The sequence below is a fragment of the Pseudophryne corroboree genome, chromosome 3 (assembly GCF_028390025.1).
Source record: "Pseudophryne corroboree isolate aPseCor3 chromosome 3, aPseCor3.hap2, whole genome shotgun sequence".
NCBI lineage: Eukaryota > Metazoa > Chordata > Amphibia > Anura > Myobatrachidae > Pseudophryne > Pseudophryne corroboree.
In genome coordinates, this window is record NC_086446.1 from 315,477,142 (window position 1) to 315,927,976 (window position 450,835).

The 450,835-nt window shown below is 47.0% G+C and overlaps 2 protein-coding genes and 1 pseudogene across 2 annotated transcripts; 2 read left to right on the forward strand and 1 right to left on the reverse strand.

The window, feature by feature from the left end:
• The first annotated feature begins 5,150 nt into the window (after positions 1-5,150).
• On the forward strand, positions 5,151-5,270 carry LOC134898379 (5S ribosomal RNA; annotated as a pseudogene).
• A 72,580-nt stretch (positions 5,271-77,850) lies between these two features.
• On the forward strand, positions 77,851-103,839 carry WNT3 (Wnt family member 3). The gene is made up of 5 exons (XM_063963512.1): positions 77,851-78,049; positions 85,485-85,726; positions 88,078-88,343; positions 88,967-89,451; positions 103,336-103,839. The coding sequence occupies exons 1-4, from the start codon at positions 77,913-77,915 to the stop codon at positions 89,444-89,446; spliced, it is 1,125 nt and encodes a 374-aa protein (XP_063819582.1). The 5' UTR covers positions 77,851-77,912; the 3' UTR covers positions 89,447-89,451; positions 103,336-103,839.
• Positions 103,840-111,600: 7,761 nt separating this feature from the next.
• On the reverse strand, positions 111,601-355,093 carry NSF (N-ethylmaleimide sensitive factor, vesicle fusing ATPase). Its single transcript, XM_063959459.1, has 21 exons — positions 355,046-355,093; positions 281,595-281,680; positions 253,916-254,015; positions 241,070-241,109; positions 212,343-212,509; positions 207,832-207,939; positions 195,110-195,185; positions 193,830-193,985; positions 187,985-188,184; positions 187,501-187,666; positions 187,340-187,414; positions 187,071-187,258; positions 136,185-136,280; positions 135,628-135,784; positions 135,391-135,524; positions 134,196-134,262; positions 134,031-134,110; positions 133,803-133,937; positions 133,568-133,681; positions 133,029-133,084; positions 111,601-112,867 (listed from the first exon to the last, which is right to left on the reverse strand). The coding sequence occupies exons 1-21, from the start codon at positions 355,076-355,078 to the stop codon at positions 112,840-112,842; spliced, it is 2,262 nt and encodes a 753-aa protein (XP_063815529.1). The 5' UTR covers positions 355,079-355,093; the 3' UTR covers positions 111,601-112,839.
• Positions 355,094-450,835: the final 95,742 nt, after the last annotated feature.

Consider the following 450,835-nt stretch of genomic DNA (forward strand, 5'->3'; position numbering starts at 1 on the left):
TGCGGTGCATGCGCAGATTAGGCTTTTTTTTCACTGATCGCTGCGCTGCGAACAACGGCAGCTAGCGCTCAACTCGGAATGACCCCCATTGTTTTGATAAACAACTAAGATAAGATCCTTACTGTTGGATTAGCCTGGCCCCCTCTCTCTTGTCTGCCATTGGTGCAATTACTTACTGTAAATGTAATCATAAAGGTCATATATAACACTGTTTGCCCTTGGATTTTGACACATTTTGCTGGTTAGGTGTGTGTGTGTGGTGGGGTGGGTGGTACAGCATTAGTGATTACTATTAAATGCAGCACTGGAGATTAGGGAATGTCATTTTAAAGCAAAAAAACAGGATGTGGAAATAGTAGGGAAATATAAATAATTGATTGGGCAGGGACAAATGCAGGATTTATATGGGGGTTTAGAGCAGAGAAGGGAAAGGTGGGACATAATAGAAACTGTCAAATATAATATACCAAGGGTTTTAACAAAGTACAAGTGAGAGAGATTCTTCAAAGGAAGTATTAGAACATGAGGACATACACTGAGACTGGAGGGAGGGAGGTTCAGAGGATATTTGAGAAAAAAAATTATTTCACAGAAAGGCATACATCCCAACTGTCCCAATTTTTTGGGCCAGTCCCATTTTTTAGGCACTGTCACGGGCCACAGTGTACCCCAGTGTGTGTGTGCGCGCGGGGGGGCAGTTGGGAGGCGTCTATTCACCGGAGACAGAGGGACTGGGGCATGCCAGCAGCTCACAGAGTGCTGAGCATGCCCCCTCATTGATGAAACGGGAGACACGGCTTGAGATCTCAGCATTACCACATAGCCACGCCCCCTTTAAGTGAGACCTCGCCCTCTTTTCGGGCGCGCACGTGTTCCGAGTTTGTGGTTTAAACATGCCCCAACATTATATATATATATATATATATGTTAGCTTTGGACATATATCTATATGAATTAACCCTGCTGCAGTGCGGATTATGTGGCATCGGTTTAATGACATCTGACAATGTACATCTTCTTAATTGATGTTGCTGCATATTTGTATTTGACCGCTACACCCTGTATATCCACAGATTTGCACGATGTTTTACCAGCATGATGGCACTGTTTTTTTTTCACTCCTTCAACCCCCACTGAATATGTTTTGTCCTACACACTTTGTGGCTCAACGCGCTGGTAATGTTCTGTTTAAATGGTTCCACATCTGGCTACACGCATAGGGCACACTCTGTCCTTCAGTATTCTAAAACATAGCACAGTTTCTTATCTGGTTGCACATATAGCGCACACTCTGTCCTTCAGTATTCCCTACCACAGTATAGTTCACCTTTGTGGTATGCACTGTGAACCCTGTAATCTTCAACGGCGTACTCCTGCTGAGTGTCCGAACCGGGGGCAGCATTGTTTACATCCCTCACTCCGCCCACATGTCAGGAGCGCATTGACCAATGAGAGCGCGGGCAGCGCTCTCACACACTGTCTACAGGGATTGGTTTACCCGCACTTTGGCACACTCGGCGTGGAGGTACATTAGCCCCTGAGGAACACCAGTGTGTGTCTGAAACGGCTGTCGGGCCGCTGTTTGTATTACCTTCTACTGATGGATTGAATAAATCATACACTGCAAAAGAACGTGAGTGTTGATCCAGCATCTTTTCATTCGACCAGTGGAAAGTGAGTGTGGATCTTGCACCGCGACCATTGATGCATTTAGACTACTGCTTGAGTGCTGTTTCGTCACCTGGATCTAATTATACTTCATGGAAACTTGAACCAGTCTATGGTTTTTGTACTAGGTGTGCCGAATAAGCCCCTAGTCTGACTTAGTTTTCCTGAAAAGACCTCTCTTTTCTTTAAGAAAAAACTATCTACCTTTAAGTGTACATATTTGGCATACACACAGAGGTTACCTATATCTGTTGTTCACTAATGTCGACTATTAGCAACAAAGAACTTTCATCTGTAATACAGTTTGATGATGCCGATGCTGAAAGGATCTTGTTTGAGGATACGGATTCCCTGGCATTAAATAAGAAAAGTCCACAGGAATTTTACAGTGATTTATTAAGGCTACGAAAAAGGCTACAACTGCATGGACTAACGCTTTCGCAATATTACAAAGAACAACTTATTCCTAGAGGCTTTAGGCTACACAATCAGCCAACTCTAGGGAGACATAACGATTTTTGGATTAAATGGTGTAACATCTTGAATAAGTGTTAGCAAGATTTGATGCTATTGGTCATTTAGCAGGCAGGTCTTGATTTACAGGAACTCAAAAAGATATTGCTGAATTGGAAACATCTGAGCTATATGCCTCAATCTAGACCCCGGGGTGTGAACTTCTGGGGTGACCTACTGACATTTAAGAAAAATAAATATAAGCAAGTAAAACTTGACTATAAGGAGAACAGAGTATACCCGTGGTTCTCGCGAAGTTCACAGATATAGAGAGCCAGTCTCAAACCTCTGCCAGTGATTCGGATGCTCCAACAACCTCGACTCAGGGGGTGTTGTATCTATCAAGGTCGGATAGGATAAGGAGACCTCCAAAAAAAACCTTATACCCACCCACCAAGGTGGGAGAAAGAGGAAGAAGAAGGAACCAGAGAAACACGTAAGCATGGTGGTGTTTAATCTTTCTGATCATACACTAACACAAGCAAGCAGAACTTTCCCTCCTTAAAAAAAAGGCCTCTCTTTTGCCCAAACATTGACACAGAAAAGCTTTCATTGTCAGGTTGACATGCACCGCAACTGAGAATTAAGGACTATTTTATGCAGCCCCCTACGGGTGGACAGCCCAGGGGGGAATGAACCACATCCAGGTGTTACAACCCCCCCCCCCCCCAAAAAAAAAGACTAAGTAACATTGACCCGCCCACAACGAACCCCTCCATCTTGACCTTCACAAGACTATTAAAAAGGGACACAGTGCCATTTGTGGAGCAACAGAAAATGTATTACCATAATACCTCCTTACAGGAAAGGAGGGCAATCAGAACACTACGGGAAGACACCAATTTGGTCATTAGAGTAGCGGACAAGGGAGGAGGAATTGTTTTATTAAATTATGACTACTACCGAGAAGAAATTAATGGACAACTTTCGGACACCAACTTATCAAAGATTGGACTATGATCCAACGGGTAATTATAAGAAAGAAATTGATGCTGCAATCGGATTGGGAATTAACAACCATTACATCAATAACAGCACCGCAGATTTACTGACTCAACCATTCCCAAAGACACCAATACTATATACCATGCCCAAGATACACAAATCGCTGACACACCCCCTGGAAGACCAATTATTTCAGCTAGAAGATCCCTGTGCCAACCCCTCTTGCAATTGGTGTATTGCTATTTACAACCCCTGGTGAGAAGGATTGACAGTTTTATTGGGGAAACTACAGACTTTCTGACAAAACTAAAACAGGTTCCTGACATCCCACGGGATTCCCTGTTGGTGACACTAGATGTCTCAAGCCTCTACACGAACATTCCACATTATCAAGGCATACAGGCGTGCAGAAGTCTGTTGACCAACAATGAAAATTACTTTGGACCACCGGTGGAATATCTTACATTACTCATCCGTCTGATTCCCACCAAGAATTATTTTCTCTTCAAGAATGGCTTTTATCTTCAAAGACAAGGCACGGCGATGGGGTCCAACATGGACCCATCCTATGCCAACATCTTCATGGTGGAGTTTGAATGCACGCACATCACTGGCAATCGACAGTTTGGCAAATTTTTACTTTGCTATGTAAGATACATAGACAATTTGTTCTTCATTTGGCTGGGTGGGGAACCGAAATTCTTGGAGTTTATGGACTATCTAAACAACATACCCGGATCTATCAGGTTCAGCCTCACATTCAGCAGGTGCCACATCAATTTTCTAGATGTATCTATTGATCTAATTGGGAATAATATAACCACGTCCATATACAGCAAGGAGTCTGATAGAAATACCTTACTTCTGGCAACAAGTTTCCACCCGGCCCGCTCAAGAGAGGTTTACCTTTCACACAGCTCCTCAGAGTCATGCGCATCACCTCAGATCCAGCTTTATTACCTGCGGCACTTGAATCCATCAGCCAACGGCTCCTTGAAAGCGGCTACCCCAGGGCTGAAGTTGAAGCTCTTAACAGAATTGGATAACTCAGAAGGGAGGACCTCCTGGTCAAGAAGACACCTATAGAAAACGGAGGATCTGACATTCAATTTCTGCAGTATGTATACTACCGCTTCAACCTTTATACGTAAGAAAATCATGGAGCATTGGCATCTGATCACCAGTGATCAAGTTCTGGCCAAGAGCATCGTGGATACACCATGCTTTGCTTACAAACGAAGACCCAACCTCAAGGATTTATTGGTAGTCACTGACTACTCTAAAAGACACTTGAAAACCAAGACCCTTTGGCTATCAAAGAAGACAGGTGTGTTTCAGTGCACAGGATGCTCCAACTGTCAGTTTTTGATGGCGGGAAACCACTTTTGGAACCCACGTGACCAGAAAAAAAATCTACCATTAAATACTGACTTGACTGCAATAGTAAATTTGTGATATACATTTTAGTTTGCCCGTGCAATTTGCTCTATGTCAGCAAAACCAGCAGAATGCTAAAAGAGAGATTTAGCCAACATCGCTCAATTATTAAGAAGAGTCTGAATGTCAACACGGAACTAAGGGAACTTAAAAATGTACCAGTGGCGAGACACTTCAGATCGGCTAAACATACTATTAATCAATTAAAATGTTACATTATTGACCATATCCCTCCACTCCAGAGGGGAGGTGACAGTAACAAGATCTTGATACGAAGAGAGCTCCAATGGATCCACAGACTTAAATGTCTGTCCCCCAATGGCCTGAAGATTTCCCTTTAGGATGCTGCCTGTAGCGCTGTGATTTGCAACCCTGATGGTTAAGATTTAAGATGGGCACCACCATGTGCCAAATAACTGTTTTTTGTATTTACACCGCTTGGTGCCAAGTTGCTTATATGGGCACCGCCGTGTGCTAATTGAAATAGGCTTTTGACTATGTTATATGAGCACCTCAATGTGCTGCTTACTCTATTTCAGGGTTGACATGGAAGATAACCTACGTACAGTCAGCATATCTTCTAAATTATATACAGTCATATCACACTAGGAATACCAAATACCCATCCAATCTTGGAAGCTAAGCAGTGTTGGGCCTGGCTAGTACTTGGATGGGAGACCTCCAGCGAACACTGGGTGCTGTACAGATGTGATACTTTTGCTTAACTTTGATTCCTTGGCATATCGGTCTGTCACTCTCTTTACATGGGCAAGCCCTGCTACAGTGACATTTTCTTGCTCAGTTACAATACCAATTGACTTGTGTTGGCTCTCACATGCCCATTGGATTATGATTATTTGCTATGAACACCGCCGTGTGTTCAACCTTCAACAGCGTACTCCCGCTGAGTGTCCGAGCCGGACGCAGCATTGTTTACATTCTTCAAACCGCCCACGTCAGGAGCGCATTGACCAATGAGAGTGCGGGCAGCGCTCTCACACACTGACTATGGGAATTGGCTTACCCGCACTTTGGCGCACGTTTTACCTTTAAATAAGACACTCGGCATGGAGGCACATTAGCCCCTGAGGAAAACCACCAGTATGTGGTTGAAACAGCTGTCGGGCCGCTGTTTGTATTACCTTCTACTGAAGGATTAAATAAATCATACCCTGCAAAAGAACGTGAGTGCTGATCCAGCATCTTTTCATTCAACCAGTGGAAAGTGAGTGTCAGTGCCTTAACTAGACATTTTAGCATTGTGTGCAAGAAACAGCATTGGTCCCCCACCCATATAGAAAACAGGGCCAGTGCACGCCGTAGACGCTCGTAAAAAATATAGGGGCGTGGCTTCATGGGGAAGGGACATGGCCACAAAATAATACCAATTCATATCACGCTGTACAGGAGTCTCCATTATTCAACTTAGGCTGCACAGTAGTGCCACTTACACACATCCCACCATGTAGAGCACCTTTTACACATTACGCCAGGTAGAGCCACATTTTGCACATTACTCCAGGTAGACCCCTATCACACATTATGGCAGGTAGAGTCCCCTTTTTACACATTACGGCAGGCAGAGTCCCATTTTTACACATTACGGCAGGCATAGTCCCCCTTTTTACACATTAGGCAGGTTGAGAGAGAGGGATAGAGAAAGAGAGAGGGAGAGAGACTTGCCTGCCGTCAAGAGAGCCGCCACTCTTCTGGTGAACCCACAGCACGGGTGGGAGTCACCGCTCCTAGAGACCGGCGCCGCGGGACAACAGCATGGGGGAGCAGCTACTTTCTAAAAGCGTTCTGCAGTACCAGAGCGCTGCTAAAATAAGATTTTACTCACCGGTAAATCTATTTCTCGTAGTCCGTAGTGGATGCTGGGACTCCGTAAGGACCATGGGGAATAGCGGCTTCGCAGGAGACTGGGCACAACTAAAGAAAGCTTTAGGACTACCTGGTGTGCACTGGCTCCTCCTACTATGACCCTCCTCCAGACCTCAGTTAGGATACTGTGTCCGGAAGAGCTGACACAATAAGGAAGGATTTTGAATCCCGGGTAGACTCATACCAGCCACACCAATCACACCGTATAACTCGTGATACTATACCCAGTTAACAGTATGAAATATAACTGAGCCTCTCAACAGATGGCTCAACAATAACCCTTTAGTTAGGCAATAACTATAAACAAGTATTGCAGACAATCCTCACTTGGGATGGGCGCCCAGCATCCACTACGGACTACGAGAAATAGATTTACCGGTGAGTAAAATCTTATTTTCTCTGACGTCCTAAGTGGATGCTGGGACTCCGTAAGGACCATGGGGATTATACCAAAGCTCCCAAACGGGCGGGAGAGTGCGGATGACTCTGCAGCACCGAATGGGCAAACTCTAGGTCCTCCTCAGCCAGGGTGTCAAACTTGTAGAATTTAGCCAATGTGTTTGACCCCGACCAAGTAGCTGCTCGGCAAAGTTGTAGAGCCGAGACCCCTCGGGCAGCCGCCCAAGAAGAGCCCACTTTCCTCGTGGAATGGGCTTTCACTGATTTAGGATGCGGCAGTCCAGCCGCAGAATGTGCAAGCTGAATCGTGCTACAGATCCAGCGAGCAATAGTCTGCTTAGAAGCAGGAGCACCCAGCTTGTTGGGTGCATACAGGATAAATAGCGAGTCAGTTTTCCTGACTCCAGCCGTCCTGGAAACATATACTTTTCAGGGCCCTGACTACGTCCAGTAACTTGGAATCCTCCAAGTCCCAAGTAGCCGCAGGCACCACAATAGGTTGGTTCACATGAAAAACTGATACCACCTTAGGAAAGAATTGGGAACAAGTCCTCAATTCCGCCTTATCCATATAAAAAATCAGATAAGGGCTTTTGCATGACAAAGCCACCCATTCTGATACACGCCTGGCCGACGCCAAGGCCAACAGCATGACCACTTTCCACGTGAGGTATTGTAGCTCCACGGATTTAAGTGGCTCAACCCAATGCGACTTCAGGAAATCCAACACCACGTTGAGATCCCACGGTGCCACTGGAGGCACAAACGGGGGCTGACTATGCAGCACTCCCTTAACAAAAGTCTGAACTTCAGGCAGTGAAGCCAGTTCTATTTTGGAAGAAAATCGATAGAGCCGAAATCTGGACCTTAATGGAACCCAAGTCTAGGCCCATAGTCACCCTGACTGTAGGAAGTGCAGAAATCGACCTAGCTGAAATTCCTCCTTTGGGGCCTTCCTGGCCTCACAGCACGCAACATATTTCCGCCATATGCGGTGATAATGGTTTGCGTTCACTTCTTTCCTAGCTTTAATTAGCGTAGGGATAACTTCCTCCGGAATGCCCTTTTCCTTCAGGATCCGGCGTTAAACCGCCATGCCGTCAAACGCAGCCGCGGTACGTCTTGGAACAGACAGGCCCCCTGCTGCAGCAGGTCCTGTCTGAGCGGCAGAGGCCATGGGTCCTCTGAGATCATTTCTTGGAGTTCTGGGTACCAAGCTCTTCTTGGCAAATCCGGAACAATGAGTATAGTTCTTACTCCTCTCCTTCTTATTATTCTCATTACCCTGGGTAAGAGAGGCAGAGAAGGGAACACATACACCGACTGGTACACCCACGGTGTTACCAGAGCGTCCACAGCTATCGCCTGAGGGTCCCTTGACCTGGCGCAATATCTTTGTAGCTTTTTGTTGAGGCGGGACGCCATCATGTCCACCTGTGGCCTTTCCCAACGGTGTACAATCATTTGGAAGACTTCTGGATGAAGTCCCCACTCTCCCGGGTGGAGGTCGTGTCTGCTGAGAAAGTCTGCTTCCCAGTTGTCCACTCCGGGAATGAACACTGCTGACAGTGCTAACACATGATTTTCCGCCCATCGGAGAATCCTTGTGGCTTCTGCCATCGCCATCCTGCTTCTTGTGCCGCCCTGTCGGTTTACATGAGCGACCGCCGTGATGTTGTCTGACTAGATCAGCACCGGCCGGTGTTGAAGCAGGGGTCTAGCCTGACTTAGGACATTGTAAATGGCCCTTAGCTCCAGAATATTTATGTGTAGGGAAGTCTCCTGACTTTTCCATAGTCCTTGGAAGTTTTTTCCCTGTGTGACTGCCCCCCAGCCTTGAAGGCTGGCATCCGTGGTCACCAGGACCCAGTCCTGTATGCCGAATCTGCGGCCCCCTAGAAGATGAGCACTCTGCAGCCACCACAGCAGCGACACCCTGGCCCTTGGAGACAGGGTTATCCGCCGATGCATCTGAAGATGCGACCCGGACTACTTGTCCAACAGATCCCACTGGAAGATCCTTGCATGGGACCTGGCGAATGGAATTTCTTCGTAAGAAGCTACCATCTTTTCCAGGGCTCGCGTGCATTGATGCACCGACACCTGTATTTGTATTAGGAGGTCTCTGTCTAGAGACGACAACTCCTAGGACTTCTCCTCCGGGAGAAACCCTTTTTTTCCTGTTCTGTGTCCAGAACCATACCCAGGAACAGTAGACGCGTCGTAGGAACCAGCTGCAACTTTGGAATATTCAGAATCCAGCCGTGCTGTTGTAGCACTTCCCGAGATAGTGCTACTCCGACGAACAACTGCTCCCTGGACCTCGCCTTTATAAGGAGATCGTCCAAGCACGGGATAATTATTTCGGCCATTACCTTGGTAAATACCCTCGGTGCCGGGGACAGACCAACGGCAACGTCTGGAATTGGTAATGACCTGTACCACAATTTTGAGGTACTCCTGGTGAAGAGGGTAAATAGGGACATGCAGGTAAGCATCCTTGATGTCCAGTGATACCATGAAATTCTCCAGGCTTGCAATAATCGCCCTGAGCGATTCCATTTTGAACTTGAACCTTCGTATATAAGTGTTCAAGGATTTCAATTTTAGAATGGGTCTCACCGAACCGTCTGGTTTCGGTACCACAAAATTTTGGAATAGTAACCCCGGCCTTGTTGAAGGAGGGGTACCTTGATTTCACCTGCTGGAAGTACAGCTTGTGAATTTCCGCCAGTACTACCTCCCTTTCTCCGAGGGCAGCAGGCAAGGCTGATGTGAGGTAACGGCGAGGGGGAGTCGCCTCGAACTCCAGCCTGTATCCCTGTGATACTACTTGCAGAACCTAGGGATCCACCTGTGGGCAAGCCCACTGGTCCCTGAAGTTCCCGAGACGCGCCCCCACCGCACCTGTCTCCACCTGTGGAGCCCCAGCGTCATGCGGTGGACTCAGAGGAAGCGGGGGTAGATTTTTGATCCTGGGAACTGGCTGTCTGGTGCAGCTTTTTCCTTCTTCCCTTGTCTCTGTGCAGAAAGGAAGCGCCTTTGACCCGCTTGCTTTTCTGAAGCCGAAAGGACTGTACCTGAAAATACGGTGCTTTCTTAGGCTGTGAGGAAACCTGAGGTAAAAAAAATTCTTCCCAGCTGTTGCTGTGGATACGAGGTCCCAGAGACCATCCCCAAACAATTCCTCACCCTTATAAGGCAGAATCTCCATGTGCCTTTTAAAGGCAGCATCACCTGTCCACTGCCGGGTCTCTAATACCCTCCTGGCAGAATGGACATTGCATTAATTCTGGATGCCAGCCGGCAAATATCCCTCTGTGCATCCTTCATATATAAGACGACGTCTTTAATATGCTCTATGTTAGCAAAATATTATCCCTGTCTAGGGTATTAATATTATCTGACAGGGTATCAGACCACGCTGCAGCAGCACTATTTATGCTGAGGCAAATACAGGTCTCAGTATAGTACCTGAGTGTGTATATACAGACTTCAGGATAGTCTCCTGCTTTTTATCAGCAGGCTCCTTCAAAGTGGCCGTATCCCAAGATGGCAGTGCCACCTTTTTTGACAAACGTGTGAGCGCCTTATCCACCCTAGGGGATATCTCCCAACGTGACCTATCCTCTGGCGGGAAAGGGTACGCCAGCAGTAACTTTTTAGAAATTACCATTTTCTTATCGGGGGAACCCAAACTCTTTACACACTTCATTCACTCATCTGATGGGGGAACAAAACACTGGCTGCTTTTTCTCCCCAAACATAAAACCCCTTTTATGTGGTACCTGGGTTCATGTCAGAAATGTGTAACACATTTTTCATTGCCGAGATCATGCAACGGATGTTCCTAGTGGATTGTGTATATGTCTCAACCTCGTCGACACTGGAGTCAGACTCCGTGCCGACATCTGTGTCTGCCATCTGAGGTAATGGGCGTTTTTTTGAGCCCCTGATGGCCTTTGAGACGCCTGGGCAAGCGCGGGCTGAGAAGCCGGCTGTCCCACAGCTGTTACGTCATCCAGCCTTTTATGTAAGGAGTTGACATTGTCGGTTAATACCTTCCACCTATCCATCCACTCTGGTGTCGGCCCCACAGGGGGCGACATCCCATTTATCGGTCTCTGCTCCGCCTCCACGTAACCTTCCTCATCCAACATGTCGACACAGCCGTACCGACACACCGCACACACACAGGGAATGCTCTGACTGAGGACAGGACCCCACAAAGTCCTTTGGGGAGACAGAGAGAGAGTATGCCAGCACACACCAGAGCGCTATATAATGCAGGGATTAACACTATAACTGAGTGATATTTCCCCCAATAGCTGCTTGTATACACATATTGCGCCTAAATTTAGTGCCCCCCCCCTCTCTTTTTAACCCTTTGAGCCTGAAAACTACAGGGGAGAGCCTGGGGAGCTGTCTTCCAGCTACACTGTGAAGAAAAAATGGCGCCAGTGTGCTGAGGGAGATAGCCCCGCCCCTTTTTCGGCTGACTTTTCTCCCGCTTTTTTCATGGATTCTGGCAGGGGTAATTTATCACATATATAGCCCTGGGATTATATATTGTGATGATTTGCCAGCCAAGGTGTATTATATTGCCCTCAGGGCGCCCCCCCCCAGCGCCCTGCACCCATCAGTGAACGGAGTGTGAGGTGTGCATGAGGAGCAATGGCGCACAGCTGCAGTGCTGTGCGCTACCTTGTTGAAGACAGAAGTCTTCTGCCGCCGATTTTCCGGAACACTTCTTGCTTCTGGCTCTGTAAGGGGGCCGGCGGCGCGGCTCCGGGACCGAACATCGAGGTCGGGTCCTGTGGTCGATCCCTCTGGAGCTAATGGTGTCCAGTAGCCTAAGAAGCCCAAGTTACCACCAGTTAGGTAGGTTCGCTTCTTCTCCCCTTAGTCCCTCGCTGCAGTGAGTCTGTTGCCAGCAGATCTCACTGTAAAATAAAAAACTTAAATATACTTTCTTTCTAGGAGCTCAGGAGAGCCCCTAGTGTGCATCCAGCTCAGCCGGGCACAAGATTCTAACTGAGGTCTGGAGGAGGGTCATAGTGGGAGGAGCCAGTGCACACCAGGTAGTCCTAAAGCTTTCTTTAGTTGTGCCCAGTCTCCTGCGGAGCCGCTATTCCCCATGGTCCTTACGGAGTCCCAGCATCCACTTAGGACGTCAGAGAAAATCCATTTTATGTAACCATGTACACACAGCCTGTTCCCCCCAGTCCCTATACATACACACACACAGCCTGTTCCCGCCAGTCCCTACACACACACACATAGCCTGTCCCCTCCAATCACCCCCCCCCCCCACCCTGATTCCTATACACATACACACACTCTGTCTGTCCCCTCCAGTCACCACACACACACTTTACCTCCACGGCGAATGATTGCGAGAAGGTGAGAGAGCAGTGAGCAGCACACAATCTGCCCAGTCCAATCCGTTAGCGTGGCCTAATCGTGGTCCCCCATGACCATGCCCCCTTTTAAAGAAATCGCCAAAACAATGGAGCAGGCACCTCCTCCAGCTCACCTAGCCGGGACTAGGGGGAGGAGATCCGGGATAGAAGACAAGGACCTGCAGTGCCCAGCAGGCAATTGTGAGGGGCGATGCTGCGGCTCCCCCTCCCCTTGCTGCCACAGCAGCACACACCAAAGGCAACTTGTAATGAGTCAGTCTGACTCATTACACTGCCATAGACTGGGGATGCGGGCAGTTGCGCCTTCAGGGCTACTGCGCTGTGTGCCAGGCACCGCTGGCACACAGTTTCGGCCCTGGTGAATGTTATATATATATACATATATATATACACATATATTCTCCCCAAAAGTGTGTAGATTAAGACTCCCCCATTTTCTTGTTCATCAATATATGAAGTGTTCCGAGTTAAAGTGAACCACGTCCATAGGGGGTCAATTTTGAGAAAACGGATCTCAAAATGAAGAACTGTAACTAAATAGCCATTTACATTTAATTGTTTTTACTGCTGGTGGATAAGAATGAAACTATGGACTTGGGGCCTAATTCAGATCTGATCGCTCCTCTGTGTTTTTTGCAGAGGGCTGCGATCAGATAGCTGCTGTCCATAGAGTGAAAACCCGCACTGCGCAAGTGTGCAAATGCATGTGTATACTGTGCGCATAACTTCGCCAGACAGCGGACATCTGCAAATCCGTTTGCAACTCACTCACTATCTAATGATTTTTCCAGTCTGTGCGTAGGCCAGTTCGATACAAAAAGGCTGATCAGGGCCAGAGCTGACGTTGCACACTCTCCCAGAAAATGCTTGGGAATGCCGCTTCCTGTAAATCACCTTGCATACGCCTAGCGATCAAACTTTTCACAAGATTCTTTCATAGTTTGGCCCCGGACGTGCGCAGTCATTCGATAATCAGCCGCTGTGCAATTTCACACAACAGTGATCAGGTCTGAATTAGGCTCTTGGGGCCGTATTCAGTATGCAATGCATCTGAGATGCGATTGCATACTCCCGAATCCCGGGCCAGTGCGCACGCATTCTGCATGTGATTGACAGAGGTTGCCAGTTGGTCGGGGATGGCAACGCAGCGTTGTGGGGCATGGCGTTGGAAATGAGGGCAGGTTCAGGGCAGCCAAGTGATGTCACATGCGGCTGCTGCGATAAGGAAAATGACGGCGGCCTGACTACCACAGCCAGATTGTGCAGGCAGGTGGGCTTCCCTTATTCAGCAATGCAATTGCAAGTGAGTTGTGATCATATCACTGTCCGCCATTAGCATGCTGGGCGGCCCCCAGCATGCAATAACAAGCAGTTGCAGTTTTGCTAATTTAGCAAAATTTGCAACTGATGCTGAATAGGGTCATACAAAAAGTCTAATGTTTTCGTTGTCATATGGCATACAACATTATAGTATCCAGGCGTGGTATCCATTTACCGCTGCTCTGGTGGGTGCAAAGTGTCCTCCCCGGCGCCTGCGGGAAACTGTGCAAGTGGTACAAGGCCCATAAAGCGGGACTGTCCCACAAAAACCAGAGAGGGTGGGAGGCATGTTATGGCAGTGTTTGTATGAAACGGGCAAAAAATTTACTTTGCTGATTGCACTTTAACTCTGAACATTCCACATTATTCACCTAGTCCACAGTGATCCTTTTCTTCCTTTCAGTTTTGGATTCAAATGGAAAGGTTATACATATATATATATATATATATATATATATATATATATATATATATAGATGAAAGGCAAGATGGCCCGGCACTCCCTTATACCTTGTGGAAGTAATGGCTGCGGTGCCCTCCCTGTGACCGTGGTCAGTATATGCACTGGTATCCGTTTGGATGGTTGACCATGTTAAGGTTGACAGTCATTAGGTCGACCACTATTGGTCGACATTGACATGGACATATGGTCGACACATGAAAAGGTTGACATGGCTTTTTAACTTTTTCGTACTTTACCATCCACGTGGATTATGATTGGGAACAGTAACCTGTACCGAGCGCAGTGGTAGCGGAGCAAGGGGACGCAGTACACTAATTGGGGTTCCTGGTCATGTTAGGGAAATGACACCAAAAACAGTTAAAAAAACATGTTGACCCTTTCATGTGTTGACTATTAGTCCATGTCTAAGTCGACCAATAGTGGTCGACCTAATGAATGTCGACCTTAACATGGTCGACCATTCATACCAGAACCATATCAATTACGTCCAAAGACACAATGTATGAATGCAGTGGCGTAAGTTCGTCCCAGTTGCCCGGAGGCAAGATAAATATTGGTGCCCCCCTATTTCCTATATCAAGATAATGTGTGTGTGTGTGTGTGTGTGTGTGTGTGTGTGTGTGTGTCTGTGTGTGTGTGTGTGTGTGTGTGTGTGTGTAGTGTTCTGAAAAAAATGTATATACTGTATTTATACATTTAATTGTCTTTTATTTTAAATGACACATTTCTTAGCAGTCATACCCAGGATTAGAACCCATGACCTGTTACACTAACAGCAGACACTTTACTGATGGAGTTATTTGCTCCTGTAGAGGAAGCATTAGAATTCTAACTATATGAAGTTACGTGTAATTGTCAGAGAAGTATCTTCATATAGTTAAAATTCTCATATTTCCTATACAGGAGCAAATAGCTTCATCAGTAAGGTGTCTGCTTCCAGTGTAATAGGTTGTGGTTTCTAATCCTGGGTGTGACACTTGTAAAATGTGTATAATAAAGTGGGTGTGATCTGTAAGGTGCAGGGACCAGTGAGGAAGTCGGCCACTGAAAAGACAGCGACCAATTAACTTAATTCAATGGTGTCACAGAATGGAAGGATAGGTGCCCCCCTTCAGAGCAGGAGCCCGGCGGCAGATGACTCCGTTGCCTCCCAGAGTTCTGCCTCTTTATGAATGTATCAGTGGGGTTCACTCAATCCACTGAGCCATCATTCTAAAATGCTGATCATGCATGTACAGGCAGGCAGGGGTCTTCACTTGTTTTGCTGGGCCAGCGATGCGATCGCAATTACATTGCAATTGCATCACTGGCGGCCATAAGCATGCTGGGCAGCCCCCAGCATGCGATCCTCAGCCTTGCAGTTTTGCTATATTAGCAAAACTGCAACTGATGCTGAATAAAGTTCATAGAGCAATGGTTCTCAAACTGTGCGCCGTGGCACCCTGTGGTGCCACAGGCAGGGCCGGCGACAGGGGGGGTTAAAGGGGGGCTCCTGTATCGGGCCCCAAGGATCTGAGGGGGCCCAAGGATACACCACTTAGTGCCTTAGGTCTCGGTGGCACCTGGATGCTATGGCATACTAGTGTCTATATTTCTGTAAGCACCAGCATGAATTGTCAGCCATGGGAATGCATATCCTATGCTAAAAAAAAACAAAAAAAAAACAAAACAAACAAATAAAAAACTGGGGTTTGCATCCTACATAAAAATGAGTATCTATGTATCAAACAGTATGAGATGTATGGAATGTCTCATTAAGTTTGCAGTTTAGGTGACTGCAGAGCATCCTTTTGTGTAGTTGATTTTTCCCATTAACAGATTAGCAGATCAGTAGTGTCAGTGTTTTGCTCTCTGGCATCCCTTTTTTTGTGGTGGTGTATAACAAGCTGTATGCTATCAAACTACGTAGGGGTTAATTATATACACCTCCCCCCTAATTCTTGGGGCTGTGTTGAGCCCCCAGCTGGTTGTCCTGCAGTTTGGGGTCTCCCTGGAGACGCTCCCTGCAGGGGGTTTTTCACTTGGACTTAAGGGAATGCTTTAATTTCACAATTGTCCTGAATATGTCCCAACCCTATCTGAGCAAGGGTTACTATAAACTGCAGAGTGTATGACACTTTAACTAGTCCAGAGCAACAGAGAGCTGTGTCTTGGCTTGAACAAGTATATTGTGTAAAGTTCTACTGAGCTGTGGGGGTGATTCAGACCTGATTGTTAGGCTGCTAAATTTGTTGTCCTGCGTTCAGATAGTCGCCGCCAAAGGGGAGTGTATATTCGCCGTGCAAGTGTGCTTTTGCATGTGTACACCGAGCTGCAAAAAAACCCTCGGTCAGCGGACAAATGCAAATCTGTTCGCACCTCATTCACCATTGAATGATTTTACCACTGCGTGCAGTGTGTGCGCAGCCCAGGACTTACTCCTACGGTGCAATGAGAACAGGCTGATCGGGTCCAAAGCGGACGTCACACACCCTCGCTGACAATGCTTGGGCACGCCTGCGTTTTCCCTGACACTCCCAATAAATGGTCAGTTACCACCCACAAATTACCTCTTCATGTCAATCACCTTGTGAACGGCTGTGCAATTGAAATTTTCGCACCATCCTGTCTCTGTCCGGTGATGCCTGTTGTTTGCCAACGCACGTGCGCATTGCGGTGCATATGCATGCGCAGAATATTGTTGATAGCCTGATCAGGTCTGAATCACACCCTGTGTGCAGGCATAGTACTGAAACTTGAAAAGTTTAAAAACCTAACGAGTCTGGTTGTAGTAACATCCAGACCAAGAGGTTCCAGAGCGCCAAGCTCTTATATGGCTGATAACTGGGAGACATGAATGGCAACAGATATAGAAAGAAGTGTCACACAAGATATAAGGGATAAATAACAGAAGGATGGAAAAGGAAGAAGGAAAGCAAATGAAGCAAATGTTGGCGGGTTGATACAAAATGTCGTATACAACTATAATGGCTCCATTATTCGGGTCTGTAGTTAAAACGAAATACCAACGCCGGAATCCCGTACAGCTGCATAATGCCGGCATCACAATCCCGATGGAGCTCGGGATATCGGGGTCAAAACACAGACGCCTGGAATCCCGACTGTACTGTTAGTGGGACGGGCTCGCATCCTGCCGGGGAGCACCAAGCGAGGAGAGTTAGGTTTAGGCAGTGGGGAAGGTTAGGGTTAGGCACCACCAGGGAGGGTTAGGGTTACACACCCACAAGGGAGGGTTGGGGTAGGCAGCAGGGGAGAGCTAGGGTACTTTCTGGGGGGCTGTCGAGATTTTTATGGATGGGATGCCACTATCTGTATTATGACCGCCAGCATCCCGTCCATTGGTATATAATACAGAATCCCATTGTCCTACTTTCTGAGGTCATGCGGCGCCTCCATAGGGCTACTCAGAAATTTGCTGCCTTCTCTATTGTCCTGCAATGCCCAATATTATTCTCCACATCCACTTCACTAGGATAAGGGAAGACCATCCACTCTTCCGGGACTCCAGCAAATTTTAGAGCTTCCTAGAGGTTCTCAGTGCCTGGCATCAGAGTAGTAGGAGATCTATTGACTATCATTGTTGGAGGTGGTTGCACTGACTGTCAGTAGTCTTGTGACTCCACCTCGTGAGATTTCCAGATGCTGTTTGTCCGGGATAGCTGGCACCCGAGCAGATCTTCTGATTTCCGGACTCTGTGGAGAAATCCCAGACAGCTGACTGAGACCTGTACACTGATGCAAATACACCTTTCAGTAGGCCAAAGCCAGATTGAGAACTAGAAGTTACCCATGGAAAATTTTCTAAAAATCGGGGCATGGATTTCATGGAATACTGCTGAAAATGTCCTACCAGAAATGGTGTCCACCTTAGAGGAGACAGATGCTAGAGGTCTTAAGGCCCCCATACACTACAGCGATATGTCTGAGGCTGAAGTCGGAGGTGATTTCCCTTGAACTCTCCCGGGAGCTTCCAGAGACTGGTTCCATATGATTCCATACGATTTGGTACATGTGAGGCTTTTTTTGCATGCGATATGTCATGCGGTGACATATCGCAGGCGATTTATCGCAATGCATTCACATGTACCATAAGATATATCTGATGGGCTGGATTAGGGTGCTAGGGGGGCTAGCCCAAATAGGCATATAAATAGCAGCAGCCATTTTAGCCATGTGCACACTGCTGCTCTGTGAACAGTGAGGCTGGTTTATACCTTCTGAGCGTTCCACATTGCTGCTGTGCTTTGCTTTGTTTGGTTTTTCTTAACAAAGTGCTCTTTATCCTATTCTGTGATGGATTCCTACAGGTATCAACTTCTGTTAGCCTATGGCTATATGAAGCTGAAATGTGACAGGGATCTGATACAGAAGAGGGTGAGGTCTGTTTGGAGCAAGGAGTGGCTGATGAAGAGGGGGACTCTCTCTCACATGTCACTCCTGACCGAGATTAGGGATAATAAAACCTGAAGATTATCGCAACTACCTTCAAATGGATGATGATACCTTCCAGGAGTTGCTGGCCCTTTTGACTCCCTACATTGAGAGGCAGGACACCAAGATGCGGAGGGACATCCCTGCTGAGGAGCGGCTGGCTGCTACTCTGAGGTTCCTGGCTACAGGGCGGTCGTTGGAGGACCTGAAGTTCGGGACCCTCATTCCCCCCAGTCTTTGGGTCGGATCATCCCTGACACCTGCAAGGCCATTGTCAAGGTGCTGCAGGACCAGTATTTAAAGGTAAATAAAATACACACCACACCTGTTTAGTTACTTTGAAACTATTTATAAAAAAAAGTGTTTTTGTTTTTTTCTTTTTAACAACTGTGCAAATTTATGCAATTATTCGCCAACATGGCACATAGAACTTTATGCAATTATTTGCAAACATGGCACATAGAAATGTAAAAAACATCATATCACAATTTGGACATATATATTATATGAAATAATTAAAAGGATTAAATAACAGTTTATTTTACTTTTAATTTTCAATAAATATGGTGCAGTACTTTAAGATGGAGGGCTATAAGGTGTTTTGGGCACAGATTTGATTGGGAGAATACTAGAGATGAGCGGGTTCGGTTCCTTGAGATCCGAACCTGCCTCCCCCCCCCCCCACCCCGAACTTCACCTATTTTACATAGTTCCGAGGCTGCCTCGGATCTTCCCGCCTTGCTCGGTTAACACGAACGCGCCCGAATGTCATCATCCCGCTGTCGTGTTCTCGCGAGATTCGTATTGCATATAAAGAGCTGCGCGTCACCGCCATTTTCACTCGTGCATTGGAGGTGATAGCGAGAGGACGTGGCTGCGTTCTCTCAGTTTCTGTGTTCAGTGTGCTGCAAATATCTGTGCTCAGTGTGCTGCAAATATCTACGTTCTCTGCCTGAAAATGCTCCATATCTGTTCTGCATTGTAGTTGTGCGCAGTATATAGTAGGAGGACAGTGCAGAATTTTGCTGACCACCAGTATATATACCAGTATATATATATATATATATATATATATATATATATAGCAGTACGGTACAGTAGTCCATTGCTCTCTCTCTGTGTCATCAAGTATACTATCCATATCTGTGCTGCATTGTAGTTGTGCGCAATATATAGTAGGAGGACAGTGCAGAATTTTGCTGACCACCAGTATGTTTATATATATATATATATATATATATATATGTATATATTGGAAGTGATGGATAAGATCTGAGCGACCAATGGTGGCAGAAAAAAGGACTGCTATTATTAATTAAAAGAAGGGGGTTTATTTATGAACAAAAGATGTTTTATATATAAAAAGACTTATAAAAACACATAACTGGCCCAAGCGGGGTTACAACATCCAAGGTGCTAAATACTAACACGATGGGACCCTAGGCACATAACAATGAAAAAGCATCAGAATTACACTGGCAAGAGAACAGTTTAAAATTTACATAGAGCACATAAACATTTTTTGAAAGCAAATTAAAAAGCATGGGGTTACTAAAAAATACAATTCAAAATGTTAGAAATTAAAAACACGGAATTGATGAGGGATAAAAAGAGATTTGGAATGCAATTATAATGGAGATGGATAGAGGTAGCTTAACTGAGGATTCAGTAGTATCAGGATTCATCAACGCGTTTCGTCTGGTCTGACTTCATCAAGGGGTATCATGCATGTGGGACAGATCATCTATATATACCATTATGGGTCAGGAAGTGATTAATTACCTCACTTCCTGTAATTAACCTAACCAGGGGTTCAGGATCTAATAATGTATATTCAATGTACTAGTTGTATAGGTGTATACTGGGACATGTAAAACGCCATGTTTGCTTTAAAAAACTAGTGCTGTAAAGTGGTAAAATACTAAGAAGAAGTCTCTGGATATGGACTTCCGGTCCTGGACGTCTCTGACGTCATTTCCGCCCCACTTCCTGTGTCCGGGAGCCTTTACTGAGCATGTGCCGGGCAGGTGTATTACAGGGTGCGGCGGCCATCTTTAAGAAGTCCGTTTTTGGAGACAGTCTTGTATGCTGAAAGCAGGTGCCGGTGGCCATCTTAGTGGTGATTTAGTCCATTCATAGGCGCTGATTCTTCAGGATTAATTGTCTCCAGACATGGAATCGTCATATAAGGGAAGGAAAAACGGATTCAGAAGTTTTCTTTTTTAGCAGCACAGATCTATTTGCTCTAAATTTATATATGTTACTTAAGGGACATGGCATCTGGACACATTCATATGGATGCATAAGCACCTAAACTATGCAATATTCTGCACATATAAAAACATTAATAATCTAGTATATACATACAGAAGTTTTATATGGATATAACCTTCAGGCGCAATGGTTCTAAAATGCATACCGGTGTCATATGGATATTAGGCTGGTAAATAATAACAATATTAGAAAGATTAAAAAGTGTTATAAAGGAGTCACTGACGTGACATAATTCCAGTGATTCATATTTTGTACAGTAGTGACGCCGTCATACGCAGAATTGCAGTTAGAGTAAATCCCTGCCAGACCTGTGTTTCTTACAGCACCCGGTATTCCTGGGCAGTCTCCTAGCCCTGTACTAACCGGGCCAACACTGCTTGGCTTCCAAGATCGGGCGTATTTGGGCATATCCAGTGTGGTATGGCTGTAATTAAGATCTGGGCTACACGGGAAGAAGTGTCCAGAGATTGGGAATGCGCTGTTAGGTGCCCCAAAGCTCATGGACGTAGTAGGAAGGAAGAGAGAGTGCCGGCGGTTTCAAATGAATGAAATAATGCGCTTACGTTCACAAAAATGGTGCAATCTCGTAGTTCTCATTGAGTCCATCAGGGTGTAGTGATTTCACTTCGTAAATCCAATACATTTCGCGCCTTGATAGGAGGTTGGAGAGGTCCCCCCCTCTTTCTCCGAGTGTAACTAATTCAATCCCTTTGAATGTAAGTTCTTCTGGATTTGAATCATGGTGTTGCAGGAAATGTCGTGAGACCGCGTGTGTTTGAACCTTGTTTCTAATGTTCCTGACGTGTTCTTGTATGCGGAGTTTCAAAGGCCTTTTAGTCTTTCCAACGTATTTCATTTTGCATGGACACTCCAGGAGATAAATGACTGAGCATGTATTGCAGTTGATAAAGTGCTTGAGCTTGTACTCCTTTACTTCCCCTGTGTTTTTGAACGTCTTTCTGTTGGGATGTACGTACCTGCAGATGTTACAATGGCCGCATTTATAACAACCCACACATTTGGGCAGAGATGTTTTCGATGTTGTCTGGTTTCTAAGCATACTGGGTGCAAGGAGGTCTTTTAGATTCTAGGATTTTCTGAATACCACCTGTGGTTCCTGCGGTAGGTAGTCCTTCAGAATGGGGTCCATCAGTAAGATATTCCAGTGTGATTTGAGTGCTTTCTTAATATGTCCCTCATGTCTATTGTATGTTGTGATGAATCTGGTGACGTCCTCTTTCTTCTCCTTAGGTTTGTATTCCAGTAGTTGTTTCCTTTCTAGTGTCTTAGTTTTGTTGTTGGCCTCCTCCAAAATGTACTTGGGGTACCCTTTTTCTTTGAACCTCTCCGTGTAGATGGAGAGTTGGGCATCGCGATCTTCCACGGTCTTACAATTACGTGTAATCCTGTTAAACTGCGAATAGGGGATATTGTTCTTCCACCGTTTCAGGTGGTTGCTTCTGTAGTGGACGTAGCTATTCATGTCTACCTTTTTTATGTAATTTTTTGTTGATTTCTTTCCCCCGATGGGTGAGTACCAAATCCAGGAAATCTATCTGCTCCGTGTCGTCCTTGGCTGTAAACTTCAGATTCATGGTATTCTCCGATATGTAGTTAAAAAAAGACTTAAAAGAAGATTCATCCCCGTCCCATATAATTAAAATATCATCTATTTCCATGTACCTTTTATGAAATATGATTTTTAATTTAAAAGGGTGGTCCATGTATATGTGTTCGTTCTCCCAGAAGCCCATAAAAAGATTGGCGAAACTTGGTGCAAAAATAGTAACCATCGCTGTCCCACATGTCTGGAGGTAAAATTGGTCTAAAAATTTAAAATAATTATGTTTCAATATAAAATCCATTAGTTCGCATATAAAACTCTGGTGCTCCTCCGTGATGAGTTGGTCCTTATCCAAGAAAAACTTGCATGCCTGGATCCCCTTTTCATGCTGGATGCACGTGTAGAGGGACTGTACATCTATCGTGACCCATCTATAAGTGTCTTTCCATTCTTGGAGTTCCATGAGTTTAAGAACCGAAGTGGTATCTTTAAGATAGGCGGGTAGATCCACAACATACTTTCTTAGGAAAATGTCCACATATTCAGACAGGTGGGATGTCAGGGAATCAATCCCTGCCACGATGGGCCTCCCTGGTGGATTTATCAGTGACTTGTGCACTTTTGGGAGGAAGTAAAAAATGGGGGTAACGGGGTTGGTATTCAAGAGGTACTGATATTCCTCCTTAGTTAGTGTTCCATTGCGGAGGCCTTTTAGGAGGATCCCTCTCAGTTCCTCCACAAAGCGTTCCTTTGGATCCGTCGGTAGTAGTGCGTATGAGGACCTATCTCCCAGCAGCCTTTCGGCCTCCGCTACATACGCCGTACGGTCCATGACTACAAGCCCCCCCCCTTTGTCAGCAGGTTTTATAATAATTCCCTTGTTGTCCTGCAATAGCTTAATTGCTTCTTGCCTTTCTCCGTTTGTGAGGTTCTTCTCCTTAATAGGTTTGATCTCGGCATCGCATAGGTCTTTTTTCACCAAGTCATAGAAAATCCCTATATTATTTCCCTTGGACTCCAGTGGGTAGAACTTAGACGTCGGTCTCAAGCCTGATTTTGATTGTTCGTAGTTCTGAATTACGGCATCTTCTTTCCTTAGGAAGTGACGTTTTAAGGTCAGTTTTCTGACAAATTTATTTAGATCCACAAACACGTCAAACTTATTCATCCCCTTTGTAGGTGCATACGACAAGCCTTTATTCAGGAGGGACATCTCGTGTTCGGTTAAATTGTGGCTTGATAGGTTGAAGATGCCTTTTGGTGCGGATGATTGTACTGCAGGTTTCGTCTTTTGTATTTGTTCTTTCCTCCTACCCCCACGGCATCCTCTTCTTCTACAAACCTTCTTTTTCGAGGTGAGGGGAGTATCTCTGCATTCTTGAGAGTGTTTCTTACCGTATCCTTGACCCGTGTACTTGGTCCTGGGGATAAAAAAACCTCCTCTCCTGTTGATTCCAATCTTTGCAAGGCCGAAAATCTGTTGTATAGATATATATATAGCAGTACGGTACAGTAGTCCATTGCTCTACCTTTGTGTCGTCAAGTATACTATCCATATCTGTGCTGCATTGTAGTTGTGCGCAGTATATAGTAGAAAGACAGTGCAGAATTTTGCTGACCACCAGTATATATATAGCAGTACGGTACAGTAGTCCATTGCTCTATCTCTGTGTCGTCAAGTATACTATCCGTATCTGTGCTGCATTGTAGTTGTGCGCAGTATATAGTAGGAGGACAGTGCAGAATTTTGCAGACCACCAGTATATATATATATAGCAGTACGGTACAGTAGTCCATTGCTCTATCTCTGTGTCGTCAAGTATACTATCCATATCTGTGCTGCATTGTAGTTGTGCGCAGTATATAGGACAGTGCAGAATTTTGCTGACCACCAGTGTGTATATATATATATATATATATATATATAGCAGTACGGTACAGTAGGCTATTGCTATTGATATACTACTGGCATATAATTCCACACATTAAAAAATGGAGAACAATGTGAAGGATAAAATAGGGAAAGATCAAGATCCGCTGCCACTAGTCATGGCCAAGACGATGAAATGCCATCATCGTCGTCTGCCAAGGCCGATGCCCAATGTCATAGTAGAGAGCATGTAAAATCCAAAAAACAAAAGTTCAGTAAAATGACCCAAAAATCAAAATTAAAAGCATCTGATGAGAAGCGCAAACTTGCCAATATGCCATTTATGACACGGAGTGGCAAGGAACGGCTGAGGCCCTGGCCTATGTTCATGGCTAGTGGTTCAGCTTCACATGAGGATGGAAGCACTCATCCTCTCGCTAGAAAAATGAAAAGACTTAAGCTGGCAAAAGCACAGCAAAGAACTGTGCGTTCTTCTAAATCACAAATCCCCAAGGAGAGTCCAATTGTGTCGGTTGCGATGCCTGACCTTCCCAACACTGGACGGGAAGAGGTGGCGCCTTCCACCATTTGCATGCCCCCTGCAAGTGCTGGAAGGAGCACCCGCAGTCCAGTTCCTGATAGTCAAATTGAAGATGTCACTGTTGAAGTACACCAGGATGAGGATATGGGTGTTACTGGCGCTGAGGAGGAAACTGACAAGGAGGATTCTGATGGTGAGGTGGTTTGTTTAAGTCAGGCACCCGGGGAGACACCTGTTGTCCGTGGGACGAATATGGCCATTGACATGCCTGGTCAAATTACAAAAAAAAATCACCTCTTCGGTGTGGAATTATTTTAACAGAAATGCGGACAACAGGTGTCAAGCCGTGTGTTGCCTTTGTCAAGCTGTAATAAGTAGGGGTAAGAACGTTAACCACCTAGGAACATTATCTCTTATACGTCACCTGGAGCGCATTCATCAGAAGTCATTGACAAGTTCAAAAACTTTGGGTGACAACGGAAGCAGTCCACTGACAACGAAATCCCTTCCTCTTGTAACCAAGCTCCTGCAAACTACACCACCAACTCCCTCAGTGTCAATTTCCACCTTAGATAGGAAAGCCAATAGTCCTGCAGGCCATATCACTGGCAAGTCTGACGAGTCCTCTCCTGCCAGGGATTCCTCCGATGCATCCTTGAGTGTAACGCCTACTGCTGCTGGCGCTGCTGTTGTTGCTGCTGGGAGTCGATCGTCATCCCAGAGGGGAAGTCGGAAGACCACTTGTACTACTTGCAGTAAGCAATTGACTGTCCAACAGTCCTTTGCGAGGAAGATGAAATATCACAGCAGTCATCCTGCTGCAAAGCAGATAACTCAGGTCTTGGCAGCTGCGGTGGTGTTAAACGTGTGTCCGGTATCCACCGTTAATTCACAGGGAATTAGAGAATTGATTGAGGTACTGTGTCCCCGGTACCAAATACCATCTAGGTTCCATTTCTCTAGGCAGGCGATACCGAGAATGTACACAGACGTCAGAAAAAGAGTCACCAGTGTCCTAAAAAATGTAGTTGTACCCAATGTCCACTTAACCACGGACATGTGGACAAGTGGAGCAGGGCAGACTCAGGACTATATGACTGTGACAGCCCACTGGGTAGATGTATTGCCTCCCGCAGCAAGAACAGCAGCGGCGGCACCAGTAGCAGCATCTCGCAAATGCCAACTCGTTCCTAGGCAGGCTACGCTTTGTATCACCGCTTTCCATAAGAGGCACACAGCTGACAACCTCTTACGGAAACTGAGGAACATCATCGCAGAATGGCTTACCCCAATTGAACTCTCCTGGGGATTTGTGACATCGGACAACGCCACCAATATTGTGCGTGCATTACATGTGGGCAAATTCCAGAACGTCCCATGTTTTGCACATACATTGAATTTGGTGGTGCAGAATTTTTTTAAAAACGACAGGGGCGTGCAAGAGATGCTGTCGGTGGCCCGAATTATTGCGGGCCACTTTCGGCATTCAGCCACCACGTGCCTAAGACTGGAGCACCAGAAAACACTCCTGAACCTGCCCCGCCATCATCTGAAGCAAGAGGTGGTAACGAGGTGGAATTCAACCCTCTATATGCTTCAGAGGATGGAGGAGCAGCAAAAGGCCATTCAAGCCTATACATCTGCCTACGATATAGGCAAAGGAGGGGGAATGCACCTGACTCAAGCGCAGTGGAAAATGATTTCAACGTTGTGCAAGGTTCTGCAACCCTTTAAACTTGCCACACGTGAAGTCAGTTCAGACACTGTCAGCCTGAGTCAGGTCATCAGGGTTTTGCAGAAGCAGCTGGAGAGATTGAAGGAGGAGCTAAAACAGAGCGATTCCGCTAGGCATGTGGGACTTGTTGATGGAGCCCCTAATTCGCTTAACCAGGATTCACGGGTGGTCAATCTGTTGAAATCAGAGCACTACATTTTGGCCACCGTGCTCGATCCTAGGTTTAAAGCCTACGTCGTATCTCTTTCCGGCAGACACAAGTGTGCAGAGGTGCAAAGACCTGCTGGTGAGACACTTGTCAAGTCAAGCGGAACGTGACCCGTCAACAGCTCCTCCTTCACATTCTCCCGCAACTGGGACTGCGAGGAAAAGGCTAAGAATTCCGAGCCCACCCACTGGCGGTGATGCAGGGCAGTCTGGAGCGAGTGCTAACATCTGGTCCGGATTGAACGATTACTGACATGTCGTCTACTGTCACTGCATATGATTCTGTCACCATTGAAAGAATGGTGGAGGATTATATGAGTGACCGCATCCAAGTAGGCACGTCAGACAGTCCGTACGTATACTGGCAGGAAAAAGAGGCAATTTGGAGGCCCTTGCACAAACTGGCTTTATTTTACCTAAGTTGCCCCCCCTCCAGTGTGTACTCCGAAAGAGTGTTTAGTGCAGCCGGTCACCCTGTCAGCAATCGGCGTACGAGGTTACTTCCAGAAAATGTGGAGAAGATGATGTTCATCAAAATGAATTATAATCAATTCCTCCGTGGAGACATTCACCAGCAATTGCCTCCAGAAAGTACACAGGGACCTGAGATGGTGGATTCCAGTGGGGACGAATTCATACTCTGTGAGGAGGATGTACACAGTGAAAGGGGTGAGGAATCGGACGATGAGGAGGAGGTGGACATCTTGCCTCTGTAGAGCCAGTTTGTGCAAGGAGAGATTGATTGCTTCTTTTTTGGTGGGGGCCCAAACCAACCAGTCATTTCAGTCACAGTCGTGTGGCAGACCCTGTGGCTGAAATGATGGGTTTGTTAAAGTGTGCATGTCCTGTTTATACAACTTAAGGGTGGGTGGGAGGGCCCAAGGACAATTCCATCTTGCACCTCTTTTTTTTTTTTTTATTTATCTTTGCATCTTGTGATGTTTGGGGACTATTTTTTTTAAGTGCCATCCTGTCTGACACTGCAGTGCCACTCCTAGATGGGCCAGGTGTTTGTGTCCTCCTCTGCCTCCAGCATAGCAGAGCATATGGCCATATGCTCTGCTGACAGAGCGCTTACATAATTTTCCGCCCAGCGAAGAATCCTGGTGGCCTCCGCCATTGCCTCTCTGCTCCTTGTCCCGCCTTGGCGGTTTACATGAGCCACGGCTGTGACATTGTCCGATTGAATCAGAACGGGTAGGTCGCAAAGAACATTCTCTGCTTGCCGTAGGCCGTTGTATATGGCCCTTAATTCCAGCACGTTGATATGTAGACAAACCTCCTGGCTTGACCATAGTCTCTGAAAATGTCTTCCTTGTGTGACTGCTCCCCATCCTCGGAGGCTCGCGTCTGTGGTCACCAGAACCCAGTCTTGAATGCCGAACCTGCGACCCTCTAGAAGGTGAGCACTCTGCAGCCACCACAGGAGAGACGCACAGGCTTATTTTCCGATGCATTAGTATATGGGACCCCGACCACTTGTCCAGAAGGTCCCACTGAAACGTCCTCGCATGGAACCTGCCGAAGGGAATGGCCTCGTAGGCCGCCACCATTTTTCCCAGCACACGAGTGCATTGATGAGCTGACACTCTTTTTGGTTTTAGCAGGTCTCTGACCATGTTTTGGAGGTTGGGAGAAAAACCCTCTTCTTTTCCGTGTCCAGAATCATGTCCAAAAATGATAGCCGAGTCGTTGGAATCAACTGCGACTTTGGTAGATTTAGAATCCAGCCGTGTTGCTGCAGCACTCTCAGGGAGAGCGACACGCTTTCAGCATTTGATCTCTCGATCTCGCTTTTATCAGGAGATTGTCCAAGTATGGGATAATTGTGACTCCTTGCCTGCGCAGGAGCACCATAATTTCCGCCATTACCTTGGTGAAAATCCTCGGGGCCATGGAAAGCCCAAACGGCAACGTCTGAAACTGGTAATGACAGTCCTGTACAGTGAATCTCAGGTACGCCTGATGAGGGGGATAAATGGGGACATGAAGGTATGCATCCTTTATGTCTAGTGATACCATAAAATCCCCCCCTTCCAGGCTGGAGATCACTGCCCGGAGAGATTCCATCTTGAATTTGAACTTTTTCAAATACAGGTTCAGGGATTTTAGATTCAGAATGGGTCTGACCGAGCCATCCGGCTTCGGGACCACAAATAGGGTTGAATAGTACTTTTTCCCCTGTTGCATCAGGGGAACCTCGATAATCACCTGTTGTTGACAGCTTTTGTATGGCAGCTGAAACTATTTCCCTCTCTGGGGGAGAAGCTGGCAAAGCCGATTTGATAAACCGGCGAGGATGCACTTCTTCGAACTCCAGCTTGTAGCCTTGGGATACAATTTAGATCGCCCAAGGATCCACATCCGACTGAACCCAGACGTGGCTGAAGAGTCTAAGACGTGCCCCCACCGGCGCGGACTCCCTCAGTGGAGCCCCAGCGTCATGTGGTGGATTTTGTAGAAGCCGGGGAGGACTTTTGCTCCTGGGAACTAGCCGTAGCAGGCGTTCTTTTCCCTCTACCCTTACCTCTGGCGAGGAAGGAAGAGCCTTGACCCCTTCTGGACTTATTTGACCGAAAGGACTGCATCTGATATTGAGGTGTTTCTTTTGCTGTGGGGGAACATAAGGCAAAAAAGAAGACTTACCCGCGGTAGCTGTGGCAACCAGGTCCGCGAGGCCCTCCCCAAATAAAACCTCACCCTTGTAAGGTAAAATTTCCATATGTCTCTTTGAATCGGCATCACCCGTCCATTGGCGGGTCCACAGGGACCGCCTAGCAGAAATTTCCATGGCATTGGCTCTTGAACCCAACAGCCCAATGTCTCTCGCAGCCTCTCTCATATATAACGCTGCGTCTTTAATGTGACCCAAGGTCAATAAAATGCTATCCTTATCTAGGGTGTCAATGTCAGATGACAAATTATCTGCCCATGCTGCAATTGCGCTACCCACCCATGCTGACGCTACTGCCGGTCTGAGCAAGGCACCCGTATGTGTATAAATCGATTTCAAGGTAGTTTCCTGTCTGCGATCAGCAGGATCCTTGAGGGCTGCCGTGTCTGGAGACGGTAGCGCCACCTTTTTGGACAAGCGCGTCAAAGCCTTGTCCACCGTGGGCGAGGATTCCCACCGTAACCTGTCCTGTGAGGGGAAAGGATACGCCATAATAATTCTCTTGGGAATCTGCAGTTTCTTGTCTGGAGTTTCCCAAGCTTTTTCAAATAAGGCGTTCAGCTCATGTGATGGGAGAAACGTTACCTCAGGTTTCTTTTCCTTAAACATGCATACCCTCGTGTCAGGCACAGAGGGGTCCTCTGTGATATGCAAAACATCTTTTATAGCCATAATCATATAATGAATACTCTTGGCCACCCGTGGGTGTAACCGTGCATCATAGTCGACACTGGAGTCAGAATCCGTGTTGGTATCAGTGTCTGCTACTTGGGAAAGGGGACGTTTTTGCGACCCCGTAGGGCCTTGTGCCATGGATTGACTCCCTGCTATTTCCCTGGACTCTGCTTTGTCCAATCTTTTACGTAATAGTCACATTTGCATTTAAAACATTCCACATATCCAACCAATCAGGTGTCGGCGGCGCCGACGGAGACACCCCAATCATCTGCTCCACCTCCTCCCTAGACGAGCCTTCCGCTTCAGACATGCCGACACACACATACCGACACCGGCACACACACTTTGATAAATAATTATGAGGACAGTCCCCCAATAAGGCCCTTTGGAGAGACAGAGAGAGAGTATGCCAGCACACACCCAGCGCCACTGGACACTGGAACAAAATCCCAGTCTGTACAGCGCTTTTATAGATCAATAATACACTCACTGCGCCAATTAAATGTGCCCCCCCCCCTCGTTTTTGCCCTCTGTACTTGCTCAGCAGGGGAGAGTCCGGGGAACAGCTTCTCTGCAGTGTGCTGTGGAGAAAATGGTGCTGGTTAGTGCTGGAGGATCAAGCTCCGCCCCCTCAGCGGTGGGCTTCGGTCCCGCTCAAATTCTTTATACTGGCGGAGGTTTTCTAATATATTGCCTCCGCAGTATATAATATGTCAGCCAGTGTCCCTTGAGGTAATTCTTGCTGCCCAGGGCGCCCCCCCTGCGCCCTGCACCCTTACAGTGCCGTCAGTGTGTGTGAATGTGGGAGCAATGGCGTGCAGCGTTACCGCTGCGCGGTACCTTAGTGAAGATCTGAAGTCTTCTGCCGCCTGTGAAGTCTTCTTTCTTCTTATACTCACCCGGCTTCTATCTTCCGGCTCTGTGAGGAGGACGGCGGCGCGGCTCCAGGACGAACAGCGAGGATGAGACCTGTGTTCCGACCCTCTGGAGCTAATGGTGTCCAGTAGCCTAAGAAGCAGAGCCTATCAGTTAAGTAGGTCTGCTTCTCTCCCCTCAGTCCCACGATGCAGGGAGCCTGTTGCCAGCAGTGCTCCCTGAAAATAAAAAACCTAACAAAAGTCTTTTCAGAGAAACTCAGAAGAGCTCCCCTGCAGTGCATCCAGTCTCCTCTGGGCACAGGATCTAACTGAGGTCTGGAGGAGGGGCATAGAATGAGGAGCCAGTGCACACCCATCTAAAGTCTTTAGAGTGCCCATGTCTCCTGCGGAGCCCGTCTATACCCCATGGTCCTTACGGAGTCCCCAGCATCCTCTAGAACGTAAGAAAAAATATAATTACAGATGCAGACAAAGATAGGTCACCGTCTTCAGGCTCTGGTGTGGCAGTCCGAGGGAGGGAGGGAGGTGAAACCTGTCCTGTTACCCTCCTGGTCCAGGACAAACTCCAGCATGGGGTAGTACCAGAGCAAGGTCTTGTAAACCTGGGAAGAACCTGCTCCAGACCTTTCGGACTGTTCCATTTTTTTGTGTTCTTTCAGGAACACAACGCAGGTTCTGTATCTTTTTCTTGGCCCATTCCTTATCAGCACTGGGACACAAAGGGCCTGCAGTACTCCACTAGCTCCTCCCAGGCCGCATTCCGTCGCACTTTATCGGACTACCCCTTAGCTTTGACCTTCCATAGACATTCATGGCCAAGGTACATGTCTAGTAGGCTGGTTATGAAGTCTATGTCTTGATCCAGAGACATATCTGTAATGAAAAAAAAGTGGTGCACAAACTGTTGTATTTTGTGTTTTACAAATGGTTTTACTTAATGTATATGGTTAAATGGTTTTTAAATTTGTATAATACTGTATATGTTTTTAAAATAAAGGTTTTTTTTGTAAATACTTTCCTCATTACACAAACATCAATGGTACAGCATGGGGGTATAGTGGCGGTGAAAACACATGGCCATTTGAGGGTTAAAATGACTTTGGGCACACAGAAACACAAGATGCAGCATTGGGGTACAGTGGCGGTGTAAATACATGGCTTTAGGGGGTAAAAATCACTTTGGTGCCACAGAAAATAGGATTTTAATTACCTAAAAACCAAGCGAAACAGCTTGAATACTCAGCAACGGCTGAACAACATTACTTAACCAAGTAACAACACAGTACTAAACCAAGAACAAAGCAGTACTGAAGTAACCACTGCAGGATAACGAAGCGCTGGGCGGGCGCCCAGCATCCTCTACGGACTTCGAGAAAAGGATTTACTGGTACTAGAGGATGCTGGGGTCCACATTAGTACCATGGAGATGTACCAAAGCTCCCAGAACGGGAGGGAGAGCACGGAGGTTCCTGCAGAACCAATTGACCAAACTTAAGGTCCTCAGAAGCCAAAGTATCGAACTTGTAGAACTTAGCAAATATGTTCGACCCTGAACAAGTAGTCGCTCGGCAAAGTTGTAAAGCCGAGACACCCCGGGCAGCCGCCCAGGAAGAACCCACCTTACGAGTAGAGTGGGCTTTAACGGATTTTGGACACTGCAATCCTGCCGTAGAATACGCATACTGGATAGTGAACCTAATCCAGCGAGAAATAGTCTGCTTAGAAGCAGGACACCCAAGTTTCTTGGGATCATACAGAACAGAGTCCTACTTTCTGTGACGAGCAGCCCTCTTCACATAGACCTTTAGAGCCCAAGGACTTTGATGGAATTGAGGAGTCAGTAGCAACTGGCACCACAATAGGTTGGTTGATATGAAAAGCCGACAACCTTTGGAAGGAACAGCTGACGCGTCCTGAGTTCATCTCTATCTTCATGGAAGATTGAGTAGGGGCTTTGACAAGACAAAGCCTCCAATTCCGACACACGTCTAGCAGAAGCTAAGGACAACAATGTGACAGACTTCCACGTGAGCAACTTGACCTCAACCTCCTATAAAGGCTCAAACCAATCCGATTGGAGGAACTGTAACACCACGTTAAGATTCCAGGGTGCCGTAGGCGGCACAAAGGGAGGCTGGATGTGCAGAACCCCTTTCAAGAAAGTCTGAACCTCAGGGAGGGAAGCCAGTTGTTTCTGGAAGAAAATGGAAAGGCCGAAATCTGGACCTTCAGTGATCCCAAACGCAGACCCATATCCACACCTGCTTGCAGGAAAAGGAGATATCGTCCAAGTTGAAACTCCACCATAGGAAACTTCTTGGATTCACACCAAGACACAGACTTTTTCCAAATATGATGGTAATTCCTTGGAATGAGTAGAAGTGGAGGGAACACATACACGGACTTGAACACCCACGGAGTTACCAGAGTGTCCACAGCCACTGCTTGTGGTCTCTCGACCTGGAACAGTACCCTCCGAAGCTTCTTGTTGAGACAGGAGGCCATCATGTCTATTTGAGGTACGCCCCAAAGACTTGTCACCTCTGTGAACACCTCCGGATGGAGGCCCCACTCTACTGGATGTTGTCCACTCCCGGAATGAAGATTGCCGACAGCGCCACCGCATGTTTTTCTGCCCAGAGGAGGATTCTTGTCACCTCTGACATCGCAACTCTGCTCTTTGTTTCGCCCTGACGTTTTATGTAGGCCACAGTCGTTACATTGTCCGACTGCACTTGAATGGCCTGATCTTGCAGTAGGTGCGCCGCTTGTAGAAGACCGTTGTACACGGCTCTTAGTTCCAGGATGTTTATTGGAAGAACGGATTCCAGACTTGACCACCTTCCTTGGAAGGTTTCCCCTTTGGGTGACTGCGCCCCAACCTCTGAGACTTGCATCCATGGTTAGAAGGATCCAGTTCTGAACCCCGAACCTGTGGCCCTCTAGAAGGTGAGGCAGTTGTAGCCACCAGAGGAGTGAAATCCTGGCTTTCGGCGACAGATGTATCCTCTGGTGCATGTGTAGGTGAGAACCCGACCACTTGTCTAGGAGATCCAGTTGGAAGGACCGTGCATGAAATCTTCCGTACTGAGCACTTCGTAGGAGGCAACCATCTTCCCCAGAAGGCGAATGCACTGATGAACTGACACCCGGGCTGGCTTCAGGACATCCCGGAACATTGTTTGAATCACCAGCACTTTCTCCTGCTGTAGAAACACCTTCTGTACTTCGTGTCGAGGATCATTCCCAGGAAATACAATCTCCTTGTCGGCTCCAAATGTGACTTTGGATGATTCAGGATCCATCCATGATCCCTGAGCAGTCGAGTCGTGAGAGCAATGCTCTGCAACAACTTCTCCCTGGAGGACGCTTTTATCAGCAGATTGTCCAAGTATGGAATTATATTCACTCTTTGTCTGCGGAGAACCATCATCTCTGCCATTACCTTGGTGAACACCCTCAGTGCCGTGGAGAGACCGAATGACCGTGCCTGGAACTGATAGTGACAGTCCATCAGCGCAAATCTGAGATAAGCCTGGTGTGGCGACCAAATCGGAATGTGGAGGTACGCGTCCTTGATATCCAGGGATACCAGAAACTCTCCATCCTCCTCTCAGAGATTCCATTTTGAACTTGAATTCCCTCAGATAAGGATTTAACGACTTCAGGTTCAAAATCGGTCTAACCGAACCATCCGGTTTCGGTACCACAAATAGGTTTGAATAGTAACCCTTGTTTTTCAGATGAGGTGGAACTGGAACAATGACATCTGACCTTTCCAATTTTTGAATGGCTTCCTGTAGGATAGCCCTTTCCATCAGTAAAGCCGGCAAGCCTGAAGTGAAGAATCTGTGAGGCGGGAGGTCTTGAATCTCCAGTCTGTACCCCTGGGACACAATATCCTGTACCCAGGGATCCAGGCCGGATGACACCCAGACGTGACTGAAATGTCTGAGTCTCGCTCCCACCTGCTCATTCACCAGGCTGTGAGGTACACAGTCATGCCGAGGATTTTGAGGAAACAGAGGCAGGTTTCTGTTCCTGGGAACCTGTGGGTGCAGGTTTTTTGGCTTTTGCCAGACCACCTCTGAAGAAAGTAATAGGCGGCTTGGACTTCTTAGCTTTTGCGGCCCGAAAGGACTGCATTGAGGACGTAGAAAAGGGTTTCTTCGGCGTCTGAGTGGCTGAGGGAAGAAAGGTTGACTTACGAGCGGTTGTCGTGGAGAGCCACGCATCCAATGCTATCTCAAAGAGAGCCTGACCTTTGAAGGGTAGGTTCTCCACACCTCTCCTGGATTCCGCGTCTGCCGACCATTGGAGCAGCCAGAGTCCTGTATGTTACGCAAAAACAATTCAATGTCACTTCTATCCATAGAATCTAAGTGCTCTAGTAATGTGCCTGACCACTTTACTATGGCTTTAGAAATCCATGCACAGGCAATAGTGGGCCTTAACGCCACGCCTGAAGCAGTGTATATGGATTTCAGCGTAGTTTCAATCTTGCAGTCTGCCGGTTCTTTCAAAGCGGTAGACCCAGGGACAGGTAAAACCACCTTTTTGGACAGTCTAGATACCGAAGCGTCTACTACAGTATAGGTGGGTTTTCCCACTTTTTCCTATCATCCTCAGGGAAAGTAAAAGCAACGAGAACCCTTTTTGGGATCTAGAATTTCTTTTCCGGGTTCTCCCAGGATTTTTCAAATAATGCGTTTAATTCTTTAGACGCAGGGAAAGTCAGGGAGGCCTTCTTATTGTCTGTAAAGTAAGCCTCCTCTACCTGCTCAGGTGGTTTGTCAGTAATGTGTAACACATCCCTAATGACCTCAATCATGAGCTGCACCCCTTTGACCAGGGAAGCTTCACCCCCCCGCATATCCGCATCACCGTCCGCCGTGTCAGAGTCGGTATCCGTGTCGACTTGCATAATCTGAGCAAGCGCACGTTACTTTGGGTATATACAAGGGGATTTTGAGGTAGTGGGAACAGAACCAGACAAAACCTCCACAGATTGTTTTAAAACCTGTGCTTCAGTCTCATAATGCGCAATCCTAGTAGAAATCTGGGATATTATTCCCTTAATAGAAGCCACCCACTGGGGTTCGGATTCGGAAGGCTGAGACATGATATTACATTCCCGAGTACATGGAATGGATTCCTCTGGTGAAGATACATACTCTGCAGCACAAGATACAGTGTTCCTGGACATATTAATGTGAGATTTGCATACACACGCACACACAGGAAAATGTCAGTTTCCTCCAAGTACATTCAGAGAGAGACAGAGTTAATGGAGCCAGCGCACACAGCGCCCCAGAAGACAGTTATAAAATAAATGTCTGGCGCTGTGTACCCTTAATAGACTACACAGATATAATGCACTCTCCCCCCCCCCCCCTTCTCTGTAACCCCCTGGTACCGCACAGGATGACTGGAGTTATGTGGAGGGTCAGCGTTCCCTGTCAGTGTTGCTGTGTGATTTCTGCAGGGAGAAAATGGCGCTGGAGAGCTGCTGGATCTGCTCTGAGGAGAAGCTCCACCCCGAAAAATGGCGCGTCTTCCCACACTTTACATTCTTTATACTGGCCTGCGGTATTATTTGTAGCAGCAGTGCAGAGACCCTGATAGATGTAGTGACCAGTGTACGGGTACTGCGTTGGCCCAGAGTGCCCCTCACAGCGCCGCACTGTAGTACCGCTGAGTCTCCGAAGCGCAGCTTCAGTACTGTGCTCCCACACTGTTGCCGCCATTCACACCGGCACCCCGCTTGTCGGGTCACCGGTGATTTACTCACCACCGCAAACTTCTGGCTCTGTTAGGGGGTGGCGGCATGCTGCGGGAGTGAGCGGTCACCTCGGGGGTTAACGATTATCACCCTCAGGAGCTTAATGTCCTGTCAGCGAAGGTAGTGGCCATTAACCTCAGAGGGTTGGACACTACTCCCCCCCCCCCTAAGTCCCACGAAGCAGGGAGGCCGTCGCCAGCAACCTCCCTGTGCCTAACTCTATAAAAATAAGAAAACTAGAAAAAACTCCTATGAAGAAACTGAGTCTGAAAGGAAGGGCATAGAGGGAGGAGCCAGCCCACACTATTAAACTCTTAAAGTGCCCATGGCTCCCAAGTGACCCGTCTATACCCCATGGTACTAATGCAGACCCAGGATCATCTAGGACGTAAGAGAAACACAAGGTGCAGCATTGGGGTACAGTGGCGGTGAAAACACATGGCCATTTGGGGGTTAAAATGACTTTGGGCACACAGAGACACAAGGTGCAGCATGGGGGTACAGTGGCGGTAAAAACAAATGGCTTTAGGGGGTTAAAATGACTTTGGGCACACAGAAATAAATAAAATGTGAACAATAATTTATAATACATTGGTGGTCAGTGTGATTACATTGGAGGACAGTGATTGGTGGTCAGTGTGAAAACACATAGCTGTAGGGGGTAAAAATCACTTTGGGCACACAGAAACACATGGTGCAGCACGTGGGTACAGTGGCGGTGAAAACACAACCATTTTTGGGTTAAAATGACTGAGCACACAGAAACACAAGGTGCAGCATTGGGGTACAGTGGCGGTGAAAACACATGGCTTTAGGGGGGTAAAAATCACTTTGGTGCCACAGAAACACAAGGTGCAGCATTGAGGTACAGTGGCGGTGAATATTCATGGCTTTAGGGGGTAAAAATCACTTTGGGCACACAGAAACACAACGTGCAGTATTGGGGTACAGTGGCGGTGAAAACACATGGCTTTAGGGGGTAAAAATAGGATTTTAATTACCTACCGGTAAATCCTTTCCTCGTAGTCCGTGGAGGATGCTGGGGTCCATTTAGTACCATGGGGTATAGACGGGTCCACAAGGAGCCATGGGCACTTTAAGAATTTGATAGTGTGGGCTGGCTCCTCCATCTATGCCCCTCCTACCAGACTCAGTGTGCCCGAAGAGACGGACATACTTCGAGAGGAGGATAGATAAGGATAGTGGTGAGATTCCGAACCAGCCCATACAACAAGAGGAAAGCCAAGCTAACCAAACTTGAAACAGGAACAGCAATGGCTGAACCAACATTACTTAAACAAGTAACAGTGCAGGAAGAACGAAGCACTGGGCAGGCGCCCAGTATCCTCTACGGACTACGAGAAAAGGATTTACCGGTAGGTAATTAAAATCTTATTTTCTCTTACGTTCTAGAGGATACTGGGGTCCATTTAGTACCATGGAGATGTACCAAAGCTCCCAAACCGGGTGGGAGAGCGCAGAGGTTCCTGCAGAACTGATTGACCAAACTGAAGGTACTCCGAGGCCAAAGTATCGAACCTTTAGAACGTAGCAAACGTGTTCGAACCTGACGTGTTCGTAGCTGCTCGGCAGAGCTTCAAAGCCGAGACACCCCGGGCAGCCGCCCAGGAAGAACCGACCGACCCAGTAGAGTGGGCCTGTACAGATTTTGGGCACAGCAAACTTGCCATGGAATAAGCATGCTGGATAGTAAGTCTGATCCAGCGTGCAATTGTCTGCTCTGAAGCAGGACACCCAATTTTATTGGGATCATAAAGATCCAACAGCGAGTCCATCTTTATGTGACGAGCTGTTCTGTTCACATACACCTTCAAAGCCCTCACAACATCCAAAGACTTTGAAGTAGCAGAGGTGTCGGTGACAACTGGAACCGCAATAGGTAGACTGATGTGAAAAGCGGACGCCACTTTAGGAAGAAATTGGTGACGAGTTCTGAGTTCAGCTCTGTCCTCATGGAAGATTAAATAGGGACTTTTGTGAGACAAAGCACTCGGCTCCGACACACGTCTTGCTGAAGCTAAGGCCAACAGTGTGACGGTCTTCCACGTAAGATATTTTACGTCCACCTCCTGTAAAGGCTCAAACCAGTCCGATTGGAGGAACTGCAGCACCACATTGAGATCCCAAGGTGCCGTAGGAGGCACAAAGGGAGGTTGGATATGCAGAACACCTTTCAAGAACGTCTGGACCTCCTGGAGAGAAGCCAATTGTTTATGAAAGAAAATGGACAAGGCCGACATCTGGACTTTTATGGAGCCCAGACACAGGCCCACATCCATGCCTGTCTGCAGAAAAAGCAGAAAACGTCCCAGATTAAATTGCACCGCAGAATACATTTCTGCTCTCACACCAAGAGACGTATTTCTTCCAAATACGATGGTAATGCTTAGACGTTACCCCTTTCCTTGTTTTTTTAGAATTCTTGGGATCAGAGGAAGTGGGGGAAACACGTACACCATCTGATAAACCCATGGAGTTGTCCGGGCGTCTATCGCCACCTCCAGAATGTTGAGCGGAAGGATGACTTCCTGACTTGACCATCTTCCCTGAAGTGACTGCTCCCCAACCTCTGAGGCTTGCTTCTGTGGTTAACAGAATCCAGTTCTGAATTCCGAATCTCTGTCCTGAGAAGACTGTAGCCACCACAGAAGGGAGATCCTGGCCTTTGGCTACAGACGGATCTTCTGGTGCATGTGAAGATGTGATCCGGACCATTTGCCCAACAGATCGTGCTGTAAGGGTCTTGCGTGAAACCTCCCATATTGAAGTGCCTCGTAAGAGGCCACCATTTTCCCCAGAAGGCGAATGCACAGATGCACCGACACCCGGGTTGGCTTCAGGACATCCCAAACTATCGACTGAATTACCAATGCCTTTTCCAATGGAAGGAACACCTTTCATGACTCCGTGTCCAGTATCATTCCCAGATATGGGAGCCTCCGTTGTTGGCTCTAGGTGAGATTTCAGAAGGTTCAGAATCCACCCATGATCCTGGAGAAGTTTGGTTGAGAGAGCAATGCTGTCCAGCAACCTTTCCCTGGACGGCGTCTTTATTCGGAGATCGTCCAGGTACGGAATTATGTTCACTCCCTGTTTGCGGAGTAGAAAGCCTGAGCTTTGTTCCTGAGCACCTGCTGTTGCTGGTATGCGTGGTTTACCTCTTGCGCTGCTGGAGGACGTAGAAGCACCTCTGAATTTGCCCTTGAACTTTGCCGTCCGAAAGGACTGAAACTTAGAAGCTAAATAAGTCTTCTTGGTTGAGGGGGCTGCAGAAGGAAGATACGTAGAATTACCAGCATTAGCTGTGGAGATCCATTTGTCTAATTCATCTCCAAACAATGCCTCTCATGTGAATGGTAGGCCTTTCACGCCTTTCCTGGAGACCGCGTCAGCAGTCCACTTATCGTAGCCACAAACCCCTGCGTGCCGACACTGCCATAGCGGTGGTGCATGCGTTAAGCACGCCTATTACCTTTATGGCTTCCACCATAAAGTTTGCAGAGTCCTGTATATGCTGCAGGAGTAAGAAAGCATCCCCCCAGATAAGGAATTTATCCCCTCAATTGGGTTACCTGACCATTTAGCAATGGCTTTAGTGATCCACGCACATGCAATAGTGGATCTTTGGGTCACCCCAGCAGCTGTGTACAATGATTTGAGTGTAGTCTCAATTTTACCCTCAGCCGTGTCTTTTAGGGAGGCTTCACCAGGGACAGGCAATACAATTTTACGTGACAGCCTAGAGACTGATGTGTCCACTGTCAGTGGATTTACCCATTTTTTATATCCTCCAGAAGAAAAGGAAAATATGAGAGCAACCTTTTAGGGATCTGAAACTTCTTGTCAGGATTGACCCATGGTTCTTCAAACAGGGTATTCAATTCCTTTGACACAGGAAAAGTGGCTGAGTACATCTTTTTTACATTAAAATAAGATTACTCACACTACTCCCTTACCGCCAATGCCAAGCTTAGCCGGGTCGCAGACTAAGTACCCTGATAGGGGACTTAGTACACTAATAACCGCTGCCCCCCTGCTATGACCCCCTGGTACCACTGAGGTAATCTGGAGTCACACTGGAGGAGCTGCGCGTCCCTGTCCTGTCAGCGTCTGTGTCCACTGAAGAGGGAAAATGGCGCTGGTGAGCTGCTGGATCCTCTCATAAGTGAAGCCCCATCCCTTCAATGGCACGCAGTCTTCCTGCTTTTTTTATACTGGCTGAGGAATCTGGTGCTTAAAATGGAGAGAACCATTTTAAGGCTGTAGTGCCAGTATGGGTACTGTGTACAGTGTACTGGGACGCAGTTGTGTACTGTGTACGGAGACGCATTCCGCCCCGTTTAGAAGCCGTGCGTCTCTGTACCCTCATGCAGCCGTAATGGCCTGCGCCCCGCTAGCCGGGACACCGGCTCAGTACTCACCACTCTTCAGTCTACTGGCTCTGTTAGGGGTGGCGGTGTGCTGCGGGAATGTACGCCCGCTGTGGTGGGGCTTGCGAATAGTTCCCTCAAGAGCCAAGTGTCCTGTCAGCGGGGAACGGGACCATTAACCTTTCCAGAGGTTGGGCCGTTCCCCCCTCCAAGTCCCACGAAGCAGGCAGGCTGGTGCCAACCAGCCCTGCCTGAAAATAACACATAAAATAAATGCAGAAAACTCTTCAGGAGCTTCCTTCTTCAGCGTGACCGACTCCTCCGGGCACATTTTCTAAACTGAGTCTTGTAGGAGGGGCATAGAGGGAGGAGCCAGCCCACACTATCAAATTCTTAAAGTGCCCATGGCTCCTAGTGGACCCGTCTATACACCATGGTACTAAACGGACCCCAGTATCCTCTAGGACGTAAGAGAAATCACTTTGTGCACACAGAAACACATGGTGCAGCGTGGGCAATGCCAGATTAAGGTCCGCATGGGCCTGGAGCTGACATTTTTGAAGGGCCTGTTGTGTTCTGCCGCACGGGGTGTGGAGGGTGTGATGGAGGTCTACTGATATGGGTTCGGGACCAATGCTGTATTTAAATATTTATGTATGTGTGTGTGTTCGAAAAATAGAAAAATCTCTCTCATGTGTATATATATATATATGCATATCTATAACAAGAAAGAGAGGGAGAGAGATAAAGGAGAAAGTCACTGGGGGATATTAAATTGATTTTTGTGCGCTTAAAAGTAATGTGCTCCTGATGGAACTATTCAATTGCCGTTATGGCAGCATGCCCAATAGTTTAGACGGGTTTAGTTGCTTTATGCAGCTAAACCCAGTGCATTTGGGTGTGATAAGTAATGGACGCCAGCGACACTCACTTCCATTTGCAATACAATTGAATAGCTCTGACGGGCAGCCATTACTTATGGACACACCAGAAACAATTGGATTCCCCACACTATGTCCAAGGACACAGTGTATCTCCTCTAGAATATATGTATGTGTGTGTGTGCACTTTGTGTATATATCTATCTATATATCTATCTATATATCTATATATATATATATATATATATATATACACACACACACACACACACATATATATATATTTATGAAATATATATATATTGTCAAAGTCAGAAAAATATCCCCATACACGCTGCCATATTTGCACCTCACGCTGGTCCGCGCTGCGCATGCGTGCGCTTTCCCGTGATAGCGCATACCCGCTGATGCGTGCACCCGCTCGCATCGGTATGCGTATTTACGGTAAGGAGTATGTAGTCGTAGCGTGCGACCCAATCGTTACATATTTTCACAATTAATGTAGTTTGTAGACCATGGTCCCTTTGATAGATTCTGAAAGTTTGGTTAATATAGAATGTCCCTGAACGGAGGAATCCCTCTTTGTATTGTGCGAAGGGTCTAACAGGAATCATACAGCAGTGTTTGGTACCCATCGGAAGAGTATTTAATTAACAATATTCCGGTGTTGGTTTGGAACGTACTAATCGCTCGTGCGGATAGTTATGGACATAAGAAGTTTATGTCCATTTCTATTATTTACTCATACTCAGGTATGCGGCGGGAAACCTAGTTTCCCACCCACCTGAGCTGTTTGAAATCGTCACAGCCCACCTGTATGAATCACCCTATGACCTTTTGTTATAATGCGAAGCCGAATTCCTGCGTCCAATGGACAATGAGGTTGTAGGGACCATTAGATTGCATTGTGTGAGTAGCATAAAAGACGGGCCTGTGGCATCCAGCTTGCACTTCTCATCAAACGGTTCTCATTGCTGATAATCGGGAAGCTGGATGTCCAGAGGCGCATGCGATCATACCCTTTGTGCGTAAGTTTTTCTCCGTAATCATATTGTCTTACTGTGAGCCAATCTCTCTCTCTCCGTCTCTCTCTCTCTCTCTCTCCCTTCTCTTTCTCTCGTATCTCCCATTGACTAGTATTGTATTGTATTAGATCAGCATAGTATTGTATTGCATTTCTTGTATAGTTATTCGGTTAGGAAGTCTCTGTTATATTGTAGTGTATCATTTGTACTGTGATTCGTTTTGCAAGTATAATAGTTATAATACAGATAATAGGCTTTGGACCCTAAACCAGTATCTGTGTATTTCCTATAGTTTTAAGTGTTCACTTGAGCGTCGGTGACGCTCAAGCAGCTTTGTAGTTAGTCAGGTTACACAAGGTTGCACTTACACCCTGTATTCACATTAAGGTATTCTGTGTATTTCATTGATAAAAGGTTTAGACATAAAGGTATAGCGTTGTGAGCGTCTGCGCCGCAGGTGATCTCCTCGTGGTCTCGAGCGTCCGCTACGCCGTAGCGAATCATTACTCTAGTCATCACCAATAAACGTGCTGTCCTGTGATCACTGGGCCGTGAGCGAACGTGACGCTTGAGCGTCTCGCCTTCGGCTGAGCGATCGTTACGCAACTAGCGTACCCTTACGGTACTTCTTAAGTAAACAGCGTACTGTGTTCTTAGACTTCATTATACGACAAAAGAATTTAACATTGTCAATTGGGGGACTCGTCCTGTCCTTCTCATATCTGCACTAGGTAGATCAGCAGACATTATCCCCCAGCAAAGGGTGGGAGGTTGTCTCGCAGTGCTGACGGGATAAGCGTCTGCTTCACTTAGATAAAGAGTGCTGAAGGAATCCGGGAACCGGAAGTAAGAACAAAACGCTTGTGTCCTTTAAAACTGTTTATTTCTCTTCTGTCTTGCGTATACACGCACGCATACATATATATATCTGCATTTCTTTTTCAATTTCGTATATCACTATTCCTGTTTGCCAATTTTTATAGTTGATAGAAAGTACTGAAAGAGATTTGCTGTTATTTCATAGTAGAGGTAATAGTTAAAAGTGTAGACAAACACACAGGTTTGCCTGGGAGATAAGGCAAAGCCAGTGGGGTACGCGGTAGATGATCAGGGATCGTTTACATTGATAAAAGAAATTGTGTTACGGTGGATCTTTTGTTTTGCGTACGCGTGTCTCTAACAAAGACTAGCGTACGCAATCCAAAGGCAGACGCACGCAGCGTACATTACGCAACGTAGCGTCCGGTTAAGCCCACGTAGCTCAAGTTGTGAAAAAGGCGATAAGTAACGCAAAGGCGATAGATAACGCGACGCGGTAAATAACGCAAATCTATTTTTGGAAAATTTGAAATTTAGTTTAACAGATCCTGCTCCTAATTGGTAACACAGCTGGGCTAAAGAAAATTTCTGCGCAGAAATAGATATAGAAACGAAAGTGTACATGTGTTGAGTGAGTGTGTTTTTATTACATAAGTTTATATAACTTAGAGGTTGAACCAAAAAGAAATCGGGTAGGACATACGTGTAAGTGACATATACGGTGGCTAAGGAGGCATCCTTGGTTAAATAAAATATGAGCATTAGAGTATAGCGGACCAGTATACAAGACCAGGAGGTCAGACCAGGAGGTCGTACAGAACAAGACCAGGAGGTCATAAGGAGACAAAGAAGGTCCGCTATAAAGGTACAAGAAGCACAACCCCGGGGGTTGGTGCTAAAACCCATATAGGCCATTGGAAGCTCTGGCTGAAGGAATTCGCAGCCGCAATTTTCGATTCCATTGATCTCTCAGTACATAACAGGTAGTGCTTATGTACTGAACGATTGTACCGCACGTAATTGTGTGCAGTAGTTAGTAATCTGACCTAATACCATTAGAGTAAAGTGGTCACAAACGCTATTTGTACATTCTGACGTGATTTGTGTAATTTTTTATTTTTAAAGGGAAGTTCGCTGGTCACTCAGGAACTATCTAACAACCCCACCTTTACTGGAAAGAGTAAGTGTCCTGCGGGTAACCCTCGTATGTTCCAGTAAACAGAAGGTTTCTGGTAGGGCCCTGTATCGAGTACGCCAGCACCATATCGGTGTGATCAGGTCGTATTGGTCGAGGTGGGCGAGTGAGTGGGGTACTCGGTAAACCGCCACCGCCGGCCTATTTTGAATAATTTGGTTTGCTGTAAGGGTTCGCTGAAGACCGTGATATAAAGATCAAAGGAGTAGTAAGCAACACCTGCAGATTATGGGGGCCAATTGTTCAGGTAGGGGGCGATCAACCTCGGTTCGGGTTGATTCAGAGAACCGACCAGTCGGGTCGGCAAGGTACATCATGTGTGAAAAATACGGAAGTCACACAGAGGTTTTATGTGATGAATGGGAGAGAATGACTGTACAAGACAGGGAGAAATTCCCAAGAATAGGTAGCTTCAGTCCAGAAGTGTTACAAAATTTAAGGAGGAGGATATGTCTCATAAAATCAACAAAGAGACGAATTCAGCATCATGATTATTTACAGTTGTGGCAACAGGAAGGTGAGATACAGAGAGGTTTGGCTCTGGCGGCGGGATCTGGGGCAGTCAGGAAACTGATAGCCACAGCCCCGCCACCACCATACATAGCAGGAGAGAAGTTGATTACGGAGAGAAACGCACTGGGTTGTAAAACACAAACACTTAGTAACCCTGTAAATGTTAATGATGTTAACCAAGTAACTCATGCAAGTATTAACCCGTGCAAGTTGTACCCTGTTTTGAACTTTCCTCAGGAGTGTGATCAAGAAGACGATCCAGCAACAATTTCAGCTCTCTCTCTAGCGGCCACCATAGCAGAGACCACAGTAGGCACAGCAACACCCACGAGATTAGCGAAAGCCCCTAGCGGAGGGATAGGTGAGGTCGTGTCAACGGGTAAGTACGGCACCATGCATTATACTGAAACAATTTCACCACAAGTTGTAGAATCTACACAGAATGAGGTTGTTAGAGTTAACCCTGTTAGAGTAATAGCAGTTCCCAATGGGAAAACAGATGTATCAGGAGCCACTCCCATAAGGAACATTGCCATGTACACTCCATTTTCCCGAATGGAATTAAGAACAATAGTGTCCGAATTTCCTGACCCCAGGAAAGACTTAGTTGCTAGCCAAAAATACATCAGGGATCTAGGTAACACTGTAGAACCCAACAACAAGGATTGGCAGATACTGCTAAGAGCTTGTTTACCTTCAAATGTCGACTCAGTTCAATTCTTAGCTGATTGTGGACTAGATAAAGATGTACCACTTTCAGATGTGTACAACAAAGATAACGTAAGAAGGATAAATTTACAGCTAAAGGAGTATTTCCCAGCCGTTGTTAAATGGAACAAAATATTCTCCATTAGACAAAAAGAGTCCGAAACGGCAACAGAATATTTTCATCGGGCACTATTAGAAATGGCAAAGTACACTGGAATAGAAGACATTAGGACCAACCCAAACCACCAAGAAGTAGCAGTATCTGTACTGATGGATGGTTTAAAGGAAACATTAAAGACTAGGGTTCAGACCACGCAACCATGTTGGCGAGGTCTGTCGGTGTCCACATTGAGAGAGGCTGCTATTGATCACGACAGAAACATCACTAGACACAGGGAGTCGCAAAGTGATAAGTTGATGTCAGTAAGTATACAGGCGCTGACCACAAGGCAGCCTGCGTATGTACCACCGAATCCTGTGGGTAAGTCAAGTGTAATAACATGTTTTTCTTGTAACAAACAGGGACACTATGCACGAGACTGTAGAACAAAGAGTGTACAAAGATCTTTTCAACCCCCTAGACAACGACACGACACGACATTGGGAGCAGGGTCCACAGAGGCGGAGTTTTGAGCCACATACAGGGGAAACAAAAAGATACCCCCCGAACAGAGATTGGCATGCCTCTGGTAGTTCCCAGCTAACTCCCCCACAAGTAGTTGCTGCCAATGGGATTCAGGGAGGTCAGCATACCCAATAGGGGTGTGGCCATACCTGTAATCTGCAGCCAGTGAAATTGATTGCCAGTCTTGGAAGTGAACCAGAGATTGCAATCAATGTAGCTGGTAAAACTTTAAACTTTCTTGTAGACACAGGGGCGGCCAAGTCAGTGATAAATTCGACAGTGGGCATGAGAACCACTGGTAGGACAGTTCCAGCCATGGGAATAACAGGAGTAGTCCAGCACTACCCTGTTAGCAAACCAGCCGAGATTACAATAGGGCCTTTGCATACCAAGCATTCGTTTTTGCTAGCTGCATCGGCACCAACAAATCTCCTGGGAAGAGACTTACTATGTAAAATGGGTTGCGTCATTTATTGTACTCCTGAAGGTGTATTCTTGGACATTCCTGAGAATCACGCTCAGGAAGTACGAGACATGTTAGACTCCCCATCAAAATTAATGTCACATCCCATTATGACAAATAGGAATCCATCCCAAATAGAAGAGATGACATCTCAGATACCAGAGTCACTTTGGACAAAAGATGGACAGGACACTGGATTAATGGCAAACGTAGCTCCAGTAGTTGTACAAGTAAAAGATGGTAGGATAGCTCCAAAAATCCCACAGTATCCTCTGAAGCCAGAGGTGGAGTTAGGAGTTTTCCCAGTAATAGAGCGCTTGCTACAACAGGGCATTCTAGTAAGAACGTCCAGCACAGCAAATAGTCCCATCTTCCCTGTTAAAAAGAGTGGGGGTAGGGGTTACAGGCTAGTGCAGGATCTAAGGGGGATTAACAAAATAGTTGAGAGTCAGTTCCCCGTAGTGCCAAATCCAGCTGTCATCCTAATGCAAATTCCTCCCACTGCCAAATTTTTCACTGTTATTGACCTCTGCTCCGCATTCTTTTCGGTACCTCTGCACCCTGACAGCCAATATTTGTTTGCATTCACATACAGAGGAGTCCAATACACGTGGACTCGGTTACCCCAAGGTTTCATAGATAGTCCAAGTATATTTTCTCAGGCTTTGCATGATTGTTTACAGTCTTTCCAACCGGAGAGTGGATCAGTATTGATACAGTATGTAGATGATTTACTACTGTGTTCAGATTCGCTGGAAGCTTCCCTGAAGGATACGAAACAGCTCCTGTTTCATCTTTCAGACACAGGACACAAGGTTTCCAAAGACAAGTTGCAATTATGCCAACCTAAGGTAAAATATTTGGGACACTGTCTAACACAAGGACTGAGACACCTGACCGCTGATAGAATCCAAGCCATTAGAGACATGACACTGCCACAAACCCAGCAACAGATCAGGACGTTTTTAGGAATGTGTGGGTATTGCCGTAATTGGATCCCAGGGTTTTCCATATTGGCGTTACCTTTGCAGGAAATGGTCTCCTCAAACAAACCTGATAGGATCTCGCATACAGACGAATCCGAAACAGCATTTGAGAGACTCAAACAGTGCCTAACGCAGGCGCCAGCACTAGGTATGCCAGACTATGGGAAACCCTTTGAACTATACGGAACAGAAAGTGCTGGTTGCGCAGCAGGTGTACTAACCCAAAAACACGGTGATGCCAGCAGGCCAGTTGCATACTACAGCGCTCAGCTAGACACGGTAGCGCGATCCCTTCCCACATGCTTGCGTAGCGGCGATAGCATTGCTAGTGACAAAAAGCGAAGATGTCGTGCTAGGCCACAACCTCACAATCCATACACCACATGCAGTATCTGCCTTATTGAATTCTGCCCAAACCAGACACGTCTCATCAGCAAGGTTTACAAGATGGGAATTGGCATTAATGGCCCCAGTAAACATCACCATAAGGAGATGCAGCGCATTAAATCCTGCAACATTTCTCCCAGGTGTGCCTGGTCAGACACAAAGGGTGGAAGGTGAGAGTGATGGGGAAGGAGGATTTAATACAAAGGAAGATGCACATGATTGTATGGAATATTTGACCCAAAATTTTACCGCAAGGCCTGACATCAGTGACAATCCACTGGAAGATGCAGAACTCACGTTCTACACTGACGGTAGTTGTCATAGACAGTCAGACTCGGGAGACTTGTGTACTGGATACGCAGTCGTAGATGACCAAGACACCATAGAAGCGGAACCGCTAGGTCCACCTCACTCAGCCCAGGTTGCTGAACTGGTCGCCCTAACCAGAGCATGTGAATTGGCTAAGGGTAAGTCAGCCAATATCTACACCGATTCTAGATACGCCTTCGGGGTAGTACATGATTTCGGAGCCCTATGGCGCCTCAGAAATTTCATGACGGCAGCTGGTACACCGATAGCGCATGCAGCTTATATAAAAAGGCTTCTAACAGCGATACAGGAACCCGACAGAGTGGCTGTTATCAAATGTAAAGCACATACATATAGTCAAGACCCAGTGTCACTTGGTAACAGCCGAGCAGACGAAGCAGCTAAGCTTGCAGCTGCTACCCCCATACAGACAGACACCACACAACTGATGGTATTTAATACCATCAACACACAGAAGTTGTGTGAGATGCAGAATTTGTGTTCCACACAGGAAAAGGCAGTCTGGAAGGCAAAGGGATATGGCCAGGAGTCCTCAGGGCTCTGGACGGATGGACATGGTAAACCAGTGGCCCCCAGAGCATATCTTCCATGTCTGGCTGAAGCAGCTCATGGGTTGACTCATCTAGGCAAGGAGGGAATGTGCAAATTGGTAAGAGCATACTGGTGCGCCCCAGGATTCTCCTCTCATGCGGGTAAAAGAGCAATGTCATGCCTTACCTGTCTGAGAAAGAATATTGGAAAAGCAATACCTACAGAACCATCCCATATCCCACCTGCCGGCGGCCCTTTCCAGGTAATACAAATTGACTTCATTCAATTACCCCCATGTCGAAATTTGAAATATGTACTTGTTTGTATAGATGTTTTCGCGAATTGGGTCGAAGCATTTCCAGCAGCTACAAATACCGCTATGTTTACAGCTAAAAAAATTGTACAGGAATTTGTATGTAGATATGGTATCCCTAGAATCATTGAAAGTGATAGGGGTACCCATTTTACCGGTGATGTCTTTCAAGGAATGTGTAAATTAATGGGTATTGATAGCAAGCTGCACACTCCGTACCGTCCACAGGCGAGTGCGAAGGTCGAAAGAGTGAACAGCACTATTAAAAATAAATTGAGTAAAGTAATGGCAGAGACAGGATTGACGTGGCCAGAAGCTTTACCCATTGTTTTGTATAGCATCAGAACCACTCCCAGGTCCCCTCTTAACCTGTCCCCTTTTGAAATTCTGTTTGGTCGACAACCGCATGTCATGATTAACCCTCAGGATGATTTGAAATGTAACAATGAAGTAACTGTAAAATACTTGATTAACATGAGTAAGCAGTTGAGGAATCAAAATGATAATCTGAAGTTGGTGATTCCTGATTTACCAGATAGTAATTGTCATGACATTGAACCTGGGGATTATGTAATGATACGAAATTTTCTACGCTCAGGTTGTCTTATTGATAGATGGGAAGGACCATACCAGGTCTTATTGACTAGCACCACAGCATTGAAGGTTGCTGAGAGAGAGACTTGGGTCCATTCATCCCACTGCAAAAAGGTTGCTGATCCAGAGAGGTCCCGTGATAAGGAACAGACGGTAGAGGTTGTATCACTGGAGTGTCTGCTCCAGGAGGACTGAGGCGGCACCTGAGCCTTGAAGACCGAAAGCAGTTGTTGACTCCCTTCTCCCTTTTATTGTTTTTCTCCACTTCCCATCCCCTCTCCCTTGAAATTTCTTTTTCCCCCTTCTCATTCTTCTCCATTTCCTCCTCAAAGATGGACTTGCCCCAAGAGACTGTGATCCGGATTTTCCTGTTAACCATGATGTTGACTAGAGCAGTCTGTTCCGGCGAGAGTACCATGGAGGTCGAGAGAGGTTCTGGAATGGGTTCCGATTATGATGATGGAGGCGTAGTTTTCCAAGATCAACCAAACCAACAAGCAAAGGCGAGTATCAGAAAACGATCCGATAGAAGAAATTGTGATGGATTATTAGCTGAAGAAAACTGTATCTGTAGGCTCTGTGACAATTTGATTGAGGATGGGTGCATAAAGAAATGCCAATCCAGTTTTAATATCCATATGGACCGGCATCCATTGAGTGACTATCACTCCTTAGTGGGTAACGTATTAAACCAAACAGATTGTTGGGTATGCTCTCAAGTACCTCAGGGTCATAGCAAATCAGGGCTAGTACCATTTCCTTTAACGTTAGGGGAGGTACTTGAGCTAAGTGGTGGGAGACCGGTGGACCGGAGGTTTAACATCTCCAGCCCTCCTAGTTTGAAGCTCCACCAATACCATGTGGATAGGTCCCTCTTATGTTTTAATATCTCCAATCCCCGTAAGCCGGGAAATTGGGAAGTGTCATGGAGCAACCTTACCATGACCTTTTCACACAGAGCAGATAGAATGCCTACAGATACAGAGCTTGTACGCCACATAGCCAGTAGAGGAAAATCTTTCCGGTATCGATATACCTTAGGAAATAGGATTACTAGAGTTGGAGAAGTATCACCAGGATACTGTGCACATATCGTACAAACTGATACATGCATTAAGCAGATGGAAGAATTAGGGTCAGGAGAGTTCACCTGGAAGGTGTGTAATATGGTAATGTCCTTCTCTGTCCCATATGTTCTCCCCGATGATGCATATTTCATATGCGGGAGAAAGGCGTACAAGTGGCTTGCCCCAAACTCTGAAGGATTGTGTTATATTGGAAAAGTATTGCCTGAAGTGATGACGGTAACACATGACAAAATGAAAGACATACACCGTGGTGCCCAAGCTCCTTATACTCACACTCATTACGAGCACCGAGTTAAAAGACAACTGTCAGAAAGGTTAGAGCATCCGGCCTCTGATCTTATCCATGAATCCACCGGGATTCAGGTCCTGGTAGCGTTAGATTTCACTCGCACCGCTCGAGGAGTGATGAACTATAGATACATTTCCGCACTCGCCAATTTGTTAGATAATATCACTGAAATGTATGATGACACGTTCAGATACACTGGAAGAGAACTTCAAGCTTATAAAACAGAACTAGTTCAGCATAGGATGGTTCTTAATTATCTTACAGCAGTAACAGGCGGATATTGTGTTACATTGGCAACACAGTACGGCATAAAGTGTTGTACGTATATCACAAATAGCACCGAGGATCCGGTAGAGGTCATAGACCAAAAGATGGACGATATTCTCCAATTAAAATGGGAATTTCGCCGAAAACACAATCTCACCCTTGCCGCTGTAGGAAATGAGCTGACTAGTTGGGTGTCATGGTTGAACCCGCGAAATTGGTTCTCCGGTTTAGGAGACTGGGCTCAAGGAGTCATAATGGATGTTGGAAAGTTTCTCCTATGTATCTTAGGTGTTGTTATATCTATTGGATTGATATTTAGATGCGGGCAGGCTTTAATGAGGTACAAACAAAGTACAAAAGTGATGAGCTTGAGGAGTGAGGAAACTGTAATTAACCTGGATTTGATTTATGACCCAATGATAGAAACCAGGATGTGATGAAAAATGCGATTATACGGTCCGTTTCTTTCACCTGTTTTTCTGCTTTTCCCCAAGATACAAAGACCCCCTTGGACGAGGAAGTTGACGAGACGCTATACAGACAACAGACAAGCACCAAAGATGAAGTTTTGACCACTCGAGAAATGGACATTTGATGAACTTTGCCATGGATCCCCAGTTTCCCTAGTATTTTTAAACTCACGCTAGCCCAACATTTTCTGTAAATCTGATGGCACTGACAAAGCTATTTGCTCATGCCCAAGGAGCAATACAGCGCAAAGAAGACGACTCTCAACAGATACCGAACAAAACTTCAACAACAGATGTACATTTCCCTGACATAGAATACCCCCGCATTTACCGTAATTATGTATTTTCTTCATTTCTACAACCCTCAGGTAATGACACACATAGTATAGGGAATACAGGCACAGATATCAGCAATCACATATTCCCCCATTCATGTATCATCAACTAAAATGTGCTCCCCATTTTGTTCAAAAGCCGAAAAGAGCTCGGTAAAGTTTGACAGCCCATCCACAGACCTGTACCACGGGATAAGAAGGAATTCAAATGTATACTTCGCAATACCTCGAAGCTTGATTTACCACACGTACGGCACGATGATACATGACCCTCCAAACATGGACTCATACACACATACTTCTGCTATCTCACTAGGTCATACCCTCTTCACACCTACTCCTCTCTTCTTCCTTACCCAACCATGGAAATGAATTAACCCCTGACTTATATTTTTCTCCTTTTTGAAATGTTTTGAAGGTGGCAGTTATTATTGACTGCCAAAGGGTGGACTGTCAAAGTCAGAAAAATATCCCCATACACGCTGCCATATTTGCACCTCACGCTGGTCCGCGCTGCGCATGCGTGCGCTTTCCCGTGATAGCGCATACCCGCTGATGCGTGCACCCGCTCGCATCGGTATGCGTATTTACGGTAAGGAGCATGTAGTCGTAGCGTGCGACCCAATCGTTACATATTTTCACAATTAATGTAGTTTGTAGACCATGGTCCCTTTGATAGATTCTGAAAGTTTGGTTAATATAGAATGTCCCTGAACGGAGGAATCCCTCTTTGTATTGTGCGAAGGGTCTAACAGGAATCATACAGCAGTGTTTGGTACCCATCGGAAGAGTATTTAATTAACAATATTCCGGTGTTGGTTTGGAACGTACTAATCGCTCGTGCGGATAGTTATGGACATAAGAAGTTTATGTCCATTTCTATTATTTACTCATACTCAGGTATGCGGCGGGAAACCTAGTTTCCCACCCACCTGAGCTGTTTGAAATCGTCACAGCCCACCTGTATGAATCACCCTATGACCTTTTGTTATAATGCGAAGCCGAATTCCTGCGTCCAATGGACAATGAGGTTGTAGGGACCATTAGATTGCATTGTGTGAGTAGCATAAAAGACGGGCCTGTGGCATCCAGCTTGCACTTCTCATCAAACGGTTCTCATTGCTGATAATCGGGAAGCTGGATGTCCAGAGGCGCATGCGATCATACCCTTTGTGCGTAAGTTTTTCTCCGTAATCATATTGTCTTACTGTGAGCCAATCTCTCTCTCTCCGTCTCTCTCTCTCTCTCTCTCTCCCTTCTCTTTCTCTCGTATCTCCCATTGACTAGTATTGTATTGTATTAGATCAGCATAGTATTGTATTGCATTTCTTGTATAGTTATTCGGTTAGGAAGTCTCTGTTATATTGTAGTGTATCATTTGTACTGTGATTCGTTTTGCAACTATAATAGTTATAATACAGATAATAGGCTTTGGACCCTAAACCAGTATCTGTGTATTTCCTATAGTTTTAAGTGTTCACTTGAGCGTCGGTGACGCTCAAGCAGCTTTGTAGTTAGTCACGTTACACAAGGTTGCACTTACACCCTGTATTCACATTAAGGTATTCTGTGTATTTCATTGATAAAAGGTTTAGACATAAAGGTATAGCGTTGTGAGCGTCTGCGCCGCAGGTGATCTCCTCGTGGTCTCGAGCGTCCGCTACGCCGTAGCGAATCATTACTCTAGTCATCACCAATAAACGTGCTGTCCTGTGATCACTGGGCCGTGAGTGAACGTGACGCTTGAGCGTCTCGCCTTCGGCTGAGCGATCGTTACGCAACTAGCGTACCCTTACGGTACTTCTTAAGTAAACAGCATACTGTGTTCTTAGACTTCATTATACGACAAAAGAATTTAACATTGTCAATATAAAAATCAAACATGCTCTATATTTTAATATATACAGATATATATTTATGAAATACTGTATATATATATATACACATATATACAGTATATTTAAATACAAATATTTCTATATTAAAATATGATATATATACACAGTATATATGTTAATAGATAAGTATTTGTATTGTAATATATATATATATATATATATATATATATATATATATATATATAGAGAGAGAGAGAGAGAGAGAGATATGAAACAAACAGCGGCACTCAGGGTCTTCAGATGTGAAAAACGGTATTAAAAATATCACATTACAAAAGCCAACGTTTCGGGGCACGTAGCCACTTTGTCAAGGTCTGATCCCAAAGGGACTACGCGCCCTGAAACGTTGGCTTTTGTAATGTGATATTTTTAATACAGTTTTTCATGTCTGAAGTCCCTGAGTGCCGCTGTTTACTTCACTCCTGTATCTCACTATGTACGGAGGGCGCCGGGGCCGAGTACCAACCAGTAAGTGGAGTGCCAAACTTATTTGTAATCTATATATACACACACACACACACACACACACACACACACACACAGGGGTGTGGTCTTATGACGTGGCCATTGCACTCCGATTCGCTCCTTCCTATAGTTTGCTCTGATTGTGTCCAGGCGCAATGAAACTGGAGAACACCTGAAAGCGGGTGGTGCAGGTCCCGGGCACCAGATAGTGATAGCTGCTAATCTAAGGATTTGTGTATAAAGTCAACACCTGCTTGACTTGTCTAAGATATATATCCTTTTTAATTAAATAAACTGTTGCACTATGAAGCGCCCACTCTGATTCCTTCTTACAGATATATATATAGGGGTGTTATACAGGAGACCGGGCGGTCAAAAGACCGACAGACTTCCCGACAGTGAGAATCCTGACAGGGTCCTGACAAGTATATTCACTTTCACCTCAAACCTCCCTAACCCTCCCTGGTGGTGCCTAAACCTATCCTCCCCCCCCCCTTCCCCCTCCTCTGCACACCCTAATCACATGGGAGGACAACTAATTAAAATAGTAGAAGAGGACGCATCCACAGTGTATACCAGTTTTATTTGACAAACACACAAGTGCAAAAGACAATACTGTATGTAGGATGTGCTTATACCAAGGTTATAACAGTGTGGGCTTAATATAACATTATATTGTTAAAATACTGCACTAGCAACACCAACCATCCTCGTCATCCCCTATGATGGGGATGGTCGGTGTTGCCGGTGGAATATTTTAACAATATCATGTTATATTAAGCCCACACTGTTAAAACTTTGGTACAAGCACATCCTGCATACAGTATTGGGGGTCATTCCGACCCGATCGCTCGCTGCAGTTTGTCGCAGCGCATCGATCGGGTCCGAACTGCGCATGCACCGGCACCTCAAGGCGCCGGCGCATGGCTGCTTTCGTTACCTAGCGATCGCCTCTGAGACAGAGGCGGTCACTAGGCAGGAGGGGGCTGAACGGCGGTGTTAAGCCGCCATTTAGGGTAAGCTATCCAGCCAACGCACCTCTTCTACTATTTTAAAAACATTATACAGATATATTTAGACAGGGAAATATATTTATATAGACTATATTATATATATATATATATATATATATATATATATATATATATGTGTGTGTGTGTGTGTATAATATATATATATATATGTACTGTGTATATATATATATATATATATATATATATAAAATCAGTGCCTCATGATTATTATATAGTTTGCACAGCAGCCAACAGGACTGACACCTCACCTCAGGAGGATCAGTGACCAGCCAGTCTGCCATGCTCATGCTACCTTCACGGAACGGTTTGCTCAGTCTCACTGGTGCAGCGTAGCGCTGCACTTGCCTCCTGGTGCGGTGGTGGCTGAGCATCCTGACCTCACGTGGCTTAGAGGAGGAGCCGCACGGCGTCATTGTGTATGCGGCGCCGGGAGGGCTAGAGAAGCCTTCCACTGCGCCGGCGGTTATATAAAGGTTTTTTTCTTCCCTAGTCCGCCGATGCCACAGGAGGTAGGGGGGTTCACAGCCTAATGCCTGGGGGCCGGGGGACTCTACAGCAGATGTAGTGGCCTATTTGAAAAAGCTGCAGGACCTGCAGCGAAACGCGTCAGATGCCATCCTGATCACCGACCATTTGCTACAGAATCAATGCCCGGCCCAGACTGGACGTTCAGACTCTACAAATTGGTGGATGTAACAAGCATATCAGGGACCCATTCCACAAGCAAAGCTCCGCACACTGGTGAGGATTGAGAATATGATACCAACTCCTAATGGAAGAACTTCCAAATAGGACTTTCTCCCTCCAGCGGCACAATTAAGCGGTAACTAATTTCATTTTGGGACTGTGCAACCAGCTGCTAAGCCCTCACTAGCCTGTCTAAACTGTTGTCCAGTTATCACTAAAAAGGAACGGACATTTTTGATCTAAAAATCTGCCGGTGATCATACTGACTTTTAATTGGTATTTTATCAGAGCTATAAATAAATGTTTTAACCTGTTTTCATCCAATCCATCTCACTTTTTTAGTACACGAATTTAGCGCTGCTATTCTTTCTTTATCCTATTTTATGGGGGGCCTGGAGCTGCAGCTCCATCCGCCGCATTGTTAATCCGGCTCTGAGCGTGGGGGTACAGTGGCGGTGAAAACACATGGCCATTTGGGGGTTAAAATGACTTCGGGCACACAAACACATGGTGCAGCATTGTGGTTCAGTGGCGGTGAAAACACATGGATTTAGGGGGTTAAAATGACTTTGGGCACACAAATAAAATGTGAACAATAATTTATAATACATTGGTGGTCAGTGTGATTACATTGGTGGTCAGTATGATTACACTGGTAGACAGTGATTGGTGGTCAATGTGGAAATACATACTTGGGCCAATAAAATATCCGATTTGATTGGATTTATCTGATGAGCTCTCCTGCTGCGTCGCTGCTGCTGCCGCTTATGGGAGTGTCCTGAGAATGCCAGTCAAACTTCCTACGATATATTGCAGGCGATATATCGCAGGCACAAAAAAACTCACCTTTTTCCATACGATTCCAGGCGATTACGATATATCACGAGTGCAGCACTAGCGACCTAGGGGATCCGACACGACACTCACGGGAATGCACATCGGATCGGAAGCACCTCAAAAATGCCCAATTCCATCTGACATATCGGCCCGAATTTGGATGAAATCGGGCATTATCGTTCTAGTGTATGGGGCCCTTTACTGGACCTCTAGCATCTGTCAGTGAAAAGGAGAGAGCACTGTTGGTCTTCTGACTGCCGGCATTCCAGGTACCGGCATTCTGTATCCAACCCCAGTATAGTAATATGCCCCACCGCACAAAATATTACTACACAAAGCCCCAGATACAATACTACACCCCTCAACCCTCCTTGCCCCCACAATGTATTAGTATACAACCTCCTTTGATACATTACTACACCCCAACCTACCACCCCTACCAAATACTATGAGTATATACCCCCCAGATATAGTATACCCCTCAACCCATCTCACTGCCCAGAAAATATAAGTATAAATGCCCAGATCCCCCACACACACCTGATACATTATACCCCTCAACCTACCAGGCAATATGAGCATACACTCTCCTCCTCATCCATATAATAAGAATAAGTAAACAGGGACTCACCTCTGTTTGCAGGAGGCTCTGTATTTCTTCATCCACCAGCTGCAGCCTGCAAGGAAGGAGTACAGGCCAGGTAAAGCATGAAAGAGGAGTCGGGACTCAGGAAGTGGGCAGGGAGATGAAATTTCACACATTGCTTGCTAACCTAGCATACATGGATGGAGGACAGGCTGGGCAGAGGCAGAAACTGTAAGTGGGGCAGTGCGGCACCTGACCAATGGAAGGAGGGGGGATTAAAAGAGGGGAGGAGACATGGAGGATAGATCACACCCCCAGTCGCCGGGCCTCTCAGATCCAATCAGTATTAGGAGGAGACGAGGGGAGGGGAGGTGGACTCTCACCCCCTCCTCCAGCAAGACCGCGTCTTCTTTCTTTGTTAGGGACGGGCCCGCGGCCAGCCGCCATGTACTTTAATGAGTAAGTGTGACCCATTAGTATTACTGATGCTGCCAGCTGTGGGCTCCTTAATTGCCGCGGGACTCTGTGCAATGCACTGGTAGAAGTTCCGCCTCTGACTGAGGCCAGTTTTTATTATATTTTTATATATATATATATATATATATATATATATATAGATAGATAGATTTATATACACACTGCTCAAAAAAATAAAGGGAACACTTAAACAACACAATGTAACTCCAAGTCAATCACACTTCTGTGAAATCAAACTGTCCACTTAGGAAGCAACACTGATTGACAATTTCACACGCTGTTGTGTAAATGGAATAGACAACAGGTGGAAATTATAGGCAATTAGCAAGACACCCCCCAATAAAGGAGTTGTTCTGCAGGTGGTGACCACAGACCACTTCTCAGCTCCTATGCATTCTGGCTGATGTTTTGGTCACTTTTGAAAGCTGGCGGTGCTTTCACTCTAGTGGTAGCATTAGACGGAGTCTACAACCCACACAAGTGGCTCAGGTAGTGCAGCTCATCCAGGATGGCACATCAATGCGAGCTGTGGCAAGAAGGTTGCTGTGTCTGTCAGCGTAGTGTCCAGAGCATGGAGGCACTACTAGGAGATAGGCCAGTACATCAGGAGACGCGGAGGAGGACGTAGGAGGGCAACAACCCAGCAGCAGGACCGCTACCTCCGCCTTTGTGCAAGGAGGAACAGGAGGAGCACTGCCAGAGCCCTGCAAAATGACCTCCAGCAAGCCACAAATGTGCATGTGTCTACTCAAACGATCAGAAACAGACGTATGGTATGAGGGCCAGACGTCCACAGGTAGGGGTTGTGCTTACAGCCCAACACCGTGCAGGACGTTTGGCATTTACCAGAGAACACCAAGATTGGCAAATTCGCCACTGGCGCCCTGTGCTCTTCACAAATGAAAGCAGGATCTCACTGAGCACGTGACAGAGTCTGGAGACGCCAAGGAGAACGGTCTGCTGCCTGCAACATCCTCCAGCATGACCGGTTTGGCAGTAGGTCAGTAATGGTGTGGGGTGGCATTTCTTTTGGGGGCCGCACAGCCCTCCATGTGCTCGCCAGAGGTAGCCTGAATGCCATTAGGCACCGAGATGAGATCCTCAGACCCCTTGTGAAACCATATGCTGGTGCGGTTGGCCCTGGGTTCCTCCTAATGCAAGACAATGCTAGACCTCATGTGGCTGGAGTGTGTCAGCAGTTCCTGCAAGACGATGGCATTGATGCTATGGACTGGCCCGCCCGTTACCCAGAACTGAATCCAATTGAGCACCCCTGGGACATCATGTCTCGCTCCATCCACCAACGCCACGTTGCACCACAGACTGTCCAGGAGTTGGCGGATGCTTTAGTACAGGTCTGGGAGGAGATCCCTCAGGAGACCATCCGCCACCTCATCAGGAGCATGCCCAGGCGTTGTAGGGAGGTCATACAGGCACGTGGAGGCCACACACACTACTGAGCCTCATTTTGACTTGTTTTAAGGACATTACATCAAAGTTGGATCAGCCTGTAATGTGTTTTTCCACTTTAATTTTGAGTGTGACTCCAAATCCAGACCTCCATGGGTTAGTAAATTTGAGTTTCATTGATAATTTTTGTGTGATTTTGTTGTCAGCACATTCAACTATGTAAAGAACAAAGTATTTAATAAGAATATTTCATTCATTCAGATCTAGGATGTGTTATTTTAGTGTTCCCTTTATTTTTTTGAGAAGTGTATATGTGTGTGCGTGTGGTACATGGGTTCTGGTGTGGATATTTAATTGGGGTTGGGTATGGGATGCCGGCGGTCAGAATACAGACAGCGGCTTCCCGACCACATTATTCCCGACATTTTGAATGAAATTAATTAACCCTTCCCCTAACCCTCCCTGACATACTAAATTTTAGGATGTGGTGTTGGTATTCTGTTCTGACAGGTGTCTAGATTCTGGCACCGGTATTCTGAATGCTGGCATCCCATTCACCAGGATGCCAACTACATCCCTTTAATTGCAAGTATATACATACATATATACGCAGAGACATAAATATCCCCCATCTGTAAATTCATTACCGACACCCCCCCCTCCATTTTTACTGTAATGTGCCACAGTGCCTGTGTTTTCCTTACTATGCATTTATAAGTGCAAACCACACATCGGGCTGCTGTAAGATCTGTACAGTCGGTGGTCCCGCGGAACCCCCATGGGTTACTTACCTTAAGTTGTTTTTCATGTTTTCCCTCGACATTGGCAGGATACCTCTTGCAGGCGGCAGCAGCATTACAGCGATGCTGCTTGGTGCAGACATTTAGTCCGGTGCTGCTTGCTACTGGAGAGCTGGGATCCAGAGGCCTAGAGGAGGTACATCACTGCTATGAGGAGCAGCCTTTGGGTGCCGCTTGTGATTCATAGTAATATTCACCTCCTACGTGCCATAACATGATTTGATGTTACATGTGTCGCCATGAAGGAAGCGCTGAGGCACTATGTGGTACAACCTGATAGTGGTGGCTGCACCTGATTAGACCCACAGCAGTGGCCAGCACAGTGTAAAAAATAGGCATCTCTGTACATACAGAGACATCTTTTAGTTTTTTGCTAGATGAATTCAGTGGCGTCCTCCAGTGACCGGCGCCTAAAGCTGCATAATGGCAAAGCCGGCCCTGGCCGCATTACAGCTTCAGTCGCAGTGGACATGTGAATGAAATGCATATAATTCTGCATTGCTTGTATTTACATATGTTTGATTCCAGAGCATGAGTAGTGAAAATGCACAAAACATATGCTCCGCAAACAAGCATATGTTCAACTCAGATTCAATTCATGTCTACGTAAGCTCAAGAGGAAGATCTGTAGTTTGCGGGAAGACAGACAGGGAAGGGCTGACGACATTTGGCCTGGGAGTAAACACAAAAGAAGCTCAAACCAACCTCCCGGATCTTGCACATTTCTCTTCTTGATTAAATTGACTGTGAATAGTATCATCTTGATAGCCCAGGAAAGTGCAGCAACTCAATGTGGCAATGATTCCACAAGTGAACGGAAGACCTCTGGAGAGACATTGACCCATGCCATCTGGAAAGCTTCCCACAGCTCCCTGATATTTAAAGGTGCAGAGTTTTGGGTGGGAATGGACCTCTCCACCATGTCCCATAAATGCTTGACTGGGTTCATACCATTCATCGGTACTCTCCAGAATGCTTCTATAACCAATTCTGGACAACTTGGGACTAACGACACGGTGTATTATCCTGTTGTAATATTCCATAATTGTGGGGATACATGAAGTGCATGAAGGGCTGCAAATGGTCACCAAGCACTGCAATGTAGTGTTTACCGGTCAATGATGTGTTCAGGCAGACCAGTGGACCCAACCCATGCCATGTGAACATACTCCCCACAATTATGAAACCACCACCAGCCGGCACAGTGTCAGATTGAAAACTGGGGTCCGTGGTCTCATGGGGTCCACGGCAAACCTGACTCCTAGCGAACCTGGAACCGTTACTCATCAGACATTGCCAGTCCTCCAGGGTCCAATTAGAGACACAACGAGCCCAAGTGAGGCGCTGTGTCCGGAGTCATAGTGTTAACAGAGGCACTCTGCTGCGTATCCATATCCCATGGATGGTAAAGAATGCTGCACTGACTTGCTGTAAATGTGTCTGGTCAGGGCCGGTGCTAGGGTGTTCGGCTCCCTCCTGCAAACAATAAATTTGCGCCCTCTCACACTTTACAAAGTGATAGCGCGCGCCTAAGATGCGTGTCAGCAAAAGGGGTGAGCGTCCCCTTTTTTACACATTACGGCAGACAGTGTCCCCTTTTTACACGTTACGGCAGACAGTGTCCCCTTTTTACACGTTACAGCAGACAGTCCCCCTTTTTACACATTACGGCAGACAGCGTCCCCTTTTTACACATTGCGGCAGACAGCGTCCCCTTTTTACACATTACGTCAGACAGAGTCCCCTTTTTACACATTAAGGCAGACAGCATCCCCTTTTTACACATTGCGTCAGTCTCCTTTTTACACATTACGGCAGACAGCGTCCCCTTTTTACACATTACGGCAGACAGTGTCCCCCTTTTTACACATTATGGCAGACAGCGTCCCCTTTTTATACATTAAGGCAGCCAGCGTCCCCTTTTTACACATTACGGCAGCCAGGTTCACCTTTTTACACATTACGGCAGCCAGCGTTCCCATTTTACACATTACGGCAGCCAGCGTTCCCTTTTTTACACATTATGGCAGACAGTCCCCCTTTTTTACACATTACAGCAGACAGCGTCCCCTTTTTACACATTATGGCAGACAGCGTCCCCTTTTTTACACATTACAGCAGACAGCGTCCCCTTTTTACACATTAAGATAGACAGACAGACATACAGATAGAAAGAATAGCTTATACTTACTGTCTCCGCTGGCAGTCAGTTTCCGCGGTGAGCAGCTTCTGGCAGATAATGATCCCGGGCAGGGGAGGAGGGAGGTGGAGGAGGGAGCCGCAGTAGCGCAGTATAATTGGTGGAGGCGCCGCTGCAGCAGTCCCTCTCCTTCCATATAGGCTGCCCGCCGCCGCTGTGATGAGGGAAGTACATCCCAGCATTCACAGCGGCGGAGGACAGCCTATGTGGAAGAAGGACAGCTGCAGCAGCACCTACACCAATTACACTGCGCTGCTGCAGCTCCCTCCTCCTCCGCCCCTCCCGTGGCCGCTGCATCCCTTCTGCTCCTCTCCTTTGTGGGCAGCGGTGGCCCGCAACACACAGCGGCATGTAATGAGTCAGTTTAACTCATTACATGCCGCGCTGGCTTTGGGCCCCTAGACAGTGACGGGCCCCAGTATAAGGCACCGCTTGCACTTGTGGAAGTTCCGCCACTGGACAGGGAGACAGAAGGAAGGGGAGAGAAAGATGGAGAGGGAGGGAGAGACTGAATAAGTGTGCCCAGGAGTCACATTTTTTTAATTTTCAGAACAGAAACAAACATACTTTAAGACTTGCAGCTGGCCTGGCTTTTGGCTTGCTCTCCACAGCGGCTGAGGCTCCGCAGTGGCCCTCGATGCAGCTGTTCACGCCATCAATGTGTCCCTCCTCCAAGCATGCAGTGTGTGTGAGTGGCCAGCTGAGAGAGGTGAAGTGGAGCTGACTTGTCTTGAAAGGTGATAAAATCGCTGTGGCCCACATTCCCCCGCCCCCCTTCAACTCCTCTCCTTGGGCTCCGGGATGCTCTCTTTTGCGGCCAGTGGATCAGCGACGGGCAGCATGTCATGAGTCAATCTGACTCATTGTAATGCCGCTGGTAATGGGCCCCTTTATAGTTCCACCACTGGCCTACACATGCACATACATACACAGATATAGATGTACATACATACACACACATACATACACAGATATAGATGTATATACATACACAGATATAGATGTACATACATACGCACACATACATATACACACACAAACTTTCTTTCTTTCTCTCACTCACTTTTCATTCACTTACCAAGCTGTCTGGCAGGCAGGATCTGTACTGTAGCAGCCTGGTCCCATGTAGCTCCGACCACTTAAGTCCCATGTAGTTCTGCCCCCTCACTCCGCCCCTTTTCAGACGAACACTTCCGATGTAACAGGGGAGGGAGAGGAGGAGGATACAAGTTGCCGGCGCCGCTGCCTGTCACTGTGACAGGCACAGTAGCCGGCAGCAGTAGAGGGACAGGCGGTGCAGCAATGGGGATGCAGGGCAGGCAGACCGCCTCTCCTACCCGACACCTACCTGCACTGCATACCTTTGCTGAGCGGGTAACGCCGGGCCTGTGTCTGGTACCTCCTGCATTGAATGTGGATGTGATTTGAACCAGTGTTGATGTTACCACGGACAAATCTGTCCAGAAACCTCACGTTCATTAAGCACCTGTGGTTAGCCACTGCGCTGTCCACAGTGGGTGGTGATGCCTTCCATGAAGAATTTGGTTATTGTTCAATAGATCTACAGTAAAAAGGTATACACGGTTATTAGGTCAAGTTATGTAAGGTTACCACAGGAAAAGGTCGCCAGGTACAAAAGGTTGACACGGAAAATGGTCAATACATATTTGCATTTTTTTGGATGTCATTCTCGCCCTCTTAGCACATGGCCCCCATATTAGTGTACCATGTCCCCTGCATGGCTTGCTTCATTCTTCAATCTATTGCAAATCATAGTCTACGTGGATGATAAAGTATAAAAAAGTCGAAAAAACCCCAAAGAACAAACAAACCCTTGATATAGACCATATGTGAGTCGACCATTTGAACCTGTCGATCATAAGCACTGTCAGACCTTTCATAGGTCGACCTAATGACCAAGACAACCTTTTGACCAGGTTGACAATTCGGTGTCGACTTATTGACTGCAGTGTGTGTATATTATTTATATATTTAAATATAGCAAAGATATCCCCATGTGAGGAAACAGGCGGCACTCGGAGACTAAGTAAAATCACTTCTTTATTTCAACTTATCAGGGGTCTCCATCCCATTCGTAAGGAGATGCCGAGTTATTGATCATGTGCCACCACATATTCGTGGAGGCAATCGTGATAAAAGATTGCTACAATGCGAGTCCAAACGGATATTTCTGTTGGACACAGTTTCACCCAAAGGTTTAAATTAAAGTTATATACATCATTTAACTAATGGAGTGCCGACTGCATGTAGTAAGTACTGTATCTAGGACTATGGGAGTTATTCAGAGTTGCTAGCAAACCAAAAAAAGCACACTAATGGGCAAAGCCGTGTTGCACTGCAGGTGGGGCAGATGTAACATGTGCAGAGAAATTTAGATTTGGGTGGGTTATATTGTTTCTGTGCATAGTGAATACTGGCTGCTTTATTTTTACACTGCAATTTAGATTTCAGTTTGAACACACCCCACCCAAATAAGTTTTTTTTTTCAGAGATGAACGCAGATGGCTGCATATGCAGTCAGTGCACATGCGCAGACCAGATAGACGCGGCCGCTGCGAGCGACCGCATGGCTGCGTCCACCTCTGAATTAGGCCCAAAATCTCTCTGCACGTTAGATCTGCCCCACCTGCAGTGCACATGGGGGGTAATTCTGAGATGATCGCAGCAGCATGTTTGTTAGCAATTGGGCAAAACCATGTGCACTGCAGGGGGGGCAGATATAACATTTGCAGAGATAGTTAGATTTGGATGGGTTATTTTGTTTCTGTGCAGGGTAAATACTGGCTGCTTCATTTTTACCCTGCAATGTAGATTTCAGTTTGAACACACCCCACCCAAATCTCACTCTCTCTGCACATGTTATATCTGCCCTCCTGCAGTGCACATGGTTTTGCCCAACTGCTAACAAATTTGCTGCTGCGATCAACTCAGAATTAGGCCCATGGTTTTTCCCAATTGCTAACTTTTTTGGTTTGTTAACAACTCTGAATCACCCCCAATGTCCTGGAATGGAGACCAACATTAACTCCCAAAGTCAGACTTTGAAATATAACACATTTTGTTAATGCTTATTATATCGTCATGTTTGACTTAAATATTTGGAATGTTGCCATGTTTGTTTGTATAACATTTTATGTGGCTATGTCAAGTGACCCCCCTGTTTTCCTCCCCCTCCTTTCCCCTTTCTTTTTTCTTCACCACCTCCCCTTCCATGGTTAATGGAATACATTTTTCACAAAAACTATTGATGGAAAAAAAAAGAAATGCAATACATTCTGAAGACGGGCGAGTGCCCACGCTCTTGTAAATTAAAAATAAAATGTGTGCCATCATTACGGGACATCCTGTATATATATATAAATAAATATATATATATGTGGGACTGTTATCTATTTAATTGCTGCAGTAACCCTTTAATCCCCGTATTGGGTTAATATGGATAAAATTAATAAAATAAAAGATCCAGTGGGATTTCAGACCAGTGGGTGAACTATTGAGTTTCACTGATTCTGAAGTGGAATCACACCTGGTTAAGGAGACGTTACAAACGACGGCCGGTGGTGACTCAGCAGAGGATACGTTTTATAATTTACTTAAACTAAAGAAAAAAGAAGTGGATTACCAGCTGCATGGAATCACCATTTCGGATTACTACCGAGACCGTAAGATCCCAAGGGGTTTTAGACTTAAAAATGTACCTACTATTGGAAGGATGAATCCTGAATTCTGCCGCCGTTGGGTGGCAGTACTCAACAAATGCTCCTTCGATCTGATGATCCTGGTAATAGAAGAATCTACCAGGATTCTAAAGGAGACGAGTGCCAGGATAGTTGAATTGGAGAAAAAATCTTTACATTTACTCACAGATGATGCGGATGCAGGTTGGATAGACAAGCTACAGCAAAAAGTTGATCATTATAGACGAGAACTCATCAAATACAAGAAATCTAAGCTAAGTACTGTAAATAGAGACTATGAAGAACAATCTGTATATCCGTGGGCTACGGGCAGATACCCTCAGAGACAGATTGTTTACAAATAGCAGAAACGCAAGACGTTTTTTGACCGACGCCGAAGCCTCCACAGGGGACAGTACGGCGAGTGAAGTGGAACTCCCATCCTCCAGTAACAGCAAGAAACCCCTTTAGGGGCAACGACGCGCGCCGGGGGTGCGCAAGGAAGAGACATCGCTTCAAAACGAGGCGTGGGGGCCAAGGCAAAAGGCAGAGGAAAACGTTAATGTCTGCAAATAATTTGATAATTCATTTATCATCACATGTACTGACCGCTGATGAGACCAAGGTACTAAATAAAGGATTGTCTTTTGTACCGACTGTCAAATTCAACAGATTTGAATGGAAAATTGATACGTGGAAACACCAGAGAAACCTCAAATTAAAATAGCATTTTGGCAGGATGCCAGAAAGAGACTCCATTGATTCTATGGGACATCCTTTTAGACCAAAATCCCTATTTGATCCACCTACACACAATCCATCTATAAGAAGTTATGCATGAATGTTGGAGTCTACAGTCGATATTGGGGCCAAACAGCTTCCTCCAACACCTTCCAACCTCACCAAAGGAAAATTTGCGGCCTTAAAGGAACTGAGTTTGAATAAATCTCTAATAATAAGGTCGGCAGACAAGGGGGGCGCCATAGTGCTTCAAGACTTGTCGAATTATAATGAGGAGATCTACCGACAATTGAATGATTACGAGGTGTATCGTAAACTTACCTCTGATCCAACTAGGACATTCAAAAGAGAGATTGATGAAATTCTATTGAGTGCTCAGCAAGAATCTGTCATTGATATGACGACCATGAAAGCACTATCTACTGAGTTTCCGGTGACCCCAATTCTCTATACACTGCCCAAAGTCCATAAAAATTTGGACAAACCGCTGGGACGTCCAATTATCTCAGCACGTGGCTCGCTATACAGCATGATAGCTAAATACTTGGATTTCTTCCTTCAACCAGTTATACAAGCTGAGGTTACAGTACTACAAGACACAACACAATTACTAATATTGCTGGAAAATTGTCAATTACTACCGGAAGCATGTGTATTAAGCAGAGTCGACGTTGTGAGTCTTTATACGAATATCTCTCACAGTGATGGGATCAATGCTGTCAAAACTCTGTTGGAGGGTAACCCCCATTACAAAGGACCAGAGTTGTCCTTCTTTTTACAACTACTTGAGCTAACGTTAACACGTAATTTTTTCTACTTTGATGGCCAATACTACTTGCAGCGAGTAGGTTGCGCCATGGGGAGCAATGTGGCCCCGGCGTTTGCCAACGCCTATATGTTGGCCATGGAGCGCAAGTTATTTCTGCAAAATGAACCATTTTCAAGGGGCCTTATTATCTTTATAAGGTACATAGACGATCTTCTGATAGTCTGGTCAGGCCAACACGAAACGTTTAAAGAGCATATGGAAGCCATCAACCTTATGGACCCAAACATCAAATTCACTTATGAAAGCAGTGTTGAATCATTACACTACCTTGACGTTAACATCATAAGGAAGGGGAATAAGCTGGTTACCTCACTGTATCATAAGCCCACGGATAAAAACACATTGCTTTATGCAACCAGCTGCCACCCTGTGGCGATGAAGAAAGGGTTACCGTTCTCCCAATTTCTAAGAAGAATTAGCAGTGATGTTGCTGATGCAGAAATGGAGATTGATGGAATGATACACAAGTTCCTTCAAAGAGGTTACCTATTAAATGACTTATTGAAGGCCAAGTCAAAAGCCCTTTCATTGACACGTGAACAGTGTTTGATAAAGAAGGACAGAAATGTCCGCAAAATTACTCCCTTTAGTACAACCTTTAATGTGGCCAGTACGTTAACAAGGGACAATGCAAGAAAACTCTGGCCTATTATACAAACCGACAAATCCATCCCTGCCCTAAAGGATAGCCAGTTACTTCACTGCCATCGCAGAGGGAAGAACCTGAAGGACTGGCTAGTCTATTATGATGCGACACCGCAAGGCAAAGAGCTTAGATCACACTTTATGAGTAAAGTACCAGGTTCATATAGATGTACAGGTTGCACAACCTGCCGTTATCTGGAAACGGGTCCGACCATCGTCCACCCTCATTCTGGAAGAAGATCAGGATTAGGCATGTCCTTACGTGTACGTCGAAATATGTCATATATGTCATCAAGTGTCCTTGTGGACTCGCGTACATTGGGAAAACGATGTGCTCATTCCGTGAGAGAGCAGCCCAACATAGGTCGGCCATTAGACATGCACTTGAAGGAAAAGTGATTGACCAACCAGTGGCCAGACATTTCAAGGAAGCGGGCCATTCGATGGCGACACTACGCTACAAATTGGTGGACCATGTCCCGCCCCTGAGTAGAGGTGGCGATAGAAACAAGAAATTAATCCGTCTTGAATCTAAATGGATTTTTGAGATGAACACAATGTCCCCTGGGGGGCTGAATGAAAATTTATCTCTGACATGTTTCCTTTAGTGCGTTAATTGATGTTTAGCTATGTAATGGCTGATATATTAAGATGCATTACCTATAACTTGCTAAACACTTGGATATGTGCATTGCTTTGGGCAGATCAATAGATTGTTTGGCTAGCCTCTGCCATATGGTTAGTAGGCCCCAGATATGGTATTTATTAAGATGCTTTGCTTTATTATATGTTTCAGGGCTGAGTGACATCATGTCTCTATTTCTAGTTCTAAGCATAGGCGACATGTAGGCTATGCATATAATATAGGAAGATAGAAGGGTTTACAGATATTGTCTAACAAAATGTTTTGCTTGACTAGAATACTGTACAGGGTTGTAGTTTTTGCATGCAATTGATAACCGTCACTACAATTGTGTTTTAGGTGTCTTTTAGAAGTGTATACGTTTGTTTCTGTGTTTATGTATTGCGGGTTGCTATGGATACCGCTGCGCCTACCAGCGCCGGATTGGTTGGGATGCGGACGCCTTTGTACGCCCCCGCAGTGACTGCTGGGGATTGGGACAGGTACGGATTGGTGCATGGTCACCATGGCTACCGGTCCCGCCCCTCCAGCCGGCCCATTCGCGTCGTGGGGTGTGACGTAATGACGACCAGTCCCGGAAATGCGGGGAGACGCCGGGAGGTGGAGGGTACACTGACTGCTATAAAGGTATGTGTTGTTTATTGGTTCTTTGTCCTGACGAAAGGCGCTAATAAAGAGTGCCTGAAACGTTGATATACTAAGCCATCTGCTGCTTTGGTGATTTCTGAAGTCCTGTGGAGTGCCGCCCGTTTGTCTTTGCTGCATCCAGTCCCTCACAGATCGTTGGGAGGGCACCCAGGTGCTATTGTTCTTTTTGTGGAGTTCCGGTCAAAAATACGTTTATATATATATATATATATATATATATATATATATATATATATATACCAGTGTGTGTGTGTGTGTGTGTGTGTGTGTGTGTGTGTTTTATATACAGTATATATACACACACACATAGATAGATGTATAGATAGATAGATATAGATAGAGGGTGGATCCAAGAGTAGGTGTCCTGACCATGCTTATGTTAAAATGGCTTTTTTTTTTACATAGACTACATTTACTTCAAAACACTTCTCCCATTACTGTTCTAACCTCTTGATTCCGTTCAGGAAAATGTCCGGTGATTGGTCCTCAAACCAGTCCTGTACAGCAGTCATGACATCGTCATCAGACATAAAAGTCTTCCCACGAATGTGTTCCTTGAGGTTTGGAAAGAGGAAGAAGTCACTAGGGTCCCGGGCCAGGTCCAATGACAAGTGGGGATGGTCAACCAATTCAAACCCTGCAACATTTTCTATAATAGGATTTTGGTACCTACCGGTAAATCCTTTTCTCTTAGTCCATAGAGGATGCTGGGAACTCCAAAAGGACCATGGGGTATAGACGATCCGCAGGAGCCTGGGCACACTATAAAGACTTAAACTGGGTGTGAACTGGCTCCTCCCTCTATGCCCCTCCTCCAGACCTCAGTTAGAAAACTGTGCCCAGGAGAGATGGACATTTCGAGGAAAGAATTTATTGTTATAAACGCGGTGAGTGTCCTACCAGCTCACACCTCAAACACACCGTAGAACGTGGCATTCAGTAGAATACCAGCCCACAGCATGAACAAAATACAGCCATATGCTGAGAGAATATGCAACACAAACCGTGTGTCCACATAAGCAAAAATAAGACCCCGCATGCCATGGCATGAAAAAAACGGTAGCAACCGCCTGACAGAAGACACACCACCACGGTGTAACCAAAAACACTAACTGCAGACACCGTACGCACTGGGACGGGCGCCCAGCATCCTCTACGGACTAAGAGAAAAGGATTTACCGGTAGGTACCAAAATCCTATTTTCTCATACGTCCTAGAGGATGCTGGGGACTCCAAAAGGACCATGGGGTTTATACCAAAGCTCCAAAACGGGCGGGAGAGTGCGGACGACTCTGCAGCACCGTATGAGCAAACAAAAAGGTCCCCAACAATCATGGTATCAAACTCGTAGAGCATAGCAAAAGCGTTTGATCCCGACCAATAATCCGCTCGGCAAAGTTGAACCGCCTAGACTCCTCAGGCATCCGCCCAAGAAGAGCCCATCTTTCCATTAGAATGGGCTTCCATTGACTTCGGTCACGGCAATCCAACCATCAAATAACATGACAAATCGTATCACAGATTCAGCGTGTAACAGACAGCATACTGCAGTCGCCCCAAGCATGTTGGGAGCATACCGGAGAAACAGAGCCTCTATTTCTCCAAACTGAGCCAAATTGGCAACCTAAACCCAAATCACCGGTAACACCGAAAGACTTTGAATCAGCTAATGCCGAAGGAACCACCGGCATCAAAAATAACATGACAAATCGTATCACAGAATGTTCTCTCGCATCGGGAAGAGAATAATATTCGGACTCCTTGAGAGGATCGAAAACCAACTCGTCACGGCCAATCTAGAGCTTAATCAACAGAGCGATCAGCACGAGAAGAATACCATTATCTTAGCATTCATGGATATACATAATGTAATACACAATAAAACACACATATCCTAACCATGCATATATAAATATATAGCTACATATATATATATATATATATATATATATATATATATATATATATATATATATACAGTCGTAGTTCCAGTTTCCTGGGGGGCACTCTCCTTCACAAATGAAATCCAATCGTATTTTCTTAGATCATAATCGGCTTTATTGGGTCGACGTTTCGGCTCAACAGGCAGAGCCTTTATCAAGACAAGTCTTGTCTTGATAAAGGCTCTGCCTGTTGAGCCGAAACGTCGACCCAATAAAGCCGATTATGATCTAAGAAAATACGATTGGATTTCATTTGTGAAGGAGAGTGCCCCCCAGGAAACTGGAACTACGACTATATGTGTGGATCCACCGTGATTGTGTGGTTTCTACTGGGTGCACCCCGCAGTTGACCACACACGGATGTGAGTGCAGGACTCCCTTGGATACATATATATACATATAGATATAACCTATACGCAATTGGATTGTCCAGACCCGTCAGGTCCCAGCAATGTGTTGTGAATGTGTATGACCATGTACTGACGTGCCCCCGATGTGGATCTACCAGGAACGTTATGGTCGACAGAAACTGAGTAAATGTCGACAGCAAGGAGTAGTAAGCGGGCAAAAATAATAATAATCTTAGAACCCCGAGGGGTCTGAGGGAAGTATACATATACAATTTTAATAACACTCCCCCCACATATACCTATATATATATATATATATATATATATATATATATATACCAATACAGGTACAAGGCAATAACAGCCTATTAATTTTTTTACCCCGGAAATACCGTTGATGCAGACAAGGCATCCACCAACAACTGTCTCCCCTAGCGCATTGACTTGTTTTCAAGCACACAAAACCAACCTGCTAATACTTAATGTTTTTGAATCAAGTACCGCCAAGCGTCGGTGAAGCCGACAGTTATACCCACAGCAGCTTGTGACAAAGCCCTAACACCTGTCGACATATGTCGACTAACCGATAGTGGGTAAAACACAGGGAAACAGTGAGTTTATGTATCACAACAAGGATTATGCGTCCATTATTAAACATAATGCTATATGACACCCATATAGCATTAAACACTCTGTGCCCCCCCTCCTTCTTACTATACAGTAAATCCTGGTGGGGACCTGAGGAAAATGGCTCTGACTCCTCTGTGAGGGCTAAGCTCCACCCCCTCCCGGCGCGCTTAAGCCCGCTCAATTAAATAAATATATAACCCCCTAAAAACTAGCTGGGGACCCTATATACAGGGGGTAACCTCCTGTATAACTTAAGTTTTGTCCCAACGCAGCCCACCCGGAAGTCCGGGTATGTTCCCCCGCCCGGGAACCTTTTATCAATGCCGCCCAGGGCGCTCCCCCCCGGCGCCCTGCACCATGGAGGCCGACGGGGAGCGGGAGCAGAGAGCGCAGCGCTACCGCTGCCTCTCCCTCCCGTTCGCGGCGCACTGGCGGGGCGGGCGCCGAAGCATGTCTTCCCCCGTCAGTGAGTACATTTTTTAAATGTTGCCCAGGGCACTCCCCCCCAGAGCCCTGCAGGCCCGGTGGAGTGCGGGAGCCGGGAGCGCAGCGCTACCGCTGCTGCTCCCTCCCGTTCACGGCGCACTGGCGGGGTGGGCACCGAAGTATGTCCCCCCGCCAGTGATATTACTGATTTTATTATATGCTGCCCAGGGAACTCCCCCCCCCAGCGCCCTGCAGGTGATGGAAAGCGCGGGAGCTGGAAGCGCAGCGCTACCGCTGTCTCTCCCCCCTGCGACACGCTGGCGGGGTGAACATACGCTGTGCCCAGGCACCGTAATATGTCCCCCGCCAGCATTATAGACAGTCAGCAACATGCCCCCAGGGCGCTCCCCCCCAGCGCCCTGCACCCTGCCAGAGACGTTGGTGTGTGGGAGCATGGAGCGCAGCACTACCGCTGTGCTTACCTCCGTTACTGAAGTCTTCTGCCTTCACTGAAGTCTTCTTTTCTTCCAATACTCACCCGGCTTCTTTCTTCTGGCTTTTGTGAGGGGATTGACGGCGTGGCTCCGGGAACAAGCAGCTAGGCGCACCAAGTGATCGAACCCTCTGGAGCTAATGGTGTCCAGTAGCTGAGAAGCAGAGCCTTTAAACTAAGAAGAAGTGGGTCCTGCTTCTCTCCCCTCACTCCCACGATGCAGGGAGCCTGTAGCCAACAGGTCTGCCTGAAAATAAAAAACCTAACACTAAAGTCTTTAGAGAAACTCAGGAGAGCTCCCCTAGTGTGTGACCCATCACTCCTGGGCACAAAGTCTAACTGAGGTCTGGAGGAGGGGCATAGAGGGAGGAGCCAGTTCACACCTAGTTTAAGTCTTTATAGTGTGCCCAGGCTCCTGCCGATCCGTCTATACACCATGGTCCTTTTGGAGTCCCCAGCATCCTCTAGGACGTATGAGAAATATTGTTTACTTTTAGCAATGTTTTTCCATTTATTATTCAATATCTGCAAAAATAAAATTGTGCTGTAATTTTCCACAGTGTTCTACTAAGTACATACAAAAAATCAACACAGGGTAACATCTACTAATATGCAGGACACAGACTTTTGGATCCACCCTTGTATATATAAGAAACTGGATATCAGGCACTCCGTTCGACCCAGCCGGGGAGAAGGCGGCACTCACGAGTCTTCTATACAGTGTAACAAAAGTGCTTTATTTTAAATCGTCGTTTCCTCAGAATACTTATATAATGGCCTCATATCAGTCATACTGTCCCTACATCAATTGTATATAGAGATGTGCGTGGACCCATATGTTTTGGTTCTAATTCATCATTGTGTTTAGGTTTTGGTAAAACCACTCAAGTGTTTTGATTCAGATTTCGGTTCGGTTTAAAAGAGATACATAATCGATGATCATTGACAAAAACAGCTAAAATCATGTGATTTTTGCAATCCAAAATCCGGATTCCGAATAACGGAAAGATTCGAACCGGTTAAGAAAGGGTCTCCTCGGGGGATCCGGAACAGATTTTAGTTTGGATCCATAAAATTCAAGTGGATTTGGATGTCATGGAAACAGTTTGGGTCTAGTGGACTGCCTTTGATTAAGACAGGACATACATTCGAGATGAGCAGCAATCCGGCCGGCCAAGCACGTACACCACAGGCAGTGCACCAAACTCAAACATGTTTCCATGACATGACGTTATCACTGTATACCTCGACAAGTTGGCGATGAACATACTTGAACTCTAGCATCTGTCTCCTATCCGGGCAGCAGCCATTTTAAGAGGGATTTTTAAACTGCTGCCGGCGGAAGCGTCTCCACAGCCCCCGGCGCTCTCAGGTCATTGCGGGGACTATTGTCATGCTTCCTCATGTCGGCACACGCCCTCCCAAAGAGAAAAAAAGTCGCTGATTCCGGCGGCCAGGACGTTACGGAACGCCGTTCCTGGTGACGTAATTTTTCAGAACACCTTCAGGAACGGCATTCGAGTGTTTGGACGAAAATAGCTCTCTCTCTCTCTATATATATATATATATATATATACACACACACACACACACACACATATATATGTGTGTGTTCAGTGCATTAAAAGATTAATTTAAGACAAATACAGTAAAAACATGTCCGTAGGGCACTGAAGCAGTCAATTGGAGGTTGACCCAAAAGCGCTTCCCTTTTGGAGCATTGCCCGGTGTGGTAACTTAACTAAGCCATGTGGTAATCAGCCCACAGAGTGTGATTTTATGGTACGGGAAAGGACAGTCCTTAGGGACATGTTTTTACTGTATTTGTCTTAAATAAATCTTTTAATGCATTATGGAGCACTGCCTCTTTGTTTTTGAACAGAAATTGTGACCCTTTGGGTGTTGAAGAGTGTCAGCTGCGGTCCACCTGCTACAGTTTGCACATAAGTCCGTCCAATGATTCAGTCATTATTGAGTGAATGGTGGAAGGACTTTTTTCCCACCGAATCGGTTGGTGACTCACCAGTAGTTTTAATTAAGACACGAGGCGCAGAGTGATTATTGGTTTTTAAGAATAAAAATAAATACAAATAAAAATATATATAGCAAATAATGTATGAAAAATTATTAATTCAAGAAGCTGTAATCAAACACAGCATCTACATGAACTATCTGACTAGTAATCAGAGATCATCCTTTGACTGCCACGCAATACAAACATCATCCTTGTGATCTTAAAGCAATACAAAGAGCACCCTAGTGATCATTAAACAATACAGAGTGCATACTCCCTCACACAAATACAGAGAACATTACAGTGACTGGATCACAGTACAGAGTGATCATCACATACTGTAACAGAGAGATTATGCACCCCCAGCTATAACAATGGGCCTGCCTACCTTGATGAGGCCGATAGGCAATACGCGCCATGGGTCAACTTCCAATTGACTGTTTCAATGCCCTAGGCAAGTTTCAGTCTTAAACCTACCAATACCCTCTTTGCAGCCTGTCAACACACTTGTCTTGATGAATAAATTAATAAGAATTCTGCATTTATGATATTAAGTTTACATTTTAAACCAAAAAAAACATTACATGTGTGGGAGAAATTATTTAATACTGTTCATTGCCCATTCATTGGCCCAAATGTGTCCCCCGAGACGGCTTCCTAAAGGTATTGCTGTGCCTGTCTTTACCCCTCCCACTGATACTACCAAATTCAAAAGTGTGGCTGCTATATTAAATGAGGTTATGGCCATTTATCCACAGCAATATTTCTAATTGGATTCTGACAGGACAGAAGATTCACACTTGAGTTTAAATGGGGAAAACAGAAGTTTTTTTTTTTATTTTGTACTGAATTCAATTGTATTTTATAATTGGTAAATACAACTTCACAGGTCATTGTGCGACCCAGAGGCTGATGCAGAACATCACAGGTCAGTGTGTGAGACACAAAAATGACTGCTCTGCTGGTAACACGGAGACTAGTCCGGAACCTAAAAGCACAGTGTGATTCTGAGACTAGTGCAGAGCATCACAGAATAGCATATAATACATTGCCACAGAGACTAGTGAAGACCGTAACAGAACTGTGCGCAACACCAAGACCAGATCAGAGCATAATAGAACTGTGTGCGACAGTGAGACTAGCAGGACATCAAAGGATTGTTAGTTGTAGAACTGCTTGTGACACTGCCGCTGAGACTTCTGCAGACCATCACAGGACTGTATGTGATAGTCAGACAAGTGCAGAACATCTTTCAACAGAACATTTGCAAAAACCATGGAAACATCAGATTTAGATATAGAAAAAAATGAAATGGAACAAGCCAGAGAAAGTTGATGAGTTGGAGGCTGGAAAAAGGATTCCTGATGGGGAGGGGATAGTTTGATTGACTGCTCCATGTAGGGAGGATTCTCTTACCTTGTCTCATGGCTCTGGGATTGGTTGTCGGATGACATCTAGCTTTTCTCTCCTTGTCATGATCAGCAAGCAGAGTATAAAATGCCCAACACCTTCAGTCCCCCAAACAGGCATTCAGCAAAAGGAAAAACCCAGCTTCTCATGGGATGCTCCTCACTTTCCCACCAAGGTCTCCTGACTCCCCCAACACCTACTACTCTCCCCCTATGGACAGGCTCAATATCTTGCGATTTCTTTGGTTCTTTTCAGCTGCCCCCGTTCTGGCAGGTTACCCCATTTGGTGGTAAGAGATCATTGTCTACTACAATTTGCTTTTTTTTTTTCTCTTTCTTTCTTTTTAGGGCGCACATCACATGTATACCTAAATGGTAAAATATTTTATACAGTGGCTGTGAATGTAATTAGATAAGATTAATTGGATGTGCGTTATCTTAGCTACAAGTTTAAAAAGATTTCAAGACTCCCTGTAACATGTCTGCTGTACTTTTCTGCATATACCACTTAGCATAAAAACATATGTTTTAGTTCAAAGGCCGTAGTCTATAACAGAATGCCAACTGCACACTATTCTTTACATTTGCATAAAACTATATGTAATTGGAAGGATTTGCAGGAAGTTGGCTGATACTATGCATGTCCGCATTGTGGAATTGAAGGCAATTTTAGATTTATACATGTGTAATTCTATATTTTTTTACTATCTAAAAGACTTGTCGTAAGTAGGCTCAGGATGTATATTGCAATTCACAGACATCTATAGCTTTGTTTGAAACTACTTATTTGTATTAACTAAAAATATTAATATAATGCATTTATTGTATTTTTTTGCCATGTATCGTAACCTATAGGTTGGTACCCACTATACTGGGTAACCATGCTATTTAGTTTTGACTGATGTGGTTATCGTTTTGCAAATCTATACTTGAATCATAAATTATAAATCTATACGTGAATTATCTTTTTCTGTTGGATAAAATAACTATTTTTGTATAATATTTGTAAACAGCAGTAAAGTTTCTCTTATTCTTAAAAAAAATAAAGAGAGAAGAAGAAAGCATTTGGGTGTTACTACATGCACATTTATCTGTGTGATTACTAGCCACCTGTAATCCATACGTGATTGCCAAAATATCAAAGTATGAAATCCCTGGTAACTGGCATTTAATGAAACGTAAACATGCACTACACAGTGTTAGACCTGTTTACACGCAGTTATGATTATAACAAATTATCACTGGGGAAATCTTGCTCAGTTTGTTATGCCCTAAATACATTTTCTTTCTAATTTATTAATTCCCGTTTAGTCAGGGGTTGTGTTTCATTTCCTTGTGTGGAGGGAGGACAGCTACAGGCTACAGCTGTCTAACCATGTGTAGTACTGTATAATAGTGAGGGTATGGTGAGGCGCAGCCAATTCCTTGAATTATAATTGTTATTATTACTTGTATAAAGGTGCCATGTTATGCAGCGCATTAGAAAGAATATGTATTTGCATCAGTCCCTTGCCAGTCTAAATTCTATAACACACACGGCCAATTAATTTATCAGCATGTTTTGAGGCTTGAAGGAAAACTGGTACATCTGGGGAAACACAGTCACAAGGAGAACATACAAACTCTGCACAGACAGAGCCCAGGTCAGAGTCTCGCATGACTCCAGCACTGTGAGGCAGCAATGATAAAACAAACAAAACTGCTTACAGCAAGGAATCAGCATCATGCCTATAGGTCTTGAACGTATAGTAATTATGTCAATTCATATAATAGAATTTTTCTGGGATATTTTATAGAGTACTTCTTAATGAAAGCAGGGTTGTTCTGTCACCTACATTGACAAAGAAGATATATATTTTTTATATTTTCCTGCTTACTTATCTGTCAGTATTCGTCCATGTGCCTAATTTTGTTGGAACAGGTATTGCAGAAAATATTATATATATATATATATATATATATATATATAAATAAAAGTAGTTGTGATAGAATGATGTTGAGAACAGAATCATACAACTATTTTCACTATTTTCCACCGGACAAGGGATGTGAACTCTGCAAACTTTAAATGAATTGGCCAGATATTGCTAATAAGTAGTTATTTGTAGCATAGATTGCGAGGAGGAATATCTGTACTAAGCCCACTCAGGACGTATACATTCAAATGAAAAGATAAACCAGATTTCAATGATTGAAACCAGTATAGTATTGCAGCACATGATGATGCAGGACAGTTTGTGATTTATAATTGCCTTGTGTTACTATCTACTTCAAGTGCTGTTTCAAGGAGTGTCTTTACATTATGGTTTGATGATCAAGATAGTTTGGTGGTAATGAATTTTAAACCCTGTTTGTTATTTATTGTAACAAATGTAAAATGGTCCCTGTGTAACTGAATGTAATAAGAAAATCACTTGTTTAGAGATATATTAGGCCTTGTACACATGGGAGTTTATGTTAAGCATTTAACACATGCTTTTATAGGCTACTATAAGTTTTTTTACGCAGATAGTCCAAAAGATATTGTTAGCAAAGATTCTGTACACATATACTTTCTGACAAGCGTTTGCTTTGCTCCAACAGTGACATCGCCTACAGCATTTGGAAAAAAGAATGCAGTCTAAAATACAATGGCGTCTTGTAGGAGTGCTCATATGAAGTACATCATAGTGCATTATAATGCAGTGTAACACTACGTATAAAGTTTTGTTTTGTGTATGAGACATTAGGCTGGAGATTATGTCAGACTATGACGAGCATTAAAACCCTGCAGGAAAGGACAACTACAATAATATGCGCAGTAAGCTGACAAACGTGAGGCATAGACAGTGGGACATGTCAACCAATATACAGGACATATACAGTTTTCCTTAAAACCACAAGTCCAATCTTGAAACACAGTCTACAAAACATATTGGAAATGTATAAGGTGCAACAACTGGGGCAATTCAAGGTCCTGCGAATCTAACCGGACATAAAAAGTACAGAGGAAGGGGTCACTAACAAAATAGGAACAGGGCAATAACAGTGGCACATCTGCAGTTACAGTGCTCTCCGTATCAGCATCAGGATACGGTTTATTGTGCTCTAGGTAGGAGTGATGTCATGCTTACACTTTTACATTACAATACAGAGGAAGATACACAAGGCATTAACTCACACAATCACATATATAAGTATGCTGCATACATTTTAATTGAACTTACAGACATAAGATGGAAAAGACAGTGTTGGGAATCCATATAAGAGAATGAAAAGAGGGACAATCAGATGCTGAGACTTTGGGGCCAGATGAGTAGCAGTTGGCAGGTCTGTACACCAATGATCACTGCAGACAAACTGTATCAGCAGTACTGTAAACACACAATATTATCTACGTGTATGGGATTGATTATCTGGAATATGTGGGACTGGGTCTTATGGCCTGCATGCAGGCCAATCTAGCACCAGCGATAGCGATGCGCCGGGCTGCGCATCGCTATCGCTGTTAGGGCTACACACGGAGCGATCTTGCTGAAAATCTAAGCAATCTAGTCAGATTGCTTAGATTATCGCTCAGTGTGTACCCCCCTTCCGAGTTTTCTAGATAAGGATTAATCTATAATTGTGCACACTATGCTTATAATATACATTTAAAATGACCCTGCTCATCAGGTAACAAAGACTGTCTTATATACAGTAGCTCGGCGCAGTGACTACAGATGGAACTTGATGATCATGTTGGAGCGTGTGACATTATCACTAATAATGGACTTTTTTTCTGATTTTTTTTTTTTTTTTTTTTTTAACTCCCTGGATAAAAGATCCCAATAGCTGCAGACTATTGCATTACTTATGACAAAGTTGAAAGATGATTATGGGGCGTATTCATTTAGTGCCGGTTCTTTTGTCCAGGCGAAAAACGTCACTTTCCGGTTGTTTATAGGTTGAATTTACATTCAACCTATTCAATGGACGTGCCATTTTTTCGACTGGATGAAAACCACGTTGATTGGCCAATTCGCCGCCGATCCACGTGTTTTGGCGAATTTGCAGGTGTTTCTTCGCACGTTTTTTGGTCCATTTTCACCCATGCCAATTCGTCCACAAAAAACCCCGAAAAGGCATGGGCGAAAAGTGACTCCAAAATGGGCAAAAACGCCTGCAATTGAATGCTCTAATGTCGAATTAGTGCCGTTTTTTGGCTAGCCAAAGAAAACGTCACTAAATGAATACGCCCCTATATATCAGTATATGGGGCATATTCATTTAGTGCCGTTTTCTTCGGCTATCCGAAAAAACGGCACTAATTCGACATCAGTGTAATCAATTGCAGGCGTTTTCACCCATTTTTTAGTCACTTTTCGCCCATGCCTTTTCAGGTTTTTTTTTTCCATGGATGAATCGGCATGGGCGAAAATGGACCCAAAAACGGGTGAAAAGACCCACGAATTTGCCAAAACACGTGGTTATCGCCTGTGCCGTTTTTTTCAACCAGTCAAAAAAACCTCACGGGCATTGAATAGGTCGAATGTAAATTCGACCTATAAACAGCGAAAAGTGCAGTTTTTTGCCTGAACAAAAGAACCGGCACTAAATGAATACGCCCCTATATGGTCGGTAGTGATATCATTACCCAATCTGTCCTACAGATAGTTATAACGTTTTCAGAACGTAACCTATGCCCTACCATTAAGTCACAGAAGCCCAGATTTATCGAGCCTTGGAGAGTGATAAATTGCACGGTGATAAAGTACCAACCAGCTCCTAACTGTCATATTACAGGATGCGTTTAAAAAATGTCAGTTGGGAGCTGACTGGTTAGTACTTTATTACCATGCAATTTATCACTCTCCAAGGCTTGATAAATCTGGGTCAGATTGCATTGGTTACTTCTACTATCCTTACTGAGGAGGTACAGTTTATCATATGGGATATTTTTGTATGGTGTGTATGAATTACATTTACAGGATCTTGCACACACTATATCCAGTGAACTATTCATCTATTTATGCTTTGTTACTGATCACCAGGAGATTGCACTCCTAGCATTGCAGTCATTGTCACTGTTTCATTGCTTTTAATAAGTGCTTTCCATGTAGATTATGTAGTCATGGAGTCTATGTTTAAGCTGTGCATTCTCCCCAATATACAAGGCATAACTGCTCAGTGGTCCAGGATGGACCTTAGCCACCCGAGAAGGATTACCCTGGTACCAAGCTGGATGAGGTGGGATGGGTTACCAATAGGTAATATCCGGGGTATCCTAATCCCTTTTATTGTTTGGGGATTAGGCTGTAGGATGAGCATTATTGTTTGGTGAGCTTTGTCTGGGTGGGATTCACTGAGGATATTGGGGTCTTAAACCCTTTGTAATAAGGTCTCCCCGAGGAACAGGACAGGAGGATCACTAATGCATGTCCAGTTTGGGCTACAGAGAGGGGTTGGGGAAACACAAAATATGGCTAAAGATGGTTCCTGCTGGAACATCATTACAAGAGTGTGAAGTATTGCTTGTAGAGGTGGAGGGGACAAACTGCGTTGGAGGCTGGACTGAGTCAAGCGTAAAGTTGTGTGGTGACAATAGCAAGGCACCATTTAGCAAGAGTGATTTTAAATCTTTTACTAACACTTGTCAGATGAGTGAGGGAGAGTGACATTCTCCATATTACTCCAGAATTATTAGATATTTACAGGAGCTATATGACGGTTACAGCAGGCAGGGCAACCAGAAATAATTTATATCAAACTTGATCTAAGGAGTCTCCCAGCCTGACATGCTGCTTAGGCTCCCTGCCATCAGTATGCCTGCACTCCTCTAATAGTCACTGCATGAGGACTGAGCTGCTGTGTAACAGCGCACACTGACCACGTGTACTTATTACACTTCGGATTATTTACTTATATAGTGCCAGCATATTCCATGTTCTGTCAGGGGGCTGTAACATCTCTCATCTGAGGTTCAGCTTTGGATTTCATTGTTCAGCTTTATAATATGTCTACCTATGTCTGTCCTTTTATGTATGATAGCTAAAATGTGATGTCTATCATATGTTCAATGCCAATGTATCTGTTACCAGATTAGTGCTTGTATCCATTAATTGAAAATAATTCATACCTTAAGTATCCTGTGTGACCATCCAGAGGCACTCGCATTGGGACGTTCTGTGCCAAACAGAAAATCATTCTGGTTGATTACTTCCTTGTCAGTCAGATACCTTTCTCTATGGACTGGAACCCTTTTAAAGTAGAGCAAGATGGAACCTTTCCTGGACTCTTGTGATTTCACTTATTTCCTCCAGAAATAACCTGTGCCAATAACCCCAGACTTTTAGTAGATTCTTCATTTATTTCAGTAAATCCACAGATGCTGCAAATTGTTATCATTGCATTTAGCAGAGAAGACAGGGGATCACGTGTACATTACACCTGGTGCTTTTACATGGTTTACTAACGGTTATTTCTATTGGATAACAGGTCGCAAATATTACTGAGATACTTATTGGAGGGGACTTTGTGAACAGTTCAGATTGCACAGTGCAATAGTAAATATTTAACAAGTATGGTGATGAATACTGTGCATTTCGAACGCAACGGTCCATCACATACAGCCACACATAGAAGGCATTACATAGCAGGACAGATGAGCTATCTACTACATACTCTATAAAGCTACACTTTTTATTTTTCTCTTCAAATATAGGGCCTTATTCAGGTTTGTTAGTAAACCAAAAAAGCACACTAATGGGCAAAACCATGTGGCACTGCAGGTGGGGCAGATGCAACACGTGCGGAGAGATTAGATTTGAGTGGGGTGTGTTCAAACTAAAATCTAAATTGCAGTGTAAAACTATAGCAGCCAGTATTTATTATGCACAGAAACAAAATAACCTATGCAAATATAAATCTCTATGCTCGTTACATCTGCCCCACCTGCAGTGCAACACAGTTTTGCCCATTAGGTTTTTTTTTGCCAACAAACCTGAATAACCCCCACATTGCTTACAGATTATACAACATTTTTACAGAGAATATTTAATCATTCACGTCAATTCCAATCACAAACCAATTAACCTACTAGTGTGAAACCCACACAAACACGGGAGGAACATATGAATGCCACGTCAATAGGGCCATGGTTGGTATTGAACCCAAGACCCCATCACTGTGATGCAGCAATGCTAACCACTGTGGCACTGTGCTGCCTGTATACAACTTTCTAACTACATTATTTCTTTCCACTAAACACTCCTCTTACCTGAACCTGTAAAAAGTAGTTGCGATGTAACAATACTCATGATTAAAAGTCACGTTATAGAATGAACATTTTATAAAACATTTTTTATATTTGTTCTGACTAAATTAGTTCTGTATATACAAAATATGAAATTATCTTGTCTGATGAGAATGGAAAACAATTATAGCACATTGAATGCACGGTGCAGTGTTGCACATATTTCAGAACATGTAAATGCACAATTTTTGAACCACACATTTTATGCGTACGCTTTGGACGCTAATTTATCTGTTGTGTTCAGGACTGACTAATCGCACCCATTATGTTTATTACGGTAGTCTACAAACTAGGCAAATGTTTGGTAGCAATTGACCCAAAGTTAAAATACGCACATCAGGAAAAAAGGCTGAGGCATTACTATGTGGCTAAACTTGAAGGGTGAGCTATTCAGTACTCCTGCAGAGAGAAAAATGTAAAAGGTGACTTGTCATTTGCTTTCCCACCTACAGGTCCTTGGCACTGGGGCAGCAGTACAGTTCAATTGGTTCACAGCCAATTCTCTGCGGATCCATACCTGGACTGGTACCTAAACAAATGCGATTCTGCAGGAATTACATTGAAATTATGCCGAGTGTGGCAGAAGGGGTGAAGCTGGGGATCCAAGAATGTCAACATCAGTTCAGGGGCCGGAGATGGAACTGTACCACTATACATGACAGCCTTGCCATATTTGGACCAGTGCTGGACAAAGGTACAACCCTGTGTGCTAGAGCCAATATATGGTAATGTTAGGCAAATTAACAGTTTGTATAACCAAAGTATAGTCATAATTCAAATACCATGAACTGCAGTATACTAATAATATCTAGACTAATAATACATTATTGGTGTGAAAGCATTTAAAACAATAGTATTATTAATGGTAGAACAGAATTTACAACCAAATACAGGAACAGCAGTATGGACTCCTAATGCCAGTGCAGAGTGATGGCAGTGAGGAGACCCTGGCAGGTACTGTATAAGGGCAACTCCCTGTTCTGCGACGCCTGGGTCAGAGTACCAGGGAAAATCCAACATGTTGAAAATCCTTGATTCGCCTATTCCAACCAGAAAAAGACCAGGAGCATTTTTAAAATACTGTATTATCCATCTTTAGTTTAAGATGGTGAAAGCTAACACCCAAAAAATGAAGTACCCAGAATGCACCATCAGTTTTAAGTATACATTTTATAATGCAAACCTATAGTAGATGTAGAATGCTGCTTTTCAATGTTTTGGTAAAGCTGATTAACGCTGAAGCAAGATCCAAAAAGTTTATTTGTAGTGCTTTATATATATTTATATCTATCTATCTATGTGTGTATATATATATATATATATATATATATATACATACACACACACACACACGCACACAGATTTGCTTTAAGTTCACTTTCTTACAATTCTTTCAATAAACAAAAGTAAAAAAAAAGAAAAACACACTTTTCTACTCACTTTAGGTAGATATTATTTGCCATGTGAGGAGCTATAAACCTATTCAAGGATTTTTATGAAAATTCCAAGTCTTAAAACAAAAAACCAAACCCAAAGGTTAATAAAATACCAATATTAATGTTTGAATGTAACCAACGCAATAACTGCCAAAATAGGCTCAGCACAGGGGTGAGAAAACACTTGGTGTCTAAGGGGTTAAGAGTAAAATGAGATCGGATGTAATAATGCTCGAGTTCGGTGGCCGTGCGGTAAGCCGGCCAAACTTGGACCTTTTTTAAAGGGGGAATCACTTACAAGGCATGGTTTTGCCTTGCAAGTGATTGCCGCTTTAGAAAAAAAAAAAAAAGTCAGAGCTCCGCCGGCATTCCGTCGGCCGCCGAACTCGGGCATCATTACATCCGGCCCAAGGTCTTTAAATAACGGCAGCTTTTTCATAACCAGTGGTACAAACAGCAAACCTGCGCTTGTTTCATTACTGCATGACTTGAACTTGCTTTAAAACATAATGGAGGGGGATGTCTTGGACTTTTTGCTGCCCCTCTTAACATCATACCTCATGAGCTGCCCTTGCTTTGTCTCTGTCGTCACTAAGACTGCAGGACTGGTCATTCCCATAATAAATGTCCTTATATTTTATCTGTAGTCTGATTAATGTCCATTTGTGCATTGCATAGTATTTTAACCATACTCTTATAAGGAGAATACAGATTCTAGAATTCCATGTTCGCGATCTATCTGATCTATCTCCAGAGAGAGAAAGGGATGCGGAGAATAGTGACAGGAAAACAGGCAAAAGAGATGAGCAGGTTCCCAGAGATGACAGACTCTGCAGGTTTTGCTCTCACACAGGCTGCCGGCTCAGTAACACTGAGTGAATGAGTGAAATGAGCTTAGTGCAGGATGAAAGGAATTTAAGCCTCCTCCCCACTGTGAGGCTGAGAGGGGCTCTGGGCCCAGCAGGACCCCAGGACTATTCACACGCCCTTTCACTGCTCTCCCCCCAGACAGAGAGGGGTCTCCACAAGCAGGGGACAGTGTACAGTCTGCACACAGTTGCTTGTTGCTACGAACCAGCAGGGAAATGGCAGTCTGGTCACACACGGGTCCCAGAGACGTCCATCATTATATCTCTAATACACTGTGACACCAGCACACAAAAGGGGATTGAGTGTCTCAGCAGGTAACTGGCCGAACTGGGAAAAGGAGGGAGAACTTTTTAATAAGGGGCTTAATCCCTTCTCTCCACCATTTACAGATCTGCACTGTGCTATCCTGCTCTTTTTTTGCTGCACGACTCTCTCTTATCCCAGAAGCTTGCAATCTAACAAATCACAGCTACCTGGAGTGCGTGTGTTCATTGTTTTTGTGCATCTAATGTTAGTTTTTGCCTTGCAAACATCTTACAGGGAGGTGGAATAATTTCACTAGAGAATGGTTTGTGACAGAGCAATATACACATCTCATTCTGTATGCTCTATAAAGTATCCGTTTACCACAATGTTGTGACTCTTTCATGCTGTGTTTCACAACATATTATTGTTTGGCTCTGTGAACGTGTATCACTATGGATAGGTTTGTGACACCACTATTCTTTGTTTCCTCCAGCCACACGGGAGTCAGCCTTTGTTCACGCCATTGCTTCAGCCGGAGTGGCCTTTGCCGTGACCCGCTCCTGTGCAGAAGGCAGCTCCACCATCTGTGGTTGTGACTCCCACCACAAAGGTTCATCAGGAGAGGGATGGAAGTGGGGAGGCTGCAGTGAAGATGCGGACTTTGGGGTCCTGGTGTCCAGAGAATTTGCAGACGCCAGAGAGAATCGTCCAGATGCCAGATCAGCCATGAATAGGCACAACAACGAAGCAGGAAGGGCGGTGAGCAAACAAAAGTGGGAATGGTCTAAGAAACCGAACTTTGTAAAATAGCTACACTGCTACACAATGCCAGAGAAACAACAACACAACAATAAAACATGAAAACACACAAAATTTAGCTAAACAAAACCAACAAAAAAGCAAAATAAATAAGAAAGATAAATAAAAGATATGATGAAGATAAACTACTCAAGTAAAAACTGAATGGCAGTCAGTGAAACACAGAAATCCAAAATGTGTAATTCGGACAGAAATTTGATATAAACTAGACAGAAAGCAAAAGACAACTGGATACACAGAAGATTGTATTACAGTTCCATATAGAAGGTGAAACTACTACACAAAGTGTTGTAGGTTTTGGGAAGTAGGGCTCTATAGCCAGTTTTATCTTATAAGCAGCTTATAAGTAACTACTGAAAGCCGCACAAACAGCACCAAAAATGTAGGTGCCGGAAACTTCTATTTTAGATATCATGCCTTCCAGACTCCTAGATTTGTGTCCTCTGTTACTGACAGGAAAGCTGAAATAGATGGTTAGGGTTGCTGTAAAATTAAGACATGACCTGATATGCCTTTCATGTAGTGACTGTCCACTCACACACTAATCTCTCTTTTCCTCCTAGACCATCCTAGATCACATGCACCTGAAATGTAAGTGCCATGGTCTGTCTGGAAGCTGTGAGGTAAAAACTTGCTGGTGGTCCCAACCTGACTTCCGAGCTATTGGTGACCATCTAAAGGATAAGTACGACAGTGCCTCTGAAATGTCCGTGGAGAAACATCGAGAGTCTAGAGGTTGGGTGGAGACCCTCAGGGCAAAATATTCACTTTTCAAACCTCCCACCGAAAGGGATCTAGTGTACTATGAGAATTCCCCGAACTTCTGTGAACCCAACCCAGAGACTGGCTCCTTTGGAACTCGGGGTCGTACTTGCAATGTGACTTCTCATGGAATAGATGGCTGTGATCTGCTCTGCTGCGGACGGGGCCACAACACCCGAACAGAAAAACGCAAGGAGAAATGTCACTGCATCTTCCACTGGTGCTGCTATGTGAGCTGCCAGGAATGTGTGCGGATTTATGATGTCCACACCTGCAAGTGACACAGGTACCACCAGTTAGATTGCTATAGATACATTTGTTAGGAGCAGTGTTGGGCCAATTTATATAATACAGGTTGAGTCTCCCTTATCCAAAATGCTTGGGACCAGAGGTATTTTGGATATGGGATTTTTCCGTATTTTGGAATAATTGCCTAACATAATGAGATATCATGGTGATGGGACCTAAATCTAAGCACAGAATGCATTTATGGTATATATACACCTTATACACACAGCCTGAAGGTCATTTTAGCCAATATTTTTTTATAACTTTGTGCATTAAACAAAGTGTGTCTACATTCACTTATGTTTCATATACACCTTATACACACAGCCTGAAGGTCATTCAATACAATATTTTTAATAACTTTGTGTATTAAACAAAGTTTGTGTACATGGAGCCATCAAAAAACAAAGGTTTCACTATCTCACTCTCACTCAAAAAAGTCCGTATTTCGGAATATTCCGTATTTCGGAATATTTGGATATGGGATACTCAACCTGTATCACCATTTGAACACAGATCTAAGCAAGTGAGAAAGAGCATTGTTTTTCAAAATGTATCTTTTTACTATCAGCACTTCCAACTTAGGCAAACGGTCTTTATAGCGTCTTACTTAATACTATTAGAATACATATTAGACAATAATATACCTATAAATGTCTATGTAATCTATAAGGGTCAAATCTCATTGATGTAGAAGGTTGTTCTGCATGGTAATCACTGCTCAGCTGCAGGAAGTTCCTGATAACAAACTGCATGTGTTGCCTTCACTGGTGATTTTTCCTTCAATTGTAGCATCTTATGTATGAAAGGCTACAAGCAGTAATACAGCAGCGCCTAACAACATATCGGGTACGGATCATAGGGTCGACAGTATCTATGTCGACCATTATTGGTCAACAGTAAGTCGACACCTGAAATAGGTCACATGAACAAGGTTTACATGACAAAAGGTCGACATGAGTTTTTTTTGGGAAAAATTGGTGTAATTAGTGCACCAAGTCCCCTCGCATGGCTCGCCATGCTTCGGGCAAGGTGCCTCGCTCCTCTACCGATGTACTCGGCACAGGTTACCATTCTCAATTGTAGTCTACATGGATCGTAAAGCATGAAAAAGTTAAAAAAATGAAATTGTGAAAAACTCATGTCGACCTAGTAACCATGTCGACCAATAGTGGTCAACCTAGAGACCGGATACCCAACATATTGTATCTATATGCTTCCCTAAAGCCAGATACTTCATTCACAAGTGCACTCTGCCTTTAAAATACCAGCATCTGGGTATTGTGATACCATTCGGAATTTCGACGCCGGGATTGTTACGTGTCGGAATTCCGGTGTCAGCATTTTGACAGGCGGGATCCCGGCCGTCGGGATCGTAACCAGAACCCATTACAACATACGGTAAGACTGTAAATTTCTCACAATATAATCACAACATAATCCGTGTCACAGAATGCTTTAAAAATTCTGATTCATAGTTGCAGGCAAGGCGTCAGAATTACGTGCTCGGAAGTTAAAGCGGCACTCCACCTGTATTAATAGTAATTAATATTAATCTGCTTATGAATGTAACCATGAGCACTATCAGCACCAGCCCTTTACCTGGTCCAAGAGATCCTTCTGAAATCAGATGGATCACCTGCATATTCTCACCTCTGAATATTCTGTAATTCTGTATGCATGCCCACGGCACATCCTCAGAGCACTTAGGGGGTGACCCAATTAGATGCGGAAGAAGCCAGAACGGGTCCCGGCGGCTAAGTGCTAAAGGCAGATTCTGCTTGCACCCTATGGAGATGGATGTGGTATAGAAGATCTATAGTATTTAGGTCGACGCCATATGGTCAACAGGTAGAGCAACAATAGTCGACTCAAGTACTTGATAAAGGCACATAGCCTATATAGCCCATATAGTTATACAGTGCTCACTGAATGCTTGTTGTATTCTAATGTGTTACATTAGGGATGCACTTGTTTTACATTAGTGTTGTCATTTGCATTTAAACACCACAAATCTACTTTAGTAGGTCACTGATAACTACATAAATAGGAAACACAAATTCATGATATTAAACCAAATTTCCTTTGCTTTAAATTACCACCATGCACTTTATAAGGGATGTAGTTATGTGACCGCCGGTCACAAAACCTCCCCCTACATACCGCTGCCTGAAAATATCGACTGTTAGCATGCCTACTAACAGGGACTATTCCCACTCGTGGGTGTCCACGACACCCATAGAGTGGGAATAGAACCTTATGCTCGCCCCCCCCGCCGGCATTCCACTGCCGGGATACCGGCGGAGGTATGCTGACCGGTGGTCATGCATACCCAACCCCTTTATAATGCTAGTACTATACAGGTTTATATAGAGTGTAAAGTGCACTGAGCTGTACGTTATAAAGATACTAAGAGGTAGATTTACTAAAGTTTGCAAAACAGTGGAGATGTTGCCCATAGCAACCAATCAGATTCTAGCGGTCATTTCTCGAATGCATTCCAGGAAATGATAGACAGAATCTGATTGGTTGCTATGGGCGACACTGCCACATGTCTTTTAGAAGATTTACTAAATGTACGCCTAAGAGTCAGAGTTCTGTGATCATATAGCAATCACACTCTGCATAAGATGAGAGGCATGAATAGCCTTTTATATTATGAGAATGTACATGTGGGGGGGGGGGGGGGGGTGAGTGGGGGGGGGCAGTAGTGATGGGAATTTGTAACAAATATAGTGCACTGTACTTTTGGCATTCATTTGATGCATATCAGATATGTTGTGCTTTCTAATAATTTAGAGGTGGCTTTTACATTTTATAACACTATGGTGAGAGTGGTTTACACTGTTGTCCCATATTAAGGTATATGCAATTGGAATTCGACCGTTTTTAAATTCAACACAATTCGACAGTCAGACACCCTCCCGCCGGGACCCGAATTCGACATATTCAATAAAAAAACGGATTCGACAGTCCCGCTGTCGAAAAACGGACCAATTGACGATAGTGTGCGTCCTGGATTCGACTTCATGGCCGTCACAAAACTGTGTAAAAAATTGTGAAAAAAAATGCGTGGGGTCCCCCCTCCTAATCATAACCAGCCTCGGGCTCTTTGAGCCGGTCCTGGTTGTAAAAATACGGGGAAAGAAATGACAGGGGATCCCCCGTATTTTCACAACCAGCACCGGGCTCTGCGTCCGGTCCTGGTGCCAAAAAATACGGGAGACAAAAAACGTAGGGGTCCCCCGTATTTTTAACACCAGCACCGGGCTCCACTAGTCAGAGAGATAATGCCACAGCCGGGGGACACTTTTATATCGGTCCCTGCGGCCGTGGCATTAAATCCCCAACTAGTCACCCCTGGCCGGGGTACCCTGGAGGAGTGGGGACCCCTTAAATCAAGGGGTCCCCCCCCTCCAGCCACCCAAGGGCCAGGGGTGAAGCCCGAGGCTGTCCCCCCCATCCAAGGGCTGCGGATGGGGGGCTGATAGCCAAGTGACAAAAATAAAGAATATTGTTTTTTGTAGCAGAACTACAGGTCCCAGCAAGCCTCGACCGCAAGCTGGTAATTGGAGAACCACAAGTACCAGCATGCGGGGGGGAGAAACGGGCCCGCTGGTACCTGTAGTTCTACTGCAAAAAAAATACCCAAATAAAAACTTTATTACATACATGCACGCCGACACACACATACTTACCTATGTTCACACGCCGACTCGGTCCACTTCTCCAACTAGAATCCACGGGGTATCTGAAAATAAAATTATACTCACCAAAATCCAGTATAGATCTGTCCTCTTCTTTTTTGTAATCCACGTACTTGGCAAAAAAATAAAACGCAAAAGGCAAACGCAAAAACTGGTTAGATAATAGGGAGCAGCGCGTTGTGGTTAATGGATCTTTTTCAACTTGGACTGAAGTGCTAAGTGGTGTGTCGCAAGGCTCAGTATTAGGACCGCTATTGTTCAATATTTTCATTAACGACCTAACCTAATGGTCTAGAGAGCATGGTGTCAATTTTTGCAGATGATACCAAATTGTGTAAAGTTATAAATGCGGAGAGGGATGCTGAGTCGCTTCAGAATGACTTAGTTAAATTAGAAGCTTGGGCAGCGAAATGGAGAATGCGCTTCAATACAGACTTACAAGTGTAAGGTTATGCACTGTGGTAACAAGAACAAAAATAACACCTACCTACTAAATGGGGTAAAATTAGGGGATTCTGTACTGGAAAAGGACTTAGGTGTCCTCATAGATAGCAAACTAAGCAGTAGTACCCAAAGTAGGACTACAGCAAAGAAGGCTAATAAGATATTAGCATGCATAAAACGGGGAATTTGATGCTAGGGACGAGAGTATTATACTCCCGTTATATAAATCACTTGTGAGGCCACACCTTGAATACTGTGTACAATTCTGGGCACCTTACTACAAAAAGGATATCCTGGATCTAGAAAAGGTTCAAAGGCGGGCGACCAAACTAATTAAGGGTATGGAGACTCTGGAATACGAGGAAAGGCTTGCAAGACTAGGCATGTTTACACTGGAAAAGAGGAGATTAAGAGGGGACATGATCAACATTTACAAATATATAAGGGGACAATATACAGATCTTGCGCAGGACCTGTTTTTGGTTAGATCAACACAGAACTCGTGGACACTCGCTCAGGTTAGAGGAGAGGAGATTCCACACAATACGGCGTAAAGGTTTTTTTACGGTAAGGACGATACGTGTTTGGAATTCCCTGCCTGAGGGAGTTGTAATGGCCAACTCAGTCAACACCTTTAAGAATGGGTTAGATAAATTCCTAATGGATAAGGATATCCAGGGTTACGGGGCATAGTCACGCACTATGGTTATTATAAAAAAGAGGGGTTAATCGGAACGGCAGTCAGCAACTTCAGTCAAAATTTTATACAAAATAATCGTGCATAGGAGACCACAAATAGGTTGAACCCGATGGACAATTGTCTTTTTTCAACCTTAGATACTATGTTACTATGACCACGCACTGAAAGGGGTCCCATGTTTACACATGGGACCCCTTTCTCAGACTGCTGAAACCCCCGTGACTCCTGTCACAGAGGGTCCCTTCAGCCAACCAGGGAGCGCCACGTCGTGGCACTCTCCTGATTGGCTGTGCGCGTCTGAGCTGTCAGACGGCGCATAGCACTATGCCGCTCCATTATCTTCAATCGTGGGAACTTTGCGGTCAGCGGTGAGGTTACTCGCGGTCAACCGCTGACCGCAAAGTTCCCACCATTGAAGATAATGGAGCGACATAGTGCTATGCGCCGTCTGACAGCTCAGACGCGCACAGCCAATCAGGAGTGTGCCACGATGTGGCGCTCCCTGATTGGCTGAAGGGACCCTCTGTGACAGGAGTCACGGGGGGTCCCGGCATTCGGGGAAAGGGGTCCCATGTGTAAACATGGGACACCTTTCAGTGCGTGGTCCAGCTTTTGCATTTTATTTTTTTGCCAAGTACGTGGATTACAAAAAAGAAGAGGACAGATCTATACTGGATTTTGGGGAGTATAATTTTATTTTCAGGTACCCCGTGGATTCTACTTGGAGAAGTGGACCGAGTCGGCGTGTGAACATAGGTATGCGTGTGTCGGCGTGCATGTATGTAATAAAGTTTTACTATCACGGTGTGCGTGTAGTTTTTATTTGGGTATTTTTTGTGCAGTAGAACTACAGGTACCAGCGGGCCCATTTCCCCCCGCTTGCTGGTACTTGTGGTTCTCCAAGTACCAGCTTGCGGGGAGGCTTGCTGGGACTTGTAGTTCTGCTACAAAAAACAATACTCTTTATTTTGTCACTTGGCTATCAGCCTCCCATCCGCAGCCCTTGGATGGGGGGGGGGGGGAGAGACAGCCTCGGGCTTCACCCCTGGCCCTTGGGTGGCTGGAGGGGGGTAGACCCCTTGACTTAAGGGGTCCCCACTCCTCCAGGGTACCCCGGCCAGGGGTGACTAGTTGGGGATTTAATGCCATGGCCGCAGGGACCGGTATAATAGTGACCCCCGGCTGTGGCATTATCTCTCCAGCTAGTGGAGCCCGGTGCTGGTGTTAGAAATTCGGGGGACCCCTACGTCTTTTGTCCCCCGTATTTTTTGCACCAGGACCGGACGCAGAGCCCGGTGCTGGTTGTGAAAATACGGAGGATCCCCTGTTATTTTTTCCCCTGTATTTTTACAACCAGGACCGGCTCAAAGAGCCAGAGGCTGGTTATGCTTAGGAGGGGGGACCCCACACATTTTTTTTCACGATTTTTAAACCATTGCCACCCCTTCCCACTGAAAAACATGCTCTGATCTCCCCATATTATTTTAGTCAGTAAAAAAAAAAAATATTCTTTTAAAAAATATATAAATAATATTTGTGGCTCATAATAGACAAACCAAGTACATAATCCCTTCTAATATAAATAGATATGCTATTAGCAATAAAAAAACCAAAAAAAAACAAACCATGTTTTTACATTTTTTTATTAGATTCCGCCAGCAAAATGAGGCGGACTGAAATTGACGAAAATAAGAATTTACTCACCGGTAATTCTATTTCTCGTAGTCCGTAGTGGATGCTGGGAACTCCGTAAGGACCATGGGGAATAGCGGCTCCGCAGGAGTCTGGGCACAACTAAAAGAAAGCTTTTAGACTACCTGGTGTGCACTGGCTCCGCCCACCATGACCCTCCTCCAAGCCTCAGTTAGGATACTGTGCCCGGAAGAGCTGACACAATAAGGAAGGATTTTGAATCCCGGGTAAGACTCATACCAGCCACACCATATAACTCGTGATACCATATCCAGTTAACAGTATGAAATTTAATTGAGCCTCTCAACAGATGGCTCATAACAATAACCCTTTTGTGAACAACAACTATGTACAAGTATTGCAGACAATCCGCACTTGGGACGGGCGCCCAGCATCCACTACGGACTACGAGACATAGAATTACCGGTGAGTAAATTCTTATTTTCTCTGACGTCCTAGTGGATGCTGGGAACTCCGTAAGGACCATGGGGATTATACCAAAGCTCCCAAAACGGGCGGGAGAGTGCGGATGACTCTGCAGCACCGAATGAGAGAACTCAAGGTCCTCCTCAGCCAGGGTATCAAATTTGTAGAATTTTGCAAACGTGTTTGCCCCTGACCAAGTAGCAGCTCGGCAAAGTTGTAAAGCAGAGACCCCTCGGGCAGCCGCCCAAGATGAGCCCACCTTCCTTGTAGAATGGGCTTTTACTGATTTAGGATGCGGCAGTCCAGCCGCAGAATGCGCCAGCTGAATTGTGCTACAAATCCAGCGAGCAATAGTCTGCTTAGAAGCAGGAGCACCCAGTTTGTTGGGTGCATACAGGATAAATAGCGAGTCAGTTATCCTGACTCCAGCCGTCCTGGAAACATAAATTTTCAAGGCCCTGACTACGTCCAGTAACTTGGAATCCTCCAAGTCGCTAGTAGCCGCAGGCACTACAATAGGTTGGTTCAAGTGAAAAGCAGATACCACCTTAGCGAGAAACTGGGGACGAGTCCTCAATTCTGCCCTATCCATATGGAAAAACAGATAAGGACTTTTAAATGACAATGCCGCCAATTCTGATACACGCCTGGCCGAAGCCGAGGCCAATAACATGACCACTTTCCACGTGAGATATTTTAGATCCACGGTCTTTAGTGGCTCAAACCAATGTGATTTTAGGAAATTCAACACCACGTTGAGATCCCAGGGTGCCACTGGAGGCACAAAGGGGGGCTGAATATGCAGCACTCCTTTTACAAATGTCTGAACTTCAGGTAGTGAAGCTAGTTCTTTTTGGAAGAAAATCGACAGAGCCGATATCTGTACCTTAATGGAGCCTAATTTTAGGCCCATAGTCACTCCTGCCTGTAGGAAGTGCAGAAATCGACCCAGCTGAAATTCCTCTGTTGGGGCCTTATTGGCCTCACACCAAGCAACATATTTCCGCCATATGCGGTGATAATGTTTTACCGTTACATCTTTCCTGGCTTTAATCAGCGTAGGAATGACATCCTCCGGAATGCCCTTTTCCTTTAGGATCCGGCGTTCAACCGCCATGCCGTCAAACGCAGCCGCGGTAAGTCTTGGAACAGACAGGGCCCCTGCTGCAGCAGGTCCTGTCTGAGCGGCAGAGGCCATGGGTCCTCTGAGATCATCTCTTGAAGTTCCGGGTACCAAGCTCTTCTTGGCCAATCCGGAACCACGAGTATTGTCCTTACTCCTCGTTTTCTTATTATTCTCAATACCTTTGGTATGAGAGGCAGAGGAGGGAACACATAAACTGACTGGTACACCCACGGTGTCACTAGAGCGTCCACCGCTATCGCCTGAGGGTCCCTTGACCTGGCGCAATATCTCTCCAGTTTTTTGTTTAGGCGGGACACCATCATGTCCACCTGTGGCCGTTCCCAACGATTTACAATCAGTGTGAAGACTTCTGGATGAAGTCCCCACTCTCCCGGGTGGAGGTCGTGCCTGCTGAGGAAGTCTGCTTCCCAGTTGTCCACTCCCGGAATGAACACTGCTGACAGTGCTAGCACGTGATTTTCCGCCCATCGGAGAATCCTTGTGGCTTCTGCCATTGCCGTCCTGCTTCTTCTGCCGCCCTGTCGGTTTACATGGGCGACCGCCGTGATGTTGTCTGACTGGATCAGTACCGGCTGGTGTAGAAGCAGGGGTTTTGCCTGACTTAGGGCATTGTAAATGGCCCTTAGTTCTAGAATATTTATGTGTAAGGAAGTCTCCTGACTCGACCATAGTCCTTGGAAGTTTCTTCCCTGTGTGACTGCCCCCCAGCCTCGAAGGCTGGCATCCGTGGTCACCAGGACCCAGTCCCGTATGCCGAATCTGCGGCCCTCTAGGAGATGAGCACTCTGCAGCCACCACAGCAGAGACACCCTGGTTCTTGGAGACAGGGTTATAAGCCGATGCATCTGAAGATGCGATCCGGACCATTGGTCCAACAGGTCCCACTGAAAGATTGTGGCATGGAACCTGCCAAAAGGAATTGTAAGAAGCCACCATCTTTCCCAGGACTCGCGTGCAGTGATGCACCGACACCTGTTTTGGTTTCAGGAGGTCTCTGACTAGAGATGACAGCTCCTTGGCTTTCTCCTCCGGGAGAAACACTTTTTTCTGGACTGTGTCCAAAATCATTCCCAGGAACAGTAGACGTGTCGTCAGAACCAGCTGTGACTTTGGAATATTCAGAATCCAACCGTGCTGGTGTAGCACCTCCTGAGATAGTGCTACTCCTACCAACAACTGCTCCCTGGATCTCGCCTTTATTAGGAGATCGTCCAAGTACGGGATAATTAAAACTCCCTTTTTTCGAAGGAGTATCATCATTTCCGCCATTACCTTGGTAAACACCCTCGGTGCCGTGGACAGTCCAAACGGCAGTGTCTGGAATTGGTAATGGCAATTTTGTACCGCAAATCTGAGGTACTCCTGGTGAGGATGATAAATGGGGACATGCAGGTAAGCATCCTTGATGTCCAGGGATACCATGTAATCCCCCTCGTCCAGGCTTGCAATAACCGCCCTGAGCGATTACATCTTGAACTTGAACTTTTTTATGTATGTGTTCAAGGATTTCAAATTTAAAATGGGTCTCACCGAACCGTCCGGTTTCGGTACCACAAACAGTGTGGAATAGTAACCCCGTCCTTGTTGAAGTAGGGGCACCTTGACTATCACCTGCTGGGAATACAGCTTGTGAACTGCCTCTAGCACAGCCTCCCTGCCTGAGGGAGTTGTTGGCAAGGCAGATTTGAGGAAACGGTGGGGGGGAGACGCCTCGAATTCCAGTCTGTACCCCTGAGATACTACTTGCAAGATCCAGGGATCCACCTGTGAGCGAGCCCACTGATCGCTGAAATTTTTGAGGCGGCCCCCCACCGTACCTGGCTCCGCCTGTGGAGCCCCACCGTCATGCGGCGGACTTGGAAGAAGCGGGGGAGGACTTTTGCTCCTGGGAACCTGCTGTTTGTTGCATCCTTTTTCCCCTACCTCTGCCTCTGGACAGAAAGGACCCGCCTTTTCCTCGCCTGTTTCTCTGGGTCCGAAAGGACTGTACTTGATAAAACGGCGCTTTTTTAGGCTGTGAGGGAACCTGGGGTAAAAATGCTGACTTCCCAGCTGTCGCTGTGGAAACTAGGTCCGAGAGACCATCCCCGAATAACTCCTCACCCTTATAAGGCAAAACTTCCATGTGCCTTTTGGAATCTGCATCCCCTGTCCACTGCCGAGTCCATAAGCCTCTCCTAGCAGAAATGGACAATGCACTTATTTTAGATGCCAGCCGGCAGATCTCCCTCTGTGCATCTCTCATGTATAAGACTGAGTCTTTTATATGCTCTATGGTTAGGAGAATAGTGTCCCTGTCTAGGGTGTCAATATTTTCTGACAGGGAATCTGACCATGCAGCGGCAGCACTGCACATCCATGCTGACGCAATAGCTGGTCTAAGTATAATGCCTGAGTGTGTATATACAGACTTCAGGATCGCCTCCTGCTTTCTATCCGCAGGCTCCTTTAGGGCGGCCGTATCCGGAGACGGAAGTGCCACCTTTTTAGACAAACGTGTGAGTGCTTTATCCACCCTAGGAGGTGTTTCCCAACGTGCCCTATCCTCTGGCGGGAAAGGGAACGCCATTAGTAATTTTTTAGGGATTACCAATCTTTTATCGGGGAAAGCCCACGCTTCCTCACACACTTCCTTTAATTCTTCAGATGGGGGAAAAACTACGGGTAGTTTTTTTCTCCCCAAACATAATACCCTTTTTAGTGGTACCTGGGTTTATATCCGAAATGTGTAATACCTCCTTCATTGCCTCAATCATGCAACGAATGGCCCTAGTGGACATTAGATTTGACTCATCGTCGTCGACACTGGTATCAGTATCCGTGTCGACATCTGCGTCTGCCATCTGAGGTAGCGGGCGTTTTAGAGCCCCTGATGGCCTTTGAGACACCTGGGCAGGCACGAGCTGAGGAGCCGTCTGTCCCGCATTTGGCATGTCGTCAAATTTTTTGTGTAAGGAGTCGACACTTGCACGTAATTCCTTCCATAAAACCATCCACTCAGGTGTCTGCCCCGCAGGGGGTGACATCACTTCTATAGGCATCTGCTCCGCCTCCACATAATTTTCCTCATCAAACATGTCGACACAGCCGTACCGACACACACCGGGAATGCTCTAACAGAGGACAAGACCCCACAGAAGCCCTTTGGGGAGACAGAGAGAGAGTATGCCAGCACACACCAGAGCGCTATATAATGCAGGGACTAACTGAATTATGTCCCATATAGCTGCTATAATATTTACTGCGCCTAAATTTAGTGCCCCCCCTCTTTTTTTTACCCTTTTCTGTAGTGTAGACTGCAGGGGAGAGCCAGGGAGCTTCCTTCCAGCGGAACTGTGAGGGAGAAATGGCGCCAGTGTGTTGAGGGAGATAGCTCCGCCCCTTTTTCGCAGACTTTTCTCCCGCTTTTTTAAGGATTCTGGCAGGGGTAATTATCACATATATAGCCTCTGGGGCTATATATTGTGATTGTTTTGCCAGCCAAGGTGTTTTTATTGCTGCTCAGGGCGCCCCCCCCAGCGCCCTGCACCCTCAGTGACCGGAGTGTGAAGTGTGTATGAGGAGCAATGGCGTACAGCTGCAGTGCTGTGCGCTACCTTGGTGAAGACAGAAGTCTTCATGCCGCCGATTTTCCGGACTTCTTCTTGCTTCTGGCTCTGTAAGGGGGACGGCGGCGCGGCTCCGGGACCGAACACCAAGGCCAGTTCCATGCGGTTGATCCCTCTGGAGCTAATGGTGTCCAGTAGCCTAAGAAGCCCAAGCTAGCTGCAAGCAGGTAGGTTCGCTTCTTCTCCCCTTAGTCCCTCGTTGCAGTGAGCTTGTTGCCAGCAGGTCTCACTGTAAAATAAAAAACCTAAATTATACTTTCTTTCTAAGAGCTCAGGAGAGCCCCTAGTGTGCATCCAGCTCGGCCGGGCACAAAAATCTAACTGAGGCTTGGAGGAGGGTCATGGTGGGAGGAGCCAGTGCACACCAGGTAGTCTAAAAGCTTTCTTTTAGTTGTGCCCAGACTCCTGCGGAGCCGCTATTCCCCATGGTCCTTACGGAGTTCCCAGCATCCACTAGGACGTCAGAGAAATGACTGTCGAAAAGCACTGTTGTCGAATCGACATTCTTCAATTGAATATACTTTTGTCGAAAAGCCGCATTTTTACGATTGCAAACATGTCGAATTTGAGTAAATGTCGAATTGCAAAAAGTCGAATCTGAAACGGCAGGTTTTTTGTCGAAAAGTACTGTATTGCATTGTCGAATCTTTTTTTTGTGTCGAAAATGCCCCGTTTTTCGACATTTGCGCCAATTCGACCGCAATTGCATATACCCCTAAAGGTCTTTTTTTCTTACATTTTTTAAAGTAAGAAAAGTCCAAAAAAGCAACTAGGCATAAATAAGCTCTTAAGAAATCAGTATGGTTCAAAGTGAATGTTATTTATTTACGGGGGTATCCAATTACAGTAGGTGCGATGAAACATCGTGAGCAGAAAATGGGATTCTATTTTTGCGATTTTTCCCGATAATGTTTTTTTACAGGGTATCCAATTAGATCTCCTGTAAAAAAATAGGTTTTCGTCCAAAAACACAGGGCATATATCCAATTATCCGGGGTACATTACCACGGGGAATGTTATCGCCCGGGGCTATCCTATTATCCGTAAAAACTGGCACGAGCATGGCATCAACTGCCATCAGCTCCAGCTCGGCACTGCAGGTCCTCTCCACTGTCACATGACCCCTGACTGACCGGGGCATCCAGGGAGGGGAAAGAGGCGAGTGCTGGGTCATAGGGCCGAGTGCTGGCTCCCAGAGCCCTACCTGCTGCTCCTACTGTGGCGGGCATGTGGCACTGAGTGGAAGGGGTCGCCGCGGCTTATCTCGGATTTTGTTTCACCTGCCTCAGGCAGGCAAAACAAAATCCCCATTAAGTTTCATGATTTTCAGGGCTGCGGCACAGAAAACATACAGGTTTCACTGAACCTGTGTGTTTTAGGACAAAAATTTTTTTTTTTTGATGGGAGATCTAATTGGATACCCCGTAAAAAAAAAGAAAAAAAAGTTAAACATAGGAAAAAATCATGCAAAACTCCCATTTGTCGTTCTAGACGTTTCATCGCACCCGATTGGATACCCCTCCCTTAAGGTGCATAAACACGGTGAGATTTTGTCTCTCTTTGATTTTGACTATGCGATATGGACTATGGGGTATATGCAATTGCGGTCGAATTCCGGCTGTGATATTGGCTATGTGGGATTTAGAGTAAGTTCCAATTTTGACTATACTTTAGTACTAGATAGTCAAAATGTACTTGCCTGCACAGTCTATCTAGACTTACGATACCATCCGTGCAGGGCCGTGCATCGGGATCACATCGGTATCGCAAGGTGGCTAACACCTTGTGATCTGCACTCATTTTCCTTGCGATTTTGACTATATAGTCAAAATCGCATGGATAAATCTCACCGTGTGTATGGACCTTTAAGGTATGGACTCTACATGTTACATGAATTCTACAATTAATAAATAAATAAAAACAGAAAATAAAACAGTGCTGTTCAGGGATACTGTACCCTGTGTTAGGATTTATCATATGCCTACCACCTATAAGGTAAAGTTATTTTGTGGTTTCAGAAGCACTTCATGTTCCTACTCAATTCATAAGCTGCATTCTCATTTTTAAGACTTGCCGATCAGTCAATAACTTGTGTAAATAAGTTGTATAATACTTTATCAGTCGTAACTTTTCATCCATATTTCTCTGCTATCCACAGACACAAGTTTTGAAAACCAACATGGACATAACAAAAAAAACATCTACCATGGCGACCAAGATTACAGATGAGCCGACTAGCCATCAACTTATTCAACATACTTCGACAATTTATCTGGAGCACGTTATTGTTATGTCTTAGGTTATCGGACCTGGACAGAGCCAACAGACAGCGGGCAATCAACTTTTGTGTGGTTGAAACCAGTTGGCATAAACTAGATGCCTAAAACATATATCCAAAACGCAGATTAAGTAAACCGTACAGTTCTATCCAATATCTCTAAAACAATGACGAGCAATAGCGGAGGGGACCATTAGGAAGAGGCCGTGCCTGGGAACCCAAGTTTCAACTTTATCCATTGCTCCTTGCCAACAGCACGTCCAACATCAGATAGTCCGTCCAAAGCTTTCCATCACATTCATACAAATGTTCGAATTTTATATTCACAATCATTTTTTTTTAAATATTATTTATTATGCAATGTGTATATATCCTATATGAGTTAACGAAGAATATATATATATAAATATATATAATATAATTATATTACAAATATATATTTGGAGAAAAACAAATTGTGTGTTTTATCATAATAGCTTTTTTATTTTAACTGTGTAAAATTGCCTCTATAAGAAAACAACAGCAACAGATTCTGTATACGCACCATCAATTACCACATCAAGATATCATGTGGGTTCCCAAAATCTGCTACCATACTTTCCCAATACTAAGAGAATGATATAGAGTGGGTGGGTCCTATACTTGGTTTCCTTACTGGCAGCCCGCCTTTTTACAAAATGAAGGATAATTACATGTTGGCACGGCACACCACCCACATGTTAAAATAATTTCTGCATTTTTGGGGTTGTCTGACTTCTGTTACGATCATTACACTTGACAAGTGCTTGGCTAAAGGTAGGTTCCACATTCTTATCTAGAGAAGTCACCTCCCATCCCCTTAAAATCTTTTACATATACTAAATTACTGTCAAACATAATGAACTGAAAGCAGTGAGGCTTTACTGTAGAAGTGTGGAGAAATGTTATAGGGCTGCCAACAGTCTAACAATCATTGAAGTTGAAAGTGGACTATCACCTACACTTCGGCAGGTTTGGATGGTTTAACCATTTTACAGCAAATCAGTTTGCACTGAACCATTGACATCACTAAGGCACTAAATTAACTTATTCTCATGGAATACTAGTTACATGAAAAGGCTATATTGTTATGAATATTTGTTCAACTAACAAAATGGCTGCCTTCACTGTTTGTATGTGACAGAACAACTTTAATTATAAGAATTGAAGTAGTGATAAGCTAAACTTAAAAAGGCCACAGAAATTTTGCTATTTACTTTGTATTGTCCTCTATTTTAAATCGAAGAATATATTAAAGTTATATCTAACCTATCTACCAGTAAGCTAACAATGTCAGTTTCAAAAGATAGTAGGCCCACTCCAGTACAATTCAGGGGGTACTCACGGAGCGATCGCTGCTTAAAATCTAAGCAATCTGACTAGATTGCTTAGATTTTAAGCAGTGATCTCTCCGTGTGTACCCCTCACAGCGATGCGCTGCCCCGCTGGGTGAAATGAGCACACCCCCCCGCACGCTTAGCACACATCGCACTGTGCTGAGCGGGGGGAGAGATGTGTGCTGAGCTGTTCGCTCAGCACACATCTCTCCCCAGATCTGCCAGTGAGTATTGGCCTTTCCACTCAGCAGATGGCAACAGCACTTTGGACGTCATAAAATAGGGGGGGATTAAAAAAGAAATACTTTTTGTGTTTGGGATTGTTCTTCGTGGTAATTCATATTCTATGATATATCAACATTTTTCTGCCGCTTCTATTAATGAGTAAAAGGTGGATGACGTTAAGATGTTTCCACAATAAACCCCTAAAAATACATGTTATTTAATTATTTTTAGGAATTTTTCAGATTAAATTATCACTCCATATTTAAAAACTAATTGTCCTGTCTGAAATAGAACAGACTAAAAACTTCCACTTTCTAAGAAAACACAATAAAATGGCATAAGCAATATAAAAAAAAGTTTTACATACTCAGACATTTATGGGAATTTCTTTTTCATAGTTTGTTGCAATCATTTTGCCATACTGTACAAAGTGGTATATTTACTAAAGTGCGGATTTAAGAGAGTAGATGATGTGTAGCCCGCAGCACCCATTCAAGTTCTAGATATAATTTTCTCGAATGGAACAGATAAACAATAGCCAGATTCTGATTGGTTGCTCTGTTGAACACTTTAAGTAAAGCATCTTTTAATCTTTAGTGCTAGGAAGAGACCTATTGTTTTTCTCTCCAACTATGAGCGTTCCAATTGCAGTAACGATGCTTACAAATCAATTGGGAGGGTCTATGAATTAATAAGATTTTAAACCTACCGGTAAATCTTTTTCTCCTAGTCCGTAGAGGATGCTGGGTACTCCGTAAGGACCATGGGGATAGACGGGCTCCGCAGGAGACATGGGCACTAAGAAAGAACTTTAGGTATGGGTGTGCACTGGCTCCTACCTCTATGCCCCTCCTCCAGACCTCAGTTAGAGAAACTGTGCCCAGAGGAGACGGACAGTATGAGGAAAGGATTTTAGTTAATCTAAGGGCAAGATTCATACCAGCCCACACCATCCACACCGTATAACTTGGGATATACGAACCAGTTAACCGTATGAAACAACACAGCATCAGTCCGAGACTGAGGAAAACTGTAACATAACCCTTATGTAAGCAAAAACTATATACAAGTCTTCCAGAAGTAGTCCGCACTTGGGACGGGCGCCCAGCATCCTCTACGGACTAGGAGAAAAAGATTTACCGGTAGGTTTAAAATCTTATTTTCTCTTACGTCCTAGAGGATGCTGGGGACTCCATAAGGACCATGGGGATTATACCAAAGCTCCCAAACGGGCGGGAGAGTGCGTATGACTCTGTAGCACCAATTGAGCACACATGAGGTCCTCCTCAGCCAGGGTATCAAACTTGTAGAATTTTGCAAAAGTGTTTGAACCCGACCAAGTAGCAGCTCGGCACAGCTGTAATGCCGAGACCCCTCGGGCAGCCGCCCAAGAAGAGCCCACTTTCCTGGTGGAATGGGCCTTTATTGATTTTGGTAACGGCAATCCAGCCGTAGAATGAGCCTGCTGAATCGTGTTACAGATCCAGCAAGCAATAGTCTGCTTGGAAGCAGGAGCGCCAACCTTGTCGGCTGCATACAGGCTAAACAGTGCTTCTGTTTTCCTGACCCTAGCCGTTCTGGCCACGTAAATTTTCAAAACCCTGACCACATCAAGGGACTCGGAATCTTCCAAGTCTCGAGTAGCCACAGGCACCACAATAGGTTGGTTCATATGAAAAGACGAAACCACCTTTGGCAAGAATTGAGGACGGGTCCGCAATTCCGCTCTATCCATATGGAAAACTTAATAGGGACTTTTATGAGACAAAGCCGCCAACTCCGACACTCGACTAGCCGAAGCCAAGGCTAACAACATGACCACTTTCCAATTGAGATATTTTAACTCCACCGCTTTAAGTGGTTCAAACCAGTGTGACTTAAGGAAACTCAACACCACGTTCAGGTCCCAAGGTGCCACTGGAGGTACAAAAGGAGTCTGAATATGCAGCACTCCCTTCACTAAAGTCTGTACTTCTGGGAGAGAAGCCAATTCCTTCTGAAAGAAAACGGATAGGGCCGAAATCTGAACCTTAATGGAGCCTAATTTTAGGCCCAAATTCACTCCAGTCTGTAGGAAGTGAAGGAATTGGCCCAGATGGAATTCTTCCGTAGGAGCATTCCTGGCCTCACACCAAGAAACATACTTCCGCCATATATGGTGATAATGTTTAGCTGTCACGTCCTTCCTAGCCTTTATCAGAGTAGGAATGACCTCATCCGGAATGCCCTTTTCCGCTAGGATCCGGCGTTCAACCGCCATGCCGTCAAACGCAGCCGCGGTAAGTCTTGGAACAGACAGGGCCCCTGTTGTAACAGGTCCTGTCTTAGAAGAAGAGGCCACGGATCTTCTGTGAGCATTTCCTGCAGATCCGGATACCAGGCCCTTCGTGGCCAATCTGGAACAATGAGAATTGTCTGTACTCCTCTTTTTCTTATTATTCTCAACACCTTGGGGATGAGAGGAAGAGGAGGAAACACATAGACCGACTGGAACACCCACGGTGTCACCAGGGCGTCCACTGCCACCACCTGAGGGTCTCCTGACCTGGCGCAATACCTCTGTAGTTTTTTGTTGAGGCGGGACGCCATCATGTCTATCTGGGGCAGTCCCCACTGACTTGCAATCTGTGCGAAGACTTCCTGATGAAGTCCCCACTCTACTGGATGTAGATCGTGTCTGCTGAGGAAGTCTGCTTCCCAGTTGTCCACTCCCGGAATGAACACTGCTGACAGAGCGCTTAAATGATTTTCCGCCCAGCGAAGAATCCTGGTGGCTTCCGCCATTGCCACTCTGCTCCTTGTGCCGCCTTGGCGGTTTACATGAGCCACTGCGGTGATGTTGTCTGACTGAATCAGAACCGGTAGGTCGCGACACAAAGTCTCCGCTTGACGAAGGGCGTTGTATATGGCCCTCAGCTCCAGGACGACCAAAGACCTTGGAAGTTTCTTCCCTGTGTGACTGCTCCCCAACCTCGGAGCCTCGCGTCCGTGGTTACCAGAATCCAGTCCTGAATGGCGAACCTGCAACCCTCTAGAAGGTGAGCACTCTGTAGCCACCACAGGAGAGACACCCTTGCCCTGGGGGACAGGGTGATCAACTAATGAATCTGTAGATGTGATCCGGACCACTTGTCCAGTAGGTCCCATTGGAAGGTCCTCGCATGGAACCTGCCGAAGGGAATGGCCTCGTAAGATGCCACCATCTTTCCCAGGACTCGAGTGCAGTGATGCACTGACACCTGTTTTGGCTTCAATAGGTCCCTCACCAGAGTCATGAGTTCCTGGGCCTTTTCTATCGGAAGATAAACCCTTTTCTGGTCCGTATCCAGAATCATGCCTAAGAAGGTCAAACGAGTCGTAGGAACTAACTTTGACTTCGGGATATTGAGAATCAAGCCGTGTTGTTGTAACACCTTCAGTGAAAGTGAAACGCTGTTCAACAACTGCTCTCGTGATCTCGCTTTTATGAGGAGATCGTCCAAGTACGGGATAATTGTGACACCCTGCTTGCGCAGGAGCACCATCATTTCCGCCATTACCTTGGTGAAAATCCTCGGGGCCGTGGAAAGCCCAAACGGCAACGTCTGAAATTGATACCATAAAATCCCCCCCTTCTAGGCTGGCTTTGACCGCTCTGAGCGATTCCATCTTGAACTTGAACCTTTTCAAGTATAGGTTCAAGGGTTTTAAATTTAAAATGGGTCTGACCGAACCGTCCGGTTTCGGGACTACAAATAGGGTTAAGTAATACCCCCTCCCTTGTTGAAGCAGGGGGACTTTGACCACCACCTGTTGAAGACACAATTTGTGAATTGCATTTAAAACTATCTCCCTTTCTGGGGGAGAAGCTGGTAGGGCCGATTTGAAAAAACGGCGAGGAGACACCTCTTCGAATTCCAGCTTGTAACCCTGGGAAACAATTTCTATTGCCCAGGGATCCACCTGTGAGTGAACCCAGATGTGGCTGAAAAGTCGAAGACGTGCTCCCACTGGGGCGGACTCCCTCAGCGGAGCCCCAGCGTCATGCGGTGGATTTTGTAGAGGCCGGGGAGGACTTCTGCTCCTGGGAACTAGCTGTGGTTGGCAGCTTTTTTCCTCTGCCCTTACCTCTGGCAAGAAAGGACGATCCTCGTACGCTCTTGTTTTTATTTGACCGAAAGGACTGCATTTGATAATGTGGCGCTTTCTTAGGCTGTGAGGGAATATAAGGCAAAAAATTTGATTTACCTGCCGTAGCTGTGGAGACCAGGTCCGAGAGACCTTCCCCAAACAATTCCTCACCCTTGTAAGGTAAAACCTCCATATGCCTCTTTGAGTCGGCATCACCTGTCCATTGCCGGGTCCATAGGACTCGTCTAGCAGAAATCGACATAGCGTTGACTCTAGAACCCAGTATGCCAATGTCTCTTTGAGCATCCCTCATATATAAGACAGCATCTTTAATATGACCCAGGGTCAATAAATGGTATCCTTATCCAGGGTGTCCAATTCCGCTGATAAGGTATCTGTCCACGCAGCTACAGCGCTACAAACCCAAGCCGACGCTATCGCCGGTCTGAGTAAGGTACCAGAGTGTGTGTAAATGGACTTTAAGGTAGCCTGCTGCTTGCGATCAGCAGGATCCCTGAGGGTAGCTGTATCTTGGGATGGCAGTGCTACCTTTTTGGATAAGCGTGTCAACGCTTTGTCCACCCTTGGGGAGGATTCCCACCGTATTCTGTCCTTAACCGGGAAAGGATACGCCATAAGAATCCTTTTGGGAATCTGCATTTTCTTGTCTGGAGATTCCCACGCCTTTTCAAATAACTCGTTCAGCTCATGAGAAGGGGTAAAGGTTACCTCAGGTTTCTTTTCCTTATACATGTGTACCCTCGTGTCAGGGACAGGGGGTTCCTCTGTGATATGCAAAACATCCTTTATTGCAATAATCATATATTGAATACTTTTAGCCAATTTTGGCTGTAACTTTGCATCATCGTAGTCGACACTGGAGTCAGAATCCGTGTCGGTATTAGTGTCTACTATTTGGGATAGTGGGCGCTTTTGAGACCCCGAGGGTCCCTGCGACATAGGAGCAGGCAGGGCCTGACTCTCTGCATAATTCCTGGACTCAGCTTTGTCCAACTTTTTGTGCAATAAATTCACATTAGCACTTAAAACATTCCACATATCCACAAAGTCAGGTGTCGGTGTTGCCGACGGAGACACCACATTCATTTACTCCACCTCCTCGCTAGGAAAGCCTTTTACCTCAGACATGCCGACACACGCGTACCGACACACCACCCACTCAGGGAAACCTCTTATCTGAGGACAGTTCCTCCACAAGGCCCTTTGGAGAGACAGAGAGAGTATGCCAGCACACACCCAGCGCTAATGACCCAGGAAAAAACACACTATATGTTTACCCAGGTAGCGCTGTAATTATCTATTTGCGTCAAATTATGTGCCCCCCCCCCCTTTTTTTTAAAACCCTCTTTCACCGTGGTAAGCAGGGGAGAGTCCGGGGAGCTTCCTCTCAGCAGTGTGCTGTGGAGAAAATGGCGCTGGTGAGTGCTGAGGAACAAGCTCCGCCCCCTCAGCGGCGGGCTTCGGTCCCACTGAAAAATTCAAAAACTGGCGGGGGATCTCTTCTATATACAGTGCCCAGCCTGTATATATGCTTATTGCCAGATTTGGAGGTCTTTATTGCTGCCCAGGGCAGTGACTGCAGTGCGTGTGTGCTGTGTGGGAGCAATGCCGCTCAGCATTACCGCTGTGCGTTACCTCAGTGAAGATCTGAAGTCTTCTGCCGCCTATGAAGTCTTCTTTCTTCACATACTCACCCGGCTTCTATCTTCCGGCTCTGCGAGGAGGACGGCGGTGCGGCTCTCAGACGAACTGCGGGGTGAGACCTGCGTTCCGTTCCCTCTGGAGCTAATGGTGTCCAGTAGCCTAAGAAACAGAGCCTGACATTAAAGTAGGTCTGTTTCTCTCTCCTCAGTCCCTCGCTGCAGGGAGTCTGTTGCCAGCAGGCTCCCTGAAAATAAAAAACCTAACAAAATACTTTCTTTTCAGGAAACTCAGGAGAGCTCCCTGTAATGCACCCAGTCTCCTCTGGGCACAGTAATAAACTGAGGTCTGTAGGAGAGGCATAGAGGGAGGAGCCAGTGCACACCCATACCCAAAGTTCTTTCTTAGTGCCCATGTCTCCTGCGGAGCCCGTCTATCCCCATGGTCCTTACGGAGTCCCCAGCATCCTCTAGGACGTAAGAGAAAAAGAAAAAAAAGGCATGTCCTAAGAAAATTGCTATCATATTTATTACTACATTTCATGAAAAAAAAAGTAGATTTCCTATAAAATATCAGTGTAGATGTGCTTCCTAGTAAAATGACAGGCTGACAGCTGCCTCCTGTGACACACTGGCACTTTGCGCACTAGTTTTATCAATGCTGCAGTTATATGCCCTATTTGACTGTATAAAGCAGATTGTATAAATTCAGGGTTTGATTTTTATGTTCCGTGTTATGCTGAAAAGATAAAAGATACAAGTGTGCGATTTATACTAATTATCACATAGAAACATCCGATAAATAATTTCTTTATTGCAATCATTGTTCAGATGCAATAACCCACAGATCATTTTGACAACATAAAATCCACAATAAAAATATACACATACTGTGGGACGGACAATAGAACATCTGGAAGCTGAAGAAAGGAATTTGAAGAGAAGAAAAGCAGCCACAGTATCACAGCACTTGTTACTTTAGGAGGAAGACACCGATGGGTTGGAAGGATACACTGAATTGTGTGAATGGCCTATGTCAGGACCTCTAACTGGGGAAAGGGATAAAGTAAACCAGCACAGCATTTCTACATCCACTGTGAGCATATATTCAGTCCACAGAGACTTGCGATGTGAGAACTATAACAACAACACAATGCTACAATATCAACTAAGTGACATCTACTTACGTAAAGTGGATCCACTACCTACACACGGTGCTACAGACATGTTGTGAGCAGAACAGCCTTATAGCCTATCCATTCACTATGAACTAGTGAAATCACTGAGGCATAAGGCACTTCATATGCCTCAGTGGTATTACCAAGAACTAGCGAACTGGAAAAACAACATTATTTAAGTTTAACTCACAAAATGGCTGCCTCCACTGTTTGAAGCTGATGGATCAATTTTAACCCAAATTGTTTACCTTGAGTGATAAAATAGAAGCAAATTAATACCATGTGACAATGTAATACCTTTAGCAAAAATGAATTTGGAAGGCTAAACTGCGTCATTAGAGTCTACAAGCTGCTCCAGTTTTCCCCAGCATCTGTGAGGCATTTAATGACCATCCATCGTGCTAGTACAGAAAAATGAAACAGTACAACATGGCTGCTGAAATATGGCTAGAGCACTGGATTGTTGCAGTGTATAACTTAACAATATTATATTACAACATGGCTAAACCAAAGCAGCTGGTCTCATGCATCCATACTACCAGAAGCTGAATGCTCAAAGTATAGTTCGCTCAAGGTGGAGGATATTACAAGATGGATGCACCAAAGCACCCTCTTGTGCATTCATATTTTCAAGAGCTAAGTGAATTGAATATAGATCAGAGACCACTGAATGGTTTTAATAAAGCAAACTTCAGCGTTACATGCACATCCCCCATGTGACACGGAAATACAGGAGCCAGTGGTATGCTTCAAGAATCCGACCTCCCTAGAAACAGCCAGTGCGGGGTGGAATGTTTCTCATTCTAACAGGACATCCTCCTCCAGTTCTCCTGCCCTGCAGGGATGGGTGACCAGTTAATCGTAGGTACGGTGGACTGGTTCTCTGTAACAGAAAGGAAACTGTGACTAGAAGCTGTTACAAAGTAAATCTAATAATAAGATTTTACTTACCGGTAAATCTATTTCTCGTAGTCCGTAGTGGATGCTGGGGACTCCGTAAGGACCATGGGGAATAGACGGGCTCCGCAGGAGACATGGGCACTTTAAGAAAGAATTTAGATTCTGGTGTGCTCTGGCTCCTCCCTCTATGTCCCTCCTCCAGACCTCAGTTAGAGAAACTGTGCCCGGAAGAGCTGACAGTACAAGGAAAGGATTTTGGGAATCCAGGGTAAGACTCATACCAGCCACACCAATCAAACCGTATAACCTGTGATAACTTTACCCAGTTAACAGTATGAACAATCACAGAGCATCAGATAAACTCTGATGCAACTATAATATAACCCTTATTTAAGCAATAACTATATACAAGCATTGCAGAAGAAGTCCGCACTTGGGACAGGCGCCCAGCATCCACTACGGACTACGAGAAATAGATTTACCGGTAAGTAAAATCTTAATTTCTCTAACGTCCTAGTGGATGCTGGGGACTCCGTAAGGACCATGGGGATTATACCAAAGCTCCCAAACGGGCGGGAGAGTGCAGATGACTCTGCAGCACCGAATGAGCAAACACAAGGTCCTCCTCAGCCAGGGTATCAAACTTGTAGAACTTTGCAAAGGTGTTTGAACCTGACCAAGTAGCCGCTCGGCAAAGCTGTAATGCAGAGACCCCTCGGGCAGCTGCAGAATGAGCCTGCTGAATCGTGTTACAGATCCAGCGAGCAATAGTTTGCTTTGAAGCAGGCGCCCCAAGCTTGTTGGAAGCATACAGGATAAACAAAGATTCTGTTTTCCTGCCCTTAGCCGTTCTGGCTACATAAACCTTCAAAGCCCCGACTACATCCAGTGACTCGGAATCCTCCAAGTCAGTAGTAGCCACAGGCACCACAATAGGTTGGTTTATATGAAAGGATGAAACCACTTTCGGCAGAAATTGCGGGCGGGTCCGCAATTCTGCTCTATCCGCATGGAAAACCAGATAAGGGCGTTTATGTGACAAAGCTGCCAATTCTGACACACGCCTAGCCGAAGCCAAGGCTAATAGCATGACCACCTTCCACGTGAGATATTTTACTTCCACCGTTTTGAGTGGTTCAAACCAGTGTGATTTCAGGAAACTCCCTTTACAAACGTCTGAACTTCAGGCAGAGAAGCCAGTTCTTTTTGAAAGAAAATGGATAAGGCCGAAATCTGAACCTTAATGGAACCCAATTTAAGGCCCAAAGTCACTCCCGACTGTAGGAAGTGAAGGAAAAGGCCCAGCTGGAATTCCTCCGTAGGGGCATTCCTGGCCTCACACCAAGCCACATATTTTCGCCATATACGGTGATAATGTTGAGCTGTCACGTCCTTCCTAGCCTTAATCAGCGTAGGAATGACCTCATCCGGAATGCCTTTTTCTGCCAGGATCCGGCGTTCAACCGCCATGCCGTCAAGTCTTGGAACAGACAGGGCCCCTGTTGCACAAGTCCTGTCCTAGAGGCAGAGGCCACGGGTCCTCTGTGAGCATTTCTTGCAGATCTGGATACCAAGTCCTTCTTGGCCAATCCGGAACAATGAGTATTGTTCTCACTCCTCTTTTCCTTATGATTCTCAGCACCTTGGGTATGAGAGGAAGAGGAGGAAATACATAGACCGACGGGAACACCCACGGTGTCACCAGTGCGTCCACAGCTATCGCCTGAGGGTCTCTTGACCTGGCGCAATATTTCTGCAGCTTTTTGTTGAGGCGGGATGCCATCATGTCCACCTGTGGCAGTTCCCACCTACTTGCAATCTGCGTGAAGACTTCTTGATGAAGTCCCCACTCTCCCGGGTGGAGGTCGTGCCTGCTGAGGAAGTCTGCTTCCCAGTTGTCCACTCCCGGAATGAACACTGCTGACAGTGCGCTTACGTGATTCTCCGCCCAGCGAAGAATTCTGGTGGCTTCTACCATCGCCACCCTGCTCCTTGTGCCGCCTTGGCGGTTTACATGAGCCACTGCGGGGACTCCGCTTGACGTAGGGCGTTGTATATGGCCCTTAGTTCGAGGATGTTGATGTGAAGGCAAGTCTCCTGACTTGACCACAGCCCTTGGAAATTTCTTCCCTGTGTGACTGCAACCCACCCTCGGAGGCTTGTATCCGTGGTCACCAGGACCCAGTCCTGAATGCCGAATCTGCGACCTTCGAGAAGGTAAGCACTCTGCAGCCACCACAGGAGAGACACCCTGGCCCTGGGGGATAGGGTGGTTAACCGATGCATCTGAAGATGTGATCCGGACCACTTGTCCATTAAGTCCTATTGGAAGGTCCTCGCATGGAACCTGCCGAAGGGAATGGCCTCGTATGATGCCACCATCCTTCCCAGGACTCGAGTGCAGTGATGCACTGACACCTGTTTTGGTTTTAATAGATTCCTGACCAGTGTCACGAGCTCCTGAGCTCTCTCTATCGGGAGATAAACCCTTTTCTGGTCTGTGTCTAGGATCATGCCTAGGAGAGGCAGATGAGCTGTAGGAACCAACTGCGACTTTGGAATATATAGAATCCAGCCGTGTTGCCGTTACACTTCCAGAGAAAGTGATACGCTGTTCAGCAACTGCTCTCTTGATCTCGCTTTTATGAGGAGATCGTCCAAGTACGTGATAATAGTGACACCTTGCTTCCGCAGGAGCACCATCATTTCCGCCATTACCTTGGTAAATATTCTCGGGGCCGTGGAGAGACCAAACGGCAACATCTGAAATTGGTAATGACAATCCCGTACCGCAATTCTGAGGTACGCCTGATGAGGTGGATAAATGGGGACATGAAGGTATGCATCCTTTATGTCCAGAGTCACCATAAAATCTCCCCCTTTCAGGCTTGCAATGACCGCTCTTAGCGATTCCATCTTGAACTTGAACCCTTTTCAGGTATATGTTCAGGGATTTTAAATTCAATATGGGTCTGACCGAACCGTCCGGTTTCGGGACTACAACATGGTCGAATAATAACCCCCTCCTTGTTGAAGGAGGGGAACCTTGACCACCACCTGTTGAAGATACAATTTGTGAATTGCAGTTAACACTGTTTCCCTCTCGTGGGGGAAGCCGGCAGCGCCGTCGGTGAGGGGGCATCTCCTCAAAGTCCAGCTTGTATCCCTGAGACACAATATCTATTGCCCAGGGATCTAACAGGGAGTGAAGCTTCTTTCCTCTGCCCCCGCCTCTGGCAAGAATGGACGCACCTCAGACTTTCTTGTTTCTTTGTTCGAAAGGCTGCATTTGATAATGTCGTGCTTTCCTAGGCTGTGCAGGAATATAAGGCAAAATATCAGAATTACCAGCTATAACTGTGGAGACCAGGTCCGAGAACCCTTCTCCACACAATCCTCAGCCTTCCATATGTCTCTTAAGTCGGCATCATCTGTCCATTGCATATTCTACAGGACACGTCAAGCAGAAATCGACATAGCTTTGACTCTAGGACCCAGTAGACTCATATCTCTTTGGGCATGTTTTATATATATATATCTCTTAAGACAGCATCTTTAATATATATATATATCTATATATACATATATATACATACTAGGGTCTCAATCTCTGCTGATAAGGTACCTGTCCATGCTGCCACAGCGCTATAAACCCATGCCGACACAATCGCCGGTCTGAGTAGTGTACCAGAATGTGCACGCTATCTGCAGGATCCCTGAGAATAGCTGTTAGGTCAGGGCTACCTTTTGGGCAAACGTGACACCCTAGGGGAAGATTCCCATCGTATCCTGGCCCTAGTGGGGAAAGGATACTCCCTGAGAATTCTTTGTGGGAAACTGCAGTCTCTTATCTGGAGATTCCCGCTCTTTTTCATCATGAGAGGAGGGAAATTTACCTCAGCTTTCTTCCCCTTAAACATGTGTACCCTTGTGTCAGGGACAGATGAGTCATCAGTGATATGCAAATCATCTTTTATTACAATAATCATATATTGAATACTTTTCTGCCATTTTGGGTGTAACTTTGCATTATCGTAGTCGACACTGAAGGTCTCTGCGACATAGGGACAGACATGGGTAGATTCCCTGTCTGTTCTCTAATCTCTTGTGCAATAAATTTACCTTAGCACTTAATTACACATATCCAAACAGGTGTCGGCGTTGTCGACGGAGACACCCTCTCACACATATTTGCTCTATCTCCTCCTTAGGGGAGCCTTTTACCTCAGACATGTCGACACACACGTACCGACACACCACACACTCAGGGAATGCTCATCTGAAGACAATTCCCCCATGAGGCCCTTTGGAGAGACAGAGAGAGAGTATGCCAGCACACACCCCAGCGCTATTAACCCAGGAATAACACAGTAACTTAATGTTAACCCAGTAGCTGCTGTTTATATTGATTTTTGCGCTTATTTATGTGCCCCCCCTCTCTTTTTACCCTCTTCTACCGTGTAACTGCAGGGGAGAGGATGGGGAGCTTCCTCTCAGCGGTGCTGTTAAGAAAAAACATGGCGCTGGTGAGTGCTGAGGAAGAAGCCCTGCCCCCTCGACGGCGGACTTCTGTCCCGCTTTCATGTACAATTTTTAGCAGGGGATCATACATATATACAGTGCCCAACTGTATATATGCAAACTTTTGCCAAAGAGGTCTCTAATTGCTGCCCAGGGCGCCCCCCCCCCTGCGCCCTGCCAGTAACCTGAGTATTTGGGTGTAGTGTGGGAGCAATGGCGCACAGCTGCAGTGCTGTGCGCTACCTCAGTGAAGACTGGAGTCTTCTGCCGCCGATTTCGAAGTCTTCTTGCTTCTTTCACCCGGCTTCTGTCTTCCGACTCTGCGATGGGGACGGCGGCGCAGCTCCGGGATCGGACGACGAGGGTGAGATCCTGTGTACGATCCCTCTGGAGCTAATGGTGTCCAGTAGCCTAAGAAGCAGGACCTATCTGCAGAGAGTAGGGCTGCTTCTCTCCCCTCAGTCCCACGATGCAGGGAGTCTGTTGCCAGCAGAGCTCCCTGAAAATAAAAAAACCTAACAAAATACTTTCTTATAGCAAGCTCAGGAGAGCTCACTAAACAGCACCCAGCTTGTCCGGGCACAGATTCAAAACTGAGGTCTGGAGGAGGGACATAGAGGGAGGAGCCAAAGCACACCAGAATCTAAATTCTTTCTTAAAGTGCCCATATCTCCTGCGGAGCCCGTCTATTCCCCATGGTCCTTACGGAGTCCCCAGCATCCACTAGGACGTTAGAGAAAGTAACAAGTATGGTTACCTGCAGCACCAACAATGACATTTTATACAGTATGTGACAATTCTAAATGACACGGTGGTATCACGCAACACCCTTCCTATAGACTAGTGCACCATTATGTTCCCTTACTTGTGACTGATGCCATTTACCGTCTAATATTTATTTTATTGGCATGTTTCCAGATTATTATTTTTTTAATATAGTTTTTATTTTTCTGTACAAGATAAGATATACATACAAGTATAAAGAAACATGACCAGCCAGCACCAAAAGGAGAGAAACAAAGGAAACACAGGTGCAGATGTATTAAGCCTGGAGAAGTGATAAAGCAGTGATAAGTGCAAGGTGATAACGCACCAGTCAATCAGCTCCTGTCATTTTTCAAATCCGTAATGATTGGCTCAATACATCTACCACAGTCTCAAACATGAACAAACAATCATAGGTACGTAAAAAGCATACAGTACATTTTTGAATATAAGTTTATTGAAGGGAATAAAAGAAAAAGCGAAAGAAAAGAGGCCACAGGTGAAGGGGAGACACCCCGGGCGGGAGTGCTGATATTGTAAGGAAAGGGAGGAGGCGGCTATACAACCCACATACAACTGAGCCTAAAACAAGCTTGCAACAAATTCCGCTACTCAAAAATAGAGGTCACCGGTAATAACAGACCTAAAAATGGAAAATAAGATTTTACTTACCGATAAATCTATTTCTCGGAGTCCGTAGTGGATGCTGGGGTTCCTGAAAAGACCATGGGGAATAGCGGCTCCGCAGGAGACAGGGCACAAAAAGTAAAGCTTTTTCCGATCAGGTGGTGTGCACTGGCTCCTCCCCCTATGACCCTCCTCCAGACTCCAGTTAGGTACTGTGCCCGGACGAGCGTACACAATAAGGGAGGATTTTGAATCCCGGGTAAGACTCATACCAGCCACACCAATCACACCGTATAACTTGTGATCTGAACCCAGTTAACAGTATGATAACAGCGGAGCCTCTGAAAGATGGCTTCCTTCAACAATAACCCGAATTAGTTAACAATAACTATGTACAATTTATGCAGATAATCCGCACTTGGGATGGGCGCCCAGCATCCACTACGGACTCCGAGAAATAGATTTATCGGTAAGTAAAATCTTATTTTCTCTATCGTCCTAGTGGATGCTGGGGTTCCTGAAAAGACCATGGGGATTATACCAAAGCTCCCAAACGGGCGGGAGAGTGCGGATGACTCTGCAGCACCGAATGAGAGAACTCCAGGTCCTCCTTAGCCAGAGTATCAAATTTGTAAAATTTTACAAACGTGTTCTCCCCTGACCACGTAGCTGCTCGGCAAAGTTGTAATGCCGAGACCCCTCGGGCAGCCGCCCAAGATGAGCCCACCTTCCTTGTGGAGTGGGCCTTTACAGATTTAGGCTGTGGCAGGCCTGCCACAGAATGTGCAAGTTGGATTGTGCTACAGATCCAACGAGCAATCGTCTGCTTAGACGCCGGAGCACCCATCTTGTTGGGTGCATACAATATAAACAACGAGTCAGATTTTCTGACTCCAGCTGTCCTTGCAATATATATTTTTAATGCTCTGACAACGTCCAGTAACTTGGAGTCCTCCAAGTCACTTGTAGCCGCAGGCACTACAATAGGCTGGTTCAGATGAAATGCTGACACCACCTTAGGGAGAAAATGCGGACGAGTCCGCAGTTCTGCCCTGTCCGAATGGAAAATCAGATATGGGCTTTTGTAAGATAAAGCTGCCAATTCTGACACTCTCCTGGCAGAAGCCAGGGCTAGAAGCATGGTCACTTTCCATGTGAGATATTTCAAATCCACCTTTTTTAGTGGTTCAAACCAATGAGATTTTAGGAAATCCAAAACCACATTGAGATCCCACGGTGCCACTGGAGGCACCACAGGAGGCTGTATATGCAGCACTCCCTTAACAAAGGTCTGAACTTCAGGGACTGAAGCCAATTCTTTTTGAAAGAAAATCGACAGGGCCGAAATTTGAACCTTAATAGATCCCAATTTGAGACCCATAGACAATCCTGATTGCAGGAAATGTAGGAATCGACCCAGTTGAAATTCCTCCGTCGGAGCACTCCGATCTTCGCACCACGCAACATATTTTCGCCAAATTCGGTGATAATGTTGCACGGTTACTTCCTTCCTTGCTTTAATCAAAGTAGGAATGACTTCTTCCGGCATGCCTTTTTCCTTTAGGATCCGGCGTTCAACCGCCATGCCGTCAAACGCAGCCGCGGTAAGTCTTGAAACAGACAGGGACCCTGCTGAAGCAAGTCCCTCCTTAGAGGTAGAGGCCACGGATCTTCCGTGATCATCTCTTGAAGTTCCGGGTACCAAGTCCTTCTTGGCCAATCCGGAACCACTAGTATCGTTCTTACGCCTCTTTGCCGTATAATTCTCAATAATTTTGGTATGAGAGGCAGAGGAGGAAACACATACACCGACTGGTACACCCAAGGCGTTACCAGCGCGTCCACAGCTATTGCCTGCGGATCTCTTGACCTGGCGCAATACCTGTCCAGTTTTTTGTTGAGGCGAGACGCCATCATGTCCACCATTGGTCTTTCCCAACGGGTTACCAGCATGTGGAAGACTTCTGGATGAAGTCCCCACTCTCCCGGGTGAAGATCGTGTCTGCTGAGGAAGTCTGCTTCCCAGTTGTCCACTCCCGGGATGAACACTGCTGACAGTGCTATCACATGATTCTCTGCCCAGCGAAGAATCCTTGCAGCTTCTGCCATTGCACTCCTGCTTCTTGTGCCGCCCTGTCTGTTCACATGGGCGACTGCCGTGATGTTGTCCGACTGGATCAACACCGGTTTTCCCTGAAGCAGAGGTTCTGCCTGGCTTAGAGCATTGTATATTGCTCTTAGTTCCAGAATGTTTATGTGAAGAGACGTTTCCAGGCTCGTCCATACTCCCTGGAAGTTTCTTCCTTGTGTGACTGCTCCCCAGCCTCTCAGGCTGGCGACCGTGGTCACCAGGATCCAATCCTGTATGCCGAATCTGCGGCCCTCCAATAGATGAGCACTCTGCAACCACCACAGAAGAGACACCCTTGTCCTTGGAGACAGGGTTATCCGCAGGTGCATCTGAAGATGCGACCCTGACCATTTGTTCAACAGATCCCTTTGGAAAATTCTTGCGTGGAATCTGCCGAATGGAATTGCTTCGTAAGAAGCCACCATTTTTCCCAGGACTCTTGTGCATTGATGTACAGACACCTTTCCTGGTTTTAGGAGGTTCCTGACAAGCTCGGATAACTCCTTGGCTTTTTCCTCCGGGAGAAAAACCTTTTTCTGAACCGTGTCCAGAATCATCCCTAGGAACAGCAGACGAGTTGTCGGCATTAACTGGGATTTTGGAATATTCAGAATCCACCCGTGCTGTTTTAGCACTTCCTGAGACAGTGCTAATCCCATCTCTAGCTGTTCTCTGGACCTCGCCCTTATTAGGAGATCGTCCAAGTATGGGATAATTAATACGCCTTTTCTTCGAAGAAGAATCATCATCTCGGCCATTACCTTTGTAAAGATCCGAGGTGCCGTGGACAATCCGAACGGCAGCGTCTGAAACTGATAGTGACAGTTTTGTACAACGAACCTGAGGTACCCCTGGTGTGAGGGGTAAATTGGAACGTGGAGATACGCATCCTTGATGTCCAAGGATACCATAAAGTCCCCCTCTTCCAGGTTCGCTATCACTGCTCTGAGTGACTCCATTTTGAACTTGAACTTCTTTATGTACAGGTTCAAGGACTTCAGATTTAGAATAGGCCTTACCGAGCCATCCGGCTTCGGTACCACAAAAAGAGTGGAATAATACCCCTTCCCTTGTTGCAGAAGAGGTACCTTGACTATCACCTGCTGAGAGTACAGCTTGTGAATGGCTTCCAACACCGTCTCCCTTTCGGAGGGGGACGTTGGTAAAGCAGACTTCAGGAAACGGCGAGGTGGATCTGTCTCTAATTCCAACCTGTATCCCTGAGATATTATCTGCAGGATCCAGGGATCTACTTGCGAGTGAGCCCACTGCGCGCTGTAATTTTTGAGACGACCCCCCACGGTCCCCGAGTCCGCTTGAGAAGCCCCAGCGTCATGCTGAGGCTTTTGTAGAAGCCGGGGAGGGCTTCTGATCCTGGGAAGGAGCTGCGTGTTGCTGTCTCTTCCCTCGACCTTTGCCTCGTGGCAGATATGAATAGCCCTTTGCTCTCTTATTTTTAAAGGAACGAAAGGGCTGCGGTTGAAAAGTCGGTGCCTTTTTCTGTTGGGGAGTGACTTGAGGTAGAAAGGTGGATTTCCCGGCTGTAGCCGTGGCCACCAAATCTGATAGACCGACTCCAAATAACTCCTCCCCTTTATACGGCAAAACTTCCATATGCCGTTTTGAATCCGCATCGCCTGTCCACTGTCGCGTCCATAAAGCTCTTCTGGCCGAAATGGACATAGCACTTACCCGTGATGCCAGTGTGCATATATCCCTCTGTGCATCACGCATATAAAGAAATGCATCCTTTATTTGTTCTAACGACAGTAAAATATTGTCCCTGTCCAGGGTATCAATATTTTCAATCAGGGATTCTGACCAAACTACCCCCGCACTGCCCATCCAGGCAGTCGCTACAGCTGGTCGTAGTATAACACCTGCATGTGTGTATATACTTTTTTGGATATTTTCCATCCTCCTATCTGATGGATCTTTAAGTGCGGCCGTCTCAGGAGAGGGTAACGCCACTTGTTTAGATAAGCGTGTTAGCGCCTTGTCCACCCTAGGAGGTGTTTCCCAGCGCTCCCTAACCTCTGGCGGGAAAGGGTATAATGCCAATAATTTCTTTGAAATTATCAGCTTTTTATCAGGGGCAACCCACGCTTCATTACACACGTCATTTAGTTCTTCTGATTCAGGAAAAACTATAGGTAGTTTTTTCATACCCCACATAATACCCTGTTTAGTGGTACCTGTAGTATCAGCTAAATGTAACGCCTCCTTCATTGCCAAAATCATATAACGTGTGGCCCTACTGGAAAATACGGTTGATTCGTCACCGTCACCACTGGAGTCATCGCCTGTGTCTGGGTCTGTGTCGACCGACTGAGGCAAAGGGCGTTTCACAGCCCCTGACGGTGTTTGAGTCGCCTGGACAGGCACTAATTGATTGTCCGGCCGTCTCATGTCGTCAAACGACTGCTTTAGCGTGTTGACACTATCCCGTAGTTCCATAAATAAAGGCATCCATTCTGGTGTCGACTCCCTAGGGGGTGACATCCTCATATTTGGCAATTGCTCCGCCTCCACACCAATATCGTCCTCATACATGTCGACACACACGTACCGACACACAGCAGACACACAGGGAATGCTCCTAACGAAGACAGGACCCACTAGCCCTTTGGGGAGACAGAGGGAGAGTTTGCCAGCACACACCAAAAGCGCTATATATATATCAGGGATAGCCTTATAATAAGTGCTCCCTTATAGCTGCTTTGTTATATCAAAATATCGCCATAAATGTGCCCCCCCCCTCTCTGTTTTACCCTGTTTCTGTAGTGCAGTGCAGGGGAGAGACTTGGGAGCCGTCCTGACCAGCGGAGCTGTGAGAGGAAATGGCGCCGTGTGCTGAGGAGATAGGCCCCGCCCCTTTTCCGGCGGGCTCGTCTCCCGCTATTTAGAAAAATTAGGCAGGGGTTAAATATCTCCATATAGCCTCTAGGGCTATATGTGAGGTATTTTTAGCCTTTATAGGTACTCATTTGCCTCCCAGGGCGCCCCCCTCCCAGCGCCCTGCACCCTCAGTGACTGCCGTGTGAAGTGTGCTGAGAGGAAAATGGCGCACAGCTGCAGTGCTGTGCGCTACCTTTAGAAGACTGCAGGAGTCTTCAGCCGCCGATTCTGGACCTCTTCTGATTTCAGCATCTGCAAGGGGGCCGGCGGCGTGGCTCCGGTGACCATCCAGGCTGTACCTGTGATCGTCCCTCTGGAGCTTGATGTCCAGTAGCCAAGAAACCAATCCATCCTGCACGCAGGTGAGTTGACTCCTTCTCCCCTCAGTCCCTCGCTGCAGTGATCCTGTTGCCAGCAGGAATCACTGTAAAATAAAAAACCTAGCTAAACTTTCTCTAAGCAGCTCTTTAGGAGAGCCACCTAGATTGCACCCTTCTCGGCCGGGCACAAAAATCTAACTGGAGTCTGGAGGAGGGTCATAGGGGGAGGAGCCAGTGCACACCACCTGATCGGAAAAAGCTTTACTTTTTGTGCCCTGTCTCCTGCGGAGCCGCTATTCCCCATGGTCTTTTCAGGAACCCCAGCATCCACTAGGACGATAGAGAAACAAAGAAAAACTGTGAGGCCAACCATCCCCCAAATCCCAGCAAAGGGACCTCAAACAACCAGAGTAGGGATGGATTATTACTTAAACCAAGGAACCCAGATCTGGTTAAACTTCTCATTAAGAGCAGCTGCACATATAGCAGAATGGAGTATACGGAGGACGAGTATATTGGTGGAGGTATTAAAATTAGAAACCGGAAGCCCCAACAATACCAGCCAGGGACTGGGACTTGAAATTTATCCCTCAGGTGGGTCCCAATATCATCCCAGCAAGAGGAAATTTTGGGGGCACAGCCACCAAATATGGATAAAGTCCCTTACCTGCCCGCAACCACACCAACATGATGAAGAGGAAAAGGGAAAATGTTGCACAATCTGGTGGGAACCAAACATTATCTAGTGTAGATTTTTTTTGTAGGAGTTTTCCTTAATCAGGAAAGCAATAGAAGATCGTGCTATATTTTGTTTAACGATGCTGCATATATCCTTGCCTGGTGGGGGTGCCCAGATCACCCTCCCAGATACATTCACGAGAGAGAACACGACCCATACTTGAGATGCGGAGCATATTACATAAAATGGAGAGGATACCTTGTCGCATGGGAGAGTAATTGCAAAGTCCCTCAAAAGGATTAAAGGGCCTAAATATCATTCCCCTTTGTTAGAGAACTGAGATAAGAGAGATATTCATAAAATTGGGCTGGGCTATATGATACTTATTAGCCAGGGAGTCTAAAGAACACCAAGAAGAGTCATCAGTCAGATCAAAGCCACATCTATGATGTAACAAAACCGCAAGATTTTTCAACGCATTGGAATCAGTAACAGAAAACATTTATAAAAGCTACTGAGACAGGCACAGTTATATTGGAAATAGAAACAGTTCTGGTTGACAGATCTGTCGGTCACCCCTTGTTTCTATCCTGTTTGAAACACAAAAGAGTTGATGGCAAGTTGGACGGACACTCATTTGCATAGCGTAAAATATGCAAATGTGTGCCGCACAAAAGCATTCATGACAATTTTCAGGCATCTAGGTTTGTGCCTGGCTCCTACTGGAGATGACGTCTGGGGGAGTGTCGTAATTGTGAGCAGATGCAAGCACCTGAGTGCGGGTACAGCTACACGCTGATGATGTGTTGCTAGCCACTTCTGAGTGAATGATTGCAGAGTGACCGCTGAAGCTGATAGGTACTCTCTCTAATGATCGTGCATATATTACATGATTCTGTGGGCATATTGTTGCCACTTTCATAAATATGCCCAATGTGAATGTGGTACATACGCTATAGGTGGAGATCTGGGCACATCTAACAACATATGCGCATAAGTACACCATTTTTATGGATTTTTTTTTTTAACGAAGCTACCTCCAGTAGCGGCTCCAGAGGTGAGGCTGCAGCACAGTCCAAAATTCAAATAGGGGAGCACTGCAGCCCCACCTCTGGAGCCGCCTCTGGTTACGTCCAATTCAGCATCACACTCAAAGTCTTGAAATACTTTTGAGTGACTCAATAGAAATGAGGTTTGGTGTAACATCTGCAAACGGCCTCTGTAATTTTTCAAACACATGACAGTTAGCGGATTGGCTGGGGAACTAATTATTATTTGTAACAAGTGATAACAAGAATATCACGCGTTGATAAATCTGCCCCTCAATCTGTAAAACTTGGCAGAAATGTAGGTGCTATACATATAGGAAAACAACATAACTGCAGTTTTTTGATAGCGCTAAATCCATATTTTAGGACTTGATCTTTTAAAAAGGATTACTGAATTCAAACCCTAAGTAGTATATTGAAATTAAATAGGGCAGGCCTAAATTGTTAAACGAGAGAAAAAAAGTAAGATTTTACTCACCGGTAAATCTATTTCTCGTAGTCCGTAGTGGATGCTGGGACTCCGTAAGGACCATGGGGATTAGCGGCTCCGCAGGAGACTGGGCACAACTAAAGAAAGCTTTAGGACTACCTGGTGTGCACTGGCTCCTCCCACTATGACCCTCCTCCAGACCTCAGTTAGGATACGGTGCCCGGAAGAGCTGACACAATAAGGAAGGATTTTGAATCCCGGGTAAGACTCATACCAGCCACACCAATCACACCGTATAACTCGTGATACTATACCCAGTTAACAGTATGAAATATAACTGAGCCTCTCAACAGATGGCTCAACAATAACCCTTTAGTTAGGCAATAACTATAAACAAGTATTGCAGACAATCCGCACTTGGGATGGGCGCCCAGCATCCACTACGGACTACGAGAAATAGATTTACCGGTGAGTAAAATCTTATTTTCTCTGACGTCCTAAGTGGATGCTGGGACTCCGTAAGGACCATGGGGATTATACCAAAGCTCCCAAACGGGCGGGAGAGTGCGGATGACTCTGCAGCACCGAATGAGCAAACTCTAGGTCCTCCTCAGCCAGGGTATCAAACTTGTAGACTGTTGCAAAAATGTTTGAACCCGACCAAGTAACAGCTCGGCAAAGCTGTAAAGCCGAGACCCATCGGGCAGCCGCCCAAGAAGAGCCCACTTTCCTCGTGGAATGGGCTTTCACAGATCTAGGGTGCGGCAGTCCAGCCGTAGAATGTGCAAGTTGAATCGTGCTACAGATCCAGCGAGCAATAGTCTGCTTAGAAGCAGGAGCACCCAGCTTGTTGGGTGCATACAGGATAAATAGCGAGTCAGTTTTCCTGACTCCAGCCGTCCTGGAAACATATACTTTTCAGGGCCCTGACTACGTCCAGTAACTTGGAATCCTCCAAGTCCCAAGTAGCCGCAGGCACCACAATAGGTTGGTTCACATGAAAAACTGATACCACCTTAGGAAGGAATTGGGAACGAGTCCTCAATTCCGCCTTATCCATATAAAATACAGATAAGGGCTTTTGTATAACAAAGCCGCCAATTCTGATACACGCCTGGCCGACGCCACGGCCCACAGCATGACCACTTTCCACGTGAGGTATTGTAGCTCCACGGATTTAAGTGGCTCAACCCAATGCGACTTCAGGAAATCCAACACCACGTTGAGATCCCACGGTGCCACTTGAGGCACAAACGGGGGCTGACTATGCAGCACTCCCTTAACAAAAGTCCGAACTTCAGGCAGTGAAGCCAGTTCTATTTTGGAAGAAAATCGATAGAGCCGAAATCTGGACCTTCATGGAACCCAATTTTAGGCCCATAGTCACCTCTGACTGTAGGAAGTGCAGAAATCGACCTAGCTGAAATTTCTCCTTTGGGGCCTTCCTGGCCTCACAGCACGCAACATATTTCCACCATATGCGGTGATAATGGTTTGCGTTCACTTCTTTCCTAGCTTTAAATAGCGTAGGGATAACTTCCTCCGGAATGCCCTTTTCCTTCAGGATCCGGCGTTCAACCGCCATGCCGTCAAACGCAGCCGCGGTACGTCTTGGAACAGACAGGCCCCCTGCTGCAGCAGGTCCTGTCTGAGCGGCAGAGGCCATGGGTCCTCTGAGATCATTTCTTGGAGTTCTGGTTACCAAGCTCTTCTTGGCCAACCCGGAACAATGAGTATAGTTCTTACTCCTCTCCTTCTTATTATTCTCATTACCCTGGGTAAGAGAGGCAGAGAAGGGAACACATTCACCGACTGGTACACCCACGGTGTTACCAGAGCGTCCACAGCTATCGCCTGAGGGTCTCTTGACCTGGCGCAATATCTTTGTAGCTTTTTGTTGAGGCGGGACGCCATCATGTCCACCTGTGGCCTTTCCCAACGGTGTACAATCATTTGGAAAACTTCTGGATGAAGTCCCCACTCTCCCGGGTGGAGGTCGTGTCTTCTGAGAAAGTCTGCTTCTCAGTTGTCCACTCCGGGAATGAACACTGCTGACAGTGCTAACACATGATTTTCCGCCCATCGGAGAATCCTTGTGGCTTCTGCCATCGCCATCCTGCTTCTTGTGCCGCCCTGTCGGTTTACATGAGCGACCGCCGTGATGTTGTCTGACTGGATCAGCACCGGCCGGTGTTGAAGCAGGGGTCTAGCCTGACTTAGGGCATTGTAAATGGCCCTTAGTTCCAGAATATTTATGTGTAGGGAAGTCTCCTGACTTTTCCATAGCCTTGGAAGTTTCTTCCCTGTGTGACTGCCCCCCAGCCTCGAAGGCTGGCATCCGTGGTCACCAGGACCCAGTCCTGTATGCCGAATCTGCGGCCCCCTAGAAGATGAGCACACTGCAGCCACCACAACAGCGACACCCTGGCCCTTGGAGACAGGGTTATCCGCCGATGCATCTGAAGATGCGACCCGGACCACTTGTCCAACAGATCCCACTGGAAAATCCTTGCATGGGACCTGGCGAATGGAATTTCTTCGTAAGAAGCTACCATCCTTCCCAGGGCTCGCGTGCATTGATGCACCGACACCTGTATACGTATTAGGAGGTCTCTGTCTAGAGACGACAACTCCTTGGACTTCTCCTCCGGGAGAAACCCTTTTTATCCTTTTCTGTGTCCAGAACCATACCCAGGAACAGTAGACGCGTAGTAGGAACCAGCTGCGACTTTGGAATATTCAGAATCCAGCCGTGCTGTTGTAGCACTTCCCGAGATAGTGCTACTCCGCCGAACAACTGCTCCCTGGACCTCGCCTTTATAAGGAGATCGTCCAAGTACGGGATAATTATTTCGGCCATTACCTTGGTAAATACCTCGGTGCCGGGGACAGACCAACGGCAACGTCTGGAATTGGTAATGACAATCCTGTACCACAATTTTGAGGTACTCCTGGTGAAGAGGGTAAATAGGGACATGCAGGTAAGCATCCTTGATGTCCAGTGATACCATGAAATTCTCCAGGCTTGCAATAATCGCCCTGAGCGATTCCATTTTGAACTTGAACCTTCGTATATAAGTGTTCAAGGCTTTCAATTTTAGAATGGGTCTCACCGAACCGTCTGGTTTCGGTACCACAACATTTTGGAATAGTAACCCCGGCCTTGTTGAAGGAGGGGTACCTTGATTTCACCTGCTGGAAGTACAGCTTGTGAATTGCCGCCAGTACTACCTTTCTCCGAGGGTAGCAGGCAAGGCTGATGTGAGGTAACGGCGAGGGGGAGTCGCCTCGAACTCCAGCCTGTATCCCTGTGATACTATTTGCAGAACCTAGGGAGCCCACTGGTCCCTGAAGTTCCCGAGACGAGCCCCTACCGCACCTGTCTCCACCTGTGGAGCCCCAACGTCATGCGGTGGACTCAGAGGAAGCGGGGGAAGATTTTTGATCCTGGGAACTGGCTGCTGGTGGAGCTTTTTCCTTCTTCCCTTGTCTCTGTGCAGAAAGGAAGCGCCTTTGACCCGCTTGCTTTTCTGAAGCCGAAAGGACTGTACCTGAAAATACAGTGCTTTCTTAGGCTGTGAGGAAACCTGAGGTAACATTTTTTCTTCCCAGCTGTTGCTGTGGATACGAGGTCCCAGAGACCATCCCCAAACAATTCCTCACCCTTATAAGGCAGAATCTCCATGTGCCTTTTATAGGCAGCCTCACCTGTCCACTGCCGGGTTTCTAATACCCTCCTGGCAGAATGGACATTGCATTAATTCTGGATGCCAGCCGGCAAATATCCCTCTGTGCATCCTTTATATCTAAGACGACGTCTTTAATATGCTCTATGTTAGCAAACTATTATCCCTGTCTTAGAGTATTAATATTATCTGACTGGGTATCAGACCACGCTGCAGCAGCACTATTTATGCTGAGGCAATTGCAGGTCTCAGTATATAACCTGAGTGTGTATATACAGACTTCAGGATAGCCTCCTGCTTTTTATCAGCAGGCTCCTTCAAGGTGGCCGTATCCTAAAACGGCAGTGCCACCTTTTTTGACAAACGTGTGAGCGCCTTATCCACCCTAAGGGATATCTCCCAACGTGACCTATCCTCTGGCGGGAAAGGGTACGCCATCAGTAACTTTTTAGAAATTACCAGTTTCTTATCGGGGGAACCCATGCTACTTTACACACTTCATTCATTCATCTGATGGGGGAACAAAACACTGGCTGCTTTTTCTCCCCAAAAATAAAACCCCTTTTATGTGTTACTTGGATTCATGTCAGAAATGCGTAACACATTTTTCATTGCCGAGATCATGTAACGGATGTTCCTAGTGGATTGTGTATATGTCTCAACCTCGTCGACACTGGAGTCAGACTCCGTGTCGACATCTGTGTCTGCCATCTGAGGTAACGGGCGCTTTTTTGAGCCCCTGATGGCCTTTGAGACGCCTGGGCAGGCGCGGGCTGAGAAGCCGGCTGTCCCACAGCTGTTTTACGTCATCCAGCCTTCTATGTAAGGAGTTGACATTGTCGGTTAATACCTTCCACCTATCCATCCACTCTGGTGTCGGCCCCACAGGGGGCGACATCCCATTTATCGGCCTCTGCTCCACCTCCACGTAACCTTCCTCATCCCACATGTCGACACAGCCGTACCGACACACAGCACACACACAGGGAATGCTCTGACTGAGGACAGGACCCCACAAAGTCCTTTGGGGAGACAGAGAGAGAGTATGCCAGCACACACCAGAGCGCTATATAATGCAGGGATTAACACTATAACTGAGTGATTTTTCCCCCAATAGCTGCTTGTATAAACAATATTGCGCTTAAATTTAGTGCCCCCCCTCTCTTTTTAACCCTTTGAGCCTGAAAACTACAAGGGAGAGCCTGGGGAGCTGTCTTCCAGCTGCACTGTGAAGAGAAAATGGCGCCAGTGTGCTGAGGGAGATAGCTCCACCCCTTTTTCGCGGACTTTTCTCCCGCTTTTTTATGGATTCTGGCAGGGGTATTTATCACATATATAGCCTCTGGGGCTATATATTGTGATGATTTTGCCAGGCAAGGTGTTTATATTGCTACTCAGTGCGCCCCCCCCCAGCGCCCTGCACCCATCAGTGACCGGAGTGTGAGGTGTGCATGAGGAGCAATGGCGCACAGCTGCAGTGCTGTGCGCTACCTTGGTGTAGACTGAAGTCTTCTGCCGCCGATTTTCCGGAACACTTCTTGCTTCTGGCTCTGTAAGGGGGCCGGCGGCGCGGCTCCGGGACCGAACATCAATGGCCGGTTCCATGCGGTCGATCCCTCTGGAGCTAATGGTGTCCAGTAGCCTAAGAAGCCCAAGCTACCACCAGTTAGGTAGGTTCGCTTCTTCTCCCCTTAGTCCCTCGCTGCAGTGAGTCTGTTGCCAGCAGATCTCACTGTAAAATAAAAAACCTAAAATATACTTTCTTTCTAGGAGCTCAGGAGAGCCCCTAGTGTGCATCCAGCTCAGCCGGGCACAAGAATCTAACTGAGGTCTGGAGGAGGGTCTTAGTGGGAGGAGCCAGTGCACACCAGGTAGTCCTAAAGCTTTCTTTAGTTGTGCCCAGTCTCATGCGGAGCCGCTAATCCCCATGGTCCTTACGGAGTCCCAGCATCCACTTAGGACGTCAGAGAAATAAGATTTACTTTCACTCAGTTAATTGATATGCAAATTAGGTGATTAATGAATACTAGTTTAAAAGCAGTATTATAAACAAAAGTCATACATCACTATTGACATGCTCGTAGGAAGTACTTTCATGCCTGTTTTTTCATAGGGCATCATTCATACATGTACAGGTCTTAAAGAGCCTTCGTTGCTGGGGAGGGGGGGGGGGGGGGGAGGAGGTGATACGGTCATTTTCGCAGCAGCTGCATGATGTCACACATACCTGCTCCAATGAAGAAAACGGCCTAGCAGCGTATGCAGGGGGTCATCATTCATTTTGGACGAGCGGCCCCCATCAGGCAACAGAAGCAGTTGCAGATTTTGTTTTTTAGCAGAATCTGGAACTGAACCTAAATAGGGTTCTGTATTTGCTCCATTATATTCCTTGTGCTTTATAATAGCACAGTGACATAAATCAAAAACACCCCCCCCCCCCCCCCCCCCCCCCCTATTTGCTGGAGAGAAGCTCTGTGGCACCAGGGATGTCTGCTCATCAGACTGTTTAGTATACTAACTAACCCAGCTAGCACGCAGCCCAATCCACCACAGCACTAAGGACCTCACGTTACAAAGAAGAAACTGGGAGAGAGGTGGCCACCTCAGCTTACTACAGCCAAAGACAGGTCACCTGTTGCTACAGGCTAATGGGCTTTGATAGCGGTATATATCGTATGATGGATTCTTTACAACTGTAATGGGTTACTGTACCATATCTCCCAAATTCTCAGCATAGACAAAGGCCTATGCTCCTGTACTGCCCAGCCTCATCATTGTATAGCATGCTGACCACCCAGCTATACTCTCAGGAGATTTCATACCCTTTTGTGCTGGATTTTATGGGATTTTATGGGATCAGAATTTTATGGGATCAGATCAGCACAGTGTAATGGCACAAAACTGGCACAGCCTTAGGAAAAGTGGAGAAATGAGAGTGGCACATAGCCCAATCATACAGTTTTTTTTAGCATGTGATTAAATAAACCTTGTATCTTGTTTAACCCCTCCCATTTATACTGCCCACACTACATACTTACGTAGCCTCTTCTTTCAGCAGGGCAAGGAACTTGCTAACACGATACTCTGGGTTCATCTTAAAACAAATAAATAAAGATTACATATAAAATACATACATAATATCATAGTAATTCCTAAACAACCTGTCATGTTGAGTGTGCAATATAAATCTATGGTTATGGGTTTTGTAAGTGGTTGAAAAAATATGATGGTTATGACACACAGATACACAATATTCGTATGGTGGAACACTATCTTTGTCATATTATTATTATTATAACCATTTCAGTTTTTATTAGCAAAACACAAGAGGTGAAAAAAGAAGTAAACACTGTACACTAGGTGGCGCTGTCCTATTGCTGTTTTCCAGTGATCATTTATTTTACTCCAGCAGAGCAAGTATATTGCTGTACTGTACCTTCTGTTTTCAGTAACATGTGACTACAGAAGTACAAAGTAACAACTAGGCAACTTAAAGTATCATTTTACTTAAACTTAAAATCTCATGTCGCCACCCGTCCATTGTACCATAACACCATTGCCTTTCCAGTGCACTCACCTGCAAGGACATCTCAATTAACATGAGTAGCTTCTTGATCCCTATGTAAACCTTTTTGCCCTTCACATGCTGAGCAATAATGGACCGTTCATTGTCCTTGAAACTGCCCAGAAGCTGCAGAACAAACAACAAACCGTCAGAACTACAGAATACACACTTTACTAACGCTGTGAAAACGCACTACTGCAGTAAGTGTTCTTCAGATAAGGGGCTCCCCCAGATGTTATGCCCTCACCTCCAGAGCTTCCATCAGCTGTTCACCTGTGCAGATGTTTGGTACATGGATGGTTGTACTGAAAGCATCCAGCATCTCCATCTCCTGAAGGACGTCCTTACGGCTGGTGGTGCCAATGATCAGTAGCTTACGACGCTGGAGGTAAACGATAGTATTTAATATGCCTGCAATTACTGTGGCACAATCTTCCAGCAGATGGACTATACTGTATTTCTAGATTACTCCTACCTGAGGTGGTGCCTTCTTCAAGAGCACAAGCAAAGCCTGAAGAACCAGATTAGAGAAACGAGGACCAATTGGCACATAATCTACAATGAAGAAGCAATAGGTTATAGTCCCAAACTGCTTATTGTTAAATGATTCATGAAAAATAAAGGGTAGAAACAGTCTCACCTAGCAGCCTCTCTATATCGTCCACCACAACACAACTCAGCTGAGACTTATAAGCATCATCAAAGATCTGGGGGGGGGGGGGAAACAGCAGAGAGAGTAAGACAAATATGGGGTTTATTTTAAATTGCAAAAGCAATAGAGAAGAAAGTTTGGGGGAAAAACCCCCCCAAAAAAACAAAGAAAAAATGACAAGTGAGAAGGACCAGATAAAAAGTCGGGGAAAATCATCCTGAGTGGTCTATCTGTGGTCCCTACTGCTGCTGGGTTCAAGGGCTTTCTTGGGAACAATGGAGCAGATGTACTAACCTGGAGAAGGCATAAGGAAGTGATAAAGCAGTGATAAGTGCAAGGTGATAAACGTACCAGCCAGTAAGCTCCTGTCATTTGGCATTTTGGAGCTGATTGGCTGGTGCATTTATCACCTTGCACTTATCACTGGTTTATCACTTCCTTAAGCCTTCTCCAGATTAATACATCTGCCCCAATGTCTTCAATAGAGTCAGTTTTTCTATTTTGGTAGCTGTAAGCCATGTCGTCATCACAGAGCGTTCTCTTCAGGAGGTGAAATGCTCTATTTCCGAAAGGGTCCGTGCAGTCATGTGCCTTCTTTATTCTAAAGTGGGCACTGTGTGGTTATACCTTCTTCAAGAGTTTTTGATAGAGAGAGTTCATGCTCTTGGTAAAAAAATACATGGCTTTTTAGCTACACAGTAAAGGGGACACTTTGTTGCTGTCAAGTTATGAAAATCTAAAAGTCCCTTCATGTTAACAGGGCTTGTAGAGAGCTTTAGCTTCATCATCAGACTCAAAGTACACATTGCTTAAACCTGGGGTAGGTAACTATAGATAATACAGGGACAACCAGGGAATATACAACAGACATTACAAAATGTTCTGAACCGCAGGCATATAAAGGCAGGCTGAAAATGGATAAATGGCCAAGGGGTTACATACAAGGGGGTAAAAGGAGGGTATAGAAGAGAGAAGCAGAAAAAATAAAATTATTTTGTGAATCCCATAAAGGCAGCCAGCTCATTGGTTGTGTCACAGAGAAAGTAAGTAAGTGATGGAGTGAGTGGGCAATGCTGATGGTGAGGACATTGAAGATTTAGCTCCCGGATTCAGGATCTCTTAGCTAGGCTACCCTGTTAATGAATAATACAACATTTAATGAATGTCACAAAGGTGCACATACTTTTTTCATGGCCTGGCACTTGGCAGTCTCAGAGAAACCAATCATCTTCTCAGGTGAGCAGATCTTAATGAATGGGAAATTAGATTCCTCAGAGATCTTGGCAGCAAGTGCTGTTTTTCCACTATGAGGTGGACCTGGAAAAAAGATGCATGTGAATTGGGGCAATATAGGAATACCACCGTCTCTTTCAGACAACAAATCCCCTACAACCAGTCATCTACAGCTTAGCACCCTTACCTTCTAGTAAAACGCTGACCAGTGGTGTGCGATCACTGTTCTTGGTTTGCTGGACCAGCAGTTCACCATCATCCAAGACACGACTTACTGGGTCACCCCACTTGATGATGCCATTCATGATATAGCTTGCATAATCCTCTTGGTTCGTTCCAAATGCCTAAAAAAAAATAAAAAAATGTTTTTACAGCCCAAGGTTAATGCTTGGAGATGTGAGAAGATTGTCCATACACATACTTTATAGTCACAGTCCAAATTGCTTAAAAGTGACTCTGCAAGTCTCTCTGTGTGTACATGGGGTAGGGAATATAATTGTAAGCTCCTATGAGGCACGGATTAATTTGAATGGTCAAATATTCAGTGCTGTGGAATATGTATGCGCTATATAAATAACGGTTAATAAATAAATAAAAATATGACAGGGAAAAAGGTATAACAGTAGGTATGACTGTAGTTCCTGAGTCTTTGAGGTGCGAGTGACAGGATATAGAGGGAAACTGGGAGGAATATCAGAGCTCAGTTTCTGGAGTTTTCAAGTGGTTAGTCGGAGAATCACTTACAGGCTTTACGTCATTTTCCAGAGAGGTCAAAAAGTCTCCTCTCGTCACTTGGAGACATTCAGCCTTTTCCATATCAACCTCTACTTTGTTGGTAGCCTGAAGAAAAACATGGACATTAGTAAGGAAAACAATCTCTTTTCCAGTGCATGAACTTCAAAACGGCAAAGTTGTTTGATTTATTGGGAGCATGAACAAGTATAGGATCTCTTACCGATTTCCAAAATCAAGAAAGGAAATGGTAAATAACTGCTAGTATATGATTACCAAGCGCTGCCACAGTGAGCAATACTAATATTTAGCTGAAGGGGAAAAAATAAGATTTTACTCACCGGTAAATCTATTTCTCGTAGTCCGTAGTGGATGCTGGGAACTCCGTAAGGACCATGGGGAATAGACGGGCTCCGCAGGAGACTGGGCACTCTAAAAGAAAGATTAGGTACTATCTGGTGTGCACTGGCTCCTCCCTCTATGCCCCTCCTCCAGACCTCAGTTAGGATACTGTGCCCGGAAGAGCTGACACAATAAGGAAGGATTTTGAATCCCGGGTAAGACTCATACCAGCCACACCAATCACACCGTATAACTCGTGATACTATACCCAGTTAACAGTATGAAAAATAACTGAGCCTCTCAACAGATGGCTCAACAATAACCCTTTAGTTAGGCAATAACTATATACAAGTATTGCAGACAATCCGCACTTGGGACGGGCGCCCAGCATCCACTACGGACTACAAGAAATAGATTTACCGGTGAGTAAAATCTTATTTTCTCTGACGTCCTAGTGGATGCTGGGAACTCCGTAAGGACCATGGGGATTATACCAAAGCTCCCAAACGGGCGGGAGAGTGCGGATGACTCTGCAGCACCGAATGAGAGAACTCAAGGTCCTCCTCAGCCAGGGTATCAAATTTGTAGAATTTAGCAAACGTGTTTGCCCCTGACCAAGTTGCAGCTCAGCAAAGTTGTAAAGCCGAGACCCCTCGGGCAGCCGCCCAAGATGAGCCCACTTTCCTCGTGGAATGGGCTGTTACTGATTTAGGATGCGGCAATCCAGCCGCAGAATGCTCCAGCTGAATTGTGCTACAAAGTCAGCGAGCAATAGTCTGCTTAGAAGCAGGAGCACCTATTTTGTTGGGTGCCTACAGGATAAAAAAAAAAAAAAGTCAGTTTTCCTGATTTCAGCCGTCCTGGAAATATAAATTTTTAAGGCCCTGACTACGTCCAGTAACTTGGAATCTTCCAAGTCCCTAGTAGCCGCAGGCACTACAATAGGTTGGTTCAAGTGAAAAGCTGATACCACCTTAGGGAGAAACTGGGGACGAGTCCTCAATTCTGCCCTATCCATATGGAAAATCAGATAAGGGCTTTTACATGACAAAGCCGCCAATTCTGACACACGCCTGGCCGAAGCCAAGACCAATAACATGACCACTTTCCACGTGAGATATTTCAAATCCACAGTTTTAAGTGGCTCAAACCAATGTGATTTTAAGAAACTCAACACCACGTTGAGATCCCAAGGTGCCACAGAAGGCACAAAAAAGGGGCTGAATATGTAGCACTCCCTTTACAAATGTCTGAACTCCAGGCAGTGAAGCCAGTTCTTTCTGGAAGAAAATCGACAGAGCCGAAATCTGGACCTTAATGGAACCCAATTTTAGGCCCATAGTCACTCCTGACTGTAGGAAGTGCAGAAAACGACCCAGCTGAAATTCCTCTGTTGGGGCCTTCCTGGCCTCACACCACGCAACATATTTTCGCCAAATACGGTGATAATGGTTTGCGGTTACTTCTTTTCTGGCTTTTATCAGCGTAGGAATGACTTCCTCCGGAATGCCCTTTTGCTTTAGGATCCGGAATTCAACCGCCATGCCGTCCAACGCAGCCGCGGTAAGTCTTGGAACAGACAGGGCCCCTGCTGTAGCATATCCTGTCTGAGCGGTAGAGGCCATGGGTCCTCTGATATTATTTCTTGAAGTTCTGGGTACCAAGCTCTTCTTGGCCCATCCGGAACCACGAGTATCGTTCTTACTCCTCGTTTTCTTATTATTCTCAGTACTTTTGGTATGAGAGGCAGAGGAGGGAATACATAAACCGACTGGTACACCCACGGTGTCACTAGACCGTCCACAGCTATTGCCTGAGGGTCCCTTGACCTGGCGCAATATCTAGTTTTTTGTTTAGGCGGGACGCCATCATGTCCACCTGTGGCCTTTCCCAACGGTTTACCAACAGTTGGAAGACTTCTGGATGAAGTCCCCACTCTCCCGGGTGTCGGTCGTGTCTGCTGAGGAAGTCTGCTTCCCAGTTGTCCACTCCCGGAATGAACACTGCTGACAGTGCTAAGACGTGATTTTCCGCCCATCGGAGAATCCTTGTGGCTTCTGCCATCGCCATCCTGCTTCTTGTGTCGCCCTGTCGGTTTACATGGGCGACTGCCGTGATGTTGTCTGATTGGATCAGTACCGGCTGGTTTTGAAGCAAAGGCCTTGCCAGACTTAGGGCATTGTAAATGGCCCTCAGTTCCAGAATATTTATGTGTAGGGACGACTCCTGACTTGACCAAAGTCCTTGGAAATTTCTTCCCTGTGTGACTGCCCCCCAGCCTCGAAGGCTGGCATCCGTGGTTACCAGGACCCAATCCTGTATGCCGAATCTGCGGCCCACTTGAAGATGAGCACTCTGCAGCCACCACAGTAGAGATACCCTGGTCCTTGTAGACAGGGTTATCAGCCGATGCATCTGAAGATGCGATTCCGACCACTTGTCCAAGAGGTCCCACTGAAAGGTTCTTGCATGGAACCTGCCGAATGGAATTTTGCTTCGTAAGTGGCTACCATTTTTCCCAGGACTCGTGTGCAGTGATGCACCGATACCTGTTTTGGTTTCAGGAGGTCTCTGACTAGAGATGACAGCTCCTTGGCTTTCTCCTGCGGGAGAAACACCTTTTTTCTGTTCTGTGTCCAGAACCATCCCCAGGAACAGCAAGCGTGTGGTAGGAACCAGCTGTGACTTTGGAATGTATAGAATCCATCCGTGCTGATGTAGCACTTCCCGAGATAGTGCTACTCCGACCAACAACTGCTCCATGGACCTCGCCTTTATAAGGAGATCGTCCAAGTACGGGATAATTAAAAACTCCCTTTTTTCGAAGGAGTATCATCATTTCTGCCATTACCTTGGTAAAGACCCTCGGTGCCGTGGACAGTCCAAACGGCAGTGTTTTGAATTGGTAATGGCAATACTGTACCACAAATCTGAGGTACTCCTGGTGAGGATGGTAAATGGGGACATGTAGGTAAGCATCCTTGATGTCCAGGGATACCATATAATCCCCCTCCTCCAGGCTTGCAATAACCGCCCTGAGCGATTCCATCTTGAACTTGAATTTTTTTATGTATGTGTTCAAGGACTTCAAATTTAAAATGGGTCTCACCGAACCGTCCGGTTTCGGTACCACAAACAGTGTGGAATAGTAACCCCGTCCTTGTTGAAGTAGGGGCACCTTGACTATCACCTGCTGGGAATACAGCTTGTGAATTGCCTCTAGCACAGCCTCCCTGCCTGAGGGAGTTGTCGGCAAGGCAGATTTGAGGAAACGGCGGGGGGGGAGACTCCTCGAATTCCAGCCTGTACCCCTGAGATACTACTTGAAGGATCCAGGGATCCACCTGTGAGCGAGCCCACCGATCGCTGAAATTTTTGAGGCGGCCCCCCACCGTACCTGGCTACGCCAGTGGAGCCCCCGCGTCATGTGGTGGACTCAGAGGAAGCGGGGGAAGAATTTTGATTCTGGGAACTGGCTGACTGGTGCAGCTTTTTCCCTCTTCCCTCGTCTCTGTGCAGAAAGGAAGCGCCTTTGACCCGCTTGCTTTTCTGAAGCCGAAAGGACTGTACCTGATAATACAGTGCTTTCTTAGGCTGTGAGGAAACCCGAGGTAAAAAATTTTCTTCCCAGCTGTTGCTGTGGATACGAGGTCCCAGAGACCATCCCCAAACAATTCCTCACCCTTATAAGGCTCTATGTGCCTTTTTAAAGGCAGCATCACCTGTCCAGTGTCGGGTCTCTAATACCCTCCTGACAGAATGGACATTGCATTAATTCTGGATGCCAGCCGGCAAAATATCCCTCTGTGTATCCCTCATATATAAGATGACGTCTTATGTTCGCAAAATAGTATCCCTGTTTGACAGGGTTACAGACCACGCTGCAGCAGCACCATCTGCAGGTCTCAGTCTAGTACCTGAGTGTGTAAATACAGACTTCAGGATAGCCTCCTGCTTTTTATCAGCAGGTACCTTCAAAGTGGCCGTATCCTAAGACAGCAGTGCCACCTTTTTTGACAAACGTGTGAGCGCCTTATCCACCCTAGGGGATATCTCCCAGCGTAACTTATCCTCTGGCGGGAAAAGGTACGCCATCAGTAACTTTTTAGAAATTACCAGTTTCTTATCGGGGGGAAACCACGCTTTTTCACACTTCATTCACTCATTGGATGGGGGAACAAAACACTGCCTGCTTTTTCTCCCCAAACATAAAACCATTTTTTAGTGGTACTTGGGTTAATGTCAGAAATGTGTAACATTTTTTATTGCCGGGATCATGTAACGGATGTTCCTAGTGGATTGTGTATATGTCTCAACCTCGTCGACACTGGAGTCAAACTCCGTGTCGACATCTGTGTCTGCCATCTGAGGGAGCGGGCGTTTTTGAGCCCCTGATGGCCTTTGAGACGCCTGGGCAGGCGCGGGCTGAGAAGCCGTCTGTCCCATAGCTGTTACGTCATCCAGCCTTTTATGTAAGGAGTTGACACTGTCGGTTAATACCTTCCACCTATCCATCCACTCTGGTGTCGGCCCACAGGGGGCGACATCCCATTTATCGGCATCTGCTCCGCCTCCACATAAACCTCCTCATCAAACATGTCGACACAGCCGTACCGACACACCGCACACACACAGGGAATGCTCTGACTGAGGACAGGACCCCACATAGCCCTTTGGGGAGACAGAGAGAGAGTATGCCAGCACACACCAGAGCGCTATATAATGTAGGGATAAACACTATCACTGAGTGAATTTTCCCCAATAGCTGCTTGTATAAACAATATTGCGCCTAAATTTAGTGCCCCCCCTCTCTTTTTAACCCTTTGAGCCTGAAAACTACAGGGGAGAGCCTGGGGAGCTGTCTTCCAGTTACACTGTGAAGAGAAAATGGCGCCAGTGTGCCGAGGGAGATAGCTCCACCCCTTTTTCTCCCGCTTTTTTATGGATTCTGGCAGGGGTAATTATCACATATATAGCCTCTGGGGCTATATATTGTGATTATTTTGCCAGCCAAGGTGTTTTTATTGCTGCTCAGGGCGCCCCCCCCCCCCCCCCCCAGCGCCCTGCACCCTCAGTGACCGGAGTGTGAAGTGTGTATGAGGAGCAATGGCGCACAGCTGCAGTGCTGTGCGCTACCTTGGTGAAGACTGAAGTCTTCTGCCGCCGATTTTCCGGACCATCTTCATGCTTCTGGCTCTGTAAGGGGGACGGCGGCGCGGCTCCGGGAACGAACACCAAGGACGGGTCCTGCGGTCGATCCCTCTGGAGCTAATGGTGTCCAGTAGCCTAAGAAGCCCAAGCTAGCTGCAAGCAGGTAGGTTCGCTTCTTCTCCCCTTAGTCCCTCGTTGCAGTGAGCCTGTTGCCAGCAGGTCTCACTGTAAAATAAAAAACCTAACATATACTTTCTTTCTAGGAGCTCAGGAGAGCCCCTAGTGTGCATCCAGCTCGGCCGGGCACAGATATCTAACTGAGGTCTGGAGGAGGGGCATAGAGGGAGGAGCCAGTGCACACCAGATAGTACCTAATCTTTCTTTTAGAGTGCCCAGTCTCCTGCGGAGCCCGTCTATTCCCCATGGTCCTTACGGAGTTCCCAGCATCCACTAGGACGTCAGAGAAATAAGATTTTACTTACCGGTAAATCTATTTCTCGTAGTCCGTAGTGGATGCTGGGGACTCCGTAAGGACCATGGGGATAGACGGGCTCCGCAGGAGACATGGGCACTTTAAGAAAGAATTTAGGTTCTGGTGTGCTCTGGCTCCTCCCTCTATGTCCCTCCTCCAGACCTCAGTTAGAGAAACTGTGCCCGGAAGAGCTGACAGTACAAGGAAAGGATTTTGGGAATCCAGGGCAAGATTCATACCAGCCACACCAATCAGACCGTATAAACTGTGATAAACTTACCCAGTTAACAGTATGAACAACAACAGAGCATCAGGTCAACCCTGATGCAACCATAACATAACCCTTATTGCAGCAATAACTATATACAAGTATTGCAGAAGAAGTCCGCACTTGGGATGGGCGCCCAGCATCCACTACGGACTACGAGAAATAGATTTACCGGTAAGTAAAATCTTATTTTCTCTAACGTCCTAGTGGATGCTGAGGACTCCGTAAGGACCATGGGGATTATACCAAAGCTCCCAAACGGGCGGGAGTGCGCGGATGACTCTGCAGCACCGAATGAGAGAACTCAAGGTCCTCCTCAGCCAGGGTATCAAATTTGTAGAATTTAGCAAACGTGTTTGCCCCTGACCAAGTTGCAGCTCGGCAAAGTTGTAAAGCCGAGACCCCTCGGGCAGCCGCCCAAGATGAGCCCACTTTCCTCGTGGAATGGGCTGTTACTGATTTAGGATGCGGCAATCCAGCCGCAGAATGCTCCAGCTGAATTGTGCTACAAATTCAGCGAGCAATAGTCTGCTTAGAAGCAGGAGCACCAATTTTGTTGGGTGCCTACAGGAAAAAAAAAAAAAAAAAGTCAGTTTTCCTGACTCCAGCCGTCCTGGAAATATAAATTTTTAAGGCCCTGACTACGTCCAGTAACTTGGAATCTTCCAAGTCCCTAGTAGCCGCAGGCACTACAATAGGTTGGTTCAAGTGAAAAGCTGATACCACCTTAGGGAGAAACTGGGGACGAGTCCTCAATTCTGCCCTATCCATATGGAAAATCAGATAAGGGCTTTTACATGACAAAGCCGCCAATTCTGACACACGCCTGGCCGAAGCCAAGACCAATAACATGACCACTTTCCACGTGAGATATTTAAAATCCACAGTTTTAAGTGGCTCAAACCAATGTGATTTTAAGAAACTCAACACCACGTTGAGATCCCAAGGTGCCACAGAAGGCACAAAAAAGGGGCTGAATATGTAGCACTCCCTTTACAAATGTCTGAACTCCAGGCAGTGAAGCCAGTTCTTTCTGGAAGAAAATCGACAGAGCCGAAATCTGGACCTTAATGGAACCCAATTTTAGGCCCATAGTCACTCCTGACTGTAGGAAGTGCAGAAAACGACCCAGCTGAAATTCCTCTGTTGGGGCCTTCCTGGCCTCACACCACGCAACATATTTTCGCCAAATACGGTGATAATGGTTTGCGGTTACTTCTTTCCTGGCTTTTATCAGCGTAGGAATGACTTCCTCCGGAATGCCCTTTTGCTTTAGGATCCGGAATTCAACCGCCATGCCGTCCAACGCAGCCGCGGTAAGTCTTGGAACAGACAGGGCCCCTGCTGTAGCATATCCTGTCTGAGCGGTAGAGGCCATGGGTCCTCTGATATTATTTCTTGAAGTTCTGGGTACCAAGCTCTTCTTGGCCCATCCGGAACCACGAGTATCGTTCTTACTCCTCGTTTTCTTATTATTCTCAGTACCTTTGGTATGAGAGGCAGAGGAGGGAATACATAAACCGACTGGTACACCCACGGTGTCACTAGACCGTCCACAGCTATTGCCTGAGGGTCCCTTGACCTGGCGCAATATCTAGTTTTTTGTTTAGGCGGGACGCCATCATGTCCACCTGTGGCCTTTCCCAACGGTTTACCAACAGTTGGAAGACTTCTGGATGAAGTCCCCACTCTCCCGGGTGTCGGTCGTGTCTGCTGAGGAAGTCTGCTTCCCAGTTGTCCACTCCCGGAATGAACACTGCTGACAGTGCTAAGACGTGATTTTCCGCCCATCGGAGAATCCTTGTGGCTTCTGCCATCGCCATCCTGCTTCTTGTGCCGCCCTGTCGGTTTACATGGGCGACTGCCGTGATGTTGTCTGATTGGATCAGTACCGGCTGGTTTTGAAGCAGAGGCCTTGCCAGACTTAGGGCATTGTAAATGGCCCTCAGTTCCAGAATATTTATGTGTAGGGACGACTCCTGACTTGACCAAAGTCCTTGGAAATTTCTTCCCTGTGTGACTGCCCCCCAGCCTCGAAGGCTGGCATCCGTGGTTACCAGGACCCAATCCTGTATGCCGAATCTGCGGCCCACTTGAAGATGAGCACTCTGCAGCCACCACAGTAGAGATACCCTGGTCCTTGTAGACAGGGTTATCAGCCGATGCATCTGAAGATGCGATTCCGACCACTTGTCCAAGAGGTCCCACTGAAAGGTTCTTGCATGGAACCTGCCGAATGGAATTTTGCTTCGTAAGAAGCTACCATTTTTCCCAGGACTCGTGTGCAGTGATGCACCGATACCTGTTTTGGTTTCAGGAGGTCTCTGACTAGAGATGACAGCTTCTTGGCTTTCTCCTGCGGGAGAAACACCTTTTTTCTGTTCTGTGTCCAGAACCATCCCCAGGAACAGCAGGCGTGTGGTAGGAACCAGCTGTGACTTTGGAATGTATAGAATCCATCCGTGCTGATGTAGCACTTCCCGAGATAGTGCTACTCCGACCAACAACTGCTCCATGGACCTCGCCTTTATAAGGAGATCGTCCAAGTACGGGATAATTAAAAACTCCCTTTTTTCGAAGGAGTATCATCATTTCTGCCATTACCTTGGTAAAGACCCTCGGTGCCGTGGACAGTCCAAACGGCAGTGTTTGGAATTGGTAATGGCAATACTGTACCACAAATCTGAGGTACTCCTGGTGAGGATGGTAAATGGGGACATGTAGGTAAGCATCCTTGATGTCCAGGGATACCATATAATCCCCCTCCTCCAGGCTTGCAATAACCGCCCTGAGCGATTCCATCTTGAACTTGAATTTTTTTATGTATGTGTTCAAGGACTTCAAATTTAAAATGGGTCTCACCGAACCGTCCGGTTTCGGTACCACAAACAGTGTGGAATAGTAACCCCGTCCTTGTTGAAGTAGGGGCACCTTGACTATCACCTGCTGGGAATACAGCTTGTGAATTGCCTCTAGCACAGCCTCCCTGCCTGAGGGAGTTGTCGGCAAGGCAGATTTGAGGAAACGGCGGGGGGGGGAGACTCCTCGAATTCCAGCCTGTACCCCTGAGATACTACTTGAAGGATCCAGGGATCCACCTGTGAGCGAGCCCACTGATCGCTGAAATTTTTGAGGCGGCCCCCCACCGTACCTGGCTACGCCAGTGGAGCCCCCGCGTCATGTGGTGGACTCAGAGGAAGCGGGGGAGGAATTTTGATTCTGGGAACTGGCTGACTGGTGCAGCTTTTTCCCTCTTCCCTCGTCTCTGTGCAGAAAGGAAGCGCCTTTGACCCGCTTGCTTTTCTGAAGCCGAAAGGACTGTACCTGATAATACAGTGCTTTCTTAGGCTGTGAGGAAACCTGAGGTAAAACATTTTCTTCCCAGCTGTTGCTGTGGATACGAGGTCCCAGAGACCATCCCCAAACAATTCCTCACCCTTATAAGGCTCTATGTGCCTTTTTAAAGGCAGCATCACCTGTCCAGTGTCGGGTCTCTAATACCCTCCTGACAGAATGGACATTGCATTAATTCTGGATGCCAGCCGGCAAAATATCCCTCTGTGCATCCCTCATATATAAGATGACGTCTTATGTTCGCAAAATAGTATCCCTGTTTGACAGGGTTACAGACCACGCTGCAGCAGCACCATCTGCAGGTCTCAGTCTAGTACCTGAGTGTGTAAATACAGACTTCAGGATAGCCTCCTGCTTTTTATCAGCAGGTACCTTCAAAGTGGCCGTATCCTAAGACAGCAGTGCCACCTTTTTTGACAAACGTGTGAGCGCCTTATCCACCCTAGGGGATATCTCCCAGCGTAACTTATCCTCTGGCGGGAAAAGGTACGCCATCAGTAACTTTTTAGAAATTACCAGTTTCTTATCGGGGGGAACCCACGCTTTTTCACACTTCATTCACTCATTGGATGGGGGAACAAAACACTGCCTGCTTTTTCTCCCCAAACATAAAACCATTTTTTAGTGGTACTTGGGTTAATGTCAGAAATGTGTAACACATTTTTTATTGCCGGGATCATGTAACGGATGTTCCTAGTGGATTGTGTATATGTCTCAACCTCGTCGACACTGGATCCAGACTCCGTGTCGACATCTGTGTCTGCCATCTGAGGGAGCGGGCGTTTTTGAGCCCCTGATGGCCTTTGAGACGCCTGGGCAGGCGCGGGCTGAGAAGCCGGCTGTCCCATAGCTGTTACGTCATCCAGCCTTTTATGTAAGGAGTTGACACTGTCGGTTAATACCTTCCACCTATCCATCCACTCTGGTGTCGGCCCACAGGGGGCGACATCCCATTTATCGGCATCTGCTCCGCCTCCACATAAACCTCCTCATCAAACATGTCGACACAGCCGTACCGACACACTGCACACACACAGGGAATGCTCTGACTGAGGACAGGACCCCACATAGCCCTTTGGGGAGACAGAGAGAGAGTATGCCAGCACACACCAGAGCGCTATATAATGTAGGGATAAACACTATCACTGAGTGAATTTTCCCCAATAGCTGCTTGTATAAACAATATTGCGCCTAAATTTAGTGCCCCCCCTCTCTTTTTAACCCTTTGAGCCTGAAAACTACAGGGGAGAGCCTGGGGAGCTGTCTTCCAGTTACACTGTGAAGAGAAAATGGCGCCAGTGTGCCGAGGGAGATAGCTCCACCCCTTTTTCGCAGACTTTTCTCCCGCTTTTTTATGGATTCTGGCAGGGGTAATTATCACATATATAGCCTCTGGGGCTATATATTGTGATTATTTTGCCAGCCAAGGTGTTTTTATTGCTGCTCAGGGCGCCCCCCCCCAGCGCCCTGCACCCTCAGTGACCGGAGTGTGAAGTGTGTATGAGGAGCAATGGCGCACAGCTGCAGTGCTGTGCGCTACCTTGGTGAAGACTGAAGTCTTCTGCCGCCGATTTTCCGGACCATCTTCATGCTTCTGGCTCTGTAAGGGGGACGGCGGCGCGGCTCCGGGAACGAACACCAAGGACGGGTCCTGCGGTCGATCCCTCTGGAGCTAATGGTGTCCAGTAGCCTAAGAAGCCCAAGCTAGCTGCAAGCAGGTAGGTTCGCTTCTTCTCCCCTTAGTCCCTCGTTGCCGTGAGCCTGTTGCCAGCAGGTCTCACTGTAAAATAAAAAACCTAACATATACTTTCTTTCTAGGAGCTCAGGAGAGCCCCTAGTGTGCATCCAGCTCGGCCGGGCACAGATATCTAACTGAGGTCTGGAGGAGGGGCATAGAGGGAGGAGCCAGTGCACACCAGATAGTACCTAATCTTTCTTTTAGAGTGCCCAGTCTCCTGCGGAGCCCGTCTATTCCCCATGGTCCTTACGGAGTTCCCAGCATCCACTAGGACGTCAGAGAAATAAGATTTTACTTACCGGTAAATCTATTTCTCGTAGTCCGTAGTGGATGCTGGGGACTCCGTAAGGACCATGGGGATAGATGGGCTCCGCAGGAGACATGGGCACTTTAAGAAAGAATTTAGGTTCTGGTGTGCTCTGGCTCCTCCCTCTATGTCCCTCCTCCAGACCTCAGTTAGAGAAACTGTGCCCGGAAGAGCTGACAGTACAAGGAAAGGATTTTGGGAATCCAGGGCAAGATTCATACCAGCCACACCAATCAGACCGTATAACCTGTGATAAACTTACCCAGTTAACAGTATGAACAACAACAGAGCATCAGGTCAACCCTGATGCAACCATAACATAACCCTTATTGCAGCAATAACTATATACAAGTATTGCAGAAGAAGTCCGCACTTGGGATGGGCGCCCAGCATCCACTACGGACTACGAGAAATAGATTTACCGGTAAGTAAAATCTCATTTTCTCTAACGTCCTAGTGGATGCTGAGGACTCCGTAAGGACCATGGGGATTATACCAAAGCTCCCAAACGGGCGGGAGAGTGCGGATGACTCTGCAGCATCAAATGAGCAAACACAAGGTCCTCCTCAGCCAGGGTATCAACTTGTAGAACTGTGCATAAGTGTTTGAACCTGACCAAGTAGTCGCTCGGCACAGCTGTAATGCCGAGACCCCTCGGGCAACCGCCCAAGAAGAGCCCACCTTCCTAGTGGAATGGGCCTTAACTGATTTTGGCAGCGGCAATCCAGCCGCAGAATGAGCCTGCTGAATCGTGTTACTGATCCAGCGAGCAATAGTTTGCTTTGAAGCAGGAGCACCAAGCTTGTTGGAAGCAGACAGGATAAACAAAGACTGTGTTCCTGACCCTAGCCATTCTGGCTACATAAATCTTCAAAGCCCTGACCACATCAAGCAACTCGGAATCCTCCAAGTCAGTAGTAGCCACAGGCACCACAATAGGTTGGTTTATATGAAAGGATGAAACCACTTTCGGCAGAAATTGTGGACGGGTCCGCAATTCTGCTCTATCCGCATGGAAAACCAGATAGGGGCTTTTATGTGACAAAGCCGCCAACTCTGACACACGCCTAGCCGAAGCCAAGGCTAGTAGCATGACCACCTTCCACGTGAGATATTTCAACTCCACCGTTGTGAGTGGTTCAAACCAGTGGGATTTCAGGAAACTCAACACCACGTTAAGATCCCAAGGTGCCACTGGAGGCACAAAAGGGGGCTGAATATGCAGCACTCCCTTTACAAACGTCTGAACTTCAGGTAGAGCAGTCAACTCCTTTTGAAAGAAAATGGATAGGGCCGAAATTTGGACCTTCATGGAACCCAATTTTAGGCCCAAATTCACTCCTGACTGTAGGAAGTGAAGGAAACGGCCCAGCTGGAATTCCTCCGTAGGGGCATTCCTGGCCTCATACCAAGCAACATATTTTCGCCATATACGGTGATAATGTTGAACTGTCACGTCTTTCCTAGCCTTTATCAGCGTAGGAAGGACCTCATCCGGAATGCCTTTCTCTGCTAGGATCCGGCGTTCAACCGCCATGCCATCAAACGCAGTCGCGGTAAGTCTTGGAACAGACAGGGCCCCTGTTGCAACAAGTCCTGTCTTAGGGAAAAAGGCCACGGGTCCTCTGTGAGCATTTCTTGCAGATCTGGATACCAAGTCCTTCGTGGCCAATCCGGAACAATGAGTATTTTTCTCACTCCTCTCTTCCTTATGATTCTCAGCACCTTGGGTATGAGAGGAAGAGGAGGAAATACATAGACCGACTGGAACACCCACGGTGTCACTAGGGCGTCTACAGCTATTGCCTGAGGGTCTCCTGACCTGGCGCAATACCTCTGTAGTTTTTTGTTGAGGCGGGATGCCAACATGTCCCCTTGTGGCAGTTCCCACCGACTCGCAATCTGTGCAAAGACTTCCTGATGAAGTCCCCACTCTCCCGGGTGGAGGTCATGTTTGCTGAGGAAGTCTGCTTCCCAGTTGTCCACTCCCGGGATGAACACTGCTGACAGTGCGCTTACGTGATTTTCCGCCCAGCGAAGAATTCTGGTGGCTTCCGCCATCGCTACCCTGCTCCTTGTGCCGCCTTGTCGGTTTACATGAGCCACTGCGGTGATGGTGTCTGACTGAATCAGAACTGGGCGGTCGCGAAGCAGGGTCTCCGCTTGACGTAGGGCGTTGTATACGGCCCTTAGTTCCAGGATGTTGATGTGAAGGCAAGTCTCCTGACTTGACCACAGACCTTGGAAATTTCTTCCCTGTGTGACTGCTCCCCACCCTCGGAGGCTTGCATCCGTGGTCACCAGGACCCAGTCCTGAATGCCGAATCTGCGGCCCTCGAGAAGGTGAGCACTCTGCAGCCACCACAGGAGAGATACCCTGGCCCTGGGGGATAGGGTGATTAACCGATGCATCTGAAGATGTGATCCGGACCACTTGTCCAGTAAGTCCCATTGAAAGGTCCTCGCATGGAACCTGCCGAAGGGAATGGCCTCGTATGATGTCACCATCCTTCCCAGGACTCGAGAGCAGTGATGCACTGACACCTGTTTTGGTTTTAATAGGTTCCTGACCAGTGTCATGAGCTCCTGAGCTCTCTCTATCGGGAGATAAACCCTTTTCTGGTCTGTGTCTAGAATCATGCCTAGGAAAGGCAGACGAGCCGTAGGAACCAACTGCGACTTTGGAATATTTAGAATCCTGCCGTGTTGCCGTTACACTTGCAGAGAAAGTGCTACGCTGATCAGCAACTGCTCTCTTGATCCCACTTTTATGAGGAGATCGTCCAAGTATGGGATAATTGCGACCTCTTGCTTCCGCAGGAGTGCCATCATTTCCGCCATTACCTTGGTAAATATTCTCGGTGCCGTGGAGAGACCAAACGGCAACGTCTGGAATTGGTAATGACAATCCTGTACCACAAATCTGAGGTACGCCTGATGAGGTGGATAAATGGGGACATGAAGGTATGCATCCTTTATGTCCAGAGACACCATAAAATCCCCCCCTTCCAGGCTTGCGACGACCGCTCTCAGCGATTCCATCTTGAACTTGAACCTTTTCAGGTATATGTTCAGGGATTTTAAATTCAATATGGGTCTGACCGAACCGTCCGGTTTCGGGACTACAACATTGTCGAATAATAACCCCCTCCTTGTTGAAGGAGGGGAACCTTGACCACCACCTGTTGAAGATACAATTTGTGAATTGCAGGTAACACTATTTCCCTCTCGTGGGGGGAAACCGGCAGGGCCGTCGGTGAGGGGGCATCTCCTCGAAGTCCAGCTTGTATCCCTGAGACACAATATCTATTGCCCAGGGATCCAACAGGGAGTGAACCCACTTGTTGCTGAAATTTCGAAGACGTGCCCAAACCGGGCCTAGCTCCGCCTGTGGAGCCCCAGCGACATGCAGTGGATTTTGTAGAGGCCGGGGAGGACTTCTGCTCCTGGGAACTAGCTGTGTTGTGCAGCTTCTTTCCTCTGCCCCTGCCTCTGGCAAGAAAGGACGCACCTCGGACTTTCTTGTTTCCTTGTGATCGAAAGGACTGCATTTGATAATGTCGTGCTTTCCTAGGCTGTGCGGGAATATAAGGCAAAAGATCAGAATTACCAGCTATAGCTGTGGACACCAGGTCCGAGATCCCTTCTCCACACAATCCTCAGCCCTGTAAGGTAAACCTTCCATATGCCTCTTAAGTCGGCATCACCTGTCCATTGCATGTTCCACAGGACACGTCAAGCAGAAATCGACATAGCGTTGACTCTAGAACCCAGTAGACTAATGTCTCTTTGGGCATGTTTTATATATATATATCTAAGACAGCATCTTTAATATATATATCTATATATATATATATACATATATATATATATATACATACTAGGGTCTCAATCTCTGCTGATAAGGTATCTGTCCACGCTGCTACAGCGCTATAAACCCATGCCGACACAATCGCCGGTCTGAGTAGTGTACCAGAATGTGTGAAAATGGACTTCAAAGTTCTTTTACTGCATGCTATCTGCAGGATCCCTGAGGATAGCTGTTAAGTCAGCGCTACCTTTTGGGCAAACATGACACCCTAGGGGAAGATTCCCATCGTATCCTGGCCCTAGTAGGGAAAGGATACTCCCTGAGAATTCTTTGTGGGAAACTGCAGTCTCTTGTCTGGAGATTCCCGCTCTTTTTCATCATGAGAGGAGGGAAATTTACCTCAGCTTTCTTCCCCTTAAACATGTGTACCCTTGTGTCAGGGACAGATGAGTCATCAGTGATATGCAAAACATTTTTTATTACAATAATCATATATTGAATACTTTCCTGCCATTTTGGCTGCAACTTTGCATTATCGTAGTAGACACTGGAGTCAGACTCCGTGTCGATATCAGTGTCTATTATTTTGGATAGTGAGCATTGAGAGACTCTGAAGGTCTCTGCGACATAGGGACAGACATGGGTAGATTCCCTGTCTGTTCTCTAATCTTTTGTGCAATAAATTTACCTTAGCACTTAATTTCACATATCCAAACAGGTGTCGGCGTTGTCGACGGAGACACCACTCGCACACACATTTGCTCCATCTCCTCCTAAGGGGAGCCTTTTACCTCAGACATGTCGACACACACGTACCGACACACCACACACTCAGGGAATGCTCATCTGAAGACAATTCTCCCACAAGGCCCTTTGGAGAGACAGAGAGAGAGTATGCCAGCACACACCCCAGCGCTATAAACCCAGGAATAACACAGTAACTTAATGTTAACCCAGTAGCTGCTGTTTATATTGATTTTTGCGCCTAATTATGTGCCCCCCCCCTCTTTTTTTATCCTCTTCTACAGGGGAGAGGCTGGGGAGCTTCCTCTCAGCGGAGCTGTGGAGAAAAAATGGCGCAGGTGAGTGCTGAGGAAGAAGCCCCGCCCCCTCGACGGCAGGCTTCTGTCCTGCTTAAATATACATTTTCTTGGCGGAGGCTCATACATATATACAGTGCCCAACTGTATATATGTGTACTTTTGCCAAAAGAGGTCCATATGCTGCCCAGGGCGCCCCCCCCTGCGCCCTGCACCCTTACAGTGACCGGAGTATGTGAGGCGTGTGGTAGCAATGGCGCACAGCTGCAGTGCTGTGCGTTACCTCAGTGAAGAACGGAGTCTTCTGCCGCCGATTTCGAAGTCTTCTTGCTTCTCATACTCACCCGGCTTCTGTCTTCCGGCTCTGCGAGGGGGACGGCGGCGCGGCTCTGGGATCGGACGACGAGGGTGAGATCCTGTGTACGATCCCTCTGGAGCTAATGGTGTCCAGTAGCCTAAGAAGCAGAAACTAGCTTCAGAGAGTAGGGCTGCTTCTCTCCCCTCTGTCCCACAATGCAGGGAGTCTGTTGCCAGCAGAGCTCCCTGAAAATAAAAAACCTAACAAAATACTTTCTCACAGCAAGCTCAGGAGAGCTCACTGAAAAGCACCCAGCTCGTCCGGGCACAATATCAAACTGAGGTCTGGAGGAGGGACATAGAGGGAGGAGCCAGAGCACACCAGAACCTAAATTCTTTCTTAAAGTGCCCATGTCTCCTGCGGAGCCAGTCTATCCCCATGGTTCTTACGGAGTCCCCAGCATCCACTAGGATGTTAGAGAAATGTCAATAATGTAATATGTACGTTGTAGGGATGGTGCTTTAAATTTAGAGGGGGATAATGAGGTGGGGATATGAGCAGGAAGACCAATAAGAAGCTGCAAAATAAAAAAATAAAAAAGTAAATAAAAATGTCAGCTTCTGATTGCTCCTCCCATGCACAACTCTTCTCCGCCACTGCCATTTCTTTTAAATTGTTGAATTAGATAGAGGTTACCATTCGCTATTATAGAACTATAGGAGGGGTGGCACACGATCTCCAGGCTGTCAGGATCCCAGCGCTCAGTCTGATCTGTTTCTACTATAAGAGCAATTATGCCTGACTAGATATTAGCTGGTGGGCTACAAAGTTGCAATTTGTTTTTATACACACACACACACACACACATATTAGATGTACTTTAATGAAAGAGGCAGACACAGCGTTTTATCACAGAAGCTATGAATTGTTACATGGCAGGACTCAAGATTTGCAGGAATAATAAATAAAGATGTTGCAGCTGCGGAAACACTGGGTTGCCTGAAGTTATTTTATCATATGAATTACTATGTAAGGAAAAAAAAAAAAGAATTTACTTACCGATAATTCTATTTCTCGTAGTCCGTAGTGGATGCTGGGGACTCCGTAAGGACCATGGGGAATAGCGGCTCCGCAGGAGACTGGGCACATCTAAAGAAAGCTTTAGGACTATCTGGTGTGCACTGGCTCCTCCCCCTATGACCCTCCTCCAAGCCTCAGTTAGGATACTGTGCCCGGACGAGCGTACACAATAAGGAAGGATTTTGAATCCCGGGTAAGACTCATACCAGCCACACCAATCACACTGTACAACTTGTGATCTGAACCCAGTTAACAGCATGATAACAGAGGAGCCTCTAGAAAAGATGGCTCACTACAGCAATAACCCGATTTTTTGGTAACAATAACTATGTACCAGTATTGCAGACAATCCGCACTTGGGATGGGCGCCCAGCATCCACTACGGACTATGAGAAATAGAATTATCGGTAAGTAAATTCTTATTTTCTCTAACGTCCTAAGTGGATGCTGGGGACTCCGTAAGGACCATGGGGATTATACCAAAGCTCCCAAACGGGCGGGAGAGTGCGGATGACTCTGCAGCACCAATTGAGAGAACTCCAGGTCCTCCTCAGCCAGGGTATCAATTTTGTAGAATTTTACAAACGTATTTGCTCCTGACCAAGTAGCTGCTCGGCAAAGTTGTAAAGCCGAGACCCCTCGGGCAGCCGCCCAAGATGAGCCCACCTTCCTTGTGGAGTGGGCATTTACAGATTTTTGGCTGTGGCAGGCCTGCCACAGAATGTGCAAGCTGAATTGTACTACAAATCCAACGAGCAATAGTCTGCTTAGAAGCAGGAGCACCCAGCTTGTTGGGTGCATACAGGATAAACAGCGAGTCAGATTTTCTGACTCCAGCCGTCCTGGAAACATATATTTTCAGGGCCCTGACAACGTCTAGCAACTTGGAGTCCTCCAAGTCCCTAGTAGCCGCAGGCACCACAATAGGTTGGTTCAGGTGAAACGCTGAAACCACCTTAGGGAGAAACGGAGGACGAGTCCTCAATTCCGCCCTGTCCGGATGGAAAATCAGATAAGGGCTTTTACAGGATAAAGCCGCCAATTCTGACACGCGCCTGGCCCAGGCCAGGGCCAACAGCATGACCACTTTCCATGTGAGATATTTTAACTCCACAGATTTAAGTGGTTCAAACCAATGTGACTTTTGGAACCCAAAAAACTACATTGAGATCCCAAAGTGCCACTGGAGACACAAAAGGAGGCTGTATATGCAGTACCCCTTTTACAAACGTCTGAACTTCAGGGACTGAAGCTAGTTCTTTTTGGAAGAAAATTGACAGGGCCGAAATTTGAACCTTAATGGACCCCAATTTCAGGCCCATAGACACTCCTGTTTGCAGGAAATGTAGGAATCGACCCAGTTGAATTTCCTCCGTCGGGCCTTACTGGCCTCGCACCACGCAACATATTTTCGCCAAATGCGGTGATAATGTTTTGCGGTTACATCCTTCCTAGCTTTGATCAGGATAGGGATGACTTCATCCGGAATGCCTTTTTTCCTTCAGGATCCGGCGTTCAACCGCCATGCCGTCAAACGCAGCCGCGGTAAGTCTTGGAACAGACAGGGTCCTTGTTGGAGCAGGTCCCTTCTTAGAGGTAGAGGCCACGGATCCTCCGTGAGCATCTCTTGAAGTTCCGGTTACCAAGTCCTTCTTGGCCAATCCGGAGCCACGAATATAGTGCTTACTCCTCTCCATCTTATCAATCTCAGTACCTTGGGTATGAGAGGCAGAGGAGGGAACACATACACTGACTGGTACACCCACGGTGTTACCAGAGCGTCTACAGCTATTGCCTGAGGGTCCCTTGACCTGGCGCAATACCTGTCGAGTTTTTCCCAACGGTTTATAATCATGTGGAAGACTTCTGGGTGAAGTCCCCACTCTCCCGGGTGGAGGTCGTGCTGAGGAAGTCTGCTTCCCAGTTGTCCACTCCCGGAATGAATACTGCTGACAGTGCTATCACATGATTTTCCGCCCAGCGAAGAATCCTTGCAGCTTCTGCCATTGCCCTCCTGCTTCTTGTGCCACCCTGTCTGTTTACGTGGGTGACTGCCGTGATGTTGTCCGACTGGATCAACACCGGCTGACCTTGAAGCAGAGGTCTTGCTAAGCTTAGAGCATTGTAAATGGCCCTTAGCTTCAGGATATTTATGTGAAGTGATGTCTCCAGGCTTGACTATAAGCCCTGGATATTCCTTCCCTGTGTGACTGCTCCCCAGCCTCGCAGGCTGGCATCCGTGGTCACCAGGACCCAGTCCTGAATGCCGAATCTGCGGCCCTCTAGAAGATGAGCACTCTGCAACCACCCCAGGAGGGACACCCTTGTCCTTGGTGACAGGGTTATCCGCTGATGCATCTGAAGATGCGACCCGGACCATTTGTCCAGCAGGTCCCACTGGAAAGTTCTTGCGTGGAATCTGCCGAATGGGATTGCTTCGTAGGAAGCCACCATTTTACCCAGAACCCTTGTGCATTGATGCACTGAGACTTGGCTCGGTTTTAGGAGGTTCCTGACTAGCTCGGATAACTCCCTGTCTTTCCCCTCAGGGAGAAACACCTTTTTCTGGACTGTGTCCAGGATCATCCCTAGGAACCGAAGACAAGTCGTCGGAACCAGCTGCGATTTTGGAATATTGAGAATCCAATCGTGCTGCCGCAACACTACCTGAGATAGTGCTACACCGACCTCCAACTGTTCCCTGGATCTTACCCTTATCAGGGAATCGTCCAAGTAAGGGATAACTAAAATTCCCTTCCTTCGAAGGAATATCATCATTTCGGCCATTACCTTGGTAAAGACCCGGGGTGCCGTGGACCATCCATACGGCAGCGTCTAAACTGATAGTGACAGTTCTGTACCATAAACCTGAGGTACCCTTGGTGAGAAGGGTAAATTTTGACATGAAGGTAAGCATCCTTGATGTCCCGAGACATCATGTAGTCCCCTTCTTCCAGGTTCGCAATCACTGCTCTGAGTGACTCAATCTTGAATTTGAACCTCTGTATGTAAGTGTTCAAAGATTTTAGATTTAGAATCGGTCTCACCGAGCCGTCCGGCTTCGGTACCACAACAGTGTGGAATAATACCCCGTTCCCTGTTGCAGGAGGGGTACCTTGATTATCACCTGCTGGGAATACAGCTTGTGAATGGCTTCCAAAACTGTCTCCCTGTCAGAAGGAGACATCGGTAAAGCCGACTTTAGGAAAACGGCGAGGGGGAGACGTCTCGAATTCTAATTTGTACCCCTGAGATATCACCTGAAGGATCCAGGGGTCTACTTGCGAGTGAGCCCACTGCGCGCTGAAATTCATTGAGACGGGCCCCCCACCGTGCCTGATTCTGCTTGTAAAGCCCCAGCGTCATACTGAGGGCTTGGCAGAGGCGGGAGAGGGTTTCTGTTCCTGGGAACTGGCTGATTTCTGCAGCCTTTTTCCTCTCCCTCTGTCACGGGGCAGAAATGAGGAACATTTTGCCCGCTTGTCCACGAAAAGACTGCGCCTGATAATACGGCGTCTTCTCATGTTGAGAGGCGACCTGGGGTACAAACGTGGATTTCCCAGCTGTTGCCGTGGCCACCAGGTCTGAAAAACCGACCCCAAATAACTCCTCCCCTTATTAAGGCAATACTTCCAAATGCCGTTTGGAATACGCATCACCTGACCACTGACGTGTCCATAACCCTCTACTGGTAGAAATGGACAACGCACTTAGACTTGATGCCAGTCGGCAAATATTCCGCTGTGCATCACGCATATATAGAAATGCATCTTTTAAATGCTCTATAGGCAAAAATATACTGTCCCTATCTAGGGTATCAATATTTTCAGTCAGGGAATCCGACCACGCCAACCCAGCACTGCACATCCAGGCTGAGGCGATTGCTGGTCGCAGTATAACACCAGTATGTGTGTAAATACATTTTAGGATACCCTCCTGCTTTCTATCAGCAGGATCCTTAAGGGCGGCCATCTCAGGAGAGGGTAGAGCCCTTGTTCTTACAAGCGTGTGAGCGCTTTATCCACCCTAGGGGGTGTTTCCCAACGCACCCTAACCTCTGGCGGGAAAGGATATAATGCCAATAACATTTTAGAAATTATCAGTTGTTATCGGGGGAAAACCACGCATCATCACACACCTCATTTAATTTCTCAGATTCAGGAAAACTACAGGTAGTTTTTCCTCACCGAACATAATACCCCTTTTTGGTGGTACTCGTATTATCAGAAATGTGTAAAACATTTTTCATTGCCTCAATCATGTAACGTGTGGCCCTACTGGAAGTCACATTTGTCTCTTCACCGCCGACACTGGAGTCAGTATCCGTGTCGGCGTCTATATCTGCCATCTGAGGTAACGGGCGCTTTAGAGCCCCTGACGGCCTATGAGACGTCTGGACAGGCACAAGCTGAGTAGCCGGCTGTCTCATGTCAACCACTGTCTTTTATACAGAGCTGACACTGTTACGTAATTCCTTCCAACAGTTCATCCACTCAGGTGTCGACCCCCTAGGGGGTGACATCACTATTACAGGCAATCTGCTCCGTCTCCACATCATTTTTCTCCTCATACATGTCGACACAAACGTACCGACATACAGCACACACACAGGGAATGCTCTGATAGAGGACAGGACCCCACTAGCCCTTTGGGGAGACAGAGGGAGAGTTTGCCAGCACACACCAAAGCGCTATATATATATATATATATATATATATATATATATATACAGGGATAACCTTATATAAGTGTTTTTCCCCTTATAGCTGCTGTATTGTTAATACTGCGCCTAATTAGTGCCCCCCTCTCTTTTTTAACCCTTTCTGTAGTGTAGTGACTGCAGGGGAGAGCCAGGGGAGCTTCCCTCCAACTGAGCTGTGAGGGAAAATGGCGCCAGTGTGCTGAGGAGATAGGCTCCGCCCCTTTTTCGCGGACTTTTCTCCTGCTTTTTTATGGATTCTGGCAGGGGTTAAAATTCATCCATATAGCCCTGGGGGCTATATGTGATGTATTTTCGCCAGCCAAGGTGTTTTTATTGCTGCTCAGGGCGCCCCCCCCCCTAGCGCCCTGCACCCTCAGTGACCGAAGTGTGAAGTGTGCTGAGGAGCAATGGCGCACAGCTGCAGTGCTGTGCGCTACCTTGGTGAAGACAGGATGTCTTCTGCCGCCGATTTTCCGGACCTCTTCTGTCTTCTGGCTCTGTAAGGGGGCCGGCGGCGCGGCTCTGGGACCCATCCATGGCTGGGCCTGTGATCGTCCCTCAGGAGCTAATGTCCAGTAGCCTAAGAAGCCCAATCCACTCTGCACGCAGGTGAGTTCGCTTCTTCTCCCCTTAGTCCCTCGATGCAGTGAGCCTGTTGCCAGCAGGTCTCACTGAAAATAAAAAACCTAAACTAAAACTTTCACTAAGAAGCTCAGGAGAGCCCCTAGTGTGCACCCTTCTCGTTCGGGCACAGAGATCTAACTGAGGCTTGGAGGAGGGTCATAGGGGGAGGAGCCAGTGCACACCAGATAGTCCTAAAGCTTTCTTTAGATGTGCCCAGTCTCCTGCGGAGCCGCTATTCCCCATGGTCCTTACGGAGTCCCCAGCATCCACTTAGGACGTTAGAGAAAAAAACCTATCTGAAAAGTATGAGGCAGAGTAAACCCATCTCGCATGCACAGTGCAGGCTGCCATTTTTCCGGGAATCCATACTGAGAAGACATCAACCTACCATCAATGACATCACTGACGTACTTTGCGCATAAATAATGTTATACGTTTACAGTAAATGGATCAGGCTTTCATGGCCATGAATACTGATGTCTTGGTCAGCGGTAATGAGTGCAGGGAGGTGTGTATAGCAATCGCAATAGATGAAGAGTGGGGGAAGTGTTACTGAATACGTATCTGCACATCAGCAGAGGAAACATACTTCAAAGAAGTATATAATTTATCATAAAAAACCCACAACATTTTCCAATTAATATTCAATGTTTCCATGTAACTGTTTCGATGACCAACCAATGTCTACCGACTGCAATAATGGAAAAGGCACCAGAAAAAAAATCTAAATATATCCATACTATAAAAATATTTCTGATTAAATCAAATGTGATCTGAAATGATATTTGGGACAACATTTTGTACTGTACTGTGATGCTTTCTAGCATTTCAAAGTTCTGTGTACATGGATTGTATGTAGAGCAGGAGAGAGTAGGAAAGAAGAAATATAAGCACAGCCCCTCTGCCAGCTAATAATGCCAGGGGGAGCGGTTACAAGGCTGCGGTGGGGTAAGATATTGTCAGGTGTTGAAAGACACAGCTGATTATTACAGTAGTACAGACCAGACGAGGAATCAACAAGACTATATCGTACTCCTGTTACCCTGCACAGGGAATGTCTGCAGAAAGCAATATTACTACAGTTCATGTTTTAGTACACAAAAACTTTTCTCCAAATAACACCTATTACAATTTCCTTTCATTATCTTTAAATTACTGAAGTGCATTAAGTTTACATGTTATAGATCAAGTAAAGCCAGAATTGACACTAGTATATAATAACAAACTGACTGACAGCTTAGCAGAAATGCATTGTGCAGATAGATAGATGGATTCATACACATGGCAGGACCAGTGCTCTCACAGTAGCTTAATAACTCCAAAACCAGCTGTTTAGACCTCAGATTGCACTAGGACACTATACTAGAGATGTAGGTTGCACTCCGTTCTGTATTGGGTTGGGGAGAAAATAACATTATTGTTCTCCAAAGCTGCAGTGGGATGTCCGGTTAAAGCAGAACAATGTATGTTCCCCCTATGGTTAACTTTGGATTTAGAGTTCCTTAAATCCTTATGGTCTCTGTTATTATATATAACAGTCCTGGCAACCAGAAGTTAGAGAATGTCATTCTGATTGCTGGGCTCAGCAAGGCACAAGAAGAGGGCCAATGACTGAATAATGTCTATTATTTGTAAGGAATGTATCAAGTAAATTGTTTGTAAGTATTCAGACAGAAAGAATGTTTTAAAATAAGATTTTACTTACCGATAAATCTATTTCTCGTAGTCCGTAGTGGATGCTGGGGACTCCGTCAGGACCATGGGGATTAGCGGCTCCGCAGGAGACAGGGCACAAAACTAAAGCTTTAGGATCAGGTGGTGTGCTCTGGCTCCTCCCCCTATGACCCCCCTCCAAGCCTCAGTTAGGATACTGTGCCCGGACGAGCGTACACAATAAGGAAGGATATTGAATCCCGGGTAAGACTCATACCAGCCACACCAATCACACCTTATAACTTGTGATCTAAACCCAGTTAACAGTATGACAAACGTAGGAGCCTCTGAACAGACGGCTCACAACAATAACAACCCGATTTTTTTGTAACAATAACTATGTACAAGTATTGCAGACAATCCGCACTTGGGATGGGCGCCCAGCATCCACTACGGACTACGAGAAATAGATTTATCGGTAAGTAAAATCTTATTTTCTCTGACGTCCTAAGTGGATGCTGGGGACTCCGTCAGGACCATGGGGATTATACCAAAGCTCCCAAACGGGCGGGAGAGTGCGGATGACTCTGCAGCACCGAGTGAGAGAACTCCAGGTCCTCCTCAGCCAGGGTGTGCCCCTGACCAAGTAGCAGCTCGGCAAAGTTGTAAAGCCGAGACCCCTCGGGCAGTCGCCCAAGATGAGCCCACCTTCCTTGTGGAATGGGCATTTATATATTTTGGCTGTGGCAGTCCTGCCACAGAATGTGCAAGCTGGATTGTACTACACATTCAACTAGCAATCGTCTGCTTAGAAGCAAGAGCACCCAGTTTTTTGGGTGCATACAGGATAACAGCAAGTCAGTTTTCCGGACTCCAGCAGTCCTGGAAATCTATATTTTCAGGGCCCTGACAACATCTAGCAACTTGGAGTCCTCCAAGTCTCTAGTAGCCGCAGGTACCACAATAAGCTGGTTCAGATGAAAACGCTGACACCACCTTAGGGAGAAACTGGGGACGAGTCCGCAGCTCTGCCTTGTCCGAATGGACAATCAGATATGGGCTTTTGTGAGACAAAGCCGCCAATTCTGACACTCGCCTGGCCGAGGCCAGGGCCAACATCATGGTCACTTTCCATGTGAGATATTTCAAATCCACAGATTTGAGCGGTTTAAACCAACGTGATTTGAGGAATCCCAGGACTACGTTGAGATCCCACAGTGCCACTGGAGGCACAAAAGGGGGCTGTATATGCAGTACTCCCTTGTCAAATTTCTGGACTTCAGGAACTGAAGCCAATTCTTTCTGGAAGAAAATCGACAGGGCCGAAATTTGAACCCTAATGGACCCCAATTTGAGGCCCATAGACACTCCTGTTTGCAGGAAATGCAGGAATCGACCGAGTTGAAATTTCTTCGTGGGGCCTTCCTGGCCTCACACCACGCAACATATTTTCGCCACATGTGGTGATAATGTTGTGCGGTCACCTCCTTCCTGGCTTTGACCAGGGTAGGAATGACCTCTTCCGGAATGCCTTTTTTTTTTTTTTTTCCTTAGGATCCGGCGTTCAACCGCCATGCCGTCAAACGCACCCGCGGTAAGTCTTGGAACAGACATGGTACTTGCTGAAGCAAGTCCCTTCTTATCGGCAGAGGCCCTGAGTCCTCTGTGAGCATCTCATGAAGTTCCGGGTACCAAGTCCTTCTTGGCCCATCCGGAGCCACGAGTATAGTTCTTACTCCTCTACGTCTTATAATTCTCAGTACCTTTGGTATGAGAAGCAGAGGAGGGAACACATACACCGACTGGTACACCCATGGTGTTACCAGAACGTCCACAGCTATTTCCTGAGGGTCTCTTGACCTGGCGCAATACCTGTCCAGTTTTTTGTTCAGGCGGGACGCCATCATGTCCACCTTTGGTCTTTCCCAACGGTGCACAATCATGTGGAAACAACTTCTCGATGAAGTCCCCACTCTCCCGGGTGGAGGTCGTGCTGAGGAAGTCTGCTTCCCAGTTGTCCACTCCCGGAATGAAAACTGCTGACAGTGCTATCACATGATTTTCCGCCCAGCGAAGAATCCTTGCAGTTTCTGCCATTGTCCTCCTGCTTCTTGTGCCGCCCTGTCTGTTTACGTGGGCGACTGCCGTGATGTTGTCCCACTGGATCAATACCGGCTGACCTTGAAGCAGAGGTCTTGCTAAGCTTAGAGCATTGTAAATTGCTCTTAGCTCCAGTATATTTATGCGGAGAGAAGTCCCCAGACTTGATCACACTCCCTGGAATTTTTTTCCCTGTGTGACTGCTCCCCAGCCTTTCAAGCTGGAATCCGTGGTCACCAGGACCCAGTCCTGAATGCATAACTGTGGCAATTTAGTAGATGAGCACTCTGTAGCCACCACAGAAGAGACACCCTTGTCCTTGGAGACAGGGTTATCCGCTGATGCATCTGAAGATGCGATCCGGACCATTTGTCCAGCAGATCCCACTGAAAAGTTCTTGCGTGAAATCTGACGAACGGAATCGCTTCGTAAGAAGCCACCATTTTTCCCAGGACCCTTGTGCAATGATGCACTGACACTTTTCCTGGTTTTTGGAGGTTCCTGACTAGCTCGGATAACTCCCTGGCTTTCTCCTCCGGGAGAAACACCTTTTTCTGGACTGTGTCCAGAATCATCCCTAGGGACAGCAGACGTGTCGTCGGAGACAGCTGCGATTTTGGAATATTTAGAATCCACCCGTGCTGTCGTAGAACTACTTGAGATAGTGCTACTCCGACCTCCAACTGTTCTCTGGACCTTGCCCTTATCAGGAGATCGTCCAAGTAAGGGATAATTAAGACGCCTTATCTTTGAAGAAGAATCATCATTTCGGCCATTACCTTGGTAAAGACCCGGGGTGCCGTGGACAATCCAAACGGCAGCGTCTGAAACTGATAGTGACAGTTTTGTACCACGAACCTGAGGTACCCTTTGTGAGAAGGGCAAATTTGGACATGGAGGTAAGCATCCTTGATGTCCAGGGACACCATATAGTCCCCTTCTTCCTGGTTCGCTATCACTGCTCTGAGTGACTCCATTTAGAATAGGTCTCACCGAGCCGTCTGGCTTCAGTACCACAATATAGTGTGGAATAATACCCCTTTACTTGTTGTAGGAGGGGTACTTTGATTATCACCTGCTGGGAATACAGCTTGTGAATTGTTTCCAATACTGCCTCCCTGTCGGAGGTAGACGTTGGTAAAGCAAACTTCAGGAACCTGCGAGGGGGAGACGTCTCGAATTTCCAATCTGTACCCCTGGGATACTACTTGTAGGATCCAGGGGTCCACTTGCGAGTGAGCCCACTGCGTGCTGAAACTCTTGAGACGACCCCCCACCGCACCTGTTTGTACGGCCCCAGCGTCATGCTGAGGACTTGGCAGAAGCGGTGGAAGGCTTCTGTTCCTGGGAATGGGCTGCCTGCTGCAGTCTTCTTCCCTTACCTCTATCCCTGAGCAGATATTATGGGGACGAAAGGACCGAGGCTGAAAAGACTGTCTTTTTCTGCTGAGATGTGACTTGGGGTAAAAAAGGTGGATTTTCTAGCTGTTGCCGTGGCCACCAGGTCCGATGGACCGACCCCAAATAACTCCTCCCCTTTATACGGCAATACTTCCATGTGCCGTTTGGAATCTGCATCACCTGACCACTGTCGTGTCCAGAAACATCGTCTGGCAGATATGGACATCGCACTTACTCTTGATGCCAGAGTTTCGCATATATAGAAATGCATCTTTTAAATGCTCTATAGTCAATAAAATACTGTCCCTGTCAAGGGTATCAATATTACCAGTCAGGGAATCCGACCAAGCCACCCCAGCGCTGCCCATCCAGGCTGAGGCGATCGCTGGTCGCAGTATAACACCAGTATGTGTGTATATACTTTTTAGGATATTTTCCAACCTCCTATCAGTTGGCTCCTTGAGGGCGTCCGTATCTGGAGACGGTAACGCCACTTGTTTTTATAAGCGTGTGAGCGCCTTATCCACCCTAAGGTGTGTTTCCCAACGCGCCATAACTTCTGGCGGGAAAAGGTATACCGCCAATAATTTTCTATCGGGGGAAACCCACGCATCATCACACACTTCATTTAATTTATCTGATTCAGGAAAAACCACATGTAGTTTTTTCACACTCCACATAATACCCTTTTTTGTGGTACTTGTAGTATCAGAAATATGTAACATCTCCTTCATTGCCCTTAACAAGTAACGTGTGGCCCTAAAGGAAAATACGTTTGTTTCTTCACCGTCGACACTGGAGTCAGTGTCCGTGTCTGTGTCGACCGACTGAGGTAAAAGGACGTTTTAACGCCCCTGACGGTGTTTTAGACGCCTGGACAGATACTAATTGGTTTGCCGGCCGTCTCATGTCGTCAACCGACCTTGCAGCGTGTTGACATTATCACGTAATTCCTTAAATAAGCCATCCATTCCGGTGTCGACTCCCTAGAGAGTGACATCACCATTACCGGCAATTGCTCCGCCTCCTCACCAACATCGTCCTCATACATGTCGACACACAAGTACCGACACACAGCACACACACAGGGAATGCTCTGATAGAGGACAGGACCCCACTAGCCCTTTGGGGAGACAGAGGGAGAGTTTGCCAGCACACACCAAAAACGCTATATTATACAGGGACAACCTTTATATAAGTGTTTTTCCCTTATAGCATTTTAATATATATATACATATCGCCAAATAAGTGCCCCCCCTCTCTGTTTTAACCCTGTTTCTGCAGTGCAGTGCAGGGGAGAGCCTGGGAGCCTTCCCACCAGCCTTTCTGTGAGGGAAAATGGCGCTGTGTGCTGAGGAGAATAGGCCCCGCCCCCTTTTCGGCGGGCTTCTTCTCCCGTTTTTCTGAGACCTGGCAGGGGTTAAATACATCCATATAGCCTCCAGGGGCTATATGTGATGTATTTTTAGCCAGAATAAGGTATTATACATTGCTGCCCAGGGCGCCCCCAGCAACGCCCTGCACCCTCCGTGACCGTTGGTGTGAAGTGTGTGACAACAATGGCGCACAGCTGCAGTGCTGTGCGCTACCTTCATGAAGACTGAAAAGCCTTCTGCCGCCGGTTTCTGGACCTTCAATCTTCAGCATCTGCAAGGGGGGTCGGCGGCGCGGCTCCGGGACGAACCCCAGGGTGAGACCTGTGTTCCGACTCCCTCTGGAGCTAATGGTGTCCAGTAGCCTAAGAAGCCAATCCATCCTGCACGCAGGTGAGTTGAACTTCTCTCCCCTAAGTCCCTCGATGCAGTGAGCCTGTTGCCAGCAGGACTCACTGAAAATAAGAAACCTAAAAACTTTTTCTAAGCAGCTCCTTAAGAGAGCCACCTAGATTGCACCCTGCTCGGACGGGCACAAAAACCTAACTGAGGCTTGGAGGGGGGTCATAGGGGGAGGAGCCAGTACACACCACCTGATCCTAAAGCTTTAGTTTTGTGCCCTGTCTCCTGCGGAGCCGCTAATCCCCATGGTCCTGACGGAGTCCCCAGCATCCACTTAGGACGTCAGAGAAATTAGGTAAAACACATGAGTTGCTCTCTCCTTAATGTTAGATTCAAGGACATCAGTGTGAAGGATGAAAAAATACTGTACTAATAAATGCCAGTTAGTAGCAGAAAGTGTGTATGTACTCCTCCTAGCGATAACACGCAGTGTGTATGTACTCCTCCTAGCGATAACACGCAGTGTGTATGTACTCCTCCTAGCGATAACATGCAGTGTGTATGTACTCCTCCTAGCGATAACATGCAGTGTGTATGTACTCCTCCTAGCGATACCACGCAGTGTGTATGTACTCCTCCTAGCGATACCACGCAGTGTGTATGTACTCCTCCTAGCGATAACACGCAGTGTGTATGTACTCCTCCTAGCGATACCACGCAGTGTGTATCTACTCCTCCCAGCGATACCACGCAGTGTGTATGTACCCCTCCTAGAAATAACAGTGTGTATGTACTCCTCCTAGCGATACCACGCAGTGTGTATGTACTCCTCCTAGCGATACCACGCAGTGTGTATGTACCCCTCCTAGCGATAACACGCAGTGTGTATGTACTCCTCCTAGCGATAACACGCAGTGTGTATGTACTCCTCCTAGCGATACCACGCAGTGTGTATCTACCCCTCCTAGCGATAACACGCAGTGTGTATGTACTCCTCCTAGCGATAACACGCAGTGTGTATGTACTCCTCCTAGCGATAACACGCAGTGTGTATGTACTCCTCCTAGCGATAACACGCAGTGTGTATGTACTCCTCCTAGCGATAACACGCAGTGTGTATGTACTCCTCCTAGCGATACCACGCAGTGTGTATGTACCCCTCCTAGATATAACACGCAGTGTGTATGTACTCCTCCTAGCGATAACACGCAGTGTGTATGTACTCCTCCTAGCGATAACACGCAGTGTGTATGTACCCCTCCTAGAAATAACACGCAGTGTGTATGTACTCCTCCTAGCGATACCACGCAGTGTGTATGTACCCCTCCTAGAAATAACACGCAGTGTGTATGTACTCCTCCTAGCGATAACACGCAGTGTGTATGTACTCCTCCTAGCGATAACACGCAGTGTGTATGTACTCCTCCTAGCGATAACACGCAGTGTGTATGTACTCCTCCTAGCGATAACACGCAGTGTGTATGTACTCCTCCTAGCGATAACACGCAGTGTGTATGTACTCCTCCTAGCGATAACACGCAGTGTGTATGTACTCCTCCTAGCGATAACACGCAGTGTGTATGTACTCCTCCTAGCGATAACACGCAGTGTGTATGTACTCCTACTAGCGATAACACGCAGTGTGTATGTACCCCTCCTAGAAATAACACGCAGTGTGTATGTACTCCTCCTAGCGATACCACGCAGTGTGTATGTACCCCTCCTAGAAATAACACGCAGTGTGTATGTACTCCTCCTAGCGATAACACGCAGTGTGTATGTACTCCTCCTAGCGATAACACGCAGTGTGTATGTACTCCTCCTAGCGATAACACGCAGTGTGTATGTACTCCTCCTAGCGATAACACGCAGTGTGTATGTACTCCTCCTAGCGATAACACGCAGTGTGTATGTACTCCTCCTAGCGATAACACGCAGTGTGTATGTACTCCTCCTAGCGATAACACGCAGTGTGTATGTACTCCTCCTAGCGATAACACGCAGTGTGTATGTACTCCTCCTAGCGATAACACGCAGTGTGTATGTACTCCTCCTAGCGATAACACGCAGTGTGTATGTACCCCTCCTAGAAATAACACGCAGTGTGTATGTACTCCTCCTAGCGATACCACGCAGTGTGTATGTACCCCTCCTAGAAATAACACGCAGTGTGTATGTACTCCTCCTAGCGATAACACGCAGTGTGTATGTACTCCTCCTAGCGATAACACGCAGTGTGTATGTACTCCTCCTAGCGATAACACGCAGTGTGTATGTACTCCTCCTAGCGATAACACGCAGTGTGTATGTACTCCTCCTAGCGATAACACGCAGTGTGTATGTACTCCTCCTAGCGATAACACGCAGTGTGTATGTACTCCTCCTAGCGATAACACGCAGTGTGTATGTACTCCTCCTAGCGATAACACGCAGTGTGTATGTACTCCTCCTAGCGATACCACGCATTGGGGCAGATGTATTAACCTGGAGAAGGCATAAGGAAGTGATAAACCAGTGATATGTGCAAGGTGATAAAGGCACCAGCCAATCAGCTCCCATATGTAAATTAACAGTTATAATCTGATTGGCTGCTGCCTTTATCTCCTTGCACATATCACTGGTTTATCACTTCCTTATGCCTTCTCCAGGTTAATACATCTGCCCCAGTGTGTATGTACCCCTCCTAGATATAACACGCAGTGTGTATGTACCCCTCCTAGATATAACACGCAGTGTGTATGTACTCCTCCTAGCGATAACACGCAGTGTGTATGTACTCCTCCTAGCGATAACACGCAGTGTGTATGTACTCCTCCTAGCGATAACACGCAGTGTGTATGTACTCCTCCTAGCGATACCACGCAGTGTGTATGTACCCCTCCTAGAAATAACACGCAGTGTGTATGTACTCCTCCTAGCGATACCACGCAGTGTGTATGTACCCCTCCTAGAAATAACACGCAGTGTGTATGTACTCCTCCTAGCGATAACACGCAGTGTGTATGTACTCCACCTAGCGATAACACGCAGTGTGTATGTACTCCTCCTAGCGATAACACGCAGTGTGTATGTACTCCTAGCGATAACACGCAGTGTGTATGTACTCCTCCTAGCGATACCACGCAGTGTGTATCTACTCCTCCTAGCGATAACACGCAGTGTGTATGTACTCCTCCTAGCGATACCACGCAGTGTGTATGTACCCCTCCTAGAGATAACACGCAGTGTGTATGTACTCCTCCTTTCTCCTTCATCCACTAGGGGCCACTGGAGCGTAGTTACAATGGGGAAATAGTAAGCAGTAGTTGGGAGCTGGCACTTTAAAATTTCAACACTGAGGCTAGCTCCTCCCCTACTGTCTCCCCTCCAAGCCAGTCTTAGTTTAGTGCCCGAGGTAGCTGGTTCACTTGGGTTTAGCTGAAGAATTTTCTATTTTTTCTTTATTATTTTATTTTTCTTTCACACACGCACAGACTGGCAGCTCTGCCACTGCCAGTCTGCACCGCGGGAGCTGCCAGCGGGGTCCCATCGCAGCTGCGTGCGGCTCGGGATGGGCCCCGGCTGAGGGAGACACTGAGCTCTCCTGAGTTGGCGGACACCGCTGCGTGCGGCGCGTGTCGGGACCACTCCATCCAGCAGAAGATTCCGGCAGCATGGCAGCGGTGAGTATCTGTGGCCGGACACCGCTGCGTGCGGCGCGTGTCAGGGTCACTCCGTCGGCAGAAGATTCCGATAGCACAGTATACGTGGCCGGACACCGCTGCGTGCGGCGCGTGTCGGGGCCACTACATCGGGACAGCGGTGAGTACAATTTATCCCCCTCCACTGTTGTATAATTTTACATTTACAGTGTGCCCACTGTTTATTTACTCAATTTAACTGTGCAGTGTGCTCTGAGTGATAGAGGGCATTTGTGGCGGCACTCACCCAGAGAGATCCCGGCTCCCCTCTAATAAAAGCCTTTGCTTAAAATTTAAAATGGGCGCCATTGAGGTGGGGGCGGAGCTTTAGCCCGCTCTGCACAGCGCCCGCTCTGTGCAGAGGGCTCAGCGCTTCCCGGCCGCGGCATACATTGCCGGCGGGGGATACAGGACGCTCACCGCTTCAGCTACACTGAAGCGGGTTAGTTTTAAATTTGGCGTCGAAACGGTGAGGGGGGGGGGGGGCGGAGCTAACTCCCGCTCTGTACAGCGGGCTCAGCGCTACCGCTCTCCGGCCGCTGCAGCATGCCGCTCACCGCTTCAATCACGGCCGCTGAAAGCTCCTTCCCCTACACTGACATAGTATCATGCCTGGCTGTACTGTGCATGATACATAAGGAGGGGAAGGACCTTAATCCCGCTCTCCTCAGCGGGCTCCCCGGCCACGGCTCACAACGCTCTATAGCCCAGAGGGATCTCTCCCTGCAGGGGAGACCTTTACCGGGCATTTCATAGAGGAAGCCTGCTCTGTAACAGGAGCTGTGTCTCAGCTCAATAAGGTTCAGGGCTAGTTGCATAGTATAGCAGATTAAGCAGAACCCAGGTTTTCTTGGGTTCACTATTATACTATTATATCTCTACCCTATTGGCTAGGAGTGTATATTTATTGGGTTCACTATTATATCACCCTGGAATATATATATGTAATGTATTTATATCACCCGGGCATATGTATTTCTCTACCCTATTGGGTCCAATAGGGGTGTGTATAGGAGATACAGATATTTATAGATGGATATCAGGGTCCACAGCGATCCACCTTGGGATATAAGGTAGCGACAGCGGAAACGGGCACCAAACAGTTAAGCTTTTCAGGCTCCCAGGATGCAATAGGCCAGCACGCTATGATCCCGCTTCCCAGCTAAGGCAATTCAGTTTTTTGTTTGGTGTGGCAGAAGCCGAACCACTACAACGGTTGGGCTGCATAATATATGTTCCAACAAGTATGGTAAAATATTGAAGTGAGGAATCTCTTGCTGTGCCCATAGTAAGCTCTTAGCGCTTAGCGACGCCACTGCTCTGAGCACTGATTGGCTTTTCTCGTAGGCGGGCCGCCATTTTGAGAAACCAGCGGAACCTCCGAGAAACAGGTGTTGCACCAGTTCTTCTTAATTTAGCGGTACAAATAATGCTATTTGTAATTTGGGGGACTGTGTGTGGCATCAGAAGAATAGCCATTGCGGCTCAGTACGCTAGTAGCAGGGACATTTATATAATAAAAAATAAATAAATTAAGAGGAGCTCTCATAGCCTAGTGGCTAAGACTCCTAACCCGCAGCACAGCGTTACCAGTTCAGGTCTCTGCTGCTCCAGACATAAGTTTATTTGAAACATATCTGTCACTGCACGTTATAGTGCAGAAATTACATAGGGCTACTCTTCTTTAAAACACCTTTTCTCTTTTCGTTCGTATCACCTGGTACAGTCAGAGAAATCCCTGTTAAGTGTGGATTGTGCGGTGAAGCCATCTGTTCAGCCCTCAGCGCAGCTACAGCACGCTACTTTTTGAACACAGATTATGCAGGTAATGTCACTATTAACCAGAGACCCTGTACGTCATTTCTCCTCTCCAGGTTTCTAAAAGAACCTTGCTAACCTTCCATGTTACACTGCAGATGAGAGGCCTCTCTTTAAGGAGGCGATACATGTCCAGGATACTGATTATGTTTCGTGGAGTCTGAACCAGTATCTCAGGATATTAAGGCGTATTGAACAGCAGTTCGTCTGGTGCTGCAGGTAAAGGAGTCGGACTCTTCAGGTCCCCCGGGGTTTGACGCCAAGGAGGAAATGACAGCGACTTGTTCAGTTTCGGATGAGCTGGATATGCTCCGGAAGGCGGCCAGGAGACATCCGAATTCACAATTTCAGGTATCGAACAATGTTTGTTTGCCTAGCCTATCCTTTTCCCACAGATAGCAGGAAACGATATCAGACCTCTCCAGGGTATACCCCTCAATGTCTCACCGGTCCAACAGGCTGCCGTTTTCCTGGGGCAACCTTGCTGAAGGATCCATCTGAGAGACATATGCCGCAGCAGAGGTTCGACCTTGTCCGGAGCAGGTAGGTTGTGGAACAATTGTACTCTAGGTTACATCAACTGATGCTTTGGGACAGATCAGAGTCACGATTCTGCTTTATATTCTTTTGAGGTCTTCACGTCTGTATACTCGGAACCTGCATTTTCGCTTCGGCTGTCTTAACCCGATGACCTCTGGGGCTGCGACAGTGGCAGGCGAACACGGAATCCTAATGGGCAGATGGTTCACGGGAAGGAACTTCCTGCATGATTTCTCGAACCATTGGGGTAAGTCTACTTTTCTTCCTTTTACGGCTGCCCCAGCTCCAAGACGGACATTTACAGGTCCTTCCTTTAGATCTCTCCGTGCCCTTTCAGGGTTTCGACTCCATGTCAGGGGCGGTATCTCCGTCACCAAGGGATCTCATGGTAACAGGCTGAAGCAAAGGTTCAGCATCCTCGGTCCAGTCTGATTTTAGGTCCTCCAACACACCCACAGGTCAGACCTTCCTACCACCTGGGAGGTCCCAGGGTAGGCGCAGGTCTGTGGTCTTTCTGGGAGGACTGGGAAGGCTTAGGCGGTTACAGACTCGATTTTGGAGTCCAACCGTCTCAGGGGTCCCTCGGCAAGGGTCGGCCGGTTTACGATGACAAGAGAGTCATACTGCAGGCGGCGCTCCATATGCTTCTAACCGCATAGGGTGTGGATCCCTGTTGTCACATATCATTTGAATCAGAACGGTTCTCAGACCTTTGTTTTCTTTTCACGTGCCGAAGCCAGATGGCTCGACCAGGCCTATTCTAGCCTTAGAATCCTTTCAGTCTGTGATTGCTAGTTTTGAACAAGAAAGTGTGTTTTACGCGTCCCTTGTCTTCAGGGATGCCGGTTTACTTAACTCCGTTGGGTTTCCTCATCGGGCTTTTCTCATATTCGCATTACAGGATACTCATTTTCACGGTCAGTCCTTTCCATTCGATCTCTCTTCCGCTCCCACGGGTTCAGGAAGATCACAGAATAACTCTTTTTTAAGGGCAGGGAGTGATGTTGGTTCCCTAATTGGACAATCTACTGCTAGTATCCCACTATGCAGATTAGGTGGCTTCTGAATATCCGAAAGATCCAGGAGTTTTGGGTTCGACACGGATCCAATTTATGCTCCTAGTAGACGTTTCTCAACCCGGTCCGTCAGAGGATTTTTTTTTCCTTCCTTGGCACCAGGTACTCTCTCTCTTCAGTCAAGTTGCGACGCAATGAGTGGTCGCCTACATTCCCCTCTGAGCGGAGGACAACAATCTTTTTTCCAGGTCAAGCCGCCAGGTCAGACTCCCGGTTGAGAATACATTCCCCGGAGTTTTGTCAACTTGTCCGCTGTTGGCGGAGATTTCGGATCGACCTCAGGGCGTTCTAACTGACTCTTTAACCCTTTACTACTCTCGGACGTGAGCTCTGGCGGCAGTAGCCGAGGATGTCCTTAGCGCTCCTTGGAGTTTCTGGTTAGTCTATCCTGCCTCCTTGTCTATTTCTACCTCACTTTCGGTAACACAGGAGGGGAGAATGCGCGCTAGTCCTCTCGGTGGCTCCGGTTGGGCCACGCATGACTTAAAGATCCAGCCTGCACCTGTTGTCAGTAGAGAAGCCTTGGCTCCTACCTCGACTGGACTGTCTACTTCAACAGGGTCCTTTTCTTTGTTCAATCTTACACTGAGTTCGTTTAACCGCGTGACTGTTCACGAGACCTCAGAAGGGAGGAGTTCCCTCGTTCGGTTATGCCTACTGGGCCCCGATTTCAGAAGTCTGTTACCTCTTCTCGCTTTTCCCACTTTTGGAAAACTTTATAGGGCATAGTGAGGATAAATAAGAATTTACTTACCGATAATTCTATTTCTCATAGTCCGTAGTGGATGCTGGGGACTCCGTAAGGACCATGGGGAATAGCGGCTCCGCAGGAGACTGGGCACATCTAAAGAAAGCTTTAGGACTATCTGGTGTGTACTGGCTCCTCCCCCTATGACCCTCCTCCAAGCCTCAGTTAGGATACTGTGCCCGGACGAGCGTACACAATAAGGAAGGATTTTGAATCCCGGGTAAGACTCATACCAGCCACACCAAAAAACCTGTGATCTGAACCCAGTTAACAGCATGATAACAGAGGAGCCTCTGAAAGATGGCTCACAACAATAATAACCCGATTTTTGTAACAATAACTATGTACAAGTATTGCAGACAATCCGCACTTGGGATGGGCGCCCAGCATCCACTACGGACTATGAGAAATAGAATTATCGGTAAGTAAATTCTTATTTTCTCTAACGTCCTAAGTGGATGCTGGGGACTCCGTAAGGACCATGGGGATTATACCAAAGCTCCCAAACGGGCGGGAGAGTGCGGATGACTCTGCAGCACCAAATGAGAGAACTCCAGGTCCTCCTCAGCCAGGATATCAATTTTGTAGAATTTTACAAAAGTATTTGCTCCTGACCAAGTAGCTGCTCGGCAAAGTTGTAAAGCCGAGACCCCTCGGGCAGCCGCCCAAGATGAGCCCACCTTCCTTGTGGAGTGGGCATTACAGATTTTTGGCTGTGGCAGGCCTGCCACAGAATGTGCAAGCTGAATTGTACTACAAATCCAACGAGCAATAGTCTGCTTAGAAGCAGGAGCACCCAGCTTGTTGGGTGCATACAGGATAAACAGCGAGTCAGATTTCCTGACTCCAGCCCTCCTGGAAACATATATTTTCAGGGCCCTGACAACGTCTAGCAACCTGGAGTCCTCCAAGTCCCTAGTAGCCGCAGGCACCACAAATAGGTTGGTTCAGGTGAAACGCTGAAACCACCTTAGGGAGAAACGGAGGACGAGTCCTCAATTCCGCCCTGTCCGAATGGAACATCAGATAAGGGCTTTTTCAGGATAAAGCCGCCAATTCTGACACGCGCCTGGCCCAGGCCAGGGCCAACAGCATGACCACTTTCCATGTGAGATATTTTAACTCCACAGATTTAAGTGGTTCAAACCAATGTGACTTTTGGAACCCAAAACTACATTGAGATCCCAAAGTGCCACTGGAGGCACAAAAGGAGGCTGTATATGCAGTACCCCTTTTACAAACGTCTGAACTTCAGGGACTGAAGCTAGTTCTTTTTGGAAGAAAATTGACAGGGCCGAAATTTGAACCTTAATGGACCCCAATTTCAGGCCCATAGACACTCCTGTTTGCAGGAAATGTAGGAATCGACCCAGTTGAATTTCCACCGTCGGGCCTTACTGGCCTCGCACCACGCAACATATTTTCGCCAATTGCGGTGATAATGTTTTTGCGGTTACATCCTTCCTAGCTTTGATCAGGATAGGGATGACTTCATCCGGAATGCCTTTTTTCCTTCAGGATCCGGCGTTCAACCGCCATGCCGTCAAACGCAGCCGCGGTAAGTCTTGGGACAGACAGGGTCCTTGCTGGAGCAGGTCCCTTCTTAGCATCCGTGAGCATCTCTTGAAGTTCCGGTTACCAAATCCTTCTTGGCCAATCCGGAGCCACGAATATAGTGCTTACTCCTCTCCATCTTATCAATCTCAGTACCTTGGGTATGAGAGGCAGAGGAGGGAACACATACCCTGACTGGTTCACCCACGGTGTTACCAGAGCGTCTACAGCTATTGCCTGAGGGTCCCTGGACCTGGCGCAATACCTGTCGAGTTTTTCCCAACGGTTTATAATCATGTGGAAGACTTCTGGGTGAAGTCCCCACTCTCCCGGGTGGAGGTCGTGCTGAGGAAGTCTGCTTCCCAGTTGTCCACTCCCGGAATGAATACTGCCGACAGTGCTATCACATGATTTTCCGCCCAGCGAAGAATCCTTGCAGCTTCTGCCATTGCCCTCCTGCTTCTTGTGCCACCCTGTCTGTTTACGTGGGTGACTGCCGTGATGTTGTCCGACTGGATCAACACCGGCTGACCTTGAAGCAGAGGTCTTGCTAAGCTTAGAGCATTGTAAATGTCCCTTAGCTTCAGGATATTTATGTGAAGTGATGTCTCCAGGCTTGACCATAAGTCCTGGATATTCCTTCCCTGTGTGACTGCTCCCCAGCCTCGCAGGCTGGCATCCGTGGTTACCAGGACCCAGTCCTGAATGCCGAATCTGCGGCCCTCTAGAAGATGAGCACTCTGCAACCACCACAGGAGGGACACCCTTTGTCCTTGGTGACAGGGTTATCCGCTGATGCATCTGAAGATGCGACCCGGACCATTTGTCCAGCAGGTCCCACTGGAAAGTTCTTGCGTGGAATCTGCCGAATGGGATTGCTTCGTAGGAAGCCACCCTTTTACCCAGAACCCTTGTGCATTGATGCACTGAGACTTGGCTCGGTTTTAGGAGGTTCCTGACTAGCTCGGATAACTCCCTGGCTTTCTCCTCCGGGAGAAACACCTTTTTCTGGACTGTGTCCAGGATCATCCCTAGGAACAGAAGACAAGTCGTCGGAACCAGCTGCGATTTTGGAATATTGAGAATCCAACCGTGCTGCAGCAACACTACCTGAGATAGTGCTACACCGACCTCCAACTGTTCCCTGGATCTTACCCTTATCAGGGAATTGTCCAAGTAAGGGATAACAAAAATTCCCTTCCTTTGAAGGAATATCCTCATTTCGGCCATTACCTTGGTAAAGACCCGGGGTGCCGTGGACCATCCATACGGCAGCGTCTGAACTGATCGTGACAGTTCTGTTCCATAAACCTGAGGTACCCTTGGTGTGAAGGGTAAATTTTGACATGAAGGTAAGCATCCTTGATGTCCCGAGACATCATGTAGTCCCCTTCTTCCAGGTTCGCAATCACTGCTCTGAGTGACTCAATCTTGAATTTGAACCTCTGTATGTAAGTGTTCAAAGATTTCAGATTTAGAATCGGTCTCACCGAGCCGTCCGGCTTCGGTACCACAACAGTGTGGAATAATACCCCGTTCCCTGTTGCAGGAGGGGTATCTTGATTATCACCTGCTGGGAATACAGCTTGTGAATGGCTTCCAAAACTGTCTCCCTGTCAGAAGGAGACATCGGTAAAGCCGACTTTAGGAAAACGGCGAGGGGGAGACGTCTCGAATTCTAATTTGTACCCCTGAGATATCACCTGAAGGATCCAGGGGTCTACTTGCGAGTGAGCCCACTGCGCGCTGAAATTCATTGAGACGGGCCCCCCACCGTGCCTGATTCTGCTTGTAAAGCCCCAGCGTATACTGAGGGCTTGGCAGAGGCGGGAGAGGGTTTCTGTTCCTGGGAACTGGCTGATTTCTGCAGCCTTTTTCCTCTCCCTCTGTCACGGGGCAGAAATGAGGAACCTTTTGCCCGCTTATCCACGAAAAGACTGCGCCTGATAATACAGCGTCTTCTCATGTTGAGAGGCGACCTGGGGTACAAACGTGGATTTCCCAGCTGTTGCCGTGGCCACCAGGTCTAAAAGACCGACCCCAAATAACTCCTCCCCTTAATAAGGCAATACTTCCAAATGCCGTTTGGAATACGCATCACCTGACCACTGACGTGTCCATAACCCTCTACTGGTAGAAATGGACAACGCACTTAGACTTGATGCCAGTCGGCAAATATTCCGCTGTGCATCACGCATATATAGAAATGCATCTTTCAAATGCTCTATAGGCAAAAATATACTGTCCCTATCTAGGGTATCAATATTTTCAGTCAGGGAATCCGACCACGCCAACCCAGCACTGCACATCTAGGCTGAGGCGATTGCTGGTCGCAGTATAACACCAGTATGTGTGTAAATACATTTTAGGATACCCTCCTGCTTTCTATCAGCAGGATCCTTAAGGGCGGCCATCTCAGGAGAGGATAGAGCCCTTACAAGCGTGTGAGCGCTTTATCCACCCTAGGGGGTGTTTCCCAACGCACCCTAACCTCTGGCGGGAAAGGATATAATGCCAATAACATTTTAGAAATTATCAGTTGTTATCGGGGGAAACCCACGCATCATCACACACCTCATTTAATTTCTCAGATTCAGGAAAACTACAGGTAGTTTTTCCTCACCGAACATAATACCCCTTTTTGGTGGTACTCGTATTATCAGAAATGTGTAAAACATTTTTCATTGCCTCAATCATGTAACGTGTGGCCCTACTGGAAGTCACATTTGTCTCTTCACCGTCGACACTGGAGTCAGTATCCGTGTCGGCGTCTATATCTGCCATCTGAGGTAACGGGCGCTTTAGAGCCCCTGACGGCCTATGAGACGTCTGGACAGGCACAAGCTGAGTAGCCGGCTGTCTCATGTCAACCACTGTCTTTTATACAGAGCTGACACTGTCACGTAATTTCTTCCAACAGTTCATCCACTCAGGTGTCGACCCCCTAGGGGGTGACATCACTATTACAGGCAATCTGCTCCGTCTCCACATCATTTTTCTCCTCATACATGTCGACACAAAAGTACCGACATACAGCACACACACAGGGAATGCTCTGATAGAGGACAGGACCCCACTAGCCCTTTGGGGAGACAGAGGGAGAGTTTGCCAGCACACACCAGAGCGCTATATATATACACAGGGATAACCTTATATAAGTGTTTTTCCCCTTATAGCTGCTGTATAGTTAATACTGCGCCTAATTTGTGCCCCCCTCTCTTTTTTAACCCTTTCTGTAGTGTAGTGACTGCAGGGGAGAGCCAGGGAGCTTCCCTCCAACGGAGCTGTGAGGGAAAATGGCGCCAGTGTGCTGAGGAGATAAGGCCGCCGATAAGGGGGCGGAGCCTATCTCCCGTTTTTTTATGTATTTTGGCAGGGGTTAAATGCATCCATATAGCCCAGGAGCTATATGTGATGCATTTTTTGCCATCCAAGGTGTTTATTATTGCGTCTCAGGGCGCCCCCCCCAGCGCCCTGCACCCTCAGTGACCGGAGTGTGAAGTGTGCTGAGAGCAATGGCGCACAGCTGCAGTGCTGTGCGCTACCTTGTTGAAGACCGGATGTCTTCTGCCGCCGATTTTCCGGACCTCTTCTGCCTTCTGGCTCTGTAAGGGGGCCGGCGGCGCGGCTCTGGGACCCATCCAAGCTGGGCCTGTGATCGTCCCTCTGGAGCTAATGTCCAGTAGCCTAAGAAGCCCAATCCACTCTGCACGCAGGTGAGTTCGCTTCTTCTCCCCTTAGTCCCTCGATGCAGTGAGCCTGTTGCCAGCAGGTCTCACTGAAAATAAAAAACCTAAACTAAATCTTTCACTAAGAAGCTCAGAGAGCCCCTAGTGTGCACCCTTCTCGTTCGGGCACAGAGATCTAACTGGGGCTTGGAGGAGGGTCATAGGGGGAGGAGCCAGTGCACACCAGATAGTCCTAAAGCTTTCTTTAGATGTGCCCAGTCTCCTGCGGAGCCGCTATTCCCCATGGTCCTTACGGAGTCCCCAGCATCCACTTAGGACGTTAGAGAAATAGGGGTTTTTCCCCTTCTTTCAGTTACCATTCAGCCGTCATCTTGAATTTCTCTGGGAGATTTTTGCTCGGCTGCGCTTCAAAATATATTGACCTGAATTTTGAGTCTCTGTCCTTTCGGTTTTCTTCCAAAAGAGAGGAGCCTGGCGGCTGTAAGTTCGTGCTCTCTTTCAGGGAGTACTCTATTGGCAACTCCCCCGGCTGAGTTTCAGACTCAGCGGTCGTTTCTTCCAGAAGGGGATGTCCGTTTTTCATATAAATCTGACAGTAGTGTTTTCGGCCCTTTTTGAATGTTGTCAGGGCTCACCGACTTTCTCGACAGAGAAATTAGGCTATTCGACGAAGTGTTTTCTTCTTTGTTCTGTACGATGCTCACGTACTAAATAGCCGGGGTTCCAGCATACGCTGGGCTGTTGGATACATCTGACCATCAGACAGTCCTCTTGGCGGTTGCTCGGGAGCCTCCGCTTCCTTTTTCATCGCACTCTACGAGTGTTGTGGGACCTTTGTGGGCGGCTGCCCATGGGGTCTCCATGAATACTTTGTCGAGCGGCTACTTGGTCGGACCGACATTCGTTTTGTCAAATTCTACAAGTTTTACACTTTTGCGGCCTCTGCATCACAGTTTGGCCGAGCGGTTTTACAGGACTCTCAGCGCTCTCCCACCCGTTTTGGGAGCTCTGGGACGTCCCCATTGTAACTACGCTCCAGTGGCCCCTAGTGGATGAAGGAGAAATCAGGATTTTGGTACTTACCGATAAATCCCTTTCTCCGATTCCACAGGGGTCACTGGACGACCGCCCAGCGCTGTTCCTCCTTGGTTTTTGCTTAACGGTTTGCAGATCACTATATGACTGCTTGTTGAGTTCAGGCTAGCCTGTTTTTTTGTTAAATTCTGTTCCAGGTTTGGTTTGTGTTCTCCTGGTTTACAGGGCGTCATTAACCTCCTCTACCTTAGGGTTTGTTTATTACAGCTCTCCTCGGGCATAGTTTTACGTAGACTGGCTTGGAGGGGAGATAGTAGGGGAGGAGCTAGCCTCAGTGTTGAAATTTTAAAGTGCCAGCTCCCAACTACTGCCTACTATTTCCCCATTGTAACTACGCTCCAGTGGCCTCTGTGGAATCGGAGAAAGGGATTTATCGTTAAGTACCAAAATCCTGATAGCGATAACACGCAGTGTGTACGTACTCCTCCTAGCGATAACACGCAGTGTGTATGTACTCCTCCTAGCGATACCACGCAGTGTGTATATACTCCTCCTAGCGATACCACGCAGTGTGTATGTACTCCCCCTAGCGATAACACGCAGTGTGTATGTACTCCTCCTAGCGATAACACGCAGTGTGTATGTACTCCTCCTAGCGATAACACGCAGTGTGTATGTACTCCTCCTAGCGATACCACGCAGTGTGTATGTACCCCTCCTAGCAATAACATGCAGTGTGTATGTACTCCTCCTAGCGATACCACGCAGTGTGTATGTACCCCTCCTAGAAATAACACGCAGTGTGTATGAACTCCTCCTAGCGATAACACGCAGTGTGTATGTACCCCTCCTAGAAATAACACGCAGTGTGTATGTACTCCGCCTAGCGATACCACGCAGTGTGTATGTACCCCTCCTAGAAATAACACGCAGTGTGTATGTACTCCTCCTAGCGATAACACGCAGTGTGTATGTACTCCTCCTAGCGATACCACGCAGTGTGTATGTACCCCTCCTAGAAATAACACGCAGTGTGTATGTACTCCTCCTAGCGATACCACGCAGTGTGTATGTACCCCTCCTAGAAATAACACGCAGTGTGTATGTACTCCTCCTAGCGATAACACGCAGTGTGTATGTACTCCTCCTAGCGATAACACGCAGTGTGTATGTACTCCTCCTAGCGATAACACGCAGTGTGTATGTACTCCTCCTAGCGATAACACGCAGTGTGTATGTACTCCTCCTAGCGATAACACGCAGTGTGTATGTACTCCTCCTAGCGATAACACGCAGTGTGTATGTACCCCTCCTAGCGATAACACGCAGTGTGTATGTACTCCTCCTAGCGATAACACGCAGTGTGTATGTACTCCTACTAGCGATAACACGCAGTGTGTATGTACCCCTCCTAGAAATAACACGCAGTGTGTATGTACTCCTCCTAGTGATAACACGCAGTGTGTATGTACTCCTTCTAGCGATAACACGCAGTGTGTATGTACTCCTCCTAGCGATAACACGCAGTGTGTATGTACTCCTCCTAGCGATACCACGCAGTGTGTATGTACTCCTCCTAGCGATAACACGCAGTGTGTATGTACCCCTCCTAGCGATAACACGCAGTGTGTATGTACTCCTCCTAGCGATAACACGCAGTGTGTATGTACTCCTACTAGCGATAACACGCAGTGTGTATGTACCCCACCTAGAAATAACACGCAGTGTGTATGTACTCCTCCTAGCGATAACACGCAGTGTGTATGTACTCCTTCTAGCGATAACACGCAGTGTGTATGTACTCCTCCTAGCGATAACACGCAGTGTGTATGTACTCCTCCTAGCGATACCACGCAGTGTGTATGTACCCCTCCTAGCGATAACACGCAGTGTGTATGTACTCCTCCTAGCGATAACACGCAGTGTGTATGTACTCCTCCTAGCGATACCACACAGTGTGTATGTACCCCTCCTAGCGATAACACGCAGTGTGTATGTACTCCTCCTAGCGATAACACGCAGTGTGTATGTACTCCTTCTAGCGATACCATGCAGTATGTACCCCTCCTAGAAATAAAACGCAGTGTGTATGTACTCCCCTAGCGATACCACGCAGTGTGTATGTACCCCTCCTAGAAATAACAGTGTGTATGTACTCCTCCTAGCGATAACACGCAGTGTGTATGTACTCCTCCTAGCGATAACACACAGTGTGTATGTACTCCTCCTAGCGATAACACGCAGTGTGTATGTACCCCTCCTAGCAATAACACGCAGTGTGTATGTACTCCTCCTAGCGATAACACGCAGTGTGTATGTACTCCTCCTAGCGATAACACGCAGTGTGTATGTACTCCTCCTAGCGATACCACGCAGTGTGTATGTACCCCTCCTAGAAAAAACACGCAGTGTGTATGTACTCCTCCTAGTGATACCACGCAGTGTGTATGTACCCCACCTAGAAATAACACGCAGTGTGTATGTACTCCTCCTAGCGATAACACGCAGTGTGTATGTACTCCTCCTAGCGATAACACGCAGTGTGTATGTACTCCTTCTAGCGATAACACGCAGTGTGTATGTACTCCTCCTAGCGATACCACGCAGTGTGTATGTACCCCTCCTAGAAATAAAACGCAGTGTGTATGTACTCCCCTAGCGATACCACGCAGTGTGTATGTACCCCTCCTAGAAATAACAGTGTGTATGTACTCCTCCTAGCGATAACACGCAGTGTGTATGTACTCCTCCTAGCGATAACACGCAGTGTGTATGTACTCCTCCTAGCGATAACATGCAGTGTGTATGTACTCCTCCTAGCGATAACACGCAGTGTGTATGTACTCCTCCTAGCGATAACACGCAGTGTTATGTACTCCTCCTAGCGATAACACGCAGTGTGTATGTACTCCTCCTAGCGATAACACGCAGTGTGTATGTACTCCTCCTAGCGATAACACGCAGTGTGTATGTACTCCTCCTAGCGATACCACGCAGTGTGTATGTACCCCTCCTAGCGATAACACGCAGTGTGTATGTACTCCTCCTAGCGATAACACGCAGTGTGTATGTACTCCTCCGAGCGATAACACGCAGTGTGTATGTACTCCTCCTAGCTAAACACGCAGTGTGTATGTACTCCTCCTAGCGATAACACGCAGTGTGTATGTACTCCTAGCGATAACACGCAGTGTGTATGTACTCCTCCTAGCGATAACACGCAGTGTGTATGTACTCCACCTAGCGATAACACGCAGTGTGTATGTACTCCTCCTAGCGATAACACGCAGTGTGTATGTACTCCTCCTAGCGATAACACGCAGTGTGTATGTACTCCTCCTAGCGATAACACGCAGTGTGTATGTACTCCTCCTAGCGATAACACGCAGTGTGTATGTACTCCTCCTAGCGATAACACGCAGTGTGTATGTACTCCTAGCGATAACACGCAGTGTGTATGTACTCCTCCTAGCGATAACACGCAGTGTGTATGTACTCCTCCTAGCGATAACACGCAGTGTGTATGTACTCCTCCTAGCGATAACACGCAGTGTGTATGTACTCCTCCTAGCGATAACACGCAGTGTGTATGTACTCCTCCTGCGATAACACGCAGTGTGTAAGTACTCCTCCTAGCGATAACACGCAGTGTGTATGTACCCCTCCTAGCGATAACACGCAGTGTGTATGTACTCCTCCTAGAAATAACACGCAGTGTGTATGTACTCCTCCTAACGATAACACGCAGTGTGTATGTACTCCTCCTAGAAATAACACGCAGTGTGTATGTACTCCTCCTAGCGATAACACGCAGTGTGTATGTACTCCTCCTAGCGATAACACGCAGTGTGTATGTACTCCTCCTAGCGATAACACGCAGTGTGTATGTACTCCTCCTAGAAATAACACGCAGTGTGTATGTACTCCTCCTAACGATAACACGCAGTGTGTATGTACTCCTCCTATCGATAACACGCAGTGTGTATGTACTCCTCCTAGCGATAACACGCAGTGTGTATGTACTCCTCCTAGCGATAACACGCAGTGTGTATGTACTCCTCCTAGCGGTAACACGCAGTGTGTATGTACTCCTCCTAGCGGTAACACGCAGTGTGTATGTACTCCTCCTAGCGATAACACGCAGTGTGTATGTACTCCTCCTAGCGATAACACGCAGTGTGTATGTACTCCTCCTAGCGATAACACGCAGTGTGTATGTACTCCTCCTAGCGATAACACGCAGTGTGTATGTACTCCTCCTAGCGATAACACGCAGTGTGTATGTACTCCTCCTAGCGATAACACGCAGTGTGTATGTACTCCTCCTAGTGATAATACGCAGTGTGTATGTACTCCTCCTAGCGATAACACGCAGTGTGTATGTACTCCTCCTAGTGATAATACGCAGTGTGTATGTACTCCTCCTAGCGATAACACGCAGTGTGTATGTACTCCTCCTAGCGATAACACGCAGTGTGTATGTACTCCTAGCAATAACACGCAGTGTGTATGTACTCCTAGCAATAACACGCAGTGTGTATGTACTCCTCCTAGCGATAACACGCAGTGTGTATGTACTCATCCTAGCGATAACACGCAGTGTGTAGGTACTCCTGCTAGCGATAACACGCAGTGTGTATGTACTCCTCCTAGCGATAACACGCAGTGTGTATGTACTCCTCCTAGCAATAACACGCAGTGTGTATGTACTCCTGCTAGCGATAACACGCAGTGTGTATGTATTTTTCCTAGCGATAACACGCAGTGTGTATGTACTCCTCCTAGCGATAACACGCAGTGTGTATGTACTCCTCCTAGCGATAACACACAGTGTGTATATACTCCTAGTGATAATACGCAGTGTGTATGTACTCCTCCTAGCGATAACACGCAGTGTGTATGTACTCCTCCTAACGATAACACGCAGTGTGTATGTACTCCTAGTGATAACACGCAGTGTGTATGTACTCCTCCTAGCGATAACACGCAGTGTGTATGTACTCTTGCTAGCGATAACATGCAGTGTGTATGTACTCCTGCTAGCGATAACATGCAGTGTGTATGTATTCCTCCTAGCGATAACACGCAGTGTGTATGTACTCCTGCTAGCGATAACACGCAGTGTGTATGTACTCCTCCTAGCGATAACATGCAGTGTGTATGTACTCCTAGTGATAACACGCAGTGTGTATGTACTCCTCCTAGCGATAACACGCAGTGTGTATGTACTCCTGCTAGCGATAACACGCAGTGTGTATGTATTCCTCCTAGCGATAACACGCAGTGTGTATGTACTCCTCCTAGCGATAACACGCAGTGTGTATGTACTCCTCCTAGCGATAACACGCAGTGTGTATATACTCCTAGTGATAATACGCAGTGTGAATGTACTCCTCCTAGCGATAACACGCAGTGTGTATGTACTCCTCCTAGCGATAACACGCAGTGTGTATGTACTCCTAGTGATAATACGCAGTGTGAATGTACTCCTCCTAGCGATAACACGCAGTGTGTATGTACTCCTGCTAGCGATAACATGCAGTGTGTATGTATTCCTCCTAGCGATAACACGCAGTGTGTATGTACTCCTGCTAGCGATAACACGCAGTGTGTATGTACTCCTCCTAGCGATAACACGCAGTGTGTATGTACTCCTAGTGATAACACGCAGTGTGTATGTACTCCTCCTAGCGATAACACGCAGTGTGTATGTACTCCTCCTAGCGATAACACGCAGTGTGTATGTACTCCTCCTAGCGATAACACGCAGTGTGTATGTACTCCTAGTGATAATACGCAGTGTGTATGTACTCCTAGTGATAACACGCAGTGTGTATGTACTCCTCCTAGTGATGAGTGTGTGTATGCATACCTCTTAGTAATATGAGGCAGTGTGTATGTACTCTGCACAGTGAGATGAGGCAGTGTGTCCAAAATTCGCACAGCGAAATGAGGCAGTGTGTAAGTACTTCGCATAGTGATATGAGGCAGTGTGTATGTACTCTGCACAGTGATATGAGGCAGTGTACATAATTCGCATAGTTATATGAGGCAGTGTGTATGTTCCCTCTCTAAAAATATGAGATAGTATATTCTCACCCTAGTGAGATGGCAGTGCATGTACTTTCCCTTGTGATGTAATGCAGTGTGTATGCATGCCACCTAGTGATGTCACACAGCTTTTACTGGAATATTTCAAGGAATGAAAGAGCTTTTAATTTCATATATTTTATTAAAGAGACCTGCAATGTAAGCTGGTTGTAAAAGTAGTTATATGAATACATTTCTACAATTACTTTGTCTGTATTTTTTAGGAATTTTATTGTAAAACTACACAGTGATATTTTAACATCTGAGGAAACAATTGTATATTATAATCATGATAAAAAATTATTATAGCTTGATTTAATGTAACGTAAATTGGTACAGCATTAAGGATTCTGTATGTATTTTAAAAGTGGATATTCCATGTAAAACACAATATTTTGCTCTAAAAGGCCCAATGGCTAAGCATTGACTGTAAGGACTGCCATGTGAATGGCATCACCCTGAACTCTAGTCTCCTAAAGATAAATGTGTTACATGCACATTTTCGCATTCTGCTAGTTGTTCTCATTGTGTCAGCAAGTCTGTGTATACCATTACCAATGGAAGACTGTTTCATTAGTTTCTGTTGCTGAGAGTGCTGTCAGATGGTCTTACCTTGATAAGACGGTTCATGGCAGTGGACTGTGCTGCCCTCACCAGACCTTCCAACTCAGCTCCACTAAAATTCTTGGTCTCTTGGGCCAATTCGGATACGTCGACATCCTGAGAAAGCAACTTATGTTCTCTCATCCGAACTGTGTGGATATTGAGGATCTGTATGCGGCCTTTCTCATCAGGCAGGCCTGGAAAAGCACAGGTAATGGAAGAGGTAAATAAGACATTTCAGAGGGAAAGGCAAAAAAACATATTCAAGCCAAACTCACCTATCTCCATTTTCACCTCCAGCCTTCCAGGTCTCAGGAGAGCTTCATCTATCAAGTCTGGCCTATTGGTCATCCCTAAAAAGATGTATGGAGAAGGGAGGGAGAGTAAGCTACATCCATGTGGGGAACCAGATGTCACCCTCTTCGAGACCAATTCTCACCTATGACTAGGATGTTATTGAGCTGCTCTACACCATCTATCTTGGAAAGCAGCTGGTTTACCACAGTATCATGGACGCCCGTGCTGCCCGCCATGCTACCTCTCTGCTTGCAAATGGCGTCTATTTCATCAAAGATTATAATGTGTAGTCCGCTGTTGGCACCCAGCTGGAAGCACAAGGAGCGACAATGTTGTGTAACACTGTGTTATATAAACCAATTGCACTGAAGTGTTTATACTTTCATTTTTTGATCACTTAACCTCTGTGAATAAAACACGTGGGCATATTTTACTTGTCTGGTGTAAAACTACAAATAAATCTATTAAGTCCAACACAATCACTCACCTAGTAGCCATGTTACTTTATTGTGTATACTTATCTTTTACAAATTACTAGGAGGCCTAGAAAATGGACACTTTATAAAAAATAAAATAAATGTAAATTTCCAGGTAAAATAAACATTGCACAAATGCTAACTACTTACCCTCCTCTGTTCATCTTCTGCGTCTGCAAATAGCTTTCGGATGTTGGCCTCAGACTCCCCAACATACTTGTTAAGAATTTCTGGCCCATTAACCACCTTGGGCTCACGGGCGTTCAGCATCTTACCAATCTGCCGAGCCATGAGGGTTTTACCACAACCGGGAGGGCCAAAGAGTAGGATACCTTTCACGTGCTTGCACCCTGCAGGTTTAAATATGAAGTCAGACGGTGGTATAGTGAACATGACACCTACATGGGGCTTAGCCCACAAAATGGCTGACTATGCTAATAGACATGAACATGCTGCCTATCAGTTTACTTGAAAACAGTAACACTGTGGAGGCGTTACAGCATAAACATTCATTAAAAGACAACTATATCAATAACAGGAAACTCAGTTTTGAAAAGATTACATCAGTGTCTGGAAAATAGGTTGCTGTGCAATATGTGATGCATTTCCCTACAGATGTGTCCACTGACATTTAACCTCCTTGCAGGTTAAAGAGCCCTTCTAGTCACACCAATCTGTGGCGTGACTTGGAAGCGCCAAGCATCTTTTCGTGTGACTTTTTCCATTAAATGCATCTTATTCGCAAGAGATGCAAATAGGCCGCACTAGTAGCTTTGGCTGATTAAAATGGTATTTGTGTGTGTGACTGCAGCTGTATCTGCATACAAAATGCTAGGTTACACTGTTTTCCTAGAAAGCACTGTAACTTAGCATTTCATATGCAGATACAGCCGCAATCTCACACAATATAAGTCTACTTGTGCGTCTTATTTGCATAGCGATGTGAATAAGACGTATTTTCTGCAAAAACAGACGCCCAACGCTAATGGAGTTGCAAAGGACCCGTCAGCTCACTCACGCCAGGCATCTCCGGCTGCGTGGCTTATTGAGGCAAGTGGCGTATTAGGACACATCTGTACTGCCATCCTAAGTGACCACCAACACCAATGGGAGCAAGCTGGGGAGAACACAGAAATGTAAACTGCCATACTATGTAATACCCCTTTCAGACCGCATATGGCGGGTGCTTCCTGCCTCAGGCCCCTTTCACACTGGCATCCCAGCCCGGCATATTGCCAAGATGGTGACGTCAGTGGTGACGCATGCGGAGGCGGCGCTTGGAGATCAGATGATCTCCAAGCGCCGCCCATCCATACAGTGTGAATGGGAAATGGGTTGCAGCAACCCGACAACCCGTTCACACCGCACAGTGACCAGGGATGAAACAGTGATCAACCCTGTTCGCTACAAGGGTGAAATACCGGGTCGCTCGACCCAGGATATTTCCCCTGGCCCCTTTCAGACCGCACAGCAATCCGGGTTATGCGCAATAACACGGGTTACAAGCTGGCGGTCTGAAAGGGGTATAATGCAGTACCACAGTTAATCATCCTTTTGGGACTGTGCTTAATTTATTACTTTCCATATAATCTGTGGGTGTGGTATGGAAGGTCGACAGTAACTAGGTCGACCACTATTGGTCGACAGTAACTGGGTCGACAGGGTCTTTAGGTCGACATGTTCTAGGTTGACAGGTCAAAAGGTCGACATGAGTTTTTTATGTTATTTTGGTGTCGTTTTCTTCGTAGTGTGACCGGGAACCCCAATTAGTGCACCGCTTCACTCGCCATGCTTCAAGGCAAGGTGCCTTCACTCCGCTGCCGCTTCGCTCGGCACAGATTACCGTTCCAATCGTAGTCCACGTGGATTGTTAAGTATGAAAAGGTTCAAAAAAAGAAAAAAAAATTGTGAAAAACTCATGTCGACCTTTTGGCCTGTCGACCTAGAACATGTCGACCTAGAACATGTCGACCTAAAGACCCTGTCGACCTAGACACCCTGTTGACCTAGTTACTGTCGACCAATAGTGGTCGACCTAGACATTGTCGACCGGACTTAGAGACCGGATCCTATAATCTGTATTCCCATCCTTTATGGAAGTGAGAAAGTTAATGTTGTCTCTTAGAGTACAGCAAACATCCCAGAACTGGTTTGTATCACCTGCGTGCCGTACGTTTGTGCACATTTCTCTGTGTATTTTCTACTGGGGGTAGGGACCGATATCTGGTGCATATATTCCACAACTATGCTAATAGGAAAATACAAGACCATAATAAGGATAATAAGTGACTTGAGTTGCAATTTGCCCTCTACGCATAAGGTGACATAGCGCTAACATACGGCATATAAAGTTTAAGGACTAGACTACTGATTAACGCTGATCTCCACAGCACTGGCATTTTCCAGTTGCTGGCAAGCAGTGTATTACTTGCCAGTGTTGACAGCCGTGTTTGGGTAGAAGAGGTTGCCTGTCATCCCGGCCTAATCCTGCTACAAGATGACCTTTTTCAGGGACACAGGTGTGAATGTGCAAGAAACGTGTAGTCAGAAGCAATGAAGTCTACAAGAAGGGGCTGGAATGCTCCTTGAGGTGACAGGAAAACGGGGAGTTGGATTAAGCAGCATTCATAACCTGCACTGTTAGGGAACTGACATTTACACGCTTATAAACTTCTCTGTGCTCTTCATTAGATACAGAAGCAGGTGCAGTGGACTTGGCCCTAAACATTCCCGAGCACAGCATACTGTATCTCTGCATGCTGTGCGGCCACCTAGCTGCCAGTAGGACTAGAATGAAAATAAGTGATTGATGATCAACTACTCAAAATGTGCCACATATATAGTTACTGAAAGCAGAATTCACAGTATTTTCAATCTAGACCATGGAACATTTATGGCATCAGCTAAATTCCAACATATGAGGGAAACAGACAGAAGAAGCATTGTGTCAGATAACATTTATAACCCTAGTAATAAATAAAGTACACTTACATTGTGGTGCTGAGAGACACAGTTCTTGGCACCAAATGTAAGTAAGTGTACTTCACCTACAGTACGTACTAGTATGATTAAAACTGAGACAATCCCTCTCCTGTTTAATACAGCTGATTGGCAGCCCAAGCTGCATTGCACCTACAACTTCTGATGACAGCTCCTTTATGAGGATCTGGATTTTCCTACACTATCCATTTTTATACAATTCTAATTCAATTTATACATTTATTTATAGATTTTATTCCATGTACAGTCGACCACCATCCTCACTAATACCGCTTTCAGATCGCTAATGCCAGGTTGCACCTGGGAATTGGAAACGGGTCCTTCCCGGGTGCGACCCGGCTTTGGTCCTGAGAACTGGCTTCCCGACCCGGCATATTGACTGCTCTGGTTGTTTTCGGGGGCGGTGACCGCGGCACCATTGGGTGCAGAGGCAGCGCTAGGAGATGAGATCGTCTCTGCACCCCCTCTCCCTATGCTGTGAACGGGTTCTTGGTCGCATCGACCTGAGGAAACCCGTTCCCACTGAATATGTGGCCCGGGAATAACACTTCTTTATTCCCAGGTTGAATTACCGGGTCAGGAGACCCGGGATTTCAGGACTGACCCTTTCACACCGCACAGCAACCCACGTCAACCTGGCAATATGCTGTGTTAAAAGGGGTATAATACACTTAAGGGGGAATTAAATTAGACTCGGTAATTTACCAGTGTGACACAGAGTGGTAGCCTTGGATTTTAACGCCCGGGGCAATTCAATTAGAGCCCTTTCTTTGCCAGGAAAATTACCCTGTTATCAGGCATTAACACAGAATGTTCACATGGGTTGGGCATCCGATAACATGCTATTTATCTGGGATTTCTGTTCGGGTCTGCTCAGACCCAAAAATGATTTCCCGGTTAACTGCAGCCTGAGGGCTGCATTCAGGGCTAACTGAGTAGTCCCAGGGGGATGCAGTTAAATTGCCGGCAGTCGGGATCCCGGCGGTCAGGATACCAACGCTGGAATCCAGACTGTGACAATACCGCCAGCTGAAATCCTGGCTCACAGGGGCTATTCTCACTTGTGGGTGTCCACGACACCGATAGAGTGGGAATAGAACCTGTGGTAAGCGCAGCACAAGGGAGCTCTTTATGCTCACCCAGTCGCTGGCATACCGGCGGCCGGGATGCCGCTGTCTGTATACAGACAGCCGGCAATCCGACCATCGGTAATACATACTGATCCTGTCCCAGGGACACCAATAAGCCCGCTTAGCCAAGTTCATAGTTCCAACTGCATTGTATGAAATCCTATTCTCCGGTTCATATTATCACTCCTCTATATTCATACATAGGAGGGAACTGAATGAAGTGTGGTTTTACTGGCTAGTCCAAGCACACTGCGGTTTGCCTGCAATTCTGACCTCTTATCATAACTATGTGGCAATAGAATAGTTGATAAAGATTAGAGGGACTATATAGGGGCAGATGTATGAAGCCTGGAGACGGCATAAGGAAGTGATAAACCAGTGATATGTGCAAGGTGATAAACGCACCAGCCAATCAGCTCCTAACTGTTCATTTACATATTGGAACTGATTGGCTGGTGCGTTTATCACCTTGCACATATCACTGGTTTATCACTTCCTTATGCCTTCTCCAGGTTAATAAATCTGCCCCCATATTATTTAGAAATTAAATAACAGGTTACCAATAATACTGCACTACAAATGCTGCTGTTATTAATTAAAATGACCCAAATTAATAAGGCCCCTTACTATTTATTACCTATTACATTCACTGCATAATTAAAATGTTCTTACTGCTTTATTAAAATTATATTGTCCGATAATATTATCAATTTTCACCATTAAATTGCCCCACAGATGTAATTCTCGATGTTTTGACGATAATTAATATTCATCAAGCATACGCTTAATTTTTGATCCTTTATTTTTATCACTTGATACATTTTAGCTTTATGGCACATTTAGGATCTCGATACCCTTATATTCTGGGAGTACTGCTTTTTATAGAACTCATTTTCACCGTCTGAGTGCTATAAAGTCATCTTTATGTGTTGCAAGTGCTGAGCGAGTCTGCGTGCTGATACTCTAGGGTGCTGTGATTCAAGACAGCTTGGGAACCACTGCTTTAATGTATGTTTCTTACCTAACTGAGACCACTCAGAGATTAATCAAAAATATCTTATGTCAAGCACTTTCCATACCACATGTCTGGTGCTACTTAAAAACTTCCCTACTCCTATTAACCACAACATAGTAGCTTCATTTATGGTGCATTGGTGAATCCAGGACTGAGCAATGCTGCTCAGCAATCTGCATTATTATATGCTACCATAAACAGCACAATGAGGTACACCAGAAGAGCATGAGAATTGCCTGGTTCTGCAGAGCCCTCTTATCAATAGCATCCACATGCAAAAAGAACATGTCTTTATATTACACTGCAGATCAAAATATTTACTTTAATGCAGCGGTTCCCAAAATGGGTGCCACAGGGCACTTACAGCGATGCCACGGGTGGGTGGTCCAGGACCAAATCAAATTATTTATGGTCAATGTGATTGGCAGCCACTAGCACTGGTTTTGCCTATCATAAAACATTTGGACAAACAGAAGAAAACCCTGTCCACCACCACATAACTGACCCTAAGGAAGACGGGTAAGCACAATTTAAATTTAGTAATCTTTGCGGAATTTCTCAATAAGAAACTTTTGGCTTAGGGGTGCCGTGAACAATATGCCGACACTCTAGGGCACTGTGATTCAAGAACGTTTGGGAACCACTGCTTTCAAGTATATTTTCTGTTTCTTCCCTAACTGAGAACTCTCAGGAATTAATCCAAAATATCTTCTGTAATACTGCAAGGGAACCAGCACATATGAAAAAAAGAGGCACGTTCCTACAAATGAATGAACTTTATTATAGCCTTCAATGTGAATGATAATCAACCTGTAACGGCCCACCAGGTATCACCATCTTGAAAGCTCACCCATCTGCTCCACAATCTCCGGCGGGAAGACCCTTGAAGCGAAGGCTCGTCTGAATATGTCAGAGAACTCCCTATCCAGACCACCAATCCCCATCTTTTCAAAGTTCCAGTCTGGGTTGATGATAGACTGGCGATCCTGCCTGGTCTTTGATTTGCCTATATTACAATGGAGGAAGAAAATGTAGAAATAATATACAGATAGATGTACAAAGAAGCAGAGGTTAAAGCACACTGGACATTAGGGGGCTTATTTACGAAGCGTTGTGCTGTAAAACCCAGTGATTCTGATCATGTTTATGCCTGATATTTAAAAGGGAAGTAATGCTTCATTAGCAAGGCACAGCTCCCTCCTATAGCAAACAAAAATGGTGTGTGAGAAAGCAGAACATGGTTCACAGTCATTGAAAGCATCTGTGTGCCATTAACCTAAGGATTGAAGCTATTCTGTACCTTTAACTTAATGATTAATTCTTTTTAAACATACATTAACCCATGCTTACAAAATAAAACAAAAAAATGTGTTTACCTATCCATATTAACCAACACAAAGAATATTGGTGTGCTTGTCATTCCTTAACAATTGCTGGCCATAGTAATAAATACATATTTTTGAAATACATCTTACAGGAAAATAGTTTACACTTTAGTTTACAGAGCATGAATTTTACTTTCCTAGAAAAAAAGAAAGAAAAAGGAGAATATCTGGTATTTCTCCCAGTAAAATCACTAGTGCAGTTTGCTTAAGCATATTTTTTTATCACTCCCTCCTGCCCTCTTCTGTCAATTGTTTGCAATGTCTGCTCAGCACTAACTGGAATTTCTCGAAAGTGATAGTGTATGAAGTATGCCCTCTTTTGGTCAACCACAGTAGCACAGTTGAAATATTTGTAATTTGACACTTGTATTAATTTAAATAAATAAAACGGCATATTTTGCAAAAGAAAACCTTCTATAATGATTAGTGACTAAAACATAATATACTGTTTTTAGAACACTAAAAACACACCCAATAACACATATCACACCACTAACACTTTGATATCTAATAAAAAGTACTGACTATAACTTCTTAACTGGTGGGAAATTTGCGATGTGTCGAATGAACAAAAAAAAACAGGTGACGCAGCCTTCCAGTACATGTCCTGTATTCAATCATGACAAGATGAGAAGTAGCTATTTAAAAGCTTCTCCTGTTCCTGTTAATTTATGATGAAGAGTGTGAGGAAGCGAGACATGCAGTGGCAGAGTCACTGACACCATGGCCCTCACGTGTTGCTCACCTGTGAGATTCAGAGAGGAGCTGCTTGCCTTCTCAAACACCACCTGACTGTTCCCCACCACCAGCCCTGCCTCAATCTGCAGGAAGAGAAGTACAGGGAGTAGGAGTCAGGGGATGATCAATGCCAGAGAATAACATAAGACATGAAAACGTGCTAATGGTAAATCGGTGATGATTTAAAGATCCAACATCATTATGAATATACAAACTGAAGGGCTTGATGTGGAATCCACTGTACAGTGTAACACATACATAAGCAGAGTCCTGATCTTCATTTCCTTATAGACATCAAAAATTGAGATGTGTCTCCCTCCTCTCTGAGTAAATTTATACAGTATGTGCTGAATTCATGAAAGGTAGTGGGATTGTTTTGTTATTTTTACTTTTATTTAGTAACTTGGTAGAAGGCGAAATTATGATGTTGTATTTTTGTTTTTTGAAGAAAATAAGATTTTACTCACCGGTAAATCTATTTCTCGTAGTCCGTAGTGGATGCTGGGGACTCCGTAAGGACCATGGGGAATAGCGGCTCCGCAGGAGACTGGGCACAGCTAAGAAAGATTTAGGACTACCTGGTGTGCACTGGCTCCTCCCACTATGACCCTCCTCCAGACCTCAGTTAGGATACTGTGCCCGGAAGAGCTGACACAATAAGGAAGGATTTTGAATCCCGGGTAAGACTCATACCAGCCACACCAATCACACCGTATAACTCGTGATATTATACCCAGTTAACAGTATGAACATAACAGAGCCTTTCAACAGATGGCTCAACAATAACCCTTTTAGGTAACAATAACTATGTACAAGTATTGCAGACAATCCGCACTTGGGATGGGCGCCCAGCATCCACTACGGACTACGAGAAATAGATTTACCGGTGAGTAAAATCTTATTTTCTCTGACGTCCTAGTGGATCCTGGGGACTCCGTAAGGACCATGGGGATTATACCAAAGCTCCCAAACGGGCGGGAGAGTGCGGATGACTCTGCAGCACCGAATGAGAGAACTCAAGGTCCTCCTCAGCCAGGGTATCAAATTTGTAGAATTTTGCAAACGTGTTTGCCCCTGACCAAGTAGCAGCTTGGCAAAGTTGTAAAGCCGAGACCCCTCGGGCAGCCGCCCAAGAAGAGCCCACCTTCCTCGTGGAATGGGCTTTTACCGATTTAGGCTGCGGCAGGCCAGCCGCAGAATGCGCAAGCTGAATTGTGCTACAAATCCAGCGAGCAATAGTCTGCTTCGAAGCAGGAGCACCCAGCTTGTTGGGTGCATACAGGATAAATAGTGAGTCAGTCTTCATGACTCCAGCCGTCCTGGAAACATAAATTTTCAAGGCCCTGACTACGTCCAGTAACTTGGAGTCCTCCAAGTCCCTAGTAGCCGCAGGCACCACGATAGGTTGGTTCAAGTGAAAAGCTGATACCACCTTAGGAAGAAACTGGGGACGAGTCCTCAATTCTGCCCTATCCATATGGAAAATCAAATAGGGGCTTTTACATGATAAAGCCGCCAATTCCGACACACGCCTAACCGAAGCCAAGGCCAAAAGCATGACCACTTTCCACGTGAGATATTTTAAATCCACGGTTTTAAGTGGCTCAAACCAATGTGACTTTAGGAAACCCAACACCACGTTGAGGTCCCACGGTGCCACTGGAGGCACAAAAGGAGGCTGAATATATGGAGCACTCCCTTGACAAATGTCTGAACTTCAGGTAGTGAAGCCAGTTCTTTTTGGAAGAAAATCGACAGAGCAGAAATCTGGACCTTAATGGAACCCAGTTTTAGGCCCATAGTCACCCCTGACTGTAGGAAGTGCAGAAATCGACCCAGCTGAAATTCCTCCGTTGGGGCCTTCTTGGCCTCACACCACGCAACATATTTTCGCCATATGCGGTGATAATGGTTTGCGGTTACTTCTTTCCTAGCCTTAATCAGCGTAGGAATGACTTCCTCCGGAATGCCCTTTTCCTTCAGGATCCGGTGTTCAACCGCAGCCGCGGTAAGTCTTGGAACAGGCAGGGCCCCTGCAGCAGCAGGTCTTGTCTGAGCGGTAGAGGCCATGGGTCCTCTGAGATAATTTCTTGAAGTTCCGGGTACCAAGCTCTTCTTGGCCAATCCGGAACAATGAGTATAGTTCTTACTCCTCTTCTCCGTATTATCCTCAGTACCTTGAGTATGAGAGGAAGAGGAGGGAACACATAAACCGACCGGTACACCCACGGTGTCACTAGAGCGTCCACAGCTATCGCCTGCGGGTCTCTTGACCTGGCGCAATACTTTTGTAGCTTTTTGTTTAGGCGGGACGCCATCATGTCCACCTGTGGCCTTTCCCAACGGTTTACAATCATTTGGAAGACTTCTGGATGAAGTCCCCACTCTCCCGGGTGGAGGTCGTGCCTGCTGAGGAAGTCTGCTTCCCAGTTGTCCACTCCCGGAATGAACACTGCTGATAGTGCTAACATGTGATTTTCCGCCCATCGGAGAATCCTTGTGGCTTCTGCCATCGCCGTCCTGCTTCTTGTGCCGCCCTGTCGGTTTACATGGGCGACTGCCGTGATGTTGTCTGACTGGATCAGAACCGGCTGGTTTTGAAGCAGGGGCTTTGCCTGACTTAGGGCATTGTAAATGGCCCTTAGTTCCAGAACATTTATGTGTAGGGAAGTCTCCTGACTTGACCAAAGTCCTTGGAAGTTTCTTCCCCGTGTGACTGCCCCCCAGCCTCGAAGGCTGGCATCCGTGGTCACCAGGACCCAGTCCTGTATGCCGAATCTGCGGCCCTCTTTGAGATGAGCACTCTGCAGCCACCACAGCAGAGACACCCTGGTCCTTGGAGACAGGGTTATCAACCGATGCATTTGAAGATGCGATCCGGACCACTGGTCCAACAGGTCCCACTGAAAAGTTCTGGCATGGAACCTGCCGAATGGAATTGCTTCGTAGGAAGCTACCATTTTTCCCAGGACTCGCGTGCAGTGATGCACCGACACCTGTTTCGGTTTCAGGAGGCCTCTGACTAGAGATGACAGCTCCTTGGCTTTCTCCTCTGGGAGAAACACTTTTTTCTGGACTGTGTCCAGAATCATCCCCAGGAACAGTAGACGTGTCGCAGGAACCAGCTGTGACTTTGGAATATTCAGAATCCAACCGTGCTGGTGTAGCACCTCCTGAGATAGCGCTACGCCGACCAACAACTGCTCTCTGGACCTCGCATTTATCAGGAGATCGTCCAAGTATGGGATAATTAAAACTCCCTTTTTTCGAAGGAGTATCATCATTTCGGCCATTACCTTGGTAAATACCCTCGGTGCCGTGGACAGGCCGAACGGCAATGTCTGGAATTGGTAATGACAATCCTGTACCACAAATCTGAGGTACTCCTGGTGAGGATGGTAAATGGGGACATGCAGGTAAGCATCCTTGATGTCCAGAGATACCATGTAATCCCCCTCTTCCAGGCTTGCAATAACCGCCCTGAGCGATTCCATCTTGAACTTGAATTTTTTTATATATGTGTTCAAGGATTTTAAATTTAAAATGGGTCTCACCGAACCGTCCGGTTTCGGTACCACAAACATTGTGGAATAGTAACCCCGTCCTTGTTGAAGTAGGGGCACCTTGATTATCACCTGCTGGGAATACAGCTTGTGAATTGCCTCTATCACAGCCTCCCTGTCTGAGGGAGTCGTTGGCAAGGCAGATTTGAGGAAACGGCGGGGGGGAAATGTCTCGAATTCCAGCCTGTACCCCTGAGATACCACTTGAAGGATCCAGGGATTTACTTGTGAGCGAGCCCACTGATTGCTGAAGTTTTTGAGACGGGCCCCCACCGTACCTGGCTCCGCCTGTTGAGCCCCAGCGTCATGCGGCGGACTTAGCAGAAGAAGCGGGGGAGGACTTTTGTTCCTGGGAACTGGCTGTATGCTGCAGCTTTTTTCCCCTACCTCTGCCTCTGGGCAGAAAGGACGCGCCTCTACCCCGCTTGTTCTTTTGGGGACGAAAGGACTGTACCTGATAATACGGTGCTTTCTTTGGTAGTGAGGGGACATGTGGTAAAAATGCTGACTTCCCAGCTGTTGCTGTGGAAACTAGGTCCGAAAGACCATCACCGAACAACTCCTCACCCTTATAAGGCAAAACTTCCATGTGCCTTTTAGAATCTGCATCACCTGTCCACTGCCGAGTCCATAAACCTCTCCTGGCAGAAATGGACAGTGCACTTATTTTTGATGCCAGCCGGCAAATATCCCTCTGTGCATCTCTCATGTATAAGACTGCGTCTTTAATATGCTCTACGGTTAGCAATATAGTGTCCCTGTCTAGGGTGTCAATGTTTTCCGACAGGGAATCCGACCACGCAGCTGCAGCACTGCACATCCATGCTGAAGCAATAGCTGGTCTCAGTATAATACCAGTGTGCGTATAAATAGAAAGCAGGAGCATCTCCTGAAGGCTATCAGCAGGTTCCTTTAGGGCGGCCGTATCCGGAAACGGTAGTGCCACCTTTTTTGATAAGCGTGTAAGCGCTTTATCCACCCTAGGGGGTGTTTCCCAGCGTGACCTATCCTCTGGCGGGAAAGGGTACGCCATTAGTAACTTTTTAGAAATTACCAATTTTTTATCGGGGGAAGCCCACGCTACTTCACACACTTCATTTAATTCTTCAGAAGGGGGAAAAACTACTGGTAGTTTTTTCTCCCCAAACATAATACCCTTTTTTGTGGTACCTGGGGTCACATCAGAAATGTGTAAAACATTTTTCATTTCCTCAATCATATAACGAGTGGCCCTATTGGACATTACATTAGTCTCTTCGTCGTCGACACTGGTATCAGTATCCGTGTCGACATCTGTGTCTGCCATCTGAGGTAGCGGGCGTTTTAGAGCCCCTGATGGCCTTTGAGACGTCTGGGCAGGCACGGGCTGAGAAGCCGGCTGCCCCGCATTTGGCATGTCGTCAAATTTTTTATGTAAGGAGTCGACACTTTCGCGTAATTCCTTCCACAAGTCCATCCACTCAGGTGTCTGCCCCGCAGGGGGTGACAACACATTTATAGGCACCTGCTCCTCCTCCACATAAGCCTCCTCATCAAACATGTCGACACAGCCGTACCGACACACCGCACACACACAGGGAATGCTCTGACAGAAGACAGGACCCCACAAAGCCCTTTGGGGAGACAGAGAGAGAGTATGCCAGCACACACCAGAGCGCTATATAATAAGAATTTACTTACCGATAATTCTATTTCTCGGAGTCCGTAGTGGATGCTGGGGTTCCTGAAAGGACCATGGGGAATAGCGGCTCCGCAGGAGACAGGGCACAAAAAGTAAAGCTTTAGGATCAGGTGGTGTGCACTGGCTCCTCCCCCTATGACCCTCCTCCAAGCCAGTTAGGTACTGTGCCCGGACGAGCGTACACAATAAGGGAGGAATTATGAATCCCGGGTAAGACTCATACCAGCCACACCAATCACACCGTACAACTTGTGATCTAAACCCAGTTAACAGTATGATAACAGCGGAGCCTCTGAAAAGATGGCTCACAACAATAATAACCCGATTTTTGTAACTATGTACAAGTATTGCAGATAATCCGCGCTTGGGATGGGCGCCCAGCATCCACTACGGACTCCGAGAAATAGAATTATCGGTAAGTAAATTCTTATTTTCTCTATCGTCCTAGTGGATGCTGGGGTTCCTGAAAGGACCATGGGGATTATACCAAAGCTCCCAAACGGGCGGGAGAGTGCGGATGACTCTGCAGCACCGAATGAGAGAACTCCAGGTCCTCTTTTGCCAGGATATCAAATTTGTAGAATTTTACAAACGTGTTCTCCCCTGACCACGTAGCTGCTCGGCAGAGTTGTAATGCCGAGACCTCTCGGGCAGCCGCCCAAGATGAGCCCACCTTCCTTGTGGAATGGGCCTTAACCGATTTAGACTGTGGCAGGCCTGCCTCAGAATGTGCAAGTTGAATTGTGTTACAAATCCAACGAGCAATCGCCTGCTTAGAAGCAGGCGCACCCAACTTGTTGGGTGCATACAGTATAAACAGCGAGTCAGATTTTCTGACTCCAGCTGTCCTGGAACATATTTTCAGGGCCCTGACAACTCCTAGCAACTTGGAGTCCTCCAAGTCCCTAGTAGGTGCAAGGCACCACAATAAGCTGGTTCAGGTGAAACACTGACACCACCTTAGGGAGAGAACTGGGGACGAGTCCGCAGCTCTGCCCTGTCCGAATGGACAAACAGATATGGGCTTTTTTGAGAAAAAACCACCAATTTGACACTCGCCTGGTCCAGGCCAGGGCCAAGAGCATGGTCACTTTTTATGTGAGATGCTTCAAATCCACATATTTGACTGGTTTTAAACCAATGTGATTTGAGGAATCCCAGAACTACGTTGAGATCCCACAGTGCCACTGGAGGCACAAAAAAGGGGTTTGTATATGCAATACTCCCTTGACAAACTTCTGGACTTCAGGAACTGAAGCCAATTCTTTCTGGAAGAAAATTTACAGGGCCGAATTTGAACCTTAATGGACCCCAATTTGAGGCCCATAGACACTCCTGTTTGCAGGAAATGCAGGAAACGACCGAGTTGAAATTTCTTTGTGGGGCCTTCCTGGCCTCACACCACGCAACATATTTTCGCCACACGTGGTGATAATGTTGTGCGGTCACCTCCTTTCTGGCTTTGACCAGGGTAGGAATGACCTCTTCCGGAATGCCTTTTTTCCCTTAGGATCCGGCTTTCCATCGCCATGCCGACAAACGCAGCTGCGGTAAGTCTTGGAACAGACATGATACTTGCTGAAGCAAGTCCCTTCTTAGCGGCAGAGGCCATAAGACCTCTGTAAGCATCTCTTGAAGTTCCGGGTACCAAGTCCTTCTTGGCCAATCCGGAGCCATGAGTATAGTTCTTACTCCTCTACGTCTTATAATTCTCAGCACCTTAGGTATGAGAAGCAGAGGAGGGAACACATACACCGACTGGTACACCCACGGTGTTACCAGAACGTCCACATCTATTGCCTGAGGGTCTCTTGACCTGGCGCAATACCTGTCCCGTTTTTTGTTCAGACGGGACGCCATCATGTCCACCTTTGGTATTTCCCAACGGTTTACAATCATGTGGAAAAAACTTCTCAATGAAGTTTCCACTCTCCCGGGTGGAGGTCGTGCTGAGGAAGTCTGCTTCCCAGTTTCCATTCCCGGGATGAAAAACTGCTGACAGTGTTATCACATGATTTTCCGCCCAGCGAAAAGTCCTTGCAGTTTCTGCCATTGCCCTCCTGCTTCTTGTGTCGCCCTGTCTGTTTACGTGGGCGACTGCCGTGATGTTTTTCCCACTGGATCAATACCGGCTGACCTTGAAGCAGAGGTCTTGCTAAGCTTAGAGCATTATAAATTTATTTATGTGGAGAAAAGTCTCCATACTTGAACACACTACCTGGAAATTTTTTCCTTGTGTGACTGCTCCCCAGCCTCTCAGGCTGGGCTCCGTGGTTACCAGCATCCAATCCTGAATGCCGAATCTGCTGCCCTCTAGAAGATGAGCACTCTATAACCACCACAGGAGAGACACCCTTGTCCTTGGATATTGGGTTATCCGCTGATGCATCTGAAGATGCGATCCGGACCATTTGTCCAGCAGATCCCACTGAAAAGTTCTTACGTGAAATCTGCCGAATGGAATTGCTTCGTAGGAAGCCACCATTTTTACCAGGACCCTTGTGCAATGATGCACTGTTTTTAGGAGGTTCCTGACTTGCTCGGATAACTCCCTGGCTTTCTCTTCCGGGAGAAACACCTTTTTCTGGACTGTGTCCAGAATCATCCCTAGGCACAGCAGACGTGTCGTCGGGATCAGCTGCGATTTTGGAATATTTAGAATCCACCCGTGCTGATTGTAGCAGTATCCGAGATAGTGCTACTCCGACCTCCAACTGTTCCCTGGACTATGCCCCTATCAGGAGATCGTCCAAGTAAGGGATAATTAAGACGCCTTTTCTTCGAAGAAGAATCATCAATTCGGCCATTACCTTGGTAAAGACCCCAGGGTGCCGTGGACAATCCAAACGGCAGCGTCTGAAACTGATAGTGACAGTTCTGCACCACGAACCTGAGGTACCCTTAGTGAGAAGGGCAAATTTGGGACATAGAGGTAAGCATCCCTGATGTCCCGGGACACTATATAGTCCCCTTATTCCTGGTTCGTTATCACTGCTCTGAGTGACTTCATCTTAATTTGAACCTTTGTAAGTGTTCAAAAACAAATTTTTAGAATAAGTCTCACCTAGCCTTCTGGCTTCAGTACCACAATATAGTGTGGAATAATACCCCTTTTCTGTAGTAGGAGGGGTAATTTAATTATCACCTGCTGGGAATACAGCTTGTGAATTTTTTCCCATACTACCTCCTTGTCGGAGGGAGACTTGGTAAAGCAGACTTCAGGAGCCTGCGAAGGGGAAACGTCTCGACATTCCCATCTGTACCCCCGGGATACTACTTGTAGGATCCAGGGGTCCTGTACGGTCTCAGCGCCATGCTGAGAACTTGTCAGACGCGGTGGAACGCTTCTGTTCCTGGGAATGGGCTGCCTGCTGCAGTCTTCTTCCCTTTCCTCTATCCCTGGGCAGATATGATCTTATAGGGACGAGAGGACTGAGGCTGAAAAGACGGTGTCTTTTTCTGCAGAGATGTGACTTAGGGTAAAAAACGGTGGATTTTCCAGCAGTTGCCGTGACCACCAGGTCCGATGGACCGACCCCAAACAAGTCCTCTTCCTGTATACGGCCATACTGTGCCGTTTGGAATCTGCATCACCTGACCACTGTCGTGTCCATAACATCTTCTGGCAGTTATGGACATCGCGTTTATTCATGATGCCAGAGTGCAAATATCCCTCTGTGCATCTCGCATATATAGAAATGCTCTATAGTCAATAAAATACTGTCCCTGTCAAGGGTATCAATATTTTTAGTCAGGGAATCCGACCAAGCCACCCTAGCTCTGCACATCCAGGCTGAGGCGATCGCTGGCCGCAGTATAACACCAGTATGTGTGTATATACTTTTTATTATATTTTCCAGCCTTGTCAGCTGGTCCTTGAGGACGGCCCTATCTATAGACGGTACCGCCACTTGTTTTGATAAGCGTGTGAGCGCCTTATCCACCTTAAAGGGTGTTTCCCAACGCGCCCTAACTTCTGGCGGGAAAGGGTATACCGCCCATAATTTTCTATCGGGGGGAACCCACGCATCATCACACACTTTATTTAATTTATCTGATTCAGGAAAAACTATGGTAGTTTTTTCACATCCCACATAATACCCTCTTTTGTGGTACTTGTAGTATCAGAAATACGTAACACCTCCTTCATTGCCTTTAACGTGTGGCCCTAATAAGGAATACGTTTGTTTATTCACCGTCGACACTGGATTCAGTGTCCCTGTCTGTGTCTGTGTCGACCGACTAAAGTAAACGGGCGTTTTAAAACCCTTGACGGTGTTTTTGAGACGTCTGGACCGTACTAATTGTTTGTCGGCCGTCTCATGTCGTCAACCGACCTTGCAGCGTGTTGACGTTATCACGTAATTTCCTAAATAAGCCATCCATTCCGGTGTCGACTCCCTAGAGAGTGACATCACCATTACAGGCAATTGCTCCGCCTCCTCACCAACATCGTCCTCCTACCTGTCGACACACACGTACCGACACACAGCACACACACAGGGAATGCTCTGATAGAGGACAGGACCCACTAGCCCTTTGGAGAGACAGAGGGAGAGTTTGCCAGCACACACCAAAAACGCTATAATTATATAGGGACAACCTTATATAAGTGTTTTCCCTTATAGCATCTTAATATATATATATAAGCATATCGCCAAATTAGTGCCCCCCCTCTCTGTTTTAACCCTGTTTCTGTAGTGCAGTGCAGGGGAGAGCCTGGGAGCCTTCCCTCCAGCCTTTCTGTGAGGGAAAATGGCGCTGTGTGCTGAGGAGATAGGCCCCGCCCCTTTTTCGGCGGCCTCGTCTCCCGCTCTTAACGGATTCTGGCAGGGGTTAAATATCTCCATATAGCCTCCGGAGGCTATATGTGAGGTATTTTTAGCCAAAATAGGTATTCATTTGCCTCCCAGGGCGCCCCCCTCCCAGCGCCCTGCACCCTCAGTGACTGCCGTGTGAAGTGTGCTGAGAGGAAAATGGCGCACAGCTGCAGTGCTGTGCGCTACCTTTAGAAGACTGAGGAGTCTTCTGCCGCCGATTCTGGACCTCTTCTTACTTCAGCATCTGCAAGGGGGCCGGCGGCAAGGCTCCGGTGACCATCCAGGCTGTACCTGTGATCGTCCCTCTGGAGCTGATGTCCAGTAGCCAAGAAGCCAATCCATCCTGCACGCAGGTGAGTTCACTTCTTCTCCCCTAAGTCCCTCGTTGCAGTGATCCTGTTGCCAGCAGGACTCACTGTAAAATAAAAAACCTAAGCTAAACTTTCCTAAGCAGCTCTTTAGGAGAGCCACCTAGATTGCACCCTTCTCGGCCGGGCACAAAAATCTAACTGGCTTGGAGGAGGGTCATAGGGGGAGGAGCCAGTGCACACCACCTGATCCTAAAGCTTTACTTTTTGTGCCCTGTCTCCTGCGGAGCCGCTATTCCCCATGGTCCTTTCAGGAACCCCAGCATCCACTAGGACGATAGAGAAAATACAGGGATTAACTAAGTTATATCCCCTTATAGCTGCTATATGTATATTGCGCCTAAATTTAGTGCCCCCCCCCCCCCCCCATTTTTTTACCCTTTCTGTAGTGTAGACTGCAGGGGAGAGCCAGGGAGCTTCCTTCCAGCGGAGCTGTGAGGGAGAAATGGCGCCAGTGTGCTGAGGGAGACAGCTCCGCCCCTTTTTCGGCTGACTTTTCTCCCGCTTTTTAATGGATTCTGGCAGGGGTATTTATCACATATATAGCCTCTGGGGCTATATATTGTGATATATTTGCCAGCCAAGGTGTTTTTATTGCTGCTCAGGACGCCCCCCCAGCGCCCTGCACCCTCAGTGACCGGAGTGTGAAGTGTGTATGAGGAGCAATGGCGCACAGCTGCAGTGCTGTGCGCTACCTTGGTGAAGACTGATGTCTTCTGCCGCCGATTTTGGGGACTCTTCTTGCTTCTGGCTCTGTAAGGGGGCCGGCGGCGCGGCTCTGGGACCGAACATCAATGGCCGGTTCCATGCGGTCGATCCCTCTGGAGCTAATGGTGTCCAGTAGACTTTCTCTCTAGGAGCTCAGGAGAGCCCCTAGTGTGCATCCAGCTCAGCCGGGCACAGGATTCTAACTGAGGTCTGGAGGAGGGTCATAGTGGGAGGAGCCAGTGCACAAAAGGTAGTCCTAAATCTTTCTTAGCTGTGCCCAGTCTCCTGCGGAGCCGCTATTCCCCATGGTCCTTACGGAGTCCCCAGCATCCACTAGGACGTCAGAGAAATAGGAGTTTTATAGTAACCTGTACTATCCCTATTGCAGTGTAACCTAGGCTATTGCTAGTTGTAGTCAGAGTATAGTAAACACTGAGATGATTATATCCATCTCTACTTAATTAGGATAAATACATCACTAATAGACAGTAGGCTTCACAGAGCAGTTTCATGACCACACACAATATAGCAGTCCTGGGTGTTGGTCTTATATTCTACAAACCAGATTATTACTGTATCCCTTTTATTCTACACAAGTACAACTAAGACTTTGCAGGTTTTAAGTAAAAACAAAAAAAGTCCCTTATTCTCCCTCCAGCTGGGGACACTTACATTGTGCAAAAGGTTCTATGTAAAATATATATCCGGTCTGAAGATCGACAGTGTCTAGGTCGACAATGTTTAGGTCGACAGTCACTAGGTCGACAGGGTCAGAAGGTCGACAGGTCGACATGAGTTTTTCAAAAAAAAATCTCTCTTTTTTTTTTTCATACTTAATGATCCACGTGGCCTACGATTGGAACAGTAGCCCGAAGCATGGCGAGCGAAGCGAGCCATGCGAGGGGACACGGTGCACCTATTGGGGTTCCCGGCCACTCTACGAAGAAAACGACACCAAACCCCCCCCCCAAACCCTCATGTCGACCTTTTGACCTGTCGACCTTCTGACCCTGTCGACCTAGTGACTGTCGACCTAGAGTAGAGTAGTCTTTAATACGGTCCTACGCCGTTTCGGGGACTACGCCCCGTCTTCAGGGACATGTATGATTTGTCCCTGAAGACGGGGCGTAGTCCCCGAAACGGCGTAGGACCGTATTAAAGACTCTTTAACTTCAATACCAAGTCTGCTGAGTGCCGCTGATTCCTCTGCTATTATATTGGATTTTGCTATAGATCCTCAGAGGGCACCGCAGCAAGTATACCTGTATCCCCACTTTTAATGCCGGACCGCAACCTATATATATATATATATATATATATATATATATATATACGCATATTAAAGCTCTTTCTTCTACAACTCTGGAGTGACGTGCAGTCTGCCTTTTCAGCAACAGTGGAACTATATATATATATATATATATATATATATGTATATATATATTAGTCATCTTTAATACATTTTGTGAATTGCATTTGAGTGTTAACCATGTAGCCTCCTACTATACAGTCTGTGGAGCACAACTAACAGGAATAGATTACCACTAGAGTGATGACATCTGTGGTAGCACTAAGCACTATACTCTCACCTTCTGTCTCTTTCCTGGGGACTGCTCCCCCTTCAGGATGCTTGGATCCATTGCCTCAATGTCTTTCACCACCAGGCCAAAAAGTTTGTCATTGAAATTGAACACCAGCTGCAGGTGTGACAATCAGTACAAGGATAAAGGCAAAAAGAGACATTAAATTTAAATATGCAAGATTTTACCACCAGATTAAAAACCGCACTTGACAAGGCATGCATAACAATAATACACTGTTTGAAAAGTGAGACCGTAGCAGATATAAGGGCAGCCCATGCAAAAATTAAGGGGGATTAAAGTGATCTAAATGGGTTTCTGGATTTTTTAGGCTCAGGTGTGAGTCTGATTGCTTAATGACTCATTGGTTGTCTAGGGAAAAGAAAACTAAGGGGGGACATGTACTAAACAGTGATAAAAGTGGAGAAGTGATCCAGTGGAGAAGTTGCCCATGGCAACCAATCAGCTGCTCTCTTTACTTCTATAGTATGCAAATTATAAATGTTACGTCAATGCTGATTGGTTGCCATGGACAACTTCTCCACTGGCTCACTTCTCCACTTTTATCACTGTTTAGTACATGTCCCCCTATATCCTTTATCACTTGCCAATAGGAGTGTTGCTATGTAGTAGAAAGATTTAGGGACTAAACCCACAGCACAGTTTACCAGTGCAAATCTGAGGCCCCCCTTTTTTTTTTTAAATGAACCAATATACATTTTTTGGCATACAATTATTTGAGAGTCCATGAGATTATAAAAAGTATGGTACGGTATGAGTACACATCCTTCCGCTCTGCCTGCGTACTAAAGAGTCTATTCATGAAGCAGTGAAAAGTGTGGAGAAGTGAGCCAGTGGAGAAGTTGCCCATGACAACCAATCAGCTGCTCCATACAATTGTATAGTATGCAAATTATAAATGTTACTTCAATGCTGATTGGTTGCCATGGGCAACTTCTCCACTGGCTCACTTCTTCATGAATAGACCCCTTTGTGACATAATCAGAGTTTAATTTGGCCATGAACTTAAGTGGGAAAATTGACTGAAATCCAACCCTTAAGCATTTGGAAGATAAACACTCCTGTAGGCTAACAAACCATCTGTATTTCCCAACATGAATGATGATAATACGATAAATTTCAGATTATTATCAGGTATGTGCTGTGCTGCTGGTCGAACTACCTGATAAGCAGATATCCAGTAATAAGCAGTCACAATCAGGAGAGAACTGGTATTTAATTACTAAAGCATCGCCAGTGCTTTTTTGTGATGGTTCTCCACGGTACAGGATACTTGCACCCTTGTTTTCTGGAAGTAGTTTTTCTGTCATCACAAGGCTATTTTCCAGCACTTGTAATCACCAGACTAGTGCATTACAGCTTAATACAGGCTTTTTCAACCAATGTGCCGCGACCAATTGCAAGGTGTGCCGCGGAGCCAGAGCAGCTTCCTGCACCTTCAGAGTGAACGGTTGGCCCGGGCTCTTAGAGGATCATTCATGCTCTGGCTGTGACCTGTGCCTTGAAGACGCGGAGGTTTGATATCATAGGTCACGGCCACCGTAACTCACCACCCAGCCAGCCCACCCGCCTGCATACACATATTCCAGTTCCTGCCTGCATCCGCCGCTTCCTTGCCCACCCACATCCACACCTGCCCGACCGCCCGCTGCTCAGTATTCGCAGCAATCCACTATGAACAACCCCCGCCACTGAGAGACAGGGAGGAGGACAGCTGACCAGTAGGGGCTAATATTTGTTATGTTATTTCTCCTGTGGGGAGCAATAGGATTTATGTGGTGAGAATAAGGATTTATGGGGGTACAATGTGAATAATTCAGGTGGGGAGCAATAGGATTTATGTGGGTAGCAATGTGATTGATTTATGTGGGGAGCAATAGGATTTATGTAGGGAGCAACATGACTTATGTGGGGAGCAGTGTGATTGCTTTTTTCTGTGTAGGCAGATGTATGTGCGGATTTTTTATTACTGTAAGGGCCAATGTGTGTTATAAAAGTTTTTTTCCTGTGGGGAACTGATGGTGTACCTTGGCAATTTTAAAATATTGTTCGGTGTGCCGCGAGTGAAAAAAGGTTGAAAATCACTGGCTTAATAGGTCAGGGAAACATTAGGATGGCCATAGGACCTCAGCAGTTCAGACAAGTACCAGCACCTTTTGTATAAAAAAAACCCCCAAAAAACAAATGGCGAGCATGGCAATATATCTATATCCATATATACACATACAGTTGTGTGTCCTGTTCTACAGTTCAGGGAACCTTTCAACATGGGCCTTAGGACAGTGATCCTACTCATCTGATCCACAGTACCAACATCAGAGTCTGAGGCAGATCAGCAGATCTAGGGGGTAATTCCGACCCGATCGCTCGCTGCAGTTTGTCGCAGAGCAGCGATCGGGTCAGAACTGCGCATGCGCCGGCGCATGGAAGTCGTCATTGCCTAGCGTTTGCCTCTAAGACAGAGGCGGTCGCTGGGCGGGAGGGGGCTGGACGGCGGCGTTAAGCTGCCGTTTAGGGGGTGTGATCCGGCCAACGCAGGCGTGGCCGGACCGTTGGGAGGGGGGGGGGGGCGGGCCGCGGCAGCTGTGTGACGTCTCACGCAGCCGATGCGGCCAGCGGCAGCGACAAACAACTCCCGGCCAGCCGCAGGAGCTGCACTGGCCGGTAGTTACTCCAGAAATACAAAAGCATCGCCGCTGTGCAATGCTTTTGTATTTGTGCGGGGGGGGCCGACTGACATGCGGGGCGGACTAGCCCTGTGCTGGGCATCCCTCCGCATGTCAGGGAAGATGATCGTAGCTGTGCTAAACTTAGCACAGCTACGATCAACTCGGAATGACCCCCCTAGTCTCTCAAAACTCATCACTAATTTCTTTCCAGTGAGAAAAGTAAAACAACAAGTCAGTTTCTAACCGCCAAGACAGAAGAACTGTTATGGGTCATCATAAAACATCCATTAGACACTTATCATTTTGTAATAAACAGTATTTTTTTTTTTTAATGCGCAAACCATAAAACATGACACTAGTTTCAATGAACATAATATAAAACGGAATGCAGTTAACATACCAGTTGTCGGGATCCCGGCGTTCAGGAGACTGACGCTGGAATGCCGACAGCCGGCATTTTACTGACAAATGGAATTTCCGACACCCGCCCGGTATTCCCACTCAGTTGGTTGGTCCATGCCACCAACCGAGTGGGAATAGAACCTGAGCTCTTATTCCCGGGTCATCCCCCTTTACACTGCACCTACGTACAGTGTTTCTGTTCTGCCAGTGACCCGGCTCTCCCTATGTTTTTAAAAGGACCCTTTTTCCACTGAGCCGTGACCCGGGTTATTGCGGCAGTGAAAAAGGGGTATAAGAAACATTAAAAAAAAAAAAGACATCTTGCGGCCGGGGGTGTTCTAAAACGACAATAATCATGCAATTTGCAATTTATAGAAAAAGAATACAGTCATGTATCACATATAGGCCAGTATTTATCAGTTTGGAGAGAAATAGAGAACCAACCAATCAGTCTAACTGCTATGTTACAGGCTGTGGTTGAAACATGACTTTTGGGAGCTGATTGGTTGGTACTTTATCTCTCTCCAAGCTTTAATAAATCTGTGCCAGAGAGACATACACACATTCCTGGGTTTTAAAGATAATACAATGATGCCATAAAAAGAAGAGGACATTAGTAATGATGAGATATATTTCATTACAAATAAAATCAAAGATTATGGGGAAACCAGTATTTAAATTGAAGAAAGAAAATGTAGCCCCCATTGTAGATAACATTCATATACCATATGGCAAGTACGAGTGGTATGGAATGTCATAGATATACATACATTACATAACATTTTGAAATCCCTTCCTAAAACCTGCTGCTGTGCTTGAGGGTTCTCGGACTCTAAAAATCTTTATAGAAAACTCCGTAAGACGCATTTCCGGAATTTTTTATTTTATTTTGTCAGTAAAACTGACTTAGCAGACTCCTGTTTTGTGCATTCAGGGGAACATTTCTGCAAATGAGTACAGAAATAACACACAGCAACAAATCAATGTACTTACATTTTGTGAACTGCAGTAGAAATATGAAAACCAATTGGTTGCTATGGATCACCACCATGTTGCAGATGCTACCTGGACATCACTCTTCCTGAAGTTCCCCCATTGTCTATGCAGGCGCTTATCTCAGGCCACAAGGTGGAAAATTCCCCTTTTGTCATTACTGCAATTATTGTAAACTCTTTGTAATCTACGCCCCAAGTCTTCTGAAAGCAATAAGGTCTCTCTTCCCCCAGAGGCCATCATAGTGCTTGAAATGTTTTATGTAACGGGTGAAAGTACCGCTTTCAATTTCACTCAGACTGATTGAAACCATATTGTCATATGTAATCATTATATTGGATTAACGTGTTAAACAATCTGTTCTGTATTGTATTTTGATACTTTGTATTCTGACAGTGAAGTTTTGTTATGACACTTGGTAATACACATATCTACCTGCTGCCCCACAGAAAAGGCCTGGTTGTTGAACTGCTGGATAAATTCTCCAGCCATCCTGTCCGTGTCATAAGGGTTGGAGTCCACATTCTTTTTCTGCAGGAAGTCTATCTCGATGGTCATTGTACCGATGCATTGTTTGGTCTTGTCGAAATTGTAAACTGCAACTAAAGGGGGCACAAGATAAACCAGTGAGTAGTGACAAAGGGAACCATAAAACCAACCTCACACCTACTGTTTGGCCACAAGATAAAAATTTCCACTCAATCCCACTTAACCTGTTAATTTAATGCACAAATACACATTAAGTAATGTGCCTTAAAATGGTCTATTACCTAGTCACATTTAAACATCATTATTGGAAGGAGAGAAGTCTTCTGCAGTGACCTAAAAAAGGGTGTCAATAAGAAACTATATACGTAATGGTTTATCAGTGTATAATGTAAATATATTCAGATATTACTTTTTAGTCTGGTATACAATTACATATACAGATTGTGGCCTATATTTCTGGTTGCATAAAATAGTCAAATAAAATGCAGATACAGGGCATGTTCCCCGTATGCAGTGATGTATGCATCTTGCGATGTCCCTGCTCCTTCACCAGGTATTTAAAGTGAGAATTTCCATTTACTGGAACGTGAGGGAAACCAACTAAATTACAGTCGAGATTTGTTTTTTCCAGATCAACAGATAGTCTCTTCTTGTATGATACCATCTGGACAGGGTAGCACGGATTATGGTCCAATTGTTTTTCTAGAGACATCATTATGCAGTTCATTTTAGCTTTTCTATTTCTATAAAAAATGCTTTTTAATCTAATTTTCTCCTATGTCCTAGAGGATGCTGGGGACTCCGTAAGGGCCATGGGGTATAGATGGGATCCGAAGGAGACATAGGCACACTATAAGACTTTGAATGGGTGTGAACTGGCTCCTCCCTCCATGCCCCTCCTCCAGACCCCAGTTAGATTCTGTGCCCAGGAGTGACTGGACACACACTAGGGGAGCTCTACTGAGTTTCTCTAAAAGACTTTATTGTTAGGTTTTTTATTTTCAGAGAGACCTGCTGGCTACAGGCTCTCTGCTTCGTGGGACTGAAGGGAGAGAAGTCAGACCTACTTCTGTGAGTTAAAGGCTCTGCTTCTTAGACTACTGGACACCATTAGCTCCAGAGGGTTCGATCACTTGGTGCGCCTAGCCGCTTGTTCCTGGAGCCGCGCCGTCAACCCCCTCACAGAAGCCAGAAGAAAAAAGCCGGGTGAGTATGCAGAAGACTTCAGTAACGGAGGTACAGCGCAGCGGTCGCACTGCACTCCATGCTCCCACACACCAACGGCACTTACAGGGTGCAGGGCGCTGGGGGGGAGCGCCCTGGGCAGCAAGTTACTGAGGGTCTTACCGCTGGCATGAGATGCATGTTCGGTGCCCGGGCACCGTGTACGATACCCCCGCCAGTGTAAAGCGGTCTGGGCAGCAATATATACCTCATTTTAGTGTGGCAAAACATGTATACAGTGCGTGGGCACTGTATACGAACCCCCGCCAGCATTATAAGCTATATTAATAGCGGGGCTGAAGCGTGCCGAGAAGGGGCGGGGCTTAGCCCTCACAACACGATTCAGCGCCATTTTCTCCATGTCCCCGCCAAAAGCAATGTATACAGTGCAAACGAGGGGGGGCACAGTGTTTTAGTGCTGTATAGAGAAAGATATAGCACTATTTTTAGATAATGGGCATGTAATAATTGTTGTGCATATATCTGTGTGTTCCCTGTCAGATATACCCGCTATAGTTTTTTTTTAGTCCACATATGTCGACATGCATGAGTGCTATGTCACAAACACCTGTGAGGATCACTGTCGGCATCGCCGACGGCTGCTGGTACTTGATTCAGTAGATGCAGTGTCAGCAGGTCGGTAGTTGTGTGCTTGGCAAAAGTAAACACTGTATGGGAGACACAGTAGTGTGTGGGTGACCCTGTCGGCACCAACTGTTTTTACTGGGTGTAAATTAACATGCTGTAACTGCCTTATACCTGTATATATATTTATATGTATATGTATGGTACCGTTCCATGGGACGGTAGCTCGAACACAGACATGGTAGTATATGTGGGGGAGTGTTATTAAAATTACATATGTATACTTCCCGTGGACCCCTCGGGGTTGCTAGATTGTTATTTTGCCTGGTCATTACTCCCTGCTGTCGACGAATACTGGGTTTTTCTGTCGACCATAACGTTTCCTGGTAGATCCACAACTGGGGCATTCAGTACATGGTTATACACATTCAAAACACATTATTGTCACTAGGGACCCGACGGTTCCGGAAAATCCGCTTGTATGTATGATATATATATATATATATATATATATATATATGTATGTCATATTATGATTTATAATGAATGCTGAAGTAAAAGTATTCCTTCTCATGTGATGGTTGCTCTGTTGATAAAGCTCTATGTCGGCCATGTCGAGTTGGTCTCAGATCCTCTCAAGGAGTCCGAAAGTTTATTCTTTTCCCGCCGCGGATAGAATACGGTGAAAGTCAACTCCTGGTCGACACGGGGCCCTGTCACAAAGGATCGTACACAGGAAGCGAAGTGATATTTTATTCTTTACTTTGGAGTTATTGGCATTACATGCACATGGGGGAGTGTTTGTATTCGGAAAGGCAACCGATAGAATTACCCTAAAGAGAGAGGGGATGTGTCTTATGTTGATTCTTCTCTATAACATGGCAGCAGGTTGCCGTGCGACTGCAGAAGAAATGCTGAGGCTGAATCCGAGAGATACTGGAGTGTTTCCCTGGGACGGTGTACCTCTGTTGGGGAGGCCTCAGTCCAGTCAATCTCGGCAGATACCACTGGTAAGTCTAACTTCGTGAGTTAGATTCCCTCACAACGGTTGGTGATGCATTCGGTTGTGGGATGCAGTCATTTTAACCGGTTTGATACCGTTCTTTTTTTCCCTTTCGGGGCAGATTGTGGAAGGTGAAAAGGTAAGAGTTCTGCAGCCTTGTTAGGTTCGCAGAAGCGGATGTCGTTTTCTGTGTCTACCACATCCACCGCATGTCGCTGGGTCTATCTGGCTGGAGCCCACTCCGGTGGGAACTCGTCTACTATTCTTCAGTCAGTCCGGGAATGGACTTGGACCTGTGAGTTAATAATAGAATCCAAAGGGGGACATGCTGGAGTTTACAGATGATTCCCCTCACTGATTTTTCGAATAGATCTTAGTGATTCCCCTCTGGAAGGATAGGTAGTACGCGGCGCCATACCAGAGTTGCGTCAGGTTCAGGACATTGTCCTGCTGTCCCTGTAAAAAAATAAAAAAAAATAAAAGATTTCTACTTACGAAGGGAGCTCCAGCACGTAAAGGTAGAAAAAGGGTTAAATGTGGGTTTCTCCGCATTCGGCTTACATGGGTTGATATCCAGGATTGTCTTTGCCATTTCACCGGAGTCATGGCAGTATGATGGGTTTCTTTCAATAGTAAGAGCCATTGTTATTCTGTACGGAGACGCTCTCCTGATTAAGGCGAGGTCAAGAAACAAGTGGTGCAAATCGTGGTTTCTCTCTGACTGTTCTTCAACACAGGGAATGGCTGTTGTTCCTAACGACGCAGATGTCGGAGGTGGGTATCAGAGTAGATACTGAACGGTTGAGGTTCTGTGTTTTCCTGTGGAAAGAGGTCTGAGGATCCAGAGTCGGATCAGATTGGCAGTGACAATCCATCATTATGTTCCGATGATGAAGAAGATGGTGCGGCCTAAGAGGCTTTTTTCGGTGAGCAGGTCAAATGCCAGAGTGGTTTTCACGGGGCCAGTTGGAAATGTGGTTCGGGACTCATCGGCACATATGCCAGAATATAATCCTAATGGCCAGGATATCGCTCCTGAGGTGTCTGCTCAGTTCTCACCTCCTAGAGCAGCGATTTTCAACCGCTGTGCCGCGGCACACTAGTGTGCCGTGAGCGATATCTAGGTGTGCCGCCGCCAGTCAGAGATGCTCCCCGCCGCTGCCCGCCAGACGGATCCGTTGCCGCCTGCCAACAAGAGAGACGCCGCCCGCCGCAATCAATAGCCGGCTCGGGCAGCGCTGTGCTGTGTGCACTTCCGCGTGCGTGACCTATGAGTCATGCACGCGGAAGTGCACACTGCACAGCGCTGCCCAAGCCGGCTATTGATTGCGGCGGGCGGCAGCTCTCTGATGGCCACGTCTCATTCCTGCCTGCAGTGCCTGCTCGCCCGCTCACTGGCCACTCCACGTCGCATCCCTGCCTGGAGTGCCCGTCCGTCCACTGGCCACTGCAGCTCCTCCATCCATGCTGCCATCACAGCATTACAGCTGCAGGTTTTAAATTTAAAATAAAAAATGTATTTATTTATGTAAGCAATGTTTGGAATCACTGGGGGGGAGGGGGGGGGATGTTAACAGCAGGGATTATTATTGGGGGCAGAGTGGAATTACTGGGGGGACAGTGTGCGGTAGAATTACTGGGGGAACAGTGTGTGGCATTATTAAGGAATAGATATGTTTTACTGACAAACGGGATGTTGGCTGTCAGTATACCGACAGCGGCATCCCGTCTGTTTAATTATTGTGGGGGCCAATGTGTTTTTTTTCCCGTGGCGCACTGATGGTGTGCCTTGGCAATTTAAAAATCTTATGAGTGTGCCGCGAGTTGAAAAAGGTTGAAGGACGAAGGTTCGGAATCCAGGTGGAGTTCCTGGGGTCCATGCATGCAGATCTCCAAGACTGGGGAGCAGTCCTTGCAAGGGAAGTATTTCCATAGGAAAGGTCAAGCTGGGAAGCTGGTCTGCAATAAGCTTTCTTGGATTAGTGATCTGCCTGTGTTAATTCTGTCGGACGACTTGACAGCAGTGGTGTAAGTAAGCCACTAGGGTGGAACAAGGAGCAAAGCGGCAATGGCAGATGCCGTAAAAGTTTTCCGCTGGGTGAAAGGACTGGTAAATGCTATATTAGCAATCTTCGTTCCGGATGTGAATGACGGAGAAATAGATTCCTCTGCAGATGCGATCTCCATCCGGGAGAAATACAGTCGTCATCGAAAAGTTTCACTGAAGCGACAAGTCTTTGAGGAGTGCCTCAATTGGACATGTTGGCGTCTTGCCTCAACGAGAGATCTCAGGGATATTGTTCCAGGTCAGGGGACACTCAAGCTATAGCAGTGGACGTCCTCGGGACACCTTGGGTGTTTTCAGTCGGTCTATGTGTCCCCTCCGTTTTCACTCTTCTGAAGATGATAAACGTAAGATGAACAAAGGTTCAGGCGATCCTCATTGTTCCGGTCTGAACATGGAGGGCTTGGTATACTCATAGAAGATCCCTGGCCTCTTCCTCTACGTGAGGAACTGTTACAGCAAGATCCGGGCATGTATCAAGACTTACCGTGGCTGCGTTTGGCGGCGTGGCGGTTGAACGCCATATCCTAGCCAGAAAGGGTATTCCCAGTGAAGTAATTTCCATTTTTCTTCAGGCTAGAACAGAAGTAACGGCAAAGCTTTGCCACCATGTTTGGAGAAAATATGTGTCTTGGTGTGAATCCAAGAAGGCTACTGCGGAAGCTTCAGCTGGGTCGTTCTTCTCCATTCTTTGCAAGCAGGTGTGGGTGCAGGCCTAAAGTTAGGCTCCATTCAAGTACGGTTTTGGCCTTATAAATTTTCTTTCAAGAAAGAATTGGCAACCTTTCCGGAAGTTCGGACCTTCGTGGAAGGAGTACTGCACATCCAACCTCCATTTGTGCCCCCATTGGCACCGTGGGACCTTGACGTGGTGTTGAGTTTTCTTGTGTCGTAATGATTGGTATCTTTCTGAAAGGTTGTGTTAAGATTTCTCTCTTGGAGAGTGGTCATGCTTTTGGCTTTGGCGTCCGCACGGCGGGTGTCGGAAGTAGCGGCTGGGTCTCTCAAGAGCCCCTGTTTGATCTTCCAGGTGGATAGAGCAAAATTGAGAACTCGGATAACAGTTCTGCCAACAGTGGTTTAGGTGTTTCGCAGAAACCAGCCTATTTGATGCCTGTGGTTATTTAAGCATTGGCTGATTCAAGGTCTCTCGATGTAGTCAGAGCTTTGAATATTTATGTCGCCAATTTGGCTCAGATTGCGGAAACAGAGGCTCTGTTTGTCCGGTATGCTCCCGGTTACACGCTAGATCTGTGATCCAATTCGGCGTGCTCGTTCTACGGCTGGATTGCAGTTACCAAATTCGGTGGTGACCCATTCTACTAGGAAGGTGGGCTTTTCTTGGGCGGATGCCCGAGGAGTCTCTGCGATTCAATTTTGCCGAGCAGATACTTGGTCGGGTTCAAACACTTTTGCTAAGCTCTACAAGTTTGATACCCTGGCTGATGGGGTCCTCATGTTGCTCAATCGGTGCTGCAGTCTCGTCCGCACTCTCCCGCCCGGTCTGGAGCTTTGGTATAAACCCCATGGTCCTTACGGAGTCCTCAGCATCCTCTAGGACGTAGGAGAAAATAGGATTTTAATACCTACCGGTAAATCCTTTTCTCTTAGTCCGTAGAGCAGTCTTTTTCAACCAGTGTGCCGTGGCATACTAGTGTGCCGTGACCAGTTGCAAGGTGTGCCGCGGAGCCAGAGCAGCTTCCTGCACCTTCAGAATGAACTGTTGGCCCGGGCTCTTCTTAGAGGATCAGTCATGCTCCCGCCATGACCTATGCCTTGGTGACGCGGCAGTGTGATATCATAGGTCACGGCCACCGCGTCTCATCACTCAGCCAGCCCACCCGCCTGCATACATAACTTCCAGTTCCCGCCTGCATCCACAGCTTTCCTTGCCCACCCACATCCACACCTGCCCGACCTCCCGCTGCTCAGTATTTGCAGCACTCCACTATGAATAACCCCCGCCACTGAGGGACAGGGAGGAGGACAGCTGACCGGTAGGGGCTAATATTTGTTATTTCTCCTGTGGGAAGCAATAGGATTTATGTAGGGAGCAACATGATTTATGTGGGGAGCAATGTGATTGTATTTTCTGTGTAGGCCAATGTATGTGTGAATTTTTTTTTATTTTTATTTTTTTTAACTGTGAGGGCCAATTTTCCTGTGGGTGAACTAATGGTGTGCCTTGGCAATTTTAAAATATTGTTCGGTGTGCCGCGAGTAAAAAAAAAGGTTGAAAATCACTGCCGTAGAGGATGCTGGGCGCCCGTCCCAGTGCGTACTGTGTCTGCAGTTATTGGTTATGGTTACACTCTTGTGGTGTTTCTTTTCTGTCAGGCTGTTGCTGATGTTATGCATGCCATGGCAGGCGGTGTCTTATTATTGGTTGTGGTGACACACTGGTTGTGTTACATATTCTCTCAGCATGTGGCTGTGTATTTTTCATGCCGTTGGCTGGTATTCTTTTGAATGCCACGTTCTGCGGTATGTTCGTGGTGTGAGCTGGTGTGACACTCACCGTGTTTAAACAATAAGTTCTTTCCTCGAAATGTCGGTCTCCCTGGGCACAGTTTTCTAACTGGGGTCTGGAGGAGGGGCATAGAGGGAGGAGCCAGTTCACACCCATTCAAAGTCTTATAGTGTGCCCATGTCTCCTGCGGATCCCGTCTATACCCCATGGTCCTTACGGAGTCACCAGCATCCTCTACGGACTAAGAGAAAAGGATTTACCGGTAGGTGTTAAAATAAGAATTTACTTACCGATAATTCTATTTCTCGTAGTCCGTAGTGGATGCTGGGAACTCCGTAAGGACCATGGGGAATAGCGGCTCCGCAGGAGACTGGGCACAAAAGTAAAAGCTTTAGGACTACCTGGTGTGCACTGGCTCCTCCCCCTATGACCCTCCTCCAAGCCTCAGTTAGGATACTGTGCCCGGACGAGCGTACACAATAAGGAAGGATTTTGAATCCCGGGTAATACCAGCCACACCAATCACACCGTACAACCTGTGATCTGAACCCAGTTAACAGCATGATAACAGAGGAGCCTCTGAAAAGATGGCTCACAACAATAATAACCCGATTTTTGTAACAATAACTATGTACAAGTATTGCAGACAATCCGCACTTGGGATGGGCGCCCAGCATCCACTACGGACTACGAGAAATAGAATTATCGGTAAGTAAATTCTTATTTTCTCTGACGTCCTAGTGGATGCTGGGAACTCCGTAAGGACCATGGGGATTATACCAAAGCTCCCAAACGGGCGGGAGAGTGCGGATGACTCTGCAGCACCGAATGAGAGAGCTCAAGGTCCTCCTCAGCCAGGGTATCAAATTTGTAGAATTTAGCAAATGTGTTTGCCCCTGACCAAGTAGCTGCTCGGCAAAGTTGTAAAGCCGAGACCCCTCGGGCAGCCGCCCAAGATGAGCCCACCTTCCTTGTGGAATGGGCTTTTACAGATTTTGGCTGTGGCAGGCCTGCCACAGAATGTGCAAGCTGAATTGTACTACAAATCCAACGAGCAATAGTTTGCTTAGAAGCAGGAGCACCCAGCTTGTTGGGTGCATACAGAATAAACAGCGAGTCAGATTTCCTGACTCCAGCCGTCCTGGAAACATATATTTTCAGGGCCCTGACTACGTCCAGCAACTTGGAGTCCTCCAAGTCCCTAGTAGCCGCAGGTACCACAATAGGCTGGTTCAAGTGAAACGCTGAAACCACCTTAGGGAGAAATTGAGGACGAGTCCTCAATTCTGCCCTGTCCGTATGAAAAATTTGGTAAGGGCTTTTACAGGATAAAGCCGCCAATTCTGAGACACGCCTGGCTGAAGCCAGGGCTAACAGCATTACCACTTTCCAAGTGAGATATTTTAAGTCTACAGTGGAGAGTGGTTCAAACCAATGTGATTTTAGGAACCCCAAAACTACATTGAGATCCCAAGGTGCCACTGGAGGCACAAAAGGAGGCTGTATATGCAGTACCCCCTTGACAAACATCTGAACTTCAGGAACTGAAGCTAGTTCTTTCTGGAAGAAAATCGACAGGGCCGAAATTTGAACCTTAATGGACCCTAATTTTAGGCCCATAGACAGTCCTGTTTGCAGGAAATGCAGGAAACGACCCAGTTGAAATTCCTCTGTAGGGGCCTTCCTGGCTTCGCACCACGCAACATATTTACGCCAAATACGGTGATAATGCTGTACGGTTACATCCTTCCTGGCTTTGATCAGGGTAGGGATGACTTCATCCGGAATGCCTTTTTCCTTTAGGATCCGGCGTTCAACCGCCATGCCGTCAAACGAAGCCGCGGTAAGTCTTGGAACAGACAGGGTCCCTGCTGGAGCAGGTCCTTTCTTAGAGGTAGAGGCCACGGGTCCTCTGTGAGCATCTCTTGAAGTTCCGGGTACCAAGTCCTTCTTGGCCAATCCGGAGCCACGAGTATAGTCCTTACTCCTCTCCTTCTTATGATTCTCAGTACCTTGGGTATTAGAGGCAGAGGAGGGAACACATACACTGACTGGTACACCCACGGTGTTACCAGAGCGTCCACAGCTATTGCCTGAGGGTCCCTTGACCTGGCGCAATACCTGTCTAGTTTTTTGTTGGGGCGGGACGCCATCATGTCCACCTTTGGTTTTTCCCAACGGTTCACAATCATGTGGAAGACTTCTGGGTGAAGTCCCCACTCCCCCGGGTGGAGGTCGTGTCTGCTGAGGAAGTCTGCTTCCCAGTTGTCCACTCCCGGAATGAACACTGCTGACAGTGCTATCACATGATTTTCCGCCCAGCGGAGAATCCTTGCAACTTCTGTCATTGCCCTCCTGCTTCTCGTGCCGCCCTGTCTGTTTACGTGGGCGACTGCCGTGATGTTGTCTGACTGGATCAGCACCGGCTGACCTTGAAGCAGAGGTCTTGCTAGGCTTAGAGCATTGTAGATGGCCCTTAGCTCCAGGATATTTATGTGAAGTAATGTCTCCAGGCTTGACCACAAGCCCTGGAAATTTCTTCCCTGTGTGACTGCTCCCCAGCCTCTCAGGCTGGCATCCGTGGTCACCAGGACCCAGTCCTGAATGCCAAATCTGCGGCCCTCTAGAAGATGAGCACTCTGCAACCACCACAGGAGAGACACCCTTGTCCTTGGTGACAAGATTATCCGCTGATGCATCTGAAGATGCGACCCGGACCATTTGTCTAGCAGATCCCACTGGAAGGTTCTTGCGTGGAATCTGCCGAATGGGATTGCTTCGTAAGAAGCCACCATCTTTCCCAGGACCCTTGTGCATTGATGCACTGAGACTTGGCCTGGTTTTAGGAGATTTCTGACTAGTTCGGATAACTCCCTGGCTTTCTCCTCCGGGAGAAACACCTTTTTCTGGACTGTGTCCAGGATCATCCCTAGGAATAGAAGTCGTGTAGTCGGGATCAGCTATGATTTTGGAATATTGAGAATCCAACCGTGCTGGCGCAGCACTATCTGAGATAGTGCTACCCCGACTTCCAACTGTTCCCTGGATCTTGCCCTTATCAGGAGATCGTCCAAGTAAGGGATAACTAAAACTCCCTTCCTTCGGAGGAGTATCATCATTTCGGCCATTACCTTGGTAAAGACCCGGGGTGCCGTGGACAATCCAAACGGCAGCGTCTGAAACTGATAGTGACAGTTCTGTACCACAAACCTGAGGTACCCTTGGTGAGAAGGGTAAATTGGGACATGTAGGTAAGCATCTTTGATGTCCAGAGACACCATATAGTCCCCTTCCTCCAGGTTTGCAATCACTGCTCTGAGTGACTCCATCTTGAATTTGAACCTTTGTATGTAAGTGTTCAAGGATTTTAGGTTTAAAATTGGTCTCACCGAGCCGTCCGGCTTCGGTACCACAAATAGTGTGGAATAGTACCCCTTTCCCTGTTGTAGGAGGGGTACCTTGATTATCACCTGCTGGGAATACAGCTTGTGAATGGCTTCCAATACTGCCTCCCTGTCTGAGGGAGACGTCGGTAAAGCAGACTTTAGAAAACGGCGAGGGGGAGACGTCTCGAATTCCAATTTGTACCCCTGAGATACCACTTGAAGGATCCAGGGGTCCACTTGCGAGTGGGCCCACTGCGCACTGAACTTCTTGAGACGGGCCCCCACCGTGCCTGAGTCCGCTTGTAAAGCCCCAGCGTCATGCTGAGGACTTTGCGGAGGCGGGAGAGGGCTTTTGTTCCTGGGAACTGGCTGTTTGTTGCAGCCTTTTCCCTCTCCCTCTGCCACGGGGCAGAAATGAGGCGCCTTTTGCCTGCTTGCCCTTATGGGGCCGAAAGGACTGCGCCTGATAATACGGCGTCTTCTTAGGTTGAGAAGCTACCTAGGGTAAAAATGTGGATTTTCCAGCAGTTGCCGTGGCTACCAGGTCTGATAGACCTACCCCAAATAACTCCTCCCCCTTATAAGGCAATACTTCCATGTGCCTTTTAGAATCCGCATCGCCTGACCACTGCCGCGTCCATAAACCTCTTCTTGCAGAAATGGACAGCGCGCTAACTCTTGATGCCAGTCGGCAAATATCCCTCTGTGCATCACGCATATATAGAAATGCATTCTTCAAATGCTCTATAGTCAGTAATATACTGTCCCTATCTAGGGTATCAATATTTTCAGTCAGGGAATCCGACCACGCCAGGCCCGCACTGCACATCCAGGCTGAGGCGATTGCTGGTCGCAGTATAACACCCGTGTGAGAGTATATACATTTTAGGATATTCTCCAGCTTTCTATCGGCAGGTTCCTTTAGGGCAGCCGTATCAGGAGAGGGTAGTGCTACCTGTTTAGACAAGCGTGTGAGCGCTTTATCCACCCTAGGGGGTGTTTCCCAACGTGCCCTATCCTCTGGCGGGAAAGGGTACGATGCCAATAACCTTTTAGGAATCATCAGTTTTTTATCGGGGGAAACCCACGCCTCATCACACACTTCATTTAATTCCTCGGATACAGGAAAAACTACAGGCAGTTTTTTCTCACCAAACATAATACCCTTTTTAGTGGTACTTGTATTATCAGAAATATGCAATACATTTTTCATTGCTTCAATCATGTAACGTGTGGCCCTAGTGGAAGTCACGTATGTCTCCTCATCATCGACACTGGAGTCAGTATCCGTGTCTGTGTCTGCCATTTGAGGTAACGGGCGTTTTAAAGCCCCTGATGGCGTTTGAGACCCCTGGACAGGCACAAGCTGAGTAGCCGGCTGTCTCATGTCGTCAACTGTCTGTCGTAAAGAGATGACACTATCACGCAATTCCTTCCATAAGCTCATCCACTCAGGTGTCGACTCCCTAGGGGGTGACAACTGTATAATAGGCAATTGCTCCGCCTCCATCTCATTTTCCTCCTCAAACATGTCGACACAATTGTACCGACACACCGCACACACACAGGGAATGCTCTGATAGAGGACAGGACCCCACTAGCCCGTTGGGGAGACAGAGGGAGAGTATGCCAGCACACACCAGAGCGCTATATATAGACAGGAATACCACTATAAAATGTGCTTTTCCCTTTATAGCTGCTGTTAGTATCAAAACTGCGCCAAATTAGTGCCCCCCTCTCTTTTTTTTACCCTTTTCTGTAGTGCAGGACTGCAGGGGAGAGTCAGGGAGACGTCCTTCCAGCGGAGCTGTGATGGAAAATGGCGCCCGTGTGCTGAGGAGATAGGCTCCGCCCCCTTCTCGGCGGCCTTTTCTCCCGCTTTTTAGGTGAGTTCTGGCAGGGGTTAAAATACATCCATATAGCCCTGGGGGTTATATGTGGTGTATTTATACCAGCCAAGGTGTTTTACATTGCTGCTCAGGGCGCCCCCCCCTAGCGCCCTGCACCCTCAGTGACCGGAGTGTGAAGTGTGCCTGAGTAACAATGGCGCACAGCTGCAGTGCTGTGCGCTACCTTGTTGAAGACTGATGTCTTCTGCCGCCGATTTTTCCGGACCTCTTCTTGCTTCTGGCTCTGTAAGGGGGCCGGCGGCGCGGCTCTGGGACCGAGCTCCGAGGCTGGGCCTGTGTTCGGTCCCTCTGGAGCTAATGGTGTCCAGTAGCCTAAGAAGCCCAATCCACTCTGCACTTCAGGTGAGTTCGCTTCTTCTCCCCTTAGTCCCTCGATGCAGTGAGCCTGTTGCCAGCAGGTCTCACTGAAAATAAAAAACCTAAACTTAAACTTTCACTAAGAAGCTCAGGAGAGCCCCTAGTGTGCACCCTTCTCGGCCGGGCACAAAAATCTAACTGAGGCTTGGAGGAGGGTCATAGGGGGAGGAGCCAGTGCACACCAGGTAGTCCTAAAGCTTTTACTTTTGTGCCCAGTCTCCTGCGGAGCCGCTATTCCCCATGGTCCTTACGGAGTTCCCAGCATCCACTAGGACGTCAGAGAAAATCCTATTTATACACTACGCTTGGTAATTTCTATATTTAATTTCATATTTTTACAGATTACTAGTGCTACCACTACTTTCATCAACTGGCCCATATGTGTATGCCTGGCTTGCTAGTCATGATCAGCACCTAATCTAAACTAGGTGCAAAAGATATGTCTGGAGACAGGAGTATTTACACTTACGTCCAACTCTCCATTGACTGCAGCTGATTCGACACACCCTCACTGAACCCAGAACACCCCATTACAACACAGTAATGCATGTTCAGGTGTAGGTGTAGTAGCAAACTACATGTGACTGATCAGAGCATGCACAGTGTGAAAACATGCAACTCAAGACATGTTCTGCAAAAGGCATACATTCACCTCAGCATCAGCCCCACTGTGTGTAGCAGGGGAGCTCAGGCAGTAGAAGGGCACAGGCAATCAAGCATGCCGATAACTCATTATTTGACCTATCAAGTTACTGGGAGCTTCTGACTTTGAGGCACAGGGACCTCATGTCTCAGTGAAGACACTAGCTCCTAGCAAACAGAAAGGCTTCTGTCTCCAGAGAATTGGCTCAGCCCTGTGCTGCCACCTGTTTGTGACTACACTTTTGAGCTAGTTTGCATTGAGAACTGTCAGAGCACTTATCGGTTATGGAGGGAAGGGGATGGCGGCAGGGCATAAAGTGTGGCATTAACACAACAGTAAAAGGTAATTGGTTGAGAATTATTGGGCACTGCCTTCACACAGACTCAAATTTGACCACTGTCTATATGCGAATGGTACAATGAGAATTTATTGCAAACAAATGGAGAAGCAGGAAAACTGGTGACAGAAAAGCAACAACATAAGTTTATTTGGAAAATATTTATTCAAGAAGATGATCACACATTGAAGAGCTGTATTTAAAGTCTCAGTTTCAGGTGGATTAAGGAGCTACAGAAATATTGCTTAGACTCTTGTATCTCAAAAGATACAAAGTAAGTGAAATGCAGCTTTAGCATGACACTAGGGGGTAATACTGCCAACTGACCCACAAGAGATGGGTGCTATCCCTGGTGCACAGTGCTGAAAATAGCAACATATGGCTGGGTCGTGTAGCACACACTGTTCCTTCTCCATGAGAATGAGAACAGTCATTTCTTGGATAGAGACTGCAAGAGAACCAAATGCAGCAAACCCCGAAAAGGATGCAGCCATTAACAAATCATGATCCCATACATCTTGCTGGTGATAAAATCTAGTGCTGTATAACAGAAATATTATCCTTAGTTCCCTCCCGTTTTACAAGGGCAGTTCTCTCATTTCTCACCGATTACTTGGAATGCAGACAGACACACACACACCTTCCACAACATGTGAAGTTTAATGTAAAAGAGGACAACTCATTCATACTGAACGTATAGTTTGCATAAATACACTGGAGGCTGCCATTTTGTGATCTAATCCAATTAACAGCATATCCATTTACTAGGAGCTAAAATCAACACTGAAACCTGAGATATGTTCTTGTTACAGGGATGGTAACAAAATGGCTGCTTCCAGTGAGTGCAGATCACAGGTACAATATGGGATGTAGTTATGTGACCAGCGGTCAGGAGACAGCCGGTCACATTACCTCCCCCTACATCCCACCGGTCGGCATGCCACGAGCACGCAGCTCGGCATGGCTAACGCAGTGAGCCCGCAAGGGGCTTCTTGCGCTGCACACCCCCCCCCCGTGCTGGCATTCTGCGGCCGGGATCCTGGCGTTGGGATGCTGACCGCCGGGATCCCGGGCGCCGGTAACATGATACACACCCATACAATAGATGTACCAAAGACTGCTATCAATACCCTGTTGTGGGATTCAGACATCAGACCTATGCATCAATAAAAAACAGGGTGTATTTCAAATACTAACAAAACAAATTAAAACCAATTAAATTGATTCTGAAATACCCCCCGTAAACTATAGCACCTTTTTCATTCTCTTTCTGCATGCTGCAGCAGTTTTTGTAGAAAAATATGTTACCCATAAACTACTCAACAGACTCCACATAACCCCTGCCATCTGTCTTGTTAGGGCTAAAGGCAGCAAATGGTTACAGCAATGGCCAGAAAGTAATTATGCACAAAGGAGACAGATTGATTTGACTTCAGTGCAAGACCCAGTTTATGCCCCATCAGCTGATTGCAAACTGTTATTCAGATTACAAGTTATAATCTTCGGACAACCCACATCTCCCTCATTCACATGTTAACTTTCCGTTGTGCTTTACAACTGGACACTGATAAGACAAAACTGGGTAATAACAAACAGTCATAGATGTAGGAGGGCCCTGCTCGCAGGCTTACAATTTAAAGAATATGTTCACCTTCAAATATCTGTTTTCAATTAAATATGATTGGAAACCACACATGGAAACTGTGAAAATACTTTTATTTTAGTGCTCAGAATCAGGTGATCTGATGTCACCTTCTCATACATCAAAATGAGGACTTCCACCCAAAGATTGCCATGAAAAGCTGGAGACATCAATTTCCTCCAGCCTGGGCACCCCATGTCAGCATTAAAAAAGTTAACGGATACTAGCTATACATTGATAGCAGCCTTGTCAGCTAACATTTGATAACTACAGTATTAAAAGTCACCTATTGCTGTAGATAAAGGGGGATATGGATTAGGCTTCCACTTACACACTTCCAATATATTAATTCAATAATTATATTAATTAATAAATGTAACAACTTTCAAAGCAGTTCAAGTACAGAAATATTTAAAGCGGGCAAAAACATAAACACACACTATATGGACAAAAGTATTTGGCCACACCTGTTAATTATTGAATTCAGGTGTGTCAATCAAACTCATTGCTACAGGTGTATAAAACCAAGCTCCTAGCCATGCAGTCTCCATTTGCAAACATTTGTGATACAAAATGGGTCATTCTAAAGAGATCAGTGACTTCAAGCATGGTACTGTGGTAGAATGCCACCTCTTCAACAAGACGATTTGTGAAATGACATCCCTACTGGAAAATAGACAGTCAGCTAAGTAATATTATTAGAAAGTGGAAGCGTTTAGGAACAACAGCAACTCAGCCACAAAGCGGAAGACCACATAATAGCACAGAGCGGGGTCAATGACTGCTAAGGCGCATGGTGTGTAAAAGTCAACAACGCTCTGCTGATTCCATAGCTGAAGAGTTCCGAACTTCCACTGGCATTAATGTAAACACAAAAACTGTGTGGCGGATGCTTAATGGAATGGGTTTCCATGGCCAAGTAGCAGCATGCAAGCCCCACAGCAAGCACTGATTGGAGTGGTGTAAAGCACACAGACACTGGTGCGACGCTGTATCCGCCGTGCTAAAGGCAGAAATCAGCATCGCGCTGGCACTTTTGTTGTCTTTCTGCTAGCACCCCCTCTGGGGTGCGAGAAGCAATCCTGTCGTCTGGTGTCACAGGGCACTGTATTGAATAGCCCCGGGAGCTAATTCCCGGCGCTATTCAACCGTCTTCGAATTGAATCGTGCCCATTGTTCCTTCATTCGGCAACATGCATGAACAGCATCCACATTTATTAGCAAGTTGCTAGCTCATCCGTCGTGCTAAAGGCAGAAATCAGCATCGCGCTGGCACTTTTGTTGTATTTCTGCTAGCACCCCCTCTGGGGTGCGAGAAGCAATCCTGTCGTCTGGTGTCACAGGGCACTGTATTGAATAGCCCCGGGAGCTAATTCCCGGCGCTATTCAACCATCTTCGAATTGAATCGTGCCCATTGTTCCTTCATTCGGCAACATGCATGAACAGCATCCACATTTATTAGCAAGTTGCTAGCTCATAATTACAGTGTTAAAAAAGCAATTAAATCATATTGCACGTTAGGAGCACATAGCAATAGGGTCAATGCACATTTCGCTTGTATAGGCTTCCTCGGGGCACTATAGTAAACAGTGCCCGCCAGGTCCCATGATTATAGCTACAGAGATATTGGACAGTGCACACATTTTAACACTGTTGAGAGGTATGGCATATCGGACATTATTTAGTTATTTATTACCAGTTATTTATATAGCGCACACATATTCCGCAGCGCTTTACAGAGAATATTTGGCCATTCACATCAGTCTCTGCCCCAGTGGAGCTTACAATCTATATTCCCCATCACATGTACACGCACACAAATTCACGCTAGGGTTAATTTTGTTGGAAGCCAATTAACCTACCAGTATATTTTTGGATTGTGGGAGGAAACCGGAGTACCCGGAGGAAACCCACACAAGCACGGGGAGAATATGCAAACTCTGCACAGTTAGGGCCATGGTGGGAAGTGAACCCATGACCTCAGTGCTGTGAGGCAGTAATGCTAACCATTACACCATCCTTACTGCCCATAATATAACTGCGCATATAAAATAACTGCAAGTGGTTTGCAAAGAGGTTCCTTTTCACCATGTACATATTTTACAGTTTATATTTTCATCTAAGCACTTCAAGTATTAATTCAGCTACTTCCAATGAGTAACATCTCCCAACACAGCCTTTGGACTATGAAAAGTTGTGCAGCCTTGATCTAGAAGGTTTCTTGCTGCCCCTAAATTTGCCTGTAGCTTTTCAAAAGCCGTCACAGCAGGAAGTCTGGTAAACACATTCATATCCATAGCACTAGGTGATTCATCGCGCCCTACCGGCGCTCTTCACACTGTCGTAAGGGGTTACGCCCCCTTAACCCTTGCACGCCCTTGTGGTGTGCAATATATGTATTATATGGGAGATTTACCTCCAATCATAATTGTGTGAGTGGTTAAATATTGCACGGACAAAGGGCGTGCAATTGTTAAGGGGTCGTAGCCCCTTGCAATGGCGTGAACAGCGCACGCAGAGCCTGATGAATCACCTAGTAGGTGCTGTGGTTGAGGGAGTGGCAGGTGCGGGGGAGACGCGGATGGGGGAGGGGGTCCGGGGGAGACGCGGATGGGGGAGGGGTCCGGAGCCACTGCGGGGTGTGTGTGGGGGAGGAGGGGGGGAGCGGTTGCGGGGGTGTGTGTGGGGGAGGAGGGGGGGAGCGGATGCGGGGGTGCCGCAGGTGGGGGAGGGGAGGGTGCCGCAGGTGGTGGAGGGGTGCCGTGGATGGGGCCCGGAGGTACTGCGAGTGGGGGAGGGGCGGGTAATGCTTCTCCTCCTGCAAGTGTCTAAGCTGCTGTCCTCCATTTGGCAGTGGCTCTCCCGGAGACTCGCACAGCAGCCAGTCACTATCGTTAGCGCCGGTGTCCGGTGCCCAGCGCGCCACATTACAAGGACGAACATGCACTCAATAAACTACAGCTCCCAGCTGCCCTTAGCGCCGGAATGCTCTGACGCTAAGGGCTGCTGGGAGCTGTAGTTTATTTAGTGCGTCTACTTCCCTGTAATGCGGCACGTTGGGACACCAGCGGTAACAATAGTGACTGGCTGGCAGAACTGACTGACTCACTGAATCAATGTAAAAGGTTACAGTGCTGTGCATCATCAGTGACACTGCACTGCACAGCACTGTCACCTTTTACATTGATTCAGCGTCCAGATATTACCCTCCGCGATATCACCCACTCTATCTGTTACATTAGCCTTCTCGGGGCTTCCAGGCCGGGAGCCCAGGTGCTGTGCTGCGGAGTCAGGGCCTCTGGGGATCTGGGCGCGGCTGTGGCGGGGAGGCACTTCTGTGACATCACGCGCAGAGGAGGCTCCAGGGCTCAGAGAGTATGCGGCGCAGGGAGGGCTATGAAAGCCTCCCTGCGCCGCATACATGGTCACGTCCCCTTATCCGTGGCCACGCCCCCTTTTCGAATTTGTATAACTTTTTGTGTGTAAATTGTTGATGGTATGTTGCTGCAGATGCAGTGAGCCTATTTTGGGGTGTGGACCAGGAGCTGCAGCTCCTTCAGCCCCATTGTTAATCCTGCTCGGGGAACACATAGCAGCCAAAGGGCAGAGCCTCCCATTGGATGTAATCTGTGTGGGAGGGCATTTCTCGCCCAATCAGCTGTGGACTGGGTGTGACAGACCTGCCGCTAACCCAATGAGAGCTCCTAGCCACGCCCAGCATTATCCACACAGTCACAGAGTGACAGATCTGGGCTATTATATAGGAGATGGTACCTTTAAAAATAAAAAGCTGCTTATCACTAGTGGAAAAAACTCAACAGAAGAGTCTTATGTGACAACAACTGAAGAGGAACTATATACAAGCTCAGGGGCACTCACCATATAACTGTAGTCACTATTAGTTGCTACACTGAAGTCACCGTGCACGCACATACAGTTTGGATTCACTAGTACATGTCCTATCAAGTCACTAAGAACTAGTGATGCTGCGGGCAGACTACATATTAATGGATGTTGGCTCAGTACACAACATGGCTGCAAGCACTATGTACAAGCAACAGGTGCACTTTATAGAACAAGCAACAGAAGTAGAAGATGGTAAAACGGTATGTGTTTAAAATACTAACCGCCGGAATCCGGACGCAATACAGACGCCAAAATCCTGACAGGGGTACAATGCTGCTGCTGGAATACTGGCGAAGTCATGCGGAAGACACCCTCTATGGGTGTCTTCCTCATAACACCCATAGAGGAGGAATAGACACTGTAGCGAGCGAAGCGAGCCACCGTGCCTGCAGTGTTCTCGCCCTGCTGCTGGCATTGACGCGGACGGGATTCCGCTGTCAGTATAGTGATAGCTGGTATCCGGGATACCATACCAATCCCATAAAAAGAACAATATATACGCATGCTAGCATTTTATTTAAACATTATTTGGCAGTGCTGGCGAACACTTTAGCCTATGACAAATATTTAACCACAAGCAAGCAGTACAGCAGCCATTCATGTTTACTACATCAAATGTGCTATAAAAAAAGTTCTATAAAATAAGGCAATCCTTACTTAGAAACTGTATGTACTGTCCAGTAACTAGATGGATGCATGCATTGTTCACACCACAACTAGAATAAACCTAGCAGGGAGCCCAATAACAATATATACACCGTTTGCACAGTGAAGAGCAGTGTGGGTAATAGTATAATATCCTGCCAAATGTTCCCAGCTGAGTAGTGATCCTGTCACCATACAATACCCTAAAGAGAGTCTCTTCCTTAATGGTTATATAACGATTACACTCTCCTCTACCGCTGGCTAACAGGCTAATAAAATATCAACACTAAGCCAAGGGAGCGGGGGCATCAGAGAGGGGTTATTTATAGTACACAGAGGCATACTTAATTCCCCAATGCCTCAATTATTCATCGCAAAGCCGGAAACTACCTTCTGGTTCAGTAAGGCAAGCAGCACAGGATTAATACGGGGGAGGTAGGGCTGTACCAATTAATTTGTTTCATTTGCTACCTTTCAAATCACAGCAATGGAGGAAATATGACATGAGACAAATGTCATAAAAAAGAGCTGTATATTAAACAATTTTACTTTATTGGAAAAAGTAGTCACACACTTTAATTATATCCCCCCCCCTTCAAGAAAATAACTGGACAGTGCTCTGAATTTCAGGTCACACATCCGGCAGTGTAGATAAGGCATGTCCAAACTGCGGCCCTCCAGCTGTTGAGGAACTACACATCCCAGCATGCCCTGACACAGCTTTAGCATTCTCTGACAGCAAAACTGTGTCAGGGCATGCTGGGATATGTAATACCATTATCCAGGTACAGTAACTGCACAGTGATAAATGAAACATAAGGAGAAGTCTCATCTAAGAAGTGTTACAGAGCATTTCAACATTTATTAGGAGCAGATGTACTAGGTCTTGGAGAATGATAAAGTGTAGAGAGATAAAGTACCATCCAATTAGCTACAAACAGGAAGCAGCCAGTTTCCTGACGGACGGGATCACAGCGGCCAAAATAATGGTGCCGGAATTCCTTCCGCCGCAGGAACACAGACGTCTAAAGCCCAATAGGACTTGGGATCCCAGCATTAGAATCCCGACGGCTGGAATCCCAAACTTCTTTCAGCAGGACGAGCCCATGGGGGTGGGGTTTGAGAGGTTAGGTTTAGCCATTAAAAGGGGGGTTAGGGTTCAGGGATGGGAAGTTTAGGGTTCGGTACTGAGGAGGGAGGGTTAGGCGCTTAGCAGGAGAGGTTAGGCTTAGGCACCAAGCGGGGAGGGGGGGGGGGGGGGGGGTTATAGGCAGCGAAGAAGGGAGGGTTAGGGTTAGGCACCAAGCGGAGAGGGTTAGGCACCACCAGGGAGGGTTAGGGTTAGGCACCCACAAGGGAGAGTTAGGGTAGGGCATCGGTGAAGGTTAGGGGGCTTACTGGGGGGCTGTCGGGAATCTGATAGACGGGATGCTGCTGTCTGTATTCTGACGGCAGGCATCCCGTCAATCAGGAAATCATACTGATCCCCTCCTAACTTCTTTTTCAAACACAGCCTGTAACATGGCAGTTAGGAGCAGATTGGCTGGTACTTTATCACTCTCCAAGGCTTAGTAAATCTCCCCCTAAATGTTATCAAGTATTTTGGCCAAATGAAAACCACATAAAAAAAAAAAATTCCTTGGGCTCAATTATGACATGCAGAGCAATTAAGACAGCATAAATTCTGTCTGAGGAACTAATGTAATGGAGATGTGCAGTGAAGAGTGTGTAACCCTGAGCGGGTGTAGTATGGTATGCCGGCGACCAGCATACCGGCGCCGGGAGCCCGGCCGCCGGCATACAGACAGTGTGGCGAGCGCAAATGAGCCCCTTGCGCGCCACGCTATTTAGTCTCCGTCCAGGGGGGTCGTGGACCCACACGAGGGAGAATATCTGTCGGTATGCCGGGTGTCGGGATTCCGGTATACTGTGCGCCGGGATCCCGACATTCGGCAACCTGAAGACCACCCCCCTGAGCATGATGATCACCCCTCCCCATAAATGACAGTATCTTTTACTTGATGAAAGGTTGCAATGGGAGAAGATATTCCTGGCAGCAGTTCTCATATATTTGTACATTAAAACCAATGTATTTATAACTCTCGTTTAATCAGTATCACTTCTAATGTTTTGGGCGATAAAGTTTTCCTCAATATTTGTTCATAAAATGACATTCTGCCCATGCTGGTTTGTCATGTGAAGCTGGAGGTGTAGGCACAGAAAACGCAGTTCTACATAGACCTTCTGCCTGGCAAAAACTAATCTAGAAATTGTATTAAAATGTTTACCACTGCACATAACATATGTTTATTTATATGAATTCTGTTCTCATGTGGCATGACAGCAACACCAAGAAAACAGCTCATTTTAGAAAAATTATGCAGAGAATGTGAAGGATTAAAATAGTTTAGCATGTGACACGCTTCCAGTGCAAGGTAGGCGACACGTGGACAACAATCTTTGCTGCTACAGTTTTTATTCCATGCAGAGAAGACGCTTTCCATGTATTACATAGTGATTGTCATCACTAAAACAAGGACTATAAAAATAAGATTTTACTTACCGATAAATCTATTTCTCGGAGTCCGTAGTGGATGCTGGGGTTCCTGAAAGGACCATGGGGAATAGCGGCTCCGCAGGAGACAGGGCACAAAAAGTAAAGCTTTTCCAGATCAGGTGGTGTGCACTGGCTCCTCCCCCCATGACCCTCCTCCAGACTCCAGTTAGGTACTGTGCCCGGACGAGCGTACACAATAAGGGAGGATTTTGAATCCCGGGTAAGACTCATACCAGCCACACCAATCACACCGTACAACTTGTGATCTAAACCCAGTTAACAGTATGATAACAGCGGAGCCTCTGAAAGATGGCTTCCTTCAACAATAACCCGAATTAGTTAACAATAACTATGTACAATTATTGCAGATAATCCGCACTTGGGATGGGCGCCCAGCATCCACTACGGACTCCGAGAAATAGATTTATCGGTAAGTAAAATCTTATTTTCTCTATCGTCCTAGTGGATGCTGGGGTTCCTGAAAGGACCATGGGGATTATACCAAAGCTCCCAAACGGGCGGGAGAGTGCGGATGACTCTGCAGCACCGAATGAGAGAACTCCAGGTCCTCCTTAGCCAGAGTATCAAATTTGTAAAATTTTACAAACGTGTTCTCCCCTGACCACGTAGCTGCTCGGCAAAGTTGTAATGCCGAGACCCCTCGGGCAGCCGCCCAAGATGAGCCCACCTTCCTTGTGGAGTGGGCCTTTACAGATTTAGGCTGTGGCAGGCCTGCCACAGAATGTGCAAGTTGGATTGTGCTACAGATCCAACGAGCAATCGTCTGCTTAGACGCAGGAGCACCCATCTTGTTGGGTGCATACAATATAAACAACGAGTCAGATTTTCTGACTCCAGCTGTCCTTGCAATATATATTTTTAATGCTCTGACAACGTCCAGTAACTTGGAGTCCTCCAAGTCACTTGTAGCCGCAGGCACTACAATAGGCTGGTTCAGATGAAATGCTGACACCACCTTAGGGAGAAAATGCGGACGAGTCCGCAGTTCTGCCCTGTCCGAATGGAAAATCAGATATGGGCTTTTGTAAGATAAAGCTGCCAGTTCTGACACTCTCCTGGCCGAAGCCAGGGCTAGAAGCATGGTCACTTTCCATGTGAGATATTTCAAATCCACCTTCTTTAGTGGTTCAAACCAATGAGATTTTAGAAAGTCCAAAACCACATTGAGATCCCACGGTGCCACTGGAGGCACCACAGGAGGCTGTATATGTAGCACTCCCTTAACAAAGGTCTGGACTTCAGGGACTGAAGCCAATTCTTTTTGAAAGAAAATCGACAGGGCCGAAATTTGAACCTTAATAGATCCCAATTTGAGACCCATAGACAATCCTGATTGCAGGAAATGTAGGAATCGACCCAGTTGAAATTCCTCCGTCGGAGCACTCCGATCTTCGCACCACGCAACATATTTTCGCCAAATTCGGTGATAATGTTGCACGGTTACTTCCTTCCTTGCTTTAATCAAAGTAGGAATGACTTCTTCCGGCATGCCTTTTTCCTTTAGGATCCGGCGTTCAACCGCCATGCCGTCAAACGCAGCCGCGGTAAGTCTTGAAACAGACAGGGACCCTGCTGAAGCAAGTCCCTCCTTAGAGGTAGAGGCCACGGATCTTCCGTGATCATCTCTTGAAGTTCCGGGTACCAAGTCCTTCTTGGCCAATCCGGAACCACTAGTATCGTCCTTACGCCTCTTTGCCGTATAATTCTCAATACTTTTGGTATGAGAGGCAGAGGAGGAAACACATACACCGACTGGTACACCCAAGGCGTTACCAGCGCGTCCACAGCTATTGCCTGCGGATCTCTTGACCTGGCGCAATACCTGTCCAGTTTTTTGTTGAGGCGAGACGCCATCATGTCCACCATTGGTCTTTCCCAACGGGTTACCAGCAAGTGGAAGACTTCTGGATGAAGTCCCCACTCTCCCGGGTGAAGATCGTGTCTGCTGAGGAAGTCTGCTTCCCAGTTGTCCACTCCCGGGATGAACACTGCTGACAGTGCTATCACATGATTCTCTGCCCAGCGAAGAATCCTTGCAGCTTCTGCCATTGCACTCCTGCTTCTTGTGCCGCCCTGTCTGTTCACATGGGCGACTGCCGTGATGTTGTCCGACTGGATCAACACCGGTTTTCCCTGAAGCAGAGGTTCTGCCTGGCTTAGAGCATTGTATATTGCTCTTAGTTCCAGAATGTTTATGTGAAGAGACGTTTCCAGGCTCGTCCATACTCCCTGGAAGTTTCTTCCTTGTGTGACTGCTCCCCAGCCTCTCAGGCTGGCGTCCGTGGTCACCAGGATCCAATCCTGTATGCCGAATCTGCGGCCCTCCAATAGATGAGCACTCTGCAACCACCACAGAAGAGACACCCTTGTCCTTGGAGACAGGGTTATCCGCAGGTGCATCTGAAGATGCGACCCTGACCATTTGTCCAACAGATCCCTTTGGAAAATTCTTGCGTGGAATCTGCCGAATGGAATTGCTTCGTAAGAAGCCACCATTTTTCCCAGGACTCTTGTGCATTGATGTACAGACACCTTTCCTGGTTTTAGGAGGTTCCTGACAAGCTCGGATAACTCCTTGGCTTTTTCCTCCGGGAGAAAAACCTTTTTCTGAACCGTGTCCAGAATCATCCCTAGGAACAGCAGACGAGTTGTCGGCATTAACTGGGATTTTGGAATATTCAGAATCCACCCGTGCTGTTTTAGCACTTCTTGCGACAGTGCTAATCCCATCTCTAGCTGTTCTCTGGACCTTGCCCTTATTAGGAGATCGTCCAAGTATGGGATAATTAATATGCCTTTTCTTCGAAGAAGAATCATCATCTCGGCCATTACCTTTGTAAAGACCCGAGGTGCCGTGGACAATCCGAACGGCAGCGTCTGAAACTGATAGTGACAGTTTTGTACAACGAACCTGAGGTACCCCTGTTGTGAGGGGTAAATTGGAACGTGGAGATACGCATCCTTGATGTCCAAGGATACCATAAAGTCCCCCTCTTCCAGGTTCGCTATCACTGCTCTGAGTGACTCCATCTTGAACTTGAACTTCTTTATGTACAGGTTCAAGGACTTCAGATTTAGAATAGGCCTTACCGAGCCATCCGGCTTCGGTACCACAAAAAGAGTGGAATAATACCCCTTCCCTTGTTGTAGAAGAGGTACCTTGACTATCACCTGCTGAGAGTACAGCTTGTGAATGGCTTCCAAAACCGTCTCCCTTTCGGAGGGGGACGTTGGTAAAGCAGACTTCAGGAAACGGCGAGGTGGATCTGTCTCTAATTCCAACCTGTACCCCTGAGATATTATCTGCAGGATCCAGGGATCTACCTGCGAGTGAGCCCACTGCGCACTGTAATTTTTGAGACGACCACCCACCGTCCCCGAGTCCGCTTGAGAAGCCCCAGCGTCATGCTGAGGCTTTTGTAGAAGCCGGGGAAGGCTTCTGTTCCTGGGAAGGAGCTGCCTGTTGCTGTCTCTTCCCTCGACCTCTGCCTCGTGGCAGATATGAATAGCCCTTTGCTCTCTTATTTTTAAAGGAACGAAAGGGCTGCGGTTGAAAAGTCGGTGCCTTTTTCTGTTGGGGAGTGACTTGAGGTAGAAAGGTGGATTTCCCGGCTGTAGCCGTGGCCACCAAATCTGATAGACCGACTCCAAATAACTCCTCCCCTTTATACGGCAAAACTTCCATATGTCGTTTTGAATCCGCATCGCCTGTCCACTGTCGCGTCCATAAAGCTCTTCTGGCCGAAATGGACATAGCACTTACCCGTGATGCCAGTGTGCAGATATCCCTCTGTGCATCACGCATATAAAGAAATGCATCCTTTATTTGTTCTAACGACAGTAAAATATTGTCCCTGTCCAGGGTATCAATATTTTCAATCAGGGACTCTGACCAAACTACCCCAGCACTGCACATCCAGGCAGTCGCTATAGCTGGTCGTAGTAGAACACCTGCATGTGTGTATATACTTTTTTGGATATTTTCCATCCTCCTATCTGATGGATCTTTAAGTGCGGCCGTCTCAGGAGAGGGTAACGCCACTTGTTTAGATAAGCGTGTTAGCGCCTTGTCCACCCTAGGAGGTGTTTCCCAGCGCTCCCTAACCTCTGGCGGGAAAGGGTATAATGCCAATAATTTCTTTGAAATTATCAGCTTTTTATCAGGGGCAACCCACGCTTCATTACACACGTCATTTAATTCTTCTGATTCAGGAAAAACTATAGGTAGTTTTTTCACACCTCACATAATACCCTGTTTAGTGGTACCTGTAGTATCAGCTAAATGTAACGCCTCCTTCATTGCCAAAATCATATAACGTGTGGCCCTACTGGAAAATACGGTTGATTCGTCACCGTCACCACTGGAGTCAGTGCCTGTGTCTGGGTCTGTGTCGACCGACTGAGGCAAAGGGCGTTTCACAGCCCTTGACGGTGTTTGAGTCGCCTGGACAGGCACTAATTGATTGTCCGGCCGTCTCATGTCGTCAAACGACTGCTTTAGCGTGTTGACACTATCCCGTAGTTCCATAAATAAAGGCATCCATTCTGGTGTCGACTCCCTAGGGGGTGACATCCTCATATTTGGCAATTGCTCCGCCTCCACACCAATATCGTCCTCATACATGTCGACACACACGTACCGACACACAGCAGACACACAGGGAATGCTCCTAACGAAGACAGGACCCACTAGCCCTTTGGGGAGACAGAGGGAGAGTTTGCCAGCACACACCAAAAGCGCTATATATAACAGGGATAGCCTTATAATAAGTGCTCCCTTATAGCTGCTTTATATATATCAAAATATCGCCATAAATTTGCCCCCCCTCTCTGTTTTACCCTGTTTCTGTAGTGCAGTGCAGGGGAGAGACCTGGGAGCCGTCCTGACCAGCGGAGCTGTGAGAGGAAATGGCGCCGTGTGCTGAGGAGATAGGCCCCGCCCCTTTTCCGGCGGGCTCGTCTCCCGCTATTTAGTGAATCCAGGCAGGGGTTAAATATCTCCATATAGCCTCTGGGGGCTATATGTGAGGTATTTTTAGCCTTTATATAGGTTACATTTGCCTCCCAGGGCACCCCCCCCCCCAGCGCCCTGCACCCTCAGTGACTGCGTGTGAAGTGTGCTGAGAGGAAAATGGCGCACAGCTGCAGTGCTGTGCGCTACCTTTAGAAGACTGCAGGAGTCTTCAGCCGCCGATTCTGGACCTCTTCTGACTTCAGCATCTGCAAGGGGGCCGGCGGCGCGGCTCCGGTGACCATCCAGGCTGTACCTGTGATCGTCCCTCTGGAGCTGATGTCCAGTAGCCAAGAAGCCAATCCATCCTGCACGCAGGTGAGTTCACTTCTTCTCCCCTCAGTCCCTCGTTGCAGTGATCCTGTTGCCAGCAGGACTCACTGTAAAATAAAAAACCTAAGCTAAACTTTTTCTAAGCAGCTCTTTAGGAGAGCCACCTAGATTGCACCCTTCTCGGCCGGGCACAAAAATCTAACTGGAGTCTGGAGGAGGGTCATGGGGGGAGGAGCCAGTGCACACCACCTGATCTGGAAAAGCTTTACTTTTTGTGCCCTGTCTCCTGCGGAGCCGCTATTCCCCATGGTCCTTTCAGGAACCCCAGCATCCACTAGGACGATAGAGAAATAAGAGCCTCTTTTTGTATGTTACATAAAAGGTCCATAAAGTATCATCTCGTATCATTATTGTTAGCAGCAGTACGAGATGAACGTTCAGAGCAATTTATCAATGATGTAATGCCAGGACAGCACCTGCAATAAGAGGCTGCCCTGGTGATGAAGGATGCCCACTGGCAGAATAACTTCAGAGTTCTCACTTTTATGTCTCTATTACACAAGCGTTTCCCATTGATTTAAAGCTTGATAACTCACTTATAATTAATCACTAATATGGTTAATAAATAGTTGCTTACCTTCCACCTCTTGTCCGATAGAGAGGCCAGCCCATTTTCTCTACAGAAGACACAAAATAAGAATAAAGTACAGCCAATATATAGTATATCACATGATAATGGAATCTAAGTGCCAGTTATTTTTGTATTTGGCAATGATTATCATACCATAAAATGTATTTCTGGTGACTTGATATGTTATCCTACACAAGTGTATGAAGAGGATAGTAAGAAATGTTTGTGTTACGTCATTTATTGTGCTAATTAGACAAAAAAAAAAGAAAGTAAATACTTGGGCCCTTGTTTAGGACAAGCAAAATGGGCAGGATGAAACACAAAATCCTTTCTGACAACAATGCATTCAAGAATTTGCAACTATATTAACACCAGGCTTTGCAGAACAAAATAGCAGCATTTGTACTGACATTTGCACCAGCCATACAAGTATCGGAAGTAATCAGAATGCAGGCGTGCCTCTATTTTCACTCAGTTGGTGGCGTGGACCCACCAACCAAGTGGGAATTACGGGCTGGTGTCGGTAATCCGGCCACTGGTAAAATGCCAGCTATCATGATTCCAGCGTTCGTCTCCTGAATGCTGGGATCCCGGCAGCCGCCATTTTGACTGCATCCCAGCAGAAACACTGTTACTTCTCCCCTCTAGTTCTGCCACTGATTCACATTCACTAAGCTGTGAAAGGGCAGCAATGAAAAACCAAGATGCCTTGCAGTGTGAATCCAGGGATGTCCTTGGGGTATAGCAGTACCACAGTAATTCTCACTTTAACAATAACGCTTTCCCTCATTGGAGGAACACAACTTGTAGTCGTATATCCTAGGTACTGCCAATGAAGGATGATGGTGACTGTTGGACTACAGCAATACTCCACTGAGATAGTTAATCTTTTGTCTAAATAAGCTTTGTGTGAATGTGAATATCCACCCATGCAATGGTGATCTCAATGTAGTGCAATATATTGCAGGGTTCTGTAAGATAAATTCTAGAGCACACCCGATACAGTTGCCTATAGAATCTATCTTTAAAATTAAACTGCGACATTATGGAGGTTAGGTTTTGTTTATAATACAGCTTGGGCCTGATCGTGTGCCTGATGCAGCTCATTATACAGCTGCAAGTAGCGAGTTTTAGCTAAGTGCATATGCGCAGAAGCTTAATTCACGCATTTTTGTGCATCTCCAGCTGGATGGATTTTAACCGGATCTCTCTATGCATGAAATGGGTGCTTTTGTGTTGCAAAGGTGCGGTCACTTGCAAAAGATGTCTTGTGGGTGTGTAGCTATACTTCCATGCTATTCTAAGTAGCGCATACAGCAAAGGGAAGCCTGTTACTGTTGGATCACTGGCATCCAGCACAGGGTAGGTACAAGTGCTGATAGGAATCATAACAGGTGTGGCTGTGGAACTGAAAAACAGTGGGCAGTGTGGCTTCTTGCTTTAAACCATACAGATATTCACAGTAGCCCTACGGATCCACTTATTAGCTTAAAGCAGTAAATCTGTCTCTCATGGCATCCCGCAAATACAGTCACTGTGCGTTCTCCTCAGAATCAGGCCACTTATTGTTCAGCTGGATACACACTACGCCGATTCACGGACCTATCTGATTACTGGTAAATGCATGCACACATTTAGTGACCGTCAGCCCAATATGTCGTGCCTGACATTACAACCGGGTGGGCATTTACATGTGCCCATCCAGTTGTGATGTCAGTCACCGGCAGCCTCTGCAGCAAGTGTATGGGCGGTCTGCATACCACCCGTACACACTGCAGGATGCACCAATATATCTGCAGATATATCGGCCATCGGCTGTGCTGCAGGTCCAACACCGACGATATAAAGGCCAGTGTGTACCTAGCATACGTCTTAGTGTTCACTCTAGGAGTGAAAAGGGGCAGGGCGCCGGACTCCGGGGGCACATGTGCGCGTGCGGCGAAGCCGCGCGCGCGTCCGAAATGGGGGCACGGGCACGCAAATTAGGGGGCGTGGTCACGCCTCCGTCATTTTAGGGGGCGGTGCGGCCCACAGACGCTACTATAGAGAGCGTCTGTGGCCGGCGACGTCACTGTTGGGGGCGTGCCCAGCACCTCCGTCGGTGCTGGGCTTCCCCCAGCCCTCTCCCAATGCGTGAATGGATGCCGCGCGCATGCGCACGGCACCTATACACGCCGGGAGGGCAGGGAGCGGGCGGCTGTTCTAGCAGGGCGCCGCAAAAGGGGCAGGGCGGGTTTTGCCTGTTAAAAAACGGGCAGGGCGCGGCGCCCTGCTAAAACAGCCTAGAGTGAACACTACGTCTCTTAAAGGCTGTTTTACACAAATAATTCAACATTCATGTGTCCAGATAAAGTGGAAAAGTATTAATAATGTAAACTTCCCAGTAACACCACCTTAAATCCCACCCCTCCCTTCCAGTATCGCTGTTAGTGTGTCTGTATAACTAGAAGCTAGCTATAACAGAAACATGGCTCACACAATCAGACACAGCCTCCCCTGCAGCACTGTCACATGGTGGCCTCCACTTCACACACCCCCCCAGGCCTGGTAACATTAACGGAGGTGGGGTTGGAATATTATTGTCCAAATCTTACACACACATCATTTTACCACCTGTTCCCTCACTCACATTTACATAATTTGAAGTACACTCTATTAGGATTTTCACCCCTTTCTCTCTGCGTGTTGCAGCTATCTATCGCCCACCTGTGCAACCCAAAAAGTTTCTGGAAGATTTTTCTGCTTGGCTCCCTCACTTTCTATCCTCTGCCATCTCCACCATCATTATGAGCGATTTCAATATCTCTACTGACACAGTCCACTATCTCCCCATGCCTCTAAACTACTCTCTCTAACCTCCTCTCTTGGCCTCTCCCAATGGACTGACTCCCCTACTCATTAGGAAGGCCACTGTCTTGATCTTGTATTCACCAGACTATGCTCGGTTTCTGAACTCACTAACACTCCTTTCCCTCTCTCAGATCACAACCTTATCACCTGCACGCTCTCCTCCATTACTTCAAACTCAATGTCCCTGAAGTCTACAAAGACGCCTCTAACATGCAGAAATACTAACACTATTAATTTTCAACAACTATCTACCTCTTTGCAACCACTGCTCTCACCAAGACTGCTGTGTCACACCTTAACCAAACTCTAGAAACAGCACTTGATGAAGTGGCTCCAGCTACCCATCACACTCCACGTAGACTTAGATGTCAACCGTGGCACGCTAAATACACTAGACACCTACAAAAACTCATGTAAAGTAGAACGCCAGTGGCGTAAATCTCGTAGTTCAAGTGACTGTCTCACATATAAGACCATGTACCACTCTTACCGCAGTGCTCTGGACACTGCCAAACAAGCATATTTTCAATCTCTCATCTCTGCTCAAGCCTCTAACCCCAAGCGACTTTTTAATACATTTAAATCACTTCTTGTCCCTCCCTCACCCAACCCACCAGCCACTGTCAGTGCGCAAGATCTTGCTTCCTATTTCAAGGACATGATTGACAAGATCCGAAATGAAATGGTATGCTCTTCCACAGCAAATGACCTTCTCAATTCTCTGCCTTAACACTCCAACACCTTCTCTTCCTTGATCCTACAAATTAAGATGAAGTATCTGCACTCTTTTCATCTGCCTACTCTAGTACCTCTCCCCTTGACTCTATACCCTCACAAATTAGTAAAGCTCTGTCTGCTATGCTCATCCCAACCTTAACTAAAATCTGTAATCTCTCTCTGTCTACTGGTATCTTTCCTTCTCTATGCAAACATGCAGTGATGACTCCCATTCTGAAAAAACAAAACTCTGACCCTAACTCTCTCTCAAACAACCGTCCCATCTCTCAACTTCCATGCCCCTCCAAGCTATTTGAGAGACTTGCCTACACTCGCCTCACACACTTTTTTAACTCACACAGCCTACTGGACCCACTTCAGTCAGGATTTCGTGCACAACACTCCACAGAAACAGCACTGACTAAGTTAATGAATGATTTGGTCACTGCTAAATTTAAAGGACATGACTCTCTACCTATTCTCCTTGATCTCTCTGCTGCTTTTGACACTGTTGACCACTCTCTTCTCATACAAACACTACAATCCCTAGGTATTCAGGACACAGCCCATTCTTGGTTCTCATCCTACCCATCTTATCGCTTCTTCAGTGTTCTTTTCTCTGATTCCACCTCCTCTTCACTACCTCTCTCAGTTGGAGTACTGCAAGGCTCAGTTTAAGGTCCTCTGCTTTCCTCTATCTATACCACATCTCTTGGCAAACTAATCAACTCTTTCGGATTTCAGTACCATCTGTATGCGGATAATACTCAAATCTACCTATCCTCCCCTGATTTGTCACCATCTGTATTGGGCCGTGTCACTGAATGCCTTTCTGCCATTTCATCTTGGATGACGTCTCGCCACCTCAAACGTAATATTTCCAAAACAGAATTAATTATATTTCCACCGGTAAATAATAAGAATTTACTCACCGGTAATTCTATTTCTCGTAGTCCGTAGTGGATGCTGGGTACTCCGTAAGGACCATGGGGAATAGACGGGCTCCGCAGGAGACTGGGCACTCTAAAGAAAAGATTAGGTACTATATCTGGTGTGCACTGGCTCCTCCCTCTATGCCCCTCCTCCAGACCTCAGTTAGGGAAACTGTGCCCGGAAGAGCTGACATTACAAGGAAAGGATTTGGAATCCAGGGTAAGACTCATACCAGCCACACCAATCACACCGTACAACTCGTGATAACTATACCCAGTTAACAGTATGAACAACAACGGAGCCTCCTTAAACTGATGGCTCAGAACAAAAAACCCTATAGTTAAGCAATAACTATAAACAAGTATTGCAGAATTCCGCACTTGGGACGGGCTCCCAGCATCCACTATGGACTACGAGAAATAGAATTACCGGTGAGTAAATTCTTATTTTCTCTGACGTCCTAGTGGATGCTGGGTACTTCGTAAGGACCATGGGGATTATACCAAAGCTCCCAAACGGGCGGGAGAGTGCGGATGACTCTGCAGTACCGAATGAGCAAACTCAAGGTCCTCCTCAGCCAGGGTATCAAACTTGTAGAATTTTGCAAACGTGTTTGATCCCGACCAGGTAGCAGCTCGGCAAAGTTGTAAAGCCGAGACCCCTCGGGCAGCCGCCCAAGAAGAGCCCACCTTCCTCGTGGAATGGGCTTTTACTGATTTAGGATGCGGCAGTCCAGCCGCAGAATGAGCCTGCTGAATCGTGCTACAGATCCAGCGAGCAATAGTCTGCTTAGAAGCAGGAGCGCCCAGCTTGTTGGGTGCATGCAGGATAAACAGTGAGTCAGTTTTTCTGACCCTAGCCGTCCTGGAAACATAGATTCTCAGGGCCCGGACTACGTCCAGCAACTTGGAATCCTCCAAGTCCCGAGTAGCCGCAGGCACCACAATAGGTTGGTTCAAATGAAACGCTGATACTACCTTAGGGAGAAATTGGGGACGAGTCCTCAATTCTGCCCTGTCCATATGGAAGATCAGATAGGGGCTTTTACATGACAAAGCTGCCAATTCTGACACACGCCTAGCCGAAGCTAAGGCCAATAGCATGACCACTTTCCACGGGAGATATTTTAGCTCCACGGTCTGAAGTGGCTCAAACCAATGTGATTTCAGGAAATCCAACACAACGTTGAGATCCCAAGGTGCCACTGGAGGCACAAAAGGGGGCTGAATATGCAGCACTCCCTTGACAAACGTCTGAACTTCAGGCAGTAAAGCCAGTTCTTTTTGAAAGAAAATAGACAGGGCCGAAATCTGGACTTTTATGGATCCCAATTTTAGGCCCATAGTCACTCCTGACTGTAGGAAGTGCAGAAATCGACCCAGCTGAAATTCTTCTGTTGGGGCCTTCATAGCCTCACACCAAGCAACATATTTTCGCCATATGCGGTGATAATGTTTTGCTGTCACATCCTTCCTAGCCTTTATCAGCGTAGGAATGACTTCAATCGGAATGCCCTTTTCCATCAGGATCCGGCGTTCAACCGCCATGCCGTCAAACGCAGCCGCGGTAAGTCTTGGAACAGACAGGGCCCCTGCTGTAACAGGTCCTGTCTGAGAGGCAGAGGCCAAGGGTCCTCTGAGATCATTTCTTGTAGTTCCGGGTACCAAGTCCTTCTTGGCCAGTCCGGAACGATGAGTATAGTTCTTACTCCTCTTTTTCTTATTATCCTCAGTACCTTTGGTATGAGAGGAAGAGGAGGGAACACATAAACCGACTGGTACACCCACGGTGTCACTAGAGCGTCCACAGCTATCGCCTGAGGGTCCCTTGACCTGGCGCAATATCTTTTTAGCTTTTTGTTGAGGTGGGACGCCATCATGTCCACCTGTGGCCTTTCCCAACGATTTACAATCAGCTGGAAGACTTCTGGATGAAGTCCCCACTCTCCCGGGTGGAGGTCGTGCCTGCTTAGGAAGTCTGCTTCCCAGTTGTCCACTCCCGGAATGAACACTGCTGACAGTGCTATCACGTGATTTTCCGCCCATCTGAGAATCCTTGTGGCTTCTGCCATCGCCATCCTGCTTCTTGTGCCGCCCTGTCGGTTTACATGGGCGACCGCCGTGATGTTGTCTGACTGAATCAGCACCGGCTGGTTTTGAAGCAGGGGTTTTGCCTGACTTAGGGCATTGTAAATGGCCCTTAGTTCCAGAATATTTATGTGTAGGGAAGCCTCCTGACTCGACCATAGTCCCTGGAAGTTTCTTCCCTGAGTGACTGCCCCCCAACCTCGGAGGCTTGCATCCGTGGTCACCAGGACCCAGTCCTGTATGCCGAATCTGCGGCCTTCGAGAAGATGAGCACTCTGCAGCCACCACAGCAGAGACACCTAGCCCTCGGGGACAGGGTGATCAGCCGATGCATCTGAAGATGCGATCCGGACCACTTGTCTAACAGATCCCACTGAAAGATCCTTGCATGTAACCTGCCGAATGGAATTGCCTCGTAAGAAGCTACCATCTTTCCAAGGACTCGCGTGCAGTGATGCACTGACACCTGTTGTGGTTTTAGGAGGTCTCTGACCAGAGATGACAACTCCTTGGCCTTCTCCTCCGGGAGAAACACCTTCGTCTGTTCTGTGTCCAGAATCATACCCAGGAACAGCAGACGCGTCGTAGGAACCAGCTGCGACTTTGGGATATTCAGAATCCAGCCGTGCTGTTGTAGCACTTCCTGAGATAGTGCTACTCCGACCAACAACTGCTCCCTGGACCTCGCCTTTATAAGGAGATCGTCCAAGTACGGGATAACTATAACTCCCTTCTTCCGAAGGAGTATCATCATTTCGGCCATTACTTTGGTAAATACCCTCGGTGCCGTGGACAGACCAAACGGCAACGTCTGGAATTGGTAATGGCAGTCCTGTACCACAAAACGGAGGTACACCTGGTGAGGTGGGTAAATGGGGACATGTAGGTAAGCATCCTTGATGTCCAGTGATACCATGTAATCCCCCTCTTCCAGGCTTGCAATAACCGCCCTGAGCGATTCCATTTTGAACTTGAACTTCCTTATATAAGTGTTCAAGGATTTCAAATTTAGAATGGGTCTCACCGAACCGTCTGGTTTCGGTACCACAAACATTGTGGAATAGTAACCCCGTCCCTGTTGAAGGAGGGGAACTTTTATTATCACCTGCTGGAGGTACAGCTTGTGAATTGCCGCCAGTACTACCTCCCTTTATTTGGGAGTAGCTGGCAAGGCTGATTTGAGGTAACGGCGAGGGGGAGACGTCTCGAACTCCAGCTTGTATCCCTGAGATACCACTTGTAGAACCCAGAGATCCACCTGTGAGCGAACCCACTGGTCGCTGAAGTTCCGGAGACGGGCCCCCACCGCACCTGGCTCCACATGTGGAGCCCCAGCGTCATGAGGTGGACTTAGTGGAAGCAGGGGAGGATTTTTGTTCCTGGGAACTGGCTATATGGTGCAGCTTTTTCCCTCTACCCCTGCCTCTGGGCAGAAAGGACGCGCCTCTAACCCGCTTGCCTTTCTGAGGCCGAAAGGACTGTACTTGATAATACGGTGCTTTCTTAGGTTGTGAGGGAACCTGAGGTAAAAAAGTCGACTTCCCAGCTGTTGCTGTGGATACGAGGTCCGAAAGACCGTCCCCAAACAATTCCTCACCCTTATAAGGCAAAATTTCCATGTGCCTTTTAGAATCAGCATCACCTGTCCACTGCCGAGTCCATAATACTCTCCTGGCAGAAATGGACATTGCATTAATTCTAGATGCCAGCAGGCAAATGTCCCTCTGTGCATCTCTCATATATAAGACTACGTCTTTAATATGCTCTATGGTTAGCAATATAGTGTCCCTGTCAAGGGAATCAATGTTATCAGACAGGGAATCAGACCACGCTGCTGCAGCACTACACATCCATGCTGAAGCAATAGCAGGTCTCAGTATAGTACCTGAGTGTGTATACACAGACTTCAGGATAGCCTCCTGCTTTCTATCCGCAGGCTCCTTTAACGCGGCCGTATCCTGAGAAGGCAGTGCCACCTTTTTTGATAAACGTGTGAGCGCATTGTCCACCTTAGGGGATGTCTCCCAGCGTAACCTATCCGTTGGCAGGAAAGGGTACGCCATTAGTAACCGCTTAGAAATTACTAGTTTCTTATCAGGGGAACCCCACGCTTCTTCACACAATTCATTTATTTCATCAGATGGGGGAAAAGTCACTGGCTGCTTTTTCTCCCCAAACATAATACCCTTTTTTGTGGTAACCGGGTTAATGTCAGAAATGTGCAACACTTTTTTCATTGCCGTAATCATGCATCGGATGGCCCTAGTGGATTGTATAATTGTCTCATCCTCGTCGACACTGGAGTCAGACTCCGTGTCGACATCTGTGTCTGCCATCTGAGGTAGCGGGCGTTTTTGAGCCCCTGACGGCTTCTGAGATGCCTGGGCAGGCGCGGGCTGAGATGCCGGCTGTCCCAAAGCTGCGTCATCGAACCTTTTATGTAAGGAGTTGACACGGTCAGTTAATACCTTCCACATATCCATCCACTCAGTTGTCGGCCCCGCAGGAGGCGACATCACACTTATCGGCACCTGCTCCGCCTCCACGTAAGCGTCCTCATCAAACATGTCGACACAGCCGTACCGACACACCGCACACACACACAGGGAATGCTCTGACTGAGGACAGGACCCCACAAAGTCCTTTGGGGAGACAGAGAGAGAGTATGCCAGCACACACCACAGCGCTATATATTCAGGGATTTGCACCAACAAAAGCGATTTTCCCTATAGCTGCTTTTATATATAGTATTTGCGCCTAAATTTAGTGCCCCCCCTCTCTTTTTTACCCTTGATGTCTTGAAACTGCAGGGGAGAGCCTGGGGAGCTGTCTTCCAGCGGAGCTGTGAAGAGAAAATGGCGCCGGTGTGCTGAGGAAGATAGCCCCGCCCCCTTCTCGGCGGACTTCTCCCGCTTTTTTATCTGAATAATGGCGGGGGATTATGCACATATACAGCTTAAAAACTGTATTATGTGCCAATTTGCCATGTAAGGTACTCTAATTGCTGCCCAGGGCGCCCCCCCCCCCCCCCCAGCGCCCTGCACCCATCAGTGACTGGAGTGTGTGGTGTGCATAGGGAGCAATGGCGCACAGCTGCAGTGCTGTGCGCTACCTTAATGAAGACCGAAGTCTACAGCCGCCGATTTCCTCCGGTTTCTTCCGTCTTCTGGCTCTGCAAGGGGGACGGCGGCGCGGCTCCGGGAACGGACGATCGAGGTCGGACCCTGTGTTCGATCCCTCTGGAGCTAATGTCCAGTAGCCTAGAAGCACAAACTAGCTGCAAGCAGGTAGGTTTGCTTCTCTCCTCTAAGTCCCACGTAGCAGTGAGTCTGTTGCCAGCAGATCTCACTGTAAAATAAAAAACCTAACAAATACTTTTCTTTCTAGGAAGCTCAGGAGAGCCCCTAGAGTGCATCCAGCTCTGGCCGGGCACAGATTCTAACTGAGGTCTGGAGGAGGGGCATAGAGGGAGGAGCCAGTGCACACCAGATATAGTACCTAATATTTTCTTTAGATTGCCCAGTCTCCTGCGGAGCCCGTCTATTCCCCATGGTCCTTACGGAGTACCCAGCATCCACTAGGACGTCAGAGAAAGTAGTTTCCAACCTGATATCTCTATCACTGTTGAGAACTCGGCAATCCTCCCCACCCCACAAGCTCGCTGCCTAGGTGTCATTCTTGACTCTGAACTGTCTTTTGTTCCCCACATTCAATCTGTCTCAAGATCATGTTACATACATCTAAGAAACATATCCGAAATACGACCATATCTTACGCAAGACACAGCAAAAACTCTAATCCATGCTCTCATTATCTCCCGCATTGATTATTGTAATAGTCTCCTGACCGGTCTTCCCAAACATAGGCTCTCACCACTACAATCCATTTTGAATGCAGCTGCGAGGCTAATCTTCCTCGCTAGACATTCATCGTCTGCAGATCCGCTCTGTCAGTCCCTCCATTGGTTACCAGTATTCTACCGTATTAAACATAAAATACTTTTACTGACATACAAGGCTATTAACCAAACTGCACCAACATACACCTCTTCACTCATCTCAAAATATCTCCCTACCCGACCTGTCCGCTCTGCACAAGATCTACGTCTCTCATCCACACGCATTACTTGTTCACACTCAAAATTACAGGACTTTATCCGGGCTTCACCCACTCTGTGGAATGCCCTCCCATGCACAATAAGACTCGCCTCTAGTCTCTAAACGTTCCCTGAGAACTCACCTCTTCAGACAAGCCAATCAAATTCCAGACCCACCCACATAACCTTCAATGCTTCCTTATCTAATTACATCCTCTCTGTACAATATACATAACATCACATATTTTGTCTTTCTTTACTCTCATACCCTCCTTACACTTGGCCAACATTGCGGGGTGATCATATCATACAACCCATTAAGAACCTAGCAATCTGGTGGACTATTATGCAATAGGTAGCATCTATCCTTGTGTATCAAGGCCTATTTCCCTATAGATTGTAAGCTTGCGAGCAGGACCTTCCTACCTCTATGTCTGTCTGTTTTTACCCAGTTTTGTTCTATTACTGTTGTTCTAATTGTAAAGCGCAACGGAATATGCTGCGCTATATAAGAAACTGTTAATAAATAAATAAATAAATAAATAAATAATAGAAGCTATTACGGTTTCTCCCATCTAATTAAGAAGCCTAGCCTGTGCCGAAACAAACAGCAACAAATTGCAAGTGATCACAACAAACTAAGTTGACACACTAGTCATTGTGTAATTAATAAAACATATTGTAATGCTAAATTATATCATATAGTTTACACTATATTTACTTTGATGATATGTATCCAGTAGTTGCTGAGTGCATTTGACTATACCACTCACAGACCCAGATATATGGGCTAATTCTGAGCTCGAAGCAAACCAATAGGAGAAGAAAGAAGTAATAGTCAAAATTGACCTGCCTGCACAGTCTATCTAGCCTTATGATACCAACCCTACGGGACCCCGCATCGGGATCGAATCTGTATCGCAAGCTGCCTAAAGGTGTGTACACATGGTAAGATATTTTCTTCCGATTCTGACTATATAGTCAGAATCGGAAGAAAAGATAGTGCAGATCGCAAGGTGACAGTCACCTTGCGATCCCGATCCGATGCCGATGCGCGGCCCCGCGCGGTCGGCATCGGCAGAAAAAATAGGCTGTGCAGGCAAGTCAATCCTGGCTATCTCTATAGAAGAGATAGTCAGGATTGACATCGCACATAGCCAGCATCGCAAGCACACTCATTATGTGCTTGCGATACTGGCTAAGTGCCGACCCGGCCCCCTGTCGCACGGTGAGAATCGGATAAGTCCGAATCTCACCGTGTGTATGCACCCTAACACCTTGATATCTGTACTAACTTTTCATAAGATTTCGACTATATATTCAAAATCTTACAGATTTACCTCACGGTGTGTACACACCTTGAGTTTGCACCAGGATAAATTAGGATGCAATTTAAGGGGTGCAAATCCATTCTTTATGCAGGATAAATACTGGCTGCTTTTGCATGTAGCCCACACATGATGGACACTGTAAATTACACTGTAATTTAGATTTTTAGCAGAAACTCGCCCCTCGCACACATAAATCTCACTGCACATAATAAATCTGCAGTTCAGCAGAGGGGCATAGTTTCTCCATTATTTTCTTTTGCTCCAAGTTCAGAATCAGCCACTTAACAAGAGTAATTTGAGATACTGGTTATCTTGACTATGCAGTAACATGAGACATGTACAGATGATTAGCCCAAGAACTAGGTGGCCTTTACACCACAGAAAAGACTCCCCCCTCCCCCCCAAAAAACCCCACCCTACTAAGCATATCCCTAAAACTGGCAGTCCGTAACTGAGTGGGACAACGGGTCGCTTGATAAGTCACCAAGTGGGTGCAGACCGTAATTGGGTGTCTCCCTTCTAGGGGGTGACAAAAATAAATCCTATCTCCTCCTTATATAATTGTGCAGCATCCGGTTCTTATCACTGACGAGGAGCCTGCAGTGCAAGCAGAGTTTATGGGGACAGTCCAGCGTCTCCGGGAATGCTGGGCACGACCCCAGATTGTTGAAAACTGGGACATGCCACATGGTCAAGTCCATTCCCGTGAAGACATACCCCTTTGTAGTCATGCAGGAAGGGCTATTTAACGCACCATTAATGCACCATTTGAAACCAACCCCAGTGAGTCTCCCGCCAATCAAGAGGTTTTTATAAAGTAGACAGAGAGGAGTCTTACCTGAGGGAGGCTGAAAGCAATATTCCCTGGTAGCACACTATGATGGGTCTTTATGGTGAAGATATACCGATGGTTTGGTGATGTCCTCACATGTACATGTCTAGAGACAAAAGAACGAGGTTGTGTAAAAAAGGAGTAAGGAAAGCTTGGGGGAGAATCAGCATGGGAATCCCAGCATCAGGAAAGAGCAAAGGACGTAACTGGCGACATGACTGGTGAAATGATGACCATGAGGTATACATATGGGTGACAAATTAGGTATGGGATCCCGGCACACGGGATGCCGGCTGTCACTATACCGACAGCAGCATCCTGTCTGCTAGAATGCCGGCAGTGGGGTGAGCGCATCGAGGCCCCTTGTTGGTTTGCTGCACTCAGCACGCTGCGAGCACGGTGGCTCGCTGCGCTCGCCATAAGTTCAGATCTCCCTCTATGGGTGTCGTTGACACCCACAGAGGGAGCATCACCTACCTTCCCGGTATTCCGGCAGCGGCATTGTACCAGTCGAGATTTCGGCGTCTGTTTTGCGACCGCCGGGATCCTGACGGACGGTATTTTAAATGCATACCTGGGAGACATGTACTGACAAGATAAAGCACCAATGAATAAATAGCAACATTGCAGTTAAAAAGATTTAGTAAGGTTAGATGACTGAAAAAGAAAGAATGCCATTTTATAAAAGGAGAAGAGTCAGAAGAATTGGTCTGAAACCTATTTGGTTTCCATGTGATGACCTTGAACTTTAGCAGTGATTGTAAACATAGGGGGGCTGTGAGCCATTGCTGCCCTTGTAGATACAAGTATATGTCCTACCACATATCTGCTACAGACCAGGAGATTAGTGGCTTGCACAAATTCAGATTATAAAATCAACATCATCCCTCCAAAGTTTATATAATTCAGGGGAATTCCAAGCAACATAGATGATACCTTCAACCTACCACAGTTTTTCTAACAAACTTTAAACCTATTCCATCAAATTTTGTGTATTCCATCTCAAGTAAAATATAATCTATGAACCATCTTGAATGACAATTCAGAATAATTAATGTAAATTGATATTTCAAATAAATGTAGGAAACTATTATTCCCAGTCCTCATCGGTTAAACACCTCATCATATGGGTCCCAAATACTACAATGAACTGATGGCTGCACTCACTGACAGATTGTGGTTGTGGCATAAGAATTTTCCACAAATCTGACTCAAATCTCCAGTGAACATTGGAACTGCCAGTCATTTCTGTTCTGGATATGTGGCGATTTAAAGCCAGCCAAATTGTTGTGTATTGACAGTATGACACTTGGCTTAGTGATCAGATCCTTATAGGTCACCTCTCTCACAGCCACAAAGGTTTCTATAAAATGGCACAGACAGTACGACATCACTGTGAATGATACAAAGAATAATATATAACGGAAAGCACCAAATATGCACTGTATTTCAGGAAATTACTAGCATATACAACATAAAGTGACTACTAATGGGAAGTATATATCAAGCCTAAACTGGAGAACAGATACACGGATTAAATATCCCTTCTGTAATCTGTAGTGAAATCAAAGTGGAGACATTTATCAGGAGTTCCAGTGCAGGGTTGGTAATTGTTAACCACAAAAAGCTTTGCCTATTCCATTTTCAATTTAGCTGCTCTCATTAACTAATGACCAGTAACTCAGATACAGATTTGCATTATTGTTATAATAATCATCTCTCATGGAGGGACAATATATTTTGTATTTCATTATAGTCATATGAGATATATACCGGCTGGCTATAGTTCCAAAGTGTTACACATAAGTGTGTAAAAAAAAATAATAAGATTTTACTCACCGGTAAATCTATTTCTCGTAGTCCGTAGTGGATGCTGGGGACTCCGTAAGGACCATGGGGAATAGCGGCTCCGCAGGAGACTGGGCACAGCTAAGAAAGAATTAGGACTACCTGGTGTGCACTGGCTCCTCCCACTATGACCCTCCTCCAGACTTCAGTAAGGATACTGTGCCCGGAAGAGCTGACACAATAAGGAAAGGATTTTGAATCCCGGGTAAGACTCATACCAGCCACACCAATCACACCGTATAACTCGTGATATTATACCCAGTTAACAGTATGAACATAACAGAGCCTCTCAACAGGTGGCTCAACCATAGCCCTTTTAGTTAACAATAACTATATACAAGTATTGCAGACAGTCCGCACTTGGGACGGGCGCCCAGCATTCACTACGGACTACGAGAAATAGATTTACCGGTGAGTAAAATCTTATTTTCTCTAACGTCCTAGTGGATGCTGGGGACTCCGTAAGGACCATGGGGATTATACCAAAGCTCCCAAACGGGCGGGAGAGTGCGGATGACTCTGCAGCACCGAATGAGAGAAAACTCAAGGTCCTCCTCAGCCAGGGTATCAAATTTGTAGAATTTTGCAAACGTGTTTGCCCCTGACCAAGTAGCAGCTCGGCAAAGTTGTAAAGCCGAGACCCCTCGGGCAGCCGCCCAAGAAGAGCCCACTTTCCTCGTGGAATGGGCTTTTACAGATTTAGGCTGCGGCAGGCCAGCCACAGAATGCGCAAGCTGAATTGTGCTACAAATCCAGCGAGCAATAGTCTGCTTTGAAGCAGGAGCACCCAGCTTGTTTGGTGCATACAGGATAAACAGCGAGTCAGTCTTCCTGACTCCAGCCGTCCTGGAAACATAAATTTTCAAGGCCCTGACTACGTCCAGTAACTTGGAGTCCTCCAAGTCCCTAGTAGCCGCAGGCACCACGATAGGTTGGTTCAAGTGAAAAGCTGATACCACCTTAGGAAGAAACTGGGGACTAGTCCTCAATTCTGCCCTATCCATATGGAAAATCCAATAGGGGGGCTTTTGCATGACAAAGCCGCCAATTTTGCCACCCGCCTTGCCGAAGCCAAGGCCAAAAGCATGACCACGTTCCACGTGAGATATTTTAAATCCACGGTTTTGAGTGGCTCAAACCAATGTGACTTTAGGAAACCCAACACAACGTTGAGGTCCCACGGTGCCACTGGAGGCACAAAAGGAGGCTGAATATGCAGCACTCCCTTGACACATGTCTGAACTTCAGGCAGTGAAGCCAGTTCCATTTTGGAAGAAAATCGGTAGAGCCGAAATCTGGACCTTAATGGAACCCAATTGTAGGCCCATAGTCACCTCTGACTGTAGGAAGTGCAGAAATCGACCTAGCTGAAATTTCTCCTTTGGGGCCTTCCTGGCCTCACAGTACGCAACATATTTCCGCCATATGCGGTGATAATGGTTAGCGTTCACTTCTTTCCTAGCTTTAAATAGCGTAGGGATAACTTCCTCCGGAATTCCCTTTTCCTTCAGGATCCGGCGTTCAACCGCCATGCCGTCAACGCAGCCGCGGTACGTCTTGAAACAGACAGGCCCCCTGCTGCAGCAGGTCCTGTCTGAGCGGCAGAGGCCATAGGTCCTCTGAGATCATTTCTTGGAGTTCTGGTTACCAAGCTCTTCTTGGCCAACCCGGAACAATGAGTATAGTTCTTACTCCTCTCCTTCTTATTATTCTCATTACCCTGGGTAAGAGCGGCAGAGAAGGGAACACATACACCGACTGGTACACCCACGGTGTTACCAGAGCGTCCACAGCTATCGCCTGAGGGTCCTTGACCTGGCGCAATATCTTTGTAACATTTAGTTGAGGCGGGACGCCATCATGTCCACCTGTGGCCTTTCCCAACGGTGTACAATCATTTGGAAGACTTCTGGATGAAGTCCCCACTCTCCCGGGTGGAGGTCGTGTCTTCTGAGAAAGTCTGCTTCTCAGTTGTCCACTCCGGGAATGAACACTGCTGACAGTGCTAACACATGATTTTCCGCCCATCGGAGAATCCTTGTGGCTTCTGCCATCGCCATCCTGCTTCTTGTGCCGCCCTGTCGTGTACATGAGCGACCGCCGTGATGTTGTCTGACTGGATCAGCACCGGCCGGTGTTGAAGCAGGGGTCTAGCCTGACTTAGGGCATTGTAAATGGCCCTTAGTTCCAGAATATTTATGTGTAGGGAAGTCTCCTGACTTTTCCATAGCCTTGGAAGTTTCTTCCCTGTGTGACTGCCCCCCAGCCTCGAAGGCTGGCATCCGTGGTCACCAGGACCCAGTCCTGTATGCCGAATCTGTGGCCCCCTAGAAGATGAGCACTCTGCAGCCACCACAACGACACCCTGGCCCTTGGAGACAGGGTTATCCGCCGATGCATCTGAAGATGCGACCCGGACCACATGTCCAACAGATCCCACTGGAAAATCCTTGAATGGGACCTGGCGAATGGAATTTCTTCATAAGAAGCTACCATCCTTCCCAGGGCTCGCGTGCATTGATGCACCGACACCTGTATACGTATTAGGAGGTCTCTGTCTAGAGACGACAACTCCTTGGACTTCTCCTCCGGGAGAAACCCTTTTTATCCTGTTCTGTGTCCAGAACCATACTCAGGAACAGTAGACGCGTCGTAGGAACCAGCTGCGACTTTGGAATATTCAGAATTCAGCCGTGCTGTTGTAGCACTTCCCGAGGTAGTGCTACTCCGCCGAACAACTGCTCCCTGGACCTCGCCTTTATAAGGAGATCGTCCAAGTACGGGATAATTATTTCGGCCATTACCTTGGTAAATACCTCGGTGCCGGGGACAGACCAACGGCAACGTCTGGAATTGGTAATGACAATCCTGTACCACAATTTTGAGGTACTCCTGGTGAAAAGGGTAATAGGGACATGCAGGTAAGCATCCTTGATGTCCAGTGATACCCTCCAGGCTTGCAATTATCGCCCTGAGCGATTCCATTTCGAACTTGAACCTTCGTATATAAAAGTGTTCAAGGCTTTCAATTTTAGAATGGGTCTCACCGAACCGTCTGGTTTCGGTACCACAACATTTTGGAATAGTAACCCCGGCCTTGTTGAAGGAGGGGTACCTAGATTTCACCTGCTGGAAGTGCAGCTTGTGAATTGCCGCCAGTACTACCTTTCTCCGAGGGCAGCAGGCAAGGCTGAGGTGAGGTAACGGCGAGGGGGAGTCGCCTCGAACTCCAGCCTGTATCCCTGTGATACTATTTGCAGAACCTAGGGATCCACCTGTGGGCAAACCCACTGGTCCCTGAAGTTCCCGAGACGCGCCCCTACCGCACCTGTCTCCATGTGCCTTTTATAGGCAGCATCACCTGTCCACTGCCGGGTTTCTAATACCCTCCTGGCAGAATGGACATTGCATTAATTCTGGATGCCAGCCGGCAAATATCCCTCTATGCATCCTTTATATATAAGACAACGTCTTTAATATGCTCTATGTTAGCAAACTATTTTCCCTGTCTTAGAGTATTTATATTATCTGACAGGGTATCAGACCACGCTGCAGCAGCACTATTTATGCTGAGGCGATTGCAGGTCTCAGTATATAACCTGAGTGTGTATATACAGACTTCAGGATAGTCTCCTGCTTTTTATCAGCAGGCTCCTTCAAGGTGGCCGTACCCTAAGACGGCAGTGCCACCTTTTTTGACAAACGTGTGAGCGCCTTATCCACCCTAAGGGATATCTCCCAACGTGACCTATCCTCTGGCGGGAAAGGGTACGCCATCAGTAACTTTTTAGAAATTACCAGTTTCTTATTGGGGGAACCCACGCTACTTTACACACTTCATTCATTCATCTGATGGGGGAACAAAACACTGGCTGCTTTTTCTCCCCAAAAATAAAACCCCTTTTATGTGGTACTTGGGTTCATGTCAGAAATGCGTAACACATTTTTTATTGCCGAGATCATGTAACGGATGTTCCTAGTGGATTGTGTATATGTCTCAATCTCGTCGACACTGGAGTCAGACTCCGTGTCGACATCTGTGTCAGCCATCTGAGGTAACGGGCGCTTTTTTGAGCCCCTGATGGCCTTTGAGACGCCTGGGCAGGCGCGGGCTGAGAAGCCGGCTGTCCCACAGCTGTTTTACGTCATCCAGCCTTGTAAGGAGTTGATATTGTCGTTTAATACCTTCCACCTATCCATCCACTCTGGTGTCGGCCCCACAGGGGACGACATTCCATTTATCGGCCTCTGCTCCACCTCCACGTAACCTTCCTCATCCCACATGTCGACACAGCCGTACCGACACACAGCACACACACAGGGAATGCTCTGACTGAGGACAGGACCCCACAAAGTCCTTTGGGGAGACAGAGAGAGAGTATGCCAGCACACACCAGAGCGCTATATAATGCAGGGATTAACACTATAACTGAGTGATTTTTCCCCCAATAGCTGCTTGTATAAACAATATTGCACCTAAATTTAGTGCCCCCCCTCTCTTTTTAACCCTTTGAGCCTGAAAACTACAGGGGAGAGCCTGGGGAGCTGTCTTCCAGCTGCACTGTGAAGATAAAATGGCGCCAGTGTGCTGAGGGAGATAGCTCCGCCCCTTTTTCGCGGACTTTTCTCCCGCTTTTTTATGGATTCTGGCAGGGGTATTTATCACATATATAGCCTCTGGGGCTATATATTGTGATATATTTGCCAGCCAAGGTGTATTTATTGCTTCTCAGGGCGCCCCCCCCAGCGCCCTGCACCCTCAGTGACCGGAGTGTGAAGTGTGTATGAGGAGCAATGGCGCACAGCTGCAGTGCTGTGCGCTACCTTGGTGAAGACTGATGTCTTCTGCCGCCGATTTTCCGGATTTCTTCTTGCTTCTGGCTCTGTAAGCGGGCCGGCGGCGCGGCTCCGGGACCGAACACCAATGGCCGGTTCCATGCGGTCGATCCCTCTGGAGCTAATGGTGTCCAGTAGCCTAAGAAGCCCAAGCTACCACCAGTTAGGTAGGTTCGCTTCTTCTCCCCTTAGTCCCTCGCTGCAGTGAGTCTGTTGCCAGCAGATCTCACTGTAAAATAAAAAACCTAACATATACTTTCTTTCTAGGAGCTCAGGAGAGCCCCTAGTGTGCATCCAGCTCAGCCGGGCACAGGATTCTAACTGAAGTCTGGAGGAGGGTCATAGTGGGAGGAGCCAGTGCACACCAGGTAGTCCTAATTCTTTCTTAGCTGTGCCGTCTCCTGCGGAGCCGCTATTCCCCATGGTCCTTACGGAGTCCCCAGCATCCACTAGGACGTTAGAGAAAAGAAGATCTATTTAAAGATGAAACTAAAACCTTATGAATAAATATTTTGCTTTGATTTTGTTCTGTGCAACATATGTGTGGGGATTGCACTGCTCACTTTCCCCATTTTTGAACTACTTTAATTGCATATATTCTATATAGACGTTATGGTTAGAACTTACCGTTGATAACGTAATTTCTCTTATGTCCACAGGTATCCACAGGATAACATTGGGATATGCCGGAGCGACAGCAGAAATGGCACCAATACGGTCACGAGCTTTCTGGCCTCCCGGGATGCATCAGGGCTTCACCATATGACTCAGTCAAATCAGTTCTTTCCACAGCGATTAGGCAGGAGCATCAGGTAGAAACCTATTTAGGCAATAAGAACACACATGCACACCCTTCCATACAAGAGGGAAGAGGTTTAGCGATTGTCTAGATACTCAAATCAGATGAGTCAGGGTGGGATCCCTGTGGATACCTGTGGACATAAGAGAAATTACGTTATCAACGGTAAGTTCTTACCATAACGTCTATTTCTCTGGCTGGATCCACAGGTTATCCACAGGATAACACTGGGATTCCCAAAGCCAGTTTTAGTGGTGGGGATGCTCCTGATTACACAGGAAGACCTTTCGCCCGAAGTCTGCGTCATGTGAGGCAAAAGTATCCAAGGCATAATGTCTAATGAATGTGTTTATGGAAGACCATGTGGCTGCCTTACAAATCTGTTCTGCTGAAGCACCCTGTTGTGATGCCCATGAAGGACCTACCTTACGTGTAGAGTGAGCAGAGACATTAGCCGGAGTAGGGAGATCTGCATGAGAATAAGCTTCTGATATTACCATTCGGAGCCATCTTGCCGGCGTCTATTTACTAGCAGGCCATCCTCTTCTATGAAATCCGTAGAGGATGAAGAGAGAATCTGTTTCTCTGATGGCACTAGTACGATCTATGTAGATTCTTAATGCTTGGACTACGTCCAGCGACGCTTCTCCCGCAGAAAGTCCTGATACCTGAAAAGCTGGGACTACAATCTCTTCATTAAGGTGAAACTTTGAAACCACCTTCGGAAGATAACCAGATCTAGTTCTGAGAACTACTCTGTCTGGAAAAAAGCTTAGGAAAGGAGACTTACACGATAACGCTCCTAAATCTGACACTCTTCTGGCTGACGCCATTGCCAGTAGAAAAAGTACTTTAACCGTTAACCATTTAAGATCTGCTCTCTTAAGCGGTTCAAACGGAGGTCCCTGGAGGAATTAAAGAACTAGATTCAAATCCCATGGAGGTTGAATATGTACAACTCCCTGAAAGAAAGTACGTACATCCTGTAAATCAGCAATCTTTTGCTGAAACCATACAATTAACGCTGATACTTGAACTCTCAGGGAAGCTACTTTCAAACCTTTATCCAATCCTGCTTGAAGGAAATCCAAAATCCTGGATACTTTAAAAGATCTTGGATTCAAACTCTTTTCAGTACACCAATGAATATAGGCTTGCCATATTCTATGATACACACGAGCTGAAGAAGGCTTTCTTGCTCTAAGCATAGTTTGGATTACTTGTTTTGAAAATCCTCTAGCTTCTAAGATAGAGGTTTCAATAGCCACGCCGTCAAAGACAGATGATCCAGATGACTGTGACAACAAGGACCCTGCATTAGCAGATCTGGACGTTGTGGGAGCAGTATCGGTGCTTCCACGGACATTCTAAATAGACCTGTGTACCAATGCCTTCTTGGCCAAACTGGAGCTATTAGGATTATTGCTCCCATTGCTTGCTTTATTTTTCTCACTACTCTGGGTAACAGAGATATTGGAGGGAACAGATACGCCAGATGAAATTTCCATTCTACTGACAGTGCGTCTACAAGGACCGCTCCGGGATCCTTTGTTCTCGATCCGTACCTCGGAACTTTGTTGTTTAGATGAGACGCCATGAGGTCTATCTCTGGTAGACCCCATCTGTTCACTACTGTCTGAAACACTTCTGGGTGTAATGCCCATTCGGTTTCCTGAATGGTGTGTCGACTGAGAAAATCCGCTTCCAAGTTCAGTACACCTGGGACAAACATTGCTGACAATGCTGGGAGATGGAGTTCTGTCCATCTTAGAATGGGAGTTACTTCCTCCATCAATCTTTTGCTGTGAGTTTCTCCTTGATGATTGGGGTACGCTACTGCTGTCGCATTGTCTGAGCAAATCTGCACCGGTCTTCCTTGCAGACTGTCCTTTGCCTGAACTAGAGCCATATAAATGGCCCTTATTTCCAACAGATTTATTGGCAGGCGACTTTCCCTTACGGTCCATCTTCCCTGGAACCAAAGGCTTTCGAGTACCGCACCCCAGCCTTGCAGACTGGCATCTGTTGTCAGGACTTGCCATTCTTTTATCCAAAAGGGTCTCCCCTTGTTTAAATGGTCTGTCTGTAGCCACCACGCTAGAGACCTTTTTACGTTTACTGGAAACTCATCTGCTTTTTTATCGTCTGATGATTTCCGTTCCATTTGGTCAGAATAAGGTGCTGTAAAGTGGAATTGCGCATATTCCACCATGTCGAAGGTTGATACCATTAGACCCAACAGTCGCATTGCTGCATGGACTGACATTGTCTGGGTGTTCAACGCTTCCCGAGTCATGACCTGCACCTTGACCATCTTTTTCTCTGGTAAGAAAACTTTCTGTAGGTCTGAATCCAATATGGCCTCTAAATGAACCATCCGCTGTGACGGATTCAGAGACGACTTTTCCCAATTTATAAGCCACCTGTGTCTCTGTAAACAAACTACTGTCTGTTGAAGATGGCTCAAAAGTAACTCCTGCGAATGTGCTAGGATTAACAGGTCGTCGAGGTATGGAAATAATAAGAATTTACTTACCGATAATTCTATTTCTCGTAGTCCGTAGTGGATGCTGGGAACTCCGTAAGGACCATGGGGAATAGCGGCTCCGCAGGAGACTGGGCACATCTAAAGAAAGCTTTAGGACTATCTGGTGTGCACTGGCTCCTCCCCCTATGACCCTCCTCCAAGCCTCAGTTAGGATACTGTGCCCGGACGAGCGTACACAATAAGGAAGGATTTTGAATCCCGGGTAAGACTCATACCAGCCACACCAATCACACCGTACAACTTGTGATATGAAACCCAGTTAACAGCATGATAACAGAGGAGCCTCTGAATAGATGGCTCACAACAAGAACCCGATTAGTTAACAATAACTATGTACAAGTATTGCAGACAATCCGCACTTGGGATGGGCGCCCAGCATCCACTACGGACTACGAGAAATAGAATTATCGGTAAGTAAATTCTTATTTTCTCTGACGTCCTAGTGGATGCTGGGAACTCCGTAAGGACCATGGGGATTATACCAAAGCTCCCAAACGGGCGGGAGAGTGCGGATGACTCTGCAGCACCGAATGAGAGAACTCCAGGTCCTCCTCAGCCAGGGTATCTATTCGTAGAATTTTGCAAACGTGTTTGCCCCTGACCAAGTAGCTGCTCGGCAAAGTTGTAAAGCCGAGACCCCTCGGGCAGCCGCCCAAGATGAGCCCACCGTCCTTGTGGAATGGGCTTTTATTGATTTAGGCTGCGGTAATTCTACCGCAGAAAGCGCCAGCTGAATAGTGCTACAAAACCAGCGCGCAATAGACTGCCTAGAAGCAGGAGCACCCAGCTTGTTGGGTGCCATCAGGATAAACAGCGAGTCAGTTTTCCTGACTCCAGCCGTCCTGGAAAAATAAAATTTACAGGGCTCTGACTACGTCCAGCAACTTGGAATCCTCCAAGTCCCCAGTAGCCGCAGGCACCACAATAGGTTGGTTCAAGTGAAAACCTGAGACCACCTTCGGGAGAAACTGAGGACGAGTCCTCAACTCTGCCCTATCCATACAGAAAATCAGATAAGGCCTTTTACATGACAAAGCCGCCAATTCTGACACACGCCTGGCCAAGGCCAAGGCCAACAGCATGACCACTTTCCACGCGAGATACTTTAGCTCCATGGTTTTAAGTGGCTCAACCAATGTGACATTAGGAAATCCAACACCACGTTGAGATCCAAAAAGTGCCACAGGAGGCACAAAAGGAGGCTGAATATGTAGTACTCCATTAACCAAAGTCTGAACTTCAGGCAGTGAAGCCAGTTTTTTCTGGAAGAAAATCGACAGAGCCGAAATCTGGACCTTGATGGACCCCAATTTGAGGCCCAAACGTCACCCCTGCTTGCAGGAAGTGCAGGAATCGACATCGTTGAAATTCCTCCGTCGGGGCCCTCATGGCCTCCCACCAAGCAACAAATTTTCGCCAAACGCGGCGATAATGTCTTGCGGTGACATCCTTCCTGGCTATGATCAGGGTAGGGATGACTTCCTTCGGAATACCCTTTTCCTTTAGGATCCGGTGTTCTACCGCCATGCCGTCAAACGCAGCCGCGGTAAGTCTTGGAACAGACAGGGTCCCTGCTGCAGCAGGTCTTGTCTGAGCGGCAGAGGCCAAGGGTCCTCTGCCAGCATCTCTTGAAGTTCCGGGTACCAAGCTCTTCATGGCCAATCCGGAACCCCGAGTATGGTTTTCACTCCTCGCCTTCTTATTATTCTCAGTACCTTGGGTATGAGAGGTAGAGGAGGAGACACATAAACCGACTGGTACACCCACGGTGTCACTAGAGCGTCCCCAGCGATCGCCTGAGGGTCCCTTGACCTGGCGCAATATCTTTTCAACTTCTTGTTGAGGCGGGACGCCATCATGTCCACCCGTGGTCATTCCCAACGGTTTACCCGCATTTGGAAAACTTCTGGATGAAGTCCCCATTCTCCTGGGTGTAGGTCGCCCATCGGAGAATCCTTGTGGCTTCTGCCATCGCCATCCTGCTTCTTGTGCCGCCCTGTCTGTGTACATGGGCGACCGCCGTGATGTCGTCTGATTGGATCAGTACCGGCTGGTTCTGAAGCAGGGGCCTTGCTCGTCTTAGGGCATTGTAAATGGCCCTTAGCTGCAGAATATTTATGTGAAGCGAAATCCCCTTGGAAATTTCTTCCCTGTGTGACTGCACCCCAGCCCCGAAAGCTGGCATCCGTGGTCACCAGGACCCAGTCCTGTATTCCGAATCTGCGGCCCACTAGTAGATGAGCCCTCTGCAGCCACCACAGCAGCGACACCCTGTTTCTTGCTGACAGGGTTATCCGCTGTTGTATCTGTACATGGGACTCGGACCATTAGTCCCACAGGTCCCACTGGAACGTCCTTGCGTGGAGTCTTCCGAATGGAATTATGCTTCGTACGAAGCTACCATTTTTCCCAGGACTCGTGTGCATTGATGTACCGACACCTGTCCTGGTTTTAGGATGTCTCTGACTAGAGATGACAACTCCTCTGCTTTTTCCACTGAAAGAAACACTCTTTTCTGGTCTGCGTTCAGAAACATTCCCAGGAACAGAAGACGTGTCGTCGGGACCAGCTGTGACTTTGGAATATTGAGAATCCAGTCGTGCTGTTGTAGCACTTCCCGAGAGAGTGCTACCCCCACTACCAACTGTTCTTTGGACCTCGCCTTTATCAGGAGATCGTCCAAGTACGGGATAATAAAAACTTCCTTCTTGTGAAGGAGTATCATCACTTCGGCCATTACCTAGGTAAAGACCTTCGGTGCCGTGGACAACTCCAACGGCCGCGTCTGGAACCGATAGTGACAGTCCTGTACCACATATCTGAGGTACTCCTGGTGAGGGGGGGGGGAATGGGGACATGCAGGTACGCATCCTTGATGTCCAGGGAGACCCTGTAATCCCCCTCGTCCAGGCTCGTAATAAGCGCCCTGAGCGATTCCATCTTGAACTTGAATCTTCTGATATAAAAGTTCAAGTATTTTAATTTCAAGATGGGTCTCACCGAACCGTTGTGGTACCACAACCACTGTGGAATAGTAACCCCTTCCTTGCTGAAGGAGGGGCGCCTTGACAATCACTTGTTGTGATTATAGTGTTGAATATCCACCAACACCGTCTCCCTGGCAGAGGGAGGTGCCGGTAAGGCAGATTTTAGGAGACGGCGGGGGGGAAGAACGTCTCGAACTCCAGCCTGTACCCCTGAGATACTACTTGAAGGACCCAGGGATCTATGTGAGAGAGCCCACTGTCCGCTGAAATATCTGAGACGGGCCCCCACCGTACCCGGGTCCGCCTGAGCAGCCCCAGCACCATGCTGTGGACCTACCGGACGCAGGGAGGACTTCTGCTCTTGGGAACTAGCTGTGTGTTGCAGCTTTTTTCCTCTACCTTTGTCTCTCGGCAGAAAGGATGAGCCTCTAGCCCACTTGTTTTTCTGGGGCCGAAAGGACTGTACTTGATGATACGGTGCTTTCTTTTGTTGTGGGGTAGCCAGTGGCAAAAAAATTAATTTCCCAGCAGTAGCTGTGGAAACGAGGTCTGAAAAACTATCCCCAAACAGTTTTACCCCCTTATAGGGCAACTTCCATGTGCCGATTCGAGTCGGCATCGCCTGACCATTGCCAAGTCCATAACCCCCGTCTGGCGGCAATGGACCTAGCGCTTATTTTTGATGCCAGCCGGCAAATATCCCTCTGTGCATCACGCATGTATAAGACCACGTCTTTTATATGCTCTATTTTCAGCAAAATATTGTCCCTATCCATAGTTATTTTCAGACAGGGAATCTGACCACGCAGCGGGAGCACTGCCCATCCATGCCGAAGCAACGGCTGGTCGCAATATAATGCCCTAGTGTGTGACCATATCTTATAGGGTAACCTCCTGCTTTCTATCAGCAGGTTCCTTCAGGGCGGCCGTACCCGAAGACGGTAGTGCCACCTTTTCTGATAAGGGTGTAAGCGCTGTATCTACCCTATGGGGTGTTTCCCCGCGTGACCTATCCTCTGGCGGGAAAGGGTACGCTGCCAATAACCGTTGTAGAAATTATCAATTTCTTACCGGGGGAAGACCACTCTTCCTCACACACCTCATTTAATTTCTCAGATGCAGGAAAAACTACTAATAGTTTTCTCTCACCAAACACAATACCCTTTTATGTGGTACCTGGGGTATAATCATAAATGTGCAATACATTTTTCATTGTCTCAATCCTGTAACGGGTGGACCTATTTGGAGGGTACACCAGTCTCATCGATGTCGACACTGGAGTCAGTATCCGTGTCGACATCTGTGTCTGTTATCTGAGGTAGCGGGCGATTTTAGAGCCCCCCATGACATTTGAGACGCTGGAACAGGCACAAGCTGAGTAGCCGGCTGTTCCGTGTCGTCGGCCTTTTATGTAAGGAGTTGACACTTTCACGTAATCCTTCCATAAGTTCAACCACACCGGTGTCGACCCCGCAGGGGGTGACAACATATTTACAGGCATTCGCTCCGCCTCCACCTCATTATCCTCCACATACCTGTCGACACAGCCGTACCGACACACAGCACACACACAGGGAATGCTCTGATAGAGGACAGGACCCCACAAAGCCCTTTAGGGAGACAGAGGGAGAGTATGCCAGCACACACCAGGGCGCTATATATCACAGGGATAGCACCTATAAAAAAGTGTTTTCCCTTATAGCTGCCTATATGTTGTATACTGCGCCTAAATTGTGCCCCCCCCCTCTCTTTTTAACCCTTTCTGTAGTGTATTAACTGCAGGGGAGAGCCAGGGAGCTTCCCTCCAACGGAGCTGTGAGGGAAAAATGGCGCAAGTGTGCTGAGGAGATAGGCTCCGCCCCTTTTTCGCTGACTTTTCTCCCGCATTTTTATGGAATCTGGCAGGGGTTAATATACATCCATATAGCCTCTGGGGGTTATATGTGATGTATTTTTGCCAGCCAATGTGTTTATATTGCTGCTCAGGGCACCCCCCCCCAGCGCCCTGCACCCTCAGTGACCGGAGTGTGTGGTGTGCATGAGGAGCAATGGCGCACAGCTGTAGTGCGGTGCGCTACCTTGGTGAAGACTGATGTCTTCTGCCGCCGATTTTCCGGACCTCTTCTTGCTTCTGGCTCTGTAAGGGGGCCGGCGGTGCGGCTCTGGGACCGGACTCCGAGGCTGGGCCTGTGTTCGGTCCCTCTGGAGCTAATGGTGTCCAGTAGCCTAAGAAGCCCAAGCTGGCTGCAAGCAGGCAGGTTCGCTTCTTCTCCCCTTAGTCCCTCGATGCAGTGAGCCTGTTGCCAGCAGGTCTCACTGAAAATAAAAAACCTAAAACTAACTTTTTCTAAGACGCTCAGGAGAGCTCCTAGATTGCACCCTGCTCGGTCGGGCACAAAAATCTAACTGAGGCTTGGAGGAGGGTCATAGGGGGAGGAGCCAGTGCACACCAGATAGTCCTAAAGCTTTCTTTAGATGTGCCCAGTCTCCTGCGGAGCCGCTATTCCCCATGGTCCTTACGGAGTTCCCAGCATCCACTAGGACGTCAGAGAAATTCTTATCCCCTGCTTGCGGAGATAAGATGCCATAACCACCATAATTTTGGTAAACACCCTGGGTGCTGTTGGTAGCCCGAAGGGCAAGGCTAGGAACTGAAAATGTTCCTGAAGGATGGCAAACCTGAGGTAGCACTGATGAGACAGTGCTATAGGCACATGTAGGTAAGCATCCTGTACATCCAGAGATACCATGTAATCTCCCGGTTCCATAGCCAACATTATGGAGCGTAATGTCTCCATGTGGAACCTTGGTATCCAAATGTATTTGTTTAACATTTTCAGATTGAGAATTGGTCGAAATGACCCATTTGGCTTCTGGATCAGAAATAGATTGGAGTAAAACCCCTGTCCCCTTTGTGATGGAGCTACTGGGACAATCACACCTGACTGCAGTAATTTTTGGACTGCTTCTTGCAGGGCCTTGGCCTTCGACTCTATACAAGACGGCCTGGTGCAAAGAAATCTTTGAGGAGGCTGCCTCCTGAATGGGAACCCATACCCCTGAGATACCACCTTCTGCACCCAAGCATCTGTTATCGACTGTTGCCATATGTGTGCAAAATTAAGGAGTCAGCCCCCAACCCTGGAATCCCCCAGGCGGAGGCCCGTCTCTTCAGGCTGACTGTTTCTGTTCAGGCTTGGAAGCTGGCTTTCTGCTAGTCCACTGCTTCCTACCCCTGGCCGATCTATTGGCTTGGGGTTGCTTAGACTCCTCTTTAGCTTTCGCTTTGCCTTGCCATCGAAATGGGCGAAACTTTGAACCCTTAGTCTTAGGGTTATAACTAGCCGGAAATCTGACCTTCTTTGATTCAGCTTCTGATTCTAGAATATCAGACAATTGTTTTCCAAACAATATATTAACAATGAAAGGCAATGCTTCCAATTCTTTCTTGGATTCCACATCTGCTTTCCAGGTACGTAGCCAAACTGCTCTAAGAGCTGCTACTGTCAAGGCTGAAGCTTTAGAAGCAATTGTACCCATATCAATTGCTGCTTCTTCCAAGTATTGGGCAGATTGTCTTAAACGGCGTAAATTATACTCTTGCTCCCTATTAGAATAGAGGCCATTATCTAGTTCCTCTATCCATTCGCCCATTGCCTTTGCTATCCAGGCCGAAGCCATAGCAGGTCTTACCACTGCTCCTACGAGAGAAAATATATTTTTCAAGAAGCTATCTACCCTTCTGTCTGTGACATCATTTAGTGAGGTAGATGACAGTGGTAAAGCAGATTTATGCACAAGTCGCAGTACATGTGCATCTACTTTTGGAGGAACTTCTCTTTTCGAACAATCCGCAGCTGGAAATGGATAATAAGAATCCCATCTTTTCGGAATCTTATACTTTTTACTGGGCGTCGCCCAAGATTCTTCCATCATTTCCGTCAGCTCATCTGACGCTGGAAATTCAGTTTTAACCAACTTTGTTCGTTTAAACACAGGTGCTTTAGACTTTGACACTGTTTTGGCTGGCTCTTCCAAAGAGAGAATAGCCTTCATAGCATCAATAAGTTCAGCTACATCCTCTGAACTAAAACTCTGCGACTGATCATCATACGGAGTATTTGAATATACTGTATCATCATCTGTTGTATCATCTTGTGTAGTCTGCCACATAGACGCATCTGTCTTAGTCTTACCTGTCCCTTGGTTACTTGTAGAAGCTACTGGAACCAAGCCGTAGGAAGGGAGCTGCATGTATGGGTTAATAGTGTAACCTAACCCCTGGGGTGGTGCAGCCGGAGTTAACCTGTCCGCTATTGAAGACAAAGTCTTTGCGAACATATTCCATGGTGGCTCTACTGGTTGTTGAACCAAATCCTGTTTTTTACTTTGCTGAAAAGCAAAACAGTTCGCACACAACCCCTCATAAGTGACCAACTGGCCTATACCAATTAACCTTGTTTTACAAGATAAACATGTTAGGGATGTAGGAGTGCCTGAAAAATTCTCCTAGTCACTTTTGCCGCTCACAGACATGGTAATATTCTGTTAATGACTACACAATTTGTGACTGAAAATCACCTATATATGGATATATAGAAGTGAGATCAATCTGACCACAACCGTGCACCTGAATCGAGGGTCAGAACAGGACTGACGACATAAAAAAGTCAGCACACATACTAGCAGTCAGTCACATGTTAAGGCATTAAACATTGTCATATGAGAATACAACCCCCATAACAACTTACAAGTAAGTAGGAAAATTGTACTTCTGCTTTTAACGTTTTGGTTTTTTTTTTAACATAACATGCAGAAACAACAGTAATATACAGGTCTCATATGCAATATGTACTAAAATTAACAATTCATACTAACAAGTAGAGAGAATTTTTAGTACGGTATACCCTTCCTCCATAGAGCGGGATACAGGGAGACTCGCCACACTTCCATATCCCAACAAATACGCTCGCAAGACGCTGAGTGGATTCAGACGCTACTGGTGTACACTGCCGTTCTTTGATAACTGATGCAAGACACGGACGCTCAGTGACTTCCACGTGTATGCAGATAAGGCCTGCGACTCGGTCTAGGCGGGATCTCTAGTGTACACAACCGCAGCATCTAAGCTGCGACCGAGTACCCTTGTGGTAGCGTCTGAGACGGAAGTGAGGTCATTCAGTTCATGGACGGGAGACGCGCGGAAACTGGTCATGAACTTGGAGGAGGGGTGGCCAGGAGAGCGTCTGATTCCCCCCGTTTACTTAAACTTTAAGGATCGCGGCCTCAACCTAGTCCTGGCGCCTATGATCCCTAGAGCGTAGCGCTGTCGCACCAGAGAGTGTTCGGCGCATCAACACACTGTTTGTAGTCTCCACCAAAAGCAGTGTAGCTGTGTCCGGACACCCCTAGTAAGAGGAAATCCATAGACTTACCTTCCCCCCATGCTCCGGCCACAGCCTGGTTACGTCTGCTGGACCTGCTAGAAAATCCGACACAGACGCCCGTCGAGACAACACTGTACCGCGAGGGTAAGCATTGTTGCGACCTGGTGGGGAGTTGTTGGAGCGACACTTTCCAGTATGCGTTTAAGACGCTGTTAAGAAAAGTTGCTCAAAAACCATAGTAAGACTATAAAAATAACATAATAAAAGCTTAAGGCTGGTTTATTAACAGCAGCCCTGTGACCATGGTCCGGCTCCTGTCGCACCAAACAAAAAAATTATTTGACTGAGTCAGTGGGCGGGATTATACGGTGAAGCTCCGATGCATCCTGGGAGGCCAGAAAGCTTGTGACCGTATAGGTGCCATTTCCGCTGTCGCTCCGGCATATCCCAAAGTTATCCCAGCCAGAGAAATTCTATTTTGTCATAAATTGGCTTTTTTTATTTTTGGGAACATGATTACAGCCTAATTAGAGTGTGATGCCCTGAGTCCTCTGCTCTACCCCTGTCTTTTATATTTTAGCAATGCCACTGCGGAAGCAGCATGTGTGTATGTAAGGAGGATGCCCAGTGATAACCTGATCGCCTGTAACCTTCGGTATCATTTTTGTCACTATGAGCGATGGAAGCCCTAGGACGAGGCTGGTGACAAAGACCTTCCTGTAATCCACCCATGTATTTAAAAAAAAAAAAATGTAACAGGCTTGAGACCTTCTACTCTTACTTTTAGAGGAATCCTACAATTGTTCTCAGTTTCTGAGATGAATTATCACCGTAACAAGTAAACATCTCACATGGTTTTCCACTTACAGAAGTGTAACTTTTTGTGAGAGTGCTCTCCTCAAGACGAGAATGTATAATTGCTTTATAAGGATATAAATGGGGGATATGGGGGGGAGCTGGTGGCCTATGTTCTGGAATCCTCCATAATTATCCCACATTGTTAACACTTACAACACATACAGAACACACTGTGTTGGATTTTCTAAGGAGCCTACTCAAGGCGGGACCCGGTAGCCAGTATGCTGCCTAGGTTTGATGTCTTGTAATAAATCAGAGCTGCATAATCATGCAAATCATGTCACGAGGTGATTCTCTTTAACGCTATTAAACATTTTTATCAAAACTGTGTAGTATTCATATTATTGCATTCAGTGATGAGTCAATTAAATAGAAACATATGTGACTGTAGATAAGAACCACTTGGCCCATCTAGTCTGCCCCTTTTTTTAACCATGTTTTTACCGGAACCTTTTTTTAACCTCATTTCTGTGTAAGGATATCCTTATGTCTACACCATGCATGTTTACATTGCTCTACTGTCTTAGCCTCTACCAGCTCTGATTGTAGGCTTTTCCACTACCCTTTCTGTGAAGTAACTTTCCCTCAAATTTCCCCTGAACCTCCCTTCCTCCAGTCTCAGTGCATGTCCTTGTGTCCTATTGCTTCTCTTCATTTGAAGAAAGTTTCCCTCCTGCACTTTGTTAAAACCCTTGATATATTTGTAAGTTTCTATCATGTTCCCCCTTTGCCTTCTCTGCTCCAAACTATACAAAGAGATTTTTAGTTTTTCTGGGTATGTTTTGTGGTGTAGACCATGCACCATTATAGTTGCCCTTCTTTGTACAGTCTCTAATGTATTAATATCCTTCTGTAGATATGGCCTCCAGAATTGAACACAGTAATCTAGATGAGGCCGTACCAATGACTTGTACAGTGGCATTATTACTTCTTTCTTCTTTTAATTGTTGCTTAATTCTGGTGTACAATACAAGTGTATTTTCATTCTTAAATCTATACCCATTTTGCTGAGAAAAAAACAAACTACTAAGTTGTATGAAGGAGTGCTAGTGTGTGCTGCACTAAACCACATCTTTTAGCAAGTGCAATGCCAAGCCCTGTCCTCCACAAGTGTAGCACCTGGATATAACCTTGATGAGTGGCATGTAGAAGCTACCATTAGATGCCACACATTTCTTTTATCTCCTGTTTTGTTCCAGGGGAGACTGATCCTGTGACGCTGAGGTCTTTGCCCCGGCTCATGGAACAGAGACTTGTATATACTCGAGTATAAGCCGACTTTTTCAGCACTTTTTTTTGTGCTGAAAAAGCCACCTCGGCTTATACTCGAGTCAGTGGCAGTGCAGTGTGAAGGAGGGACACTGAGCGCACAGCGCGCCTCTCCTGTGTCCCTCCTGCATCTCCGGCGGGTCTGTTAAAGGAAGTACCCGTTCGTGACCTCTGATCACGAACCGGCACTTCCTTTAATAGACCCGCCGCGGCCGCCGGAGATGCAGGAGGGACACAGGAGAGGCACGCGCTGTGCGCTCCGTGTCCCTCCTTCAGAAGACAGCGCGGGATCGACGGAAGGGTAAGTAACAGGCACTGGGGGAGCATATTTGGCACTTGGGAAGGGGGCATATGTGGCAGCATGAGGGGCATATGTGGCAGCATGAGGGGCATATGTGGCAGCATGAGGGCCATATGTGGCAGCATGAGGGGCATATCTGGCACATCTGGCACTGTGGGGCATATGTGGCAGCATGAGGGGCATATCTGGCAGCATGAGGGCATATCTGGCACATCTGGCACTGTGGGGCATATTTGGCAGCATGAGGGCATATCTGGCACATCAGGCACTGTGGGGCATATCTGGCACTGTGGGGGCATATCTGGCAGTATGAGGGCATATCTGGCACTGAGGGCTGTGTACGGCTAGAGCTGCATTTCCCACCCTAGGCTTATACTTGAGTCAATAAGTTTTCCCAGGTTTTTGTGGTAGAATTAGGTGCCTCGGCTTATATTCGGGTTGACTTATACTCGAGTATATACGGTAATTTGGATTACAGCTGTGTAATGTGTCCTACTCTGCTCAGCACTTGTATCCGGATGATAGGCCGACAGTCAAAAGGTCAATAGGTCGACACCATATGGTTAAAAGGACAAACGGGACAATGGTTGACATAACATATAGTCAATATAAATTTTTTGGAATCTTTTTTCAACTTTTTCATACTTTACCCACCCACATGGACTACAATTGGGAATGGTAACATGTGCCGTGCACAGTGGTAGCAGAGCAAGGCACTTTGGGGGTTATTCAGACCTGATTGCTAGGGTGCGATTTTTGCATCCCTGCGATCAGGTAGTCGCCGCCTACATATGCAGGAGAGCTGCACAAACAAAAGTATGTGCAGTCTCTGCACAGCCCAAGACATACTCAGCAGCTGCAATGATCGGGGCTGGAGCGGACGTCACGAATCTTCCCACAAAATACTGGGTCCCTCCTGCGTTTTTCCGGACACTCCCTGAAAACGGTCAGTTGCCACCCACAAATGCCCTCTTCCTGTCAATATTCTTGCAATCGCTGGTGCGATCAGGTTTTTCGCACCATCCAGTCGCTCACCGGGACTCCAGACCGTAGGCGGTAGCATTGCAGAACACACCTCTATTGTACAGTATATCTCCGGCACAGAGGAATAATTCAGGTGTTATTACAATTAAAAAAGGGATCAGTCTTAATACCAGTTTACTTTAGAAAAAATAAGAATTTACTTACCGATAATTCTATTTCTCGGAGTCCGTAGTGGATGCTGGGGTTCCTGAAAGGACCATGGGGAATAGCGGCTCCGCAGGAGACAGGGCACAAAAGTAAAGCTTTTACAGGTCAGGTGGTGTGTACTGGCTCCTCCCCCTATGACCCTCCTCCAGACTCCAGTTAGGTACTGTGCCCGGACGAGCGTACACAATAAGGGAGGATTTTGAATCCCGGGTAAGACTCATACCAGCCACACCAATCACACCGTACAACTTGTGATCTAAACCCTGTTAACAGTATGATAACAGAGGAGCCTCTGAAAGATGGCTTCCTAAACAATAACCCGAATTAGTTAACAATAACTATGTACAAGTATTGCAGATAATCCGCACTTGGGATGGGCGCCCAGCATCCACTACGGACTCCGAGAAATAGAATTATCGGTAAGTAAATTCTTATTTTCTCTATCGTCCTAAGTGGATGCTGGGGTTCCTGAAAGGACCATGGGGATTATACCAAAGCTCCCAAACGGGCGGGAGAGTGCGGATGACTCTGCAGCACCGAATGAGAGAACTCCAGGTCCTCCTTTGCCAGGGTATCAAATTTGTAAAAATTTACAAACGTGTTCTCCCCTGACCACGTAGCTGCTCGGCAGAGTTGTAATGCCGAGACCCCTCGGGCAGGCGCCCAAGATGAGCCCACCTTCCTTGCGGAATGGGCCTTAACAGATTTAGGCTGTGGCAGGCCTGCCACAGAATGTACAAGTTGAATTTTGTTACAAATCCAACGAGCAATCGACTGCTTAGAAGCAGGTGCACCCAACTTGTTGGGTGCATACAGTATAAACAGCGAGTCAGATTTTCTGACTCCAGCCGTCCTTTAAATGTATATTTTTAAGGCTCTGACAACGTCCAACAACTTGGAGTCCTTCAAGTCGTCTGTAGCCGCAGGCACTACAATAGGCTGGTTCAGGTGAAACGCTGATACCACCTTAGGGAGAAAATGCGGACGCGTCCGCAGCTCTGCCCTATGTCGAATGGAAAATTAAATAAGGGCTTTTATAAAACAAAGCCGCCAGTTCAGATACTCTCCCGGCCGAAGCCAGGGCCAGTAACATAGTCACTTTCCATGTGAGATATTTCAAATCCACATTCTTTAGTGGTTCAAACCAATTGGATTTGAGGAAATCTAAAACTACATTTAGATCCCACGGTGCCACCTTAGGCACCACAGGAGGCTGTATATGCAGTACTCCTTTGATAAAAATCTGGACCTCAGGGACTGAGGCCAATTCTTTTTGGAAGAATATTGATAGGGCCGAAATTTGAACCTTAATAGATCCCAATTTGAGACCCATAGACAATCCTGATTGCAGGAAATGTAGGAAAACGACCCAGTTGAAATTCCTCCATCGGAGCACTCCGCTGCTCGCACCACGCAACATATTTTCGCCAAATACGGCGATAATGCTTCGCGGTGACTTCCTTCCTTGCCTTTATCAAGGTAGGAATGACTTCTTCCGGAATGCCTTTTCCTTTTAGGATCTGGCATTCAAACGCCATGCCGTCAAACGCAGCCGCGGTAAGTCTTGAAAAAGACAAGGACCCTGCTGAAGCAGGTCCCTTCTCAGAAGTAGAGGCCACGGATCGTCCGTGACCATCTCTTGAAGTTCCGGGTACCAAGTCCTTCTTGGCCAATCCGGAGCCACTAGTCTTACTCCTCTTTGCCGTATAATCCTCAATACCTTTGGTATGAGAGGCAGAGGAGGAAACACATATACCGACTGGTACACCCAAGGTGTTACCAGCGCGTCCACAGCTATTGCCTGCGGATCTCTTGACCTGGCGCAATACCTGTCCAGTGTTTTGTTGAGGCGAGACGCCATCATGTCCACCATTGGTTTTACCCAACGGTTTAATAGCATGTGGAAAACTTCTGGATGAAGTCCCCACTCTCCCGGGTGAAGGTCGTGTCTGCTGAGGAAGTCTGCTTCCCAGTTGTCCACGCCCGGGATGAATACTGCTGACAGTGCTATCACGTGATTCTCCGCCCAGCGAAGGATCCTGGCAGCTTCTGCCATTGCCCTCCTGCTTCTTGTGCCGCCCTGTCTGTTTACATGGGCGACTGCCGTGATGTTGTCCGACTGGATCAACACCGGTCTTCCTTGAAGCAGAGGTTCCGCCTGGCTTAGAGCATTGTAGATTGCTCTTAGTTCCAGAATGCTTATGTGAAGAGACTTTTTCAGGCTCGACCACACTCCCTGGAAATTTCTTCCCTGTGTGACTGCTCCCCAGCCTCTCAGGCTGGCATCCGTGGTCACCAGGATCCAATCCTGCATGCCGAATCTGCGGCCCTCCAATAGATGAGCCTCCTGCAACCACCACAGAAGGGATACCCTTGTCCTCGGCGACAGGGTTATCCGCAGGTGCATCTGAAGATGCGACCCTGACCATTTGTCCAACAGATCCCTTTGCATGGAATCTGCCGAAAGGGATTGCTTCGTAAGAAGCTACCATTTTTTCCCAGGACTCTTGTGCATTGATGTACAGACACCTTTCCTGGTTTTAGGAGGTTCCTGACCAGGTCAGATAACTCCTTGGCTTTTTCTTCGGGAAGAAAAACCTTTTTCTGAACTGTGTCCAGAATCATCCCCAGGAACAGCAGACGAGTTGTCGGCATTAATTGGGATTTTGGAATATTCAGAATCCATCCGTGCTGCTTTAGCACCTCTTGAGATAGTGCTAAACCCATCTCTAGCTGTTCTCTGGACCTTGCCCTTATTAGGAGATCGTCCAAGTATGGGATAATTAATACGCCTTTTCTTCGAAGAAGAAATATTATCTCGGCCATTACCTTTGTAAAGACCCGAGGTGCCGTGGACAAACCAAACGGCAGCGTCTGAAACTGATAGTGACAGTTTTGTACAACGAACCTGAGGTACCCCTGGTGTGAGGGGTAATTGGAACGTGGAGATACGCATCCTTGATGTCCAAGGATACCATAAAGTCCCCTTCTTCCAGGTTCGCTATCACTGCTCTGAGTGACTCCATCTTGAACTTGAACTTCTTTATGTACAGGTTCAAGGACTTCAGATTTAGAATAGGCCTTACCGAGCCATCCGGCTTCGGTACCACAAAAAGAGTGGAATAATACCCCTTCCCTTGTTGTAGAAGAGGTACCTTGACTATCACCTGCTGAGAATACAGCTTGTGAATGGCTTCCAAAACCGTCTCCCTTTCTGAGGGGGACGTTGGTAAAGCAGACTTCAGGAAACGGCGAGGTGGCTCTGTCTCTAATTTCAACCTGTACCCCTGAGATATTATCTGCAGGATCCAGGGATTTACCTGCGAGTGAGCCCACTGCGCGCTGTAATTCTTGAGACGACCGCCTACCGCCCCCGAGTCCGCTTGCGAAGCCCCAGCGTCATGCTGAGGCTTTTGTAGAAGCCGGGGAGGGCTTCCGTTCCTGGGAAGGAGCTGCCTGTTGCTGTCTCTTCCCTCGTCCTCTGCCTCGTGGCAGATATGAATAGCCCTTTGCTCTCTTATTTTTAAAGGAACGAAAGGGCTGCGGTTGAAAGGTCGGTGCCTTTTTCTGTTGGGGAGTGACTTGAGGTAGAAAGGTGGATTTCCCGGCCGTAGCCGTGGCCACCAAATCCGATAGACCGACCCCAAATAACTCCTCTACGCATCGCCTGTCCACTGTCGTGTCCATAAAGCTCTTCTGGCCGAAATGGACATAGCACTTACCCGTGATGCCAGTGTGCAGATATCTCTCTGTGCATCACGCATATAAAGAAATGCATCCTTTATTTGTTCTAACGACAGTAAAATATTGTCCCTGTCCAGGGTATCAATATTTTCGATCAGGGACTCTGACCAAACTACCCCAGCACTGCACATCCAGGCAGTCGCAATAGCTGGTCGTAGTATAACACCTGCATGTGTGTATATACCTTTTTGGATATTTTCCATCCTCCTATCTGATGGATCTTTAAGTGCGGCCGTCTCAGGAGAGGGTAACGCCACTTGTTTTGATAAGCGTGTTAGCGCTTTGTCCACCCTAGGAGGTGTTTCCCAGCGCTCCCTAACCTCTGGCGGGAAAGGGTATAAAGCCAATAACTTCTTTGAAATTAGCAGTTTTTTATCGGGGCACCCCACGCTTCATCACACACGTCATTTAATTCTTCTGATTCGGTAAAAACTACTGGTAGTTTTTTCACACCCCACATAATACCCTGTTTAGTGGTACCTGTAGTATCAGCTAAATGTAACATCTCCTTTATTGCCAAAATCATATAACGTGTGGCCCTACTGGAAAATACGGTTGATTCGTCACCTTCACCACCGGAATCAGTGCCTGTGTCTGGGTCTGTGTCGACCGACTGAGGCAAGGGGCGTTTTACAGCCCCTGACGGTGTTTGAGGCGCCTGGACAGGCACTAATTGAGTGTCCGGCCGCCTCATGTCGGCAAACGACTGCTTAAGCGAGTTGACGCTATCCCGTAATTCCACAAATAAAGGCATCCATTCTGGTGTCGACCCCCTAGGAGGTGACATCCTCATATTTGGCAATTGCTCCGCCTCCACACCAATAACGTCCTCATACATGTCGACACACACGTACCGACACACAGCAGACACACAGGGAATGCTCTATACGAAGACAGGACCCACTAGCCCTTTGGGGAGACAGAGGGAGAGTCTGCCAGCACACACCAAAAAGCGCTATATATGACAGGGATAGCCTTATGATTAAGTGCTCCCTTATAGCTGCTTTTATATTAATATATTGCCATTTATTTTGCCCCCCCTCTCTGTTATACCCTGTTTCTGTAGTGCAGTGCAGGGGAGAGACCTGGGAGCCTTCCTGACCAGCGGAGCTGTGACAGAAAATGGCGCCGTGTGCTGAGGAGATAGGCCCCGCCCCTTTTTCGGCGGGCTCGTCTCCCGCTATTTAGTACATTTAGGCAGGGGTAAATATCTCCATATAGCCTCTGGGGCTATATGTGAGGTATTTTTAGCCTTTTTAAAGGTTTTCATTTGCCTCCCAGGGCGCCCCCCCCCCAGCGCCCTGCACCCTCAGTGACTGCCGTGTGAAGTGTGCTGAGAGGAAAATGGCGCACAGCTGCAGTGCTGTGCGCTACCTTAAGAAGACTGCAGGAGTCTTCAGCCGCCGATTCTGGACCTCTTCTTGCTTCAGCATCTGTGAGGGGGCCGGCGGCGTGGCTCCGGTGACCATCCAGGCTGTACCTGTGATCGTCCCTCTGGAGCTTCATGTCCAGTAGCCAAGAAGCCAATCCATCCTGCACGCAGGTGAGTTCACTTCTTCTCCCCTCTGTCCCTCGTTGCAGTGATCCTGTTGCCAGCAGGAATCACTGTAAAATAAAAAACCTAAGCTAAACTCTCTAAGCAGCTCTTTATGAGAGCCACCTAGAATTGCACCCTTCTCGGCCGGGCACAAAAATCTAACTGGAGTCTGGAGGAGGGTCATAGGGGGAGGAGCCAGTACACACCACCTGACCTGTAAAAGCTTTACTTTTGTGCCCTGTCTCCTGCGGAGCCGCTATTCCCCATGGTCCTTTCAGGAACCCCAGCATCCACTTAGGACGATAGAGAAATAAGCTCTATTACGCAGTTTCCCACAATGGAAGGAAGGTGGGGGGGAAGCAAAACATTCAGGTACTTACTGTCCGGACTGAAAATCCTTTTCATTCACAACAGCACAGTTGGACAGAGAAAGCTCATCAGTAGGACATCTTGCTGCTTGCATAGACTGTAGGGAACAGAGATATTGTTAAATATAACATAACAAGAAGATGATAATAATTATCTATGTGCAATGTATACTCTGGAGACAGGTAAAATAAACCATTGGCACAGGGAATATTGTTCTCTGTTTTTTTTTCTTCTCAACATGTTTATCATATTTCCTATTCTAGTCCTGATTGATCATTACTGCAACGACTTTGTAATCTTGCAAAGCTTCAACACACAGGAAAAGTCCTATCAGAAGGGTTACTGGAATCGTGAAAACACATGCATATACATTATAATTTACAGGCCCTGAGAGGACTGAATATGGCAGAATTTTAATAAAGCTACTGTCTATGCCTTTTAGCAGACAGCTTGGTACTCATATGGTCATGAAGTAACTTACTTTAGTCAAAAGACATTAGCGCCTAGGAAGAAACAGAAACCTTTAGAATGTAAGCTCTCAGGAGCATGGCCCTCTTCTCTCATGTGCTTTTCCTTCTTTTTCTTAAACCATTCAATACGCCCTTCAACGGCACCAAATCCCTCGGTTTTCTGCCTCCCTGATACTTATTTCAGTGTCGTCTGCTGATGCAGCAATGTTTATATACCCTGCACTATATTGTCTTGAACTGTTAGTCACTGTTTTCTTGTTCTGTTTATTTATGTACGCTGTACCTGGGCGCTGTGGAACCCTTGTGGCACTATTATTTATATAACAGTTGCGGGCAGCACAGTAGCGGTAGTCGAATCCTTTAGATTTTTAGGCTCCACGATTGCTAGGGATCTGAAGTGGAAGGCCAACATCGACAGCATTGTGAAGAAAGCCCAGCAGAGGCTGTACTTCTTACGCCAACTTAGGAAGTTCAAACTGCCACAGTAACTGCTGGTGCTCTTCTACTCAGCTATTATTCAATCCGTTATCTGCACCTCGATAATGGTGTGGTTTGGCTCGGCCTCAACTCATCACAGGAACAGACTACAGCGAATAGTGGGTGCAGCGGAAAAAAGTCATAGGGACAAATCTCCCGGCAATTGAGGATTTATATTGGACAAGGGCTACTAAGCGGGCGGAAAAGGATCATCGGTGATCACTCCCACCCTGCTCATGACATGTTCAGAAGGCTGCCGTCAGGGAGGCGGTATGGCTCAAAACTGGTGAGAACCACCAGACACAGGAACACTTTTTTTCCCCAAGCAACTACCCTAATAAATTTGATGGGCACCTAGCCCATTCCATTTGCAATTCAACCTGGCACATGTATCTACGTACCTATCATGCTGCTATTCCACGTGTGTGTTTTGGTCTTGTTATGTATGTATACTGAGTGCGGTGGCTATCGGAAACAAATTCCTTGTGTATTGTGCACTGGTATACTTGGCAATAAAGTGATTCTGATATACATATACAGGGTAATTCAAAAGTCACAGTACACCCTTTTGTTTCAAAATTAGGAAAACTGAATACTCCAGTAAGGTATGGGTGAGGTGGGCTATCTTTTAGGTTATATACCGAACACGGGTGCCATCTTGAATCTAAGTCAGTTTTTCAAAAGGAAAGGGGGTCGTGTAACATGTCAAACAACATCAGAATTTGCTGAAAAGTTTATTGCTGCAAACAGATAGCAGTTATAGTTCAAAAGTTACAACACTTATTTTGTTATAGATAACTGAAGATGGCTTTCACAATAAAATAGGAGAGAATTGAGGTCATTTTGATGTCTGGAGTACGAAGTTTCCATGTCATAGCTGCAGATTTTAACAACCGGCACCCAGAGAGAGCTCCAATTTCACATAACACTGTCAGGTGCCTAATTTCCAAATTCCGAGAAACTGGGACTGTCGCTGACAAGTCACGGAGTGGTCTACTGACTAGACAACTTCAACAATGTCAAATTTTAATGATGCCAGATAAGTCAGTTTTAACACATTTTGTATAAAGAGTGCCCCACAAAGGAGTTTTCTTTCCCTTTTTTGGTTATTCCATTGGATACTCTATAAGGTCAATTCAATAACCCACGAAGGACGCCATTGCCAGAACTTCAACTCATGCCCCTCTTGACCTGGATTAGCACTTACCAAAAACTGCCCAGTTCGCAGGTATCGTAAGTGTTGCATATAGCCGCACTTACTTGCGCGAGCGAGAGTATTGCACATAATTTAATCCACCCCTAGAACTCCTGGGAGCATTACAAGCTTTTGTTATTTTTACTTTATTCCCAGTATTAGAGAGTTACGAAACTAGATGTTCGGAGTTTCTGTAATTCTTATATGTGTTAGCAAGTAAACTAGATCTGGTGCGGAATCCCTTCTTTCTTATCTTGTGCTATGCAAAAATTGATTAACTCCTCTTCCTACAACATCCTGAAATAAAGCCCTAAAAAATTCATGAACACAACCATGACATACAGCAGCTATCTCTTATACGTTCTCATCTCCAAATATGAACAAAGATGTGGTGAAATGATTTGCTAAAGTATAAAAGAAAATTTAAAGTGCCTTAACTTTCTAACAGATTATTATAATATATATATATATATATATATATATATATATATATATATATATATATATATATATATATATATATACACACACATACATACATACATACACCACCCCACCCAAAACTGGTTATTCATGGCCTACATCTGATTTTATGGAGCGACTCTTGGGTGAATTTGCACTGTGAATGCCCACAAATAACCCGGTATCAACCCGGCATATTGCCGGGTCGACACGGGTCGGCGTGCGGTGTGAAAGGGGCCTAGCCGAAATACCGGGTCGCCTGACCCGGCAATTCAACCCGGGTATAAAGCAGTGTTATACCCGGGCTGAATACCGGGTCAGTGGCTGCGTAAACGGGCTCCCTGGTTGATGCGACCCGGGACCCGTTTACTAGATAAAGAGAGGCGGCGCGGAGATGAGCTCATCTCCCAGCGCCGCCTCCACACACCAAAACCCCCCCCCCCACGGCAACCCGCCCGGCATATTGGGGACGGGAAAGCCTGCAGCAGCTGCCAATGCCGGATCCCACCTGGGAAGGACCAGTTTCCAATTTCCGGGTAGGATCCGGCATTGGAAGGGTGAAAGGGGTATAAATGGACCTACATACTTGGCAGATACAGAGTCATATCTATTTTGTTTTTTAAAGTAAATAAATGCAAATAGTAACAGATTTTTTTCCCATGCTTACTCTTTAGCGCTGATATTTCTTCATTAACCACTTAACTGACAAGTTTTCCCTTCAAAACTGTTCATATAGTTGTATTTTAAAAAAAATATTTTATACAGTTTAAAAGCATTTTTTTTATATTTAAATATATAATGCACATCTGCAAAATGGATCTCCTCGTCAAAAACTGGGGGACACAGTGGGTTGGTGTGGTCGCATGTGATGTGACCATGCCAGTTAAGTAGTTAATTAATTTGAACCGCATACACACTAGGCGATTCATCGGACAATATGTCGTTCTGACGCAGATCGGAAGATCAGGGTTGAGTTTACAAACCTAGCCCCATTCTATGTGTAATCATTTGCTAGATAGACTAGGTAAAGTGTATGCAGCGCTTACCTATTCTCTAGCATCACAAGAAGCTGTTGCACTGACTCCTCTATGTGCGACAGCCCCCATTACATCAGCTTGCTGTCCTCTGTGGGCTTCAGTAGTGCAGCATGAATGACTTTTCTCCATCTGCCAGTGGGTGCTAGGACACACAGAAGGCTCAGTGCAGCTAGGAAGCTGCTTACAGCAATGGTGTATTTAGCATAATAACTGGTACAGGATTTTGCACAACCATGCAGTTTGCTCAATGAGCTATTGATTAATTTACAGCTATTTTTTTTTCCCATCCTTGTAAAGCCAGGAAGAAGGTGAAATAAGTGTAACCATAGCTGTGGACAGGATGAGGAGATTAATGATAGTGGCAACAGATGGAGCGGTCAGGTCCCTAGTCATCTATCTGTCCTTTTGCTACCTGCTGTAAAGCCAAAGACCCTATGTCATCTGCGGCCTTTCAGCAGCAGGATTATGTCTGAATACTTTGTATACGAAATACAAGTACTAAACACAAATTGATCACCGATAATAATAGTTGCACAGTAGCAATGTAACATGGCAGTAGGAGTTATGTGCTTAAAAGGTTAACTTAAGGTCACCACCAGAAAATAATACAGGTCATATCATCTACTTGTCAGATACAGATAGAAATCCCTACGGCTTTAGATACATTTCTGTAATCAGATGACTGATTAAGAGCATAAGCTTGTCAAACTGGACACCACCTCTGTCTCGCCACTTAAGAGGCCTGTGTCAGCATCACATGCCAATCTTTAGTGCATCCATATTTCCCCAAATTTAAGAGGAAAACCTGTAAAATAGTTCACTGCAAAATAGCGTATTTCAGAAGATAAATGCTATGGTGCTGACGCAGGATAAGATATCTACGTGTGCAGAGCTGGTTTTTTGCCGTTTCAAAGCAAAGGGGAAAAAAAAAAGGGATTTTTGACCCTTGTAAAAAAAGAAAGAAAAAAAGAAAGAAAATCTAGGTTACAGTATGCAGTACACCCGGCTATCATACATTACCTAGCAGAATAAAGCAAATTTTTAACTTACACGAATACATTTGGAGAATAATGGGGGGAATTCAATTAATGCGCTATTGCACAGCGACAGGAAAGAGTGCCTGGATCTATTAATACCCCTTTCAGACTGCCTGAGGCGGGTCGCACTCGGGAGCCTGACATGGGAGTTCCCAGCGTGCGACCCGCCTCAGGCTTTCCGTCGCGCTGACTGCAACCCGGTATATTGGTGACGCGGTGGGGGCGGCGCTTGGAGTTCACATGATTGGAAAAGGGGGGGGGGGGTGCCTGGACTGTACACCCCATCACTAAAGATATCAAGAGGTGCTATCATGCTGAGGCTTCAGTGTGCATCTTTCTTCCTCCAGCATAGTATTAGAAGCCTCAGCGTGATAGCACCTCTTGATATCTTTAGTGATGGGGTGTACAGTCTAGGTCCCCCCCTTTTTCCACTATATTTGTGTATATATTGTACACTGGAAGGCAAGGCTTCCTTCCTCTGGTATTGGCACTCCTCCCATTCACCCTCAGGTGTTTTAATTAGCTGGGTTCCTGCATTTCAGATCACACATTGATAAGGCCCTATTTAGAGGTAAGTCCTGAATAAATGTATAGAATGTGACAGTATTAGGAATGTTAGGGACCCATGTGATGAAGTCACCTGGCTGCGGTACATGGGCCCGCACATTTGCGCTAATGTGTGCTAAGAACTTCAATTATACTCCATGTTAATTGTGAGGGTTTATTTAAATTATTTTTACTATCAGTGTTCTTAGTGCTTTTGCATCTCTCTTAATCCAGATCACATGATCACCAAACGCCGCCCGTACACAGAGAGTGAACGGGAAACGGGTTGCATCGACCTGGCTCCCATTCACACTGCACAGTGAGCCGTGTTGAAGACGTGTTCAACCATGCTCACGACAAGGGTTGAAATACCGGGTTACTCTATGCGCGTTCATGCGCCAATAACCCGTGTTCAGAGGTGGCGGTCTGAAAGGGGTATAAATTAGCTGCGCTGTAAATGCGTGACTAGAGAATCTGACAAAACTGGCGCAACTAAACGCCATTCTTTAGGCACGGTAACCTGCATCTCCTGATTTAAGGGCTGGCCGTGACGCGGCTAATTGAACAGTTTCAGGAACTCATCCCGAGGCAATTCAGTATCACGTTTAACTGAATTCTCCCCGATGTCCACATTTGAGTAAACTGTTCTGAGATTGTACCACAAATAGCTTCCAAAAAAGCCTGAATTTACAAAAAGAAGTGAAGTGCTGCTACCTCACAAAGGGGTCTATTCATGAAGCAGTGAAAAGTGTGGAGAAGTGAGCCAGTGGAGAAGTTGCCCATGGCAACCAATCAGCTGCTATGTATAATTTTATAGAATGCACTTTATAAATGTCACCTCAAAACTAATTGCTTGCCATGGGACAAGTTCTCCACACTTTTCATTGCTTCATGAAAAGACCCCAAAAACAACAGTGGTGTGCGCAAACTGTGTGGCCCACCCTGGGTCTGGAACTGGTAGGGCTGGGGCTGCCCCTGTAGCTTTGGCCACATAGTTTCATAGAACATTCAAGTGAATTTAAATTTCTGTATTGTCGGACTTTGGGCCTCAATGGAAAGAATAAAAACATGAAAAAGTCTGTCCTGCATTTGTGGGATTGGCAACACTTTGGCGGTTATTCAGGTTGGTTAGAAAACCAAAACAAGCACACTAATGGGCAAAGCCATGTTGCACTGCAGGTGGGGTAGATGTAACATGTGCAGAGTGTTAGATTTGGGTGGGTTATATGGTTTCTGTGCAGAGTAAATACTGGCTGCTTTATTTTTACACTGCAATTTAGATTTCAGTTTGAACACACCCCTCCAAAATCGAAATCTCTGCACATGTTACATCTACCCCACCTGCAATACAACATGGTTTTGCCCATTAGTGTGCTTTTTTAGTTTGCTAACCACTTTGAATAAGGCCCATTGTACAGTAATTAATCATTATCAGTAGACTACTAAATGTAATTGAAAGATGACCCTATTTGCCTGTGTGTGGTCACCTTCTGACCATAGCATATGGCTCCAGTAATCACAAAAGCAATCTTTCACTGAGCCAATGGGGCATCAGTAGCCAATTGTAGACCGCCTAAATGTGTAGTCAAAGCAGCAAGATGAGCCAGCATGATATTCCTGCTGCTCAAGAACACATAGATAGTAGGAAAAGCCTTAGGGTATATTGACTTAAGGTCCATTTTCATCAATGAAAAGTGATATAAATCGATGTTATGTTTCAGGGGCTAAACACACATTTAATATTATTAAAAAATTAATATAAAAAATTGTTAGAAAATGTGTGTTATAGCCACTGAATCACAACATCGCTTTAGAAACAGATAAAAATTTATGAAAATCAACCCTTAGTAAATATACCCCTTGGAACACAAATATATTTACATACTAGTAGTGTAATTGGTTCCTACCAAAATTGGTGTGTGTGTGTGTGTGTGTGTGTGTGTGTGTGTGTGTGTGTGTGTGTGTGTGTGTGTGTGTGTGTGTGTGTGTGTGTGTGTGTGTGTGTGTGTGTCAAGGAATTTTAGGGGTGAATTAAATTACCCGCAAGTCCCCTTGTGACTTAAGTATGGCTATATGCCGCACTTGCGCTACCTCTAGACTCACTACTTTTAATATCCATTACAATTAAATATAATACAATTTTAATTACCTACCGGTAAATCCATTCTCGTAGTCCGTAGAGGATACTGGGGTCCACATTAGTACCATGGGGTATAGACAGGTCCACTAGGAACCATGGGCACTCTAAGAATTTGATTGTGTGGGCTGGCTCCTCCCTCTATGCCCCTCCTACCAGACTCAGTCTAGAAACTGTGCCCGAGGAGACGGACATACTTTGAGAGAAGGATAGAAAAGATAGTGGTGAGATTCCGAACCAGCATACCCAAACTAGAGGAAAGCCAAGCTAACCAAACTTTAAACCAGGAACAGCAACAGCTGAACCAACAATACTTTAAAACCAAGTAACAGTGCAGGAATAAATGAAGCGCTGGGTGGGCACCCAGCATCCTCTACGGACTACGAGAAAAGGATTTACCGGTAGGTAACCAAAATCCTATTTTCTCTTACGTCCTAGAGGATGCTGGGGTCCACATTAGTACCATGGGGATGTACCAAAGCTCCCAGAAAGGGAGGGAGAGCGTGGAGGCTCCTGCAGAACTGATTGACTGAACTTCAGATCATCAGAGGCTAAAGTATCGAACTTGTAAAACTTTGCAAACGTGTTCGACCCAGACCAAGTTGCAGCTCGGCAAAGTTGCACTGCCGAGACACCCCGGGCAGCCGCCCAGGAAGACCCCACCTTACGAGTAGAGTGGGCCTTAACCGATTTTGGACACGGCTGTCCTGACGTAGAATAAGCGTGCTGGATAATGAACCTGATCCAGCGAGAGATTGTCTGCTTAGAAGCAGGACATCCAATTTTCTTGGGATCATATAGGACAAACAGAGAGTCCGACTTCCTGTGATGAGAAGTTCTCTTCACATATATCTTCAGAGCCCTTAAGACATCCAAGCACTTTGATGTAATTGAGGAGTCAGTAGCCACTGGCCCCACAATAGGTTGGTTGATATGAAATGCCGACACAACCTTCGGTAGAAACCGCTGGTGTGTCCGGAGCTCAGCTCTATCTTCGTGGAAGATCAAGTAAGGGCTTTTACAGGATAAAGCCCCCAGCTCGGACACACGTCTAACAGAAGCTAAGGCCAACAAAATGACCACGTTCCATGTAAGAAATTTGACCTCTGCCTCCTGTAGAGGCTCAAACCAAACCAATCCGACTGGAGGAACTGCAACACCACGTTAAGGTCCCAAGGTGCCGTAGGCGGTACAAAGGGAGGTTGGAAATGCAGAACTCCCTTCATAAAGGTCTGAACTTCAGGGAGGGAAGCCAATTGTTTCTGAAAGAAAATACATAGGGCTGAAATCTGGACCTTCACAGATCCCAACCTCAGACCCATATCCACTCCTGCTTGCAGGAAGAGGAGGAAACGTCCCAGTTGAAACCCCACCATAGGAAACTTCTTGGACTCACACCAAGAGACATATTTCTTCCAAATACAATGGTAATGTTTAGACGTTACCCCTTTCCTAGCCTGTATGAAGGTAGGAATAACCTTCTTCGGAATGCCCTTTCCGAGCAAGAATCAGGCGCTCAACCTACATGCCGTCAAACGTAGCCGCGGTAAGTCTTGATAGGCGAACGGCCCCTGCTTCAGCAGGTCCTCCCGAAGAGGAAGAGGTCTCGGCTCTTCTTGCAGTAGATTCAGAAGGTCCGCGTACCAAGCCCTTCTTGGCCAGTCTGAGGCAATGAGGATCGCTTGAACCCTTGTTCTCCTTATGAGCTTTAGGATTCTTAAAATGAGTGGGAGTGGTGGAAACATGTACACTGACTGGAACACCCACGGAGACACCAGGGTGTCCACTGCCACTGCTTGTGGGTCCCTCGACCTGGAACAATAACGCCGAAGCTTTTTGTTGAGACGAGAGGCCATCATATCTATTTGGGGCAATCCCCAAAGATCTGTTATTTCCTTGAAAATCTCCGGATGGAGTCCCCACTCTCCTGGATGGAGATTGTGTCTGCTGAGGAAGTCTGCTTCCCAGTTGTCTACTCCCGGAATGAAGATGGCTGACAGCGCCAACGCGTGTTTTTCTGTCCAGAGGAGTATTCTTGTCACCTCTGACATTGCCGCTTTGCTCTTCGTTCCGCCCTGTCGGTTTATGTACTGTTGTTACATTGTCTGACTGCACTTGGATGGCCCAATTTCTCAAAAGAGGGGCTGCCTGAAGAAGACCGTTGTAGACGGCTCTTAGTTCCAGGATGTTGATGGGCAGACCGGCTTCCAGGCTTGATCACCGTCCTTGGAAGGTTACTCCTTGAGTGACTGCTCCCCAGCCCCGGAGGCTCGCATCCGTTGTTAGCAGGACTCAGTCCTGATTCCTGAACCTGCGGCCTTCTAAGAGGTGAGGTAATTGGAGCCGCCAGAGGAGAGAAATCCTTGCCCTTGGCGACAGACGAATTCTCTGATGCATGTGGAGGTGAGATCCCGACCACTTGTCCAGGAGATCCAGTTGGAAGGGCCGAGCATAGAACCTTCCGTACTGGAGAGCTTCGTAGGAGGCCACCATCTTTCCCAATAGGCGAATGCATTGATGAACAGACAACCGGGGTGGCTTCAAGACATCCCGGACCATGGATTGGATCACCAACGCCTTGACCCGCGGAAGAAACACCCGCTGCACTTCCGTATCCAGGATCATTCCCAGAAATGACAATCTCTGGGTTGAATCCAAATGTGACTTTGGAAAATTCAGAATCCAGCCGTGACTCTGGAGCAGCCGCGTTGTGAGAACAATGGACTGCAGTAGCTTCTCCCTGAAAGAAGCCTTTATCAGGAGATCGTCCAGATAAGTAATGATGTTCACACCCTGCATCATCATTTCCGCCATCACCTTGGTAAACACCCTCGGCGCTTTTGAGAGGCCGAATGGCAGGGCCTGGAACTGAAAATGACAGTCCAGCAATGCGAAGCGGAGATAAGCCTGATGCGGCAGCCAGATCGGAATGTGAAGGTACGCATCCTTGATATCCAGTGATACCAGGAATTCCCCCTCTTCCAGACCGGATATCACCGCCCTGAGAGACTCCAATTTGAACTTGAACTCCCTTAGAAAGGGGTTCAATGATTTTAGGTTCAGAATGGGCCTGACCGAACCATCCGGTTTCGGTACCACGAAAAAGGTTCGAATAATAACCCTTTGTCAGCATTTGTGGTGGTACCGGCACAATGACTTGTGCCTCCACCAGCTTTTGGACAGCGTCTTGAAGCACTGTACTGTCCTCCAACAGGGGCGGTAAGCCCGACTTAAAAAAACGATCCCCGAGATACAATATCTACCACCCAGGGGACCAGGCCGGATACCCAGACATGACTGAACTGTCGGAGTCTCGCTCCCACAGGCCCCACCTCCGGGCCTTCCCGTCCACCGTCATGCAGAGGACTTTGTGGTACCTGAAGCAGGCTTTTGTTCCTGGGAACCTACGGCGGCAGGCTTTTTGGATTTAACCTTACTTCCCCTGATGAAGGTATTGGATGACTTGTCCTTTTTGGACTTTTTGGGCCGAAAGGACTCCTGCGTAGCTGAGGAGAAGGATCTCTTCAGAGCAGGTGCTGCTGAGGGAAGATACGTAGACTTACCCGCTGTAGCGGTAGATATCCACGAGTCTAGGGCTTCCCCAAATACAGCCTGGCCTGTAAAGGGCAGTGACTCCACGCTTTTTCTGGATTTCGCGTCAGCCAACCACTGGCGGAGCCACAATCCCCGACGAGCTGAAACAGACATGGAAGAAATTACCACCGCCATGGAACCCAGGTCTTTCGTGGATTCTACCATAAAACCTGCAGAATCATGAATGTTGCGCAAATACAGTGCAACGTCATCCCTATCCATCGTATCCAAATCCTCCATTATGTCAGCCGACCACTTCACTATTGCCTTAGCAATCCATGCACTAGCAATAGTGGGACGTAATATGGCCCCTGAAGCAGTGTACACTGATTTCAGAGTATTATCAATTTTCCTATCTGCCAGCTCCTTTAAGGCGGTAGATCCTGTTACCGGTAAAACCACCTTCTTTGAGAGTCTGGATACAGATGCGTCAACAATCGGCGGGATTTCCCACTTTTCCTATCCTCCTCAGGGAAAGGAAAAGCTACCAGAATCCTCTTAGGGATCTGAAATTTCTTTCCAGGATTCACCCAGGCCTTTTCAAATACAGCATTCAGCTCCTTTGACGCAGGGAAGGTTAGCGAGGCTTTCTTGTTTTCAGTGAAGAAAGCCTCCTCAACCTGCTCAGGTGTGGTATCATTAACATTTAACACATCCCTGATAGCCTCTATCAACAACTGCACCCCCCTTGCAAGAGATGCAGACCCCTGCAATACATCCCCATCACCATCTGTAGTGTCAGAATCGGTATCCGTGTCGTCTTGTGTTACCTGCACAAGCGCACGTTTGTGGGGGTATATAGAGGGGTGACCATAGGTACCTGACAAAGGCCACACAGCCATAGAGGACTGCAATACCTGGGTTGCAGATTCATTACTGGCAACCGTCAGAAATCTGAGAAATCTAAGTCTTGATAGAGGAAAACCACTCTGTTCCCTTGCTGGAATCTTTGCTAAACCAGTGCTAGCCTGATTACATGGAATGGGATCATCCTGGAAGGATAAATCCTCTGCAGCATATGACACTGTATCCCTGGACATTGCTGCAGGTGACCACCAATCACACCACACACACATAGGTTGGGGTAAGACAGAGTTCCCCCCCCCCAAGAATGGCAAGAGAGAGACAGAGATTGGAGCCAACCCACACCAGTGCTTTCTTTACAAGGAGAAATCCCTTATCTGCGCTGACTTGTGCTCCTTAATAGGACACACAGTCAACATATCAGCCTCCCCTCCCTTCTACAACCCCCTGGTACCGTAATACAGTAATCTGGAGCTGCATGCAGGAAAATGGCGCTGGAACGCTGCAGGGTCCACTCTGAGGAGAAACTCCGCACCCTTCATGGCGCTGTCTTCCCGCTCTTCAGAAGTTTAAACTGGCCTGAGGAGTTATGGTGGCTGGACTCCCTTGACCCCGACAGGCTTGCCGACCAGTGTGAGGGGTAGGCGCTGGCCCAGGGCGCCCCTCACAGCGCCGCACCGTGTGCCTCTGGTACCGTCCAGGAGCGCAGTTAATACCGCACTCCATCCCCTGTTGCCGCCATCTTCACACCGGCCCCCCCGCTTGCTAGGGGGGTCGGTGACTAACTCACCACATGCTTCAGCTCTGTTAGGGGTCGGCGGTTCCCCTGCGGCGGAGACCGATCAGCCCCTCTGGAGCTCAGTGTCCAGTCAGCGGAGTCAGTGGCTCAGGTCCCGCAGGGCGGACACTGCTCCCCACCTTAGTCCCACACTGCAGGGAGGCTGTTGCCAGCAGCCTCCCTGTAAAATAAAAAACTCTAAACTAAACTTCTTTAGGAAAGCTCAGGAGAGCTCCCCTAGCTGTGACCGGCTCCTCCGGGCACATTTTCTAAACCGAGTCTAGTAGGAGGGGCATAGAGGGAGAAGCCAGCCCACACTCTAAAACTCTTAAAGTGCCAATGGCTCCTGGTGGACCTGTCTATACCCCATGGTACTAATGTGGACCCCAGCATCCTCTAGGACATAAGAGAAAGCTAATTTTTTCTTTCTTATTACCAGCTATCACCCTGTTGTGGAAAGACTCTTGTGCTGCACTGTCACGCCTGTGGCCATATGCTAATGTGAAGTAGCTGTGTGTCTGGTAAGTTTCTTCGGCATCATGGTCACAGACACCATGCCATTACATGAATTAGCTACATTTCCCACCAAACAGTTGATGGTTGATTGCAATAGGCGGTGTCCTGGTGCTGTTTCCTACATTGGGCCCAACTGAGAGATATGTCTCATTTGATGGAACATGTACATACCAATTTCTGGACAAATCCAAAACATCCATTCAGATTATATAAGGCACAGGTAACATGGTCAGACGGAGACAGCACACACCCCCCAGATGTTACCATCATCTGAAATGCGTTTCCAGGGGCATCGGCTAACATTTTAATGGTTCGGGTGACGATTAGAATCACAAATGTTTTTTGCAGCAACACATTGTACTTTTTTGCCAATTTAATCTAAAATTACCAACTTGGTTTGTAAAACTAAAGCATGCATGAGCTCCTTAGGCTTACCCTAATGTGTGCAGCATGCTCGCGCTGGAATAGAAAGGGTTACCCTTGAGGTCTCTACAGCTAGATGTATTAAGCAATGCTGGAGATAAATAATGCAAACTGCTTCTGAACAGTGACTGTTGCCTTTCCTCACACAGAAATTATTCTCTGCCTTTCTGTACATCATAGAGAAGATCCAGTCTCCCCCCCCCCCCCCCTCATGTGTCCCTGCAGCCGTACAGAATCCAGGTCATTATGGCTTCTCCAACACATCAGGAGATTTTAATGGGTATTTCAAGAACTAGGACGCTATGCTAAAGCCAGACTCATGCACTCTGCGGGAATCACTGGAGATTATTCACACCATCCCAAATTCAGAAGAGGTTTCTGTCCATGAGCAGACATCACAGCGACTGTATTGATGTACATACTAATGATTCTTGCTGCAAAGAATACACAGAAGTCATTTTACACAGCAAATCTGAACAGATATCCCACCAAAAATCAGCATGCAGATAACCTTAGCCAGCCCATATGTAAAAAGTCACTCAGACTAGATGATATCGGCAGGGAGGGGATAAGTAAGAAAGAGAGAACAATATGCTATGACAAAAATAGCAAGCTCCAAACCTTAGCTATCTGCATTAAACATGTACTGGACAGTAATTTTTTGGTGTCCTATTAATAAAAATAAAACTCATGAATGGGTTACAATGCTAACATAATGCAACCTCTACATTCTGGATCATTGTCAGCCAGGGAGTTGTTTAAAATGAGGAAGGAGGACTTCTGGGTTAAAGAAATCATAACATGGATGGCTGAGATCCACGCCAGAGTTATGCGTTTCATCGTTCGACCCCAGACTCTCTAGCAGCATTATTGTCTAACTCTGGGATGGTCTTAATACAAGTGGATGAAGCAAACCCTTTAAGCCAGGTCAAGGTAAACAAGCATTATCATGAGCAATTACTGAATCTGGCTGTACTAATCAGCAAAACCGGTCCAAAACACAAAGACAGCAATAGCCTTTTCTCAGGCTGTAGAGCAGAGGTTCCAAAACTCTGTCCTCAAGGTACTCTTACGGTCCAGGCTTTGAGGACAACCATGCTTGGGCACAGGTGACTTAATCAGTACCTCAGCCAATCTGATTTAACCATCTGTGCTCAGCCATGGATAAACTTAAAACCTGGACTGTTAGAATACCTTGAGGTCTGAGTTTGGGTACCACCATTACAGAGAAAAATGTTTAACCTTTCATTAGATCAATAAAATTCCAAAGCTTTCACTTTGTTTGTCTGTGGTTTACTATCTGGTAACAACATACTCTTACAGAACCAACTTATTGGTGAATGGCGCATATGGCAGGATACAAACAGACTTGTTCCAAAAAATTTACCTTCATGTGATAGCAAAACGTCTTAAGAGTACAGATTTTCGCATCTGATAAAGCAGTTACCTGTCGATTAAGACTCTGTCCCAATGTGTCACTGTTGCCGGTAGGATAAGTGTATACTTGCAGCTTCTGCTATCAATCTAGGCACCAGAAAGATTACTAAAAGCTGGAATGTAGGATCCACACCTGAGTAGTGCTTGTCCACTGCCTCACTTCTACTCTACATAGGTTGGTCCATCCTGGGATTTTATATTGCTACAGAAGCTCTGTAGCTACAGTAATTAGCAGTCACCAATCACACAGATTGCCAGCTGCTGGTTCCCTGACAAGTGCCATCTCCTGGATAAGCAGAAGCTCCATGACTATAACACTGTTGACCACTAGGGCTTCAGCAATGCCTGTTGGAACACATCACCAGATTTAGCACCATTATTTGAGAATGCCATCTACTCAGGACTGCAAATAGAGGCTAGTAGGCTACACCAAACCACAGACAGAGGAATGGTGTGCCTAATTAAATTCATCCCCAGTATTAACATTATATTCCCCGGGAAACACTAAGGTGCATACACACGGAGCGATATAACTGAGCGATTTTGACTATATAGTCAAAATCGCTCAGAAAGTTAGTGCAGATCGCTCCGTGTGTATACAGGCAGCGATAGCGATGCGCGTCCCCGCTAAGTCGCTATCGCTGGGAAAAATAGTCAGTGCCGGCAAGTCAATTTTGGCTATGTCGCTGGTAAAGTTAGTTAAAATCGCTAGAGGCCAGCGATTTTTCCCAGCGATAGCGATGTTGCAGGCGGCGGTGGTGCGGGCGGCGGCGGGTTGTGGCGGCGGTGCGGGCGGCGGCGGGTTGCGGTGTGGGCGGCGGCGGGTGGCGGTGTGGGCGGCGGCGGGTTGCGGCAGCGGTGCGGGCGGCGGAAATTTACCTTTCTCTTGCAGAGTTTTGCAGCGGAGCGGTACCAGTTTCAAAAATGGCGCCTCAGCGTAATTTTTTTAAATCAAGATGGCCGCCGCGAGCCAATCACGGCTCGCCGCGTCATCGCCCCGCCCCCTCCCGCTGACTTATATAAGTCAGCGCGAGGCAGCGGCTTTCAGTCCGACGGCGGAGGAGGAGCGGAGAAGAGCTCCTGAAGACGCCGTGGAAGTCCTGGATGGGCGGCGGCTATGCAAAAGAGCTTAGCAGCCGCCGCCCACCAGGTGAAGACGCCGGAGCAAGACCCCAGAAGCCCTGGGGAGGTGGCGCCCCCCCAGGTGAAGACGCCGGAAGCCCTGGGAAGGCAGCGGCCATGCAAAAGAGCTTAAAGGCCGCCGCCCCCAGGTGAAGACCCAGTTTAATAAAGGATTTTTAAAAGAATGTGTTGTGGGTTTTTTTTATATTTTCTTTACAGGTGCCAGCGGGCCCTTTATGTCCGGGCATGCTGGCACTTGTGGTTCTCCAAGTGCCAGCATGCTGGGGCAGGCTTGCTGGGACCTATAGGCCTCCTGTAAAGAACAATATTATTATTGAAAGGCTATCAGACTCCCATCCACCGGCCCACGGATGGGGGGGACAGCCTCGGGCTTCACCCCTGGCCCTTGGGTGGCTGGAGGGGGGGACCCCTTGATTTAAGGGGTCCTCACTCCAGTGTACCCCGGCCAGGGGTGACTAGTTGGGGGGGTAATGGCACGGCCGCAGGGACCAATATAAAAGTGTCCCCCGGCTGTGGCATTATCTCCCTGGCTAGTGGAGCCCGGTGCTGGTTTTAAAAATACGGGGGACCCCTATGTCTTTTGTCCCCCGTATTTTTTAAACCAGGACCGGACGCAGAGCCCGGTGCTGGTTGTCTAAATATGGGGGAACCCTACTCATTTTTTCCTCTGTATTTTAACAACCAGGACTGGCTCAAAGAGCCCGAGGCTGGTTTTACATAGGAGGGGGGACCCCACGCAAAATTTTTTTTAACTTTTAGCTATTTAAATACCAGCCACCCTGTAAATTCATCCTATATATGACACTCATCCCCTTATTTAAATGAGATAGTCAAAATCTCCCATAGCCAAAATCTCTTGCATAGTTAGACAAAATCTCTGGTAAAGTTAGTCAAAATCTCCTACTGCCAGTTCAAGGGAAAAGTTAGTCAAAATCTCTCATAGCCAAAATCTCTCCGTGTGTATGCACCTAAGTGATTTATTGTGAAAGCACTAAGTGATTTGTATGCTGATATTTCACTACCAGCTTCCATGCTTTAATTAGCTTTGCAATACCCCTTTTACACTCGCAGAAAAATCCCGGGATATTGCACGTGAACGCGCATCATCCCGGGATTCTTCTCAGTGTAAATGGGTACAGGGACAATTTCCCGGGACGAGCATCCCGGGATTTCATCCCAGGTCAAAAGCAGGGTTGGTCCCGGGACCGTCCCGGGAAGCTGGGTAGTGTGAAAGGGTCCGTCCCGGGATTCACTATCCCGGGACTGTTAAAAGGACTCGGATTGGAGCTTTCTTGGGCTCAGAAAAGCTGATGTCATCTTTTCTGAGCCCAAGGCCATTTCTAATGACATACTAATGCATTTGCAGGGATATCCCGGGATCAGTGTAAATGGGGCTGTCCCGGGTCGATCCCAGGTCTTAGTGCAGTGTGAAAGGGGTCAGTCCCGGGAAGGCATCCTGGGACGCATCCCGGGAAGCAACCCGGGAGTGACCCGGGAGTGCGAGTGTAAAAGTGGTAATTTGTTTGATCTGTGTTCCTAACATACTCAGATTCAAGGCTGACAGTGGAGGAGGCAGGGAACACCAAGGAGAACATGATGTGAGAAGGCCCACTATCTATCCATTTCACAAGAGTTAAGGTGTGTACACACGGTAAGATTTTTTCATTCGATTCTGACTATATAGTCAGAATCGGATGAAAAGATAGTGCAGATCGCAAGGTGACAGTCATCTTGCGATCCCGATCCGATGCGCTGCCCCGCGCGGTCGGCATCGGCAGAAAAAATAAGATTTTACTTACCGATAAATCTATTTCTCGTAGTCCGTAGTGGATGCTGGGGACTCCGTCAGGACCATGGGGATTAGCGGCTCCGCAGGAGACAGGGCACAAAAATAAAGCTTTAGGATCAGGTGGTGTGCACTGGCTCCTCCCCCTATGACCCTCCTCCAAGCCTCAGTTAGGATACTGTGCCCGGACGAGCGTACACAATAAGGAAGGATTTTGAATCCCGGGTAAGACTCATACCAGCCACACCAATCACACTGTACAACCTGTGATCTGAACCCAGTTAACAGTATGACAAACGTAGGAGCCTCTGAACAGACGGCTCACAACAATAACAACCCGATTTTTTTGTAACAATAACTATGTACAAGTATAGCAGACAATCCGCACTTGGGATGGGCGCCCAGCATCCACTACGGACTACGAGAAATAGATTTATCGGTAAGTAAAATCTTATTTTCTCTGACGTCCTAGTGGATGCTGGGGACTCCGTCAGGACCATGGGGATTATACCAAAGCTCCCAAACGGGCGGGAGAGTGCGGATGACTCTGCAGCACCGAATGAGAGAACTCCAGGTCCTCTTTAGCCAGGGTATCAAATTTGTAGAATTTTACAAACGTGTTCTCCCCCGACCACGTAGCTGCTCGGCAGAGTTGTAATGCCGAGACCCCTCGGGCAGCCGCCCAGGATGAGCCCACCTTCCTTGTGGAATGGGCCTTGACAGATTTAGGCTGTGGCAGGCCTGCCACAGAATGTGCAAGTTGAATTGTGCTACAAATCCAACGAGCAATCGTCTGCTTAGAAGCAGGAGCACCCAACTTGTTGGGTGCATACAGTATAAACAGCGAGTCAGATTTTCTGACTCCAGCCGTCCTTGAAATATATATTTTCAATGCCCTGACAACGTCCAGCAACTTGGAATCCTCCAAATCGCTAGTAGCCGCAGGCACCACAATAGGCTGGTTCAGGTGAAACGCTGACACCACCTTAGGCAGAAACTGAGGACGCGTCCGCAGTTCTGCCCTGTCCGAATGGAAAATCAGATATGGGCTTTTATACGATAAAGCCGCCAATTCTGACACTCTCCTGGCTGAAGCCAGGGCCAGTAGCATGGTTACTTTCCATGTAAGATATTTCAAATCCACCGATTTGAGTGGCTCAAACCAATGGGATTTGAGAAAATCCAAAACTACATTAAGGTCCCACGGAGCCACTGGGGGCACAACCGGGGGCTGTATATGTAGTACTCCCTTTTACAAAAGTCTGGACTTCAGGAACTGAAGCCAATTCTTTCTGGAAGAAAATCGACAGGGCCGAAATTTGAACCTTAATGGACCCCAATTTGAGGCCCATAGACAATCCTGTTTGCAGGAAATGTAGGAATCGACCCAATTGAAATTCCTCCGTGGGGGCCTTCCTGGCCTCACACCACGCAACATATTTTCTCCAAATGCGGTGATAATGTTGTGCAGTCACCTCCTTCCTGGCTTTTACCAGTGTAGGAATGACCTCTTCCGGAATGCCTTTTTCCCTTAGAATTCGGCGTTCAACCGCCATGCCGTCAAACGCAGCCGCGGTAAGTCTTGGAATAGACACGGTCCCTTCTGAAGCAGGTCCCGTCTTAGAGGTAGAGGCCACGGATCTTCCGTGAGCATCTCCTGAAGTTCCGGGTACCAAGTTCTTCTTGGCCAATCCGGAGCCACGAGTATCGTTCTTACTCCCCTTTGCCGTATAATTCTCAGTACTTTTGGTATGAGAGGCAAAGGAGGAAACACATACACTGACTGGAACCCCCACGGTGTTACCAGAGCGTCCACAGCTATTGCCTGAGGGTCTCTTGACCTGGCGCAATACCTGTCCAGTTTTTTGTTGAGGCGAGACGCCATCATATCCACCTTTGGTTTTTCCCAACGGTTCACAATCATGTGGAAGACTTCTGGATGAAGTCCCCACTCTCCCGGGTGTAGATCGTGTCTGCTGAGGAAGTCTGCTTCCCAGTTGTCCACTCCCGGAATGAACACTGCTGACAGTGCTATCACATGATCTTCCGCCCAGCGAAGAATCCTTGCAGCTTCTGCCATTGCTCTCCTGCTTCTTGTGCCGCCCTGTCTGTTTACGTGGGCGACTGCCGTGATGTTGTCCGACTGGATCAACACCGGCTGACCCTGAAGCAGGGGTTTTGCCAGGCTTAGAGCATTGTAAATCGCTCTTAGCTCCAGTATATTTATGTGAAGAGACATCTCCAGGCTTGACCATACTCCCTGGAAGTTTCTTCCCTGTGTGACCGCTCCCCAGCCTCTCAGACTGGCATCCGTGGTCACCAGGACCCAGTCCTGTATGCCGAATCTGCGGCCCTCTAACAGATGAGCACTCTGCAACCACCACAGAAGAGACACCCTTGTCCGTGGCGATAAGGTTATCCGCTGATGCATCTGTAGATGCGATCCGGACCATTTGTCCAGCAGATCCCACTGAAAAGTTCGTGCGTGGAATCTGCCTAATGGAATCGCTTCGTAAGAAGCCACCATCTTTCCCAGGACTCTTGTGCATTGATGCACAGACACTTTCCCTGGTTTTAGGAGGTTCCTGACAAGTTCGGATAACTCCCTGGCTTTCTCCTCCGGAAGAAACACCTTTTTCTGAACCGTGTCCAGAATCATTCCCAGGAACAGCAGACGTGTCGTCGGGGTCAATTGAGATTTTGGAAAATTCAGAATCCACCCGTGCTGTTGCAGCACTACTTGGGTTAGTGCTACTACGTCCCCCAGCTGTTCCCTGGACCTTGCCCTTATCAGGAGATCGTCCAAGTAAGGGATAATTAATACGCCTTTTCTTCGCAGAAGAAACATCATTTCGGCCATTACCTTGGTAAAGACCCGAGGTGCCGTGGACAATCCAAACGGCAGCGTCTGAAACTGATAATGACAGTTTTGCACCACGAACCTGAGGTACCCTTGATGTGAAGGGCAAATTGGGACATGCAGGTAAGCATCCTTGATGTCCAGGGACACCATAAAGTCCCCTTCTTCCAGATTCGCTATCACTGCTCTGAGTGACTCCATCTTGAACTTGAATTTTTGTATGTACAGGTTCAAAGATTTCAGATTTAGAATAGGTCTTACCGAGCCGTCCGGCTTCGGTACCACAAATAGTGTGGAATAATACCCCTTTCCCTGTTGTAGGAGGGGTACCTTGACTATCACCTGCTGAGAATACAGCTTGTGAATGGCTTCCAATACCGTCGCCCTGTCTGAGGGAGACGTTGGCAGAGCAGACTTTAGGAACCGGCGAGGGGGAGACTTCTCGAATTCCAACCTGTAACCCTGAGATACTATCTGCAGGATCCAGGGGTCCACCTGTGAGTGAGCCCACTGTGCGCTGAAATTCTTGAGTCGACCCCCCACCGCCCCTGAGTCCGCTTGTAAAGCCCCAACGTCATGCTGAGGGCTTTGCAGAAGCCGGGGGGGGCTTCTGCTCCTGGGAAGAAGCTGCTTTGGTGCACTCTCTTACCCTTTCCTTTGCCTCGGGGCAAATATGACTGTCCTTTCGCCCGCTTGTTCCTATAGGAACGAAAGGACTGCGGCTGAAAAGACGGTGTCTTTTTCTGTTGGGAGGGGACCTGAGGTAAAAAGGTGGATTTCCCGGCTGTTGCCGTGGCCACCAAATCCGATAGACCGACCCCAAATAATTCCTCCCCCTTATACGGCAATACTTCCATATGCCGTTTGGAATCCGCATCACCTGACCATTGTCGCGTCCATAAACTTCTTCTGGCAGATATGGACATCGCACTTACTCTCGATGCCAGAGTGCAAATATCCCTCTGAGCATCTCGCATATAAAGAAAAGCATCCTTTAATTGCTCTAAAGTCAATAAAATACTGTCCCTATCTAGGGTATCAATATTTTCAGTCAGGGAATCCGACCAAACCACCCCAGCACTGCACTGCACTGCACATCCATGCAGAGGCGATGGCTGGTCGCAGTATAACACCAGTATGAGAGTATATACTTTTCAGGGTAGTTTCCAGCCTCCTATCCGCTGGATCCTTGAGGGCGGCCGTTTCATGTTTTGATAAGCGTGTGAGCGCCTTATCCACCCTAGGGGGTGTTTCCCAGCGCGCCCTAACCTCTGGCGGGAAAGGATATAATGCCAATAACTTCTTTGAAATTAGCAGTTTTCTATCGGGGTTAACCCACTTCATTCAATTCGTCTGATTCAGGAAAAACTACAGGTAGTTTTTTCAGACCCCACATAATACCCCTTTTTGTGGTACATGCAGTATCAGAGATATGCAAAGCCTCCTTCATTGCCGTGATCATATAACGTGTGGCCCTACTGGAAAATACGTTTGTTTCTTCACCGTCGACACTAGATTCGGTGTCCGTGTCTGGGTCTGTGTCGACCGACTGAGGTAAAGGGCGTTTTACAGCCCCTGACGGTGTCTGAGACGCCTGGACAGGTACTAACTGGTTTGCCGGCCGTCTCATGTCGTCAACTGATTTTTGTAATGTGCTGACATTATCACGTAATTCCATAAACAAAGCCATCCATTCCGGTGTCGACTCCCTAGGGGGTGACATCACCATTACCGGCAATTGCTCCGCCTCCACACCAACATCGTCCTCATACATGTCGACACACACGTACCGACACACAGCAGACACAGGGAATGCTCTTATCGAAGACAGGACCCCACTAGCCCTTTGGGGAGACAGAGGGAGAGTTTGCCAGCACACACCCAAGCGCTATAAATATATAGGAACAACCCTATAGAAGTGTTGTCTCCCTTATAGCAGCTTAATATATCAAAAAACGCCAAAAAAGTGCCCCCCCCCCCCCTCTCTGTTTTACCCTGTTTCTGTAGTGCAGTGCAGGGGAGAGTCCTGGGAGCCTTCCTCGCAGCGGAGCTGAGCAGGAAAATGGCGCTGTGTGCTGAGGAGATAGGCCCCGCCCCCTATTTCGGCGGGCTCTTCTCTGGTGTTTGTGAGACCTGGCAGGGGTTAAATACATCCATATAGCCCCAGGGGCTATATGTGATGTATTTTTTAGCCAGAACAAGGTATTCTCATTGCTGCCCAGGGCGCCCCCCGCAGCGCCCTGCACCCTCCGTGACCGCTGGTGTGAAGTGTGTGACAACAATGGCGCACAGCTGCAGTGCTGTGCGCTACCTCATGAAGACTGAAAAGTCTTCTGCCGCCGGTTTCTGGACCTCTTCACTTTTCGGCATCTGCAAGGGGGTCGGCGGCGCGGCTCCGGGACCGGACTCCATGGCTGGGCCTGTGTTCGATCCCTCTGGAGCTAATGGTGTCCAGTAGCCTAAGAAGCCAATCCATCCTGCACGCAGGTGAGTTCACTTCTTCTCCCCCAAGTCCCTCGTTGCAGTGAGCCTGTTGCCAGCAGGACTCACTGTAAAATAAAAAACCTAAAAACTTTTTCTAAGCAGCTCTTTAGGAGAGCCACCTAGATTGCACCCTGCTCGGACGGGCACAAAAACCTAACTGAGGCTTGGAGGAGGGTCATAGGGGGAGGAGCCAGTGCACACCACCTGATCCTAAAGCTTTATTTTTGTGCCCTGTCTCCTGCAGAGCCGCTAATCCCCATGGTCCTGACGGAGTCCCCAGCATCCACTAGGACGTCAGAGAAAATAGGCTGTGCAGGCAAGTCAATCCTGACTATCTCTATAGAAGAGATAGTCAGGATTGACACTTAGCCAAAATCGCACATAGCCAGCATCGCAAGCACACTCATTATGTGCTTGCGATACTGGCTAAGTGCCGACCCGGCCCCCTGTCGCACGGTGAGAATCGGATAAGTCCGAATCTCACCGTGTGTATGCACCCTTAGATAGCTTCCAAAACTCACCATCACCCATAAAGCAGGCCACAGGGATGGTCAAATTGCAGGTTGGGTGGGATGTTAAAGAGATCATCGACTATAGTGGATCTGAGGCAGGGTAGAAAACTGAAGGATGAAGTGGAGAAGAGCATAGATATAGGAGGATTGGCTTCCTTGCACCCAGTCAGACACTGACGATATGTACTGGCATACAGTACCATTGGAGGGTGAGGTGCTCTGTTCATCAGACTTGGGTCAGAGGCCGATCAGTTTCAGAAGGACACTAGGGGAGTGCTGCTGCACTGATATTGTTGGGTTCAAGCCCAAGTGTGCAGTAACTTCATGGAAACATGTTTTGAACTGTATATGGTTGCTCTTTCCTAACTATACATTAAAGAAAGCAAGTATTTGACATGTAAGCTTAATTACAGATAAAATAATTGATGTGCTTTTTAGCTAAACTAAATAAGACCACCAAGTTCTTTCACACCCCTGTATCAGGTTATCAAGTTATTAAGATGCTTCTTTTACACAGTGGAAATAAAAAGTAACTGACAGTTTGGCATACACACTTTGCAGGGAGCAATGCATGGTGTGAAGTCATACACATGGATAGGAGCCGTGACACAACAGTGGCTCAAATGACTGCCTTCTTAGATTTTTTTACCTGTCTCAGATTCTGTTAGAACACTGTCCTAAAGCTGTGGGAGACCGTTCACGTGTAAGACCCTATACACTTGAGTGTTCATTTTACGCAATTAATTCATACATTCTCAAAAGCTACTAAATACAATGATGCATTAATCAAAATAGAATGACCTGTACATGCATCATTCAGTTTGCATCAACATTGATGTTACATGCTGAATTCAGAGATGTTTAATGCGTGATAACAATACAAAAGTGTTTTATTGGAACACCTTGTTCCTGACAAAATATACAACAAGCATTTAAACGGTTACAGTACAACTTCTAGTATTACCACAAAGTGCTTGCTGAGGAGCAGGGAGGGTCTTCAGGAAGAGAAAGACATAAGACAATCACAGTAGGGCTGACATTAGAATAGCACATCAGGTCGATGTCGGGGAACTTAATTCCCCCCAATGACTAGTATTAAAATGCAGGATGATATGAAGTGTTACACATGGCTTTTATGATATATGAAGAAAGGAGAAGTAACAGCAACATCACACCATTCTATTAAAAAAATAGATAAACTTTTAAACAATTAAATTAAATGTGGTGTTGCAGAACTGGAATATATCTACAATGCAATGTCCTCAGACTGCTATTATATTGTCATTGGAAATCCCAGCAACATTACTACTTGACATCACCAGGCACTTATTCAAGGTCGCCAGGCAACAAGAAAATAATCTGTATTCCTATTTCTATCTCTCCAACTCCCTGGTGTTAAAACTACACGTATGTGGTATCCTCATCTGCGGAATCGCCAGACAAACAATTCAGCATAGTTTTCTGTAAAGTTTATTATGGAGAAGTAGCCTCTGCAGCACTCTTTTTTCCCTACACGTTATGACTGTTGGAGCGAGTCGTTTTACCACTGCTGTAGGTCCAGACAGTTTAAAGAAAACTTTGAGACACGCCCAGTTACCTACTTACCTCATGAGGTCTACAGTACCTCAGCATTATTTACAACACTTTTCACTTTTATATGTACATTAAGGGATCTGTGTTACATATTATACACTATACCATTCAAGTTTGATCGCAAAAGCAAAATCTTCCTCTAATGGGCATAACAATGTGCAGTACAGGGAGGGGGGCAGATATAACATGTGCAGAGAGATTAGATTTGGGTGGTGTGTTCAAACTGAAATCTCAATTGCAGTGTAAAAATAAAGCAGCCAGTATTTACCCTGCACAGAAACAATATAACCCACCCAAATCTAATGGGCCCTACACATTTGGCGACCCGCCCGATGGCCGATACGGCAGACGGGCGACCCGGCGGCGGGGGGAGTGAAGTTTCTTCACTCCCCCCGTCACCCGGCTCCATAGCAGTGCAAGCTAATATGGACCATATTGGCTTGCATGCATAAGCTACCCGGCACCAATGATAAACGAGCGCGGTGCCTACACACTGAACGATATGAAGTAGTTCTCGTTCATTAATGAACGAGTACGTTCATATCAATCAGTTATATCTAATGTGTAGGGGCTATAACTCTCTCTGCTCCACCTGCAGTGCACATGGTTTTGACCATTAGAGGAAGATTTTGCTTTTGCAATCAACCTTGAATTAGGCCCATCTATGTTTTATAGAGCTCTTAGTAAAGACAAAATATAAATCCGTGTGTATCTTACAGACACTTAGTCCTGAAGAAGGGTTCTTGGGTAGAAGGAATTAACAGTTCCTATGTTGCTTTATGGTGAGGTGAAGAAAGTATGGTTTTATTCTTCTTATAACCAAATAGTCATTTTGCAAGATGTGCTGTTTAATTACTAAACAAAGTTTTCGCTCCACAAAGTCAGTAAATACTGAGGAGACTGAGACCCCATAGAAAGGGATGATGTGGTAACAGATCAGCTGCAGCAGCGCACAGTGCTGGATGGTCCTATACTGTCTGCTACTTTGGCCTGCCAGACTACTAGATCTGCTCATATGTGAGAATCTCCTCGGAAAGTCACCACAAAAGAATGAAATTGGACACGTACTCCTCACAGAGAACAAGGCCATTATGACAATGCAGGAGCAGTTGAAAGAAAATCACCCAAAAACGATAGCACAAGCAGAAATTGTTGAAACATCCCATTGCTGCAAAGGCTGAATTTAGGACCTCTAAAAAGTTCTACTGATACTCCTGTTTAGCATAAAGACATTTTTCAGGCCATTCAAGAACTGTCCCCTGTCCATGGTGACCACAGATACGCATGGTGTCACAGTGATTAGCATTACTGCCTCACAGTGCTGGGATCATGAAATTGATTCCTGACTAGGGCTTTATCTGTGTAGTGTTTGTATGTTCTTCATGCATTTGGATGGGTTGCCTCCAGATGCTTCAGCTTTCCCAAAAACCATGCTGACAGGTTAACTGCCTTCTAACATAAATGGACTCTAAGGGTGTGTACACATGGTGAAATAATTTCTTTCCATTTTGACTATATAGTCAAAATCTCAAGAAAAGTTAGTGCAGATAGCAAGGTGAAAGTCACCTTGCGATCCCGATTCGATCCCGATGCGCAGTCCCGCCAGGTCGGCATCGCAAGAAAAGATAGACTGTGCAGGCAAGTCAATCCTTGCTAGATCGGTGTACTAGCTAGTTCATCTCACATGTCAATGACATCTCACATAAAGAAAAAAGTTTTTTTTGGTGGGGATGCGCTACACCACTAGCAAATATTTAGCCAAATACAATAAACAATCTATAAGTATATATTATTATATATGCATAAAAACGGATTTATTCCACTTAGACAGTCATGTGATTTAATTAAAACGAATGTGGTTTATTTTCTCATAAACAAGCTTTAAGAAACCTAAAAATATACATACATAACCCGTATACCGGTTAAACATGAAAAGACACAATTAGTCAAAATCCTCAGATAACATAAGTGCTCTCCGTGTGTATAATTGCACTCAATGTACCATTCAAGATTATAATTGATGATTCTAAAACTTAGAACTTTGCGTTTTTTAACATCTAGAGTTCTGTTGTATTTTATTTGGTCAGATGCGATACAATGTAACAGTCCTTGTTACAGAGGCTTTTAAAAGAGAAAGTTCTATGCGTCACTGCTGTGCACAGCTATAGATGCTTTTTTTTAAAATACATGCATGTAATTTGTAACTCCCTTATTGTAACTTTCCAACAATTAACTAGCGTCCACTCGTCTCCCCTGGTTCCAAAGCACACAGCTTAATCCCTTCCGTTCATTGCTGTTTTTAACCCGTTGTTGTGATTATTACCGGGATCTGTAATGCGCTGTAGGTTCCAATTTCCTTGGGGTCTGTGGTTCCTCTCAATCAAGGTGCTAGATGGGCTCCTTAATCCGTGTAACGCGTTTCTCCGCCTTTAAAGTCACCGTCTGCGGCTTCCTCAGACAATAATTATCGAGCCCAGCTTTCCTATTTAAATACCGTCCATTTGTCACGTCACTGCGCCGTCCTGCGCATTCGTATTACTCAATGCATTCCAAAACCTTTTTGCACATGTGCACATCTTAGTGCGTGTCGGGCCTCTATCTCATCGGCCACCTTGGTCCAACCTCTGTTCTTATATACTCATAAGTGCCGTTACTGCCTTAATCTATTAGACTGCACCGGCATATTACCCAGCTCCTCTATCATCATTTCGTCCTGCATTTCTCATCAATTGCATCATCATTGTATTCTTGTTTCATCTATATAAAAACGCATAAATACCATTAAAAATATGCATATACACACTTGTCTGTCCCGTATTCTCAATTTCTTATACTATAAAACAAATCCAATTTTTCTACCATTTTATACTTAACTTATCCTAAACCACTATTCAACCCCTTCAACATATTTCATTCCCTTCACTCCACCTTTAATTTACCCATCATTCATAATATTATATCCATATTTTGATCTTAAATATCTTTGATATATCTTTGAGATCAAAATATGGATATAATATTATGAATGATGGGTAAATTAAAGGTGGAGTGAAGGGAATGAAATATGTTGTCCAGGGATGTCCAGGGATACCATATAGTCGTCGAATTCCATGGCCAGCACAATAGAGGGCAGAGTTTCCATACGGAATTTGAACACTCTTACAAATTTGTTCAATGATTTGAGGTTGAGGATAGGCCGGAAAGACCCATTTGGTTTCGGAACTAAAAAATAAGAATTTACTTACCGATAATTCTATTTCTCGGAGTCCGTAGTGGATGCTGGGGTTCCTGAAAGGACCATGGGGAATAGCGGCTCCGCAGGAGACAGGGCACAAAAGTAAAGCTTTTACAGGTCAGGTGGTGTGTACTGGCTCCTCCCCCTATGACCCTCCTCCAGACTCCAGTTAGGTACTGTGCCCGGACGAGCGTACACAATAAGGGAGGATTTTGAATCCCGGGTAAGACTCATACCAGCCACACCAATCACACCGTACAACTTGTGATCTAAACCCAGTTAACAGTATGATAACAGAGGAGCCTCTGAAAGATGGCTTCCTAAACAATAACCCGAATTAGTTAACAATAACTATGTACAAGTATTGCAGATAATCCGCACTTGGGATGGGCGCCCAGCATCCACTACGGACTCCGAGAAATAGAATTATCGGTAAGTAAATTCTTATTTTCTCTATCGTCCTAAGTGGATGCTGGGGTTCCTGAAAGGACCATGGGGATTATACCAAAGCTCCCAAACGGGCGGGAGAGTGCGGATGACTCTGCAGCACCGAATGAGAGAACTCCAGGTCCTCCTTTGCCAGGGTATCAAATTTGTAAAAATTTACAAACGTGTTCTCCCCTGACCACGTAGCTGCTCGGCAGAGTTGTAATGCCGAGACCCCTCGGGCAGCCGCCCAAGATGAGCCCACCTTCCTTGCGGAATGGGCCTTAACAGATTTAGGCTGTGGCAGGCCTGCCACAGAATGTACAAGTTGAATTTTGTTACAAAACCAACGAGCAATCGACTGCTTAGAAGCAGGTGCACCCAACTTGTTGGGTGCATACAGTATAAACAGCGAGTCAGATTTTCTGACTCCAGCCGTCCTTTAAATGTATATTTTTAAGGCTCTGACAACGTCCAACAACTTGGAGTCCTTCAAGTCGTCTGTAGCCGCAGGCACTACAATAGGCTGGTTCAGGTGAAACGCTGATACCACCTTAGGGAGAAAATGCGGACGCGTCCGCAGCTCTGCCCTATGTCGAATGGAAATTTAAATAAGGGCTTTTATAAGACAAAGCCGCCAGTTCAGATACTCTCCCGGCCGAAGCCAGGGCCAGTAACATAGTCACTTTCCATGTGAGATATTTCAAATCCACATTCTTTAGTGGTTCAAACCAATTGGATTTGAGGAAATCTAAAACTACATTTAGATCCCACGGTGCCACCTTAGGCACCACAGGAGGCTGTATATGCAGTACTCCTTTGATAAAAATCTGGACCTCAGGGACTGAGGCCAATTCTTTGTGGAAGAATATTGATAGGGCCGAAATTTGAACCTTAATAGATCCCAATTTGAGACCCATAGACAATCCTGATTGCAGGAAATGTAGGAAAACGACCCAGTTGAAATTCCTCCATCGGAGCACTCCGCTGCTCGCACCACGCAACATATTTTCGCCAAATACGGCGATAATGCTTCGCGGTGACTTCCTTCCTTGCCTTTATCAAGGTAGGAATGACTTCTTCTGGAATGCCTTTTCCTTTTAGGATCTGGCATTCAACGCCATGCCGTCAAACGCAGCCGCGGTAAGTCTTGAAAAAGACAAGGACCCTGCTGAAGCAGGTCCCTTCTCAGAAGTAGAGGCCACGGATCGTCCGTGACCATCTCTTGAAGTTCCGGGTACCAAGTCCTTCTTGGCCAATCCGGAGCCACTAGTCTTACTCCTCTTTGCCGTATAATCCTCAATACCTTTGGTATGAGAGGCAGAGGAGGAAACACATATACCGACTGGTACACCCAAGGTGTTACCAGCGCGTCCACAGCTATTGCCTGCGGATCTCTTGACCTGGCGCAATACCTGTCCAGTGTTTTGTTGAGGCGAGACGCCATCATGTCCACCATTGGTTTTACCCAACGGTTTAATAGCATGTGGAAAACTTCTGGATGAAGTCCCCACTCTCCCGGGTGAAGGTCGTGTCTGCTGAGGAAGTCTGCTTCCCAGTTGTCCACGCCCCGGATGAATACTGCTGACAGTGCTATCACGTGATTCTCCGCCCAGCGAAGGATCCTGGCAGCTTCTGCCATTGCCCTCCTGCTTCTTGTGCCGCCCTGTCTGTTTACATGGGCGACTGCCGTGATGTTGTCCGACTGGATCAACACCGGTCTTCCTTGAAGCAGAGGTTCCGCCTGGCTTAGAGCATTGTAGATTGCTCTTAGTTCCAGAATGCTTATGTGAAGAGACTTTTTCAGGCTCGACCACACTCCCTGGAAATTTCTTCCCTGTGTGACTGCTCCCCAGCCTCTCAGGCTGGCATCCGTGGTCACCAGGATCCAATCCTGCATGCCGAATCTGCGGCCCTCCAATAGATGAGCCTCCTGCAACCACCACAGAAGGGATACCCTTGTCCTCGGCGACAGGGTTATCCGCAGGTGCATCTGAAGATGCGACCCTGACCATTTGTCCAACAGATCCCTTTGCATGGAATCTGCCGAAAGGGATTGCTTCGTAAGAAGCTACCATTTTTTCCCAGGACTCTTGTGCATTGATGTACAGACACCTTTCCTGGTTTTAGGAGGTTCCTGACCAGGTCAGATAACTCCTTGGCTTTTTCTTCGGGAAGAAAAACCTTTTTCTGAACTGTGTCCAGAATCATCCCCAGGAACAGCAGACGAGTTGTCGGCATTAATTGGGATTTTGGAATATTCAGAATCCATCCGTGCTGCTTTAGCACCTCTTGAGATAGTGCTAAACCCATCTCTAGCTGTTCTCTGGACCTTGCCCTTATTAGGAGATCGTCCAAGTATGGGATAATTAATACGCCTTTTCTTCGAAGAAGAAATATTATCTCGGCCATTACCTTTGTAAAGACCCGAGGTGCCGTGGACAAACCAAACGGCAGCGTCTGAAACTGATAGTGACAGTTTTGTACAACGAACCTGAGGTACCCCTGGTGTGAGGGGTAATTGGAACGTGGAGATACGCATCCTTGATGTCCAAGGATACCATAAAGTCCCCTTCTTCCAGGTTCGCTATCACTGCTCTGAGTGACTCCATCTTGAACTTGAACTTCTTTATGTACAGGTTCAAGGACTTCAGATTTAGAATAGGCCTTACCGAGCCATCCGGCTTCGGTACCACAAATAGAGTGGAATAATACCCCTTCCCTTGTTGTAGAAGAGGTACCTTGACTATCACCTGCTGAGAATACAGCTTGTGAATGGCTTCCAAAACCGTCTCCCTTTCTGAGGGGGACGTTGGTAAAGCAGACTTCAGGAAACGGCGAGGTGGCTCTGTCTCTAATTTCAACCTGTACCCCTGAGATATTATCTGCAGGATCCAGGGATTTACCTGCGAGTGAGCCCACTGCGCGCTGTAATTTTTGAGACGACCGCCTACCGCCCCCGAGTCCGCTTGCGAAGCCCCAGCGTCATGCTGAGGCTTTTGTAGAAGCCGGGGAGGGCTTCTGTTCCTGGGAAGGAGCTGCCTGTTGCTGTCTCTTCCCTCGTCCTCTGCCTCGTGGCAGATATGAATAGCCCTTTGCTCTCTTATTTTTAAAGGAACGAAAGGGCTGCGGTTGAAAGGTCGGTGCCTTTTTCTGTTGGGGAGTGACTTGAGGTAGAAAGGTGGATTTCCCGGCCGTAGCCGTGGCCACCAAATCCGATAGACCGACCTCAAATAACTCCTCTACGCATCGCCTGTCCACTGTCGTGTCCATAAAGCTCTTCTGGCCGAAATGGACATAGCACTTACCCGTGATGCCAGTGTGCAGATATCTCTCTGTGCATCACGCATATAAAGAAATGCATCCTTTATTTGTTCTAACGACAGTAAAATATTGTCCCTGTCCAGGGTATCAATATTTTCGATCAGGGACTCTGACCAAACTACCCCAGCACTGCACATCCAGGCAGTCGCAATAAGCTGGTCGTAGTATAACACCTGCATGTGTGTATATACCTTTTTGGATATTTTCCATCCTCCTATCTGATGGATCTTTAAGTGCGTCCGTCTCAGGAGAGGGTAACGCCACTTGTTTTGATAAGCGTGTTAGCGCTTTGTCCACCCTAGGAGGTGTTTCCCAGCGCTCCCTAACCTCTGGCGGGAAAGGGTATAAAGCCAATAACTTCTTTGAAATTAGCAGTTTTTTATCGGGGCACCCCACGCTTCATCACACACGTCATTTAATTCTTCTGATTCGGTAAAAACTACTGGTAGTTTTTTCACACCCCACATAATACCCTGTTTAGTGGTACCTGTAGTATCAGCTAAATGTAACATCTCCTTTATTGCCAAAAACATATAACGTGTGGCCCTACTGGAAAATACGGTTGATTCGTCACCTTCACCACCGGAATCAGTGCCTGTGTCTGGGTCTGTGTCGACCGACTGAGGCAAGGGACGTTTTACAGCCCCTGACGGTGTTTGAGGCGCCTGGACAGACACTAATTGAGTGTCCGGCCGCCTCATGTCGGCAAACGACTGCTTAAGCGAGTTGACGCTATCCCGTAATTCCACAAATAAAGGCATCCATTCTGGTGTCGACCCCCTAGGAGGTGACATCCTCATATTTGGCAATTGCTCCGCCTCCACACCAATAACGTCCTCATACATGTCGACACACACGTACCGACACACAGCAGACACACAGGGAATGCTCTATACGAAGACAGGACCCACTAGCCCTTTGGGGAGACAGAGGGAGAGTCTGCCAGCACACACCAAAAAGCGCTATATATGACAGGGATAGCCTTATGATTAAGTGCTCCCTTATAGCTGCTTTTATATTAATATATTGCCATTTATTCTGCCCCCCCTCTCTGTTATACCCTGTTTCTGTAGTGCAGTGCAGGGGAGAGACCTGGGAGCCTTCCTGACCAGCGGAGCTGTGACAGAAAATGGCGCCGTGTGCTGAGGAGATAGGCCCCGCCCCTTTTTCGGCGGGCTCGTCTCCCGCTATTTAGTACATTTAGGCAGGGGTAAATATCTCCATATAGCCTCTGGGGCTATATGTGAGGTATTTTTAGCCTTTTTAAAGGTTTTCATTTGCCTCCCAGGGCGCCCCCCCCCAGCGCCCTGCACCCTCAGTGACTGCCGTGTGAAGTGTGCTGAGAGGAAAATGGCGCACAGCTGCAGTGCTGTGCGCTACCTTAAGAAGACTGCAGGAGTCTTCAGCCGCCGATTCTGGACCTCTTCTTGCTTCAGCATCTGTGAGGGGGCCGGCGGCGTGGCTCCGGTGACCATCCAGGCTGTACCTGTGATCGTCCCTCTGGAGCTTCATGTCCAGTAGCCAAGAAGCCAATCCATCCTGCACGCAGGTGAGTTCACTTCTTCTCCCCTCTGTCCCTCGTTGCAGTGATCCTGTTGCCAGCAGGAATCACTGTAAAATAAAAAACCTAAGCTAAACTCTCTAAGCAGCTCTTTATGAGAGCCACCTAGAATTGCACCCTTCTCGGCCGGGCACAAAAATCTAACTGGAGTCTGGAGGAGGGTCATAGGGGGAGGAGCCAGTACACACCACCTGACCTGTAAAAGCTTTACTTTTGTGCCCTGTCTCCTGCGGAGCCGCTATTCCCCATGGTCCTTTCAGGAACCCCAGCATCCACTTAGGACGATAGAGAAACAGGGTCAAATAGTATCCCCTGCCTCTCTGGGACAGAGGTACCGGCACTACCACTCCTGTTTCCAGGAGAGATTGTACAACCAGGTGTAGAGCTTGCACTTTCAACGGATCCGAAGGAATAACCGTTGAACCGAGGGGAACGTCTCTTGAAAGAGATTGCGTACCTGTGAGAGACAACTTCCTGCACCCAGGCGTTTGAAGTGGTCTTTAACCAGCTCTGGGCGAACTGCAGAAGTCGGCCTCCCACCCTGGGGTCCCCCAAGGGGAGGCCCGCCCCATCATGCAGCAGGCTTGTCTTGTTTGGAAGCAGGCTGCCGTCGGCCCAGGATTGTTTAGATTTGGGCTTAGTGGTTTTGGAAGTACGAGCTTGTCTCTGGTACGCCTGACCTTTTGCTTTACTTGGAGGTCGAAAGGAAAGAAAAAAGTGGTAATCTTAGCCTACTGAGCAGAAGGATTAATACTTGGGAGAAACGCAGTCTTGGCCGTCGCCAAGTCAGTCAGAATCTTGTTCAGATCCTCCCCAAAAAGTATGTCTCCCTTGAAAGGAAGCACCTCCAAGGTCTTTTTAGAGTCAGGGTCCACTTCCCAGGACCTCAACCACAGAATCCTGCAAGCCAGGATAGACGTAGTATATGCCTTGGCCGCCATAACCCCTGCATCAGAGGCCGCCTCCTGAATATAGTGAGAGGCTGTGGTAATATACAACAGATATTGTCTGGCAGTGTCAGAAAAATGTAGAGGTAGCTCAACCTCAATTGCCTGAACCCATGCTTCAATAGCTTTTGCCACCCAAGAGACAGCCATAGTGGGTCTATGCACAGCACCGGTAAGAGTGTAAATAGACTTCAGGCATCCCTCCACACGCTTATCTGTCGGTTCCTTCAGTGAGGTGCCAGTGCCGTCCAGAAACACAAGTAGGAGGAGGAGAGTCCAGGCTGACGTCAACACCCTAAAATCGTATGGTCGTATGTACACACTACACAAAAACGCACGATATTGCACCATCAAGACTGCACGCAGGTCCGACATTGGATGTCAAATGCAACCTGCGGGGCCGCGCATCATATGATAAATTGTGTGTACACACTATGCAATATTGGGGGTAATTCAGATCTGATCGCTGCTGTGTGTTTTCGCCCATCGGGCGATCACATCCTAAATGGTATATGCACTGCAATGCGAACACGCATCGGACAACAACAACGGGCATCGCTAGTCAGCGACGGGATGGTACAAAAAAAATCAGGTCACACGGCGCTCGCAAGGTGCTTGACAGGAAGAGGGCATTTGTGGGTGGCAGCTCTGCGTTTACTGGGAATGTCCGGAAAAACACAGGCATTACCAAGCGTTTTCAGGGAGGGTGTCTGACATCAGCTCCGTCCCCGATCAGCCCATTCTCATCGCACTGGAGGAGTAAGTCCTGGGTTGCGCACAGACTGCACAAAGTGGATTTTTGCAGTTCAGCTACACATGCGATCGCACACTTGCACGGCGAATTTACACTCCCCCTGTAGGTAGCGACTATCTGATCGCAGGACAGCAAAAAACGCAGCCCAGAATTAGGCCCATTGTATGCAATCATACAATATCAGCAATATTGTATGCAATATCTCAGTGTGTACGCAGCCTTACTCGGTAAAGGAGCTTGATCACAAAAATGCTTATATTTATTGCTAGCCGTTTTGTATACAGTAAAATAAAAAAAAACAATAAAAACACTACAGTTCAGTCCCCCGCAAAAGAAAATATCTCCATCATCTATTTGTCATGCAGGTATCTGACACAATTAGTATATCACACCAGCAACGTTTCTCAGCACATTGCTCTTTAGCTATTTCTTTTGTTTACTAATAAAAGGTAAAACAAGATTTGCAGAACCTGCTTTATTTTAAATTTAAAGTAGCTTGAAAAAATATGTTATTTATACCCCTTTCACACCGCACAAATAACCCGGTATATTGCCGGGTCGTCACGGGTCGGCGTGCGGTGTGAAAGGGGCATAGCCGAAATCGCAGGTTGCCTGACCCGGAAATTCAACCCGGGAATAAATCTGGTTATACCTGGGTTGAATACCGGGTCAGTGGCTGCGTAAACGGGCTCCCCATTTACTACAGCAGGGAGAGGCAGCGCGGAGATGATCTCATCTCCCAGCACCGCCTCCACCTCCGCCCCCGCTGCTATAGCAACCCGCCCGGCATATTGCCGGGTCGGGGAAGCCTGCAGCAGCTGCCAATGCCGGATCCCACCCGGGAAGGACTCGTTTCCAATATCCGGGTGGGATCCGGCAATGCCAGTGTGAAAGGGGTATTAATGTGTCCAATTTATTTACGTGAAAATACAGTACCTGGTCATACAAATATTTTCAGAATTGATTAAAGCCCATTAATAGCTCAATGTACTCTGATGCATGATGGAAAACAAGAGTCACTGGCACATACACTTGGCCTCATTTTCCTTCATATCCTCCTGGGTCACTTCATGGCAAGATTTCCATAACCATGAACAATAATTTGTCTTTGAAATCCCAAACTACACAGCAACAGGGCAAAGTAACAGTATATTGAACAGTGTACAGTTTACATGTACTTTGATGTATCAACAATTATGGATAAATTAAATTTTAAAACATTGATTTTTTTTTTTAATAGAAAATATAATAGGACAGTATTTTTGGCTAGAAATTCCTTTTATACCTAATAAAAACGGCTTTACAACATTGGATATTCCTAGTCTTTTTGTTTACACTTCACCTCATTTTTGGGGGTACATTTACTAAGGTGGGAGATTTTTAAATACTTCTGAGGAAACAGCCACAGTTACAAGGCTGAGAAACGCGTCAAGTGTGACCCCTGCTTATATGGACACAAGCAACTTTGAAAGCAGCCTCCATTTCTCCCAGTGCCGGTGAGGTTCTGTGCGATCCCGCTCACCACGGGCCAGCGTCCAGCAGTTAGCATTGCCTTCAAATTAACTGGCCGGAAGATCATCAAACATCCTAGCCACCTGCATATACTCTCCAGCGGGAGATCCACAGCGCTGGTGAAGCGGTGCAGCCGCTGAGCGCTGTGTGGGATGGGAACGGATGCCCGGCGGGAGGTGCGGCAGCAGAACGGCACTGGTGAGCTAAGCTTTGCATCCGATATGGCCGCAGTGGACACATGCTAAATTGTGAATTACGGCACATCCTTACTAAGAACTTTCATCTGCATCACTTGTATTAAGACTGGGACGCCCGTCAGAACATATACAGCTGGTATTATTAGTTTCTGCAAAGAGACCATTATGACTGTTAATTATTCTGATTCTATCCTATAAATTCCAGCGTGTCTACCATCAGAGACATTGTTTTTATTCACTACATCACAACGCTTTCCCAGCGGGAGGATATAAGTAATCTTGAATTTACGTGATATTTATTCCTCTAGATATGTTTGGGCTGTGAAGTAATCAGTGATTTAATAGAGTTCTCAGGAGTCTGAGTATATCAGTGTGGCTATTGAGTATTTAAGAATGTGCATTGTGGCGAAATTTGTATCACACATAATAGGATTTTAATACCTACCGGTAAATACTTTTCTCTTAGTCCGTAGAGGATGCTGGGGACGCTTCGAAAACCATGGAGTATAGACTGATTGCGCAGGAGACATGGGCACTTTAAAACTTTGAATGGGTGTGAACTGGCTCCTCCCTCTATGCCCCTCCTCCAGACTCCAGTTATAGGAACTGTGCCCAGGGAGACAGACATTTCGAGGAAAAGGATTTATTGTTAAACTAAGGGTGAGATACATACCAGCTCACACCACAAACACGCCGTACAACTTGGCATTTAACAGAAATCCAGTCAACGGCATGAACAATGTCAGCAACAGGCTGAACATAACAGAAACACAACCTGTGTGTAACACCACCAATAACTAATAAGCAATTACTGCAGATAGAGTCCGCACTGGGACGGGCGCCCAGCATTCTCTACGGACTAAGAGAAAAGGATTTACCGGTAGGTAATAAAATCCTATTTTCTCATACGTTCTAGGGGATGCTGGGGACGCTTCAAGATCCATGGGGTTTATACCAAAGCTCCAGAACAGGCGGGAGAGTGCGGAGGACTCTGCAGCACCGGTTGACCAAACATGAGGTCCTCATCAGCTAAGGTATCAAACTTGTAAAATTTTGCAAAAGTGTTTGAACCCGACCAAGTAGCTGCTCGGCAGAGTTGTAATGCCGAGACCCCCCGGGCAGCCGCCCAAGACGAGCCCACCTTCCCGGTAGAGTGGGCCTTCACCGATTTCGGTAACGGCAATCCAGCCGTAGAATGAGCATTCCGAATCGTAGTGCAGATCCAGCGCGCAATACTCTGCTTGGAAGCAGGAGCCCCAATCTTGTTGGGTGCATACAGGACAAACAGAGCGTCTGTTTTCCTCAGTTGAGCCGTCCTAGCGACGTAAATCTTCAAAGCCCTAACCACATCGAGGGATTTTGACTCAGCGAAGGCGGCAGTAGCCACAGGCACCACAATAGGTTGGTTCATGTTGAACGATGAAACCACCTTCGGTAGAAATTGTTGACGAGTCCTTAACTCTGCTCTATCTTCATGGAAGATTAAATAAGGGCTCTTGTGAGACAAGGCCGCCAACTCAGACACCCGCCTCGCGGATGCCAAAGCCAACAGCATGACCACTTTCCACGTGAGAAATTTCAACTCTACCGTCTGCAAAGGTTCAAACCAATGTGATTGAAGGAACCGCAACACCACATTAAGATCCCATGTCGCCACTGGGGGCACAAATGGAGGTTGGATGTGTAGCACGCCTTTCACGAAAGTCTGAACTTCCGGAAGGGAGGCCAATTCTTTTTGAAAGAAAATTGATAAGGCCGAAATTTGCACTTTAATGGAGCCTAACTTTAGACCCGCATCCACACCTGCTTGCAGAAAATGGAGAAACCGGCCTAGCTGAAATTCTTCCGTAGGAGCCTTCTTGGATTCACACCAAGACACTATTTTCTGCAAATACGGTGATAATGTTTCACCATTACTTCTTTTCTAGCCTGAAGAAGCGTGGGAATGACTTCACTGGGAATACCCTTTCGGGCTAAGATCCAACGTTCAACGCTAAGCCGTCAAACGAAGACGCGGTAAGTCTTGGAACACGCACGGCCCCTGCTGTAACAGATCCTCTCGTAGAGGAAGAGGGCAGGGATCTCCCATGAGTAATTCCTGAAGATCTGGATACCAAGCCCTTTTTGGCCAGTCCGGAACAATGAGGATCGCCTGAACCTTTGTTCTTCTTATGATCTTTAGCACCTTTGGAATGAGTGGAAGCGGAGGGAACGCGTACACCAACTGAAACACCCATGGTGTCAGCAGGGCGTCCACCACTATTGCTTGAGGGTCTCTTGACCTTGAACAATAGCTCTGAAGTTTCTTGTTGAGGCGAGCGAGACACCATCATGTCTATTTGAGGAGTTCCCCAAAGACTTGTCACTTCTGTGAAGACCTCTTGATGAAGACCCCACTCTCCAGGATGGAGATCGTGTCTGCTGAGGAGGTCTGCTTCCCAGTTGTCCACTCCTGGAATGAATATTGCCGACAGAGCGCTTGTATGTCTTTCCGCCCAGCGGAGAATCTTTGTGGTTTCTGCCATTGCTGCTCTACTCTTTGTACCACCCTGGCGGTTTATGTGCGCCACTGCTGTTATATTGTCCGACTGGATCAGGACAGGCAGGTTGTGAAGTAGATGTTCCGCTTGAAGAATGCCGTTGTAAATGGCCCTTAACTCTAACACGTTTGTGTGTAGAGCAACTTCCTGGCTTGACCATCTTCCCTGGAAAGTTTCCCCCTGTGTGACTGCTCCCCAGCCCCGGAGACTCGCATCCGTGGTCACTAGTATCCAATCCTGGATCCCGAACCTGCGTCCCTCTAGGTGGTGAGAGCTTTGGAGCCACCACAGGAGTGAGATTCTGGTCCTGGAGGACAGGATTATTTTCCGGTGCATGTGCAAATGGGATCCAGACCACTTGTCCAACAGATCCCACTGAAACACACTGGCATGGAACCTGCCAAAAGGGATGGCCTCGTAGGCCGCCACCATCTTCCCCAGTACTCGAGTGCATTGATGGATTGACACTCTCGCCGGCTTCAGAATTTGTTTGACCAGACTCTGAATTTCCAGAGCCTTCTCTTCTGGAAGAAAAACTCTCTGTAGTTCTGTGTCCAGAAAATTCCCAAAAACGACAGTCGTTTTGTCTGAGTCAACTGTGACTTTAGCAAGTTCAGGAGCCAACCATGCTGCTGCAGAACAGTCAGGGAAATCGCAATGTTCTGCAGTAATCGATCCCTGGATCGCGCCTTTATCAGGAGATCGTCCAAGTACGGGATAATTGTGACTCCTTGCGCAGGAGAACCATCATTTCCGCCATAACTTTGGTGAAAACTCTCTGAGCCGTGGGCAGACCAAACGGCAACGTCTGAAATTGGTAATGACAATCCTGAATAGCAAACCTCAGGTAAGCCTGATGCGGAGGATATATGGGGACGTGTAAGTAGGCATCCTTTATGTCGACGGACACCATAAAATCCCCTTCCTCCAAACTGGATATCACTGCTCGGAGAGATTCCATCTTGAATTTGAATTTTCTCAGAAATTTAGGGATTTTAGGTTCAGAATTGGTCTGACTGAGCCGTCCGGCTTCGGGACTACGAACAGGCTCGAATATAAGCCTTCTCTCTGTTGTGACAGGGGCACCTTGATAATGACTTGATTTTGACATAGCTTTTGTATTGCATCGCATACTACCTCCCCGTCTGGGAGATTAGCTGGTAAGGCCGATTTGAAAAATCTGTGGGGGACATCTTGAAACTCCAGTTTGTACCCTTGGGACACTATTTCTAATACCCAAGGATCCAGGGCCGAATGAGCCCAGACTTGACTGAAGAGTTGGAGACGTGCCCCCACCGGTGCGGACTCCCGCAGAGGAGTCCCAGCATCATGCGGTGGATTTGGCAGAAGCCGGAGAGGACTTCTGCTCTTGGGAACCTGCCATGGCTGGTGACCTTTTTCCCTTTCCTCTTCCCCTAGAAGCAAGGAAGGAAGACCCTCGTCCTTTTTTGTATTTATTGGGCCGAAAGGACTGCATCTGATAGTGGGGCGTTTTCTTTTGTTGCGCAGAAACATAAGGTAGAAAGGATGACTTACCCGCGTTAGCCGTAGATACCAGGTCAGCGAGGCCGTCACCAAACAAAACACTACCTTTATACGGCAGAGACTCCATAGCCTTCTTAGAGTCAGCATCAGCATTCCATTGATGAATCCACAATGCTCTCCTAGCTGAGACTGCCATGGCATTGGCCCTTGATCCCAAAAGGCCAATGTCCCTCGCAGCTTCCTTTAGGTAGGCTGCAGCGTCCCTGATATGACCTAGTGTCAAGAGAACGCTATCCCTATCCAGGGTGTCTACCTCTCTGGCTGAGAAACACCTGGCTGAGAACATCAAGTCTGCCCCTGGGCCTAACCATCAAGATGAACAGGGAACTGTTGGGGCACAGCACCAGGACCAGACTCAGCAGGGACATCCCCATTGCTTCTGAGTATTGAGTATGCCCCCCACATTCTCCTACCCACCCGTACTAAGATCTGATCAAAATGTTATCCCAATCCTACTTCTGCCACTAGTTGCCTGCTATTGTGTTTTTTTTTTCTTTGCTCGCTTCCACCCCACCATGTGCAATGTTTACCTCCACTGATTGCACACCTTTCCATTGTGCCCTACATGCAGGGTACATCATACTACTACATAAGCATCAGTTTTCACATATATGAACTTGGCCCTTGTATGGCTCACCTCCCACAGTGTAACCTTCAAAGTGCGCCCAACATGGCTGCCCCATATGGTACACTTGTGGATGGGATGAAAAATACATAGGCCTGATGGTTTTGATGGAACCCTACTCTGAACTATAGGACTCTGAAATCACCCCCATTTTGTGTCATCTTTTCTAGGGGTGGACTATTTCACCCTGGGTAATCCAACGCTGAGCGCCCAAGATGGCTGCCGCACCTGGTACCTTGTGAGGGTGGAATACACAACCCTTGGAAGTTATTACCCAAAATGCCTACACCAATCCTGCATTATGCTTTCCGTGTGCTTAAGGTTTTCTTTTATGTCTGTGTGGCTTATCTATTGTTGTATTACTCAAATCCTCTGTATCATGTGCATTGTTTTTGATATCTGTAAAGCACCTTGAGTCCTGTTGGAGAAAGAGCGCTATATAAATAAAATTATTATTATTATTATTATTATTATTATTATTATTATTATTATATCAGATGACAAGTTATCTGCCCACTTTTCAATAGCGCTTCTCACCCATGCCGATGCGATGGCAGGTCTGAGTAGCGTACCCGTAGTGACATACATGGATTTCAACGTATTTTCCTGCTTACGATCAGCAGGATCCTTTAGGGCTGCCGTGTCAGGGGACGGAAGCGCCACCTTTTTGGACAGCCGTGATAAAGCTTTATCTACCGTGGAGGGTGACTCCCACTTATCCCTATTCCCAGAGGGGAACGGATATGCCACTGGAATTCTCTTGGGAATCTGAAATTTCTTGTCAGGATTTTCCCAAACCTTTTCAAAAAGTGTGTTAAGTTCATGAGAGGGAGGAAATGTTACCTCAGGTTTCTTTCCTTTATACATACAGACCCTGGTATCAGGAACAGCAGGGTCTTCCAAGATATGTAACACGTCTTTTATCACCACAATCATGTACTGAATGCTCTTAGCCAATTTAGGATTTAATCTGGCATCACTATAGTCAACACTGGAGTCAGAGTCTGTGTCGGTATCTGTATCCGCTATCTAGGTAAATGAACGCTTTTGTGACCCGAGGGGGTCTGGACTTGTGATAACACATCCTCCATGGATTTTTTCCATGCCTGATACTGAGACTCAGATTTATCCAATCTTTTATTCAATAGAGCCACAATTGCATTCAAAACGCTCAGCACATTTACCCAATCAGCAGTCGGCAGTGCCGACAGGGTCACTCCCACAGCCTTTTCTGTCCCCACTCCAGCCTCCTCCTGGGAAGAGCACTCAGCCTCAGACATGCCAACACACGTGTACAGACACCCACAATCACACTGGGGCTATAGGGGACAAACCCACAGTAAAGTCTGTCAGAGAAACACAGAGGGAGTTTGCCAGCCCACAACCCAGCGCCTATCCCGGTTCTGAAACGTTATAAACAATGCCTCAGACCTTTTAGCGCTTTTATAATCAATAAACCAGCACCAAATTAACTGTGCCCCCCCCCCCCCTTTTCACCCTGTTACTTGTACAGCAGTGTAGGACAGGACCAGCGTCTCTGTGAAGAGAAAATGGCGCTGATGAGAGCTGTTAGGGCTAAGCCCGCCCCCTTAATGGCGCGCTTCAGCCCCGCTATCTTTTAAATATTTATACTGGCGGGGGTCCGGATTTAGTGCCCAGGCACTTAATACCACTCTTGCCAGTCTTGAAATGAGGATTTATGCTGCCTAGGGCGCCCCGCCCCGCGCCCTGCACCCTGTAGTGCCGCTGTGCGTGTGGGAGCATAGCGCGCAGCACGGCCGCTGTGCGGTACCTCAAAGCAGTCACTGAAGTCTTCTGATCTTCTTCTACTCACCTGTCTTCTGACTTCTGGCTCTGCAAGGTGGGTGACGGCGGGCTCCGGGAACGAGCATCTAGGCGTACCTAGCGATCAGACTCTCAGGAGCTAATGGTGTCCTGTAGCCTAAGAAGCAGAGCCTTGAAACTCACAGAAGTAGGTCTGCTTCTCTCCCCTAAGTCCCACGATGCAGGGAGACTGTTGCCAGCAGTGCTCCCTGAAAATAAAAAACCTAACAAGAGTCTTTTTCAGAGAAACTCAGGAGAGCTCCTCAGAGTGCACCCAGTCTCACTGGGCACAGAATCTAACTGGAGTCTGGAGGAGGGGCATAGAGGGAGGAGCCAGTTCACACGCATTCAAAGTCTTAAAATGCCCATGTCTCCTGCGGATCCAGTCTATACCCCATGGTTCTTGAAGCGTCCCCAGCATCCTCTAGTACGTATGAGAAAATATGATACATTGTTTCAATTAGAACAGAAGCAATCATATGTGCTAGTGTAACCACTGTGATAGCTGTTTAAGCAGTATTAATTATTGCAAGGCGGTTTGCTCTGAGGTCCATATGAATTATTTGTACTAATTTAGGGTATATATTAGTTTTTACTTGTGCTAGTGGTGTTAAATTAAACTTTTAAATAAAAAGCCTTTATTCTGGACAGCGCTTTCAATTTTATTTTTATGTCTTTGTCAAACATATTGGGAATCAACAACCCATTAATTTGAGAGCAGCAGTCCTTAATACGGTGAGGAGAATCAATTAATCTGTATACACTAGCAATCTTGGAAGTTGGGACAGCTGACACATTTTAGCTTAGAGCTTTTTTAGTTTGATTTTTAGAACTAGGTGGGTGATGTTGCCCATGGCAACCAATCAGATTCTATTATCTGCTAGAAGCAGCTAAATGTTAAGTAGAACCTGATTGGTTGCCATGGGCATCATCATCAGTTCTAAAAATCTCCCACCTTAGTAAATTTACCCCTTGGAGTCTAATGGCGACAGAATTACCAGGGGTTGGAGAGTGAACAGATCCCTTTATATGCCTTCTGGAACATATTTCTTGCAAGTGCATCACTGATGGGGTGTGGAGTTCACACACATATGCTATGAGCACGGGAGAAGTTTGAGGAAAGATTCTTTTAAAAAGGACACCTGTGTATGTGTATACATGCTACACCAAGAGATATAATTAAAGAGCAAAAATAACTAGACAATATTGTTCTTTTTCTATTCTCTCCCATATCCATCTACATGAGGGGAGGTCGTTTGGTCATCTATTGAAACTGATCAAATCCAAATGGATAACTGACCTCAAAGTTAAGGATTTTCCTATATGTATTTTCTTGGAATTTATATGCAATTGTTTAATTTATTGGCACCAGGATTGATTACTTAGATCTGGTCTTTATTGTATTCAGTTAGTGTGAGGCGACACTCCTTGGTAGATTTCTCCATATAGCTTTAGATACACAGATTTGTTTTGCATGCATACTAAAATTTGGGGTTTATTATACAGTACATAACTGAAGATAAAGGAGTTTATTTTGTTAACATAGGCCAACACAAAATTTTGTTTAGTTGCCAACAATATTTGAATGCATTTAGCATATGCTGGGGTAGCTAAATTCAAAAAGGAAAGAAGTTTTTATAAACTGGCTCTAGCCATAACGCGTGCCTATGGTAATCTACTGGAACATTCTAGAAGGTGAGACAGTTAAATACTCTATGGGGTCGATTCAAATCAGCAAAAGTTGAATAGCGCTGGGAATTAGCTCCCGACGCTATTCTATTAATCTAAAGTTAAGTCGGAGAATGCCCGTTCTCGCGGACTTAACAGGTTGTTTTGTCGGGAGAACGGGTATTCTCGAACTTAACTACCCGCGGCGATGCTGATTCCCGACAGAATCAGCCTCACGCCGGCAGCTCTTTTGTCGGTTTTCTTCTCTCACCCCCCGGGGCTGAGAAACGAATTCCCGACAATTGAGGGTAGCTAGTCGCTGTATTGAATAGCGCCGGGAGCCAATTCCAGGCGCTATTCAACTGTTGCTGAATTGAATCTACCCCTATGTCTTCAACCTGTGATCATTCTTGAATATTCCCCCTCCATATATAAGTGATTGGCCACTGTCAGTTGACCGCAGAGCGGTTTTCGTCTATTGTGAGGTTTCTCATATGTGTATCTAAAAAAAATAGTCAATACCTGTATAGCAAAACAGATGTCATATTTGGAATCAGCACCACAAAATTACCCTAAAATCCCTCTAATATGATTGCCAAGAAAATAAGTCTTAATCAGAGTACTCAATGAAACGCAATATCATTTATTAAAGTGACAACAATATACACCTTTTGATTACTGGTGTAACCATTATACACTACAGGGGAACAGCGATCACATGGGGCAAAAAATGATGTGGGTTCCAGAGACCTGTCAATTATTACATTTGGGGTCCAACTTCATTGTTTCTGGGTCCCGTCCAGATTTGTTGTTATAAAATGGGCAAGACCTATCCACATACTCTTTAAATACATGTTTCTCCACGAGTCCTTTAGGATCCCTCAGACCACCCCACATGGCATTAGATCACTCAACATAAACCGAAAATGCCCATCAAATCCTCCACATGCCCCATAGTCCCAGTCTATAGTGACATTGCACATATATACAGTGGTAGAATTAGTGAGTGGTAGGCAAGGTGCAAAAATATGATTTGGTCCCCCTCTCTCATGCCAGCCCTTCCCTCCCCCATGATAAACAAAACAAGGTTAGTAAGTGGATGCGCCGATTGCCGGTGGCTTTGCTCACTCCACAGCAGCGTTTTCCCCACATGCTTCTTGTGACCTAAATGCAGCCATTGTCTAGCTGACATGCTGCTTCCCCACTACACAAGATCGCTGCACTACATTCTTCCTATATGCTACACTACATCACATTTCTGCACAGCATCTCCCTATACGCCGCACTACACCCCCTCTATACCCTGCACTACATCACTAGACTGCATTGATGCACTACATTTCAAAATACACTGCACTATATCACCTCCTATGGGCTGCACTACATCACTATATCCCCCTCCCTATATGCTGGACCAAATCACTATATCCTCCTCCCTATACGCTGCACTAAATCACTACAGTACACTACACATTAACATTAGGATCATCCCTTCAGATAACTTCCCAGCTCCTCTGTCCTATGGATCTGCAAACAGAGTAGAATAAGGGCGCAGGCAGGGTAGAGTTGAAGGACTTGCGAGGGTCAGGGTGGAGGGGAAGAAGGGGGTGAGCCTAGTATTCAGAACGGGAAGGATCAAATTAGAAGATAGAGCAGCATTTTAGAGTGTAAGGAGGGCTGCACTGTAGAAGGGATGAAGGGGTGAGTCTGGTCCTGCAGGAAGTGCTGCCTACTGCCCGTGCCAGACTCATTCTGTACCACCCCCAGCCACCTACTGACCTGCTACCTACTGCTGGCATCTTCAGTGGGCATCATTCCCGCAAATAGCTTCCTCAACAGTCCTCTGACTCCTTTAGGTCACTAACGGGGCACCATAGCTTTCCCCAGTAATGCCATGGCCTCACCCCCGCCCATAGGTGAGAGCCCCATCCGCACAGAGCAAACTGCACGATCCGGGTCCTGTGCGGAGCAGAGGGTGAGGGTAGGGCAGGTGGTCGAGTACATTCTCCAGAATCTCCTCCCCTACCTCTGCTGTTGGACAATGAAACTGACTGACAGCACAGGACAGTGCTGCTAATTGATCAGAGTGCGTCCTGAGGGACCCTGTGTATTTTTATTTTCGTGTTCCTGCCATCCTTATCAAGTAAAAATAAGAATTTACTCACCGGTAATTCTATTTCTCGTAGTCCGTAGTGGATGCTGGGAACTCCGTAAGGACCATGGGGAATAGACGGGCTCCGCAGGAGACTGGGCACTCTAAAAGAAAGATTAGGTACTATCTGGTGTGCACTGGCTCCTCCCTCTATGCCCCTCCTCCAGACCTCAGTTAAGGAAACTGTTCCCGGAAGAGCTGACACAACAAGGAAAGGATTTGGAATCCAGGGTAAGACTCATACCAGCCACACCAATCACACTGTACAACTTGTGATAACCATACCCAGTTAACAGTATGAACAACAACTGAGCCTCAGTAACAGATGGCTCATAACAATAACCCTTAAGTTAAGCAATAACTATATACATGTATTGCAGAGAGTCCGCATTTGGGACGGGCGCCCAGCATCCACTACGGACTACGAGAAATAGAATTACCGGTGAGTAAATTCTTATTTTCTCTGACGTCCTAGTGGATGCTGAGAACTCCGTAAGGACCATGGGGATTATACCAAAGCTCCCAAATGGGCGGGAGAGTGCGGATGACTCTGCAGCACCGAATGAGCAAAGGCAAGGTCCTCCTCAGCCAGGGTATCAAACTTGTAGAATTTAGCAAATGTGTTTGAACCCGACCAAGTAGCAGCTCGGCAAAGCTGTAAAGCCGAGACCCCTCGGGCAGCCGCCCAAGAAGAGCCCACCTTCCTTGTGGAATGGGCTTTTACCGATTTAGGATGCGGTAACCCTGCCGCAGAATGAGCTTGCTGAACAGTGTTACAGATCTAGCGCGCAATAGTTTGCTTTGAAGCCGGAGCACCCAGTTTGTTGGGTGCATGCAGGATAAACAGCGAGTCAGTTTTCCTGACTCCAGCCGTCCTGGCTACATAGATTTTCAAAGCCCTGACTACATCAAGTAACCTGGAGTCCTCCAAGTCCCGAGTAGCCGCAGGCACCACAATAGGCTGGTTCAAATGAAACGCTGATACCACCTTAGGGAGAAATTGGGGACGAGTCCTCAACTCTGCCCTGTCCATATGAAAGATCAGATATGGGCTTTTACATGACAAAGCCGCCAATTCTGACACACGCCTAGCTGAAGCTAAGGCCAACAGCATGACCACCTTCCATGTGAGATACTTTAGCTCCACGGTCTTAAGTGGCTCAAACCAGTGGGATTTCAGGAAACCCAACACCACGTTAAGATCCCAAGGTGCCACCGGTGGCACAAAAGGGGGCTGAATATGCAGCACTCCCTTAACAAACGTCTGAACCTCAGGCAGTGAAGCCAGTTCTTTTTGAAAGAAATTAGATAGGGCCGAAATCTGGACCTTTATGGACCCCAATTTTAGGCCCATAGTCACCCCTGACTGTAGGAAGTGCAGAAATCGACCCAGCTGGAATTCCTCTGTTGGGGGCCTTCCTGGCCTCACACCAAAGCAACATATTTCCACCATATGCGGTGATAATGCGTTGCTGTCACATCCTTCCTAGCTTTTATCAGCGTAGGAATCACTTCATCAGGAATGCCCTTTTCCGTTAGGATCCGGTGTTCAACCGCCATGCCGTCAAACGCAGCCGCGGTAAGTCTTGGAACAGACAGGGCCCCTGCTGTAACAGGTCCTGTCTGAGAGGCAGAGGCCATGGGTCCTCTGAGATCATTTCTTGTAGTTCTGGGTACCAAGTTCTTCTTGGCCAATCCGGAACGATGAGTATAGTTCTTACTCCTCTCTTTCTTACTATCCTCAGTACCTTGGGTATGAGAGGAAGAGGAGGGAACACATAAACCGACTGGTACACCCACGGTGTCACTAGTGCGTCCACAGCTATCGCCTGAGGGTCCCGTGACCTGGCGCAATATTTTTTTAGCTTTTTGTTGAGGCGGGACGCCATCATGTCCACCTGTGGCAGTTCCAAACGATTTACAATCTGTGTGAAGACTTCTTGATGAAGTCCCCACTCTCCCGGGTGGAGGTCGTGCCTGCTGAGGAAGTCTGCTTCCCAGTTGTCCACTCCCGGAATGAACACTGCTGACAGTGCTAGCACGTGATTCTCCGCCCATCGAAGAATCCTTGTGGCTTCTGCCATTGCCATCCTGCTTCTTGTGCCGCCCTGGCGGTTTACATGGGCTACCACCGTGATGTTGTCTGACTGAATCAGTACTGATTGGTTTTGAAGCAGGGGCTCTGCTTGAATCAGGGCGTTGTAGATGGCCCTTAGTTCCAGTATATTTATGTGTAGAGAAGTCTCCAGACTTGACCACTGTCCTTGGAAGTTTCTTCCCTGAGTGACTGCCCCCCATTGAGCACTCTGCAGCCACCACAGCAGAGACACCCTGGCCCTTGGGAACAGGGTGATCAACCGATGCATCTGAAGATGCGATCCGGACCATTTGTCCAACAGATCCCACTGAAAGATCCTTGCATGGAACCTGCCGAAGGGAATTGCTTCATCTTTCCCAGGACTCGCGTGCAGTGATGCACAGACACCTGTTTTGGTTTCAGGAGGTCCCTGACCAGAGATGACAATTCCTGGGCCTTCTCCTCCGGGAGAAACACCTTCTTCTGTTCTGTGTCCAGAATCATTCCCAGGAAAAGCAGACGCGTCGTAGGAATCAGCTGCGACTTTGGGATATTCAGAATCCAGCCGTGCTGTTGTAACACTTCCTGAGAGAGTGCTACGCTGACCAACAACTGCTCTTTGGACCTCTCCTTTATGAGGAGATCGTCCAAGTACGGGATAATTATAACTCCCTTTCTTCGAAGGAGTATCATCATTTCGGCCATTACCTTGGTAAATATTCTCGGAGCCGTGGAGAGACCAAACGGCAACGTCTGGAATTGGTAATGACAGTTCTGTACCACAAACCTGAGGTACTCCTGGTGAGGTGGGTAAACGGGGACATGCAAGTAAGCATCCTTGATGTCCAGATACACCATAAAATCCCCCTCTTCCAGGCTTGCAATAACCGCCCTGAGCGATTCCATTTTGAACTTGAACTTCTTTATATAAGTGTTCAAGGATTTTAAATTTAGAATGGGTCTCACCGAACCGTCCGGTTTCGGTACCACAAACATTGTGGAATAGTAACCCCTTCCCTGTTGAAGGAGGGGGACCTTGATTATCACCTGCTGGAGGTACAGCTTGTGAATTGCCGCCAGTACTATCTCCCTTTCCCTGGGAGGAGCTGGCAAGGCTGATTTGAGGTAACGCCGAGGGGGAGTCGCCTCGAACTCCACCTTGTATCCCTGAGATACAATTTGTACAGCCCAGAGGTCCACTTGTTAGCGAACCCACTGGTTGCTGAAGTTTCGGAGACGCGCCCCCACCGCACCTGGCTCCGCCAGTGGAGCCCCAACGTCATGCGGTGGACTTAGTGGAAGCAGGGGAGGATTTTTGTTCCTGGGAACTGGCTGCCTGGTGCAGCTTCTTTCCTCTACCCCTGCCTCTGGCCAGAAAGGATGCGCCTCTGACCCGCTTGCCTTTCTGAGGCCGAAAGGACTGCATTTGATAATACGGTGCTTTCTTAGGCTGTGAGGGAACCTGAGGTAAAAAAGTCGACTTCCCAGCTGTTGCTGTGGATACGAGGTCCGAGAGACCGTCCCCGAACAATTCCTCACCCTTATAAGGCAAAACCTCCATGTGTTTTTTAGAATCAGCATCACCTGTCCACTGCCAAGTCCATAAAACTCTCCTGGCAGAAACGGACATTGCATTAATTCTAGATGCCAGCAGGCAAATGTCCCTCTGGGCATCCCGCATATATAAGACGACGTCTTTTATATGTTCCATGGTTAGCAAAATAGTATCCCTGTCGAGGGAATCAATGTTGTCTGACAGGGTATCAGTCCATGCTGCTGCCGCACTACACATCCAGGCTGAAGCAATAGCAGGTCTCAGTAGAGTACCAGAGTGTGTATACACAGACTTCAGGATAACTTCCGGCTTTCTATCCGCAGGCTCCTTTAAGGCGGCCGTATCCGGAGACGGCAGTGCCACCCTTTTAGATAATCTGTGAGCGCTTTGTCCACCCTAGGGGATGTTTCCCAACGTAACCTATCCGTTGGCGGGAAAGGGTACGCCATCAGTAACCTCTTAGAAATCACTAGTTTCTTATCAGAGGAACTCCACGCTTCTTCACACAAATCATTTAATTCATCAGATGGGGTAAAAGTCACTGGCTGCTTTTTCTCCCCAAACATAATACCCCTCTTGGTGGTAACCGGGTAAACGTCAGAAATGTGCAATACATCTTTCATTGCAGTAATCATGCATCGGATGGCCTTTGTAGACTGTACATTTGTCTCATCCTCATCTACACTGGAGTCAGTCTCCGTGTCGACATCTGTGTCTACCATCTGAGCCAGAGGGCGTTTATGAGCCCCTGACGGCCTCTGAGTCGCCTGGGCAGGCGCGGGCTGAGACCCCGGCTGTCCCAAGGCTGCTGCGTCATCGAACCTTTTATGTAAGGAGTTGACACTCTCGGTTAAGACCTTCCACATGTCCATCCAATCAGGTGTCGGCCCCGTCGGGGGCGACACCACACTAATCTCCCCCTGCTCCGCCTCCACGTAACCCTCCTCATCAAACATGTCGACACAGTCGTACCGACACACCGCACACACACAGGGAATGCTCTGACCGAGGAAAGGACCCCACAAAGTCCTTTGGGGAGACAGAGAGAGTATGCCAGCACACACCACAGCGCTATATAACACAGGGATGTACACTATAATAAGTGATTTTTCCCAATAGCTGCTTACTTATCTTATTTGCGCCTAAATTTAAGTGCCCCCCCTCTCTTTTTTACCCTTCTTGTATCCAGATACTGCAGGGGAGAGCCTGGGGAGCTCCTTCCAGGGGAGCTGTGAAGGGAAAATGGCGCTGGTGTGCTGAGGAAGAAGGCCCCGCCCCCTCAGCGGCGGGCTTCTGTCCCGCGTTTTGTGTGACTTAATGGCGGGGGTTTGCACACATATACAGTGCCAGACTGTATTATGTGTATAATTTGTGCCAAAAGGTATTATAATTGCTGCCCAGGGCGCGCCCCCCCCCCCCCCCCCCAGCTCCCTGCACCCTACAGTGACCGGAGTGGGTGGTGTGCTGTGGGAGCAATGGCGCACAGCTGCAGTGCTGTGCGCTACCTTAATGAAGACAGGAGTCTTCAGCCGCCGTTTTCGTCATTCTCTTCTGTCTTCTGCCTCTGCAAGGGGGACGGCGGCGCGGCTCCGGGAACGGACGATCGAGGTCAGGCCCTGTGTTCGAACCCTCTGGAGCTAATGGTGTCCAGTAGCCTAAGAAGCACAAGCTAGCTGCAAGCAGGTAGGTTTGCTTCTCTCCCCTCAGTCCCACGTAGCAGTGAGTCTGTTGCCAGCAGATCTCACTGAAAATAAAAAAACCTAACAATTACTTTCTTTTCTAGCAAGCTCAGGAGAGCCCACTAGGTGCATCCAGCTCTGGCCGGGCACAGATTATAACTGAGGTCTGGAGGAGGGGCATAGAGGGAGGAGCCAGTGCACCCCAGATAGTACCTAATCTTTCTTTTAGAGTGCCCAGTCTCCTGCGGAGCCAGTCTATTCCCCATGGTCCTTACGGAGTTTCCAGCATCCACTAGGACGTCAGAGAAATACGCGATATAGCACATTTTTGCGATCACTGGGGAATACACTGGTGAGACCCTAAAGATTCAATAAAATTTGACATTTTGCCAATTAGGGAGAAAATAAGTAAAATACTGAATAATTTATATGTGAATACTCATAACTGTATTTGCTTTATATTTAATTATTTGCTCATTTACTGTTATACCAGATACTATGTTTAATTGATAAGCAATACAATTTTAGTTTAAGTTATCAAGGAATGTGAATTAGGTGCCTCATTAATAGTAGTAATCTGTTTAATTTTATCTTTACATGTCCCTTTTAATACCTCCTATTGTGATTATACTTTCCTGTGGGAATAATCTATTTTTGTTCTACATGTTCAGACGGAGGAATAAAAGAAAAAAAAGAAAAAAAAAAAAGAGAGAGGGGAAAGTGGTAAGATTTAGAAACATTCTAGATAGATAGCCCTTTTCTGATCTCGGACAGTGTGGGGGTGATTTAATTATTTTTTGGGTGCCCAAACGTAATGGGCGTCCACCGGAGCTATTCATTTGTTCCCCCGTTAGGCACGCATGCCATTTGTGTGTGCCCATTAGTACCGGATTTAGCAACATAAAGCAACTAAACCGGTCTAAAGTCCTGGTTAGGGTGCTCAACAACCGCACTGTTTTTGCACATTTCAGCTCGCAACCCATGAAGCTGCGAGTGTTCCCCCGACTGGATGTGCACCCGAATGGAGCAACAATTGGGTGCTCCACGGAGCAATCATCTAGTGGGAGACGGGGCAAACATCAATGAATTCCCCCTATTGTGTCTTAAATGTCATAATATCCTTCAAGTTCCTGAGTTTTTAGCTTTGGAAAATTAACCTACAAGACAATATCGTAACTATTATAAAGCCTTTCTAGAACTTCCCTTCAGCAAGGGTTGGGGTAAATGGGCTTTTATTCTCAACTTCCAACCTTACTTAGGATTGTGTTGGAGGCTTATCTATAAGCCATATGGGACAGAGAGACCCATGCTTTAGCCACGTCTGTGGACAATATACTGTTGTATCCCAACAGTTCATCTAGATCCAAAATATCTTAAAATAAGATTTTACTTACCGGTAAATCTATTTCTCGCAGTCCGTAGTGGATGCTGGGGACTCTGTAAGGACCATGGGGATAGACGGGCTCCGCAGGAGACATGGGCACTTTAAGAAAGAATTTAGGTTCTGGTGTGCACTGGCTCCTCCCTCTATGCCCCTCCTCCAGACCTCAGTTAGAGAAACTGTGCCCAGAAGAGCTGACAGTACAAGGAAAGGATTTTGGTAATCCAGGGCAAGATTCATACCAGCCACACCGTATAACATGTGAAAACAACCAGTTAACAGCATGACAAACGACAGAGCATCAGGTCAAACCCTGATGCAACCATAACATAACCCTTATTGAAGCAATAACTATATACAAGCATTGCAGAAGAAGTCCGCACTTGGGACGGGCGCCCAGCATCCACTACGGACTACGAGAAATAGATTTACCGGTAAGTAAAATCTTATTTTCTCTAACGTCCTAGTGGATGCTGGGGACTCCGTAAGGACCATGGGGATTATACCAAAGCTCCCAAACGGGCGGGAGAGTGCGGATGACTCTGCAGCACCGATTGAGCAAACAAGAGGTCCTCCTCAGCCAGGGTATCAAACTTGTAGAACTTTGCAAAAGTGTTTGAACCTGACCAAGTAGCCGCTCGGCAAAGTTGTAATGCCGAGACCCCTCAGGCAGCCGCCCAAGAAGAGCCCACCTTCCTAGTGGAATGGGCCTTAACTGAGAAAAAATGGCGCTGGTGAGTGCTGAGGAAGAAGCCCCGCCCCCTCGGCGGCGGGCTTCTGTCCCGCTTAAATATGCAATTTTTTGGCGGGGGCTCATACATATATACAGTGCCCAGCTGTATATATGCTTAACTTTGCCAAAAAATAAGAATTTACTTACCGATAATTCTATTTCTCGGAGTCCGTAGTGGATGCTGGGGTTCCTGAAAGGACCATGGGGAATAGCGGCTCCGCAGGAGACAGGGCACAAAAGTAAAGCTTTTACAGGTCAGGTGGTGTGTACTGGCTCCTCCCCCTATGACCCTCCTCCAGACTCCAGTTAGGTACTGTGCCCGGACGAGCGTACACAATAAGGGAGGATTTTGAATCCCGGGTAAGACTCATACCAGCCACACCAATCACACCGTACAACTTGTGATCTAAACCCAGTTAACAGTATGATAACAGAGGAGCCTCTGAAAGATGGCTTCCTAAACAATAACCCGAATTAGTTAACAATAACTATGTACAAGTATTGCAGATAATCCGCACTTGGGATGGGCGCCCAGCATCCACTACGGACTCCGAGAAATAGAATTATCGGTAAGTAAATTCTTATTTTCTCTATCGTCCTAAGTGGATGCTGGGGTTCCTGAAAGGACCATGGGGATTATACCAAAGCTCCCAAACGGGCGGGAGAGTGCGGATGACTCTGCAGCACCGAATGAGAGAACTCCAGGTCCTTCTTTGCCAGGGTATCAAATTTGTAAAAATTTACAAACGTGTTCTCCCCTGACCACGTAGCTGCTCGGCAGAGTTGTAATGCCGAGACCCCTCGGGCAGCCGCCCAAGATGAGCCCACCTTCCTTGCGGAATGGGCCTTAACAGATTTAGGCTGTGGCAGGCCTGCCACAGAATGTACAAGTTGAATTTTGTTACAAATCCAACGAGCAATCGACTGCTTAGAAGCAGGTGCACCCAACTTGTTGGGTGCATACAGTATAAACAGCGAGTCAGATTTTCTGACTCCAGCCGTCCTTTAAATGTATATTTTTAAGGCTCTGACAACGTCCAACAACTTGGAGTCCTTCAAGTCGTCTGTAGCCGCAGGCACTACAATAGGCTGGTTCAGGTGAAACGCTGATACCACCTTAGGGAGAAAATGCGGACGCGTCCGCAGCTCTGCCCTATGTCGAATGGAAAATTAAATAAGGGCTTTTATAAAACAAAGCCGCCAGTTCAGATACTCTCCCGGCCGAAGCCAGGGCCAGTAACATAGTCACTTTCCATGTGAGATATTTCAAATCCACATTCTTTAGTGGTTCAAACCAATTGGATTTGAGGAAATCTAAAACTACATTTAGATCCCACGGTGCCACCTTAGGCACCACAGGAGGCTGTATATGCAGTACTCCTTTGATAAAAATCTGGACCTCAGGGACTGAGGCCAATTCTTTTTGGAAGAATATTGATAGGGCCGAAATTTGAACCTTAATAGATCCCAATTTGAGACCCATAGACAATCCTGATTGCAGGAAATGTAGGAAAACGACCCAGTTGAAATTCCGCCATCGGAGCACTCCGCTGCTCGCACCACGCAACATATTTTTGCCAAATACGGCGATAATGCTTCGCGGTGACTTCCTTCCTTGCCTTTATCAAGGTAGGAATGACTTCTTCTGGAATGCCTTTTCCTTTTAGGATCTGGCATTCAAACGCCATGCCGTCAAACGCAGCCGCGGTAAGTCTTGAAAAAGACAAGGACCCTGCTGAAGCAGGTCCCTTCTCAGAAGTAGAGGCCACGGATCGTCCGTGACCATCTCTTGAAGTTCCGGGTACCAAGTCCTTCTTGGCCAATCCGGAGCCACTAGTCTTACTCCTCTTTGCCGTATAATCCTCAATACCTTTGGTATGAGAGGCAGAGGAGGAAACACATATACCGACTGGTACACCCAAGGTGTTACCAGCGCGTCCACAGCTATTGCCTGCGGATCTCTTGACCTGGCGCAATACCTGTCCAGTGTTTTGTTGAGGCGAGACGCCATCATGTCCACCATTGGTTTTACCCAACGGTTTAATAGCATGTGGAAAACTTCTGGATGAAGTCCCCACTCTCCCGGGTGAAGGTCGTGTCTGCTGAGGAAGTCTGCTTCCCAGTTGTCCACGCCCGGGATGAATACTGCTGACAGTGCTATCACGTGATTCTCCGCCCAGCGAAGGATCCTGGCAGCTTCTGCCATTGCCCTCCTGCTTCTTGTGCCGCCCTGTCTGTTTACATGGGCGACTGCCGTGATGTTGTCCGACTGGATCAACACCGGTCTTCCTTGAAGCAGAGGTTCCGCCTGGCTTAGAGCATTGTAGATTGCTCTTAGTTCCAGAATGCTTATGTGAAGAGACTTTTTCAGGCTCGACCACACTCCCTGGAAATTTCTTCCCTGTGTGACTGCTCCCCAGCCTCTCAGGCTGGCATCCGTGGTCACCAGGATCCAATCCTGCATGCCGAATCTGCGGCCCTCCAATAGATGAGCCTCCTGCAACCACCACAGAAGGGATACCCTTGTCCTCGGCGACAGGGTTATCCGCAGGTGCATCTGAAGATGCGACCCTGACCATTTGTCCAACAGATCCCTTTGCATGGAATCTGCCGAAAGGGATTGCTTCGTAAGAAGCTACCATTTTTTCCCAGGACTCTTGTGCATTGATGTACAGACACCTTTCCTGGTTTTAGGAGGTTCCTGACCAGGTCAGATAACTCCTTGGCTTTTTCTTCGGGAAGAAAAACCTTTTTCTGAACTGTGTCCAGAATCATCCCCAGGAACAGCAGACGAGTTGTCGGCATTAATTGGGATTTTGGAATATTCAGAATCCATCCGTGCTGCTTTAGCACCTCTTGAGATAGTGCTAAACCCATCTCTAGCTGTTCTCTGGACCTTGCCCTTATTAGGAGATCGTCCAAGTATGGGATAATTAATACGCCTTTTCTTCGAAGAAGAAATATTATCTCGGCCATTACCTTTGTAAAGACCCGAGGTGCCGTGGACAAACCAAACGGCAGCGTCTGAAACTGATAGTGACAGTTTTGTACAACGAACCTGAGGTACCCCTGGTGTGAGGGGTAATTGGAACGTGGAGATACGCATCCTTGATGTCCAAGGATACCATAAAGTCCCCTTCTTCCAGGTTCGCTATCACTGCTCTGAGTGACTCCATCTTGAACTTGAACTTCTTTATGTACAGGTTCAAGGACTTCAGATTTAGAATAGGCCTTACCGAGCCATCCGGCTTCGGTACCACAAAAAGAGTGGAATAATACCCCTTCCCTTGTTGTAGAAGAGGTACCTTGACTATCACCTGCTGAGAATACAGCTTGTGAATGGCTTCCAAAACCGTCTCCCTTTCTGAGGGGGACGTTGGTAAAGCAGACTTCAGGAAACGGCGAGGTGGCTCTGTCTCTAATTTCAACCTGTACCCCTGAGATATTATCTGCAGGATCCAGGGATTTACCTGCGAGTGAGCCCACTGCGCGCTGTAATTCTTGAGACGACCGCCTACCGCCCCCGAGTCCGCTTGCGAAGCCCCAGCGTCATGCTGAGGCTTTTGTAGAAGCCGGGGAGGGCTTCTGTTCCTGGGAAGGAGCTGCCTGTTGCTGTCTCTTCCCTCGTCCTCTGCCTCGTGGCAGATATGAATAGCCCTTTGCTCTCTTATTTTTAAAGGAACGAAAGGGCTGCGGTTGAAAGGTCGGTGCCTTTTTCTGTTGGGGAGTGACTTGAGGTAGAAAAGTGGATTTCCCGGCCGTAGCCGTGGCCACCAAATCCGATAGACCGACCCCAAATAACTCCTCTACGCATCGCCTGTCCACTGTCGTGTCCATAAAGCTCTTCTGGCCGAAATGGACATAGCACTCACCCGTGATGCCAGTGTGCAGATATCTCTCTGTGCATCACGCATATAAAGAAATGCATCCTTTATTTGTTCTAACGACAGTAAAATATTGTCCCTGTCCAGGGTATCAATATTTTCGATCAGGGACTCTGACCAAACTACCCCAGCACTGCACATCCAGGCAGTCGCAATAGCTGGTCGTAGTATAACACCTGCATGTGTGTATATACCTTTTTGGATATTTTCCATCCTCCTATCTGATGGATCTTTAAGTGCGGCCGTCTCAGGAGAGGGTAACGCCACTTGTTTTGATAAGCGTGTTAGCGCTTTGTCCACCCTAGGAGGTGTTTCCCAGCGCTCCCTAACCTCTGGCGGGAAAGGGTATAAAGCCAATAACTTCTTTGAAATTAGCAGTTTTTTTATCGGGGCACCCCACGCTTCATCACACACGTCATTTAATTCTTCTGATTCGGTAAAAACTACTGGTAGTTTTTTCACACCCCACATAATACCCTGTTTAGTGGTACCTGTAGTATCAGCTAAATGTAACATCTCCTTTATTGCCAAAATCATATAACGTGTGGCCCTACTGGAAAATACGGTTGATTCGTCACCTTCACCACCGGAATCAGTGCCTGTGTCTGGGTCTGTGTCGACCGACTGAGGCAAGGGGCGTTTTACAGCCCCTGACGGTGTTTGAGGCGCCTGGACAGGCACTAATTGAGTGTCCGGCCGCCTCATGTCGGCAAACGACTGCTTAAGCGAGTTGACGCTATCCCGTAATTCCACAAATAAAGGCATCCATTCTGGTGTCGACCCCCTAGGAGGTGACATCCTCATATTTGGCAATTGCTCCGCCTCCACACCAATAACGTCCTCATACATGTCGACACATACGTACCGACACACAGCAGACACACAGGGAATGCTCTATACGAAGACAGGACCCACTAGCCCTTTGGGGAGACAGAGGGAGAGTCTGCCAGCACACACCAAAAAGCGCTATATATGACAGGGATAGCCTTATGATTAAGTGCTCCCTTATAGCTGCTTTTATATTAATATATTGCCATTTATTTTGCCCCCCCTCTCTGTTATACCCTGTTTCTGTAGTGCAGTGCAGGGGAGAGACCTGGGAGCCTTCCTGACCAGCGGAGCTGTGACAGAAAATGGCGCCGTGTGCTGAGGAGATAGGCCCCGCCCCTTTTTCGGCGGGCTCGTCTCCCGCTATTTAGTACATTTAGGCAGGGGTAAATATCTCCATATAGCCTCTGGGGCTATATGTGAGGTATTTTTAGCCTTTTTAAAGGTTTTCATTTGCCTCCCAGGGCGCCCCCCCCCCCAGCGCCCTGCACCCTCAGTGACTGCCGTGTGAAGTGTGCTGAGAGGAAAATGGCGCACAGCTGCAGTGCTGTGCGCTACCTTAAGAAGACTGCAGGAGTCTTCAGCCGCCGATTCTGGACCTCTTCTTGCTTCAGCATCTGTGAGGGGGCCGGCGGCGTGGCTCCGGTGACCATCCAGGCTGTACCTGTGATAGTCCCTCTGGAGCTTCATGTCCAGTAGCCAAGAAGCCAATCCATCCTGCACGCAGGTGAGTTCACTTCTTCTCCCCTCTGTCCCTCGTTGCAGTGATCCTGTTGCCAGCAGGAATCACTGTAAAATAAAAAACCTAAGCTAAACTCTCTAAGCAGCTCTTTATGAGAGCCACCTAGAATTGCACCCTTCTCGGCCGGGCACAAAAATCTAACTGGAGTCTGGAGGAGGGTCATAGGGGGAGGAGCCAGTACACACCACCTGACCTGTAAAAGCTTTACTTTTGTGCCCTGTCTCCTGCGGAGCCGCTATTCCCCATGGTCCTTTCAGGAACCCCAGCATCCACTTAGGACGATAGAGAAAAGGTCCCAAATGCTGCCCAGGGTGCCGCCCCCCCGCGCCCTTAGTGACCGGAGTATGTGTAGGTGTGTGGAGCAATGGCGCACAGCTGCAGTGCTGTGCGTTACCTCAGTGAAGAACCCGGAGTCTTCTGCCGCCTGTGAAGTCTTCTTTGCTTCTCATACTCACCCGGCTTCTGTCTTCCGGTTCTTGCGAGGGGGACGGCGGCGCGGCTCCGGGACCGGACGGCGAGGGTGAGATCCTGCGTACCGATCCCTCTGGAGCTAATGGTGTCCAGTAGCCTAAGAAGCAGGACCTAGCTTCAGAGAGTAGGGCTGCTTCTCTCCCCTCAGTCCCACGATGCAGGGAGTCTGTTGCCAGCAGAGCTCCCTGAAAATAAAAAACCTAACAAAATACTTTCTCTCAGCAAACTCAGGAGAGCTCACTGAAAAGCACCCAGCTCGTCTGGGCACAGTATCAAACTGGAGGAGGGGCATAGAGGGAGGAGCCAGTGCACACCAGAACTAAATTCTTTCTTAAAGTGCCCATGTCTCCTGCGGAGCCCGTCTAGCCCCATGGTCCTTACGGAGTCCTCAAAATCCACTAGGACGTTAGAGAAAAGAATTAGTCCAGTTTGACCATCATTCAAATTAAAATATCAATTATTCCAAGTCAGAGGCTCTAAATATTTTATTGCCAACCATGATGATAGAATCCTCTAGCAGTCATTCCAATACTGTTGGCAACAGGGTAGATTGACGTATCAAGGCAACTACTCTACATCAGACTACATTTGGAATGAGAAGGTTTTTTTTAAAGCGTTGCCAACAAATCTATAGAGAATGGTAAACTTGCTATGATCAAATTGTCTAGCTTTAGAAGGCGGAAAGATTAGACGTGCTAGACTTCTAAATGTATTACAATTCAGCGCTACTGGATAGAAAGCTGGACTGTATTCATCACTTAATTGGGATCTCTTGAGAAAGATCTCTATTCCTGTGACATAACATTGCTTTTTGAGTTACAACCAGATAAAGGTGGTTTGCTCACTGACCTGGCCCCTCTGAACACTAACGTTTAATTTCTCTTTAACTCTATCTAAACCGTTTAAATAGAGTTAAATCCCACAAGACCTGGTTAATATTTCCAAACATTAAATCCAGAAAGCATTCTCTTCTTAGTGCTGGAAAAGACATGCTTCTTACACAACATATGGCAAACACACAACTTTGCTTAAAGTCTTCAAGGCAAAGTTCAGGTGTCAACCTTGAAGGCATTTTGTGGAATACACAGGTAGGACACTATGGGTATTGAATTACCGATGATCAGTATCCACGATGTTCGGGTGATTACATCCCCAAGAACTATGTAGCCCAACACTGCTCATTTCCAGTGCATATGAGCGAGCTGACCATCACCATGGAGCTTTAACGGCACTTCAAGGACATTGTCATGTCGCAGGGAAAGAAGGCATATATTCTGTGATCCTATACCCAACATATGGGTGAGCAAACAGTACCAGAGTCTCTGAAAGGACAAGGAGACAAAAGACAAGGAGCACTGGTGGCATGATAGTTCGGGGGGGATGAGCAAGTTTGCACTGGTGGTGGGGTAGAGAACTGGGAGGGTCATGTTATAGGTGAGGTACAATGCTGGCCATACACTGGAAGATATTTCCAGGCAGCCTGACAAATGAGCAATGGCCCGACAGATGAAAGAGATCTTAAAGCAACTCCATACATTGCAAGCTTTAATCTTCAAGATTTTACAGCACACTGGCAAGATAAAAGGATATTTGTTCAACAATGGTCTGACAGATGAAAAATGCTTTAAAATCAAATCAAAAGATAATTTTTTTTTCCATTTTTGATCATTTAACAGATTATCTTTCATGTTCATACACTGAAAAAAAATCGTTCTGACAAGTCGCTGATTCAGTGTATGGGCAAATTATATTACAGTGTAAAATAAAGCTTTCCAGTATTTGTCTTAAGGCCCGTACACACTGGTCGATATATCGGCCGTTCTCTTGAACGGCCGATATATCGCGGGACCGTCGGCCAGTGTGTACGGCCGATACGTCTGTGAACTCAGTCGTTCACAGACGTATCGCGTCGACCGCACAGCACAGCCGACGACCAATATATCTACCGATATATGTACACGCCCGCCCAGTTCATGACGTCAGTCCCCGACGGATCTGGCAGTGTGTATGCACAGCACACTGCCCGATCCGTCTGCAGATATATCTATTAGTGTGTACCCACCTTTACTCTGAATTTGCCCCTTAGATATCTAGAAATATATTCAAGGACAATGGCCAACTTTGTCAAACAGACTAAGGGGGGATATCCTACAGAACCCATTTTTGCGTAAAAAAAAACCCTGACTTTTACTGCAAATTGTTAAAAAAAAACCTAGCGAATTAGCAGAGAAAACTTTTCCCACAATAACTTGTCACAAATTTCATTTCACCTTCTCTGAGCAGGTGAAAACTTGGGGAAAAATTAAGTAAAAATGTCGGAATTTAGTTCAAGACTCCGGGGACAGCCCTCCTAATGACTAATTAGGTATTCAGAAATTTTTAATTATTTTTAAATTGCCCAATATGGACATTGCCCTTTTTCACCCCAAAACTGACAAGTGATGGAATTTGAGGTACAGGAAAATAAGAATTTACTTACCGATAATTCTATTTCTCGTAGTCCGTAGTGGATGCTGGGAACTCCGTAAGGACCATGGGGAATAGCGGCTCCGCAGGAGACTGGGCACAACTAAAGAAAGCTTTAGGACTACCTGGTGTGCACTGGCTCCTCCCCCTATGACCCTCCTCCAAGCCTCAGTTAGGATACTGTGCCCAGACGAGCGTACACAATAAGGAAGGATTTTGAATCCCGGGTAAGACTCATACCAGCCACACCAATCACACCGTACAACTTGTGATATGAAACCCAGTTAACAGCATGATAATAGAGGAGCCTCTGAATAGATGGCTCACAACAATAACCCGTTTTAGTTAACAATAACTATGTACAAGTATTGCAGACAATCCGCACTTGGGATGGGCGCCCAGCATCCACTACGGACTACGAGAAATAGAATTACCGGTAAGTAAATTCTTATTTTCTCTGACTTCCTAGTGGATGCTGGGAACTCCGAAAGGACCATGGGGATTATACCAAAGCTCCCAAACGGGCGGGAGAGTGCGGATGACTCTGCAGCACCGAATGAGAGAACTCAAGGTCCTCCTCAGCCAGGGTATCAATTTTGTAGAATTTTGCAAACGTGTTTGCCCCTGACCAAGTAACAGCTCGGCAAAGTTGTAAAGCCGAGATCCCTCGGGCAGCCGCCCAAGATGAGCCCACCTTCCTCGTGGGATGGGCTTTAACAGATTTAAGCTGCGGTAATCCCACCGCAGAATGCGCCAGCTGAATAGTGCTACACATCCAGCGCGCAATAGACTGCTTAGAAGCAGGAGCACTCAGCTTGTTGGGTGCATACAGGATAAACAGCGAGTCAGACTTTCTGACTACAGCCGTCCTGGAAATGTAAATTTTCAGGGCCCTGACTACGTCCAGCAACTTGGAATCCTCCAAGTCCCTAGTAGCCGCAGGCACCACAATAGGTTGGTTCAAGTGAAAAACTGAAACCACCTTCGGGAGAAACTGAGGACGATTCCTCAATTCTGCCCTATCCATATGGAAAATCAGATAAGGGCTTTTACAAGACAAAGCCGCCAATTCTGAAACTCACCTGGCCGAAGCCAGGACCAACAGCATGACCACTTTCCACGTGAGATATTTTTAAATCCACAGTCTTAAGTGGTTCGAACCAATGTGATTTCAGGAATTCCAAAACCACATTGAGATCCCAAGGTGCCACTGGGCACAAAAGGAGGCTGAATATGCAGAACTCCTTTGACAAAAAGTCTGAACTACAGGCAGTGAAGCCCGTTGTTTCTGGAAGAAAATCGACAGAGCCGAAATCTGGACCTTGATGGACCCCAATTTGAGGCCCAACGTCACTCCTGCTTGCAGGAATTGTAGGAATTGACCCAGCTGACATTCCTTCGTCGGGGCCTTCTTGGCCTCACACCACGCAACATATTTTCGCCCAATGCGGTGATAACGTTTTGCGGTGACATCCTTCCTGGCTTTGAGTAGGGTAGGGATGACTTCCTCCGGAATGCCCATTAGGATCCGGTGTTCAACCGCCATGCCGTCCAACGCAGCCGTGGTAAGTCTTGGAACAGACAGGATCCCTGCTGCAGCAGGTCTTGTCCGAGCGGCAGAGGGCAAGGGTCCTCTGCAAGCATCTCTTAAAGTTCCGGGTACCCAGCTCTTCGTGGCCAATCCGGAACCACGAGTATAGTTTCCACTCCTCGCTTTCATATGATTCTCAGTACCTTGGGAATGAGAGGCAGAGGAGGAAACACATAAACCGACTGGTACACCCACGGTGTCACTAGAGCGTCCCCAGCGATCGCCTGAGGGTCCCTTGACCTGGCGCAATATCTTTTCAAATTTTGTTGAGGCGGGACGCCATCATGTCCACCCGTGGTCATACCCAACGGTTTTTCCGCATTTGGAAAACTTCTGGATGAAGTCCCCATTCTACCGGGTGTAGGTCGCCCATCGGAGAATCCTTGTGGCTTCTGCCATCGCCATCCTGCTTCTTGTGCCGCCCTGTTTGTTTACATGGGCGACCGCCGTGATGTTGTCTGATTGGATCAGTACCGGCTGGTTCTGAAGCAGGGGCCTTGCTTGACTTAGGGCATTGTAAAAAGCTCTTAGCTCCCGGATATTAATGTGAGGCGAAATTTCCTTGGAAATTTCTTCCCTGTGTGACTGCACCCCAGCCCCGAAGGCTGGCATCCGTGGTCACCAGGACCCAGTCCTGTATTCCGAATCTGCGGCCCTCTAGTAGATGAGCCCTCTGCAGCCACCACAGCAGCGACACCCTGTTTCTTGCTGACAGGGTTATCCGCTGTTGTATCTGTAGATGGGACCCGGACCATTTGTCCCACAGGCCCCACTGGAACGTCCTTGCGTGGAACCTTCCGAATGGAATTATGCTTCGTACGAAGCTACCATTTTTCCCAGGACTCGTGTGCATTGATGTGCCGACACTTGTCCTGGTTTCAGGATGTCTCTGACTAGAGATGACAACTCCTCGGCTTTTTCCACTGGAAGAAACACTCTTTTCTGGTCTGTGTCCAGAATCATTCCCAGGAACAGAAGACGTGTCGTCGGGACCAGCTGTGACTTTGGAAAATTGAGAATCCAGCCGTGCTGTTGTAGCACTTCCCGAGAGAGTGCTACCCCTATTACCAACTGTTCTTTGGACCTCGCCTTTATCAGGAGATCGTCCAAATACGGGATAATAAAAACTTCCTTCTTGCGAAGGAGTATCATGTCGATCATTACCTTGGTAAAGACCTTCGGAGCCGTGGGCAACTCCAACGGCAGCATCTGGAACGGATAGTGATAGTCCTGTACCACACATCTGAGGTACTCCTGGTGAGGAGGGTAAATGGGGACATGCAGGTACGCATCCTTGATGTCCAGGGAGACTCTGTAATCCCCCTCGTCCAGGCTCGTAATAACCGCCCTGAGCGATTCCATCTTGAACATGAATCTTCTGATATAAAAAATTCAAGCATTTTAATTTTAAGATGGGTCTCACCGAACCGTTCTGTTTCGGTACCACGACTATTGTGGTATAGTAACCCCTTCCTTGCTGAAGGAGGGGCACCTTGACAATCACTTGTTGTGATTATAGTGTTGAATAGTCACCAACACCGCCTCCCTGGCAGAGGGAGGTGCCGGTAAGGTAGATTTTATGAAACTGCGGGGGGGCGAACATCTCGAACTCCAGCCTGTACCCCTGAGAAACTACCTGAAGGACCCAGGGATCCATGTGAGAGAGCCCACTGGGCGCTGAAATTTCTGAGACGGGCCCCCACCGTACCCGGGTCCGCCTAAGCAGCCCCAGCGTTATGCTGTGGGCTTACCGGACGCAGGGGAGGACTTCTGCTCTTGGGAACTAGCTGTTGCTTTTTCCTCTACCTTTGCCTCTCGGCAGAAAGGATGAGCCTCTAGCCCTCTTGCTTTTCTGGGGCCGAAAGGACTGTACTTGATGATACGGTGCTTTCTATTGTTGTGGGGTAACCTGTGGCAAAAAAGTCGATTTCCCAGCAGTAGCTGTGGAAACGAGGTCTGACAGACCATCCCCAAACAGTTTTACCCCCTTATAGGGCAAACTTCCATGTGCCGATTCGAGTCGGCATCGCCTGACCATTGCCGAGTCCATAACCCCCGTCTGGCGGCAATGGACCTAGCGCTTATTTTTGATGCCAGTCGGCAATTATCCCTCTGTGCATCACGCATGTATAAGACCACGTCTTTTATATGCTCTATTGTCAGGAAAATATTGTCCCTATCCTTAGTTATTTTCCGACAGGGAATCTGACCATGCAGCGGGAGCACTGCACATCCATGCCGAAGCAACGGCTGGTCGCAATATAATGCCCTAGTGTGTGACTATAACTTATAGGGTAACCTCCTGCTTTCTATCAGCAGGTTCCTTCAGGACGGCCGTATCCGGAGACGGTAGTGCCACCTTTTCTGATAAGCGTGTAAACGCTGTATCTACCCTATGGGGTGTTTCACCGCGTGACCTATCCTCTGGCGGGAAAGGGTACGCTGCCAATAACCGTTTTGAAATTATCAATTTCTTATCGGGAGAAGACCACGCTTCCTCACACACCTCATTTAATTTCTCAGATGCAGGAAAAACTACTAATAGTTTTCTCTCACCAAACACAATACCCTTTTTATGTGGTATCTGGGGTATAATCTTAAATGTGTAATACATTTTTCATTGCCTCAATCATGTAACGGGTGGACCTATTTGGAGGGTACACTAGTCTCATCGTCGTCGACACTGGAGTCGGCATCCGTGTCGACATCTGTGTCTGCTATCTGAGGTAGCGGGCGTTTTTAGAGCCCCCCATGACATTTGAGACGCTGGAACAGGCACAAGCTGAGTAGCCGGCTGTTCTGTGTCGTCGACCTTTTATGTAAGGAGTTGACACTTTCACGTAATCCTTCCATAAATTCAACCACACCGGTGTCGACCCCGCAGGGGGTGACAACATATTTACAGGCATTCGCTCCGCCTCCACCTCATTATCCTCCACATACATGTCGACACAGCCGTACCGACACACAGCCCACACACAGGGAATGCTCTGATAGAGGACAGGACCCCACAAAGCCCTTTGGGGAGACAGAGGGAGAGTATGCCAGCACACACCAGGGCGCTATATATCACAGGGATAGCACCTATAAAAAAGTGTTTTCCCTTATAGCTGCATATATATTGTATACTGCGCCTAAAATGTGCCCCCCCTCTCTTTTTAACCCTTTCTGTAGTGTATTAACTGCAGGGGAGAGCCAGGGAGCTTCCCTCCAACGGAGCTGTGAGGGAAAAATGGCGCCAGTGTGCTGAAGGAGATAGCTCCGCCCCTTTTTCGCTGACTTTTCTCCCGCATTTTTATGGATTCTGGCAGGGGTTAATGTACATCCATATAGCCCTGGGGGTTATATGTGATGTATTTTTGCCAGCCAAGGTGTTTATATTGCTGCTCAGGGCGCCCCGCCCCAGCGCCCTGCACCCTCAGTGACCGGAGTGTGTGGTGTGCATGAGGAGCAATGGCGCACAGCTGCAGTGCTGTGCGCTACCTTGGTGAAGACTGATGTCTTCTGCCGCCGATTTTCCGGACCTCTTCTTGCTTCTGGCTCTGTAAGGGGGCCGGCGGCGCGGCTCTGGGATCGGACTCCGAGGCTGGGCCTGTGTTCGATCCCTCTGGAGCTAATGGTGTCCAGTAGCCTAAGAAGCCCAAGCTGGCTGCAAGCAGGCAGGTTCGCTTCTTCTCCCCTTAGTCCCTCGATGCAGTGAGCCTGTTGCCAGCAGGTCTCACTGAAAATAAAAAACCTAAAACTAACTTTTTTCTAAGAAGCTCAGGAGAGCCTCCTAGATTGCACCCTGCTCGGTCGGGCACAAAGATCTAACTGAGGCTTGGAGGAGGGTCATAGGGGGAGGAGCCAGTGCACACCAGGTAGTCCTAAAGCTTTCTTTAGTTGTGCCCAGTCTCCTGCGGAGCCGCTATTCCCCATGGTCCTTACGGAGTTCCCAGCATCCACTAGGACGTCAGAGAAATATATATTGGGGTGCATTATGACAAGTGTTTTTAGGCTTGCAGGTGGGAGTAGTCAGTCTGTTTACACTTTTTTTTAATTCCCAAAAAATGACCCAAATATATACTTATACCCATTTTTTATGTACCCCAAATTCAATCTGAGAACTTATTTTGCTGAAAAAAAACTTGCTTTTATCATATTTTTCCATTTTTTAAAACAATGCATTTAACAACCACTTGACCCACTTTAAATACCCCAAATATATCAAATATATTTAATATGACCTATAATACACTTTTATACTGCTGACCTATGTTACTTTACCATTTTTTGAGGTACAGTCTGATTTCCGCAATTTCACTTATTTTTTTCCGTTTATGTCCCATTTTGGCACATTTGTAATAGGATAGTGCAAAAAACAGGAGCGTGCATATCCGCAAACAGCTTTTTTTCGTGGAAACAAAATGGACTATTTCAAGACAACGTCAATTTTCAGGTAATTACAAAAGAAAAATGTTTCAATTGATTTAAAATGTATTCACTTCCATTGCTTCAATATGTACATTCCTCATTAGCTGCAATAAGAATTGTGAAACTATGCAGCAGATTCAATTAGCCTTAGGACTTAGCTGTAGCTCAGTCCTGAGCTATTCAATTACTGCCCAGTACCCTGCATGGTAATCCCCAAAGGTGCACTTAACGTGGACTTTTGCTTGCAGCTTAAGGAGCTGCATATAAAACAACCACGCTAAGTGCACCATAGAAACATAGAATTTGACGGCAGATAAGAACCACTTGGCCCATCTAGTAACCTTATTTTTTTACCATATTTTTATCTCAAACCTTATTTGAGCCTTATTTTGCAAGGATATCCTTATGTCTATCCCATGCATGTTTAAATTGCTCTACTGTCTTAGCCTCTACCACCACCTCTGATGGGAGGCTATTCCACTTGTCCACTACCCTTTCTGTGAAGTAGTTTTTCCACAAATTTCCCCTGAACCTCCCCCCCTCCAGTCTCAGTGCATGTCCTCGTGTCCCTTTGCTTCTCTTCATTTGAAGAATGTTTCCCTCCTGAACTTTGTTAAAACACATGATATTTTAAAATTTCTCTCATGCCCCCTCCCTTCTCTGCTCCAAACTATACATATTGAGATTTTTTAGTCTTTCTGGGTATGTTTGTGGTGTAGGCCATGCACCATTTTAGTTGCCCTTCTTTGTACAGTCTCTAATCTAATGTAATGTATTAATATCCTTTTGAAGATATTCTATAGGAGGCCGTACCAATGACCTATACAGTGGCATTATTACTTCTTTGTTTCTGCTGCCGATTCCTCTCCCAATGTAGCCAAGCATCTGACTTGCCTTCCTCATTGCTTTGTTCAGGGCCGTAACTAGGGGGCATGCGCCCCGGGTGCAGGATTTCAGGGGGTGCCAAGGAGTTAGAGGAGCAAGGGTTTTTGTTTTGTTTTTAAACGGCAGTGCTGTGCTGCTCCAGTGAGACAGCAGACAGCTTCCAGGGCAATGTATCTGACCCATCTGTCTGCCCGCAGCTGGCTCCAACACTGTGCGGTTGATCTTGAGTACCTAGGATCTCTCCTATTTTGGCTACTGTCTTAAACTCTCTTATTTGCCATGCAGTGCTGCGACTAGCGTGCAGTGCACTGTACAAGCTATAGAAGTGCACTGTGCTCCCAGTTGGCAGTATCAACCTCCGCTTTGCCTCCCAGATGGGGGGATTTGGTGTAGCTTATAGTGGGGTGTAATGCAGTGATGTAGTGTACCATATAGGGTATATAGTGTAGTAATGTATTGCAGTATATAGGGGCATGTAGTGCACTGATGTGGTGTAGCATATAAGGGGATGTAGTGTAGTGATATAGTGTAGCATATAGGGTATGTAGTGCAGTGTATAAGGGCATGTAGTGTAGGGGATGTAGTTCAGGGTGTAGAGGATGTAGTATAGTGATGTAGTGCAGTGGATAGGGGAATGTAGTGCAGTGATGAAGTGTTATAATATAGTGCAATGTATGGGGACACACAGAGGAGCATGTCCTGTAGTTGAACATGCTGGCGGCGCATGTGACGCATTCGGCATTTGAGGCACATAGGGGAATATTGTCCAGTAATATCCCCTTTTTTACATTTTTTAGATAATCTGATTATTTTAGTCTGATGGGGCTTGTTTGTTTCATGTTTTTTTTTTCATTATTATTATTATTATTTTTTTGTTGGGGGGGGGGGATGGGCGCCAAATTACTGCCCCCTGCTTTGTTACATTGCTTACCTGCCTTTAAGTCATCTGAAATAGTGACTCCTAGATCCCTTTCCTCCTCAGTAGTTTCCAGTATAGTGCCATTAATACTATATTTAGCCTTTGGATTTTTGAGACCCAAGTGCATGATTTTGCATTTTTTGGCATTAAACTGTAATTGCCACACTCTTAACCATTCCCCTAGTCTACCTTGATCCTCAATCGTTTGTTGTACCCCTCCTGGTGTGTCTACCCTGTTGCATACCTTTGTGTCATCTGCAAAAAGGCATACTTTCCCTTTAATACCATTTGCAATGTCACCAATAAAGATATTAAAAAGCACTGGTCCAAGTACATATCCCTGGGGTACTCCACTGGTTACATTTCCCTCCTGTGAATGCACTCCATTTACCACAACTCTCTGTTTTCTATCCTGCAACCAAGATCTTATCCATTCAATAATCTTAGCATCCAATCCCAAACTTTCAAGCAGCCTGCAATGTGGAACAGTGCCAAAAGCCTTAAAGTCAAGATAAGCTATATCCACGGCTCCACCTCACACAGTCAAGAAAAAAAGTCAATAAGGTTTGTTTGACATGATCTCCCCCCAGTGAATCCATGCTGTATAGGATCCTGTAAATTGCTGGATTTGAGATAATCTACAACTCTTTCTTTTAACAGTGTATCCATCAATTTCCCTACTACTGATGTAAGACTCACTGGTCTGTAGTTCTTTACCTCTTCCTTGCTTCCACTTTTGTGCAGTGGGACTACGTTCGCTCTTTTCCAGTTCAAGAAGTCTTTTATCTGCACAAATAAGCCCCACTTTTGTGGAATTCTCAGACGGACAATTGTGGAGATTCAGTGGAGAGGGTGCCCTTACACCAGGCATGTCCAAACTGCGGCCCTCCAGCTGTTGTGAAACTACATATCCCAGCATGCCCTGACACAGTTTTGCTGTCAGAGAATGCTAAAGCTGTGTCAGGGCATGCTGGGATGTGCAGTTTCTCAACAGCTGGAGGGCCGCAGTTTGGACATGCCTGCCTTACACAGTCAATAGGGTACAGTGCCTACTTTATACAATGATTACAAATATTTGGTAGCACTACTACAGTGTTTATGTTCCATTCATAAACCCTACATTTTCATTCAGAGTGCACATATGTCTGCACCACACTGAAATTTGTCTTGAAGGTCTAACTACTGCAATGCCTGTTTGCACATTTGTAATTTATATATTGTGCATAATGACATTTTTATCTAAACTAAAAACTTTGCGAAAGCCCAATCACTGCCATCACAGGGCCCATGTACGGTGGTGCTTGCGTATTCCCAGAATTTGTGCTGCCTGAGACCAATAACCACTTCCAGGCATTTTTCAGTCATCTGGCATCTTAACCACATCCCATCTGGGGTAGGCCCAATCATTTGAATAAGATGACGACTATAATTGCAGTAACCAATACATTACAAATGAATTGCCTTTAGGTCTAGCAGAAGGACACATGAAGTATCCTTTAGCTCTGCGATTATTATTTTACTAAGTATAGTGGTAACACAACACAGTAATTGTATTCTGTCTAAATCCATACAACCAGTTCTGCATTATGGCACCTGGAAGTAGCGTACATTTCCTTTTCTCAGCTAGCAGAGAAGACAAGATTTAGATGCGCACATTTCCCACGGGAAAACTTGCAGCACACAGCAAAAAAAATGGAAAAATATTAATGCAATATACGTCTCGGTAGCAGGAATAATCCTTTGGTACCAAAAAGCACCATTGTGATTGATTGTCACCTCCTAAATGATATTATTTGGTGACACTTGAAAAAGAGATATGATTCTTAAACAGCACTATGGAAACCGTACAGAATACATTGTCACATGTCTGTATCTGAACGCTTTGAATAACATGTACAATATACAGTATGTAGAAAACTGTCAGTATCAGAAGATACAAGGACCCGCTATCCTCACATAATGCAATCATAACCACCCTGGAGGTGTGAACAGAGCAATATGTTTGTATCTGCACACAGAGCATGCTTATGTTTAAACATTCATATGTTATATGCCATTAATATACCATTGTGCATTTTACACATTTGTTTTATCTACACAGAAAAAAACACACATTAATTTGCATATTATAAACGAAAGGACTAAACCTGTATGCATACAGTGATGTGTATTACTCTTATTCATTGAATGTTTACTGCATACTGTGACGCTGATGACATAGCATGTATCCTGCTTACTGTGACACTGATGACATAGCACGTATCCTGCATATTGTGACACTGATGTGTATTGCCGTCCTATACATGTACACATATTTCATTTCCACAAATGCATACAATGTCCATCTTATAGACGTTCGACGAAGCAGCCACGTACATACATAGGCAGCGTCACCACGACACTCGGTGCTAACACTTACCCGCCCCGCCATGCCTGCTGCAATCACCGCACACCGACCTACCGGCTATTACAGCTCAGACCTGCACCAAGCTCAGCAAAAGGACAGGAGGAGCGTTGCACTGGGTGGGTGTGGCTTACTGTCTCACATGACCATTCTCAGCAAGGGCGTGTGACGTCATGACGCAACCACGGAAGTGTGACACGGCGAGAGCACAGGGGGAGACATGTTTTTGGTTTCCTGCACTTGCTATTTTATCCTTCTCTTCCTTCCCTTATCGCCATGTTTCTGCTTATCGGTCTTTCCCTTCAGCTTTGTTTATTCTTTTACTTATTTTTTAACTTCATTTGTTTTATCATTCGTTTCTTTTGCTTCACGTTCCTTTCGTCTTACCTTTCTTTGCTTTTGTATACTCTTCATGTACCCAGTTGCAGTAGATCGCTAGTGGCCCCTACACCCCCTAGTGGTAATAGACCTAACTGGTTCAATCCCTTTTCTCCATTCAACCAAGTGTCCATAGTTCCTCATTGTGGCACAACCTTACACCTAAACAAATCCATTGACCGTTTCTGGTTTTGCCTCTGATAGTCTAGATCCAATGGTTTTCTGCCATTAATGAAAGGCAGCAATTGTTTAGCCCATTGGCGCTAGGTACATGGATCTTAGCCCTGCTAAGCCTTGTCCCCTTCCCTGATTAGCCTGCTGTTCCCCACAGCATTGATGTTTGTTGATGGGTGCACACCACTGGTGGTTTCTCACAGATGGGGCGATGCAACTGATGGCACCCCTACCTCCACCCCCTGTGACAATAGACCCGTTCTGGTGGCATTACCTCTGCGCCTTCTTAGAGGGTTTACAATAATGTATACCTACATGTGTACACAGGGAGCGCTAAATATTCATAATTATCTTATTTATTTAGACAATAAAAAATAGAATGACAATGCACAATTTAATAATAATAAGATATATCAATTAGAAAATTGATCCAAGAGCTCTGATAGTCTGGTGGGCTAATGCTGGAGAGCACCAATCTAGACAGATCAACCTCATAGGTTCGATTCCCGTGACATTTTCTTAAAAACAAATGTGGGTAATTTTTTATTTTTTTGGTTTTCTTATCTTATTATTTTGTTAACCCAAAAATTACTTCCGAGGAAAAAGAAAATATGAAAAGACTTTAACATTGCACAATATAACCCAGTATATTCTCCTTATGACCAAGCATTCCAATGCTTGGTCATAAGGAGAATATACTGGGTTATATTGTGCAATGTTAAGTTATGCTATGTCTGCTTCACAACACAAACTGGTATAAATAATGTAGCCAATTAGAAAGTCTTTTCATATTTTCTTTTTCCTCGGAAGTAATTTTTGGGTTAACAAAATAATAAGATAAGAAAACCAAAAAAAAAAAAAATTACCCACATTTGTTTTTAAGAAAATGTCACAGGAATCGAACCTATGAGGTTGATCTGTCTAGATTGGTGCTCTCCAGCATTAGCCCACCAGACTATCAGAGCTCTTGGATCAAAACCATCATATTAGGTTGCCTTTGAAGCATATTGCGCAATGTTCCGGATCGATGCCATATATAGAATATTAATATATATTTTTATGCTCTTAATATCTTAAACATTCTTTCTTTTTTAATTTAATGGAGCTCCTTATAAGGAGACTTTTTGATTGATGATAAAAAAGGTTGTTTTATTTCTATTTACACTGATTGTGTTTCAAAATCCTGGATAAGGCACCAAAGTAATTACCTGTTTATTCTACACCTGTTATTTAATGGACAATGCCTTTTGATTGGATGGCCACTGTATAAATATCTTCCAAAGTGGACATTGAGTATACCTTCTGATGAAACCGCTACTCTACCTATAGCGGAGAAACGCGTCAAGGAACCTACAATTTCTCTGTGGAAATCAACTTATATCTATCCGTCACCACTTTGCTCCGTGCTGCCTGCATCCAGTTCTCTCCCCCAGTCTGCAAATCAGGCTCCACATCACTGCCGGAGATGTCCGGCTGTGCGGCCACGGTTCATCAGTGCACACTGGTAAGCCTGCAGGGGAGACGGGGACACCGCTGAACAGCAATAGATGGGAGTTAGGAAACACTTCCAACAGCGGTGAGCTTAAATTTAAGTGGCATTGGACTGCTACAGTACCTCTTTTAACAGTTAAAAGCTACTTGCTGGTGACACTAACGATACACTAGGATTCTGGACTTGCTCAGTAATTATTGGCTAAATAGTCTAATCTGGACCCTTTAACACCAGCAACTGAGTTGTTTATTTCCACGAGAGATGTCCATTTGATATGGTTTTTAATTTTCTAATTTATACATCTTATTATTATTAAATTGTGCATTGTCATTCTATTTTTTATTGTCTAAATAAATTAGATAATTATGAATATTTAGCGCTCCCTGTGTACACATGTATGTATACATTATTGTAATTTCTTGTTTGGTTTGAATAATTGCAGATTATTCATTGGGAGCAGCATTGTAGATCTCCTTACCCAGGTTATTTAAAGTTGGTAATAAGTGCGCCTGATTGCCTCTTTCTAAGTAAAATTAGTGTGAGTTTTATAATCTTAGAGGGTTTGTCTGTCAGTACCAATGCCCAGAGGCGTAACTAGGGTTTTCGGTGCCCAGGGCAAGATGAAGAGTGGCGCCCCCCCCCACAGAAAAAGTATAGGTGTGCGCTGAAAAAAATGGGTCATGCACCAGGAGGGGTGTGGCCACTGAAAATGCGGTGTGCCAACATGACTATCTCCTACCCCCTGTGTCGCCTTTCAGCACACTATCACCTACACCTTGTGTCGTCTCTCAGCACACCTTCATTCAATTTTTGCACAGTACTCATGCAGTCCCCTTTTTACACAATGCCAGATACACAATTGCCCCACAGTGCCAGATACACAGTGCCCCACAGTGACAGATACAGCGCCCCACAGTGCCAGATACATATTGCCCCACAGTGCCAGATACAATGCCCCACAACGTCAGATACAATGCTCCATAGTGCCAGATACATGCCTCACAGTGCCAGTTACAATGCCCCACAGTGCCAGATACATGCCCCACAGTGCCAGTTACAATGCCCCACAGTGCCAGTTACATGCCCCACAGTGCCAGTTACAATGCCCCACAGTGCCAGATACATGCCGCACAGTGCCAGATACATGCCCCACAGTGCCAGATACATGCCCCACAGTGCCATATACATGCCCCACAGTGCCAGTTACAATGCCCCACAGTGCCAGTTACATGCCCCACAGTGCCAGTTACATGCCCGTCAGTGCCAGTTACAATTCCCCACAGAGCCAGATACATGCCCCACAGTGCCAGTTACAAGCCCCACAGAGCCAGATACATGTCTTGACTCCCCCCCCCCCCCCCCCCCCCGCTTACTTCAGTCAGGATCCCGGCCGACAGTCACCCTGCCCTCTGCTATGTGAGGTGAGTAGAGCGCAGCGCCTCTCCTGCCCCTCAACGCTCCAGGTCTCCGGCGACGGCTATCTTAAATGTGGCGCCCGTTCGTTAGCCAATCAGAGCTCGCAGACCGGCAGCCAATCAGGAGCTGGTCCGCAAGCTCTGATTGGCTAATGCCGCCGGAGACCGCACAGACAGGCAGCGCTGCTGGCAGCGCGGACATTGAGGGGCAGGAGAGACGCTGCGCTCTCCTCCCCTCACATTGCAGCGGAGCGGGTGGGCATTCTGCCCTGGCCGCCGACGGCACCCCCCTCTGCTGGACCTGCCAAGGCGCCCAGGGCAAGTGCCCCACTCGCCCTACCTTAGTTACGCCAGTACCACAGCAGAGATCAGCATATTAATGCTTTTGCACTCTTGTTATCGGTGCACGCGCTACACAGTGCTGTATACGTGACTTTCAGGGATGAATAATCTGCAGTGACATTTGTGGTCTGAGATGAGGGGAGCAGAGAATGAGGAAATGCGTTCTGCATATGTGCAAAATGGATTTCCTATTAAAACGCCAGGGGATGGAAGAGTATAGCACGGTAGCACTGGGTGTGATTGTGTCAGAGAGAGCCCATCTGGCCATGATTGCATCTCCATGTGCCAGTTAAATGGTTAATATTCTATGTGCTTTCCTAATGGGACTATTATTATATACTCCATCCATATATTTCCATAGTTCAAAGTAAACCCTAGTTATTCAGTATCAGTTAGGAAGCCAGTACTTTAGGACGCTAGGGTGTCTAGTATATGAAGTGTCTAGTTTATAAGGTGTCAGCTCAAAATCAATAGCGTTATAATGGTGTGTCATTAGTTTATCTTCAACTGATATCTGGTGGGAGATCATGTCAAACAAAGCTTATTAACTTTTTTGACTGTGTGACTAAAGTGATGGATAAAGTTGGAGCCGTGGATATAGCTTATCTAGACTTTAATAAGGCTTTTGAAACTGTTCCACATCGCAGACTGCTAAATAAACTTGAAAGTTTGGGATTGGATACTAAGATCATTGAGTGGATAAGATCTTGGTTGCAGGATAGAAAACAGAGAGTTGTGGTAAATGGAGTGCATTCACAGGAGGGAAATGTTACTGTCACAACTGAGGGCCTGAGCTGACGGGAGGCAGCCTCAGTTGTAGGGACTGTCACAACTGAGGGCCTGAGCTGACGGGAGGCAGCCTCAGTTGTAGGGGCTGAGGTGTAATGGAACCTGGCAGGTTGTATCAGACCCCTAGACATGTAGAAGAATTGCCCGAAGGCGTGACCACGACAACCAGGAATAAAAGTCAATGATGTTTATTTATGACAACTCCGCAACACAGCAGCAGTAAAAGAAAACGTAAAAGTCAGCAAAGAATAAATACAGTTCCTGGGTACTACAGGATGGCAGGAGCCACAGGGCACTGGTAGTGTGAGATAGTTCTTATGATCTTCTAGATGGAAAGTCCTTACCAGGCCCGACTGTAGCAATGGAGATAACCCAGGATTGTGCCAGCTGGTGTTCCAGGAAAAGCTGGGTTGCTGAAGATAAAACAGCTGCTGTGGATACTGGCTGGAACCAGACTGTTGTTAGCACGGAGTGGATACTGGCTGGAACCAGTTAAATAATAAATGAACTTGGGAGCGATGAAATATGAACTGAAATGTAGAACTTGAGAGCGGAGAAATAATAATACCGGTGGAGAGTGGTAAAGTGTAGAAAGGACACCGGCCCTTTAAGGGAAGCTGTACTCTGCTGGAAGCTGAGCTGGAAGCAGGTAATGTTGTAGCTGGAAACAGATGAATCCACAATGGATTGGAGAGTCAGGCTACACCGCAGGTGGAATGCTGGTGCGGGTCTCTATGGTGGAAGTCTTGAGACAGGAGCTGGAACCTGGAAGACAATCACAGGAGAGAGACAAACAGGAACTAGGTTTGACAACCAAAGCACTGACGCCTTCCTTGCTCAGGCACAGTGTATTTATACCTGCAGCAAGGAAGGGATTGGCTAGGCAATTATGCAGATTAACAATACTGACAACAGATTGGAGGAAATGATCAGCTGACAGAATCCAAGATGGCTGCGCCCATGCAGACACTTGGAGGGAAGTTTGGTTTGTAATCCATGTGGTAATGAAAGCAGTAATGGCGGCGCCGGCCACTGGAGACAGGAGACGCCAGGCTGACAAGTGCACATCCAACCACGCGGACACAGCGGAGGCCGCGGCTGACGTAATCGCCACTCTGACACTCTGCATGCAGAAGCTCAGGGACGGCGGCGGAGGCCGCGGGAGACGCCATGCCAGATGTAATAAGGCGTTACTGTGACAGCGTCTCAGAGAGACAGGAGAGGATGCAGGAATGTGAACATTAGGATAACAGATGGGATCCGGTCCTGGAGCGCTGAGCCAGCCTTAGGAGGCATCTGATGGGTAAGAAATGGCGTCCAGATACCCGGATCGTGACAGTTACCAGTGGAGTACCCCAGGGATATGTACTTGGACCAGTGCTTTTTAATATATTGGTGACATTGCAAATGGCATTAAAGGGAAAGTATGCCTTTTTGCAGATGACACAAAGGTATGCAGCATGGTAGACACACCAGGAGGGGTACAACAAATGATTGAGGATCTAGGTAGACTAGAGGAATGGTCAAGAATGTGGCAGTTACCGTTTAATGCCAAAAAATGCAAAATCATGCACTTGGGTCTCAAAAATCCAAAGGTTAAATATAGTATTAATGGCACTATACTGGAAACTACTGGGGAGGAAAGGGATCTAGGAGTCACTATTTCAGGTGACTTAAAGGCAGGTAAGCAATGTAACAAAGTAATGAGGAAGGCAAGTCAGCTGCTTGGCTGCATTAGGAGAGGAATCAGCAGCAGAAAGAAAGAAGTAATAACGCCACTGTATGGTCACTGGTACAGCCTCATCTAGAATACTGTTCAATTCTGGAGGCCATATCTTCAAAAGGATACAAATACATTAGAGACTGTACAAAGAAGGACAACTATAATGGTGATTGCCTACATTACAAAACATACCCAGAAAGACTAAGAAAACTCAATATGTATAGTTTGGAGCAGAGAAGGGAAAGGGGGGGACATGATAGAAACTTTCAACTATGTCAAGGGTTTTAACAAAGTCCAGGAGGGAAACATTCTGCAAATTAAGAGAAGCAATAGGACACCAGGACATGCACTGAGACCGGAGGGGGGTGGGGGGGTGGGGGGGTGGGGGGGGGTATAGGGGAAATTTGAGGAAATATTACTTCACAGAAAGGGTAGTGGACAAGTGGAATAGCCTCTCATCAGAGGTGGTAGAGGCTAAGACAGTAGAGCAATTTAAACATGCATGGGATAGACATAAGGATATCCTTACACAGAAATAAGGATCAAATAAGGTTTGAGATAAAAATATGGTAAAATAAAAGGGGCAGACTAGATGGGCCAAGTGATTTTGTCTACTGTCAAATTCTATGTTTCTATGATTATGAAATGACTCCTCCTCTCTCCTAATCAACAGGTTAATTTATTCAGATCACTATTGCAGATTATGGGGGTAATTCCAAGTTGATCGCAGCAGGAATTTTGTTAGCAGTTGGGCAAAACCATGGCCCTCATTCCGAGTTGTTCGCTCGCAAGCTGCTTTTAGCAGCTTTGCACACGCTAAGCCGCCGCCTACTGGGAGTGAATCTTAGCTTATCAAAATTGCGAACGAAAGATTAGCAGAATTGCAAATAGACACTTCTTAGCAGTTTCTGAGTAGCTCCACACTTACTCGGCAACTGCGATCAGTTCAGTCAGTTTCGTTCCTGGTTTGACGTCACAAACACACCCAGCGTTCGCCCAGACACTCCTCCGTTTCTCCGGCCACTCCCGCGTTTTTCCCAGAAACGGTAGCGTTTTTTCACACACTCCCATAAAACGGCCAGTTTCCGCCCAGAAGCACCCACTTCCTGTCAATCACATTACGATCACCAGAACGAAGAAAAAACCTCGTAATGCCGTGAGTAAAAAACCTAACTGCATAGCAAATTTACTTGGCGCAATCGCACTGCGGACATTGCGCATGCGCATTAGCGACTAATCGCTCCGTTGCGAAAAAAAATAACGAGCGAACAACTCGGAATGACCACCCATGTGCACTGCAGGGGAGGCAGATTTAACATGTGCAGAGAGAGTAAAGGGCCCTACTCACTGGCCGACCCGCCGCCGAGCTGCCCGACGGCGGATACGGCCGACGAGCGACCCGGCGGCGGGGGGGCAGTGACGGGGGGAGTGAAGTTTCTTCACTCCCCCCGTCACGCGGCTGCATTGAAGTGCAGGCAAATATGGACGAGATCGTCCATATTGGCCTGCATGCACAGCCGACGGGAGACCAGCGATGATCGAGCGCGGGGACGCGCATCGTTCATCGCTGGAGTCTCCACACTGAAAGATATGAACGAGTTCTCGTTCATTTATGAACGAGATCGTTCATATCTTTCAAAAAATCGGCCAGTGTGTAGGGCCTATTAGATTTGGGTGTGGTGTGTTCAATCTGCAATGTAATTTGCAGTGTAAAAATAAAGCAGCCAGTATTTACCCTGCACAGAAACAAAATAACCCACCCAAATCTAACTCTTTCTGCACATGTTATATCTGCCTCCCCTGCAGTGCACATGGTTTGCCCAACTGCTAACAAAATTCCTGCTGCATCAACTTGGAATTACCCCCATGTGAACTGCTTTTACTGAAGTATTACTAGGTAAATCTATTCAGATCACTACTGCAGACCATGGGCCTAGTTCAAGGTGGATCGCAAAAGCAAAATCTTCCTCTAATGGGCAAAACCATGTGCACTGCAGAGGGGACAGATATAACGTGCAGAGAGATTAGATTTGGGTGAGGTGTGTTCAAACTGAAATCTAAATTGCAGTCTAAAAATAAAGCAGCCAGTATTTACCCTGCACAGAAACAAAATAACCCACCCAAATCTAATGGTACCCATACACTTGAGCGATTGCCTTCGATGCGATATCTGGCCCGATTTCCTTTGAAGCTCACCTTGAGACAAATCGCATCGAAAGTGCATTTTTTGTGCATTCGATGCGCATACTGGGGGTCATTCCGACCCGATCGATTGCTGCAGTCGCAGCTCAGCGATCGGGTCGGAACTGCGCTGGCGCCGCAGTGCACCAGCGCATGGCAGTCGTCATTGCCTAGCGATCGCTTCTGAGACAGAGGCGGTCGCTGGGCGGGAGGGGGCTGGATGGCGGTGTTAGGCCGCTGTTTAGGGGGCGCGGTCCGGCCAACGCAGGTGTGGCCGGACCGTTGGGGGGGCGGTCCGCGCCGGCTGCGTAACGTCTCATGACAGGTACTCCAGAAATACAAAAGCATCGCAGCTGTGCAATGCTTTTGTATTTGTGCGTGTGGGGGCGGCACTGACATGCGGGGCGGACTGTGCTGGGCGTACACCAGATTTATCTGCACGATTTCTAAAAAATTAAATAGAGGGCTGGCCTATCTGGGGGATACATAAACAGGAATTTGAAGTCTGTGCACTTCTGTCTGCTCTGTGACTAGAGAAGTTTGGTTTATACCTGCTGCTCGTTCCACATTGATAGCTACCATGCACTGCTTTGTTCTGCTTGCATTACAAAGTGTTTCTATTGCTATACTGCTCTGTGTGTGTGTGTGTGTGTGTGTGTGTGTGTGTGTGTGTGTGTGTGTGTGTGTGTGTGTGTGTGTGTGTGTGTGTGTGTGTGTGTGTGTGTAGAGATGGATTCTGCTCGTGGGAGAGGGCCCAGCAAAGGCGGAGAGAGAGAGATCTTGCTGGTCCAAGGAGTGGCTGCTTAAGCGGCCCACTCGCTTCTAAATGCCCCTCCTGGATGAGATCAGGGAGAACAACCCAGATGACTACCGCAACTTCCTGCACATGAATGATGACACCTTCCAGGAGTTGCTGCGTCTGGTGACCCCCTCATACAGAAGTGGGATACCAAATGGCGGGTTCCAATCCCTGCTGAGGAGAGGCTCGTGGCTACCCTGCTATTCCTTGCTACTGGACAGTCGTTTGAGGAGCTGTAGTATGGGACCCATATCTCTGCCAGGCTTTGGGACACATCATACCTGAAACCTGCAATGCTATTATCAAAGTGCTTCAGTACAAGCAGTAGCGGATCTTGCCACGGGCAAGCAGGACTTTTGCCCGGGGCGCCGCCTTCCGGAGGGCGCCGGCGCCATCCGGAGGGCGCCGCACCATGGCAAGATCCGCTGCTGTGCCCCCTGCTGCCCGCTGTCCCCGCTGCCCGCTGTCCCGCTGTGAAGGGAAACTAGATGCTACGCGTCTAGTTTCCCTTCGTGGGCTACCCACTGTGAAGGGAAACTTGACGCTACGCGTCTAGTTTCCCTTCGTGGAGAGGACCTTTTCTGTAATGATGTGCGGTGCGCGTTGACGTCATTGCGCACCGCACAGCAAAGGTCCTCTCCACGAAGGGAACTAGACGCATAGCGTCTAGTTTTCCTTCGTGGAGAGGACCTTTGCTGTGTGGTGCGCGATGATGTCATCGCGCACATCATTTCAGCGGCGCTACTACTGTACAGAGGGCGTAACTGACCACGCCCCCTGTATGAAGCCACGCCCCCCTATGGCCGCCCGAGGCGCTCAAAGACCCTGAGCCGGCCCTGAGTACAAGTACTGTAAGGTAAGAAAATTACACCACACATTGCTTGTCGTGTAACAAAATGTTTTATTTTGCAAACTGAAATTGGGTAGAAAAAATATGTGCTTTTTATTTCAAGACATAATTGTATTGCATATGTGGCCAACATGGCTAAATGTTAGCAAACAGTATACATTTTCATGATGCAGCACATGTGCATCATTACATTTATGAAGTGATTAAAAAAATACTATATATAGAAACAAATGTGCATTTTGATACTACACCACTACACCATACTACAAGATGGCGGCAGCAGGGTAGGAGCGTTTTATTACCTGCACTCCGGGAGGCTCAGCGATACATGGTGCGGCGCTGTGAGGGGCGCCCTGAGCCAGCGCTACACCCTACACTGGTCCCAAAGCCTGTCGGGGTCCTTGGATCTCAGCCAGCACTCAATCCTCAGGCCAGTATAATCAGTGGAAGAGCAGGAAGACAGCGCCATTTTGGGGGCGGAGCTTCTCCTCAGAACGGACCCAGCAGCGTTCAGCGCCATTTTCCTGCCTGCACAGCGCTGATCAGGAGAAACAGGTCCCTCCACAGCAACTCCAACTATGTGTAAATGGTACCAGGGGGTTGTAGAAGGGGGGGGGGGGGAGGCTGCAATATGACTGTGTATCCTATTAAGGTGCACAGTCAGCACTGACAAGGGGTCTCCCTTTGGTTAGAAGCGCTGTGTGTGGGTTGGCTCCAATCTCTGTGTCTCTCTTGCCATTCTTGGGGGGAAACTCTATCTGCCCTCGTGTGTGTGTGTGTGTGTGTGTGTGTGTGTGTGTGTGTGTGTGTGTGTGTGTGTGTGTGTGTGTGTGTGTGTGTGTGTGTGTGTGGAGTATTTGGTGGTCTCCTTTAGCTATGTCCAGGGACACTGTGTCATATGCTGCGCAGGATGTGTCTTCCCAGGATGATCCCATTCTATGTAATCAGGATAGCACTGGTTTAGTACTGGTTTTCCTCTATCAGATCTTGGCTTTCTCAGATTTCAGACAGGGTTGCAAGTAATGAATCTGCAACCCAGGTATCACAGAACTCTATGGCAGTATGGCCTGATTCTGGTACCTCAGGACGCCCCGCTATATACCCCCACAAACGTGCGCTTGTTCATGTCACGGGAAATGACACAGATACCGATTCTGACACCAGAGACAGTAATGGGGATGTGGTGCGGGGGTCTGCCTCTCTTGCAAAGGGGGTGCAATTGATGATAGAGGCTATCAGGGATGTGTTGAATATTAATGATACCACACCTGAGCAGGTTGAGGAGGCTTTTTTCACTGAAAATAAGAAAACCTCGCTAACCTTCCCTGCGTCAAAGGAATTAAATGCTATATTTTAGAAAGCATGGGAAAACCCTGAGAAAAAATTCCAGATCCCTAAAAGGGTCCAGGTGGCATTCCCTTTCACTGAGGAGGATAGAAAAAATGGGAAAGCCCGTCAAGTGTTGACGCATCTGTGTCCAGACTCTCAAAAAAGGTGATTTTACCTGTTCCAGGATGTACCGCCTTAAAGGAGCTGGCTGATCGTAAAATTGATAATACATTTAAATCAATGTACACTGCTTCGGGGGCCATAATTACGTCCCACTATTGCTAGTGCATGGATTGCAAAAGCTATAGTAAAGTGGTCAGGCACCTTACTTGAGGATTTGGATACGATGGATAAGGGTGATGTTGAATTGTTTTTGTGTAACATTCACAATTCAGCAGGTTTTATAGCAGAATCCATGAAAGACCTGGGTTCCATGGCTGCGGGAATCTCTTCCATGTCTGTTTCAGCTCGTCGGGGACTGTGGCTGCGCCAGTGGTCGGCCGACGCAGAATCCAGGAAAAGTGTGGAGTCCCTACCCTACACAGGTCAGGCTTTCTTTGGGGAAGCTTTGGATGCGATATCCACGGCTACAGCGGGTAAGTTTCCGTTTCTTCCCTCAGCTGCACCTGCTCCGAAGAAATTCTTCTCTTCATCAGCATCACAGTCCTTTCGGCCTAACAAGCCTAGAAAGGCCAAACCGTCCAATACCTTCTTTAGGGGAGGTCGAGTTAAATCCAAGAAACCTGCTGCTGCAGGTTCCCAGTAACAAAAGCCTGTTTCAGGTACGCCAAAGTCCTCTGCATGACGGTGGACTGCGCGGCCTGGAGGTGGGGCCAGTGGGAGCGAGACTCAGACAGTTCAGTCACGTCTGGGTATTGTCCGGCCTGGATCCCTGGGTCATAGATATTGTGTCCCAGGGATACAGGCTGGAATTTCAGAATCTCCCTCCTCACCGATTTTTCAAATCAGGCTTGCCAGTTCTACTGGCAGACAGAACTGTCCTACAAGAGGCTGTCCAGAAGTTGGTGGAGGCACAGGTCATTGTGCCAGTTCCTCCTCATTTGCAAACCACAGGCTACTATTCAAACCTTTTCATGGTACCGAAACCGGATAGTTCAGTCAGGCCCATTCTGAACCTAAAATCACTGAACCCCTTTCTACAGGAGTTCAAGTTCAAAATGGAGTCTCTCCAGGTGGTGATATCAGGTTTGGAAGAGGGGGAATTCCTGGTATCCCTGGATATCAAGGATGCGTACCTCCACATTCTGATTTGGCTGCCGCATCAGGCTTATCTCCGTTTCGCATTACTGGACTGTCATTTCCAGTTCCAGGCCCTGCCATTCGGACTCTCAACAGCATCGAGGGTGTTCACCAAGGTGATGGCAGAGATGATGATTCTCCTCCGCAAACAAGGGGTGAAAATCATTCCATATCTGGATGATCTGCTGATAAAGGCATCGTCCAAGGAGAAGCTGTTGCAGTCCATTGTTCTCACAACCCACCTACTCAGACTCCACGGTTGGATTCTGAACCTTCCAAAATCACATTTGGAACCAACCCAGAGGTTGTCTTTTCTGGGGATGATCCTCGACACAGAAGTGCAGAGGGTGTTCCTTCCATAGGAAAAGGCGTTGGTGATACAAACAATGGTCCGGGATGTCCTGAAGCCAGCCCAGGTGTCCGTTCATCAATGCATTCACCTTTTGGGAAAGATGGTGGCCTTTTATGAGGCTCTCCAGTACGGGAGGTTCCATGCTCGGGCCTTCCAACTGGATCTCCTGGACAAGTGGTCAGGATTTCATCTCCACATGCACCAGAGAATTCGTCTGTTGCCAAAGGCCAGGATTTCACTCCTCTGGTGGCTCCAATTGCCTCACCTTCTGGAGGGCCACAGGTTCGGGATTCAGGACTGGGTTCTTCTAACCACGGATGTGAGCCTTCGGGGCTGGGGCGCAGTCACTCAAGGGGAAACCTTCCAAGGAAGGTGGTCAAGTCTGGAAGCTGGCCTGCCAATCAACCTCCTGGAAGTAAGAGCCGTCTACAACGGTCTTCTTCAAGCGGCCCATCTTCAAAGAGATCGGGCCATTCAAGTACAGTCGGTCAATGTAACGACGGTGGCTTACATAAACCAACAGGGTGGAATGAAGAGCAGAGCGGCAATGTCAGAGGTGACAAGAATCATCCTTTGGGCAGAAAGACACACATTGGCGCTCTCAGCAATCTTCATTCCGGGAGTGGACAACTGGGAAGCAGACTTCCTCAGCAGACACGATCTCCATCCAGGGGAGTGGGGTCTCCATCCGGAGGTGTTCAAGGAAATAACAGACCTTTGGGGGTTACCCCAAATAGATATGATGGCCGCTCATCTCAACAAGAAGCTTCAACGCTATTGTTCCAGGTCGAGGGACCCACAAGCAATGGCAGTGGACGCCCTGGTGTCTCCGTGGGTGTTCCAGTCGGTGTACGTGTTCACACCACTTCCACTCATTCCAAGAGTTCTAAAGCACGTAAGGAGAACAAGAGTTCAAGTGATCCTCATTACTCCAGACTGGCCAAGGCGGGCTTGGTATGCGGACCTTCTGAATCTCTTGCAGGAAGAGCCGAGGCCTCTTCCTCTTCGGGAGGACCTGCTGCAGCAGGGGCCGTTCGCCTATCAAGACTTACCGCAGCTACGTTTGACGGCATGGAAGTTGAGCACCTGATACTTGCTCGGAAGGGCATTCCAAAGAAGGTCATTCCTACCCTGATACAGGCTAGGAAAGGGGTAACGTCTAAGCATTACCATCGTATTTGGAAGAAATATGTCTCGGTGTGAGTCCAAGAAATTTCCTACGGTGGAGTTTCAACTGGGACGTTTCCGCCTCTTCCTGCAAGTAGGGGTGGATATGGGTCTGAGGTTGGGATCTGTGAAGATCCAGATTTCGGCCCTGTACATTTTCTTCCAGAAACAATTGACTGCCCTCCCTGAGGTTCAGACCTTTTTGAAGGGAGGTCTGCACATTCAACCTCCCTTTGCACCGCCAACGGCGCCTTGGGACCTTAACGTTCCTCCAGTCAGACTGGTTTGAGCCTCTACAGGAGGTTGAGGTCAAGTTTCTAACGTGGAAGGCTATTACATTGTTGGCCTTAACTTCTGCTAGACGTGTGTCGGAATTGGGGGCTTTGTCCTGTAAAAGCTCCTACTTAATCTTCCATGAAGATAGAGCTGAGCTCAGGATGCGTCAGCAGTACCTTCCAAAGGTTGTGTCGGCTTTTCATATTAACCAACCTATTGTGGTGCTAGTTGCGACTGACTCCTCAATTTCGTCAAAGTCCTTGGATGTTGTGAGGGCTTTAAGTAACTATGTGAAGAGGACTGCTCGTTACAGGAAATCGGACTCTTTGTTTGTCCTGTATGATCCCAAGAAAATTGGGTCTCCTGCTTCAAAGCAGACAATATCTCGCTGGATTAGATTCACTATCCAGCATGTTTATTCTACGGCAGGACTGCCGTGTCCAAAATCTGTTAAGGCCCACTCCACTCGTGAGGTGGGGTCTTCCTGGGCGGCTGCCTGGGGTGTCTCAGCATTACAACTTTGCCGAGCGCAACTTGGTCTGGGTCGAACACATTTGCTAAGTTCTACAAGTTCAATACTTTGGCCTCTGATGATCTGAAGTTCAGTCAATCAGTTCTGCAGGAGCCTCCACGCTCTCCCTCCCGTTCTGGGAGCTTTGGTACATCCCCATGGTTTGATTAAAGCTTAAAGGGCAAAACCAAAGGAAATAAAAGCAGGTATTTTGATCATTTGCTTTTTACTTTTCTATAACTTTATTGTTATAATATGTTTTCTTAAAGGATTTCCATATTACAGAAAAAAGCAACCCAGTCAAGGTAATTAAAACGTCATATTATTAAGAAACATTAAAGTCCCAGACTGAGATAATCACCAATGATTTGTGTGCCTTAAATGTGTTGAAAAATGCATAGTATAATATGATGCAAATAAAAGAAAGATGATAAAAAAGGAGCAAAAATATGAAGGAAAGAAAAATTAGATCTAAGTTATATTGGAAGGTCTTAATGAAAAGAGGCTCTTTGTGAATTGGGTGGGTGAGCTGAGCAGTGGAATTGCTTCTGCAGTAAAGCTGCACCATTTTTGATATGGTGGAAAACAGCAACCTCTAGTGGTGCAACAAGGATCATTATTTTGTGAGTTTTTAAATTATTAATCTGGGCGAATGTTACAAATGATCTTTTAATTCAAATTCCGACTTTACACATTACTTTTTAGTGTTTCAGCTAGTTAACCACTATGAAGATACAATATTTTTCTAGAAAAAAATACCATATTCCTTGGAGGATGATACACTGGACAAGAAGAAACAATAGAAAAAAATAAAGATTGCATCACACATGAGATTACGAGAGAAATAGTAATATTGGGAGTGATTCAGACCTGATCGTAGATGTGCTAAATTTAGCTACGATCAACTCGGAATGACCCCCTATGTGCTGGGAGCAGAGATGACTATGTGCAGGGAGGGGGAAGACTATGTGCTGGGAGCGGAGATGACTATGTGCTGGGAGGGGGGAGACTATGGGGGTCATTCCGAGTTGATAGCTCGCTAGCAGTCTTTAGCAGCCGTGCAAACGCTATGCCGCCGCCCACTGGGAGTGTATTTTAGCTTAGCAGCAGAGCCGGCCCTTACCAATATGATGCCCTAGGCAAGATTTTGGCTGGTGCCCCCTAGCACCACCGCTGGTTCCGCCTCTGACCTTGCACTACTTTCCCAGCACCATCACCCCTCACCCATAGCAGTCCTAATTTTGGTGTTTGTACCCCCTATATTTTAAATAGGAACAGTTCGCACATTTGGCGCACAGCCCAAAAAGGGGTGGGGTTTTGCTGGCCAGGTGCATTGCCACGCAATAGTAACCCCAATTCCAATTACGCCACAGTACTGAACCTTCATTCACATTTGATCATGCGATAGTGTCCATAATTCATATTACATCCCACAGTAGTATTACTTTACCTTATAAACGTTACTCCTCACAGTAGTGCCCCTTATTCACATTACATCACACTGAATTGCTCCTTATTCACATTACACCACACCCTTTTGCTCTTTATTCACATTAGACGACACAGTAGTGCCCTTTCTATACGCAACGCCACATAGTAGAGCACCTTATACACATAATGCTACACATTAGTAATGCATTTATACACATAATTCCGCACAGTAATGCCCCTTACACATATGAGACACATTATTAATGTCCTTATAAACATAATGCGCCTTACACATTATGACAACCTTTATTAATGCCCTTTTACACATAATGTCCCTTACACATATGCCACACATTATTAATGCCCTTATACACATAATGACACACATAGTGCCCCCTACACATTTGTTGCACATTATTAGTGCCCCTATACACATAATGACGCACATACAGTAGTACCCTTTTACACATATGCTGCACATTATTAATGCCCTTATACACATAATGACACACATGGTGCCCCTTACACATATGTTGCAGAGTATTAATGCAGTTTTACATGACACACATAATGCTTCTTACACATATTCCGAACACTACTGCACAACCAACCCACTCACATGCACACAGCACTCACACTTCCACTAACACTGTGACCTCTGCCTCTGCTTGGATACAGATGTGTCCTCATAAATCAAACCTCTATGCTAACATCTGGCACCTTTTTTTTGCTATGTGGCTAGGATGCACAAGCAGCTTCTGCTGATTAAAATGATATGCAGCATGCCTATATACTGTGTGAGACTGTGGCTGTATCTGCATATGAAATGCTACACACAGAATATAGGCATGCCACATATCATTTTAATCAGCAGAAGCTGTTGATGCCACTAGGCATATCAAATGCCCTAGGCAATTGCCTAGTTTGCCTATGCCTATGGCCGGCTCTGCTTAGCAGAAGTGCGAACTTTTTATTGCAGAGCGCCTGCAAAAACTTTTTGTGTCGTTTCAGAGTAGTTCAAAACCTACTCAGTGCTTGCGATCACTTCAGACTATTAAGTTCCGGATGTGATGTCACACACCTGCCCAGCGTTCGCCCAGCCACGCCTGCGTTTTCCCTGGCACGCCTGCGTTTTTCCGAAAACTCCCTGAAAACGGTCAGTTGCCACCCAGAAAGGCCCACTTCATGTCAATCACTCTGCGGCAAGCAGTGCGACTGAAATGCATCGCTAGACCCTGTGCAAAACAGCATCGTTTGTTGTGCCCGTACGTCACGTGTGCGCATTGCGCTGCATGCACAGAACTGCTGATTTTTAGCCTGATCGCTGCGCTGCGAACAAATTAAACTAGCGATCAACTCAGAATGACCCCCTATGTGCTGGGAGTGGAGTTGACTATGTGCAGAGAGGGGGGAGACTATGGGGGTCATTCCGAGTTGACCACTAGCTGCTTTCGTTTGCTGTGCAGTGATGAGGCAAAAAAAGGCACTTCTGCGTATGCGGTGCAATGCGCACGTGCGTCGTACTATTACAACGAACGATGTAGTTTCACACAGGGTCTAGCGAAGTTTTTCAGTCGCACTGCTGGCCGCAGAGTGATTGACCAGAAGAGGGCGTTTCTGGGTGGCAACTGACCGTTTTCAGGGAGTGTTCGAAAAAACGCAGGCGTGCCAGCAAAAACGCAGGCGTGGCAGGGCGTGTTCATGACGTCAGAACAGGAACTGAACAGTCTGAAGTGATCGCAAGCGCTGAGTAGGTCTGAAGCTACTCTGAAACTGCACAAAATTATTTTGTAGCCGCTCTGCGATCCTTTCGTGCGCACTTCTGCTAAGCTAAAATACACTCCCAGTGGGAGGCGGCATAGCGTTTGCACGACTGCTAAAAACTGCTAGCGAGCGAACAACTCGGAATGACCACCTATGTGCTGGGAGCGGAGATGACTATGGCCCTCATTCCGAGTTGTTCGCTCGCAAGCTGCTTTTAGCAGCATTGCACACGCTAAGCCGCCGCCTACTGGGAGTGTATCTTAGCTTAGCAAAATTGCGAACGAAGTATTCGCAATATTGCGAAAAGATTTTTCTGTGCAGTTTCTGAGTAGCTCGAGACTTACTCTTCCAGTGCGATCAGTTCAGTGCTTGTCGTTCCTGGTTTGACGTCACAAACACACCCAGCGTTCGCCCAGACACTCCCCCGTTTCTTCAGCCACTCCCGCGTTTTTCCCAGAAACGGCAGCGTTTTTTCACACACTCCCATAAAACGGCCAGTTTCCGCCCAGAAACACCCACTTCCTGTCAATCACACTCCGATCACCAGAACGAAGAAAAAACCTCGTAATGCCGTGAGTAAAATACCAAACTTCTTAGCAAATTTACTTGGCACAGTCGCAGTGCGAACATTGCGCATGCGCAATTAGCGGAAAATCGCTGTGATGCGAAGAAAATTACAGAGCGAACAACTCGGAATGAGGGCCTATATGCAGGGAGGGGGGAGACTATGTGCTGGGAGCGGAGATGACTATGTGCAGGGAGGGGGGAGACTATGGGGGTCATTCCGATTTGATCGCTCGCTAGCAGTTTTTAGCAGCCGTGCAAACGCTATGCCGCCGCCCACTGGGAGTGTATTTTAGCCTAGCAGAAGTGCGAACGGTTGTATCGCAGAGCGGCTACAAAAAATGTTTGTGTAGTTTCAGAGTAGCTCAAAACCTACTCAGCGCTTGCGATCACTTCAGACTATTCAGTTCCGGATTTGACGTCACAAACCCGCCCAGCATTTGCCCAGCCACGCCTGCGTTTTTCCTGGCACGTCTGCATTTTTCCGTACACACCCTGAAAACGGTAAGTTGCCACCCAGAAATGCCCACTACATGTCAATCACTCTGCAGCACGCAGGGCGACCGAAATGCATCGCTAGATCCTGTGCAAAACTACATCATTCGTTGTGCCCGTACGTCGCGCGTGCACATTGCGCCGCATGCACAGAACTGCTGTTTTTTTAGCCTGAGCGCTGCGCTGCGAACTAATGCAGCTAGCGATCAACTCGGAATGACCCCCTATGTGCTTGGAGCGGACATGACTATATGCAGGGAGGGGGGAGACTATGTGCTGGGAGCGGAGATGACTGTGGGGGGTTATTCCGAGTTGATCGCTAGCTGCCGTTGTTCGCAGCGCAGCGATCAGGCTAAAAATTGGCACCTCTGCGCATGCGTATGGTGCGCACTGCGCACCGCGCGACGTACTTTTACAAATGCCGATGCAGTTTTACACAAGGTCTAGCGACGCTTTTCAGTTGCACTGCTGATCATTGAGTGATTGACAGGAAGTGGGTGTTTCTGGGTGGTAACTGACCATTTTCGGGGAGTGTGTGTAAAAACGTAGGCATGCCAGATAAAAACGCAGGAGTGGCTGGAGAAACGAGGGAAGTGGCTGGCCGAACGCAGGGAGTGTTTGTGACATCAAAACAGGAATTAAATAGTCTGAAGTGATCGCAAAGGAAGGAGTAGGTCTGCAGCTACGCTGAAACTGCACAATTTTTTTTTTGTAGCAGCGCTGCGATCCTTTCATTCGCACTTCTGCTAAGCTAAGATACACTCCTAGAGGGCGGCGGCTTAGCGTTTGCACTGCTGCTAAAAGCAGCTAGCGAGCGAACAACTCGGAATGAGGGCCTATGTGCAGGGAGTGGGGATGACTATGTGCTGGGAGGGGGGAGACTATGGGGGTCATTCCGAGTTGATCGCTCGCTAGCTAGTTTTAGCAGCCGTGCAAACTCTATGCCGCCGCCCACTGGGAGTATATTTTAGCTTAGCAGAAGTGCGAACGGTTGCATCGCAGAGCGCCTGCAAAAGATTTTTGTGTAGTTTCAAAGTAGCTCAAAACCTACTCAGCGCTTGCGATCACTTCAGACTATTCAGTTCCGGATTTGACGTCACAAACCCGCCCAGCGTTCGCCCAGGCACACCTGCGTTTTTCCTGGCACGCCTGCGTTTTTCCGAACAGTCCCTGAAAACGGTCAGTTGCCACCTAGAAACGCCCACTTCATGTCAATCACTCTGCGGCAAGCAGTGCGACTGAAATGCATCTCTAGACCCTGTGCAAAATTGTTGCATTGTTCGTTGTGCCCGTACGTCGCGCGTGTGCATTGCGCCGCATACACATAACTGACATTTTTTAGCCTGATCGCGGTGCTGCGAACAAATTCAGCTAGTGATCAAATCGGAATGACCCCCTATGTGCTGGGAGCGGAGAGGACTATGTGCTGGGAGCGGAGAGGACTATGTGCTGGGAGCGGAGAGGACTATGTGCTGGGAGCGGAGATGACTATATGCAGGGAGTGGGGAGACTATGTGCTGAGAGCGGAGAGGACTATGTGCAGGGAGGGGGGAGACTATGTGCTGGGAGTGGAGATGACTATATGCAGGGAGGGGGGAGACTATGTGCTGAGAGCGGAGAGGACTATGTGCAGGGAGGGGGAGACTATGGGAGTCATTCTGAATTGATCGCCCGCTGCTGTTTTTCGCAGTGCAGCGATCAGGTCACTACTGCGCATGCGTATGCACCGCAATGCGCAGGCGCATCACACAAGTACAAAGCGGATCGTTGCTGGGCAATGGATTTAACGAATAATCCGTTCGCACAGCAGATTGCAAGGAGATTGACAATAAGAGGGCGTTTATGGGTGTCAACTGACCATTTTCTGGGAGTGTTTGGGGAAACGCAGGTGTGTCCAAGCGTTTGCTGGGCGGGTGTCTGACGTCAATTCCGGCACCAAAAGACTAAAGTGATCACAAGGGCTGAGTAAAGGTCCGTACACATTAGACGATATCGCTCTGTGAGCGACATCGTCTAATGTTTCCCCCTCCCGGGCCGGCCGGTCGGCGGCCGCCTGTACACACTGAGCGATATGACCGCTCATATCGCTCAGTGACGTCACGCCTTCGCCAGCCCTGCATGAAGGTCGTGGACGACAGTCCACATCCTTTATGCATGCCCTACCGACAGCAACGATCGTTGCCGACCCGCGGGGCCGCGCATCGGTCGTCGCTGGTGGCATACACACTTGACGATAAAATGAGCGACGTCGCTGCAGGCACCAGTTGCGGGAGTCACTTGCAGTGCGGCGCTCATGCTCCCCTTGTGCAGCGGGGGGTAGGTGCTGGCCTGGCAGCACGTCTGTATACGAGGCAACAGCCTGTAAGGGGTACAGGTGGGAGCAGTATCACCAAGCCGGGTCCCGGGATGAAGAGAGAGATCATCAGCATGGCAGGGTGGATGGAGGAGGCGGCGGCGGCAATGTCAATCCAACTTTAAAAAAAAAAAAATGCAGGCATGCCCAGGCATTTTTGGGGAGAGTCTGTGACGTCAGCGCAGACCACTTCCAGCCCGTCTCTGTCGCAAATTAGTGGCAGCCTCAGACCTATTACATTTGACCAGACATCAAAGATTCTTTGTTGTTCCGGGATTTGAGTATACATCTGCAAGTGGACAGCGATCTACGATGCATTCGCAAATTTGTAGGGGGCGTTTTTTCTTTCTGGCACGGCGTCACCTTTCTACTCGCAGACAACTGCAATTTCTCAGATTAACAATCCATGCTGAATTAGGCCCTGTGTGTGTGTAAAGGGCACTAGTATGTGGGCCAATATAAATAAGATTGTGTTGCTGTGAGGCATAACTTGAATTGGAGGTACTACTGTGTGGTGTAATGTGAATTGGTACGATTATGTGGCCACGCCCCTTCCCAATGAAGCCACACCCCTATATTTTTGCACACTGTGCCTATTTAGAATTGGGGGGGCACCAAAGGAAACTTTCGCCCTGGGCGCCACAAAGTCCAGAACCGGTCCTGATTGCAACCACACTTATTGTGGTTTTGCTGGTTTTCGCAACTGGCACCACTGTGGCAAACCTTCCACTTCTCCACTGTGAGAATGAACTGCATACCAACATGGAGTCCCCAATTACAGTAGTATAATCACTGCCATCCCCAGGCTATTTCACAGGGACCAAGCAAACCACTCATGCCTCATGTGCAGTGCATAGCTGCTGCAGCATCTCTTTTCTGTTTGCTCATAATGGGCCTGATTCTGATTTGGAAGTAAAGCAAAAATAAAATCAAGTAACTGTGCACCTTGCAATACCATGTTGCACTGAGGGGGTGGGGCTGAGCTGGGGGCGGGTTTGGGGCAGCCACATGACGTCGGCCACTGTGACGCGGAACTTGGTAGCGGCCCAACTGCCTTCGTAGCCAGGCTGCAGAAGCAGGGGGCCTTCTCTTAATTAGCATGTTGGGTGGCCTCCAGCATGCGAGTGCTAGCAGTTGCAGTTTTGCTATTTTAGCAAAACTGCAAATATAGCTAAATAAGGCCCCTGGGCAAGATGGGAACATGCAGAAGAAGAGAGGTAGTGGAGGAGGTGGGAGGGAATAGGGTCAAGTGGGGAGGTAGAGGGGGGTGAGGAACTGATACAGGGAAGAAAGATATCAGAGTCGGTAGGGGGGAAGGAGAGGGGGCAGGGAATGAAGGAGGGGGGTTGCCCAGGGTCTGGTGGGATGCGATGGAGTCAATTTTGGATGTGAAGTAGGTTGCAAAGTTAAGAGCAGACAGTGAAGAATGGAGTTGAGGCGGGGGTGGGCAAAGGCTTCGCATCTCACTGAGTGCACACGTGCAGTGCAGCATCTGCGCGTGCGCACACCTCACTGATCATCAGACTGCGAATGCTGCCATAGCAGCGTTCCAGTTTGAATTAGGCCCTTAATTAAAATTTCCTGCTCCATTTATCTGCCTGCCCTTCATTTTGCATACATTAGAACCATGCAGTACAGGAGAAAGCCACGTGACCAGCGTGTTTGCCTGCCCCCAATACACCCCCCCCCCCCCCCCCCCCCCCCAAACACACACGTAGCTGTCACTCACTATCTATTTTGTTTTCTCCCTCTGGGGTCTATTCATAAAGAAGTGAAAATTGTGGAGAAGTGCGCTAGTGGAGACGGCAACCAATCAGCACTTTGGTAACATTTGGTAACATTTATAATTTGCATACTAGAAAATGATACAGAGCAGCTGGCCATTTCTCCACTCTTTTCACTGCTTCATGAATATACCCCTTTATCAACAAATTTGTGCAGTTTTCTTCATTTCCCCCTATCCATGTGTGTCTCTGCCCCTATCCATGTGTGCCTCTGTTCGTACCCATGTGTTCAGGGCCGGTGCTAGGGTGTTCGGCGCCCTCCTACAACCTATCAACTTTGCGCCTTTCTACAAATACAAATGTGACCGATCTCATCCTCAGAGCTGTAACAAGACATTTTGGTGCCCCCCGCCCCCCACCCCCACTCAAGATTCATAAATATACGGTCATAAAAAAATTACCTAAAATATAGGGGCGTAAAATAATTATGATGCACAGCAGTCAACATTATTCAAAATTACACCACACAATAGTACCACTTATATACATTACCCCAGGTAGTGCCCCTTATATACATTACACCAGGTAGTGCCCCTTATATTCATTACGCCAGATACAGCCCCCTTTTACATACTGCACCAGGTAGAGCCAGTCACACATTATTCCTAATAGAGCACCCTTTTACACACTGAGCCAGGTAGAGCACCCTTTTACACTTTGCGCCAGGTAGAGCACCCTTTTACACATGCCACTTCCCCCAGCAGGGGGAAGAGCCAAAAATAGGATTTTGATAACCGACCGGTAAATCCTTTTCTCCTAGTCCGTAGAGGATGCTGGGGATGACATCAAGACCATGGGGTATAGACGGGATCCGCAGGAGACATGGGCACTCTAAAGACTTTTCATTGGGTGTGAACTGGCTCCTCCCTCTATGCCCCTCCTCCAGACCCCAGTTGTAGGAACTGTGCCCAGGGAGACTGACATTTCGATGAAAGGAATTACTTAACTAGTGGTGAGATATCTACCAACTCACACCGTCAACCATGCCGCACACATGGCATTCAACATAACACACGTCAACAGGCATGAACTAATTTAATTGCAGCAACATGCTGAAACCAAGATAACACAACTTGTGTAACTGTAATAACTAAACTGCAGGTAAAGTATGCACTGGGACGGGCGCCCAGCATCCTCTACGGACTAGGAGAAAAGGATTTACCGGTAGGTTATCAAAATCCTATTTTCTCTGACGTCCTAGTGGATGCTGGGACTCCGTCAGGACCATGGGGATTAGCGGCTCCGCAGGAGACAGGGCACAAAAATAAAAGCTTTAGGACTAGGTGGTGTGCACTGGCTCCTCCACCTATGACCCTCCTCCAAGCCTCAGTTAGGTTTTTGTGCCCGTCCGAGCAGGGTGCAATCTAGGTGGCTCTCCTAAAGAGCTGCTTAGAAAAAGTTATTAGGTTTTTTATTTTCAGTGAGTCCTGCTGGCAACAGGCTCACTGCAACGAGGGACTTAGGGGAGAAGAAGTGAACTCACCTGCGTGCAGGATGGATTGGCTTCTTAGGCTACTGGACACCATTAGCTCCAGAGGGATCGAACACAGGCCCAGCCATGGAGTCCGGTCCCGGAGCCGCGCCGCCGACCCCCTTGCAGATGCTGAAAAGTGAAGAGGTCCAGAAACCGGCGGCAGAAGACTTTTCAGTCTTCATGAGGTAGCGCACAGCACTGCAGCTGTGCCCCATTGTTGTCAGCACACTTCACACCAGCGGTCACTGAGGGTGCAGGGCGCTGGGGGGGGGCGCCCTGGGCAGCAATGAGAATACCTTGTTCTGGCTAAAAATACATCACATATAGCCCCTGGGGCTATATGGATGTATTTAACCCCTGCCAGGTCTCACAAACACCGGGAGAAGAGCCCGCCGAAATAGGGGGCGGGGCCTATCTCCTCAGCACACAGCGCCATTTTCCTGCACAGCTCCGCTGCGAGGAAGGCTCCCAGGACTCTCCCCTGCACTGCACTACAGAAACAGGGTAAAAAAACAGAGAGGGGGGGCACTTTTTTGGCGATATTGATATATTAAGCTGCTATAAAGGAAACAACACTTCTGTAGGGTTGTTCCTATATATTTATAGCGCTTGGGTGTGTGCTGGCAAACTCTCCCTCTGTCTCCCCAAAGGGCTAGTGGGGTCCTGTCTTCGATAAGAGCATTCCCTGTGTGTCTGCTGTGTGTCGGTACGTGTGTGTCGACATGTATGAGGACGATGTTGGTGTGGAGGCGGAGCAAATTGCCGGTAATGGTGATGTCACCCCCTAGGGAGTCGACACCGGAATGGATGGCTTTGTTTATGGAATTACGTGATAATGTCAGCACGTTACAAAAATCAGTTGACGACATGAGACGGCCGGCAAACCAGTTAGTACCTGTCCAGGCGTCTCAGACACCGTCAGGGGCTGTAAAACGCCCTTTACCTCAGTCGGTCGACACAGACCCAGACACGGACACCGAATCTAGTGTCGACGGTGAAGAAACAAACGTATTTTCCAGTAGGGCCACACGTTATATGATCACGGCAATGAAGGAGGCTTTGCATATCTCTGATACTGCAAGTACCACAAAAAGGGGTATTATGTGGGGTCTGAAAAAACTACCTGTAGTTTTTCCTGAATCAGAGGAATTGAATGAAGTGTGTGATGAAGCGTGGGTTAACCCCGATAGATAACTGCTAATTTCAAAGAAGTTATTGGCATTATATCCTTTCCCGCCAGAGGTTAGGGCGCGCTGGGAAACACCCCCTAGGGTGGATAAGGCACTCACACGCTTATCAAAACAAGTGGCGTTACCGTCTCCTGAAACGGCCGCCCTCAAGGATCCAGCTGATAGGAGGCTGGAAACTACCCTGAAAAGTATATACACTCATACTGGTGTTATACTGCGACCAGCCATCGCCTCAGCATGGATGTGCAGTGCTGGGGTGGTTTGGTCGGATTCCCTGACTGAAAATATTGATACCCTGGATAGGGACAGTATTTTATTGACTATAGAGCAATTAAAGGATGCTTTTCTTTATATGCGAGATGCTCAGAGGGATATTTGCACTCTGGCATCGAGAGTAAGTGCGATGTCCATATCTGCCAGAAGAAGTTTATGGACGCGACAGTGGTCAGGTGATGCGGATTCCAAACGGCATATGGAAGTATTGCCGTATAAAGGGGAGGAATTATTTGGGGTCGGTCTATCGGATTTGGTGGCCACGGCAACAGCCGGGAAATCCACCTTTTTACCTCAGGTCCCCTCCCAACAGAAAAAGACACCGTCTTTTCAGCCGCAGTCCTTTCGTTCCTATAAGAACAAGCGGGCAAAAGGACAGTCATATCTGCCCCGAGGCAAAGGAAAGGGTAAGAGAGTGCACCAAGCAGCTCCCTCCCAGGAGCAGAAGCCCTCCCCGGCTTCTGCAAAGCCCTCAGCATGACGTTGGGGCTTTACAAGCGGACTCAGGGGCGGTGGGGGGTCGACTCAAGAATTTCAGCGCACAGTGGGCTCACTCACAGGTGGACCCCTGGATCCTGCAGGTAGTATCTCAGGGTTACAGGTTGGAATTCGAGAAGTCTCCCCCTCGCCGGTTCCTAAAGTCTGCTCTGCCAACGTCTCCCTCAGACAGGGCGACGGTATTGGAAGCCATTCACAAGCTGTATTCTCAGCAGGTGATAGTCAAGGTACCCCTCCTACAACAGGGAAAGGGGTATTATTCCACACTATTTGTGGTACCGAAGCCGGACGGCTCGGTAAGACCTATTCTAAATCTGAAATCTTTGAACCTGTACATACAAAAATTCAAGTTCAAGATGGAGTCACTCAGAGCAGTGATAGCGAATCTGGAAGAAGGGGACTTTATGGTGTCCCTGGACATCAAGGATGCTTACCTGCATGTCCCAATTTGCCCTTCACATCAAGGGTACCTCAGGTTCGTGGTGCAAAACTGTCATTATCAGTTTCAGACGCTGCCGTTTGGATTGTCCACGGCACCTCGGGTCTTTACCAAGGTAATGGCCGAAATGATGTTTCTTCTGCGAAGAAAAGGCGTATTAATTATCCCTTACTTGGACGATCTCCTGATAAGGGCAAGGTCCAGAGAACAGCTGGAGGACGTAGTAGCACTAACCCAAGTAGTGCTGCAACAGCACGGGTGGATTCTGAATTTTCCAAAATCTCAATTGACCCCGACGACACGTCTGCTGTTCCTGGGAATGATTCTGGACACGGTTCAGAAAAAGGTGTTTCTTCCGGAGGAGAAAGCCAGGGAGTTATCCGAACTTGTCAGGAACCTCCTAAAACCAGGAAAAGTGTCTGTGCATCAATGCACAAGAGTCCTGGGAAAAATGGTGGCTTCTTACGAAGCGATTCCATTCGGCAGATTCCACGCACAAACTTTTCAGTGGGATCTGCTGGACAAATGGTCCGGATCGCATCTGCAGATGCATCAGCGGATAACTTTGTCTCCACGGACAAGGGTGTCTCTTCTGTGGTGGTTGCAGAGTGCTCATCTGTTAGAGGGCCGCAGATTCGGCATACAGGACTGGGTCCTGGTGACCACGGATGCCAGTCTGAGAGGCTGGGGAGCGGTCACACAGGGAAGAAACTTCCAGGGAGTGTGGTCAAGCCTGGAGATGTCTCTTCACATAAATATACTGGAGCTAAGAGCGATTTACAATGCTCTAAGCCTGGCAAAACCCCTGCTTCAGGGTCAGCCGGTGTTGATCCAGTCGGACAACATCACGGCAGTCGCCCACGTAAACAGACAGGGCGGCACAAGAAGCAGGAGGGCAATGGCAGAAGCTGCAAGGATTCTTCGCTGGGCGGAAGATCATGTAATAGCACTGTCAGCAGTGTTCATTCCGGGAGTGGACAACTGGGAAGCGGACTTCCTCAGCAGACACGATCTACACCCGGGAGAGTGGGGACTTCATCCAGAAGTCTTCCACATGATTGTGAACCGTTGGGAAAAACCAAAGGTGGATATGATGGCGTCCCGCCTCAACAAAAAACTGGACAGGTATTGCGCCAGGTCAAGAGACCCTCAGGCAATAGCTGTGGACGCTCTGGTAACACCGTGGGTGTTCCAGTCAGTGTATGTGTTTCCTCCTCTGCCTCTCATACCAAAAGTACTGAGAATTATACGGCAAAGGGGAGTAAGAACGATACTCGTGGCTCCGGATTGGCCAAGAAGAACTTGGTACCCGGAACTTCAGGAGATGCTCACGGAAGATCCGTGGCCTCTACCTCTAAGACGGGACCTGCTTCAGCAGGGACCGTGTCTATTCCAAGACTTACCGCGGCTGCGTTTGACGGCATGGCGGTTGAACGCCGAATTCTAAGGGAAAAAGGCATTCCGGAAGAGGTCATCCCTACCCTGGTAAAAGCCAGGAAGGAGGTGACTGCACAACATTATCACCGCATTTGGAGAAAATATGTTGCGTGGTATGAGGCCAGGAAGGCCCCGACGGAGGAATTTCAACTGGGTCGATTCCTACATTTCCTGCAAACAGGATTGTCTATGGGCCTCAAATTAGGGTCCATTAAGGTTCAAATTTCGGCCCTGTCGATTTTCTTCCAGAAAGAATTGGCTTCAGTTCCTGAAGTCCAGACTTTTGTAAAAGGAGTACTACATATACAGCCCCCGGTTGTGCCCCCAGTGGCTCCGTGGGATCTTAATGTAGTTTTGGATTTTCTCAAATCCCATTGGTTTGAGCCACTCAAATCGGTGGATTTGAAATATCTTACATGGAAAGTAACCATGCTACTGGCCCTGGCTTCAGCCAGGAGAGTGTCAGAATTGGCGGCTTTATCGTATAAAAGCCCATATCTGATTTTCCATTCGGACAGGGCAGAACTGCGGACGCGTCCTCAGTTTCTGCCTAAGGTGGTTTCAGCGTTTCACCTGAACCAGCCTATTGTGGTGCCTGCGGCTACTAGCGATTTGGAGGATTCCAAGTTGCTGGATGTTGTCAGGGCATTGAAAATATATATTTCAAGGACGGTTGGAGTCAGAAAATCTGACTCGCTGTTTATACTGTATGCACCCAACAAGCTGGGTGCTCCTGCTTCTAAGCAGACGATTGCTCGTTGGATTTGTAGCACAATTCAACTTGCACATTCTGTGGCAGGCCTGCCACAGCCTAAATCTATCAAGGCCCATTCCACAAGGAAGGTGGGCTCATCTTGGGCGGCTGCCCGAGGGGTCTCGGCATTACAACTCTGCCGAGCAGCTACGTGGTCGGGGGAGAACACGTTTGTAAAATTCTACAAATTTGATACCCTGGCTAAAGAGGACCTGGAGTTCTCTCATTCGGTGCTGCAGAGTCATCCGCACTCTCCCGCCCGTTTGGGAGCTTTGGTATAATCCCCATGGTCCTGACGGAGTCCCAGCATCCACTAGGACGTCAGAGAAAATAAGATTTTACTTACCGATAAATCTATTTCTCGTAGTCCGTAGTGGATGCTGGGCGCCCATCCCAAGTGCGGATTGTCTGCAATACTTGTACATAGTTATTGTTACAAAAAAATCGGGTTGTTATTGTTGTGAGCCGTCTGTTCAGAGGCTCCTACGTTTGTCATACTGTTAACTGGGTTCAGATCACAGGTTGTACGGTGTGATTGGTGTGGCTGGTATGAGTCTTACCCGGGATTCAAAATCCTTCCTTATTGTGTACGCTCGTCCGGGCACAGTATCCTAACTGAGGCTTGGAGGAGGGTCATAGGGGGAGGAGCCAGTGCACACCACCTAGTCCTAAAGCTTTTATTTTTGTGCCCTGTCTCCTGCGGAGCCGCTAATCCCCATGGTCCTGACGGAGTCCCAGCATCCACTACGGACTACGAGAAATAGATTTATCGGTAAGTAAAATCTTATTTTCTCATACATCCTAGAGGATGCTGGGGACGACATCAAGACCATGGGGTCTATACCAAAGCTCCAGTACAGGCGGGAGAGTGCGGATGACCCTGCAGCACCAATTGACATAACTTTAGGTCCTCATCGGCCAAGGTGTCAAACTTGTAGAACTTAGCAAATGTGTTTGACCCTGACCAAGTAGCTGCTCGGCAAAGTTGTAATGCTGAGACCCCCCCGGGCAGCCGCCCAGGATAAGCTCACCTTCCTAGTGGAGTGGGCTTTTACCGACTTCGGTAATGGCAATCCAGCCGTAGTATGAGCTTGCTGAATCGTATTTCTAATCCAACGTGCAATAATCTGCTTGGAAGTAGGACAGCCAATCTTGTTGTGATCATACAGGACAAACATAGCCTCTGTTTTCCGTATACGAGCTGTTCTAGCAACATAGATTTTCAAAGCTCTAACCACATCTAGAGACTTTGAATCAGTTAATGTGTCAGTAACTACTGGCACTACAATAGGTTGGTTTATGTGAAAAGCAGAAACCATCTTAGGAAGAAAATGTTGTCGAGTTCGCAACTCTGCCCTATCTTCATGGAAAATCAGGTAAGGGCTCTTGTGAGACAAGTCCCCCAATTCAGACACCCGCCTTGCGGATGCCAATGCCAAAAGCATCACCACTTTCCAAGTGAGAAACTTCAACTCTATCTTTTGTAGAGGCTCAAACTAGTGATGTGCACCGGACATTTTTCGGGTTTTGGTTTTGGATTCGGTTCCGCGGCCGTGTTTTGGATTCAGACGCATTATGGCAAAACCTCCATGAACATTTTTTGTCGGATTCGGGTGTGTTTTGGATTCGGGTGTTTTTTTACAAAAAACCCTCAAAAACAGCTTAAATCATAGAATTTGGGGGTCATTTTGATCCCATAGTATTATTAACCTCAATAACCATAATTTCCACTAATTTCTAGTCTATTCTGAACACCTCACACCTCACAATATTATTTTTAGTCCTAAAATTTGCACCGAGGTCGCTGGATGACTAAGCTAAGCGACCCAAGTGGCCGACACAAACACCTGGCCTATCTAGGAGTGGCACTGCAGTGTCAGACAGGATGGCAGATTTAAAAAATAGTCCCCAAACAGAACATGATGCAAAGAAAAAAAGAGGTGCACCAAGGTCGCTGGATGGCTAAGCGACCCAAGTGGCCGACACAAACACCTGGCAAATCTAGGAGTGGCACTGCAGTGTCAGACAGGATGGCAGATTTAAAAAATAGTCCCCAAACAGCACATGATGCAAAGAAAAAAAGAGGTGCAATGAGATAGCTGTGTGACTAAGCTAAGCGACCCAAGTGGCCGACACAAACACCTGGCCCATCTAGGAGTGGCACTGCAGTGTCAGACAGGATGGCAGATTTAAAAAATAGTCCCCAAACAGCACATGATGCAAAGAAAAAAAGAGGTGCAATGAGATAGCTGTGTGACTAAGCTAAGCGACCCAAGTGGCCGACACAAACACCTGGCCCATCTAGGAGTGGCACCGCAGTGTCAGACAGGATGGCACTTCAAAAAATAGTCCCCAAACAGCACATGATGCAAAGAAAAAAAGAGGTGCACCAAGGTCGCTGGATGGCTAAGCTTAGCAACCCAAGTGGCTGCCACAAACACCTGGCCCATCTAGGAGTGGCACTGCAGTGTCAGACAGGATGGCACTTCAAAAAATAGTCCCCAAAGAGCACATGATGCAAAGAAAAAAAGAGGTGCACCAAGGTCGCTGGATGGCTAAGCTTAGCGACCCAAGTGGCTGACACAAACACCTGGCCCATCTAGGAGTGGCACTGCAGTGTCAGACAGGATGGCACTTCAAAAAATAGTCCCCAAACAGCACATGATGCAAAGAAAAAAAGAGGTGCACCAAGGTCCCTGGATGGCTAAGCTTAGCAACCCAAGTGGCTGCCACAAACACCTGGCCCATCTAGGAGTGGCACTGCAGTGTCAGACAGGATGGCACTTCAAAAAATAGTCCTCAAACAGCACATGATGCAAAGAAAAAAAGAGGTGCACCAAGGTCGCTGGATGGCTAAGCTTAGCGACCCAAGTGGCTGACACAAACACCTGGCCCATCTAGGAGTGGCACTGCAGTGTCAGACAGGATGGCAGTTCAAAAAATAGTCCCCAAACAGCACATGATGCAAAGAAAAAAAGAGGTGCACCAAGGTCGCTGGATGGCTAAGCTTAGCGACCCAAGTGGCTGACACAAACACCTGGCCCATCTAGGAGTGGCACTGCAGTGTCAGACAGGATGGCACTTCAAAAAATAGTCCCCAAACAGCACATGATGCAAAGAAAAAAAGAGGTGCACCAAGGTCGCTGGATGGTTAAGCTAAGCGACCCAAGTGGCCGACACAAACAACTGTCCCATCTAGGAGTGGCACTGCAGTGTCAGACAGGATGGCACTTCAAAAAATAGTCCCCAAACAGCACATGATGCAAAGATAAATTAAAGAAAAAAGAGTTGCAAGATGGAATTGTCCTTGGGCCCTCCCACCCACCCTTATGTTGTATAAACAGGACATGCACACTTTAACAAACCCATCATTTCAGCGACAGGGTCTGCCACACGACTGTGACTGAAATGACTGGTTGGTTTGGGCCCCCACCAAAAAAGAAGCAATCAATCTCTCCTTGCACAAACTGGCTCTACAGAGGCAAGATGTCCACCTCCTCCTCATCGTCCGATTCCTCACCCCTTTCACTGTGTACATCCCCCTCCTCACAGATTATTAATTCGTCCCCACTGGAATCCACCATCTCAGATCCCTGTGTACTTTCTGGAGGCAATTGCTGGTGAATGTCTCCACGGAGATTGTTGACAAGGTGAGCGGCTGCACTAAACACTTTCGGAGTACACACTGGAGGGGGGGCAACTTAGGTAAAATAAAGCCAGTTTCTGCAAGGGCCTCCAAATTGCCTCTTTTTCCTGCCAGTATACGTACAGACTGTCTGACGTGCCTACTTGGATGCGGTCACTCATATAATCCTCCACCATTCTTTCAATGGTGACAGAATCATATGCAGTGACAGTAGATGACATGCCAGTAATCGTTGGCAGGTCCTTCAGTCTGGACCAGATGTCAGCACTCGCTCCAGACTGCCTGCATCACCGCCAGCGGGTGGGCTCGGAATTCTTAGCCTTTTCCTCGCAGCCCCAGTTGCGGGAGAATGTGAAGGAGGAGACTGTTGACGGGTCACGTTCCGCTTGACTTAACAATTTTCTCACCAGCAGGTCTTTGAACCTCTGCAGACTTGTGTCTGCCGGAAAGAGAGATCCAACGTAGGTTTTAAATCTAGGATCGAGCACGGTGGCCAAAATGTAGTGCTCTGATTTCAACAGATTGACCACCCGTGAATCCTGGTTAAGCGAATTAAGGGCTCCATCCACAAGTCCCACATGCCTAGCGGAATCGCTCTGTTTTAGCTCCTCCTTCAATGTCTCCAGATTCTTCTGCAAAAGCCTGATGAGGGGAATGACCTGACTCAGGCTGGCAGTGTCTGAACTGACTTCACGTGTGGCAAGTTCAAAGGGTTGCAGAACCTTGCACAACGTTGAAATCATTCTCCACTGCGCTTGAGTCAGGTGCATTCCCCCTCCTTTGCCTATATCGTAGGTAGCTGTATAGGCTTGAATGGCCTTTTGCTGCTCCTCCATCCTCTGAAGCATATAGAGGGTTGAATTCCACCTTGTTACCACCTCTTGCTTCAGATGATGGCAGGGCAGGTTCAGGAGTGTTTGCTGGTGCTCCAGTCTTCAGCACGCGGTGGCTGAATGCCGATAGTGGCCCGCAATTCTTCGGGCCACCGACAGCATCTCTTGCACGCCCCTGTCGTATTTTAAATAATTCTGCACCACCAAATTCAATGTATGTGCAAAACATGGGACGTGCTGGAATTTGCCCACATGTAATGCACGCACAATATTGGTGGCGTTGTCCGATGTCACAAATCCCCAGGAGAGTCCAATTGGGGTAAGCCATTCTGCGATGATGTTCCTCAGTTTCCGTAAGAGGTTGTCAGCTGTGTGCCTCTTATGGAAAGCGGTGATACAAAGCGTAGCCTGCCTAGGAACGAGTTGGCGTTTACGAGATGCTGCTACTGGTGCCGCCTCTGCTGTTCTTGCTGCGGGAGGCAATACATCTACCCAGTGGGCTGTCACAGTCATATAGGTCCTTAGTCTGCCCTGCTCCACTTGTCCACATGTCCGTGGTTAAGTGGACATTGGGTACAACTGCATTTTTTAGGACACTGGTGACTCTTTTTCTGAGGTCTGTGTACATTCTCGGTATCGCCTGCCTAGAATAATGGAACCTAGATGGTATTTGGTACCGGGGACACAGTACCTCAAGCAAATCTCTAGTTTCCTGTGAATTAATGGTGGATTCCGGAAACACGTTTAACACCGCGCAGGCTGCCAAGGCCTGAGTTATCCGCTTTGCAGCAGGATGACTGCTGTGATATTTCATCTTCCTCGCAAAGGACTGTTGGACAGTCAATTGCTTACTGGAAGTAGTACAAGTGGTCTTCCGACTTCCCCTCTGGGATGACGATCGACTCCCAGCAGCAACAACAGCAGTGCCAGCAGCAGTAGGCGTTACACTCAAGGATGCATCGGAGGAATCCCAGGCAGGAGAGGACTCGTCAGACTTGACAGTGACATGGCCTGCAGGACTATTGGCTTTCCTGTCTAAGGAGGAAATTGACACTGAGGGAGTTGGTGGTGTGGTTTGCAGGAGCTTGGTTACAAGAGGAAGGGATTTAGTTGGCAGTGGACTGCTTCCGCTGTCACCCAAAGTTTTTGAACTTGTCAATGACTTCTGATGAATGCGCTCCAGGTGACGTATAAGGGAGGATGTTCCGAGGTGGTTAACGTCCTTACCCCTATTTATTACAGTTTGACAAAGGCGACACACGGCTTGACACCTGTTGTCCGCATTTCTGTTAAAATAATACCACACCGAAGAGGTGATTTTTTTTGTAATTTGACCAGGCATGTCAATGGCCATATTCGTCCCACGGACAACAGGTGTCTGCCCGGGTGCTTGACTAAAACAAACCACCTCACGATCAGAATCCTCCTTCAATTTCCTCCTCAGCGCCAGCAACACCCATATCCTCATCCTGGTGTACTTCAACAGTGACATCTTCAATTTGACTATCAGGAACTGGACTGCGGGTGCTCCTTCCAGCACTTGCAGGGGGCGTGCAAATGGTGGAAGGCGCCACCTCTTCCCGTCCAGTGTTGGGAAGGTCAGGCATCGCAACAGAAACAATTGGACTCTCCTTGGGGATTTGCGATTTAGAAGAACGCACAGTTCTTTGCTGTGCTTTTGCCAGCTTAAGTCTTTTCATTTTTCTAGCAAGAGGATGAGTGCTTCCATCCTCATGTGAAGCTGACCCACTAGTCATGAGGAACATAGGAGAGGGCCTCAGCCGTTCCTTGCCACTCCGTGTCGTAAATGGCATATTGGCAAGTTTACGCTTCTCCTCAGACGATTTTAATTTTGATTTTTGGGACATTTTACTGAACTTTAGTTTTTTGGATTTTACATGCTCTCTACTATGACATTGGGCATCGGCCTAGGCAGACGATGTTGATGGCATTTCATCGTCTCGGCCATGACTAGTGGCAGCAGCTTCAGCACGAGGTGGAAGTGGATCTTGATCTTTCCCTATTTTACCCTCCACATTTTTGTTCTCCATTTTTTAATGTGTGGAATTATATGCCAGTAATATATCAATAGCAATGGCCTACTATACCGTACTGCTATATATTATATACTGGTGGTCAGCAAAATTATGCACTGTCCTCCTACTATATATACTGCGCAAAACTTAAATGCACCACAGGTATGGATGGATAGTATACTTGACGACACAGAGGTAGGTAGAGCAGTGGACTACTGTACCGTACTGCTATATATTATATACTGGTGGTCAGCAAAATTCTGCACTGTCCTCCTACTATATATACTGCGCAAAACTTAAATGCACCACAGGTATGGATGGATAGTATACTTGACGACACAGAGGTAGGTAGAGCAGTGGACTACTGTACCGTACTGCTATATATTATATACTGGTGGTCAGCAAAATTATGCACTGTCCTACTATATACTACAATGCAGCACAGATATGGAGCGTTTTTTTGGCAGAGAACGTAGATATTTTCAGCACACTGAGCACAGATATTTGCAGCACACTGAACACAGATATTTGCAGCACACTGAACACAACTGAGAGAACGCTGCACGTCCTCTCCCTATCATCTCCAATGCACGAGTGAAAATGGCAGCGACGCGCGGCTCCTTATATAGAATACGAATCTCGCGAGAATACGACAGCGGGATGATGACGTTCGGGCGCGCTCGGGTTAACCGAGCAAGACGGGAGGATCCGAGTCTGCCTCGGAACCGTGTAAAATGGGTGAAGTTCGGGGGGGTTCGGATTTCGAGGAACCGAACCCGCTCATCACTAGCTCAAACCAATCCGATTGAAGGAACTGCAATACCACGTTAAGGTCCCATGGTGCCACTGAAGGCACGAATGGAGGCTGGATGTGCAGAACCCCTTTCACGAAGGTCTGAACCTCTGGAAGAGAGGCCAATTGATTTTGGAAGAACACTGACAAGGCCGAAATCTGGACCTTGATTGATCCCAATCGTAGGCCCGCCTCCACACCATCCTGCAAAAAATGGAGAAAACTTCCTAAGTGAAACTCTTCCGAAGGAGCCTTCTTGGATTCACACCAGGACACATATTTTCTCCAAATACGGTGGTAATGATTTGACGTTACTCCCTTTCTGGCCTGAATAAGGGTGGGGATGACCTCCTTAGGAATACCCTTCCTGGCTAGGATACGGCACTCAACAGCCATGCCGTCAAATGTAGCCGCGGTAAGTCTTGGTACACACACGGCCCCTGCTGCAGCAGGTCCTCCCGAGGAGGAAGAGGCCGAGGATCTCCTATGAGTAACTGCTGAAGATCTGGGTACCAAGCCCTTCTTGGCAAGTCTGGGGCAATGAAGATTGCTCGAACCCTTGTCTTTATTATGATCCTGAGTACTTTTGGGATCAGTGGAAGTGGAGGGAAAACATACACTAACGGAAACACCCACTGGGTCACCAGTGCATCCACTGCTACTGCTTGAGGGTCTCTCGACCTGGAACAGTATCTCTGAAGCTTCTTGTTGAGACGAGACGCCATCATGTCTATTTGAGGAAATCCCCAAAAACTTGTCACGTCTGCAAAGACTTCTTGGTGGAGGCCCCACTCTCCTGGATGGAGATCATGTCTGCTGAGGAAGTCTGCTTCCCAGTTGTCTACTCCCGGAATGAATATTGCCGACAGAGCTTGTAGATGTTTTTCTGCCCAGCGGAGGATTTTTGTTGCCTCTGCCATTGCCGCTCTGCTTTTCGTTCCGCCCTGCCTGTTTATGTATGCAACTGCTGTTACATTGTCCGCCTGGATCTGCACGGGACGGTCTTGAAGAAGATGTACCGCTTGTTGAAGGCCGTTGTAAATGGCTCTTAGCTCCAGAACGTTTATGTGAAGGCAGGCTTCCTGTTGTGACCAACGTCCCTGGAAGTTTTCTCCCTGAGAGACTGCTCCCCAGACTCGGAGACTTGCATCCGTGGTTACTAAGACCCAGTGCTGAATCCCGAACCTGCGTCCCTCTAGCAGGTGAGAGCTGTGCAACCACCACAGGAGCGAAATCCTGGTTTTTGACGACAGGATTATCTTTCTGTGCATGTGTAGGTGTGACCCCGACCATTTGTCCAACAGGTCCCACTGGAATACTCTGGCATGGAACCTGCCAAACTGTATGGCCTCGTAGGCCGCCACCATCTTCCCCAACAACCGAATGCACTGATGGATCGACACACTTGATGGTTTCAATATCTGTTTTACCATTTTCTGGATTTCCAGAGCCTTTTCCAGTGGAAGAAATACTCTCTTAACTTCTGTGTCCAGAATCATCCCGAGTAAAGACAACCTTGTCGTCGGTTCCAACTGTGACTTTGGGTAATTTATGATCCACCCGTGTTGTTGGAGTATTGACAGGGAGAGGGATATGTTTTGTAATAACTGCTCCCTGGATCTCGCCTTTATCAGGAGGTCGTCCAGATAAGGGATTATATTGACTCCTTTCTGACGAAGGAGGACCATCATCTCCGCAATCACCTTGGTGAATACCCTCGGCGCCGTGGAGAGACCGAAAGGTAACGTCTGGAATTGGTAATGGCAATCCTGAATCGCGAATCTCAAATAAGCCTGGTGAGGAGACATCCTTTATGTCCACCGACACCAAGTAGTCCCCCTCCTCCAGACTGGCAATCACTGCCCGAAGTGATTCCATCTTGAACTTGAACCTTTTCAGGAAGAAATTCAATGCTTTTAGATTTAAGATCGGTCTGACCGAGCCGTCCGGCTTCGGAACAACAAAGAGGCTTGAATAAAAACCTGCCCTTGTTGTGACAACGGTACCAGGACTATGACCTGGTCTTGACATAATTTTTGGATTGCCGCTGTTACTGCTTCTCTCTCTGGCGGAGAAGCTGGCAAGGTTGATTTGAAAAATCGGCATGGGGGAACGTCTTGAAACTCTAGTTTGTATCCCTGGGATACTATTTGCAACACCCAGGGGTCCAGGCCAGGTAGAATTCAATCCTGGCTGAAGAGTTTGAGACATGCCCCCACCTGAGCGGCCACCCGCAAGGAAGTTCCAGCGTCATGCTGGGGATTTGGCAGAATTAGGGGTAGACTTTTGCTCTTGGGAACCTGGAGCCGGTGTGGGCTTCTTTCCCCTTCCCCTACCTGCAAAGAAGGGGGAACCTCTCGTCTTTTTGTATTTATTGGGCCGAAAGGACTGCATTTGCGGGTGATAGGTCTTTTTGCCGGTGCAGGCGCAGAGGGCAAAAATGTTGACTTACCTGCGGTAGCCGCCGAGACTAACGCATCCAGGCCATCGCCAAATAAGGCCTCACCTTTATATGGGAGAGCCTCCATGTTTCTTTTGGAATCTGCATCCGCGTTCCACTGGCGAATCCATAAGGCCCGCCCAGCCGATACTGCTATGGTAGCGGCTTGTGAACTCAAGAGTCCAATATCCTTCATTGCTTCCAGCATGTAGGCGGCAGCGTCCTTGATATTCCCTAACTTAAGGAGTATCTAATCTTTATTAATTGTGTCGATTTCTGATGACACGCTTTCTGGCCATTTTTCAATAGCGCGACTCACCCATGCGCAGGCAATAGTGGGCCTGAGCAGTGTACCATTGGTAACATAAATGGATTTCAATGTCGTTTCCATTTTGCGGTCTGCCTGCTCTTTAAGAGAAGCCGTGCCAGGAGCAAGGAGAATGACCTTCTTTGTCAACCTGGAAAGTGCACTGTCTAACACAGGGGGTGACTCCCATTTTTTCCTGTCTTCAACAGGGAAAGGATAAGCTATGTGAATCCTTTTGGGAATACGAAATTTTTATCAGGATTCACCCACATCCCTTCAAACAGAGCATTTAGTTTGTGTGAAGGAGGGAACGTGACTTTGGATTTCTTTTCCTTACATAAATAAGCTTTCTCCTGAGGTACAGGACCAGCTATATCTCTGCAGCCTGAGGAGAGAGAGAGAAAATGGTGCTGAGCAGTATGCTGGCTGCCTGAGGACGAAGCGCCGCTCTTTTTCCTCAGAGACTGTTTGTAATATTTATACTGGCGGGGGTACGGCTGTGCCTGGGCATCTTATGCCCATTGTTAGCCAGTTTATAGAAGTATTTTGCTGCCCAGGGTGCCCCCCCCCCCGCGCCCTGCACCCTGCAGTGCCTGTGTGTGTGTGGACAGCAATGGCGCGCTGCGTTCCCGCCAGCCGCGTCGTACCTCAGCCGTCACTTACTTGATTGAGGTTCAATCTTCTCATACTCACCTGTCTTCTGACTTCTGGCTCTGTGAGGGGGGTGACGGCGTGCTGTGGGAGTGAGCATCTAGACACGGCTAGCGTTCAGTTCCCTTCAGGAGCTAATGGTGTCCTGTCAGCCAGAAGCAGAGCCATGAAACTCTGAGGAAGTTGGTTCTGCTTCTGCCCCCTCAGTCCCACGAAGCAGGGAGTCTGATGCCAGCAGATCTCCCTGAAAATAAAAAAACTAACATAAGTCTTTTCAGAGAAACTCAGTAGAGCTCCTCAGAGTGCATCCAGTCGACCTGGGCACATTTCTAAAACTGAGGTCTGGAGGAGGGGCATAGAGGGAGGAGCCAGTTCACACCCAATAAAAAGTCTTTAGAGTGCCCATGTCTCCTGCGGATCCCGTCTATACACCATGGTCTTGATGTCGTCCCCAGCATCCTCTAGGACGTATGAGAAATATAGGGGATACAGAATAGTACCAATTCACATTACACTGCACAGTAGTGTTCGCTAGTCACATTACACCGCACAGTATGTCCGTTAGTCACATTACACTGCACAGTAGTGTCCGTTAGTCACATTACAACGCACAGTAGTGTTCGCTAGTCACATTACACAGCATAGTAGTCACATTACACCGCACAGTAGTGTTCGCTAGTCACATTACACTGCACAGTAGTGTCCGTTAGTCACATTACACTGCACAGTAGTGAGTGTTAGTCACATTACACTGCACAGTAGTGTCCGTTAGTCACATTACACCATATAGTAGTGTCCGTTAGTCACATTACACCGCACAGTAGTGTCCGTTGGCCACATTACACCGCACAGTAATGTCCGTTGGTCACATTACACCGCACAGTAATGTCCGTTGGTCACATTACACCGCACAGTAATGTCTGTTGGTCACATTACACCGCACAGTAGTGTCCGTTAGTCACATGTCACTGCACAGTAGTGTCCAGCCGCAGCCTTGAGCATGTGCAGAGGGGAACATGTAGGTACCTACCCCCAGCCAGCAGCAGCCAGGTCAGGCCAGAGAGCAGCAGCAGCTGCCGCCAGTAACTCCATACTTGACGGCGCTGAATGCAAGTGAGCTTTGGCAGGGGAAAGGGGTATGGGACTCTGTCTTGACATGCTCATATGTGCACATGTGGCCAGGCCCCCCACATCACTGCCAGTAGCGACTCTTGCCACGGGCAAGCAAGCTTTTTGCCCGGGGCACCGCTGTCCTGAGGGCGCCGCTGCCATGGAAAGAGCCGCTACTGGTGCCGTGCGGTGCACCTGACGTCATCGCGCACCGCAAGGCATTGTGGGAGCAGATGCTAGAGGTCATAATTGACCTCTAGTGTCTGTGCAGTGTGAGGCGCTATGGGAGAGACGTCATGACGTCTCTCCCATAGATGCGAGGAGCGGCGGCCGGAGACAGAGGACAGCAGCAGCGGTCGGGAAGCAGGAGCGGGGCTGGTATTTTTTTTTTCTTTTTTAAGTAAGCGTCTACTAGGGGCACAGCTACAGGAGGCAAAACTACTGGGGCACATGTACTGAGGGCACAGCTACAGGGGCAAAACTAATGGGGCACAAGTACTGAGGGCACAGCTACTGGGGCAAAACTACTGGGAGCACATCTACTGAGGGCACAGCTACAGGGGGCAAAACTACTGGGGGCACATGTACTGAGGGCAAAACTACTGGGGACACATAGAAACATAGAATTTGACGGCAGATAAGAACCACTTGGCCCATCTAGTCTGCCCCTTTTTTTTATCCTTCAGGTAATCTCAACCCTTTTTGAATCTTAATTCTTTGTAAGGATATTCATATGCCTATCCCAAGCATGTTTAAATTGCTCTACAGTCTTAGCCTCTACCACCTCTGATGGGAGACTATTCCACTTATCCACTACCCTTTCCGTCAAGTAATTTTTTCTTAAATTTCCCCTGAACCTCCCCCCTTCCAGTCTCAGTGTATGTCCTCGAGTTCTAATATTTCTCTTCCATTGAAAAATGTTTCCCTCCTGAACTTTGTTAAGACCCTTGATATATTTGAAAGTTTCTATCATGTCCCCCCTTTCTCTTCTCTCCTCCAAACTATACATGTTAAGATCTTTTAGCCTTTCCGGGTACGTTTTGTGATGTAGGCCATGCACCATTTTAGTTGCCCTTCTTTGTACACTCTCTAATGTATTTATATCCTTCTGGAGATATGGTCTCCAGAACTGGACACAGTATTCCAGATGGGGCTGCACCAATGACCTATACAGTGGCATTATCACTTCTTTTTTTCTACTACTGATTCCTCTCCCTATGAAACCAAGCATCTGACTTGCCTTTCTCATTGCTTTGTTGCATTGCTTTCCTGCCTTCAAGTCACTTGAAATAGTGACTCCTAAATCCCTTTCCTCCTCAGTAGTTTCCATTATAGTACCCTTGATACTATATTTAGCCTTTGGGTTTTTGAGACCTAAGTGCATGATTTTGCATTTTTTAGCATTAAACTGTAGTTGCCACGTTCTTGACCATTTCTCAAGCCTACCTAGGTCATCAATCATTTGTTTTACCCCTCCCGGTGTGTCTACCCTGTTGCATATCTTTGTATCATCTGCAAAAAGGCATACCTTCCCTTCCATACCATCTGCAATGTCACCAACAAAGATATTAAAGAGAACTGGACCAAGTACAGATCCCTGGGGTACTTTACTGGTGACAATTCCCTCCATAGATTGCACTCCATTAACTACAACTGTCTGTTTCCTATCCTGCAACCAGGTTCTTATCCATTTAACTGTTTTATAATCCACCCCCACGCTTTCAAGTTTATTTAGCAGTCTGCGATGGGGGACAGTGTCAAATGCCTTACTAAAGTCTAGATATGCTACATCTACAGCTCCCCCTTGGTCTATTATTTTCGTCACAGAGTCAAAAAAGTCAATAAGATTTGTTTGGCATGATCTACCACCAGTAAATCCATGCTGTTTTGGATCCTGTAAGTGGTTTGATTTAAGATATTCCACTATTCTTTCTTTTAATAGTTTTTCCATTACTTTCCCCACTACTGATGTAAGGCTTACTGGTCTGTAGTTACTTGCTTCTTCCTTGCTTCCACTTTTGTGCAGTGGAACTACATTTGCTCTTTTCCAGTCCTCTGGAATAGCACCTGTATTTAGTGACTGGTTAAATAATTCTGTTAATGGTGTAACCAGCACATCTTTTAGCTCTTTGAGTATCCTTGGGTGTATCCCATCTGGTCCCATTGATTTATCCACTTTTAGTTGTGAAAGTTCTGTTAGGACCTTCTCCTCTATAAATGTACTTTCATCTACCTTATTTTTATGAATGTCCTTGCAACTTAACTGTAGCCCCATCCCTTCTTCTGTAGTAAATAATGAGCAAAAATAATTATTTAGGTGATCTACTATTGCCTTGTCACCCTCCACCAAATGCTCACTCTCTGTCTTAAGTCTTATTATTCCTCCATTTGATTTTCTCCTTTCACTTATATACTTAAAAAAAGTTTTGCCCCCTTTATCTACTGACTGGGCCATTTTTTCCTCAGCTTCTGCCTTTGCACGTCTGATCACTTTCTTAGCATCCTTCCGTCTGTCAAGATACACCTCTTTGTCGTTATTATTTTGAGTCTGTTTGTATTTCCTAAAAGTCATCTTTTTTGCTTTCACACTAGTTGATACTTCTTTTGTGAACCACACTGGCTTCCTTTTCCTGTTGCTTTTCCTAACCCTTTTGATACAAAGATCAGTTGCACTTAGTATTGCACTTTTCAGTTTTTCCCACCTCTCCTGCACTCCTTCCAAGTTCCACCAGTCCGCCAATGAATCACTTAAACATCTCCCCATTTTTGCAAAATCAGCATTTCTAAAATCCAACACCTTTGTTTTTGTGTGACAGGAGATGGATCCTGTCTTTATACTAAACCATACTGCTTGATGATCACTGGATCCCAGGTGCTCACCCACATATATGTCAGATATCCTATCACCATTTGTAAGAATTAAATCTAATATTGAATCTTTGCGAGTGGGCTCCGTCACCAATTGCTTGAGAGATGCTCCCTGTAAGGAATGTAGAAATTTGCCACTTGTAGCTGAGCTTGTAAAAGACCCCTCCCAATTTACATCAGGTAAATTAAAGTCTCCCATGATTATGACTTCTCCCTTTAAAGCCATTTTAGTGATGTCCAACAATAGGTTCCTGTCCAAATCCTGCCCCTGGCCTGGTGGTCTATAGATCACCCCAATGTGAATAACATCCTTCTCCCCGGTTTCTATGGCGACCCAAAGGGCCTCAGTTTTGTCTTCAATATTTTGTATTAAAGTAGCATTTATGCTTTTTTTCACATACATTGCTGCCCCTCCTCCTATTCTTCCTATTCTATCCTTCCTAAATAAATTGTATCCTGGTATAGCTATGTCCCAGTCATGATTTTCATTGCACCATGACTCTGTAATTGCCACAAAATCCAGGTTATCCCTTGTCATTATCGCAATTAGCTCTGGAATTTTGTCTCCTAAGCTCCTAGCATTTGCACACATAGCTTTAAGATTTTTGTCTGTGCAGTTTGGGGATGTCTTTTCATAGTGTAAAAAGACAGATAGCATTGGTACAGGTACTGCACAGGATTATGATGTATTCTCTACAGTACATTGCTGTCATTAATCTGACACATTATCATGCATGCACTAGCATTAATTACTATATAAATTATCAAGGAGTCCAGACCAGGTACTCTATAATGGTTTGCCAAACCTCTGTGGTGGCTGGCCACACCCCATTTGGAGGCTGGCCACTCCTCTAATCATGGGCCCCTACCACTGCATACCCCCGGTGGGCCCTTCATGCTCCAGTCCGACACTGTAAGCTATAGACATAAATTTGAGTAGTTGCAGATGAAGTGGAAAGGTCTAGCAGCGTTCCTAACACAGATTTAAGTTATAAGTATGGGTTACTCAGGCTGGAGTAGTTTGTGGTGTAGAGGAACTGGACTCACATTTGTTTGAAAGTTGTCCTTTAGTGGTCCAGATTGTGGATAGATTGTTGTCCTTCTGTTTAACGTCGGTGTAACGTCGAAATTATTTTTAAACTTGTAGTTATCCTTTGAATAATGTCCTTTGAAGTAATGGCCCACAAGCCTACGGCCTAAGCCGTCCTGATGCTCTTTAAGTAATGGACCAAGCATGTGAATACACTGATTACACCCAAACTCCAATGACCCCTCCCCCAGCAATGACTAGTAATAAAACAGTTTTAAGAAAACAACCAAACAAACCAACCAACTGAGATTTATAACAGTCATGCCCTCATGCCTATACTCAGGAGATAACATTCCAATTTATCAATAGCAACCCATCATGTGCATAAGCAATCTAATATAAAAGCAGATGCCTTATGCCTATAGCAATGCTATAATTCTTAACACCCAATTTGCTATTTACTATTTCAGTGCAATCAGTAGTGATAATCTGCAGCACTCATTTACAATAAACCTAGACAAGTATATATTCACCAGCAGTTATTTGAGTGCAATTTTCTGCAGGAGTGTAGAAGATGGAATTACCAGCAGTTATTTGAGTGCAATGTTCTGCAGGAGTGTAGAAGATGGAATTACCAGCAGTTATTTGAGTGCAATGTTCTGCAGGAGTGTAGAAGATGGAATTACCAGCAGTTATTTGAGTGCAATGTTCTGCAGGAGTGTAGAAGATGGAATTACCAGCAGTTATTTGAGTGCAATGTACTGAGGGCTGTCAGAACAGGTTGTGTTTGTGGATCCTTTGGACTCTGACCAACCGAAGGAGAAGATGCCCTTGAGTGCTGGAAACAAGGAGGACAAAGATAATTCCTTTTCATATATTTATTAAGAATAACAGATCAGAATGAGACTGTATGAAGACTGAGACTAATTAGTTCAGGATTGGGAAACTGCATGGAATAAAGTCATTGAATGATACAAGGCCGTGATTGAAGAACTGTGAGGAATATACTTAGGTTGATATAAAGACGAGACTGAAGAACTGTAAGTTGAGTTGTTGAGTGATGCGAAGGCGAGGCTGAAGAACTGTGAAGACTGTTAGCTGGATGATGTGAAAACATGAATGTGGAACTGTGAAGACCGGTTGCTGGATGATGCGAAGATGTGAATGAAGAACAGTGAAAACTGGTTGCTGGGTGATACGAAGACGTGAATGAAGAACTGTGAAGACTGGTTGCAAGATGATACGAACACGTGAATGAAGAACTGTGAAGACAGGTTGCAGGATGATGCGAAGACGTGAATGAAGTACTGTGAAGACTGGTTGCAGGATGATGCATAGACGAGAATGAAGAGCACAGGCTGAAGCTGGCGAACCACCACGAGAATCCTGCGGAATCTGAAGGCACCGGTGGGAGAGCGGTTGACCGTGACCGCACACTGGAGAGCTGGCGAGCGTTGTGCTGCGAGAGTCGGCTGAGAACTCAGAGAGCCTGACGGGACCAATTAACAAGTGAAGCGCAGAACAAACTGCGGGAGCACAGAGCAAAGGCACAGAGTAACCACAACAAAGCACTGGCACAGAATGCAATAATCTCAGCCTATTTATAGGCAGCAAAAAAACAGGACTGGCTGACACTCACCCATCACGCTCATTGGTGCTGCCCTTGGTCTCCAACATGGCCGCTCCCATCACTGCAGACATGCCAGGAAGCTGCAGGCCACTAGGTCCTCCCTCCAGCCCCCGGAAGCCGTCACTCCCGCCGTCGACCCAGCCACGTCCCTGTGCGACCACAGAGCACCGCAGGCAGCTGCACCGTGCGGCAGAGGACGGAACCCGGGACCCGCAGCGGTTAATGCCCGCCGTGTGACAAGGGCACAGCTACTGGGGCAAAACTACTGGGGGCACAGCTACAGGGGGCAAAACTACTGGGGGCACAGCTACTGGGAGCAAAACTATTGGGGGCACAGCTACTGGGGGCAAAACTACTAGGGGCACATCTACTGAGGACACAGCTACAGGGGGTAAAACTACTGGGGGCACATGTACTAAGGGCACAGCTACTGGGGCAAAACTACTGGTGGCACATCTAGTGAGGGCACAGCTGCAGGAGGCAAAACTACTGGGGGCACATCTACTGAGGGCACAGCTGCAGGGGGCAAAACTACTGGGGGCACATGTACTGAAGGCACAGTTACTGGGGCAAAACTACTGGGGGCACATCTACTGAGGGCAAAGCTACAGTGGGCAAAACTACTGGGGGCAGATGTACTGAGGGCACAGCTACTGGGACAAAACTACTTGGGGCACATTTACTGAGGGCACTCTTGTGAGAGGCGTGCATTATAAAGTGAGGCTTGGCTTATTAAGTGAGTTTGTAACAGCAGCAGGTGAGTATTCTCTATCTATCCATATAGGGATTGTAATATTGTGGGAAAAAGGAGTGAGATTTTGGCTGTGTTTGTCTCTGTGCTTTCACTTGTGCTGTCTTAGAGTGTGAAGAGAAACTAGGAGGAGGAGTGGCTGAATCTAGGTGTGAAGTGATTAGGAGGAGGGGCTGAATAGAACAGCTACCTGAGGAGAAACTATATAAACAGTGACCAGACTCTGTGAGCTGTGCTCTTGTGAGAGGCGTGCATTATAAAGTGAGGCTTGGCTTATTAAGTGAGTTTGTAACAGCAGCAGGTGAGTATTCTCTATCTATCCATATAGGGATTGTAATATTGTGGGAAAAAGGAGTGAGATTTTGGCTGTGTTTGTCTCTGTGCTTTCACTTGTGCTGTCTTAGAGTGTGAAGAGAAACTAGGAGGAGGAGTGGCTGATTCTAGGTGTGAAGTGATTAGGAGGAAGGGCTGAATAGAACAGCTACCTGAGGAGAAACTATATAAACAGTGACCAGACTCTGTGAGCTGTGCTCTTGTGAGAGGCGTGCATTATAAAGTGAGGCTTGGCTTATTAAGTGAGTTTGTAACAGCAGCAGGTGAGTATTCTCTATCTATCCATATAGGGATTGTAATATTGTGGGAAAAAGGAGTGAGATTTTGGCTGTGTTTGTCTCTGTGCTTTCACTTGTGCTGTCTTAGAGTGTGAAGAGAAACTAGGAGGAGGAGTGGCTGAATCTAGGTGTGAAGTGATTAGGAGGAGGGGCTGAATAGAACAGCTACCTGAGGAGAAACTATATAAACAGTGACCAGACTCTGTGAGCTGTGCTCTTGTGAGAGGCGTGCATTATAAAGTGAGGCTTGGCTTATTAAGTGAGTTTGTAACAGCAGCAGGTGAGTATTCTCTATCTATCCATATAGGGATTGTAATATTGTGGGAAAAAGGAGTGAGATTTTGGCTGTGTTTGTCTCTGTGCTTTACTGGACACAGAGTCTCAGAAAGTATTCCTTCCCTTGGAAAAGGCAGTGATAATCCAATCGATGGTTCGGGCTGTCCTGAAGCCAACTCAGATCTCAGTGCATCTCTGCATACTGAATACTCTGCCTTCTGGGGAAAATAGTGGCCTCTTACGAGGCGAATCAGTATGGAACGTTTCATGTGAGGCCCTTCCAATTGGATCTGTTGGACAAATGGTCCGGATTGCATCTTCACATGCACCAGAGGATTCGACTGTTGTCAAAAGCCAGGATATCCCTCGTGTGGTGGCTACAAACTTCTCGCATAGTTGAGGGTCGGAGGTTCGGAACTCATAATTGGGTTCTACTAACCCCAGACGCAAGTCTCAGAGGTTGGGGCACAGTCACTCAAGGGATACAGTTTCAGGGGAGATTGTCAAATCTGGAGGTCGTCCTTTCGATAAACATCCTGGAACTCAGAGTCATCTGCAATGTTCTTCTGCAGGCCTCGTATCTTCTTCAGAATCAGGCCATTCAGGTCCAGTCGGACAATGTGACGGCGGCGACGTACATCAACCGACAGGGCGGAACGAAAAGCAGAGCCGCAATGTCAGAGGTGTCAAGACTTCACCTCTGGGCGGAAAAACATGCCGTGGCATTGTTGGCGGTCTTTATTCCGGGAATGGACAACTGGGAAGCAGTCTTCCTCAGCATACATGACCTGCACCCGGGGGAGTGGGGCTTTCACCCAGAGGTGTTCCAGTGGCTGACGCATCAGTGGGGTTACCAGGCAGTGGCGGTGGACACCCTGACAACTCCGTGGATTTACCAGCTGCTGTACATGTTTCCTCCACTTCCTCTGATCCCAAGAATTCTAAAAAGAATAAAAAGGGAAAAGGTTCAAGCAATCCTCATTGCTTCGGACTGGCCACGAAGGGCCTGGTATGCGGATCTTCTCGAAATGCTGATCGAAGATCCATGGCCTCTGCCTCTTCAAGAGGATCTTCTGCAACAGGGTCGGTTCGTCTATCAAGACTTACCACGCCTACGTTTAATGGCATGGAAGTTGAACGGCTGATCCTGGCCAAAAGAGGTATTCCTGACAAGGTCATCCCAACTATGGCCCTCATTCCGAGTTGATCACTCGCTGCCGATTTTCGCCAAATCTGCGCATGCGCATAGTACGCAGCGCGCATGCGCTAAGTACTTTCACACAAAACTTCGTAGTGTTCGTTGTATGACAGGAAGTGGGTGTTTCTGGGCGGCAACTCTGCGTTTTCAGGGAGTGTGCTAAAAAACGCAGGCGTGCCAGGCAAAAACGCAGGAGTGGCTGGAGAAATGGGGGAGTGGCTGGCCGAACGCAGGGCGTGTTTGTGACGTCAAACCGGGAACTAAACAGACTGCAGTTATCGCAAGATAGGAGTAGGTCTGGAGCTACTCAGAAACGGCATGAAATTTTTCCTGTGCAGTTCTGCTAATCTTTCGTTTGCACTTCTGCTAAGATACACTCCCAGAGGGTGGCGGCTTAGCGTTTGCACTGCTGCTAAAAGCAGCTAGCGAGCGATCAACTCGGAATGAGGGCTTATGATCCAAGCCAGAAAGGGGGTAACGTCTAAACATTACCATCGTATCTGGAAGAAATATGTCTTTTGGTGTGAAAGCAGACAATCTTCTGTGGTGGAATTTCATCTGGGATGTTTTCTGCTATTTCTGCAGTCGGGAGTGGGTGTGGGCCTATGCCTAGGCTCCATAAAGTCCAGATTTCGGCCTTGTCTATTTTCTTTCAGAAACAATTGGCTTCTCTCCCTGAGGTCCAGACGTTCTTAAAAGGTGTTCTGCACATCCAACCTCCCTTTGTGCCCCCCACGGCACCTTGGGATCTTAATTTGGTGCTGCAGTTCCTCCAATCGGACTGGTTTGAAACGATACAGGAGGTAGACGTAAAGTATCTTACGTGGAAGACCGTCTCACTGTTGGCCTTGGCTTCAGCAAGGCGTGTGTCGGGATTGGGGGCATTTTTTTTGTTTGTTTTTTCTTTTACTTGAAGCCCGAGGTGCGTGGCTTCATCACCCAGTGTCTCTGACCAAACTTGCTGGGGGCGTAGGTTCTTGGACCCTCTCCGAAAGAAGGGCCCCATTACTCCCCTAACCCTCAGAGCCAAAAGGCCTACTGAGGGAAAAAAAGGGACTGTGGGTCCCCCCTTGCCGAAGCGCAGAGGGACCCTCATGTATCCCCAAGGTTGGCCGAAGCTTCCCCCTGGGGATCGATAACAGCCTCTAGCCCTCCCCAAAAGGAGAGGGCCTCGGCAACTTAGGGGAGAGGGTGGCCCATAAGGGTCTCACCTGAACACCAAACAAAAAACCGTGACGTGACAAACTCTTACAAAAATAAGTGCTAGTGTTGTGCTTAAAAATGCAAAACACGTGCGTGTAATAAATAAATAAGCCCCAGCCAGAAGGCCGGGGGGGGTATAAAAAAATTATCCTTGCCCTAGCCAGAAGGCCAGGGCAAAGGAAAGTGGGTGCAGACAGGAAGGTTTGAAGTGTTAAGTGCTAAAGTGCCTTGTGCATTGGTGGTCCGAATACCCAGTGCATTTCCGGCACCCCTGTCCCTTCCAGTTCCAGGGGCACAAAACACCTCAAGCTTCTAGCTTCTCCCGACCTCTCAGCCAGACCAAGCTTCATACCCACTCTGTGCCAGGGTCAACCCCAAGTATGAGAGAATATACTAGACCGGGCTGTTCTCCACTCCACGCAAGGGGCCTTATTTCATCCCCTTAGAAGGATGGTGGATACTAAGCCCAGTTTTTCTCCCCTCTCGACCAGAGGCATTGCCACACCCCAGCATGGTACTCCACAAGGTGTTTCTCCATTCCAAATCTAGGAACCTCTCACGCTCCTAGTGTAAGAACAGGTGCTCCACCAAGTGTTTCCCTCAAGCAGGTGCTACACTTGATCTTAGCCAAAAGGCAGAGAAGGGATTGGGGGCGTTGTCTCACTTGATCTTCCATGAGGACAAAGCTGAACTCAGGACTCGTCAACAATTTCTTCCTAAGGTGGTGTCCACATTTCACATCAACCAACCTATAGTGGTTGCGGTTGTTACGGACACCTCGCTACTTCCAAGTCTTTGGATGTTGTAAGGGCTTTGAAGGTATATGTGAAGCGGACTGCTCGTCTCAGGAAATCAGACTCGTTTTTCATTCTTTATGATCCCAATAAGATTGGGTGTCCTGCTTTAAACAGTCCATTGCACGCTGGATCATGCTCACTATCCAGCATGCTTATTCCACGACAGGTTTGCCAATTCCAAAATCTGTACAGGCCTACTCTACTAGGTTTGTGGGTTCTTCTTGGGTGGCTCGGCTTTACAGCTCTGCTGGGCAGCTACTTAATTAGGTTTGAACAAGTTTGAAAAGTTTTACAAGTTCGATACTTTGGCCTCTGAGGACCTTCAATTTGGTCAATCAGTTCTACAGGAACCTCAACACTCTCCCACCTGGTGTGGGAGCTCTGGAACTACCCCATGGTACTAAATGGATTCCCAGTATCCCCTAGGACGTAAGAGAAAATAGGACTTTAATTACCTACCAGTAAATCTTTTTCCGTAGTCCAAAGGGGATACTGGGCGCCTGCCCGGTGCTTCGTTCTTCCTGCAATGCTACTTAGTTAAGTATTCTGGTTGGTTCAGCTGTTGCTGTTCCTGTTTCAAGTTTGGTTAGCCTGGCTTTCCTCTTGTTTGTGTGTGCTCGTTCATAATCTCAACACTTTCCTTATCTATCCTCTCAAAGTATGTCCGTCTCCTCGGGCACAGTTTACTAAACTGAGTCTGGTAGGAGGGGCCTCGAGGGAGGTGCCAGCACACACTATCAATTTCTTAAAGTGCCCATGGCTCCTAGTGGACCTGTCTATACCCCATGGTACTAAATGGATACCCAGTATTCCCTACGGACTACGAGAAAAGGATTTACCAGTAGGTAATAAAAATCCTATTTTTGCTCCATGTATAATAGAGTTTATAATAATTTTTGATTGCCAGTGTTAATGTTTAAAGGCCCTTATTCAGTAACAAATGCAAAGCCACATTTACGCAGATTGTCCGATTATTAACTGTCTGCGCATGTGCAGCATTTGCATTGTGTGGGCATCTCAATGCGATCTCATCCTGCCATGAGGTTATCGTACTGTGATTGAGAGGGGCGGCTGGTGTTCAGCGTTAGGGAGGAGTGGTCCATACAACGCAGGCATGTCCGGAACCTTTTAGGGGCTGCAGCATGATATCACACGCAGCCGCTGTGGTGGAAAACATGGCGCCTGCATACTCATCCATGCTACGTATGCAGGGGGGCAACCGATAAGCCTAATTGGTTGTGATGCCTGCATTGCGTTGCATTTTTAAATGCAAGTCTCATGTTGGGTGGACCATTGTTGCCGACTTTGTGGACGCCACCTCGAGGATAGGGCTGCCAGGTCGGCACAGTGGTTGGGGGGGCAGGGGCACTGTGTGGGGCTGCGTGTTGCATCCTAGTGCTCGCAGCAAGGCATAAAAGGCAGTATGGGGGAATGGTAGCCGCAATCGTATCATTGTGGCCACACTCCCACTATACAATGCTAAGATTATCGGCATTGCATAGCAGGGAAATATTGATAAATCAAAACAATAATAAACTATACACTTTAACATGGATAGTATAAATAAGTTTCTTAGCACGTGTTAAAAATGCACGCCTGCCTACCATGTCACGGTGAACCTCATCAGGTGGGTGTCTTCTATCATTTCTAATCTATAAATTAATTCAGGACTTACCTATAATAGTCCCATTCTCATATGTATAGTGCTCATTCTAGCACCTTGCACATGTCACAGCCCGTGCAGTTCCTCTTTCCTGCCTGAGGTGTCACTCTCTGTTCTGGTGCTTATAGCACACTCTGATTTGTATCTCAGTACTGAGATAAAGACCATAGTATGATAGAAGCACCAGAGCAGACAGCGACACCCCAGGCAAGAAAGAGGAACTGCATGGGCTGTAAAAGAGGCAGGGTGCTAGAATGAACAGTATGGGGGTAATTCAGACCTGATCGTAGCAGCAATTTTGTTAGCAGCTGGGCAAAACCATGGGGGTCATTCCGAGTTGTTCGCTCTGTATTTTTTTTTCCGCAACTGAGCGAATAGTCGCCAATGCGCATGCGCAATGTCCGCAGTGCGACTGCGCCAAGTAAATTTGCTATGCAGTTAGGAATTTTACTCACGGCATTACGAGGTTTTTTCTTCGTTCTAGTGTTCGGAGTGTGATTGACAGGAAGCGGGTGTTTCTGGGCGGAAACTGGCCGTTTTATGGGAGTGTGTGAAAAAACGCTACCGTTTCAGGGAAAAACGCGGGAGTGGCTGGGCGAACGCTGGGTGTGTTTGTGACGTCAAACCAGGAATGACAAGCACTGAACTGATCGCACTGGTAGAGTAAGTCTCGAGCTACTCAGAAACTGCACAGAGAAAAATGTATTCAGGACTTACCTCTAAATAGGGCCTTATCAATGTGTGATCTGAAATGCAGGAACCCAGATAATTAAAACACCTGAGGGTGAATGGGAGGAGTGCCAATACCAGAGGCAGGAAGCCTTGCCTTCCAGTGTACAATATATACACAAATATAGTGAAAAAAGGGGGGGACCTGGATTGCACATCCTGTTACTAAAGATATCAATAGGTGCTATCATGCTGAGGCTTCTAATACTATGCTGGAGGAAGAGAGATGCAGATGCACACTCTTAGCACTAAGAACACTGTTAGTAAAAATAATTTAAATAAACCCTCACAATTAACATGGAGTCTAATTGAAGTTCTTAGCACACATTTGTGCAAATATGTGGGCCCATGTACCATCAGGCCCGGCGACAGGGGGGGTCAAAGGGGACAACCCTCCCGGGCCCCGAGCTTCAGGGGGGCCCCATCCAGGCCCGGCGCTACCTGCTCAGCGAAGGGATGCAGTGCAGGGAGGCGCTGGGACGGAGAGGCGCTCCCCCTGCTCTGCATTCCTTCCCTGCTGTGCCGTCCTGTCCCCACTGCTGCTGCTGCTGCTGTGCCTGTATGACAGGCACTGGCAGCGGTGCTTGTAGCATTAAAATCCTCCTCCCTCCGCTCCCCTCCCCTCACCTGTGTGACAGGACAGCGCTGTGTATGGGACAAAGGGGGCGGAGCTACACTGGATGGAAGGGGCGGGGCTAAACGGGACCGAAGGGGCGGAGCTACGCAGACCAGGCTGCTATAGTGTACAGACTCAGAGGGAGACTGGCTTAGGTAAGTGAAGGGTGAGAGGGAAGTGTGTGTGTATTGTGTCTGTGTGTGTGGTATGTCTGTGTGCGTTTATGTGTGCTTTAAGGACGCTACTACTACAGGAGGGGCATTACGTGTAACGTCGCTACTAATGGGGGGGCCATTACGTGTAACAACGCTACTAATGGGGGGGCCATTACGTGTAACAACGCTACTAATGGGGGGGCCATTACGTGTAACAACGCTACTAATGGGGGGGTCATTACGTGTAACAATGCTACTAATGGGGGGGCTATTACGTGTAACAACGCTACTAATGGGGGGGCCATTATGTGTAACAACGCTACTAATGGGGGGGGGGGCCATTACGTGTAACAACACTACTAATGGGGGGGCCATTATGTGTAACAACGCTACTAATGGGGGGGCCATTACGTGTAACGTCGCTACTAATGGGGGGGCCATTACGTGTAACAACGCTACTAATGGGGGGGCCATTACGTGTAACAACGCTACTACTAGGGGTGTCATTACGTATGAGGACGATACTACTACTTGGGGGGGGGCATTATGTATAGGATGCTACTATTACTTGGGGGGCATTACATATAACAATACTACTACTACTTGGGGGGCCTTACGTATAAGGACGCTCCTACTACTGGGGGTGCACTATGTATAAGGATGCTACTACTACTGGGGGGGCATTATGCATAGGGATGCTACTACTACTGGGGGGGCATTATGCATAGGGATGCTACTACTACTGGGGTGCATTACATATAAGGACGCTACTACTACTTGTGGGGCATTACGTATAAGATGAATAAGATTGTGCTACATTGTGGCGTAATTTTGAATGGGGGTACTATTGTGTGGCTATGCCCCTTACTTGTGAGACCACACCCCTTTTCCCGGTGCGCGCCAAAGGAATATGGGAGGGCGCAAATTTATAGTTTGCAGGGGGGCGCCGAACACCCTAGCACCGGCCCTGGCCCCATCACTTGCTTGGTCTGGTTGGTCTTCGCTTTGTTGCCTTCATTATGCTTGCGGCATGCCTCTCTGCCGCCCCGTCCCTGTCTGACGATCTGCTGCCGCTGAAGAGCCGGGCAGCAGAGCAGCAAACACAGGCTACACTGACTGTGTGAGTCAGGGCTCCTTATAGCAGCTGCCCGCAGCACTACCTCTGTCCAACCCTGCTCCCTACGTGCCTGGATGGCACCCTCACAGCCCGTCATACTGTATACTATGTCAAGGTACTGCCATATTATTCTATATAAATGTGTGTATGGTGAGTTCTATGTGTATACCTGGCACTCCGGACTTCCGTTCACCTTGCTCCGGTGCCCTCCCCTCAGATCTGCATCTGTGTATATGGTCCTTGTATGCCGCCCGTACAAGGACCATATATATATATATATATATATATATATATATGTGTGTGTGTATATATGTATAAATTATAATATATATACTGTATATTTTATATATATATATATATATATATATATATATATATAGTATATGTGTGTGTGTGTGTGTATATATATATGTGTATATATATATAATTTTTTTACAGCGACTTTGTGCTTTATAAGGGGGTGGGGAGTCAAGGCAGGGTGGGGGGCCCCGGAGAAATTGGTGTACCGGGCCCCAAGATTTCTCTTGCCGGCCCTGTGTACCATGGCCAGGTGACTTCATCACATGGGTCCCTAATATTCCTAATACTATCACATTATATAAATGTATTCAGAACTTACCTCTAAATAGGGCCTTATTAATGTGTGATCTGAAATGCAGAAACCCAGCTAATTAAAACACCTGAGGGTGGGACTTCCGGTTCTGGCTGCATGGAGAGCTGAGCGTCCCCCGCTCCTCTTCAGACACCTTTTACTAGGCTTCTACAGCCTCGTTTAGCGCCCGGAGACCCCTACACAACCCGCCGCAGGCATGGATCGCTTTTTAGCGCCGCAGCCCCAATCGGACCAGCAGCAGCAGCCGCAGCCTCCACGCCAGGAGAAGCGGTGCGCTGCGGGGACTATGCAGGCAGACTCCGCTGTGGAGAGCGCACCCCCCCTGCACAAGAAAGCCGCGGCCAAGGGACCTGCATCTGGGGGACATGTGAGTGTGGGCTGCGATGCCCCAGTGACTTATTCTGAGGTGGTGGCGGCCATTACAGCCACTATGACTCCCCTACTGTCCAAGGCAGTGGCTGATATCACCAGCCAGCTACAGCATCTGACCCACAGGGTTTCTACTACAGAACAACAGCTCAGTGTAGCCTCCCATGACATAGGAGACCTGCAGCACACTGTGAAGCGCCTCACTAAGGAGTCCTACCAGCTGTGGAACAAGATCGACGACGTTGAGAACAGATCGCACGCAATAATATTAGGCTGGTTTGCCTCCCTGAATCTATTAAGGGGCCTGCTTTAGCCCATTTTGTCCGCAACACTCTACCCTCGCTCTTAGGCATAGAGGCGGTTTGCCAGGACATGGTTATAGAGAGGGTCCACAGGGTGGGCCCGACACCGACCCCTAACAGGCCGAGACCCCGAGTCACCCTGTTCCGCTGCTTGAATTACCTACACAAGATGGAAATTTGTTTGGCCTCCCGGAAGGCTAAAGCTTTGTCGTGGGAAGGTCATAAGCTGCATATTTTTCAAGATTATTCCGCTGAGCTGTCACGGGCTAGGAAAGCCTTCTCCCCTGTCTGCTCCCGACTAGTTGCTGAAGGGCGCAAATTTGGTCTACTGTACCCGGCCAGGCTCCACATTTATGATGGACTTCCTTTAATGATTTCTCCACCCCTCCTGACGCAATGGCCTACCTCCAGGAGCTGTCACAGGCCGCGGCTGCTGACATCTCCGATTCTGCAGGATGAGGGACTGTGCCCCATGTTCTAAAACATCTCAATGCGGCCTACCTGTCTTGCATATTTTCATATTCTCATATCTTCATGTTGGTTTATTGATTTATAAGTTTGTGTTTCTACACTTTATCACTTTATTGGCTTATTTTTTATATGCTGTATGATATTCCAGTATCAATGTGCGCAACGCGCTGCCGGGATCTCTGGCCCATGGTTATACGTTGCTGCACGTTGAGGAATGGGGACGGATATACCCCTCCTCTCTGGATGTGTATTTCTTTTGCTATGTTATGTTATTTACATTTATTCGGAAGTTTGGCATCAAATGCTTGCGTTTGTATGCCTTTTCTTGTCTTTGCTCTCTTTCCCCCTCCCTGTCTTTTCCCTCCCTCCCCCACTGTCCTGTCTCCCCCTACAACTCCTTCGGACACTGTCTTGCAATATCCGAACTGGTCAGTTTCTACAATGTCCTTTAGCATCCATGCATTGGACGTTTATACTGATGTCTTTCTGAGTTTTAAACCAATGTTTTTTTTTCTCCCCGTTTCCTTGAGGGATGCCTGATCTACGCTATGCTACCTGGAACGTTGGAGGGATTAACTCCCCAGCGAAACGTAGGAAAATTTTGATCTTTTTGCAGAAATCTGGCGTGGATGTGGCATTCCTCCAGGAAACTCATTTGACTCCTCCTGCGACTCTAAAATTAGGAATGCTGGGTTGGTCTGTATTGGCATCTTCCTCCTACAGTTCCAGGGCCCGTGGAGTAGTGATTCTGGTAAGACGCTCTTTGGCTTATGAAATTCATCGTGTCGTAACCGATGATACGGGTAGATATGTAGTTGTATCTGTGGACATGCTGGGCAAGAGATTCACTCTTGCAAATATATACGTTCCCCCGCCCCCCCTCCCCCCCCCCCCTACTCTAAGCTATACTTTCAGCGTTTGATTACCCTGCTGACACCTTTCATGGGGGACAATTTGATTATTGGTGGAGATTTTTACCTGATCTCTTCCCCCCTGCTAGACAAATCCAACACCCGGGGGGCTCCCCCTCCGATTCCCAAAGTGGGTATCCCACTCCTTACTTCCACTCTGCAGGTCATAGACCTGTGGCGATCCCTGTACCCAACAGAACGGGAATACACCTGTCTCTCGGCGGCGCATGGCTCTCTCTCCCGCATTGACTACTTCTTCATCTCTCATGCTTTTCCTCAGGTTACAGACTGCTCTATAGCTCCCATCTCCCTGTCTGACCATGCCTTGATTTCTATGACTGTCCACTTTCCCGATGATAGGGATTCGACTAAGTTGTGGAAATTCCCATCTAGATTTTGTCGTTCTTCTACCTTTAAATCCTTCTTGGAGGCTGCTTGGGATGATTATTGCGCAACAAACTCTGAGCACCTTCAGACGGACCCCTTTCTGTTTTGGATGTCGGTGAAAGCCGTTCTCAGAGGGGCAATTATGTCTTTCACCGCAGCTTCCAACAAGAAATACTCTAAACATTACCTGGCGCTCCAGGACGCTCTCACTACGGCCTTTCAGGCATACAAACTGGTACCTTCGCCAGCCACAAAACAAGCATACATGCTCACTAAAACTCATTTTGATGAATATATATCTGAAATGGGAGATAGGTACCTCTTCTCTGTCCACTACAGGTTTCATAGATTCGGGAACAAGTCTGGCAGTTTGCTCTCCAACCTGCTCCGTGGTACATATTCCCCTGCAATTGTCCACCCCCTTCGCACACAACATGGGACACTGACCTCCACTAACAAGCAGATTGCACAGATCATGCAGTCCTACTTCTCTCACTTATATTTGTCTACCCCTTCAGTCACCTCACAGCCGCCCTCATCATCTCCGCTTCCCACGGCACCTTCATCTCAACCGCCACACTCCCCTTCCACTCCCGCTGCGGCCTCCCCCAGCCCCCCTCTCTTCTGGGAAACTTTGCCTTTCCCTGTCCTTTCCGATGATATGGCCTCTCTTCTTCTATCCCCGATCACACTTACGGAAGTCCATTCAGCAGTGAAACAGTTGAAACCCAATAAGGCCCTGGGCCCTGATGGCTACAATGGTGAGTTCTATAGACTTCTTTCTCATAAATTCGACTTTGTCCTGGTTGAAGTTTTCAACTCCCTATTGCTTGCCAAACCCCCCCCCCCCCTACCTCCCCCCCCCCCTCCCGCAGTTACTCCCTAAATCAGGCAGAGACCTGTCTCTCCCGGGCTCCTACCGGCCAATATCTTTGCTAGAACGAGTTTTATGGTAAGAACTTACCTTTGTTAAAACTCTTTCTGCGAGCTACACTGGGCTCCACAAGGATAGACATTGGGGTGTAGAGTAGGATCTTGATCCGAGGAACCAACAGGCTGAAAAACTTTGACTGTTCCCAGAATGCATAGCGCCGCCTCCTCTATAACCCCGCCTCCCTGCACAGGAGCTCAGTTTTTAGTTAACCAGCCCAATGCAGTAGCAGGAAAAGAGACGACAACGGTTAGTAGCCACATACACCACACTCTCACGACAAGAGAAGTGTCAGCGGCTAATGCCATATCAACCCAAAGAAGCTAAGTGCTTCAGGGTGGGCGCCTTGTGGAGCCCAGTGTACCTCGCAGAAAGAGTTTTAACAAAGGTAAGTTCTTACCATAAAACTCGTTTTCTGCTGCGGGGTACACTGGTCTCCACAAGGATAGACATTGGGGATTTCCTAAAGCAGTTCCTTATGGGAGGGGACACACTGTAGCGGGCACAAGAACCCGGCGTCCAAAGGAAGCATCCTGGGAAGTTGCAGTATCGAAGGCATAGAACCTTATGAACGTGTTCACTGAGGACCATGTAGCCGCCTTGCACAATTGTTCAAGGGTCGCACCACGGCGGGCCGCCCAAGAAGGTCCAACAGACCGAGTAGAATGGGCCGTAATGTGAGCAGGAGCCGAGAGACCAGCCCTCACATAAGCATGTGCAATCACCATTCTAATCCATCTGCCCAAAGTTTGCTTATGAGCAGGCCAGCCCCATTTGTGAAATCCAAACAGCACAAAGAGAGAATCAGATTTCCTAATAGAAGCAGTTCTATTCACATAGATACGGAGAGCCCGTACCACATCCAAAGACCGCTCTTTGGGAGACAGATCAGGAGAAACAAGTGCCGGAACCACAATCTCCTGGTTAAGGTGGAACGAAGAAACCACCTTAGGTAAATATCCGGGACGAGTCCTAAGAACCGCCCGGTCACGGTGAAATATCAGATATGGGGAACTACAGGACAAGGCACCCAAATCCGACACTTCTAGCTAAAGCAATAGCCAGCAGAAACACCACCTTAAGGGAAAGCCACTTAAGATCAGCTGAACCAAGAGGTTCAAACGGAGACTCTTGTAACGCCTCCAAAACTACCGACAAGTCCCAAGGAGCCACAGGCGGGACATAGGGAGGTTGGATACGCAACACACCCTGAGTAAAGGTATGCACATCAGGTAAGGTCGCAATTTTTCTCTGAAACCACACCGATAAGGCAGATATTTGAACCTTGAGGGAGGCCAGACGCAGACCTAAGTCCAGGCCCTGCTGAAGAAAAGCCAACAACTTGGCTATACTAAACTTGGAAGCATCATAATCGTTAGATGCGCACCAAACACAGTAACAATGCCAGACCCTATAGTAAATCAGAGCCGAAGCCGGTTTGCGGGCCCGCAACATAGTTTGAATGACCGCATCAGAAAACCCTTTAGCCCTTAAGACGGAAGCTTCAAGAGCCACGACGTCAAAGACATCCGGGCTAGGTCCTGGTAGACACAGGGGCCCTGAACGAGGTGGTCTGGGCGTTGCGGAAGTAGAATTGGACGCTCTGACGATAGGCCTTGCAGGTCTGAGAACCAGTGCCGTCTGGGCAACGCTGGAGCTATGAGAAGTAGAATTCCTTTTTCTTGCTTGAACTTACGAATTACCCTGGGCAGGAGTGACACCGGAGGGAACACGTACGGCAGCCGAAACCTCCACGGCACCGTCAGCGCATCCATGAATGCTGCTTGAGGATCCCTTGTCCTTGCTCCGAAGACCGGAACCTTGTGATTGTGTCGAGACGCCATCAGATCTACGTCTGGAAGGCCCCACTTTTCCACTAGGAGTTGAAACACTTCTGGATGGAGGCCCCACTCGCCGGCATGTATGTCCTAACGACCGAGAAAGTCCGCTTCCCAATTCAGGACTCCCGGAATGAATATTGCTGATATGACCGGTAGATGGTGTTCCGCCCAATGTAGAATCCGTGAGACTTCCTTCATTGCCAAACGGCTTCGAGTGCCACCTTGATGATTTACGTAAGCCACTGTGGTGGCGTTGTCCGTCTGTACTTGAACAGGACGGTTCTGAATTAAATGCTGGGCTAAGTTCAACGCATTGAAGACCGCCCGCAATTCCAGAATGTTGATCGAGAGGAGGGATTCCTCCTTGGTCCACCGACCCTGAAGGGAGTGTTGCTCCAGCACCCCGCCCCAACCTCTTAGACTGGCATCTGTCGTCAACAGGACCCAGTTGGATATCCAGAAGGGACGGCCCCTGCACAATTGTCTGTCCTGGAGCAACCAGAGCAGCGACAGACGGACCTCCGGAGTCAATGAGATCATGCGAGACCTGATTCGGTGAGGCAGGCCGTCCCACTTGGCTAGAATCAGCTTCTGGAGGGGGCGAGAATGGAATTGAGCATACTCCACCATGTCGAATGCTGAGACCATGAGGCCCAGCACATGCATCGCCGAATGTATCGACACTTGCGGACGAGAAAGGAAGCAACAAATCCTGTCCTGAAGCTTCAGGACTTTCTCCTGAGACAAGAACAACCTCTGGTTGTGAGTGTCCAATAGCGCTCCCAGGTGCACCATGCTCTGAGCAAGGACCAGGGAGGATTTCTTCCAGTTGATGAGCCACCCGTGGGCTTGTAGAAACCGGACAGTCATATCCAGGTGACGTAGGAGAAGTTCTGGGGAATTTACCACGAATAACAAGTCGTCCAGATACGGCAGTATCCTGACCCCTTGATGGCGGCGTACCACCGTCACCACCGCCATAACTTTGGTGAAGACTCGCAGAGCCATAGTTAAACCAAAAGGTAACGCCCGAAACTGGTAATGGAGGTTGCCAATCGCAAACCTCAGGTATTGCTGATGTGACGCTGCTATAGAAATATGCCGGTAAGCATCCTGTATGTCCAGGGAGACCATGTAGTCCCTAGGTTCCAAGGCCAGAACTATAGAGCGAAGGGTTTCCATACGGAACTTGGAAATCTTCACAAACCTGTTCAATGCCTTGAGGTTGAGAATGGGCCGGGAAGACCCGTTCGGTTTCGGGACTAGAAACAGCGGAGAATAGTACCCCCGGCTCCTCTGCGCAAGAGGCACCTGTACTATGACTCCTGTATCCAGGAGGGTCTGTACCACTGAATGTAAAGTATTTGCCTTTGTCTGGTTCAACGGGACATCTGTCCGGCAAAATCGATGAGGGGGTCGGTTTTTGAAGGCTATGGCGTAACCTCGAGTGACGACTTCCCGTACCCAGGCACCTGAAGCGGTCTTCAACCATTCCTGGGTATACCCTAGAAGCCGGCCCCCCACCCTGGGATCCCACAGGGGAAGGCCCGCCCCGTCCTGCGGCAGGCTTATCGGTCTTGGAAGCTGGCTGACGGGCCGCCCAGGCTCTTTTGGGCTTCGGCTCACCAGGTTTGGAAGTGCGGGCCTGCTTATGGTACGCCTGACCTTTTGCTTTACCTGAAGGACGAAAGGGGCGAAAGGAAGTACCTTTAGCCTTCGACACAGAAGGAGCGGTACTTAGCATACAGGCAGTTTTGGCAGTAGCCAAGTCAGTCACTATCTTATTTAAGTCCTCCCCAAACAGAATATCTCCCTTGAAAGGGAGTACCTCCAGGGTTTTTCTAGAGTCCAGATCCACAGACCTGGATCTCAGCCACAATATCCGGCGAGCCAGGACTGATGTAGTAGAGGCCTTGGCTGCTAGGATACCGGCATCAGAAGCCGCCTCTTTAATATAGTGAGAATCTGTGATAATATATTACAAGCATTGTCTAGCATGGTCAGAAGAGATTTCAGCTTCTAACTTCAAGGCCCATGCTTCAATAGCCTCTGCAGCCCATGTTGCTGCAATAGTGGGCCTTTGTGCAGCACCCGTGAGGGTGTAAATCGCTTTCAGACAACCCTCCACACGTTTATCCGTAGGCTCTTTTAGAGACGTGATGTTAGTGACAGGTAGAGCTGAGGAAACCACCATCCTAGTAACATGTGAGTCTACTGGAGGAGGCTTTTCCCAATTTTTAGACAGCTCTGGTGCGAGGGGATAACAAGCCAGCATCTTCTTTTGAGGCACAAACTTCTTACCCGGGTTTTCCCAGGGTTCCTGACATATATCCACTAGGTGGTCAGAGTGAGGTAAAACTTGTTTAACCACCTTCTGACGCTTGAACCTATCTGGTTTCTTAGGAGGCACGGATGGCTCGGGATCATCCGTAATCTGTAAAATCAACTTAATAGCCTCCAAAAGATCAGGAACATCCACATGTGAACTACCCTCCCCATCAGCAGTATCTGTGTCAGAATCTGTGGGGTCAGTGTAAGAGCCATCTTCATCAGACGAGGTGTTAGTGACAGCAGTGGATTGTGAGGAGATAAGAGCTCGCTTAAAGGACCCCTTGGGCTTGGGCGAGCGAGGGTCAGACTTTTTAGTAGTCAGGGACTGGTTCAACTTCTTCAATTGAGCAGATAAATTGTCCGCCCACGGCAGGTTAGCTGCAGGGACCACATACGGTTGCACCGGCATAGGGGGTCCCATAGGGGGTTAGTTTATTAACTACAGTAGCATTTGCAGAAGCATGGAAAAAACAGCCCACGGTGGGTCATTATGTACCTCCGTTGCCACAGTCCCACTGGGGTGCAAGGAGCCCCCAGAACCAGAGCCCACAGCTGCTATATTCTCCTCATATGGATCTGTAGCTTCAGCAACACCTGCAGTGTGTTCCGCCCCAGAACCGTTACCTTCAGAAGCAGACATGATATAACTTGAAGTATCAGGTAACACAGTACAATTGGCAGCAGCACAATACCTCTTACCCAAACCCCAGCGCAGTGTAGTCAGCACAAGCAGAGATATAGGAGAGATATGGTGACTAAAATCACAGAGAAAAATACATATTAAAGTATATCTTGTGAAAATCCTATATAAATATAAAACCTGACGCACCAAGCCCCCTCAGGTTATAGAATATAGAGATAGCAAGGTGAGTGAGAGACACAACATGGAAACCACTCAGCAAGCTAATGCACACACATATAGTCACAGTTGTACAATGCAAAGGTTATTACTAACAATAATACTGCACTGGACCAGCTTATATAGCTATGTAGTCAATAGATATAACACTGCACAGTAAGAACTGGATGTATATCACAGGGTACTTGTACTAGAAAACCCTGACTAAATGCACTCTTTCTTAACTAACACTGTCTAATAGGCAGGTAGAATACTTAAGTGTCATGTAAAGTCACAGCGCTGACAACCAGGCGGCTTTACACAGGAGGATTTGCCCAAGCAGTCCCAGGAACAGTGTAGCTGAGAGAAATGGCACCCATACACTGACAGGGAGTGAGGGAGAGACAGATATGCAGCTCCAGGGCGGGAACATTTGCGGGAAATGGCGCCCTGGGGCTGGGGGAGGGGCTCCAGGTCTAAGCCTTATCCCCCTGCTGGCAAAACCACCGGGTACTGTGGGCTACTATTAAAATGGTTTTAAGGGCAAACCTGACCTGCACCCATGCCCTGGTGATTGTCACAACTGAGGGCTGGTGCTGACCAGGGGGAAGCCTCAGTTGTAGGGGCTGAGGTATATGTGTACCTGGGAGGCAGTACAGGGTTCTTGGATATGCAGGGAACATTTAGAACAAATGCCCGAAGGTGTGACCACGACAACAAGGGAAAGTTCAAAGGTTTTATTAAACACAGTTCAGAGGAATACTGATGACTTGGTACTGGTAATAGGAAACACAGTTCAGAGAAATACTTGGGATCTATGACGGAACACCGATGGTGACTTGGAATCGATGACGGAACACCGATGGTTACTTTGGGATCATTGGTAAGCTTTGAGTGAAGCTGGGGTTCGCAGATAGAAATGCACTATTGTACTTAGAAGCACAGGTGAAGCATGAAGTGATGCTGGGGATCGCTGGAGAGCTGTAGAAGAATCTGGAGAATGGCTGCTGGAAAGCCGGAGTTCAGACACAGGTGAATCAGGGTAGACTGTAGAGGGTTAATTACTGGAGTGTCGGGTTACACTGCAGAGTGTAATCACCAGGAAGTCAGGCTGTACTGCAGAGAAAGTCCATGGGAGAACTGCACACTGGAATCACTGAAGATAATTGAAGCACTGACAATCTTTCCAGCCCAGGAACAAGATATTTATACCAGCTGGGAAACAGGGATTGGCTGGCTGATTAAGCAGAGTCTAGAGTGCAGCTGCTGGGTAATTAGGTAGAAACCAGAGTGCAGCTGATAGGTTGAAAAGCAACATGTGATGAAAGCAAACATGGCTGTGCCCATGTTTGCTTTTGGAGGGAAAGATTGTTTGTAACTTGCATGTGAGCTTTAACCATGAAGCTGCCAGAATCACAGTGAAGAGTTTTGAGACAATGGGATGCAGCATGCTGCATGCAGACAATGCAGATGGAATCCAGGCTTGGAACACTGGGACAGTCTCAGGAGGCATTTGGAAGGTAAATACTGGTAAGGAATTACCTGGATCGTGACAGTGATCTAGTGGGATCGCCTGTACTGCCACAGTGTCCACCGCCAGCGCGCACGGCCCGCCTCCCACTGACCGCACCAGATCACGATAAAGTACGGGTCCCGCAAGCGGGACCCACTCACCACCTCCCGAAGTGCGGCCACGCGATCCCGGAGAGCCCCCGTCGTGTGTGCCTGACCATGGAAGAAAACCGGAGCCTCCTGCTGTAGTTACCCGCAACCAGGGCTCGGGTGTGTACAGCGCCGCTGGAGAGAGATGGAGCTGCAGCAGTGAATGTCAAAAGACATATACACACTGCTGCAGCCCTTGAAGTCTTCACTTTTCTTCTCAAAAAGCTCTTCTTAGGGCTGGCCAGAGCAGCCCCTCTGTTATGTGCCTGCTATCTGTGGCACCAACTACAAAACTGAGCTCCTGTGCAGGGAGGCGGGGTTATACAGGAGGCGGCGCTATGCATTCTGGGAACAGTCAAAGCTTTTCAGCCTGTTGGTGCCTCGGATCAAGATCCTACTCTACACCCCAATGTCTATCCTTGTGGAGCCCAGCGTACCCCGCAGCAGAAACATAGATTACAAGCTGTTCGCCAAGATACTGGCCGATCGTCTAAAACTCGTACTTCCCCACATCATCCACCCTGACCAGACTGAATTCATTGCCGGCAGACATTCGGTGGTTAATGTCCGGAAGATAATAGCGGCCTTACATTTCTGCCATGGCGACATTTCCCCCCTAGGGTATGCCATCCTATCCCTGGACGCGGAAAAGGCCTTCGACCTAGTGGAATGGCCACACCTATACGCAACCATGACACGTTGTAAATTTCCAGCCGCCTTTATTCAGGCTATCCGCGCATTATATTCGTCCCCGGCCACCCAAATCACCTGCAACGGTTTCCTTTCTGACCCCTTTTTTATAGAAAAAGGCACTAGACAGGTCTGCCCGCTCTCCTCTCTCCTCTTTGCCATTGCCTTGGAACCTTTAGCTATAGCTCTCAGGCTTTCCCCTTCTTACACTGGCATACATGTTGGTAACACTGAGCTTAAAATTGCCCTATTCGCAGACGACATGTTATTTGTCTCGAACCCCCTCACATCAGTCCCGGAAATCCTGCGTTTGATTTCGGACTTTGGTGAGGTAGCTGGTTATAAGATCAATGTTACAAAGTCAGAACTACTTCCTATACACATTCTCCCCTCCTCACTGTCCTCACTTACACAGACATCACCCTTCACGGTCACTCAGTCGCACATTAAATACTCACGGGTGAACATTTCACGTGATATTTCGCAGATTTACGAGCTAAACTTCTCCTCAGTCATTAAGACTGTGCTCGCTAAACTAGAGGGCTGGGCTACCCTTCCGCTCTCCTTGTTAGGAAGGATTGCGGTTCTTAAATCTGTGATTTTCCCCAAAATTCTTTATGTCATGCAATCCCTCCCAATCAGTCTCCGAGATGCAGACGGCGCCACACTTCGCAAGGCTATGACTCGATTTATTTGGCATGAACAGCTCTGTGTCGCAGCGTCACTTCCGCCGGAAGTCACAATACGCGACTTTTTATCGTTATTTTTCAGTTTTTATTCGGATTCTCTCTACTGTGTTTATAGATAGGAACCATGTATCTTTAGAGTTTAATTAGATTATATTTACTACACATAAAAATGGCAAAGAGAAAGGTTTTTGAAAAAAATCCCCTTAATTATTATGTCATTTCCTGCTCTCTTCCTATTGGCGCTTTGTCCTTTAAATATCAGGCTACAAACACACTCCAATATATCTTGATAAAGGCCCAGATGTGGGCTGAAACGCGTCGATTAACAGGAGTGGGTTTACGGAAAAATACATGATTTAAATACATAAGCTGCACCGGCCACCTGAAGCCTAAAGATACCTTGATAGGAGTCCTCTAACACATCAAACTGTGAGTTGGGGTACGCAACATTGAATTATCATCCATTACTCTGGGAGAAATAAAAGATACCTTTATGAGTTTACCACCCACCTCTAGAGTGTGAGTGTCGGGGTACGCATTAGCTGTCTACCTTTTGAAGTTTGTTTGAATCCCGTGCATATTCAACCATAAAGAAACCGTTATATACTTAAAGTTCTTGACATATGTGTGAGTGGGGTACGCCCTAAATCCATCTAAAAATCTGTTGGAGATATTGTTTATATCACACTCAATACTAAAAGGACTTGTTACACATTGGTCTGTTTCTATTTCTTTATGACTTACGCCAGGAGACTACACTAGAAATTTCCAGTCGTCATCCTCATATGAAAATTGAAAGATACCTTGATAGGAGTCATACAGTTCTCCAAATTGTGAGTTGTGGTACGCGAATTTTGGATTACCCTTGAAGTAGAGAAAGATACCTTTATGTGTTTACAGCCAACTTATAGAGTGTGAGTGTTGGGGTACGCATCTCCTGCCCGCTTCAGGGAACTATCACAATTTACTCTTGAGTTTGAGTGTGACCCCATTTCTGATACACCGGCTGCTATATGAATAAATGAAGGTTACCTCCATAAAAGAAACCTTGATGTGTTTTATACTTCCACTTTTAGTGTGAGTGGGGTACGCTCTGAATTCACTTTAATCATCTAAAGGCATCATATGAATATCAATAGGTTTTGATATTACGCACTACACATTGGTTGTTTTTGTTATTTTATCTTTTTTATGATATCCACACCTGGGAATCCTATGGTTTGTTGACCTGAATGGGAGATACATCTGAGAGGAAAGGATCCGTCACTCAGCCTAAAAGGGACGTTATGGTGATATCTCATTTTAGCGCTTGTGGTGTATGACAGTGTTTCAAATTGCTGGTTTTCTATTTCTTGATCTAAATGTGGTGACATTTATTCTGAAATCTGTTATGTCCTAGCAGCTTAGCGCCAGTTAGGACCATCCTGACACATTTTGTTTAGGTACTCCATTCCGTCCTCCCACGTCTTTATGTATCTCCAAATGAGACATTATATCCTATCACTACACCTCGATCCATTTCTTCCGATCCCCTCATCCCCGTTAGCAAAAGTTCTAAAATGCTGGGAATCACATCATATAAAATTAAACACATTTATTCCCTCATCATGAATATCCCCTCCACACCATTTCTCCCCAAACTAGTTGCCTCTTGGCAAGCAGATATCCAGAGCGTAACTCCTACGACCTTTTAATTGACCATCACCACCGCACCATGTCCATCCTGGGCTCCGCATACTTGCACGAGATCCATATTAGATCTATCCATAGAACGTACTTGCCTCCTTATGACCAGATGTCCACTGATCCCGTGATCCCCAACAGATGCCTTAAATGTAAAGGGGCTAGAGCCTCATTCTACCACTGCCTCTGGAACTGTACCAGGACTCAACGCTTCTGGAACAAATTGTGTTTATAAATTCCCACTTTAGCACTTCGCTTAGGCCTAACCCACAGGCCTGTCTTTGCATCAATTTTTCTGTTTGGAACTCGGTGGGCGGGATCAGCTCGCTTTTTCCTATGTTGACTATGCTGTTTACCATCTCTAAGAAAGCAATATTGAAACATTGGGTCGCCAGAACAACCCCTTCCTTAGCCGAAGTCCTGAAAACTATGTTGCAACACTTATATTTTGACTGTAGATCCACTCTACTTACCGGTTATTCTGGCCTCGCTGTGTTCTACAAAAAATGGGGTCCCTATATGTCCACCCTAGACCAGTCCACTCATTCTATGGTAACCGCAGCCTTTGAAAACACCGATTGGAGGAGGTCCAGATGACTTGGTTTTTCTTACTTGCTCATTTCTTCCTTTTTTCCTCTTCTTTCCTACATGGCTGCCTTCTTCTCTTTTTCCATTCATATCTTCTTTATGCTCAGCCTATATTTCTCATTCTCACTTCTACTATGCTATGCTATCTAAAATGTAGAAACAGGACCGGTACTGATGCATAATAATATATAACAATGTATAACTCTTTGTGTTCATGACTCAACCCATTGTGGTGGTCTTCCTCTTTGATGGGCTGATGGCGTTCCTCCCCTCCCCTCTCTCCCTCCCTATCCTCAACCCCTATGCCCCCCTCCCCACGTTTGAATGTATTGTTGCATATTGTTTATCAACTTATGTATTCTTGTATGGATTGTTTCGCTGTGATCACCCTATGTCTTGAGGGTCATACCTTTTGATACGATATGATAGGTTGTCAACCATATATTTTTCTTACGAAACAAAAAACTCAATAAAAATCAGTTGTTTAAAAAAAAACCCCACCTGAGGGTGAATGGGAGGAGTGCCAATCCAGAGGAAGGAAGCCTTTCCTTCCAGTGTACAATATATACACAAATCTAGTGGAAAAAGGTGGGGACCTAGACTGCACATCCTATTACTAAAGATATCAAGAGGTGCTATCATGCTGAGGCTTCTAATACTATGCCGGAGGAAGAGAGATGCAGATGCATACTCTTAGCACTAAGAACACTGATAGTAAAAATAATTTAAATAAACCCTCACAATTAACATGGAGTATAACTGAAGTTCTTAGCACACATTTGCGCAAATATGTGGGCCCATGTACCGCGGCCAGGTGACTTCATCACATGGGTCCCTAACATTTCTAATATCACATTCTATACATTTATTCAGGACTTACCTCTAAATAGGGCCTTATCAATGTGTGATCTGAAATGCAGGAACCTAGCTAATTAAAACACCTGAGGGTGAATGGGAGGAGTGCCAATACCAGAGGAAGGAAGCCTTGCCTTCCAGTGTACAATATATACACAAATATAGTGGAAAAAGGGGGGGACCTGGATTGCACATCCTATTACTAAAGATATCAAGAGTTTCTATCATGCTGAGGCTTCTAATACTATGCTGGAGGAAGAGAGATGCAGATGCATTAGTCAAAGGAAGAGATAGAAATTGGTCATTCAGCCAGATAATCATAAAGTGACATAACAGAAAAGATGTATGGAGATATAGGGGTATATTCAATTGGTGTCGAAAACTGCCATCTGTTGAAAAGACTGCAGTTTTCGACTTTTTAAGGTCGAAACGTGATTCGACCTATTCAATGCTTGTCGACAAGTCAGCACGTGGATCGGCGGAATAGTTGCCGATCCACGTGCTTGTTTTGGCCCCCTTTTCGACCATCTCAGTCCGACATCAAAAGATGTCTGACTGAGATGCGGACCCAGAGGAGGAGAGGGGGGCGAGCCGCAGGGAGATGGGGGGACAGGCAGCGGGCATACAGAGGAGATCAGCGCTACAGTAGCACTGCAGCTGGATGTCACTCAAGTGCCCAACCTGACGGCAGCTTCCACCCAGCTCCAGCATGCTTGCTGGAGCCGGGTGGACACTGCCGTGAGGTCGGGCGGCTGAGTGACATCCTGCTGCAGTGCTACTGTAGCGCTGATCTCCCCTGTATGCCCGCTGCCTGTCCCCCCATCTCCCTGCGGCTCACCCCCCCCTCTGCATCCCATCTTAATTCGACTTGAAAAAGTCGAATTAAGATGAGATAGAATAGAGGTTGTCGGATCCATTCCGAAAAATACATGTCTGAATGGATCCGACTTTAATTGACTATACCCCATAGAGGTGTTAAAACTGGTGTAACCCTGAGTAAAAGTGAATCAGAAGGGAGCACCAGAATCAAGGATCTCTAAATTATACCATTTGGTACCCTGAAAACATTTCCGTAAAGCTTCCTTAATCAATGGGGAGAGTACGAACATACGGGAATGTTAGGGTCTCCTGCCCTGTGCTGCCACGTCGTCATGGCAACCGGGAGACAAGTGCTAGCGGAGTAACCTGAGCGCAGCTGATACTCCGGTTCGGGTCTTTTGCTGTGCAGTGGTTACAGGCTCTGTGCACGGCAGGGGATCCGGTGCTGGTTTTTGTGCTCACAGTCTGTGAGGTCTGAGTGGGGCGTGGACAGCACCTGCTATATAAGGCCTCTTCTCAGGTTAAGCAGATGCTGCTGAATCTTTGTTGGTTAGTTAGTTCCTGAAAGTTAGCCAGTACTGTGTAGCTTTGTATTTGTTGTTGCTTACTGCATATAGGCCTTGGGATTTGGTACTACACTCTGCCAATCCAGACCTAGCAGTAAGACTGGAGTCAGTCGTTTAACTTGCTGGGGTTCTTTTGCTACTCTGTGAACTTAGCAAGTTTGCGGCTGTATTCTCAGACTTGCCTGCCTAAATCCTGTCTCACTGTGCAAGGTGTTCAGGTGTCAGTTTAGTGGCAGTTAGCTGAACCTGTGCACTGCAAGTGAGGATTAGGATTGTGGAGACTCTCCTTGTGTCTATCATTCCATCTCTGACCAAGGAGTTTTCTGCCACACCCGTTGGTAACCCTTTAGGGTTTTGCTGTTGCCCTTAGCAACAGCATTTCGGGTTCTCTACGTATTAAAACACAACATCTTGCTTTTTCCATCTGAGCATTCTTAATACAAGGGAGACACCCAGTTTCTTAGCCTCTGGGCTTCTCTGTTCACTTTGTGTTTATTTTGTTACCCTATCACCTTCTGTGTACGTAATGTCATATTCCCCAGTCTGTCTGTGAGTTCATTTGTTTTGCATCCCTCTCCGTTCAGACACCAGTACATTCCTGCAGGCACTGGTGTGCATAACAGTTCAGACACCAGTACATTCCTGCAGGCACTGGTGTGCATAACAGGGAACCATATATTAAAGTGCTTCCCCGTTAGCTTTTCTTTTTGTAACGTGGTGTTAGTCCAATCTAATTGAAAAAGATATGAAATTCTGGGGTGGAGTAAAGAAATAGGGACGGGGTCAGTAGAAATCCATTGGGAGAGAATCGTTTTTTTTTTTGCGGCAGTGGCCAGTTTGATTAATAAAATGCGGTTTCCTTTAGATAAGTTGGTGGAGGGAGATTTAGGATAGATGCCCCAAAAGGCCCAGGTTTTATCCATGATAAATTGTATATGCTCTATGCAGTATTTTCTGATGCATTTCCGTGTACGTGGTAGAACCCAATGTCTTGTCCAAATATATAATCATCGGATTAGAAAAAATTGCTCCAGATTGGAAGATTATCAAGAACAAGGGACCCAACTTAAAAAGCAATTCATTGATAAGGGATATGCAGCTGGAACGTTGGAAACTCCCTTTCAAGAATATCGGAAAAGTAAAAGAGAAGATCTTCTGACATCAAAGAGGAATCTGGAGAATCCCTTGGAAGAAATGGGTATACCATTTATAACAAAGTATAGTAGCCAGCATAAACAAATGGAATCTATCATTAAAAGGCACTGGAACATCTTATTACACGATCCAGTACTGAAAGAAACATTGAGGGAAAAGCCCAGGTTTATATACAGGAAGGCTGACAATCTTAAGAACCACCTAGTGAAGAGCGTAATAAATGAGAAAAGAAAACCTGGTACGATTATGACTAAGGGTTTCCACAGATGCGGCACTTGCAGCATGTTCAGGAATTGTAAAAGCTCTACTTCAAAGATTACGGAATATACCTCAACTTCCAATGGAAGAGTGGGACATATCCAACATTTCATCACCTGCAATAGTACTAACGTGGTATATCTCCTTACCTGCTCATGCAGCAAACAATACATTGGCAGGACCGGGAGAAAGTTGAAGGAACGGATGGCCGAACACGTTCGGAACATTAAGAAAGGAGTCATCTCACATGGGGTTTCAGCCCACTTTAAGGATTTTCATCAATGTCAACCCACAGATTTAGTTGCCTTTTGTGGAATACACATTATAAAAGGTAATTGGAGGAAGAATAGTATGGAAGAAGATCTTGCGAAGAGAGAAATGCGAAGTATTTTCGAAATGGGTACCCTACACCCAGCAGGTCTCAACCTGGACTTTGAAACAAAATGGTTCCTGTAACTTTATCGTCCAGGCCTACATTTCAAACGTTAGAAAAACTAAAGAAATTCAACAAGGACTAGGGCAAAGCTCATTTTAGTAGGGAATATAAAAGTAAAATAATGTACATGTCATGACACATAGAGGAACCCATGCACCTCTCCATATCGGAATATCTGTCAAAATTCATTGGGGGTTTCATATTCTGTCTACTATATTACATGTACCTCGTGGGTTAAGCATTTTTCATTTTAAGCTTTTATATTTAGGCTGGGAAAAAACCCAGTCATGTTCTATAAGATGCACATTGTCACGATCCTGACTGTAATTCTCGTATTTGGTGACTTACCTCTGCCATCTGTCCTGGATCCTGTGCCGTTTTTGCTCACTGAGATAAACAGCTTCTCAGCACCATGACTTTCCTGAGTTCTCTGCCTGGAAGGTAATAGTTATCGAGCTCCACCTGTGGTGATCTTCTGTGTGAGTCTGAATTCAGTGATCTGAAGTTTAGGCCTAAAAGCCAGCATCCTATGAATTGCAGAAGTTAAGGCTTCAGTGTTCTCTCGGCCTGCTAGGCCTCATTTTACATCACAGCCTAGGCTAGAGTAGTCACATGACAGTGACTGTTCACCTGACCCAGAGTTGTCCAATCCTCTTCCAGCCTGAGACTCTCTGCATCACCTAATCCTGCTCACCAATCACCAAGGACCAGGAAGTATAAGTCAGGAGGCTGAGTTAGAAACTGGGCCAGTTCCTCGTGTCACACACAGCTATGTGTGAGCTTTAATGCTGAGCTCCCTAAAGTTGTGATCTCCAGAGCTCCCGTATCCCTGTGGCCTCCGTGCCTCTGCACCTCCGTGCCTCTGCACCTCCGTGCCTCAGTATCTCCGTGCCTCAGCACCTCCGTGCTTTCAGCACCTCGTGCCTCCAGTATCTCCGTGCCTCAGCATCTCTGTGCTTTCAGCACCTCGTGCCTCAGTACCTCTGTGCCTCAGCACCTCCGTGCCTCCAGTACCTTCGTGCCTCAGAATCTCTGTGCCTCAGAACCTCCGTGCCTCTGCACCTCCGTGCCTCAGAATCTCCGTGCCTCAGAATCTCCGTGCCTCTGCACCTCCGCGCCTCTGCACCACCGAGCCTCTGCACCTCCGAGCCTCTGCACCTCCGAGCCTCAGCATCTCTGTGCCTCCAGTATCCCGTGCCTCAGCACCTCCGTGCTTTCAGCATCTCCGTGACTCAGCACCTCGTGCCTCCAGTACCTCCGTGCTTTCAGTACCTCTGTGCCTCAGCACCTCCGTGCCTCCAGTACCTTCGTGCCTCAGAATCTCTGTGCCTCAGAACCTCCGTGCCTCTGCACCTCCGTGCCTCAGAATCTCCGTGCCTCAGAATCTCCGTGCCTCTGCACCTCCGCGCCTCTGCACCACCGAGCCTCTGCACCTCCGAGCCTCTGCACATCCGAGCCTCAGCATCTCTGTGCCTCCAGTATCCCGTGCCTCAGCACCTCCGTGCTTTCAGCATCTCCGTGACTCAGCACCTCGTGCCTCCAGTACCTCCGTGCTTTCAGTACCTCTGTGCCTCAGCACCTCCGTGCTTCCAGCACCTCCGTGCTTCCAGCATCTCCGTGCTTCCAGCATCTCCGTGACTCAGCACCTCGTGCCTCCAGTACCTCCGTGCTTTCAGTACCTCTGTGCCTCAGCACCTCCGTGCTTCCAGCATCTCCGTGACTCAGCACCTCGTGCCTCCAGTACCTCCGTGCTTTCAGCACCCCGTGCCTCAGCACCTCCGTGCCTCCAGCATCTCCGTGCTTCCAGCATCTCCGTGCCTCCAGCACCTCGTGCCTCCAGCACCCCTGTGCCCCAGCACCTCGTACCTCCAGCATCTCGTACCTCCAGCACCTCCGTGCCTCAGTACCTCCGTGCCTCAGCACCTCCGTGCTTCCAGCACCCCAGTGTCTCTACGTACCCCAGGGTCTCTACGCACCCCAGTGTCTATACGCACCCCAGTACCTCCAAGCACCTCAGTGCGTCCAAGCACTTCCGTGCCACCTAGTAACTCAGTGTCTCCAAGCGCCTCAGCGCCTCCTAGCATCTCAGTGTCTCCGAGCACCCAGTGCACTTTAGCGCAGTTGTACCTAGTATCTTCACTGATTCATCAGCGCCTTTCCAGTTCTGTCTTTCAGGAGACCTTCAGCGTGCCTCCTGTCTGCCGACCTAATCCTGCATGAGGAGAACCTAGATCGGCCATCTCTGCTGCGGTTCCTCTTCCCAGTCACCAGAAGAAACCCTGAGTCCACAACACTCCCAAACCAGGTCAGTGGTAGTATTCATATAATCCTCCAGTCGCCCGCACAGACTTCACTAACACCGGGTTCACAAAACCTCAGTCATGACACACATGAGTTACTGTAATTATCTGAGTCTATTTGAATTTTCATGTATAAGAATACCATCCTCCCATATTTAATTTTTAGAGGAAATTGTTATTATTTTAGACCCAATTTCAACTTATCGTAATGCTGGTTTCCTGCATAGAATATATGTATTGTCCCCACAATGGGTGTTACTCCATGCAGAAATTGAAGGAAAACCCAGGACCCGTTCATTAACTGACGGGACACCATGTAATTTTTGCGTTTTATGTCTGCTTTTCATTAGGCCCACTCTTTGTGTATAATACCAGTTTGTATTTTTCATCATTTGATTTAACACTGCATTTCATTTAGGTGTTTGCTGTTCACCTGCGTTCCACAGCACTTGGAACGCAGGGAACAGGAAGCAGCAGGGCATAGCCAGCTGTAGTATGACCCGCATGACGTTATACTCCTGGGGACGGGTCACGCTACTGCCGTACGTGATGACGTCAGCGGAACCATGGTAACCAGGTCCCGTTGGCAACGCACTATTCAGCGTGACGACTACCATCATGCCCTACAGCGGGACCATGGTAACCACTCGCCGCGCGGCCACATCGGATTGGATGCCTGGTCACTTCCGCCGGATGTCCGGCGGAAGTAGTGTGCGTTCCAAGTGTAATGGAACGCAAAATACGATTTTACACTTTTTAACCTCCCTCTCTCTTTAGTATTTTGTAGAAATAGAGTATTTTATTATCTTAAAATATCCTTCATAGGATCTATCTCCCTAAACTGGAGTTTATAGATACATACACCAATTAACAGAATAGGACCCGCCCAGGAAGGGGCGTATGTTGTACATCATGCCAGGTATAAATAGAGGGCAGAGTACATTCCACGTGCACCTTGATAAAGACTTATAGTTGAAACGCGTTGGTGGGAGCATGTGACAGATTGGATCACCACAGCAACCGTTTTTTTCAGCCAGAAAGCGGTGAGATTTCCCGGAGTACCATCTTTTCTTACTGTCGGACTGTGCTGCATGAGATCTTATAATTCTGGTTTTCCTTGTGGGGATCCTATTTCTGTTTTATCTTTGGAAGTATTTTTAATCATTTTCATAATAAATTTTATACGAATCCTCATACGTCCCCTCGTTTGTATGCTTTTTACCGAGCACATCACGAAGCGAGGAGACATTTGAGGACGACAGGAGTACCAACCTGTAAAGAAACCGCTATATGGAAGAGCAGCATCTGTTGAAGTAAGCCTGAATGTGAGCCGCTATTTTAAAAGATTGTATGATACTTAGCTCATATGTCAAGAATCTAAAGAAACCTTTATAAGTTTGTTTGCAAGTATATTAAAGTAAGCATACATGTGAGGAACCGATATTACCTTCCGCACTGAGGTGAACCTGTACGGCTAGAATATCACCTCCCATAGACATCTCTATACAAGGAATCCGGGAAGAAGCATTAATACCGAATATTACTACATCTGGGATGTTTTTCTGAACTAGTATATACCACTTGTGTTTTTTTACATGTTACCATTTGGTTTCGGACACTCATGAGAAACCTGTCTGAGAATTCCCTGAACTCTGGACTCTTTTTGAAATATAAGGACATTGCGTAGTCTCAGCTGTGTCTAGGTAATCGCCTTTTTTCATTTTGTTTTTCTGATTTGCGCCATCAGTTGGTCCCCATCCCATTATTTTGTATTGTGTATGTCCTTCAGGTGTGTGTGGTGACACATCAGGGTAAGGCACCACTAAAGGCAGCAAATAGAGTGCGCAGGATTTTTACCTTAAATCCAATTTTATATAGTAGCATCTAGAATGGTTTTCAGTGTGAGGTCTGGAAATTCCATTTTCCATCGCAACAGGTCCAGAGTGCCAGAGTCCAAATTAAGTAAGGATCGTGAGTGGGTGTGTATAAAGGCTGTAGAAAAATGACCACGCGGGTCATGGCGTAATGTGCCACCTAACGTGTTCGTTTTATCAGTCATAGTTAAAGTGGACAGAACCCTCTGTACATAACTACTCGCCTGAAGAAAGGGGAATAAGGGAATCAATAAAGACAGGAAGCGCTCCATGATCTGGGAGTGTGTGAGCAGGGTCAAATCCTCTTTATTTAAAAAGTGGTGAAAATACTTAAGACCCCCTTTATACCAAGTATGAAAAATTGGCGAGGTGATATGAGGTTCAAAGTTGGGATTACCCCAAAGAGGTAAAAATAAAGATGCCTGTTGTAATAATTTAAGTTTAGAGCGTACCAACCTCCATGCTGCACACATAGATGACAATAGAACGTTGTATTTTACAAAGTCAGGCATTGTTAGGGTCTCCTGCCCTGTGCTGCCACGTCGTCATGGCAACCGGGAGACAAGTGCTAGCGGAGTGACCTGAGCGCAGCTGATACTCCGGTTCGGGTCTTTTGCTGTGCAGTGGTTATAGGCTCTGTGCATGGCAGGGGATCCGGTGCTGGTTTTTGTGCTCACAGTCTGTGAGGTCTGAGTGGGGCGTGGACAGCACCTGCTTTATAAGGCCTCTTCTCAGGGTAAGCAGATGCTGCTGAATCTTTGTTGGTTAGTCAGTTTCTGAAAGTTAGCCAGTACTGTGTAGCTTTGTATTTGTTTGTTGCTTACTGCAAATAGGCCTGGGGATTTGGTATTACACTCTGCCAATCCAGACCTAGCAGTAAGACTGGAGTCAGTCGTTTAGCTTGCTGGGGTTCTGTTACTACTCTGTGAACTTAGCAAGTTTGCGGCTGTATTCTAAGACTTGCCTGTCTAATCCTGTCTCACTGTGCTAGGTGTCAGGGGTCAGTTTAGTGGCAGTAAGCTGAACCTGTGCACTGCAAGTGAGAATTAGGATTGTGGAGACTCTCCTTGTGTCTATCATTCCATCTCTGACCAAGGAGTTTACTGCCACACCCGTTGGTAACCCTTTAGGGTTTTGCTGTTGCCCTTAGCAACAGCATTTCGGGTTCTCTACGTATTAAAACACAACATCTTGCTTTTCACATCTGAGCAGTTCTAATACAAGGGAGATACCCAGTTCCTTAGCCTCTGGGCTTCTCTGTTCACTTTGTGTGTATTTTGTTAACCTATCACCTTCTGTGTACGTTATGTCATATTCCCCAGTCTGTCTGTAAGTCCATTTGTTTTGCATAACAGTTCAAACACCAGTACATTCCTGCAGGCACTGGAGTGCATAACAGTCCTGACACCAGTACTTTCCTGCAGGCACTGGTGTGCATAACAGGCATGGAGTTCGGTGAAGCATGTAATAAAGATACCAGGTTCCAGGTAGGTACAAGGTTTGTTCTAAGTGTGAATTAGCATATATATTGCATCCGTTGATCCAGTCCAAAGCAACTCTGTAGTTAGCTGCCATTGCATAAGTACGCAGACATGGTAGATTAAGGCCACCAAGGGATCTTGGTTGGTGCAGTTTGAGTAATGAAAATCGTGGGCGCTTACCTGCCCAGATAAATTTAGTTAGTGCCTTGTCCAATTGGGCAAATGTGCTTTTGGGTGGGGTCAGCGGAAGCATTTGCAACACATATAAGAAACGTGGGAAGCTGATCATTTTAAATAAGTGACAACGGCCCGTGTACGTCAAGGGAAGATGAGCCCTAGAGAAGTCCGTGTAAGTCCTAGCAAGTAGTGGGGAGAAATTGAGGAAATATAAGTTGGAAGGGTGACTAGGAATTTTTATACCTAAGTAGGTGATACAGTCATCGGTAGCCCAATTAAATGGAAAGGTGGTGCCCCATCCCGTTTTGGCCGAGGAAAAGAAAGCTAAAGCTTCTGTCTTTGAATAATTCATTTTGAAACCAGACACCAATTCAAAAGAGTCCAAGATGGTAAGTAAATGTGGTAAGGCCGCTCGAGGGTTACTAAAATAGAGCAGAATATCATCAGCGAATGCTGAAAATTTAAGTTCCAAGTGGGCCAATTTGATGCCGTGCCATCTATCTTCCATTAGGACGTGTTGAAAAAGAGGGTCTAATGCTAGATTAAATAAAAGTGGAGATAAGAGGCAGCCCTGTCTAGTACCACGATGCAGTGTAAAGGTTCTGGAGTTTCGAGCATTAATCGTCAAGAAAGCCAGCGGATTCTGATAAAGAGTGTGGAATACATGTAAAAAGTCACGGCCAAATTTCTGGTGCTGAAGGTTCCCACCAATATAAGCCCAGGAGACCCTATCAAATGCCTTATCGGCATCATAACTTAAAACAATGTTTCCCGTCTCCAGTGGGCTGTGGGTTTTGATCATGGCCGCCAATAAAGAGCGGACATTATGCACTGAATGTCTGTTACATAAGAAACCCGTCTGAGCAGGGTGTAGCAATTTGGGTAAAACCAACTGGAGGCGGGAAGCAATAATTTTCGTAAAGATATTGAAATCTTGGTTCAAAAGCGAAATAGGCCTGTAAGAGGAAGCCAAAGTGTGATCCTTATTTGGTTTGGGTAGGACTATAACCCTAACTGTGTTGAAGTTAGGTGGGGCCGGACGACCTGTAAGAACGGAGTTATAAAGTTTGCATAAGTGTTCTCGTATATGCGGGGAAAGAAGTTTATAATATTCGGCTGACAGGCCATCTGGGTCCGGGGATTTTCCATTAGGAAGGGATTTAATGATAGTCTCCAATTCCGCATCAGTAACGGGAGCAGTGTGAAGTTCCCTATCATTGTCAGTAAGACTAGGAAGGTCTGCTTGAAGAAGCCCATGCCTTTAGTGGGTTGGTCAGGGGGTGCCGTGTATAAGTTTTCAAAAAATTCAAGAAAAGTATCACTAATTTTGTCTTGGGTCAGTGACACTGTACCCTGAGTAGTACGGATTGAGAAGATGTGTTTAGGGGCAGTGGAGGCTTTCACCAGGTTTGCCAACAATTTCCAGGGATGATTACCCCAACAAAAGTATATGTTAGACTGAAACAAAATAAATAACTTAGCCTGCTCAGCACAAAGAGTATCATGGACCGACTTAGCGCCTCTATATAGCAATCTATTAGTTTCAGAAGGGTCGGCCAATAGTTGGGCGTATGAGGAACTGACTTTACGGATTGCATGAGTTATTCTCTCCTGAAATCGTTTTCTCCTAGTGGCAACATATGATATTATGTGACCTCGAAGAACTGGTTTCGAAGCCTGCCAAAAAAGATTAATGTCATCAGAGTGTATACCATTATCATGGGCATAATTAGAGAAAGAATGCGTCAAATGAAGCTTAAAATCGTCAGAGGTGGATAGCTATTCTGGAAAGCGACAATTATGGGAGTATGTACGAGTTGTTGCCAGGGTAAGTGTCAGGGTAATAGGGGCGTGATCAGATAAAAGAATATTAGCTATGGTGGAGTCCTCAACTCTATGAATTAATGAGTCAGATATCAACTATGAATGCCATTTTTAGATTTCTCACAAATATGTAAAATGCCCGCTCTAATATATATTGCAGACGCCAGGCACATCTTATTACCATATACGATAAAAGTGCGCTGTACATCGCAAACGCTGTATCCCTTAAGAGAAAACAATACACCCACACATTATCTGAGTTCCAAAGCTCATTGATGTATATATTTGTTATTAAAAAGGATATGCAGGAATGAAAGCTATACCTTACACACACTTAGATACACTTTAAACCTTCGCAGTAATGCAATGCAATGATATTACACTTTAAACCTTATGCAGCAATGCAGTGATGCTATTACACTTTAAACCTTATGCAGCAATGCAGTGTGATGCTATTACACTTTAAACCTTATGCAGCAATGCAGTGTGATGCTATTACACTTTAAACCTTAGCAGAGAAAAGAGGACACAACACCGATTTGTAGTTAATCACTGGGTTCTGACACCACAGAGTAATATTTCTGAAAGGGGGTTCACAATACAAATTATGCACTACAATACAACAGAGTAAATGGCTACAGTCAATGTACATACGTGAGTAGATTTGCTTCCGCAACCCGGCCCGGTCCTCCGCAATCAGGTTGATTGCGTTGAGAGTCTTGTGTGACCAAGCCTGCTGCAGGCTCTCTTTATTCACTTCATCCAAAACATAACACAATGGATACTGTAATCTCTTTGTCCATTGGACACAGGGATGGTCATTTACAGTACAGGAGAGGTCATAGGTCTGTTTGAATAGGTGGGCGATGTCTATTTTCACTGCTCTTGTAGGTGGTCTCCTCTGGATTCCCGCTGCATACATAATGTACAGTAAATACAGTTTATATCTATATTCTGCTTCTGCACATAACTATCCTCAGGAACATGCGATCTTCCGCAAACCAACACCAGAATGTTTCCCTTAAAATACCCTACAGCTGGATACCAAACACCACCTTGTAACCTTGTTCTGTCCCCTCCTATCCTGTAAAGGTGAATCCCTTTGTTCTGTTACCATTTAAACAGCTATAATTTTCTGATGTGGTGCAAGGGGACTATGTGTACAATGTGCACTATTTGGATTAAATATGTAATGTTTTGATAGCCCTCCATGCGTTCACAAACTCTGCCGTAAATGCCCATACCACACGCAGGACCGACCGTACGCAAATTGCGGATATGTGCACGTACGGCAGAACAAGTACACGCGCAGCAGGCCATCTGTATGTCATTTGTACGTGATGTGTGTACTGCAATATTTTTCGACTTTGACACAACCAATAGTCTAATCGGGAAAATATCTTATGTGGGTGGGAGAAAAAGGAGTATTCTCTAGAATCAGGATATAAGAACCGCCAGGGGTCCAAAATTCGTAAAGAATCTAGCAATAGCGATAATGTGGATGGAGTGGATCTACTTAGACCCAACTGTCTGGGGCCACCGGATATGTCCAGTAACGGATCTAAAACAACATTTAAGTCGCCTCCTAGGATTAAGGAGCCCTCCAGCCATTCTTGCAGATTAACAAAAAGATCTGAAAAAAATGAAACATTTGGCCCTGTAGGGGCATAAATGCACGCTAAGGTGAACCGCTCCTTTCAATATCCACCTTCAAAAACAGGAACCGCCGGGGCGTGGCCAAGGCAGCACAGGAGTAGGCAGCAGGTCCCGGGAGCTCCCTGTCTAAATTATCCTGCAACATAATCCTGACCCCCTCTGGTGTGCCTGACTAGCCTGCTTCCTCTCCCCACACTGCGGGGCACCGGCAGGCATCTTTCTCCGCTCTCCCCGAGGTCTGTACGGCCACGGTGGCACACTTCCGGATCTGCGGCCTGTGCCTCCTCCAGATCCCCGGCCTCAATTTTGGCGGCTCCCGCCCGTGTTGCGCCCGGAGCTCGAACGGCGGGCCACTGTCACCGCTGGACGCCGCGGAACGGCGGGGGGACGACGGCTGGTCCTCCTCCTCCTGGCAGGCTGAGATTCGGGGCCCTGACTCCCGGAGAGAGCGCAGGTACTCCTGGAGAAGGGGAGAGGGCACTGTGAGATCGGCGGCCATTTTACCTACAGCTGCACAGACGGCCCCATTGCTCTGGACTGTCATCCTAGCCTGGAAGGGATATCTGCATCCAAGGGCTGCCTGGCCTGCTTGTCTGTGTCCGGTGAGTGAATTTTGCCTTCTGGGACCATACTGCAAGCTGACTTCATCTGCTCTCTCATTTTACATACTAACTATTGCATTGCTCCTGCTCTCACCTATATTCTGGGACGCTGCCTGTACCTTCTTTTATATTTGCCTACTACTTTGACGACCAGCTGCGGCTACATTTCTGTATACTGAAAGCCTAAGCTTCCGCTGCTGTTGACTCCTTTTACGCTTCTGACCTGTGAATTTGACGGAGTGTTTGTCACTACCTATTGTCCGTCATGGTTCGGGACGGCAAGCGCACGGCTACGGCTAAGCTGGAGAGGTTTGCCAGACAACCTAACCCACCTAACCCACGGGCCTTGCAGGCCACTTCGCAGGGGGCCTCTCCGTCTCACTCCTATTCCCCATATGCAACAGCTGCTGACTCCCCTACCACACCCTCAGCTTCATCCCTTCAACAAGTGCTGGAGGCCATTGCAGGGACGGAACAGCGTCTTTCAGATAAGATGGAGAAAGTGCAGTGTGATCTTTCATTGCTTCGACAGGATGTCCAGCGCATACGAGAGAGAGTGGGTGAGGCGGAAACCCGTGTCTCGAATCTGAAGGATATGTGCGGCCCTATGAAACAATCCGTTTCCACGGTGACCCAGCAGGTTTCATCCCTTCAATCCAAGCTATTAGACATGGAGGGTCGGCTACGTAGAAATAATGTGCGTTTTGTGGGCCTGCCGGAGAGGGAGGAGGGCTCTCAGCCTGAGGACTTCCTTGAATCGTGGCTAAAGGAAATGTACGGCGATGAATCCTTCACGGCACAGTTTACGGTGGAGCGTGCACACCGGATACCATCCCGTCCTCTACCTCCTGGCGCTCCTCCGCGCACCTTCATCGCCAAATTTCTGCATTATAAAGATCGTGACTCGATCCTCCATCTGGAACGCACAAAAGGCCCCCTTGTCAGGAATGGGGTTACCGTGTCGGCTTTCCCTGATTTTGCCGCGGACGTCCAGAAAGACCGAGCCCAGTTTATGCCTATTAAGAGGCGCCTCAGGGACCTGAGCCTCTCCTACTCTATGCTGTTCCCTTCTCAACTCCGGGTGGTGGCGGACGGGGAAACCAAGTTCTTTAACTCCCCTAGAGAGGCGGCCCAATGGCTGGACAGATATGCACCGGGTGCTCGTCAGCTGGCCCCGGAATGATGTCCTGCATTGCTTATGGTTCGTTTGGGCTCACCAGAGGTCCCCACCCATTGTCCAGGGAGCCCCGCCCCCCCCCTTGGCTTTGGTGGCTCAGGACTTTTCTTTCTCTTGCTCACTTGATTTTGGTTAAGGGTTTTGTTGAGAATTTAGCCCTTGGGAGTTAGGAACGGTTGTTTGGGATATAAGTATGCCGAAGTTAGGGGTGGTACACGGGGAGGGGGGGGGGGGGTAATGTCAGCAAACAGTTCGTTGCTGTTCCTTCTGCATGTTTTTTTCTTTCTATAGTTTGTTATTTTTCTCATGTTTGAATTTATTTCTGTGTGTATTTTCTTTGATGTGGGAAGTATGTTTGATGCATTGGATACTGTGGATTGCGATTCAGGGATTAAGTAAGATAAGCACTGTTCTTGCCTTTACTGGCGACTTCCAGGATTATTTGCTGGGTCGTTTATCTACTGAGCTACATAGAACCCTACCTGGTCTATGGCTAATTTGAAATTTCTGACATGGAATGTTCGAGGTTTGAATAATAAGATAAAGCGTTCCTTAGTTTTGACTACACTTCGGAAATATGGCCCGGATGTTACATGTCTCTGCGAGACTCACTTGGAGGGGAATAGGTTGTTGTCACTTAGAAGACCCTGGGTAGGCTGGGCCTATCATGCTTCTCATTCCTCCTCATCCAGGGGTGTGTCGATTCTGATAAGAAAGTCGGTACACTTTGAGTTGGTGTCGGTCAAGACTGACCAGTATGGTCATTTTGTGTTCCTTGACTGTTGTCACGATCCGGGTATCTGGACGCCATTACTTACCCTTCGGATGCCTCCTGAGGCGGGCTCGGCGTTCCAGGACCGGATTCCGCTGTTCCTGAGTTTCCACATGCAGAGTGGTGTTTTCATCAGCCGCGGCCTCCGCTGTGCCCGCGTGGTTGGATGTGCATCTATCGGCCTGGCGTCTCCTGTCTCCGGTGGCCGGCGCCGCCATTGCTGTTTCCCGGACCACATGGATTGCAGGCCGGGCTTCCCTCCAAGTGTCTGCATGGGCGCAGCCATCTTGGATTCTGTCATCTGATCATTTCCACCAATCTGCTGTCTGTGTTGTTGATTTGCATAATTGCCTAGCCAACCCCTTCCTTGCTGCAGGTATAAGTAAGCTGTACCTGAGCAAGGAAGACGTCAGTGCTTTGGTTGTCAAACCTAGTTCCTGTTTGTCTCTCTTCTATGATTGTCTTCCAGGTTCCAGCTCCTGTCTCAAGACTTCCACCATAGAGACCCGCACCAGCATTCCACCTGCGGTGTAGCCTGACTCTCCAATCCATTGTGGATTCATCTGTTTCCAGCTACAACACTACCTGCTTCCAGCCTCAGCTTCCAGCAGAGTACAGCTTCCCTTAAAGGGCCGGTGTCCTTTCTACACTTTACCACTCTCCACCGGAATTATTATTTCTCCGCTCTCAAGTTCTACATTTCAGTTCACATTTCATCGCTCCCAAAGTTCATTTATTATTTAACTGGTTCCAGCCAGTATCCACTCCGTGCTAACAACAGTCTGGTTCCAGCCAGTATCCACAGCAGCTGTTTTACCTTCAGCAACCCAGCTCTTCCTGGAACACCAGCTGGTACAATCCTGGGTTATCTCCATTGCTACAGCCGGGCCTGGTAAGGACTTTCCATCTAGAAGATCATAAGAACTATCTCACACTACCAGTGCCCTGTGGCTCCTGCCATGCTGTAGTACTCAGGAACTGTATTTATTCTTTGCTGACTTTTACGTTTTCTTTTATTGCTGCTGTGATGCGGAGTTGTCATAATAAACATCATTGACTTTTATCTAAGTTGTCGTGGTCACGCCTTCGGGCAGTTATTATTCATGCTACTTACATGTCCAGGGGTCTGATACAACCTCCCAGGTTCCGGTACATCTCAGCCCCTACAACTGAGGCTGCCTCCCGTCAGCTCAGGCCCTCAGTTGTGACAGTAAGCACTGACCTAATGAATCCAGCCGGAGACCAGGATCAAGCGGCCAGGCCGATGCAAGAACTTGCAGCCCGACTAGAACATCAGGAGGCTGCACAGGGCCACATCATCCGCTGTCTCCAGGATCTCTCTACTCGGCTGGATGGGATTCAGACAACTCTCCGTGGATCAGGCGCGTCTGGTGCGTCAACCACAGTGACTCCAGCTATAACCCCACCCACCTTACCCATTTCTGCTCCACGTCTTCATCTTCCAACGCCAGCAAAATTTGACGGATCTCCAAGATTCTGCAGGGGATTTCTCAACCAGTGTGAGATTCAGTTTGAGCTACAACCTGGCAATTTTCCCAGTGACCGTACAAAAATTGCCTACATTATTTCTCTTCTCAGTGGCTCAGCCCTTGATTGGGCATCACCGTTATGGGAGAGGTCCGACACCCTGCTATCTTCTTACACTGCATTTGTGTCAACATTCAGGCGCATCTTCGACGAGCCAGGCCGGGTAACTTCAGCTTCGTCTGAGATTCTCCGTTTACGCCAGGAATCACGTACTGTAGGACAATATCTTATACAGTTCCAGATCCTGGCATCCGAACTGGCATGGAACGACGAGGCCCTGTATGCTGCATTCTGGCATGGTTTATCCGAGCGTATTAAAGATGAGTTAGCTACCAGAGACTTACCCTCCAAGTTAGATGAGCTAATCTCACTTTGTACGAAAGTTGACTTACGTTTCAGAGAGAGAGCAACTGAGCGTGGAAGATCATCTGCTCCAAAATCTTCTACTCCTCCTCCTCGCCAACTGTCACCAACTACAGATGAACCCATGCAAATTGGCCGTTCCCGTTTAACTCCTGCTGAGCGCCGAAGACGTCTCTCCGAGTTTCTCTGTCTGTATTGTGCAGCTCCGTCTCACACCATTAATGCCTGTCCCAAACGTCCGGGAAACTCCAAATCCTAGCTCGCCAAGGAGAGGGCCGGCTAGGAGTAATGATCTCCTCTCCATCTCCTCAAGATTGTAACCTCCCAGTCTCGCTTCAAGTTGCTCAACGTTATCAGAACGTCATTGCCCTCCTGGATTCCGGAGCAGCTGGGAACTTTATTACTGAAGCCTATGTTAAACGGTGGTCCCTACCCACCGAGAGACTTCCTTCGTCCTTTTCCTTAACTGCTGTGGATGGCAGTAAAATTTTTGATACAGTTATTTCTCTAAGGACTCTACCAGTTCGTCTGAGAGTGGGAGTTCTTCATTCCGAACTTATTTCATTTTTAGTGATTCCAAGAGCCACACATCCTGTGGTCCTGGGCCTTCCATGGCTCCGTCTTCACAATCCTTCAATTGATTGGACGACTACGCAAATCCTGGCATGGGGTTCCTCCTGTACTAAGACATGTTTGTTTAAAGTGTTGCCTGTCTGTTCTTCCTCCCCCAGGTCGTCTGATGCTCCACCTCCTCCATATCAAGATTTCACGGATGTGTTCAGTAAAGCTTCTGCTGATATCCTTCCTCCTCATAGAGAATGGGACTGCCCGATTGATCTCGTTCCAGGGAAGGTTCCACCTCGAGGCCGAACTTATCCGTTGTCTCTCCCCGAGACACATTCTATGGAGGAATACATTAAAGAGAACCTAGCAAAGGGGTTCATTCGACCTTCTTCTTCTCCAGCCGGCGCAGGCTTCTTTTTTGTAAAGAAGAAAGATGGTGGTCTGCGGCCGTGCATCGACTACAGAGGTTTGAACGACATTACCATCAAGAACCGCTATCCTTTACCCCTGATTACTGAGCTCTTTGACAGAGTTAGCGGAGCTACCATCTTTACAAAGCTGGACCTGAGAGGTGCATACAATCTCATCCGGATCCGTGAGGGTGACGAGTGGAAGACCGCATTTAACACCCGTGACGGACATTATGAGTACCTCGTCATGCCCTTCGGATTGAGCAATGCTCCAGCTGTCTTCCAGCATTTCGTCAATGAGATCTTCAGAGACATTCTATACCGTCATGTCGTGGTCTATCTAGATGATATCCTCATTTTTGCCAACGATTTAGAGGAACATCGTTTCTGGGTAAAGGAGGTTCTGTCCCGTCTCCGTGTCAATCATCTCTACTGCAAATTAGAGAAATGCGTCTTTGAAGTCAAGTCCATTCCGTTTCTAGGGTACATTGTGTCCGGTTCCGGACTAGAGATGGATCCTGAGAAATTACAAGCAATCCAGAATTGGCCGGTACCCTTAACCCTCAAAGGGGTCCAGAGGTTCTTAGGGTTCGCCAATTATTACCGAAAGTTTATACGAGACTTTTCCACCATTGTGGCGCCTATTACTGCTTTCACCAAGAAGGGTGCTAACCCGTCCAAGTGGTCTGAAGAAGCCATGCAAGCTTTTCATCTTTTAAAACAGAGGTTCATCTCTGCACCTGTCCTGAAACAGCCTGACATCGACTCTCCTTTCATCTTAGAGGTGGATGCCTCCTCCGTTGGAGTAGGAGCGGTGTTATCTCAGAGGGCTAAAGATGGTCATTTACATCCTTGCAGTTTCTTCTCACGGAAGTTCTCCCCAGCGGAGCGCAACTATGCCATTGGCGACCAGGAGTTGCTAGCCATCAAGCTCGCTCTAGAGGAGTGGAGATATCTGTTGGAGGGAGCTTCTCATTCAATCACCATCCTTACAGACCACAAGAACCTTCTATATCTAAAAGGCGCACAATGTCTCAACCCTCGTCAGGCCAGGTGGGCACTTTTCTTTTCCAGGTTCGACTTTAAACTCCAGTTCTGTCCGGGCTCTCAGAATCGCAAGGCCGATGCCCTTTCCCGCTCATGGGAGCAAGAAAATGAGTCAGAGTCTTCAGACAAGCATCCTATTATAAATCCGTTGGCATTCTCCACGGTAGGGATGGACTCTACGCCCCCATCAGGGAAAAGTTTTGTGAAGCCGACACTAAGGAAGAAGCTCATGCATTGGGCCCATGCTTCCCGTTTTGCCGGACATACAGGTATCCAAAAAACCCTGGAGTTTATCTCTAGGTCCTATTGGTGGCCAACTCTGAAAAAGGACGTTTTGGAGTTTATTGCATCTTGCCCAAAGTGTGCTCAACATAAAGTATCCCGCCAGTCGCCTGCGGGGCAACTGGTTCCACTATCTGTTCCCCGTCGACCATGGACCCATTTGTCGATGGATTTTATTACAGATTTGCCCATGTGCAACAAGTTCAATACCATCTGGGTGGTAGTTGACCGGTTCACCAAGATGGCACACTTCATTCCTCTCACCGGTCTTCCGTCAGCTTCCAAGTTGGCTCAAGTATTCATACAAGAGATCTTCCGACTCCACGGTCTTCCAGAAGAAATTATCTCAGATCGAGGAGTTCAATTCACAGCCAAATTCTGGCGAAGTTTATGTCAAGTCCTCCAAGTCAAGTTAAAGTTTTCCACGGCTTACCATCCTCAGACCAATGGTCAAACTGAGAGGGTGAATCAGGACTTGGAGGCCTTCCTCCGCATCTATGTGTCCTCCTCTCAAGATGACTGGGTTCAATTACTTCCCTGGGCCGAGTTCTGTCATAACAACCAGTATCATTCTTCATCTTCCTCAACACCATTCTTCACCAACTTTGGATTCCACCCTAAAGTCCCTGAGTTCCAACCGCTTCCAGCAACTTCTGTTCCCGCAGTGGATATCACCTTGCATCAGTTTGCCAATATCTGGAAGAGCGTACGATCAGCTCTGCTCAAGGCATCGTTCAGGTACAAGAAGTTTGCGGATAAGAAGCGTCGAGCAGTTCCTGCTCTCAAGGTGGGTGATCGGGTATGGTTATCCACGAAGAATTTGAGGTTAAGAGTTCCCAGTATGAAGTTTGCACCTCGCTACATCGGTCCTTTTAAAATTGATCAAGTCATCAATCCTGTTGCTTACAGACTCCAGTTACCTCCCTTCTTAAAAATACCCAGGACATTCCATGTTTCCCTGTTGAAACCGCTAATCTTGAATCGGTTTCATTCCTCACTTCCACCAACTCCGAAAGTCCAAACTCAACGAGGCGTTGAGTATGAAGTGGCCAAGATCCTGGACTCACGTCACCGTTACGGTCAACTTCAGTATCTCATTGACTGGAAGGGCTATGGTCCTGAAGAACGCTCTTGGACCAATGCCTCTGACGTCCATGCTCCTGCCTTGGTCCGAAATTTCCACGCAAAGTTTCCTTTAAAGCCTAAGAAGTGTCCTGGGGCCACTCCTAAAGGGGGGGGTGCTGTCACGATCCGGGTATCTGGACGCCATTACTTACCCTTCGGATGCCTCCTGAGGCGGGCTCGGCGTTCCAGGACCGGATTCCGCTGTTCCTGAGTTTCCACATGCAGAGTGGTGTTTTCATCAGCCGCGGCCTCCGCTGTGCCCGCGTGGTTGGATGTGCATCTATCGGCCTGGCGTCTCCTGTCTCCGGTGGCCGGCGCCGCCATTGCTGTTTCCCGGACCACATGGATTGCAGGCCGGGCTTCCCTCCAAGTGTCTGCATGGGCGCAGCCATCTTGGATTCTGTCATCTGATCATTTCCACCAATCTGCTGTCTGTGTTGTTGATTTGCATAATTGCCTAGCCAACCCCTTCCTTGCTGCAGGTATAAGTAAGCTGTACCTGAGCAAGGAAGACGTCAGTGCTTTGGTTGTCAAACCTAGTTCCTGTTTGTCTCTCTTCTATGATTGTCTTCCAGGTTCCAGCTCCTGTCTCAAGACTTCCACCATAGAGACCCGCACCAGCATTCCACCTGCGGTGTAGCCTGACTCTCCAATCCATTGTGGATTCATCTGTTTCCAGCTACAACACTACCTGCTTCCAGCCTCAGCTTCCAGCAGAGTACAGCTTCCCTTAAAGGGCCGGTGTCCTTTCTACACTTTACCACTCTCCACCGGAATTATTATTTCTCCGCTCTCCAGTTCTACATTTCAGTTCACATTTCATCGCTCCCAAAGTTCATTTATTATTTAACTGGTTCCAGCCAGTATCCACTCCGTGCTAACAACAGTCTGGTTCCAGCCAGTATCCACAGCAGCTGTTTTACCTTCAGCAACCCAGCTCTTCCTGGAACACCAGCTGGTACAATCCTGGGTTATCTCCATTGCTACAGCCGGGCCTGGTAAGGACTTTCCATCTAGAAGATCATAAGAACTATCTCACACTACCAGTGCCCTGTGGCTCCTGCCATGCTGTAGTACTCAGGAACTGTATTTATTCTTTGCTGACTTTTACGTTTTCTTTTATTGCTGCTGTGATGCGGAGTTGTCATAATAAACATCATTGACTTTTATCTAAGTTGTCGTGGTCACGCCTTCGGGCAGTTATTATTCATGCTACTTACATGTCCAGGGGTCTGATACAACCTCCCAGGTTCCGGTACATCTCAGCCCCTACAACTGAGGCTGCCTCCCGTCAGCTCAGGCCCTCAGTTGTGACAACTGTAAGCTGAGTTCCCAACCCTACTACATTCTTGCGGTTTATGTTCCCCCCCCCCCCCTTTCTCATATGATGTGTTACAACAGGCTGCTTCATTCATAGCCTCCTCTCCAAGTACCCCGGTGATCTGCTTAGGTGACTTTAATAATGTTATGAATTTGGCTTTAGACAGGTGGCGCTCCCCGCAGGCTGCTGGGGTGAGTTCTGGTCCTACTAAATTTGCTGATTTTCTGAATAATTTGCAGTGGGTGGATGTGTGGAGGTCTCGGCATCCTACAACTAGTCAGTTTTCATGTTTCTCCGGCACGCATGGCTCATTTTCCAGAATCGACCTGATCCTACTGTCTCCCGTTCTTCTCCCCAGGGTGGTTGACGTCCAGTACGAGGCCCAGGGTATCTCTGACCATTCCCCTATGATGTTGACTCTAACTATGGTGAGCCAGAGGGGACAATCTTATTGGAAACTGCATGCTTCCTGGCTGATACAAATGGGCGACTGCTCTGACCAGGTGACTCAGTGGGAGGGTTATTTTAATGATATTGCAGGGTCGGCCCCGGGAACAGTGATCTGGGATTCATTTAAGGCCTTTTTAAGGGGTACGTATATTAGACGAATATCTGCTCACAAGATATCCTGCAGGGAGAGGGAGCGAGCCCTTGAGAGTGACGCCAGGGATCTGGAGTCCCGCTACTTGGTGGCGGGCACCCCTGCACTGAAAGCACGCTGGTTGGCGGCTCAGTCAGCATGGGTGGCTCATTTGTCTGATAAAAACTCGCGCTCGCTTCTATTTCAGGCTACTAATATTTATATGCAGGGAGACAGGCCTGGTGGCCTGCTGGCTCGACTGGTACACTGCGACCGCCCTGGCTCTACGATTACCCAGATGTCCGGTAGCGATGGCTCCCTTGTAGACACCACGCCGGACATTGCGCAGTTATTTCATTCTTACTATGCTGAGGTCTATAGTTCAGTTAGTATGTTTGGCTTAGATCTCTCCACTTATTTGAGAAATATTCCCTTACCCACACTCTCCTCTAAGGCCTCTGAAGTGTTGGAGGCACCTTTGACACTGGAGGAGGTGACGGCGGCTATTGGTTTGTCTCCCAATGGCAAGGCACCGGGGTGTGACGGCATCCCCTCTGAGGTATATAAGACCCATATTGATTTTTTTGGTCCCAGGCTTCACGCCCTGTATTCTGATATATTTGTTAATAATGAACTTCCCCCCTCTATGTCGGAGGCGATTATCATAGTGATCCCGAAGCCCGGAAAAGACCCTAGGTCCCCGGAATCCTATAGACCGATCTCATTAATTCCCACTGATGCTAAGATCCTGGCAAAAATTCTAGCAGTTCGGCTTAACACCGTAATTACCTCCATTGTCCACCCCGACCAGACCGGCTTTATGCCAGGGATGTCCACTTCTATTAACTTGCGTAGATTATATACCATCTTACAAGTCCCACATGACTCTGCCTCCGACTCGGTAGTGGTCTCGCTGGATGCCGCCAAGGCATTTGACAGTATTGAATGGTCTTATCTATGGGAAGTCATGACATGTATGGGCTTCGGGCCTAATTTTATACGATGGACTAAACTACTCTACCAGCACCCGACTGCCAGGATCTCAGTAAACGGCTATATCTCTCCCTCATTTCGCCTGTCTCGCGGAACCAGACAGGGCTGCCCTCTATCCCCCACTTTGTTTGCCCTGGCCATCGAGCCCTTGGCCTGTCTGATAAGGTCGCACCCGGGTATTGTGGGAATCCATACCGGCCCTCGAGAGGATAAGATTGCCCTTTACGCTGACGACATGCTGTTGTTTTTGCAGGATTACACCAGGTCTATGCCTACTTTGTTGCAATTGATCGAGGAGTTTGGTGCGTATTCAGGCCTTCATATCAACTGGTCTAAATCCTCCATTATGCCTGTGATAGCCCCCCCCCCCCCCTGTTGTTCCTAAAATCTCCCTGCCGCTATGTTGGACGGCGAAATTTAAATATCTCGGGATTCAGATAACCAACGACCCCTCTGACTTTACACCTTTGAATCTTGATCCGATCATGCAACAGGTTGCTCGTAAATCTAGGACTTGGTGCAAGCTTCCATTGACTGTATCTGGCAGGGTCAGCCTTGTTAAAATGATAATATTACTTAAGATTCTATATGTTATTCTTCAATCCCCTATGTACATTCGTCCATCCTTCTTTAGGAAATTGATTAGTGTCTTGTCTTCTTTAATATGGGCTAACAAACGTCCTAGAATACAGCTGAATACTCTCACCAGGCTGCGCTGCGACGGTGGTCTGGCCTTGCCAAATTTTCAAATGTACTATTATGCCGCTCAGCTGACTCATATTAGTGCATAGGTGCAGGATACTGGCGTCACTTCTCTACACTGGGTGTTTATTCAATGTTACTTCCCTGACCTATCTCCCCTGCAGGTGTTGTTGAGTGGGAGCATGGCCCGGTTTCTTCCCCCACTTATATATCAGGCCGTGAAGGTTTGGCAGGCCCTAAGAGACCTTTTGAAATTTGACGGATTGGACCCGGACAACCCCCTCTGGTATTCTAAATGGCTCCCTGAACTGCATGCGCTCGAAGGGAGGGAGGTTTGGGCCCCTAAATCAGTGGTTTTCATAACTCACCTCTATACGGATACTACACTTAAATCCTTCCAACAATTAAAGGATGAGTTTGACTTACCTAACTCCTACTTTTTTAGATACCTCCAACTCAGACATGCTTTACAGTCC

Excerpts from the sequence above, each read along its gene's own strand:
- WNT3 (XM_063963512.1), top strand. The coding sequence starts at position 77,913 with ATGCTCCTCACTTTCCCACCAAGGTCTCCTGACTCCCCCAACACCTAC. Across the intron at positions 85,727-88,077 it reads TGGACCAGTGCTGGACAAAG|CCACACGGGAGTCAGCCTTT; the intron begins GTACAACCCTGT and ends TGTTTCCTCCAG. Across the intron at positions 88,344-88,966 it reads ACAACGAAGCAGGAAGGGCG|ACCATCCTAGATCACATGCA; the intron begins GTGAGCAAACAA and ends TTTTCCTCCTAG.
- NSF (XM_063959459.1), bottom strand. The coding sequence starts at position 355,078 with ATGCAGGATACGTGCTATGTCATCAGTGTCACA. Across the intron at positions 195,186-207,831 it reads CCCCAGGAAAGAGACAGAAG|ATTGAGGCAGGGCTGGTGGT; the intron begins GTGAGAGTATAG and ends CTCTTCCTGCAG. Across the intron at positions 134,111-134,195 it reads CGATATAGAGAGGCTGCTAG|ATTATGTGCCAATTGGTCCT; the intron begins GTGAGACTGTTT and ends TCTTCATTGTAG.